At 41.0% G+C, this 501,082-nt stretch overlaps 12 protein-coding genes across 32 annotated transcripts; 5 read left to right on the top strand and 7 right to left on the bottom strand.

Annotated features, from left to right (window-relative positions):
• Positions 1-47,415: 47,415 nt before the first annotated feature.
• gpr85 (G protein-coupled receptor 85) lies at positions 47,416-53,775 on the bottom strand. Of its 2 annotated transcripts, none has more exons than XM_044343854.1 (2): positions 51,954-53,775; positions 47,416-50,521 (listed from the first exon to the last, which is right to left on the bottom strand). In XM_044343854.1, exon 2 carries the CDS (start codon positions 50,368-50,370, stop codon positions 49,237-49,239), a length of 1,134 nt encoding a protein of 377 aa, XP_044199789.1. In that variant the 5' UTR covers positions 50,371-50,521; positions 51,954-53,775; the 3' UTR covers positions 47,416-49,236. The 2 variants fall into 2 exon arrangements, with proteins under 2 accessions (XP_044199789.1, XP_044199790.1); XM_044343855.1 differs by lacking the exon at positions 51,954-53,775 and adding an exon at positions 51,604-51,907.
• Positions 53,776-53,866: 91 nt separating this feature from the next.
• Positions 53,867-54,555, bottom strand: LOC122975423 (small integral membrane protein 30-like). The gene has a single exon (XM_044343857.1). It carries the CDS (start codon positions 54,553-54,555, stop codon positions 54,367-54,369), a length of 189 nt encoding a protein of 62 aa, XP_044199792.1. The 3' UTR covers positions 53,867-54,366.
• Positions 54,556-94,833: 40,278 nt separating this feature from the next.
• Positions 94,834-103,085, bottom strand: ppp1r3aa (protein phosphatase 1, regulatory subunit 3Aa). Of its 2 annotated transcripts, XM_044343312.1 has the most exons (6): positions 102,950-103,085; positions 100,976-101,816; positions 99,939-99,997; positions 99,739-99,836; positions 97,364-98,726; positions 94,834-97,273 (listed from the first exon to the last, which is right to left on the bottom strand). In XM_044343312.1, exons 1-6 carry the CDS (start codon positions 103,068-103,070, stop codon positions 95,670-95,672), a joined length of 4,086 nt encoding a protein of 1,361 aa, XP_044199247.1. In that variant the 5' UTR covers positions 103,071-103,085; the 3' UTR covers positions 94,834-95,669. The 2 variants fall into 2 exon arrangements, with proteins under 2 accessions (XP_044199247.1, XP_044199246.1); XM_044343311.1 differs by having other exon boundaries at positions 94,834-98,726.
• A 2,688-nt stretch (positions 103,086-105,773) lies between these two features.
• On the top strand, positions 105,774-210,660 carry foxp2 (forkhead box P2). 7 transcript variants are annotated; one of them, XM_044343299.1, is made up of 21 exons: positions 105,774-106,515; positions 107,782-107,917; positions 115,714-115,780; positions 116,471-116,536; positions 148,273-148,459; positions 167,954-168,043; positions 177,692-177,829; positions 179,336-179,425; positions 181,699-181,888; positions 183,237-183,531; positions 185,294-185,398; positions 191,551-191,638; positions 193,432-193,515; positions 197,359-197,569; positions 198,562-198,665; positions 198,866-198,967; positions 201,484-201,605; positions 201,917-201,986; positions 202,982-203,289; positions 206,052-206,105; positions 207,946-210,660. In XM_044343299.1, the coding sequence occupies exons 5-21, from the start codon at positions 148,283-148,285 to the stop codon at positions 208,088-208,090; spliced, it is 2,373 nt and encodes a 790-aa protein (XP_044199234.1). In that variant the 5' UTR covers positions 105,774-106,515; positions 107,782-107,917; positions 115,714-115,780; positions 116,471-116,536; positions 148,273-148,282; the 3' UTR covers positions 208,091-210,660. The 7 variants fall into 7 exon arrangements, with proteins under 7 accessions (XP_044199234.1, XP_044199237.1, XP_044199233.1 ...); XM_044343302.1 differs by lacking the exon at positions 107,782-107,917 and having other exon boundaries at positions 198,589-198,665; XM_044343298.1 differs by lacking the exon at positions 107,782-107,917.
• Positions 210,661-233,482: 22,822 nt separating this feature from the next.
• On the top strand, positions 233,483-454,433 carry mdfic (MyoD family inhibitor domain containing). Of its 5 annotated transcripts, XR_006400425.1 has the most exons (9): positions 233,486-233,855; positions 234,158-234,319; positions 236,299-236,409; positions 248,904-249,281; positions 338,949-338,986; positions 346,698-346,750; positions 349,311-349,369; positions 449,687-449,809; positions 453,176-454,433. XR_006400425.1 is itself a non-coding variant. In XM_044342637.1 (8 exons), the coding sequence occupies exons 2-8, from the start codon at positions 234,226-234,228 to the stop codon at positions 349,726-349,728; spliced, it is 738 nt and encodes a 245-aa protein (XP_044198572.1). In that variant the 5' UTR covers positions 233,486-233,855; positions 234,158-234,225; the 3' UTR covers positions 349,729-350,017. The 5 variants fall into 5 exon arrangements, 4 of the variants coding, with proteins under 4 accessions (XP_044198571.1, XP_044198572.1, XP_044198573.1 ...); XM_044342637.1 differs by lacking the exons at positions 449,687-449,809; positions 453,176-454,433 and adding an exon at positions 349,724-350,017; XM_044342638.1 differs by lacking the exons at positions 349,311-349,369; positions 449,687-449,809; positions 453,176-454,433 and adding an exon at positions 346,853-346,950 and having other exon boundaries at positions 233,488-233,855.
• tfec (transcription factor EC) lies at positions 404,327-463,204 on the bottom strand. 8 transcript variants are annotated; one of them, XM_044342624.1, is made up of 10 exons: positions 462,746-463,204; positions 460,309-460,444; positions 447,632-447,881; positions 412,384-412,638; positions 411,502-411,603; positions 409,353-409,473; positions 408,291-408,347; positions 408,082-408,157; positions 407,020-407,167; positions 404,327-405,602 (listed from the first exon to the last, which is right to left on the bottom strand). In XM_044342624.1, the coding sequence occupies exons 3-10, from the start codon at positions 447,860-447,862 to the stop codon at positions 405,111-405,113; spliced, it is 1,482 nt and encodes a 493-aa protein (XP_044198559.1). In that variant the 5' UTR covers positions 447,863-447,881; positions 460,309-460,444; positions 462,746-463,204; the 3' UTR covers positions 404,327-405,110. The 8 variants fall into 8 exon arrangements, with proteins under 8 accessions (XP_044198559.1, XP_044198562.1, XP_044198563.1 ...); XM_044342627.1 differs by having other exon boundaries at positions 409,428-409,473; XM_044342628.1 differs by lacking the exon at positions 411,502-411,603.
• Positions 462,331-469,526, top strand: LOC122974735 (aldo-keto reductase family 1 member B1-like). The gene is made up of 10 exons (XM_044342634.1): positions 462,331-462,508; positions 464,251-464,418; positions 464,535-464,651; positions 464,874-464,951; positions 465,299-465,421; positions 466,414-466,520; positions 467,828-467,909; positions 468,212-468,295; positions 468,404-468,486; positions 468,591-469,526. Exons 1-10 carry the CDS (start codon positions 462,443-462,445, stop codon positions 468,631-468,633), a joined length of 951 nt encoding a protein of 316 aa, XP_044198569.1. The 5' UTR covers positions 462,331-462,442; the 3' UTR covers positions 468,634-469,526.
• Positions 469,527-469,570: 44 nt separating this feature from the next.
• LOC122974734 (aldo-keto reductase family 1 member B1-like) lies at positions 469,571-474,872 on the bottom strand. The gene is made up of 10 exons (XM_044342633.1): positions 474,490-474,872; positions 473,800-473,967; positions 473,239-473,355; positions 472,835-472,912; positions 472,566-472,688; positions 472,371-472,477; positions 472,202-472,283; positions 471,167-471,250; positions 470,954-471,036; positions 469,571-470,793 (listed from the first exon to the last, which is right to left on the bottom strand). The coding sequence occupies exons 1-10, from the start codon at positions 474,622-474,624 to the stop codon at positions 470,751-470,753; spliced, it is 1,020 nt and encodes a 339-aa protein (XP_044198568.1). The 5' UTR covers positions 474,625-474,872; the 3' UTR covers positions 469,571-470,750.
• Positions 474,873-476,138: 1,266 nt separating this feature from the next.
• On the bottom strand, positions 476,139-481,221 carry LOC122974832 (dnaJ homolog subfamily B member 9-like). Its single transcript, XM_044342821.1, has 3 exons — positions 481,120-481,221; positions 480,541-480,785; positions 476,139-479,937 (listed from the first exon to the last, which is right to left on the bottom strand). Exons 2-3 carry the CDS (start codon positions 480,755-480,757, stop codon positions 479,459-479,461), a joined length of 696 nt encoding a protein of 231 aa, XP_044198756.1. The 5' UTR covers positions 480,758-480,785; positions 481,120-481,221; the 3' UTR covers positions 476,139-479,458.
• An 88-nt stretch (positions 481,222-481,309) lies between these two features.
• Positions 481,310-483,904, top strand: LOC122974831 (THAP domain-containing protein 5-like). 2 transcript variants are annotated; one of them, XM_044342819.1, is made up of 3 exons: positions 481,310-481,407; positions 482,162-482,348; positions 482,599-483,904. In XM_044342819.1, the coding sequence occupies exons 1-3, from the start codon at positions 481,319-481,321 to the stop codon at positions 483,373-483,375; spliced, it is 1,053 nt and encodes a 350-aa protein (XP_044198754.1). In that variant the 5' UTR covers positions 481,310-481,318; the 3' UTR covers positions 483,376-483,904. The 2 variants fall into 2 exon arrangements, with proteins under 2 accessions (XP_044198754.1, XP_044198755.1); XM_044342820.1 differs by lacking the exon at positions 481,310-481,407 and adding an exon at positions 481,610-481,826.
• Positions 483,905-484,120: 216 nt separating this feature from the next.
• avpr2l (arginine vasopressin receptor 2, like) lies at positions 484,121-487,560 on the bottom strand. The gene is made up of 2 exons (XM_044342817.1): positions 486,444-487,560; positions 484,121-486,003 (listed from the first exon to the last, which is right to left on the bottom strand). Exons 1-2 carry the CDS (start codon positions 487,486-487,488, stop codon positions 485,924-485,926), a joined length of 1,125 nt encoding a protein of 374 aa, XP_044198752.1. The 5' UTR covers positions 487,489-487,560; the 3' UTR covers positions 484,121-485,923.
• A 611-nt stretch (positions 487,561-488,171) lies between these two features.
• pnpla8 (patatin-like phospholipase domain containing 8) lies at positions 488,172-500,556 on the top strand. The gene is made up of 10 exons (XM_044342816.1): positions 488,172-489,307; positions 492,090-493,266; positions 493,599-493,748; positions 494,318-494,469; positions 494,654-494,748; positions 494,884-495,055; positions 495,235-495,292; positions 495,496-495,690; positions 498,755-498,950; positions 499,136-500,556. Exons 2-10 carry the CDS (start codon positions 492,286-492,288, stop codon positions 499,408-499,410), a joined length of 2,274 nt encoding a protein of 757 aa, XP_044198751.1. The 5' UTR covers positions 488,172-489,307; positions 492,090-492,285; the 3' UTR covers positions 499,411-500,556.
• Positions 500,557-501,082: the final 526 nt, after the last annotated feature.

Genomic DNA, 501,082 nt, shown 5'->3' with positions numbered 1-501,082 from the left:
TTTGGTTCAGAGGGATTGAAATAGAATTATTTTTACATAAAATCTTTAAATAGGTCATATAAAGTGCACTGCTTGACAAACTGTAAAAGAACAGCTCCCGCCGTCTGCCAGCCAGGTGATAGGCGTATCAGCATCCTTCTTCATATGCTGCAACAGTGCAAGACACACGTGGGGGGCCCTCATCCGCCAGGAGAGGTCTGTTCAATCAGAGTTTCATCTTCAGAGAAATCAATGTGATGGAGCGGTGCACCTAAAGTGGATGTTAGGAGAGGCAGACGGCATCAGAAGCCTAAATCAAAAGCCATTGGTGCTTAGTATATCCATCAAGGCTGAAATGAATTTTGGGGGAAAAAAAAGCTTGTGATTTGAGTTAGGGAGAAAGAAATGGGTAGAGGGGTTGACAACAGAGTGGTGGAAAGAATAGAGGAATAGCAGATAGGGCCACAAGACTTGTTGACTTTTGTTTCTCCTCTCAGAAAAGAAAATGTCCTTTCCTTACAAGCTTTAACAGACTCACGGTCTCATTGGAATGTGTTTTCAAAGATATATAATGAGGGAGACAAGGAGAGAATAAGAACAAGGAGACCAAGACAATAGTCATTTCCCTCCTTTCCTTCCTTCCTCCCCAACAGTAATATTCATAAGAGCCTCTGACTGTTTTTTTTGTACAGGAGGTGGACTCAGTATTGCATAGCGAGGACGTACAAATCATCCCTCTCTGCTGATGAATGCTGGAAGGAAGTGAAATCCACTACTCACAGTCACTTCCTGCTCAAAAAGTAAACCATCTTTCAGGGACAAGGACATCTGCCAAGACTTGTCATTTCGCAGGGATCAGTTTGAACAGGTAATATGCTGCTTAATCCCCTGTCAACATCACAGACATGATGCCAGCACTGACGATGAGACACACATAGAAGGCGTCCTTCATGTCACAGTAACATTAGATGAAGAAATTGTTTGGATAAAACAAGGTTTCAAATGGAAAACAGTTTGTTTAATAAGAGGTTTCATAAGAGAGGGAATGTTTGTCATTAAAAAAACCAACAGAAGTCGCTCTCTGTTGACATTTCTCAGCTCGATATTAGCTTTCACCTGAACGTACAGAGACATTCTGCTTCAACATGAACAGGAACTTTGAATATAACTACCAGTTGAGGGCAATCATACATTACCAATCTGATTTAGTCCTTTGCCTGAGATCACCGAGTGAAGCAGCAATGACTTTTTAATAACCCGACCTGTTCAGTCCCACTGAGCTGTGACGATGAAAAGTCTGATTCATTAATTGTGCCGACGGGGGGAAAATTACAATTCAAATAATTAATCTGTTTGTGCCATTGTGAGAAATGCTGTACACTCCCTTAAAGTCGACTGTGCACCTTCAACCAAATGGATTTTCATTCTGTGATCAACGGTGCTGATGATAATGGAATTGTTCATTAAACACACGCAGTTTCACAAATGAGGGATTTGACTTCTATCTCTATTGCAGAGCTTTAATGTGCTTGTCTTGTAATTGGCCTGGATTAGTCAGCGGTTTGTCAAGAGTGAACACAGTCCAGTTGCACTCGCCTCCCCCTGGTAGATGGATCTGACACAAAGATTTGGTCACTTGATTTCCCTCCACTCTGTTCTGCAGTACACCTACACCAGCTCAAAATGGGCTTGTAGAGTGAAATATATGCCAGAGAATGGGGCAGCGCTCAGGAGTCTCGCTGTGCTTTCTCAGGTTTAACAAATCAGCATCTGTTGGTCAGTCTGCCAGCCAAAAACCCACTGACTCCAACCTAGATAACAGAGAGAGAGAGAGGAAGAGAGGAGGCTGAGAGCCTGGAGATAGAGAGGAGTCATCATAGTGCTGAAGTGCTATTTGCTGAAATGTAAGATACAGCATTAAAACTGGTTTAAGTACTGTTTGTGCAACTATTATAACTCTATACTTTGTCCAAAAGAAGCACTATACCTTTGGCTTGTCTTAATTTCTTTTTACTTTTAGCCACGTTAGCATGGCAATATCTGTCAGTCACTTTGGTCCAAACTGAAATTTCCCAGAGGATGAATCCTACTAACTTTGGTGATCCCCTGACTTTTCTCTAGCGCCACCATAAGGTTGCCATTTTTGGTTCTGAGTGACAACTATTGGGAGTATTAAATTGAAAATTTCTACTGGTCGAATCAAATTTAATTCAAATTTTATTTTTATAGCATCATCTCATACAAAATCAGTTCAAAGCTTACATAAACTTTACATAAAAACATCCATGCATACATACACATATAACCTGTACACACCAGTGGAGGCTGGTCCATAGAGGCAGAGAAGGCAAGAGGGAGATCAAAATATAAAAAAAGAATATTTGGTTGAAATAGACCATTACCAAATCTCAGTATTATTTATAAAATATTTTTTCTCTCTTCTTTGGAAAAAATCCATTATTGAAATTCTTGGTAAAATGCTTCAACAGCGACACCTGCAGGGCAGGAGGAGAAAGAGCAGCGTGTGTGAAGTGGTGGTGGGGAGAAGGTGGGGTGCCTGCTGTCTTCCTCAGGGCGGGATCTCTTACATCAATTTAATGTACTTTTTTCATGCTAATCTATGATTGGCCAAGACATGTAAAATGATGCTCCAAGGGAGGACATCCTCCCTAACCAATCAACAACCAGAATACAATATTGACATCGCGTTGGTCCAATGATAGTTTCCAGATTTCATCCTCAATTCTCTCCACTGTAAGGCAGAGTAGCAGCAGTAGATAACGAACGGTAGATAGCTGCTTCCGTTAGCCAATGCAACAGTTAGCTTGTTGTAGCAGCCTGAAGGACTCTTAATACATCCATGGAAGGACTGTTAAGGACTGTTGTTAAGCTAACCGGAGGATGGATCTGGACTGTGCAGCAGCGGCAGGACGCCGCTGGGGAGGCTGGAGAGAGAAGCAACCGAGAAACAACCAGGAGAGTTAGCTTGTTTGTCATTGTTGCTAATGATAGCAGACTGGTTAACCAACAGCCACAAAGTTCTGTTAACTAACAAACAAGATGACCAACAGCCACAAATGGACGTTATGACATGAATACTTCATCTCCATGAAAGAAGAAGACATCAGATAACGTGAGTCAGATACAGCTTCTCTCTCTCTCTGTCTCTTTGGTCGCTAATTTCATCTCTGATGGTTAAATGTCTCTGTGTGTGGCCGTTGTGTGAATTTATCTCCTTAGCAAGAATGCAGCAGAGATCATATAATGTGCTGTAGGTAGTTTGCTTGTTGAAGTTACAGTGAGCTGTCTGGACTCACTCATTCATTTGGAATTGATCCAGTTTTTAATTGAGTGGTTGTTGAATCACCCGTTGATGTTGTGTGATTAGTGAATGAGTGTGCAGGAGGTTTGGCTGCTTGTTGTGACAATTTATTCTTCTAACTAGAATAACAAATGTTAACATGTCAGCTTTGTAGACTAAATTTTGTATGTCATGCATATAGATAAGAGTGTGTAAGTCATGTATTTGATACATGCATTAATACTTTTTGTGAACCTACACTTTTGGATCTGTGAATGTTTTTAGTGTTGAATCTTTCTTGTATTCAGCACTGATCTGTACCTGTACCAGATTATAAGCTTTATATAAACTTTGGATTGGAGTTATGTGTACTGATATTGGAGGTCCCTACAGGATTTGACTTTTCATCTAGTATCTTGGTGTCTTGGTGACTCACCCATGCGCCACAGTGGGAGGAGAGGTACAGTAGAGGGTGCAGTCCAACAGCTCACTGCAATGTTGGTGCCATGAATGAGTGCATCTTGTGCCATCCGCCACTGTCCTGCTCAGAGCACTTCCATAGCCTATATTATCACTTTATTTGGTGAAAGCACAGCCATATAAACCTCTCTTGAATCACACAAACCACCTTTTTCATATTTTGCTCATCTTTATGCTTTCCAGACAGTATTTTTTTGGTAATGGAATAAATCCCCACAAGACCGAGTAGCCTAATTTATGAGAAAATGTTATATTTGTGTGACTCTGGCAGCAGGAGATGAATAGCAGGAGGCCTGTACCTGCTCACCTACCTACAATTACTCTTAGTCTTGTTGGAATACAGGGCTCTATTTTCATTTTCTGTGCACATTGCAGTCAAATGCACTCTACCGGAGGCGTGCCCAGCGCACTTTTGGTATTTTCTAGGCCAGGCACACCGGGCGCACCCACTGGCACATACGAGGTGGGATCAGAAAGAATTCATTATCATACATTATAGGTGTGCGTCTTAGAGGCTGTGACAATAATCACATTCGCTACTTTCATTCTCTTTTAACACAGGGCTGTTCGTGTCATGACGCATTGACAGTTTGGGAATCCTGCAGAGAGTTTTCCACAGAGGAAACTTGTTGCTGTCCAGGATGTAAAAGGATTTGAATTCAGCAGCTAAAATAGCCATTAAAAGAAAACATAGTCACATAAGGTCAACAGCAGTGACAGTAGTTTAACACCCATGAGCCCTCTTGGTTATCAACACTAATATTACGCAAACCTTCACAGGAAATGCTGTTTGTCTGATAATCTGAAGTGTGATAACCGAGCAGTGAGTGACTCATGCTCAGAGACAGGGAGCTGACTAAGTGTCAGCACACAGGCAGGATTTGTCTTGGTGTGAAGAGGGTGGTGTCTTTTTCACGACTGTTGGTGAGCGTGATTAGGCTACTGTATGCATCTGGCAGAAACTAAACCACTGGAAACAAATGATTAAATAACAATGCTATAAATGCTAGAAACACGGGCACGTGTATATATTATGAAACGTTATGAAAATGTTGCTGTAAATGTGCGTTCCACAACTAGTGGTAACATTAGGGTTAGGACACCTTCTGTGTACTAGCTGATGACTCACTCGTACCACTGAGAGCATGCTCATTCTCAGAGCGCAGCTTCACAGAGGATACTCAGAGTACACATCATTATCTCTCTGTCTCTCTCCGTCACAATCTCTCTCTCTTACATTGTGTCACTCATGCCATTTCTGTGTCACTCCTCCTCTCACTTGCATCCCGCTCTTCAAAATCACTTGCTCGCTCTCACTCCTCTCTCCTCTCTCTCTCTCTCCATCTTTAATACTGCACACAGATACGCTTACACAATGTTAAGGTGAGTGAGTTAAGCACTTTCATGCACCATTAGAGCAGTGATAACAGCACAGACATAAAGAGAGAGATGCCTGATTGGCCTGAAAATGACTTCTGAAATGCATTTACCCTAAATAGATTATTATTGGGTAAATGTCATATAGATGTGTATGTGTTGGTACATTATAAGCCTGTATGAGATATGAGAAGCAGGGCTCTGTTAAGTACAGGAGTCTTTATGACTTTAGATTATTTTTTTCAGACGATTATTCTTGAAATAATCAAATCACTGAAATCACAATTTTAAAGCTTAATTGCATCACAGTTGAAGACAAAGAACAAGCTGCCACATGGCTGGCTTTGTCAAAGTTAATGTGTTTGACCCGCCAGACAGAGGTGCAACTAATAAAAGTTGATAATGGCTTCATGTGTCTCACTGGCATGAATAACGGTGATGCATCCATTATCACTTCACCAACCTATCTCTAGCCTTTGAGTGACTGACGTGTTGGAGTTGACAAAAACACAAATATTTTAGCACAAACGCGAAACCTGATTGATGTCACCACAATGCAGACACCCTCATCAAGCTGATAACAGTGAATCAAGCACTTGACCAGTTGAAGTCCAGATTTGAGATAATTATATACATCTCATGCATCTCCTAGCTAACCGGCCAGTCATTTCCATTCATTTCTTCTGCAGTCTGTTCATTTGATCAACTGTCATGCTGTCACATGATGTTTACCTATCAACATTCATACGTTTTTAGGTTAAACCACTGTGCCAATGTGTTGTCAGATCCATTTGGCAACTTAGAAGTTAGATAAGCTGATTGTTACATTGTGCATTTTTAAAAAAGTCTTTTTTTTATTGAAATTGATGTTAACCACATTACTCCATAGTGACTACATTTAATACTGTACTCGTCACAGTTCAGTACACGCACACACTTCATCAACAGCACCTGTGTAATCTGCTGTGGTACAGAAATAGCTGTCTGTGCTGTAGCCATGGAACATCAAGTTCCATCAAATCAGTGATGAGCCCAGTCATACAGTCATACAGTGTGACACACTCCCACTGATTTACAGCCACATCATTTAATTACCTAATTCTGTTTTCTGTAAACAATGCATTAATGTGTTTATTTTCTGACAAGAAAATATTCCTTTTTTTTGATATCATCCACTCTTTTTATAGGATTTTATTTAAGGATTGTGATAATAAAAACCATGCACACCCACACAGGTGTTTTGAATTATTCTGGCAGATCAGCCTTTTATTGAGGTTGAAGTCAGGCAAGGGTTGGGGTTTGCAAGGATCATCAAACACATTACAGTTAAAAGAAACAAAAGGTGAGACTAGCATAGTCATGGAAATGTCAAACAAGCCCAATCTATACACGCCCACACAGTCCTGAGATGAGGTCTAATTAAGCGAAGTGAAAACACCTGTGTGGGTGAACTCTACATCCGCAGGACAGAGTAATTAATGTGCTCTAGTATTGTAAGGATTCCTTCTACCTTCTACTTACTGAACTATTATATGCACAGACTGTTCATACAGTCAGAGTAGAAGTGGACATGGCTGATGCGGCAGTGATAGTTTTCATCTACTTGACTGATTTGAAGCACATTGGCAGTATTTAATTTCAACCCCTACTGAAAACCAGGTATAACACACTGTAAGAAATGTAATATGTAGAAATATCAAGCTAGCATTTGAAAACACACAGCAAATAATAGCTATTCACTTAACAGCTATGTTGGATTAATACAGTGTTTCCATCAGCATTTCTCTGATCTTAAAGTGTAACAGAAAATTAAAGTGCTCTGAATTCCAGATATGTGCTTTGCTTGAACCTTGCAGCTGACGTGCCAGCGAGCAGTTACTTTTAAAAACAAGATTAATGTTAGTTGACTCATATCAAGGGAGCTCAGTCCCTTTTGCTGAGTGTAAATATTCCAACACATGCGTACAGTGCATAATTTTCCATTTTTTGTTGAAACTCATTAGAGACATCAAGAGCAAAAGCAAAATGCTTACTGCTCTACGTAGGCTGCCCTTACATCATGAAGATTCAGAGAGAATGCTAAATAAGGTAATTAGGCTTGGCATCGGGCTACTGAGTGTAATTATTTCATAAGAGGGCTCACATTTATAAAGTAGGCAAATTACTTGATGCGTGCAGTCTGATACAGTACGTAGCTATCATCTGCAGACAGGCTTCACTGAGTTGTAAACAAGCAGGGTACATTTTTATGCCCTCACCCTTCCCTCACCCTTCTTCCAAGGATTGCTCTATACATGAAAAAAGTTGACGTTGACTTTAAATGCCCCGTCAATGGTGATTTTCTCAGTTGCATGTATTCATGCAGGTACTATACCTACATAGGAACCTTGTGCAACCTCCTTTTCACCTAACTTCCCCGAGTCACAAGCACATCATAAAATGCTCAGATGAGCTGTCAGAACCATTTGCACTGACACACGAAATTGTCCTGAGTCATTCTCTTCTCCAAGCTTGGAGTGGCATTAGAAAACAGACGCCAATCACCACAGAGAGAGAGAGAAAGAGAGAGAGAGAGAGTCCAACATATCTAGCTGTCGCCACGGCAACCTTCTATTACGAAAACCTTCCTGGAACAGCTGTTGTGATCTTGTGTGATTAAGCATGTGTTTTAGTCATCGTGAGCTCTCTGCCTAATAACAAGAGGTGGAAGGAATAAAAAAAGCAAGAAGAGGAGGAGGAGGAGGAGGAGGAGGAGAGAGGGGCAAGGAGGAGGATGGAGAGTGGAAAAAGAGAAAAGAAGAAACATTTTTCTTTTTTTCTTGCTGAACTGAGAGATCACTACTTTTAGACTAAATTGGGAGAACACTTGAAAGAGAACAGGGATTTTGCCAATGTGTGAGAGAAAGAGAGGGGTGGGAGCGTCAAGGAGAAATGAAAAGCAAAGAAATGAAAGAAAAATATATGACAAGCCCCGAAGCTAAATGGGGATTTATTACAAAGTCTAACCCCAGTGAGCAAATAAGAAACTGCAGTTAAAATAGAATGCTTGGTGTATTACCTCATATACTGCTTTGAATATTACATTCTACTGTATTGCTGAGTCTGAGCATTCAGAAAAAGGCACAAGGCAAATATGTGTCTGCATAAAATTGCAGAGGGAGGGGGGGGTCTTTGAGAAAGAGAGGTGGCATTAACAACCCATTGTGAAAAGTCCTTTGTGGAAGGGTTAGAGGGTGAAACACAGTAGAATCAAGCTTTGCTAATATTCAGCACCATATCTCCCCTGCTTCCCTCTTTTTCTCTTCCTCTGCATTTCCCAGCAGAGCTATCACTGGTGTGGTTCATCTGCCGCTGAGTTTTTTGGTCATAAAATGTATTCAGGCCCAGCCCTCTCACGTTTTATGTGGGGAAGTGAGTCTGTATAATGAACCAGCAACAGCAAGATACACAAGTTTGCACCCCCTGCTTGAAAACAGGAACATACCAGAACATACCAGCAATGGCATGAACGAGGATAGTTTCATTTTGACTTTATTGATGATTTTTTTTTCATTTGGACACAGATAACCAATATTACCGTGACTGCCTCATCTCCAGCTCTCGGCATGGCTTCAAAATATTTTTTGGATACCAACCAAAATGGGTCTCAGCACAGACTGTAAAAAATTGTAAAAATGTTGTAAAAATTGTAAAATTACCGAAAGTTGGCATTGAATGCTTGCTCAGATTCTTGGTTTATTTCTCTGATGATACATTTCCTGATTTAAATTATACATTTTGGCAATGTTTTTGTACGGCTGCTCTGTGTTATGAGAAAAACTACGCTCTGGATTATTTTCGGTGTTGGTCTTTTTCAATTTTTAGCAGTGATTTTTTTCAGTAATCATGAATGTAAAGGATTACAATTTGAAATCATTTAATTACAGTTACTAATCCCAGTAATGTTATGTCATTTAGACATTTTGCAAGTCAGCTTGAATACTATTATCTTACCTGCAGTTTGATGGAGGAATATCTATTGGTCTTGTGTTCAGTGGACAAACTTGTCTGGTAGATGTTAGTTTGGTGTTGGACCTGCAGGTGTGGGGAGATGGCTTACATCTACCAAAAGAGAAGAAATGCCTCTTCAAACTTGTTTTATTTATTCTGTCCTATTAGCTAGCTAGCTAATAATAATCAACTGAGGTGTTTGAAGGGTGCATCAATCCTGCAGCTTAATTGTGAAGATGGGACTTTTGGAGCTAATGGGAGGTAAGCTAACGCAAGGTGTTGGAGGTCAGTAAATACTTGAATACAGTACTTCTAAACTGTAGGCTGCCCCACCCAATTCAGCACCATGGACAGAGCTGGCAGTCACTGAACTCTTAACAACTCCAGAGTGTGTGTTGTAGTGTAATGGCCGTTTGATTTCAGGATAACGGGCCATCAGACTAATGGGCTTTCAGTCCAATGGTACATTTTTCAAACTATTGGGGTTTTGAAATAATGGGCCTTCAGACCAATGGGCAATCTTTGAAGGAAGTGCTACAGTTTTGTACTGCAGTGGTCGACATGGATGGTGGGCATACAGAGTTAGTTTCTATGACGGGATACTGTAAGAAATGACATAAAATACATTGTCAGTGAACATTTAACTGATTTGTTCAGTATGAGCATCTTGCAACTTGCCTGATACATTATTTAACAATGTTACCTCATTATGTTGACCAAAAAAAAAAAAAAAACATAATCTGGTTGGCATTTAGGTTTCCTCCAAAACGTATTTGCTTTTGCAAATTAGTCTATTAATGTAATTGTTCTGCGCTGAGTAATGAAAGTAACAAGTAATGTAACATTAATTACTAACTTTTCAGTAATTAGTAAAGTGATGTTTTGCTTTTTCAATTAATAATATGTAATGAGTAATTGGATGCATTTTTCAATTAACTTTCCATGTAAGATGTATCATTTTGGTATCAGTAGCAAAACTGATTTATTATATTGGCACTGATATAAGAAATTTCGAAGGATACCCAGCCCCAGCTGTCTGCATTTGGTCCTGCTACAAAATGTTCTACTGAGCCCCATCTTTTCCTGTTCCCCCTATGTGCTATTTCATCTTTCCCTCTGCCCTCAACCCCTCTATCATCCTTCATCCTAGTTTTCAACTCTCCCTCTCTGGCACCCATCCGTCCTTCCCTCTCCTCTTCTTTGAAGAAGAAGGCCAGTGTTTGATAATGACATATCAATCTGTAATGTACTCTGGTCATGACTCAACCGCAGATGGCTTGGAGAAATACACTTTTTCTCCCCCCGCAGTGCCCCAGTTACCAGTAAAGAACTGTCCGAGGCTGTCAAACTGTGCTCTTTCTTGTCGTGTGATATTGAAATTAGGTGATTTAGATGCTGTGGAGCAGGGTGCTGGCAACTCTCACTCATAATTTGGAATTTGGAGCTTCTGATAAGTCATGATTAAATGTGGTGCCCAGGAAAAAACACACAGAGACATGAAGGGAGCTGGATTTCCTGCAGGTGTTCATTAAAACTGGCATACAGATACATATACAGTACCAGTGAAAAGTTTGGTCACACTTTTTCCAAATGAGAAAGCGTGTCCAAACATTTGACTGGTACTGTATGTCTGGGAATATCTGGGGAAATAATAATAAAATAGAGGATAAAATAGGAAACAAGCCAAGCATTAGCAGTGACAATTATACAAAAGAGGATAACTATGATGCAGAGGAATGTGTGTGTGTGTCGGGGCTATCAAGAGGGAAATGAAGCATGATAGGAAGTGACGAAGGGCTGAGGAGAAGATATAGTGATAACAGGACTGTTAATCCCAGATCTGACAGCAATAAAGAAGGCGAAAAAGAAGAGAGAGCTGAGAGGAAAAGACAGGGAGTATAGCAAGTTTAGCACATTCCACTACTGGTATTGCTGTTTTATTTAAAGATTAAGACATATTTTTCTTTTTTTAGTGAACAATTTCAAAGCTGACATTCCCTTTTACATTTTTGAGGTGCTAGAGCAGAAAGAAGAAGAGGACAGGATGCCACATGGCACTGTTGAGACATTGCTTGTGATCTCCTCTGCATTAGAACTGACAACCGCTAATGGTCATCTGCTCTCTGTCACTTCTGATGAAGCTGCTGCACCGATTCACACCAGATTGTTATGCTTCTAATAGTATTATAATTACCTCAAAATGACTGAAGATTGTTTACTTGCCTGTGGGTGGGCTCACGCTGTAGGAGTTTAACCAAATACAGTAAAAAATGTATGCCATCCCCCCCGGATCCCCCCCCCCAACTCCCCAAAACCACTCAGCAGCCATCACTACCACTACCCTGCTGCTGCTGCTGCCACCACATTCAAGATTTTTATGTAGTTCTTGCATGATTTTCTGCAATAAATATGCAACCTTTTACTTCAAGTCTACACATTTATCATTATTAACCACACCCGTTCGGTTCTGTGCATGAAAACTGTCATAAATATACTACTACTGTCCCAAAGCAGGTATACCAGCTGGTAGTCATAAACAACTCAAACTACTACAGTATGTGCGGCAATGCTGCAAGTCAGCTACAATGCAGGTTCAGGCTAAGGAGTCATCAATCAACAAGGTAGAGTGGAGGCTATTATAAAATCCCCAGCATGTTAGCTGTGGACACTCAGTGTAAAAAATTTCATTCCAAAATGAGAAAATCTGAAAAAATAAATTGACAACACGGAGGCACTTTTTGAAGTATAATAAATAACAGAGTAGATTGACTGAATGCTGAATCTAAGACTTAATGAAATATTAGCTTCAGGTAAAGATATTTTTTTTAAATAGATATATAACATTTTGAAAATTAGCTGTTAAAAAAGCAGCTCATTGCTTCCCTCGCTAGATTGTGGGAAGGCGGCTTTGTGGCATTTTGATAAGTGTGTTAGAGGGAAGCAGCCAGATAGGGGTTTGAACCTGTTTCATTTCCATAAGTAATGATACATCTTCATTTGGGGGGAGGACAGGGAGTCTTGACTTGTTCATTAAGTGACACGCCTAGACTTGGTTAATGATGACACTGCACAGTGAGCCATACATTAAACACATGTATGGAAATCAGCATTAGCATGCCACGTCAAGCTCATTAATCAGATTTGCAGGGAAATATGCAAGTCTTACATGACACTCAGTATTACAGCTTGCTTCCCTACATGCAGGAAAAGTTGGCTAAATCCCTTTCTCAGCTGTGCATTCTCAGCTTCTTGGATTTACACAACTCAAATTGTAGATGATTTACACTGAGTATATTACTCTAAAAAGCTGTGCAAGGATTGAGAGAGGAAACGATAATACTAGAGAGGATCTGCTGCACCCCTCAGACAGCAGAAGGCTGCATTAAGTTAGGCTCAGGGCAAAGACTCTGCAGTGTTGTAGATGGACCAGACTGTAGCAAACAACTCCCTGAATGTGCAAGCCAGACCTCTTAGCTCTGACAGCCTGAAATCCTCCCATCATGGCTGCGAAGCTCTCATTTAGCTTCAGGAGCAACGTGAGTCGTATCGCTGGAAGCTTTCCCAGGCTATATAAGCTATCGCGGTGAGCTGCGGCATTCACAGCGAGCATGGCTCCAGCGTAGCAACCCTTTCTTGTCACATGGTTAAAGCTGATATACAGTATTTTCTAGCAAAACAGAAGAAGTTCACAGAGGGCACAGCCTGACAGCGCTAATTGGTGGATACCCGTTTGTTTGTTCTGGAAGCGTCCGTGATAATAGAAGTGAATTCAAAAGGAGGAGGTGGGGTGGGGAGAGAGAGAGAGAGAGTGGTAGGAGTGGTGGACGTGGGTTGAAACAAAAGCAAGTGTCACCGTCTTTTCTGTCTGTTGACTGCGATAAGCATGTTTAGGTGGAAGACCTCAGAGCCAGCTGAACAGAGCCTGAAACATAAAGGATACAGCAATTCTGCTCCCTGTGTTTTCTTCGCTGCCATAATATTGTTAATGTCAAGTCTGGTTTCTCATATTTGTAATGACAAAGTAGAGATACCAAAAGCGATTGGATGTGTGTGTATCCCTTTTGAAAATATGTGTTTTTCTATGTTTTCCTTCACTGAGTGCTAAATCAGTCACAACAAAATCCACACACCGGGGTGCAAACGTGAAAGCTAAGATCTTGCCTTTGTTGTATTATATTCAATAAAAGCTATCAGTAAAGTGATTCACCTATATTTACATAGAATCCTCAATTTCTCAAGACAAAAAAACACCCTTTTTTTAACCTGTGTGTGCGTGTATCCGTCTCTGTCCGTGCCTGCAGTGGAATGCCATCTCAGTCACATCTAGTTTTAGACTTTCTATTTGCTTTAGTGCTGGCCAGTGCCCCGGGGTTGAGGGAGAGGAAATAACTCAGCATGCTGAGGCAGAGTTCGGCAGAACAAAAAACATTTGGGTTAAAGTGACACAGTGAAATTCTGTTGCCTCTGCAGCATTATACCACCACCAAAACTACAAAGCTTACGGCTCGTAGGTCGAGGCCAGCCCTTTTTTTTTTTAATGAAAAGAAACCAAAAGAGGGAGAGAATAAAGAGAGGGAGGGAGGTAGGGAGGGAGGAATTTCCTTAAAAGCTCTGAATCCATTTCTTTTTTTTAATTTTTTATTTTTTTTTATCCCTCGGCAATGGAGTTCATAGATGGTTCATTTCCAGAAAATCTGAATAATGGTTCTGGACAGCATCTATTGAGTGCACACTGGAGGCCATGAGTCCACCAAACTCAATTACCAACTGTTGAGAAAATGTTCTGTATCAGTAATAGTGATAGGGAACAGGGTGGAAATGGTGGTTAATTTTTTCTGCTGGCTTTCTTTCCAATAATTTTCTCTAAGTATTAAGTTGGACTGGTATTGTGCTCATGTGCGCAGATCTTGCCTGGGATTGGAAGTGAAATCAAATTCTCATCACTCATTCTAAGAAAAAAGAATATTCAATTTGCACGCGGAAAAGCAAATGGTTTTAATGTGCTGGCTGTAGAGAAGTGTATTCCTACTTTTCTCCTGCCACCTGTTTGATTTGTTTTCCAGAAGCAATCAATCATTGCTTCTGCTTCATTGCAATCACTCCAGAACTGACTCATCCACTGAGGGGAGAATTTGTATTGCATCTTTGAATTCAGACCAGTAACATATCTTGCAGATGGGTGTGTGTTTGTATGTTTGTTTGTGCATGGGTGGATGCCTTTATGTCCATGTGATTTGTGTGTTATGCACATTGTGTGTGCAAGCAGTCAGTCTTGCTGTTGTGAACATTTATTCCCCATTGTGCTTTTCGATGTCATTAGGGAACAGCAGTGGCAGATTGTTCTAGTGTGCCCGAGGATACTGTGTTGTCTGCTGATGTGCAGCCTTGAATGCAAATGAAGTTCCGCTGCAAGAAGCTACAGTATATGTTCATTTTGGGAAATAATTTATGAAGGCTCAACATCTGACGCTTCTGGAAAGTGAAGGATCTTGTTTGTCAGGGTTTTAACATTGAGTCTATTGTGGGTTCAGGATGAAAATATGAACCATGATGCATATTTTTCCCCCATTGTCATAATCTTGAAAGCATGTCACACTTCAGCTATGACACATTTGTGCCCTGTTTGTCAAGTATAAGTCTGGCACAGAAATATTTACAGTATCTCATATCCCCCACAAAAAAGGAGGAAAAATTAAAATAATTAATCTCAAGAAACTGGAGATGTATGAGTTGATCTTTTCATGTAATATACTTGAATCACTATAGGGAGGGAAAGTGATGGATTTGTCTTGTAGTGGTAGTGTGCCTTTCTAAGGTACCATGGAAAGGATAAGCTTAGATTATCCATAGAGAATTCTATCTGACTGCAGATGCCATTTTGCCATTCTTCATTTTACATAGCTAGCTACTACATTCATGAAAAAAGCAACAGAAACATTGTGACATGAAGCGTAGCAGCTTACAAAAATAATGAATCTCTGTTTTCGGGATTATTTATGTATTGATATGGCTGAACACAAACAAAAAAGTCTCTTGTCAGAAAATTGTTTGATTAATGCAAAAAAAAGAAAGAAAGTTAACTGCTCAGAGCAATAGTCCCCTGCAGCTTCCACTGAAAGTGACAGATATGTCACTGGCTACTGACTGGTTGGAGTAAAAAAAGACCAGACAAACTCCCTGCAACAAGAAGTCTACTAACATGAACATGATGTCAGGCTCACTGAATGAAGTGGAATTAAATTGCAACTCAGTCTGATTATCAGTGTAATCTCTCATACCAGGTGTGACATCATTTTAAAATGGCTGCTGTGGAGAAACTGTTCATGGATGTGTCAGGATATGATGATTCTTATGTGCACTTGACATATTTTAAAGCTGCAAGATTTGTTTACATGAGTAATGTGGAAGACAATCAAGCAGTCAGTGTTCCAAAAAAGCAAAAGTAGGTTACATTTCTGTGTTAAAAAGAACATTTAAAATCGAATAGCTCATAAAATCCCATGTTGAAACATTTCAGGAGTTCAGAGTTGCCCGTGTTTACCTCTCCTAGTTTGTAGAATTCTGAAAAGAACAATATTTTTTGAAAAAAGAAAAAAAAAATACATTGCCTTGAGGTATTATAAGGAGTCTTTGAGGTTATGAAGTTCAACATTTGAAGTACTTCTGACCTACTTTGAAATTTCTTTACCTGGCTGTTGGTATAACTGCAGATTTTTACCCAGATCTCACAGTGAATCACAGTTTTTTACAGTAATTGGAACTGGCATCGTTGAAAACCATTGTTCTGAATATAATTATGTTGATGATTTATATGTCAGACAAACCCACACACACATATAAAAACCCATAGGCGCGCTCACACACTCGCACACAGACCGCAAACACATATACATACACATGATACAATACCCGAGGGAGATGTGGGTAGGCACAGAGAATCACTTTGTGACAATTTATCCATGAATCACGTTACAGTCTGGCTCCACCTGTCACAGCATAGAAACAGCGCAGCATTACAGTACCTCCCACCGGGCTTTGGGGAGAGAGACTTACAGCAGATGGATGGGCTGATACAGGAGGGATCTGGTTCATAGAACTGGTTTCTATATGCAGGCTGAAAATATAGGTCAGTAACACATTTACACTCTTTTATAATGTCGAGCTTTTACACCAAGCGCTCCAAATTACGACTCCCACTCTCCCATCATGATCACTTTGTTGCCAAGGTGATGAATCAGAGAACGATTAAAAAAAAAAAAAAAAAAAAAAAAGGAGGGGAAACAAGAAGAGCAAAATATTTTCAGCTCAGCAGAAAAAAAGCGAGTTTTGATTACCTTTTGTATTGAAGTTTTTCAAGACGCTGGCATCATATAGCATATTGATCATAAAACCAAAACAACCTTGTTTCGTTTCTGCCTCTCCCTCCTCTCTTAAGTGCTTCAGGAAAGGAGAAATGACAATTTTTGATATTTTTTTTTTCTCTTTTCTTTTTTGTCAACATTTCCAAACTGTTACAATAAATCTCACCCCCCCTCCTCTCGTGTGCTGCAGGAGGAGGTTGTTTTGCCGGCTACTCGCTGTGGCGCTGGACTTGTTTATGCTGCGCTGTGTGCTGTGCTCACAACAGAAAAGCGAGGATGAGAAGAAAAGGGATGGAGAGAAGGACACAGGGATAAGGAGGGTGGGGGGGGTGGAGGGGGAGTGACAGAAAGAGCAAAGTGGAGAAGGAGAAGAGAGGCGTGGAGGGAAGTGAAAGAGAGATGGAGAAAAGGGTAGAGAGAGAGGGGGCCATGCTGCAGTGTTCTGGCTGCTGTCCAAGGGCAGTGTTGCTTCCAGTGAACAAACAAAATACTGGTCTCAGCTAAATATAACATTTCCCTTTCGTGCGCAAGCCCTGAGAGAGGTGATGGAGGCAAAGGACTGAGGAGAGGAGTGTGTGGGGGATGTTCTGTCGCTCTGCCGTGCCCCCTGACCTCCAGCTGGACACGAGAGGCCACCTGAAGCAGAGTGTGGCGTTAATAACACGGAGGTCAGGATCTGTTCCCCTGTATGATTACCTCTTGGGTTTTCTTCCAGCATCGTACCTTCCTCTTCTCGTTTCCCTTCTCCCTTCCTCTGTCACTCATTCCCCGCTTCCGGGACTATCTGTATTATGCTGAAATGAGCAGTTCCCCCTCTCCTGTCCCCTGTGTTAGTTTATCATGCATGACAAACAGCACAGATGACACCCCTCTTCCTCCTCCCTAACACTCCCTATACATTCTCTTCCTCTCCCCGCTCTCTCTGCTTTTATACTTTCTTATCTCGGTGTGTTTCTTTTTTTTTTTTTTTTTTTTCATCCGACACAAATACAGAGCTTCGGAAAATGAACTGCCGCTGCCGCCGATGGACATTAATAATTTACAGGGCAGCCAATGTGGCAGGAGAATGGAAATTAAACATAGGTTTTAGCCCGTGCATGAGAGGCAGGAAACCAGCCATGCATGGCCTGAGTAGTGTGTGTATATGTGTGTGTGTGTGTAAGTGTGTGCAGTGAGGGATTGTGGGAAAATGAACACAGCAGCTGTACACACACACACACACACACACACACACAGTCTATAATGTTTTATCATTACAGCAAAAGATATTGCAATCTAACTCCCCACAGGTATTTGTTAGAGACCAGGAGGAACGCTCGCAGTGGCTGCTTTCTGAATTGGTGATTATCTTCAATGAGGTTTCTGTGGTCTGTAGACAAATGCACACTGAATATTTTCATTTCAACTTTCAACGCCTGGAAAACAAACCCATCGCTAATTTACTCAGCCCGTGTGCATCTGTGTATGTGCGTATGGACATTTGGCATACTATATGAGCGCATCTGTAAGCTCTTGCCCACGCATGTTTGTATGTTTCCTCTGAGCTGTTTTTTTCTGAGAAGCAAAGACTTCTAAGTTCTTCAAAGAGTGCAACAACATGAGAAGGAAAGAAGCCTGAAGCTGGTGGCTAGAAGGCTTGGAGGCTGGGTGTTGCTTGACACGGGCAGAGGCATACAGAACAGTATACTGGGGGCTTCCCCTGGCTAAAACCCAGCACCACTTCTCATCGCACAACTCCAATCCAGCCTGACTTGTATACTAGAGAAACCTTCAGGTGAGGACATATAAAACCATGAAGTTTCAGCACTATCAGCAACACAAATCAAATACAAATCCCTCAAGGAGAAGAGAACTAGAGATGACAAACTTACTTAGCATTTCTGCCTGTCCGGTTTCACTTTACCATCAGCTAAGCAGCAAGTGAAGTCAATATTTTCCCTCACTTACACAATGAAAAACCACCAAAGGAAAACAAACAAACAAACTGGTTTCAAGGTGCTAATCAAGCACAACACGGGGGTAGTTCATCAGAATCCAATCACCAGATGGCAGTCACTGTAAACGTGTTGATCAGAGTTAAATTGAGCCCAGGAAACGTTCATGGCAGGCTGCCGCCACAGGAAGGGCTAAATTAATCACGGGTAGGAAATTCACACCTCCTGAGTATGTCAACCACTTCCTGTCTTTAGACAAATACGCAGGGAGACAGACAGACGCTCCGCCACCCTCCGGCTGGGCATGACACGCTATGCAAATTGACATTTCTGCGTGTATAATAGACTTAATGATGAAATACTAATGGTATTTTGAGCTTCTGTCTCTCCTTTTGATGTGCTCTGAGTAGACAGTGCAGAACCTGTGACCCCCAGGTGTGAACGATGATATTTAGAGGAACAACGCTCACCTCCCTTAGAGCATGACACACTTGTACCCTTGATGGAACAATTTTCTCTTGAAGACAAAATTCTCCCAGATACTTAGGACATATATAGATGGATGAAAAATTAAAGGAAAAACATGAATAAATGAGTGGAGAAACGTAACGAAGGCAGATGCTTCCACACAGGTGCACCGCATGGCACAGTTAAGCAATTAACATCCAATCATGCTCTGTGGCATGTATAAAAATGCTGAGCAGGACCAGTTGATTCTGGTTTTGTATCAAGATGGCAAGAGGAAAACATCAAAGTGACTTTGAAAGAGGGCTCATTGTTGGAGCACGGATGGCAGGAGCTTCAGTCATAAAGACTGCTCAACTGGCTAGTTTTTCTATAGGAACAGTGACATCTGCATTTAGATCTATGGGAAAGACATCAGTAAATAGGGTAGGAAATTGTGGTCGATGGCACACATTTCATGACCATGATGCTCGTGCATTAGTGCAATATGTAAGAAAAAACAGAAGAGTAACTCTTCCTCAGGTGACTGAGAATGTCAATGCAGGACGTGATCAGACTGTGTCAGCAAGAACAGTCTGTCGTCAATTACACAGAGAGGGATATTATAGTAGGGTTGCAGAGCATAAACCTCTCATTACAAAGATTATTGCACATTTAAGAGTTCAGTGGTGCAAAAACCACAGGTACTGCTCTACAGAGATGTGGAACAATGATACAGTCAGACGAGTCATCCCTCACCATATTCTTGACAAGTGGGTGAGTGCATGTGTGACATTCACCAAGAGAACAGTACAGGCCCTTGATGCCTACAGTGACAGGATCTAGTGGCTCTGTTATAATGTAGGGGGCATTTTGCTGTCATGATTTGGGTCCACTTGTCCCCTTAGATGGAAGAGTCACTGCAAATCAATACAAAGTTGTTCTGAGTCATCACCTTTATACTATGATGAAACATTTCTATCCTGATGGGAGTGGTAGCTTCCAGGATGACAATGCCCCAATTCACAGGGCACGAGGGGTCACTGAATGGTTTGAGGAGTATGAAAATGATGTGAATCATATGCTACGGCCTTTGCAGTTACCAGATCTCAAACCAATTAAACACCTATGGGAGATTTTGGACTGACGTGTTAGACAGCGCTCTCCACAACCATCATCAAAACACCAAATGAGGGAACATCTTTTTGAAGAATGGTGTTCATCCCTCCAGTAGAGTTCAGAGACTTGTAGAATCAATGCCAAGGAGCTTTGAAGCTGTTCTGGCGGCACATGGTTGCCCAACACCTTACTGAGACACTTGAGACACTTAAACTTCACTAAAGCTGCTGTCACGAAGTGATAGTTCACAAGTCCTGACATACACCCACTGTATCATCATTCTTCAAACACTGAACTCAAGTTATTGCACTGAATCGACCCCAAGGTTATTCAGCATCACACTGTTCACTACACACTTCATATACACATGCATAACAACAGACATTCCTCTGATGATGCAGCTTAAAATCCTCGCCATCTAACCCTTTTTATACAGCAGTCAAGAGGACTGCTAAGGGAAATTACTTCATGCTCTCATCCTCAGGGATCCATTTATGATGTGATGCACTGTCTGCTTGGAAAGCTTTTCTGTGACAAGCACATGGTGCAAAAAAAAAAAAAATCTGTCTCAAGTTTCTCATTCCTCTTAATTTCACAATATTTTTTAAAGCTGAAAATAGCTAAACATTTCAGACAGCGGCGTCTCATCATTTCTTTTTTCATTTTGTCATAGCTGGAAAAGCATATGTGTTGCTAGTAACATTAATGATGGCACTGTTAAATTGACCTTATGTGGCCCGCCCATTTTGTTGCTTGTTGTATTTCCGATTTTGTTGCTAACTTCCTGTTGCTGCTGTAGGAAACACAAGTCAAAAGTCTTGGTCCTGGTCCTGGTCAATTCACATACCCTAGTATAAATTTATCAAAGTTGGAAACAGTTATTAGGAGATTGTATGGCCTGTCACCACCACCGCACATATTAAAAAGACGATATGGCATTACCTTCAACTAGTTTAGTTCAACTAGACTTTATGCTGAGGCAGTAACCAAAGAGCAGTGGTGCTTATCTCTACAATGATGTTATTGTATTATTAAGATTATTCATTTTTCACAATCCTTTTATAAACATAACTTTTCAGCTAACTATGTAATGTATATTTTTTAATAATATAATTTGGAATAAGATAGTTACACAATAATAATTCCATGTCATTCCATATCACTAGACTGACCTTGTTTATATCTGATTTATTGAACCTCATATAGACATTTAATGCAATGAAAATAGTGTAAGCATTCCCTCAAATGAGTCTCCAAAGAAGCCCATGTGAAAAATCCTGGATAGAGTAATATTCTTGCTACATTAAAGATCAAATGAATCTCCAGTGTGCACTCTGTGTTTTTGATGAAGAAATACTGTAGTAGAACAAGCTTTGGATGGCCACTCTCAGGTAGCTTCTGTTATGATATCATATTGTTATATACAGTATAGACATTAGAAAATAGCAAAGCATTCTGACCAGTCACCATTATAATAATACCATAATAATACCATTAATGACATGATGATTTTGCAGTGTTCGCAAAAGCTGATCTAATTAGATTCACTAGACCACCTATAGCAGTTGTTGTATGTAAGACTGCCTTGAAATGTTGTCTCTCATTTTCTTTCAACAATGGCAGTACTAAAGGCTGTACCATATATTGTAAAATTGGTCAAATATTTTCTAAAACACAGCTGCAAGATGGTGATAAGCATAGCATAGGCCAACCTGCACACTACGAGATACATTCCATTCTGCGGTCTGAACAGGAAGTTAAAAACCAAAATATCACAGCAGTGTGCTTCCTTGTTGCTGCAAGATAAGTTAGCTTCAAGTGCCCCATTAAGCCATAGAAGTGTGAGCCAGCATGCACAATACCAGGACCCTGAAACTCAAGCAGCTAAATGGAATTTAGCCATTATTAATTTTATTATTTAAACGATTTTAAGTGTCCATGTGAGACAAAATTGCTTTTCAGATTGACATTTTTTGCAGCGTGCACATGTTGGTTTCTGGGAGATGTGTCGTGGTGGTATGTTTTTCTGTGTCTAAGGGGCGTTTATATGAGAATATAAGTGTGCATATTTATGTGTTGGCTTGTGTATGTGTGTACATATTCTATATGCCTACAGGTTTCTCCCTGTCCATGTGTATTTGTGTTAGCTTTGTATACAAGCATATGTGTGTTCATTGACCATGTACTGCATGTCACTGAGGGTTAAAGGCTTGAAGTAAATTGTTTATTTTTATTATGTCCATGGGTGAAGGTCAGCCAAAGCAAAGATGTGTCTATTGTATCTTAAGAAACATTTGAATGCTTAATATAACGCTAAATGCTTTCTGCAGCACAGAAGGCTTGCAAGCTGGTAGCTTATGAAAGTGGCAATGGCTGGGTGGCGTGTGTGACATAGATGGACGCAGGTTAGTGCACGGGTGCATTCGACAGCTGCCCACACACTGCAGTAAAAAGCCAAATGCTCTTTCTCTCTCTCACTCTCTCTCTCTCTCTCTCTCTCTCTCTGTCTCTTTCTTTCTCCTGTGTATTTCAGGAGCTGTGGTTCAGTTTTACATAAGGAGTTCCTTGCAATGAGGTGAGGCATCTGTACACATTAGCGAGGTAGGAGTTAATCAGATCTGAACATAAATAGAAGGGTACAGGTATGAATAGATAATGTCAACTAATATGAATTTGCTTCTTGCATGAAACAAGGGAAGACAAGTAGTCAGTCTGTTAGAGCCAATTTGCAGTTGCTGTGATGTTGTTTTTCCAACTGGCAGCTAATTTATGTATCTAATGATGTTGATTCATTCATTGTATTGTGCTGTTTGTAAGTGCGTATTTATGTTCATGTTGGCGGTGGTGGATGGTGGTTGGTAAAAGGTGGGATGGGAAGGTTAAAACAGCTCAAATGGAACAAAGCATGTATGACTCATGATATACTAAAATGACAGCTCCATCTGAAATATAAAGTTTACTTCATGATTGGCTAAACATACAGTAAAATTCCTATAAACAATAAATATTTTATAACACATTGTAATGTGAGCTGTTCAGCCAATCACATCACTATGACAGAATACGCTAAGAGGCATTCTTAAAAAACATTGTGTAGTTAAGTTGTTCAGGGGTGTGGTGAAGCACCCAGTTGACACTTGTAGCCATCTCTTTTGAGATGGTAGCTGTGGGATCTTCATATAGATTACCACAGGCGCTAGCTGGTGCGAGCAGAGAGGCTAACTAGCTGGCCACCTGTGTCTTCAGGGAAGTTAACTAATGACATAACTATGTCTCTGGATGAGACACAGGACGGGAGTGGAAGTTGGCAGGTCTGGGCCTCCTCATCAGCTCCGACACATGCACCGGATTGGCTCCCAGCTTTTATGCTAGGGAACGTGGGTGAGTGGACTGCATGGATCAAGCAGTTTGAGCTAGCTGCTCAACTTAATGGCTGGAGCACATCTGATGGTTTGAACTATCTTATCCTTTTGCTGTGGGGACTGACACATATGATTCCCTTGCACGCCATCATTTTATTGCCAATATTGGGAATGGAGATATTCATGTACACCTGCGCAGCAGTAAACCCACATCACTAGAAGAAGCTATGCACATGGTTACAGAACTGGAGCAGATAAGACAGCTTGAGGGCCAGGATGTCTCCCACCACAAGATACATGTATGCAGCTCTGTGGAGAATACCAAAGACAAAATTAGTGTTCCTGAAGAACTGTTGGAGTCGTTGTGCCCGAGTGTCGCACAGCTATGGACTGAGGTGAGACACCTGACCGACAGGGATGGACAACGAACCACAGGAGGAACAGCAGGACCCACAGGAGGAGGCAAATGTTGAACTGGCAGTGAGAGGGAGAGCTAGTCTCCCTAAGAATGACTGAACATGGTCTTCATCAGTGCCCAGCAGGGCTTGCTGGTACTGTGGATGCACGATGCATTTCAGAAGAGATTGCCTGTATGGGCCCAAGGACAACCTGGATGACACATGTCTCTAAGGCTACAGTATGACCAATGTGCAGTGGTAGGAACTGATTTCCTAGTCAAATATGGAGCAGTGATTGACATGCAGAAACACATATGCACCATCCTGGGTAAACAGGTACCTTTCATGTCACACGCTAGAACAGGAGGTTAATGCAAGGTGGTTGTTATGAATGATACTGTGATCCCCCCCAGATCTGAAATGTTCATACCGGGTAAAGTGGAGGGCACTATAAATAATGAAAGAACCAAGGATCTCCTGGAACCATGTACTGAGGTCCCAGAGAAAAACAATGTACTGATAGCATGTAGCTTGTGCAGGTCTATCAGTGGGAAACTACTTGTGCGTGTGATGAATGTATCACCTGAACCTCAGTGCCTCAGAGAGGGTACACAACTGGGTGGGTTCTCCATGTGGGAGGGCACAGCAGTCACTTGTTTAAATGATAATAAGCACCCCCAGCCATCTGCTCACCAGCCAAAGTGGGAGATGGAGCAGTTAATACAAGCCCTCAACCTTGATGCAGAGCAGTTGGACAGTACTCAGCTCAGAGCTGTGAGAGAAATGGAAACCAAATATGCTGGTGTGTTTAGCACTGTGGACTTTGATTTGGGCTGTACAAAGCTAGTCCAGCACAGGATAGATACAGGAAACGGAATCAAAATGCCCAATCAAACAAGCATTGAGACTGATCCCTGTCCATCTGCAAGCAGAGTTTGACAGCCATTTGCAGAGCATGCTAGATAGGAACATCATTCAGCCGTCTACCATTTCATGGATGGCACCTGTGGTGCTAGTGAGAAAGAAAGATAATATAGTGAGATTCTGTGTGGATTACAGCCAAATGAAAACACTGTGAAGGATACATACTCACTTCCCAGGACAGATGAGATACTAGACTCACTGGCTGGGGCCAAATGATTTTCCACTTTGGACCTGGCCAGTGGGTAGTGGCAAGTGGATATGCATCCTGATGACCATGACAAGACAGCGTTTCTGACCAAAAGGGGGCTTTTTGAGTTCAATGTCATGGGTTTTGGATTGTGAAATGCACCGAGTACTTTTCAATGCCTCATGCAATTGGTGTTGGCTGACATGCAATGGACAACATACTTGGTGTACCTTGATGATATAATAGTGGTAGGCCGCTCTTTTCAGGACCAGGTGACACAGTTGGAACGGTTCCTTAGCAGTTTGCAACAGACAGGCCTTAAAGTGAAGCCAGCTAAATACCACCTGTTCAGGTCACAGGTGAGCTAACTAGGACATATCATTTCAGCAGAGGGAATCTCTACTGACCCCCCCAAGACAGAGAGTATTAGATCATGGCTTACTCTTAATTCAGTGACAGAGGCTAGGAGTTTTTTATGGATTCGCATTGTACTACAAAAGATTTATGCCCAACTTTGTACAGACAGCTGAGCCACTGTATGGGTTGACAGACAACGGGAAAACATTTCATTCAACTGCATCATGTGAGGTGGCTTTCAATGAACTGAACTACTAACGTTTGTGACACCGGTATTGGGGCTGTCCTATCACAAAAACATGACAGTGGCGAGAGAGTAGTAGTGTATGCTAGTCGTGGCCTGTCAAAACAAGAAAAGACATACTCAACGACTAAGAAAGAACTGCTGGCAGTGATTGTATTTCTTAAATATTTCAGACACTATCTGTTAGGGATGAAATTTTACTTTCAGAGTCAAATTTCAGGCATTCCAGGCAGGTATGGGGTGCATTAAAAGTAAGTAATGGATTACTATGCCTAGAGAGTCAAAACTATGAGACAGGTGAAACTATGTGGAGTGGGGTGGTCCCAGATGAACTGGTAAATGAGATACTAACCTTTATGCACAATGACAAAATGGCTGGCCATTTAGGAATAGAAAAACTCACAGACAAAGGATTTTACTGGCTGGGCTGGCAGAGATCCATTAAACAGTGGTGTAAGACATGTGTGGCATGCGCTGCTTACAAAGTGAAAGGACCCTCCCATAGAGCACCTATAACAAGTTCTGTCACAGGCTGCCCATTTGAAAGGATTGCTGTAGATTTAATGTGCCCCTTCCCCACCACTGTGTGAGGTAATAAGTAAATAATGGTCGTAGCAGACTATTTCTCTAGATGGTCAGAATCTTATGCCATACCTAACCAAGAGGCTGGGACAGTAGCAAAAAAAGTGGTGGAGGAATTTGTGTTGAGGTTGGAGGTTCCTTGCACAGTTCATAGTGATCAGGGGAAAACATTTGAGTGAAATCTCTTTAAGGAAATGTGCAATTTGTTACAAATGAATAATACGAAAAACACTCCCTATAATCCTCAACTGGAGGGTTTAGTGGAGAGGATGGATAAAACCTTAATCAGCATACTATCAGTTTTTGTGTAAGATAATCAAAGCAACTGGGATGAAATGCTCATATGTAGTGATGGCATACAGAAGCGGTGTCCAGTCCTCCGGGGGGTTTACAACTTACAAGGTGCTGTTTGGTACTGAAATTACCTTACCTGTGGATGTAGTCATGGGAACACAAAACGCAATATGTGATTGAATATGTGCACAATATACAGGGCTATTTAAGCATAGTGAGGAAGGCTGTAAAGAAAAATCACAAAAGGGCCACGGGTAAACAGAAAGAGTATTTTGATCTGAAGATAACCCCTCAAATATATGAGGAAAATAAGTATGTATGGCTTTGTAATTATCAGAAATTGTCAGGTCTAATGAAGAAGTTAAAAGGTCCTTTCAGGATAGTGAGAAAACTGTCAGATGTAGTATATGAAGTAGAACAATGTAATTGCCCTCATAAAGCTGTTGTACACAATGACAATAACAGGAGACAAGGCGCTCAAGGGAAGCACACCAGGTTGCCACTTTGGGGAAAGCCTGTGGTAAATGAGAGAGAGTTACCAACAGGAGATGAACATGTGTACCCTGGGGAGCTGGGAACTGGACACATAGACCAACAGGGTGCAGAAAAAGAGACAATGGGAGCAGAGACTTCTGATGAGTCTCCCATCTTACCTGTAAGTGCAGACATTGATGACTCTACCAGGAGCCAAGTGGCTAGGCCACAGAGGACTGTCAGAAGACCAATTTGGCAAGAAGATTTTAGGATGTGATATGTACCGTAAACGACATGGGTCTTTTCTCTGTATGTACTGTACAGTTAGGGGAGATAAATTGATGTTACTTTGCCTTTTATTTTTACTACAAAAATGTCATACCAAGGGTTTTTTTATGAAGTGTTTTATTTTGTACATGTTGTACAAAGTGTTTTTTTATGAAGTGTTTTATTGGATGTTCAGTCTTAGAAGGGGGTAGTGTACTGTGAGCTGTTCAGCCAATCACATCACTATGACAGAATACGCTAAGAGGTGGTCTTAAACAACATTGCTTTATTGTTGAGTTGATCAGGGGTATGGTGAAGCACCTGGCTGGCTCTTGTGGCCATTTCTTGAGACTGAAATGTACCAGTTGCCTGAAGACTGCTTGTGTTAAGTCTACAAACTATGTGAGTCTTTGTGGCCTTACGGCATGTTACAATATAAATGGCTCTCTCCAGCAATTTTAATTGACTTGCATCAGCCACAAAGCAAAGCAGACGATACAAAAGTCTATTAGAATTCCATTCTCCATTATAAGAGAGCCTATTAAAGTTAACAAGGACTCATAACCTTCATGCTTTCTTAACGCTGGATATCTTTTTGTTTAGCACTTTCTGTAATGCCAGCCTCATTCTGTCTCTCCTCAGGTCTTTGGCCTCAGCCTCTGTTGTCAGTTGTGTGGAGAATAACACGCGCTTGGCTTCGTTTCATAATTCATTTTGGGAAAAACAGGTGTCTGGCCTCGTGTTCACCCCCCACAATGGGGTTGCTGCTGCCTCCAGGCACAATCACCGTGCTTCCATCATCTCTCACACACACATACGTTGGCACATGCATGTGCACACTCACACAGATCGGAATCACCGCCAGCTTTTACACTCATATGCAAATACGTAAACATGCGGGCATGCATGCGTGCACACATATCTACACAAGTATTCACAAACAGATTTCTCCATCTGGCGTTAGGCCATATTTTGCTGGCAATAAAGGTTATTCCAACAGATAAACTCATTTTAATTACTTGGGCTCCTGTGGCATAAAAATAAATAAATTTCATAGGAAATAAACGTATGGAATTATATTCAAAGAAAGAGATGCATTAAAAGTTTTATAAATGTTAAGATGTGACGAAAAATATTCCTCCAGAACGTATCATCTCACTTTGTGTATTTTATGCCTTCAGAATAATTCATTACCGTATATCAAAGCATACAATGCCACACATGTCATGCAACACATTTCACTATCCATGATAGGAAGCATATTTGTATGAGACTGTAAATAACATCCCCTGTAGAGAGACAGGCCGAGTACATGCATTTCATCTCCATCCATAATTCATTACCAGATGTTGGTTTGTATGGGATTCCAGGTATTTGCAAGGACTCTGTGGAGATTGCAACATCCCTGTGGTTTTTAGAGTCATTTACTCTGCTCCTCAGTGACGGCACACAACCGCTTGGAGCACAATGTGCCAAAATCACCACTGAGAACATACTTGTTTGGACAATTTATGATTTTTAGTATTAGTTGCAACAGTTCTACAATCCTCTTGATCCTCTTCTTTTGTCCTTTTGTTTTGTTCTACTTTGTAGAAGTAGAGCAATTTACAACATTGCTGGGATTATGGAGTACTAAGGAGAAGCATCCTGACAATATCAAAATGTCCCTTAACCAGCCAGACACCAAAATTCCGGCACGCCACTGTCTTCTTTTAAAGAGTTTTTTGTCTTTGAAGGAAGGGATAGGGCGGGGTGGTGCGACGGCGCTGACAGCGAACACGGAAGATCTGTGAAGACAAAGCTCGTGGTGACAAAGTGTGTTATTCTAGGCAAGCTTCTCAGAATCCATTTGAACGCCCACTCAGACACCTACAGGTTGGCTCATCCATAGCCAGATCAGGTCCAGCACTCAATCCATTATCTGCTGCTTGGAATGGATGGCGGCAGATTCCCGCGCTGAGGCCACCATTATCAAAGAGAAATGGAGGGAGAGAGGGACAGGGAGAGATGGAGGGATAAACAAAGGAGCGGCTTGGGTATAAAGGATGACAGCGAGAGATTCCAAAGGATGGAGGGCAGAAAGATGGGAGGTGAGAAGGAGAGAAAGATGGATAAGTAGATACTGCAATGCAGCAGAAGTAAAGCAGTATACAAACATCAGTTTTTGTCATTCTGTCGTTTAAGATACCATCACTATTTTTTTTATCAATAATAAAATAATTGTTTCCCATTGATTTTGATCTACAATACATAGTAAGGTAATTGTTTCCTTGAAAAGCAAGGTTTTTGGTAACAAATTCACCTCTGACATACCACAGTTACTTGATGTCATGCACAGTATGACAGCTGGGCTTCAGGGAAATGTGGGAAAGGATTACAAACGATACTGTACGTGCATATTCTGACCTCAAGCTACCACAGCTTCATCATCACACTTTGCCGTCTGAACACACTGAACCACTTTCCCAGACGTGATAAACCAAACTCCCACGCAGCCCCTCTCTGACAGAGAGATTCTCCAGTATTAGCTGTGTTCCCTTGCGGTGCTCAGCTTTAATATGTGTTTGGCCAACTTGCTCTACAAGTTCAGGTAGTAACTTGCCACTGAACAAAGTGGATAACATAAAGAGAATCAATTCAATGAATTTTGAGAAGTACTAAAACAAAGAGGGGAGTCGCAGCTCACCTTGACTCAGGCGCATGGGGTCCCCCCAACATCTTTTCAGAGGCTTTTTAAAAGGAGATATAAATGGGAACATTAGTGAATCCGACACAAGTGACTTTCTGCAAGGCACAGACAGGGGAAGTCTCTCTTTCTTTTTCTGTCTTTCTCTCTCTCCCTCTCTCTCTCAGGGTTGCCATCCTCTGTCTTTTCCTCCAAGTCCTCCAATCCCTTCTCCTTGACTGCCCATGTCACATGGGATTATGGCCACATACACCACTGGATGTTTTTGTCGCAGAACGACACTCGCAGTCGCTGAAGGAAAGTACTCAGCTTATACTTTCCCTGGTTTGCATGCTGAGACAGCAGTTTTTGTTGTTCCAATTGTTTGTTGTTTCCTGCATGATGGACATTTCCACTGTGTGACGATAACAGTTAGAAATAAGCCAACTGATTCATGTGTCTTGGGTTTAAACGACTCTACAATTGCTATTAGAAATGCAGTGATTCTTGGATGGATGGATGGATTCTTTTTTAGTAATTAAAGCCACTTTCTAACTCTAACGATAGCAGGTAACTTTAATATTCAGAAATAATACGGAGCGACTCTCCATATTACAAAGACCGAGGCTCTGAGGAGTCAAACTAAAGATTGAAATATAAAGCTGTAATGCAGCTTCCGTGCCAGACTATGAAAAGCATACTTACAGTGGTTCTCTAACAGCTGCTGCCCACAAAAAAAAAAAAAAGTCTGAATACTTCATCATGCTCTCTCCTAATGAAACATTCACTTGTTTTCCATCCGAGCAAGCATCGACCCTACCTCAGTGCAACTACAAGCACAGAGGCCTCGTGTACGAGTGGAAAAAATAAACATTGCATGCGGTCATGACTGAAAAGTTGGCCGTTTGAATCTCATAGCAACTTTGAAAAAAATCTGAGCTGAGGAAAGAAGATGAGAAAAGAGCTCACCACCGTTCTAATCGAGTTGCTCAGCATGGACTATATTTATACTGTCCTACTAAGAGGTGTAAATCTGCTTAACTGTGTAAAAAAAAGAAACAAGCATCTATAAACAGATAAACAAACAAAGATAAATAAATAAAAAGAGAAATAAAACCATGAGAAGCAGACATACCATAACGCAGCGATACAGGTTGTGGAATACAGCTGGTGATATCAAGCCTGTGCTGGTCCTGTATGTCTGCAATTATGTAAATGTGAGTATTCCAATATAGAGTAACTGCAGTAATAGATACAAAAAGTGATAAATGGTATTTTTGCCAGAAACAGATACAGAAGTTATGGAATAATGAGGCTGGAGGTGGGGGGAGGGAGGGTGGCAGACAGGGGGATATTAATGGTGTCCTAATTAGCCTCTATGCTTTGAATGCTTAATATTAGTGTATAACTATGTGAACGGAGAAGCCCCCAAACTCTTCATCAGCAATCCCCTTAAAAAAAATCCTTGATATGCTAATTTTCTATACGAGGAAGTGTTTCCTTTTCTCTCTCTCTTCCCCCGCTTTCTCTCTGCGTCTCCCAAGCTCTCTCTATATTGAAGTTTGGCTTTGTCATTGACTGGCTCGGAGCGGATAATTAGCTTGCATCTCATCATTGCCACTACGACTTATTTACCCCCAAATAACAAGACAAGACAGACACGTCTTATTAAATCTGGCAGCCCAGAGAGCTAGAGGTCTGTCATTTCAAATATGAATAAAGGGTTTTAGGGATGGGAGTTCATGGTTATTATTTTTCTTGCAATATACGGTTGTATTCGGATATACACTACATACTACATACATAGTGTTCAGGCCCCTCCTCATAGAGTTGACACAGTAGAGATAATGTGCAGGAGAGAAGCTTCAGATAAGATGTGGGTCCAGATGTAAGTCTTTTAACCACTACACTATCTCTGGACACATAAAAATATACTTATACAGTGACTCTTGGCTGGGATATAAACTTATCAGACCTGAATATATGCTGTCAAAGGCGAAAAGGAGAAACCCTGAGCTTGTACAGGCCAATTCAATTACTCCAGGCCGTTGTCTAATGGAGAATGAACTAACCAGGCAAGGGGTTACTTTGGGTTGGCTCTGCTGACTACTGCCTCTTGTCTACATGATCTAATTTACTAAGACACACAGCTATTGATTGGCTTCTGCATGCCAATGGAGGAAAACCTTTTTAGATGCACTTTTGCAGTTTGCCATCTGGCAGGGGCTGAATATGTTATAGGCGAGCATGCATAAACATTCAGCGGCGTGCACACACACGGCTGCGCACCATGCATGCGCACACGTAGATGCGCACACGGTGCAAGGTAATTTTCTTATCGCTGTAAGCCATGACGACCAAATTGGCTCAAGCTTCAACTACATGGGTCAATAAGCACAATCGATGGCCTCAACTGTGAGAAAAAAAGGCGGGAAAAACAGATTTGTGCATTCCTACATCCATAACTCTTCTTATCTGTGGCTGAATAAGAGGGTCAAAGGGCAAGCACAAAACCATATCAACACCACACATTCACCACAACAACATTTTGCTTACTGTCTCACTCTCTCTCGTGAACGCCGTCCCTTTCCTCCCCTCCCTCCCTCCCTCCTCCACCCATTTCTAGCTCAAAGCTGTGGACACAACAGTCTTATCTAGCGCTGCCTTGCTGTCAGCGAGAGTGGTCTATTTCGGGCTTTATCTTGAGAAGGGGCTGGGCCGGAGCCGTGGGTCTGAAGCCGAGCCGGTGCTCCAGGAGATAAGGCAGACAGGGACACTGTAACCTGCGTGTCTGCGGTCAGGGTGGGAATGGATGGAGCCCGTTCCACAATCACACAGCTTCCTCTTCGCGCTCGATGGATCGGATCAGGATCACACAGCTGTGCAGGCAGGCTTACAAGTCTCTTTAAAGGCGTAGTTTGTTTGAAAAGGCCAATGGAAGGTTTTCTAGGGTCTGTAGGTATAGTCTACCAGTATACTGTACTACTATACTGTGGTAAAGGGTTTAATACCATCACAGATCTGGATGCTGGTTTAATGCCTCCTCATACCTGGATGCAAAATATCAACTTAAGTGCTACATTTAGTTGTGCATATGTTTGCTTAATGCATGCCTCTGGCATGTATATAACAAATTCAGGTTATATTTGAACGTATGTATATAAAAATCAGAAATATTTTAATTTTCACTGGACTTTCCGAATTGAAAGTTTGTTAATCCCTTCCCCCAGACAGCTTTAAATTTCTCCACATGTGTAACCTGTGTGCATGAGGTTCTAGTAAGAATGATCAAGAATGATACTTGGCGTATTATTTTTTGTAGGGTGGTGTTTTTTTTTTACACTCTCCAAAATCAAGTACACAAGCAAAGTAACACGAGTAAATGTTAGCATGGCCAGCAAACTAGCATACTAACATAGTAGTGACTTTAACTCCAAGGCTAAGGAACTTATCAATAGCTAAATACTTTATTTTGTGGCGTTACAGGTGATGAAAATGCTAACACTGCATAAACCCCAACCAAAGTCATTACCAAAGATAGAATTATTTTGCCAAATTAACCAATTAATCCTTATTACCAAGCCTTTTTCTCGTAAGAGTAAAATATATTGCTTGAAAATATGAACAATAAAGCATACATCTAATCCCTGCGTTGCTTGTTAATTTCTTCAATTTTTAAAGCATCAGAGCAGGGTCATATTGGAGTGAAATAACATTTTTTTATTTTCCAATCCTGCAAGATAAGAAACATGTTGCTTCTTTATTTCCATGTTTTCAACATGGGTCACCAACTGGTGAGGATTCTAACTTTTTGCCTGGGACATGTAGTTTTAGCCTCTTAGCCCTCCTGTTTTAGGATTCTTACATATACGATATCATGTATCCATCAAGGGCATGTTTAAAGTCTTTTTAAAACAAGTAAGACAAAGACATTGTCAACCAACTCATAACGCTAGGAGCTAATGTTAATGATGGTGATAAAATCTGATCAAGACAGATGTCTTTTCAGCCAGAAACCTGTTTTTCTCTACCTGTCTGAAATGTTGGACCCATTGTTTTAGAAATAATTATGAATTTCAAGTCGTAAAACTATTGCCATCATCATTGTAAGTTGTGTTGTGTTGTTAGAATGGAAGGATCAACAGGCATAGCAACAGTAACTAAGTTAGATGGGGCTTACAGGAAGGGTCATTACATTGTCAAATAATAACATCAAAAGACCAAATGAACAATAGAATCCACTGATATGAAACTAGCAACACATGCCGAAATGCAGCATTATCACAAGAAGTATATAGGCTTTCACACAACATTAACAGACCATGGAGGTCTGCGGACTGCTCTGTAGCCTAATGAAGTACTGGCCAGCTTCTTGACATGGCCCGACAGAGCAGCGGCAGCTATGCGAGAAAAGAAAAATAGAGGCCAAGTCGAAAGAGAAAAGTCCACAGAGACACTGAGGCAGCCTCAGCTTATAGCTTGCACAACACAATGCAGTGAGACTGCAGATGAGAATATGTCTGTCTGAGGAGGAGGGGGTGGTGGGGGTGGGGGCTGGGGTAGCTTGGCAGAGAGGAAGATAGAGAGGGAGAGAAACCAGATGAGACTAGTCAGAAATACTCAAGCTCTCTTCCACTGATCGACACACTACCTCAGCCTGACAGTTTCATTTTCAAAGCCATTGTGTACCAACGTGCCAATGCGTATTATGAGCCACTGCCTGTTTGAGTATCAACCGCCCTCCTCATGAAAACCCCACCAGCACCGAAATAGAATACCAACCTGGAGGCTTTTGAGATTCACATATTCACTTAAACACTTTCCTCCTTCCTTTAATTACCCTGTCATGTGACTGGATTGTCACAAACATAATTTTGCTCTACAACACGTTTTGAAAGCTGGAGTTATCACTTCACAAGCCAACATGACATCTCCCTTTGTCCATGCTCTGTGATCGCATTCACAGTATCTTAGAGGATTTTTTCACTGAATTGTTACAGTGTTATTTTGGTTCAGATGACTCACTTTTGCATTGGCTTTTTGTTCAGTGTTTGCTCAGTGGGTTTGTGTAAGGACAGACGGCTTACAATCAGAACACATACTATGAGCTGACAGTAACGACGCCTCATTGAACTACTTCAGTGTTCCCAGAGAAGTACCAAACAGAAGCAAACAAGTGTAAACCGCCCAGGAAAGAATACTCCCGTTTAACCCTGGATTCATTATCTACGGTGTCAGTCTACAATATATAGTAAACCACAAATCTGTAGTTTTGACTCATGTCGCTGGATTATACAGTAAACAAGTCAAATAGTCTACAGATCTGCTAGCGTCCCCTAAAGGCTACAACCCTCATTACACCCCATACATGAAAATATTAGAAAAATAAACAAAATACTCATCATTTTAAGCTAATTTGTGCAAATAAATTCTTTTTGGATAGCACTTGTGTTGTTTTGTGTCTATAATTCAGCAACGTATGCACAGAAGCTGTTGCTAGGCAGATGAACCAACTAAGACTCAGATGTACATATGAATGGGATGTAAAACGCATGAAAATAACAAGAAGATCAGTCTTCTGCTATCCACCGTGCTCTCCCTTTTAGTTTCACCAAATTGAATGGCACACAGGCTTTTTGCTAGCTGCTCGCACTGATGTGACTCAGTGTTCATTGAAATAATTGGAGTGAGTGATCAGAATTTCTGATCTAATTTAGCCAGGGAGAGAGCTCTTGACCCTGGAGAAGCAGTGAGGTTGCAGCACTGCTTTGCACCCATGGACATGGCTCAGTTAACTGGTGAGAGGGAGAGCTAATAAAAGGGCCTCTTGGAAGAAATGTAACTGCACTTAGTTTTGAAATTGTTTGAAAGGTTCTGAAATGACTCAGAACCGTTATTTAATCTGGCCTTGTTGTATGAACAGGTCAGCTGATTTTTTAAAAATTTCAAGCAGTCACATAGACCATTGAAATAAAAAAAACAATTTCTTAATGACCTTCCTAGTTTTGAGACATATAAGAGTAAAAATAAAGAGAAAGCAGACTAAGAAGGCTCAATAGAAATGTGTTGAGGAGCATAAATATGTGCTTTAGTGACTTTGATCTGAGTCGGTAGACTCTCCTGCCTGAAATTGGTTAAATTTCCTGTGATCTATAATGCAAAATGTTGTTAATGCACCATTTTAAAGTAAGGACAGGTCTAGACTTGACGGTTGACAGTTATTCATTGATCCAACTTCCCTAACACTGTGGCTCTATCAGGCTGGCAGTGTGATCCGGATGAAATTGAATTGAAAAATGGCAGGTATGCCTCCACAAATATGCCTGCATATTTTCAGTTTGCTCACATATCTAATTTTAGAATAGTTTGTTTTGAAGAACATGCAAGTTACGTCTGCTCTCTCAATTACTAGGAAGTTCCTTCATTTAGCATGAATGACAGTTAACGAACATGCTGTTGTGGCAGAGAGTAAACTGGTATTTGCTCACGCATGAAAACCTAACATAATGATAATTCTTGTCTAGCCTCAGTATTTTGAAAACACTGAAATGTCGGTCAGTTGGTCAGTTCACCACTTTGGTCCAGACTGAAATATTTCAACAACCATTAGATGGATAACAATTAAATTTTGTACAGTAATCATGGCCCCTAAATTGTGTACCCTAATGTCTTCAGTGATTCTCTGACTTTTCCTCTGGTACCACCATGTTGGTTTACATTTGTGGTTTTGAGATGTCTCAACAACTATTGAATGGATTTCTGCAAAACTTAGTTTGGCTCTCAGGATGAATTGTAATAATTTTGGTAATCCCTTACCATTCCATCTAGTGCCATCACCAGGTCAAAACTTCAATTTGTCCAATTCTTTGGTTTAACACTTGCAAAACCTTAATGACATAGCCATCTGCTTCAGATGTACTTTGTGTTTTGTGTTAATTAGCAAATGTTAATATGCTAACACATAGCGTGTTTGCATCATCATTGTGAGCATGTTAGCATGCTAGTGACAATAAGAACCACAAACATGTCTGTAACAATACTTCATCCCCCATAAGAAAAGAGAACTTCTTGAGGAGATATCACCTGATGAAACAAGTTCGACATATTGAAAAGCTAATGTAACCAATTACCAAATGTACAAAATGTTATCAGACACTATTCTTTAAAATACTTACGCCCTTTAGCTAGTAGCTCAGCAACAACCAGACTGAGTTTGAACCTTACACAAACTTGACCTGACCTCATATGTCAGGAATAGAAGCATGTATTTACTTTGTTCTTTCTATTATGAAAGGATAACAAAAGACGTATGCAAGTGTCCAGTATGCTATATTCATTCATCTATCTATTTTCTATACAGTTTTATTCTTTTAGGTCAGGGGGCTGCAGCCTCTCCCAGCATGGGGTGTCATGTATACTGTATATTGAGCACAATAGTGTGATTTTGTTTAAGCCACACTTGGCCATGCGTGCATGGTTCTGTAACACGGGTTATATAATGCATAATTACAGAGCAGCAATCAGATTGTTTGAAGATGCATTCCTGCCATGTTAAGTGGTTGCTATGTGGGGAAGAAAATCCTGGCAAGAAAACCCTTTTAGTTCAAGTTATTAATGGAACATCACACAAAGTTCAGAAATGTCACACACAAGACACTAATGACTGACTGAGATTCAACTAGCCTTCAACTTTTGCTGTATTCAGCTGCTTCTCCTCTGAGCCGAGGGAAAAATATCTTTTTCTGAAGAGTAACTAAGTCTTCTATGAACTAATCTTGGACTAAAGAAGCTGGAATAGCAATAAGGGAGAGATGAAGAGGAGTTCTTTTCTTCAGCTGCTCTCCCTCAATATTCATAGTCCAAAATGTCATGTAAAACAAAGATTAAAAAAACAGCCATGTTAAACCACCTAACAGCCATGTTAGACCAAAAATGACCCCGCGCCTGTGTTTCTAGGAAGGATGTGGCTGGGGAACAGAACACAATTTAAACTCAAGTGGATGACAGATTTAGTATGAAAACAAATCTCAAGGGAGGTGACTTGCGATCTTACTGTACTTAGACCTTAACAATCATGGTAATAATTGAATGTTCAGCACAGGTCAAAACAGATGACATCTGCCTTCATAGAGTGCCTGGGATTGTATAACTTAAACATAAAGTTGTAGGGACTGTGCAATTTAAGCCTTTTGTGGGCCATAAAAATGATAATACAATCTAAATGAAAGCATGGAATTACAGAATTATGAATAATTAAGAAAGCAGCAATGCACAAGTAAAAAAAATAATAAAAAAGGCAACACTTTATTTAACAGGTCCTTTTGACAGGCGTCATTTCCTCAGGAAATGTTAAGTAAACAATTTTTTTGAGTAATTTGCACACATTTAACAGTTTTTTTTACAGAGAGGGTGGTGCAAATTGAGGGTGGTGTGGATTCATTATATTTGGGTTCATATTTAGGTTTGGGTCCAAAAATTCTTAATAAAGGTGACTCTTGACAAATCTTTGACTGACAGAAAATACGTAGTTTTCAGTGTGTAGTTTTGTGTGTAAAACTACATATTAGCATGATAAGGTTGTTTCTTAAAAACACTGTAATGAGCACTTTTCCCATATACAATCAAATTACATAACCCTTTCAAACAAATTTCCTAAGAAATAATATGCTAATACTGTATATCATTTGACACACAAAACTACACACCGAAAACTAAGTATTTTCTGTCAGTTAAAGAATTATCAGGTAGAGTCTAATTTATTGAGAAATGCTCTAAATTAAAAACTACGTATGAACCCAAATATGAGTGGATAATTACCAACTAAACCAAGTTAACAACTAACCAACTTTTTTTTGTTTTTCTTATAATATGTACCAAATTGCACCACAATCTCTGTAAAATATCCTAAAAAATAACTGTTAAATACCTGCAAATTACTCAAAATTAAGGGACCTGTAAAATAAAGCGTAAACACCCCCCCCAAATAAACCCCCAAAAAAACAAAAAAAAAATCCATGTATTCCATTTAAAGTACAAAACTAGTCTTTCTGTATTCAATTTCAGGTGTGTAAGATGAATTCCTATTCACATGTATATCACATAAACTACCAAAGCTGAACCAATACTGCAGAGATTTGCTTGGTTTGCAGGGTTTCTGTTGCATTATATTAAGTATCTGAAAGCATTTTGCCCACAGAGATTTGGGACTGGGACAGAGCAGCTGAAGGCTGCAGTGATTCAGAGAGAAACTTTCACAGCACTGCGCTTTGAGGGGCCATGTGCTGTTGTTGATGACTAATGATGATGGCTCTTTGCTCCGGGTCTTATTCTGTTTCAAGACGAGTTCACTACTCTCAAAGATGCAAGATGCATAAGGGATTATTCGGTGCACACTCAATAGGGACACCTCGTCATAACTGATATGCAATATATGTGCAGAGCATATGATGTGCAGTAAGCACATATGACATCAAAGCCAAATGCACGATAAACTACGCTACACTACATTGATTTATATGGTTTGCACATGTGTGAAGTGGAGGATGGTAAGCCTATAAATTGTGAAAATACCAACGCTATAATCAGTCTTTGAGAAGAAAGCTATTATATCTATATAGCAAATATAATTCTTCAAGAGGAAAATTGAATCCCTTGAACACAGACAGTAGAAAATTACTTTTTCGCTGTGGTGACCATATTTACGGTAAAAAGAAACATTTTCTAGGTAAGCTGTGGGGCTACTTTGTTCCAAAACATGACTTTAGAGGCTTGTGATTACAAGTGGAAAAAACAACTCCTAAACAAATGCAACTTATTATCCTCCCCCCACCCCCAACCCAAAGGATGTAACATAGTTTTTCAGACAGCGAAGAAAGTTCAAATAAAGAGCCTCAGGAGAATGGATGCTCACCTAGGCTCATTCTCTTGATCAAAATGTTACTTGCAATGGAACCACAAATTACTGCAAAATAATAAACACATTCAGATGATGGTTAAACATTCAGCTCTTGCCCATAGGCAAATTAAATCCTTATCCAACTCAACTCAAAGTCTCTCTCTTATTATTATTATTTTTGTGCAGTGTAGAAAATGTTTGATTTGTTGCAGCAGGTTATCTCTATTATTAATACAAGAAAGATGAATCATCCTTTTCCCACACAAACATACAGATAACAGAAACAAATATATACTTCTGAAAATGATAAGAAATACAAAAAATAAAATGTAAATGTAAAATGAAAAAATGTCAACAAGCCATTTAATCCTGTATTCAACGCTGAAACGCACGTCATCCAATAGGATGATCTGAGTGTTAATTGTATAATTTGCTGTTTCCAAGGCAACTTAATTTAGTAGATTTTCTTAGAAGTAATCTGCCTTATTTGCTAGAAAACTCTTCAAAGAAGTGACACTGCGTTGCAAACATGGTAATTAGCGTGCCTCTTTTGGAGCCACTGATACTAAAAAAAAAAAAAAAAAAAAAAGGCGGATAAAACAACAAATAGACAACAGAAGTGCAGGTGACGCGACTATCAGTCAAGTCAGGTATCATCAATCAACATCGCCATCAACCTTGCCCGCCAAATTGAGATGGATGCCAAAAATGTGGTTGCATCATCACATTGATTTTGCTCCACAAATGGAGTATAAATTCAGTGAGCTTCAAATTTGCAGCCTCGAGTTAGAAATTGCTACCTGTCACCTTCTTAAGGCCCCTTTTTCAGCCAGTTATTACACCAGTGGTCGCAAAAACCCCCATCCATCCATTACCTGTCGACTATGCAAAACAGCAAATACGGCAAATTACAAACTCACAAAGCATTAATTATTCCGTCCCTCCTGTTGTCTGAGAGAGAGAGTGAGAGATGGAGAGAGAGGGATGAAGAGTTCAGTTTCCACTTCTGCTCAGCTCTCTTCTGTTCTAATATCATAAACAGCAGAGACACGGGCAGAGAGGAGGAGGAGGAGGAGGAGGAGGAGGAGGTGGAGGAGGAGGCGGTGAGAGCTTGCTAGACCGAGCCTTTGTGAGCATGACGGGCCTGACTCACGAGAATGAGATGTTTCCAAAAATAAAGGAGGGAGGGAGAGAGAGAGAGATAGACAGAGAGAGAGAGAGAGAGAGAGAGAGAGAGACAGAATGTGCTGAACAGGCTGGAACACAAGAAACAAGTGGATTAACTCCCTCCCCACCCCCACCCCCACTTTCCAAAAGCCCTTGGATTCATCACAAAACATGCCGAATTAGTGGGAACAAATCGCCTGTATAAACACCCCTAAACACTTTCCCCAATTGCCATGATGCAAAAATTAGATAAATAAAGAAATAATGATGGCGAGCGTCCTCACAACAACATTATTAAAAGCTGGAAAGAGTGAAGGGTCAACGTTTAAAATAAAAGACTGCAAAGCAAAGTTCAGGTCATCTCCCAGTGACTGCATATATATATATACAGCAGATTCAGCATCTATCTTCTCAGTATTCATTTTATTTGCTCCTCTGGGGGCAGATGTGTCCCACTGTGAGCAGATGTAAGCAGTTGATTTCATGTTGTAAATAGGCACCATCATGTACACGTTTGGCTTTTCATCACGGCAGATTGCCCTCTGCAAATGCAGCGCTATGAGAATATGGTAGTTTCAGCCTCCTTGCTGTGAATCATAATACTTTGAAAGCCCTGTATAAGCCAGATCTTCCTCTGAATATCTCAGTCTGCTAGGGAAATGTTTGCAGTGCCTGCTAGTTTTTTGTCAGTTTTTATCCTACAAGCTTGATCTAATTTGAGTACAATAAAAACGGAATAAAAAAGGACAAGCAATTGGTGGAGAAGCCTTTTTCCAGTCAGATGCTACCACCACCAGCAACCAAATCATCATCATTCAATTTTCATGTGACCCAAATATTTCTTTTCCTTTCTGCTGACTACTGTAGGAACATCATGGAGATCTCCTCGTTTAAAACTCTGGGTGCATGTGTGTGTGTGTGTGTCTGCAGAGCCTGGTGGATAAGATGATTATCTCAACACACTCGCAGAGAGACACAGACAGCGACGGACCACTTGGCTCGCGATTGGTCATCCTCCAAAATGTGGAGTATTGAAGAATGCCCGCACAAAAGCCACACGAATCACACTCATTATCAAGCAGACAACGATAGCAAAGGGATGACAAAGATGATGCCACCGATAATTTGTCATCCAGAGCATTGATTCCCTGTCAGGACTCGGACGGCGTGGAAGGGTATCATGGGACCCTTTAATCTAGCATGAAAGACATGGGTAATCCTTGTTGGAGGATTACTCACGACCAGTACTTTCTCTTCGCATATCCCAACTTTGGTGTACATGTGCTTAAGTACTAACCCAGCCACATCCACCAATCGTGATTTATCCGAGGCTCCATCACTCATCCTAAGTCTTAGCAGCATAAGGGACATATTTACTCTTGACTCCCACTGCAACGAAGAGGATTTAACAGTAAAGAAACACAACCTACGTAAGCTTACATTCTGACCTGTACTCTAAAAAGACTGCAGCGTGAGTTTCTGCTGCTCAAAGCATCAAACCATCCATTCAGAGCGCAATAGCATTAAGCTAAGGCATTTACATTCCCATGAACAGCTCAATGCTGCAAGGCTTGTTCTGCACAGCACGAAACGCTACCGTACCCACAACTATCAAAGCATAAAGGATTGTTTTTTTTTTCCCCTCATCTCTGCGCAACCATGATAACCACACTTCCAGGAATAACCACAAACATATGACACATCTTCTAACCCTGCATGTGTCCTGCATCAGCGCTGAAGCATTTTCAAAACAGCTCCTTTTGAGGGTGGAACAACAGAGCAGCAACAGTATAACAGTCATAGAAGAACCAAGGTTTCTTGTGGAGAATTAGACAAGAAGATTGATACCACACTTTTATGGTAAATATTTAGTTGGAGCCAGCAACCAGTTAGCTTAGCTTAGCATAAAGACTGGAAACAGGGGGAAACAGCTAGCTTGGCTCTATCCAGATAACAAAATCTGCCTACCAGCACCTCTAAAGCTCACTAATTAACATGTTATGGTCTGGAGTATTTCTTGGGTGGGACCAGTGGCTAGGCAACCAAAAGAGACTCCAGGAAGGTACTGATCCTATAACCAACAAATAGTTCGTTACATAACCCTGAGTAAAATGATGAATTGTAGTTTTTACACTTAGTTTTTTGTACGGATAAAACAAATGAGACATAACACATTAATTAGTGAGCTTTTGAGATGCTGGTAGCTGTTACGCTAAGCTAAACGGCTGCCCGCTACAGCTAACTACATATTTACTGTAAAAATATTAAAGGACATTAAAGTGGTATCAATCTTCTCATCTAACTTTCAGGGAGAAAGGGAATAAGTGTATTTCCCAAAATATCAAACGAATCTTGTCAGTCTCAAAAGGGTGCATCCTACAGCAGTACTCAGTCATGCCTACTGATGAACAACCTTTCCAGCACATTAATTACTTTGAGAATTCTACTGTCTGGTGACCTTAATCCGCCAACTCTGCAAAGATACCATCATCCAAGTGCACATATGAACCGCCAGCTGCAACATTTCATGTACAGAGGAGCGTGTCAAGAAACCTCAGCATAGCCCAGAGACCCCCTCCTAGTGCATACAGGTGTGACGCCACAGATAGAACCAAGACAAATTCCCCCTCCTCTCCAAATTTGCTCCAAGCTGATTTTCAGAGAAATGATCCAACCACTGACTCACATTACAGGAGAGAGAGAGAGAGAGAGAGAGAGAGAAAAAAATAGTGTTTAAATATGCAGGACGGAACCTTTGAAGCTCCATCCGCAATTTAATCAGTTAATATTTAAAGCAGGGATATTCTTTATATAAGGCATTTGCATGATGGTTTGCAGGAGTTGGGAGGAAGGAGGTGGGGCTGGTTGTTGGAAATGAAGACATGAAGACTGAGATATTATGTGGAGGAATCTTTATCCACTTGCAAATTTTTATCAGGCATCCCGTTGATCATTGGTATTCAGAGGCCTGCGCTGCCTGTAATAGCTTGTCAGACAATAAATGCAGCAACATTTTTTTTTTTCCCCAGAGCCGGCCCCCGGGGGATAGAAATCATCATTATGTCCTGTTTTATTAGACCTCCTCTCCTCCTGCATCTTCACCTAACGCCATCTTATTCTTCATTATCTTGGGTAAATATTATCAGACAATGTAACGCAATAGCTGTTTTACACAAATTCAGATTCTGTTTACATGATTATGCTGATACAGCTGAAAAGTAGTGACATGTATGTTGTCTCCAACTCTACATATGCATTTGACTAAACTGGTGGGGGATATCAGCATGTTTTCGTCAAAGGATTTGCTCACATTGTCCCAGATGTTTAAGTGACAGATGTGGTCACTGCCCTATTTGTTTTTATACTTAATAGCATTGGAAAATGACAGGCATTTATTATAAAATGAAACAATGGATTATGAATGGACAGTGAGCAGGACAGAATTAAACAGCTGAAAAAAAAAGAAAAGAAAAGAAAAAAAGATAAAATAGTAAAATTTTGGGTAACACCTCCAAATGTAGACACATTTGTGATCCTGGCATTGTCATTTATTTTACCGTTCTGCTGTGGTACATTAGTCATAAAGCTGAAACATCATTAGAGGGGAAACCACTGCAGAGCTGCACTTTGATGACTGTTAACCGTCTAGGCTAGAGCTGAAAAGAGGACTGTTTTGGCTTCACAGACTGTTCTGACACACTGATAGTGGAGTGACCTGTGTGCCTGAGGACAAACATGAATGCATGAAAACCCACAGCCACACACACACACACACCACACACACACAGTACTTGGGGTCACTTAACCATGCTCTTGCACGCACATATACACACAAAGAGCAAAAAAATAAATAAAAATTCCACAGAAAACTCCATGAAACACACTGTAAGTAAATGTCATTTCACAAATGATCATATAACATATACTTATGTAAACCATATTGAACCATTATATTTCCGGCTCTGTTCTCAAGCAGTCACACAATCAAACAAAATAAGTAGAACAGGGTGATGCCAGAAAGACAGAAAGCAATTCTTCCTTTTTTCCTGAGTAGCTTGTCAGAAGATTGAGTCGTCCACTCCATTCCTTTCAAGGCAGCTTTCCATATTTGAGTGCTTCTCGGCACAGACCCTTGCTGCACTTTAATTAAGGTTTGGTGTGCATTATACAAATAGAAAATGCTTAAGAGTGCAGAAAGGCTCACATTAGAGAGCTTTTTTCCCCTTTTAGAAAAAGCCAATGTTTCTCAGTCAACAGATGGTATTTACTCAAATTATAGACCACAAATGAGGGCTAGGGTGAAATGCTTTTTTTCAGAGCCCATTGGCAGTCCATTAAAAAACAGAAATTGTGTGTGCAAATCCACCGAGACACAAGGAGAGTGACACGGAATTAGGGATGGTTGTGTTATTCACTGGCAGCCAAAATCCAATAGAAAGTCTTCTGATCGTTAAATGAAAAGTATCTCCAGCAAAGAATTATAATTGCCTCACACACACACACACACAGAAAAAAAAAAAAAATTGACACACATCCGTTTTTCTTTTTTCCATGATCTAAACACAAGTGCAAAGAAGCAATCCCAGTCAGGCGGTACAGTAGACTACAGCATCCTAATTGCTTTGATTATGAACAACATGTTTCTCTGGAGAGATGGTACCTCGGAGGGGGGAAAAGAGTTCAGTATGAGAGCTCGTCTGCCAGAGCAAAGCGCTTTCATGCCGACCACCTCTGCCTGTCATCTTTTCTCAGACATGGAGAGAAACAGAATTACTAGGGCATTCAAATGAACATGCCAGGAAATGGGCCAGTGCTAAAAAGTGACACCGTTTGTGATTCGCATATGCTGAATGAGGCTAAAATATACATATTCTTGTCTCAAGCAGCAACAGTTTCAGCCCCAGTTTAAAGACTAAATCCTGCAAAATCTCATGTCTTTTTTTCATCAACAATTCCCTCCTTTATCTAGCTCTTCATCTCATTTTTACAGGTTTTTATAAAATAAGAAACAAAATTCATGACAACAGAACGGACAAAAAACAAGAAAGGTATTTTATGTAAAACCATTCCCTTAAATTTCGATAAATGGTCTTGTCAACATCTGACATCCCCCTTCTGAGTCCAAATTAGAATGATCAATGTCCAAAATAAAACAGTAATTGCCAACCTCATAATGAAAATGGACCCATAATAGGAATTTCTCATCAGCAGAACCTGAATCCCAGCATGCAATTACCTGGAGTGTTTACAAGCCATTTCAGCATCGTATTTGGTGTTTTCAGGCACCTAGGCTACGGTTATTACTTAACTGAATGTTTTTTAGAGGGAAAATAGGACAGTGGAGAACATTTTTTGGTCAAAAGCAAAAAGCTACAACGGTTTCTGAATCATGCAAAATTGGCAGTTTCAAATCTCATTATTTAGCTCATACTCTGCTCTCAAAGGTGCACATATTGGCTTTCAAACATTGTCAGTTACAGTCTTTTACAGAGAAATACCACTCAATTTAAGAATAAACATGTCTTTATCTTGTGGCCTTTATTAGCCTTGGTTTTAAACTGTAATGTTGTTCAATGACAGGAACTGTGTTGGCTTTTTTTTGTTTGTTTGTTTTTTTTACATTCCATTATTTATAAATAACAAAAAAAATGGTATTTCCTTATCCTTGAATAAGCTGAAGAATGCTGGCCTGAAATTGAAACACATTCAAGCATTTTGAGAGAAGTTTGCTTATACAGTAGCTTGGTTATATTTATTTTTTACTGAAGCATTCGAGCTGGCAAATTTCTTCCAGATTTTGAATAAATTGTGAAATGTTCCCATTTTCGTAGTTCTCGTTTCCATTTTTTTTCTCCAATTAATTTCCTGTGCAGCTGCACATCAATGTGACCTTAAAAATGAGAGAATTGGACAAACCGCTATGTCATTTGTGGCTACAGGGCTAAGAGGGAGAGTATTCATTAATCCAGAACCGTTTGCCATTACTTCATATAGGAATCGCATATATTACATCTACAATTCAGTGGTATTCCCCTTTAACACAGAATGGAAAAAAAAACTGCAAGAGAGGGAAGCTGGGAGAGTGTGCCCAGGGATATATTCATGGAGATTATTCCCATTAAATGTCAAACACATTTCACATTCAGTGACAAGGTTTAGCATATATTCTGCTTTGACAAGCTGTCCCAATGACAAAAAAGACTGTGTTCCAAAAAAAGACACATTTGATTTTTTTCTTTATCACTTTCTCTTAAAAAAAAAAAAAAAAAACAGTTGGCATGAACATAAATGACACATTTTGCTCATATAAAATCCTTTCACCATCTAGCATTAGTCTTTTAAATACAAGATAACAACATTATAACATTTCAACAGCGCCTTTAACATATTGATCAGTCATAAAGTAACGATTTCCCCCAGTGTGGATCTGTACTGTTTTGTAATGAAGCTGAATCCAGTTGATAGAAACACATTTTAGAGATACAAATCTTGCAGGTAAAGATAAACAGTGAGTAAGTTCATCAGCTATCCCCTTATCAATAACCAATACTTTCCAACTGTTTAAAATGGGCATACAGTATCATCTCCACCCAATGAGAGGGATAAAAACAATGTTGCAAAATGGAAAGTTTTTATTTTCAAAAAGCAACAGATTACACAGTTAACTTTCAGCAAATGCAATCCTAACTGAAACTGTACTCACATTCGGGACTTCAAAATGAAAGACTCACATACTTACACACAATCTATCTATAATATACAAAAAAGAATACATAATAAATATTAAAATGGCCACAAGAGAAAAAAGTAAGTCATTGAAAACAATCAGTAGAGAGCAAATGTAGGGAAAGTAGAAACAAGACGGTGTGCCTTAAATGTCTTTTTTTTTTTTTTTTTTTTTCCTTTAGCATTTTTTACAAATTGTGCAAGATTTCATACTAAGGCTCTGGTCTTGAAGTGACTGTTGTCTGATCCACACACATCCACGCTCTGATACGCGCACACAGGCACCCACTGACACACACACACACACACACACGCACACGCACACGCACACACTCGTGCGCACACACTCCCTGTGCTCTGAGCACTCTGTGGGGTGTAGCAAACCGTTGCAGAATAAAAATGGGCTGCTCAGTGTATGGCCTGTGATGCTCATAGGAATGGACCAGCTTTTAAAATGGACATGCACTTCACGTTGATGTGAGAAAAAGAAAAAACTCCCCTTGCATCTAAAAAAAACCCCCCAACTTTTTTAGGAGTGAATGAAATAAAATTTGAGAAAAAAAAAAAAACCCAACAACCAAGAAACATGACAATATCATAACCATTAAGGCAAGAACACCCGGAGTGGCATCAGCAATACTGTACTGTAACAATATGATAGTGTTTAGGTACATGGATATGATGAAACATTTAACTACTTCTTCAATGTCTTTTTTTTTAAGCACAAGGTTGTTCTTAAAAGCAACTTTTTTTTAAAAATCCAAACATCATTTCATCTTTTTTTTTCCTCTTTTTTTTGTAAAAGGTGATAAGAAAATAACAATGCCAGACACTAGGGACATATGGATCGTAAAACTACAAGAAATCATTTCTAGTTTTAAGTTGCAACTTCAAAACCACACATTGTAAATCCCCGTCGTTAAGCCCCCACCCGGTAAATGAAAAAGATATCACTTACATTAAAACCATTTTATCCTCTTGTGATGGTGTATTCCAACAGTCACCAAGTTTTGCTTTACTTACAGCGATTGTGTAGTCTGTTGCAAATTAAAGCATTCATTGTTAAGTTTGGGGGGGGGAGGAGGGGGGGAACGAAAAAAAAAGTTGTCCTTGCAATGCAACTGGCAACTGTTGACCAAAAAAAGCATCTTTACATCTTCTTTTTAGTGCAACTCTTAAAATGTAAAACATTTCCAGTGATTCCATGAGAGGTATCATTTCTTTGTTTTATGTTCTTTTTTTTCATTTTCTCTTTTCATATTTTTTGTATTTCACACCTCACAGAATTACGCATCTTCAAAATATCCAAAGCAAGAGGTTTTGTTTTCATTGTTTTGTCAATTCTTTTTTCTTTTTCTTTCTTTTTTTTCCAACTTTTTGCTTCTCCGCATTGACATGGCCTTCCACGATGTCTGTTTACTAGAACATAAACACAGGAGGGGATCCGGACCTCCTGCGTATTCCATTCCCTTCAGCCTCCATGTTTGATACGTTTCATATTCAATCACCCCGGCAGAGCCTCGTGATTGGCAGTCCACCTTCTACCTCTGTAAAGAAGGGTTAAGAGAAGGAGGAACAGGAGAAAAAACTGGAGGATGAAGAGAAGAGAGATAGAAAGAGAGAGTGCGCTGTACAGTGGGAACAAGCCCAGATCAAGATCAATCAGGGAAATAGAGACATAGATGAGAAAAAAACCCACAGCAAAACCTTCATATAACGCAGTAGGGTTCCCTTGGTAACCTGGATTTTCTGCAGTAGAGGAGTGTGGTGCTGAAGCAGCGCCGGAGCTCCCTGTTGGAGAAGATGCAGATGAAAGGATTGACCCCAGCCTGGGCAAAGCTCATCCACACAGCTGCCGTCAGGTAGCCCCCAGGGACTACAGGGCCCCTTGCAAACACCCGCCAGTAGCAGGCTACCAGATAGGGCCCCCACAGTGCCAGGAAGAAAAACGTCATGATGTAGAACATCCTACTAATCCTCTTCTCTGTTTTGAATTCATCCAATACCAGTAGACGCCTGCGGCCCGCTGCGTTGCTGTTCTGCCGGATGCCCAGCAAAGTAGGCGGGGTGGGGCCTCTACCAAATCCAGCCAGCCAGTTGGCCGCCGCCTGCCCGCTGGCGCCTGGCCCGTGGAAGGTCCAGTTCTGGCTGACAGCAGGCACGAACTGGACAGGCTTCATCTTTCGACGGTCATGGACGAAGAAGATGAGCTTGAGGTAAACCAGCTGTGTGGCCAGGAGAATGAGCGCCAGCAGGAGCATGAAGCCCAGTGAATCATTCGCCCTAAAGGAGCGGTGCTGGAATGTGCACTGGTCCTCCTCCCGGATAAAAGAGTATGTCCCTACGTCTAGCACTGGCGGGAACGCCATAGCCACTGACAACGTCCACACCATGCAGATGACAGCCAGACAGGTCCAGAAGGTCAGCCTCTTGGTGTAGAAACGGTGATGTGCAATGGCCAGGTAGCGGGTGACGCTCACGCAGAATAGCATGAACGCCGTGTGGAAACAGGAGAGCACACCCAGGAAGGCGATCACTTTGCAGGTCAGCGTGCCATAGGTCCAGGCAGATCCATTCTTGACCGAGGTGAAGACAAAGGGGAAACAGATGGCAGAGCGAAGGATATCGGAGGCGCACAGGTCCAGCAGGAAATAGTAGGGTGCTCGGTGCAGGCTCTTGTCTTTGACCAGCAGGATGGAGATCAGGAGGTTTCCAACCACACCGACTCCAATGATGAAACCCAGAGAGGTCAGTTTGAGGAACGTGGCGAGAGGAGAGACATTCTGCAAGATGGTGTGGTCCCCTGCATGGCTATAGTTCGCCATAGATGGAGGAGGGATCATAAAGATAGCGGAATAGCTTCAGCCGAGTATCATGATCTAGAGGTGGCAGGGGGAGGCGTTAGATCCATTTGGCGGTGTGCTTTGAAGAGGTTTCCAGGCATATAGGCAACCTCTCCTCTAAGGCATCCTTTGTTCCTTTGTCTCATCACACCTAAAAGAAAAAAAAAATCCCTGAAAAATATCATCCACCCATCAGCATTCAGTCCCAAACAACAGCTGCATTGTTTTCAACCGCACTTGCACAATCTAGAATGTGATAAGCAATAATTTTCCTCTGCCTGTCTGTCATTTATTTATTTATTTGTTTGACATTTTGAACATGTTAAGTGGCACAGTGCAGAGCTGCGCTTGAACACTTTGTCTACAGACAGGAACACAGACAGACAGCGATATGGAGCTTGATTAGACTAAAGCATAAAGCTGCAATGCAATTTTTCTTTCATGAGGCTTCGGAATTTCGTGAACAAAAGCACCATGAAGGCAAAAAAAAAAAACAACAACAAAAAAACAACAGTCGAGCCCTCATTAACACAAACGACGCAATTTTTTTTGTACCCCTGTTCTGTCGGAAAGAAGCGGGTTACACGCACACGCACACACACACAAACACACACACACATACACACACACACACACACATACAAAGGCTCGGGTTGGATTTTATTGGACATTTTCAGCGCACTGTGAAGAGAAATGCAGTCCAAAATAAGCTCTTCTTGATCACACCCTACACCCTGCAGAACAGAGGAAGGCTTTCTAAAGCAGTGGGTGCCTCGAATAAACTCGCCCTGCCTTTATGCATTGTGGAAAATCGACGGAGGGTGCATACATAATAAAGCATCCATGTCTTTTTTTTTTTTTTGTCTGATTAAAGGTTAACTGGATTAGGGGTCTTACGTTAATAGCTAAGCAGTGTTCTCATTAGGGCGTTTATTGAGCCAGCCTCCATTTTCCAGATCATCTTTTATACTAGTAATTACAAAGAGTTAGGGGAAATATACTGTCTAATACTGACAATAAAGCCGCATTTCGACATAATTTGCTTGTTAATGCGCGGGTGTGATTGCCAGTCGGGATGGATAGGAAACGATGGTTAGAAGTGACAATAACAAGCCTGCTGGCAACAATATTATGGGATATTCTATTGGATCGCTATGCTTCATTGTTTAGATAATTACGCATAGCCTATGGTAATATCTGATTTCATTAATATTGGCGTTTGTGCCTACTTACGCGTTTTTTATGCGTCCTCCGATTGTCAGTCGAGTGTTATACGCGCGTGAATCCGATAGATTTCAGTCAAAAAAAAAATAAAAAAAATAAAATAATCACACACACAGCAGGATCAAATCAGCGTTGTTGCATCCCAGTCGGCGAACGTCTGGATAAAGCACAACAGTGTAGCGGATCCGCACGTCCATTAGACTAGAATAATTTCCAAGTCCCCGCTATGAATTGCCCAGAATCGCAGCCACCACACAAGACAAGGCCAAAAAAAAAAAAAAAAAAAAAAAAAAAAAAAAAAAAAAAGAGAGAGAGAGAGAGAGACAGCCGATCACAAGAGCAATCAAAAAAATCCCTACCTGTTGATAATCCTATTTCGTTTCCCTCCTGGAGGTTATTTACATTGCACGAGTCGGGTTTGGCTGTTTTAAAAAGCCTGATTTGTTGCCTGCCCCCTTTTTTTCCTCCACGGTGAATATCCTACAGTAAACGGAGCTCAGTGCGCATGCGCTCTGCATCCCTATTTGTGATCCAAGACGCGTCTTGTCTCTTGTTGCAGCAGCAGCAGCAGCAGCAGCAGCAGCTCCGTCTCTCTCACGGTAACATCTGCTCAACGGGGCCGCTGCTGGCCGGTAACGCGTTACACATCAGTACTCACTATATCCTCTGGTAACGTGTGGTGTAACGGATTACTATTTTAATGTCAGCTTTACACCTAGAGTCGAGATAAAAAAAGACATATTTAGGCTGTCATCCTGAGTGTTTCAGACCAACTTCCAGGTGAAAATTATTTTGCAAATCATATATTTCAATCAAATAACATTTAAATTATACCAAACACTAAATGCTCATCATCTATTTTTTTTTTATTAGATTATTTTATCCCCTTTTGGACATTTTCTTTGCAAATAGTAGGCTCAACATTCGAGCATGATCCTGCTTGTCTACAGTATAGCTCTCTGTCCGCCTCTCATTGTGCTCATACATGTTTCACTCCACAGAAATGTCGACCATTATGTACAAAGTGAAGGGTTAAATCAGGCAGCCTAGTTCACCTCAAGGTAGAATGACTTCCCTGTACTGTACATGCATAATTGACAAGCACTTTGCGCACTGTTGTTCATTCTGCCCGGGCAGCATGATAAATTCATAAGATTTGATTTCTGAACCATGTATGGAGAGCTGTGATGTCACAAGCAGTGTAACAAGTGAACAATGATTTGGCCGCATATGCACGCTGCACACGTACATAAAAATATTTATATGTGGGCCATATGAAACATAAATTAACTATGATCATACATCTAGGAAATGTGTCACCACATGCAACTGATATAATTTGCACATGTGCAGATTTCTATTTTGTAGGATGAAAGAAATCTGCTACTGAGAGTCAACATGTGCAGGCGGTTTGTTTTCAATTACGGCTTAGAAAATATCACAGACATATGTTATGACACTTACACAATGATAATACATGTAAACAGTCATACTGTAGATTGGTACTTCATTATGAGTAAAGGATACTCAAGGATTACTTTTTCTAGAAAGAAGCGACACTACTCCTCCAGACAAAGCTCAGTTAAAACAAAGTCCTTAGTGAGTTTGTGCATGTTCCAATATTCTCAAATGCACAATCACTCATTTTGGCACAGACCTTGTAAATATTATGATATATCATTATCCCCTGGTTAAATAGCTGTTCATTTTTAATCATCAGTTATAAGAGGCAATTAAGTTGAACACTTATTATTTAAACTTTGAGAAAAAAAAGGATTTCGTTAGAAAGTTAATTTGGTAAAATTGGAGTTCAAAATTAAAACCTGATATTATTTACAGAAGATGTGATGGATAATGTTATTCAGTGCTGACTAACAACAACTGCAGAGCAAATGTTAGTTGTGTTCATTTAGCTAAAAGCGTAATAATGAACACTGTTGCAGTTGTTATCTCCATCTATGAACTTTCCCTATGTTTAGAACATGCATGTCCAATACATCTGTTTTATAAGTGGACAAGTCAACTTTCTTAACCCATTGTCAGACTGAGACTGCATGTAAACGATGGTATTACCCAAAGCAGGAAGACACTGAGGATCTCTTCAATGCATTTGCACTCTGTGATCTGTTCCATCTATGAGCATGAAAGCACTCTTTCCACATTCTCTAAATGTACAAAGAGTGAGGAGATGACATTACACACTCATTTAAACATCACGACCATGAGTTTTTTGAAGAGCATCAGATAAAGCAATTTATTAATCACAAAGCCATATTGTAACATGTTTTAATTGCAGATATTGAAACAGTAGTTATACTCGTTTGATTTAACCACACTTGTGATATTGTGCTTCAAACAATGGTATTGCTGTGTTGCACATTGCAGACATAAACACATCAGTGAGGAAATCACAGTGATCAAGCACAGAAGATAGCTATGCGCAATATACGATGCAAGCATCCTTAGGAGAATATACAGTAACTGCAGCAGTCTTTCCATACAGAAAGCAACAGTGTTTGGTCCTTAATCTCAGCAGTGCAACAATTAACAGTTCCTGTTTTCGGACTTCCTGGATTTTCCCTTCCTCATCTCCATCAGAGTCCACGTGGTTCCCGTTGCGCCTGACGCATTAAATCCAATAAGGCACGTTTCTCATCAGTCGCTTCGACACAAACCTTGTGCCAGAAGGTCCATATAGTAGATCGCACATGAAGGTACCAATGCGGTGGATGGTAACAGGACGGGACAGGCGCACAACAAGGAGATCCTCTCTCACAGCTGTCCGTTCCGCTTCCGTGCGTACCAGCCCAGGCAGGCGCAGAAACCCACCACCGTGAGGACGGTGCCCAGCAGCAGGGCTAAAGCGTCACCCGCGTCGTAAGCCTCCGCAGGTTGGATCATAGAGAACAATATCAGCCCGATGATCGCTGCAGCGTGTGGAAGTTCGAGTACGGGTGCCATGTTGAGCTTTTCCGCTGTTGCTGTTGACTTTCGGGAAGCAGGAGCGCCTGCGCCACAGTCAGATGACAGCAGCTGAGCGGCTGGACTTCCTGGTGTGCTCAGCCAATTGCAACGCTGCTTTATTCTAACCCATGCCTTCTGGACGTTTTTTTTTTTTTCAATTGAAGTAGACCAACTTTCACTTTCAGCTGATATGTAGCTCGAGGAAGTAAACTTGCATAATTCTACCGTTGTTTGTTTTGTTTTGCAGCTCATCAGATATAAATACAAACTGATCATGGGCTCCAAATGGTAATTATTCTACAGTGAGTGGATTTGTGACATTGCTCCTCTTATTAGTGATGATTAGGCTGACAGGCTGTCAGTGCTTCATGTCCTCACCCCCTAGGCCAATGCTATAAACAAATGAGACTATTTTACATCAGTCAGTCAGGCTCGTCAACAGCTCTTGTCTGAAGCTTGATATTCCCTCTGAGGACAAACACGCGTTGACATGCATAGGCTATTACTGTATGATGTAGCATGTGACACTTGTTGGTGAAGGTCAGGCCAGAAAAAAATGAGTAATGCTGAGGAGAGCCTAGGGCTGAAACACGTCCGTTTTTTGTTTTTGTTTTGTTTTTTGCTGTTGTGCATCATCAAAAAATGACATACACTTATTTTTGAGTGCTGATGACTTTTGTTATTTAGACCAGAAAAAAATGCCATGAAAAAAGAATTTTTAAAGTTTAAAGCTTAAAGTTTTTAAACTCTCGCGGGCCATTTTACTATTTCAATTTGGACAGCAAGAGAATCTCACACTGAAAGAACTCTTATCTCCTATTCCAACCTGCTCTGCTTTGCTGCGGTGCACTCCTCATCTCCTGAAACATGTTAAGATCACTTCATATCGGCTGTGCTGTGATGACTAATCACGCCAACATTTCAGCTCATGCTACAAATTGTTTGGCTTGCAGAGCAGTTTTTTTTGGGGGGGGGGGGAGGGGGGGGGGGTTGCAGGGGTCTATATCTATCTCTGTGCTCTCCTGGGGCACTTTGCCTGTAATTTAATTAGAGCACACAAGCCAAAGTAAAATATTGACCTTGTAAGGCTGCCATACCTCTGTACCTACCTGCTCCGAGCAAGGAGATGAATAGGCACACATTCCCGCTGCTCACTCTTCTCGCTTTCTCATCATACACTCTCTCTCTCTTGCGCCTGCTGTCTGTTTGGCAATTTGTCTCACATTGCCTATATACACACACACACACACACACACACACACACACAAGTTTTGTTAGTCTCGTCTGATCTCTGCGGCTGCATTCAAGCACCACATGGCTATTACAAGCCCCTCAAGAAGCTTCTTATTCTCAACATAAAACATTAAACAGCTGATTCTGTTACTATCTGTTTGTACCTTCTTGTGAGTTACATTCATTCCCTAAGCAAAGGCAAGTTCTAAATCTTAATAACAGCATGAAATCCAACGTGAAATATGTTTTTTGCTCTCACTGGAAATGCCCTCCAGATTAATTTTGTGGTTTTATAGTAAATTGTCATGACTTCTGGACCAAAACACATTCACAGGCACACACACACACGCACACACACACACAGCAGCAACAGCAGCAACAGCAGCAGCAGCACTTACCCTGGATCTCAGCGGCGTTGGTAATTGATCAGTGGGAGGATGAGAGAATATCCAGAAATGAGAGGGTTTGTCTAACAGGGCAGGACAGTGACATTAATCTTTCCTACTTATGTGTTCTGCATCGTAATATGCTGCTCAGCACCTGAAGGCCTGTCCCTAAATTTGTACACTGGTTATGTCTGTATATGCACTGGTATGAAACAGTGTATTTTCAAAAGACTTTATCACTGTAAAATTGAGCTCAAATTTGAATTGCTAATAAACTAATGACACAGCAGTTATTGAGGCCAAAACCTTTTTTTGTGGAAACTGTGTCAAAGCTTCACGCCTTTGACTCTGCATTTCCTATGGTAACTTCTGTGGTGCGCTAGTGACGATAGCAGGTCAAAGCCCAGTATAGCTTATGAACATTGATACAATATGTTTTTGTGTGTCTGTTACAACTGAAATAATATAGCTAACTATTCAGCCGCTCACACAGATATTGCACAGTTTGTACCCATTAAATTACAGCAAGTCCATACCAAAAAGTAATTTTTTTCTCATTTGTAATTACAATTTTGACCAAAGTACACAAGTCAAAACAAACACCAAGGATATACTTTTATATATAGATAATATATATATTGTATATATAAATATGTATATTGTTTATTTATTTATTGTAATTCTACAACTCTACTACAACTTTACATTTATGTGTGTGTATTTCCAGTTACTCAACCTTTTATTTATCCCTTCCTGTTCCCTTCTGACTTTAAGAGACGTTTCTTCCCCTCAGTCGAGTAAAAGTGCCACTGGCTGCCAGGAATCAGTTGCTTACCTGGCAAAGAAGACGCTCTATAAAAACGTCCATCTCAATGCGTCTTTCAAGTTAGTAGCAAGATGCAGAATCTTGTTTGTGTGTTTGAATAATGTATGTGTGGATGTTTGTCTCACAAAAAAAGTGAACTGATACACAGATGCTCTTATGAACTCCTCGTCTCCATGCTGTGTGTGTTAGTTGGTTTAGTTATTCACAGCCCATATATATATCATAATTACTTGTGTATTTGAGTTTTTATAGATTTTTAGCATTCATATTTCTCTAAAGTTGAATCAAGACTGTTTTCAACAATGTTTTATTCAATATTTACAAAACCCCAGTTGAAATAATTCCATGTTGCCTCAGTTATGTTTCATATCTTATTTATTTTGTCCAAGGACACGTTGTTAAGGTTATCTGTACTCAAATGTTTTTGAAGGTAAGATGAACTGAAAAGGCCAGTTTTCAAAGTCCTTGCTTTTGTAAGCATCATCCATTCACAATTACTTTCCACAACGGTGAAGACACAGTTCCACTTTTACCAAACAGCACAAAACATCTCTCCCTGAAGATTAATTATGTTCCGAAATTGGTTTCTCAGAAAACACTGAAAAACTGACCCCTTAAAGCAATTGCTGCTTTTGTAGTGGTTCAGAGCACCATCCATAATGAATTGTACTGTGAGGGACATGACAAATGGATTTTCCTATGTCTTTTGTGGCACTGTTCTAGATGTTAAAATACTTAAGAGGGTCTGAATCAACACCAGAAAAAGAAAGAAAGGGCAGCTCAGATCTGCATAACAAAGTGTTGGACCACACTGACTCACATACTGTTAGGAACGTGGGATGAGCTGAAACACATCACAAAGCTGCAAAAAGACGAATGACGCAGTGTAATTATCCATTCATATTGGAAGCTGAGAGGGAGTCTGAGGGTGGATATGCTTGCAATCACACATCTCAGGGTTATGCTGACAGTTGTATAATGCTTTAAAGGGTAATCAATTCATCCTCGTATTGTTGCTTTGTTTTTGCAGAGACTTGAAATTTGCTTGAGATAATTCATTACAGTGAAGATTTAGTCGTCAGAGTAACATTATTGTCACATGGTACACACGTGGTACACAGTTGTGGCTTCTTTAACATTCGTGAGCCGCATTCAGAAACTATGTTGTTTTAAGGAACGATAATGTGAATTAAATATATATATTTGCCTTTATAAGGTCACTGTTCAGCAGCTGTTTTGGTCACTTGAAGGCAGTACTAACACAACATTGATGTTTAATATCTTTTGGTTAATATGGCAAATGCCATTCTTGCAATTTTACTGTCAAACTCCCTGGTTAGTTTTTTAGCTTTTCAGCACATTACTCATTTAATGCGCCATATCAGTAACATGCAATCAAATAAGGCTTAAAGCATCATCATATTACTGCGCAGCTTCAAAAAAGTTAGTGGTTGTCTCTTCCTGTGATTTTCCGCACAGAGTTTTTCATGGAAATGAGTAGAAGCAGAATTAGTTCCAGCAGGTTGTAGCAGAGGGATGGAGGGCAGGATGTCTGCCTTCAGCTTAACATTTCGAAAATAAAATGTCCCAAAACAATGACTGCTACCTTTGTGAAAAAAGGCCACTTAATGAGAAGGTAGGACTGTTCTATATTCTATAGTTCTGATTGGTTGTTTTATTGATCTGTCAAAATCCTCCTCTACTTTTTAAGCAAAGGGACAAATTTGCTGTTGAAGATGTCTGCTAAGGATGTTCAATAAAAAATACTCAAATATATAAAACCTCTGTCCACCCATTTGAAAGGTGAGTGCTGTGTCACATGGCAATTCCTCTGCTAGATTGTTAACTGCATGCAGTTTGCTCTTTCCAATGTTTATATCCTGATGGCTGGCTGAATTGTTTTAAAATGTTTAAAACTACTGGGAGGGATGTAGAAGGGTTTGATACATATAGAAGTAGATCGTCAGCATACAATGACAATTTGTGTACTGTTCCCAGTCAAGTAATACCCTCAAATTTCTCCTTGAAATGCAGCAAAATTTCTAGCTGCTCAATTGCAACTGGAAACAATAAGAGGGACAACAGGCACCCCTGCCTTGTGCCATGTTGAAGCTGAAAAGGAGGTGAGATTATATCATCTGTTTGCACTGACACTACTGGTGATGAGTATAACAACTTAATCCATGAGATGAAATCAGGACCATGGCCAAATCTTTCCATTACTTCAAAAAGATATTTCTGCTCCACTCTATCAAGGGCTTTCTCAGCATCCAATGACACTACCACTTCTGGAGTGCTGAAGCTGGGCATGTTAAGTAAATTTAAAAGTCTTCTGGTGTTGTGGAAGGATTGCCTCCCCAACATGAAACCTGTCTGGTTTCATGAAATGATCATAGGTGCCCAAGCAATAGAGCAAGTGGAGCAAATGCATCCCCATTATTCACTTAGGGGGAGCAAAGTTATGGTTTTGCTACCTCATTTCTTGTCTTTTTAAAAATAAACATATCATCATACAGTCCCCACAATCTAAAATGGCCCTTTTAAGTCTTGAGCAAAAGTCACCTTCTGAGTTGTGCATTAAAATAGATTGATTTGAGATAGTGTAAGTTAAAATGATCTGCTTTTGAAGTTATGATTATTCATTCCTGTATAATATTACAACTACATGTAGGTGGGATTGCAATTAGATAGTTGTTGAGAAGATATTTCATTCATCCAACTTGTTTGTACTTTGTTGCAATTGTGAGTCTTTGAAGATGGTCTTTTGAGTATTGAGAATTGCAACTCTCAGGTTTAACATTGTTTAACCAGATTTAATTATCCAAATCATATTGTGATGTGTTGCAAGGCTATTTCATTTATATAAATTGTTTGTCCTTGTTTAACCTTGAAGATAGCATAATAGCCTCCAACCTACCTCCTTGTAGAATTCTACAGTGTATCCATCCAGACCAGGTGATTTAATATCTTGGTGTGACACTGGATCCAAATTTGAACTTTAAGAAACATGTTAAAGAAAACGGTTAAAAACATAAAGTACAACTTAGCAAATGTTAGACATATTAGAAACTGTCTCTTTGGACGCAGCCAAGATATTTATACATGCTATGAGTCTTTCCCATATGTCTTATTGCATCACATGTTAGGGGCAGATTGGAGAAACAGCCACAAAACCTCTTGAGTCCTTATACAAATAAACTCTAAAAACTCTGAACCAATAGCCAATGCATTTCCATCACTGTAGGGTACTGGGGAAATACAACTTACTGAGCCTAGTTTATAAAATTTTAAATGGTCTGGCCCCTCCTCCGCTATGTGACTTGGTGTACACTTGCTCAGTAAGTTCTATTAGATCCTTCTCTGTACAAGATTGTACCATACCATTTCATCGCACTGCATTTGGACAGTCAGCTTTCTCTGTGAAAGCCACAACTCAGTGGAATGTCCTATCTGATGATGTGAAGAACTGCAGTTCAATCAATACATTCAAGGCCAAATTAAAAAATCTACTTAAGACCAATCAGCTCTGTGACCAATGAGTCTAAATTTCGTCTATGGTCTTCTCATTAGCTCAGGTAGTCCTGCTTTTAATTTGACAAGTTTACATTATTAATTTCTAATTTACATTGTTAGTGTACGTGATGTGCTGTTGTGTGTAGCTTTGTTTTTTGTCTTTTGTTTGGTGTGTTTTGTGTGTTTTTTGCTTCGTACTGTTTGTTTTTGTGCTGTTGTATGTTTTGATTTTGGGGGACTGCATATGTAAATTAGCTTTGAGCTAACTCCGGTGCACTGCATCTTTTATGTTAAAAACTGTACACTGCCCCTTCAATCTCATTCGTTGACATTGGCCTGCACAGATCTTCCATGAGGTTACTGTCAGTTCTAGGGAACTCAATTGTATCTAAGATATTATCTATGCTGGCTTAAGTGCATTTAGAAGTATATAAATCAGAGTAAAATTTGGCAAATGTTTCATTAATGATTTTCGGATCAGTAAGAACAACACCTGATGGGGATTTAAAAGAAATAATAAGCCTGGATGCAGCTGTGGCTCTGGCTTGCTGAGCCAGAAGCTTGCCTGCCTTGTCTCCTGATTCAAAAACACGTTGTCTTGACTTAAACAACTGTAGTTCTGCTTCGTAGTTAAAAGGTCGAACTCTGGTTGGAGCTGTAGACTTGTTTTGTAGAGTGATGGGTCTGGGCAATTGGCAAAGCTACTATACTATCAATCTCCTTAAGCTTCTGTGACAGTTCTAACTGTTGGAACTAATCTTTTTTTCTTAAATGGGTTGTGTGATATTATATGGCCTCTTAGATATGCTTTGAGAGTTTCCCATAAGGCTCCTCTTGTGACTAGGAAAGTTTATATCTAAAGAGGTAGGAGCGTGATCAGAGATTACTATACTGTGGTAATCACATGAATGGATTGTACTTAAGAAAGTAATCTGTTATCTAAGAGAAAAAAGTCTATACAAGAATATATATGTACATGTGAAAAAAACAAGATAGATTTTTTGTAGAGGAATTCATACCTCCATGGATCAGACAAGCCCAGCTCCCCTCCAATGGCGTTTAATGACTTGCCTGAGTTGGTTAGGGAATATGGTCTGGTAGACGATCTGTCTAAATCAACATCTTGTACAAAATTAAAATCCCCACCAATAATAATGTGGTGAGTCTCAACATCGGGAATAGAAACAAAAAGCCTAGAGATAAATTGCTTGTCATCCCAGTTAGGTGCATAGATGCTTGCCAAAACAACCATGGTTTTGCATAGTTTGCCTGATGTGACCATCCGTTGAGGTCAGTTGTAATATTTTCTAGTTTGAATGAGATACTATTGCAAATTAAAATTGCAGTGCCTCTGGCTCTAGCATTGAACTTTGAATGATATAAATGGCTAAACCAGCCCATTTCCATGTGCAAGGTCTCCTTATTACAGAGATGTGTCTCCTGCAGAAAAAGTTTGTCTCCTTTTAGGTCTTGGAGGTGAGACATAATCTTATTCATCTTGGTATCTTGGTTTGCCCCCTTGACATTCCAAGATATGAATCGAATGTTGTTATTTACACATGACATGTTCTTATTCAGCATACATTTGTCTCTGTGTTACTTGTATGATATAAACCAAGATCTGAGTAGTGGAGAAAGAAAAACAAGGAAAATGAAAGAGGGATGAAGGAAGAGTAGAGGACTGGGAGACTGGGGGAAGAGTAAAGACAGAAATAAAGAGAGAAGAAAAAAAAAAAGAAGACACCCTCGACTTCTTTAGGTGCTCCTATAAGACAAGGTTACACTGTCTACTTCTTCCATCAAGGTCAGTAAGTTTAGTCTTCACTTGGCATTGTCTTTGGCTAAAGTGGTTAGCATTGACTCCAAGGTCTGCAGTTGGTTCATTGCAGATTCTGGGTCAGAGATGCACTGCTCATTGTGGTCACAGTGGTCTGTATTCTGTCCAGTTTTGAATTGATTTTTGTTTAAGTTTTTGTTAAAATCTGACGGCTAGTATGTCTGGCCAGTCAGCACATCCGCCCACAACTCCACTAGCATGTTAGCCAAGGTGTTATCAGTGCTAACTAGTGGTGCATCAGATTGTTCAAGTTTTCTTGAGGTTTTGCTGGTTCTAGATGCGATCTTGGTGGGCACAATTTGTTCATGCACCCCATCTTAGTTCACTTTCAAGAGTTTGAGTGGTATAGTTGTGTAAATTAGAAAATATAGGAACTGTGTGATGGTAGCAGGGAAAATCACCACTACTCCATACCATGCAACGACCAGTAATAAGATGCTGTAAGATTTGAATTGCTTTTGAATCGTATTTTTTGTTAAATACAGTTTCAATGGCATTTTTACATTCAATGCTACGTAGAAGTGGACCATTCACATTAGAATATATTTTCTGTTAATTGACATAATTGTACTTAACTACCGTGACAAATGATGAAACATGGAGTTGTATGACACGTAGGTGTTACCAATTAAGGCTTGGTGTGTAGTAATTAGTTAAGTTAAATATCAGACTCTTGTTAAATCTACCATTAGAGCTCATAATTATTATATATCACAATTCCTCTTTATGCTGTGCATAGTTGTAAAGATAGATCATTTGCATTGTTATATGCTTGGAGTAGTTTTGGTTGAACTATTCCTTGCACTAGGCTAATTTTCATCACTTTGGCTTATAATTTTGTGATGATAATTTCCTCCATAGCATGTGCATAGGCATATTATTATTTACTGTTGTTTCATACTCTGTATATTTCATTTATTTTTGTTTCAGAACCACATATATACCCATCTTTCCTTGCACGTCTTCAAATGTGGCAACAATAAAATCTCAGTTTTAGTGGAAATGAGCGAGTCTGTGATTAAACTCCTCAACTAAGAAACAGTGACTGTGCCAGTTCTAATTGGACACTGTGTAGCGATTCAGTCCTCCGCATCAGCATAGATAGTATCTTTGAGCTATTTTTCAACCTTATCAAAGTGATTTATTACACAACATTTAAAACCAATCATAAAAAAACAATCATCTTCCTTTTCTAGTGATGGGAGGAAACCTAGTTTACAAACTGATAACACTTTACATTTTTCATATATCTGGTGATGAATCCCCAGTAATGTATTTTCATTTTTTTTCTATAACGGATTTATAGTGTTTGGGAGAACTGTTCGAATGGTTTCATTTCATTAGCATCTGTTTTACAGATGAGTTTCTCCAAAACAAAATAGATGGACGCCTGCGGAACAGATGAAAAACGGCACAGTGCTGTTTTACTCAAGGTGATCAAGGTTTCTTCAGATGCACACTAATGTGTAGCCTGCATCAAATATGGATGACGGCTGAGTATATCACAGTTATTCATAGCCTGTGTGTGTGTGTGTGTGTGTGTGTAAGTGTGCACATATACAGTATATGCATACATGGGAGATTGATAGCTCATCACATTTCCTGTCATGGTGTAAATGTCACCTCTGTAGCTCGCAATGATGAACGCAATCATGTGGTTGGTTCATCATCTGCAGTGTTCATTTCCATGGAAATGTTTGTCAAAGCACATACACCCCCCCCCCCCCCCCCAAAAAAAAAACCAAACAGAAAGGTCTAGTGTCATAATATTAATAATACCATATATATATATATATAAATATAAAAAACAATGCTCCCTTGCTCCCTGAGTTATGTTGCCTTTTACAGTACACAGCTTCACCAAATTGCATGAAGCATGTCAGTATTATAAGTACAGCATTTTGCATGGTGTGATGTAACCTTTTAACTTGATATTGCTGTTCCACCTCTGCTCTAATTAGCAAGTTTACTTGTCTTGGTAAACAGTCCATGAAAATTTCAGGAGACAGCAGGTGTGGGCAGGTAAGAGGAAACCACTTCCTACTAGAACAGAAAGACGTTGATAAAGGTCACATTAATGCTGCTTGTCATCTGATTCTTTTGGCAACTGTAAAACACATTTAGCATTACAAAATAAATCAATGAAAAAAATTCATGAGCAAGAAGACTGGAATTCATGTTGTGTTTTTTAATACATGACAAATCTTTAACCATGATCATTCTAGAAGTTAGGGTCAGATCTCATCAGTTATTCTGGTATTTTTCTGTGTGTTTGATTTGCAATGTTAAATGCATGGATGTAGCAAAGCAGTGAACGGAGACACATATCTACAGTACCTCCTCAGTGGATGCTCTTCTCTCACCCATTTTAACTTCATTGCTGTTGATAAATGTGTTATCTGTTGCCCTTTGACAGCTTAGGTAAGAGAAAAAGAAAATGATTAAACTTTCTCAGCATATTTTCTTGTTATTTTGTTGGCATATTGTGGCTATATTGTGGCTTTATATTTGTTGGAAAGATGAATGATGCCTTATATATAATACACCTTATATAAAAGTCACTTCACCAATACAATATGCATCTGTTTAAGACAAAGTTAATGAACATATTCATATGGCCAAAAACTATAATCTTAGGGGGTTTTTTTATGCTTGGGGCCGATTCACGATTTTGATCAATTTTTGTTGATTCAGAATTGAAACATCATATTTTGGGGACAGATGAGCAACAATAGTAAAATATCTGCTCCACTTGCATGACTGTCATCATTACGCATAAAATATAGGTTATTCCACACAGCTATTTACTGTCAGTACCAAATGCATCAACTAAGTATATCATGGGTATCCAGTTTAATAATCCCTTTCAGCACAGACACAGCAGACAGGCCCACTCAGTAATTGACCTGATGTTGTTTGTGTTTCTTTACAAGACATCAGCATGATATCTTCAGACTGCTGCTAGCTAGCGTTAGCTACCGGACAGTTGGGGAAAAACTATACAATGTAGAATCTGAGAACTGTTCAGTCGACTTCCAGTGCTTCAACTCTCGTAACCACAGATGATGAGTCATTTTCAGTCTGTCCTTCTTGTAGATGTGACTGTTAAATTCACTGCAAGTCACGATAGAACCGTAAGCCACAGCAGGTGCACATGTAGTGTAACCATTATTTCACAATTAACGGGACTGTCGTGACTCAAAATTACGAATGTAACTAGCTACCATCTATGTGACTTTTTGACTAAAAATATCCTTTTGTGTATATTGTAATAACTTGATTTTCACAGTTTATACATTTTACATATTGTGCAACAGAAATTGGAATTAATCAAATTAATTTGAGATATCTCCCAGCTCTAACCTGGCCCTATGTTGGCGATTGTTTATGTGATAAGACACATCATAAAAATAACATCATAGTATAACAAAGTGTCTCAAAGTACGTGAGTGCATGCATTTCTAATCCAGTAAGAGAGGCTCCAGTGGGAATTATATCCTTAGTTCTAACTGTGTTGATGCCATGCCCTCCTCATTGCTGTGTGCAGACCTTATACACTTTCTTGTTTGTTTGCTGCCATAGGCTGCATCCTTTTCATCTCGGTTTTCAACTGTGTGCAAGGAGGGACACAAAATAGCTGCAGTGAAAGGCCTCAGAAAAGCACATCAGGTGAAAGTGAAGGAGGAGAAAAGAAATTCATAACCAAGGTGGCTCAGCAGTACGAGGGAACTATTATCACAAAGTGGAATAGAGAAATAACCTCCATGTGAATAAATACTGTGGCATTCATTATGATTCTAATACATTTTAAAGTTGCGCCCACACTAGATACAGTCTGTTACTGCCAAAAATATGAACCATATATTGTATATTCATAAATAAATTATTGCACTTGGCTGTTTCCTCTTATTCTCTATTTTAACAGTTACACCTATGCCACACCACAGCTTGAGCTGGACTCCTTTGCTGCCTGTTCTCTCATGCATCATGTCAAATCGCTGCCATAAACAACCTATTAAGTGGCCTATTTATCTGGGCCAATTCTGCTGGCTCACCCACCCCAATTACTTTGCCGGTGGATTGTCTATTCTGGATCGCTTCACATTGCTTTACGCTTAAATCAATACTTCTGCAAACCCAGAAAGCTCTTCCGTGTTCTACTGTGCCACTCGCAGCAGAACCACCACTCATCGCACCCTAAACATGTTACATAAGATGAGGGCTTTGCAGGGGTTTGTAGCTGTGCATCTGCTGTTCCTAATGGGCAAGCGGAGGAATTCATATTACCTATTTTGTCTGTCTTTTTTTTTTGAGTTTTGTTGTTTCACGGGAGCATGTAAAAGATAGTAATTTATAAGGAAGATGCATTTTAATGGTTGCTAGACAGAACATAACATTGTCTGTAACTGTATGTATTCAAGTGTTCATAATAATGTGCACTTTTCTTCATGCAGCCTCAGAGGCTGAAGAATGCTTCAGGACGTCAGTTCCATTTACTTATGAAGTTGTACCAGTGCATTTTCTGCAATTGAGCCGTCAGCAGCTGTCAGTCAGGGGAAATTAACGAGCCTGCTGATTGCACTGCTGGTAATTACAGAGTGCAGCTGGAGCAGTGCTGTGTCAAGCCTGGGAGATATTTAAAGCGTACGTCTGTCCTTTCTCCCAACAGCCGGGTCAAGTAATGCTCTACAGAGGATCGGCAGAAGGCTCTTCACTGACCACAGACAATATTTCAGCACCAGTGGTTCCCAGTGATGTTAGAGACATGTTGCTATAACCAGAAAGTCACAGGTTCATTTCCTTTCCTTCAGAGTGTCCTGAAAGACACTGTATCCTTGACTTTTTGATCACTACAATTTACTGTAGAGCTCAGGATGTTCAGAACACATGGCAAACTGCAGTAGTAAGCAGTCTTATGGTGCCCATACATGATCAGTGGTAAAACCGCTCTGTGCTGGCTGTGCCATTGTTTTCCTATGGGGAGAGCGGTGGTGTCCAAGTAGGTGGAAGCCCTACCCTTGGCGTGACACAACACTCCAAATTGCCACCAAGCACTGTGCAAAATCATGTTTTTATAGTTTATCATGTTTTTATAGATTGGAGATTCAAATTATTTCAATTTTGACTTCAGTTGCTGCTGACCTTTCAAAGTGCAGCCAACGAGAGGACAGTTGTATATGTGCACTGTGCTTTGCATGCTCTGCGCCTTACCTCACAGCGAGTGAAGAGCAAATTTCTTATCATCTGAAGGCAGCTTTAGAGCCCTATGTGCAATCTTCCCAGTTAGTCAGGGAACATTATTTAAAAATGAGGCTGTTGTGGACTGAGTGAAGTTTAAATGTTCTCACAGCAGTCAATAAAGCTGTGTGTAGCAAATGACCCTACCACTTAACCACCACTGTGGCTTTTAACGGGGCTGTCTGGAAGAGAGAGGCAACAAGGGGACAATGTAACTGTCCTCAGCAGGTCCATTTATTAATCCACACACACAGCTTTTACACAGTCCAGACACACATTCTTTTCATAATGAATGGGAACATTTGAGAGCGGTTGCATGTACAAACAGTATTAGCATGTGGCTGGCCAAGCCTTACAATAAAACAAAAATCATTGGCATCATTGTATTCATGTCAAACGTCGGTTTCAATGTTCGCCGAAGTGATCATTATAAATAGATTGACTTTTTACACCACGTTGACTCACAAGAACAATGTGGGTGTAGCTAAAAGATTTGCTGAAAAATACATGGATTGCCAACCACATTCCATGTTTTGTGTTCGTTTTGTGCTTCATGAGCGTTTATCTTCATATACAATGCTAATGCTGTCTGCTCCTACAGACACAGTGAGAGTGCTGAAGCCTTTGTGCTTGGCAAGACAGTGTTGATGTAATTTGCGCTCATTAGCATAAATTAAAAGCATTTAAACTTTGTCTCACCTCTCCTACTACTTCATGGGCTCTCTTTGCATAGTTAGTCATTACGGATGGGAAGTGCTCACAAGCTGTAAAAAAGTGAGTGGGCGTACTCAGTTTTGAGTCAGTCAACCTGCAGCATGGTGGTCAGCTATGCTCACCAACACAGCATATCAGTGAACGGGCATATTGTTACTCTATCAGAGCCAATCAATCTGATTCAGAAAAGGTAGAAGCACAGGAGCCAAGTCCCCTCTCCTTTCAGTAACCACACACGCACACATACATAGATTTATTTTTGTGCTCAGAAATTCGTGCCTCAGGCAATAGTGCTCTTGAGTGTGTCCTTTAAGAGTGTATTCAGATTTACAGAAGACTGAATCATCTCATTCAAATTTCAAGTCAGTACATCATTTGTGTCTGTTTAGTCGCTTTAGAAAGGTCCTTTATTTCTGCATTTTCTATTCAGCACCCGAGGTGGTGTACAGAGCAGCAAAACCATATCTCATACAAATAATTCAAACCAAAAAGAGAAATCAAAGATTTCCTCCAAAAAGTTTAAGTGGTAAGTAAATGAATCCAAATACCAGCCTCTATTATTTATGGATTTTTCTCTTTACCTTCCCCAGTTAAAGTAGCAGTAGCTGGCCTGAGAAGAACAGGTATGAGGTGAAGGGATGGATGTATTAGTGGAGTTTTTTTATTCCGGCCATTTCACTGTGGTGACTCAGCTGTCCAAGTATTAGTCACAGCTCTCACAGCACTAGCCTTCAGACGCTCTGTGGTCAAGGCTTGGTAAAAAACATTATAATGAAACAAATAACATTTTGTAAAAAGGCTCAGTGCTTCCTGTCTTTTGTTGGTGATATTATTTTTTAGATTTCATTAGTTAATACTGGGAATTTGGGATTTTGGTTTATTATTAGGGACTTTTATACCATTGATGTTGTGCTAACATTGAAAAATAGGGAGTTTAGGCATACTGAGTGCGTGTTTATGTTTGCTTGCAAGTATGCATGAATTCATTTAGCAAGAGAGTACTGGAACCTGTCTAGCATTATTTTTGGGTGCAAATGGCTGACAAAATGAAAAGTCAGCAAATGGCACACATTTCAGAATTCTACTTAGCCTTGAATTTCATTAAATATAATACTGAAAATGGCCGTAGTATTATAAAGGACTGCCAGTGCCTTCATAGGTAATGAGTTCTTCAGGGAGAGAGCCTGAGAAATTGACAAGAAATAAATAATCAATAATACCTTGTTATTTTTCTACTAAAAATATAGTGAATTCAGTTGGAGGTGATGTGCCACTTTAGAAATTGTGTGAGTTGTCAGTATGATTCAGCAAATATAGTGCAGCCCATTTGTTTTTTTTAAACCATGTTAAGTGAGTAGGGATGTTGGTGTCAACCAACCAGGATCCAAGCTACCAATCAAATCAGAATCTGTCTGTGTGCTTGATTAGATGTTGCTAAGATGCAATGGTTGTTTTCTTCACTACAGGAAATGCAACATAACACTTACCTGGATGATTTTGTATCCTAATAGTGTTTTTTTTCTTTTTACAGTAAAATAAAAGACAAAGACAAAATCTAAATTAGCTATCACATTGAAAATTGGTTGAAATAGCCCTTGGAAGTATCAGTGATCACCCCAAAATATTTTTGTAGTCAATTTGTAGGTATGTGGTAATAAACGTTCTGTTTTGTTATGGTATGATAATGTGTGTCTAAGGATTTTTTCACTCTGCCAAGAACAGAGATTTTCTGGGGCAAAAGTTACATTCTGGGAAAATCCAATTAGATTTTTCTGAGAAGAGTCTACTTTAAAGGTGCTGAACTTTGGCATAAGCAGCTAACAGCTTTTCATCCAATGATACTGGTATTGCTCGTAAAAAATTGGTAACTAACCCTAATGTATAATTTATATGAATGGAAAAAGTCTTTCCGAAAGCAGAATTTTCAAGATTCATTTCACACTAGAGTTACAAACCAAGCATTAGTGCCTTTCTTGGAAAAAGAGCCACTGGCTCAGGGTCACTGCTTCTGTTTAGCTTAAACCTTTCATCCAGGGGCAAAGTATTACATAATTCTTTCTCCATCCTCTGCCTCACATTGGACAGTCCAGGGTCGCACAGCTGTCTATGTCTGTGTTTTTGTGCGTGCTAGCATGCTTATTTGGGTATGTGTGGACATTTGTGTGTCCAAGAGGCTACATAAGGTTCCCTAAGATGGTGCCAGGAACACACAGAGAGAAGCAATATCAGGGATTTAATAACATAATCCCTACAAACTCATCATAACAGCAGGGGAGAGATGTCTTTGGAGTCTAATTTAAAAACAACATACTGTAAAAATGAATCCAGACTATTCTTTTCCCCACTTTCTTCTGTTAATTAATTTTCCCCTGCCACAGCTCTGCCTTCATTTGTATGGCGTTGCCATCTCTGCCTGGAAGAAATATTTACAATGCAAAGAAATAATGGCTCTTACTTTGCTTTGTCTGGTTTGTTTGTAAGTGTTTTTTCTCCAATCTATAAAAACATGATTTTGCACGCAAGGCTTACATAGATTTTTGCAGAGTCCTGGCATTGATTGGAGATGCAATTTGCCAACCTCTGAAATCCTTCAGGCCAATTTCCATATACTCCTTGCTCGAATAACAAACAATTCAAACATACAGTGGAAGGGTGGAATAATATATTCTAACAATGCCGAGCAGGAGAGAACAGATCTGTCGACAGAAATAAAGTCTACTGCATTAACCTGCTCTTAATTTAACAGCCGTAACAAAGCTGCTGTAGTGCTGCTCTTATTGTATAGTTTTAGGACTGCAGAGCTGCATTGAAAGGAATGTTATCATTTGTCTAAAAAATGAGTTTTAGCTGAAATAATACTGAAGTACTTCTGAGATTTGGAATTGGAGGACTTTGATGAAAATTGAAAGAAGGCACTGTTGAGCAACCTTTTGATGGCAAATGTTTGTGTTATGTAAAATCACAAAGCAGGCATGCATTCGCAAAGTGGCATTTCCCTTCCAAGAGTCATCCATTTTACACAGAACAACAATACTGTCATGTGTTTCATTCTTCTCACATGTCTGGGCAGTGCTCGTATGCCAGGCGAAATGAACGCAGGGAACGGTCTTCGCCAACAGCTGTTGACCCTTCATCTGACCTGGGAGACTTGTGAGAACCCCTGGCTCTCGGCCGAGTCAGCACACATTCACACACACGCACCATCCACGGTTTGCACTTTTTTTCCTGTGTCGGGAGAGATATCAGCCTGACTGAACGTTATTGAGACCCAGAGGACCACGTGCAGTCAGGCATGCACACACACACAGACAGAGGTAGCAAACGGAGTAGGACGCAACCTTGAAAAAGCACTGATCCCCAGGGAATTTCCCTGAATGGCCTGTTTGCAAGAGCAGAACAATTGCTCGTTCACTCTATCCTTTCATCCCTCCCTCCATTCCTCCATCTATCCATGGAAAAGAAAGAATGAAACCTTGATACATGAGCCATGAGTTCTGTGGACAGATGTTTTCATGGGACAGACTGACATGTATGGTGATGATGGACTCCGGCTGTGTGTGTATCTTTGTCCCTATGGTCCTCAGTCAGGAAGCCAAGAAAAAACAATAAAAAACAATAAATAAAAAACAAAAAAATGCATAGCTGAGGCTAAACTCCTGTATGTAATTTTATAATGATTATTATTATTCAATTATGTAATATGGCATTTACACAAAACAGGAGGATATTCATGCTAATTTTCCAGATACCATGCCCTTCATACAGGTGTCCTGACCACCAATATGAGTTTATGATCCTTCACTGGTGTCCCATCCATGAACACTGACAGTTCATCATTTGCTGAAACCCTAACCCGAACAGCAATTGTCCAATCATAGCTTAGCAACCGTAACTAGGCACGGCAGGCTTAGGCATGCTTTCTGCACACTCCAACAGTATGCAAGGGGCTCTAATAAGAGCAATACTTGGCAGTTTAAGAGTTTGAAAGGTGGTGTCTTTATCGTTTGCTTTTTCAAAACCAAAAAAGAGTCAAGTGTGGATTAAACAGTGTGTTTTTCTGCTCTAATGTGAGCTGCAAATGTTGGCATGTCCAGCTAACTAGCCCACTACCAACAGGAGTAATCAGATTACTTACAAGTTCAAGAGTTAGCACATCATTAACTTCCTAGTTTGTAGTATTACAGGTTCTGTTAAAAAAAAGCCCCATTCACAACTAGCACATCCACTGTGTTGTATATCACTGTAGTGGGATCTGGAAATGCTATTGGAGTAACAATATTACATCCACTGAATAATAAAAAAGATTTTTAACCCATTTCCCAACTTGTGCCATTTCCAAATCAAAATAAAGGTAGCAGACCCCAGCTACCTGGATAGGAAACAAGATGATAATTGTAGTCATCATTCAGTGGACACAATATTTGTCCACTGAGCGAATTTTCGTTCTGATGCAGTCTTTGATTCTGAGATTCTGAGAATCACCGTCAAAGCAGCGTTAAATGTTTTCTAACATTGATGGTTAATTATCTTTTAGAGAAACCAATGATTACCTCTGTGACCCACATGTATGCCGGTACAAGAGAGGCACAAACTGGGGGCTACAATGACCCCAGCCAACATTACCCTGTATTACAACGTATAACTAAGTGGTGTTAGTGAACAGTCAATTGTAGCCTCCTACCCGCACATTCAGTGTCAGTCAATATGACTGTGAAATACATTCAAACTCAAGCACCTAAACTTTCTGTTTTATAAACCTTACTGATGATAAAACCCGGTAAGGAGAAAATCTGTAAGGAGGATTTATGGTGCTTCTGTTACTTTAGATGATGCTGAGGCCCACCAGCATTGATATCATCACTCCATTCACATTCCTAAGCTCCTTTTGTAAAAGGTTCATCTCAAGAAGTCATGTAAGGTTATCTCCACTAAGGTACAATCCCAGCCATAATGAGTCTCAAGCACTGAGCAGAATAATAAGGGGTGGGATGCTAAGCTGTGCCCTCAGTTGGCAGCAAATCAGCTCTTATTCCTACATTTGCCATGTTAAGTAACGTCCTGCTTAAGAATCTTGTTTGACAATCCTCATATCATGCATTAGGACATTGGAGGGAGATAATATAGTTGCTGATATGAGATCTGACCAGTAAAATGTTACATTGATTACACATCAAAGCATAATATATCATATCTAAGCCTATAACCTTAGTATTACCTGTATGATTGTGCTGTTTTACCTTTTCTCTGCTGTCTTGTTGATTTAGAACACATTCATGCTTCAGCCGTATTGGACCCCAGCAGAATGAATAGGCCTCTCTACAGCAGTGATATGTTCTCTCTCCCTCTTTCTTCCTCTGTGTTGCTGGATAGGTTCTGTCCTTGGCTCAACCTGCCCCCAAAACGAGTATACATTTGCATGCATTAGCGCTCTCCCGTGGCTTGCCTGCTACCCGCTGTGCCGTCGAGTCTGATTAATGATTTGAGTGTGCCACTTCTCACAGCAGCTGAGCAGGCCGCCTGCCTGCTCTCACATCAAACATCCAAGTGTAGGCAAAAATTTAGAATTTCATTTGCTGAAACAAAACAAAAGCATATGATGGTGTATATTTATGAAAACATATGATATATACATTACTATATACGGTATATGTGCTTACTGTATGTATGTTTGAATGCATGCACATCTGGACATTCGCACATGCATAAACATACAGTAAATGTACACACACTGCTGTATGTCATGCAGGTACATATTGGACATTTCACAGTGTGAAAATCTCATCCTTATGCAGTAACTATTTGTAATAAGAGAAACTAATGAATGAGCACTTTCTGTATAAATGAACACACACTCACATGCAGAGAGAGATGCCTTCGACCATCACATTTTAAATATGATCACATAACTTTCAGAGATACTGTTGCTCAGTAGTTCCCATATTACCCAGGAGCTCACCACATCTGCAGCAATAAGGACAGAGAACTTGAAGATTACCCTTGTAAAACCTGAAGTTTACTTTTTTTACATGCAGACTGCACTCCCCGCTAATCACTGTTATTCTTGTGAAGTGGAGATTCATCCCACAAGAAATATGGACCTTAAAATAACTCATAATGTCACAATGACACAAGTTTATTATGTTTGAACATTTGAGCATTGGCTCACCGGCAAAGTGTACCAAAGTTCCTCATCATCTCACTCAAATGAACCCCAGTTTTTGCCTTCTGCAAGAAACACATCTCACAGCATCAGAATATCTAAAACTCAGAACTAAATGGACAAATCATATTTTTTCTGAATCATATAATTCTAAAAACACAGGTGTTGCTAATTATAATAAATAAAACTGTTCCATACCAAAACAAAAATACAGTTATAGACCCAGTGAAATATGAAAATAACAATAACCAACATTTATGGGCCCAGTGATGACAACCCAGATTTCTTCCACACAGTATTCTCACACATCATGGAATTCTCTGACTCAATAATAATAATAGGGGGAGACACAGTAAAACATTATATGAAAGATTTGGGTCTTGGCAATTGTTAGCGATCAAAGAATCAATCAAACAGAGAATACTCCCGCTACTCATCCTCCCATAAAAGCTATTCCAGAATAGATTACTTCCTAGTCAGTAATTATGTTATATCACAAATCAGCAACCCTGAAATTTCTCCAGTTATAATCTCAGACCATGGACCGATCAGCTTCAACCTAGTGCATGAAACAGACCCAAGTGGTGGTTCAACATCTCACTCCAAACAGACAAAGATTTTAAAATTTTTCTTTGTAGAGAGTGGACATCCTTCATGAAATTGAATGACTCTCCAGACACATCACCATCTGTTCTTTGGGAGACAGCAAAAGCGGTTCTCAGACAAAACATAGTTTCATATTCTACTCACAAGAAGAAGAAAGAACAAGAAATACAACAAGAACTTGAAGTCAAACTAAAACATATGAATTCCAAACTTTCCAATTTCCCCACTGAACAAATCCAAAATGAAATACAGAAAATCAAGTTTCAGCTTGAAAAAGTTATTAAAAAAAAAAAAAAAAAACAATTTCTCATGCAAAGAGCAAGACTGAACTTTTTTGAACACAATGACCCAATCAACTGAAAAGAAACAAGGAAAAAGCACTGATAACAGCAATCAAAGACCCACATGGAAACCTAAATCATATAATATATCTATAATAATCATATAATAATCCAAACAACATAAACCAGATCTTCCAGGATTACTCAAGGAAACTCTACCACTCTGACAATGAATGCCTCACCTCAAGCATCCTCTTGTTTTTTGACAACACTGAACCTAAATTATCCACAGAGCAGGCCAACACATCAGCACACCATAACCCCCGAAGAACTCAAGAAAGCTCTCCTATGTCTAACAATAAATCATCCGGTTCAGTTGGATATCCTATAGAATTGTAAAAACAGGTTTTATAAAGGGCAGACATTCATCCTCCAACATGCATCATCTGTTCATGCATCGTCTGTTCATCAGTTTAATCAACACGAGCCTAAGAAACCACTAAGACACCATTATCACATCATTTGATGCCGATAAAGTATATTAAGTATAGGATAAAGTAAATTGGCCATACCGCCTCCTCATTTGGTTTTGGAGAGTTGTTCATTCAGTGGATCAAAACACTCTACAATTCACCTTCTGCACCTGTTATTACCAATAATCACACCTCCCAACGTGTTATACTTTAACGAGGCACAAGACAAGGATGTCCACTCTCTCCGTTTCTTTTTGTAGTCTTCATCGAACCTCTTGCAGCATCCATTCATCAAAACAATAACATTATAGGCATACAAACAAAACACTTCCACCACAAAATTAGCTTATATGCAGACGACATACTTTTATATCTAACAAAACCAACATCATTCCTTATAGAAGTCTCAAATTTTATCTCCAATTTCTCAAAAATCTCAGACTAATCTATAAACACCCTGGACCCTATTATTAACAAATTCTACTGGAAACATAAAAAACCAAGAGTCAGATTATCAACATTACAGAAACCCCAAGAATTGGAGATCTAGCTGCCCCAAATTTCAGATTCTACTACGTTGCAAACCATCTTCAATACATAACAAAATGGCTTCAAATTAACAAACAATCACAACACTCATGGCTGGATATCGAACAAAATTAATGCCAGGAACTACCAATATCAGATCTACCATTTCTGACACAGTCAATTAAAAAACATAATTGCTTCAAAAAACCATTTACAGCAGTTGCTCTGACAGCTTGGTGGAAACTGACTGGACATGCCCTGACCCCAAAAAATCCACACCAATATGACACAATCCAGACTTTCAAATTAAAAAATAAACCATATTTAACACATAGAGAAAACTAGGTATTACACATCTGGAACATTTATTTGAAGATGGCTCACTGATACCACATGAAGCGTTCAAACAGACATATGATATCAGTGGTAACAGCTTCCTGCAATACTCACAGCTGAAATATTGTCTTAAGGGTAAAATCAGCCTATCAAACAACACTCTTAAACCAACTCCAGTTATTGATCAACTTAAACAACTAACCTTTCACAAAAAAAACCCTCTCCACAATCTACAAGATTCTGTAAAAAACTGATTACAACCTCACCATTCCAACACAAAACTGGAAAAATACCTAGCTGTTACCACCAATATCAATTATTGGAAAGAAATCTGCAACACTTTTTCAATGTCCTCAAACACTAAAATACGACCTACTCATTACAAAATCCTGCACAGAGTACACTACACTCAACAGAAAATGTTCAAAATGGGATTCACAGACAACAACACACTGCACATTAAACAACACAGACGACTACTATCATGCCACCTGGCTCTGCCCACCCATTCAAATATTCTGGACAACTGTTGAGCAGAAATTATCCTCCATCCTTCTGGGTTGTAGCATTCCACTCAGCAATTAAGACCCAACTTGGATCACCTTAACAATCGCCAAAAAAAACATTCTACTCAATTGGAAAAATAGACACAACCTCTCAGCATCCCCGTGGCTTCACCTACTATCTGAACACATCACAATGGAAAGACTCAAAGCAATAATCAAAAACCAAGTTGACCAGTTCAATTGCCATTGGGCCCCATTCATCCCACTCATCAGTTCTATAGACCTACCAGCATAAGTAACCCTATTAGCATACAAACATATACAGTTCTCTCTCACTAACAACCACATATAATCATGCATCAAATAACAACCTCTTCCCTTTGCTGGTGAAGCCAATATCTCTGCCCACACAAACTCCACATCAAATCTACTGCCCTACCAGACGGACTTAATTCTGATACTTAAAAAAAGAAAGAAAGAAAAATCCTTGCAATAATGAAACTCCACTACGTATGATACTGTTACATACAATTGCTACTGCCATGTAAACCCTCAGCCATTACACTCTTCCTGTTTCTTCCCACATGCATGTTGGTGTGTGTGTGTGTGTGTATGTATTGTATATACAAATATTTATTTATGTTTATCTTTTCTTCTCTTTCAATCAACAAGCTTAGCAACTATTTCTTAAAGCTACTGTTGTTTAATTTAATTACACTGTATGTGTTTTTTCTTTTTTCTTTTTTTCTTTTTTCTTTTGCTTGGTTTTAATGAGGGCCTTTTTTGTTATTTTTATTATTACTATTACCTATTTTTGTTGTTAGTAGCAATATAATTACATGAATTATCATTATTAATATCATTACTAATTTGTCTACATATAGATATATTTTTTTCTTTTTCTCTCCTCCTCCTCTTTGTTTTTATTTATTTATTGAATTTATTAATTAATCGATTTATTTACTTATTCTGTAATATTTATTTTATTTATTTACTTTTACTTTGAGGTTGTGGGCTGGCACCTTTGGGCACCTCACTAGTCTCCAAAAGATGCTACAGAAGCCTGGGGGGGTAATTGTTGGGCAGGGTGAGGGCAAAGACCGGGACCTCCAGCTGGGGGAAGAAAAAAGAAACACTTACCACTCTGTCCTGGCAGAGCTGGCTCACGCCGGAAGGTTTGGGAGCTGGTTCTAAAAAGAGACCATATGATCTGCAAATGGACCAGCACGCTCCCAAGGGTCTAGGCGCAGCCCTAAGCAGACCAGCTAAGTGTGCAGTGTGTGACCAAGAGGCCCAACCGACCTGACCTCCACCTGAGCCCCAGCAGCTCCATCCATTCCAACAATGGTGCCCAAGACTGTTGCAATCCTGATGTTTTTCTTTTTTCTTTTTTTTCTTTTTTTTCTTTTTTTTTTTAAATCTCTCCTCTTTAATCTATTTACTCATTTTCACTTCCCTCTTATTCAACTTTCTTAATTGATTTTCAATTTAATAACTTCATTCCTTAATCTTCCTCCTTGCTCCTGTTTTTTTTTTTTTGGTAGATGCACTCATGCACACACACACACGCACACACACGCACACACACACATGCCCTGAACAACCAACCCTAGCAGCAGTAACTGGCTGGCGTTATTACATATAATTTTTTTATTAATATGGTGATTTTTGTACTATTATTATTTGTTTTGTTTTTGTTTTTTTGTTTTTACTTTAGGGTTTTGTTGGGTATTGTCTAGTTCTTGTCATATTTTTTCACTTTATGTCTCTGCCTCTGTCCTGTGTTTATGCATGCTGCACCAATAAAACAAAAGAGAAAAAGAAGTTGAATCCTACTACCACTGTTTGTTTACGTAGCCTCCTGATCTACCGGAAGTTGGCCAAGACACAGTTCCTGGAAGCTAACCAATTAGAACAATGTGGGCTCATCGGGAGGGGGAGCTTAAAGAGACAGGAGCTAAAACGACCTGTTTCAGACAGAGGCTGAACTGAGGGGCTACATAAAGACCCAGTATTAGATAAATAAGGAGTTTTTTTAACTGTGAATCATGCAAAGATATTCCAGTAGAGCCCCAGAATATAATCTGGAAATGTCCCCTTTATATGCACAGCAGGAGAATAGTACTGGACATATTGTATCCTGGACAGAAGCCTGCCTTCATGTAATTTTACAAAAAAACACATTGAGCATTAAATCTGTTTGATTCAGGAGGCTTGGCATACAGAGCAGATGCAGCTGGAGAGTGAGGGGGTGGCGACTGTCCAACAGTGCATTCGACCAGTGTGCCATGACACAGCGTAAATGAGTAGAATGACATTTAAAGGACCTTTTTAGCAGTATTTACTCTACTATGTAAATTGGCAACCTATTTTATTAAAGGATTATTATTTTTATGATTCTTGCCTGAAGATTGATATCAAGAAAATAGAGCATCCAGTCTGTAACAGAGCTATTACTTTGCGAACATTAACTGCTGTCATTATTTAAATTTGGTGCTATGAATTAATCTTGTTCCTCATCTACCATCAAATTCACACTTTTGATGGTGGAAACATTTTGCCAGAATGAGATTCACTTGAGCATTAAAGCTCCAGACAGTCAATTGCGCATGTATAATGTAAAGCACCAGTATCATTAGTACAAGGTTTGTGTGTGTAATATAGTTAGGATGTTGAAGCTGGGAGGGCATAGTTCTCTAATGTGAACAAAACAAATATAGAAATGAATACCCCGCAGATCAGACATCCATCACGGGGAGTGTGTAATCTGCTTTTTTTCATCATGTCCTTGCTTTGTTCATGCATGCGTGTTTGTTTTATGTCTGTAGCTGCGTGGGTGAATCCTGACAAATTGACCAACTACGGCGGTCATTTGGAACAGCCGCACACACTGCTGTGTTTATTAACCGCTTGACATTTATTCCAAGGCAGAGGATGGGAGGACAGAAGAGAAGAGAGGGAGAGAGAGAAGGAGGGAGACGGGAAGGACTGATGGTAAGGGAAGGTTGGGGGTAGCCGTGGAAACCCTCCATGCGTCGGTCCAAACGTGAGCTGCCATTGGCGGAACGCTCGCCACTATTCCTGCTAAGGATTGCATTGTCTGGTGCACGGAAGACACCTCTCACACTCTCTCCCTCCTTTCTCTCCTTCTCTCTCTCTTTTTTTTCCACTCTGAGTCAAGCTGTCTCCCACAAGCGATGCAGAGGCTGCTTGTTCAAATGGAATCCCCATCCCCACCTCCCACCCTCCCCCAGTTTTCAAAATGAGGGCAGAGAGAAAGACAGGACAAGAGAGGGAGGAAGGAAAACAGATCTGAAAACAGAAGTCACACAAATACATTTATTTTTTGACTCCCTCGCTTGCCTGTCTGCGTCTGTGTTTGTGGGCCCGTTGTGGAGGTAAATGAGTGTTCTGTTATTGTCACTACCACTGTGGTCACATCTCATTTCCTCTGTATTTACATACAGTGCACTCAGCCAGACAGGCTCGCTCTCCCCCATTTCCAGTGTCACAGATGCTGCTTGGTAAGCTTGGACTGAATTGAACCCTTTGTAATGGCGGTAAAGGTACTGTCTGTGTATGTCTGTAAAAGCCTACTGTTGCATCCTCACTTCCTCCATCTGCATCGGTAAATCAAAACACGAATATGCAGCGTGGCTGTCACTGTACTACAAGATCAGAGCTGATAACAAAGCAAAAAAAAAAAAGAAATCAGCAGAGGAAAATGGTCATTTAGCTGGCGCTCTTTAGGTGGTGACTGAAGAATGTTACACAACGTTGTCATGGAAATAGAAACTGATCTGTTACCATGGAGAAGGACTCATTTAGCTGAGCATTCCAGTCGTGGTTGTGTTAATCATGAAGCACTTAGAAATGTACATCTCTTTGTGCTGTTCACACATAAAACACACTCTGATTCCCAGTGATCAAGCATCTGCTACAGAATAATCATCATGGATCCAGCACCAAGGATTCTTTCCATCCATTCTAATTCTGTTATACAAAGCCGCTAATCTTTTGCCATCCGTCTTACTTTGCATCAAAGGCATATTTGATCAAAGAATAATTGGAATGACACATCATACAAGACCTTACACTTCTATCATTATCTACTCATCAGAAAAGGATGAAAAAGCAGAGATGTTTGTAGTGCAGCGAATGAAAGGGAACCTGAGGTCTTTGTTGATTCTGATGCAAGGCTTTGAGACTCAACCTGCCAGTCCTCAAAGACGACCTCAGGCCATGTCACATTCCTTCAACATTCTGTCTGTATCAGCAGGATTAAACTATACTAGAAATGGTATTTTGATATTACAACATATTTCTATGTATCTTTCTTTGGACCTCACAGGGCAAACTGGATGGTGAAATGTCTGTGTATGTATATGCTTCGTCCTTGTGTGTGAGCTTGATGTGCGTGTTTCAATATGTGCACTGTTGTTTTTGTAAATGTGTGTGTGTGTGTACCGAATGTGCACACATCACAGACAGCAAGACAGAAGACTACAAAGCAAGGAAAGAAAGACAGAAAGTGGGGCTGGTAGATAGAAAGGCAGGGAAGTGCACGAAATCCAAAGCATCTCTTTTCTATCGATTCAATGCAAAGACAGTCGCCATGGCAACACAGCAGTCTCACTGTAAGCGCCTTTCCCTTCTACACCCCCTCTTGCTCTGCTCGCCGACAAGGTATACTGACACACGCTGACGCTGTGCGATTATGATATGTTTTCTCTGATGGATCGTTGACAGGCAGGCTCCATATGCTTCCCATTCATATCTCTAACTTTGTATGCATTCTGATGCAGCTTTTAATATACTGCTCCTTTATTTTTTTCAGCTGAGAAAGAGGATATTTGTTGTCTCTGTCCTCAAAAAGAGGGAAAAGTTCACTAAATGTTACTGGTTGAAGGTTGTATGTAGTATGTAAGTATGATCGGGGTTAAGGATGCGATGTACATTGTCTGTGTGTAGGGGCAGGAAAAGAAAGAACAGGAAAAAGACAGGATGTGTGTGTGTGTGTGAGAGAGAGAGAGAGAGAGAGTGGAGAGGCACTTATTCACATAAGCTGACAGCAGCAGGCTGAGGTGCGGTTTCCTCTCGCCTGTCATTCAAACTAAAATCAATTGGTGTAAAAAGCAATGAGGGAAACTGGACTTAGGCCTGCTCTCTCTCACTCTCTCTCTCTTTATCTCTCTCTCAAACACACACCAGCAAACACACACACACACACACACACACACACACACACACACACCATTCCCTTCCTACTTTCTTTTCTCTCATTCTTTTACTGTGTAGTCACACACAAACACACACTTATAGTATACCACACACATACATCCTCTCACATTTCACTAGCCTCGTAGCTAGTGAACCATAACAGGCCTGTCTCCTCTTACTCCCTCCTTGTTAGCAGAGAGAGAGAGAGAAAGAGAGAGAGAGAAGGAGAGAGAAGGAGAGAGTTACAGAGAAAGAAGTGAGAACTACTGTAAATTTTTGAGAAAGAGATCCTTTACGCTCAAGTTCATGCACCTCAAAGAGAGGAGGATAATAGCCGCTTCAATAAGATATAATTTCAGCTCAGTGAAGAGAGACTTGATATAGCTTAACTGATTTTTTTAAAAACGCTGTCACAGCAATCATAATTCCTCTCCTTTTTAAAACCAAATTTTGATGCATTCTGGGCACTGTCTCTCCTTCTCTCTGTCTTTATCTGGCTCTGTGATACTGTTCATGACAAGGGTTATACACAGGTCAGACACTGTACTTGTGTTACTATGGTAACTGTAGGGTTAGTATAGTAAAATGACTCTCAGCTTACTTTAGTAGATATTGGCACTTCTGCCATTGAGTTTGCTGATCTCAATAGCAGAAAAGCAATAATGGGATTGGCATGTTGAATATTTCATAAAGTGACAAAATGAAGAAGGACAATATTATTAAATCATATCCTATCATTCACCACCCATCCAAGACTTCTACCCCGACCAAGATATGTCCTCAAAAAGTTAAGTGGTGACTGTAATGTTGCTGGTTTTACTTTTACTGTCAATAAAGATTTAAAATGCCAAAAGTAATCTAAAAAAGACATGTTTTCTACTACAGGCCAGATTAAATTTGGTATAAATATTCAGGTTCCCCAGAGATTATTACTGGTGTTTTTGTGACCTTCCGTCCTGTAAAAATGTACCCTTAACCAACACTTGGACCCATGACAAAATATCTCAAAAAGAAAGAAAAGAATGTCCAGATTTTCCCCAGAGGACCATGCATATCCAAAGTGAATTCAATTAATATCCTCATGTTTTTTTTTTTTTTTGATATTATGACCTTTCATCCTCACCACCAGTAATTGAAATATGCTTACAACAGTCATCCCCACAAGATTAATCATTGCCATTTTCAAAAACTTCATTAGCTTTTTTTAGCACCATACAGCCAGGCTGAAATGTTAACTTTTCACACAAGACATTCCACAAGATTACATTAAAATTGTTGAGCACATTGCTCCCAAGTGCATAAAACATTTTGGATTGGACATTTTGAATGACCACCTGACCTTTCCTTAGGCACTATAAACTTTACATTTGCATGTTTTTTTTTCACCAATTAGTGCATACATATATAGACAATATGGACATACTGACAAATACAAAGGCAACAAGAAATGATATTATTATTAGGACATAGATAGGGAATAGGGGACAGTACACACACACACATATATATATATATATATATATATATATATATTGATAATGACATACTATCTTTCTGGGTCGGTTGAGTTTTATGGTATGTTTTTATTAATCAGAATTTAGACACCTCTTTTTTTGGAGTTGTATGCGGCAAAGTATATTTGATTGAAATGTTGTGTTTTTAACTTGTGTTCACTGTCTGATAGTTTGGTTTCTTGTAGTAAACACACATCAGCAATCTGTATGTTGCATGATGTGTGTCCAGTACTTACAACATGTACATGTGGGACTAACTGACTTTATATTGATATCATCAACAATCTGAAAAATAAAATGTCAGAGAAGCATGTACTTTTTTTTAGGGGAAAGGCGATGTAAACTTATTCATGACAAACGAAACATCAAGCAGAATTGCTTAATAATAACTAGCAATGAACTCCTTTTATTACCCAGACAAAAAGAGGATTTCGTTTTGAATGAGACTGTTCCTGTGCGAGATAATTATACATCACTTGGTGAGATGAACCATTCTCGGATGAGCCTAAAAAATGAGCAGGATGATGAGGTTACCAGAGTTTGGCTTCCTGCGGTGGATTGGAGCATTTTAAAAAGTCTGGTTTGTATCTTGAGCGGCTGAGTGCGTAATTGTACACCTAAATCATTTTCACAAAACTGAAACACAAACTCCCACAGCATCCAATGAACTGCAGTGACCTCCTAAAAGTAGTGGCAAAGAAATTGCTTTTTGAAGAATATAATTAAAAGAAAAACTGTGACTTTATTACCTTTTGGTCTGTTATAGGACACCATCTTATTTTTATGTGCTGTAAAACTACGGTGCAATCTCTTTCTCACACATACTCACACTCACTGATGAGATAACATATTACTATATAGAACATATCCATCCCTATGTCCTTATTAGCTCTGGAGGCAAATACACTGTTAGCAGCTCCTATGCTGTTCTGTCAGTATGTGTGTGTGTGTGTGTGTGTGTGTGCATGCATAGCAGTGCATAAATGAGTGTGAGCTGTGTGAGTGATCTCCCATTGGGAGTCCTGTAGAGAGAGCATTAATCAGACCCAGGGGACCCCGGGCTCAGACAGGGCCTTCTACAAGGCATGTGTGTTATGTGTGTTGAGATGCGGAGTGAGGGGGGGGGGGGAGTGTACAAATGACCGCTTTTGACAGAAATCTGGCGACCAGGGGACACATGGCAAGAAGAGCAGAAACAAGATGGAAGTGTGTCAACAGGATACCGAAGCAGTTACATACATAACACACAGCTTGGGCATGACGGGACTTTCTCATGAATCTGTTTACCACCTCTGTGAATGAGAAATGATGCTTTTAAAGAATTTGTGTCACCATTAACCAACATGTTTGATTCCTCCTGATAGGTGTGAAGCATGCTGAGCGCTTATGTGCACAGTATTTGTGTGTGTGTGTGTGTGCTAAGGTGTGTATGGATAAAAAGATACCAGAAGATGGATTCCACATAGACTCCATGCAATGCTAACACAAGGTCATTAGAAGCCAACTTGCACTGAGGACTTTAACACGGTGTCACATTGACTAGGTGATTTAAGTTAGACACACTCACATGCACTAAACATACTGTCATACAAACACACACACACATGCACAAACACAGACACAGACCTATGATTTACGGGTACAGAGCTGTAAAAATCGATTGGACTAAGGGTCACCTCATACACAGCGGCAATGTACACATCTCATCCCTCTATCTGTCTTATCCTCCTTTCTTTACATCCCTTTTTCCTGTCATTCACCTGTTCAGCACCCTACATGTCCCCTGGTTTTATTTATTGTCCATTTCTTCTTTCCATCTGCTCACCCATTCTTCTTTCTAATACCTGCCTATTCTTTACCTTATGTTTCCACGTGGATTGCAACATCTCATTAATAACACACACCATCACAATCCTCTGTCCCTTTCCATCTTAATCCTTCTCCCCAACAACTGGTTTTCTGCTCCATCTGTTTTGTTCTGTCCTCCTCTCACCCATTCTACGTCTTTATCCTCTTATTCCATGCATATGTGTGTGTGTTTACAGTCTGTATGTAGTAGTCTGGTGTGGAGAGTCAAGGGGATTACTGCTGGGCACACTGGTAAAACGAAGAGGAAGAGATATGAGTAGGTGAAGTAGGGACACAGACGAGAAAAGAATGAGAGGAAGTGGCTGACAACAAGCGATTTAAATAAAGGATGGGTTATTAGACACACCTTTTAATATAAGGTAATTGAACATTTTAAGTTTCAGAAAGGCGGTAAAGTGTCTTGAAGTACATGAGAACACTCATTACTTCATTTCAGAATTGAATTCAGAATTTTTATATGTGCCTTGCATTGAAAATTAGTGAGATGAAATGCACTTTGAGTCGTTTTTTTATACGCCACTACCACGACTTGATCCGATCCTACAAAAATAGCTTGTGAAGATCGTTGCAAGGGGACGTGCAAGGGTGATATTGGGTAAAGGAAAAACACTGGCAACAGAGGGCAAAAAACACAAGTTGAAATGAGGAAAAAGATTAAAGCAGAATCAGAACAGAGAGACAGATCCTGCTCTTTGTGTGACCTTTCCCTCAAACAGAGAGTCAGAGAGAGAGAGAGAGAGAGAGAGAAGGCTCTGTGATAAAAACCCGTTCGTGTGAGCCTGGCTGCCAACAATATGGTGGTTCTCAATATGGTGCACTCATTGTGCAATCCAAACTGCCCACACACAGCCATATAATACAGTACACGAGCACACGTTCTTATGCATCTTGCAGAAACACACGTACTCTACACATTCTGCAGCATCTCACACACCCATACACCCCCCCCTGCACACCCACACAAGGCACTGTTGGGCACAGACACACATGTGAGGTGAGGCTTCACACATACACATACGGTACACAGGCACGAAACACGACACAGTTTACCTTGGCTCCAGTCTCGCTGAATGAATCACCCTAAAATCTGTCCCTTCTGTCCAAAACTCTTTCCCTCAAAATCCCATTCCGCTGTGAAGAGCAGGCAACAGAATCCATGGATAATGTTGCTTTACATCCCTACAACTCGTCATACAAAGGACAACAGCGTTACACAACAAACACTGTCAATTTTTTTTTTATTTCCCCAAAAATGACAAATTGCACTGTGCTAGTTTAGCCTTCACGTTGAAATATGAATTAAAATGATGTTGGTAATGATGTTTTAATAGGCTCCACATCATGAATGCACATTTTTAGGCTTGTTTTTGAGGGGTTCAGAAACATACAAAAGAATGTCAATAGCTTTACAAGCCCTTCGCCGTTCAATTTCCATTTCACTAGTCTTATGGGAGCCCGAGGGCCTTTGAAATGAACAGACACCGTGAGCTGTGTCTGAGTGATTTAACTCTTTTGTAAGACCAACATCACTGAGGGAATGAGAAAGGATCCAGAGAGGGAGAGAGAGGGAGAGTGAAAGAGAGTTATATGGTTCTGTCAAATGTTGCTCTGACATTTAGGTCAGGCCAACGCTCTAAATGGCATGCAGACAGATTTACTGAGGGCTTTCAGAGAGGCCGACTGCTTGTCTTCTGCCTGTCACACACAGAGGGCCTGCCTGGTCATCTCTAAAGCTTTTATTAACCCTTTTGCTACTTTCATTGGCTCCACTTCATTTACCTAAGTCTGTTTGACCTTGACTAAACTGTAGCAGCCTCTGAATTTTTATTTCATTTTAGCTTCATATATATTTAATGAGGTGATTTTGTTGTTCAGAAAATACAAGGTCACTTTTCCATTTGGCTCATTGTTCCTACACAACAGCAGGAGGCTCTCTTGAGATGTGCTGATTTTCTATTGAAGTTACGCAGCTCTGTGAAATTGTACTCCACTCAATTACTTAATTTGAACAGTTATTTCATTTAGACCTATTTCAAAGATTCCATTCATAAAGGACGGTGCTGTCTAAAGCCTGGTTAAATAGGCTGTTACTAGCTTGACCTACAATACATAACTGTAAAAATTATTTTTCAGTTATTGTGAGAGTTATGTAATGTTAATGGCTATATTCTTGCCATAACAGAGTTTTTGTTTTTTTATCAGCCTTCAGTCTGTTCATCAGACACTACATCAGCATTAAGTGATCACTCTAAACACTAGTGACTAGGGCTGGGCAATAGGGACAAAATCAAATATCACAATATTTTTTGACCAAATACCTCGATATCGATATTGTGACAATAATGTGGGGATCACTATTGGTGCATTCATAAAATATTTACATAATGAGATTGATGATAATGTGGATATAATGACTAAGTGGGTAAAGGCAAATCATAGGACAGCTAGAACAGTCTGGTAAGTTCAGAGAATTACATCATTTTACTGTAATGCGGCCTTTAAAACCAGGAAAATACAATAATTATGCCGTATCATGATATTACGATATCCAAAATCTAAGACAATATCTAGTCTCATATCACAATATAGATATAATATTGATATATTGCCTAACCTTGCTAGTATCTATGGGCCTTTTCATTGGAAATGCATTGCTATGGAAACAGATTTGGTATAATTTACTTGCTGTCAGCTGTAAAACATTGCAACTGTAATCAAACTTCAGAGAAAATCTTTCTCTGTGAGCCAAAGTACCCACTTTCAAGAGCATGACAGCAGGACAGCTGCACCACTCAAAGGTAAGAAGTATTTTTCAACTATATATTTAACTTTTACAGAGGAAAGGATGAGGACTAATTGATTGCTTCCAGTACTGAAAAGACCTAGCTTAATATGAGGTTTTGAAAATCATCAAACACCCTTATCCACTGATTAGTGCTGATTCTTTTAATGAAAGTTTGATTATTTTTGTTCCTAATGACACGTTAAAATTCTTGCTGTTGGCCCTGGAGGAGCAATAATGTGTTGTCAGCGCTGTAATTTGTTTGAAGTAGCAATAGTAAGTAAGTAGCTAAGTAAGGTAAACAAGGATGTGCAGTAATTAGGAACTGTTTTTAATCTTTATAGAAAAAGGCAACATAAAGACTTTACAAATGTTTTCTGCTGATCAGGCATCAAACTCTTTCAGCTGTTTTGGTATTAAACGAGATTGTCCAACCAAGAAAAATAACATAATATGTCATGATATCAGACACCCAAAAATGCCATATAGTTACATTTGAGTGACAGATGCCATCAGTGGCTGTAGTAATTATGACCCAGAGCAGTGGCGCAGTTGAAATGACGTGTATACTATATGTGGACACATTTCCACATTCAGAGGGGGAGGGGTGGATGGAGGCTATAACCCAACAGTGGACTTTGACGCAGGACACCACTGTTCGTTTCCCGTTTCCAGCCGCGAGTGTGACATTTCCAGACAGGTTGACACAGGACACCACTGTTCGTTTCCTGTTTCCAACCGCGAGTGTGACATTTTCAAATGGGTGTCAGGACGGAGAGACGATTGTCCCCTAACCTTGTCTCACTAACCTTAACAAAGTGATCAGATTAACCCAAACCATGATCTTTCCCTAAACTCGTGGTGGTTTTGTGCCTAAACCTAACCTTAGTTTTGGAAAACACAGACAAATGATGTTGTCCTGCCGATTACTGTCGATAGGGGTGCCAGATTAAGAAAACGCTCCAATTGGTCGTTCTGGAGTGCATGGTCAAACATAACACAATAGGGTTCATATAGAGCCATTGCTATCCCAGCCACACGCAAATCACAATGTAAACAGTATGCCGTGACAACAGAGGTAAAATGCCAGTAATGAATAACTTTTTCAATATCAACATAAATAAAGAAAGAGTTTGGAAGCAATCTGTAAATGTAGGAGCAGAATAATCTGGGCATTGCCTATACAGGATAGTTGTTTGTGTTGCTCACTGCATGTTTCCATATTGTTTGCTTTGGAGATAAAGAGACTAAAGTGCAGATTTTCTGGCCTTGAAAAATATTGCCTAATAATGACTACTGGCCAGGATGCTTGCTTGCAGAGAACAAAGAACAGCCTGGCACTGTCGTTTTTCCGTAAGGTTCAGAAAGGACCGCCAAAGGGAAATTATCTCAGGAATGGCATGTCTCCTTGTATTAGTTGGCTGAGTTGCAGGACAGCACAGAAAAACAGCTCATCATGATTCACTCTGTGCTGCAAAAAATGTCCATCTTAACAAGCCATCTCACCTGACACTTGTGCTGTTTTTGAGAAAAATGGGGTGACATAATGTAGGCTAATAAAAACAGTTAACCTGGTAACTGTATTTGTCATCCACCGCTGCCATCCAGGGCCCTTCTACTTTTCAACACCCTTTTTTTTCTTTCTCAGTGTGATATGTAACTTTGTTTTGACAAGTATTACATAAATAGGATTTGTAATATATCATTTGCTTTTTTCTTGATTCATTTGGGGCTGCTGGCTACCAAAACGCTTTCACCTATGCACTCAATAACCGTGACTATACCTCACCAAAGCCTGTGTGAATACAGCATTCTTCATGAGTGAAATATCCGCCCCTTCCCCTCCTCCTCTTCTCCTGCTCGTCTTCCTGCTCATTCTTTTCTCACACCTCCTCGTTGTGATGAAACAAACCCAGCCGACAGCACTAAAGATGACAAACAACTCTGTCATCTCACAGTAATGCTGCAAATGAAAGCAGAGGAAGTAGGAGCATTGTAATGAATGCTATAAAAGCATAAGATATACTGTGCAGTGTTCTCTAAAAGTGGAATATATGCAAAAATGTGAAGGCCGATGTCAAAAATATGGTTCATATTTTGATAAAAGAGGCACATTGCTTCAGTAAAGAGGTAACTTATTTCACTGATAAACAATTTATTACATACCACACAGTATATGTATTATGGCATTGATTGATAGTATGTGGCTGCCATCAATCAGTTGTACCTACTGTCTTTAATCTGACAGCAAACACATGAAAATGCTAAGAGACAACCTGCAGTTGTGTGGTACTACTTCACTGCTTTACCCTCAGATCTCTAGCAGTCAGTGCACTGCAATTAGTGTTGAATGGGAGGTGACGGTGTCCCACGCACGCACAGCCTCCAAATGCCAAGTGGCAACAGCAGAAAGCCTGGCTGTCTCAGTGATGTAAGAGCCAGTGGACATCTGGGAATGTCGAGTCGCTAAGGGTAGTTGGAGAAAGAGGCGAGGCTGAGGCAAGGGGGAAGGGCAGGCATGTAGGTTTGGTGAGAAAGGGAGAGGTCGAGATGGCAAAGGGAAAAGGGGGTTGATGAAGCTGGCAGGGTTTAGGCGCAAAGGGCGCCGACAGAGAGGCTGTAAAGGCAGAAGAGAGGGATGGATGCATAAAAAGTTGTTCTGTAGACTAGGGGAGAGTGTGGACAATGCAGTCTGTCAGGTCTCCAGTCTGTCAGCAGAGTGCCTCTGTTCCCCTCAGGCCTCACAACAAGGCCCTGCCTCATTTTGCGCTCTCATCCACTCACATACCATGTCCTCATGCACCCTCTTGTCCCCGGCAGTGCACTTCACTGCACAGTGATTTTGCCACAGGGATAAAAAATAGATTTTTGTCTGTTTGTCGCCTGTTCAGACTACTTATCATGCAAAATTACATCTTAATATTAGGATTAATGCAGATTGTGTCAAATGTTTACTTGACATGATCACATGATTACTATAATTTTTGGACCAAAACCATTAACTGTGATTTTGGTGTCAGACCTACTGAACATGTCATGGATTCTCTGAAAACTGGAGCTGCAGTGCCATCTGCTGGAAGAAATGAAGCATTGCACTTTTCACTGAAAGCAAATTTAATTCTGTTCTTATACTGTTTGTTGGACAATTCTATCCAAAGTGCCCAAAATTAACATGGATGTATTTTTTTTAATCTTATGTAGCATTTACAGTAAATTCTGTACATGTGGAGCTACATAGAACCAAAAAAAAGTTGAGCTTCCTTTAATACTCCTTCTATTATGTAACCTTACTTCCTATTTTTTATTTATTGTGACATGATATACTAAAAACTGTCACAAAACAGTAAGATAACAGTAGGAATAAACAGTAAATGCCTTAATCTCTTGATGATTTGAAGACTGCAACTGAGCCGCAGGAATGCCCTCCTGAGAATATCTCTCACATGATCGGGGGATACTTATTATAGTTTGCTTGTCTGCTCTCACATACGCACGTACACCGAAACACCAACACACACACAATCCTGTATACACACTGTAATGTGAGAAGTGGGGAGAGGAGAGCACCCACGTATATTGGTAGAGTCTCATTTTAGTTGAGACCTGTATCACAAGGTTTGGGGTGTGATCCAGAGAGTCAATTAACTTGTACTTGCTCTACCACCTCAGGAACCTTCAGTGACCTGATATGAACCAGGGTAAAAGCAATCCCATGCTTTTTTTTTTTTTTTTTTTTCAATTCAAGCAAAGTCTTGGCACACTTATTTTTTTCTTAAAATGCATTTGGCACACTGTCCATGAAGTGAGACAAGTTAATTCTTAAAATCTATCTGGCAAACTTAATCCCCTTGGTATTGTCTCATCTCACATGACTCTTTCGAGGGTACTGTACATGATTTGTGGATATGAAAGTTTCAGTAGCTTTACCTCTCACTGCCATCTGGTTTTGTAAACGTGCAACCCTAACCCCCTAACCTCGTGCAGCACTGATTCATTTATACTCCTTACACGATGGCTTGTGTGATAATATAAAAAGTAGCCTTGCACTTTACTGTAAGCTCAACTGATCAAGATTCTGCACTTGTTTCTCATTGTCTTCCCGTCACTGCTACTTTTTGTCTGCACACTACTGTAACCGTGCCAAGTTTGAACTGTGCTTCTTTGGAGCTAGTACCCTGCAAAGAGTAGCCTTCTGCTGTGCCAACATTGGCTTTTGGCCAGGTTGATAAAGGTGCCAGCATGGGATTGGTGCCAACTTACAAAAGGTCAACATACCCCAGACGGGATCAAGTGACTTCTACTGAACTGCAGTGTCACTCAACCGCCATTTTATCGTGTCACACAGTGGGACCTATGTGCTTGTGGTGCACTAGCAGATAATACATGTGAGGTGTGACATGACAGCCTCACCGGCAATGAAATCTATGCACATATAGTGCCAGAATGAACGGTGCGCCAATATCTGTCATCATCTTTGGCTGTTAAGTGCATTATGTCGTGCAACTTCTTCATATTTTGTGATTTATACTTCTTTAAGATTGGACATGGCCACCTCTGGATAGCCAGTGCCATCCATGACATACTTGCTGTTTCTCTCATTCTCAGTACATGGAGATGGAAGCATACACAGGTACAAACACACACATTAAAAAAAAACAGGATATCCACCCACTGCATGCTCTTGCAGCCATAGGAAATTCTATTTACACATGGCATTTGTTAATGATGAAACATTACCTGCATGAAATTATATTAGTAACATTTTTCCGTTGCTCCAACTTAATAGTGAAATATGATTAACTTAAATTATTAGCTTCACATTGAACAACCACTATACATACTGCAGTAAAGGACAGATAATTATGTACAAATCTTAATGACCTTCAAGCAAATAATCATAACTCATAATTAAAAGGTCTTGTGTCCCTTTGAACATGTTTCATTTAACATTTCTGAAATCCCCTGATACATTATGTAAATGATGCACTGGTACTTGTGCACACCTGCACTCACCCATTTTAATCATTTGATAATTTTTATGTTACTGGATGGAGTTAATATCTTCACTATGCAATGTCAAAACAGTGCTGACTGTATAAAGGTTTTGAATTTAAGGGTTTCCTAAATGGTGTGTATCCATTTTGGAACGGCATCTGGCAAGATATCACAATGTCAAAAGGCTGAATTTTAACCTTTGTATTATTACTCTAACCTTTTGTATTATTAACCTGGTGATATACTGCCTACAGTAAGTCTCATGAGGAGCAGGGATAAAATGCTCTGTGTGCGATGTGAATTTGACTTAATTCCAACGGCTGTCAGCAGTTACTAAAACTGGAACAATGAATGACTCCTAAGAGACAGAAGCAAGGATGGGAGCATGTTATTCATTTTAAAGACTTACTGCTGAGATTCACAAAGTTGACTCGTCTGATAATCAACATGTAATCCCGCCGATAGAAATGTAAGATCAAGAAATGTCCAACGTTTACTTCCTAAGATGTCCTTCAAACACAGTCATACTTCTGACTTTTTTCTTGATGTGACGAGTTTCTAGAAAGGACTGAATTACCTTTGTAGCAATCTCCAAATCCAAGAACAAAGAACAACTGACTGTTCCTCTGGTCTGTGAGGGGTGTCATCTAAGGGTCAGTGAGTTATCAGATGAGTAATACTGAAATAGTGTACGGCTGTTAAAACCCTGTCTGTGAACGACTGCCAACGAGGATTATGACATTTTCCTGTCACGCTACAGATGACTGTTTATGAATACTGACCAGACCAACCCCATTAAAGTTGAACAATTTTGGTAAAGTAACGAGGGATACAACTTCTTTCCAATGCAGTTCACAATGACTGAACAGGTTTTAGTTAAGCGTAAGCTGCTATGCATATGACAAGCATTATTGTCAAAGGAGGTTAGAGTTAGATGCCAGCATGTCATTTGTAAGCTTATCGAGAGGATTAATTGTGTAAAAGATGCACAAGAGTTCCAAATAATTATTAAGTGCTTTAAAAAGGCATAAGTAGAAAATGACGAGATGTCCAAAGTAAAAACTAAAGCAGAAAAAATATAAATGCAGGTTAAGGGAAGATGTTAGACAAAAGAAAATAAGGAAATTAACAAAATCAAACACTCACAGATTTGAATGTATCTCTAATTACTCCTTAAAAACAGCAATATAATATAATATTTCTGCTGGTGAATATACGTAGATGCCAAAAATGGAGAATAGCAAATAGGACCCAACAATTATTTCCTTTCTTTTCTGTTGATTTTATTTCTTGTTCATGGGCTCAATATCTAGTACAATAAAAACCATTGCACGGAAAGAATACAAAATTTGGGATGTGTCTTTGTAATAGACCAAATAAATGTTTAAATTGTTTCTTTTGTTGTATGAATTTCTTTTATTCAAGAAAAGCAAGGAAAGAGAAATCTTTCAAATCTCCAATGCCCCAATATTGCAAACAACCTTCATCTACATGAATCAAACACATAGTCACTTTGTTCCATTTTGTAAAGTACTATTGGGCCCATAAAACACAGCAAATATACACACATCATACACATACACGTTTACACTCAATCTGCATCAACTCAGATATTCAACAAATGTTCACAAATTGAATTAAATTTTACTGTATAATTTCCGAAATTAAATTCAAGATTATTTGGAATTGTTTTTTCATACATTCTTCTTCTTTTCCCCCTTGTGAGTCACTGTATGATCTATTTACTGTGACAAGGGGTCGCAAGTAGACATTGCTTGGTTTTAAGGGGTTACAAGCCAAAAAAAAAAAAAAAAAAAAAAAAGGTTGGGAACCACTGCACTAATTCACTTTGAGTTGGAAAAACAAACAACCAAACATAAAACCACACAACCAAACACACACGTTACAAGTGCTGTATGTTGCATTCTGTTGTATTGCACCTATCTTTCTTGCTTCTAATCGTCTTCCCCATGGTCTCACAGTTTGAATATAAAATATGAAGACGTCACCATTGATTTGACAGTGATGTACTGATGTTTAAAAATACCACACACAGCACCCTTGAACACCCTTCCTTCTCTCAGAACTCTCAATTTATCCCACCTTGTTCATTGTCCCTCTGTGTCTCTTACACTTATAAAACCACCAGCACAATGAAGATATGTAGAGTGCAAAGAATGCTGGGAAATCGCACAGCAAAACAATGACGAAGAATCCAGCGACTAAAAGGGAGCAAATAAGAACTCTGGTGATGTGACTAAGGATGTATAATATACTCCACCATAAGAGACCATCGGACTCTTTTAATTTCTTAGAGGAGGGACTTGAATGTTCGGGAGATGGGTGGCCTGATTGATTAAAACTCTCCCTGTGGGCTAATACGCAGTCTTCTATTTGGCTACCTGTCTCCTGACGGGTGACTGATCTTTCCTTTATTTGAGTGTGGTTTCCCTGATCCTTTGGAGAGCTGAGAGTTTTAGCTGATTCAGTCGATGACTGCTTTCTCTGAGCAGCTAAAGTGGGTTTGAGATCTTGACTGAGATGAGCACTTGAATCTGAATCTATCTGTAATTTAGAGAGAAAGTGAGTTTGTTCTGTTTGGGCGAGTGACTGCCCTGTTCCTGTTGGTGAGAATTCATTACTCCTTTTGGTTAAAGTTTGCTCAAGGCCTTGATAGAGGTTTAAATTAGGATCTGTTGGTAATTCTGTCAAGGAGAATACACCTGAATCAAAAGTCTCATTGTAGTCTTCGTCTGAAAGAAGATGGCAATCATGCGTAATATCTAGTATATCTGTCAGCCTTCCCCCCACTCTCTTAGCAATATTTGTGCCTCTATTAGAGGCCTGCACATTGCCTCTCTGACCGAACACATCCTCCCAAATCCCACTGACCAAATCTTCTCCAAATCTGTCTATGAACATCTCCTCTAATCCAGATTCTATCACTTCAAGTGCTACAGTATTTTCTGCCGTAATAGGGTCTTTTGTTCCCTCTGACAATTTTTTATATTCAACATGTGGAGAGCTCTCAACTTCTGCTGACAACTCTTGTTCTTTCACTTCAGCTGGTGCATTCTCACTCTCCCCCTGAGGGTTCTCCATGTTTCCCATCAACTCCTCCACTGCTTCTATTTCCAGCTTTCCAATACTCACCCTCTCAGCTCTATCTCTCTGACTCATATCTTCCTCTATTCTTTTTAATGTTTCAGGTTGGTGTTGAAGCTCTGTTGAAGTGTCTTTCTTCCCAATGTTCTCTTTCACTGTAACTTCTCTTGTGCTTATTTCACTGCCTACATCCTCTTCTTGACCCTTCATATGTTCCTGTGAATGAGTCCATCCAGTTTCTAACACCTCCATTGGGTTTGGGTTGCATTTATCTGTTGGAGAAGGTCTGAATGTATCATGGTCATTTTGGAAGACCTGTTTCTCTTGAATTATTCCACTACAGCTCAAGCTTATGCCTTCATCTGTCTGATTTGAGACTGATACATGTTCATCTGTTTCAGGCTTCAGTGCACCATTCTTCTCTGTTTGTGTTTGTGTTGGGTCCTCCGCCTCCTCTTTCTGAAAGCCCAACTCTGCTTCTGCTTCCTCATCTAATAGCCGGATCACTTCTGCTTCTCCGATTAGTGTCTTTGTCTTTTCGCTTGTTGTACAATCAGAAGTTTCCACCTCTTTCTGTCCAAATCTGTCCATGTCTCTGTTATTTGATGCTACGTCTTCATTCTCTGATTCATCCAATTCTGATTCACTTTCCATTATTTGGCTTTGCCTGATGTTTTTCTGACATGTTTGGTTTAGATTGAATTCATCTGCATGTGACTGTGCAGGTCTTATTTCATTTTCATCTTTGTCATTCTGCTTTAATGCGTTTTCCCTGTTTTGGTTCGGCTTGAATTCCTCGCACTGCTTTTCATCTGCATACCCCTGGGAGATTTCACACTGTGGCCTAAATATTTCTTCTTCTGTAGATACTTTATTTTCCGTGCAGTTCGTTGTGATCCCTTCCTCTGCTCCTTGTCTGGACACGGAGAAGACAAACCTCTCCCAATCCTTTGTCCCCTGACTGATTGTCTCGCTAAATGCCATCGCATTGTGTGCTGTACCTGTAACCTCCCCTTCCCTGCTGTATGAAAGACCCTCATCCAGTCTTGCTCCCTGTGAGATCCTATCACCAGCGGTGGCATTCTGAGACTCTGGCATTGCTGTCATGTCTGTTGTTTCCGACTCCCCTGAGCTTGTTACTAAGTCAGCCGTGTGCGGCATGGAGGGCTCATTTCCTCCTATTCCTCCTGCTTCTCCTATTATTCCTTCTCTTTCTCGCTCCCAGATCACAAGCTCGTGACACTCAGTTGAACTGTCAACAGAGCCCTCGGACACGGGCGTTGCCCCTATGAAGCTAAATTCCTGCAGAGTGTCTGTTACAGAGTTCGTCTGTGACCTTTGGGATGCATCTTGTGTCACTGTGTTGTCATCTCTTGGGCTACCGACACATGCCTCTGCTGGCTGTTGGTCTTCGGCGTTTAAGGCGACATTAGCCAGCAATGTCTCACGAGTGTCTGACAGCAGCTGACATGCAGCTGAGGTGGGTGCTTGTAAGATGGTGGGTATATCTGTGCCCACCTGAAATTCATGCTCCTGACTGCTTGCTCCATATTGGGTTTGGGGCTCTTTATCGTTTGGTGGAGACACCGACGCTGCCGTCTGAAGCCACTCTGACTCTGGAACACCAGAATGGTCCTTGCAGCTCGGCCCATTAAGAAATGCCTGCCATACATCGCACACGGAGGTTTCTTTATTAGTGGTATTATCTGTGCCATTGTGAAAGTTCTCCCATATATCATTAACAGAAGGTGTATCTTTCATATGTTCCTCGGAAGCTTTCGACATTTTATCTCTTCCAGTCCAAATATCATCTACGTCAGCAGTCCCCCACTGCTGTGGTTTATCATTGTTCCAATCCAATGTAAGCAGAGGAATCTGATGGTAGGTGAGTACCTGCAGACTCTCATTGGATGGTTTCTTTTGGCGTGCGTCATCCCACGTGCTTGGCATAGGTTTTGGCTTTGGTACTTGCTGCCTCCTCTGGGAGAAGAAGTCCTGCACACGTGCCAAACGTGCCGCTCTGTGTCGGCTTTTTACGCTATCCACCTGTCAAAAAGGCCAAAGGTCAAAAGTCAAGCCAAGAATTTATGTTTGAACTACTTGAACTATAACCAGAGGCCACTAGCACAGTGATTTGTTATTCTTTAAGGTCAACATTCATTTTAAATCCTTGTACTGGCTTTACGTCGAAAAATATTTGTGATAGAAATAGAGATGTATCTCTCTATGAAAGCCCATCCATCGAGTGTCCTTTGATATCTAACATTACATGATGACAAACGATGATGCAATGCACTGCAATACCACAGTAACCTCAGCACGTGAGCCTACTTTTGTTTACATCATCAACTTTTCTGCACATTCACAAGCAGGCTACATGCACGTTTATTATTAATAGTCTGCACGAGTGATTTCAGACATGTTCTCAGGTGTCAGGCCAGCTGACTTTCCATATCCTTCTAGGACTTTTTATTGGTACAATATAACATGACAAAAAGATATAGGACAATTGGATAGCTTTAAAACATACAGACATTAGGACCTTAAGACAAGACAGTACAACAATTTACATTGAACTGGGAGGTTGAGTTTGGCTAGTGTTTGTGACGTGACATGTAGGATTAGGTGAGGTATGTTTGTAAGAGGGACGGCTAATGAGTAATGACAAAGAAAAGAGGGAAAGACACAAGGTAGGAAGAATAATAAATAACAAGAATGAGAAGTAATAATAATGATGAAAATGGAGAATGTGGGCGATTTTATTCTTGTAGGGTTGTAAATTGACCATGCAAGGCCCTTGGCCAGCATGCCCAGAGGGGTGGGTGGTGGTTGGGGGGGGGGGGGGGGTGTGACCAGGGGGCAGGGTCCAGTGACGACAGGGGGCAGGACTTTCTTACTTTATATCTGCAGTTTACATCAGCAGCTATAGACAAATAAAAATGGCGTATTGACAGAGAGTTGTTTTGTGGCAAGCTTTACTTCTGGGTGATGTTGGTGTTTTCTGCTTTTCAGACTTTAAGTACAGTCTGTGCCTCCAAAAATAATAAATGCACCTCACCAAAGGTTTGTGTTCTTCATGGTATAATAATGATTGTATCTCTGCACTGTCCACTGTCTTTCTGTCAGCTTCCTCTGCTTCATGTGCGGCCTGAACTTCTGCAAAATGAAGAGACTCAGATTTACAAACCCAAGGGTCAAAGTTGGCTCACACTCATACACACACTCAAGCACACATATACAAACACAAAGTCTACACACCTGCAGCAACTGTTGCTGTGTTAATGATCTCCCTGGTCTTTTCCTCTGCACTTCCCCTCCTGTGGTTCAAAATAAAATGGTAATAACATTACATACAGTAAGCTAATATTTTAGAATGATACTGCAGTTTTATGTGTTTTTTCAAGGGTGTAAATGAGTGGTGATGTGTGAAATAGTAAAACCTTCATTGTCACCCTCTTTCCACACATTCACATGTCTTATAATGTCTTAAGGCTTCTGATTTTCAGAGCTTCATGAAATGGTATAATAAAGAAGTTAGAGACATCCTCAAGACTTGTATAATGTTTTTCTGTTTTACATCTCCCCTGTGCTACACCCACACCAGTACTGGCCCTACTATGATTACAATACACAGTAATAGGTTTGCACAAGATAGATGCAATCCCTGTTTCCATGCAGACAGCATATATCTGTGCTATGACTTTGAAATATGCTTGCTGTATTATCACATTTTCATATAGATACATAATAAGGAACTATTTTTCCTAAAGCAGAAAAAAGGGATTTTGTGGATTGGTGTCAAACAGGATAAAATATGAATATCTGTCTCCCATTGCCTCAGTGAGACGTCATGGAAACCTGGACAGACACCTGACCTTAAATGGGCAATATGTGTTCTACAGTCCAAACATGCATTACTGAAAAGTTATATAACAGCTTTCTGTAAACACACTATGGCCCAGCCAGCAAGCAATGCTAGCTTGTACTTCCACCTAATGAGAATCACTGTTTAAATAGACACTCTGTGTCAAATGTCAGATTTTCCTCACAGAATCAATTTCAGTTATTTGGGGCCTTTGCTTTCATGCTTGATCTCTGTAATCAAGCACAAACAAGAAGTAAAAAGCGACACTAAGAACATGTAAAATATTTATTTTCATGAAGAGTTTCCAGTGATAGATTTGAATAACTTCCCTTTCTGATTATGACATCTATTGTTGACGTTCAAGGGTGATGTGCATTAGTGACTCAGCGGTGGCATGTTTAAAAAAAGATTCAGCATCAGATTCTCTCACCTGTTAGCTTTGAGACAGCTCCTCTTGCCCTTGTGGCCGGTACTCTCCTCTTGCACTTGAGGCCCCTGTCCCTTCTGGTGGCAGAACAGCACATAGTTCATTTCTTTGTTATTAGCCCAAAAAGTGCCCACCGATGTGTCATAACGCAGGCAAAACTCCATTCTGGTCCCCTGTTTCTCAAAGGGAGGAACCAGAGTATACATGAAGGTAAACTTGTCCGTTTTCATATCGCTTGATCCAGGCACATACTCCGCCATCAGGTCAAAGTAGGTGTTCCAGCGATCCAGGGTGATCCGGGCATAAACAGACTTACTATAGCAGAGGTTGACCACCCTGACGGTGCCACGGAGTGTGGTGGTTCCTGGGAGAAGCTCAATGCTCTCCAGCTCGACCATTTGTGCCTGAAGACTCTGATGCAGCTCCTCTGGGGATGAGGGGACTGTAAACAGACGGGACATGTAGATCTCCTCCAACGGATGGGTCGCCTCCCTCTCAGTGGGCTCGCTGACCTCTGACTCTGTCACATCAACATTGTCAAACTCCTTGACTGACACCAGGTTGAGGCCAAATGCATCAGCGAATGACACCTTCCTCCGGACGACAGGCGGGGGCTCTCGTTCAGAGTCCTCATCTGTTTCCTCGTCTGTGGTGGAGCCCGTGGGAGTGGAGGCCTCCATTCCTCCCTCTTCCTGTTCCATCCGCCTGTCTTCTTCAAAGGGCTGAATATACAAAGCCTCCATAATGTGCAAGGGTCTGAGAGGCAGCTGTCTGCCCGTCCTACCGTCTGTCTGGCTTGGAGGGTGGCATAGACCAGAGTGCCCCCAGCCTGGCTGCAGTGATACTGAAGAAGGGAGAGCAGGGAGAGGACGTGACTTGACAGATGGAGTTCGGTTACAGCTGAACATTGTGAGTCTGAGCCAGGCCTATTAATAGGACACATATAACCAGACCAGAGCAGACCAGTTATCCCCTCAGTTATCCTCTCACAATATGTTTGCTACTTACAAAATAAATAAATGAAAATATCGCTTATTTAATGCACTTTAAAGTCCACATTTGACATGTATTGATAGGAGGTCTGTATTTTGTCAGCTCAGATTTGAAGAAACTTTCCAAAAACCAAACTAAAAGTAAGTTTTAAATTCACTGTCCTTTTGACATTGTACAAAACACAATAGTGAAATGGTTGCCAAGGTATTTGTATGATACAGTATCTTCTGGCCTGCGGTAAATTTGGTGGCCTGATGATAAAAGAAACTGTCATGTAACTTGTTATTGAACAATTATGCATGTATCTGTGCAGATATCTTTGTCTGTTGTGTTGCAAATGTGCTTTTCTTCTCCATTGTATATCATTTTAGTACCCTATCTGTCCTACGATCATATATATACAGCTTGACAGCTTCTAGCTCAACGAACATGAAGCCTCTTTTGACATTAGCAGAAGCAGACACTAAATACCAATGCCTAACATTCATTAGCATGGAGTATTTGCTTTATTTATTGTCACTTTAAAAGAAATCAAGAGAACATACAATTGCAATTATGAAGCGATTCTAACAGATGTTGGTCATGCACTTCACTGAAAAATGTCCTTTATGCATTGGCATAGATTTATAAATAGCTTTGATTTATTTAAAGGGATATTTCAGCAATTGTGTATTGCACTTGCATAAACTGAAGGAGACAGATCAAACATGTGACTGACTTTTGCATAGATAGACAGACTTCAGAAAGCTACCTCCTGAACCACAGAAGACATGATACACAGACTGAGTGATACCCCTCGTGATGGGTAAACTGATCCTCATGTGGCAAATAAGTGGAGTGCCCCTTTAAGGTTTGCATTTCACTTAAAATGCAAATTGCTCAAAATTAAACTGCCTGTTTAAAGAGTTACTGTACCTACTGTGCAGTAAAAAGACCATCATTTGTCATAGTTATTGATGTAAGACTGCAATCAATAAGCTTCACCTTCTTGATCTTTTGAAAGCAAACCAGTTAACTGGTCTGGGGGTCCACAGTTCAAGCACTTGTGTGGGTCAGTGTCTCCTTTATTGAAGCGTCCCACCTGATGCTGACCTCTGACCTCCATGTGGAGATTTCAAGAAAAAAAAGAGAATTTTCTGTTGAGATACAACAAATAATATATCAGATTATCATTAGTTCCATTACTGTGCTTGAAAAGTGTCTGTGTTAAGAAAACACCAGCGTTTGGACTGTGTATCTACAGATCCTGTCGTATCATTGCCATTAGAGGCAGCCTTAATTGTTTAGGTTCACTGCATCTTACAACAGAAGAATGAAGATTATTCTGTTCTCTGCTTTATTGGCAGACTGAGCTCTGTATGTGTTAGTGTGTGTGTGTGTGTGTGTGTATGTGTGTGTGAGTGTGTGTGTGTATTTTTTGTGTGCAGCCGTCTCAGATAGGAAGTTTAATTCATCTAATCCTTGAAATGCAGTGTAACAATACCCCCAAGTCCAGTAAATCTTGTAAATAGACTTCAGTGCTGGTTATACAATCCTTCACAGGTAGGTGAGTGGGTTTTTGTCCTTCAAAGGACCCTTTGTTCTGAAGTTCTGAAGCCAAATAGGTTCTCTTTTGACTTTTAATTGCAGTTTTGGTCTTTAAATAGTATCAGATGTTATCATTTGCAGCTTTTGTAAAAGCAGACATATGAATGTTACACTCATTAATATTACAGACTGGATGTCCTATTCACATAAAGATACATTCAATATCCTTAAAAGTGTTAGTTCACTCATATCTGTAAAGGAAGTGGACAAAATATCAGGAACAACTTACACAAGAACAATCTGCTGATGAAAAAAAAAGACCACAGAACTGCACTTCTCTAAAAGTCTCAACAAAAATGTGTTTGCTGCTGTTATTTCATCTACCCTTTAAAAACACAGGACAGCTTGTACATCCAATGTATATCAGTAGATGGCACTATGTGATCAGAGCAAAATGCACATCAGAGTAGCCTGCACCTCAGCCAAATACATTTGCATTATTTGTTTGCATTTCATATGTGATAATGAAGTGTGGATGTAATGTACAATAAAATAATTTAATATAAAGTGGGAAAGGAAATAATAAAACTTTATGAGGATAATTTACAGTCTATTGTCTTACATATTTTGGACAGACTCTTATTAAGTTGACCAGTAGGTGGCAGCAAACCACCACAATTCAATGATACCTGTTTTCCCTTCCTGTCCTCATTACTTCCCAGATGCTGTTTCCTTCTACTTCTATTTGATCCAATTTTTAATAGCAATTAGGTTTTCTAACACAAACAAAAACATAAACATCTAATAGATGCATACCATTGCACGTGTGGCAATATGATCTGCCTCTTTTTCTCATATTTCCAAATGGAACAATGCTTGTGTTTTTTCAATCACATTATAGGAATGTGAATTTTTCTCTAAAGGTAGGCCTATTTTACTACTTTTTGGACATATGGCAATGGTGCAGGATCATCCGTGTCTGTCCGCCAATCTGAGGAAGTAGTTTCACAAGCAGATGAAAAAGAATAATATATAAAGAAATATTGGGTGTTTAATGTTTTTAGTGGCTATAAAAAATTGCTGCTTTATTAACACATTTTAAATCGACACTCATATATCAATACGAGCAGGCTACAAGCAGTGTTAACTACATTTCAAAAAAAGCAAATACATTTACACCTGAATAAACCACATTTCTCACAATCAGTGATTCATAATATAAATAATACATAAAGCATACAATTCTAAAATGTTTGCAGTAAAGACAATGGGACAAGAAGATCAATTGTTGTGTTTCTTACATTTTTCAAAACTTGTCCTCCACCCTTTCTTTCTGTTTTTCGTCCCCAATTGATAATAATCTGGTCATTCATTTCTTGACTGTCTTTGCGGTTGGAGGAAAAAAAAGAAGAAGAAAAGAAAGAAGACAGAGACGAGAGAGAATCATTCTAACTACTGACTGCTCAATGTAGAAATGCCTTCAGATCTACTCTTAAATGATTTAATAGGCCGAATTACATCTGAAGGTATGACAGAATGAGTAAAAAAAAATCCTCAGTCAAACAGTTCATCTTGTCTTCTTTTTGTAATGAAGTACTAATTTGGCAGTGATTTTATTTGATCAAATTTAGAGCAGGTTATGTTTATTCCAAACATGTTAACATTAAAATATGTAATTGTGTTTCTATAACATTAACAACAATAATGTGCACACACTTCCAGATGATCATAAGTGTGTTTTCTCTGCAAACTAGTAATTTAATGAGGTGCATGTAAAATGTATTTTAAATTTAATACGTATTTAAAATCTAAACTATACCTCAAACTGCCATAATTTATACTGAACGTGCAGGTTACACTCTGGTTTGAAGGATGCTGAAGCTATTTTCTATTTTTTGTTTTTCCTGGTGATGATATTTACACCATTACACAAATTTTATCTTAATTGTGCATCGATATAATTCCCCTGCGTTAATTTCTACAACAATGATTACGTATTTCCTTTATGCACAAGAGCTATTGGGAGTCTTATGATAGGATTTTTGAGCGACGCAGTTTACTACACAGATCAAAGGATAAAAAAAGATGAAAATGATAATAATAATGTTTTTGATGTCGGTGGCTGAATGGAGTGCTATCACAGACAAAGTAGAGGTTATTGTTGAAATATTAGGTTAAAGGAACATTATGGGAATGTATAGGTTATTGATCCCCCCCCCCCCTCCCTCCCCCCCATATGGTTCCCACTTGCAGATATCTTTGCAGTAATGCTACTTCTGGGCGGGCTCCATTAAATGAACCCTAAAGTTTCTCAGATGCAGCAACGGACGCACTTATCTTTTGGTTGGAGAGACCTTCCCATCACTGCAACCCAACAACAACAATGTGCGATTATCTTCGAAGCGCCCTTGTAAAAGACGCCTTACCGTCCGACGTGAGCGGCCGCTAATATTGTAGTAGCACACGTTTGAAAAAGAGGAAACAAACTTTAAAAAAAAAAAAAAAAAAAACTTTTTGTTTACATAGCAGGTGGCCCTGACGTCACACGGGGTCGCAGTACGCCCAAAAATAACAACACACACCTCCGCGCACAAGCAAGTGCCTCCCCTGGGGGGGGATTTCTAGTCCCAAATATACTTGCTAGCTGGGATACAGCTTGATGTGTGTTTGAATCGTAACGAAAAAAAAAAAAAACAAGCCGCTTCTTCCTCGCATTGCGCGTCATTCAAACAGGACTCAGTGTACTGCTTTTCCCTCTGTTGCATTAGTAATAACAGCGGCGTTGACGGGAGACAGCAGGAGAGAGTGTGTGTGTGTGTGTGTGTCTCCGACAGCGGTGCCCAGCGGAGGAATATTTGAGCTTTTTTATTTACTCTGCAGCTTGTTGTTCATTTTCTCTGCGTTATGGTGAACTTGGACAGTCACGTGTGAAGATCTCTGCAAGTACAGAGGACGGCGACTTCTCACCTGGTGTGTCCCTTTGACTTTTACCGTGAGGGAAATATACCTGCCATTTTTTTGTGGTAAGTTTTTCTGCCCAAGAGCTTATTTCTCTCTGCACTGTTTGACTTTTTTTTTTTTTTTTTACTTCTCTGTCCACTGCACTTGAATTAGGAAGTGGACCGCGGGGCACAAGTTTGTCCTGTGTTACCGAGCGCTTTGCAACTTGCCTCGCGACGTTATTATTTACACGTAGCGCGCGGGGCTTTCTGTGCTTTTTAATTACCGAGCAGCTGTCAACAGAATTCACATTATTCGCCTTTTTAATGTTAGGACCTTCAGAAAGATGTCCAGGCTTTGGTTTGTCTGAACGCTGAACTCCGAAAAGCTGACTTATTGTCTCATATGTGGACATTGCTTTAACGCTTCACTCAGTTTATGCAAATGTCGCCAAAAAACGTTTTTTTCTCATTTGCCACTAAGTCCTAAATGACATATATCAAAACAATTTTTTTAAAACGTTGTCTGTTCGGATATGTGTAGAAAACGGCAATAATGAAAACTGTTAAGATTTGCTCTACGTGTATTCAACATTTAATGCCAATTTACAGCCTGTATCTGCGTTAATGTTAACTACAAAAAACTATTTTAAACTATTAAGTGCTTGCTGTAATTTCTTAGTTATTGCTATATTGCACTTATTGCCAGAAAAAAAGAAGTAAACGGAATTAATTAAATGTAATATACAACGTGCCATATGCATATAATTAAATCTATATGGCAGCTTATTAAGCTTATTTATTAAATAGGAGAAGATTCCTATACTATTAAAGAAAAAATCTTCAAAATGATTTTCTGTTGTTATCACCTGCAGCACACAGGGGTTGCATATAGTTTTAAAATGCCCCCCAACCCCCACCCCCCCTCATCAATGCTTTTTAAACACCACTGTCACAGTTTCTTAAGCTCAAGCCTGTGCACTAAAAAACTACAATACAATTAGATTTAAAGGCTGTTTATAATTATCAATGCTTTATCAGCATGATCAGTATCTGCATGATCAATGTCTGTCATTATCAGCAGTCAACACCTTACCGTGGTTGCTTGCTCCATTTTTATATTCCATCATTTTTTCGAGGTCCAGAAACAGTGATGCTGGTAGCATATTAATTTTCATGATGATAGACCTGAAATTCCAACTAATTAAACTAAACGTTAAAAGCTCATAAAATCATCAGCTGAGTCCCTCTATTACACTCCCTGTGTCTTGCCACTGTTCTCTTGCAATCACAGTGGCCCAAAAATTAATAGATGTAACTTTTTTTTTTTTTTTTTTTTTTTTGGTAAAGGAAGGATAACAAGGTAGTGGGAGCTGCTGAACTCTTCGGGCCTGTCCTCTGATCAGCTTTCACCCCTGGATTAGCTGGATCGACCCTCCTTGTTCAAGCCGCAGGGTGCACAGGTGTTCCCTCCTCAGTTATGCAGGTGTGGGCCAGTTCCCCCCTCACTCAGCAGCTCTCACTCTTCAAAGGCCAGGCGGCAATAAATGCCCCTTGTGAAATATGTCAGCGACAGTGCACAATCAGCCCCTTTGTTGGAGTGCCCCTGTAATCATTTCTTAAAGCATGTTTAAAACAGTCCGTACTCTCTTGTTTACTCGTTGTTGGGGAGGTGTGTGCGGTAAGTAAGGTCACTTGATTTTGTAAAACAGGATGCATTTTTTTCCCTGAGGCAACGGGAGGGATGGAGAGACTTGCCATTAGTCTTCCTCCAAGACTGACCGTTGTTGGGAGCAGTGCACTTATTACCCCGACTCTCCCCATTCTGCGTCCATTTTTTGATTGCTGCATTTATCATCAGGCGGTCGTGCTCTACATTATGGTAATAGGAAAATGAATGTCCTCCACAGGATTAATGTGTGTACCCTGTCATACGTTTCAATCATTTATCAAAATTAAGATTCAGCTTTCAGCTCAATGAACACTGGTTGATGCATGATTTTATCTTAGATATGGAAATTGTTGCTTCCAGCTGAGCTGAAGTAGAAAATGCTTTGCAATTTATTTGCCATTCTGTGGGTCCTACGTGAACTTTGTGTGCATTTGGTGTGAAAGCAGAAACTGTTGAATCTGACAATGGGGGCTAGGTGCAAGATGACTAAGTGTGAATTTAGAATAGGTCCGGAGAGTGGTTTTTTAAGCATAGATTACATCAATTCTGTTTTGAGTCAGACTACTTTTGAGGCGATGAAACACTTGCTCACTTTTGGATTAGCTTTTGAATTGCACCATCACCCATCCCCCAACACCTCTGTAATGAAACTGACTGCTCGCTCAACCCTTGAGGTGTTGCTGCATTTGGGGGAGAAACGGGTAAAAAAAAAATCACAGGAGTGGTGCACCAGCTTTACTTTTCTAAACATCTCGCTGAGCCCATGCATGTAACCTACTCAGTGTGTTTTATATATACAGCTAACTCGGTCCTGTTACTAAGCTTAAAGGCAATTAAATGGCAAATGTTCAGGTTTTATCCTTGTTAACTTCATAGAAATGTTTCCATGACAACCTCCATGCAAGTTAAAGCAACCAGAAGTGATCAAGTCCTTTTTTTTTTTCCTCCTCCTCCCCTTCTCCCCTCCTCCCTCCCACTTCGGTTCCCTCCCCCCAGTAAGAATGGAATTTGTGTTGACAGTTTTGGCCTTTAATGGCACTTTTGTGCCGCGCAAAAGTATTTGTTTACCAGGATCATATGCTGCAAGCTGTCAGCCTTGGAGAGATTGACTTCTTAAGATAAAAGAGTGTATTACATGCTTAAGAGGCCACCCTTTTGCACTGTAATTATCCACATCACAGTAATGATGTTTTGTGTGCCCCAGTTACTAAGAGTCTTGAGACAGCTCAGACTTTTTTAGTTACGCTCTGGGTCACTTCTTAAGCCTGACTCGACACTGTTGTGAGCGCGAAACTTTGCGACTCCTTGGCCGGAGAAAGCTGTGCAGGGTGGGGTCAGGGGATGAGGATTAGAGAGGAGATTGCGGGCTACCCACACAAGGGGGAGTTCAGCGCTATCTGATGAAAGAGTCAGTCAGCAACTTACTTCTTCACACTGGCTTTATTTGTTTCATCTCAGTTCATAGTCACATGTAAAATTTGTTTGAGCTCTTCTTTATGGGTTACATGTTTGCTTGGCCAAGTTAGAAAGACTGTGGTTATATATTTACTCAAAAAAAAAAATCAAGTGTCAAAACATCCTGCAAAGATTGTTTGTCAAATACCCTCCAAGGATTGTAAAGCCACAAACAACTGACCAACAAGTCATGCAAGCCAGAAAGTGTAGCTTTTGGCTGGTGTGTATAACCCCACAGTGTGTCAAACTCTGAAATGGAAAAGGACATGTATGCAAAGTTATAAAACAAACTTCTGGTTTGTGTACTCACTGTTTTTTTTTTTTTAAAGCTATGTAAAATAATGCATGTCTTTTCATAAGGTTAGGAGTTCACCTCTTGGCACCACAGTCTTGACCGTGACCTTGTGCTTAATGGTCTCCCATCGAGCTGACACGCCAAGACGCCATAAGCTTGGCCTGTAACACTAGCTGACCTGTCAGTCTTGTTTATCCAATAAACTTTGTTCTCATTTGAATCACAGTACACCAACAGCAGCAACAGACCTTGCATCTTTTTTTTTTTTTTTTCTGCCCCCACCACCCCCTTTTTCCACCCCCATTTTTCCCCTTTTCTTTTTCAGTTAACAATTGCATGTTTACTTGCTGGTCAGTGTGGTGTGAAGGCATGGCAGCTTTTATTCAAGTCACGGTCAGATGGACAGTGTCCTGGTGTGAAAAAATGTGTTGGTTCGGGGGTCTTGCCCTGAATTAAAGATAGAGGGTCACTCGTGGTAAAAGGCAAGGTCACCAATGCTCAGACCGCATTCAGCCGTCAGCCTGTCACTCGTAAACAGTCATGTGAGACAGCACTGAGGCTAACAGTGGCAGCTAACTCAATTATTGTTTTTCTCTTTTTATTATGACATCTAGGGCATCTTTCAGTGATGACAGCATTGTTTGAAGATTTGTGGCCTGATAAGCCACATAGATGAAAGTGTTAGATCGGGTTATTTTTGACCTTCTTAAGTGCTTGACAATTGACAATCAGAATGTGATGATCTAGGAAAAAATTGATATTTGTTTGAATTATTGTTTAATGAATGCATGACTCATAGTAGCTGAGCTTCGGTCAGTAGTAGTGATTAGTTGTATGCTGCTCAGGCCCACAAATAAGTAGTTACACTGCATTCACTGGTGCCTCACATCTCCAAGGACCTTTCCACTTTACCCAAAGAGACACAGAGGGAAAAAAAAAATGTTTATTTCAAACATGTTGTGAGAGGAAAAAAAACATGTGAGGGGGGGGTTTTGTGACAGTAACAGTTTTTGACAGGCACATTAGGCTGCAGAAAGAGCATCCAGCTCGGGGCTGAGGGCATATGGTGCTGCCTTCTGCCGGCGTAGCTCTAGACCAAGTTACAACACTTGCGCAGGGTCACGACTGTCTCAGGTTTGTTCCTTCTGTCTCACTCATCTAAATAAAAACAGTAGGAAAAATGGAAGTGGGGGGTTGGGTGGCAGCGGTGGCGTTGAGTAGGTTTGGCGGGCAGCAGTGTCGCACAGTAGCTGTGTCTTTCAGTAAAGGACAAAAGGAATGTCTCCAGTCGAGCCCCCTGGGTCAGGACATAATTTGGTCAAAATGTGGAGGGGAGACATTTGACATTTTCAGAAATGCATCTTTTTAAGTTTGGGTTGTTTCACAGCAACACACTCGCCACCACAATTTTTATTTGTGCTGTGGTAAATATACATTTGCATACAACTTAATAGCAGTTGTAGTTCTAGTTCCAAGCAAGTATAGTGCAGGGATTTTATCTCCTTTGACCATCTGAACACCCAGCTTGTGCTCTTGGATGGCAATCCCTAATCCTACTCTAAACAATGGCTGTTTTTTCACCACATTGGCTCTCCGAGGTTTTCTCCTCTGTAATGTGGAGAGGATGGACTTGGATAATGTGTAGGATGACGCAGGGATCTGGTCTGAAGACAGCGGATCGGTGGGAGGGTAATTACAAGCTACTGTGTGGCTCTCTGGATTTTCCCTGGATCACAGCTATAGGCTTTGTAGCTCAGCCTCTAATGCTTCTCTCGGAGAAGGAGATGGAACGGCCACAACATATGGACGCAGCTAAACAATGGTTTATTTTTATGATATTTGACGAGTGGTTTTTAATTTAGATTGTCACTTCTGGCAAGCAGCAGGGCAGATGGTGCAGACTTGAGTGCCCATCAGAGCCTAAATACCTCCAGGCAGCTGTTGGTCATGAACTTTTTTTTTTTTTTTTTCCTGCATGTTTTTTCTTCTCTGCATTTTCTCTCTTTAACACGGCTTGGGTCAAGAGGAGTCAAACCTGTTACAACACGTGTTTCTGCATATGCAAATCTGTTGTTTTGTCATTTCATTAGGCATGGCAAAAAGACAAGGGTCCCTTGTGGTTGCAAATGCGACTGGCACTGGGCCCAATTGGCATGCTGCACAGCAGAGAGATGCTTGAGGCGGGGTGAGGGGAGGGACGAGAAGTTGGGTTTCTGTACCAAAGCGACTCAGCCAGTGGATGCCCTCACATTACAGCTCAATCTGGATGGGTTCCTAAAATTCGGAGTCAAAGTTGTCTTGGATTTGAAGAAGGGGGGGGGGGTATCCCTCTTCAATTATCTCTCTTCATCTTTTCTCTCTGTATAGAGTAAGTGAATAACGAAGGACATGCCCAGTAGCCAAAAACTGGCACACGCGTGTCTGGCACACACGTGTCTGGCACACGCCACACGCCTCCTCCCACCCCCCCACCCCCCCCCTCAATGTCCTCTTCTCCCCTCCTCCTCCTCCTCCTCCTCCCATCCTCATCCTCCCTTCATCATCTGGCGCTCTCCCGCAGCGCTCGCCTCTTAACCACATGTGCCAGTGCCGGGCCTGCTCTTGCTCCGGGGCTAATTGTTCACTGGTAAACTCCATGCTTGTTGGTGGGGGTCTCCCCTTCATCCAGACACACGGGCTACAAAGCTGGATGGTGGCGGTGATGATGGCGGTGGGTGGGGGGTACAGATCGTGATCTCTCCATGCAGTTTATTTTCCCTGTATAAGTCTGAAGATTGTCGGTTGTAATCCGGCCTGTGCGCTGAATGCAACAAATACACCATGAAATTAAAGGTTATTGCAGGAGCGTAATGCAAAAGCTCTGTTCGAGATTACCAAAGCTGTTTGCAGACCTGGGGAGAATGAGGAGGGAGGACAGCAGAGTATGGCTTTCTTTCCGACGTTTGAGAGTCCGAGAATCTCCCCCTCCCTCTAAGTGCTGGATTGGTTTGTCATTTTAACTGATATTTATTAATGCTCTTTGATTTCCTTGCAATCCAGTTGTATAAAAAGACATAAAGGAACTGCATTTAACTTTGAAGCTGTTTACTATATGCTTTTATGTAGCCCCGAGCTGTAAAAACTAAAGTTGAAATCACAGGTTGAATTTTTGTTCTGTTTGTTTTCTCTAGTTGTCCAGAAGTATATAACTAACCTGTGGCCACATCCAGTCTAATTCTTTGTAATTTGTTCTAATCTAATGCTTTTCATGAGTGCCTTCCTCAACCAGACTTAAAAGTTAGATGGATAGATGATGGAAAGACCTAGGACTAGTCCCTGTATTGAGCTAATCTCATCTGATAACTGAGGCCTTCCTCCTCCTCCACCTCCTCCTCCTGTCTCTCTTTTCTTTTCTCCCCCTCTCTGTCTTCCTCCTCCCGTCTCGGCCATGGCTTGGTGGGTTTGATTTGTAGCTCTGCTTCTCTCTCACCACACAGACGGCATTAAAGCCAGGCCCCCACAAGCCCCCTCTGATATGGGAGAGTTCATTAGAGATGTGCCTTTGATGGGCAGCCTTTTCATGTGACTACCGGTTTTTCAAATACCTTGATGTAGAAGCTTAAGAAGGCATTGTGCAGTAAGCCCTCCTTTTGATGCGACTTATTTAGATCTGCATAGTAAATCAAGGGGGAGTAAATAACCAGCCAGCAGATGGAAGCAAGGAGATAAGGCACCAGCGAACAATCGCATTTGTATTTTGTTATGATGTTGACAGCAGCTAAAATTCACTAATCTAGAGCCACTGATCTGCATTTCAAAGAAATCTCATTTAGCAGCGGGGAGGATAAAGTTCCTCTCATTGTGTCTATTTTATTGCATTCTTCGCTAATTTATCTGCCCACAGATTTAACGTGCAGGGCTTGGTGGTAGGAGCCGGCGTCCGCGCGTTGCATAGGGGGTCTTAAATACTGTGAAAGCGGTTACGTCTAGACTGTGAGCTGAGGGTAATTACACGTCTGACCATGAATAGAATGAGTTTGAAGACTCATCTTTCTTCGGGCGGGCCTGAATTGCTCGACTAACACTGATAAGGAGCATTTGGTCCCCACAGAAATATTGCCAGTGACTTTCCATAATGCCCCCCCTTTTCCAACACCAAGGATGGTATTTACTTTTAAGATAAAGTTATTGTGTACAGTAATCTGACTTGTTAGCATAATGTCCTCTTTCATCGCAGGACCCTCCTTTTTCTGCAATGTGGAGGTATTTGTGGTGCGGGTCTTAAATAGTTTATCTTGACTTAGTGCGCGAGCGCTTTATGTAAATATCAGCCTATAGCATTATTAGGCCTTCATGAATACTTGAATGCATTTGCCATATTTATAAGTTGATAGAATTTACCAATGGTTTTATATTTGGCATAAAGATATGTGTGGTATTTGTAAATCCCCACGAATTGGAGGTCATACAGACTAATAGCATTTCTAATGCTTTTTCAGTGAATAAAATATGACATCTGCACAGCCCAGAGGTGTTGTGATATTAAAGTCAACTCAGCAGGAAATTATTTTAAGTAAAGTAAATTAACTTTATTTTTAAAAATCTAAATAAGATTTAAAACGATTGGGTATTATATTTTGTTTTATCGCAATATTGCCAGCTTTTATCAATGAACTCTGCTGTTTGCACAAACACATTACAATTTTTAAGATTTCTTTTGAGCTCATAACTCGATATATGTAGAACCATATTCATAGATGTACAATATGTGGAATCACACATCACAAATATATGAAATGAGTGAATAAGTGCTATTTGATTCTAAACTTGTCAAACGTTTTCATGTCTTTTTTTTTTTTTACCAACATACAGGGCATTTGGTTGGTGCCCACCCCCACCTCAAACCCTCTCCCCCTTCTCTGAGTAAATGTTGCAGAGCAATCTGTGCAATATTTTCCTCAAACTCAAAACAGTGAAAAATTATAGCAGTTGGCATGTTTTGTTTTCAGCTGTGCTCTTTGAGCTGAGGGCTTTTTGTACAGTTCAGAGAGCACATTCCTTAGGATTCAGCAGTCGCTGGTTGCCTGTAGGGGTCATTGGAATTCTGGGAGAATAAAAGGGAGGAAAAAAAAAAAATTCAGAGAGGAACATCCAGGCCATTTTGTGCCCCTCATGCCCCCGGCAGCAGAAATTTGCCCCCACACTGCTCCACTACGAGGTGGATTTTTAATTTTTTCCTAATGCTCTAAATGTGATGTATATGCAGTAAAAGTGTCCAAGGCAATCTGTAGCTGCAGTGGTGGTATTATACACTCTTGCTGTAGTTGTGTGATTAACACAAAAATTGTCAACACTAATGATCTCTAAATTATATGGATGCCATAGCATGTGTGCTTCAATGCTGAATGGAAGTACATGAGAAATCAATTGTGTCAGGTTAACAGTGTGATTTACTTGGCGTTGAAGGCTTGAGCCTGCAGGCACTGCACCTTTTAACTTGAGAGAGAGAGTGTGTGTGTGTGTGTGTGTGTGTGTGTGTGTGTGCGCGCATGTGTGTGCTGGGGGGAGGGGACTATAGCATGTAATGTACTGTAAGTTGCCTGTTTGTGCATGCACTCTCTCTCTCACACACACACTCACAGACACACACACACACACACACATATGCTCTCATGCTTCACAGCAAAATCCAGGTGCACTTTGTTGTTCCAAAGTTTATAGCTTTCACCTACAAGCCATACAGAAAATAGTTATGCAAGACACAATCTAGCCCACACATGTCTGCACCAGCACTGAATGTGCCTGGGAAACTTAAAAAAGATCAGGATGTCATGGAATAGATTTGGACTAATGACATACTTACTGTTTTCCCTTATCTTAGATAGCTGACATCGCTGGACTCCTTCCACTCCTGTGACGGACAACAACAGCAAGTTCTCTCCCTTAGGGTAAGTATTTGAACATGGTCGCTTCATGTCTCTCTGTCAAAGAATCCTCAACCTTGAGAGAGATTAGAGTAGCATTAACTGTGTCTTTTCAAGGATCAGTGTTGAAATTAACAGTAACCTACAGTACATCCTCAAGATCATCTTTGAAAGTACTCTTTGAATGAAAGTTACCTTTTTTGTTTTTTTAATTAAAAGTGATTTTGTTTTTTCTTTATTTGTCAAGACACCAAGTGTGTCTGTGGTGTAGTGTTAGCTCTACTGTGTTTGGGTGGTTGTAGTGGCTAGTTGAGGTCAAAGGGGCCCCATTCGACCCCCCCTCAAATGTAACAAATCTTCATCTTGTCCACCTTGATAGAATTCCCCCTTCACTGGGCAACCTTTCAGTGGTGCCTGTTTGGTTTTCACACCCCAAGGATTTTCAATCTACTCTTGCTTAGAAGTTATGATATGCATTATGGCAGACAAATGTGAGCAAGCTTGGATATCACGTTTTCTATTTATTTTGTTGATGTCTTGATTGAGATTTGTAGCAGAACAGAAGAGAATAAAGGGAACAGGGTTATATTAGCTTTAACCTTACGGTAGTGTATATACTGGATATACAGAAACTCTAGAAGGCAAAGGCAGCCTTATTCATCGTATTGCTCATATTTTTAGTCCAAACATCTTCTTTCCCATTTGTCTGTTTAGGATGAAATATGCTCACTCTGCACCCGTAGGAACAAGCAGAAGACACACACTGTAAAGTCCAAAGTGGTAAGTGAAAGCAGTTTTCATTGTCCTTGCATGCCTGGTGTTGTGTTTTCTCCTAGATTAATGTGTCCACTGTAATGAGCCACATCAGTCATAAAGGTTGGTGGGGTTTGGCTTCAGAGTCACACAGTCCTGGGTGCTGAAATGACAAAATAGCAGTGCCAGGTATGAGAACATTATACTCTACCTATCAGTACATATTTTTGCTAGATATATTGATTACATGGTCTGGAAGGTATTAGTCTGATTCACATAATGTGCTTTGATTCAGCAATGTGAAATATATCCAATAACCACTATCAAACTCAAAGTATTATTAGCTGCGTTAGGAACTAACTTCCTAACTAACTAACAAACCATTACATCTACAATGTGGCATTTAGGGGTCATGCACATTTGCAGTGGCAACTGATTTCAGATTCCAAGACAGATCTTTTTATATATTACACAAGCACAATGTTGTTTTAGCTAAATATTAAATATTTTACACAATTAAAGGACATTTCTGAGTGATATCAAATATTAGCTGTTAATCAGTTAATACCAGATCTATTTTAGCTATTTGGCCGATCCTGCACATAGTCGTTCCAAATATATCTCCCTTTTCCAAGCTAATGACACAAGATGGTGATTGTCACCAGGTCAGTCCATAAATGAGTGTAAGGAATCTTGGGTCACGTAATGGGAGCCACCAATTATATCTTCAGCATGACTAGTGTCACCACTTCATTGATTAGGACTCTCAGATGTTGTGGTGAGAAGAAACACTTGTAAAACTTCTGATTAATTTTAGTTGGGTTGATAGTACAGTACCAGTCAAAAGTTTGGACACACCATCCCATTCACTTGAATGAGAAAGTGTGTCCAATCTTTTGACTGGTACTGTATATAATGTTAAGTATTACGTTTTGAAAGAGAGTAGTGTGTATGTTTGAATGCCATGATTTGCTTCTGGTATTTGGTACAGGTGTGTTCCATGTGCTGTCAATCAATATTCAATCATTGCAATATCAATTGTTTAAATAATTCTGCCTAGATATTCAAAAGAAAAGTAAAATGACTAGTGACTCTATAAGGTTATTTAGATTCTGTCCCTAACTTCAGGGAGAAAATCTATTTATCTTAGTACAGCATCATGAAGTGGTGCCTTTGAGGTCTAGATATGATTAAAATGTACGGGCAGGAGCAAAGATGCTGGGTGGCTTGGCTGTTGAACCAGGTCCACCTCCCCAGAGTCCTATCTTTCCCGAGCTAAGCAGAGTCCAGATTTCCTTTTCCACCTAAAAGAGATTTGAATATTAGTTCTTAATTTGTCTAGTATTCAGTTATATCTTCAAAGATGAACTCTTACTGCGTATCTGCTGGCCTAATAAAGTCCTTCTAATCATTGCAAAAAAGTGAAATTGCCCCAACACTGCAAGCTGTACTTCCAGTGTAGACATATATAAAAATCTACTGCAATTAAGTATGTCTTTGGCTGCTTTAAAGAAGCAGCAGTTCGGACTGAACAGCCCTCTGCTCACATTTCCAGTTTGAAATTGATTTCTTGTCATAGATCAGAGAGCTCTTGTCATTCCATTTCCAATCCTCAAATGGTTTCTGTGAGCCTACTAACAGTAGTCCCTCTGAGTGGGCAAACAGGGGGAACCTCCACGGGTCTTTACCCTGGGCACTCAGAGCAGTCGAGGGGGTAGAGGCAGAAATCAAAGTGACTTGGATCATTCCCCATTGGCAGCCTCCATTGTCTAGCTGATTTGGGATTGGTGGAGAAGGTGAAAACGGCAGGGTGGGGTGTGGGGGTGGATGGAGATCAGGCAAAGCAACCCCCTTTTTTTCCTAATCTTTATCCACCATTAACCCCAGTGCCCCAGTGTGTGGCTGAGATCAGGGCCATTGGTCAATCCCCCATTCACTGCCACCCAGAATATTTTAAAGTTAAGCCCCCTCGCTTAACAAAAAAAGTCTTACTCATCAAAGGTTTACTTTCCCTTCTTTCCTTCTCTTCCTTCCTTTTGCTCTCAGTCCCAAGGATCTACTGCCGTTCTTCATGCGCTGTTCTCTCTATGGTCCACTGTTTTGTCTTCACGCTTAGGGAAGGGGGAGGGAGCGAGAGAGGGAAGTTGGGAGTTTTGGAAGTTTCCCAAGTTTCCATATTTCAATTTAATGAGGTTTGGTTTGGGGTCTGATAGTGTCGTGCTGTGAGCAAATTGGAGCAGAAAGTTGATGGATCAATGACGTCCTGCTCTTCGCTGATATCTCGGATTAGGAGCTGTCCTGCTTTTAAATAGAGTCTGGATTGTGCTCACATTGTTTCCACAGAGGACATATGTTTCAAACCTGTATTTTCTTTGCTTTTTCTTCCAGTCTTTCATTGCTGGTGAGAACACCCCATATGTAACGCATCACACCTCCAAAATAAAACCATAACAAAGTTGAATTCCTACTACTACATGTGAACATTTCAGATTCTCTCTCTCTTCTTAGTCTAGTCTATATCATTTCTTAGCGACTGTCAGGTATTTATCCTGCACAGGTCTGATGTGAAGAGAAATAACTGGGGAGATGTAGGGTTGACGGTGAGGAGAGAAGAAAAGAAATTGCATGGAGAATGTTTGTCCAGAGTGCACAGTTGCCATGAGAATGGAGTTAGAAGGAGGGGAGGTGAGGAGGCTCAGAATAAGTAGTGCCATCATTCCTTAAGGAGAAGATAAAGAGGCTCAATGAGTCTATTGATCCTCATGGCTGCTTATATGGTATTCCCCTCTCTTTCTCTCTTTTTCTCTCCCTCACCCTATTTTTCATCCAATGTTTTCAAAATGCCAAATCTTCATTCTATTTTGCAGAAGGTTGGATGGGGCTATGAGGCACAAGAAGTATTGGGAAAATATTATAAAAAAGGTACATTTGCAATTAAGAGTGGCAAGTAGGGTCGTGGCCTTAGCATACGTTAGACCTCGCCAATAGACCTGTATACACCTCATATTAGAGATGACTGATACTCTAGAAAAGCCTGATTGCAAATACTGCATGCACCACCTTCGTTTCTATAAACGAGCAGGGATCTAGTGTTTCACGTGTTATTCTTTCCCTGCAATTTAATTGGAGAAATCTTGGGTGCGGAAGCTGGACCCAATGGCATCTCTCCAAGAGCCTGAGATTATTGTGAAACCCAATCTGAGGCAGGCATGACATCAGAGCAGCCTGACATTAGTTTGAACTCCTTATTTCAGGTGGGAAGAATTATGAGTGGCTTCACTTGCAGGTGATCGTGTCCAATGAATCGGTCGCACACAGTCGCGCATTCTTCTCCCAAGGTCTAAATGCTGATTGTCTTGACAGATTGAACTCGCATGTTATCACCAAACTGTCACGCAGCCTCATTTTTCAGCCTGCACACGTAGCCCTCTGTTTATGTTAGCCCTTCACAGTCCGGTGTTTTATAGGGATATTGTCATTATGACATAAACTAAATCTACACTATTTTAACTATTGATGAGTTGAATTCACTTCAGGGACTGCATATTATGCTACAGTTTATAGGAATATCTTGAGCTGCAGACAAATCAGTGCTTAATTCTTTGTATTTGAGACATAGTTCAGAAACGCAAACATTATGTTTATATTGCCACAAATGTTAACCACAGAAATGGTTTCTTGGAAACATATCTCTGTTTTTGCACTGTATCAATTTCCAACAAAATTATGACAAAAGGATTTTGACTTCCTGTGGTAATGGAAGACTGGAAGCATTGTTTTAACTAATCAGATGTAAATTAGATTGTTTGTTTGTTCTGTTCCATGGTATGTATATAATGAGATTTTGTTTCATGTGTATTTAAATGGAATGACAACAGCATCCCAATTGTTTTACTCAAAATATATTTCTTTGCATATTAAGTTTTAATTACATAGTTTAAACTCCCACTTTTCATAACGCATTTTTATTATAAAAATTTACATTTTAATCGTCTTAACATACTCAAGATTCCTCTGTGAGAAAGCGCCTTCTTCCGCTTGTAGGGCACTCTTTCAATGTCTCTTTTTTTTTAAGTAAAAGTTTCAAATCAAACCACACGGTCACAGCCACTGAAAAAGCTTTTACTCCAGAGGCAACAAGCCAAGTCCTTTGTTCATAATGATCATTTGATCGCAGCTTGAAAAGGGATACAGGCGGCAGCGAAATCCTACAAGAGCTTGGAATCCGACTTCCTCACCACAAACCGCAAGCCTAGACAGTGCAACCGTTACTACCTGGTTGGAGGCGGAATGGGCAGAAAGCATCCGCGTGTGTGGAAAAACACACACACACACACACATACACACTCTCACACAGCATGCTCGATTTGGGTCATAGAGCTGACAGACAGTGGAATGTGAATGTGTGTATGTTGACAATCTCCACTGCACTCGGAATGGGGTTTGTGATTACACCTCATCATGCGTGCTGCATCAGTCCTGTCCCCGACCCCCTATCCTTCTCCCTCTCTCTCTCTCTCTCTCTCTTTGCCTTTCTCTTCCCTTTCACTCCCTCTCTCTGCCCATTTCTCCCTCTCTCACCGCAGTGCCTCTTGGGCAATCATGTGGTCACACTACCTGACTTCTTGCTGCTCAAGAGTGCAGTTGACAAAAACAGCCCGAGGCCCGTCATGTGGAAAAGATTCAGTCGGCACACATAATACATTCAACCCCCCCCCACCCCCTACCCCCCTCAATCCCCCCACTCCACCTCACAACTCCTCACTTTCTCCCACTAAGTAACCGAAGCACCGGGGTGTTTCCTTCTCCTGCTCACCTGTGAAGGGAAATGGCACGGCTTTCCTCCTGTCTGGGCGTGTGCGAGAGAGGATATTTTTGTGTTTGCAACTTTGTGGCCATGGTGCGTGGATGCCGCTTTAAACAGACAAGTGTGTACGGGTGCAGGCCTATGTGTGCGCTCCTGCCAACCCCTCTCTCCCTCCCACACTCTGAGAGGTGCAGAGGCAGTTTCTCTTTGTCAGTTGAGTTGCACTCCTCATGTCATGTAAAATAAAGCTGGCGGTCAGTGAGAGCTCTCAGCTGTCAGTCAGCTCGGTGGTCCTGGCCTGTCGAGCTGCTCACCTGTGTTTATTGGACAAGACCTGCTCCACACTACCCAGGGAGAACACCTTGTCTCCCTTCCTTTTACTTTTCTCTTTCTCTCTCTCTCTCTCTCATGCTTTTTTCACTTTGTTTTTGTCGATTTCTATCACTCCCTTTGTCTGTCTTTCTCACTCTTTCTCCCTGTTTCTCAGCATAGTATCACTTTTTATTTAGCCTTTCTCCTTTTTATTTTTTAAATCCACCTCTACCTTTCCACCCACTTCTTAACCCCTGCTGTCCTGTACAGTTAATTTCTTTTCTGGCTTTCTTCCCTGCTTCTGTTTTTCTATCTTTTTGTTTCCCTTCTCCCTCTCTCCTGCTGTCCGTTTTTATTTTGTATTATTTTGGGACCTCTTTGTCAGTCCTTTTGGTTTAGAGCTGCGCTGCCTCTTTGGCGGCGGTTTCTTCTCTTCTCTGCACCTGGCTGAGCACACGCACGAGCATGCACACACCGCCGCTAGACGACTGATTGAAACTTGTGTCTCAAAGTTGCTAATGCTCACTGAAGCATTATATTGTAGATAAAGTAAATAAACTAGGTTACCATGGGAGAAATCTCTGGAATAGACTGCAATGATCTGGCAGATGACACACACACACACACACACACACAGGCAAGCATGCATGTGGCCTTGCACAGAGGCTCTTTCACATACACACACGCAAACAGACACTCACACATCAAGTGACTGGCTGAAAAGGTGTCAGTGATGTTGAGGCGTGAGCAGAGGACAGGGTGGGGAGATATTTTCTATGGCTCAGGAATTTCACAAGTTTAATGTTTTTTGAGGAGCTCTCAAGAAACGTAACAGTTGGATTCATGGGCTGCTTATATATTGTATAGTATAGTACACCAACTTTATTCATAATGCACAGGACATTTGTTTTTAGCTTGCCAAAATAATGTCTTGTAAGAAAAGTTACCCGCAGCCAAAAGTAGTGCGGACCATTTTAACTTCTTTTATTCATGTTCTCTTTACTCTAAACTCTGTAATATGACTTTTCTTCTCTGAAGTTCTTTCAGTCAGTTCAATTCAAATGATTTTTTTTTTTTTTTTACCGGAAAGACTTATTAGCTAGGCTAGTTAGCATATTGGTTAAATTCAAAGGCGGACTCTTTGTGGCCACTGGGATTTAAACTAGTGTCCACTGAATGATCCCTCAGTTTAGAGTGCCAGCGAGGCAGTAAAGCCACACATCGAAAGAGCCCCGCATTCATATTTTCACCTGGTATTATGTAAAACTCCCTTGTATTCACCGTGGTCCCATTCTCTGCCGTAAAGTGGTATAGGTGACATGGTAATACATTTGCTTTGTGCCCAGTGATAAATACTCTACCAGGTCTTTCTCACTCCGCTGCTTCCGAATGTGTCCGGACAGCGCCTGTATTGTCAAAGGCACGGGGGTCATTCAAAACTCAGTCTCCCTCCCTTCTGCCTTTTGTCAAATATTTCTGCGCGGGTGATAGTTTTCTCATTTATTTAGTGAATAGTCGGCGGGTGAAGAAGAAAGAGAGTTTTACATTATGGAAATGATGGAATGGGTTATAATCTCCCACATATTCATCACGGCAGACATTGGACCCTTGTGATACCGTCCTCCATTTGGCTATTGTTCCCGTTCTCGCGTACTGTTCCCCTCAATGGGCAAAGCAGGCTTTAATCCTGTCTCTCTTTGGAATGACAATGTTTACTAGCTATCATTCAATAAGGAGCCAGGAGCATGACACACATCCCATTGTCGGTAAATGCTGTGTGAATTTGCTAGAGCCAGCTACAAAAGAAAGTTATTGTTAGCCCTCTGAGGATAGGATGGAAAGAAGAGGCTAGTCCAACATAGTGATTGGACCTTTGTGTGTGTTTGTGTGCTAACCCCTCCAAACTTTTTCACCTGACTTCCCTGTCTCATCCATACTTAGTGTATATATTACCTTAGACTTAGAAATAAGCCCTGTACAGGCCTTCAGAGTTTGCCTGCCCATACAACAACACACTGACATGGCAATGTTGGGTAATTATTGCCTGTAAGTAGGGATTAGGGCTGTGGATGTTGACAGTAAATTGGCTCTCAAAGCGTGTGTTTAACACACCTTTGTGTGGATCAGACACATTCTTATAAAGAGGGAAGGTGTCTGTACATAACCCCCCTCCTTCCCTTCTGTCACATCGCCGTTGTCATGTGTTTACAGTTCACCAATAAATATGGGCTTACTTTTCTCACTCATTTATCTCTTATCTTATATTGTGAAAAGACGCAAAACTGAGCTAATGAGATTTCTAAATATATATTTTAAAAAATCCAGGGAAGCGAGGATGTTTGTCTTGCTTTATTTTCCTCCATTTCCATCGCCCCTTCCAAATTGTTTTCCCTTCAAAGTCTTGACAGCATTAGGGATTAGTGCCATAGCTGCTAACATTCATTAGTGTGTTTTCACCATTGTGTCATGCACTGTTTTCTACCATCACCACCACCCCCAGTCATACCTCCTGCGTGTCTCCTGCCTTCGTGCCGAGCGAGAAATGAAAAACAATCGTTACGACCTCCAGTGACCCCTCCTAACGCACAGTCAGTTAAATGGTTTGTAAGACGTTTAATTACCAAATGGTATAATCGTTATTCATCTCATCATTAGATGTATGATATTAAGTGAATTGCCTCCCCTGGGTCCCTGTGTTTCACAGATCAATAGATTTAGATGGAGCTTGAAGGGGGTGGGGGGGGGCTGGGTGGGCAGTTAAAACACTTCTGAGGCCCCTGATATGAGCACATGCATTGTTTCTGTGATGCACAGTGATGATATTCACTCATTGATTTATGCAATTAGCTTTTATATAGGTTTAATTATGCTAATTTCAATGTCTGCACCCAGGAATGCCAGTATGTCACTTTTTTTTTAATGGATTTACGGCTCCTGGGTTTATTTTGATGGTGAAAGGACATGAAACAATAGACAAGGTTATGGCACCACAGACTTCCCATCAGCAGAGTGCTTGCGTTTGCACTTTGGGACACTTTGTTGGTATCAAGCATTGTTTGAAGGCATTGTGGAGATTGCTAATGCAGCGTGTACACCTCTGAGGCCCAGTAGCCTGCAGCTTGATATCGCCTGTATTCCCAATGTGAATATGGCTGAGTGGTGATCGGGGACTTGCTGCACCACAAGCTGCTATTCACTGCAGCCGGCACTACTAGCCTGAGTTAATTGTCCATTATCTACTATTATCTAAGCTCGCTCGCTCCCTCTCTCTCTCTCTCTGTCTGTCTCTCTCTCTCCCTCTCTCTTTCTCTCTGTCTCTCTCTCTTTCCTTCTCTCTCACTCATGATTCTAGCCATCACCACCAGTTTCACTCACTCAATACGGTGTATCCACTGCTTTTTTTTTTCTACCTACTCTAGCAACCTTATACCGGCATTGTAGCCAAGTCCTGGCAACTGAGTTCAAATAGTAATAATGATTCCCTTTGTTCCTGAGGTACCTCGAACAGGATTGTGAACACGGAGTCACCAAAGCACCATGTACATTTCTTGTCGTATCATCTCACTACTTGAGTGGGAGGTACTCTTGTACCTAATATTCCCATCCAGAGTAGAAATTTAAAGATGATTTATTTGGCAAGATATGCAAATGTACAGAATACATTTGAATTGCACTTTTAAAAAAAATCTTTTCATAGTATTTTATAACAATAATCAGGTACCTCTTTTACAAGCTGTTTTATGCTGTGAAAATGAACTCCTTATTTTGGATAAATAGATACCAATTATATAATTAGTACTGAGGAAAAAGACCATCTTCTTCTTCTGCCTACAGATAAGGTGATAGATCTGTCTACTGAGGTGTTTGAGGAGTCCTCAGAAATTTCACTTGATGGCACTGTTTTCCTTTTTGCTCCAGCTGAAGCAACAGGGCATGTTTTATGTATGCTGGGCACATTTTAAAAAGCCTGGCTGTGCCACAGATATGTGTGTCTTCCTTTCTCTTCCTGTCCCTGAGCACTGAGAAGCATGCAGGAACACTGACGAACAATAAAATCATGCAAGATACTATTTTTAAAAAAAAATCATTAAGCTTCAAATTAAATGGCTGAAAAGCAAGTACACACTGGCACAGTTACTGTACAGTAGTTCATACATTTTTTGTGTTTTTCTGAGTAATTTTTATTCTTTTGTTTTATGTTTCTCTTCTGAAAAAAAAAAAAAGTTGTAGGGTTTTGTTTCTGAAATCTTGCCTGATTGAAAAAGGTAATGTATATTTTAATGTAAATCATTAAAAAAAAACAGTGATTCTGTCACTATTCAGCCGTTTAAATTAATTAAACTGCATTCTTCCTGTGCTGCCAGGCGTTGCTTTAATAATTGCATCAACAAGATGATACATACTATAAGGCCTGGAGTGTTTCTGCAGTTCATTTCAATCCCCACCTTCCTCTCAACTGCCACTTGATATACTGTAGTTGGATTTTCACCTGCAATTAGTCTCCAGATAATAGACCCCCCTCCACATATTCTCACACACACACACACACACACACACACACACAAAATCACACACATTTTAAAGGGGCTTATTTTTTGGCAGTGTTATAGATTTGAGTTTAGACATAAATAAAAAGTATTAAAGCTGGAAATTCTTTTGAAAAGGACAAATGGTTGCCCTTTGTCCATTACTCTCCCTCCTGTCTAACGGGGAGGGGGGTGGGATTAAACTGAGTTTAAATAGGGGTTGGATGGATGGATTGGGGGTGTGTAGGGTGGTGGGGGTCAAGATCATATTAAGTGCTCACAAAGCAAATGGTTCAGCATTAGGAAGGGCTGGTCTGGTGGCCCTGCCTCATGAACAGCCTGTAAAGACGCAATACATCACAGTGAAAAATAACCAGAGCTTGTATTTCAGCATCGTGCGCATCATAAATAAAGGTGTGCCACGTATAATTGAGGCTTGTGCATGGGGAACTCGGCTGGAGATGAGAAATGGAAATCTGTGTACTGGTAAATAGATAATCACACAAAAGTAATTGAGGTTTTCAAACCCCAATCTAGTCTGCCAGCATGAGCTCGTTTGCATGTTAATCACGTCAGTGATTTCCCTTCATCACAGGGAAGTCCGTGCACACTTCCATAACCAGCTTTTAATTGCATTTAAAATGTCACAGAGGTGGAACACATGTAATTTAGCCAGAACTGTGTCCAAATTAATGGGTACTACTGAGACGCTCCATTGGACAGGGTTAGAAATGAGAGAGGCTGTCCATTGTTTGGGTCTTTATTAGAGATACCTCAGTCTTCCAGTCTCTCCATGATAACATCTCTACAGCACCTTTTGAAATGTATATCAAGACTTCAAAATAGAATCTGACAAGCATTTTGTGAACGACTTAACACTACAATAGACGCCAACTTCTTGCAAAATAAGGCAAACGGATGGACATTAAAAAGGTGGAAAAAGAAACATCAAAGGGAGAGACCACAAAGTCGAAGTGTTAGGTTTTAAATGGAGAAAGAAAAGGAGGAATAGTTTATTTTCTTTCATCACCAGGTGTTCTTTGGCGTATAAATTACCAAGATGATGTTTCCATAACACAGCTTAGGGCACTCTAGAGAGGGGAAACCTGCAAAACAGACCTATTTAATTTTTCATAGAGGTGGACCATCAGGAGCAATAAGCCAATATTCCTCTTCCCCTTTTCCAGATGCCTTCTATACCACTGTATCTTACCAAAACCCAAGCCCCTCTTACTTTTTCTTTTTTTTTTTCTTCCCCAAAAAAGAAAAAGTTCTGCCGAGACCTACATGAAAGGAAGGAACTGTTGAAATGTTAATTTTACCATCTGCTGTTGAGGCCTGCTACCTTTTTTGTGTGTGTGTGTGTTTTCTTTTTTCCCTGCCTTCTTTAATTCCCAGTAGTTCTGTTCTGTTTCATGAATGTGCTGCTATTTTGGCTGTTTGAAGTCATGGGGTCTCTGCGAGCATGGCTTTGACTGGCTGGAAAATACAATGCCACATGGTGGATGGTGGAGACTGTCCCATTAGTTTCCTGTTTAGAGCCTGGTCCCTCCTGGTAACCCTGTTTCTTATACCCGTCCCAAGGTTCCAGTTACGCTCCCATGCCCACCTCCAGTACACAGTCTGTCAGTCTCTCTTGCTGACATGGGCTTGCCCTCGCTCTCTCTCCTTCCTGAGCGTGCACGTCTTTGGGGACCTTTATAGTGTGTTTATCTTAATGCTGAGGATTTTAATCACTCGTTTACAAGACCCCTAGCACCTTTGTCTAATAAAAGTTTTTTTTCTTCATCTCAGCACACATTATTGCTAGTTTTCCTGTAAGCTCTATAAACCCCAGCAAATCCAAGAAAATGGTAAAAATGAAATCCTCGACAATTGTGTTTCTCCATCTTTTTTTTTTTTGTCCTGTCTTCTCATCACAAAAGTTGACACTTCTAAAAGCAAAAGTATATTGCCAAGTTTGCTGTGAAGATTTTGCCAAATGGATAGATTCCATTGTGAGATTTGATAGTTGGCAATTAGGGTGAGACATCCTGTGTGCAGAGTTGCTTAGCATTTTCCTTGGCCGGGACCAGATTGTTTAGTCTGCTCTCATTGTGAGCTGTTTCTGAGCTGCAGTTGACGGTTGTTTGCAGAGAGCTGGGGGAAAATGTGAGAGGGGCCAGTGCCGTTCTCTATTTATTTATTTTCCCCGTCCTTGGAGCTGGAATCTGATTTGTGTTCATGTTTCTCTATTCTCTCTGAGCGGTTTTTAAGTGTGGCTGCTGAAATCTAGACTCTGTATGACCTCACTGCGCGGCCTGTGTTTCATTAATGACCAGCCCTGTGGTTTGAGGAGAGGAATATTTTTCATATGACACCGCCTTGCATTAGCGCAGAGCGGCAGCTGCACAACCACAAAACCATCCAATTTTGTGGCTTTGAAAGGTGTGAAAAGTTCAGCTCCCTATAGCAAGCCTTGCATTTATAATTATACTCCGTGTATGCAGGAGTGCGCATATATGTGTCAAGAAGCGGAACTACTGAAGACTTGTAAAAGAACCAAAAAAAAAAAGTCACCTGCTAATGAAACATTTGTCTTTCATTCTCCTTGGCAACTTGTAAAGTAAATAGTGGAGATATATTTCAGAGTGAGACATTTACACACTTACAGATTTGACATGCTACGCCTTAGAGAAGCCACCTAGAATAACAAGCAGAAATTCAAAGTGGAGTAGGTAGCATTTTGACAGCTTGATTCATTTGTAATAAATATTTCATTTCAACATGGTTTTATACTGTTTGGACCCTTAGAGTCCCTAATACAAGCAAGTCTTTTTAAGTCTTTTTTTTTTTTTTTTTTTCAAGTGCCACATCTGGCGTAAGAGGTATTTCTTCGCAGATTGATTGATTTCCCAGGCTTTGTTGGAAGCGACTCACGCAAGCCACACAGCAATTGACTAAGAAGCATGCAACAATTCACAGACACACGTAGCAAAGCTCTGCACCCCTCCCCTTGAAAAAAAGCCCAGACACTAGACTACTGTAACTCTGTTTGGTACCTTGCAGGATATTGAATATCCAAAAGGAAACCTCAGATTTGTCCCGTCCCAAAAACAAAGAGCCCTTGTGCTGCCGCCCTCCTCATCTCTTTTCCCCTCTCGCTTTAAAACCATACCGGTACTGTCATCATAACACAACAAATAAAACTCATTAGAATACATAAGATGTGATGTGTATATTTACATAAAATTCCTATCCACTCATCATAGTACACCCTTAGTCCTGGCAGCATTAAGTGTTGTGTTGTCAGCTTGAAAGCAGGAGGTTGAACAGGGAGGGATTGAGGTTAGTCACCAAAGCTCAGGGAGAGTGAACAAAGGAGAAGATTACCTAATAGTCCTGCTATGTATTTGAAGTGGAGCCTTCTGTTTGTTTGGGAAGGTTCAGAGCTGGATGTGCAGGGAGATGTCTCACAGGCAGATGATGGCTACTTTTAAGCTGTCAGATACATCCCCTTTGCCATTCGTCTTCCTGAATAGATAGCAACAGGCTTTGATAGGGGCAAAAGGCAATACAGAGAGAAAGTTAATGATGTTTCCGTGAAGTTCGCGAAGTGTTGAAAATGTTGCCTCTAAGTATAATTGGTTGCCTTTGTGTAAATTAAAAGTCACCCATGATGATAGCTTGACAAGTGTTTTAATCTACCGATGCACGCTCTGCGCACTATTTTTGGGGCCTCTCTAATGAGTCTGCTCTCTACTTGTATATGTTTGTAAACAACAGTCTTGCAATTTGTCACTGAAAATAAAAGTTCTATATTATGCTCACACTAGAAAATTAATTTATAGTCACAGCACAAACATCATCAACCTGGTGTAAACCACTTAATTACATGCCAAGACCGCATAAAACAAACGGAAACAGGGATACTTATGTGCATCTGCAAGTAATTTATTTAATTTGTTGTATCTTTTTTTTTTTTTTTTAGATTAACCTCATTAAGAGAACACAATAAAACATAGTATTGGAAAGGTACAACTATGTCTTGATAAAGGGTTGCGATCCATGCAACATACTGTAGATATCTCACAAGAAAATGAGTCAATTCTGTGAACAATACATTTTAAAAATGTAAATGTCTTAAAGGTGTTTTTGGACAAACCACTCTATTGATAACTTTTTAAAATGGTGTTGCTGAATTTCTTTTTTTTTTTAAATTCCGCAATTTGCAGTCTTCCTTTCTCCTGTGATTTTGAACAAACAGTTACAACCCTTGATTCTCGGAAATCCCTGCCAGCCGTTTCTGTTTTGATAAATTGTACATCTAGTCCTATTTTCAAAGTCATCAGCGATTGCTTTTTTGCCACTCAGAGCACTGAACATGGACAGCTTTTAAAGGTAGTGAGTAGGTCTGATAAGTGGCTCAATCCTTGTACTAAAGCATTTTTACTGAAGGTTTAATAGCTACTGTATAATGAATTATAATGTATTCTCTCCAATTGCAAATTTCCTCTAATATAGCCCTTCTGCCATAGCGAAAAAGTCCATCTGAATATTATTGTGACCAGCTTTTTAAGAATACAAATCAATTGCTTGATTTTAAGTAGTTAGATTCATACTTTTGTTGTAAATTTCCCCCAATGCCAAATGGAATGGTGCTTGTATAACTGGAATTGCCAACCAATTTCAAAGTAGTGACATTTTTCATCCCAAAGATGATTCACTGTTTGTGGTACATCATGGTCAGTTCTAAGCCAACTGCACGTGTTAGTATAAAATACAACTGTTCATCTGAACATTTCAGCCTAGTTTGAACTCATTGAAAAGCAATAGGCTTATGAATCATCTTGCTGTTCCAATTTAATGGAACATACCTTTCAATGACAGCGTGTACCAGCACATCATCAAAGTGAAACTTCCAAAGTTCCGCTTAACTTGTTGCTGAAATAGTTTCTCGTTTTCAAGAAAATTGCAGTGCGCCAAGTCTCAAGAAGTGTATCAGGGAATCTTCCCTGAAGGAAAAATTGCCACTTGCATACTTGTCTTTGACCAAAGTGAAGCCCTCACCCTCTCCAGGGGAACATGTGCTGTTTAGGAAGATATAAAGGAGTAATTTTATTACTCGGTACATCTCCCCTCAGAAGCCATTTCATTTCTCCTTTCAGCCTCCACAGAAGCCTTTATTTGATCTCATATTCCAGAGTATGACTGCCTCAAACCGGTCGGAGTCCGTTTATTTTCATTTGGAAAACACATTTAGTGTTGGAGGGGTGGCAAAGGATGGAAGTGGAGAGCAGGGGGGCTCTGCTGTGGAAGGGACTAAGGCAAGTTTCTCTATCACATGTTAATGTCCTCCTGCAGGGATTTTTCACTGTGCCTGATTGTTGGGAGCTAAACTTTATATTTCGCTCTCTCTACTTCTTCAGTGTGACTTTGTCATGCTTTCAGTGTAATTAAGAAAAAATGTCTTTGAAACGCTGTGTGTCCACTCACAGACTAACATAAATTTCAAGTCCTCTCCTCCTCTTTTGATAATGGTGTTCTTACAAATACTTTCTTGCAAATAACTGTTAAGTCTGCATACATACAGTGAAATTGATACAGCTGGATATCCTTTACTCTGTGCTTTGAAAGTGCAGATCATTGGCAAAGTGTGCCATTTATTAGGCAGCCCACTTAGGCAGGCCAGATGTAGCTGGTCACTTGAGAGGGAGACGTCCTCATAAACTCTGAGCCTTTAGAGCGGGCACAACACCCAACTGTAGAGTCAAAATTAACCCTCCCACTCACACCCATTCTTAAACTTCACATCTTTGGCTATTTACTAAATCCTGAACCAGCGCAGCTGTCTGGAGGAGCTTGAACCATATAAGAAACTCCCACATTTCCTGAAAATCTCTCTCACTCTCTCTCTCTCTCTCTCTCGCTCTCTCTCTCTCTTATTTATCAGTGTCTCTCTCTGTCTCTCTGCCTGCGCCTGCAGCACCTATATCCTTTCCAGCCCGTGTCTGGTGACAGCATAATGAAAACATTTTTGTGAAAAGTGTCATTTCAGTGCTCCGGAAGTTCCACTCTCCTAAATAGTTCCTTCTCTATGTCTTGTCTGTCTCTCTATTTTCTTTTTTTTTTTTTTTTTTTTTTTGGTGGGGGGATGGGGGTATCATAGCCTCCACTGGGCTCAGTTCCACACAATGAATTACCTCCAGATGTAATTCCTATCCCCCGCCCTTCGCCCTCAAATTAGTGGCTAGTAAAAATTAGGTTTGAATTAGCCGCGGTGTGGAGAATAGAAGAGTTTGAAATTTCCATATAATGAGTTTATTATTCTTTGCTGGAATGCCATTTTCCTGAATTAATTTGATCAGGGTTTTTTAGGTGTAACTGGTGTCTAGTTGAATGGTGTTTTAGTCATGAATGGATAGCCACTGTGTCAGCAGTAAGTCAGAAGGCCGAGGTAATCAGAGGACTCTGAAGTCCACTCTCCAGGCCAAAGAACAGAAAGCTCCACATTTCAATAGCTTCTGGAGACGATCCCTAAACTTTCTCCATTATCTAATTCATGGTCAGTGTTTAATTTTTCTGTCATCCCGCATGGAATTATTTTTCATTGCTACTTGCAAATGCATTGACAGGATTCCTTGGACCTTAGATAGTGGTTGCTGCATAGCATATACAGGTGTTGTGCTCTTTTGACTGCCAGTGGAGCTTGTCTTGCTGCCATTCAACTGTGTAGCCATGGTTCTGGGAATGATAATCTCTTTGGCAGAGCTGGTGCTGTGGGATCCTTAGACACTACAGATCACTGTCATAAATGGGTTTCAGATTCATCCCTAAAAGGAAATCCGAATGCGTGAAACGACTATTGTATCTCACATTTTTTAAAGCTATTCCTTAATCTTTATGATCTCAGCGGCCATGAACATTAAAAACAACAACCCAGTTGCATGTGCTTTTCTCTGAGTAGGAATCTCATTTAAACTGCAGCCACCTTGACGATATGATAATATCTATTACTGTGAAAAAAGGGAAGTTGTCTGCCATGCTCCACTCTTTCATCTAATTCCAATCTGCTGTATAACAGGTAAACTGCTGTGAGCCGCACTTGCTTGTTTAAATTTACCCGGCTCAGCCGTGCCTTTGATTTCAGCAACTCGTTTAATTCAAATACGCTTTTGAAGAAAAGCTTTTTTTTTTTTTTTTAGGTAGTGGGGGGAGAGGGGGGGGGGGGGGATGTTAGAGGCAGCTGTGGTTGTGGGAAAATAAGAGGAGGCACAGGAGGGCCAATTTAACCTGGAGTGTCTGTCGCTAGTCTACCAGCTCCTTCGTTTCAAGAGGCCCGGTCAGCTTGAACTGTCTGACTTCTGTCATTTCGATCTCTTTTTATTTTTCTGCTGTAATGTATACTTAAAGTCCCGCCCGCCTGCCGTCTGTGTGTAGCAGCAGCGTCGGTAGAAGCAGCTGGAGGGGAGGTGCAGGTATCATTAAGCCTTGGAGAGGCACCAGCGGAACGCTGCTGAGTGCTATACGTGGCTCCTTGCAGCGCGTGTTGATATTTCTGGGCCCACTGAATGTACAGCCTAGTTTATTTTCAATAGGAACCCGAGGCCGGGTTTGGCCGGAGAGTCTCCCCCACAGCCGCTTACTCGGGCTGTTGATATTGAGTCAAGCAAACACTCTCTCAGGGATGTCCTGTTGGGCACTCAGCCAAAGTCGCAAATGGAAGTCACATGTGGAGACTCCCAGAGGAAAGCAATGAGCCCTCAATTCACACCCACTGCTACAACTTTTATTTCCTTGTATAAGTTTTATTAAAGGCAATACTTAATAGATATACTTTATACATAACACTTTGCATTTATGTCGTATTTACTTATTTATAAATTGCATATTTCCTAAAAATAACTGCACTTTTTCAGTCAACAAACCAAACTAAATCAATAATGGTGATTGCAGTAATCAGGCCCCTCTCTTCTTTCATTCATTGCTCTCTTATTTTTTGCAGTGAAACACATATGCAAATATATTTGGACACTATCATTATCAGCCACTTAATAGGCATTTCATTAGGGATTTTCTGAATGCACAGTGCAAGGCAAGTTGCCATGGATACCCTGGTGCTTTAGTACAGTAAATTAAAATGGTGCTGCCTTCCAACCACTTATATAATCACCGGTCCGTAATGGTCTCTGCTCTCTGGCCATAAGCAACATATCGTGTGATCAACATTGCCCAGGACTAAAAAGAGCCCTACCCCCTATGCCTTATTTGGCTTTTTTTTTTTTAAGTAGGCAGGACTAAGTGGCTCATGAATTGTGCTTGTGGAACATTTATGTGACAACTAATGAATATGGCTGATGTGTGTGCTTTATTTCATATGTGTGGTGTTTTGTTCTTTGGAAACACTGGTTATCACCATGTTAGAGTTGTTAGGAGCAGTTCAGCATATTTTAGCAGATGGTGAAATCACTTCATTTTGTCTGACTGGCTCTTAAATGTGAGAATGGACAAGGGGGGAGGCAATACAAATGGAAAGCCTCCCAGCACAAAGTGAACATCGTTGATGCTCTTTGCACTTTGGCGCCAATAAATATACCCCTCGCAGTCACAGAGAATCCACAACACTTGTACTTTGTGGTGACTTGGTAGTGCTGCAGTGATAGTGGCAGAAACAACAAGGGGAAACTGCTGTGAAGACTTTGTCTAATGCCCCAGAGGCAATGCACTTGATGGTGGCTTTAATTGAAAATGAATAGTTAGTGGTAGTGTGTGTGTGTGTGTGTGTGTAAACTATGGAAATGATATCAGTGCCACAGAGATGGGTAGCAACATCCGTCGCCATCGTTGTCACGGCGGCGCTCTGCATCAGAGATCCACTGCTCCCCCCACCGCTGCTGCTCTTGCCAGGGTTGGTAACCAGCTGCTGCCACCACCACCACCCTTCCCCACCACTCCTCCCCACTGTACCCGTTACACATGTCTGTCTCTCTCTCCCCCCTTTTCACTCTCTCTCTCTCTCCTCTCACTGTTCTGCTGCCACCACATCAAGACGCTGGTGGGCCTGTTTGTCTCCGTTGACCTTGGCAGCAGAAAGCACTGGAAGAAGAGACATAGGGAATAAATACCTGAAGGGAGGAGGCACACAATTGTCACAGTTGTGTAGAAATAGGCATAGCATTCCCCCTAGTGAAGCGAATGTTTCTAAGGCCAGGGGCCTCTTGTTTGTCTTTTCCAGTGAGGCACTCTGAGTAGTTTATTAAAGGGGCTGAAGGAGCTTTCTAGCCTGAAGCCTTTAGTGCTGAAAGAGAAATGGGAGAAATTACTGGCATAATGTGGATGCTTACAGCAATTAACAGCAGTTGTTTAATGTTAGCCCCCTTTGCCTCTCTCTGTCGCTATTTTTTTTTTTTTTCTTTTGCTTGCTTTTGCACTTTTGTCATCTCTCTCTCTCTCTCTCTCTCTCTGGCTTGCCACAACTCCCGCTGTCTTTCTCACTCTGCCATGATTGTTTAGTGTTTACTCTTCCTGCCTCAGAGCTCAGACAGCTGACACTAATGAAAATGCTACATCTTTTGGTCTGTGTTGGTCTCTTAATAATGATATCATACGGCTGAAATATGCTCCAGCGGAGCCGGGGAGATAATGTGCTATTCAGAGCCTGTTAAATCATGCCAGTGCACCGCTCAGAGCTGCAAGTTCAAGTGGTCTTTACCTCGCGTTAGGGGCTACATCTTTTCCTAAATAAATCAGTCATAGTTGCCCTGGGTGCCTCTCTTTAAATTCTTGCACTCCCCATAACCTCATGCTGTGGCTGCTTGTATGCCTGCATGTGCGTGTGTCTGTTGGTGTAAGTGTGAATTTAATTTTGGAGTTGCATCTCTGCCAGATATGGATGTGTGTTTGTATTTGATTCTATGTATATTGCTCAAACTTATGTAGGCAGATGTAAAAAAAAAAAAAAAAAAAAAAAGTCCCCTCTTGTATTAAATCTCTCAGGCCCATGTGGTACAGCGAGCTGGTGGCAGATGGACTCGCTTTCTGCATCTGCTGTGAGCAGACTGGGGGCTTTGTACTCCTCTCTCCTGGGGAAGACCGAGCCTTTCTTCTTGCCAGTAGATTCCTGTCTGTTGGAGCAACTAAGAAAAACATCTGTGGCATGCAAGGGAGAGAGAGAGATAGAGAGAGAGAGAGAGAGAGGAGAAAGAAGAGAGAGAAAGAGAGAAAGGGGGGAATAAAAAAAAAAAAAAAAAAAAGACACAAGGATTAGCAAACACCATTAGCCCTAAATGTTCCATCTCATTGCCTGGTGTGCATTGTTTACAGTAGGGGAAACATGTCGATACATCACATTCAGCACATCTGAGCCCAGCTTAATTCAGCTCACGTCAGCTTTCGTCGGCTTCCTTAGCAGGCAGTGGGGACCGGCGGTTTTTGCGGTTCCAGTTAGAGATACTGTACTAATTCATTAGGCGAGACTTGTTCAAATATCTGAATCCTCATGTAAGACATCTGTGCAGACACGTTTGCCTTTTATCAAGTGGTAAACCAAGCTTTAAAAAAACTGTGGCTGAAGGGGAAAAGCTGTGAAAAAATGTTTGTCGGCTTGCGTGTTTTCACTTTTTAAAAATTTTTATATCTTATCTTCCACTTTTTTTGTATGTTGAGAGCGAATTTTGAGTTTGGCCAGGTGCGATGTTTCAAGCTTGTCATAAAAAAGGTATTTAGAGGGTAAACAGTGGTGATAGCAAAGGAGTCTCAAAAAGCATCATCTTAGCATTTTGTCTAAGAAAAAGTGAGGGAGCCGTCAGTGTTTGGAGGTCGCCCCAGTTCTGAACCTTTGTGGTCTCCCTCCCCTCGCAGATTCCTCTACAAAACGCCTCTTCTGAAACCCCCCCCTATACACACACACACACACACACACACAGGCACACACAGTTACACCCCCCACACACACACACACCATTCCATTGCCAACTCTCGCCACCCTCCGCCCCCTCCTCTCCGCTCCCCACGACCAGCCCCCCTACCCCACCGATCAAGCCACTGGTTTTTGTGTACTATTGGTCCTCAGGCGTCAAAACAATCCAGCGGGGCTGCCTGACTTGTTTTAATTAGGCAGCACTGAAACGGCAACTGTCTCTCAGACGTGACCAGGCAGAGGTGCTCTCCCCTCGCACTACTGTAAATACCGCTGTAAATACTTCTCTGGTGATGTCTTTGACAGTAAGCGTCAGCTAGTTTCTCTCTACTTTTTTTTTTTTTCTTTTCTCCTTTTTTTGTTCCACTTGCTCTGTTTTCTACTAGTGGCATTTTTCCTCCTCTCTTCATTTTTGATACACACTAGTGCTTCCAGGCTTCTGAGAATACTTCTTCAAATGCTTCTTATCGGGGAGAGTGGATTTCTCTCTCATTGTTTAAAAGGTAGGTCATTTTTATCTGTCACTGTCTCCCTCTCTCTTTTGTAGTCATAGACTGTTTATGACCTTGTTTGGATGTGTACTTGTGGTATCGTAGCAGTGCTTTGTGATAGCGTTACTTGGTAATGCATGGATGTGATATGGCTAATTGTTTTTAAGAGCCCTATACACTCTGCCAGAGCACGGTGTGGAGGCTACCAACTGCCGCTCAGCCCTTCACTAATCCCATTCAGACTCTTTACATCTGCACACACACACTTTGACATGCACACAATCAGAGCTGAAGAGAAAAGCACTGAACCACACTAGAATAAAGCCAGACACATACCTTTTGCGGCGAATGGACCTCTCGTAGCGGCGTCCTCCAGCCCTGCTTCTGCTCTCCGCTTCCCTCTCGACTCGGCGATGCCGGCTACATAGAGCAAAGTAGAGAGCCAGTCCGGCGGTGTGCGTGTGTGTGTGTGTGTGTGTGTGTATGTGTGTGTGTGTGTGTGCACTTGCATTAGAGAGAGAGAGACACAGAGAGAGAGTGTTCAGAGAAGCAGATGTGCGATTAGAGGGAGAACAGCGCGAGCTGCCTGGTAAGCATGCAGGCGAGGTGCAAAGGGAGAGCCGGCAAGCATCCTGCGAGGAGTCACAGCACTCCCCGTATGAAGATCCCCTCACACACTCTCACACACACGCTCTCTCATTCACACACAGGACCCACCCACACACACAGAGCACCTACACACACAGTCACTGCTACACATCTGCTCCCAAATGCGTCCAGAAACACGTTTTTACTTACTTGTAAAAAGTAATTGATATAAATAAATAGAAAAAAAGTTGAAGGTCATTCCTTAAATCAAGACAGCAAAATAGAGACCAAACTAATAATTGCTATGTCTGTCATTTCCAGAAAAATGGGGAATGAAATGATAAGTAGTGTTTTCCAGTAATTGTGATATATTTCATCAGTGGCAAGCATAAGAAATGATGGTCTAATTATTTCCAGTGAGAGGAGAGAAAGAAGCCACCGTGTCTCTGTCATAAATTTCCATTTTGTACACTACCCCCCTTCCATTCACACTCATACATACATGCACACACACACACACACACACACATATCCACTCACACACACACACACACACACACACACTCCCTCCGCTGTCCTCTCTCCCACTCTTTTACCTCTCTCCCCCAACTCAAGCCTCTCCATCGGGCCTGCATGTCCGACCCGCACAGGGGGCCCGGGTCGGTAATTGCCCCGGTGACAACTGGAAATGATAGAATAATTGTCAGGAGAGGCGTCTGGGCTTTCTTTTTTTTTAATGGGGCGAGGGTGATTTAAGTATGCATGAATGGCACGGCGGTGGTGGTGGTGGTGGTGGTGAGGTGGCGAGAGAGGGAGAGGAGAGGAGAGAAGAGGAGAGAGAGGGAGCAGGGGGAACTGGGGCGGGGGCTGGGTGGCGGGTGGCGGGGGGGAGCTGGCTTGTTTATGATGCCATCCCCCATAAACACGGCTGGAGTGATGACACAGATAGTGTTGCCTCTCCACGCGGTGACACCAGTCGACTTGTGGCCGTTGCTGCTAGACACCCTCGGCGGTGGCAGAGGCAAGCACTCTGTTCTCTGGTCAAGCTCTCTGGCACTCCTCACCTTCAGGTAAAAAAAAAAAAAAAAAAAAAAAAGAAAAAAAAAGTCAGACTGACTCTGTCCATCCATCCATCTATCCATCCATCATTCATCCACCCATCCATCCATCACTCCTCTGTCATCTGTAGTCGACTCCAGGCTCTTTGCTGTGTTTAATGGTTGTGTTTTATTGCCAGGCTGTGTCTCCTGCCTTCCCCGCTGGTCGTCCCACTGTGTAACCGTGCAGCCTTGGTCTGCGGGCTCTGTTAATCTGCTGCTTAATTAGTGCTGATGAATGGCTCAGTGTGTGTGCCCGTAAGTGTGTGTGCATCCGTACAAGTGAGTGTGCACCGCGTGTGTGTGCACCGCCTTTGTGTTTGCGTGTCTGTATGAGCACGTGCACGTACGTGTGTGTGTGTGTGTGTGTGTGTGTGTGTGTGTGTGTGTGTGTGTGTGTGAACTCAATTACTGTGGTATTTTCTGCTGCTGCACTAGTTGGTCGGTGTGTTTTGGTGATTTTCAGATGTTGCTGCTTGCTTGCTAAGCTAATCATTGTTCATTAAAAATCAAGAGGACAGAGATTCACCACTATGCTGGAAAAAAAAAAAGGAGCACAGCCACTGTATAACCTTTCATAAGCTAATAACAATCAAATATTAATCAGTTGCAGACATGTGTTTTGAGAGGGCAAAGCTTTTACTTTAAGTTTGACTTATTTGTTTTTCTCCCATCTCTTGGTGCAGAAAAAAAAAAATCCCAAACTCTTAAGAGCAGATGTTTAGTTTGAAGAGGAGAGAGGTCACAAGATTGATAATCGGTAAAGCACTAATTATCTTTATCAAAGGCAAGTGGGATAATTTGTTTACTTAAATATTGATGAGGGTGAGCAAGGCATGGTATTGGGCTATTGTGGGCATATTATTAACATTTCATAGGCCTTTGTGCAGGAATGCGAAAGGGACTCCTCTTCATAATTTAATACCCTAATGCATAATGAGCTATGTGATTAGTTCACATGGAGAATTGGCCAAACTCCATTTTGAAGGCAGATAATTTACATTGTTCTCCAGAGTCTGGCATATAATAGGTTCTTTAGCGCAATAAAATTAAATGCTACACATTTTATATTTCAGCTTACAAATCCCCCTGGCAATATCCAGTTTTGAGTCTTCTTTTTTTTGTTTTTTTTTTCTCTTTTTCCACATCTGTCTCATGATGTTAAAAAAAGGGAGGGGGGGGGAAAGAATTTTAAAATTGTTTAACTAAAACACATGTTACCTACATGTTTTATTTAGAATGCACACTGGCCAATTAACACTGTTCATTAGCAGAGCTGCGTTATTTGTTTTGAAAGTTTAACCAATCACTTTGTTATGCTAATTGTGATGTAATTTAATTTGAGTTCCCGTAATGATGATGCCGCTATTATCCACATAAATGATGCAGTTAAGCAGCACAGCCTCATTTGCATGTGCTTGAAGGGAGAGAGGCTGAAAGGAGCCGGCTCCCGTATCACTCTGCTTTAATTTTCCACCTCTGTTCACTCCTACCCTATGGGTCTTCCTGGCCTGTCGCTGGCTATTGATGATCAGCACTTTTATCTGAATTTTTTTTAATGACAAAGAGGCCTTTATTTGTCTGCTAACAGATTCCTCAAACTCCGGTGTAGAGAAATTAAATAATGGAAATATGAGACTATTAAAAAATGCAAATCATTATTTCTCAGTCGATGTATCAAACATGTGAACAATTGATTCGTATGCCCCCACCACACACACCTACACACAGATATACGCCCCTTACTTCTCATTTTCATTGCAAGGCTGGTTGGGAGGAGAGTGGCTTCTTGAATGTAACATTTCCATATCAAAGTGGTGCTTTGTTGGCAAGGTCTTAATTTTTTAAATCTGTTGATTCCATCAACATCTTTAGTTTGGACATTATTTAGATGTGGAGTGAGCATTTGGGTGTGTTTTTTAAAACAGAGAGGTGCAGTGAAGCAGTCAGTCAGTACAAACTGTCAACCAGTCTCTGTATATTTTTGTAAAATCAATTTCTTAATCCTAAGAGGAGCAGGAGTGATCCTTTCTTCCGAGCAGTTTTAAAGTCCCCAACCGGGCATGGAGAAAGTGTGACTAAGCCAGTGTTAAAGACTGCCCATTATCTATTTTTTCATGGGTTAGACTTTGGTAATTTTCCTGTGGAAAGATTATTTTTTTCTCCTGACCAGTCCCCTCCTGTTATGCCCCTAATTGGTTACATAAATCTTGTCTGGTATGAATGAGGAATGTTGCGGTGTTGTCAACTGCAATCTTCACCCTTATTTACCAATTCATTAAGATCTATCGATGCAGGACTGCTGAGGGGGAATGACAACATAAATCAGAGCTGGAGACATAATGGCCCTAATCAACCAGAAATAACTGGAAACGTCACAATGAGCTATGTCTCTGTAGCTGTGCCGGCCGCGGCTGGCTCCCTGCGCCTGTCCGCTGGATCTGCCGCGCTTTCGAGAGGACCGGAGAGTCAGGCCATCCTCCGCTTTACAGCAACTGTCATTAGCTCCTCTGATTTTTCTTCTCCCCTCGACAAGAACACTGGACCAGTGTAAAGAATTTGTCCATTTTCTCCTTTTTTTTTTTTTTTTGTTTTCCAACTCTGGCTCCATGTCAAAGCAGCTCAGTCCTGATCGCTTTAGTTCAGGTACAAAGTAAAATGTGTCTTCTCTGAGTGGAATACTTCCACGCATGAGGTCTATAAATACAGTTAGGTCGGAAGTACCCTGCATTCACCGGCGCACCTCCTCTACTCTTGGTAAAGATGATTGGACGAGACAATGAGGTCTCCCCTCTTTATAGGTCAATTAGCCCTGATTAGGTGGGCCGAGTTAATTAATGCAATTGGCAAATATGCAAATGAGAGCCGACTGATCAGCTTTCGTCACTGTCTTGCTCACCCACAGCGGCGGGGCTGTCTCCTGCTTCAGCAGAATGAGGTGGCTGATGGGGAACATGTAAATGATATGGGACGAGCCTAAATGCAGGAGAAAACTAGTTTCTCTCCTCCTCTTTTTCTCTTTCTGTTAGGGGTGTGCTGCGCTACAGTAATATATTTAACAAGTCTGCATTTATTGCTCTAGCTGTGTTTTTTTTTTTGTTGTTGAGCAAAGGCAAATATAGAGATACATTTTCATCTTAAAATATTTCCCCCATTTTTTTGCGAAATGATTCATTGTTGATTTAATTTAATTTTTTTTTTCTTTCTTTTTTTTCCAGTAATTGGATAGCCATTGTACAATAACTATTTATCCATTGTCATATTTCACAGCTGGTTGTATTCATATAAAATGAATTTGTATTAACATAGTATCATGCACACTATTCATGAGTGCCTCTTGCATTTGATTCTAAGGAGACATTGTGCAGACCATACAATTGAACATGCACTTTACACTCTTTCCTCTGGTTTTCTTTGTCATTTTTTTTTTTTTTTCCTCCTCTGTACTCCACAAACACTGACTCTGACACACACTCACACTCCATTCAGGGACACTTACACACTGTGGCAAATAGTCTGTCTTTTATCTTATTCTGCCTCATCTCCTTATTGTAAATAGAAGAGAATTAAGTTCTGAACATTCTTGACTGAATGTCTCCTATCACAGAACTACAATTTATTGTCAGCTCAAATGAAGAATTGAAATATGACTGAGGTTTTCTCAATGTAGGGCTCATTGGACAGGAGATAACCACATTTGATTCTGTTGCTTTGAATAATGTTAATCCTGAAAAAAAAGCAAAGTCCATTATTCATATTCATCTCTTTTCATTTGGCCCCACTCCTGATTTTGTAAATATGATTTCTTCAGCCCCCTTTTTTCCAAAGCAATCTTTATTCACCGGTGAAGCACTTTTGAAATTCCTCTATCTGAGAGCAGAAACCATTACCATACACAGGTTTATAAGAAGTAGTCATTAATGCTCTTTTATGGTGGCCCTTTAGTGCCAAAAAGGAAGCTTTTAATTCTAAGGCATGGCAGCCTGGCTTGCTTTACTTAATCCGGAGGACTGGGTTTTGTCGAACGTAGCTTTCCAAGTGGTCGTTTTTCCGACTCCAAACTCACTGCTTGAAGCTGACGCCTGTAATAAACTGCTTGTGGTGTCTCTGGGCTGTGACAACTCGCTACCAGGAAAAAAAATTACAGTACACACCCAAATACAAACAAACATATGATCATAATCAAGGATTTGTTAAAGGCGTACATTTATGCTAAGCCTTGAATAAATGTATGCAAGGCCTTCTGATTAAGTAATTTAAAACTTTTTTTTGCTCTCCATGATTTGGTCTGAGATTAGATTTATCATTTTAAAATGCAGTGGTTTTAGCACCGTTTTTTTTTTTTTTTTTTTTTTTAGTCAGCACATATGTGGCATTTTGATTTATTAAGCAATCTGAAGTATTGAATATGTGAGCCCTTGCCCTTGCCCAGTTACTTCTTTATTTTGTATGCATAGTAACTTATGGCAATGATGAATTAATTTCACTCAAGCACAGAATCTGTGATTATTTTAAATGGTAACCATATCTCGACTTGATCAGAGAGCTGTGAGGAGTCAGCAGACTGTGAAATGTAATTTCTATTATTTTTTTTTTATTTGGATCTTACAAACCAAAAGAATTCCAGCCAGCCACCTGAAATGTGAACTGATAATGAACGGACGTCTGGGATCACAGATTTACCGTTCTTTTTTTTCTTTTTTTTTTCCCTTTCTTCCTTTTTTGTCATCCTAATGAAAATATTTTTTGCAACTCATGCATATAAAATGAGGGAATGGATCAGTGTTCTAGATAGAGACACAGTGGAGAACATCACATTGAAAATGGATAGCCCAGAGACTGTGAACGGACCAGTGTCAAGCCCATTGTGTGTTAACAACGTAATGTGTGTGTGTGTGTGTGTGTGTGTGTGTATGTGTGTGTGTGTTAAATTCCCCAGTGTTCCCCAGACAGTGTTAGAGCACAGCAGAAAGCTGTGTATTCCCACTAGATGGATGGCCAGTGTCATAGTGTGTGTTTACTGCACATGATAGAGCGGGAGACAGGCCAGGTAATGAGGCTACATTAAGGGCTTTTAGAGCTCGCAAACAAAGATGGAGGGCTGCTTCTTTCCCCTTTAATGATAGGTGTGTGTTTGGTGTGTATGTGCGAAAGAGAGAGAGTGTGTGTGTGTGTGTGCGTGTGAGGCAATGAAAGGCTCAATTCGCCTTACACCTTTGTTGTGTCACTTATTGGAAGAAAGAGGAGAAATTCTCCCAATCTCGGGGCTAAATGCGTCGTCAGGACCCTTTCTCAGATTGCGTACCTGATGGAAGAGACAGATTTGCGTAAGTGCAAGATTCGAGAGTAAATATTTGCTCGAGCTGAAGAGGGATAGCAAGCATGGGTATGGTTGCACAAGGAATGAGACAAAAGCTGGAGTTGGTCTGAAGCTTTACAAATAAAGTGTGTGTCTATCTTTGCTTCATCAGGAAATGCCTTTCTTTCTTTTGAGCCTCCACCTCAATAGAAATGTTGGAGCCATCAGCGATTGACAGTAAATTCAGAGAACATCGAGTTATCTGCGTCTCTCACTATCTTCCCACCAACCCACAACCTAAACACTAAGTGTCACTATCATTTCCCTTCCCAAAGCTATACATCTACAGAATTACCAGTGTTTTACCAGGGCAATAACAGCCCTCCTCTCTATTTCCGATCATGATAATAAGTGGTCTAGGTTCTCCCTCATTGGAAGATTATGGCTTGAGGAAATAGCATCAAATGGCGGGTGTGTTGAAATGCAGGACACCGGCAATTTATGGGATGTCAAACACACGTGCGGGCAAGCCGGCAGCCTCACTCATGCGGCATTAAAGCAGCCTGCACAGCAGCAGACCCCACTCGATATTGTAGCTGGGGGTGGCGTGGCTTCCTTCTGAACCCGGTTGGTTTAGGACAGGCTGAGCCAGGGTCAGGGCTGGTACCCCTCAGGGAGAGGGTACAGCACATAGAGGACCTGCGGTTGACACACACATACAAACACACACACACACACTCAAATGCAGATACACGCATGCAGTCACACCCTCAGGTGCCGAATATTGTCGCTATCTGTCTCTCTTGAATATTGTGTGTATATGTGTGTGTGTGTGTGTGTATGTATATGTGTGTCTCTATCTGTGACAGTTCCATCACCCCCACAGTCAGATCCGCAGCTCGGTAGCCTGCTCATCATTGCAGCCTGGCTGTGTTTCTAATTGACATTCTAATTGGCAGATTTGAATGCCGCCTTTAGATGGCTAATTAATTTATCTCACCGCTGTCATTAAGGTTAAAGCACCATCTGATCTCTACGAATATACTTTGCATATATCTGCATTATCATTATGTTGCAGTTAGACATATTGCATAGATTTCATTTTGGAGGAGGGAGGGAAAATTATAGTAGTGAGATTTAGCCAGGCACCGGGCCTGTATTGTTTGTGTGTTAAATCCAAATTGTGCTTCTGTTTTTTTTCAGGCTATAAGGTCTGATTTTTTTTTTTTTTTTTTTTTGCCCTTTTCTGTTTTTATATTAATATTTTATATGTCAGTAATGACATGTAAGCACATTAAAAGCAAATTTCATTGGTCTGTTAATATCAAAGTAGCAATTTTCCTTGGACTTCCGCAGTAGTTTGCATTGCATTCAGATGTTATTAAAAATCCTTATTTCTTTGTCTCATATATCTTCAAGTTTTCTGAACATCCGTCGCCGGTCCAAGAAAGACAGCAGAAAAAAAAAAAAAGAGATCCAGGCTCCATTAGAATGTTCATAAAATCGTAGTAAAGGCAATCAGACAGTCTTTCTCTGAATATTTTAAACATTGGGCATGTAAAATTTATGCCTAATTTGAATACTTATTAGCCGGCTGATCTCGGCTGCAGCCTTGAGTTTCTTATGCTCAGATTCATCACCGGATTGGATGTCACATTGTGCCAGTCCCCCCCCCCCCCACCCCCTCCCACCCCCCTCCACCCCCACCTCCACCTCCACCTTCCTCCCTCCCACTCACTCTCCTTTTCTCTCTCTTTCACTCTCTTATTCTTTTTCCTCTGTCTCTCTCTCTCTCTGTCACCCCTCCCTCTCTCTTTCTTTCTGCGTGTCTCTCTCCATCAGTAGTGAGCGGTGCGGTGTTAAACAGGGGCCTGTTTGTTCACAAGCACGCCTTGTCCTGGCCTCTTCCCTATTTACTTGTGTCCCAGGCAGCTGTCGCCCTGCTCTGTGTAACAGCTCAGCCCTGTTTGTTCTTTCTGCCTGGATCCTGTTTATCCTGGCTGTGGACATCCTTTAAGGCCTGTCCTGTATCTGCCCCTCATCAAATACACACACACACACACATACACACATGCACACACAAACAGTGAAGGACATGCACATACTTCTATTAAAACAGTATTTACTGGGCCAAAGAATACACAAAGTGCCAATGTGAGCTGGGCACAAATGCACACACAAATACACACAGTATTAATCATCATTCATCCCACTTTATTTGCATACATGTGGATTATCAGGCGCTAGATTAAAAAGGTTAGGCTGTAAAATCTGTAAAAATGTGTGTATTTTTCAAGTGAAAGAGGCAAAACTACAGTTGAAATAGGAATTGAAATAATGTCGTGTGAAACAGATTTTAGGAGTTGTTTCAGTGTTTCTAAAATTTAAAATATTAATTGTTCTAATTTTATCAAATCTCAATGCGCAGTATCAAAAACAGTTGTTTTCCAAATAGAGACAGTCCATAATTCTGGTGTCCATTTAGAGTTGCCGTTTGTTGGGTCTGAATGTCTTTTATTTATTGTGAGAATGTGGAGTGATGTTGGTGGGGCTCCTCTCTGCCCCAGTGAAGGTACAGAGCATTAAATGCAGGGGAAAATGATAAAACATTTATTACTGGAGAGAGAGGAGGTAATATGCATAATTTATGCTGTTTTTAGCACAATCATTAGTGATATTCGTGATAGATTTTTTTTACCCTTTCTTCCCTCGTTTCTTCCTTCTCTTTCACCAGTTTTCTGTATCTAATAGATGCTGACAGAATTAATAAATCTTATATTTATTTATTGCTGTTAAAAAATTGTCTTGTATCTACCACAAAAACTTTGATAGCTCAACATCTGGTTTAATGCTTTGTTTTGTAAAAAAAAAAAAAAAAAAAAAAGAAAGTCACAAAATAAATGAATATATGAGGTTTGATTAAAGAAGAGGGGGGAAAAAAAGGAATCAAGCCAATAAATGACATATGAGCGTCCTTCCTCTATGGAAGCCTGCAAGGCAGATTTTATTTAGCCACAGCAAAGATGACAAACCCATTATAGTGTTCATCACCAGCCTGCACCATGTGATTTGGTGCCTCCTCCTCCTCCTCCTCCTCCTCCTCCTCGTCCTCCTCCTTCTTCTCCCCGCCACCAAATTTTAATTTTGCATGATTAGCTTTGCGTCATTAGGCAACTTCATTCAGATGTGACACACACCAAAAATCTGACAGCTTCAAGACGGAAAATATTTTAGGAGTGCCTGTGCTTCTGTTTTTCTGTCTGTGGTGCCTGGCTGTTGCAAAGTGTGGAGATATTAAGAATTATGTATATATTAATTTGTGAATTTGTTCAAGCATATTTTTGTCTTTTTTTTTCCTACAAATGTATTTTTATTTTTAAAAAAAAGCAATTATAATACAACTTTCTTTCTAAAAGCTTTGATTTATGCCTAAATTTTAGTGGATAAAAATGTTTGCCACATTTAGATACCCCTCCCATTTCAAATAGCACCAGGACGTGCATCTCTTTGTATTGCTTCATTTACACAATGAATGCATAATTGCTCCTCCTGCATCCCCCCCCCCCCCCCCTCTCTCTTCTCTTTTCCCCCCTCCCTCTTCTTTAAATGCTTTAATTTGCAGAGGGGGACTGAGGGCTTGATAATGGAAGCGTAAAAAAAAAAAAAAAAAAAAAAAAAAATAGGAGGGAAAAAGGGGGGAATTGTAACAAGAAGAGCCCTAACCGGTGCCTCTTAATCACTTCTAGGTTTTAAATCATGATGATGCAGGAGTCGGCCACAGAGACAATAAGCAACAGTTCAATGAGTCAAAATGGAATGAGCACCCTAAGCAGCAGCCAATTAGAGGCTGGCAGTAGAGATGGGAGATCAAGCGCTGGTGACACAAGCAGCGAAGTAAGCACAGTCGAGCTGCTGCATCTGCAACAACAGCAGGTAAGTTGTGTTTCTCCCCCGTCTCGTCTCTCTGCCGCTCTCCCTCTCTCACTCTGTTTTCCCCTCGCTCTCCCACTCTGCTCTGTTCTTCTCTCTTCTCAGGCAGCGCTGGGGTTTTTCTACATAGGCAGGATGCACAGATATATTTTATGTTGTGTATTTTCGGGGAGCTTTTTTGTGGTTTTTTTTAGTACATGAAAAAAAATATTGTTTATAAAAATCGTCTGTTTGCGAGTGTTGGTAAATTTTCTTGATAGTTTGTTGTGTTGACAGCATGTTTTGCCTGAAGCCTTTACTGCAGTGATAAAAAAATGTGTCACGTTGACTTATTTAGTTGGTTGTAGATTTTATTGTGTTTTCCTCTTTGGTATTTGAATTTGTACATTAGAGAGCTTGTTGCAGCCATGTGAGGCCATGTGAGAAAGTCAGAGAGAGTGTGTGTGTGTGTGTATGTGAGTGTGTGTGTGTGAGAGAGAGTGCACGAGAGAGAGAGAGAGAGAGATAGACACAGAAAGGGAAAGAATGTGTGTGTTAGAGCATTGTACGGACCAGTCTGGGTAGTGTGTGTGTGTGTGCGTGCGTGTGTGTGTGTGTGTGTGTGTCATGGCAGCGCTGTATCCACCAGAGGGCCTCCTAACTCGGCAGTAGTTGGAGGCTCACACACAGATTCAGACGCTCTAACCACAGACCCAACAGCAGCAGACAAACCTTTGACCAGGATACTTTTTTGAAAGACTAATTTGCATGAAGTCTCTCTGTCTCACTTCCCCTCATTTAGAAAATGATTTAGATTTTTTTAACCCACACTTAGAGCTCATTTCCTCTCTCTGTCATAGCAACTTCAGAACTGATTTGATAGTATTGCTCCGTCCTTTTGGTTATTTATTGTATTGATTTAACTGAGTTGTTTCGGCTGGAGGCACCACTAACTAATCCCATTTGAAGTTCCATTTTTGGTAACTTTTTAAAAATCTGTTTTTCATTGTACTGTTGCTATTCATCTCAGTCAGAGCAAGTTGAGGGTGAATGGACTGCGGGGGAGGAGGGGGGGGGGGGGGGGGGGGGGGGGGGGAGTTGTGTGGGAGGTGGTGGTTGGGGGGCAGGAGTTGTGAAAGTCAGGCGCCAGCGGAGTAAAGGAGTCAAGTGTCTCTCGTGTCTTTTCACGGTGAATGATGGCTTTGACAGTTCGCCAAAAGAGCAGTGGGAGACGAGGTCGGAGGGCCATGCTTTGGGGTGGATGGGGGACAACGCCGCGGGTTTGTAATGATGCGTGCTGTCCTTTTGGCTTGATGGGAATTTTCATGCAAGCGTGTATTAGTGCGTGTGTGTATTTTTGGAGGCAGCTGAAGCCCTGTGGTTAGTTCGGTCGGGGCAATAGATGCCAATGTGTTTCTGTGTGTCTGCATCTGTGTATGTGTGCAGAGGGGGTTGGGGGTGGGGGTAGGGGGGGGGGGTTCAGCGTGGCAAAGTGAAGCATGTCCTGCAGCGCCCCCCTCCACCACCCCCCCATCACTTCTTCCATTCATCCCCCCCATACCCCATCCCATCACCCCATCCTCTATCCACAACACAACCCCAGTGGTCCTGCTGGTGGCTGCAGCGGCATCAAAGCACTGTGGCCTCACACCCCATTTATCAACACTCTGCCACTCTTTCTATACACACACACACACCTGATTGGGGTCAGTTCTCTCCCTCTCTCAGTCACTCTTTTACATTTGAAGGTGTTGGACTGGCTTCTATCTGCGTTGATACTCCCTGCAGATATAGGATAAGATAGAAGGAGATAGAGAGTAAGGTGTAAAGAAACTCTTGTACCATTGGACCCCACTTTAATGCATTAGGTTGCACTACTGAGCATGCACGTGACAGATGTCTTTGAAAGGATTTTTAGCATTTTTATTTTATATTTTATTTTAGTAATTTTCAGAGCAATTAAAAAATAAAAAAGGCATAGTGTATAATAAATAATAATAAATGTGACTTTTATTTAGATTAAAAATTCTTAGATCTGATTGATATATTTAGACATATAACATACATTACAAAGTCTTATTAACACTTGAGAAAAGTGTGTGTAAATGTAAACTCAGTAAGTCATCTGTGAAGCTGTGTCGTTAGAAAAAGGCCATAGCACTGAAAGAGAAGAGCGACGTAAGCATAAAGTGTCTAGTTAAATCTCTGAGATTGACGGACGGCTAACATCACGTGGTGGTGGTGGTGGTGTGTGTGGGTGGGTGGGTGAAGTTGGAGAGGAGTGGGGGGGGGGGGGGGGGGGTGTATGACAGTGTGCGCCTTGTAAAGAGGCCAGTCCATGCCTTCTCCCAACCCAGAGACAGACACATTGAAATGAGCAGTCTAGCTAACAGGTCTCTGGAGGCTTTTTAAAACAGGGGCCCTGTGCTGTTAACTTCACACACACTTCCTGTGGCGCGCTCACACTGCATCTCTTCGAAGGTCCAAGGGAGAAGACGAAAGATGGAGGATTTTTTTTTCTAAATTATTTTTATACATTTGTTAGCACAGAGCAGCAGTGTTTTGTAGTTGTCAGTGTGTTGAAGATGGTGGTTTTGATGTCGGCAGGTGTGTATAGGTGACTGACAGCTTACATGTGTGTGTATGAAGCATGCATTTGCATGGTCAAACATGCGTGCGTCCATGCTTGCATTTTTTTTTTTTTTTCGCACCTGTGTGCAGCTAAAAAATTCCTGTCCACGTCTGCTCTGAGTCCATTTTGAAGGAAGGCTGTTGGGTGTAATTTTCCACCCATATTTGGAATGACATTGAGTGGTCCAGTGGGTATAGAAGCTCCGGTCTCTCATCACGCTGCTGGGGGGATGATTAATAATAAGCACTGATGAATTCTCCACTGTCCCTGTGGGTTCTGCCATTACCTAGCAGCTCCAAAATACCACCTGCAGCTATAATTAGAAAAGCAGCATCTTAAGGTCTCTTCGCCTTAGATTCGGCCAAAGGCTTATAGGACATAGATCAAGACTAAGTTACACAGGAGTGATTTTTCCATATTCAAATATTTATATTTGAGTTTTTTCCCCCTAACAAAACAAATGAAGTAAGATTTTTAAAAGCTTTCACTTGTTTTATTTCGTTATAAATCCTGCACATTTTTTTTTTTAGATTTATATTTTTATACTTGTTTATACAGGTCATTCTTTTCAATGTGAAACCTACACTCAGTAATCCTTGTATCTAAATAATAACCATTGTGTCACAATTGAATTTCCAGCCCCTAATTTCTGTCAGGGTTTCATCACCCCATTCCCAAGGTTGTCTAAATAGACCTAATTTGATTTGAGATCACAGATTAGATACCCACTGTATCTGATTGCAATTTGCCAGCTGCAGATATGTATCAGAGCAAATGATGAATGTTGCACAGCCCTAATTACTATGCAAAATGATCACTATAAAAGCTCCCTTGTTGAAAAAAGAGCAAAAAGAAATGTGCTGAGCTCATAGTATTAATCAATTTATCATCGGCCACAGAGAGTCTTATGTTTTAATACTACTGTGTGCTGCTATGTATGTACATGCGAGACATGCATTGATCTTTGGATCTATACCATAATGTCCCATAATGAGCCTGTTAGTTGATTACAGTGGTCTGTAGACTTAATCCTGCCAGGGTTATCAGCAGGATTGATGAGCCAATACTCAGGTCTACTGCCCCTTCCAAATAGGCTCACAACTGTATTGATATTCAGAGCAAAATGGGGGCTCTGGCTTATGTACTGTAGTGGGGTCAATCTTTTTAACCAATAACCAGAGACCTCTGGGTAGCTGTGGGGACAACCTTCTGTCACTACAGCCTGCTACTTCATCCAGATGACTGACTCAATAAACTCAATGGGAAAATATTGGCTTCAAATATAAAAAATCATACATTTTATTTTCCCAGCTGTTTATTTATTAATGTTATTTCACTAAACCAGTCTTCTTGCATAAAAACGCAGTTTACAAGAGATAGTGGCAAGACTCTACATGTTGGTAAACTGGTTAGGTATGCTTTTTAGTGTTTTCCTGAGGTACATGATGCAACAAAATGCAAACTGTCCAACCCTATTTAAATGACTGCAGCATTTTGACATAAATTACAATAAGTGCGCCAAGGTGCCATCTTACTTCTAGGCTACCCCTGTCGTTACACAAGAGCTAGGCAGTGGTCCAACTTGAGAGTGACAGCAATTAACCTGCCTTCCTAGCTGTTTAGCTGGGGGAAATAGAAGGGATGAGAAATCTGACAGCAAGTGATGGGTAATATTTAGGGTTTAGGGGCAAATGAAATTCTCCCCAAAATGAAAGTCATTAGGGAGAAAGTTACCCCACAGACAAAGGACAAAATGATGTGTGTGTGTGTGTGTGTATGTGTGTGTGCACGCGTGCGCATGCTTGTTTAGCATGTGACATGTGCACTCACCTTCCTCTTATTACAACTCAAGTTTGTTGTTTAGTGCAGGTAAATACTCACTCTCTCTAAAATACTGACACACAATGTTCACCTACCATCACCTCTCACAAACACGCCTCAAGCATCTTTCTCTCTCTGCCCTTCACCTGCCTCTCTGTCTTTCTCTCCATACCATATTTGTGCCCACACACACACACACACACACACACCCACACCCACTCACATGTACCTAAGATGCAAATCTGGGCTTTGCCCTTGAGCATAATTTAAAGGCCTAATCACCCAGACTGTCCCTTTGGATGGAAAAGGGAAGGAGGGAGGGAGGGAGGATGGTGTCTCTCATTTGCACCCTTACACAAAGAAGCTCATTAGGTTTATCTTTCAGGCCTGAGATTGCCCCACTCAACTGTGTAAATAAGACACTGGCCCTGGCCTGGTGCATCAATCACCTCTCAGGACAGGAGAAAGACCTCTGCTGAAATATGTACAATTTCATAAAGGAGGCTTTTGTTAACCATCATCATCTGTGTGAAGATAAGGCTTTTTTTCTGTAAAGGCTAGAGAAGCATTAGGACAGCAGAATGTACTGTATGTCTTTGTAAAATTATTTCCCCTTTCAGTGAATAGACAGCTCTTGCCCGGAAATCTTTGTGTCTGACTTATTTACAATGAAAGCCATCTTTCTTTTTATTTCAAGACTGGCTATCGGCAGTCAGTCCCTACAGACTAGTACATACAGGCCTGTGACATATAGGCCTGTAGTTTCCCCCTTTGCGATGACACTAAAGATATAGGGTGTGAATGACAGCATAGCTACTGTTTGCTCACCCTTCCCCAGACAAAACACAGTATTATTCTATTATCTATCCAGCCGCCACCTCTTCCTCCTCGTCTCCCTCTGTCTCCCCCTCTCTCTCTCTCTTTTTTTCCCCCCTCCGTCTCATTCTTCAGCTCCTTGAAACCTGGGCTGTCCATCTATGTTTAAGACACATTACATGTGGCCTCCTGGAATTTACAGTGGCGCTCTCCCAGTAACTCCATTTCGCGCAGGAGTCCCCTGAGAGCACGGCGAAATGTCAAGCTGCAAGACTTGAAAGAGAGACGAGGAGAAAGGGACAGTAAGGGGGAGGGAGGGAGAGAAGGGGGGGGTGGTGGTGGTGGTGGAGGAATCGAGAAGAGAGCGTGAGAGAGATAGACGTGGAGAGACAGAGTGAAATCTGCTGGAAATAAACATTTATGGGTATTTTATGCTCTAGCAGTCGGGAGCTACGGTGAAGGCAGAGCGGACAGCGGGTCAAAGGGCAGCACAGGTAGAACTAGAAAGATCATAGTGTGTGTGTGTGTGTGTGTGTGTGTTCGCTTGTTTGTGAGATCAATGCCACAGCGCTTACTTACCTTGAAAAGCTTTTTTTGCTTACAAAAAGTCAAATAAAAAGTGAAACAGAAACCACATGCATATTAACATTTTCAAATTCAATGGTAAATGCATTGAATGGAAGCCAGTTGATATAACTATCAACTATAACAATCTAGGTGAGGCCTTTTGTTTGACCTGACACTTTTTTTTTTCCTGTGTAGCACATTAGCCCAGTGATAAATGAACAGGGCCAGGGTTAACCACCTCAGTGTAAATAAGAGGCAGCCACTCAGTAGCACATACTATAGCCAATAGTCCTGCAGTCTCTTGCCAACCTAGTGCAGGCCAGGATCAATGGCCACTTCACAACTCATTTCCTTTTACGCCTCCCTAACTGCCCCGCTCCAGCTCTGGGAAATAAATGGCACTGGATCTATAAGTCCACTCACACAAGCACAAACACATATACAGGCATGCATACACATTCACACATACTCTGAGGGGACTGAGCAATTGTTTTCAGCTCAATACCCTCCACAATAATTTATTTGCAAACTGCCTTGGTGTTGAATGGTGTATCATCTTTCGTGGCCTCACAATCGAAAACAGGCATTCTGTCATTGTTTGTTGCCACTCCCCTGTCGTTGGCTTAAACAGAGTACCAGCCGTTAATATGGTGGGTTGGAGTGTTACTGTCACACACAGCCTGAATATATCCATGTAAATGGCTCTGTTTTCCTGTAATGTGGAGTTAACGGGAGGATCGAGAAAAACACGTGCGGCGGTGTGCCTTCCGATGCATACAAGGTAACGCATTGCTGCCTGCTTTTCTGTAAATGATCCCCCCCCTCCCCTACCCTCCCCCCCAAAAAAGGCAAGTGGCTTATAGTCATTTGATAGGCCACGACACCGCTATCCATTTAACAGAGCTTAAAAATCCTACATATGCATATGCCGGGGTGTCTTAAGCTGACAACCAAAAGACAGGATTTGCTAGAAGGCAGCTTTGGAGTGTTGTGAATTTAACAAGCATGTCTAGTATTACAGTTCCTCTCCGCTTTAGCCATGAATAGTAACAAATCAGACTCTGAAACGCATGCCCAATGGTTTGTTGTGTATACCCCCCTCCCCTTCTCTAACTAATATTAAAATGACTTCAAATCTGGTTAAGAAGATGACTAGCAAGAAGTAGTAGCATCTTTAATGTCACTGGTGCTCTCTTTCTCTAATGCATCCACAATCTCAGCTCACATATTCCAGGTATCATCTTTTTTTTTTTTTTTTTGCACTTGTTAACACTCTCTACTGCTCCGATTACCTTCATCCCTGACCCATTTTTGAATATATGAATGGCTCTGTCCTTCTCTCAAGTTGTTTGTAGTTGTAATGCTACCAGGCTGCAAGGGGAGATGCTCTTTACGCATTGCCTCCAAACACTGTATACATATGTAAGAGAGCCAGCCGGGGCTCTCAGCCCTCTCCTCTTCACAGCTTTTCATACAAATGCAGTAAATAAGCTCAGGCCGTGGGGAATTGAAGGCTCCAAACAGACGAACTGACTGACATGTTACTTAGCGCTGGCTTTGGCTCTCTTCACTGCAGGCTTTTGAGCTGAAGCTGCTGGGTTTTATAGAGCATCAGCCAATGTCAGGTCCTCCCTTTGCTGTCAAGGTGGACTGACATCTGTATCATTTTAGAACTGTAAAATAATAACAGCAATATTGTTGGCTATATTTTTTAAATTCGGGGCAAATTGAGAGGAAATAGTTTGGCATACATAAAGTCTATAGAGTTGATTTATGGAACAAACTCCATTTATAATCAAGTCATTTGGAAGGGGAAACTGAAAATTTGTTTAGGGCAGATACAGCGAATACTGTAGCCAGAGGTTAATGATGGAAGTCAGCCAAGGAATCCACCGCAGCAGAGATAGACAAGCCTGCCTCTCTCCAGCCTATGTTCCCCTCCCAAACAGCCTGCCATTTCTCATCAAGACTTAACCACTGCTTATTTACCCACACTGGGGGACTTAACTCGCACGAATTGATCAGTGATAGCACTGGAAAGCTGCTTGTTCCACCCTGATAAAAGTGACGCCCATGAGCATATGCAGAACATGCTTTGTGGGCTAGGCGCAGCACTTCAAGCTTGACTAGACACTAAGCTGATATTGGTTTCACGCTTGAGTCCATGGTACAAAATCTTCCAATGGAAACCCAGAGATTTGATTGTTTCTGCATATGCATTTATCAGAAGTTTACATGATAAATATACATTAGCCTGGTGGCTTGGCCATGCGTGGTATTGTTTCAGCGATACTATTCTTCATGCATTCCTTTTCACCTGTTTGGACTTCATCATCCAATTCAGCGTGAACCTGATAATCATAATTTGCACAAAACTTCAAATGGATTTGTCTGAGTTTTTTGCATCGTTAGTCTTTCCCTGAATTTCTCTCATAGCGAGGAAATACTTCTTTGTTGGCAGAAGTTTTAAATGTTTGAGGAGAGAATCCCTCTCAAAATCACTAGAAACTACTTGTGTTTCTTTCTGTTCTTTCCATATTCTTTGTGTTAGGAGTGTGCCAACCAGCTTGTGTCTGTACCATGACATAATTCTCAGACTCTGAAGTTGAAGTCCCTACAATATTTATAAAATAACCTCCCACCCCCCTCTTGGCTTAGTCCTGACTTAATATTGTATTGCCTTCACTACAGTCCTAAATGATATGTAATTTATCTTTCATTCAAATTTCAACCAGAGGTTTTATTTTTTAATAACCACTGTAATTGTTCTGTCCTTGTATAGAGTGCTATGAAGGGAGTGATCATGCTTTTGGCACATTTATCAAAGCTCAAGAAAAAAAAAAAAATGCAGAAAGGAGGCCCCTTTTCTCACATAGCCAGACTAAGTGTGCGACAGAGTGATAAATTTTCTTGTTAGGAGAAATTACATCCACTAACTTGAGCTACTTCAGCATGAAATTGAAAAAGGAGCATTTCTTGTGAATTTCCATTCTTGATTCAATGAAAGATGTAGATTAGCCCTTTGGAAAAGGACGGGGAACAAGAATGAAACTAAAGAAGTATGACTCTGCTCACTCTGGATTGTTCTTAGAAGCGTGATATAGGATGCTGTTGGGAAAGGCTTTGTTTATGCAAGTATGGCTCAGTCAGCCTGGTGGCAGATTAAAGAAGAAAAAAAAACACTTTAACATCTCTCTCTCTCTCTCTCTCCCTCTGTTTCTGTTAATGTGTATGTAGTATACATTTACGTAGTTCACATAAACGTGTACATTTTTATATATATATATATATATACAAGAATGTATATATAGTATATGTGTTCACACACAAACCTTACGCATTTTTACATTTTTATCACTGGGCTCTTCCAAGCCTCTTCGCCTACTTTGCCCCAGTCACAGTCTGTGCCCATGATAGCTCCCTCTCTCCATCTCTTTCTCACCTTTCAGACACACACGCACACACACAAACACATTTCACCAGACCCAGCTCAGTCGAGCAGTCTGTTCTGGTGAGGGTGGGGGGGGGGGGGGTGGTGAGGGGTGGGGGCTTGGAACACTGATTGATAGACGCTGGGTGTCAGAGTGGAAGGCAGATAACTATATCTCCTACAGCTCACTTAAAGGTCAAACACACATCGCTGTAATTGGAATATTCACAAGACAACCACCAAGGTACAATGCAGGCTCGAGGAAAGAAATAGAGAGGGAGGAGCAGAGGAAAAGATAGGTGTTACATAAGCAAAAACATTGAGACAGAGGAGAGGGAGAATGAGTGTGATCCATGGCCCTTCCACAGGAAGATGTAGTGGCTATTTATTGAGTTGATCTTTTGGGAAAGTGTGGCATTCATTGAAAGATACATCACCCTCACTGGAGGGCCATTAAAAATCTGTCCTGTTTTGCATCACTGCCAGGACACCAAAAAAAAAAGTTTTCTCCTTCCACTTAAAAGAAAAGTTGAAAAAAATGCAAAATCATAAGCACGGATGCCATCACACACATCATAATTCATGAACAGTTAGTTTGTGCCAGTTTGGAACTGAGTAGATGATCCTATTTGTTCTGAGTGAGCTAACAACTGAACAAGCTCTAAATGATGAACACACCGGAAAATCTACTGTTCACAATAAGTACAAATATGTGTTTTGTCAATTGTTTGTCAACACAGCCGGCAGCTAAATACAGAGTTAGCCTTGCAGCAGGTAAGATGAGGTCATTCACAGCTAAGGTCAGGGTGCTCTCTAATCGACCCTAGAACAGGGTAACACTTACACTCAGCAGTTAACCTGAGCTCTGCAGGACGAGACAGACAGACACTTATACTATTGACCTGCAACAGCAGAGCCCCCAAGACAGGATCTGAGGCACACAAACGCAGACACAAATACACCCACATACAAATACCATGCTCTAAGCCTTGCTTAAAATGACATCAGCCCCCTTTAAGCCAATTCTGGTTGTCATAAAGATGGATGACAGAGAGTAGCTTTTCTGTTTTCGTAATTGTTAATGTGTGTTCCTGTGTAGACTTTGAATCAGCATGTGCTGTGTACATATCTTGTGTGTCTTTATTAATGGTTTAATGGAGGGTAAACAAACTTAAATGCAGTTTACCTACCCAGGATGCAGTAGCTGAGATGAGCAAGGTTTTCCCCAACCTATTGTTTACCCTTACAGCCCCTTCATGTTTGCACACGTGTGTTGAATGTATAGTGCACATGCACACATTAGTGTGAGCACATTTATCTTTTCAACAGTATCTATTAGTATTGGCATTCTGCACAAAACCGTCTCTTCCGCGGCGGATGCTCGCTCTCTGGTGCCACAGCCAGATTGCTAGTCGCCTCTGGCCATGTTTTTGGAGTGGGAGCCTCTTAATAAGGCCTTGTCAACAAAGACAGACACAAGCTCCATGAAAAACAACTTCATTCTGTGTCTGATCCTCTGACAAGAGTGATGAGAAAACACTAGTTTTCACTGAAATACAGCTGTGTTTAAGCTCACTTAATGGTACAGTGAGCATATAGTTAACAGTTTTTCAATACAGTGTGATATTGTCATATAGACAGTGTGTTGCCTTATGATATTTAAGCATATCAAGCTCACTCAATTTGTCAGTGTTCGAATAATTGGCATAATATTTCTGAGCAATATTCCCACCCCACTGTTGCAGTTTTTCCACTGGGCTCAGTCTTACCAAATGAACTATGGCTGGCCTGAAAGCAACATTTCATATCAGGTATTCATCCAGCTGTGTGACCTCCACTCGCCTGGAACTGTGAAAAGGAGAAGGATCATAATCACCTGAAGAGGAAATCAAGCGCTTCAGGAGAGAGAAAGAGCGTGTAATAGTCAGCATGCGCACGAGAGAGAGAGAGAGAGAGAGAATGTGTGTATTTGTGTTTTTTTGTGGGGTTGGGGCCTGCACAGTTGAACAGTCATACCTCATGCCAGCTTTGCTTTTGCAAAGAGAACACTTGACCTCACACACACTGTCCGCCTCAAACAAACACACACACACACACACTCTCCTCTTCCTTCTTCTACCCACACAAATGCCTTCCCCCCTGTCTCCTCTCTCCTCTCTGTCTGTCTCTATTTTTCTTCCTCTCTGTCTCTTTGTGATAGTATACTGTGGAAGCTCTCAGTTGTCGGGCTCTAAAGGACTTCCCTAAGAGCAGCAGTAGATAAAGAGCATTGCTGAATGGGCTTGCTGTCACCTTATCTAAACGAAGCCATACAGCACAGGTCAAAGTAAAGACTTTGCTAAAGCCACTAGCAGAGACAGAGAGGGAGGAAAATAGGTGCTTGTAGGGGTAAATTGAATTTCATAAGTGATGACGGATGGAAGAGATGCACAGAGACAATGTCAGAGGTTCGGAGAGGACAGGAGAATGGCTTAAGCAATTATTTAGTATGTAAAGTCATGGTACATTGAAGGTTATTTTGGAAAATATTATGGGCTTTCAAACCTCATTAATCGGTCAAGATATGTTTTTTTTTTTCAACGTGACAAGGCAGTCTTGTTTCAAATCCTGCCTCAGTTTGGGGGTTCTGTGTCAAGTTTCAGCTTGAAGGTAGCTGAGAACTATTATTCTCCCTTGCTAGAACAGATATATCTTTCTATTTGCACATAATATCCATGGTGATAACAGCAGGAGGTGGGATGTTAGTGAACGTTAGCAGTTGCAGTAAACGACAGCAGGCCAAACTCTGTGTTATTGTTGGCATGGCCTCCCAGCGTCTCAGCAGACACATATATTGGTGCATATGCACTCAGACATAAACACACACTTTATCTGTGATGGGCAAAACAGAGCAATGTTTTGTCTTTGTTAGTGGAAAAATAAGTGTGAGGTTACACAATGGAGCTAGGCACCCCCCGCCCCCCCTTGAGCCCCTCCCAACATCACTCCTCTCTCCTATACGAGCTCTTGCTTTCTTCCTGGGGTAGGAGCGAGCAAATTCATCTCGTCAATCCTCCCGGGAGGGTGTAGCTATGCAGCTCTGTTTACTGTGGCAGAAAGTTAATATAAATTTTCATCAGTGGGGGAAGTTTACACATATGATTCTATTTGTCCTTCATTATTAGCACCTGAGTCTAGGGCTGGGTAGGCATAATTGTCTACAGACATAGGCCAAATAGATGCAAGGGAAAAGCAAATAAGCACACCCCAAAATAATTTGATGCTTGTGTGTTACAATTCTCCACCCTAGGAATTCTTAATCTAGAGAATCAATAAACAAGGGGTGAGAGACGTGGGAGAGAGAGGAGGAAGAAAGACAGAAAGATGAGAGGAAGAAATGAATAATATGATATGAGTATGTGGAGAAGGGGGGGGAGGGAGGGGAGACGGGAAAGAAGTTGAGGTGAATTCAAAGTGCAACGAAGAGGTAGAAAGGAGTTGAAGAGTGCAAGAGATCAATATTGAAGGTTTTCTTCCCAAACACCTATTATCCACTTAAGAAAAAAGACAACAAATGAGCACAAGATAGATATTATTTTTTGGATGAGGCACTTTGTATGTAGAGACAGAGGAAGCTGAAGTAGCTGAAAATACTGAGAGATAGCAGAGTGGGGACACAGAAGCCCATTGTTCTAGCTTTACCTCCGTCCTGAGGCCCGAGCAGATTCTCCATGGACCTCTCCCTCCCTTTCTCTCTCCCCCTTCCCTTATTCACTGCAGACTGTTGATTTATTGAGTCATACATTAAAATGCTCATTACTCCTACATATTTTCCAAATTCTCTTTTTCTCCCCTCTTTCTCTCTCTCTTCCATTGGCTCAACCGCGGCGAGATGTGAATTAGTTTCTCTTATGGACGTTCGGTTTCTTTTGGGACATTTTGGTTTCCCGCTCGCCACCATCTTGGCACTTATTGGAGCCAGATGACCCAAATTTGGGCAGATAGGGAGGGAACATGGGTTGAGCTAAGAAGTAGCAATGACTATGACTAATTGTGATGTACTAATACTTCCCTACAAAGGCAAACAGCAGTAACTACGCTAACAATGAGAAAAATGGCTTCGAAGTTTTTTGGCTGTCCAGCCAAATGTGTTATAGCTAGAAAAGCAGTTATGTGCTTATTAAATATGTATTCTTTAAGTCATTTTCATGGCTTAAAAATCATGACCAATTATTTGACCTATGACCCCGTGTTTTATTAATCATATATAATCATAATTATATTGAAAAAGTTGAAATAGATGAGTAATTAAGATAAAATCAGGCAATCCTCAAATATTATTTTGTGAGGTTTAGGCTATTAAGATGGCTTAACATATTTATTTTAATGGTATCAGGACTGTAAAGTATATCAATCAAATCTAAGTTAATAAACATTAAAGTTGTTGTAATGCTTGCTGTATAGATTACAAACTGAAGTTATATAAATTATGACTTAGCTACATAGTGTGCAATGTAACACCTGATTATGGTTGTACTCTCTGCACCCTGTAACCCCTGAAATGTACACGAGAGAGAAGAGGGAGGGGGCTGTCAGTCTGTAAACTAATGTTAACGTACTCTCTTGTCCTGTCTAGCACAACAGAGTGCTAACACTAACACAGTGATATTCAAACTATTATTACTATCTACTATGATAGGTTCAGCTGATAATACACAGATGAAGTAAGTAAGAGTTCCAAGTGGAGAACATGAAGACACCCTTCTTTGGATTGTCCTGAACGGGATTTACAGAATCCTCATTTATTAACAATTTGGACGGCTGTCACAGGCCGCAGTAACTGCAGCCGAAGCTCAGAGGAACCAAGGCAGAGCACAGTAACTACACTTGATTATGACTGATTGTGATGTGCCTCGGTTTTTGGTTGGATTTTGAAGTTACTGAATTTTTAACATTGTTTTTTCTCTAAGAGGCTGAAGTTAGACAATTTGTCACAAGATAAAACATACATTTAAAAAATCATTTTCAATCATAACTCACTTTTGACCAAAATTGCAGTTACTGTGGTTTGGCATTGTCTGGCAGAATACACCTGTCAGTCTGGCTCTTATCTGCGTCTACAACTGAGGTCAAAAGAAGTCATTATTTTTGGCCAAAATGCTTTTCCTTTCCAAGTACTCAACCAAGCAGAGATGTGCATTGTGCTCCGTGTAGCTGCTTCAGAGTGGCGATAAGGGAACTGAATCTGCAGCTATTGTTGAGGCACCGGTGCGTCATCGCCAGTTCTGACCTTTATGAAAGGATAGGAGTCTTTCTACTCGTGCTGCCGAGTTACTTAAGGGGAATGAGATCAATAGCAGCCATATACTATAAACCTTGACACATCAAGCATTGGTCATAAAAAAAAATTGTAGGGGCTGCATTCATTTAGCAGTGAGTGTTCAAAGAGCCTAGAGGAATTTCATGAATCATCACACAATTTTCTTTTGCCCTTTGCTCCTCCATCATGTCCAACACAGTGTGTACAAAACTAAGCAAAAACATGGAACAACACCAATCTTCAGTTTTCATGGTCACATACTGTGTCATTGAACTTGTGTTTAAGGACCATCTCTGTAATCAACTCCACCCAGCTGCATCCTTTTTCCTTTTCTTGCATGAAGACATGTGAGGACCTCTGCTGTTCTGACAATGTTCCCTGGTTTGCTTGTTTTTATAAACTTATGCCCCCACTTTTGTATTCAGACATTGTATAGGACATCTTATCCTTCTCCCCTTCTCTTCTCATTTGTCTATCCTCTCCAGCCAGCCCCTCTAAATCCGTATCCATCCATCCATCTGCCCTGAATCCACTTATATAAGAAGATAGGGTGTAAATATTTTGGTGTGGAGTGTCAGCGCGTATCTCCCTCGCCAGCGGGCCGCCAGCCTCAGTCCAATCAGCCATGTTTGTTTGTTCAGCTTAAACTGTTTGTGCCTTGTTTTCCGTAGCATGCGACTCCCTCCAGCTTGATAAAGTGTCACACTTTTTCTTTTTCTCTTCCCTTCTTTTCACTTTTCACCCCCCCCACCCCCGCCAAACTTCTGTGTCTGTGTTTCCTAGAAGCAACGATAGATAAGCCTGGTAGTCTGGTGCTGGGTATGTGGTTGTGTGTGCTTATGCACGCACCAGGATGTGTGTGTGTATGTGTGTGTGTGGGAGTTGTCAAGACTGTCAGCATGACTGGAGTTGTTCTGGCCGACAGCCTAGTGTTGAACAGCAGCCTTTTACTCCCTATAACAAACACACATACATGAATACACACAAAACATCTGTTCTGCACACCACAGAAAGACTGTGATATCATGATGCAACCCATTTCTTATTGATCAACAGTTGACACACCATGTTAACAGCTACTTTCCGGAACATGGAAGCAACGTGTGCGGGCCACAGACCTGTGAAGATGTACCTGTTGAGGGCAGCTTATTTCATGCCTGCTTCATCATTCCAATAACTGCCATATCCCCTAATAACAACAACTCCCAACGTGACCCGAGCCAGGAAGTGATCTGCACTATCCAAACACAATGTCACAGCTCCTCAGATATATCCAATTCCAATGTCATGGCTGCATATCATGCAGTCTCCAGGTGGATTTGAAAGAGTGACATTCTTAGAGGATGGATGGCTTATTTCTTGCCCCCCACACCCCCCATCACCACCACCACCACCACCACCACCATCCGCCACACACAATAAGCAATCTGAAGATTTGCAATGGTTTGGCCCACTATTGCAGAGTCTGCTAATGTTTTTCATGCTTGTTTAAGATCTTTGCATGCTCCTTACAATGGTGCATTGTGATAGGTGTTCCTTATTACCCTGTTCTGTATAGAGTCTAAACACTGGGGCTGGGAGAGGAGGAGGATAGTGGGAGGGAAGGATGAATGGATGGCTGATACGTGTTTTTTTTTTTTTTAGTTCCCTCTCTCTTCCCCTCTCTGTCAGTCTCTTCTCACTCTCTCCTTTTCTCCCTCTCCAGTGATCTCTGCATGCCTATTAATGTAGCAGAGGAATGCCTGTGTAAACATTCTTGTTTCTCAGTCCGTTTCGCATAATAGTTGCCTGTATCGCCTTTCTCCTGACCTCACTATCTGAAACCAATTACACCAGATCCATTTGGGCTGAATCTTATTTTCATAAGGATCCCCATGTTGCGGTCTTGGTCGCTCTGTGTGTTATTTTCCCCCCTCTTATTTTTTTCGTCTTTTCCAACCTCAGTGATGGATATCAACATCAAATATGCCTCTGAGTGCCTTGTTATTTATATAGCAGGGCCTGGCTCTTTTTCTCTTTCTCTCTCTCTCTCTCTGTCTGGCTTGCTCTCTCATTCTGAAGAATGTGTCACATTGTGCTGTTTATACAATGTGTGCATTAATAGACTGGGGATGTCATTTTTTCGTGCATAGCAACCCAGGTTAAATAGGCGGTGCGCCTGCACTCGTCTGTGTTTTTGTCCGCTCCACCAGCTCTTCAGCAAACTTTTGATGACTTTCCTTGGCATTTGCTGCTTTTTGTGCTTTGAGATGGGCTTCAGCTTGCCATCTCTGTGGAGTGGGGAGGTGGGTGGCACAAATTGGTGCTTTTTACTGTAATGGCTGAATACTCAGAGCCAGTGAAAGTGAGGGGACAGGGCTTTTTTTTTTTTTTTTTCCCTCCCTTACCTTTCCGCACCGTCACAGACTCTCAGAAAAATGGCTAACCCCGCTTCCACAAAAGAGGTGACAGACGGTTTCAGGCATGACAAACCACTCTGGGAAAGTTTGGCCGGTGTTGATAAGGTCTGTGTTATGTTTAGAGAAGTACTCTTTATGCAGTCTGAGCAGACTTCTTTTCTAATAAGCCCGGCGTAGTTGATCTCTCTGCTTCACCCCCTGTGCATCACCTCTCATACCTGCACCTCCCTCGATATTTACCTGGCATGGATATTGGAAGTGCTGTTAAAAACATCCTTTTCTTTGTACTCTTGACCGCGTGTAATATATCGAGTGGCTCTCTTGACTTTGGGTATAACACAGCGAGTCATTATTGATTCACACATGGATAAACATTTCCTCCTGACAGCTACCTTGGGCTGCACTCATCAAGCAGCCTTCCCTCTAACTACTGTGTGCAGGACTCAATAAGCCTTATAATTACTTTGATTCACCAACCATGGTGAGATTAATTAGCCCCTGTGTTTTAATTAGCAAAGTGATTGGCTGCATTCAAAGAATTTGTTTTGTCTTCTGCGTTCAGTCAGAGGAAGTCAAAGTCAAGCAATGTTTGATTTCCCGTCCATTTTGAAAATAAAAAGTCCACAAACATCAAAGCTTCCTGGGCCTGTGTGTGCCTGCTTACTGCAGGTGTTGATGTGAGCTACAAGCAACTTTAGTGTGTGTGTGTGTGTGTGTGTGTATGTGTGTGTGTTGTGAAGAAAAGCTATGGCTCAGCTTACAGATGTCACATTACACACACACAGACACACACACACACAGACACATGCGAGGCAGTGGCGACTAGGTTCCTCTTACCAAGGAGACAGATCAATGCAGTTAGGACCCAGTGCCAGTGTAATGTGTTTGTTTACTTTACTTCAGAAAGCCTGGCTCCTCCTGAGCAGCCAGACAGACAGACCCCCCCCCCACCCTCCCCTTCCACCCCCTCACACACACACACACACATACACACACTCCCCTACAAGCACCACCACCACCACCTCTCCAAGCAACCCCCAGCTCTGTCTTTTCATAATTGATCAGGGGGGTGGCTGCGTTCCCCGAGGGGTTAAGACATGGCAACTTTTTTTTTTTTCTCCTCCCTCTCATTTTTCTGCCTCTCTCTCTCTCTCTCTCTCTCTCTCTCTCTCTCTCTCTCTCTCTCTCTCTCTCTCTCCCTCTCTCTCCTGTCTTCTCCTCTTGTTTGCTCAGGATCTCAATGTACTAGTTCAAACATTGTTCCCACCAGCTGGCAGAGCTGCGCCATATGCACGCCCTGTCAAGGCAGCTGTTGTCATGGATACTGGCAAGCACTAGAAAATAAAATGAGCACCTCTGATTCCTGAGGAAGTGTCACTCTCCATCTGAATTTTTTTTTTTTTTTTACATTCCTTGCTTCTCCTCCTACTCATCCTCTTCTTTTTTCATCAAAAAAGAAACACTATGAAGTTGTTGTGTTGTGTTGTGTGTGCGTACTTGTTTTTTTTTTTTTCCCTTCTCTCCCACTTGATGCTCATGGGCCTGAAGAATACAAGGTATACGGCTGTGTAGAGCAGCAGCAGTAGTAGCAGCTGTGCACAATGTTCTTTTCTGCCAGACTCTTTCATCCATCTGCTCTTGAAGAATTGGAGTGAAGCTGCTAGCCCAGCTGCCACTGTACCTGTGAAACTGGAGCTCGCTCGTCACACGCATTCAATACACACAGCCAGGCGGGAGGGGATCTGTAATCCCATCAAACCCTAGAGAAATAAATCAGAAAAATTATCATCCCCGTGTCTGGCAAACACATCAAAAGGTGTTGATGACAAATTTTTACAATTTACAAATATGATTTTTCAAATTCTTCATGCCATGTGTAAACAGCTGTGAACTAATTTCATCAAGTAGGGAAAGGTCTCTCCTTCTCCATCTATCTATCCATCTTTCTATCCATCATTTCTATCACGCATCCTCTGCTCATAAGCACCCTTAATGCATAGTGAAAAACCTGGGCTGCTAGTTAATTGACTCTAAATGTAATCTGATGTTGATTTTGTCAACTTTAATTACAGCTCCCAGGGACACTTCACATGGTGCTGCCTCTACTTCAAATTGATATTATGAATATGCAAATGTGGCGGTAATTTGCAGAGAGAAGTGGGTATTTCAGTTGAGCACACACTAGACAGGTCAATTCTACTGACGCTCTGCCTCTTTTTTTTTTTTCAGCCCCCCCCCTCCCTCCCGCCACCCTCTGCTTCAGGGGTGCTCTAGACAAACTGTATTTATCCTTGATCACGGCTCTGTGAATTGTTATTAAACGTATCTCCAACGTAGTGTTAACCACGTCAGAATGTGTTGCGGAAAATACCAGGTGATATTTGACAGCGTTCTCAGTCAGAGATGACTGTTTTGTCCCTGAAATTTTGAATTATCTCTGCTGCCAGCTTCGAGAAATCTAATAGTTTATTTTCACTGTCTCCTTTCCTCCCTCCCCATCTTTTTTCTCTCATCTTTTCACACTGTCTTTTGTCTTGTGTTCTTTTCTTCCCAGGCCCTACAAGCAGCGAGGCAATTACTCTTGCAGCAGCCAGGCAGTGGCCTGAAATCTCCAAAGAGCCAGGACAAGCAGCGTCCACTGCAGGTAAAGCAGCTCCCCGTATAATCTCTTAAGTCCATCCATAATACATGCTCCTCCGAAAAGAAGATTTCCTCTGTTCCACAAGTGTGTTTGATTTGCCAACGCAATCCTCGGGCCTGTCATTGGAATCCTAAAGCTGGACAAGCCGGTCCCCAGGAAGCTAAGCGTCACATAGACACAAGAAAAACACAACAGAGACAGATTTCAGAGAGCAAAGTTTCATCCATCAGCCATCTGTCCATTTTCAAGTATACATTTTATTTCTCAGAAAGGGGTTTCAAACCATTTCATGCATATTGTCTATCAAACTGGACAATAATTAATACTTCAAGTATATCCAAAGGTTATACGGTTGGATGACAAATTGGAGGACGGACATCTTTGATCTCTATGCTTTCCTACATTCGATCCATAGTGTTGTTGACATGAGGAATATCCAGAGGTTAGTTATTATTTGAAAGGCATGTCAGCCTGACTAGTAGGTTATACAGACAGCTAATTTTAACTGCATGTCATTTCCACTCTTCAATGCTAATTTACCATATTGATTCGTAGAGCTGTCTATTTCTGTTGTTAGTGATTTGGAAAAGGTCACACTTGTATACATACGCCACACACACACAAAGCGCACACACGTCACACACTGACACTACACTCACACATATATATACACATTAACACATCGCTCTCCCTTCCTGGCGTTAAGATTTTCTCACACTGTGAGTCTTTTCATTCTGCTCGTTTAAGTCAACAAGACAGTTAGTTGGTTTTCCTGCCTCAAATTATGTAAGGCCCCTTGACATCTGCTCCATGTTTTTATTATTAGTATTTTTTATTTAATTTATTTTTAGCCGTTTGAAATTGAAGTGTGGGAGTTTGTGCCCTCCACTCGGCTAATAAGTACTATCAAGGAGCAATGGTTTACCTCATTAGAGGCTCTGTGCATTCCATTAATGACAGGGAAATTGGCGTTAACCTCACCCGTTGATACGTATTTTCACAGTCTAACAATGGCAACACCTTCAATTGGAGTCACACCCCTGTGTACCTAATTACGCACTGCTGAAGAGATAAGGTTGGCAAAGACTCAGTCATGCTTTTGCATTTAAATAATTCAACTCAACCTCATCAAGAGCGCTAATATTATCAGTATGTTCACACACAATGACATCAGAATTTAGAAAATAATTATAAGGGTGTTTTATTTATTTGAGTATATATATTTTTTATTTATTTAGCTCTGGTGGAAAAAAAACGACTCGCTCGTTTAGCTTTCTGTAGCTTATTGTTGAGCTTCTTCTGTTTGAAGTTCTGTATGCTGAAGAGAATAGATTCAAACAAATGGGATCCTGATCTACAAATGCCTGCATAGTCACCAAGTGCAATACATACATGGCAGGAAGAACAATATTGAATGAGAGCAGTGTGGGTGCATGATAACAGTCAGCCCATGCCCAAGCCCCTGCCTCTAATAACACCAGCAGATGGTAAATATTGAATATTTACATTTGCTTACTCCATCCTTGCCTCGCGTTGGCGATATGAATCAATATGAATCGGAGGCCCTGCCGATCGGCCTGTCCTCAGCTCCAACTAATCCATATGTTGATCCAGCCTTTATTAACATCCTCACCTCTTTGTTCCAAAAAGTCTCCATGCAGAGCGTCATCGGAGAGGCACTGCTGACTCTCCCAGCGATACCAGCTCCAACAGGGCTCAATGCCTTCTGGTCCGAGATCATTTTTACACTGGGACTGCGTTGCTGTGTGCCCTTGAATCCACTCATTTCAAATGACATTTTAGCTGTAATACTCCATTGTGCAAATATCAGTATAAAGCAGGAGAAACTCTTAGTTCATTAAAAAGCCTTGTTTTTTTGTTCTTATTGTTGTATTTCTTTCCTCTTGTCAGTACCAGATTTTTTTTATAATTGTCTTGAGGGAGTTTACCCAATAAAGCTGCATTATTTACCTGGATTATGAGGCCACAATGGGTACTATAGTACAATATTTTATTAGCTTCACGGCTTGATAAGAGTCAATGGCAATCAAGCTACATGTTTTCCACCGGAGGAATCGTGCGGATTGATCCTCTTGTATGATTAGCACAGTAGAAAGTGGGAAAAGGATTAATATTACCATGACATCCTGCTTATGGCAGAGATACTGATAAATCCTCTGCCAGTCTTTTTTCCCCTTGTTCCCCCATCTTTGGTATTTAAGAGCGGGAAATGATCCATAGATCATGGCATGTAAATTATTTAGTACACAAGCATCTAAGTGCCTCAGCTTGCAGTTTTAATTACGCGTATTAGCGGCTAAAGGCTCTCGCCTGACTAATTCTATCCGCTCGCTCATCACTGCTTCTCAGGAGTTGATGATGCGGAGGCAGGCAGCTCTGGCATTCACATGCACGCATACACACATGTTAAAAAAAAAAAAAAAAAAAAAGTCCCACAAACACACATACAAACACACACACAAGCTGCTTCTCCACATTTGCGTAATGTGACAGGTCTATTATTACACAGTAAGCCCACGGGAGCACTCAATAAACACCTATTTCTCCCTGTAAATCCCCCTGCCTCCGCCATGCTGCTTACACGGCTCTCCCAAGGCACACAACACCCTCTCGTCTCTGCTCCATTCTCCTCTGCTCCTCTCTCCCCTCGCTCTCCTCTTCTCTGTGGCAATATCCCCCCTCTGAAAGGCATTTATACACTGACATTTGGAATACAAATAAAGAAACGCGGACAAGGAGAGGCGGAGAGGATTACAGAGGCCTATGAATCTGACAGTTGTTTCATTCGCACACACATGTACATAATGCATATAAACGCAGCCCACACTCATACACAACACAAGCACAATAACAGTTACTTAAAGTTTTAATGGGGCCAGATGTGACTTTAGGCAAGACTTGTTTGTTAGTGGCTCTATTGATCAGTATTGATAAGGAGCAGGGCAGAGCTGGAACTAAGCCACCTGGTGGGTGAGCAGGTTTTATGCTCCCGTGTTTTGAGGAACAGCTCCAGTTTACTAGAAATCCCAGAAAATAAACCGTAACAGGTGGTAGGTATTTATTTGATCCAAACACACTCATGTCAACAGACCACATCTCCTCCTAACATGTCACCATTGTGACACAGCCACCACCTCTCCAATGTATGTTACATATAAAACAGCTAGAATGACCCCTTAACCTAGTGTGACAGTGTGACGGTACACCCTAACCCCTCCTCCTTGTAGTTAACATCCGATTCTTAACCATGCAAAACCTCTGCCACTGCTGCTCTACCCCTTTCACACTATCAAGCTGTGAATACCCTTTTACAAGACTAATAACCTCAGTGCCATCTGTGCAATGATCTAAGTATGAATGAAAATTTTTAAGGTTTTACGGTTGGTTTATGGACGGGAAGAGATGTTGATTTAGCCCTGTTTTCTGTAAATTCTACAGCTTCCTGCCCAGGCTAGTCAGATTGGTTGTGGGCACTGGGCCATCCTAGGAAGTGTCACACTTTTAAAGGTCAGGTCCACGCGTTTGAACACTGAGCCAATATCATCCTCGATAGCAGCACTCATCTGCTTATTGACTTTCATCTGGAACACACACACACACACACAACCACACAGAGATGCAGGGAAAAGGGCTGCGACGCTAGGCTTGAGTATAGGTTAGCTGACTTCAGCGTGCGTGGCTAAAGGATGGTAGTTCACATTTACATTTATGAATATATCTTTCCACTGCATCCCCTCTGGTTGGATCTGAAAATAGAGAAAAACTATCACAGCGAAGGGAATAAAGAGAGGGGGAAAATATTATGTTATTCATGAGGAAAACTTCTGTTGACTCTGAGAGAGAAAGAGGGGGAAAAAAAAAACGTCAGCACATTTTAAGTCAAACACCCTTGGTTACTGCTTTTGTAACCAGAAAACAAGATTTTTTTCTATACCCATCTCCCTCCCCACTTCTCTTTTTTCCTGCATTTACAACACCTACAGGACAAGATTGCTAAATTGCGAGGACAGAGCAGGTTCATCATTGTGATGCAAAAGAAGTTGAAATGCAACCCCAAGGCGAGGTAGCTGAGTTTGGGGGATCAAGAGAAAGTGAGAGGGAGGGAGGGATAAAAAAAAAAAAAAAGTAGCTCAGACCTTTGATGTAGCAGCAACAAATTTACCTTGTGACAGAAGATACATGGGTGCAATAAACGAGTTATACCAGCCCTTACACATGCAATCAGATGATTCTGGCCAGGGTGTTAATTGGATCCTAACCGGCAGATCTGATACGCCTGGGCCCCGATGGTGAGGGGGAAAGCCTTTCCAAGTGATGAACTATAATTCACTGAGCTGCTTGAAGCACTTGTAATTTACTGTGTGTCACTGATGAAGAGGCTGATCCAGTGGAGGCCATATTACCTGCAACATCAGAGGGAAGTGTCCCCCCCCCCCCCCCAAACCCCCCAACCCCCCACCCTCGCTCTCACTTGTACTCCCTCTTTCACTTTCTTTCTATTTCAACACTCTCCACTCTCTGCACTTTCTTTTTTTTTTTAAATTCTCTCACTCTCCTCCTCCTATCTGTCGCTCCCATTTACTCTTGGAATATGTACACCTGCAGGGAGGCATCAGTCGGGAGTGAATTGTGCCAGTTTAATGATAAAGGTGTGACAATTTGTACTGATAATGACACAAACAATGTGCACCAGCAATGTCACACAGCTACACTAGTATACACTACATTCGAGAGGCTTCATCAATGACTATCTGCATGTAGAGATAAATCAATATGGAAATTGTGCTAAGCCCGTCCCAATCTCCTCAGGCGTTTTATTAAAGGCTTTTACATGATGGTTCTTTATGTTATGATAAATTGCACTTCCCATGCACTGCTGGCAAACCGTTATGGAAATTGATTTAGGAAAACATTCAGTAATCTACTTAGCTTGAGTCCTGACAATCTGGAGTATTGATCTCCCTAAGCTGAATACACGACATGCGTTTGAGCGAGTGTGGTCTCACATGCAAGCATGCGATTTAACATACAAAAACACACATGTACTTCTTGCATACCACACACTTGAACTTCAGAGTCAGGCACTCACCAAGCCAGCTGCCCTGGAGCCTTGGTGGTCCTCGAGTGGAGAGTCCCAACTATCAATAATCGTGTGGCCACATTTGGCAGTAATTGGCTAGTAAATGAGCAGTGTCAGCCGAAAGGGAGTTGAGAGGTCAGAAGTCCACAAGCTATGAGGGGGGTCTGAGTTTGGGCCCTGTGCCCCATGGGATACTCAGGAGATTGAGATGAAATAGGGGATGGGGGTGGCGGTAGAGGGGTTTCTCCTTTTTTTTTTTTTTTTTTTTCCTAGATTTCTCTCTCTCTCTTCCTGTGTGTAAAATGAAGCTAGTGGCTTAATTAGCAGTGACTCTCCCTGCCAAGGATCCACAGTAATTACCAGCAAGGACCCTTCCATTTCTCATTGCAGTTATCTTAGCAATGTGTGTAGCACAGCTCAGTCCCTGTCCAGTGCTACAGGACCAACCTCTGTCATTGATAACCGCCCCGTGTTCGTTGCCCCCACGATGTTTATGGCCGACATCTAATCACCAGTTTCCTCCTGCTTATTACTGCTAAGTGAGTTGTACAGAAGGAAATCGAATAAAAGGAATTCTTCTCTACTGGATTTGTAATTGTTTAAGTTTGAACTCTGATACACCAGTTATCTCATGCTTTAGGTAATTTGAGTTCACTCATAAAATCCCATTGCCGTAAAGATAAAGTGCCACACAGTGGAGTGGGTGTAATTGCTAAAAGTGCATTTGTCCATTGGTCTGGATAGTTGGAGGCGGGCAGCTGTGTTAGCCAGCCAGTGAGCCACATTTCAGTGGAGATGTGGTGTTCTGTATTTAATGCCAGAATGCCCAGTTAAATCAAACATAAGAAGAGACGTGGGTGCCAGCTTTGCCTGGAAGAGATACCTGAGCTCTCTGTGGAAGAACTTGACCTTTTGTGAGGCACAGGAGAGACTGGTTACAGGCTGCGGGTGTGACAAGAGTGGTGTAATGATCTGCTTGTTCTGGTGAGGGCCCCACCAGTGTTGTCACATCAGGAGCCAATTTAAAGGTCCTTTATTTTGCTCTCCAACTTTGAGGGCAAACCACATGGCTTCAAAGTTCATGTCAATACAGCTCATCATTCTTTTGTAGTTTTTAAGACAAGGGACATAAACAAATAAAGGGTTCAAATGGTGAACCACGTTTGAACCCCCCATTTGAACACAGTTAAAAACAAGTGTGTTTCTCACAGATGCCTGTAAGGCAGCGGTCACATTGAAGCATTGTTCAAAAATCATTAGCAAACTACTCTTTTCCATCCAAATTTGCACATATTAAACAGGAGAAGCACATTTTCTCTTATTAAGGTCCCCAGTGGCCACATCAGCTACAGCTAATTTCAAACAATTTCATAAATCCCATTAATATTTTTTGTGCACCAGTATTGGAAATATATCCTTTTGGATTACAGAGAAACAGAGGTACAGCCCAATTGGATATCATGGCTCCTCTTCTGTGAAAGAGAGTCTATTCACGGTGTGTGGATGTTTACGCCACTGCCTCCGTCTAGTAAATGCTCATTAATTTTATCCCTTCGTGGCAAAATCATTTCTAGGAGAAGCAATTCAGCCTCCTGTTCCTTTCAATTCACCGCTCACGTCAATCAAGCCCTCGTGCAGTATCCTGCAGAATGGAGGTGTTATATTCCTGCAATTATCATGTCATATACTCGAAAATGTAAATGAACGTGTGTGTAAAATTAAATTTATGGGTTGTCAGTGAAGAATAAGAACCAGGAGAGCAATTACTTATCTGCTTTCATCTTGGAGCCTCTGATACGTCAAGCAGAAAAGCATGCAGTTAAATGCTGGAATTAGCATTGTGCTGCACTTCACAATGGACGTGGGCCAGTGCCTTTTCTCCCCTCTCTTTCTTCGGCCTGCTTTTCTCTCCCTTTTTCTTCCCCTCTTTTTGTTTGGAGCAGTGAAATGAAGATGATTATCACCCATTATAGCTCTAAAAAGCTAATGAAAGTGTAAAAGGAACTTCCCAGTTTCATAACTTGCTTTTACTTTTTCGATTCGTTTTTCTGTTGTTCTTTGGTGACGTTTTGTTTGGTTTCATTCATTGTCGCTGAAATACTGCATTATTTATTTATTCACAGGTATTTGACTGTGAATGCTTAAATTTCACCACTTAGACAACCAAGAACCACTTTGAAGTAGAGTAGAATTTATATTTAATTCCACTTTACATATGCATGCACAGACTGTGCATTTATGTTAAATTCTAAGCCTGCATCCCTTTTGTGAACCAAAACATCTTTGAGCCAGCATCCAATTAATACTCTTAATGAGTGCATCTCTCATGTTGTTTCTCAGCTACACTCGTCCCATTGTCATGGCATCCAACACAAAACCAGGAGTGACTGCGGGGGTAATTACTTACCTAGCAAATGTACCTTTAAGGGTTAATAACATTGAAGGTGTAAGCACAGCATTTGCATAATTACACACGGACTGTTTAATTTGCAACTTTTGATGGCTTTTGTTCAGCACCTCGCCTATTGTGAATGCATTTTCTTTTGCGCTCTTGCATAGAGGGTCCAGAGAAGAAAAGAGATGTACCACAACATCCTCCTCCACCTCTTCCACCTTAGATGGAGTCCCCTCTCTCTAAGACCCTAATGAACAATGGAGGCAGGATTTGTTTGAATATGAATATGAATGTGCAGCAGGGCCGGCTGGAAGTTGACCTTCAGCTGTGATTTTCAGTTCATCAGGATTAGTCAAGGCGGGCGATCAGGAGCCACTAATGCATAATGACTTCTAAAATGAAAAATGTGTAGTGACCATGCAAATGTCTCGGCTAATCAAAGAGGGGGGAAAACCTGGGGTGGGGGGAAGGCGTTGAGGAGAGGAGAGCTAAACAAGGACGTGTCAAGGCCTGACAGAGAGAGAGAGAGAGAGAGAGAGGAAGGGAAAGAGAGGAAGAGAGAGAAGGAGGGAGGGAGGAGAGACATGCATGGAAAGTAATCAAGGCAGCTTGATTAGCTGGCGATGAGGACAGGGATGTCTTATTGGCCCCTTGACACACCATATAGGCTAGCTACTGTCATGGCAGCTCTCTGCCAAACACTGTCGCAATTAGTGTCAGTGAAGGTGTTACTACATGTTGATATATTAATTGTGTTATAGCAGCATACAGCCTGTTTGTCAAGAATCTTTGTTGATAAGATTCAGCATCTAGCCCTAAACATTGTTGCATCAAACATGGATCTATTTTGTGTCTAAGCTGATTACATTACATTGCAAAGGTCATATAGAAAAGGAAAGGGTGATTTATGCCACTTCAATAAGTCAATGAAGTGTATACATGTATGTGTCTTATTCAGTCAAGAGGAATCAACTGGTGAACCATTGTGTCGTTGCAGCAGATGCTAAATCATTCACTCATGTTGATGTCAAACTGGAAAGCAAACTAAATTTAACACAGTAATATCTTTGCTCCACAAAATTTGTTCAATTTTTAAGCAGGCACGAGGAGCTGAAACGGTGTAATGCGACTGTTAGCCCGCACTCCCCTGTTAGAATGTGTGCACGCAATCAAAGACCGAAGAGAAACGCATCCTCTTCCTATTGATCTGCTGCCTCAGAAGTCGCATGCGCTGGCGTCTTAGATGAATTTGGCAGAAATGCAGGATATGTATCTTTGTTTTGTTTTGGTGAAGTTCTTCTACTGCAGTTTGACAGCTCGTATTTTAATGATTATAACCTAAAAAATGACATACATTTTTCAAAATGGCATGTGGGCCGAGAGCAAGAAACAATCGTGCTTTTGGCTGCTCTTGTGAGAATGAGAAATGTGAAAAAATTCACTCAAGAAGGCATCTAGTCAAAAAAAAAAAAAAAAAAAAAAGAACAGAAGTATTCATGTCTTTTCTTATATTTCCCTCCCTCCCAACATTAAAAAAAAAATATCACAGGGTGAACCCTCAACCTCCCAGCTACGACCCACCACATCACGTTGATTGTGCCTGCCATGTGTCCACTTCATCAGTGTAGTTTTAATCAACTTCAGAGTTGTGCATTTTCACGCTGTTTCACAATAGCAGCACTGATAGGCATGCTAAAGTGGGGGAGTTCAAGGGTCCTGCTAATTAAGGTCTACGTCTATTTAAATCCCTTACTTTTCCCAGCGGGGTGGAGGAAGGAAAATAAGATGAGCAACACAAAGGCACAGCACCCATCTGTCCTTCAGCATCTCCTCTAGGCTGCCAACCGTCACGGCCATGGGAGGCCTGCTCTCCCTACCTCTCAGTCTCCAATTACCACACTCCCAGTAGATCCACGCCAGTAGGCCTGACGCACGTCTCTAATGCTCTATTTTTCTAACTTTCTTCCATTTTTGTTCATCCCTCCATCCTATTTTTCTCTCCTATGCTCTCATTGTTTACCATTCCTTTCCCACTTTCTGCATCTTATACCTTTCCCTTGTCCTACTCCTTTTCCTCATGTCCTTCTCTGCATCTCTTTCCTACCTTTTCTTTTGTCCCTTTGTCGCTCATCCCTCCATCATCCTCCCTGTCCAGGTTCCAGTGTCAGTGGCCATGATGAGTCCCCAGGTGATCACGCCGCAACAGATGCAGCAGATCCTCCAGCAGCAGGTGCTTTCCCCCCAGCAGCTCCAGGCCCTGCTCCAGCAGCAGCAGGCTGTTATGCTGCAGCAGGTACAGTACACACACGCACACACACACCTACCTAAAAGCATACATACCCAGACAAACATTTTGGCACAAACACTCTGGCACAGTGACAGATATATGACACACATACAACCCTTAGTCACTATTGTGCCAGTGTATCACAGCCACCAGTCCCCGATGCCAACTCACCACAGCCCTGTATCCTTGACACACTTACCAAGAGGAATCTGAAATTGACGTACTTGTTCATGTCACCTCTAATTAACTGTCTCTAGTGTGTTGCTGGTTCAATTCCCTGACAAGCATTCATCAGGGATTGAGGGAGTAGGGCACAGTTTGGATGAAAACCAGAAGCTGAGTGATAGGTGATGGATGATGTAATATTTGGAATTGGCTTGTGGAAGCACACACTTGGCACAGTCTCATGTCAGAGTTGAAATGCATTTCTCATTCATAGATTTGATTAAGGGAAGGAGAATTGTTTAATTAAGAATGTCAGTCATTCTGATTATTCCTCTTCATTAAGAGCACTCACACTCTCTATTTGGTGGCTGTTTCAGTACAGCAGTGTGACTTTGTATTGCATCTGTCATAGCAGTTAGAATTTGACGCTCATTTTTATTGTACACTATTTTCGTACAGTACTGTGTGATGGTCATTCTTAGCAGAGTGCAGTTCATCATGTTATATCAAACAGTGTTTCAGGAATCTGTCATACAAAGCATTAAGCATCAGTAATCCTAATTAAATAGGAATCACATGGTGAAAACCTGTCTTTAGTCAGCATAGAGCAAAGTTGTATAGTTGATTTACGTTGATTAAGTGACTTGACAAGAGTTACAAAACAGTTTGCAATTGCTCCTAGGGCTCCCATTCATTTTTTATATTAGTGTCTGTGGATATTTCTATGGCAGTTAGCAGACAACTGGACCATGCATTCCAGTGGCCTGCCTCATGGACTTCTCTTTTAAGCCAAAAAAACCATCTGAAGTTTACATGAAATTAAACTGAAATCATCGTTTAAATAGCTACCACAGTATGTGTGTTAAAGGAATCAGTTCAATGTAGCGAACCTGTTCCTGAGAGAGTTTACTCTGTTTATTTCAGTCACTCAAAAGGAAATCAGTGCACTCTGGCAGACTAATGCGTAGTTAATATGATGAATTGTTGCCCCCTACAGATCTGCAGGACTATTAAAAGTCCATATGGAGAGGACTGTGAAAGACAGCAAGGATACAAATGCCAAAAGCAGTTGAAAATGTTATTCATAATGTGCAACAGTTTCTGCATAACCAACATGTGAAGTGCAGCTGGAGCTGGACTAGTTTAGCCAAGATTAAGAGAAAATGTCTAATCATTTCTAAGGGATTTTCTGTGAAGGGTTTTTGCATGTAAATCAATCAGAATTAGTTAGAAAATAGAATAAAGTATGGGAAACATTGAACATGAAGATGTGTACTCATATGTATTTACATATTTTTATTTTCTGCCTGTGTTTGTGTGTGTGTGTGTGTGTGTGTGTGTTTGCAGCAACACCTGCAGGAGTTTTATAAGAAACAGCAGGAGCAGCTTCATCTACAGCTTCTCCAGCAGCAACACCCTGGCAAGCAGGCTAAAGAGGTAGGTCCTCCACACACATATTTATACCACCTATGATTTCAATCCCAAGATTTAGATCACTCAAAATAGATCAAAAGAGGAACTCCTAGCTCAGTAGTAGTAATTCAGTGTACATATGTCTTTAAATTGAAGTCCATAAGTCCCTTCTCATATATTACCTGTTATCTCTCACTTTCAATTCTTTACGTCAAACTGATTTGTTTTGAACTAATTAAACTGATTAATTTGTAGTTAAACTAACCCCTAACAACCACACCACCAGTGCCAACTATATTCTTAGAACTATTCCTGCTACCATCATGCAGTATAGAGACCGTGGGACTGACTCCGTTAATGAGCTGTTTCAAGTGACATTCACAAACACCATGCATGCATACACATGCATTGATTTATAGAGAGACCAGAGATAAAGGGTCCCGGATCCAACTCATTAATGAACTGTTTCTATGGGTATACAAACACACACAAATACTCAACTGCTAAAGTTACAGTGTACAGCGCTCATAAATCACAGTGACAGGCAGCCGGTCGACAGACATAGCTCCGTCTCGTTCTCTTTGGCTATCAAGAGAAGAGGAGACGAGCGTGATAGCCTCAGCCACATTTGCGTGTCAGCGCTGAACCCTCAGAGCCAGTCCAGGGCCACATGTTGGCAATACTGTACGTGTTAAAGCAGTTAAATTGATCAGAAAAAGAGATATCACATAAACACACACAGCCTGTCCCTCTTTCCTCTCTCTCTCTCTCTCTCTCTCTGTCTCTCTCTCTCTCTCTGTTGCACATCTCAGTGTCTCTTCAAGCAGCCCATTATGCTGCCCCTACAGGAATCCGCAACTGACCTCCCGGTGGCTTTGTTTCTGTTTGGATTTGTGAATAGAGTTTTTCAGGGGCCCCGCCATCAAATATGGAATAGAAATTGCTCCCTTATTTCTCTTGAGGCAGGGTGGAGGGGTGTGGGGGGGGTAGGGTGAGGGGGGCAAACCTGCCTCCCTCCATCACTCTATTATGCAGCCTGTTTTCCAGTGAGCGCATCAGAAGTTTTCCTCCTCCTCCTCCTCCTCCTCCTCCTCCTCCCTCCATGCTTCTCCAGGTCCACCATGATATAAACATACAAAAACACATGAGCATGACATGCTGTATGCGCACACACGTACTGTATAAGGTGAGGAGAGGAGAGGAGAACTGAAAAACATAGAAATCAGTTAAAAGATTATCTATATACATCCCCCATTTTGACATAACAGACTATGGATAAAGAATGTATTCCATCAAACCTAATAGTTTCCACTTAAAGCCAGCTATGCAGTTTCCTGTGTGTTTCATAATTTGATAAACTGTAGGCATTTGTGATATGGCACTGTTTTATAACTCAGAGCCAAAGCTTTTGTCTCTCCCAAAAAATTCACTCCCTCTCGTCTTGTTTTGCCGCAGTGACTGAGTTTGATGTTTTTTCATTTTGTTGTTGTTTTTGTTGTTGTTTTGCACAGCCCTTATGCAACTGCCTGTCTGGCCCCGCGATAAACAACTCTGTGAGGCAGCGAGGAGAGCAGAGAGAGGGTAGAAGAAGGGGTGGGGTGGAGTGGGGAGAGGAGGGCTCTGTGCTGCATGCGTGTGCGGGCATATGTGTGTGTGTGTGTGTGTGTGTGTTTGTACTTGTGTCTATGCATTCACACGCACGTGAAGCTATAAATCTCTCATTCTGCCAGCTCCCTCTGGCCACATAAGCTGCAACAGACCATCAGTGAAGGCGAGACAATTAACTATCAGGGGTGGTGGTGGTGGTGTGGGGGTGGTATGGGATGGGGGATTATACCAGAGGCTTAGTATCATACACAATCACAAGCCACATACACTGACAGGCTTGAGAGCTGGTATATCAGCGCAGCTTTGTGTCTGTTTGTGTGCGTGTGTGCGCTCACGGACATGAACACACACAAAGAGAGGAGAAGGCAACAGCACTTTTGGTACAGCCCAAAAAACAGGAGGGAAGACTAAGTGAGCACAGACAGAGAGGGAGAGCGTGCAGAGAGACAGAAGAAGAGGCAAGAGAGGTGTAGCTAAGGTCACGGCAGAGGCGAGTGAGTGCAAACTCTCAACACACACACACGCACGCACACACACACACACACAGCACAGCACAAACGCCGCTCTGTCTTCTTTCCCCTCTCCCTCTCTCTCAGTTGTTAATTCGTCTGTAATTTTCCCTCCCCTCCTCTCCTCTTCTCTCCTCTCTCCTCTCCGCTCCTCTCTTGCTCCTCTCCTCCTCTCTATAGCAACAGCAACAGCAGCAGCAGCAGCAGCAGCTGGCCGCCCAGCAGCTCGTCTTCCAGCAGCAGCTCCTGCAGATGCAGCAGCTCCAGCAGCAGCAGCACCTGCTCAACATGCAGCGGCAGGGCCTGCTCTCGCTGCCTGGGCCCGCTCCCGGCCAAGCCGCCCTGCCCGGACAGACGCTGCCCCCGCAAGGTAAGAGGAAGAGGAGGGCCTCAGGAGGGGAGAAGGGAAGGAGGAGTGTCGGACGTGGTTGTGTTAATCTCCGGCACGTGACTTGCAGCACTTATGGTCACATGCTTCCTGTGTTTGTTTGGTTTTTTTTCTGCAGGTTTGGGGTACAAGTGTTTGTCACTCTGCTTTTGTCACCATCTGGATGTCTTGCATTCTTCCTTCCTGCTGTCAGATTTCTATCTTGCGTCTCCAAGCCTGTCTTGCCCCATTCCACTTCTGTCTTTCTGTCCTGCCTGTCTTTGTTTCTCTCATTGGTATGCACCTGTGTCCCCCTTGTGTTATCTCTAAGTATGTTTGTCTGTCTGCCTTCCCCTCATTGGTATGCTCTTCTGCCATCCACTTTGTCCCTAACTCTCCACATGATCATTTTTTTAGTCTTTCAAATCTTCCTTTCTTTTCCTCTCTCTTCTAGTCTGATTGTGGCTTTCTTTGTCTACCTCTGTTTCTCTCTCAGCTCTGCTCTGCTCTGTTTGTGTTTGCTGTTTTTTTCCATCTCTGTTTCTATTCCCCCGCTCCCCCTCCACCTCCTTCCCCGTTTGTTGTTGTTGTTGTTGTTGTTGTTGTTGTTTACTGCCTTCACTGAGAGCCAGGGAGAGGAGAAAGAGAAGAATGAAAGGACAAAGAGAGAGAGAGAGAGAGGGAAAAGTCGGCTCCATTTTTCCTCCTGAGCCAAGTAAACACCTATGTTGTTGTTTACCACCAAAATGGCGGAGACAGAAAACAGGCAGGGTGATGTTAGAAGGAAATCAAAGGAATGCATATTGCCTAATTAGTTGCCAAGCTGAAAACAAGCAGTGGACAAAAGCTTGTTTATCACAGATGCAATATCATAAACAGTAATGCATACATGCACTGTAATCAATGCTTTGCAATTCTTCTTCAGGTTGTTTTGAAACACACAAATCTTTTGAGACTGAGGTGTACATGAGTGATCTATTAACTGGTAAAAGGAAAGAGGAGAAGAAGAATTGCTGTCGGTTTTTGTGATCAATATGAGTTCAAGTTCAGCTCTGCAGTGAAGCAGCGCAGGATGATAGTCACTCACTGGGGGCAAGGCCTCGAGTCATGTTCCTAAATACAACTTTTCTAGCTGTTGAATAAAGTTTGCAGAGTTTAGCTTCAGCTTTTTGGTTTGACGGATGTCTCACACAGAAAACACGGTTTTCATTCAGTTTATACGATACACTTTATATATTAATTGTCTCTTCCTTCTCTTTCTTCCTCTCATACTCCCTTTTGCTGTCCTTCCCTCCACTCCCATCTCTCTTTCTTTCCTTGTCTCTTTCTCTTTCCCTCCTGATTTCTCTAGCTGGCCTGAGCCCTGCAGAGCTCCAGCAGCTGTGGAAGGATGTGACCGGAGGCGGCGGTCACGCCATGGAGGACAACGGCATCAAACACAGCAGCAGTGGTACCGGTACCGCCGGGGGTGGCGGCGGCGGCGGCGGTTTAGACCTCTCCACCAACAACTCTTCTTCAACTACCTCCTCCTCTAATCCCCCCAAAGCTTCACCGCCCATCTCTCACCATTCCATCGCCAACGGACAGTCCCCCGCCCTCAACCACAGAAGAGAGAGGGAAAGGGAACGGGAAAGGGAGCGAGAGAGGTAAAATAATTGAAATGTCATCCGCCCACCTTTTGATACAACACCAAGGAAAAAAAGGCAGAGAAGATGAAAAGTTTACAGCAGCATATTTGTTACCCGTCACACATGCATAACAATAACAACCAAAGCTAAGCTTATTGTTTTTGTGCCATGATTCAATGTAGGAACACATCAGAGCTCCCATCCAGAGTATTTGTCCTCGTTTAAAATAACAGCGTTGTTTGCTAGAGGGAAAACATGATGTTTTGTTTATTTGTTCAATAGTTTATTAGTGTCTTGGTAATATTCAAAAAAATAAGAGCCTTGTTCTCCCAGGGGACCGCGTGTGCCATTGAACACACTTAGCTTGCACACAGATATCAAAAGCAGGGAGAGGAAGCCATGCAGGCAGGCGCACTTACAACAAGCCTCTCTGGCAGGCAAGACAAGGTAACCTCCTTGTACATTAAGTATTTAGTGCTTTCTCTCTTTTTTTTTTCTCTTTTGAAAATTACCTTCTTTGCTTGCTTGTCATGTAAACAGAATACGTGATGCCTTGAGTGGCGTTTCCAGGATGTTTATCCTTGTGATGGCGTCTTTTATAAATACATCCAGCACCAAAACACTGACTGTTCACATATCTGCCTATCTGGCCCATGCATTATTCAAAGGCTTTTCTTGGGCGATATTATAATAAGGACTTAGGGTAGCGATGTGTGTGTGTGTGTGTGTCTGTGTAGATGCATGGTAGAGACTCACACTGGAGGTGGAAGTGCTGTGTAATTGGTTTAAAGTAGATGCTATCTCTCCAGTACCACTAAAAGGAGGCTTGAAAAAGATATCTTTAGAAGGAAGACAGAGGGAAAGAGAGAGGTAGAGAGGGACTGAGAAGAGAAGGAAGAAAGGGGGGGGGGAGAAAAAGACTTTTTATCTGCCTGTGTCCCGAGGGGTGTGTGGTGTCTCATAATGATCGAACAAGGAGTATTGTCAGGAGCACTGCTTACTAACATGCCACAGATCGATGTGGGGAAAGCCCCTCTGTAAAACACAGTGTGAGCTCCGCCAGCGCTAACACACACACACACACACACACATACACACACATATTCATGGGCCACACACACACACGGGCATGCACATCGTCGTCGACCACACACATACATACACGAGCATAACCTATAAGCAGACATACACGCAAAGAAACCCGCGGTACACAACACACTCTCGTTCACATTCACATTTTCACACACAGACAGACACACACACACACACACCAGTGCCAAGCCTAAAGGTTAAATTGTCATCTTTAATAGGATGTGCTGTCTAGGCAGGGTCGTAACTTATTTGGGTGCCATTTGAAAAACGCCAGAGCACCCCTGCTCCCCTTGTCCTCAAAGAACATAAGTTACACAGAGTATTAATCTCCTGATGAAAATTATATGGCTGTCTGGATTTTTAATGTTTACTTGAAAGCCTCCCCCCCCCCCCATCCTCCCCATAATAGCTTTACAAGATGGGATGGTGGCTGCAGTGGAGACAAAGCTACAGCTCACTCTCGCTCTGGGGATGTTAACTGAACCTGTATTTCTCACACATCAGTCCACACTACTTCAAAGTTAATGTAGTTGCATCTTGTGATTATTTAGATTGAGTGGAGATCAATGGTCACATATGGGAGCTCACTATCCCGACCAGCCTCTCTCCCTCCCTCTTCTTCTCCCCTTTTGCTTTCTTGTTCATTCATTTCCTTTCTGTCTTTTTTTTTTTTTCACTCTGTCTCCAGTTCACTACATGAAGAAAGTGGAGGGACCCACCCCCTGTACGGTCATGGTGTGTGCAAGTGGCCCGGCTGCGAGAGCATCTGCGAGGACTTTGGACAGTTTTTGAAGTAAGAACATGCACTATGACACACATGTTGTAATGTAGACGATGTCTTCTCACCTCCCGCTGTTAATGCCATGGGGTGTTGTGTGTGTGTGTGTGTATGTGTGTATGTAACAAGCTAATCTATTATATTGTTAAAACGCACAAAAGTTATCCCCTACACTCCAGCACCTCCTCTCTCTGTGGGTACAGAGAGGCCTAACAAAGAAAACATCACTGCCTTTCAAAGAGCCATTTTGACCTTCTAGACAGCCAGTTGACAGGGTTCAGCTCTTGCAGTGCCGGATTCAAACCAATTCTGATCCATAACAAATCTCCTTCCTGGCGTGCAAGGGCCTGATAGGTTTGTGAAAAAGCGTCAAAAGCTAATGGCAACTCGCACGGCCGCACACTTACCTCCACAACAAAGGCCCCCATTCACTGTTGTCATGGTGCAGGCGCCAGGGCGAATGAACTCTTCATGCTCCATCAACAATTTAGTTAATTAGCTCATTTGTAATTGGCCGGCTTTGTTGCCAGGATGTTAGTGGGGGGACATCAAAGAAAGAAGGTGTTTGCAGCACTGCCGATTACAGGTTATCACATTGCCACTCACTGAGTCTCTCTGCCTTCTCTCTCTCTCTCTCTCTCTCTCTCTCTCACTCTCACTCTCTCTCTCACAATCACTCTTTCCCTGGCTCCCTGCTCTCACACAGAGAAGAAAAGAAAGGGAAAGCTTTAATTTGAATATTCTAATTAGATTTGTAATTAACTGTGAAATAACGATCTGGCGAGTGTTTTTCATGGGCTGTAAATGTCCATGTGAATTCGCATAAACTCTTGAAATCAGGACATTGTTCTGGCGTATTTTCCAAATTATGCATTTCTCTACAGTAGTGACTGTAATAAGTTGCAGAAAGCTACAAAAATTTACTAATACAAGAAACTAGTCCACCCATGGGGAGCTGCTGTAGGATTTAGGTCAGGCTTTTGCTAAATCTACAGCAGCTTGTGAATTAAAACTAAGAGGTGCATCTGTGAAATGAAATGACTGTAATGAACATACATAGTGTTTATTAGTCTTTGAAAGAAACAGCCAGACAGGACATTAAGCTGTATTTTCACACTCTATCAGTTCACACAATACGCTCAAAGGAACCATAATTGACAGCAATGGATTTAAATGAATCAAAGGTGAATATATATGACAACTCTAGCCTGACAAGTGTGTTTGCTTATCCCCAGTGGAAAATGCGCGGCATACATGTCAATGTCAATATCAATTTTTTTCCAGAGCGTACATAGCACATCCATAGGCGTCATCTCGTATAATTTTAGAAATCATGCTTATGAAAAGCCAGTTTGCATTGTCCAATCTACACTACATGTGCACTAGTCCAGGTAGAAGAGTTTGCCTTGCAGCTTGGGAACAGATGTGTGTGTGAGAAGGCAAGCCTGTATCGGATTATCAGGTTTTCTGATATCTTGTCCTATCACCTCAGTACACTTACTTAAAGAAGACATCAGTCTATCCTTCTGCACTGTACGCTCTGTTCACACGCAAACACACGTAAGTCTGTGTGCTCTAAGGATACTGTGTCTAGGTAGCTTAGCTGGTTATTTAGTTGAGGGGCAGAGATACATCGTATAAAGCGATGTGTCGGTGAATTCGGTAAGCTGGTAAGCCAATGCAAAAGGATGCATGGTTGTAAAGACAAACTGAGATAGCGAGAAAAGACAGACGGAGAGAAAACAGGTAGATTTCAAACTTAAAAGCCAGAGCATAGGTTGGCAGACGGTTTTGTAAGAACGCTTGCCAGAACATTTGCTGCTACAAAACAGAACAGTGTCTTGGTCCCCCCCCCCCCCCACGCACACGCACACACACACACACACACATCCCTGCAAGTCAGAGCCTGGCTCTACACTGTAACCCAGCCAGCACATGAAAACAGACACCAACAAAGAAGGCAGGCTCGTCATCAGAACAAAGATGGCTTCTCGGTGGCGTGCCTCGGAGCGGTGATTGTCGGTGTCAGAGAGAGTCCTTTTATGTTTCTGGAGATGCTAGTCGACTACACACACACCGACGCGCACACGCACACACACACACACAAGCGCAGTTTAAACGGGGGTTACATAAAGCGGGTGTCAGATTTAGATGACAGTTTAGATGTTGGTAGTTGGGTGTGGGTTACGCATGTTGGGAGGGGGCGTGGAGGGGGGGGGGGACCCAAGTCAAGCTGGCGTCTCGTAGCTCGCAGTAGGAGCTCAGCTCAGCGGCGGTGACACGTTTAGTCATCTATTGTTTTGTTGCATGAAGAAACTTGTCAAGATCAGCATTTAATAGCTCCTCAGTGTTCTTTTAAGTGTTCTCACCTGGAAAAGGTAGCCGCGAGGTGGCTGGCACCCTGAATTAGCTCTCTGAAGTTCAAAATGAAATAATATCGTTGGGAATGTTTCTTGACTGGCAGGTATTGGTGTGTGTGTGTGTGTGTGCGAGTGTGTGTATTTGTGTTAGTTACATGAGAAAGAGAGAAGGAGAAACATTAATGTTATTAATGCTGGAGATATTTATGTGGGGACTGGTAAATAAAAAATGTAATGCAAACTTTTTATAGACCACCACATTTCTTCTTCTCCAGCATGGACATGTCTTGTCCCCTCTACTCTGGCATTTCACCTCATATACTCCCTTTAATTCAACGTCCTCCCACCTCAACGAGATATAGACTATCGACACAGAAACAGATACTTGCTCCTACACACACACACACACACACACACACACACACACACACTTAACTCTTCCACTCTATGTCACCACTCTACTCTCCTTATTACTGGCAGAAAGGCAGACTCCATGTTAAAATGGCAAGCTCAGCCACTAACCTGAACGTTGGTGTCTGCAACCCACTGCTAATTAAACCCACAAGGCAGCAGCCAAGTGTCTTCGTCTCTATATAATGTACATACACACACACACACACACACGCACACACACACACTGTGGAGGCAGGCAGTCAGGCAGGTCCCTTGCCCCTGGATAGCTGAGCTCCCCTCTACCCCTCCACATGTCTGCTGCACTGTGACAAGACCTTTAAAACGGAGGGCATTACTTATGCACCACCACTATGGGGAGGTTGTGTGTGTGTGTCAGTGTGTGTGTGTTTGTGTGTGTATGAATGCTTGTGTATATATGCTTGCTTATACACAGAAGTAGGTGTACAGTAGTAGTTACATACGGCTATGTGCATTTGTTCTATGTGTGTGTACATTAGGTTTACTGAATTCATGTTGGTGTATATGTTTGTGTGTCACGTGTAGATATTTAGGGCTCCTAACTCACTGTCCTCTGCTGGGCCTTTGTAGCCCCTGATAATACACACAGACAATTAGCAGAACTGCATCATCCATATATGCTGGCTTGAGCAGATTTATTATTGGGCCCTTAGTGGACGTTGATGGCCTATACATATTCATATACACAGCTGTGGGGAAAAGCCTTTGAGATGTTTGCTCCCTTCTCTTTAAGAGAAGAGAGAAACTGCAGGATCTGATTACAAAAAAAAACCCAAGAATCTTTATCTGGAGGTTGAAAAACAACAGCTGTGTCTCACCTCTCCCTCCTCCTCTTCCTCTATTTATCAGTCTCTTTGTCTCTTTATTTGCTTTGATTTCTCTACCTTTGCTACATCTCTCGATTTCCATCTCCGTCCTTTCTTCCCCACTCTCATACGGCCTTCATCACATGGGTAATTCACTCTTCAAGGCAGAAATCAATGTTCTTCTCAAAAGAGGCATGAACAGTAAACATAAACAGTAGCCAGCCAAGCCTGACAGTCAAACATGCATCCTCCACGTCTAGGTTTAACTGGCTTCTACTGCTAAGATGAGTCATTCATTTCCTCAAAGTTGTTCTTACGTGTTCACCTACAAATTATTTAGATTTGGTTATAATTAGAGGCAGCCAATGGGCAACAATGCAAAGATCTGAGCTAGAGTGTAATGTTTTATTATGTAGAAATCACACAAGAGAAAAGGGTTTGGAAGGAAAGAGATGAGAGTAAAGGGATTTTTTGTGTAATTAAGGAAGACAGTTTATAGTTCAGAGAGGAGAGAAACAGCAAGTACTTTTTTGCCTACATCTCCGTAAATAAGGTGTTCTTTCATTATTGTTTTCTGTCTGCCTGTCTGTGTCCCCCCCCCCCCCCCCCCTTTCCTCCTTTTTCTGTCTTTGTGTGGCATTATTAATGCACAGTAGGACATGCTGCCATTTGAATATTTCATAAATGCATGTAGTAATCTGCCTGTAATCACCTTGCTAACTGGCCAGTGGCAGAAGGTGTGTATGTGTGTGTGTGTGTATGCAGGAAAATAACTGGTTGGAGGACTGTCAAAAGGCTTTTGCACATTCACAGACAAAGACGCACATTGACTGAAAAAAAAAACAAGCTGCTTGTCGATGAGAGGCAAACTTAATAAAGATTTTTTTCCCCCCTCTCTCTTTTTTTTGTAATGAGGTATCTTCAGGGACAGCGAGCAGCCCGCTCTGTGCTTTTGAAGCAGCTGTAATTCATGACACACGCCATACATCAAGTGCATAAGATAGCATTATGGGCAGTGAAATGAAAAGGGTATTTGCAACATTAGTTCCCTCATCCTGCGAGGGACGTGATTAAATGATTAATGAAATGCCCCCTTTTTGCATGCACATTCTGAAACAGCAATTAGGCACAGGGCTGGAGAAATCCACCGGCTCGTCCCTCCCCTCTCTACCGCTATCCCTCATCCATCCCACTTCCCACCCCTCTTTTTTTTTTAATGCTACCTCATTCTTGATTCATAATGAAACATTTCTAAGCATTAGACCTGAAATGGTTACAAAAGCATAAGCAGGAATGAGATGGAATGGTTTTAAATGTGTTCTGTATAATTGAAAGGTACAGAGCTATTGTGATTACAAATGTTCTATTCAGCTTTTGATTGGCAGGCCAAGTGAAGCCGGCTCAATGAGTTGTCTTGTTTTGCACATTGCAGATAAACAAGAAGAGAGAGCTTTGGAAGAGAGTAGAGGAATACTGTATGTGGTGGGAGTGTGTATTTCTGTGTGTGTGTGTGTGAGTGCGCACTTTTTGTGTGCCAATCAGTGTTTGTGCAAGTTCATGATCATGTAAGTGAGTGTGTGTGTTCTAAGATAAAGTGAAAGCTACAGAGAGAGAGAGAGAGAGAGTGAGAGAGTGAGATTTTGTACTCCCTTTAATGCACTGGAGGCAGCGCTGTAAATGATCATTGAAGGGTCTGCAAGCTAACCTATAATTACTGGAGATAAAGTGGCAGCTCTGGCATTTCATAAGCCTGCCTCCTCAAAGCTTGCTTTGTGAGTTTGTCACCAATGATCATTTAGATAGAGGCTCATTACCCAGCATCACAACACTTTAGAAACCCCTTTTCGCCCCATATTTGTGTACTATGTTTTTGTGTGTACGTGCGCACATATTTGTGTGTGTCTGCGTACGTGTGCTTTACAGGGAATAAAGGTCTATCTTAATGGTGAGGCTCTTTTGTGTCCTACAGACGAAATCCAATCAAGACAAAAACCATCATTGACTGTTATAGCTGTCTGGCTGCCTTTTTCTTCTAATGAGGCGAACACACCAGATACATTTAATATGTCTGCCACAGGATAATGCACCTTCAGTTGCTTTTGTGTGTCAAATGTTGCTGGTGTTAAATTGTGTGTATTGTTTTCGGTAAACGAAGGAGACAAAGCGATTCTGCTGGGCTAGCATCTTTTATTCTCAGTAGAAAGCAGCGCTCAGGGTGGCACTGAAATTAGCCATCCAAACTGGCGCAGGCCTATTGTCATGTTAAACATGGCACCACACACCGTCATGTTACTTCTAATTACCTCATTTCAGAGTGGAACAATGGTTCCTAACAGGATCCTATAGATAATTGTCCCAGTATAGAAATATTATCATTAAAACTAAACAGTGGTGAAGTTGATACTGTAATTATCATCCTCCACAATTTTGATCATGGTGAAAATGAATACAATTTACTGTCTTCTGCAAGCTTTGACGTATTTGATAGATTTTCAACCTGGTGTGTAACATCTCTCTCTCTCTGTCTGTCTGTCTCTCTCTCCCCCTCTCTCTCTCTCTCCATGTCTAGGCACCTAAACAATGAACATGCTCTCGACGATCGGAGCACAGCCCAGTGTAGAGTCCAGATGCAAGTCGTACAGCAGTTGGAAATACAAGTAAGTTTTCTTTCAGGTATATAGTTGTATTGTTACATTTTTACCATTGTCACATTTTACTATTCTGACTCATTTCTTAATCATCCAGTCCAAACTTTATTTTTTGAAAGTTGTGTGAGCGAGAGAAAGGCCATACTATGGTCTGCTTAATACTTCCAGACAAGCAGGACCTGCTGAATTCAACAAAGCCACTAAACAAAGGAATCCTCAGGCCTTACAACGAAAGCCATTATGGCTGTTTTAATTGAATTAAGCGTGTGCTTTATTTTCTCTGCTTTCTTTTTCTTTTTTTTTTCTCTTTTTCTTTCCAATTAATGGCGAGCGCATCTCTCCCGGTCTGCTGTGTTAATTAACTGCACTTTGCACCTGAAGAAAGCTCAAAAGGAGGGAACTATTTTCAGTAGGTGGAGCGTGACCTTATTAAGAAGTCATGCTGGCTAGATAATGAGAGCGCTGATTGAGCGACATTATTACTCAGCACTGCCAACAACCGCTCCTCTCCTTTAGAAACAAATAGATATGTATGTTTTAAACAAGGCTCAAACAAAGTGCCAGGCCCGAGCTCCTTGTTGTAGTTCTTCTGGCTTTGCACAGTCAGAGCTGACCAGTTTTCCTCAATACATACAGTTATCGTTATTAAAAAAGGGTCACTAGTATTAGAAATATTAAGAATATGCTGGCAGAACTGTAGGTTATACAGTATAGACAGATTCAGCCTTAACTGTTCTCTCCCTCCGTCGTCTGCCCTCTGCCAGAGTAACCCAGCCTGCTTGAAGCCAAGCATTTCCTCCCGCACAGTTATTTTCTGGTCAGCTAAACAGTTTGTCTGTAATTGTTAGGAATCTGGAGGGTCTTAAAAGAAAATAAATTCTGTTGACATGTAAAAAAAATAAAGAAAATACAAGAAAGGATTCATGTTTTTTATTTAATTTAATCAAATTTTCAGTTTTTTTGTTTTTTGTTGAAACACAGAGCCAGTGAAGCTTGCGCTTTACAGTGTGACCAATTACAGTGGTGCTCTTGTATTGTCTGTCCTGTCTTTTCTCCCTTTCTTTCATTCCTTACTCCCTCCATCCCTCTCTTCCTCTTTTTTTTTCCTCGAGAGCCACCACTAGTAATGAGGCCCAGCTCTGTGTGTGTGTATGTGTGTGTCTGTGTGTGTGCGTGCCTGCATTGCTTGTCTGTCTCTCTTTGTGTTTGCACTGGTCCCTCTGTGTGTACTGTATATTAAGGGTGTGGGGGGTTGAGCCTTTCACATGGTCCGGTCCCTGTCACTCCCTGTGAATTAGATTGATGATAGGCAAAGGCCTGGGCCACTAACTGGACCGGGGAGGCGGGGCCGCCTGGCACCCTGTTTGGAAGACCCCTTCACCTCTCAGCAGCTGCTGGCTGCGCTCCATCCCCCTAACAGTGTCCACAGGACTTTGAGCAGACACTCAGGACCACCTAATTTATGGCCCAACTAGCTTGTTACTGTCAGAGCCTCGCTGACCTAAATTCTTCTATTGACAAAAAGATGAAATGCTATTTGTTTTGCCTGACCTGTCTGCACCTTCTCCCCTCTCCTTCCCCCCAGTCTCTCATACTCTCCTTACATCACCAGCAGGACTGTTTGTGTCTTTCTCACATGGCTCACATCAAACCTTTTCTTCCTTTCTTCAGTTTTTTTTCTCGCTTTACTACTCCTACCACCCCAATCGTATGTCTCACCATCTTTATTCTCAATCTTTTGTCTATTCTCCTCTCCTCCACTCTAATCTACTCTAATGTACTCTCTTCTTCTCTCTTAACAGCTTTCTAAAGAACGTGAGCGTCTTCAGGCGATGATGACCCACTTGCACATGCGGCCCTCGGAACCCAAGTCATCTCCCAAACCAGTGAGTGCATATTGCTCCGGCTACCGTAAACAGGCTTGGCTATGAATGAGGGCCCCCCCCACACACACACACAAAATGAACAGTTTAACCACCCGGCAGTTGTGTGAGTGAGCGACAGAAGATGAAAGGGGGAATGGGATTTGTAATACAGAGTTACATCTGCTTCTTATCAGGTATTGTGCGCCATGAGAGGACAATAGTTTGGAAGTGTATTAGATGGCAAAGCCGTGGAGTCCTTGGCTAAAACGCAGGGTCATTTCTTTGTGATAGATATAATAGCCAAAACAACCTGTTGGCTGCAGATGACTGTTTGGCTCGCTGGCAGGAGGAGCACTCAAAAAGTGGAATGAGAGAGAAGAAGATATGTCATTTTAACAACAAACACCTGAAAATTACAGCTCAGTGGTGAAGACGGTGTGATGTTGACATAAATACCCATAGTGCTGCTGAAATTGGTTACAGAAAAGGAAAAAAAAAAATCCAAAATTGTGAAAGGGGTCATTGACAGAAGAAAATGATGTCATTCTAGATTGTCTTTCTCTTGCCTTTGACTTCTAGATTGTATGATTATAAATGTATTTCTCCCAACCAGTATTTGAATTTAATATTAGGAGATACATTTTTGCAAACATTATTTCCTTCCAATTTTAGACGTTTTGAAATATTTGAGAGCAAAACATTGTTAGCGTGTTTCTGCTGCTTAGTAAGTGCCTACTTTCAATAGAATAATTTTCCTCATCACCTCTCATCATAGAATGTAGATAATCACAAGATAGCATAATTATCCCATAATTCCATCAGGAATCAAACTCCCTTTTTATTATTCAATCTCTCTCTCTCTCTCTCTCTCTCTCTCTTACTCTCTGTAGCTTTTTTTTTTTTAATCTTCAAAACTCCAGCAGCTTGGTTCCATCTCGTCCAATAAAGAATTTGCAGCCTATAATCCATGCCTGAATATGAATGAATGATGCTAATGAAGTATTGCATTACATAAAGCACACATGAAAGAGCAGCTAATTGCATTTGATGGTGGGGGCAATTCAGACAGAATTCTTAAACGAACAGTTAAGTCCTCAGTTTTAAGGCTCCCCCGGTTTTAAGAGGAGGTAAGATGAAGATTTGGCAAATGGAATAATAGTGCAGAATACACGTGTGTATGTGTGTGTATCCTCTGTTGTGGATTTCAGTGGCAGCATGGGTTTACAACCCTGTACGATAACAGGTGTAGGAATACAAACAACCCAACATTTGACAAATATGAAAAGTCTGAATGTATTAGCCTATCAGGAGCCCTATTTTTTCATTAGTGAAGCCCATGAACAGCCAATGCCAGGCAAATACAAGACACCAGTGCACTGTCTCCAGCATGACCCCATTTATTCTCTGAATTGCACTTCATTAAATGCTACCTTTTGGCCATGCCATGGATGGATGAGAATCAAAGTTAGCAAGGCTGCAAGTTCTGAATAATAAGATCTTTCTCTGTCTCTCTCCCTCTCTCTCTATCTCTCTCTCTCTTCTCCTTACCTCGAGTATGTATTCAGATGAGCAAGAGGTGACAAAGTGCTCACTCCTCCATCAGTTCGACTGTAATCAATTCTATTTTGCCAAAATGGGATTGCACGCCTGCAAACATGTCATGCTTTTCCCGCTGTCTTGTAGGTGAAAAGGCTGCGAAAAGGACATGAAATTATATTTTAACATTATAAATATACATGCTCATACACACTCTTGAACACATTTAGTTTGCATATTTCGAGATGTTTTTTTTCTGCCATACAGTATGTGAGTGTGTTTATCAAATTCCCCTTTGAGGAAAATATAGTTGATATTTCACAGTTCAGTGTCTGGTTTGGAAATGAGCAATCATACAAGATATTCAACTCACAGTCACACTGTTGTGACCTCACTCGCTGTGAATTACATGGAGATTTGCACATTATATACTCCCATGACTGCACAGCTGGTAGGGAAAATGAATTAATATTTACTTTCTAGGGGTCAAGTGTGTGTGGTGTGTGAGTCTGTCAAAAGAGAACTAAAAACAGTAGTTACAGGAAATGACTTTACACTTTGTCCTTGTATAATTAGTCGTTTTTGTTCAGACACATTTAAAAAACATTGTTTTGGGTAGATATTTCCGAGAATTAACCGTATATAAGCAATTAGACCCATTGATACAAATTCATATGAACAGTAGATGTATATAATTTCCGTCACCCTCCCAACTCTCATCCTCTATCTCCGTACTCAGTGGAAGCCTGTGTATGCAACTAGCCCTTGTCCCACCTCATCACTGTAGCAGCTCATTACAGCTAAGTGGGCATATAATTATCATCTGAAAACCCCCTACATCCGGCCAGAGTATCTCAAACTTGACATTTTATCGTATTTATCAACACATGCCACAAATGACTGCTGATACCTTCTCTTCGCCCTCGCCCCTCCATCGCTCAGCGCCTTCGGCCCCCCATTTCCCCTCCGTCTTTCAAGTCGGTTTTAATTCAAACTCTCACAACGGATGCATTCCACTTGTAGACTCACAATTAAGGCAATTTGGTTTGAATATGTAACGATGTCATTACCATTCCAGCTAAATTAGCGCAGAGACTAAAAGGTCAGTTAGGAAATTTCCAGTCGGTTAGAGCCTCTCACATGAGATTTGGGAAGCGAACGCGAAAAGTGGTGGAAAAGCCGGACGATTAGCGAGCACAGTCGGCATGCGTGCCAGAGGTAACTGACACTTCCTCGTCCCAAATGTTGAGGGAGAGGAAGAGACGAAGACAGTGAGTGTGTGCGGAGCCGCCTCGTGCTTCGAGAGACCGCCTAACATGTTAAATAACTGTCCGTGCGGTATTTTTACTTTTAAGTGCCCTGTCATTGTTACTTTGAGAAAGAACACAGACTGCATCAGGGGTGCTAAATGTACTGTAACTGTATGACTAATGAGGTGAATCTATATTTAAAGAAAATGATACTTGCTTCCTATTTACAGCAAAATCATTGATTTACTGATCAGATACTGATACTAGTTATCTTCTGCATACTTGTTTTTCTTAGCCAGGCTTCTCTTTCACACTGAAGCAGAGTACACCAGGAATTTTGCTGTTGGTGTGAATGAGTTCACAGAAATTATCCAGGTTCACAGACTGCTGGGCTTTGCTATGAAATGTGGGCCATGTCTGACTATAGTAATTATAGTGTTAAGATATTAAATTATAGCGACACTAATACATTAGATATTTGTTGTGCCTTCGCAGCCTTCAGTTCCTCTTGACCACAAACATGATTGTAGGCCACGACCAAAGTATGTCAATCAAATAAAGAAAACAAATCCTGTTGAGTTATAGTCGTCTTACGGTTAGCGAGCAGGGTGGGATGATATTTGTTGACTCGTTCACACCAACAGCAAACAAGAGCTTATACCAGCCATTTCTTAAGTGTGAAAGGATTGTGGGTGTCTGTAATGGGGGAGGTAGGGAAGGAGGGAGGGAAGAGGGAGGGAGTGATAAATACAGAGATAAAGAGAGATGGGGCTGGGATAACACGGAGGCTGATCGTTGGATAATCTTGAACAGCGTGCTCTAATTAGAATTCTTATGATACAATTTGGTGGTTGTAATTAGTGGAGATGGGCTGGCTCCTCTCCACGAGCCTTGTTAGTGGAAACACAGCTGTGTTAGAGAGGAGGAGAGCAGACACTCAGCTCTGTCGGAGAACCCACAAAATAATGCCTCTCTCTCTCTCTCTCTCTCTCCCTCTCCCTCCCCTCCTCCCTCCTACTTGTATGTCTGTCTGTCTTTTTCCCACCTGCCACCCGCGCTCCGTCTTCCTGCACCCCAGCTCAACTTGGTGTCCAGCGTCACCATGTCCAAGAACCTGCCCTCAGCATCGCCCCCCAACTTACCTCAGACACCCACCACGCCCACAGCACCTATCACACCCATGGCTGCCATGCCCCAGGTGCCATCAGTACTGGGCGGAGCAAACGTCCCCAGTATGGGAGCCATGCGCAGACGTCACTCTGACAAATACTCCATGCCTCTGTCGTCAGGTAGGACCAACTACTCAGCACTGCATGCAACACGGATACACAACTTCACTTTCAAGCAAATCTGTTCACAGTGTGTTAGATTAAATGTAAAAACATTGGGAAAAGTCAACATAGGGTGTTTGGATTCTGAGGAAAATTCACCCCCTCAGCTGCAGTTAAATGAGTCTGACCCTGACACACAGAGACACACTCACATTGATACATTTAAAGGTTTGGGGTATTAAATGTTCATCCAGCACACATTCTGATTCTGAACTGTACTGGTTTTCCCTTTTCTATCAAAATTAATCATTAGTTAAAATCAGAATTAGATGTGAGATACCTCAAACCTGGTACTGCACTATAAAGACTCATCCCATAATCGTGTTCTAACACTTTTTACACACACACAGACGTACACACAAAATCACACACACAGTGCACATGCATATATACACTGGCATAAACACATACATACACAGCCACAGAGGCTTGTTGGTCTTACAAATGTGAGATGTCTGGTGGGTTTATAAAAGCAAGCCTATGTTTAATCACTCTATATGTAAATAGACAAGAACTTCCTCTGTGCATAAATATTACATGAATGTTAATTAAGTTCAAATAATGGTGAAAAAAATACAATATTTATTACATTAAGACATTCCGTGTATTAAGCTTTGCATTTTAAACGGTCCGTCTTTGATGTTTATATTTACTCTCTCTGTGTTTAGTGTGAAGACACATAAATTATTCAACTTCACCATAACTAACTACACAGATCTCATTTTATGGATGTATTAGTGTTTAAGATCTCTCACGAGAGAGATTAATTAAAAATGCATTTTGTTAGACATGGAAAATGCTGATTTGATGTGCCCCCTCTAACCTCTCCCACCCACCCCCCACCCTCTTTTTTCTCCCCCCCACTCTCCTTTCTCTCTCCCCCCTTTTAATTTGATGAAACCTTGAGTAAATTCAATACCTAAAGGAATAAAATTTACCAATTATTTCAGGTGGTGACACAGTATTTATTTTTCCAGAGATCGCCCCAAACTACGAGTTTTATAAGAACGCAGATGTCAGACCGCCATTTACTTATGCAACCCTCATAAGACAGGTGAGTGGGAAATAAATTAACTTTGCCTGATTAGATTAAAATTAATTGCGGCATGAATCATGGCAGCTCTCTCTCCTCTCTTTCAATCCGTCGGTGTGTGTGTGTGTGTGTGTGCATGCGTGTGTGTGCGTGCGTATGTGTGTGTGTGTCAGTTACGTGGTCTCGTTAGTAAACCATTATTTGATGTCATCTCATTTCAGGCTATCATGGACTCTGCCGACATGCAGTTAACGCTTAATGAAATCTACAGCTGGTTCACACGCACGTTCGCCTACTTCAGACGCAATGCTGCAACTTGGAAGGTAACCTCGATGAACCCTGCGACTCCACCCCGCCCTGACCTTTCACTCCTCTTACAGTGAAGACTACACCTTCCTCTCACCGAAGTCAAAAACAAAAACCTGAGGAAAGCATATATTTACTCAGCAACGAGCAACTAGTACTCCTCTCCGCTTCTTTCTAACCTTTCTCTTGAATAGAGCCCATTCTCTCTCTTATTTATTTTTTCCGCTATTCCGCCTTTTCTGTTTGGAAATGACAGCTGAAAGAATTATTCTGCCTCAGATATCGTTTTTTAATTTGGTGCAATTAATAGCGGAGGCTTGGCATGGAGAGGAGAGGGCTCTGACGCACTAATTATACAGCAGCCACTCCATCATCAGCACCTTTTGTTAAGAGAGACACCCCTCCTCCTACTCCTGAAAACCACCTTCTCTTGCATATCATTGGTTAATTAGGAAGAAAGATGGCTGTTTGCCTGTTAACCAACTCTCAGTCGTGTGAAGGGGTTAGAGTCTAGGCCAAAGATGCGTGCGCATGCAAGCTCACATGTACACACACACAAACACATAAGCTGTGTCTAAGAGAGGGGTTAAGGGTGTGTTCATGTGGAACTAAAGCAAGGAGGAAAGTGAGAATTGGCCTGTCATGGAGGGAGCACTCTTTAATTACCCACACAAAAGAGCCCATTTGTATATCTGTCCCTACAACTTTATTGTCCTGTCTCCCTCCACAAAGATGGTAAAAAATGTCTTTCCTGCAGCACATGTTTTAACCCAAAGTGTGTCTGCCTGCTGATAAAGAAAGCCTCGCTAAGCGTCAGCGTCTGCAGTGTTTTATCCCGTGCCCCCTCCACATCATTCGTTAGCCGCCTTTAGCCTTTGTGGCTGCACAGAGGACTGGAGGGAAAACTCACCAGCCGCTCATCAGCATGCAAGACATGGCACAGCACTAGATTTAGCAAAGTGAATTAATTTGGATTTGGGATGCAAATGAGCACATGGGTGTGTGATCACCAATACAGGAGGGCATACAAAAAGATCTGTGCCCTTTTCCAGTTTGTTAGGTACAGTGCACACTGTGTTTTGCTGTGTAATAATGTTATGACAAGATATGTTCTCACAGCAGTTGTTACATTTGCAGCACAAACAACACAAACTACAATCATGCATATGTACCTTTCAAATGTTCTTTTTTTCTTTTGGCGTTCTTGAAAAAAAAAAAAGTTCCTCTGTTCCTGTGCTACAATAGCAATGATATCACAATGACATTAGAAATATCATGTCTCAGTGTCTCCCACCCCACACAATAACCATGGTGATCTATTTACATCTACAGCTCCACAATTCCCTTTGAAAGCATTAGTGGGATGATCAGCGATGGGCTTGTCATTTGATTAACAGAGAGAATTTGTTTAAAAAAAAAAAGAAAAGAAAAGAAAGAAATGAAAGGTAGTTTAATATCTCGACTTGGTCTCATCAGCTCAAAAGAGGGATCTACCCCCACACCCCAACCACCACCACCCACCCCACCCCACTTTTCCTCTCTCTCTCTTTTTCTCTCACCCAGAAGCTTATTAGTTCTAACTATATAGCATGCATAATAAAACTGCTCATTTGCTCATTAATATTAAAATTATCATATTCAGAGCCATGGGCATTAAGATCAATCAAATCCTGGGATTTTCAGGTCAGATGCGAGATCTGCTTATGAGTTTTTTTTTTTTCTATTTTTTCTGAATCCCTTTTTCTTAGAGAAAGAGCAGTACACACCAAGCTAAGGGAGATGATAAATATGAGAGGCAGGGATATTAAAGCCAAGGTTATTATTTGTAGAGTCTGATGCATGTTTTAATTATGGTCATATGGTCATATTAATATAAGAGGGCTTTTTTCCTATAGGTATTCTATATTTTGTAATTAATACAAACACCTTACTGGTTTATTTTATGAAATATATATCCTGTTTTAATTTAAAGACAGCTTTGATAATAAATTTAAAAGATAATTGTGTCATGTAAGCACGTATGTGACAGCACGTGGAGAATATTTGGACATATAGATGTCAGATACAGTTCAGCTTAATCCTCTGTGCTTGTTCACACACACACACACACACACACAATGACACACGGGCCTCCTGATGACTGTCTTTTTTCTTCCAATTCTGTCATCTTTAAAACGATGTGTCCATTAAGAGCAATGCTTTTCTGGAGCAGAAAGGGTTACTGACATCACCATTATCAAGGCCGGCATTACCACTTCTGTCACCACCATAAGCCATTCGCTATGCTGATTACCTCCTTTTAGCCTACTTACTCTGATTGATATGTACTGTGTGCAGGACTTGTAAGAGCATTCGCTTTCACTCAATTTTTACTAATTAAATCAATGGTGCGTGAATGTTAAGAATTTCTTCAAAATGTAAGAAAAAAATCAATTTCCAAGCCTTCAGTTTTTTTTTTTTTTCTTGATGGATAATGAATGAATGCGATTCGTTTTACCTCATCCCCTGACCTGTGTGTCATCGCTCTCTGCAGAACGCCGTCCGCCACAACCTCAGTCTGCACAAGTGCTTTGTGCGCGTGGAGAACGTGAAAGGGGCCGTGTGGACGGTAGATGAGGTGGAGTACCAGAAACGCAGGTCGCAGAAGATCACAGGGTACGAATTCTGTCACCTCTCCTTAGATCTAGATCTGAAGGTCAATGACATCTAGAAGATCATAGAAAATCAGAGGGCCCGAATTCTGTCCTCCTCTCTGAGACACACTTCCTCTGTCTCTTTTTATCTGTCTATGCCTTTTGCTCTCTTTGTTTATATAGACTCTTATTCTCTCCGCTATGACACATGTGAAAATTATATTTAAACAATCTCCAGTGTGTGCATACTGTGTGTGTGTATTCATTCATTTTTACACTGAGAATTAATTTCGGTTTCTTTCTTTTTTCTCTGTTTCTTTATAACGCATTCAGAAGCCCATCTCTTGTCAAGAACCTGCCCTCCAGTCTTGGCTATGGAACTGCACTAAACGCCAGCTTACAGGTATGAACCAGAGCACCAGCACCTCACCAGCTGTCTGTTTATTTGACTGACAGGCAGGACTGCTGCCTGCCTGACTGATCAATTGAGTGGCTGAATGAGTGAGATTGCTGTGTACAGTATTAGTACTCAAACTCATGTGAGCAAGCAAGTTTTTTTTTTTTTTTTGTACCCTCAGGTTTCTGTCCATTTCTCTGCTTGTGTGTTTCTGTATCTCTCCTCTCACATCTTCCTCTCTCTCTCTCTCTCTCTCTCTTTTTCTCTCCTTTACTCCATCAGACTCAGAAGGCCACCCTGTGGTCGAATCTGGAAGCAACTCTTCCTCTTTCTTTACGTTCTTTTTTCCTCCTTTCAGCTGTGGCAGCCACCCTAGATTGATAGCGGCATGTGCAAATGCAAGGGCATGTGCATTAATATTTATCTAAGCTGTCATAAATGATTTGGCTTCATAGTGTACGCCAGCGAGGTGCTCATGGCAAAAACTTTAAAAATTTAATCACTGTATATAACTTTAATGCGAAGCAGGCGAAAGTGTCAGGAGTTTTTATTATTTTGAGGTAAAGTTTTGGGGGGACTTTTTTTAATAGCCACACACCACACAAGGGCATATGAATGGCAGCTGGGGGGAGATAGTTGTCAGCAAGGTGTCATGAGGGGAAAAATAGCCTCCAACTGAATGAAAAAAGCTTTAGACTGAGGCAACTGTATTTTAATAATTACTGTGTTAAATCTTTGAGTAAACTTCATTGACATCCATTTCTTACCTGCCTCTTGTATCACTATTTATCCTGCTCCCTCTCCCTCCATGCACCTTACCTCCCTCTTACCCTTTTTCTTGAACTTCAAGATCATGTTCTCTTATCTCCCCCCCCCACCTCCATCTTCATTGAACCCTTATCTCAATCTCCAATTGTCCCCCTACCTCCCTCTCACCCGCAACCATCCACTTTAACCTCTTTAATCTCTAAATATTCTTCCTCTGTCTCCCTTTCCTGCAGGCTGCCCTGGCAGAGACCTCCCTGCCTTTGCTGGGGACTCCTGGCCTCATGAACAGCAGCTCCGCGGGTCCGATGGGAGGCAGCTGCCACGGCCTCCTCGGCGGAGACCCATCCGGACTGATGGGCGGAAGTCCACCCAGACTGTTGGGCGGGAGCCCGCCAGGACTGCTGGGTGGCAGCCCCCCAGGTACGCTGAGCGGCAGCCCCCCCACCCTGTTGCAGTCCGCCCATGAGGAGCTCAACGGCTCACTTGATCACCTGGACACCAACGGACACAGCAGCCCCGGATACTCCCCACCAGTACACATGTAAGTTCCTGCAGACAGAAGAATTCCTCCCTGCAGCTGAATCATTCTGCATTCATGTGTGTGTACTCTATGCACAGTTTTTATTCAGTTCATTTTTATTATTTTTAGTAATACAAAAATCTAAGTGAAAAGTGAGTAGTAAGTGATTTTTAAAAATACCATTTGTAGCTTAAACATTTACTTGTAGTTTAAACATTAATAATTCTTTGAAGGAACTCCATTTTTCTCTTTACTCTGTATTACAAGAAGCTATCTTTTTTACAAGAGGACATCATTTATTATAACAATATGGTGAACAGTGTTTTCTTGCAGCAGGAAACACACAAAATCTGATTGAAAGCCTTTTAAATTGATCTCCTTTAAAAAAAAAAAATCTGTTCTTCATTTTTAATATCAGTAAAAATGATGCCTTAATAATAATAATACACGCAAATTGATCTGCATTAAAAGTGGCCAGTGGGTCAAAGGGGTCCCCTAACCCGAACCCCAGAGACTCTATTACACTCACTGCACTGCAGTATTTGCGAGACACAGACTCACACATCACACATTTTTATGAGTACCTATCTGAGACTGTAAGAACATGCTGAACCATCCACCTACACTGACTGCACTCGATGTCCTTATGCCCTTTGTTAGTTTAATTGCCTGATATTTAACCCACAGTACCAGTATTTTCCTCAGTTTGCCATGACCTGAGGGCAAGGTTCAATTTACACCATGTATTGTATCATAAGCAGACTTTTTTTTTTTCCTTCCTGTCTCTCTGCTGTGGTAATTTCAATGACACTGTGCTTATACAGTACCTGACATTTTGGATAACAGTTAGTTCTAGTCTATAAATAGATTCTATTACACATTTGTCTTTAATTACAGCACTGTCTGCATTATAGGGGTTTAGCTGCTATATTTTATGCAAGACTGTTCCTATTAATATTTAGCAGCTGTAGCATTAATTACTCTAAAAATCTCTCCCTTTCCCATCTCTGTTTTAATGGAGCTGAGAGAGAAAGAGAGCGTTTTTAAAAATTGATCTCATGTGAGTTTCAGGAATGTCTGAGACAAAATGTGCTCCACCTGAGCCAGTGATGTCACACAGGTCTCTCTGAATCACACACACACACACACATATTCTGAGACAAACACACAGATATTACACATTAATGATAAGCAACCCACTGTCCATCAGTGCCCATGTTGCAAAGTCAGCCGACATTAGCTAACCACTTCTGTAATGGAGAAAGGATGCACTATGGCTCCATGCGTCTCTCTGAGTGTATCTCAGAGAAGAGAAAAGTCTTAGGTTAATACTACCAGACGTCTGTACAGTACGTTAATCTATTTGGACGTGTTTACCCCTCTCTGAAATGGGGTGTTAAGTGGAGCAAATCTGCCCCACTGTAGACAGAATCCCAGTGTTACCACTCCCCCAGGTCATTTAACTTTTAATAACAGGACAGCACTGACTTTCTCTTTCTTTCTTGCTTTCTTTTCTCTCACTCTCTCTGGCTACGCTGCCTTGACACTGACATGAGTGGCTTTTGAAGATGAGATGCATCCATCCCTTTCTCCCTCTCTCTCCCTCCCACCCCGCCATCCCCGCCTGCCTTTACATAGCCACGACAACCTCAAAATGGAAGAAATGTGTCATGACTGGCTTTTCCAGGATGTGTTTAAATAATGGAGTGGCTTGTAGCACTAAACTAAATAGTACATCACCTTAAAGGCCTTTCTCAGGAGAGGACTCCTCAGCACAACCAAGTAAATCCAACAATTAGACAAACCTCTCCTTCCCCTCAACGTCTAAGGGTTAATGCTAGCTGCTTAACCACAAACCAGATAGCCCCAGGCCATGCTGGGTGTGTGTGTGTGTGTGTGTGTGCACATGTGTGTATGCATGTGCATTACACCCCTGTACACCCTAAGGGGTGTGCTTAAAAGAAGTAGTACTGTACACCAGAAAGGCTTAAAAAACTGCAACTGTATAATTATAGTTTTAAACTTGAGCAAATTCACTCAAAATAAAAACATCCAGAGTAGAATATGTATGCGAGTGACCGTCCACATAAATACAATCAATTTATTTTCTGTGTCTGATGCTGTCACATCTAATTGTGTGGTGACCACCCCTGTTTGGTGTTAGTTAATGAATCATAGTGAGATGTTATGAATGTCTTTGATTGTCCCCCCCAGTCCTCACCCCTGCCTTCGCTTCCCCCACCTGCTCTCCCTCCCTCCCTCCCTCCCTTCCTCCCCCCCACACCACCTCTCCTGTCCCCCAACCTACCATTAGGCCTGTGGACTAATGACCTTATTTGCATCTCTGACATACCTCTGCATGATTGCTGGTGCTAATCTTCAATTGATGTGAGAGCAGGCATCTCGAGAGCACACACACACACACACACACACACACACACACACACACACATACACACAAAGCACCACATATTTATTACACCGCAAAGTCCAGCGTTTACTCCTGAGTGACTCAATAATGGCAGCTAGCCATTAAGTACTAAATGGCTCATCCACATATTTTAATAAAGTGTCAGAAAGCTCAGGCCTGTGAATACGGTCCTGCATATTTTTCATCAAAGCCACACAAACACCTAATGAGCTGCATATTAAAAGCACATGAGAAGAGACGAGATACGTCTCACATTCAGTTCTGCCTATTGATCAATGTGATGCATTCAAGTGCAGACTGATTATCGTTTTTAAGCGATGTCGACTAAAAGATGGTTTGGATTTTTTTTTAGACAACCCAGCTGTGACAACATTGTGCAAGTTTTGTTTCCATTTCACAAAATGAGGTATGCATTCTTGTTATGTATTGAAGGGTTTGGTTTGTGTGGATTTAGAGCTGCAATTAATGATTATTTTCATTATAGATTAATCTGTTTATTTTATTTCTGTAAAATGCTAAAAAGAAAAACAGAGAAAAATACCCATCAGAAGTTTAGTGATAGATATCGCAGATTGATGTTTCAACTTGTTCAACCAACAGTCCAAAAGCGAAAACAAATTCAAGCTAAAATGATTAAAAGCAGGAAATCCTCACATCTTATTTGACTATTCTGTAAAACCATCTCAGGCCTATACAGTAAGCATCTATAAGGATTTCTACAACTAACATTAAACATTTAAATGAACATGATCTAATTTTACTGTATTCACAACACTAACAAAACACATTTTTACAAATCAAAATTGACACAGAATTTTTTTTTTTTTTTTTTTAAATGACCCTTTTCATTCCATATTCAGAGTTTGTGTTTTTCTGTTTCTGTTACCTCTGGCTGCGGTGTGTTTTTTTTTTTTCTTGGCTCTGACTGCTTCCATGAATCTGAGGGCAGAAACAGAAATATTCATCGCTCCGCTAGCATCCTGCTAAGATCAGCCTCCTCTCCTCATCCCACCACAGCAGAATATTAATTTACAGTATTTGGCTCTGAATATTAAAGTCATCTGTACCTTTTAAAATTCTTTTCAAATTCAATGCCCCCCCCCCACTCCCCACCCCACCCCACTTCACCCACCCTTGCCACTGATGAAGGCAACCCAGGAGAGAGGCTATGAGACGCGTCCTAACGTACTACTACTTGATAAGTCTCCCTCTCTCTCCCCACTCTCCTTTTTCAAAGTCTATGGGGATTTTCTGATGCATCCGATGTGTCAGAAATAATTAGGTTTTGTCAGATTTATCATTGTGGCACAAACCCCTCTCCCTGACTAGGGCCCCAGATCATGTTATGCCTTGTTTGTGTGTGACAGCATTATTATTCTTGTTAGTCGCCCAACACTTCTTTTTTTTTCCTTTCCGCCCACTCCTCTGTTGTTCTGAAGGGAGAGGCGTCCTGCTCACAGCACTGCTGCTTTCTGCCCAGCGCTTATTGACAGTGGCTAAAGATATTCATCCATTTAGAGTTAAAAACATGTATCATGGTGTCCGAGCGAACTGCCGGGGCTGAAGTTGATTAATGGCAGAACCTAGCTGCCGGTTTTTCCTCTTGAGGAGCGACATGCACAGCCCCTGCATATTAACGAGTGGCTGCGCTTTCTATTAACTAGATAAAAAAGCCTCTCCTCTGCCTTTGCTCCAGGGGGCTTAGGGATGAGAAATTCTCCATTATTTATCATGTGGCCTGTTTTTTTCCCCCCTTTTTCCTTTTTCATGTATTTCAACCTGGTGTCATCAGTAAACTTTTAAATGCCAAACATGTCTGAAACATCACAGCTTATCGGCCTTACAGGGGCCATGTTTTTCATGCAATTTTCATGCGCTTACTTACAGTAGACGTGAGGCATCATGTCGAATTAGCGTCTCGCAAACAACATGGTTGTTACTTCTTACTAGATAATGCATGTAATGGCATCTCTTTTTTTTGATGCAACAAAATATTTATCTGTTAGCTGAACAACACATTGTGTGTTCTACGTGCAGTAAAGGGAATAAATAACCAGAAAGCTTATGTCTCTTTATCATATAAATATAGTAGTAGTAAATTGCATTGCTACATTTTTCTCTCTGTCTTTTATACTTTCAGTTGTTTTCCAATTACCGTAAAATTTGCATGTAACAGAATTAAGTCAGAATTTGTCATAAAACCTAAAAAAAACCTCAAATTTATTGCCACTGTGATTGTGTCGTAGGCCACCAGTTCACGTGAAGGAGGAGCCACTTAACATGGATGACGACGACTGTCCGATGTCACTGGTGACGACAGCCAATCACAGTCCAGAGCTGGACGATGACCGGGAGCTGGAGGAAGGGAACTTATCAGAAGACCTGGAGTGACTAGGACACCGTTTTTGGTCGACGTATCCCTTCATCCAGCCGCACTGTTTCTCTCACACAGACCTCCTGCAAGACTAGAAACCACTCCACAGTCCAAGCAACCACAGCTGACTCTCTTTGTCTCTCTCACCACTGGGACTATTTATTGAGCATGCATCCGGATGGAGACTGGTCCAAAGGAACTCTTTGATGCAGCCCTTTGGGATCCCCAAACATGACAGGCATGGGATGTCTGATTAAAAAATTAAACTCTTTGAGACATATTTCATTAGAGATGGCGTGGCCACATACAGTACAAGGATGATGGACTCATGGATGGGGGAAAAAAACACGAAACAAATGAGCAAATCATGTTCCGTTGAAAGCTAGCGGCCTCATATACTGCCAAAAAGGAAGACGTTTTATGTTTGTGAATAATCCAACCCACAGTAGTTGTTAATGTCTAGAGACAATTGCTGGTTCAATTCAAGTTGTTGCTCTGTTTTCATTTGCACAGGAGTAGTATCAGAAATTTGTGTCACTGCCTGTATGTTGCTATTATTAAGAAAAACCAGTATATTATTTTCAGCTTTCTTTTTTACCATCGTTAATTTCAAGATATGATTTTAGACACCACCAACTGTAAATGCCATTCCCTGAATCGCACCAGTAACGGAACTGCGGTACCAAGACTGTTGTTGCAGCTGTCCAAAAAAAAAGAAAAAAAAAAAGGAAAAAAAAGTTGGCTTCCAGTCTATTATCTGTTTGTGATTAAAAGTAAAAAAAAAACTGGAAATTAAGTTGGGGAAAAAAAATGAATTGTTTGTGTAAAGCACCATTTACAAAAACGAATGCATTTCTGCATAATTTTCCTCTCGCTGTTCTCCTTACCTCCTTGTTCTAAAGCTTTGTCTACCTGCAAACAGTCACAGGCAACAGCTAGAAACCAAAGCCAACACTAGCAATGGCCAATAGCTTATAGACAGAAGCCACCAAACTCCTCTTGGTCCGCCTTCTGTGACTTTAAACTAGTACAAAGAGAAGCTTTCGTTCCGCAAACTACCTTCGAATAACCTCTGGGATTGTTTCATTTAGCCCTATACAAAGATGATCACGAGAAAGAGAGAGGGGGAAATAAATGTGATGTGTAATTTGATTACTCATAGAACGTCCACTTTGGAGATTTTCTGCCAGGCATACTGTAGGTAAAAGGTAATGTGATATTTGAACTGCAGGCATTTTTGTGCTGGTGATTTGACTGGTAGAGAGCAGCTAACTTGTAAAAGTGGATCATGACCAAAACAAAGCATTTGTATATTCAATGGAAGTGCAGAATCATTGTGTTGTTGTGAAATTTATTTTAATTAGATTTTTTTTAAAAACTTTTTGTTATGCATTACACATCAAATCATTGTTTTTATTTTTACATTTGTTTTCTAACCTGGTGAATATGTAATGTTCTAAGTGGGACTGTCAAAATAATGTCACGTCTTATTTCCGTGGCGGTTTTTGTTCCGAGCCGCGTCGAAACCGAAACTGAAAACATCGCTAACCAAACATGAAAAATATCTAGTGAAGCCAAATAAGTCATAATTTCAAGTTGATATGAAATGATGTGGCTTGGTTACCATGTAAAAGCAAATAATAATAGCCATTGCAGAAGAGGATATCTAAGGTGAAAGGTAAACCTTTTCTAGGTGATATTTGCTTTAAACTTGTCATCAAATACTCATTGTGTGGTTCATAGCTTCTGAACTATATAGACACAACTGGTGTTAGCAAAGGAGATAACGTCTCTGTTGCACCAGTGTATTCTGTATAGGTAGCCAGCTTTTTATAACACACTCGGTATTTATAGAGATTAAAGAGAAGTAGTTATTGTGGAGACTATGTCCCATTCCTTTAAGCTAATGTCATCTAGAAAAGTGTTGTTGCTTTAATGGTCATTTCTGTTTTCAGTAAACCAAAGTTACACAAAATTCTGCCTCCTCTTGTATGGGATAAAGAAATGCTAAAACAACCACATACACCCTGTCAGAGACTAGCAGACATGCGCGTGAACACACACACAGACCCCGAGCTTTTGGTCTGCCAACTTTCTTGTTTCGGTTTAAATCTCCAGCTGCAGAAAATGTATGCTGTCAAAGAACCGACTAATGGCTTTTGTATTGTGCTGTAACGAGCAACGCGTCTGCCCGCTTTGACCAAAATGGAAACACACTGTGCATATGTTGTTTTCAAGTGTTGAGCCAAGCCAAGAAATTGGCTGTAAGAGCTTAACACGCAGACACGTGCAGTACTGTACAAACACACAGCATGTAAAATACACACTAGAACACACACACACACACACACACACACACACACACACATGCCAGTTCCACGTCAAGAGGGTACTGGGCCCAGGAACAAAGCTTATCCCTTCAATACTTAGCTGGAGTCAGCAAAACGACTTGAAGACGACGTTCTTAATAATCTTATCACACCAAATAAAAAGGACGCCGCGTCTTTCAAAAAAAAAAAAAAAAAAAAAGGGTTCTCCCACTTACCCAAAAAGGCTTTCTAAAAGCTTCTACCTCTGCACAACAAATTCAGAACAATTATGACAGATTGCACGAGTTATTAGAATGCCACAAGAGCTGTTACACTTTACTACGCTTGTCTCATAGGACGTGGCTCAAACCAACGTTTACATTCCCTGCGTCAAGATATGGAAGATTTGCATTGTAATAGGTTGTCCTCAAACATTTGTAGAATGATAATGTATAGATTACCTGTAAGGGAATATTGTGTTTTAAAAATGCATGTCTAAAAATCATTTGGTGGACTGGAAACAAGAACTAATAAAAAGAATATAATAAAAATCATCGGGACGATGGCCTAAATATACGTACAATGCATCGGAGTGCATTACCTCAGATATACTGTTTTGGGAGGGATAAAACCTGTCAGCCACAGAATGCATATTACCTGTAGATTTGCATGGGTTTTGTATAAATTAAGTAAAAAAATGTCTAAAATAGTTGCTTGCACATAATACCAGAAAGACCTCCAGAACTGCGATCTGCTCCTCCACTAGATTTTAGGATTGTCTGGATTTTCTGGGTTGATTTTGTCTGTATTTTGATAACTGTGCATACTTATGTAAAAAAATGTTGGTGGACCCATAAATTTACCAGACTTTTTTCTAAGAGGAAAAAAAAATCTCAGTGTTTCTTTTCTGACTTACCTGAATTTTTACTGTTTCTCTCTCATTGCTCGCTAAGAATAGCAAACCTGCTTTTTCTGCATCTGCTTTGCGTAGCTGTAAGGCTTAACCTAATGTGTGTATTTATTGCTTGTACCTCTGTGCATACTTTATGAAGCATTATGTCTGGCAGTTGAGTCATGTATCCTTTCTACTGCTATCCTTCTCTAATAATTGGGAATATGATCCCCCTATGTATACAGTAAATTGGGACTGTAGCAAACATATGTTTATGTAATTGGTGAAAACTTTTTTTTTTTTTTTGGTTTGATTTCCTTTTTGATCGAGATTCAACTACTTTTTTTGATACTTTTCATTACTGTGTACTGTGTCCATACGTTAAAGGTTCTCTGACATTAGAAGGTCATGGTTGAGAATTGTAACAGACGTTATTATTTTCTGTATTCATGGCATTTCACTGCTGAATAAAATAAAGGACCAAAACTTGGAATTTGAAAAAGCAACTGCCTACCTCCACCATCAGAGAGTAATTTTTTTCCCCCCACTGTTACACATTTATCTTTTATTCTACAAAGGCACAGCCATGAAAATCTAGCTGGCATTACACTTTTAACGTTTCAGGAGCTGCTACTTCAGAGATGTGAAGGAATGGGTTGGAAAAAACAATTAAAGTTTAATGTATATGTTACAAGGCTTTGTTCCAGCTTCCAGCACCTAGAGTCTTGTTTAGAGGAGCGGGACAAGGCACCATATTGCCCACCCCTCTGGACCTGTAATGGGTTTAGCCTTTGTATGATTCAAGCCCACTGCTTTAGTATACACGGAAGTAGTGCTGTGAACCTTTGAAAAGCTTTTGTAAGAAGTGACTTACGCAGCTAGGCATAATTTCTGAGCTACATACTGCAAAAGTGGTTTTGGCACAAACCACATTATTAAGTCTGTTGTCATGCTCATGTAAAAAAAAAAAAAAAAAAGACGTCTGGCTTATTACCATCAGGGTTCTGCATCATGTAGAGAAAACAAAGATGTGAAATTTCATCAGACGTCTCCCATTTTCCATCCATTTTCAAGACGGCAGTTTCCTCTTGACACTTCAAAAGGAAAAAAAAAAAACATGCCTTGTAGCCTTTTTGATTGATGGATGTTGACTGGTAAAACACTATGACAGGCCATGTGGCTAAATCAACTCCAGCTGGCCTACCACACCTTGTCGGTCATGGAGCAGCCACACACTGACACCCTCATTGAGATTCAAACTGAATCTACCATGACCAATAGGTTGCCCATTAGCTCGCCTGTATGCCGAGAGCACTTCTACACGTTCCAAAGGGTGCTCAGGGACATCGTGGGACCCTTTGAATCATGTCCGCTGGTCATTTAATCGTAACGCTGATGCATGTTCTTTTTCCTTACCATATGATGTCCCATGAGAGGTCAGAAAACAACAGCATTTTTCATAAAGGCGCACAGACACACTTCTGTCTCCCTCCCCCCCCCCCCCCGATGACAGTCCCAGGCATCAGCCATGGCAGGCTCCTGTTATCTCCTCAGCAATGGCGTTCCAGAGCATTAGCTAGCTCGCAAGGCACTCGTCTTCCGTGCTATTTATGCACTTGGAAGTGTTTGTGAATTCAAGTGAGGGATCGCATACGGAGTGCAACAAGGGCCGCTGTGTACTACACAACATCAGAGGGAGCTCCGGCATTAAAGTGTGAGAGCGCCTGCTATAGACCCTTCTTTCAAAGGCCATGAAATAATAATGGGTTGTGGTTAGAGAGGTATCCGTGAGTCACACTGGCTGCTTTTCATAAAGTGGAGTTATTTACAGTGCGATGAATAAAAGAAAGGGTAGCTGGTGATGCAAGCCTTTTCCACATGAATGGTGGGGGGAAAGAAGACCCTCTAATATACAGTGGCAGTGCAGTATACTACATGAGACTGGGAAAAATACAACACGCTGAAATAGGAGATGATTTTTGAAAAGGTGATTCTCAGGGAAATTGTTTTGAAGTCTTTATACTAAGCTAACAAGCTGCTGGCTCTAGCTTCATATTTACGGTACAGACATGAGAGTGGTATCTACTCATCTAACTCTCAGCAAAACAGGCCTTTTCTCAAAACGTCAAACTATTCCTTAAACCTTTTTGACACACTGTAGCCTAGATCTCACAATGGTATAAGAGGCCAACTGGTTTACATCCTATCCCTCTGAATTAGACAGTGCGTCCTTGTATCATTCATTTCATCTCCAACACTGACCAATTAGGTCAATTTATGAACCATCCCCTTGTGAGATTGGGTGGTAAATATCTCTAGTCTCACAGTTTATTGATTGAGAGTGCAGACTCTCTCTCTCTCACTCTGTCTCTTCCTTTCTCTCTCCAAACCCTTCTGACCTGACGATGCGTGTCGGCTCCCTAGAAGACCCTTGCCCCCAGGCTGCAAAATTGCCTGCTAAATAGTCCGAGGCAATGGCAACGCTAATTGAGATCATCATTATTATAATTGCGAGCCCTGAAAAGCGCGTCTTAAATAATTTGCATTGCTCTCAAGTTGATATTGGACGCAGTGCAAAAATAATTGCATAGCTTGGAGGCATGACGCTCGGTTCGGTGGTGGGCGAGGGGACTCTTGTGCCCATTCCCTCGCCCCACCCAGCTCCAGTGAATGCCCAGCTGGAGCCAGCTTGGCCCACAAGGCATTGTGGTCCCATTTCGGATGCCGTCACAGGGGTCGCATAGTTGTCTCTTCAGCAATTTTTAGTAGATTTTTTTTGGTTGAAGTAAGGTGTTGGTTAAGTTTTTGCCCACTTTTATGTAAAAACATCCTCTCAGTCAGCAAATTTTCCTCAAATCAGGTAAAAAAAAAAAGACACTTCTTTCAAATAACAACAAAATTCCCATGAGATCAGACTCCTTTAATGCTCAACCCAGTCTTGTGTTTTCCACTGGTCACTAAACCTGAATTCAACCTCACCTGCCCCATCGCCACACATCTGAATTTCCACTGAGCTGAAGGAGCTGCTGAGACAGGCAAAAAAAAAAAAAAAAAAAAATTGTGTGACCTCGATACATAAAACTTCACTCATCATTACATCAGAGGGTCTTGACGTCAAGGTACTTTTTCACTTTGTGTGGATGTGATGTGCAGGCACCGGTGTAATGTATGCAAGAGAAATGCCTATTTCTCCAACTGAAACAAGGGATTAACCCAACAAAATGGTGAGAAACTGCTGATATTTCATGAATACTTGCCTGTGGCATTATCTACCACATACACACACATTCTCATCCTATCATCCTCCTCTCTCTCTCCCTGTCTCACACACACACTCACCCACACAAGCACAGAGAGACTTGACAATAGGCCTAATGAATATGATGTGGTAACTTGATATAACTCATTATTTGTTTTCTCTATGCGTTAACAACAACAACAACAACAACAATCCTCCGAGGCTGCGGATAAATCTTTTTTTTTTTTTCCTGTGAAAATGAGCACATCAAAAGAGAATGAAAGGGTAGAATCAGATTAACTAAATCCTCTTAGAAACAACACTCCCCTCAAACACACTCTTTGCCTTTATCACCCGTGTTTCCCCTCGTTTTCACACATTATATCTCTCTCACACATTGCTCTCCTCCCTTACATGTTCATTGTGATAAACCAAGCTGTTTGAGTGGGATAGCATGCAGGTGGCTGGAGAGGTTATACTGCGGAAAAAAGAATCCCAACTATCATCTTTAATCCATGGTAATCACATCTGGACTTAATCACCAATTCATAATGGAATTTATAATGGAATGATTTCAATTACCTACCACCACCGGCACCAAGTTCTGCAATTAAATTAGGACAATGCAATTGTATGTCTTTGTCTCAAATCTCCATATGTTTGGAGTCTGGTGCCCTTTTTTGTTTGTGGAACTTCCGAAGGAGAAGTTTGGTCTTGGCCTCATGGAAAAGAAAGACTTTTTTTTTAAAAAAAAGAAAAGGAAACCTTGGGAGTTGATCATTGTGGGGGTTGGGGATGGTAAAAAAAAGAATATCTAGCATTAGTGAGGAATGGTGGGTTAAATCACTTACTGAAGATTTTTAATGACATTTCAGTGTTCCTCGTATAATTACTCTTCATCCGAGATGGGCCGTAATGCTGTTGGACAGTCGCGGTTCAGGCTCGCTAGCTCGCTTCATTAGCGTGTCATTCCTATTTCACATCAGAGGCTTTAATTGTAATGCTGAATATGCACAGCTCTCCACAGAAGCCTAATCAAAGTGGATCCACTTGTATTATTAATATCAGAAATCAGCCCGCTTGCTATTTTTTTATAAATAAAAGAATACAGACGCATAAATCAGCTGTCATTTATTAGCATGGCCCTGGCATATCCGCCAGACATGCAAGAAGAGCAACCCCACCCCATCTCCGTTCCTCCCCTGCATCACTCATCAAGATTTAAAAAGAATAAAAGACAGAGAGGAGAAAAAAGGGAAAAAAAACTGCATTAAATATACATACTAATTCTGCTGTGAAGTAATCAGATTACAAAGCAGGTGACACCGGGCGCAAAAAATTTGGATGGCTGGCAATAACGAGGGGATGGAGATGTTCTGGAGGAGAAAAGGTGGAAGGTTGGATGGACAGAGAGAAAAGAAAAGATGGGAGGATTAAGGATTTACATTCAAAAGCAAAAAATATCACAATAGAAGGAGACTATAGAGAAGAAACGGTGTCTTTGAGAGGGGGTGGATGAAGAATGAGGAGACTGAGTACAGGTTGTGCTGACCAACCATAAAATCCAGCTGTGTTTTTGAATCCTGTGGCAGTGAGAGTCAAAGTGCCGCTCACCACTAATCCACATCAGTGGAAGGCTTTGGTGCTGATGCAGATGGCACACACAGGGCTAAGCAGACAGCTGCAACTGAATACCTGCTTTGTTTCTAAAAAGAAAACCTAACCCACACTTTGTGGAGGACAGAGTGTATTTCTTTTGACTTTCTTCTGCCATGTTGTGAACTGTCCAGACCTCTCAGGTCATCTATTGTCCTAAGAGTCAAAACTAAACATAGAGAATCAGCATTCAATTTCTATTCGTATATAGAACAAAATCCCAGGAAACCTGAGGCTTGAAGTCTGAGTTCTTTTAAATAAAAGCTTAAAACTTTTCTTAATGAATTAAATTTTGTACGATCCCTTCATATCTTGCACATCTTTGATTCTCCTGATTTATCAGTTCTCTTCAACTTCTGTTTTATTTTACTCTTTTTATATTGCCTTACCTCTCTTACCTCTTGTCTTCATGCTTTTTATGTCTCGGCTTGCCATGTTGTCATAAATGTACTGGTGTAAAAGGTGACTTCATACTGGGTTAATAAGTGCTGGCAGGCCAGGAAATATGTGACATGATGGAGTTGTGATGTCAAACAAGACAAAACTGCCATCAACAAGTCGGTAGTTTTGTGAATTATATGTTCTTTTCACAGCCTGAAAATAAACACAAATCCAAAATTGCATTGGTAAATATATAATCTGTTTATCTGATGATATAAAATGTTTTCTTTAACCAGTTTAAGACAGAAGCCGACAACAAAAGTGTGCCCTGCAAGACAACACTGTCACATTTAATGTCAGAATACAAAGAAAGTTATGACAGCTTCAGGTGAATGAGGTAGACATGAATTATTAATTAGACATTAATGGGGAGACAGACATTAATTAGACATTAATGTGGAGACTCCTTGCTCATACAGAGTCTACCCTCACCTTCTCCCAGTCACATCCTTCCTCTCCGCTTCTATCTATAGCTCTCCACCCTCTCCGTGCCCACACCCCTCCACCCACTGCATGTTCTTTCTCATCTGTGTACAATATATAGACCTAATAGGTTGTTTGACCATGCGCTCCAGAAAGACCCATAGGAGCGTTTTCTAATATGCCGCCTCTATTGGCAGTAATCGGCAGGACAACATAATTTGTCTGTGCTGTCCAAAACTGTTACAAATCACTGTGAAAAAATAATGTTTTATGGTCTTATGACAACACTGTGCTTAAAGTCTGGTTGGGTTTAGGCACAAAACCACTTGGTTAGGGTTAGAGAGAGATCATGGTTTGGGTTAAAATGATCACTTGAAACATGGTGTGGGTTAAAGTAACTACTTCCTTAAAGTTAGGCAGCCTTCTTCGTCATAGCAACAGTAAACACCACGACAATCGTAGTTACGGTTTTTAAAAAGCTGAGGTGGTTGAAGCAGGAAGCTAACAGCGGTCTCCTCCAGCAAAGTCCACTTTTTGCAAGTTAAGACCTAACCAGCCAACCAACCCACCACCTCCGAATATGGAAATTTGTCACCTTGCATATACGTCATCTGAACCGTGTCACGTCTCATAATTACTACGGCCACTAGATGGCGTCTGTCACTCAGTTGTAACTACAGGTCATTTTTGGTGACTGACATTATGACCTATAGTGTCGTTTTTCTTGGGAGGACAGACTCATATAGAGACAGATGTGAGCTACACTGCTAATTAGACTGTAGGTTGAGATTCCGTTTGCTTCCCGTGTCTTGCACGACTAAATCAAACAGCACTCTAATATTTCAAACATTTATAGTTCTGCGTTAGACACATATTCCAACGCTGGTTGTTGTTCAGTTGTGCAAGTGACTGAACGCAGCATGACTTTATTCGCTGACATTAATCTGTTTTCTAGAGTTTGAGGCAGGGAGGGGGAAGAAAAGCGTCTTGCTGTGCAGGGCGACACGAAAACAAGCCACAATCATCAGTTCAGTGTTGATGTGTGAGAGGGGAATTCGCCGCTGCTTTGAGAGGAGGTTTGTGTCTGTGTAAACTGCACATTCACTAGGTGATGAAAAGGCTTTACAAACAGAGGTTGAGAGAAAAAGAAAGGGAAGAAAGGCAGTGTAAGGAGAAACTAAATTACTTTCCAGTGTACTGTACATGCTATAATCCTGCGAGAAGGCAGGCGGGAAAATGATAGTGGCAGCTGGGGGCAGTGTTCAAGTACAGGTCAGCTCCATTACCTGGGTCCAGCATGTCTCTCTCACATCCTGAACATACATACATAACCCCAGCTTGATGATATTCTCTCCCAATCTCGCTAGTTTCCATTCCAAACCTCTTTGATCTGTGATTTGCATTTTAGCGCCCACGGGGTGAAAATTATGTGGATGAGATTTTTTTTTTTCTCTCTCCCTCACTCCCTTCTTTTCTGCATCTTCTCACTCACCCATTCACCGTATACCTGGGGCTTGTAAACTCATCCCTACCTCCCTCTTTCCCCAGCTCCCTCCATCCCTCTTTCCCCACCACCGCGCTGCTCGGGATCTCCTTTTAATATCAGCTATGCCCCAGAACGAAACAAACAAATTAGCTGACAGGGGGGGAGTGAGTTTCAATCTTGGTTCCCCACCTGCATGTGATCCTTGGTGTGAACAACCTGCCCTGAACAAGTCTCCTAGACAGCAAGAGATCTGTTCACCACTGACATTAGCAGTGGTGGAAAGTACATTTATTCAAGTGCTCTTCTTCAGGGATACTTGTACTTTATTTGAGCATTTCAGTACATATGTTAGAAGAGATATTTTAATTTGTACTACACTTTTACACGTTTATCTGACAGCTAAGGTTACTTTTCACATGATTTTACATAAAAAACATATGATACACGTAGAAAATATTTTGTTAAAGAGGACACATCATCACATTTCAAGGTCTATATTTATATTCTGGGCTTCTACTGGAATACCTTTAACAGATTTACAGTTCAAAAACTCTGTATTTATCTTGTACTGGCCCTTTATGCAGCCCCTCAGTTCAGCCTCTGTCTGAAACCGTTTTAGCTCCTGTCTCTTTAAAGCCTTCCTCCCCATGAGCCCACTCTGTTTTGATTGGTCCTCCAGAGGCTACATAAACCCAGTAGATGGATTTTGCTTCTTTTGCACATCGCAAATGCAAGTGGACAATGAAACAACCTTAGCAACAACCTTAGCAACAAAGGCCACAGAACAGATGGCAGTTTGTGGGCATGCACGGTTGATCTCACATCAGTTTGATGGGATAGTAGAGGTAAGTTTGAAAACAAAGTGTTCAGAGCAGGCTGAAGTCCTGTCCTTTGACTTAAAGGTGTGTGTGTGTATATGTTCACCTCAAGTTTTGGAACTCTGACTATGTTTAATATAGAAATCCAACATTACAACAATATATAAATGACAGAAAATCACAAAAGGCATGTTATGTCTCCTTTAAGTATTAAATCAGTGGTTTGCAACCTTTTTGCCTGTGTTTGCTTGTGATCCCTTACGAAAGTTTCTATTTTAGGCCCCTTGTCACATTTAACAACATGTTTATGACTTGTTAGCAGTTCCACTAAAGAGTGATATAAAAGTTAAAAAAAGAATAAACATTTGTTTAGCGTAACTTGTTTTGTCTTTTTTCCCACAACATAAACCATCCCACGACCCCTCAGATTAGGAGGTGACCTGCTACAATGGGAACCACTGGAATAAAATTCCCAACTGTAAAGTAGTTAAAATTAGCTCCACCTCAACCAACCACAACAGTAAAATGCTGCTTATTGATGCATCATTATTAGTATCAGTCCTAATGATGTCATATATGATTATATGTCAGTTACAGGAGTAATTTTTCTGCAGAACAAGTACTTCTCATCCCACTAAAACATCCCGTGGTTCAAACAAAAGCCCGCAGCAGAATTGTCCCACCTTTGCGGACGAGAAACATCATCGCCCCCTAGTCCAGACATCCGTCACAGCAAGTCTGCTCCCGGCTCGCTGCCCATTTGATGTTTTTAAACAATTTATATTTGTTATCATATCAAAGAGGAGGCGTGCGGCTATCAAACGTGCAAGTTGTACACTCTCAGCCGAGGGGCCCTCTCAGCCAGCCACACTGCATTCCTTATTCTATTTTATCTCTCTTGGTTTTTGACTAATGTCAGTAACAGCTACCGGTAATAAAATGCTTGTTAGAGTTTGTGCCGTTGCCTCGGAGCGTCAGCTTTGATACATTGTCAGGCCATTTGCCAGTGTTTCCTGATTACCTCGCCACCGACTGCATGTTTATTGATTAGGAGTTAATAAAGCGAGGGCCTCCACTTATTTTTCGCCCTCGCTTCCTTTGCAAAAGGTGAGGCTTCCTTTGATGTGGAAGCGATACATTGTCAGGCAACATAAACGCATGTGTTGTAATGTCAGCTTCGCTCCTAGCCCCCTTTTTTGCATTGTGTGTGCAGTACAGTGTTGAGCCGTGACTCTTATTGTCACTGTTGGGAATAAATTAAAGGTGTAAGAAAGGAAAAAAAAACAAATGGTGCCAATTACTTACATTACCTGCAGGCAGGCAGGGTGACTTTATTTTGCTGTCTGTAATGCTGACATCTAATCCTACAATAATCTTTGCATCTGCCTGTCTTTATGTGTTAGTGCTTTTATGTCTTCATGCGCAGTATTGTCACTGTGAGCCTGTCGTCTCTGGATCTGTTTATCTGCTGGCTTCTGTCTTTCTGTCCCCCCCCCCTTCCTCCCTCTTCCTGTACCGTCTGTCCCCATGACAGTCAGTATGGTGATTCCATCCCTCACCAGCTGATTGTCTTTTGTCTCCGTCCTCTCTTGCTTCTCCCGCTGCTGTTTATCCTGCCCCCTTTCCCCAGACACAGACCATCTTTTATGATTTTTCTGTCTCTTCCTCAGTCTGTCTTGTACCCACACCCCCCCGACGAACTCCACTGAGCCAGCAGTCGTGTCAAATCAAAATAACATCTTTAAAAATTCAGTCAACATTGCCCCTACAAACAGTGAGGGCCTCCTTGTTGGCTATTCATGTATTCAGGTGTACATTGTATCATGGTGGAGATGCCTTCGAAGCGCGGGGAGTCCAACATGGCAATTCCATCAAAATTTGATGTATTCATTCATAGTCACTAGTAAACTCTGTTTGTTTGCAGATAACCGTGATGTTTACCAGGGGCCGGGCGGACGGGAAAGCAGACAGGCACATGCAGATCACTTTCTTATCGGACAAGTGGTGGCCTTGCACCTGCCGGCCATGTAACCCCTGCTAGGTCCCCTGTGAGCCTGTGGCTTATGACAAGGTTGCCCTGCTTTTCCGTCATCTTTCTGATGCTTTCTTACCATCCCTGGTTGTATTTCTGTGAGCAGAGCCGCGACAAACACCATATGTGCTCGGCCTAAGAATACCCCCTGCCTCCGATTCATCCTCTCTCCCTCCTCCCTGCCTCGTCCCCTCTATCTCTTCCTCTTTCCTCTCTCAATTCTCGCAATATTTACATCCTTGTTTAGTGTCACATTCTTGGGGTCAAACCAAAGTGCTGTAGCCTCAGGCTGGCTCCCAGGCTTGTGTATCATTGTGTTTGCTGATCGCTTTCACTGCCTATCACAGTCCAGCATTTTCCCCTGCCTTATTTTTTTTTCATTGGTTATGATAAAATACCCAGTGGTGCTTGTATGGGCAGCTTGATCTAGAATAATATGTAAATAGAAAGCACTAAGGGTTGCTGCTCTTGACGTCAGCCTTACAAATGAGAAGCCTCAAACTCCTCTGTTCGCACCCCTTCCCTCCTTCACCTCCTGTAGCTTCTCCTCCCTCGAATCTCTCCCCGCTATCTCAAATTCCAGCGCTCTCTTCCTTGGAACCGTCCCAAAATCTCATCGTGTCAAAATGCATTATGAACATCAAAACATTTCTGTTTACAACATCGCAGTCGTGTCAATTAAATCTGATAAATTATTCAAACATTTATCTTCCCCCCACCATGCCTGGGGAATTTTTAATCAAGCCTCCTATTTGCTTTAAATTAGCACTATCAAGTGTGCATTTGTGTAAAATCCCTGGTATCATTAAAGATTTATCAATTGGAAATCTGTTTGGGTTGATTTTGCTGTTAATTGGCTAGGAGGCGTGCTGCGGCTTTACAATCATCTGCAACAAGTGCCGCTGAGTCGGGTTGGAGCTGCAGAGCACAAAGATCAGCACCTTCAGAAAGAGTTGCACCAGCTAGACATACAAACCTGCTGCTACAGCTTTTACATGCAGGTACTCTACAAACTGGATCTGTTATTTCAGCTGCATAACAATCACCAGTTTAGTCAATATTTATCTTTAACATATATTTCATTTTTTAGTACTCAGATAATATTTGCCACTCATGTTTTACACTTTCTATTTCTAGTGGTAGTAACACTTTCACACTACATTTTAAAACCTATGGTGTTATTTCATATGCAGACAGGATTTCTAAGACTGATATTTATTAAATATCTGCTAATTACTAAACTTTCCTGCTATTTCAGGCCCAGCTATTCCTCTCTTGTCCACCAGTTGTCCTCAGTGTTGTTCCCTGCCCTTGCCCAGCGTCTGGCCCGTTACCTGTCTACACACCTGTTCGCTATTAGTCATCAGTCACAGTTTATAAACACCAACCAGCCAGCCAGCATTCACCCCTGCTGCAGGGGCTGCCTGTTTTTTTTTTTTTTTTTTTTTTTTTACTTCTGCCTTGTGAGGCTGCATTAAAGTCCTCATTCAATGTGCCTGTTATTCTGGTCTTTCAGAAGTGCACTGTACAATGTGGAGCTTTCATGTTATTGTAAATAAAAAGGACTACAAAAGTATCTCATACTACAATGATTAGAGATACAGAAACTATAAATGGGGCCACTAGATGATCGAGAAAGCCTGTATGAAAGGAATAGTTTGCATGACTATCGGAGATATTAAATCATTCCTGAATGTTGCCTGATTTTGGTGAAACACATCTGCTAGCAGGTGCTACATTTACAGAAACGTACTCAGTGGTGTTTTCTCTGTTCCTGCTGGTATTTTTGTATCCTTTGATCTATCTTGGAAGACTGAACTACGGTGAAGTTCACATTGACTCGAATTGGCAACCACTGGTATCTTCTACTGGACCAGAGAAGTTATCAAGCGGTTGCAGCAGAGTTTTTCTTTGTTGCATTTGTGGTGGAATCTGGCATGTACAAATACACTTTGACAGCAGGTTATATACTGTATGACGCACCATCTATCTCCACGTTCAGTTTGTGTAGCAGAACTTTCTGGTTAAAGTTTAGCTATCATCCACTAGCTTTGTTCATTGCCAGTTAAGAATCTAAGAAAATAAAGGCTGTGGTTTACATTGCCTGTACGTTTGAAATTGTTCTGCTCTCTACATAGAGGGTGCTCAAACTCCCAACTCAGCTAGATCTTGAGTGCCACTTCAACTCTCTCTATATTGTTATTCTTCACATCTATTCAATCACCAACTTTCAATTTACATGTGTAAACACAGGGGTGCTGCAACTACAGTACCAGAATATCTGAGGCCATGTTTGTAGCAATATCATTTGCAAAAGTGTACAGATCTGAATCTTCAGTCGGGTATTTTAAATTCTGACTGTCTTACCTTTTTTTTTTTTTTTTTTACCTTTTCTGTTTTTTTATGTAAAATCTGCAAAGCACTTTAACTGCAACAGTCATAAAAAGTTTAGAAATGAATAGCATTTTTAATTACTTTACAGTGCAATTACACATAACAATAAAATGTTTAACTTTCATCCTGCACATTTGATACACTTTATTTAAACAGTATATCAGGATGAAATCATATCCATCAAATTACATCATCTGTGTAACCGAAAATTTGGTTAATTGCTTTGCTTAATATAACTGTTTTTTAATTTTTTTTTAAAAATGTATGACAATGTCAGTTCAAGTAAAAGTTACACCAACTTCAGCATTGAACAAAACTAAAGCTAAACCAGCCATGGCAGCATAATCCAAGTAACATTTAAGAATAAATCAGCTGGTATAATAGCATGGTAAGCCAAGCCAGATGGCAACCACATGTCTGTCTAAAGTCTCTCGGAGGTGAGACTGAGGTCAAAGAGCAGATCTGTGATCCTCATACAACCCTGCTCCCCCTCACTTTTCCTCCTTTTCTCTATTGCCCAGTTTCTTTTAATCCGGTTTTGTCTTTCTGTCATACATCCACACTCTTTCTTTTCTCTTCACTTAGAAGTTAAATATCCCTCAGCAACAGATTAGAGGAAATGGCAGCACAGCAAGTATTTTACATTCTATATTCCTCTTTACATGTGAGTTTCAGCGTAGTTTTTCTCCTGTTTTTTGGGCATGTTTGAAGCATTTTTGAAGCCATATCAGAGATGACATGTTTTGTGCACATTTTCAAACAGTTTCCTTTTGTAATGCAAATGGCCGTGACTCTGTCAATAAGTAGAAAGGCAGACGCATGCTGAATGGATAGCCTGAGACTTTGGTGGTGCAGAGTTTTGACTGCTGTGAGGGATTGTAATGTTAACTGTTTGTGATGGGGGGTTGTTTTAGGGCTTCACTGACTCGACTCAACCACACTCACACATTTACAAATAGGCACACGCTCACACACACACACACGCATCTTGTGGGTTCTCACGTTTGTGCCTGACTGCTCCCATCAGAACCCAACCCCCAATATACACACACACACACATGCTGTGTTTCCAGGCCTCCCCACAGCCCAAAGAACCTGCAGCACATCTGTCTACACCGCATCTCCTCCTCCTCCTGCCTCCTACTCCTCCTGCTCCTGCTCTTGCTCCTCTAACCGTGGCCAGGTGTTTGCCCACAGCCACACAGCTCTTCATCTCCAGGCCGCCAGACCGACGCTGATGTAATTGCTCTCTCCGCTGATCCATGAAAACAGAGAGAAAGCGAGGGGAGAAAGGGGGGAAAAGTAGAGAAAGACGGAGGGAGACAGTCTGTGTTGTAAAGTCAGAAACGAGGGCTGGGATTATGTGACAGGGAGGTGTGGGTGGCAAGGAAGGACGTGCGTGTGTGACTATTTTATAGAGGGTGGAGTGTGAGGCTCTCTGTGTGTGTTTATGAGAAGGTCAGGGATAAGTTGGGTGAAATGTGCGGCGAAGTTGGAATGTTTTTTTTTTGTTGTTGTTTGTGCTTGCGTGCGTGTTTCCAGGTGTGCATGAGGCCGTCTGCACGCATGACCTCTCCCAAGAGAGACAGAGCAGCTCCACAGTGGGAGCGTGGCGTGCTTTTAGTGGTGTGTTGTGAGGGTAATGTCAATTAATGTATTCATGATATTTATATATTTAAATATATTTATAAGGGGTTAAACCCATAGGGGGGAGGTGGCTTTCCATTTTCCTAATGACATGCAAATGAGGTGTAATGTTTTGTTCTGTCTCAAGCCCATTCGAATGAGTTCTGTGGTGTTATGGGAATTAACCGTATGTGTGGCCTAAAGAACGGTGGACACGTCACTGACTGCCAGGAATCACAATAAGCTTCAGATTGACCAGTTAAAACAATGAAATGCAAGAGCTTTAATCATCTACATTACATGCAGTCAGTAGTCAAGAATTACAAGGGCATGAGCTTCTGTGTCCTGGCAACAGATCTAACAAATTGTCTTTAGAATGATCATCATAGAACAGCCTTAAGACTCCATATGATCACTTTGTATAAAATTGATATGAATGCTAAAATGAAGTATTCAAATCCATTATTACGCACATGTGTGTTAATAATACCACAACCACTACGGCGCATCATTTAAATTGTCCAATTTTCAGCTCTGCAAAATAACTAATTCATCAAGCATAGCCTATTTGTTCCGTCATGAAACAAACAACAACATTAATTTAATAGTCAGAGATTGCAACACTTAGCGGAGATCCCCTGGAGTTTTGAATGAAGTGTTAGATTAGATTAATGTTTCCTCCCTATGTGGCTAACCTGCGGCACGGCGATGAGACGATACTGTATCAAATTAGAGAATCAGAGAGGAAAAAGGATCCCGCTGTTAAAGATCTAATTATTGCAAACACAATAAACAGCTTGATTGTTTTTAATGTCTGCTACTGTACCCTCCCCCTCTCACATCCTCCAGCTTTACTGGAGTCTGTTTTATTGCACAGTGGTGTTTTATTTTGCTTAAAGATGAGTTGTTAATTCTTTTGTGTTATATGTTATATATATTTTCTATTTTTATTGGTATAAATGTAAGTTATATTTCAGGTAACCCTTTAACCCCCTATTTAGTGTTTGCACTATATAAACAATTCAAACCACAACCTTGTTACACTTTTTCTGTATGTATTAAACAAATGAGATATAACATGTTAATAAGCGAGCTTTAGAGGAGGTGCTGATAGGTGGATTTTGTTACATTCAGACAAAGCCAGGCTAGCTGTTTCCCCCTTTTTCCACTCTTTGTGCTAAGCTAAGCTAACCAGCTGCTGGCAATAGCCTTATACTTAACAGACAGGTATGAAAGTGGTATTGATTTTCTCATATCACCCAGCAAGAAAAGCAAATAAGCATATTTCCCAAAATGTCTCCCTATAAGGTTATTGCATTAAGGCAATATTAACATTTGCATGTGTCTTCTGGAATGATCCTATCTGCCAATTCTGTCCAGCATAATTTATTTTGAATACGTGCTCAGACATAATATTTGAAGAGTTTTGTTCAATTTCATTTTTACAATCTAACTTTGGGGAGGGAGGGGGGAGAGATGTAGAGTTCTACTGGATGTCACTCTCTGCAGATGGCAGAATTCTTATTCGGGAACAAAAAACTCAACTTCATTTCCATAAACGCAGAGCGAATCTATGCTGATTCAGCATAAGAAAAATATTTATCTTGCAAGAAATTGATTCTTGATATTAATTCATGTGTTCACCCTTGAAGTGTGCCCATGATTTAAGCCTGCCTCTTTTGTATGTCCAACTTTAATTAATTAATGTCATTACTATCATTGCGGTCCAGCTGATTGGTTGGCTCATCATTTACAGTACTCTGGCTCCAAATCTCATCCTCTCTAGCAACGCTGACATTTGGAGAATTCTTGATTAACATAATTAGACAACTTTGATGGGAGATTTACAAAATCCCCCTTTTCTCCCATCCTGACTTGTTTCCATGCACGTCTCGCAATCTTCACTTTAATGCTGTGAGTCCGTGGATTAGATGTGACATTTATAAGGGCATATTTAACCAAAAGATATACAGAAAATATCCGCCATACATAAAGAATAAATGCAGAACAGTCCGTGTTTATTGTGTATTTTGCACTGTATCACTATATGAACTTAATACTGGCACACACATTTTGACCTTACTTTACTTTATATGTCTGACTTTTTATGTGAGCGTGTTTATATAAAAAACATAAGCCGGAGAGAAAGAGAGTGTAAAAAAGAGATAGAAGACAGATACAGATAGACTCTGGCGTGCTGTTATTTCTCTATGAAGGAGACCACGGAGAGCTCCAGCAGTTTATTGATTTTCAGAACTGCTCTGCTCTCATTGTTATCCCAGGGTGCTGAGCACTGTTCATTGGACACACGCAGCACCTCAGGCTGTGATCCCTGTCTGAGAAACCCCAGCTCTCACGACAGGCCCCTACCCAGCGCCCCATTCATACCCATTCATACCTACGTCTCAATAGCTTCCACTGAGGAGGTAGCAGGAAACCATACAGGGGAATAAGGGCATCAAGGCTCATTCTCACATCTTTGAAGTCTATTGTGTGTGCAGGGGAGGATTGGGAATATAGTCTTTTTCCAGATGAGAGAATTAGACTGAGATTCCACTGCGTCATGTCGAGCAGGGCTGTGTGTTGTGCTTTGGTGGAGGTGAAAGGTTCAATAAGGCAACCCTTTTTTTTTTTTTTTTTTTCAGTTTTCTGCTCTGACGGTGCTTCTTCTCACCGCAGCTGTTGAGGAGGTTAGTTTAGATAAGCAGTCACTCTGGCATTTAGGATGTTTACCCAGCATGCATCAGCACATGCTTACAGAAAATGACCACACTTCCACCACTCCTTTTATACCTATCATGCATGTCTCAGAAAGGGAATAATAACACACCACAGCACTTAGGCGCTGTCCACTACCAGCCTATTCAAACCAAGGCCATCTGGGTGCAGTTGTGAAGTGATGTCATGGCTGCTGCTCACCTTTAGCTTGGGTTTGTCTTTAATTATTGTCAGGGAAGGAACACACAGCCCAGCTCATCAACTGGATAAATATTTGACCGCTGTTCCATAAATTGGCATTGGGGGTTTATTTTAACGACGCATTCTGTCCAAGCCAGACATCATGCGCCGAGTGATGCACAGTGAATTGGCTCTCTGCAGGTGACCACAGCTCGTCTCAGCATGAGGTAAATTAAAACTCACATTTCTGTTGAGGAAATGAGAGATTTCATACACTTCCTGAATTTGTCTTATTTAATTATAACCTATGTCAAAGCCTAATCTAGGAAGCTTAGGCAGGGCATCCAATTAATCAAGAAATAGGTATGTTTGTGGACTGTGGAGGAGTGTGCGGGGAAGTGTGTGTGCGTGCATGTGTGTGAGAGGGAGAGGCTTATTGCATGAATATGGGAGCATAGTTGTGCTTTGTTTGTGTATCATTTGTGCATTTGCGTGCATGTGCATGCGGGTGGCTGCGCGTGCCTGTGGGTAAAATTTGATCTGCCTCAACCCAGGGGGTTTCGCTAACAGGACTCAGGGGTACGTGCTGGCACCATGTGAGAAAGCTCAAAGCAGGACACACAGTCTATGAGGCGTCACGCCTTTACAAATAAGCATCCCACTGTGATTTTAGCCAGTGTCGCTTAAGCTTGGCTTATGGTTTATGCTAATCGCAAATCTGTAGAGGATCATAGAAATCCAAACAGTCTGACATTTTTGATTATCATTCCATGTTGGACAACAAAGGCAGCAAAGGACGAAGCAGACGCAAAACTTTCAGGAGTGAAAGCTTAACATTTATAGATGTTAAATTCATTTACTTATTGGAATTGGGGTTAAAATGCATGCAATAACATCTAAAAAATGTGAATAATGACAGTTTCATTCAAACATTAAGCTGCAACTACTAATTCACAGTTGCAGTGATCATGAGCGTTCCTCACTAAGTGTGTGCCTGAAGGTACAGATTGCATAAGCAGCTACAAGTCATCTTGGTCACGAACTTGAAATATTGCATCAATTGTCACAATATAATATAATGAGTCAATGTCTTCGTAAGTCTGAGTGGCATGTATGTAATGTGAATTAGCATGCCACAACTCACTCCTATGGTGTGAAATGTCATATTGTGTCATGTGTTATGATGCCTGAGATATGAAGAGGTAGCTAATAGGAGATGGATATAGTGCTGGCATGCATGTGAGTATATTTGAATATCTGTGTTCCTCATATCAAGTGGTCTCTGCATTTAGACCTCCAGTCTAAACCAGATTCCACCATTCTCTGGTTTCCTCATATCATCACAACATCAGCATATGGCAGAGCAATGAATGATGGGTCAAACACAGTTGCTGTCTCGGTGGTTTTGGATGATTGTCAATAAAGTTAAATTAATCACAGATGGGTGTCAACTTTGATCTCATATTCTTCCAGGAGCCGGCGGAAGCCATTTTGCATCCCCTCTAAAGCTGTGGTGCAGGCATCTTCTTCACATGTGGATTTTGCATCGCCTGGCCTGAGTTATTGTGATAACCCGCCGAGTGGGCTCTTTTGTTTTTAACGTCACTATTAATCGTCAATCACCTGCTATTCTCTTTCTGTATCTGAGGGATACATATTTATGAAGTCTGGGGCTTTTGTGTGAACATTTGCAACTGATTATGTGCACTCTTCTTACTCCAAACTTGCAGTCCAGATGTGCAGCTATACAAGCAGAAAGTCATTATTCAACTCCCTGCGTGCTTGTTCTTTGAGGAATAGGGTGTTTGTTTGCATTCAAACTCTAATCAAGAGCAGTGACAGGCCTTATTCTGATCATAAAGAGATTTTCCTTTAATGAGTCCATCAATTCCTGCCCTATTCATGTCCATTCTCCATTCAGACAGAATGATTCAAACTGCCAAACACAAAGTCTGCCTCCTTTGACAGTTGGACCAATAAAAGATTGAATGTTTTGATCAGACAGCCTCAAACAATCCTTTACTTGAAAAAAAAAAGGACTTACCATAATGCTATTAATCATGTGAGGGCATCAAGGTTCAGCTGGTGTCACGGCCGGCTTCAAAAAGCCTTACTTATTAAGTTCTACTCATTCTGTGTGGACTTGTGTGTAAAAAATCTTTGAAGATTTGATCAGGTACAGGTGCTGGTTCTTGCTGTTCAAAGCGACACCTCAACTCTTTCGCCTGGCCATTAAAATCGACGCAAGGGGCAACATGGGCCAACTTTTGCATTTCTATTAGAATCGCAGTCTGCTAAGAAATAAGCTCATTAGGTATAATTACAGATGTTCTGTCCTACAGGCATTTTCTTGTTTCAGTTCAGTTTCTGCAAAAGTTTTTACTTGAAAACAAATGTGGTTAGCAAGAAACTCGTGATGAGAGGGGTAGGCCCTTCAGTTAATGATACAGGTGTACCAGCAAAAGAAAAACTTGGACTGCTCAGACTTTTTCAATTATGCCATTATCACTGTGTTGGTGTGGAAATACTGATTGTATGAACGTCAAATTGTCATTTTTATACTTTGTTTTCTGTATGGATTAAACACAGATTGTAACATTTTGTTAGTGAACTTTAGAGGTGTAAGTAGACGGATTTTGTTACCAAATGTATATGTGTTATTCTGTTTATAAAATGTGTTCAAGGCAAGCAGCAAACACTTAGGATGCTTGGACTACTTTGCTGTTTGAGAAGGAGGACACGGATGCTTGCAGTGTGAGTGTTTTTGGGATGTGTGTGTTTGTGTGTGTGTGTGTGTGTTTGTGTGTGTGCCAGAAAGCAAGAAACAGAGATGCGTGTTTGTTTGGGGCCAGATTCCCTCCTTCCCAGCGAAGGAGGATTAGACTTGTCGGCAGCGTGTGCACCGACTGAGCCGGCGCTTCTCTTCTCTTCGCCACTACACACTCCAGCAATCAGGCAGCCTGCCAAACAAACAGATGAAGTCAACAGAGAGACGTTTCCTTGTGTCTTTTGAGATGTGACTGCAACAGATGCAACACTGACACCGACGCTTGACACAGTGTGACAGCCTACTGTGTCTACACAGCCGGCTCCACTTTGACTTATTTTGAAGGAGGAGGGAGTGGGGGATGACACTATGCACATGATCACACACAAGATAATGTTTGTCAGCAGCAGCAGTGGTGTCACCATGTAAGAGAGACAAAGACAGACAACGGGGGTTGATTTCACGGTGCAGTCATGTTGCATGTACAGTCCTCAAAAGATTTCCATATGTGTATGGGGGTGTAGTTGGGGGGGGTGGGGGGCAGATGGCTTGCAGTGAGTTTTTCAAGGTGCAGGCTTTGATTTGCTCTGTGCATGATTCAATCTCCGAGGTGAACCATGGCCATTACACACTGCAAGGTCAAAATCCCATTACTTAAATGCAATTTTATCCATGATTTTTCTTACAGGCTACATCTCTCAAATATACTGTGTCTCCACGTGGCCACCCAGATAGGCAAGCTGAAAGCACTGCATGCTGGTTAACGGAGTTCTTGGCTTTGAGCAGCTCTAGGGGATGGAGTGAGGGAGTATCTGTATCCAGGTAATTACAGTCTGAGGGGGCACAGAGGTCCTCTGTGATTACACATCAGCCCTGTAATGGATTCAACACTTATAGACGGAGAGAGAGAGAGAGAGAGAGCTGCATTCCTTACCTTTCCATCGCGAAGGCAAGGGACGGGTGGGTGAGAGCAGGCAAGGTGGGGCGGGGTAGGTAGGTGTATCTGCAAGATGGATTACGTGGGGTTTGCCGAGTTCAACATTGACACAGATTCATCGTAAATCATTATACTGGGGACCCGGAGTGATTTCTGCATTAGGAGCAGAAAATGGAGTTCAGCCAGTCAATGAGGGAGGGCATATTTCACATCAATCACCTCCACACTCTCATGTTACCAAGGCTTAAATCTCACTTATACTGTTACCAATAGGGTTCAATGGCTATGATGGCAATCAGCAAGACACTGACTGCACTAACAATACCCTACTGACTACACAGAGGACACAGCACGGGGCTCCCTTGCCATTTATTCAAAGTGAATTATACATGAAATGAAATAGAGAAAATGTAAAGGTGATGTTGGATGTTGAGATGTTGAAATTATGATGTTTATTTATAGTTTGCAGTTCACAGCAAACTTTTCATTCATGTTGGCTAACTTTCCAGCTGGCTTCAAGCTCATATTCTCCATGGAGATGAGGGTGACCGCAGGCTGCGTTTGAACGCAAGGCTGACAGGGATCAAACCAACCTAACTTCAGATACTGAAGATTTCAATGAAGCACAGTTCTGTGTGGAGTAAATAAGAGATTAACTGATGTGTTTTGTTTAAAGGTGACAAAATATGGCAATGATCATTGTTATATGAGCTACGAATTAACAATTATACTGAATATTACTCTTTTTTGTTGCCATAAATACATTCTCAGACAAAATAATGCACTGTATGTTATCCTACAGGGTGATGTACTTATATTTGGGGTAATAGACCCCGGAGAGGTCTAACTACCTACTTTAAACCTCTTACGTAAACTCTCTTATGCAAACTGTTATAAAACTCCAATAGCTGAAATCCAAATAAACTTAATTGATTTATGAGAACACCAATTGCAAATGTAGAGCATATGAAAATCTATTGTTTTGTTTACCATATTTAAGTCTCAGAGACTTGAGCTGTAAACTGAAGTGATTTCAGTGAGTTATTTCCCGAAACATGTCATCAGATCAAAATCATGTTCGTAAGCAAATCTTGTAAAACTAGGAAAAGTCATGAAGTACCAAGATGATAAAACAGCTGTTAAAGATGACCCATAACAACATTAGATTTAATTTATCATGTAGAAACTTTTAAATCAGCTTCTTAAGGCAATAAACCTCTAATCCTAACCCTTCACTGAATGACATTTTGAGTGCCAACTGTTGCTTTGATTGATGTCACAGATTAGTTTTACATACTTAAGTGTTCAAAAGCATTTTGCAGTGGGAAAAACCCCATCTCAAACTCTAGACATTATTATTTATTTTTTGTGGAACTAGTTTTCCTGTGTTTTAATGAAGCACGTGTCCCCTGAAAGTATGACTGCGTGTCTAAATTTGTATCTTTTTTATTTATTTATTTATTTCCTAATTTTGTTTTTGGGGGACACATGTTCAGGGAGGGCTTTGCTCACTTCTCTGCCGCCAAGAGAGGCAAGGGGAGAGGGAGAATAGTAACTTCACTGGCTGTACTGCAGGAATCCGGATATGATGAAAATGTTTGAGACGTAACGAACTACCGCCGCTGAATGTCGAAGGCGTCGCGAGGACGATTTTTGATTTTTTTGCTGTACGTCAACAACATCAGGCTACAAAGCAGCTACAAAGTAGCACCGAGGCACACTGGCAGCTGAACTTACGGAAAAAAGTTGTTGGACGCTAAGTTACTCTTTCACCCAGTTTCTTTTTTTCTTCTTGGGAAAGAGTGGGAGGAAGGAAGGATGGGAATAAGTCAGATTTGAATCAAGGGAGTTGACATGTTTGAAAGGTAAGTTATGCTTTCCAAACAATATATCCGTTTTAGCTATAAACAACACTTAGGAAGCGTCCGTCGTTTTTCGATAAAACAAAAGTGAGTGTGAGAGCAAATGGGCTGCATATGGAGTCTCTCAGCAAGTTTGTGTAAAAAGCGAGAGAAGGGGAAATTTCCACTAAGTTTTTACTGCAGCTCGACGTCACTTTCTCAGTGTGTGAATAAGCAGACAACTTTCTCGTGTCGAGTAATGACCTGCACTGTGTTGCTGTGTGTCTGCTAAGCCTGTGCTGATGATGAGACGTTGGTTTTCACAGCGCTGAGGGCTGAGGAAAGGGAGGAACTGCTTCTTCTGCTGTGTGTGTCCCACAAAGACGACTGTCTGATGTCCAAGGAGACTGTGCTTCCTCCGGATGGGCCGGCAGGGCAAGGGAAGGGCCCTCAGCAAGAGACAAGTCCCCTATTGTCAGCCACACAAGGTAAGAGTTCACAGGAGAGGCCAGAAATCAATAGCGGGGGAGGTAAAAGTAAAATTCAGGTTACCAAAGTGGGTTATGTGGCTCTATATGGGCCATGAGAGGGTGTAAGAGGTCCTTCAGCATGGTATTTTTAAATTTTTTTCCCCATAAAATGGTAAGGTAGTGACAAAAAAAACTCCTTATGAAGTGTAAACATGCCCAGCTCCACACTGCTTCATATCTAACAACATAATACTCCTCTGGCTGGTCCACAACACAAAAAGATTTGAACAGACAGTGACTTGTGAAAATGTAGGAGTCCCTGCTATGTAATGCTCAGCTCATGTGCACATGAAGCTCTCTCTTGAGAATGTTTATGGAGTGTTTTCTTTTTTTTCCTCGCTGCCAGGGCACTGAAACTGCGCTATAAATATCAGTGACATATTCAGTCAAGAACTCATGTTACTTGTACCGTCCAACGTGACAGAAAACGGTCTAAAAAGCAAATGTAGAAAGTTAGTCGATGAATGCATTTTCAGATTAATGGTGCATACCAGCACTTATCAGTCTGCTTGGGACAATATCAGCCTTGTCTTCTTAAATTATGTTCATGTGACTTTGAGTACACATCAGTATCCGTGCTCCAGTGTTAAGCCTTGATAATGTTTTTGCTTTTTCCCTCAATAAAGTCTGAAGAAACGCCCTGACTATTAACAGCAACCACAGCCAATTATAGTTTTTAATTAACTTTCTAGTTGCCCCTAAGATTATCACATGTAAAATAAGCTTACCCCCACACCCCCTTTTCATTTTTCTTCAAACAAGCAATGAACCGTTAACCATCCTATTTATACCAAGCATCATTATGGCACTGTCAAAAAATAGCAAAGTAGGACAAAGTAAGCAATCACTGGGGCTGCTGGATTGCGAATGGATTTTCGCTGGACCTTCAAAGGCGCTTGCAGTTAAGACTGGATTTCCCCTCTCAGGGGACTGTAGATGTACTGAGAATAGACCAATTTATTTCTAACTGTGATCACAAAATACTGCGATGCATCACACAGTACTGCTGCTAACGCAAATGCTGCTACAATACATCAGCTCCAAGCTGAGATATGTGCCATATCTATCTAGGGCTGCTGGCCTTTGCCCATCCATTCCACTCCCTCATCCATCACTGCTTTACAAACAGAAGAAGCATTGGAACAAACGCATCAATACATCCAGTTTTGGTAAACATGATTGTAAGGTTCTGCTGAATCATTCTTCATACTTTTTTTTTTTTTTGAGGATCAAGATACAGTAGTTACTGAGAAACTTGCAGGCTATGAGAAAAACTGTGGGCTGTGAGCAGTCATCTGGCAGCAAACCAGTGAATAAAGTCATTGTGGAAGGTTTATTTACTGAACAAAGCAGCAGTGTGTAATGAGCAAAGCGTCAGCAAGTCCCGCAGTCAAGAAGCCAAAGAACACGGCTTAGAGAGATGAGTGAAACTGTCTTGTGTTTTTTGTGCAGCTATCAGGCTTAGAGTTTGTGCCTACATACTTTTTCCAATTTGGATGAATGCTGCCTTTATGGCAGTTTAAAGAAGCTTGGCAGGTAGAGCACACCCAGGAGCAGAGGGAGTGTAAATGAGATCCAGAGCTCTGGCAAGGCCTTTACCTGAACCGCCCCACCATGTTGTGCAACCATTTGCCAGCGGCCTGTGTTTTTTCTGGCAAAAATAGGCAGAGCAGCTTCTGCATCTCTAGCACGTCCAGCTGTCCCTGATATTTTGTCCACTGTGGCTGACCTGCTGTAAAAGTTTACATCTGTTTTTGCAGGAATAGCTGTGCTCATTAATTTAGAACAGTTAAGCTGGTAATAGGATAACATTAAATTAAACAACCGAAACTCTCTCTGTTAGTCACTGCGCAGCATAATATTTTCTTGCTTAACTTTTGAGTACAACAGGTTTTTCTTCTTCAGCCATGTGTAACGTTAAATGCTTGTGACCCTAGATGCTTGTGACAGTGAATCATCAGGAAGAACACAGTTTCCGAGGAAACCAGCCACTGAAGGACAAAGTCACGTGACCAAGGAGAAGTCTAATTATTGCGAGCCTGTAAGAAGTAAGTTTTAACGACCTGGGAAAGCTGTGGGTGGACAGCAGGATATCTCGGTGTTATTTTTAATGATAACAACAATGAGCCGTTTAATTGGAGCAAGTGAAAACGATTAACATATTTTGCTTGCATAGTCAGATGGTCGAGCTTAACGGCAGTAGCTGTTTAGCAATGTTTTATTTAACATTGAAATAATTTCATCCTTTTTTTATTAACACGCTCCAACTGTCATGTACAGTGTACATGCACGAGGCAGGGTCAGTCAGCCAACTAAAATATTAGCTTCAGTGTTTCCAATTAAAGTAATATCAAGATTGCACTGAGGTCTCTTGGCAAGTGAGTGGTAACATGCATGCTCTTTCATTCTGCCATAATGACCAAGACTTGGCTCGTTTCTCCACTTCTGCTTTTCCTTCCAACCTTCAGCCCTGTGTTTTGGAAGTGGGGAAATCCTGTTTGTGGTTCTGGCATTGACTGTCTTAACGCACTGATTGCAACTTAGCCACAATGTTTTCACCCCGTACCAAACATTTACCTATTGGAGAAGAATTGTGCCAGCTGCTTGAAGACATTTCTCTGTTGAACGGTGTCTTTTAGACAGCTTTTTAGTCACAGGCTGAGACAATGCTGTAGGGGTATATTGTTCCCACCAATAATCTACCATCCCAATAACATTAGATTTTTCCTGCATCTGTAATCTCATTTATAACTTAGGAAACTTTGGAAACCTGTGTTGTAACTCTGCAATAATCATTGTATTTTGCAAATGTAATGACACAGGGAGGTTTCACAAAACAATCATTTGGCGCTGAACTGCTCGAGTGGTTAGCAGGTCTAATTAAGTCTATATGAACTCTTGTTCAGCAAAATTTGATACAGAGCAATAGATCGCAGGTCACAAAAGGAAACCATCTAAAAGCTTTGTGTGTGTGTGTGTGTTTAATTGTTCCTAAGAAGAGTGAGATGTGTCAGCAAAGGCTAATAGCAGCTAATTGCTTCCATCCATGTAAGTGCCTAGCTATAATAAGGATTGTGTTTGCATCTGACACAACAGTTCTTTTGTTTCTAGGTTGTTAACTTTTCCAGGGCGCCTTTTCCTGCCTTTTTTTTATTTTTTTTTTTTTTAGTATTAAGCTTAATGACTTGCCAGTGGCTTGTTTACCGAAGCAGCGAGGGAAAGAGATTCGGTTGCAAAAAAAAAGATTTTCTGTCAAGAGGTCTTTTTAGCTTGGCAGGTGTGTGGAGTATTGCACTTCTGGAGGGAGGCATGCTTTTCTTTCATCTCAGCAGATAAGCCCCTGTGACAACAGTTTTGCGTTGTAATTGATGTCGCCCCCCTTCCCCTCAACATCCACACACACACACACACACATCTCACACATGCACACATGCAGACTGTCTGGTAAGGGAATTTTAGAGGAAGGAACACATGCTACTTCTCTTTTGAGAGAGTTTCAAGAACATAAAATAGTCATGTCAAATAAAGGCAGAACCCCAAATTTGCGCTATGATAATCTTTGTGAAAGTTTATTGTACCCATGTCTGTTTGTGGTTAAATCAAAGTCTTTACATTCAGGGCGGCTCAAGTTAACCTATTTGTGTCATGGACCCTCGCAGTCTCACTGTGGTTTTGTTTGTTGAGGTGACCAATCAGGTTGCTTACTGGCAGGGGTAATTGAGAGCCCTCTTCACTGCAGAAACAGGAAATCAATAAGAAATCATCAGCCTGGCTACATCCTGGCCCAGCTGTTTTCCCCCCCTCTGTCCGATTTTAAAGCCTGTGTACAGTGTGTGTGGACGGTGACTTTTCACAACAAGAGGAAGCCTATTGTAACATTGTAATAACAACACAGATCCTATTTCAGTTATGATAACGTTGTTTTGACAAGTTGTCTTTTTAAGCAGTGGGGTTCTCCTTAAACAGGAAAGTAAATATGGCAGCAGTTCCCTAATAATTGAAAACTGTTTTTTGGAGCACAACACACATTTGCTTGAGGGTGTTGTAAACACTGTTTTAAGAGTGACTGAATCTTTCCATAAAAATGCAAAAATGAATCATCAGACGATTGTAAAGTGTGACCTAAAAAGGATGAAATGGCTGAAATTATCATTTTGAACTGAAGTTTTATAAACACACAAAGTTAAAATGTGGATGTTGCTGGGAATGTCAACTGCTGTGGCTTGTAAGACAAAAAAAAAGTACAACTTTGTCCTGCCTGTAAGGCTGCCGTCAGTGAACGGGTCCTCTGTGGCTCTGCCATCCTGGGGGAGGAGGGAGAATCTTGAGGGGGAGACAGACATTCCTCAAGGGACCGTTCTGGGATTTCAAGCAGCTGATATCTCCTGCAAACAGGGCCTTGGCTCTCCAGCCCTTGCCTGGAAATAAATTGCTACCACCCAGCACCAGTTTTAGGAGTTTAATCGTCACATTATTCACCGGATTGTCAAATACTTTTTCTTTTTAAATGCTTCTGTGGTTGATAAAGATGACCTTACTAGCTGCTGAAGAACAGGTCGTTTTTTTTTTATCTCCGGGAAATTCTGTAGTGAGAAAGGAAGGTCAAATAACATGACTCTCCTTTTTAAAGAAAGACATTAGTCTGGCCTTTGTGTGAATCTCTGATTGGATTCTTTAGTGGCACACCTTCAAGGTTATTACCTGTGTGCAGAATTGACCTTTTTGAAAGTGAATTTGTGACCCTAAAACGGGTTGTTTAATGTAAGAGTGTCACATACCTGCTGCACCTGTTTTGCAAAAACAGATTCTTTGACAGTGCAACACTTAAGATTTACATACAAAACCATAAAGTGTTATGATACAAGCCAGTTTCTATTCAAATGGAAACGTATCTATGAGTTACACTAAGTTAAAACAAAGGGCAAGTGCTTCTTCATCATCATTTTAATCATCAGCGCTGAAACATTTTTGCCTCACAAGTACTGAATCAACATTCTCAAACTGTCACACTTCGCCTCATGTATATTCCAAAGTTACTTAAGTAGTTTAAGACTTTTTCACCTCACACCAGTTTTTTCTCCCCTAGAATATTTTTTTTCAGCTATAGGAACTGCACGATGATTGTTGTTATGCAAGATTCATATCTTTATTGTAATCCTCAGAGCCCTGTCTATGCAGAAATAATGTGACTCAAGCATAGACCTATTATAAACTGAACCGTAATTTTCAAGTGATTACTTACCAGTGGGTCATGGAATCAAAAACTGTATAAATAGGGTGAAATGCTAGTGTAGGGGTTGATTAAAATGGCCATTGTAATTCTACCTCTGTTGTAATTATTTTCTCATTGTCTTGGTGCAGATAGATTTCATATGGGAAATTTCAAGTGTGTTAATTAGCATATTTTACCCGAAGTGCCCGAGCCTATTCACTGTTAAATTTTTTTTTTTTTTTTTTTGAAGATATTCAAAATACTTGAGCCAAATGATTAGATATGCATACCTCAATTCATGAACTGCAGTCTTCTGAGTGGTTATGTGAGATACAAGGCAACATATATGGGTTTTGATTGAGGAGGAAGAGTGTATTTTTTTTATGATTATTGCAGAGAATATGGGTATTCAGACTTTTCTTTCCGAGTTGTTTTAACACCAATTGACCTTTTTTGTGTCTCTTATACAGCACATTTCCGTAGTGGTGGAAGAAGTATTCAGATCTGAAAGTGAAAGTATAGAAAACTATGTAAGTGTTATCAGCAAAATGTACTGACATGTTGAAAGGAAAAGTGCTTGTTAGGAGGAATGGACACTTTCAGAGTGTTATTTTGCTGTTGATGCACATTATATTATTGGATTATTTATACTGTTACCATGAATGCAGCAATTTGATATTAGTTTTGGTGGAGGTGGAACTGATTTTAAGTGTTTTCTATACCGATCGATAGTTTACTCTGTAACAGTGCATCATATTATAAGCAGATAATGTAAAATCTAAATCTGCAAAGTAACTACAAGTGTCAAATAAATGTAGTGAAGTAAAAAATACAATATTTACTTTGAAATGTTGGGTAGAAGTATAATGTGGCATAAAATGGAAAGACTCAAGCGCAATTTCAGGTACTTGTACTTTCCATAAAAGTACTTTTCACCGCTGCACATATGTCTAGTAAAATTCTTAATCCTTTATGATGCATATTGTATAGTGTACACAATATACAGTTTAGACTGCTGGAATAACTGTAGTCTCCTTTATCTCTTCTGTGATATTCTCCTTGTCTGCTTAGCAAAGGTTAGGCTTGGCTCATGTTTACGGCCTCCCTAACCAATGCCACACAAGACCGTGTTGGTGCTTTTCAAAAGCCACTCACAGAGAGAGAGGGAGCACTAAAAAAAAAAAAAAAAAAAAAAATCAGCCAGTTCAAATGAGAGCAGCGCAGGGGGGATTACTTGGCCTCTAACAGGGTTTTGGCTCCAACATTAAGGTTAAAACCCTTTTCTATTACTGAGATCTCTGCTGATGTTGCCCCCGCCAGCCCCGACCCCCTCGAGCTTCCAGCTCCTTGCCCCCTTCGTGTTTGCAGGTTCAGTGCCTCTCTGCTAGGTCATTCTGTCAGGCCCCCTGATCAGTGAAGGGTGACCGGGGACCAGGGGATGGCTCCCGTCCAGACAGCCACAGCCGCCGACACAGGCCCAGGCTAGTGCGATCCACTCCCACTACCACCCCTCCTCCTCTCTTTCAGGCTAGAGCTAAAATCGATACGGGCGTCTCCGTGTTTAAAAAGCCACTCAGAGGCAGACGAGCACCTCTGTCCCAAAGGCTGATCTCTCAGCTTAAGGCCTTGATTGGCATCCCGAAGATGCGAGGCGCTGACCCACAGCTGTCCCATTAGCAGAGGGTTAATGCTGAGATTGATACTGAGCAAATAAAGGAACTAGGTGTGGGGGTATTTTGATAGACTGCCTATCCCCTCTCTGACCCAGAGAGCTGTATTTTGGCTTTTAGGGAGTGGTAGCGCTATACTGCCAGATCCTCATCTCTGACTCCAGTAGTGTCTGCGTTAGTGTGACACACAAGTGGATCTGCTGCAGAAGCACACTGTATTTATTTGGTGTGTGTGGTTGTCTCTATGTCTGCCTTTTTGCATGTGTCTGTGTATGCCTTTTGTGTATATGTCTGTGTGTACAAGTGCGCATGTGCATGTCTGCGCGCCCTGCCGTTGAATTTCAAACAAGTGAGTTTCCTGTGGAACTTCTACTTCAGCAAGGAGATTTTGAAACCGGTGGAATATTTGAGTCATCGATGTAACTGAAACTGAAAATACCCCCGTTCCCCTCCTCCCCTCCCCTTCTTCCCCCCCCTCCCGTTTGCTGCTGCTCTGTTGCTCCGTTTTTGTTTTGAGTCGTCAGCGAGGAGAGGGTGGAGCACGTTTTTGGAGTATGGAGCCTGGCAGCTCCCTCAGGCCTGCTCTGAGTCACGTCATAATTGATCTTTCTAGAAATTGTGGTAGCTAGCCGTATAAAGCCTAAATCCGTGCAAGATGTGCAGCTTTTTAAAGATACTGCAGTCGCACATTCGGCTGTCTTTATACTATACTCTTTCTCCCCTCTTGGATAGTAAGAGACAGATGAGAGAGAATGAAAGGCGTTTGACAAAGCTCAATGCAGAAACACGCTCATACAAATTCTCGGAAATGAGGAGAGGAAGAGAATAAGGCACCATTTAGTGTCTCTCACAGCAGCCAGGTTGTTAGGCTTTGAACACTCCTTGATGTCTTGCGTTCTGCTACATTAGTAGCACTCAAATTAGCACCATGCCAAATTCCACACAACAGTGGAGAGACCAGAGACTTCAGTGGCCGGAGCTTGGGGGTGTGGGGTAAGGCAGGCGGGAGAGGGTGGTGGTGGTGGGGGGGGGAGTGAATGACTTCCCTTCAACATGATTCATGTAAGAGAAAATGGCATCTCATTGGGAGTTTCAATGATTTAGATAGCAGTCAGACATATTAATTTGGGAAAATGTTCCATTTTGAAATCAAAGGATAATTGATGACCCCCTCCCTCACCCACCAACCTTCCCTTCCCAGCACACACACACACACACACACACGCTCACACACACACACACCTTAACCAGCTCCATGCACCGAGAACGCTGAGAGGTTCATGTCATCAAATCAAGCTCTTGTCTTTCAAGTTGCCTTTGCTACTGTAAAATGTAATTAAGCAGAACAAGGTCCGAGGGGGTTATTTTTTCCACTCAATCAGCAGCAAAATTTGAAATTAGTAAATCCCTGACGCCCTGCTTCTCCTTTTGTTGGGTGGAGGCGGCGGCAGTAGTGAAGGGGAGTGGGGGGGGGAGAATAATATTAAATGCTGTCTTCAAGTGTCACTTCCCCTTCAGCAGGTTGGAGGAGCCAAATTTGAATGACTGTCACATAGAATTACAAGGCGGTGAAAAAAAGTGTGTCACCACTGAAGACTGTCCCTCACATATTGGCAAAAATCCAGGGATGGGAGAAGGGATTGAAAACCAGACAAAAATGTGATTTTTCTTTTTTTTTTTTTCCTCCTGCTTAAATGTGATGCTATGCAATATGATCAGCCCTGACAGGTGAAGACAGCTAATAGAGCTCCGTTGTGGGGTACCATAACACCCCCACATACACATACAGAGCATGTCACTTTTGCTGATGAGGATCCAATATCAGAGCAGGTAATTTAGCTATCCTCAGCGGTCATCATCATCATTTTTATCTTGGATAAACACAAAACATTATGCGTGTGTGTTCACTGACAGGGCCAGGATTGCCATGTGATGTCCATAGTCATGTTTTTTTTTTTTTCATATCTGTTGGAACAAGTGACATTTCTGTTAGCCTGTGTTAGATCGCCATCCATTCTGTGTAAACGCTCAGATTTGGTATGGCGCCCACATCTTTACACTATGGGAGTCTAATTTTCTAATCAAATGCTCATTCTTGATTGCCATTTGACATCACCGATTTTTTTTCTTAATTGACGCTGCTGATATCATATAGATACTAATCACAGCTCTGGTTTTTTTGTTGTGATGGGACTCTTGAATGATGATCCATCCAATGCGTCCTTCTAGACAATAAAGAAAGTCCTTGTCCCGGAGTTTGGAAGGTCAAACGGTAAACGAGGCTTTGATACGCCCAAGGAAAATTTCAATCAGAGCCCTTTGTAATAACATTCATTGTACTATTTTCCTCTCTCTCTGTCCCTCTCACTCTCTCTGCAGTATAATTCCCCTGGTTTTGCGTCTATAAATATGGACAGGGAAGATGTATAATTTCTAATGAGAAAATATATCCCTTGGATTGAAAGGCAGGGGCTGTTCCACACGCTGCTGTTTGTTAGGAGGAGAGATGATACCTCAGGCTGTTTTGGCAGAGAGAGGAGGAGGAGGGGGTGGTGGTGGTGGTGGTGGTGGTAAGAGGAGTCTGGGTAGGTCATTGCACATTTACAAATTAGCATTTCAATCATGCAGGTACATGGGCAGCCGAGCAGAAAATATACATGTTTTTCTAATACATGGCACCAAAAGATAAACAAAACACTGGTCATGTTAGTAGAATTAGCATTTCAGAGCTGGCTGGTGCTGTGTGTATTCCGCCCATTGCTGTTTTTAGGACTCATAACTAAAAATAAAGGTGCCTCTTTCATTCTCATATTCCATTCAGTGTTAACCGACATTGTGTAATAATGGCTATTAGGAGATGAATACAAGATCTGGATTGTGGTGTTTATTTGGCTGACATAATGTGACATTTGAATAACTGTATGCTCTCTATGATGGGCATTCTAATAAGCCTACGCAAACACCTTTCGTCTCTCTTCTCCCTCTTTCTGTCTCAGGGGCATTAATATTAAAAAGGACTGAGCTTTAGAAACACAGAGCTTGTGGTTGTTCAATCTGCTCCCTGCCTTACCTGCGACTCTCTGGCGTAGCCGTGTGCAAATGAGAATCTTCATACTGCCCTGTTTGACCTCTGTGTTATACTTTCATGTTCTTGACTATTTTAGAATTCTTGTTTATACAGCTTTGTTTCAGTTGACATGCATACATGCATATACCATCCTGGTAGGTCTGCCTCTGTGTATGTGTGTATGCATGTGTGTTCCAGTAGGCTTGTGACATATATATATATATATAAATATATATATATATGTATTCCTCCTCCTCTTTCTTCTGTCTTTTGGGTGCAATTTCCAGCTCCCTCCGGTAGGACCTATTTTCTGTGACAAAAACGGAGGTGTATACTCAGTTTTACATACAGAGCGATCCCCCGCACAGCTCTGGCGCAGCTCCAGCGCTCTCCAGGCACTCCGCTGCTCGGTCCCTGTGTGGCGCAGCCACTGAAGACTCAGTGACAAATGGCAATTATATTTGTGTGTTCTTCATGAATCCATCAAACACTGGCCTTTTAAAAATGCTCCCTAGATATTTGAGGCTGTCAGCTACTAGTAGCTGGGACCAAATTGGGATGCTGCTTAGACAGTCAAGAACCACTCACCCCCTAGTTTCCCCTGTGATGTGTGTGACAGCGTGTGTAGGGGAATACCATGTTTTATTCAACTACAAATGTACACTCTCAACAGTTGTTGATGTGCTAGAAATAGGGTGGTTACAAGTCCAATTTGAAGTGTGTGTGTATGTGTGTGTGTCCAGTTCTTCCTCCAAAACATGGTGTTTTAATGCAACCTGTCAGGCTGTGTGCATTCGGTTATCTCAGGACACCTACCCATCTCTGCAAGCTTGTGGCAACAGCACAACTCGTATGATTTTTTAAAAACTTGCTGGGAGTTGTTCATATGAAATTTTGATGCAAGTTGTGTTTCCTGCTGTGTTCTAGGAACAAGGCAGTAGCAGCGCGTCTATGTTGCTCCATCAGGATTTATTATCAGACCCAGCTTATATTTGCATAATCAGATGAATCCTCAGATGAGGAATCAAATTTTATGTTAAAAAATGTCATTACCCCAATATCGTATATTATCTTACTATTATGAAGTCCAGTCTTGTGTAAGCCCATAATAAAAGGTTGTAGAGGTTGTATGTATACTTGTGTAAAGTAAAAACTCACAGTCTAAGTGATTTGTTGTGACTAATACATGCAAAAATGCACAATGGTTGTTCAGAACCTTTCAGATGTCAAAGGATTGACAAATGCAGATGCATCTTTTACACAGTTTTACGGTATACGCTGAAAAATCACGTTATTTATTGGCAACAATTCAGAACTTTCTTCTTCTTTGCACTGCATGTACAGTAAAAAGTTTTTGATTCCCCAACTTCGCAGCATAGCACAATTCCAACAGGACTTACTGTAATTCTGCTTTCTCATTATGTCTTCATTTGTCTCATGGTGACTGTACAAGTCTGTCATTGCCATCTTTGACAGTATCATCATTAACATGATCAATGATTATGAATATTACTCCATCGTGTCCATTCATCTTAGTCACTGTGTTCATCAGGATAAAAATAAAGACTGCGACTGTGTAAAGACTATCCAGGAACCTGCCACTGAAGCGAGCCGCTCCACAGACTTCTTGAACCACTTTTTAGGGTTTCTCAGTGTGTCAGAAACCTGAGTCGCCGCTTATATGCTCTGGGTTTTACGTGGTGGTTTCTTAATAACTATTTATACTTTGGTAAATTGAAAGCTTGACTTCCTCAGAAGGAAAAGGTAATTATGCCTCCCAGTCTACTTTGGCCTTTTTGTACATGAATGTGTGTTTATGTGTGTGTGAGCCCATGTGGCTAGTTCGCTTAACCTGAGAAATGACTGCATTATATTACGCAGTATACTGCGGGTAATTGATGTGTTAAGGAACTGTCATCTTCTAGTTTGCTGTTTTGTGTTAACTTGAAAATACTCAAGACACAGGAAGATGATTAATATGATGCAGAGTTAGCTGTGCCAGTTAGTTGTACAGTGTGGATTGCTTGTGTGTGTGTGTGTGTGTGTGTGTGTGTCTTGCAAATGAGTTTGGACAAGTTAATCATTAGCTATAGAGGGAGATTTCACCTGTCAGCCCCATATTTTCAGCCTGTGCTTATTATGTTTACACATGAAAATATGCAGCCACATCCGAGGGATCAAATAAAGTGAAAGACATGAACAGTGTGATCAGAAGAATAGGCTCTCTGATTGCATTTCTTGTAAATCTTTTGGCTAAAAACTTCAATTTCCAACAGTAGTCCAACATTTTACATGAGGTGGAAATAGCACAAAAATAACAGAATACCTTGTTGCTAGTTGAAATAGTGTACATCACAGCCCCTTCACGAGCTAACTTTAGTGACCTGGTTTGTGATTCTTGTTAATTAAAAGAGTGAGAGAGTTAGTGACAGACACAACTTAACTCAGATAAATAAAAAAAGATACATGACTGGTCTGTGCACCCTGAAGTGACAGTCACACATCCAGATCACAATAATGTGATATTATCTTTAAAGATATCACAGATTGAAACATTTTTCCTGGTGAGGTGAAAATTATCCTTGGTCACCCAAGTAAGGACCACAGTGTTGATGTGTAGAAAACCCTACTGTGTTGTGGCAGCTGTCTTTATGATAATGGTTTGCCAGACTTTAAAGAAAAACTAATGAAAACATGCATAGTTTAAAAAAAAAGGAGTGAAAGGCTTAGTAAGTTGCAGCTGTCAGGGGTAAAACTGAGGAACAACAACAGATGTAGCCTCCTACGAATCTCATTGTTGGCAAGCTTTAGTCTCTCCTCACATTGTCATGGGCAAGCTGTAAGGCTTTTGTCTTTTGGAGAAGAAAATCCATCAACCTGGTCTTAAATCACTGCATAATAAATTATATCGTGTGCTACCCAGTTGTCTAATTCAAATTGCATGGAATCCTGATCCCTAAAGTCTATATTTGTTTATCGAAGCAGCATGCAGAAGCCTGAATGAGGAGAAGGCAAAACCCAGTGTGTGTATTTAATTGCTTTGTTTTACATCCACATTCACGTCCGGCCTCTCCCAGGGTGATGTGTTGTTAAAAAGCGCGAGGCCCGATTCCCACACTCTCTCCCTCTCTTGTTAACTGTAATTGCACTTGTTGGTGAGCTGACAGAAAGAAAATAGACATGGAAAGAAATTACTAGCATCATATTAAGTTCTATGTTTGCATGCACTCTGGAAAATCTGTTGAATTTTGGACAGCTGCAATGGTTTTCTTCAGGTTGTGTTGTACAGCTGTCAACTAAGGCCTAATTCAGAGCCTGGTTGGTGAAGATACCATATGTTCAATGTATATAAAGAAAGAATAGAGTAGAAAGATAGAATAGAAAAAAAATGAATAAGTACGGTTCACACAGACAGACTTAAAAAGAGATGAATAATTCACAAAATCTCAAGTTAAGCGTGCACCGGTGGCACGTGCACATGCACAGTGGCTCTGATGTGGAGGGAAGGTAATGTAGGAGTAACTCCCAGTAGAGCTGAATGTGCAGGTGTTCCTCTCAGTAAAATGCCACCTCCTTTGCTCACTCACATCCTTCGCCTTCTTTCTTATCAGACAGGTCGCTGTCTCCTGACTTTCTGTGGCTGTCACACATACACTTAGAAAGACTAGTTGAGGCCATCTCTGAGCTTTCAGAGGAAAGGAGATCATTACTGTTGCAGACAGCAGCTATTTTGTATATGCACAGTATCACAGGCTCTCTTTCCCTTTTTTCTCCATTCATCTCCCGCTTTCTCACACTGTCTTAACTCACCTGGGTACTGCTCCCACAAATGACTTTCTGCCTACAGCAGTGGCTTTTGTGATCCTGTCACATATAAGGTTCCGATATATCTTTCTGCTTCTTTCTGTCATTCCCGCTTGTTTGCTATATGATCAATATCATGTTAGGAAGTAGTGGAAAGATTTGCTGAGAATGATTTAGCTGAGATCGGTGTGTCTCCATCACTGTGTTCGGTTTTGTAAGACCTGAACATTGCAAGCTACAGCGACTTTATATGTGAATAAAATGTATGAAGTGCAAGGTTTAGAGAGTGCAGACAAAGTTCCCTTCAGTCTTAATAAAGTTACAGAGTTATCAACTGTTTACATCTGAAGGTAAAAGAAGTCTGCAACTTTTTGTCGACCGTGAAATAGACACTATAAACATAAGTAAATAATCAAAGTACATCAGTGATTTATTTGGATGTTTTTCTATTGAAGTGTTTGGGAGTGTTCTGTCCTCGACATTCACATCAAATATTTATACATGAATAAACAAACAACTTTGATTGCTTACACTGAATGCACTTTCTCACTGGATCTCAAATAGAATTAAGAATTGACATGTTTTCTTACAATGTTCAGTTTTATTTGTTTTTGAATAAGAACCTTTTCATGAAGGTATTTCAGCTGAGAAAAATGCAATAAAGATGAAATATTCCATTGGAAATTGAATCTCATAATTGTCCTTAAGAACTGATTTAAACAACTGCACTGAATCTACACACCCAACTCTTTAATAAACAGGAGTGAAAATAATATCCTTTCCTTCCAGCTCAACCTCAGTCTGAGTCACAGCCAGTGCCCTCGGAGCCTGACGAGGGAGACGCCGCCAAGGACCAAAATGGCATTCGCCACAACAGCACTGGCACGCCCGTACTGAGTAACGGCAACGGAATCCACCCTGGCATCGGCGGGGCCGGGGCCACGTGCACATGCTCCTGTGGTGCCAACATCAGCACGGGCGCCATGGGTGGGTCAGTCCCTGGCCTGAGAGCAGCGGCAACCGCGACGATGACAGAGCAGCCCAAGAAGCAGCCTGTGTCACAAAGGATGCAAAGGAAGTTGAGGTCCAGCCTGTCAGTCAACAGTGACAGCAGCCGGCGCAGCAAAGGCAGTTCCACTGGGTCGCAGAAACCTCCTTTACCGGAGGGTGAGTATACTGTACACACACCAGGCAATAATGACAGCAGGTAGAGAGCAAACCTACCTACACACAGGTCGACACTAACTGTCGTACTAACTTTTCTAACACAACAAGCCTCGCTTTCTGCATCCCACCTTCTGTTGATCATAATTCCATTCATCATTCATCTGTTGTAGGGATGTCTCGATCTGATCTACAGGATTAGAATTGGGGCAGATCAAGGCATTTTTAAAATGATCTGCATTGTATATAAAGCATGATCCAGGTTATTGTAACCAGTTGTGCTCCACATATGGCCGCTATCAAAAATACCCCATTAAAACACTTTTAATTAAATTAGTCCATATTATGTGATTTATCACAGTATGTACTATGTATATTATTATATTTCTATCAAATATTTTTTTCTCAAATAAAAAGAATACACCAGTCATATATCATGTTGTACATTTTTAGAACTAGATAGTTAATTAAATGTAATAACTCAAACAATTAATCAAAAATAAAAAAAGATAAAAATACAATAAGCGATACTTCTTACACGTCTTACAAAATGAATAATTCTGCATGTATTATGTAGAAAAATATTAATATTGTCTCTTACTTGATTGGTATCAGAGGCTAAAAACTCTTGTTCAAGTCATCCCTAATCTGTAGTCGCACAGTGAAATGAGACTGCCGTCAAACCATCACCATCAATGTGATTTCTCTGTTGAGGGGACTATTCTTGGGAGGCACTCCTGAAATAATACCTTATAAGATATTGATAATAAATTCTTTCCTTTTCTCACCTTTTAATGATGGGAGTGCATGACCTCTCATATTTATCACTCCTGTCAAGCAAATGACATCTTATCCCACTCCTGTGGCTTTTATTTTCTTTAACAACAAGTCAGAGAGTCCGTTTGCCATGCAGGGAAGCCGTCACTTTGTCAGGTGCAAGGCCGAGGTGAGTCCAATAATGAAGGCGGTTGGCTGGTCCTTTACCATTGGGGAGATAGGTGTGACCGTCTAACGAGGCCTTAGAGCACGGGGTGCCTATTAAAAGTCGTGACCAGCCTTCTTCGGGCCCCTCACGGCCCCTCACACCTCTCTGGGCCCTTTCTGGCTCTCCCTACATCCCGTCAGCACCACCCTGGCCCTCATTAACAAGGCCCTATTGCATCCCCCTTCCAACTACTGTGTTTGTGGACATGCATGTGTTCCCTCTCTGTCTGTAGCATGTGCAATGTGAGGGTTTAGTCATGTTTCTTTAAAGTACAGGGGCGATGCCTACTTACTCATCAAAACCCAAGGCCTTTGCTGTTTTGTCTTTTTATGTGGGCTTTTACCCCAAGGTGAGGATGAAAAATAAGATGTGATGTTATGTGTTATTGAAAGATTGATAATGGTCAGGTTGAGATATAAGTTTAAATGAAGGAGAAAAGTAGGCAGTCAGATCTTTATTTGATGATGCTTTAGTTGAAATATGCATCACATCGAGTTTCAGGCGAGCAAAACAAGCAGGCACGCACACACACATCCACAACACCTCGCGGATAAAGGTGGGATGCATCCACCAGAGATATTCCAGACACGTCATGTTTTCAACATCTTAATTGGTAAAGAACAGAAGAGAGAGGGTGAAAGGGAAAAAAAAAACAAAACAACAGCAGCTCAACAAGTCTCTCATTATGGCTTTTGTGTTGCTTATTTGCAGACGCGAGCTCTCAGAATCAATATGCTCGCTCTCAACTATTTATTTCCCCCTGGAAAAAGCCAAGCTGTTGTGTTTGAATGTTTACACGGATTAACATAATCTGTTTGCCTGTGAAATTAGCCTCCTAAACAGCCCCCTGAACACAGGAAATAAAAGGCGTAAGCTAGCAGGAGCTAGCTCTGGGGATTCTGCTGCTCCCTGTGTTTCTTGGCACATGCCGTTGGCACCGTAGCCAATCCGTGATAACACAGCAGCTTCTGAAGGAGTTATTTACCACAGTGCTTTTGTTCAGCAGGGTGGGTAGTCTCAACTCTTGTCATCCAGCTTGTGTTTTGCTTAATTGTGTGTAATCAGTTAAGGTCTTCAAGCTGCTTTAGTCCCATTTAGAGATTTAGGGCCAAGGCCACAAGCGCAATTTCTCTTCTTTGCCTAAGCTAAAAATGTGTTTGCGCGTGTGTGTTGTGTAAGCTCTAGTCCTCCAGCTTTGACTTTTCCCTCAGTCATGCATTATAAACAGGCCTGCTTTAAAGTACATGTGGTGGACCTACACCACCCAGCCTATATCCTCTGCCCTCTTTACCCATGTCTGCCTTCTGTGCATTCCCATGGCCACCAAGGCTTTGTCTGATCAATCTCTCTCTCTTTATCTTAGCCTGTCTAGCTATCTTGCCCTCTCTCTCCCTCTTTGTGAGTTTGAATGTTTTGCACAGCTTGCCGCTCTGAGGCCCATCCAGCTTGTTTTGTGTCATGCCGCTCCCTTTTTTTTTGATGTTAGCTTTCCAGATGTCTCAAACTATTTCCTCAGAGGCGCCGGACGCTGTTTTTGGCCCTGCAAATTCTGGGCTTCATCGCTGCTCGCTGACATTAAACAGGAGCAGTGTCAGTGTGCGCTGTTCTGTCTGTCTGTTGGTTGGTTTCACTCTGTCTCTGTCTGCCTGTCTGTCTGTCTGTCTCTCTCTGTTTTCATGGAGATGTGCCTTGTGTCCAGATCTCTTGTGTACAGTAAAAGACCCCCCCCCCTCTTTCCCCTCCTCCTCGCTGGCTTCTCTAAGATCCAGACTAATCGCTGGTGTTGAATTATACATCCAAGTGAATAGCTGAGATGGCCAGCCGCTGCTTAATGCTTATGTACTGTGTTTTTATCGTATTCACAGTATACTGTTACATTCTGAACACTGGCATGGCTATACCCTCTGGGTCCTTCAAAGTTTGTTAGGCTGAACTTTGAGGTTTTGTGCGTAGAGCTGTGGCCGGGCAGCGTTTATTGCTCTCATTGGCATTTTGTAGCACTCAGATGGCACCGCAGTACAGTGCATGCCAGTATAGAATGTGGTATGAGTCTTGTTATGCCAGCATGAAACAAATCCACAGTCCACAATCTGCCCAACAGCAATTTAGTGCGTGTCAAAACCAGATGTTCAATGGTGAAGGATTTATTCACATGCATCTCCCATCACCGCCAGTGTTATTGCCTCAGATAAGGATAATAAGATGCATTCAAACTTCAGGCACCCTCACAGACACACACGTACGCACACACTGGCTCGTTTCATGTTCCCTTCTCTATCTTGTTTGTATCACAGTCGGCTAGTGCTTCTGGTCAGCTCTGCAGCCCTGAGCACCGAAAAAATAGGAAAAAAAAAAAATCCCCTCTACTTTGATTAATCAAACATGAGCATCCAGCGGTCCTCAGCTTGCCTTCCCATGCCGTCCTCCACACTCTCCTCCTTTCCCTTTCCCTCTAACCCAATCAGTAACAGCCCCTTCTGACAGCTCAAGATGGGCTGATGAAAGTTATGCAAATGCGCCCTGTTTGTAATGCTATTTTTCTGCATCCATCCACATCATGTCTTTTTAACACTCCAAAGCAGTGGTGCTGCGCTGGCCTTGGTTCAAAAGGGAGACAGCTGCAAGGAGTGTACGCCAGGCGCACATACCGAATGATATTATGATTTAGTGACTTAGATGCAACTACAGAAGTTCTGGTGTGAAGCAGCTTGATTAATAACAAGATAAATTGTGTACATTCATCTCCTGTTTGTGTATCTGTGGGCTAAACAGCTACTGTTCAGTGTATGTACTAACCACTCTTCTGCTTTACTCATGAGTTATATTCCAAATTACACTTAGAATAATTGACTCCAGCTCATAAAAAATGACTGACAACTATAGAAAATTATGTTTTTTAAAGGAGCACAAGTAAGTTAAGTCTTTGGTTTGTTTAAATAACTGTATAACACCTCTATATTGTAGATATATTTATATTTGAATTTTAGTCTAATGACATTTTCTGATTAAAGATTTGGGATTAAAACTCTGTTTTCTGCATCCTGTACTTATTGTACATACAATTACTAATATGCTGAACTAATTTAGGTTTATAAGTAAAAAATGTAATTCTTTTTTTTTACATTAAGTATTCAAACCAACACCGTAGCATTTTAATGTGACATGTAACTAATTCAGTCATTCAGAAACACATTTGCGATGGTTAATGGGCACATTTGTAATTTAAAGGGAAACTCTTCATTGCTGTGAAACAACAAGCTGAAACTTGCCACCAGCCATATAAAGAGGATCTGTGGGGAGGTTAAATGTTAATCAGAGGTGTGAGCATTGCCCGCATTAATCCACCTATTTGCCAGGGAGAGACTCTTGGACTTTGCTAATCATTTTTGTGTGATCAACCTAGCAGTTTGCATGATAATGCCACAATTATTTAACAGTCTGTTAATCAAAACTGCAGGAGAGGAATTCATTTCTCTGAATTTCTCTTATTTCCTTTAGCCCCCCTGCCTAGTTGGCCCTCACCCCTTTGCCACATACCTATTCTGTTCCACCAGTCTGCCAAGCATGCAAATCTTTACTCACTCGCTTACGCTGCACTGCTTTTATTAACAGGCGCTAATTTTTTTTGTGAAAATCAAATTCAATATATTTCTACTCTTAACATGATTGAATGCTTTGTAAAAATTCATGTATTTATTTCACTTTACAACTTTTCACCCTCGATCGGTTCGACGTGGAACCAGACTGCTGCGTCCACTGCATCTTGGCCTGCCTGTTCTGCGAGTTCCTGACACTTTGCAACATGGTGGTGGCGCAGGCCTCGTGCGGCACATGCACATCCGAGGCCTGCTGCTGCTGTTGCTGCACCGAGGACGTGGGCGACGACTGCAACTCCCCCTGTGACATGGACTGTGGCATCATGGACGCCTGCTGCGAGTCGTCAGATTGCCTGGAAATCTGTATGGAGTGCTGCGGCATCTGCTTCCCCACATAGGGAATCCGGTGCTGGTGTTGAGCAGGGTCTCTCTGCAGGGGATAACTGGACCCTGGATGGAAAACTAGAAAGAAACTGCTGCTGCTGTCACTTTGAATTCAGCACCAGACAGGGGGAACAACAGTGTGTGTGTATGTGAGTGTGAGTGTGTGTGTGTGTGTGTGTGATGGTCAGCATATGTGTTTGTAGATGTCTTTTTTTTAAATGTGTCATGACTGTTGAGTGTGAAGTAGTATGGTGTGGTTGAGTAAAGCATGCTTTGAATGATGTATTTTGACACTGGGCTTCTCCATCAAAACCAGCTCAGCAGGGGCTAGAAGTAATTCCAGATAAACTCGCAATATGAATATGTCAGTTAAATCTTCAGTGCATAGTAAGTTGTTGCTGTTGTTCTTTCCTTTGCGTTAAAAGTATTATCACAGACTGTCTTAAGATTTTTGTTACATCAGGAATGCTGTCTAATTGTATCTTATCTTGCCTTTTTTTCATTTTTGATGACTGATATGTCGCATACACTAACAAAAATGATGAACAAAATGATTACATTTGAACAAAATGATTACATATAGTCTGTTTTAGTTTTCAGTACTTGTGTTTTTTGTTGCTTAAAAACTGAGGTTACAAGCTTAGTACCGTACAACACTGTAAAAGGTTTATGTGACAGCTCATACATTTCTTAGTTGCATACTGTAGTTTTGCAACATAGATTTTCATTCACACATATCTACTGTAGCACTGTAGAACAGTTGAAACTAGTGAAATATTAAAAGGGGAATCAGGACATAAGAATATTTGCTACTTTCTGAAACTGTTTTAGGGACAAAATGTTTTTCTTTTTCTCTCTTTTAAGCATTTTTGGAATTTAAGTAGCATATAATTACAGAAAAAAAACTGCACAAAATTGCTGATAAGCTTATATTTGTTTGCTAAATCTTACTAAGTGCTGGAATGTGTATGAAAACTTTTTGACCAAAGAATCTCATCTCACAACTCCTGATCTAACAGTATTTGAAGCCTTGGGTTTACTGGAAATACAGTGCATACATTCTAATACACAATGTTACAGTTTTCTGCAGTGTTAAGATGTACAATGTGTACAACCGTATGTCTTTATTTCAATGAGAGTCCTCTTCTAATGTCAGCCATCAATGATTAGGCTTTGTCAGCTGCATATGGTACAAGTCTTTTCTGTGATGCTATTTTACATACATACTGTGTAAGTATGACTTGTTGAACTGCACTCTGTTCATGAGGGGTGTGATAAGGAATTAAAAAATGGTGACCCTGGTTGCCATATAAGCGGCTTTCGGGTATCAAGCCCAGTGACTCACAATACAAAAAAGGGAATCATGAACTGTCATGTTGAAATGGTAAACTAATGCAGGGTAAAGGCAGTTTTCTTCTCCTTTTTTTCCAGTTCCCTTAATTCTGTGTATCTCGAGATGAGTTTGTGGTGAATCACCAGTGGAGTCATTTTCTTGTCTTGGAGATCCGCTTTGATGTTGTTTAAGTGATGATACTTAATACTGGCCCTCATTAGCACTGCTTGCTAAATGGTAACATAAAATGTCCCTTCCTAACGCCAACAAAGATAATATGCTGTCATGTACAGCTCGTCTTAATGGCGCACTGTTATTGTGTATAAGGAGGTTGGATAGGCACCTCTGCAGCAGATAATGTGCAGAAAGTAAACCTCATTTTCATGTTTATGATTAACTCAAGCCACAAGTTTGTTACGGGCTAAAGAGTGTCAAGAAAACACTATATAGATAATGTGAAGAATTTATCTACAAGAAAAAGTGTATACATGTAGCTACAGTAGTTGTCCTTCTATATTATACTGTTTTTTTTTTTCCAGTTCTGTACCTTAAACTTGATTCTTTTCATTCTTGTCTCGATGCATCCTTTCTCGAGTTGGAATCCATAGCTCATTTTATTAGTTTTGTACTTTATCTGCGATCTCAATGAGAACATTTTCTAAAATAAAATAAAAAATATTAAAGTAATGATGTTTTTTTGCACTCTTTTTACATACTTTCAATTTTATGTTGATAATTTCTTCATAATGTTTCTGTGGTTGGTGTAGCAAACTCTATGTTTTGTTTTCAGGGACTGTAAAATTGTGTATAACATAAGGCAATTGGTGGAGGAGCTGTATTATCTTTGTAAACAGTTTTTCTGATGCTGTTTTTTTGGCATATCTTTTATTTTTTTAAACTGTCATCACTCAAGTAGACATCACTCAACATGCATTATTATTACAACAACCAGTTGCAGACATTACATTTCCGAAACCCTTCATAATTCTTAACTTGCATGTGTCTAATGAGAGATTCTGTTTCTTCGGTGGATAGGGCAGCAGGAACAAAGTATGAGTTTCATGACGACCACATATGTAACCTCGCCACCCTGCCCCTTCACAGCTCTGTGTTGCACAGTCCTCATCCTCTGGTCCTTCCTCTATTAGAGGGGGTGCTCACCTGGCAGCAGCATTAGCACTAACATGGAAACATGGCCAACAACACTCAGTGAGGTCATCAGGGAGCAAGGACCTCATGCTGGCTGGAACAGCAGTCTGACCTTCAGCCAACACCACCCCCTGTTAACCCCTCAATTAACCTCCACGTCAGCCCCCCTGCTGGAAGAGCAGAGAGGAAGAGACCCCCCCCCCCCCCCGCCCAACCCACCCCTCCTTTCCCAGTTCCATTCTTTCTTTATTTCCTTTTATCATTTTCTGCCTGGATACACCCTGGCCCCAGGAAATTACCATCTTATTTCACTAATGCGTTGGGGAAAATATCACTGTCCAGAAAGTCTATAATCACGCAGGAGTTCTACTTTTTCTTTCTTTCTTTCACTTCATTCCACGTTCACAGAGGAGGCAGAGGGTTGGAAATATTAAAAACTCCAGGTAGAGTGTGCAATGACCTTTTCACAAAGTCGTCCACCTTTCCACTCCTCTAATCAATCCCCCTCTGATCGCTCACTGTGTGCTGGATTGTAATGTCACAATTAGGAAGGCTCCATTGTCTGTTTGCCATCTGGGGAGAAATTTGTCACTTTTCTGATCTCAAGGTCATTTCTCTTACAATATTAAATAAATTAGAGTGCAGCAATGGCCACCTCCTCCAACTAGCTGTGTATCCATCCATCCATCCATCCATCCATCTGTCCATCTTTCCATCCATCCATCCCTTCTTCCTGCTCAGTTGGGTTGGGATACAACTCTTTCACTCAGAAAATGAAAGTCTCCTTCCCTTGGCCATGAGAACAAACGACTGCTTTTGCTGTTGCTTTATATGAGAAAAAAAGCAGATGGCCACATTAATGATGTTTTGTTTCCTTCTTTTTCCTATTGGAGGTAGACCTGAGAGTTGTATACTGATAAGATTATAACCATATCATAATTATGTATAATATGACTAATTAGACAGGACAAGAGGGGGTGGCGGTAATGTGTGACACTTCTTTTTATTCACCATCTGCTGCTTTTTCCCTGATGGAACATCAATGCTTCTTTTTGTCAAACGGCAGAAAATGGGAGAACGTGTGCTTATTTTTTTTATTTTTTCTCCCAGTCCTCTGTCAATCCATAGGATCCATAATAGCCATCATTACCTGGTTGTTAGCATTCAGGTGATTCATTTTGACGTATTTATGATATTGTGTTGTGAGTCATTAAAGATAATCATTTGAATCACTGTCAGCATCTAAGCACATCAGAAAATTACATGTATTGTTGCATTATGGCATGTGTCATAATGGATTGTAAACATGAGATTGCTTGCGATGGTAATGCAGTTCCTCCAGAATTTTGTTGCAGAATATTTAGAAACAAAGTACATAAAGCATGGAGGCTTAAATTGTTAAATCTTTTTGTGATGCATGCTTTTGCATTTGTATCGGCAAAACATGAATGAATACGTATCCTGTTCTCTTGTTGGCAGTACACTAAACAGCACCATACAAGGAAAAAGCGCTCCTAACATGGACGTGTGCTACTGTGAAGCACTACAATGTCCTTTTTTTCCCCCCCTTCCTTCTCACTCATGTCAAAGTTTGAAAAGACTTGACCTTCCTGTTTAGACTTGTGGCATGACATTAAAATAAAATGAGACGATCTTTCAGAGGGCTGTGCAAAAAAAAAAAAAAAAAAAAAGGAGAGTTCAAGTAATGTCACTTTCAATTAATCTCCTCAGGTAGTGGCCCCATTAGCCCTCTCACACACGGGCCTGGTTTACAATGCAAATAGGGTCATTACCTGAGGACTCTAATTGACTTTGACAAGAGGCCGGAGAAGGCTGCCCTCTTACACCATGTGTTATTTGTTTGCTTCTTATTTCTCCTACAAAAAATTATTGATGTGCGTGCCAACCTGAAAAGTGCATAACATTGCATCAGCAGTGACAGAATGCTGATAAAATTATGGGGTATACTTTCAGCCAGCAGGAAGTCTGTTGCACGTCTACTACTTTTTATACAATCACTTGTAGTTTGTGTGTTGATGTATGAAATGCCATGCTCAGAAATTAAATCAGTCTCAGAACAAGAGTCTCAGCAATGAAATGTAAATGATTTCCAAGTGAAAGATTTGTATTCTTTGTTCCCCTCTTAGAGTAACAATGTGTGATCGTGCTCACACCTTAAATATTTAAACACCCTCTTTTGCTAAAGCTTTGCTGTGGTACATGGGCCTCTGACTGCTTCTAATCTCCTTGTTACCTGGAGGCGTCGCCACGGCGATGCAAAGATAACATGAGGCAGTTAGTGAGATCACGAGACTGGAGCTTGAGAAACCCCCCTGCCCTGCATGGGGCACAGTGAGGTTCAAAGTTTCTGCCATGCGTCGTGCCCCGAGAAGGCAGCGCTGACAACAACATCTGCCTCAAGGAACGAAAGATTCAGACAGGAATGAAAGGAGAGAAGAGATGCTGAGATGTTTTCAAATCATTTCCTTTCTTTCCCCGACATAGCAGAAAACATCCCCTCTTTCCTCACACCCCCCGTCCTAGTTCAGATGTTGTTGCATCTTAAACTGTACGTGCAAGTGGAATATTTTTGTCGAGGCCTCGGTTTCTGTGGTGTGTTTGGGTGCTTTCGTTCAGGGGAGGTTTCTGTTTCATGCATGCTTGTGCGGGTTTTCAGAGAGAGAAACAGAAGCAGGGGTCTTGGTCCTGTAAATAAGACATCAGCTTAAAGTTGCGCACTTTCAACTTTTCTATTTTCCTTCCGCCCCTCCATCTGAAAGGCAGTGGACCGTGGGAGAGGCAAATTGAGAAGGACGTGCGGACCAGGGATGCCTGTTTATTTGCTTGTACACGCTCCTTGAGCTATAAATTAGATGTCACCATTGTTACATGTCATTGGCTGATGTGGACGTGTTGCGGTCTCCCAAGCAGCACTTTTGATTGTTTGTTCTTAACATCACTTAAATGAATGGGGCCTCTACTGGCCTGCAGTCATCTGGATCTCATGCGTGATTGGCAGGTTGTTTAGCAGGCGTGCTTGTTCTATCATAGTTTATCTGAGCATTAAAACCACACACAGAGCAGGATATGTTTATGTTAAAATCAGCTTTTCTATTTGTACTTTTACAGATTTACAAAACACCCAGATATCTTATTTAGAAACACACTGAAATCTTTGCATTTGACTTAAAGATGTCTTTTGCAATTTGGGTTTCAATCAGTTTTCTTTTGCAATTTTCTCAGATTTTCTAATATGTGAAAGAGTTCATGATACAAACTCAAAATGGCAGAGAAGTTTGGCTACTCTGTGGCTCTTTTTGTCAAATATCAGGCTGTTAATAAACTTCTGAGACCAACTGCAAGCTTTTTGTGCATCACATATTTAATTTTCACAGCTTGCACCAAAAATGCCTTAAATTGAGCACAAACACGAGCACAAACAGAGAACGTCCCTCACGGTGGTTTGAAAAAGATTTACAGAGCCGAGATGTGTTTTTGTGCGCGTGTTTATCTCCTCTTAACCCGATTCAACCGAGCCACCCCGCCCAGACGCGGAGAGAGAGAGAGAGAGAGCATCTAGTAGCTTACCTCCCTCCATGCAGAAAGAAAACACGGATCAAGGTCTTAATAACACCAGCCATTGTGGCAAATATATAGGACTCAACTTTCCGCTTGGAGCAGCCTCTTCACATTGAGTTAACATGACTGACAGGCAAAGCCTCACACACACACACATACATACACAAACATGCTGGGTCTAACATGCTTTGTAACAACAGGCAAAACATAAGATCAAACAAACATGCATACACTAGTGTTTTTTCATATTCTACTCATGCAAACTCAAACTTAGTCATTTTTATTTGCAAATAAACAATCACAGTATTAATTGTTTGTCAGATCAGTTTGATTGTTTTCCCTCTATGCTCTTAAGTACGTCTCCTCTGAACAGTGACTCGGTTGTTAGGCTTGTCTCAACAAGCTCCACCACAAACAACAATTCAGCAGTGATAACCCCCCCATACTACCAGATGCTTTGCCTCAATGTGTTTATTTGCCTGTCAGGCGTCCTTAATTGTTTCATCTGCTACAAATAAACACATCTGTTGCATCTTTGTTTACACACCGTTCAGTATCAAACTGCTGTGGTGACAGTGTGTTTAGCTGATGATGTGCGGCGTGCAGCGCAGATTAAAGGAAGGCAACTAGGCATCGGCAGGATGTTTTGTACATACGCCGCAGGGAATTTGATATGTGGGGAAAGTTTACAGGTGTGCAGCAGCAACACCTGCTCGCATCCTCATCTGGAAGAGAACTTCATAAAGTGTAAATTAACACGTGCGTAATGCAAGGGTTCATTGTCAGGGTAACTGCAGCACTGTTTCATGCATGTTATTACCACATACAAGAAGATGATGGCGATGGAGGTGACTGGAATTCTGTTTACGGTGCACACAGAATTAAAAAAATGAAATAAAATTTAAAAAGTTGACATTATTTTTTGGATCACGCACAGACAACACCGTCAACAGTTTTCATAGAGACTGTTTCTTTAAACTTTCCATAGTGAAGTCTGTTCATCCAGAGTAACTGGGACATTGATTCTGGATGATGCGTTTGAATATTTTTTCTTTTAATGGAAATTTCAAAACCTCCAAAATGTCAGAACAGATGAAAGAAAAGGCAGCACTGGTGCAAGTATTAACATGAACACAACCGATGTGGCTATAATATGCATTGACATTTCCGGAATTGTACAATTATAGACTTTCAAGTCACAAGGAAGCAACTTTTAATGCAAAGGTGGGTGTGAGTGGGTTAGCTAGGTGGGAATTGTCATTTTCTTGGCATGCTTAATGGTGCATCTCATGTAAGTGAGGATGCTTCTTAAGGTGGAAGGTGTCAGTGTGATAATTTTTTTTTCCATATACCTGTTTTCTTAATTTTCATTGTCTGCTAGATGGTAATTGTCATTGTTAGGATGCTCCGTTAGAACATGGCTGATGAATAAGTGAAGATCTGATTTATCTTACTGTGTGTTTCTTTTGTGTTGTGAACACAATATAATCCTTGTATAGATTTTGAAAACACAAACATTTAAACTGGCATTGGTTTACAGAGTGTATATCATACATATCCCCGACATATCTGGGAGTATTCACAGTTACATATTCCATCTAGGGTATTGAAGCTAAATATGAATAGTTCATTGGCGCTTATTAATAGTGTATGTTTGCTCTTCTTTAACAGAAAAGTCCTGGGGAACCATCTAAACAAGCCAGCTCGTGGTATTTGAAGCCATCTGAAAGCAGTCATAGGTGCTTCTTTGAGATCGAAAGAGAGCGAGAGAGAGAGAGAGCGAGCTAGGCACAGAACAAGTGAGGAGGAGGAGGAGGCTTCAGATCGGAGATGCCACATCTCATATGTTGCAAGGTGATGAAGTGCAGATATCCGCCCTTAAAGAATATGTGCCCTGCGGACATGTGTGAGATTTATGTGTCTTTCTCTTTTTTTTTTTCCCACCCCATTCTTTAAAATTCAAACGTGGTGCAACAAAAGGGGGTTTGAAATATTCTCAGCCCCCCGAAAGAATATTCAAGACGATTGAGCTTGCAGGTTAAAAATGTATATGCAAATGCAGGCTACATTAGAGCATGCACAGGTTGTTAATAAATTAACACGTGGCAGAAATAATTCAGTTTAGCGTGATAATTCTTGGGTGCGAGCTGTCAGCTGTCGCATTGTTCTGGATAGAATGTGACGCTGAGATGGCAACACGAGCAGTGAACTGTGATGTTTTAGTGTACCTTGCTCTCCAGTCTCGGCACTCTGACACAATAACTGCCTTTTGCTCGCCTCGCTCTGCTTTTTTGTCATTTTGGAAGAACAAAAGGTTTAATTAAGGATGCCTTTCAAAGAGAGGTTGACATTATTCTTGCACACACTCACGTAAAGCCACAGAGGGGGGTTCTGTTTCGTGAGACTAAATATTCCCCCCAAACCTACTAACACACTTTGTGTTAAAGCACAAGATGCATCTTAAGCATGACTTCAGATTCTTTCTTTTTTTTTTGTTGAATTTCCTTTCAAAAACACTGATAATTCAAGAAGTGGTATAGTTGAGGAGAAAAGTGTGAGATAGTAAACGTTACGTTTCCGCTCTGGTTGCTGTGGTTGCTAAGCTGCTGATTGTAGGAGGGCATCTTGACGTTCCAGGCAGGGATGTTGTGTGACGAGTGCACTTCCTCTCTTTGCCTCATCCCAGAGATTTGCATAGCAGGAACCCAGGGAGCTGACACTCTGTTTATGTAGCTCAAGGTGCAGGGGATATGTGAGGTGTCAAGTGACTCACAGTCAAGTTTTTAATAAGTGCCATTTGTTCAATCTGCTGTTTAAACACTCCCGTCGCCTCTCTATATCCTTAAAGACTGTATGCCCCGCTATCTTTTAATTAAGTCTTGGGCTAATGTGCCACTTAATTGACTAATCTGAGAGATTTTGTTTTCTCTAATTTACTTGAAAAACCATCGCCAGCTAAGCTTTTTAATATTGGTGTGATGAGGGTGGATACTTAGTGGATGCTTCAGAAGTGAGTGCAGGGGTAGAGGGAGTACTTGAAGGGGAGAGAAACAAAGTAGCGTTAACTCCTTCTAATTCCTATTAGGTTTGACAGAAGGCTGATAGCTAACTAGGCCATCATGTCACTCTTGTTTAAGCATTTTGTTTTTTTTACAGGTATGCTTGCGGATCGACTTAGTAAAACTTGAATTTGCATATAGTTTCCGATTGCACATAGTTGTGTTTAGTTCTCTGGTTGAACTTTGTATCGGTGGTTCCATGCTTTGCTGCAGTATGTATACTATTGTGGGAGAAATGTCTTCAGCAGCAGGTTACGAGGAGGGGAGCAGAGGCCTATTCTCTGCTACAGCTTGGCGAAACAAAAGGCTAATTCAACAGTAAATTTTTCCAGTAGTTTCGCCAAATGCTTGAGAAGGAACATTCAGCTGTGGCTTGAGATTCCATTTGCTCTTCCAATAAGGTGCGTGTGCATATGTACAGTATGTGTGTTCGTACTTAAATCATTCGGTGGTTGATATTCAAATAAGGGCAAAGTGTCACAGTTTTCCCCTAAATACAATTTTTCCACTCATTTTTATACTTACAAATCTGATCCTGTACTTCGGATGTCTTACAGTAAGTGTTTTTGAATATGCTATGTTAGACTCTTAACTGGACTCACACAGGTTTAATCCTGTCTATGAGCAACAAGCTGAATTCCGTACCTTCTGCCACGCACGTGCATTGGAAGTCAGGATACAAACATCAGCAGGGTGCCCAAAACTTATGCTGAACATAAATCTTAGTGGTAAGTGGTGAAAAGTTGCAGCCAGTTGCAGTCAGATTGTAACGTGGACAATAACAGTTGGCCTCAGGAGACGGCTCAAGGAGGAAATGCATGCAAGGCCAGGCCTGGTGTCATGTCACCACATGCAGGGGCTGTGATTAAATGGAAAAGTAGCGTCAGAGCAGGGTGATAGGACAGCAGAGTGAAAGGCCTGTAAACAATGACTCACCCTGCTAGCAAGCAAGGGAGGGAGGGAGGGAGGGGAAGGAAGGAAGGGGAGGAAGGCAGCCAAAACTAGTCCAAGTGTGTGTACATTTGTGTGTGTGTGAGAGAGAGAGAGAGAGAGAGAGAGAGAGAGAGAGAGAGAAAGAGGCAGCCTTGAGAGTCTGTGGCTACAGACAATCAGCTCTCTGTCAGGAAGTCCCGCCAGACATGGGATTTAACTCTGTTTCTGATAGACATTCACACACTTACACACACACAGAAAAACGCTTACAATTATAGCAGAGACCTGTAGATACAATGTATGTACAGCTCAATATCCACAAACCATCCTTTACCATTTACATACACACATCATATGCCAATAATACAACATATGCATATACACACACCAAAATCCAATAAATAATTAAATCTCCAGTGGCTGCCCTCAGAACTACAATGATACATTAATTGGGCAAAATTAGCATGAATTAAAGCAAATAAGTGTAACATGTAATTTATTACTTATCAAGCGTAGTTTAGCAGAGGAAGGCTCCGATTTCCCCCAAGATTGCTTTAACAGCTATAATGCATTTCTTAATTTACTCTGTGGAAAATCAATTTTTTTCAGAGTTCATTAGGCACCAATATGTTACAATGCTGCTCCCCTGAGCACCCAGCTACAAAAAACATTATGCAAATGCCTGCCAGTGCATCTGTATGTAAATAGCAGCCAAGGCCGCAGTCAATTCTCCATGGGAAGCTTTGTTAGCAGGCCCTTTGTTTCTGAGCCTCAGCCTTGTTCATGATAGTTTGGAAATTAGGAAATGGCTGCATGTGACAGGTGAAAGCAAACATCCACTCTCCTCGTCTCTGACTGTACTTGAGACAAGATTGATTTGTGTATAATTTCACCAAACTGCGTTTCCAGTCCAGTGGAAAGACATATCTTTCCAATCCTCCTTTGGAACGTGTACACAGTATTCTCCTGTATTCTTGCTCGTTTGTAGTGTGTAACATTATATTTTTCCTGTTGGATTTGTATAATCAGTGTTTTTTGAGAGTTGAAAGGGATTGCTGTCTTATATTGCTGGCTGGGAGATTGAAGTCCACTGCCCTACTTCCACCGTGGGACCATACTGTACCTCTAATGACAAAACTCCTTTAAAATGGGGGAGCTCATGTCATAAAACAGTCATGGAAGCCACAACGTAATCCCACCAAGCTCTCAGTTGCTCATCGGTTTACACTCAACTATGCACTTTTCCATCCCCAAGGTATAATGCTTACGTATCCATAAGGGACTCTTACTGTAGGCTCAAAGTCCAATTGGATTTCTCAGCACCAACACATTATTTCCCACAAATAGAGTTTTGACCTTGTACCCAGTCAAGATGACAAATTATACCATATTATCCACAGTAATGACTGGATGGTTTTGGACATTGTGGAAGTGTTCCATATGTAAATAGACATACATTTCAAGATGTGTAATCACAGTTAGTTGTTAGACAAAAGAACATTTGTGTGTACAGTACCCTGCAATTTTGCAGTTATTGAGAGAGAACTGAGTAGAATTTAAATATGCGTTTCCCATGCCCCAGAAACAACTCTCAGGCAACAGTGTTGAAGTGACAAGAAAAAACAAAGTGAAAGACAAGTCAGCGACGTTAACTGGCTTACTGGAAGAATGTGCACTATTAACCAATGTGTTTTGGCACATGATTTTTGTTATTTTATATTTACCTTTTAAACTACTGGTCTGATTTTTTCTGACTATATACTGTGAATTTTTATTTTGAAGTAGCTGTGTTGGACAAGTATTGGATCATTTTCACAGCCAATGTTTTTTTTTTTCAATTATTTCTTTATTTTCATAGAGAGTATAGACAAAGTAAAAGTAAGACAGAATAATAGTAGAAGTGACTAAAGTGAAATAAAATATAATGTGATTGGGAAAAGGTAAATAAGAAAATTTATAGAGGAAAAAAATGTTTTGACATGTCATATCAGGGAAACACAGGTGCGTGTGTGAGAAAGAGAGAGAGAGAGAGAGAGAGAGCAGCAGTGGTCGAGTGAGCTAGAGATGGAATGAAGTGATTGGTGATTGGTGCTGGTGAGAACAAAGCTGTGACTCAGATGAAGAAAACGTTATTTTCTGATTTTTTTCATGGCGGTTATGTTCTAAAACATAAATAAACATGCCCACGTCTCTGCACACTTCCGCACAACCCCGTGGGAAGGTGCTGCATTGCTGGGTTTTGTGTGAATGCAGAGCTTCATCCTGTCCGCTGTGGCCTCTCTGCTCTGCTTGGGTGTAGCTCAGCCCTGCCCTCGGTCAAGCAGACACACAGACCTGCAGTTCTTAAAACATCCATGACACAGAGACAGAGGGCAGAGCGGAGCAGATAAGAAAGACGGAGACAGCAATGTAACCTGGTCACTATGCTACGAGTTCCGACCTCACACTCTGCACGCTGTTATTGGCCGGGGGCGACACACCCACTACCCAAAGGTTGATGCCTAGAAGTGTCCCAAACACAGCAAAATAATAATACAACACAGGCAGAGGGCAGGGTCTCTGCAGATAAATACACCACCACACATTTCTAGTGGGTCATAAGTGATAATTGAGAGGGATTACTTTTGTATGAGTCTTTACATTGTTTTTTTAGGAAAATCCTGCATAGTATACCTCCAACCACAGAGCCAGCAGAGGATCCCTGAAACACAGAGCACAAATTCACCTAAACAGAGCTTCTAGGTCAGAAATTTGTACATCATTAGTGGCAGGAGGACTTGTGTCCAAGGTGTGAGAGGGAAGAGAGAATCTGTAGGTTTAAGAAATGGAAAAGAGAGGAGACACACAACCTGCAGATTGCATTGCAGTCAATGATTGTGACAGTGACTCCCTATCAATTAAGGTTTAGATCTCAAAAACTGTAAGTAAGAAATGTATTTACATTGTGAGAGAGTGGAGGCTTGTGGCAACATTTTAAGGTATAATATGTGCTTGAGAAGTTAAAACTGTTGGAATGAGATTTTTTCTGGTCTGAAAATACCTGAAAACCTCTGTAAAAGCCCTCACATTAGACTGAAATTGCTTCAAAAGTATAAAAGACATCACAACACAATCTGATAACTTTGGAAATTCAAAGTTTTGTGAATGTTTTAAAGTTTGAATGGGGTCTGTAGGTTAAGGGATGTCCGAGCAGTTGAGTCTCAAAGTGAAAAAGGTTTTACATCAGTTCAACAATCCCTTCCATAGACTACCATTATACATTTTAATATTAAAAAAAAAAAATCACTGAAATATAAAGTGCTAGAATGCATCTCCTGAAGAAGATGTTCATTTTAACGTTCAAACAAAGTTTGTAGGACAAACAGTACAGAAGTGAATGGATGCCAAAAAGTAGCCAAATAATAAAAAAAGAAAATTAAAGAGCGAAGATAACAGTTGGAGAAGTAACACTAACGAGGGCTGCATTTCATTCAGGTGTTCTAGTTCCAAGGTTTTTGGTATTGTGTATACTGGCTCACTTGTGTGGCTTACTGGCACTTTAATGGAAGCCATTGAGCCATAATTTATGTCCAGTTCCACCTGTGTGTTTCCTCAGGAAACCTGAGGACTCAGGAAACTTTCCTGTTGTGAAAAGTCACAATTTCTGCTGTAAAAGGCGTTTTTGTGTATTTTACAGTATATAGGCTTTGGTTTTACCTTTGTGAAAACTCATGAATGTACAATAAGAAACCTCTGATGAAGACCCTACGCTGGTTTGAAAAAGTGAAGACTTACTCTATACTCAGCTGTTGATGAAGTTAAATGCTGTTCACGTTTTTTCTAGAACAATGTACATGTTAGTTGGTAACCAGCAGTCATTCAGGGGCTCAGTTGTACTCTGATATTTCACTTGGTTGGTGAGGCCCCCAAAGTTCTATGTGACGTTAGCTAACAAGATATTTGGCTTGCTAACAAGTTAGCATTAAACCTGCTTTGTGTAGTGTGAAAAATACCCTTCACCACTGTCATCTTTCCTGTTGTGGAGGAAAATATTACCCAGTCTGGAAATGATTTGTATTCATCCATTGTTTTTTTTTTTCTTTGGGCTTTTGGGCTTTGTGTCTCTAGGATACAGTAGTCAGCTACATCATGTCAGTTGTTTCACTTGGCTACAAGCCAGACTTCATTGTGTAGCTCAGTTTTGGGTGTCCGTTGTTGTGTGAGTGTCTTCCTTGCTCTGTCCATTTGGGTTTCACCTTATTTTTTGGTCATTCTCTCATGTGGTTTGTCTGTCTTTATGTGAAAGACTCCTTTTTCCCCACATGGCTGATAGAAATTATATACTCTGTGAGTCCCGCTCTGTCTATAAAGCTTGCTGCTACACTGCAACCAAAACGCTTGGCTTGGAGTCTCTCCATGAAGCAATTCTCACAAAGCCCATAGGCCATGTCGACCATATGGTGCTACATAGTCTGATAGGTTGTACAACATAGCATACATTTATGATGGTGACTTGAACAGGAACTAATTAGTACAGTCTCTGGAAATTCCATTTTAATCTAAATTTCAGTTAATTGAGACTTTTTTAAAGGAGTTTTCTCCGTAAGGGTTATACCATGAGCTGTGTTTCTTTGGAGCACATTAATCATTAGTAGGAGTATGAATATGTTATAGCAAAAGTAAGGATATTACAATATCATCCTGCTACAAACATTTTATGGTTACATGATAGTGTTTTTATACTGTAGGGAATTGAAATATTGCTGGCAGGTTTGACCCACTATGGAAAAAAAAGGTGAAGCACTTTGCCTTTTTATTGTATGTGTCTGCGGTCCTTAAGTTCTCCAAGTTGACGTTTATTATTTACCTTGCCTATTACACATTTAGTTCTGTAATTAGGTATCACCTCAACACATGGTGGGGATTTGGTATCTAAGCAACCCCTGGTATACACACATATACATGGTCTTGTTGCTGGCCTTTTGTTTCTGATCTGTTTTCTCAGGTCACATACTTTAACGGCAGGAAAATGTGACAGGAAAACAGGCATATACACTAATGCATTTTGTCTGAACTTCTTCAAAAACATGTTTAGTGCCAACAGACACACAGCAAAATAGAGAGGCGGCAGATAGTAAAATCCCAGCATGTGTCACTTGCTTTGCCCTTACCCTGTTGCTGTTGTTCTTTTTACTTTTTTGTAAAAAAAAGTAAAAAGATTCAGATTAGTTGTTGTTTTCATTTGGTTGTTTAATGCCTCCATTTGTAACACTCAGAGTTTAACTAATTACTTCAGTTGCATTATTCAATTTTAATTTTGCGTTGTAATTTACTTTGCAAGAGTATTGGAAATATATGCCGTCAGCATCAAACTCTTAAATCATTTCCCATCTGTTTCATGTTTCAGTTAGGTTGGTTAGTGCAAAACCCTCTCAAAGCTTCTTGTTGAGATAACCTGTCAGGTGGGATCTTACTTGTGCAGGAAGGACATTTAAAGACTGTCTGTTCCACACATTGTTTAGGTGGAATAGACAGTCTCTTGTAACAATGATTATACTGTAGTGCACCTGTATCATACTAAACTGCACAGAGCACAATATAAAACTTTACTGTTCAGTGGAATATAACATAAGAATTAAGGTTCTACAATAAAATCCCAGTTTTATATCCTCCTCCTCCTCCTCCTCCTCATTATTATTACTTTTTTCTTCATGTTGCTGGAGACAGAGATAGGTTGCTGTCCTACTTTGCATCCCAAAAGGCCTCATCACACACTACTTACCGTACAATATACGGCATGTTTGTTTTTACTAGTGTTTGTATATCATAACTCCTTGTTTGAATTAGAGGCATCCACCACTGTTCCCTCTGGGAAACATCAAGTATTAAATGCCATTTCCCCTGCATGCTTGTTTGAGTAATTTACGCTCAAACGAATGTCGTTCCTCGTCTCCAGGTGGTCCTTTCTGCCACGTCTCCGTGTACAAGCCGACATTGCTTTTGATGGCTCCACCTGAGAGATTTGCCCAAATGTGTCTGCTTTTTCCCCAAAGTGGTTCCCAGAGTTTCCGCTCTGGGCTTGTTTACCAGTAAATGTTTTTGTGATTCTCCTAAGCAACTTGAGACTTCGTGTTTTCTGTTTTCTTTTCCTTTTTTCCCTTTTTTGTTACAAGGAACGCAGCATTTATTTAGTTTTTTTTTTTTTTCCCCTGTCTGCTCTCCAAAATGACTGGATAGGCTGTCAGTAAACAAAGTCTCGTTCCCATTAACCTTTGATTCCCTCGGAGAAATCCACAAACAAGTGGAGTGCAGAACGACCTCAAACAAACTGCACACACGCAGACACACATGCACTCATGTCCCGAAGAACAATATGGAAATATTCGTCCTTTCTCCCTTCCCATGCTTAGACCTGGTGCTCTAGCTGTCTGTTTTGCCTAATTGCTTTAACACTAGCCTGGCATGCTAATTGCACTGGGCCCCCTGTCACCACATCATTTACATGGCCTGCTTGATTTGAAATTTAATCTGCTTGAAGGGTTTGTGTTTCATGCTCACTTTAAATCCTAATGCTCTGTGGGATTGAAAGCAGTTTGCATTATTGAGACTGTAAAATAAACCCTTGTGTGTTTGTTTGGCACCACATTTTTTTTTGAGTGAGAGAAACTTTTTTCATAGATTTGATCAGAACTTAGCCTTTCTTATTTTCAGTTTTAAAACTTACTCTGTGGCAAAATAAAACTTTGTAATGCCACTTTAGTTTCACTCAGTGATGAAATCAAAGAGGAAAATTGATGAGACGGTGGGCAGTGCCGTGTCTGGATGCTGGGCAGAGGAAACTTGTGGATGAGGTGGGAGCACATGGTGTGTTGGCTGGCCTTTTTACTGCAGATGGCCTTTTTGATGTGGAGCTGAAAGAGGGAAAGACAGACAGAGACACAGAGAGGGCTTATGCAGTATAGTGAGCTCACATAGTGCAATTCAATCAAAGGCCAAAAGCTATTTCAATTTCTTAGAGGTTCTACACTTGCACACCGTTTCCTCCGCTTGTCCTCCACCCAACCATAGCTTTTCTTCTGGAACTGGACTGTATGATGACACCTTGGGAGTCTAGACTTTCAGTTGTTTCTTTGTCATGACCTTTGATTCGAAAAGCACAGTAGCAAGTGAAGTGAAGTCTTCTCTCGTCTTGTCTTGTCTAGTCTTCTCTCATCTCCTAACAACCAAAGCATAATAAAGGTGTTTTCCAGAAAGCGCTGTCAGAGGAATGCGAAGCTATAGCCGATCACAATAAAGTGCTGTCAACTGTACATGGATGAACTGTACGGGCCCGCTCGTGATGCTGAAATACTCAGCGGGGTAGTTTGAGGTCAGCAGGTGCAAGCGTGCGCGGCTGCTTGTGTACAAACACACTTGAACTCGTGTGTCTGTTACATAAGCGGATGAATGGATAGGGGAGGTACAACAAACGGCGCGAGCTCTACCCCTGCTTCAGCACTCTAAATATTTGCCCTTTCTCCAGACTGGGCTCCTGTCCCAACCATGATTAGACTCACTCGTGGTGCTTTTATTGGGGTAATTTTTGGAGATCCGGCCCATGTTTCCACATGTCACCTTTTATAAGGCGAGAGCAACTTTACAGTGACCGCGCTGACCTCTCTGAGAATAGCCAACCTCTCAAGGAGACCTGACAACTGCAGAAAATTCAAAGCAACGCTCATTATCCTCAGCGAAGAAAACAGGCTACTGAACATTCACACACACACACACACACACACACACACACAATATGGGGCGCACAGGGAGGGGTATTTATGTGAAGACGGAGCTACAGATGAACTGGATTGTGGTATTGTGCTTTTTGAGAAATTAAAGCTTTTTTTTTTTGCCCCTTATTTTTTTTCTTTTCCCCATACAAGTTCAACCAAACAGAGAGAATACAGTCACTATTAAGTAAATTATAAATATTTATAATCTACACATTTTAAAAATCCTGTCAATCACAAAGATGTGGGGGATAAGCTCACAGCAGCTGGTTGGTCCGGATGTGATTTGCATGCCACAGAAAGCCTCAGCTTGCCATCCCCGTTTTGTTTTTGACTTTGCATGCCTGCTTGTTCTCAGCGCAGATTAAATATAGAAGTTTTGTTCTCGTTGAGGATAGATGTTTTTTTTTCCCCCCCTTACTCACTCACATACACACATACACTGGCACACACAACAGACAGAGGCAGTATTGATGCCTGATGCTGATGGCGATTCATTATTGAAAAGGAAATCGTCTCAATATGACTGGAGTTTGTTATGTGGAGCTTTGTTCTCGTCATCTATATTGCAGGGCATCTTTGTCAGTCAGCACTGTGAGATCTTTTTCTTCTCTCTGTGTTTGTGTGTAGTAGAGAAAAGAGTTTTTCACTCTCTGTAGTGTTTGTCAGTGTTACTGTCCTAATAACTAACTGCCTTATTTTTCAGTTGATGGAAAAACTGAGATAAAGTACTTCAGTTAAGTTGAGTAGCTGGTCTCTGTTTGGCTGCATGACCTCTAAAAACACAATGTTGGCCTTCTTGAGTCATAAGAACCTTCTCAAAAGAGCTTATTTTTCTACTCTTCTGTCATTATCTTTTTTTTTTTGTTGTTGTTGTTCAGACAGATAATTATCCCGTCTTACTGTGGTCATACCTGTCCTTTCAGTGTAACCTAATGCATCCACTCACAAAAACTTGCATTTATTGTCACGTGGTAACACTGTCAGGTGTGAGAATTGAGACCTGATCTCGATGTCCATATGCAGATGTGGCCTGGTTGTGAATTCCCGGTGACATCGCAGTTCTGTGTGGATGTGAATCAGGCCACAATCTGAGTATTGCAGGTAAAGTTCTATATTTATCACGCCCCCATTGTTATATAAATATACCCCAAATGATACACAAAACATCATTCTCACAGGGACTCGAGCTGTGTCTAAAATCGCTTTCTGCTTCACTCAGTCATTACTCTCTACATGATAAACATTCTGTATAGCGGGGAACTCACTAGTGAGCAGTAAATTAAGATTTTCAACACTGATCACTCTATAATTTTGCTTCATTACTGAGAGCTGTAGTGTTGCTTTACTGTAGTTTGCATGTCTGTCATCTCAGGAGCATTGACAAAGTATTGCATTGTGGGATTCTTAGAACAAGTACATGCTTAAGAAACAAATTTGCTTTTGGTCAATTAAGTAAGTAAATTTTTTATGGTACTACATAGCGCATTTACGCTTACAATTCATTCACTAAACAAAGTGGTGAAAAGTAAATATATTAAACTAGACAGAAATTGGTGAGATATTTTGGACACATGTTTAGATTCTGCCACAGTAGTTCTGAAGTCACTCTGTTAACAGAGCTGGGGTTGACCTGGTCCCATGGAGACACTTGCATGGTAAATGGACTACACTTATATAGCACCTTTTTACCTTAACAACAATTTTTGCCTCTCATTCACCCATTCACACCCTGGCTTGACCCTCAGGAGCAATTTGGGGTTCAGCGTCTTGCTCAAGGACAGTTCGACACATTGACAGGAAGAGCCGGGGATGTTTTTTTAATGTGACTTTATGTAGCTTAGTTCATTTTGAAGTGTTCTGCAGGACTACTTCAGCAAAGCTCTGAACTTTTTCTATATCTGTTGCAACATGTTGTAGCGAGCAGTCGGATGCAGTAACCAGTTAAAGTTGATCAAATGACTTTGCATCATCTTTGTGTCAAAGAAAAAAAGTCTGAAATAACAACCTGCAACCAATTTCATGAAATTTGTAAACCATCTCCCCAAGTCACATGCATGTTCTCATCAACAAGCTTCTGATTGTCACTTTAGCTTAGCATCCACTTGATTTCATCATTTATTCAGAAGTTAGGATGTGTCTCTGCACGCGTGGCAGTGTGCGTGCGTGTGTGTGTGTGCGTGTGCGCTCGTATGGGTGGGCGAACTGGCAAAGTGTCCCCTCACAAGAGTGCTTGTTGTGTGGCATTCTCTCTTGATTTCATGCTTTGCTGATGGAAAATTAGGCCCAGGCGTATCTCTGCATGAAGAGGAGGTGTAGGAGGAGGAGGAGTGCTGATGGTTGCTGTTATTGCCTCAGGACACTCTCCCTGACAACAAGAAAACTAGAGCGATGAGGAGGGAGGGAGGCAGTGTCATTGGCTGCTAATGCACTCTAAACAAGACGATGAAACACATGGAATCCCCAACGCGATGCCAAGGAGCCTCAGAAAAGAACATATGTTTCTAACGCTCTCCTCCTCCCTTCATCACTTCCCCCATCTTTTTTTTTTTTTTTTTTTTTCCTCCACATTGTTGTAAAGTGCAGTTATGAGTCTGGCATTCTAAAACATTTTAAATGTACTCTGCCTTTTTTGTGGTGGTTTTGAATGGCATGTAGAAGTGTTGAAGAGTTAATTTGCATTTTTTGTCTTGTTTTTTTTTTTTTTTTCTTTTTGCCTGTCTGTTGCCCAATGAAGCTCTGAGGATAAAGTGCTTAAAGGACTGCAGGCACTTCACTTGAGTTGTTTGGTTGTTCAAAGATACGCCACAGTACACCGCTAGTTGAAATGCAGCTCAGCCCACTGTCAGACGTGTGAGGAGCATTTTGAGGCAAAGAAAAAAAAAGTTATAATCCCACTATGTTATGTAAGTGGAATAAGAGCCTTGTATATTGTTGGATGCCTGTGTTCGTCATGTCACAAAGATCAAACATCACACAAATGATCATAAAACTTCTCTTTGACATGTTAAAAATTGAAAGTAAAGTTCTTAGAAACACCCCCTATTGTTGTTTGCCGTTTTAACTGTGATAGTATGAATGGTCTAAGTGTTTTATAGACCAATTAAGTTGTTTGGTTTTATCATTTATGTTCATAGATTGCTATACTTTTAGTCTAATTTGTGATATTTTGAACACTGGCACAAATAAGAAGATTTCAGAAGATTATACTTCTTCTGGAAAAATGTGTGGTAGGGATTTAAATGCATTGTTTCTTAAATTAGCATTTTTTAAATAGCGATGATAGAAAGGAGAGATGATACAGAAGCCCAGTTCCAATACTTCCTTAGACAAAGATTCTTTAGAGTATTGTAACTGGGCCTGTGCATCATCTGGCGGTATTTGTCCTCCCTGTGGGAACGGTAACTTCCCAGTCAGTGCAATCGCTGTGGTCACGGAAGAATCCACTACACATGTGCATCATGCATTCTCGTCCACGCACGATTGTCTGCATCGACATGCGTGTGTCTGGAAAGTTGAAAAAAAAGCATATCCTATAGTTGAGCTTCACCAGCCAGCGCCCCTAAACTTGGCCTCCGGCATTATGTAACGATTTGGGTTTTTCCGAACATGTGATTCATCCTGGAAAAAACTGTACAAACTCGCTACTGTGGTGTTTAATTTGATCTGTAGTCCCACAGGTCATCTGTGGTTCTATGGTTTTTGTCACAGTATTTCACACACTGAGGTTGTACCACATTATCACTGTTTCCCATCTGTTGGTATCTGAAGGGCAGTCATTGACACCTTGTTGTCTCATTTAGTGGATTTGAGCACGTCACAAATTTTACGCTCAATGGTTGGAATTTTCCTCTTGTATGTAAGTTTTTAGAGAGATAGGATGGTATCTTCTACTTTTTACTAAAATAGTTGTTCATCTTTTGTGCTGATGATTAAACCGGGAGAGTTTCATGCTGATCCGACCCGCATAAGTACTCCAAATGTTAGTCACGAAACATCGTCTGTGGGAAAAAAATCAATGGAACTTTTACTTCCGTAATCAGGGACGCCCCAAATTGATCCTCCCACTTCTCTACTCTATCTGTTCTGAGCATTTGACAGAATAAAATCAAGATTTTTTGAAAACTGCATCAGCAAGAACACTGAGCTTCATGCATCATATTACCAGAAATGCTGAATTTAAGCTCTCATAATGAGCATTTTCAGGAGCACAACAAGCACCTGGGGATCAAGTGCACAGCCACTCTACGGTAATATTGACATACAGTATAAGTCAGCAGTTCACTGAGTTGAATGAAAACTTTGAGCTGCAGGAGGAATTTTTGGGGTTCTGCACTGAGACTGGTGGTCGGCAAGGTCTTTCCTAGCTTAAAGGGAAAAGCTGTTTACTCATCCAAACAACGGGAGGGGAACAGAGAGGGGGGGGGGAAAGAGCAGAGAGAGTGCAAAAGGGGCATGACAGGGTCTAGATGTAAAATTGTTCATAACACCTGGGGCCACTCAGCGCTGTGACGCACACAACCGAACGCTGGCTGTGGAGACTGGCATGCAGCAGCCACATCTGGGCCAGTTTGCCATCAGGGAGGGGCCTGACTGAGCTGACTGCTCTCAATGGATTGGACTTGACTTGATGTGGTGTATGAATTTTTGGGCAGGGATATGAGCTGGATCTGGAGAGGGAAAGGCTATTTACAGCATCTATTCACAACTTCTTCATATCCTACAAGTTGAAAAATAAGGAAACGAGAGGCAAGAAAGAAAGAGATGAAGAGCAAGCGAGAGATGGCATAGATATGCTGTAAATGTATCAATAGGTCATCTCCTATCTTTTCTGTCTCACTGCAGAATCACGTAATTGAAGTCAGAGCAAGTTTAGGATCCTAGATTAACAATCTTAAGTGTTCGGTCGAGCCCTGCGCTTTCCATTTGAAGCAATCACTGAAACTCTAATATTCTATTTCCACAAAGTAATCACTGAGGAAGTTAAGGGAATCTAACTCATTCCAACTGATCTGAGTCCACAGATAAATCAATATTCACAGACAGAGCCTAATATTTGGTGTGGGATACGACTTTTTTGTATGATCTCATAAGCAAATGGTGCTAGAAAGGACTTTTGAGGATGGAGGGGAAAGACATTTGAACCTCAAAGGCACAGTCCACCACTGTGAGCCAAGACTTAATTACAATGACCTTACAACAGGGCAGTTGCCTAAAGCCACACATTCAGGCTAACCATGCACCCCCCACCAGAGCACAATACATCCCCTGCTGCCATCAGACCTGATAAATGAGTTCTTTTCCTTGATTGCTGCATCAGGGCCGAGAGCGGGAAACGGGAAGAAAATACAGGGAGAGGGAGGGAGGTAGCGAAAGAGTGAAAGAGAGAAGACTGCAGTAAGAGTGTGAAGGAAGGAGAAGTGAGGAGAAAGTGAAAGACAGTGCCACTTTACTCCGATAAACTGCAGGACTAATAGAAGTTGATGCTATACCTCCAGAGGCAATGGCTCTTGTAGTAATTGTTGTTTTTTCTCAGAGGCCTATTTATCTTCACAAGTTGATTTGATCTGTTGTCGTTCTACTGTGTTTTTGTAAATGTACGAGCTTGTATTATAACCTGAAAATAGATTCAGTTTTATCTACGGTTGGTTCATTGAATAAACAAGACTGCACATCGATGAGACAAACTCATAAATGTGTTTTTATGTCTCTGTTTGCATTTTTAAAGTCAAACATGTTTTGTGAGGCCAATAGTAGCATGTTACTGTTTTAAACCACTGTTGCTGTTACCATTGCTGTAAGTGAATGTAAATAAGAAGGGGTTTGGGAATTGTCTTTTCTCATAACTTAAATGAATAAATGTGTACATTAAAAGTTATGTAGCTTTGTTAAGACATCTGTGTTCCCTCATTGATTGGAGCTGGCACTAATCCAATAGAAGCAAAGTTAAATTTACAGTTCAGTATACCATAAGACTGGATGAAAACAGACATGGGTATGGATGAATTTGTTGAACTCTGGGTAACAGAAAAAAAAATCTCCATACATAAAGAAAGCATGGTTGTTTAAAGCTAGATGATCTGTGGAAGTAGCTGTATGTATCACCTTTTGAAAAGTTGGTATTTGGTTTTAATTCGACAAGAATTATAATTAGATTCGCACTGAGTTTGTTGTTACTGTCATCAGGTGTCTTAAGGCCCAATGGAAGGTGTGTCAGACTCAATCCTCAAAGTGCACAACCGATGCTCAGTTAAAACTCAGTGAATTTCATTCATATCCACTGTAACTTATTTAGTTTTAACCAGGGGCTCACACACAGTTTGATAGACTCCCAACATTTGCAATTTGCATTCCACACTCTCCATCACTCGCTATTTCTAAGAGTCACTGGCTGCCACGAGTTGAACTTGGTTTTTGATTAAGTGTTTGTAGGTAGCGCCTCGGGCCCCGTCTCTCATAGATAAGAAGCAGTAATCCTGGTGTGTATGTGTGTGTGTGTGTGTTGTGTTTTTTTCTGGTGGATTCTGTGGCTGTCTGCCGTGGGACCGAGAAACAGTTTAAAATTCAAGAATTTAATTTTGCTATATTTTCCCAGCTGAAAATGAAGTGTCATTAACTTCCTGTCGTCGCTTTTATTTTCTGAATTAGGTTTAAAATGAGCCTCTTTTCTCTTAAGTCGATTACATGTCAGATTTCTAATGACAAAACAAATCAGAATTTAGCACAAGCACTTAATCTCATTCATCATCTTCATTTAAGATCAAAACATCCGATGAGTAGATTATTTTTTCTTTACCCCAAAGAGAACCTTTTAGGAAGTGTTCCCATGTTTGACAGCATGCCAGTCTTAACAAAGGGGAAATGCTGAGTCCCCTTTAATAGATCTATATTCATTTTCAAATGAGTTGATTAGCCAGCACAATGTCATTGGATTCAGGGGCCCATTACACATTTATGATGGTAAATTACTGAACATTTACAATCCAAATGAAATTTCATGAGGAGGGGATATTGAAAAAATGAAGGGAGAGAGACGCTTTGCGTTCATCCCTGTAGCCTTGCCTCATTGCATCTCTTTTTCTCTCCCTCCCTCTCTGTCTCTCTCCCCTTCCCTTTCTCCCCTACTCTCTTTTCGTCCCCCCCCCTCCTCTGTCTCTCGCACTCTCTATCCCCTCTTGTCTGTTTCTTTCTCACATATCACATCAGTGCCCCCTGTGGTCCAACTGGGCATCACATCTGTAGCTGTGTTCCCCACGCACTGGTCTGTCGCTGACATTTTTAGAACTGTGTTGTTTTTATGCTGCCATTCAAAGAATATTGGCTTGTCTACAGGTAAGCTTACAAGTAAACATTCAGTGATAGTGGTTTTCTGTGGAAAAATGGGGAGATGCAGACAAAGTGCGGTGAAAGGATGGATGTCTGGAGCTGAGGAGGGTTGTTCCCCCTCTGTCTTCGGTGTAGTGTTACATGTAGGTTCAAACGTCCTATAGATCCCTGAGCAAACACCTCTCCTCTCCAATCAGCGCTCAGCACTGTGCAGCCCTGTCACTGCGTCCACATCAATATTTTATTTTGGCAAATTTGCAGTGACACGCATTAGTACAATTAGGGGCAAGGTTTTACTTGGATTCCCATCTTCTACAAGGAGAGAGAGTGTTAAAGGGAAGCTGAACTCACTCTCTCTCTCTTGTCTCCTTACTCTCTCTATCCCTCTCTCCTTCTCTCTCTCCAGCATGGCTGGTTCGTTCCTCAGCCCTCCACCTCTAAATAATTCATCATCCAATCAATCATTTTCTCTTTGTTTTGGGCCCCAGTGCCTGAGATGAAACGGCCCGCTGCCAAAGCTGCTTTGCCTCATCTGAGGCCTGGAAAACATGATCTGCTGCTGAGATTACAACACACACACACGCACGCACGCACACACACACACACACACACACACACACACACACACACACACACACACACACACATACACACACACTCACACCAAAATGCACCTAGCACTGTAGTGCTGGTACCACATACTGTTGGGAGTCATACACATGCATACAGATACACTACGCACACACGCAGGCACACGCACAAATACAATGAAGAGTTGAAACATTTTTACATTTGACTCAAAATGACAGTAGACGTTTGACCAAGAATTCGCCTTTGTGATCAGAAAACTTATAATTTCAACACACTCAAAAATGATGAGAAAAGATACATCAGTTTTCCATTCACATGTTTGTATTTATTGCCAGCTAACAATCAGCTTATTGTAAAAAAAATAATATGAATAACTGCATTTATTACGGTATATAATGTTTATAAGATCCCATTAAGATCTGTGTTATTCCCTGTGTCCAACACAATTGTACTCTGTAGTGATTGTGGATAATATCATATATTTCATATTTAGCAATTTGCTTTTATAGAAGATAGGTGATTCTCTTCATTTAACAGTGTCAAACATTGACCTTTTTTTAGTGTTTTAGAGTTTTTTAATGGCATGCCATTGTAAGGGAGTTCTGTAATAGAACACAGACTGTGTGTCTGATCTCCCAGCTGTAACACTCGGGTTTGGTTAGCTTATCTAAAGGGCCTGTCTCCGCCTTAAAGCCTGTGTGGAGGCAGCCTTAATAGGGGGAAATGTCTTGGACAAGTGATTTGAAGATATTTTGCTTCATCCCTTTGGAGCGCTCTGCAGGTGATGCCGCGAATGTCTCCTTCGTTTGATGTCGAACAACACAGATCCGCTATTGAGTGATAGCTTCAAATGCAGAAAGAGTGAGACCCTACGTGCTGCCCCCCCTACTTGAGCTACATCAGAGAAAACTGACATCTATTATGGTAAAGAAAAGACAAGTGTTTGAAAAATTCAAGTACGCACACTGCAGAAGTGTCAGGATTTTTACAGAGTGCAATTTTTTTGTTCATTCTCTTTTTTTGTTAACAAGGTGGTTTTAAGTCAAGCATGTCTATATGAACTCTGTTGGATAGAGCATGAAAGGATGCTGCTAGCCCATCATGGTAATATTTTAGCCCCCTAAAAAAGTCACCAGAAGTCCCTTGTGTCTTTCTAACAAGAGGAGATTAAACCCTTAGACTATGAGCTGAAATTCAGGCAATTTTATCAGTTCACTCACCATCTAACTTTTTGTCACCAAGGCTCCAACAGTCTTTGTATCTGATGTTATCGGCTTCTTTTAGTGGACTTTTAAAATGAAATATCATCGCAAATATACAGATGAAATTTAATCACTTAAATCAGATTTTTTTTTTATCTTACAACTTTTGATTCATTCAAGTCACTGCTGTCAAAATGAAACTAAATTAAACAGTTTTTGTGGTTTTTCATTTCATTTTCATGAACTTATTTATTGGCAGGGAATTCTACACTAACTAAATGTTGTTTGTATGCAGGACATTTATTATATATATACTTTATAAATTTGAATTTGTCAAATTCCAACAGAATGACTAAATTCACTTTTAGACATATTTGTACTTGACTTGAAACTGAGCAGAGATCTGGATTTGCATCTTTTTGCTGAAAAAATGTTTGCAAAATGGATTGCCTTTATCTATCATTAGCTTCCTCAATCACACTACTGTCATTTTAGCAGCTGCTCCCCTCCCTCCACTTCAATCTCGAGTAGGTTTATTATAGTGTCGATCATATATAAACACAACTTTTTGTCATCCAGTGTTCACATTTAGCGGTGGTATGACAAATTGATGTGACAACGCTTGCAATACTTCCTCTTATAATATTAAGCGTGTCAAGGATTTTTATTTACTGTAAAGTTGTATTACTTTATATCCCCTATGGACAAGGTCTCCTGTTTTTTGGTTTGTGTTGAATTATTTTTTTAATGATGACAGTAGGGTTTATGGACTTTATAACAGAGCAGAAAAAATGATCATAAAGGTGTCAGATAGTGTGGAAAAGCCAACACGTCCTCCAAATTAAAAAAAAAAAAAAAAGTGTTTGTCTACTCCCTTTAGAATGACAGATAAGTGTTTTCTGATCTGATGCCACTATTGACAGGACAACGACATTTGTCAGTGCCTTCCAAAGCTGTTACAGTTCACTTATGGAATAATAAATCTGTTTTATGATCTGACAACGCTATGGTTTAGGTTTGGTTAAGTTTAAGGAAGATCATAGTTTGGTTAAAGCTACTACTTCGTTAAGGTTAGGGGTCCTCTCTCGTCATGTTTACAGTTATAAGGTTACGGAACAGCAGCGGTCATGGTTAAAATAAACCCACACTGACTGACGATGGTAGGAAACGGGAAACAGCCAGCGGCCTCCCATATTAATGTCACGTCAAAGTCCCACATTTTGTTGTTCCACCCATACACCCCAACCTCCTCCCTCTGCGGATTTTGTGCCTCTATAACAACATCACGTTATTTCCTCCTTTGCTCCTGAAGGCCATCAGCAGGCTTTATCACTTATACAGTCTCATCACCTCGAAACTCTGGGCCTAGTTTAGAGTTTACAACACCGATGGGGCAAGCAAACTTACAGAGCAATCTGTAAGATCTGTCTAATGAAAACAAAGTATATGGGCAATCAATCAATATGAAGGTCTTACTGGTCTTACTGTAAGTAAGAAAGCCAAAGCTGTATTGTGTACCCCATCATAAGTTGTTCTGGGTGAAAGCTTGAACTAAATACCTAAAATGTGAATGTAAAATGCTAATTTTACTATTAAAAAGAAGAACCGTTTACCCCTGAAGCTTGTAGTATAGATACCACTTATTCCTCTGCACATGAAATCTAATAGCCTTGTTGAAATGTGCCGCAGGGGACTCACATACACAGTAAACGCATGTCTGAAGTCTGATAAATAGCGGAGGTGGATGAAGAGACATTAACTGTAAGTGTCCTGGGCACTGTAAAAAGACAAACAGCTTTATTTATCAGACTGGCAGAAACACATTATCAAGACAGACGCAAGTCTACAGGAGTAAATAAAACACTGTGGCAACATAAAAAACTTAGAGAGAGAGAGAGAGAGTTAAAGAAAGAAGATATATAGAGATGGATGAGGAGAGAGGACTGAAGGAGGGTGGGATGCAAGGAGAGCGAGGGAGGGGGGGACAGGCAGCAAGTGTCAGGCGGAGAGCTGAAGGATCACCCAGGGCCTAGTAATCATGCCCCGTAGGGCTCAACGTCAAGCAGCTCTAGTGTGAATGAGCGATCACACCTACCTGCCCCCTGTTTGTCCCTCTCTCACTCTCTCTTTCTCTCTCTCCCTCTCTCTTTAACACACACACTCACACACACACACACAGTAACACCATGTGCAGCAAGTGCAATATCTGCCCCACTTCATGAAATAAATTGGCCACCTACCAAAGACAGCAAGAGTCAGATTACCTCTGGTGAGAAGTCAGCTATCGCAATTATTGTTACAGAATGTGTCGAGAATCTGTTCAAATATGTCATTCCAAAACATGGCTTCAGCCTGCGTGCCCTCTGAATCGTAATATATTTATTAACAATTATGAATTAATTGAAGAAAATATTTGGTTCATATATGTCAGTGTAATTTAGGTGGGAATATGCGACGAGTTCTTGGTTTTTATTAGAATATCATTAACCCTCTTGTAATTAACCTCGTTCAAAAATTAACCACATGTTATTATCAAACCAAGCAAATAATTGAAGCAGCAGCTTAATTTGACAATTTTCTACCTCTTTTTTTTCTCCCTCTTTCATGTATGCCTTTAATAAAAAAAGGAGGAAATGGAGAGAAACATTTAACAGCAGTGACTTTAATGAACATGTACCGTGGTGAAAAGGAGAGGCAGAATTATCTCGCATTAATGGCATCTGTGGTACGTCCTTTTAAACTGGACTGCGTTACCCCAGAGAGCCCCTCACCCCCACCCCACACCCCCTCCGTCCCCCCACCCCCTCCAAGTCAGGGAGGGAGTATGTGAAGCTGGGCCTCCTACTTTCTCTGAGACACAGACAGAGGCCACGAGGGAATGGTATGGAGATTCGGCCCTGGTGAATAACACAAGCAAGCTTATAGGTTACATAGACCAGCTAAGAAAGGTCTGGATGTCAAGGCTCAGCTAAAGAAAAGAGAAAAGGAGGTGTGTGGTGAGAGGCTGGATATTAGATGAAAAATGTTCCAAGGCATGGTATTTTTAGACCGTCCATTGAGACAATATTGTTGCCCACTGTATCTGAGTCTTGTCACGACATTCATTGCAATGGAAAAAACAGGCTGTCATTCCAACGCATATGGCACAAAATTTACAGGTTTATCCACTCTGTAATAAATGCCTCTCTTTTAGTGATCTTCTTATCAGCCTCGACATGACATCACTCATAGTTTTCAAGTGCTGCAGTCACAGATATCAAAAATTTTATTCATGTTAACTTCAGTTTAAACTCCGGCTGGCCTGACCCCTACTTGTTCCCCCCTCAGCTGCGCGTCATCAAAGAACCCACCATACCTCAGGGAGTGGGAGTGGCTGTCCGCCAAATCTGCCTCATCATTGACCTCAATGGACTGCCACCACGAGTCTTCAGGACAGACGTTTAACTGCCATACAAAACTCCATGGCTCACTGCCTATTCAATCACTCATGTGACAGTTAACAGCCCACGGTGGCTAATGATTTTCTGTCATGTTCAGGCCACGCTGCGGAACCGGAGGATTAAATATCGGCTGACGATGGACACATCAACTACTACAATGGCCCCTGTTCATCAGCCAACCCTTACTCTCCTCTGTAGGAAACACCCCTGAAGGAAAGTGAAGTATGGGGCCACCGTGTACCGCTCATGGAGGGTCAATTCGTTATCATGCTTATGTCTGTGGGTGAGATGTTAATAATGTGTTGCCTCGTGGCCATTGGCCAGATTGTGCGAAGTTCTCAAGAATTTTAGTATTGGCTGGGAACATGGAGAAATGCGCTCTTTCAAGATCTCTTTTGGTTTGTTGAGACAAGCATCAGGTGCCCAAATTAGAAGCAAAGTCTTGTTTTAAACTCCCTCACCCCATCTTCAAGATTTGGAGGTTTGGTCACACTTTTTGCATCATTTCTTTTGTACTGTATATTCCCTTCCCACAATTTGTCTTCAAATTTCATAGGAAAATCATTCTCAACTGTTTTGCTTATATTGTAGTTGTACCCCCTTCTGCTGGGATGTCAGTTGTCTGTGTGTATACAGAGATTTGAAAGTTTCTGGCCACTAGCTCTCTCACTCTGCAGGCCCAACCCGCTTCCTAGAAGCCCCCTTTTCAGTCCTATGTTGTGTCTGATCATATATCTCGTATTCATCCAGGCTCCATCCATGGCTCTCCTCCTCTACACATCAACATTGTTTGCTGGATGGGCATCTCTGGCCGGAGTTGTGTGGAAACTTTGGAGTATTTATTATTCAAAGGTCTTGTTCCCCATGCTGTTTCAGTAAGGGGGGGAGTAAAGGCGTGTGTTTGGTAGAGGGAGATGCAGAGCTGACACAGTGTCACTGACAGGGAGAGCTTCAAAATCCCACAGTCGACTTCCCCCCCATTATGTGTTCCAGTCCAGGAAAGTACAGGCAAGATCACAGAAATAGTGCTCTGTGTGTGTGTGTGCACTCGAGTGTGTGTCATTTCTTGGCATTTGCACTGTGGTGTCTGTGTGTGGGACTTGGATTGTGATGCCCGTACGAGTATGTAATTGTATATGTGTGAACTATGTGTGAGTGTTACTTATACTGTGGTATGTGTGTTTGTGTGGGTGTCTTCAGGTGGGTGAAGGGCCAGATGACTGTTGGTTGATTTTTTTGGTGTAGATTGTGTGTGGTTAGGCTTTCACTCACCTGTCATATCATGGTTTGTTATTACTGGCCTTGGCAGGTTAGTCTTGAGAAAGCAGCCTTTATTGAGCCAGACTGAAAGTTTATTCACAAAAAATCAATCGAATTGATCTGCTCAATTCATTTGTGGTTTACAGCTATCTGTATTTACCCAAAAACATTGCATTTAATCAATGAAATTAATCACACTCCCGTGTTGTCTCTTCCTCACACAACCACACAGGCACACACACTGTCAAACCACACACTCTTTCCCATTGCAAACAGTCATAATGAACACCACCAAATGTCTACAGCCTTCAGTCCTCCCTCTCTCCCACCAGGCAACCCAACTTTGCACACTTTACATACAATATTCATGCCTTGTCTGAGAATGAGGATTCACGGTCTGGTCATCTGAAAAAACCCTGGCAATCACTGATTGTCTCTTGTCCTTATGAAAGAGAATAATTCTTTAACATGCGCCAAGACTGTTCAAAAACAGCCTTTTTTGATGAGTGACACTTCCCGTCCTCCGGATGCTTTTTATGTGTCGAACTCATTAATAAAGCAGCACCCCTGAGAGCGAGACAGGGGAGACATGAAGTGTGTGTGTGTATGTGTGTGTATAACTTTTGGTGTTTGAATTGTCAGGTGCGATTTTGGGGCTGTGATCTTCACACAACAAGGTTCAATCACACTAGTTGTAGTGCTATTTATCGTTTTCTTCTCTGACAATCTACCAGTTTTCTTTCTAAGCAAAGCGGTGGGCCTTTTTTTTTTTTTAATGTCAAACACTGAATATTAAACGAGTGAAAAGTAAAAAGTGGAATTCCCTGCAGTGAGGTGTGTTACCCGCAAAAGAATGAGGGGGAGTGAGAATTCCAAATTACTGTAGATGTGCTCTATTAGAAAATAATTCTGTTTTTTTTTTTCCCCTGAAATGTCATCTGCAGCTCACTATATCCGTTTGCATCTTTTGTTCTGGATTTTTCTGTCAAATAGTCAAACTGCAGCTTGCACTGTGGTTCATTCTATCACAAACACAAAAGAACATCATTGCAAATTTGCTTATCAATGTGTTCTTTCAACATCTGTCTCGTTGCTTTGTTATAATTTTCAAGAATCAAATGTGTGTGGTTATATTAAAGCATTTAAATGGTAATCTTCAGCTGCCTTTTGTGTCCGTATTGCTGCTGTGTGCGTGCTTGCGCGGTAGACTCAGCTGTTCACTTCTGTTTAGGCTTCTCTGGCGTCTGTATTAAAGCTTAATGCACTTCCATTCTAATAAGACACGGGGGTTTTGATGAATGCAATGAGTGCATGTTTTGAAGTTGTACAATATGCACAGCAGCATCTTATCTATGTAATGCAAGTGTGTTTATGAAGCCTTGAGGTACAAGAATGTTTTCTAAGTGAGCTTCTCTCTGCAGAATGTATTTTAAGTACCTAAGACATACAATATGTACACACAAACACAGACACACACACACACACACACACACACACAGTCACGCACAGTAATTTAGAATTGTAGGCTTTTAGTCAGCATACTAAATGTGTCAACTCATAAAGTAAAATGCTGTAAATGCTTTCAATATTCATGTTTTCGTATTTGTCAACCAACATTTCATAACAAATTCATGAAAAAAGCCTCTCAAACTGCATGCTGGGAGAAGGCTTTGTGCAGTGCATACATTTTTGAAAAGACACGATCCATTTAGAGCTCATCATCAGAGATTTGCATCACAAGCCTTTGAAAAATAAAGATAAATATTTTGTATCATGCATTTTTTAAACACCACACCAATAAAACATAATTCCTAAGATTGGACTTATGCTCTGAGTAATTTCTTGTTTGGTGAAAGAGCAACACTAATGGACTTTTATGTCACTTTGTTTTGTGAATAATTAACACTTATACGATATGTACAATCAAAGTAATTGTATTATTGATCATTACAGTTGTTTTTCAAATCTTCCTCCGCAGCATCACGCTGTAAATAAATAACAGGCTGCCTCAGCGGGCGAGCGCATGCAGTACACTGTCTCTGTTTAGCGAGTGCTTTTAGAGCCGTCGACAAGCATAAGAAGCAACTTACTGTACTACCTTGTACTTCAGCTGAGACATGAGTTGAATATTTGCTTTTCATTCTGCTTTTAGGCATGTGGAAACTGATTCAACAAAAAGCCAAATACCTGCTGTATTATTTCCTCGTCAGACTAAGTAATATTTATCAAATATCTAAAAAACACAGCTTTGGCCTTGGAGGTGCTGGCGATATCTTAATAGCCTTTTCTTTTTACTTTCATACATTTCTGCAAATTATTTTGCACTGTGTGAATTGATGCTCACATCTGGGGCAATTTTGACATAGAATCAACAAGTTAAACAGTGACACAAAATTTAAAGGTTGGCATCTCTGTTTCTCTTACCATATCTGAAAAATGGTACCCAGAAGTGCCATAGATTTGAACATAAAGACATCTAATAGATTTTCACATTTTGTTGATGTAGCATTTTCACAGGTGTCTTGAAGATTATTTAGATTCTTACACTTAAGTTTTTTTAATCTTTTTTGCTGTCTCTATATCTAATTGGTTACATTATGTCAATGCTGTCTTTGTTTTTTGTCAGATTGTAACTTGATAAATAATCTTTTAATAGGTTGTAAACAGAGGTAGGCATAACCTCATAAAGGCCTTCACTCTGGCAGTAACTACAGTAAGTGATAATAAACAGTTGAGGAGTAATTAATACATTTATTGGAGTGGTGATAAACATAGGAGAAAATTAAACATTAAGTTCCATTAGTCTTGTACAAAAAACAATTTCCTCAGCTTTATGTCAAGACATTCATAGTACTATAATTTATAACAGTAAAATCATTAAGATTTCTTTTATTACAGAATGATGAGATCAGCTAACAGATAGCTTTGGTCTTGACATATGGTCAGCCAATTTCTGTACATCCTCATTACCCCCCCCCTCTCTCTCCCTCTCTCTCTTTTTCTGTATTTGCTGCACCCACCTGCGTCTCCCCTTCCCGACATTCCCCAGGTTTTTATTGGGAAAAGGGTTCAGAGTGAGCACATAACCCTACAGTTGGAAGTGCAACCTCTATCCTAATAAAAACACATTCACAAGCATGCCTGATGGGTACGTGGCCCACAATGTAGAAAACAGTCTCCCTATGATCCAAAATAATTTCACACCCATATTTCTGGAGGTCAAGGTTCAGGAAAGAGGAGAAAAGCAGGTGCTTTTTTTTTAAGAGGTCCAACTGTGTCACTGCTGTCACGTAGAAACCTACACAGGAATCAACAGCAGTGCATCTGAGATCCCCTAAACCCAAAGGGTATTTACATTATCAATTAATAGAATATTTAAGTGTCTGTATGAAAATGTGTCTACATGGAATAGCCGTGCACACCTCACAGCATGGAACTACAGTTAATTGCATTTTGAGAGGAGGCATAAGAGGCCACTGCCTAACTCTACAAACCCTTCTTCACATCCTCTTACTGCAAACAGAGTCATATCATATCTGGTTGAAATGACATTTGTTATATTGAACAACCTGCTCCAGCTGTTTAGGTGAGGTAAGTTGAGATAGTTGATAGTAGGCTGTCATTTTGTTTCAGTTCCATTGTCCTATCTGGTCTTTTACAGTCCTAGAAAACCACTAAACATTCTACCTTAAAACACATAAGGCAATCACATACACATTGAATACTGACCTTGATTGCTTCACGATACTTTTATTAACTCCTATATGTCCTCTCCTCTCTCAAGACTGACAGTTAGCTCTGCCTCTGTGAACACCGTAGCCATCCCAGCAATACCGTGGGCCACATAATACCCCTGCTCTCTCCATTTCATTGTGCATTCATCTGCGAAGTAGATAGAGTTGCCATTAGGAAGAGACAATACAGTTGCAGAAATACATATCACTTTGCCTTGATAAGAGGGAGACAAATGGGAGGAATTGTGTTTGTTGGGAGCAATCCTCTGCCAGCACAGGGAGACTCCAAGGTTCTGTTTTTTTTCTGCGCAGTTAACCTTTTTCATTAAACCACATTGCATAATTATGGCGGGAGTCAGCGGCATCCTCCATTGTTGTTTAATTAGCCAGCTAATGTTGTTACTCGGTGCTGCAAACCCTTCATTTGTCTTGCTTAAGGAGCCTCTCTCTTTCCATTACCATGGGGAAATTGAGTTTGTTATTTATCGTAAGAGGAGAATATGCAGCAGTTATGTACGTAGGCTATTAAATCTTAATAAGCTCCAGTTTCTACTGTTACAATGTGTTGATGGCTTGCAACGACGCTATCTTCATTTGAGTTCCTCGGAGTGGTAGTCGTATTACAGTAAGGAGACTGCAGCATGCAAAAATTTGTTTGTTTTAAATAGGTTTGTCAAACAGAAGCAACAAAGTCCCATAAGCCTCCTGTGGCATTTCATATGTGACTTCCCTTAGTGTTGTGAAGGCTGAACAGCAGCAGGGGGAAGGCAGTGATGGTGGACCATACGTGAAGTTGCAGACAATTATTGATCCTGGCGATATTCTCTAGCACTTAACCTTTACACTAGCCGAACGAGATATGAAGTCCCTTATTGAATGTGTACTTTTATGTTCTTCTCTGGTGACAAGCTTAATCAATAGTCCCCCTCCTCACTCTCATTAGGGGCGAGAGCTTCCAAGACTGTCTTTAGCTTGGAAATCTATCCATCTATGCGCCTGGACAGCCCCAAGACCACTTGGTGGTCTAATTCAGCAATGCCATGCGGTTGAAGGTTTTACAAAAATAATGAAAAATGGTCAGATTGTTTTTGGTGAGATGCCACAGAACAACTACTCTGTGGAGGGTATTTGAGGAGAAGTCTTTTAGTTGTCCAATTTTTCTTGGAAGCAAAAGGAGACACTTTTTTAATGCTCATGTAGTAAGGAAGCGACTAAAGGGCCCAGACTTTTACTCTCCCAATCTTTTTTTCCCCTTATGTAGGCAAGATGTTTCCAGATAAGCACTATTAATCATCCCCCCGCATCTGTTCATTCTTGTACACTTTCACCTGAAAAGTCTTTGCACTCGGAAAATAACGCTTCTCCTCGCAATTGCCTGACACATTATCTCATTAAAATGTACAAAGAAAACTCCTTCTCTTTATCTCTGATAATCTAATTAGCATCAGCCAGATGGTTTAATAAGGGATATCGGCGCCGTTTAGCCTCCCAAACGGCCCGCTGGAGGAGAACAGTGGAGGAGGCTCCTCTCCACTCTCCTCTTCACTCTGAATAGCTCTCCAGGGTTCACATTATTGCTTCCTCTGCCTGAGGCGAACCACTCCAACTCAGGAGTTTAGGGAGGATGAATGCATCCAGGAGAGAGACATGCTCAAAGTGAATCAAATAGGCAGAGATGTTGGATACTGTTGGGAATGTTTTAAACCAAATAATGGCAGATAACTAACTTCACCTTTAGTTCCCCCAAGGAGCGAGAAACATTCCAGATTAGGCTTTAAATCATTGTGAGATATATCACTCTGTTCAGTGTGTGTTTAATTGTTGCCAAGGTAACTTATTCCATCATTTCTAATATTGTCTGTGCTTAAGTTATGTGAATTTTACATCATGACAGCACAAAAGGCTTGCATAGTAAAGCAGTTTAGGCCAAGTTTGTCTTCTATCCTGCAATGCAGGAAGCTCCTTGGTCCTCTAACTTCAAGCTGTTAGGCCTGACAAGGCACCAGTTCAAATAAAGTCAGGCTATCATATCATTAAGGAGGAAAAAGTTCTATGTCCAGATTACATTAGAGGAGTCTTAGCCGTCTGGTTTCTCCGGTTCTGACACTTCTCTCTCCGTAATGAGCGGATGCTGCCGCAGCCGAGACATGAATGCTCAAGTGAAGTCCAGTAGACAAGACATCCTCAGCCAGGCCCTGCATTGGCAATCTAGGCAAATACATCGAGCAGAAAGAGGCTAGCCAGCAAGCCAAGCAGCCAGACAGTGGAGCCAGTCGCTACAGCCCTCAGAGCCAGCAGTGAGAGAGACATGCTTAATTAACTCTCCAACTTCAGCAGGGCTTTTCCTGCTGGCCAGTGGAGAGGAACAATAATGACTGGATTTAGAATAAAAAGATGTGCACATCTACAAAGAAGGGGGTGTGAGTGGGGGAGAAGATGAGATAAGGGGCTCCCATTTAGATTGACGTTTGGAAATTGTGGAAGGTCAGCGCGGTCTGTGAAGCATCACCCGGGCAACTGCTGTGGTAAAAAAAAAAAAAAACAAAAAAAAAAAACTACAGTCCAGCCAAGCCTGATCAGGGTGTGAGGCTTCGCTGCTTAGCTCTTTCTGCTTCTCTCCTGCTTTACTTTTTCTCTATCTTTTCATGAGGCCTCACAAATGGAGCCTCCAACATAATGTGTATCTCGGGCTGATAGTAGAAACCTCTTGGTGAGGAGAAAATAATAGGATGTTTTCAGTCAGTAAGAGGCTATATTGGATACGACCACTTCACTGTCTCAGCTTGTCAGATCACAAAAGTTGCATGCGTAACTCAGGTGGTGTTGTAGGATTGTGATGACAGCCAGAAAAAGTCGATTCTGGCATCGCTGACATTAATGATCTCCGTTCTGAAGCTTATTTGATTTCCATCTCTTCCAAACACCTGGCTTATTTTTTTTTTATCCCAGAGACAAGTGCGCCAGGTAATCAGGGAATGCTAATGAAGTGGTTTATTATTTAGTTAACCAGGTTTCCAACTCCAAAGGCGCTGCTGCAACATCAACAATGTTTAGAGGATGATTAGAAGGAGTTCTGCACAAGTGGCCTTAGGTAAGAGATTTTAACAAGCGCCTGCATCTCTGCTTAATCTACGCCGACGCTGGCATATGCAGACCGCCACGTGCTAATTGCACTCAGCTGCAAATTGAAACAATATCTAATTGTCGGCTGGATTAATTAGTCACATGTGTGATTGTGCATTCCTAAACAAGGAGCCACATAAATAACACCAGGTAGATCACAACAGATGGGAGTACTCAAGTTCATGGGTTAGCATAGCGCAAATGAACACAAACATAAACTGCAATGGTTTCTATTTTTTTTCCTCTTTTTTACTTAAAATGCTGTATTTGGATATTTTTTTTTTGATGTATGTCACTTGGGATTTAATGCTGTTTGTTGTGAATTAAATCCTGCAATTATATAGCCGCTCTGCTGTAACATCTGAGACCGTACATGCAACTACACACAGAAATGAGTGTTTTATGCTGTAGCACTTTTACTCTGTTTGACTTTCTTTGCTTTGCCTATTTTCAGCAGCAGTGCTGTAGTGTTTACATACAGTGTTCAACAGTTTAAAGGAATTTGTAGAGTCAAATCCCTCCTCACATCATAACAGTAATTACATCCCCTTAGCACTCGACACAACCTTTCAGTCTTTTTGCACTTCAGGCACTTTTTAAACTGTTTTACAATCAATTAGACCCCACAGTCCCCTCTGCACCACTGCGCCGATCGGAAGCTTCAAAGACATTCATTATATCACATATACAGCATACTTCACAATTTCACAATGTTGCGCGTGTGTGTATGTGTATGTCACTGTTTGTATGCTCACGCTTATACCTGTGTGCGCGCATGTCTGCGTTTACTCGCGCTTACGTATTGAACTTTGCCAGGTGCTGAGCACAGATCACACACAGAGAGGTCTTATTAAACTTTGTGCAGACCTCAGTTAAAACTCTGACACACAGAGCACTGTGAGTTTGCATTAGGAATATTAATGCCCATATTAATTTCGTGTTGACCTTTTGCCATCCACGAGCTCCGTACTGCAGTCCAAACAGAATTTAATTCCTCTGGTCTAAGGGAGAGGAACACACACACTTGAATGCACAAACACACGCAGATGAGAAATATTCAAACTTCAAGCTGCCTGCTTACACAACATATTATTAAAACACAATGTAATCTTAGTTTAATTTTATCACTACATTGATCGTTAAGACTGACAAGAACTCTCACTGCAGTATTTATTCCTCAATTGTTCTGACTTCATCTTGCATGTAATTTGACTGCATATACCTCCATGTTTTTATTCATATTCAAATGGTGATGGAAAAAAAATGTATATTGTACTTTCTATAAAGTGTTGCAGCTATTAAGTCATAATTGTTCCTACCTCAGCATGTGGGCACCTTGTGCTGGCTTCACAAATGACGAGGGCAGCTAAGAAAGTTCGAAGAAAATAAGACAGATATGTCAAAGCACACTTTACAAAGCAGGTGTTAGGAGATTTAAGACTTTGAACAAAGCAAATTACTTTGGTTGAAAACAAAACTGCCAAAGACACATCCCAGTGTGAGGCCTCCTGCCGCTGTTCCCCTCGGAATCACGCTAAAATGCTCCCTGACAAGATTTCCAATTGTTTACGGCTAATTTGCGGCTGTTTTCCACACATGTAAACACACCAGTGAAGAAAGCTGCGGTATGTCATGGCAAGGGGTCTTTTTTTTTTTTTTTTCTTCCTTTGAGGAAGCAGTGAGTTAGTTTACCTCCAGGACATTAATGGTTTGGGGCCATAACAAGCGATAGGCAATGTGACAGGGACAAAGGAAATGCATTAGTCAGCCATGTTGTGTGTTTCTGGGAATCCACTCTGTGTAGAGTTCACTCAGGAGAAATTACATTTCTGCTTTGATTTAATTAAAGCTAAATATTGGGCAATCGTCAGGCACTTGGCAGGGTATGCTTGACACTGTAATTATCTCCTGAGGTGCTTTTGTCTTAAAGGCTGCATTCATGCGTGAAACCAATTCCAACGTTGACTCGTCAAGGGCTGCACATTTTTTTGTTTCTTGAAAAAAAAAAAAAAAAAGACACTGTTTGCTTACTGTTCCTCTAAGCTGTCTATAACCTGTCACACAGGCTGAGACAGACCTCTGGTGACTTTCAGAGTGCTGAGACGAGGAGCTGTTAAAAACAAATACGTCAGCTACCCGTTAGTTTGTTGCAGAAGAAGAAAATGCGGCTTGCCCCACATGAATTTCTCCATGCTTTTTGAAGAAAGCACATTTGGAGTACAAAGGATGTCCTCATACAGGGGAAAAAATAACTATAGTCATGGATTAATGGGTCTTTACCTCCTAGCACCCTTTGAATAAAACATTCTCATGATGGTATACAGATCTGTGACAAGGTGTATGATGTATAAAGGAATACAGTATGTACAGTATGCATTCAGTGTGATGCCTTCCCTCCACTCTTTTTTATTTATTGTATATATCAACCATCTCCCTCAGTTCTTTCTGTTCGCTACGCTCTCTGTTTCACTCTCAGTTTTCTCTTGAATTATTCACCAGTGTCATCATGTTGACCTGTTCCTTGTCAGTGCTGTAGCAGTGTGTGTGTGTGTGTGTGTGTGTGTGTGTGTGTGTGTGTCAGTGCTGCAGTTGTGGTGGTGCATCTGTGTGTGTGTCTGTGTCAGGGCCAAGCAACGCTCTCCTCATCCAGTCCTCGGCTGTAATTTGTGTCACTGACTTGAGTTTGATGGGTGAGCAGCTCCGCACAACACTGTGTCACCGGGGTGGATTGGCGGTGTGTGTGTGTGTGTGTAAATGTGTACGCACTTGGCTGTGTATGTGAGCGTATTTTCATGCCGCCTCTGCATGACTTTGTCTGTCTCCTTCCTGAGATGTGGCCATGTGAACCTTCTACAGTGTGTGCTGGTGTGTGTGTTTATGCGAGTGTGTCTTTGCTTGTGTGTGTGTGTGTGTATGCGTGCACCTGCGAGTATGAACAGCGGTGCAGCTCTTTCCCTCCGTTGCCTGCATCGGCACAGTGTCACAGTGAAGAGCCCGGAGGAGACAGCCGAGGCCACGGCGGTGAGGCGCTCACAGCTGCCACTTGTCACATTAGTCAGCTCAAATTTGGAGGAAATCAATTCAGAACCTTAATTCACTCGACGACTCCAATGCCCGGTGCAGCTGAGGAGCCCTGGCCACCGGCAGGCTCCCCCCAAACCCTCCCTCCCCACACCCAAAGATGAGGAATCGACTCCCAGGGGACACAAGTCATCAATCTTAAATCACCTCCTCCAAACTAATGGCAGTCTCAACCTGGCCAGTCCTGCTAAATTGAATTATTACTGGATTGACAAAAAACTGCTGAGAATATTTTTGAAGGAAGGAAAGGAAGGCTGAGTGTGTCTTAATGACAGGAAGTGGAGGGGAAGTGGTCGGAATGAGTCATGAAGGGGGGGGGTAGAAGTTGTACTCAACGCACACGCACGCACACGCAGACACACAACTCGCCCGTGCAAACGTTCACACGCGTGTTCAAGTTCGCATGCGCTTTAACACCAGTAGCCCACTTAAATCACACTCACTTTCACCTTTCTCTCTCTAACACACACATGCACATGCACCACTTACACACATGTTTCACCGGCTATGCGCTGTATGCTAATGCTCATCATCAGTCAGGGCAGATTAATGCCCCAGCTCTCAGCTAGGCAGATACAGGTACTGCATAGACCACCTACTCATTCATACACAATACATGGAGACAGGATTGTGCATATAGGGGGCTGCAGAGCTGCCTCTCCAGCTCAGGAAATAGTTTGAGGCTCTATTTGTGAATAATCAAGCAGGTGAAGCGAGCTGAAGTGAAATCAGAACTTCTGGGTTATGTTCCAGAAGTAAGAAAACCCATTTGGAAATCACAGAGACATTTGTAATAATGCAAGTGACTTAAAAAGCGTTCATCTAGACAAAAAAATCTGAGTCTTAATTTATTTAAAATTTCTGTTTTTAGTGGTAACAGAAACCATTTCCTCACAATCCCAAGATCTTCGCTGGTTAAGTGTCACAAGCCAGTCTACAGTAGTGGCAGGCTACTGCACCGTGAAGCTGACAAAAGGGGGGCAAGACAGAGAGGGCTTAAATTGTTTCAGACAGCAGACATTACAACAAAAAAAGTTGATGATATCAGAAGAGAGCGTTGCTGGATATCAAGGTTAAAGAGAAAACAGTTATGATGTATTGTACGCATGCTATTGAGCCTGCAAAACTTCTTTGAACACTAACAATTTAATCGTTTAAAATTGTTACAGTCATGAAGGGTTCAAATTCCAGTAGCGGATGTTGTAGTTTAGTTTAGAAGCAAATGAGCTGAGAAATTAATACATATTACCAAACACACAGTCATAAAAAAATGCAACATCAGTATTACATCGATGTGTACTGTTGCTGACATTGCTTACAGTGAGAGGAATACAGTACACAGCTGTCTTTTAGATGTATGAGAAAGACTTTGAAGATGGATGATGTAAATCCTTAACCTCCTTTAGGGCACCTACCCACCCTGACAATAAAGTAGAGAGAGCCTTGATCGTAACATGTATGCATTGCCATTCAGTGCCACTGTCTGTCAAGTGTATGCTGCTGTAAACATGTTGACTGTCAGCGGAGCTGCTTGTTGAGACATATTTACTGTTCCTCGCTGTCACCAATTCCACTACGCACCGAGTTATGACTGCCTTGTGAGGCACATGAAAGTGATGGATGAAAGTTTTCCTCTCCCAGGGCGCGGGGCTGAATTAAATTGAAAGCTACTGTTTATTCCCCCTGTGTCTCGTCGCAGAATCAGGTTTGTTTGCAATTGATTTAAGCCGGGGGGGTCTTTGGTGGAGGAAAGGCTAAGGTTTTCCTCTTGATGGAAAAGATGATTGAATTTGTTTTGTCTCGCGTGCCTCTCCGCTTGCTCTCTTTCTATCCTTTGCCTGTGTCGGTAAATCAGATCATCTTTTCTCCCCTGTCAACACACGCTCCTTGTTGAGCAGTCAAAGTTAATTTGCAAACGTGCTCTTTGATTTCTTTTCGCCTGTTTCTTCCTCTGACTCCTCTTCTTTCTCCATTTTTTTTTTTTGCCCACCGCTTTACAGAAGTCCTTGTTGACAGTTTTTCTTTTTGCTGAGAATTCTTCTTCTTCGTTCAGACAGAAAGGACGTTCTTACTGTTCTCTCGGTTCAGTTGGCAAAGCAAAGGTGTCCGGTTCACATGCTGCACAAACTTTGAAGAAATGATGAATCCTGTCTCAAGCGGGTGATGTCTCACACTATCTCTGAGCAGTCCCCAGTCACACCTAGCCGTGATAGGGTTCGGTCCCTGGTTAAGGGGAGGTTGTCAACCGGATTTCCTTTGTAGACGAGCCGGCTGGAGTCTGAGAGCTTCCTGCGGGGAAACGGCTACAGAGTCATTATTCATCATCCAAGGCTTTGCTCGGGCCCGTCAGGAACTCTCCCTCGGCAGCAGTCCATCTCTACAGCCATTCATCATAGGCCTGAATGCAGCTGAGAGGGAGAAGGGAGCAAGACACTTAGGCCCTCCGCTAGCGAGGCCCTAATGAAGGCCCTCGCTCGGCTCTCGTACAAACACCTCAGCGATATTAAGCTGGGTCAATTATCGTGTCGCTCTCAGCCAGCCATCAAGGTGCAGGCCCTACATTTGAGTGTGAAGTGTTTTAAGTCAAACTCACCAAGAACAGGATAGGTATTAGACAGAACTTAAACACTACAGCTTTAAATAAATTCAGGCAATGCTTTTAAAAGTCGGAGCTGAACTTTTCTGTTGCATTTAGCTGTCTATTGCATCAGGTTATATCTAAGGATTAGGTAGTTTTGTGTCAAATTGTGCTGTGTTTTTCAGCATGTAACAGCTTTCTGACTTTGCTCTTACAATACAATGTAGTGGGTTTGATTAGTTCCATTCAGAAACACAACACATGCACTAAGAAAGAAGTATATAAAACATGGCTTCTACGTTTTATTGAACACAACGAGCCATGTGGTCTGCAGATTTATTCTTAGGATAGAGTCATTATGGGATACATTTTCTGCTGTAAGGAAAGTGGAAAACAGCAGTATTTTAAATGGTAAAAGTATACATTTGCTGCACGACATTATCTCAAATTGTTATAGAAGCGTCAAGGCCTTCATTGCAGTAATTACACAGCACCCACCACAGCAATTGTAGCGTGTTATTTGTACTGAAATGTATAGTCTTTAGCGTTCCCTGGCCTCACAAACTCAGTTCAGCTGTGCTACCACAGAGTACAGTTACAGCTACAAGCACAGCCGCAGGTGTGTGTAGAGTAACATGTGTGATTATGCATCTCCTCCAGGCTAATCTGATGAAATGATCCAGTTTTGGGGAAGCATATGTCCCGTTCTGTTCAGTCTGGGGAATCTCAGTTGGTAGGGAACTATTTTCAGTCGCCCTTTACATTTGTGTGTAAATCTCATCGTTTGGTGGTCCACGGGAGACTTGTCAATACTCCGAGCCGTATAGGCTGTGGCAGCCTTACTTCAGGGAAAACATTTGCCTTGAAGTACTGTCTTTCCTCATCTTCAATGTCAGCCCTGGGGCTCCAAGACAACATATGTTCCCTGCATGTCCCCAAGACATGGCAGCCAGCATGCACTCTATGCTAGCTAGTCACACAAACACATCATCACACGGCTACTGTCTTCCTCTCTCTCTCCCTCTCAACTCCAGCGCTGAAACAGATGGCCGCAAATTACAATGGCAGTTGTGCCTTAGAAGTACTCTGACAAACTCGCAGCAGCATTCCCCCTCGCCTACCCCTCCCCCGTCTCTGAAATGACAAAATCATTAATTGGCATTGCGTAAGGGCTGGTTGCTTTAACAGTGTCTCGCACAGCATGAGTGCCTGTCTAAAACTCACAGATGTAAAAGATTAATCTTTTTGCCTTCAGGTAGGTGAGCTGAAAATCAGTGGGTGAAAAAAAAAAAAGCAGCACTCCTAGCTGTTTGGTTAGCGGGGAGAACAGAGAAGAGGGCACATCCTCGTTGCTGTAGGAAGTATTCAATATTTTGTCCTTGAACAGACCCCGTGTGACAGTTACACTGCTCTTATATTTCAGAGCAAGGAGGTGACTAGAATATTAAAAATTGTTGATAATTTACATCTTCTTGAGTGAAAGAGATTGAGGATTGTAAATGGTTATTTTTAGATAAAACCGGGCTCAAATATTGCAAGTTTGCACAACATGCTGATTGGTGTGTATAGGCCATGCCCTTTCACACAGAGAGATATGATGAAGTATATTACAACCAAGATTAAAGGTATAAATATTAACAGCTGCTCATTGCTCTTTTACCGGTATGTTGAATTGAGTATGTTTTGACAAGAATAAAATTACATGACATCTGAAGTAAAATGTGAATAATTAACAAATTAAGTTAAAATAAAGACAGGGTTTGATAGAAGACACAGAATTAGTTGTATTCCACAGGGAACCTACTTTCACACTACAGAGATGATTCAGACGTCCGTACTCTTTATCTTTACTCTCTGATCTCCCATTACCCACCAAGCCACACCACCTCCACCACCCCAAATTGATAAAGCTGTGTGTTAGATATTAGCAAGGCAATAAAAGGATGAATATTTGATATCAGAGATTCAGACTCTCTTATTACTAGGCTTTTACATCAGCACTATGAGCTCAGACCAAAGATAGGTGCCACTTTCTCATGTCAGCAAAAACATCAATATTGGATTTTGGTTCAAACTTGAATAACAGTCAAATTTCTGCGTTGTGTAAAGATGCAAGGAATGCATGTAGGGTCATTAGCATTTCATTGGCTCATTTTGGGTGAAGATGATGAGGAAAATGTCAGTCATAGTCTGTCAGTCCATCTTGGTCTTCACCATCCAAATTCATCTCTCATTCCTCTCACTATCTGCCATTTTTCTTCTCCTCCATTTCCTTTTTGTGTTTTTGTTTCCATTAATCTTTTTTGAGGGTCTTCTGCAATCTATCTCCCCAGCCGAGAGGTATTCCCTGAGGGTAAATTACTCTGGAGGCCTGCCTGGCCCCGCACTGCATCAGATTGACCCTCAGCTTGTTTGCCATTTTGTATACTGCACTGTTTATTTAACAAGGAGCAGAGTGAGTGTGATTTCCAGGGACGGGTCCCTGTGATAGTAGCTTTGACACCCTGCCTGAGTAATGACCCTCATTATGGAGCCTCTGACAGCTCCCTGAAAGGCCTGATTTATGAATATGCTGGGACCGTAGCCCCACAAGCCTCCACGCACCAGCCTCTGAGCGTGGTCTCCCCTCCCTCCATCAGCACCCACAGACTATACATACATGTGCGTGGGCGTTCACACACATATAGTGCCTACACATGTACCAGAAGGTAAATGGCATATGTTTATGAAAACATATGGCTATTTTTGATTTTAGAACAATCTGATCTCACAGAAATACGTGAAATGACCACGACCTCTTAACACCGCATTACATGGTGGTGGCACATAATTTAACACATTACGTGGCACCATCATGTAATGTAGTGTAAAGAGGTCGTGGTCATTTCATGTATTTCTGTGAGATCAAGCTGTTTTAGAATAGCCATAACTGGAAACCTTACCATCACTCCCTTTGCCTAACTTTCTATTCTCCTTCATAAAAACAGCAGAAAAATGTGCAAGTTCTCCCAGGTGGTCTGTGGAAAGTTGGATTTTATAGCGAAAATAAATTCCACAAAAGTTCCCCCATTCAGTTTTTGGTATGCTAACGCAACAACATCCCACAGAGAGAGGCCTTGTGCCGCAACTTCCAACTTTCATTTTATTTCATTTTATCTCATCTTATTGGTCAGTACTTCATGAAAATTTCACACATCTCACCCCTCAAGGATTAACCCTATACATATTAACCCTTCTTAAATATCACACATATCAAAGGGCAGCATAAATAAGTTATGAGGTATATATCTCTTCTTTTTTTGCCCCAGCAGAATCAATTAAGCGGGCAGAGGAGGAAAAGGGGGTCTTTGGGAGGCTCTAGGCTTGGCCGGGCCTTGAGAAGACAGGGCCTACTGGAGGGGAGTCGGAGGGAATGAGGAAGAGGGGAGGGTAAGAGAGAGGTGGCTACACAAATACTTAGGTAGACAACAGAAAAGATAGGAAAGGAGTAAAGAGGAGGGAAGAGAGAGAGGAAAAGGGAGGAGGGCTATTCAAAGAGAGGAGAGGAGAGAAGAGGTGGGATATCCACTGGATATGCATAAACAGGAGACGAGCAGGCAGGCGAGCAGGAGAGCGAACAGCAGCTGCAGATAAAGCTATACAGGCTTGTCAGAATCCAGCAGCTAGGCCAATGATTTATGAGGATCCCCAGTCAAGACTTCCCTCCAAATCCTCCATCCAGCAGCTTTTTGTTCACAGCAGATACAATCCCCCCCCCACACCCCACACTCCCCACCCTCCTACACAGACACACACCTCGGTTTGACCCGACCACTCAGACATGCACATGTACCTGCTGCTTGTGCACTTATAAAGCACAAGAGCCGGACTCATGCTGGGTTTTTAAAATCATTATTGATATTCAAGATGATGACAATATACGGGTGGATTTTCTCTCTTCAACATGATCACATAACATGGGATTCCCTTAAATTTGGGAATCCCAAATTTGCATTCATAACAAACTGTTATGAATGCGTACATACTGTATTTCACATGCACCTTGTCATAAACATATCATTAAATACACCGTCCAAATGTTAATCATAGCGCTGCCCCATGGCACAATCGCCCTACTGCTTCTTTTCTTCGTGATTTATTTATTTTTCACTGGATCCCGAACATTATTTTCACTTTACATATACACTCTTGACACCATTAGTGATTGCATGTGACAGATAAATGATGACTCCTAATGAAGGGTTTGTCAGTATTTGTAGCATTACGTGACGTCCGAGAGTAAAGGTGTGAGGTCATGAACTCACTGAGGAATTGGCTGTAATTTGTGGTGGTGCTGATCACGGATGTGATTTGTCTTTTCTTGGAGTTGAGGAGAGTAGATAACTGATTGGACACACACACACACACACACACACACACACACACGCACAGTACACACACACACACACACACACACACACATATACTTTATGCCTTGCATTAAAAAGCCCTGGATAAAAGGTAAGGAATATGCTTTATTAACTTTAAATATGCATGATGTTTCAGAGGGAAAGTGCAGCACAGCATCAGGAATGTCCAAAAGCTTGACTACTTATTTCTCTCTTTTCCTCAAAAACTGTAAATAATTAAAAACAGATAGAAGGGGAGAGAGAGGGAGAAGTCAAAGATACTCGCACTCTCTGCATAAACACATTCTTATTAGTGACCTCGCACGCCCTGAGACATCACATCTTTAAAGTTACAACGCACGACTTTCTCCAGAACACTGCCAATGTGCGTGTGTGTATCTCTATCTTCTTTCTGTGCTCAACACACCCAGTGTACACACACACACACACACACACACACACACACACACACACACACACACACAGAGCCACAGCTGCATGTGGAAAAAGTTTCTTTGTTTTTTTTCCCCCCAATCCTGGCCTCAGCACCAGAAGTTCGGGGGACTCATCCCTTTGAGAGTAGAGTTAAAAAGGCTAGACACTGTTATTGTGTCTCTGTCTGAATATCTGCAGGAACTGATCCCAAATCAAGTTTTCTTTCACCTTTCACCTTCTGAGTCATGATTTGTTGAGTGCTGATGGACTTATTGTGGACTTATGGCTTTACAAGCACATTTCTTCCCCGCTACATCCTGCCTTCATCCAATAAAAAAGCAGATATTGACACTGACACCCTCTCTTATTAGTCAATTGATTTCCTTTTGACTCTGTATATTCAACCACAGAGTGGGCAAGCTTAGCTCCATGGCTCCGGGCTCATAAGAAGAGGCTTAGCCTTATTAGCAAATGGAGATTCTGCAAACATGACAACCACACATTCACCACAACTCCCTTGGTAATGTAAATAGATAAATACATAAACAGGCTGTGAAAAGCTGATCGCGTTAGTCCCTCCTGATTTAGAGGAATCCGCAGCTGAAAATGAAATCAGTTATGCTTTTTCTGCCAAGTACAGCTACAATAGTCTGTGTCAAATGATATTTTCCCACTGTAAATGAGCTACACAAAATTGTTTTTTATATCATTGCGTGTTATTTGGCCCCTTAATCTTCTGCTATGGCAGCGGTTGTTCATCATGATTATTTCAGCCAGCTGAACGATATTTAAATGAATAAACAGCGAGTATTTACCCAGCATCATTGCCTTGTCATGTTGGCTGCGTCGCGCCTAATGGCCTTCTAGACTCCGGCTCTATTTGTGGGAGTCATTTCATCCTCTGTTATTTATCCCCCCCCCCCCCCCCAACCCGACACCCTCTACTCTTTTTTTCTCAACTCCATCATGCAACTGCCTCTGTTCACTTTTCCCTGATGCATCGTCTCCTTGTGAATTTTAATTTCAGCAACGTGCTATTAGAAGGGGGTGTAATCCCGTCACTGCCTGTCCTTCATGCCTCTCACACAATGATGTATTAACGGCAGGGCACACTAATGAATGGAAAGCACCAAGTTGTTAAGTCTGTTTTAGGTGCCATTTCTATTAATTTGCTCTTTGCTAGGCTCAGTTGAATTTTTTTTTTTTTTTTTTTTTTTTTTTGCCTGGTCTTTGTCTTTTCTCTCAGATACATCACATCCACAATTTATTTTCACATCTGGTTTTGCTTTAACACCTCTGTATGTGTGAGAATATGTTGCGATTTGTGTCAAATTATTGCTATGTATAGACAAGATTCTCACTGTTTGTAATACATATTGAACTCCCAGGGGATATCTCAAGTCAACAAAAATCTCACTCACATCTGTATGATACTCCACTTGACACACCGGCTTGTGAACATGCTAAATTTCTTATAATGTGTTTGTTTTTACTGTAAAAGAGTTTGAAATCAAAGCCGATAGAAGCCGAAAGTGCATTTAATGGATCAGAAAAGTAAGGTCAGGCAAAGACTAGAAGAAAAACAGCATTTTATAATAATAGCTGATGTGTTTACTATGATGAGAGATAGCATTTATCAATGTGCTGTGGTGCAATTTATCCTCTGTCAAAAGTCTACAATCCAGTCAGTACCCAACACTTTTTTTAGTCAATGAATATGGCTTGATCTGATCTCAGGATCACGCCATACTGGAGCAAGCAAATCTGCAGATCACATCACACTCTACATAGCCATTTACATCTCCATTCCATTACAAAACTGCGGCTGTAGCCTTGCAAGCCCCTACAATGAGGAAGAAAAACCCACAAACCCAGGATGAGCTAAATTACCGCAGTGCAACAGGGGGAGAAGCTTCATCGTTTGTGTTTCATGCCGCGTCGGTAAGAGAGCGTGCTGCCATTCCTTGCCGCTTGACTGGGCAGATTATGCTCAGGTATCAGCCGCAGCCAAGAAAGCGGATTACTTGTGTCCAAATAGAGTTGTCAGTGTGGAAACTCAAGATGCTATCATTTCCATGGGAAGGGTAATTATAGGGGATCAAGCCCACGTTACTGTCAGATGCTGGCACGGGATGAGACAATCATTCACTAATGAAGGATTTTACATGTGTGAGGTGAACAAGGTACTCCCTCTCAACTCTTGTGCATTCTCTTTCTGCTTCTCACCATGTCCTTCTCAATTTTTTTGTTTCATGTAGTTTTATAACAGCCTACAGTATGTGCAGTCTTTTGACCCGCTGATGTTAAATTTATGCTTTGACTACCTGTAAGTCCTGTGGAAATCCACACAGGCATCCACAGAGTTGGAATTCTGCCTGTCTTAACTTGGGACTTGCCTTTCTTCAATGAGACATATTCTGATTTTTGTAATTTTCTGTTATTTTTATACTGTTATAATGTCGGGTGTCTATGTTAAACATGGTCAAGGGGCCAAAACCTGAGGTGAACGCATGTAAAAATGCTGCCTTCAAGTTAAAAGCCCAGGCTTCAGGGTGCTCTGAATGCTGCTTTTGCAATGCTAACTCTACTTCCACCTTGTCATGATGTCAGATGGTTCACGCATGCCCACAAAAGGCCTTTGTTGCTAATGTTGTTGCTATGGTTGTTCCACAGGTTGTTCACGTTTTCCGCTCACGTTTCGGATTGGATTCGGGCTCGAACATGTATGGATGTATTTGAGAAGTTTTCATTTTGAGTGAAATCCTACTACTGCTGTTTGTTTACGTAACCTCCGGAGATACTGGAAGTCTGCTGAGGAGCAACCTTCAGGAGCTTACCAATCAGAACAGAGTGGGTTCATTGGGAGAGGGAGCTAAAACGGCCTGTTTCAGACAGAGGCTGAAATGAGGGAATACATAAAGGGTCAGTGTAAGATAAATAAGGAGTTTTTTTTAACTGTAAATCATGCAAAGATATCCCATTATAGCCCTGAAATGGATGATACATCCCCTTTTACTAGGAACAGACAGCTGAAGTCAATGCAATAGATTTATGTTTGCAGGATACACAAGGAAATATCTTATCAGACAACAATGTATACCCATTTCCTTGTTAATAACTTATTTTAGTTATTATACTGCATTTAATAACCAGTGTATGAGTGTTGACAGGTTATTCATTATAACTAAACAGGAATTTTAAGTTTGCAGTGTATTAAATAAAATCTTATTGCAAAAAAGACAAAAATCCTCAGTGTTCTACGACTGTTTAGATATGCAGTAGACTTTTTTTCCTCCTCCTTTCTTACCACTTGTTCCATCAGAAAGAAGATGATCATCTGTCATTACAAATTATGGGATAGCTGCCAGCCATGTTCCCAGCCTTTGTGTCTGTGTCTGACCTTTATACCCTTTGGCCTCAACCTTGACCATGGCTGAGCCATCACCTACATAAAAATGCAGCCTGACAACCACAATCAAACTACTTTAACGCAGACTCCTCCTTCGCAAAAACACTTCAGCACGCACACACACACGCTCACGCAAAATGTCTGTTTTATTATGACGAGCTTGTGCATTGTACATCCCACCAATACCCAATCACTCATTTTCCCACTAAATACCCCTCTCTCCCGATGGCTTCACCCAGTGCTCGGTCGAAAAGGTCACACAATTAAATGGCTAAGGCCTTCTGTTCATGTCATAGAATGGTGATGTATCACTCCAGGCTGGCTGTACGTGTACCTGACACACTGTGAGCATGAATATGATTTCAGAGATCATTAAAAATTTAACAGCGTGACCTAATTACCCGAGCTCCCTATTCAGATTCCAAGCAGTGAGATGGAGAGAGAGAAAGGAGGAGGAGGAGGATCTGTGTATGGCAGGGCTATAAGCCTCATCTGGAATCAATTATAATTACTTTATGTTGCTACTTTGTCAATCAATATGGAACGAGCTGTAATGGATCGCTCAGGTGTCACATACTGTACTTAGAGCAATGAAGTACTATTGTTTGTGTGTTTGCATATGTGATGGAGGTCTCAAAAGGACTTGCTATAATTAGTGGGTGAGTTTAATGTGGTATATTTAAGTGGATAAGGTTTGTGAGCACTGTCATTTATCTTGAAGTGGGCTGATTTAGATTTTAAAGTGACTCTACTGTGCCCCATAAAGGCAGTGAGGAAGAAAGAGAGCACAGTGCACGCATATATAATGATCGCAGATCTATCTGGAAGTATAGACAACAAAAAAACACTCCATTGTTTTCATTCAAATCAACTTCCTCTCAGGGTGCATGACTTTTTTATCTCCTTTTTACCATATTGATTGTTCAGTACTGAGTCACAAACAAGGCAGATTACCATTATCTAGCTGTTACAAAGCGTTTCAGGAATCTTTGACTGAAGTCGTAAAAACCTGGGGCTTTTCATGTCTTTCTGCATCGATTTAACGCTTGTGAGAATGAATTGCAGATCAATTGGCTTACCTCCGGGCAGACTTAATGAGCAAGCACAACACCGGGGCCCGTTGTTGTCGGCCTCTCGCTTCGTACTTTGTAACAGGAGGAGAATGATGAAGAGGAACGGGAGGAGGAAACAGTGCAACGATTTCCAGTTCCCTGCATTCCCAACACTTCAGAGTAGCACTCAGGCACAGATTGTCCTGGAACCAAAGATGATTTAAGGGCATTTATTCTTCATTCTACAGCGGAGCATTACTGTTATATTTTGTCCAGCAATCTGCGTGATGAATGACCTTCTGAGTAATCTTGTACTCAATAAGCATACCGCATTACTCACTTTCTAAAGCCATTTTAAAAACACTTTTTGGCGTTTTGAATGAAACAACTCTTGCATGGCACCTTATCTATGAAATATCATTGCAGCAATTACACTACAGGGATATAATGTCATGGTGGAGCCTTGTGATGCCTACCAACACTCCATTATCCTTTGTTTATCCTATTACATCACTCCTCTTTCTTTGCCAAATTGTTGTCACTGCCATATTGACTTGAATTTCAACTCAACCCTAATCTCACTCTGTCCCTGGCCTGCGCTTTACTGTTTGACTGCTGTGTTTGAATCACTTTTCCCCTGCCTTTCACCCGAGCGATATACTATAAACATTTACCCTCTGCCCACCTGGGATCAATAAAGCCTGTTGCCATGTGGTAATCAGATGGCACAGCGAATCTTCTAATCACCGTCTAATACCCAGTGAGGAGGTTGGGAGTGTGCAGCTGATGGTTGCCGCCAGCTCCTGACTCCCCGCCGGTCTCACTGGCGGCCCGTCACCAGACTCTCTGTTTACATATACAGGACTTGACTGCAAGACGCGGTCTCCGCCTGGCCCGCCTGCTGCCTCGCTGGCCTCTAGTGATTCCACAGGTTCACCCAGAAGTCACAGGAGGATGATGGGACTTTGAATTTCTATCAGGTTACTGTTTAGTTTGGAGGGAATAAGAGGGTAGCGCCTCAGTGTGGCTGGTGAGAAGGAGATGTATTGAAATTGGAGAAAAGTGAGGCAGGAAAAAAATGAGAAGGAAAAGATGAGCAGAATATGAGACAAGACAGACAAAGAGAAAGGGGGAGAGGAAGTTTAAAACATGGTCAAAAGACACAGACATGGATTCTTAGCTGTATTTTTAATGCTGAAAAAGAGGGGAGAAGAGACTCATATTAACGGCAAATACAATTACATAATAGAAAATAAGTGTTCATTGCATTTGGCTTTCTTGGGTAAGGTTTGAGATCATCCTGGAAGCAAATAGTTGTATTAGCCAATAGAGTTTATTTTCAATTGTCTTGCCTTCTCTTTTATTATTTCCTCTCCATCTCTTTTCAAGCCCTCCATCCTTCAACGTCCTCTGCTATCCCCTCACCCTCTTTCACTACCACCACCACCACACGGTATTCACCAAGCCTTAAGCCGCCATACTGTGTCTTAGATGAAGCCTGCAGGAGTTCAAGAAGCTGTTTTGTGACCGTTGTCTTCCGGTGGCCCGGACCTGAGTTGACTTCAGTGAGATGAGAGGTATAATGTAAAAAGGGCCTCACTGCAGGAGCGCACAGTAGAGGGACCTGTGAGCAGCGTCATGTTGAGCACGAATATTCAGAGCTCTTATAATTGCCCCACAATGTTTTAGACTGTGTGGTCAACATTTTTCCTTATTGTTCATCCAGATTTTATTATACCACAGGGTAGGGCTGGGTGATAAGGCAAAAAATGTCATCATAATTGTTTTTTTCATATCAGTCCATATTGATATATATGTCACAATATGAATCAAGTTGATATTTTTGAACTTTAAAGTTCCCTTAAAATTCCGTTAGGATTTACTTTAAGTGGATTCAAAATGTGAAAAATGACCAAGAATTGTATAAACTGCAAACAAAAAATGAATTCAAATAAAGAAATGATACGAAAATAAACTTTCTCAATGTAAACTCTTTTTAGTACAACAGTCTCCAAGCATCACAGGATACTAAAAAGCACTCTTACACAAACTTGGCTTCCAAAAGTGCAAAGTCAGAACACACTCTTTGCTTTTCTTTCAGATTTCAGGTCCATTACTTTCATTCGATTCTTGAATCCTGCCTTTTGCAAGAAAAAAGCAACAGCATGTGTTATGTCTATGTGTCTTTTAGCTTTTTTGTTGTATGGTGTAACGCCAGAAAACGCCAACAGGACAGTTTGTTGCTAGGGCTTTCCCTGTGAGCAGCTGGCTGCTCAGTTTGCTGGTGGTTGTGACTGTAAATGCTTGCACTTTGCCTGCTCTATTGGGTGACATTGTTTCAGGTAATTAAATAAGTTCGTTGTATTTCCCGTTTTAGTTGGTACACGTTTTCAGCAGAGTTTACAATACACACTGCACTCTGTTGTGAGTCGGACTTTAAGAAGCCGAAGTACTGCCACACCACCGATGTCTTTTTACTTTGTTCAAGGTTGTTGTGGCCGCTGTCGCTTTCCTCATCAACACTTGAAGTTTCCTCTGAAGGAGCACTCATCTCTTTCATATCTCTCTTATATAATAAAACAGTAGCACGTGGTTTGTTAAGCTAAGTCAACCAACCATGCTGGGGGTGTGGGTTGTTTAAAATGATTGGTTACAAATAGCTTTGTTCCTGCGATTTGATAGGCTGTTGTGCATTGCCAGGCAGTGTTACTTACTGACAGTTTTAATGAAGTTTCTAATTTTCTTATTGCTTACGTTTTCTTCACGATGAGTGTATATGTTGTTTATATCGACCAACCCTACCACAGGATAAAAAAGTCTTGGTTATTGTATGAATTTGCATTGAAAGGAACGCTGTTCTGAATATGCAGGAATCACATCAACAACGCTCTCATACCCTACCATTAGTCTCGCCTTCTCCTGCTCTTATCCTGCTATTTTTTTCCCTTCAAAAGAAAATGGAAGGGGGCACTGGATGGATTGCAATTCATTGGAGTCTCATTGTATGCAGTAATATACACTATTAAGTGGCAGCATATAGAAACAAACCTTTGATTAAATGGATTTGAATCACAAAGAAACAGCAAGACCCCTTCTCAAGCTTTCAGTTAATAGGGATTGCTTTTTGACTCAGTACCTGCACATGCTGACTTTTGACACCCACGGTTTTCAAGAGGGGTATTTCTAAGGACTCTCATATGGTGGCAACCCCAGATTAAATCAAGTCGGCTGTAATAAAGTATAATGTTATATTCATTTTGTCATCATTACTGATTCCAGTGTACTAAAAGGCTTGTGGATTATAATGAATTCCAAATAAGTTCAATGTGCTAATGGGAAAAGATGGAGAGCAGTGTGGATTACTAATATTAGTTAGGGCTCTATGTTTCATTAGACCGTATTAGGAAAGAGAATATTCAAATAGGATTTTTTTTCTGTGTCAAGTTGTTCTTTGATTGTCAGACAGTCCTCTCCTAATTATTCATTGTCAATGAGATCTTGAAACAGCTTTTAATGATAAACTTAGCAGATGTGTTCCATATCTGTTTATTTGTGTTATCCTGCCGCACAGACCACAGCTTGTAAGGATAGGGAACATTAGTATACATTGCCTGGAAAGTACAAAGAGATATGATTAAAATAAAGCCAAAATAAGATAAATTATAAAGGCAAAGACCGCTTGAGAAATCCAGTCATTCTATACATAGAATTCAAGAGCTGTATTTATCCGAGAAAGGCGTGCAAATCTATGTAAGTATCTCCACTGTTTGCATAATAGATTAGAAATTAGCATTTTTGTTCATTTTCCATGTATGCACAGTGCCTGGAAGAATAACACTCCATGCATATCAGATCAGCCTGCCTACAATTTTGCGCAGTATATTATTTGACAATCTAAAATGTGTAATTTGCATGAAATTGCTTAATTAAAACACAGTCACTGGGGGTATTAATTTCTTTGTCTGACAGTGGAGTGGAGTGAGGGGAGAGCAGGGGAGATGTAAAACGCTGTCAGATAGCGCTGTCACAGAGGCAGAAAGGAAATTCTGCCACATCCCCCCCACCACCACCACCACCACCCCCACCCCCCCAACGGCACAGAGCGATGGAGAGGATAACGCCTGCCCAGCTAATTTGGGTTATGGTGGTAAACGGAGGCCACAGCACTAGAAAGATACCAAAGGGAGGCAGGGAGATGAGGAGGGGGGGGGGGGGGGGGGTGAATCATTGGAAGAGATAGGAAGAGGAAGAAGAGAGACTAGCATGGCTGTCTTTGTGCCATGGTATCATTGTTGTCCTCAGGGTGGAACTATGCCAGGCAGTTGACAATGATACAATGATGTCAGATACTATGGCGTATCAGCATTAGGCGGGCAGATGAGTATGGCATGTCAAAGCCATCCCCTTTGTTTGCTTGTGCCTCTAAAAAAAGTAAAGACAGCCAATGTTAATAAATATAAATCTGCAAGATGAAATGTAATTATCACACAAAGTAGGCCCCAGGCATCAATTTGAGCCTTTTGATTTTATAAAGCCATGTCACCGACGCCATACGGGTCTGTTATTTAATCTATAACTGTAAAAATGGTTAATGTCTCCTCACAAGTCATTCTTTTATGCCTCTTCTCCTGTCACAGAAATATAAAACCTTCTGTTATGGTTTTGTTTCAGAGATGCAATCAATTGTAGGAACCACAATGTGAGCAGTGGATCGAAAACAGCCACTCATTAATTGTTGCCCACCCCTCGGTGCTGCACTGCGCTGTGCCATTATAAATGCGGGAATTGCAAGTGGAAAAGGGCAGAGAGGTAGGCAAAGGATGAACCAAAGAGATTCAGAAAAATACACAGGGAGGAGGAACTCTTTGGAGCATGACAAAGAGTGAGATTAAAGCTCCTTTCCCATTTCCAGTTGGCCCTGTGTCTGTGTGTGTGCAGCCTGCACATCTGTACCCTTTTGTCTTAAATATCAAAGGCAGCAAAGGCACGTTAACATTTCAGTAATTCCAAAGATACATGAGGAGGACATGGGAGGGTGAATGGTGCAACGAAGAAGTTATCAAACTAAGAGAGAGAGTGTGTTTCTTCACTTACATCCATGCTCAGTTCTGAGAAAGCTATTTGACAGTTCTTGTACCGCACCATTGAGGAGATGCAAAAGGACGAGTGGTGATGTGCAACAACCTAATTAAAACCTTTTAACGGAGAGAAAGACACAGAAAGATAAAGAGAGGGGAGAGAAAACTTTCTGAGAAGAGTGCAGGTAGTGAAAAGGGTGCAAGTGTGAGACATGAAGGAGAGCAAAAGAAACAAAGCTACCAAGAGAGAGGTAAATGCCTATATTGGGTAACCAGAATTGAGGCAGACAGGAAGGCAGGCAGGCAGGTTCAGTAAGGGGTCCTTGTCACTAGTGTCACTAGTGTCAGCAGTGTGAGGTTGAGACAGAGACAGCAGCACTGAGGGCAGGCTAACACTGACAGGACCTCCACTGCAGCCTTGACGGCCAGCTTCACTGGGACCTTAATTGGTCCTTTGATGTGGCTGGAAAAGGTGGTGAAGGCAATGGAAATGGAATATGTCTCTCTCTGCTGGCATGCCATTATATCATAATGCACTCTGTGTTTATTTATGAATCACAACCTTATCTCTTTTTTTTTTCCTCGAGGGTGCCCTATTTTGCTGTTCCTCCAGCTCTTTTTCTCTCTCATTCACTTTGTCTCTCTATCCCTCCCTCTCTCTCTCGCTGTCCTTTATTCAGCATGTCATCCTGCTGTTAGTTTGTATCATATCTCTACTTCAAAGCGCTCTTTTTCTCCTTCTCCAAAGCTGTCACTGATTTCCCATGCTAAAATTACAACAAACGGAGGCTGCGGTTGCGGGTCTTCATGCCTGTTTGTATGTGTTTGTGTGAGAACGTGTATTTATGTTCTCATTCTATCTGCCTTTTAAGTAATTTATGTGTATCTGCATGCATGTATTCGCATCAAGGCTGCGTAAAGGGTGTGTAGTGTTAACAAGGAAGGGTTAGTGTGTGTGTGTGTGTGTGTGTTTGTCTGTGTGTGTCAAACCCCTGCTGCCTTTGCTGATCAAATGGTGCAACAAGGGTAAGTCCTGCTAATGTGGGGAGCTGTTTAGAGCCAGGGCCTCCTTTTGAAATGATGATGATAATGGATTCAGTCCTCTCATTAATGGAGTCCGAGAGCTCATTAGGCACCAACAAACAAGCTGGCCTTGTCAGCGCAGGAAATGCCAAGTACCCCCATCTGCCTCTGTCTCCCATTTCATCCAAGGATGTTACCATGTTACTGTCATTTACCTCAAACCCTCCCATTCCTCTCCACAGGCACAAACACACACCGGGGGGGCAAACGCAGTTGCACACACACACACACACACACACACATACACACACGGCAGTATTTTCCAGTCCTCAGCAGAGCTACAGTACCAACCTCCCAGCCTCCCCGACCCAACTTCAAAGTCGCCCAGCTTCGGCGCACTCGGCTGGGACTCCCTGAGAGACTCTCTCCAGGCTCTAGGGTCATGGGATCAAGAGGATTGAAATTGATCTCGTCTCTTTGGTCCTGCTCAGCCCTCTTTAGCCTCTTGTCATCATGCTCAGCTCCCTATAGAAGCCTGGTATCACGGCACCTGCAGCAGAATTTAAAAAAAAAAAGAGTGTAATTTCTGTCTCTTTCCTCTCCACGTCTCCCCAGATGGAAAAATTCTCCCTCTTGTTCATGACACACTGACAGATAAAGAGCATAGTGGTGTGATTATGGAGTTGACTGTCCTCTTCTCAATATTCCACCATGGTCACTAGTCATTGTGTAGCATCAGATTTTGGGGGCAAATGGGACTGAGAGTGAAAGAGATAAGTCTCAATTGACGAGAAGTGTAAATTAAGTTCTGACACATTTGTTCATATAGACACATTTAGTCATTTTGGCACTTCCATATGTTTGATAGCTCTGATGACTGAAGCCCAAGTAGCTGTGTCCTTAATTTTAGCCTCGTTGTCTCTCCTTATCTCGTTTAAGCGCCAGAGGTCTGGCACTTAAGTGAGATGGAACCATACGGACAGGTGGATGGAATGATGATCTTTTGTGACGAGGAACCTTCCACTCAACAGGTTGTCAGGCAGGAAGACAAATATTTTAAATCTCTATATCCTTTGCTTTTTCATGTACTGACCTATTCCACTGACCATTAGAGTGAATGAGGTCAGATAGAATGAAAATTGATTAAAGTCTAATTTTTATATTCTTCATTTTATGCTATACTGTCCTGGATACAATCTCAGATCATTGGCCTGCAATTCAAAAACACAGCTCAGTGGATCAAAAATTTGACTAAAGCCACAATGTAAATATTGGCATTCATTTCACATGTGCATCACCAGTGCACATCATGAGATCATTCCTATCCATAGAAACCGGAGATGCAGATTGACAGTAGCGGGTTTTTAATGTCTACTTCAATTAACAGTCTCTTGGAGTCCAACCGAGTCACCTGCAGTGTGTCTTTTCTGACATACTGCAGATGACAAAGTCTTATCTGCGTACCATTCCCTCTCCATCAGGGAAGGAAGTGATAGCTACTTGTCAGGAGGAGGAGAGATCAGAGCACGAGCTCCCAGAGAGCGAAACTCACAAGGGTCCATTCCAGCCTCATAAGGACTCCCATTATCGAACATAATGACACACACCGAAAATTATCAATCAATACTTGCCATTCTTGAGTTCAAATGCGTCATAAACTTGACTTCTCTTCTATTTCTGACATATTTTTCATCAAGTATTCCTTCATTAAAAACAAACGTAAAATAGCATTTCTATGATAGAGGACTGTGTTCCCTTCTCTTTCTTTTTGCATTATAATTATGGGCTTGAGGGATATCAATTAAATGTGTCCAATTACAGAATGCGTCAAAACTAGAATATAAAGTTGTGCCTCCTTTTTTGATCTATTTACTCGCAGCGGAGGCAACAGAGGGAGAGAGGGAGTAAGAAGTTTCAAAAACAGCCTCTGTTCCACATGAAAGGGGCATTTGATCATATTTTTTTATTTTTGTCTTAAAGAGAAAAGCTTGCCAATGAGGAGTCATTCCCCATTAAAGTCAAGCAAAATTATCAGGCCTGCATTAAGAAGCTTTAAAAAAAACGAGATATGTATCATGCATGTGGATATGCATAAACATGATGGAGGAGCTTAAGTAGAAAATGAGATCTGATGCCGTCGTGAAGAAGAGAAAACCGGCGTGCTCGGAATGCATTTAAATTTAAATATTCATGTCATTATAATTCTGAGGAATGTGGAGCGACCGTATGATATTTTATTGAGGAGGTTTTAAAAAATGAATGCTGTCCCTACTCCTTAATAAAAATACTTGGCTTTCACTCAGAGTAGTCAGTCACAGACTGCAGGGGTCTTTGGTTGTGTGGCAGGAGAGAGCGAGTGAGGTGAGTAGACAGGAAGACAGGTGGATAGACAGACAGATGGACACGGATGGACGGAGATGCAACTGTGACTTTATGCTAAGTTAAAGTAGAGACTGTATTTCACAGTCGCTGCTATAAATCAATAAAATGTATTCATGCAGTGCTCTGTTAGGAAATTCCTGATCAGTAAGAAAATGAAAATCACCGTTTTATGCATTTCCCCCCGCCAGATTCACATCTGCAGGCAGTAAGCCAAGGTACACATTGTGAGATACATTACCTACCAAAGGCTGAAAGATTGTGGAACATTTCCAGTGGTGTGAAAGAAGAAAAATGCCCTTGACATTACCTCTTTCTTTTGCTCTTATTTTAATTCCTTTCCTTCATGTTTCTCCTGGTTGTTTCCAATGTTTGTGATTTAGAAACTGAAAGCTTACAGCCCTTATTGTAAACTAAAAGCCAACCTGAATCAGTGTTAAATGCTTTAAATATAATGAGGGGTACTTGGCTGTTGTCATTTACTCATGAAAGTATCCGATGTTACAATGCACAAGTAAATCATTGTATTAGGTTTTTCCCTCTGAGTCCTAGTCTTCCATTATAAACAACTTTGACCTGAAGGGGATGTCCTGTCCATAACCCCACTATCTTGATCTCCATTCAGAAAGAATAGATGGAGGTGGAGAGAAGGGAGGAGATGGAGAGATAGATTGAAAGGAGATAGATCAGAGGTGGGGGGATAAATTGCATTCCCCTCCTCTTCCAGTACAGAGTCCTTAGTAATTATGCTGTTTGACCAAAGGGGAACTAGATAGTGTGTGCAAGAACCAGGATCTAGTGAACCTTGAGAACACTTTGTGGAAGGATAGCGTCAAACAGGGGGAGGTGGGATGTGTGGTGGTGGTAGAGCGAGTGGTACTCAGGGTGGGGGTGACTGTCCCGCATCCCTCCTCATGTTAATTATCTTTTGTTTGCTCTTGATAATCCAGCAGCCCGGTGTGTTGCCCGTAATGAAAACCCTGAATCACAAGGTCTACATTTAAGAAAAAGAAAAAAGGGGGAAGAAAAAAAAAACAATGCCGTTGTCATTACCACATCATCAGCGCATGATCAATAATGAATGAAACGCACATTAAGCAGGGAGAGGCAGGAGTTTATGAAAATGACTTGTGTGAATAGATTAAATTACAACTATTATTACTCCGCTTTTGATGTAGTGCGTCAAAGTAATTACAAAATGTAAAAAAAAAAAGAGAGAGGAAAGAAGAGATGAGATGAGGGAAAAGCAGGGAGTCTTTCCTTCTAGAGTTATAAAATCGAATTTATGTTACTGGGAAATCGTGTCTCATGTCGACAGTACTTAATGTATTACTCTAAATAACATTTTCTTAAAATCATCCCTTTCACATTTCTGAAGAAAGATCATTAGAGTTTGAATAAAGCATTCACATCCACATGATGAAATGGGAATATGAACCCCTTTGTGTGTACTTGTGTTCAGTATTGAGCGAAAAAAAATCTGTGATAACCTAGCCATTAGTAGTCCGAATCATATTTCCACTCTTCTTTGTCCCTGACATAGCTTTACGATCATCATAAATCTCCCAGCCAAAGTTATCAAGTCGCAGTGTTCAAACCTGCCGGTCCATTAGTTTACAACTCCACCCCGGCTTTTTCTCGCAGAAAATACACAAGGAATGGCATTGGTTATGGATTACACCCTCATAAATCATCACCTCCGTCATCTTCTTCTGATAGCAGCATGTCATGGTGAATAAGCCAAACAAGATGGCCTCCTAAGAGCTGCGTCGGCGTCAACATGGTGTTTGTGATAGTGCTAGTCAAAGGCTTTGTCAGGGGATTAGGGTGTTGAAGGGTGGGCCGCGGTTGGAGCAGCTAATTATCTATATGTTAATGGGACGTCACCACATTCTTTATTCCACACGGCGTCTCAACCCAGTGTGTGTTTCCTTACATGTTTGTGTGTGTGATTGAGGATGAGAGCAGAGGGAAGGAAGGAGTTTTTTTTTTTTTTTTTAAATGACATGTACGGCAGTGATTCTCATTTGTTCAGGGGAAGTTTTCAAACTGTGGAAACGATGTTATTACACTTTGCCACAATCGCGCCTGTGTAATGTGCTATTTGCCATGCCAGGCCCGGATTTCGCAGATGGAAATTAGGGGAGAAAATTGCCACTAACTACTCAATTACAGCGCTTGATGGTTAGGCTGACCCCGGTTGGCAGCAATGGCAACACAGAGCCAATCACCTTCCCCAGATGGCATTAAATTAGAATAGGGAAAGAGGACAATTGCACATATTCATCGGAGAAAGACATTTGAATTACCTCAGATGCTTTGGCTTCATATTGAACAATTAAGTGCAGCGATGGGATTTTATGGGATGGTTTGGAGGCAAGGCGCTATGTTAGCATGATGGAAGCATTGTAAAAGGGCTCTGTCCTTGGATTTTCAATCTGACAATTAAAGGGAACGTTAGTAATTTGAAAATTGTGAGAGAAACTATATCGTCCATTAATCATGTGACAATTAAGGAAATATTTAGTCGTCGACCGGGTACAAAATATTTGGTATGTGATATTTATTAAGCTTTACATCACTTATTCAAGTTTGATGAATTAGGCTGCAGGCATGCTTTAGTCTTTGCTTTTCTTGGAGAATGTAATATGATTCGATTAAACTGTTATTCCAAATCTAAAAGTTATGTTTTGAGTTTTTCTTCCAGCGCTGGCTTTAGTCTCTCTATTCAGAGAGCGCCACTGAAAAATATTTTTGATTTCTTGCTCTGCTCCTTTCTAAGTGTTTATGCTGTACTTGCAAGGAATAAATTGGGGTATCGTGCTTTGATCGGTGTAATATTTCACATTTAAGTTGATGTTTGTGCTGCGTGTGATGCGTTTACCCAGCTGGGAAAGATGATCTCTATACGGCACTGGAAAGTGTAATGCAATTACCTGATTCATTTTCCAGAGATCACTCCCTCAGTTACATGGAGGGCAGACATTTAAAACCACAGTACATAATCTTTTTTTCTGGTACAATAGTTGGACATGGTAGTTGTATCCTGGTCCATTATAGCAGACATATTTATAATAGCAAACTTGAAAACCACCTTTGTTTGGAGTTTCATCTCAAAAACTGTAAAACTGAGCGTAGAAACTGTGTCATAAACAACAGATCCCGGCTTTTTCGTTTGAGCTCACTTTACACCAGAGCCAATATAACCAGAGACAGCAGTGCCAGGAGCAGGCTGCTGCGGTTTCACCTGACAACTGGAAGTCGGAGGATCCCTCCTCATGTGATGTTTTTCTCTGACAGAATCTGCAGCATCTGCAAGCCTGTAATCAGTGTAAACCACAGTTTAGCTAAGATGTGTTTTCCCCTGCCAAGGGTTCACATGTGTTTACATTGCGGTGGCAGACAAAAGCTTTGACTAACTGTAGTCAGGAACAGGGTTTTGGCCGCCACTGAAACCGCTGGCAGGCTCCATGCTCATTTATCTCGTCTTTATCGCTAAATCAGTGGCAGCACTCATAAGGGAAGGAGGAGATTAATTGTTTTAGGGACAAATTCGTCCCCCCTCTCAAGGCTTTTTATGTTGATGTGTAATCTGTAGGAATGGGCAATCATTTGCTTTTCTCTTTAACCTGTGGGACAACTGTATGCTAGCATTGGAGTCAGTTTTGTGTGTGTGTGTGTGTGTGTGTGTGTGTGTGTGTGTGTGTGTGTGTGTGTGTGTGTGTGTGTGTGTGTGTGTGCATATTATGCTATGAAAGTGACAGAAATGCTGATGGAATTCTAATACAGTGGCTTATTCTCACGACTCCAGGCAAAATGGCTGCAGCAGCAATAGCAGCAGATTTAGCCAAGGAGGGCACTTTTGGCGTTAAAGTTAATAACCCCCCACCCCCTCTCTACACAGACACACACACACACACACATGCACACACACAATTCTTCCCAGCCGAATCAGTAATAACACTGATTCAGTGACTTTTTCATTGCTTTGCCTTTTTATCTTGGCCAGGCTGTTTGCCTATGCATCGTCACTGGAGGGGTAAAACACACACCCGTCCTTCTTCCATATTCAGTAGGTGTAAGACATCAAAACATTTTCATCATTAAAATGCTTACCATTTGTGGCCTTTGTAGCACAGGAATATACAGTAGATTTAAATCTCCCCATCCTCCCGGAGAGCAAAACAAAGAGTGCTATTAGTTCTTTATCGTAACGGAACGGCATCCCAAGGTTCTGTGCGGGGACCTACCTTTTGGGATCAATTATGTGGCCACAGGCTCTTTTTAAAAGCTGCACCTGATTAAAACTCTGCCGGTTTCCCAAGGTCCCTTTGTGTGGAGTGCCGAGGCCCTCGCCACGGCTATTTATTAGCATATTGTCTTTTAAAGGTCATTGTCTGTTTTGCACGGCCCCACTCTATCTAGAGTAGGTCGCCGTCAGATTCACTTGCTATTGTTCTGCACCACTTGCTGGTTGAGCGAGAGGGGAAAAAGAGGATGCAGAAAAGTTGTGTGCTTTTCACTTCCCTATGGACTGCAACAGGAGTTGACTGTAGTGATACAGACGCTGCGGAAAAAGCACATATAAACACCAGTGGCTCCATTGTGGTGGATCATGGAATGCTGTCACAGCCGATGGGGTTTTTTCTCGCTCTTTCTTCCCTTTTTTCCCCACAACGACATAGAAATGTAGCCCCCACCAGCCTGGCATGAGCTGTTATCTCTGTCTAAATCAGTTGTCTCAAAAGTGCCTTGACAAAAGAAGGGAGCTTGTTGAACATTGGCACACATCAAAGAGAGGCACAAGAAAACTCAGGCTGGCTAGCATGGCTCACCGGGGCAGACGGTGGAGCGTTGAGGGGCTTTCTGGAGATGAGGCCGTCGGAGATGGCGGTAATAGAGAATAGCATAGAGGGGAAGAGAGAGAGGCCCTCAGTGGGACAGAAAGCAGAAGAGACCTGCCTGTTCGCTTCAGATGTGGTAAATGCTGGTTCCCTGTAGACTCCATTAGAGCTTCATCTGGCTCCCACGTCAGCAGAGGGGGGGAGTGAGGAAAGGAGAGAAGAGCAGAAAAGGAAGGAGGAGAAGCAGGAGTTTGGAAAAGAAAGAAGAGAGAGGGAGGACAGAAAGATGTGGTGAGAAGACAGGGGAGGTAAAAGAGGGAAACTGGATGAAATGAAGAGAGCCAGATAAACACAGTTGGAGGTGGAGGAGGGTACCAGGCTACCTGTAACAGGCTACTACTTCATCCATATAATGGCATTGTATGTCACCTTGTATATCAATGGGTTCCCCCACTTATATCACGTAAACAGCTTGTTTAAGTCTTCTATCAGAGCAACAAAGTCCAGCAGAAAACAGACTGCCTGTGAAAATCATCAAGTGGTTGCTGTTGAAACCAACTGTGCAGGATTGAAGTGATGTTGAACTCTGGTAGAACTTGTACCTTCTTGGCCCAGATGCAAAAAGGTTTTCTAGAATTCAACATCACTGTGATTGGCTACATTTATAATGGCCTTTGTCTTATAATAGCACATACAGTTTATGGTGACATCAATTACGCTCTCTGTAAGAGCTTGTTTTGTCCCACTAGGAGTACGAAAGCTATTCAACAGGTAGAGCTGTCACTTTTTCAAAAAATCATGTTTGAATGAATTCAAATTAATATGTAATTTGTTTAAATTAATTCAAATGCAAAACACGTATATGTTGTAGAATTTAATTCACTCAATTTACTTCATTTGTGATGCTTCCGCTGCCTCACTTCAGTGAACCTTGCTATGTTAGTTGCATTTCACAATTTCATAGTTGCTGGTGTACAAGGAATGGCCTGTTGCGCTTTCACAATTGAGGTAAGTTCAAATTTCGAATAAAAGTTGCACACCTACTCCTACAGATTAAGTCTAAGACAGATTAGTGAGTGTATTTGTGTAGGTCTGTGTTTGCATTTAAGTTGTATTTCTCGTAGGTTGCATTTTGTGTTTTTTGGACAGCATATAGTACATTTTTTCATACAAGATATATTAATAACAATCATGGTTAATAAAGCCCTCGTCTACCACAGCAGTGACCTGGGTTCAGTCTGGTGCTCCCTATTGTCCCGCTAAACCCATCGAACATCACTGGCCGCATGGGAAGCTATCATGTTCTTGTCCCTGTCTTGTGGTCGGTCAGGTCAGGGTGAGAGTGTCTGATGCTATTTCTTGTTTATTGGATGAGACACCAGGCCAGCTGTCTGAATTCATAGTGACAAGCAATCACAATGTGTTCTAATTCGGGAGGAAGGGGGAAAGATTCAAAAAGATGCGTAGTACAACTAACAGCAATATTAACACAGTAATTAATGTAATAGAATTAACACAAAAGTGTCCTGTCCCACAAAAGAAACCTCCTATTTTTGTAGATTGTACAAGCGTCTCTGTACTGTGTGAAGACTCACAGTCTATCTGCAGTAGTGTAAATGAGAGTCAAACGGAGAAAAAAAAAAAGTGTGGAGGTGAGCACTGTGTGTGACAAGACATCAAGAGACGACGAGGTGCCTCTAAATCCGCTGTTTCTTAAACTCCCTTTTTAAGCAAAAGTGCCACTTTGACAAATTTACGAAGAAGCGAGGGAGATGATCTGTGCGTTTTGAGGTCACAGGGGAAGGAGGTGCCCACGGTTTTACATCCTGTTGAAAAGACTAGACTCAACTCTCACCTGGTAGAAAGACTTCACTTTTACTTGATGAGGATAGGTGGGAGTGTGTGTGTGTGTGTGTGTGTGTGTGTGTTCTTGAACTTCTGAGACTGAATGTCTACCACTGTATAAAGATGAGTAACAACGTGAGGACATTGTGCTGATACTCATTTCTTTAGGGGCTATTTGAAGGTTAATACTTGAGTTTATGGTCACTATAAGAACAGCAGTGACTGAATGTCCCTAAAAGCATAATACATTGTGTGTGTGTGTGTGTGTCACGTGGGAGAAATACTGTTCTGTGTGCAGAAGGTAGGAGTTGGTGGGTAGAGGGGTATGCATATGTCTTTTGTGCATGTATTCTCACTGTAGCACCCAGACACAGACAGCCAGAGAAATGGCATGAGAGCAGAGGAAAGAGAGAAAGAGTCTGTGCTGTGTGTTTGCGTTTGTGTGTGTGTGTGTGTGTGTGTGTGTGTGTGTGTGTGTGGGATGTTTAGGGAGGGGCAGAACAGGGATCATGAGTGACTCCAGGCATCCAGCCACATCTGACTTTGATTAATTGGCCCAGCGTTCTTTCGTCTCTCCACTGGGCAACCTGACAGAAAGGTAGACCACAGGACAGCACAACACCACCAGGGATGATCTGTCTCTTTGCTTTCTTTTTTCGTCCGTCTCTGTCGGTCTCTGGCTTACTCTCTGTCCCAATCATTGTCTCTCTCTCTTCTGTCTTTGCTGGCTGTCAGCAGGTGAAGAAGACACTCCGCAGAGCTTTGCCAAGTTAGCTCAAATCACTCAGGCACAACCAAAATGACTCGCCATAGTGGGAGGGGGGATATAATGCAGTTCATTGTTTTCTGGAAGAGATAAAGGATATATGCATCTTTCCAACAGGGGAAAAAAAAACTGAGGACGTTTAATATCACACAATATTTCACTTCTGTCTGACACATTTTTTTCCCATTTTTATCATCTGTGAGGCTGGAACTTTGTCCTCCTCATGTCTGTGTTACAAATAATTAACAGACACTGATTCAGTTAAAACTGAAGCTTTTAAGTGGCCTTACAGGAACAAGTCCACAGTAGATTGATGGCAAAAAAACACTTTTGACTTCCTGACTCAAAAATATCTCAGTCGTAAAGAGCTCAAGGTGCAACAGTACACATCAAACATCAGACAAGAGAAAAATTATCAGGGGTTTTCTCTGCATCTATAGAGTTTATTTTGAATGAATTTCTCATCTTCGCATCACTTACAGTAACTCATATTTCATCTATCGTGACCTGAAGACAGTCTGAGAGTACAAAGTGCATCTGTCTATCCAAATAATTTCACTCATTCGCTAAACAGGTGTTCTTTGCTGTAACTGTGTGGGAGAATGTCAAGCAAATGTGGCATCTACTCAGCCTAATAGGATAATCTAGCAAGGTTTGCAATTGCTGGAAGGAAAAATGTTGCACGGTGGTGCATTTTCACTTTATCTGTGTAGTGCATTTAATTTGATTTCTTGATATTTTTTACGGCGAAGTAAGAGCTGCTTCTGTTGATGTTAGCTGATGTTGTCGTACAGGTCTGAGGAGAGTGGCTGCCAGAGTGTCAGAAACTGAACTGAAATTGGAAAGAGTGTGTTTATTGGATTGCAGAAAGGATGCCAGTTTTTCTAACTCAATTATAGCCACAAATGTTTGCCTCCGCATTTTAGTTCAATGTGTGCAAACAATTTAAAATCAAAACTACGCAAAACTAGTAATACTGTAGTATGGAGTAATGAACTTCCTGAATGGCAGGTGTTGTAACACAACACCAAACACTGCATTTAGAACATTTGGGGACAATTTTAAAATGGATTTTTTGTAGAAATGCTTGTTTGTGTGAAATGTTTATACTCAGCAAAGTAAGTCATTAACAAAAATATTGATTTGGTATCCTTATTTTTTTTTTTATCAACATTTTGCATTTAAAGATGACAATAGCGACACCTCTGTGAAGCTGTTTTTGCAGCGCCTGATAATGCTGCTAATGACAATACAGGTGCTTGTAAGAAATTTCAGATAAATGTGTCATTCTGTAATTAGTCTGCATATTTTGAACCACTGGGTCAAACCCTGAGTTACAGAAACAGTAATTCCAAGTTTGAAAACAATGAAAGGTTCGCTGATTAGCTAAAACCTTCGCTGGTAGTTTCCAGTATATTAGCCTTTCAGTTCCCGACAGGGGCTACATGGTGTTAACATGCAGAAACAAGTGGCATGTATGACTGCCAAGTCTCCCTCCCCTCTCCTCCCCCTCACCACCTCTTTCCCCTTTTCCTCCCATCCTTTCTACCATCAGTGTTTAACCCCGCTCAATTTGCCCGTCTGGATGAAACAATACTTGTGATCAGCGCGTGTAATGGCACCTTATTAACCCCAATTACCACAATTAAAACCCTGCTGCCACTGGGCCCCTTTCAAGTCTTAATTAATCAGATGGCAGCGAAGAGGCCGTTTGGTGTGTCCCCCCCCCCCTTCATACACACGACACACGTACACACTCATGCGCTGGCACTCACACACACCTTCTCCCCAGCCTTGACCGACCATGTGGCCTCGCTAAAAAGCACATCTGGCGGAACAAAACGTCTCCATGCTGGCAGACAAATGCCTCCACTTTACAAATGAAAGGCAAGCCTCTCTCTTCCTCTCTCTTTCACTCTCTCTCTGCCTGTTTCTCTCTCTCTCTCTCTCTCTCTCTCTCTCTCTCTTCCCATCTCTGTGATGTGGGTATAATGAACATTACAAGCCCCCTTGGCACAGTGCCTTATTGGGAGGGTTTGGAAAGCTGCCCAGTTTGTTCCTCGCTAATTGCTTAATTGATGCATTGTTTTTACTGATGATACGGATTTGCCCTCCTCCTCTTCTCCTCTCCCTCCCGACCGCTGCACATGGAAACAGATACAAAAGGAATTACACCCTATTAGCAAGTCATGGTCCCTTTCAGCAGACTGTATTAGAGACTTAAAACCATTGTGATGGCTTCCCTAATTGAGCACAACCACTTGATGTAACATAATGCCATGTAAATAAAACCACTTCCCCCCCTACTGCTCACGTTTCATAAGCAGCCGCAAGAGACAAATGAATATCTAGCTGCTATAGTGCTAACAAGAGACTCTTTTATAGCCATTGCAGAAATCATTTAAAGATTATACTTGGAAAGAGGCTTTTATTTGTTGGTTGTGGCATTAACTCTCATTGCCTTCCTGTGATTTCCTTCACCAAGCCAATAACATGCAGACTGTGTACATGCATGTATTGGTGTGTCCAGTAAGGATAAATAAATGGCATTTAGTTGGTGTGCTGCACTTTAATTAGCAGGCAATGAGTTAATGAAGGCCTCATGTGGGGAAAGAGGTTGGAGCCTCGTAGTAGTGTCGCTCAATAGGCGCACTCTTTAATGCATTCCTCTTTTTCTCTAGATAACTCTCTTTCCTCTCGATCTCCTGGAGTGTTTCACTTCACCTAACACAGCGAGCGCACGCACAAGTATGTGCACACCCATAGCCCTCTGCATATTCCCACTGATGTCTAGGATAAAGAGGATGTTTTTCCCTCCATCGGTGTGTTTGTCCCTGGCTCCGTCAGAGAGGGAATGCTCTCTGACGGCTTCCTGCCAAGAGGGGCCAGGAATCAGCAAGATGAAGGAGAGGCTGGTCCACTGAGAGATGCCGAAGACACAAACACACACACACACACACATTGTGACACACGCAGTCACAAACAGAGATGCTTGTACACATACACATCGCGCACACAAAAACACATATACAGGTACAGGCACACATGTGTACACACACACACACACACACACAGACACACATAAACTTCAAGGCCTCAGAGAGAGTGAGAGAGAGCTAGAGAGAGTTGGATGTTATTTATTCATCAGTCTTTCTTGTAGTCAGGAGGCAACAAGCCCCCGGAGCTGTAAACACACAGAGACACAGGCCTCAGTGAGCTCTAACCCTGGGAATAACAAGTGGTCCACATACGAGCTTGCACACACACATGTTGGATGCCTGCACAAACACATCCACGGGGTGTCAGAGCCCTGACATTGCCAAGACAAGACAGCAACCTTCCTGGGACTGATGGAAGACAAAAGCTGACTACAATGCAAGACAGGGTCTCAACGATCTAACCAGCGTATGTAAACCACTGTCACACCATCACAAAAGAACAGCAGACTTGATTCTGAAGCATGATAAATTGATTTTTGTACTTTCATACATACTTTGGCTGAATATTAATTGAAACGGGCGTGCAGGATGGGATAGGAGGGAGGAAAGGGAAAGGAAATAATCGTCTAACAGGAAAAAAAAAAAAAAAAATGTGCTGAAGGAATGGGATCTGGCATCCCTGCGTAAAAATAGCATCCCCTGCAAACACATTTGCTATTATCTCTTTGGTGCAGCGCAGAGTAGCGCAGGCTGCACTCCGGCCCCCCTATGGAGCCAGACGGCAGCATTTACATGAAGCCTAAGCAGGAGAGGGGAAATTACAACTATTGTGACTTGCCTTTCTACAGGGTTTATTGCATTATCATAATGTGGCGAGAGAGCATGATAGCTGTGGTGTCAACTGACATCTGCGGTGTGAAGGAGACTCTTCGGTGTCTCTCCGCATGGGCCCTCAACTGTGACTTTCTTTCTTTCGGTCGATCCGTCTTTCTGTCTTCCTGTTCTTCTTTCTTTCGTTCAAACTTTTCTTTCTTTCTTTATGTCTTTAAGTCTTAATATAATTATTTCTTGCTTTTTCTCTCAGCGTCTTCCTCAGTTCTCATTCTACGTGTGTTTGTGCATGTGTGAATCTCAGCAGCAACACGCCCACCCAAGCAGGCCACACTGGGCCAGGGAGGACTCTGCTAGTCAGATCTACAGGGACCTGCCCCAAGCAGATGTTCACTACCCCCCTGAATGTGTTTGTGTGCACTTACAGGATTCCTGTGTTTCCCTTCTTTAGTATGTGTGTATCCACGCTGAATGCATATTTCTGTGTATGTGTGTGTGTGTGTGTGTTTGCATTTCCCCTATTGACGCACCTACACATGCAACGGCCTTCTGATCCACTTTGTGATTTCTGCCACTTCAAGCACCCTCTCCTTCAGCGCTCTGTGACCGAACACCTGCTGTACAGCAATCTTTTAATGAGCGGTCCACCTGAGAGAGGAGGAATGAGGAGCAGGAGGAGGAGAAGGATTTCATGGGTCTTTATTTTTCCCTTCAGCGGTGCCACCTGTGCCGTGTTAAGAGATGTAAGGCGTTATCCCTCTGCGGTAGGCGTTTGGCTTTGATTAGCATCGCAATCACACAGCAGACACAAAAAAAAAAATAAGTGATGCATTAGCAAGAGGAGGCACACATCCAAACATGCCCCCGTGTACACAGGAGACTGTCCTCACAGAGCACATGAGCAGTCTATTTACCATTTTCCATACCCAGTAAAAAAAAAAACAAATGGCTATCCCCCATAGTGTGCTACCTAGGAGAGAGTACCCACTCTTTCCATTATTCTCTCTCATCTCCTCTGCTCTCCTCTCGTTATTTTCACTTCTCACTCCTTAATATTACGCCGAGCTCGTGTGTGTCTGGCCGCAAGTATGCATGCACTTAAGCGTATATGTGTCTGCATGTGTGTGTCTAGAGTGTGGGTGTTTGGGCAGTGCTCAGTCTGAGCAGCGAGGAGGTGATTTGTAGTAGGGGCCTCTACTACAATGCTCACTTCAAAAGCTCCTTCAGGATGCTGCACACTCTCGCGCTCTCCCGCACTCTGGGCCCAAATCAGCGGGTGAGTTCCTGCTTTGCGCGGCATTAACCTACCATTTCCCTCATCCTCCTCATACATTATGTCCTTTGAATTTGTGTACCTAATTAGACCTTTGGGTTTGCTCAAGCTGCTTGTCTAATTTATTTGGCTCACATTCACTGAGGTACATGCACTTTTTGTCCTTTCTGTGTGTCAAATAAAATGCTGGGCTGTTACTTTGTAAATGAGATGAGTTTTACGTGTTTTTTCACTGTCTTCTAGGATGAGATTATTCCATGATAAAGAACATTTTGTTTTGTCTATACTTGTAGCTAAAATCAGCCTACTTCCCCTTTGAAATGTCTGTTTCAACTCCGCATAGCACAAAATGAAAACACGCTTTCTCCTGAAGCACCAGACAGGCTACAGCTCTTACAATATATCACATATTTTCTTAGGTTTAAGAGTAATTTCTTAGACAGTGAAAAGACTTCAGACTGACACATTCATTGAATGTACCCCCAATACTCTGAAGGCTGATCAAATAGGCTGATTTTTATTTGTACATACTCCATTAAAAGCCTCAGTGGACATGTTTTCTCTCTTAAAGAAGGAAAGGGGCGGCTTCGCAACCCACTAGAGAAAATTTCATAAACAGTCACAATTAATTAGCTAAACCGATCGTCTTAAAGTGCCGTTTATTTCCAGATAAGGATTTAACTGTACATGAGAGGGAAAATGTTATGAATTGTGAAATATTGATGGTGTTTGTATAAACGCCTTTGCTTATGTCTCTTTTAAACTGTTTATAAATTCTAATGCGGGGCCTTTGGACTCCTGCAGTTTGGGTTTGTTAGCATTTAATGCAGAAGGGCGGGGAAGCGATGGGCAAATAAGCAAAGGCCTGCAGAGATTACTAAATCGAGCTCTGAAGTGCAAATGAGCTTCTTCCTCTCTTGGATTCTAGATTATTTTTTTTTATTACACACTGACATTGAAACATGGGACATGGGAAACATGTTTATTTCAGCTAATATTAGCATGCCTGGCCAAAAGATTTCTCCCTGTAAAGCTGAGGTGCTTAATTAAATTAGATCTCAGTTCTGCTAATTCCTTGTTGTGCCATTAGTACTGTATAATATTAGAGGGCACCATAGCTCACTAATGACTCAAACAACAAAGTCCAGATGGAAAAATCAGACAACTGTGTGTCATGAAACAATTTAAAAAAATTTTACTCCCAGCTGCCAAGCTGACTAACACATGTGCAACGTTTGAATTAACAGCTTGTCAGTGTTTATATTTGGGCAAAAACTTTGTTGGAACCTTTCACCTTCTAAAAGCCACTGGCACAGCTTGACCGTCTTTTTCCTCTCTGCTGGAACAGCTTGAGTCGAGGCCTGATTAAAAAGCACAGACGTTGGCTGTGTCTTCCTGGGAGGTAAGAGCTAGCTAGGAGCCTGTTCGGGGCCTCGGGGAAATAAAGATTTGGATCAGGCTGATTTGAGTAGATGAAGATAGTGTGGTAATTACAGGCATCCCAGATCTCAGCAGTAGATATAGCAAGCCAGGCCCAGAGCTTATGGGAGTGTGATAAAGATGGAGTCCTGTGTATTGGCAGGCAAGCGTGGTGGATGATGAAGGGAGTGGGGAGTCATTCTGTCACTGATCCACAAAATCACATGAAATAGGACCCAGGGTAAGTCACTAACTGCGTGACATCTCCTGTCATGGTACGAAAATATAAATGTATGCCATTTGAAACAGGAAGAAAGCAGTTGGTCTGTATGCATTACTAATGCGATTATGATTTCTGTATTAGTTTTTTTTTGCGGCTATTATTAAAATCATATTAGCACATTTGATTCAGTTTTACATCTTTGTCTCTCTTTATTTGCATCTTTTTCCACCATTCCCTGATGTCTCTGTGCTCTTTAAAGTTAATTTATATAGAAAATCTGATGAAAATTATAAGGGAGAGGATGATTATCAGAGGAAAAATTTCACCCACACTGGTGATAGACACTAATAGGACTCCATTGTTGGTAGCATTTAGCCTGTCCTGATTACCTTGTTTTTCATGGCTGCAACCTAAGGTGGGTCTCCATCCTGCCAAACCTCCAGCCCTCCATCCCTCCTCCTGGGTGACATTTCAGACGGGGCCCTGAGGGCATTCGGAGGGGAGGCATCGAACAAGGTAATTGCGGCGAGGTTTTCCCTCACTAAATTAACCTCTGCTCGGAAATTTATTGGCCAGCCAGCTCTCCAGAATTATTTAAACTTGCCGTTATTTCTGTGTTGAGCAGAGAGACATTCTGGCTTTGCGGGGTTTATTTATACATATATTTTTTTTATTTCTTGTCTTCTCATCTCTTTACTCAGAGGTTTGATTACGTAGAGATGGAGGATGTGTATGGAGGAAATGACAGCGGACTGTAATTCATTACAGACAGACGCTAGCTTTTGGAACATTTTTTAACTGATCACCTGTGGAAATATACAAGAGGTTGCGTAGTTTTGATGGCTGGGTGAAGTCAGCGCACTCCCAAGGGTCAAAGCCGGGCCACAATACAGTACACTGTCGCTAATATATGCTGCTCCAGAAGAAAGCCAAAGGAATTTGTCCTTTTTTTGCCATTTCAATTCTCTGTTTGGCTGCCTTGTCCCTCCCATTTTGTCCATTTGAACCTGACTTATGACTTCAGTTTAATAGTTGTAATAATACTGCTTATTATGGCCATGACATTATACATTCCACCATTTCCCCAATTGCTCTCAGAATAGCTGTTTTTTTCTTGGGGTGGCAAGCTCTTGGAACAAAGTATGCAGTTCCACCTGGACAGAATTTAGGCAGTGCTGACTTTATGCCAGAAACACAATCGGCACATTTGTTAGATTTTCATAACTGTCATTACTGCACACCTCAAGAGTTCGACCTCACACATGCAGCCTATAAGGTCTGAATGGGCGCCCTTTATGGCACATTAGAGCAACTGTGTGGAAATCAAACGTGCACAGTATTAATATTTAAGAGGAATATTAAGGCATGTCATACCATTAGGAACCATGAACTTGACCCTCTCTAAACTTTCCTGGCCACTGTTTTAGAAAGGGTAGAGATAAATGGATATGCTGGAAACCTTTTCAGTCTCCTCGTGTCCCCTATATGGCATATTAAATTATCCTGGGTTCAGTTACAGGGGCTTGACTAATGTTAAAGTGTCTCTTTCGCTGCTTGTGTAACTGAAATATGTCGGCCGGTTCTGAATAAACATCAATCTCTACGCCTGTGCCTCTGGATGAGATGATTGGCCAAATCGTAAAGCGGAGACAGCTGGTGGGGTAATGTCAGCTCGGCCGGGACGGACAGTCAGCGCATCATGATTTACATTGCATCTGGCATTTTGGCCAACCGACGGAGGAAAGTATCAGTCAGATTTATTTGACTTTTCTTTCCTCTCTTCCTCCTCTCTTCAGCTCCTTTCTCAGCTTGCTGACAGGCCCTCAAGTCATTCTAGTGTGTCTACACATGTAAAAGGCTCCTTTAAGGAGGGAGTAAGGAGGTTACACTTCTCTTTTTTCCACCGTCTCCCTCTCTTTCTTCTCTGTCTCTGTCTCTCATTGGAGCGCTGCCAATTTACCGGCACAGTCCATGACGAGGAGTGCAGATAGGAGATGGGAGACAGGCAATGTCAGAGACAGGCACTCACCCTTCTGACCAAGGCTAGTTTGTTGTCTGTATGTGCTGCATAACCATTTGCACATTTCCCTTCTATCTCGTATTCACTGACCTAGCACCTCACGGCCCCCAACCCATCATCCCTTACTGCACCAATTTGTGAATCAGCTTATGATAATGGCCCGATCATAACGGAGCAGGCCCCCATTGAAATGAGATCGGCTGCGACAGTGCTGACCTTTCAGCGGAGGCAGGAGTAGTAAAGCGCTCACACCGTAACAAGGTCTGTTGAGTAAGCAACTTAGAAGGCAAGGTTACTGTCCCTGGAAAAATGTATGAGAGAAATAGGAAGAGCGAGAGAGTGTGTGTCTGTGTGTGTGAGTGAGAGACAATGTTCTGATTGTGATTTCGCAAGTCGATTAACTTCTGTGAGTGCCGTGTCTGTGTGTGTGTGTGTTGTGGACGTTCTGCTGATGCGGATGGTTTCTAAGAGCGTACAGGACACTGACGGGTGGGGCAGCTTGACGTAGATGATCTTTACGCATCAAATGGAGAGGCATCAATCTCAGGTGAATGGCCCTGGTCCTTGCACTGAAATCCACCCCTTTATCCACTTGAGTAAGAAGGATAGAAATGTCGTTCATTCAGCACAGCATACACTGATGTTAGGGTTAGTCATGCAGAGGCTATACATTTTAACATCTGCTATAGTGTGTTTGTGTATGCATGCGTGTCCATGTGTGTCCGTGTGTGCTTTCGCAAGAGAGTGGGAACTGATTTGAGGGCACATGCACATTCATACCATCCTTGGAGTTTCCTCAGTTGTTTTGCCCCTCCATAAATAAAACAGCTTCTTTTGGCCTTGCTGACAGGACCTGTAATGGAGTCTGCATCACCAGTGTGACTGACTGACTGTTTTATCTTAACTGGTAGACCATGAAGCAGCCAGTTCACTTTTACCTGGGGCCTGACAACAAGCAAGGGCAGTTGCAGATGACTCAGTGTGTGTACAGAGTGTGTTGATACCTGTGTTTGTGTTGTGTATCACCATGTGTCACTATCTGCCTGTACGGGTGCATGCATGGACGTTTACGCGCATCTCCCAGCCTACGCGTACATCTGCCTGTATGGTGACACAAAAAGAGGTGAGGGGTGTGCACGATCAATCTTCATTTGGTAATTTATGAAGGCGTCCGCTTGTCAAGTATCCAGCGGCGTCTGGTACAACTCATTCTGCTGTGCTGGAGGGGGGAACCCCAGGGTATCTGCGCCTCCTGTCACCTCCCCTCCCTCCTCATCGCCCTCTCGTACGGTGCCTGCTGCCGTCAGCAGCCCAGAGGCATAGCAGAGAGAGAGACGGAAGACGAAGTGAGAGAGGAAGCCATGCGGGATTAACCCTGTGGCCACCCACGGCAGGTGCTGAGGCAGCCACGCGTCCAGCCTCATTAAGGAAAAGGAGAGAGGGCAGTGTGGCAACAAACACAAGGGGGAAGCCTGGAATGTACATACTGAACCTACTGAACACAAACACACACATCTATTAAACCACTGTGCCATGCCTCAGAGACTGGCACCTATGTAGGTAACATTGACACTTTGGAGGGTGCTTGTCCTTTTCTTTTTGCTCCTTTTCCTCTGTCCCCCTATTTCTCATACCCATCTCCCCTACCTGCTCTCTCCCTCTTATTCCCTTCCCTTCATTCTCCTTCAGCTTAACTATCTGCACGTTCTCTCCACAAGCTACTGCATTCTGTCCTCACCCCCGCAGCTCCAACTCTTTCCAGCTCTCTTTTCTCCCTGAGTGGACCCATAGGTGGGGTTGGCTCGGTCTGGCAGGCATGCATGTCAGGCCATGGACACCTGGGTGCGATAATTGTTGACACTTGGTGTTCTGGGCGCACAGGAGAAGACATCAGGTGGTAATTTGGCCCATAACACAGGGAGCACAGCACAGCACTCGGACCAGGGTGAATAGGCAACAATTAGACCCCCTAATTAGCCTAAACACACGGGACTTTCTGTAGATCTCTGTGAGTGTATGTGTTTCTGAAAGCATATGTTCCCTTTTTGTGCACATACACCCGAGGTGAACTGTAGTAAGTTTGTCTAAATGCTGAGTACCTAGTTTTTAATCATTTTGAATCCTAATTTCAGTCTGAGTCCTGTTTTGTGGGCCAAGCACGTCTTTTCTAAAGTTCATCCTTTGATGGGAAGTAGCTACTAAATGCAGCACTGCAAGAATCTTATAACAGAGTTCAGTCTAAAACGAGTAGTTTCAACATTAGTCTTTTTACATCACCCCTATTTAACTTGAGTCTGTTAATAGGGCTGCAGAACTGCCCTCAATCATTAATCATGTAAAAATATAGGAATTAGAAAAAAAAATCACTTTGATCCTGATGTGTTACAGAGTTCTTGCAATTCTTCCTATTTGCTCATCTCCCAACCCGTTTCTTTGCCATTCATTTTATCAGCTGATTAAAGATTAAAATTTGCTTTTAAATAAGTGTTTCTGAAATTAGTGTGGTCAGGACAAGAGTTGCGGTGGTCTCCTGGTATCTTTTTTTCCTCTAATTTCAGTGGATGGTCCATTTGTGTGACGACATTTCGGGTGGTGAATTATTCAAGGCACTAAGCAGCACTTTGGGCCAGTTTCCCCCAGTCGGCATCTTTGATTGGAAAAACGGGGGCTGATTTGTGAACGATAGCCCCAGGGCTGCTGGCCTAGGGCGAGCTCAGGGGGGGGACACTGGCCTCCGAGCCCGTCCTGGCCCTAGGGAGGGAAGCTCCGGCCATGGCCGCCAGCCTTCCAGTTTCCAAAGACAGTCCTTGCCTGTCCGCCCCTATCAGCCCTGCCTCTGGAAAGTGAGGTGTGATGCAGGAACGGTTCCACAGAGAGTATCAGACGGATGAGGCACTTTCTGAGCAGCGTCTCTCCCCGCAGCCAGAGCCTCCGTCTCCCGCGGCTGCCTGGGCAATTTGTCGGTCGACCTGCCAGGAGCAGAATGCAAATCCTCACCGGAGGAGATGCACAAGGGCTTCAGTGCCTGCCAGCTGTGTGTGTCAGTGTGAGTGTGTGTCTGTATGTGTGTGTGTGTGTGTGTGTGTTTGTGTTGCCTGGCAGTCTTTTCTATAACAGCCTAACAGGATAACTGTCATCAAGACCTCAGTGTATCATTGTGGGTATGTGTGTGTGTGTGTGTGTGTGTGTGTGTGTAGGTGTGTATAATGTATCATCTGGCTGCTATACTACCACTGTCTCTTTCTCTCTCCCCTTCTCTCTGTCTCTCAGCTAAGACACAACTCTCCTTCACTGCTCATCAACCCACCACTCCTAATTTATAGATGGGCATAAAAACTCTGTATTTTCACTCACCCTGCCCACCTTCCGCCTACCCCTGCATAGCACCAGCATGACAAAATAGGACACATGCTGTTAACCATGTAAAAGTTTTCATTTTTTCCCTTTTCCTCCATCTCCTTCTCTCCTATGTTGCACCTCTCTCTCCTCCTCAGACAATAAGGCTACACATACATCCTCTGCTTGTAAATGATGACTAAGTACTCATCTGGTGAATCGACTGACCCACGGCTCCTGGGTCAAACTCTGGTTTTGACATGTCTCACAGTTTCACAGACACATTCAGCGCACAAAGAAAGATAAATGAATGAAATGCCAACATAAGCAACACAGTGCTCTCCAGACAGCACAGAGTTCAGAGAAGTTTTCAAGGACAACTCCATACACAAGATGAAAGTGATCTTCTGAGCTCTCATCTCATCTTCACCGCTCATATCCAAATACCACCTGGCTTATTCTGTGCTGTCAGCACTTTTTATCTAAAAAATTAATACTTCTTTTTTTTTTCTGGTCAGATAGGGGTACTTTATTCGTCGCGGTTTGCCCGGAGTCCTCCGCATCTTCGGAATGTAAAAGATTTGAAGGCACGGATAAAAGGCACTTTTCTAATCAACATTTTTTTTTCCTTAAGCGCTTCTTTCTTTTTAAAAGCTGTTTTTCATTATTTATAAGTGTTCTGAAGGTGCTACTGAGCTGATTTCTTTCACAAGGCCTGATATGAGGCCGATGGAGCTTGCAGAATTGATTAGATAAGCTTGGAAATTACAATGTCGAGCACGCAGTGCTCTGAAATGTGCTCTAAAATACACCCAATGCGAATATTAATACCCAGGGCTTATAAGCACATATTTGAATGCATGGGGGAAGTTGATACATGAAGTTTCATGAACTGTCCAGTATGCACTGCCGTATATTACTGATCAAATAAAATATTACCTCTCCTTCCCGAACGTCATTGGATTGATAGCGATGAGTGGGTAATCGCAATTTCATCATTAGCAGTTGAACATTCAGAGCTAATCTCTGTTTTACTGAATAATTCTGAAAGATGTTAATCAAACATACGAAAGCATATTTGAAATATTTAACCAAACGATATTAATGAAGATCAAAGGGTGGGCTGTTTTTAGCGGATGTTATGTGAAAGGCCTGGGTAATAGCTGGGTCCATAGGAGCACATGAAACACTTTGTCTTCTGCTAAATATTTCATGCCTGGTACCTGTTGTATGGTGCTTAATGAGCTATGGGGGGAAAAAAGGTAATTTATCATGCAAAGTTTTCAAAGGAAATGCAAATTCAGATACACACACACACACACACACACACACACACGAACACACATTCCTTGCAATTTTTTTAATACACATTTTTCCTCAAGTAGCATAGCCATAGCCACACCACATTTTCCAGGGTGAATATTTTAGCCCTGAAGAAAAGCAAACTCAAGTGAGAGCAAGAATCAGGGGTCAATGGTGTGTCTTTAAAGAAACTTTCTCTCTGTTCGCCTCTCTACTCAGCTCTGTTCCTCTCTCGAATACTAATATCAGCAGGGAGAGCGAGAGAGGGAGAGATGACAGGAACATTGTGGACGTATGTGTCAGGGAAAGGGGTCAGTTCTGGGCAGACGCATGCAAATGCTCGCCCATTAATAAAATGTATCCAACTTGCTGTCGACTCCTTTTTTTTCTTCCTGTTTTTTTAAAATTATTTTTTGTCTTTCTATTTTCCTTTTTTTTTTGCTTAAGAGAATGATACACGAAGAACCAGTTGAGGCAGAGCTAAAACAGAAGAGTGTGTGTAGGGCTGTGTATTGTCTGTAGTGGAAGAAGTATTCAGTTCCTTTGCTTACATACATTAAAAGTAGCAATACTACAATTTTAAGATCTTACCAGTAGAAGTACTGCTTTAAAAATGTAACTTATTTAAAAATGCATAAGTATTGCTTGCAAAATGTACTAAAGGTATAAAAGGTAGAAGTCCCCAATATGCAGAATGACACCTGTCAGTTATTATTATGTTATTAATGATGTAATAACACATAAGCAGCCTTTTAATGTTGCATGTGGTCAATTTAATCATTCTGTTTGACATAAATTTGGGTAATTTAATCTAAAACTATGTATCATATTGTATCATATTGTATCATGTTGAGCTGATGATACAGTTTGTATCATCAGATATTAATTTGCAAAGTAACTGAGTTTCAGTACTGAATCAAAACAAGTTTTTACATTTTTTTTATACCGTACTTTGTGGAATACAAACTTGTTTTCTACAAAACCCTATTTCATTGAACAAGAGTTGCCAAATAAAATTAACTTAACACAAGCAGCCATACAAAAAAAATTCAGTCAAAAAAAAGTTTAAATCAGAGAATGTCTGGCCAAGGACCAAGTAAAGAAGAATATGAATCTGAGCAAGAATTCAATATGTACTTGATAGTTTTGTGCTACCGACACATCGGCTGGTACCAAAAAAGTATTAAGGTTACATACCCAGGGTGCACCTGTGTATGCATGTCCAAGACTGAGTATGGAAGAGGAAGTATCTGTGTGGGTGTATTAAAGAAAGAAGAGACATAGTAGGTTTAGGTGAGAGAGAGAGAGAGAGTGTGTGTGAGTAAAAAGATAGAGTGAAACACTTGGATCCTTTCCAGTGCTACAGAGCACCAGGGCCAGGAGAAGGGCAGGGCAACAGTAAGAGAGTGACAATCGTCAGGTGATTAGAAAGACTCGGAGGCTAGGTAGACCTACAAAATGAATAACGGCGCACCCCAAACCGCGCCATAAGGCTCAATGGTTTGTGATTTGCAAGTTGATAAGACAAGAAGATTAATAATGCCGCATGATAATGGCTGGCTGAAGCTCAGCTGGGGAGATGGTAATGATGGGATATTGCTGTAGGAGCAGTTCACTGAGCCACAGTGGAGTGAGGGAAAGATAGAGAGAGGGAGAGGCAGAGAGATGGAGAGAGAAAGAGAAAAAGAGACAGACTGATGGAGAGAGACTGGTAGAGAGAGAGAGAGAGAGAGAGAGAGGGAGGCTGCAGCCGCATGGGAGGAAAAAAAAAGAACTCATCCCAATTGGCCCTCAGGATATGAGAGTTTGAAAAATGAGAATGCAGTTATCATTTTAATTAGATATAAAGTTTTTTTTTTTAAATATATATATATTGTGTATATATAATTTTGCTGAAATAAGGACTTCAAAGAACATACTGTACATCTTTGCAATGCACTGTCCCGTCATAATTCCTGAATGACAGTTTTTGTTAATTTGCTTTTTCTTTTTTTTTTTTCTCTCTGTCAGGTGGTGTATTGCAGGAGGTTGTGGCTGGTGGTGAGCAGGTAAATCATCTCCCAATACATATACCATTACATACAGTACTCTCAGGCAGATAAAGTTACACACATGTCTGCAGACGTCGAGCAACACCACTTTTTCTCCTAACTGTATGTCTCAAGGTTGCTGTTGTTCCACAGTGCTGGATCAGTGGTATAATGAATTGTTGTGATGGTTTTTAGGGAAATAGTAAGTACCAGGCTGTAGCAATAATAGTATTTATTCACTATCTAGAAGTGGTCTCTAGTGTGATGTATTGCCACTTTAATTTGACTCTTTTTGTCCTCTGTATCACCATAGAGGAAACAACATCAAATTGCAAAGAAACAGCATCCTTTTTTTTTTCTTTCCTTCTTTTTAAATCTCATCAACACAAACGTCCAATTTCCCTCTGAGAAACAGGAGCCTAATCTCCCATGGAATTTCTACATTTTTAATGATTACGTTTGATTATGACAAGCTGTTAAACGCTGTGATCTATTTCTGCTAGCTCCCCGTTACATCTTCAGTGCTGTTGACTTGTGTGTTTACACCTCAGACAAACATTTTGTCAGATCCCCGATTCATCTTAATTGCACCACTTTGTCAGCGCCTGTTGATGATCTTTTACCGTACCTTCAGTCAGTGTTACACCGCTGTCTCTTTGTCTAAGACGGCACACATGCTGGAACGACTTAGATACTGATCAAACCGCTTTTCATCTCCGAGGAAACTCATGATTACACAATCAATTCTGAAGCTGAGCCAGTTCTTAGAAATGAAGCGAAGGACCCGAGGGTTGTTTTGCATATACCGAAAATGTTGTCATTGTTTACTTATACTCTAGACCTGACCAAACTTCCTTGTGTGAGCACTCTGATGCAAAACACAGGATCTCTGTTCAGCCAAGACCTCTGAGCTCACTAAAAACAATACCTTTGCTTAACAATCTTTGGGGGAAACAAGATGGTTGATGCAATGCTTAGTGAGTGGTTTTAATCTTAAGGCATGCTGGTTAATTATTCAAAAAGGTTTCTGAACCTGAGAAAAGCTTATTTGAGTAGGTTACAGTCAGATGGTGGAACATCATTGATAGAATGGCATTTGAGTTGTTTGAGGTCAGCGCGGCTCTAAACGATCCCCAAACATCCATTAATGAGTCAGTAATGGTCATTAAGACGTAATTAACACGGCAGAGCGGGGATGTGGGAAACTGTAACTCGAGCAATGTCTCCGCTGTTTCGTCTAATGCTTGGGAAAATAAGATATTACACGATCCAGCCAAGTGTAGGAGGCCTATTTGTGAAAGTAATCACACTAACGAGTGACAAGTTAATTATGTGACAAGTTGTGTTCTGAGGATCAACTTGGCTAACAGATGTTGTTATTGATAGCAGTCCCCAAGAATAGCCATGATAGCTAATCTCATTATGCGGCATGTTAACAGCAGTTGTTACAGTATATGATGCAGTGATGTTTGTCACTGTGTGGCAGATGGCAATTCAACAACACATTATTTATTGCAAGTAGAGTGAGATTTTCACCTCCTGTTTGCATTTAAGTGCCTAAAGGATTTTTTTGACAGCTAATCAAGTCTTTGTTAAAGCTAAGTGAGAAATGATAACAATCTCTAAAGGACAAATATGGATACTTTTTCCCCACAGTGGGGATATATAAGGCAGTGTGTGTTAAAGAGGGAAAAAGGGGGGGAAAAAAAACCTGCAACCAAAATGTCAAAGTGCCACTTTAAGATCTTTTTTTTCTAAAAGGGACCTACAGTAGATTGATAAGATCAAAATCCTGTCAGCATGTTCCTTTCTGTTTCCATCTAGATTTCCACTTAGACAAGTTTTAATTAGATAGCAATAAGTAATTAGTATTTAAAAAGTTTTTCAGGCTCTAAGTCACTCTCTCTCTCTTTCTCCTTTCCTTTCCTCTCTCTGTATGTATGACAGATGTGTTGGATGCCCCTGGCGCCAGTGATCGCACTGAGAAAAGGGTTGTTTGTCCAAAGTGGGATTGACACTCAGTCAGGGCCCCGCCGGTCACCCCCTATCATCGACATGACACAAAGTGGAATGAGCCACATTAGCGACATGCAGCCGCACACGTGCAGCGCCCCTGCAGTTTACACCCATTAAACGCCCATGATAATGTTCTGAACGCCTGTGGCCCCACACCCCCCGTATCGCCGCTTCCTGGATCTCCGCGCGGTAAGCAGTGATAACTGATGATGAGCGAAGAGACGTGACAGTGTCAATAACCATAATCGTCCCTGGGCAGGAAATAATGAAGCGTATGTGCCATGTCAGCCCTACATGCCTTCAATATCCTCTAATAAAATGAAGTGGAAAAAAATTTTATCTGAGGGAAAAAAAAACAACAATCAATAAAGCCATCTAATGATAAATGCGAAATTGCCATGTGGAGTGAATATTATTTTCCCTCTCTGAGGATGCTGGGCAGATTATTAGGATGAAGGGGAGAAGCCTATTTGTATGTAAATGGGAGATTGATTATATTTATTTGCTGGCAGAGGGGCTCTGAACAGCTCGTCTCTGTGACACACACACACACACACACACACACACGCGCACACACACACACAAAGACAAGTGAGAGACATCCATAGAGAGTCTGGCCATCAGACAGCTGTTTTTCTGTCTGTTCTACGTCCAGGCCCTTTTGACAGAGGAAAGAAATAATACAGAAAAGACAGAGGGAGAGAGAGATCATTCTTCTGGCTGCCAGCTCCGGCAGGGCTCACCTCTCCAGAATATTCTAATTACCAGCCCTCCTCATTACAGATGCCATGTCAATGAGAGAGGGGAGGAAAAAAAAAAAAAAAAGAGAGAAAGAGAACTTCAAGCAGAGAGGACCAATTCTGTAATTTCTTAATCACTTTTTTGGCAACCTTTGCATGTGCCCCTGTTAATGCCACAAATTGAATGTTTCTTTGGTTTCTCTCTAAATAGGCTATCATGCCGTTGCGGCGGTGCTTAGCGAAATCTATTATTGTCATTTGCATAGGGGCCTTTTTAGTGGCAGGATCCTACAGAGGGGCGAAGAACAAAGAGCTCATGAGGGAGAAAATAGGACAGGAATGATCCGGCGCTGCCTTCAAAATGTGACGTCAGGTCCCTAATGAAATCTTTTGACTGAGACCATAGCAAATGGTGGAATCTATATCTGACACTTAATGGTTTGCATAGAAATTAGAGACAGAGAGCGAGCGAAGGACCCCCTTTCGCTTGATGTCCCCTGATTAATTTACAGCACTTTTGTTACATCGGCATCGTCCAAAATAAATTAACCACGCTGGAGATATCAGAAACGGGAGGGGGGGGAGGAAGGAAATGCAATTTATTAGAGAAAAAAGTGAGATGAGATTAAATAAAACACCTAATTGACAGAAAAAGTCACCAAGCACAAGCGCTGTTCGCCATTGTTGAAGAGAAGCATGTGTATGTGTTTGGAAGGAAAGGAGGGAGGGGGGGCATAAGAGGGAGAAATAAAGAAAGAGCGATAGAGTGAAAGAGCTGGCCACTTGATTTCCTATGAAAATTAATCGGCTATCAAACAATCTTGGTCTGCTGAGGATGATTATACAGCAGGGGCAGCAACAGAGGAGGCAGGGGGAGAAAGTGCGAGTAAGAGAGAGGGAGAGGGAGAGAATGCCCTTTGTGTAGGTGAAATGTGTCGGAGACTGTCATCGTAATATACCTCAGTGAAATGAAGGTTAATTCTGATGTACAGCCTGCATGGCCGTCATTATCGGCGAATCATGAAAATAAATTAAGCCACTGAAATAGATACTCCTCTGGTACGCGGCAGGGATCTCATGAAGGATGGACGGCTGAACTTTACAGATTATTATTGGGAAATAGTGCCGAATTCAATTAATGCACCTAAAAGACACCTTTATAGAGGGCAGCCATAATTTAAATGACAGCAGGGTGTAATTTTGCTTGTTATAAGTCAAATTTGCAGAGTTTCATGTTTCATGCGTTTTTCTCCTTCCCCCAGCCCATTTTATCCCTTTTCCCCCCCCCCCCCCCCCCCCCCCCCCCCCAGCCCCCCCCTTTTTATTATTTTTTTTTTTCTGTTTGCCGAGGATCTTCTTGTCTTGTCCTTACTCCAAGAAAATTCCTGAAAAGACGAAAACACTTCCTCATGTTAAGGTGTATGCTGCTGTACAGCTGAAATCAGATATACAAAAAAAAATTAAATATATAAAGCAAAAACATCCACTGCATTTTCAGTATTGCAACCACTCTCCATCTCCTCCCGAGTCTCAAAGTATATTTACTGTAATCCTCTCCGGCAGATCCTGCATCGCCTGTCCGCTTTCTCTATTTCACCGTGCTGGACCCCCCCGTGCACACGAACCTTGCGAAGCATACACATGCAGGAGCCTTTATGTAGATCCACCCCACCTTGAAAACTGAATGAGAGCCCAATGAACTGGGTAAATGGTTGACCTCTCACCTGCGCACAACGGAGAGGGAAGCCAGTGGCTTAATCCAGGCAGGTGTCTGACAAGCAGGCGAACACGGTCAGGTCCGTATCGCGCTGACCCTCGCTCAGACCTCCCTTATCTAATAATCTACACCTCTCTGTAACAGGAGGGTTGAATTAACACCTCAACGGGGCACGAGGCTTCTGATTAACACACATCACCCCACCAAGCCGCTGCCTGCCTGCCCAAATAAAAGAGCAGGAGAGAGAGGAGATTTAGAAAGACCTTGATGCTCACATATGCACACATTCACAAGTCTATGCACACAAACACATATATAAACTCACATGAATAAACTGTATTTTTTATAATTTGACCAGCACTTGCACACACACATCTCTTTTTTTTTAACAGCATGATCACCACATGCAAGCTTTAACATGGCTGTTTTATGACAGTTTTCCGAATAACCAGGAAAATAATGTGCACCCAGAAATAAAATATTGGAAGAAATGTTACAGTCTGTCGGGTTTCTTCTGTAGAGCAGCTCGGCACGTCTGTTGTTTAATTTGACATAAATAGTTTTCCCCATCTAAACACAGGCCATGTTAAATATTTATGTGCCTGTTTTTTTATTTTATGAAAGATTTGTGCGATGCAAAATAGAAAGTGAACTAGCTGTATCTTTATGGCGCATGAAATATATGAATGGATTAAGGAGCAAGCTCGCAAGAATGCTGTATATTGAAAATTGCGTCATAAAAAGCAGAAGAGCGATGCGTGAAAATAGGTGGATGAAAACTGTTCATATAAAAGTTGGGAGTTGTTAAAAGTATTTAAAAAAAAAAAAAAAAAAAAAAAAAAGACAAATCCCACCACTGACTTATCCCATTCTCAGCCCATTGAGGAAAGCCAAATAAGAGTAATTGTGTTTGAGGGTAGAATGTAGTAATTTAGACTGTTAAAACCATTGGTTTCATCTTTATTTAATCTCATCCGTGGTGAGAAATCATATCCTCTCTTTTTTCCAAAGCCAAACACACACAAATCTTCACTTCCTTCCTCTTCTCTCCCTCTTTTTCTCCTCTCAATTTCCCCCCTTTTCAACTCTAACAGTTTAAAGAATCCTTCCACTATCATTATTAGTATTGAACTCATTTCTAAATTCAGAAATTGGCTAAGGAAGATCATTCATTGCAGCAGATAGTAAAATCAATAGCTTTTGTGTCAGGCGGCAGGGTCTGTCTCCGTCTCTCAGGGTGGGTTGGAGCTAGGAATGTGTGTGTGTGTGTGTGTGTGTGTGTGTGTGTGTGTGTGTTTGAGCAGCAGAGTACAGTACAGAGTGCAGACAAAAGGCGAGTGAAAACTGGGGGAGTGGGGCCACCTCTTGACGACATGGATACACAGTCACACACACTTACACACACACACGCACACGCACACACAGATTTCCCAGTACCTCCTCTAGCTGCAGGTCCAGACACACACACACACACATTTATATATTGAATACACATGCCTATACATACACAAACATATATTTATATATTTGAACTTAAAATAAATAAAACATCTACAGGAATTAACTCATTTGCTCAGTTTTTTTTGGTAATTCACACACACATTTACAAGATATAAATATGCTCAAATTTAAAGACATATATACTTAATTATTGGGTTTGATTTTATGCATTAACACACACCAAATACATTCATATACACACGCGTACACACACACACACTTTTTGTGCAGGCGGAGCCCAGTGACAGAACGAGGACAGCTTATCCCAATGAGAGTCAAATCAATCAAGTCCTTTTAATCACCACTCTGCTTTTATAGTGTGGCAGTAATGATGGAAGCCTATGTAGGGGCAATCCCCTAAGACCCCCCCCCCCCCCCCCCAATGTAGCTCAGATTGAAGCCGACACACACACTCAACTCTGATGATTTTCATTTCTCAATTACATTATCTTATTAACCAATCAATTGCCAGCCTTATCAATAATTAATGTCTCCCCAACTATTAGAACGTAGATTAGATTAAACGCCAGTCTCTTGTATCCCCTCTTTGATACTTTTAACTGGGCCCTTCATGGCCATGCAATTTTAAGAGAATACTTAATGTGTAAATGAATTTTAAAATATATGTGTATTTGTCAACTAACGCTGTTTAGAAAGAGATGACCAATGGTATTTTTTTCTTTATCAATTTGACTTTTTTTAAAAAAAATATAACACATTTTCTCTTACTGTAAAACGTCATATTACCCTTACAGTGCACTACATGATAAATAAAATATAAAAATATAAAGCAACCAAAATGTACTGCATAGATTTTCAGTCCAAGGTGTTTTATGTTGAGCCTTGAAATCATATTTTCCTTTTATCAAGTGAATACTGCCATTAAGTTAATAATTCTAGTTGTTTCTAATGCAGTTTCACATGCATTTGAATTAAAACCTCTCTGTCACTGGCTGCTGACCGATATTTTTTAAACACTCTTCTACTAAGAAATATGAGGTTTTAAGACTCACTACCAGATTAAATGACTGCTTAAGAGGGATATTTTTTGCAGTGCAGTGCCCAGCTCTGGCATGCGCTGCTGCTCCTGCTGACTGCCAGACGAGTGCTCGGAGGGGTGTAAAGGAACGAGCTTATGGATCGATGTCTCACTCTGCTCAGCCCAGCTGTAGCTGTTGTTTCTCACACAGAGAGGCTTTGTCTGGGCTCCGCAAAAAAAAAAAAAAACAAAAAAAAAAAAACACTGGTAACAACTGTTTACCGTCTGCTGCCTCAGGCCTGAGCTGGAGCCTTGAACTCGCTACACCTTGCGGTAACCGGTAGCTCGCTCTTTGAGGCTTGCTAATATGAGCTGCTTCGACAAAACAGAAGTGGTCTGGGGGTTGGGAGTTGGTGTTATTGAAACATCAGAATTTTGACTTGTATAGGAAAACCCCTAAGTGTGTGCCGCTCATGAACATTTACAGACCCACACAAATACCTGTACATAAGCCCACTATTTTCTCGTTTCTTTCTATTGCCTTGGCACATTAAAACACACACACACACACACACACACACACACACACACACACACACACACACACACATACACACAGACTCTCAGGGGTGCTTGACCCCAGACTGCAGGGCTGTGCAGCTGTTAATTATAATCGGGTTCACAGGTTACACACATGCCCACAATGGATCATACTGGTGCTATACAGAGGCAGTTGATAATGATTTTTGTATTTATTTTTCATGATGTATATTGTAGGTGTCTGAAGGTGTCGGAGGCTGCATGGGGAACCCAGACACACTTGTATTGAGGTAAGATGAGAAGAAAAAGATGTGGAAATATGGGGAAAAAGTGAGCCAGAGAGAGGAAAACTCCCTCGTTTTCTCTCTCTCGGTCTTCCTTTTCCTTTTTAGCCCGGCTTGAAACATCTGTCAGCACTCAGACTGGTGGCGAGAAGAGGAGAGAGCAGAGGGCCTGGTATGCAGCAGGCCCGGCCCAGGAATCAGTGGAGCCGCTCAGCTTGGCACGGCCGCCTTGTTTATTTGCCCTGACCTCGCGTTCGCTCCGAGGTTACGGGACCTGCTCAGTGAAAGGAGCCATTGTCCTGCAGGAAAAATCTGTTACAAATATTTACCATGGGGGGAATGCAAAAGCCTTGGCCTGCAGCCAGCCAGACTCAAGCTGTAAAATTCACTACAGTACATTTTTGAATTAGCCACCTCCACCCCCCGTTCCTCTGGGTTAAAATTATACCCCCACAGTTTTATTAATGAGATCACACTGTCACAGGTTTTTAGTCATTTAGTAGCCTTAACATCAGGATCCTATGATTTCCTTCAGCCCAAATTTATCCCATAACTAACATTTTAACCGAGCATACAGCATATATACAGGGATCACAATGTGGTTATACATTTAATGACTTTGGTTGGTCTGTGCATTACTGAAATTATAATTCCCCTTAATTTTATGTATTTTAGCAAATATGCACTAATTTGCTTCCCTGGCCTCTAGTTTGTGTAAGACATCATATTTAACTACCATGCCGATGTTTTTCTTGCAGAAAAATCTGGAGCACATCCCTGCACTACATTTCTTATTCCACAGGGTCCCCCTGTTAGGTCACTAGTAACAAATGCATTTTCAAAAAGGCTGCATAAATTCCCTTTTGCCCTCATATGGGTTTTCTTGAAAATGCCATACTGGTTTTAGCTGGAATAAATCTGCTGGTTTCCATCACGCTCCCCTTTTTACCCTTGCAGCTGGACCAGGCGGACATCCTCACCGGCGCATTGACATGCAACAAAGCTAATGGTGGCCGGGACAGGAGGGCCTAATCTTCACTAACTGACAAGATTTAAATTGAGGAGACATCTTCCGCTGATTAGCTCCCACACCCACAATTATCCAACTGGGGTGTCAAGCAAGGTTTAACATCTCCACTGATTCTGCTCTCCTGAGACATCCGGGAGGCAATGCAATCGCTTTTAATAACTGCCTCCCTCCCTTGCTCCCTCCCTCCATCCCTCTCTCACCCCTTCTCCTCCTTGACGCCCAATGCTCCTGGTGCAGCATGCCCCCCCCCACCCTCCCACCCTCCCACCTCCCCCTTCTATTTCTCTTTCTCTCTGCCTCTGTTTCTCTCTCTCCTTCTCTCTCCCCCTTCCACTCTCTCTCTTTCCTCCCTTCACTCCCTCTGCCGCCCCCCCCCCAGTTCCCAGTCATTCAAGTTCCCTTCAAAATTAACCTTTCCTGCGAAAATATAATTTCTCACAAAATGAACCCCACTGAGCGATTTTTTTTTTTTTTATCTGGAATAATTTATTCAAATTGCCCAACTCAGAACAGCAGAGCAATCTGAACACTGAGTGGACCCCTGAATTTGGATCTGTCTCTTTTTTTTCATCTAAGGGTAGAGGGAGAGCTAAAAAAAAAAAAAAAAAAAGTTTATGTACCTTGCTGTCTTCTGGCAAATAAGGGGACGGGCTTGCTTCCACCTTCTATCCCCAGCGCTCTGGCAGCGGTATCCCCCTCGAGTGTACACCTCATTAAAATTCATCTGATCTGAATATTTTTGCAAATATGGTCTGATTGCTCACCATGACATGAAACATCCCTGTGTGTTATTTTAATCACACACACCCCAACGGGCAACATATATGATGGCTGTGACATTGAACTCCTCCACTGCTTGACCCCATTTTATGAGTGCACGTCATTTTAGGAGGGACGGGGGGGTGGTGGCGGTGGTGGGGTTTAGAAGTTACCTGGAATGATGGACACGCTTGATAATTCTTCGTTCTTTTTTCTTCAAATGTTCACACAGCATCAGCTCGGTTTAAAGGCCCTCTCAATCATGCTGCCGCCCCCCCTTCTCTAATGAACTGTTTTCTTCCGGTGATGGAACGGGGACACAAAGCAATGTGATTAATAATTTACTGTTTAGTTTTACTAATTGATCTGTTTTGGGAGCTAAGATAAAAGTGAGGATGCATCCTCGGCGCACAATGCCTTTCATATGGCATTTATCCACAAGTCACAACCAGCTCCCTCAAGATGAATAATGAACTAAACAAGATCAAATAATTATCACTTGGGAGTAGGAGGGAGAACTCCCTTACAAACACCACTGAGTTTACCTTAGGTTCTTTCTGCATATCACACAACACAGTGGCGCAGGAGATGAGCTGCACCGAGGCAGGTTGTTATCAGCAACAAAGACCCGAGTAAGGGCTTGCAAGGACAGAACTTACGAGTAGTTGTAGTGTTTATGAAGTTAGAAAACTTTTCTGCATGTCTGGTTTAATTATGCTACTGCTTGTCAAATCATTATCTTACCTTTGCTCTTCCTTAACCTTGACTGTCTTTCAGAATAAGCAGAAGAACTAACAATGTGGACCCTGCAGTGCTTCTTAACTTCCACTGTGACAGTGAGTGTAAACTTAATTATCTTTCAGAACCCATCACAATTAACAACATAAACCAAATAGGAAGATAATATAAAAGACACATGCATCTTTCATCCTAAGAAAAACTTGCTGTTGTATCTAAAATCTGTCTGGCTCTGGTTTCTATTTGGATGAAATGTCTACCAAATGGTAGTGAATCACATTTTGAACTTTTTGGTATCATTAGAAAATAGAGCTTTCTTCATAATTTACAACACTGTACTGTGTCATCACAGTGAATATTTGAGCTGAACTGTTTTTTAATTGAGGAAAATCTGAACTCCTGTATGTCAAATTGTCTTCCATACACGGCCCCGGTCCGTCATAACAACTCAGCATAGTCAGTGAAGTGCTTCCTGCTGGAACAGATTCAGGCTCCTTTCCCTCCTGAACCTCTCCACCTCTCTACAGTATTGTCATGGAAAAAGTACACCGGCCTGAGGCATCCTGCTGGCTCAGCAGGGGAATGAGCATACCATGTATTTGTGACGCCATGAGTTTAAAGCTAACTCGTGACTTTTGACTCTCTGCACTGCATACTGTCTAATGAAAATGAAATGCAACAAAAGCGAAAAAGCCTATAAGAATCATACAGCACATTCGTGTTGGGTATAAGAGACTGTGGATTGTCATTGTGTTTTTACTGCAGGATGAATTGGAAATGCATAATAAATAGATTAAACACATGAAATTTACATCTGAGCATATGAAATATGATGGGGTTTGCATTAGAATGCTCAAAAAACATAAACACCATTGGCAGATCATGGATATTTATTTATTAACTGCCTCTTCAGTGACTCACACTAGCCTGTGAGCCATTTCACTGTGCTAATTTTTGCTGGGATGGGGAGGGCTGTGGATTAAGCGAGGGAAGGAATCTGCAATATATTTTTCCACAGCACCTTAACACTGAGGGGGGATTAGAAAATGAAATGAGAAACATTTCATCCTAGATGCGCCAAGGTCTTAAAAGAGACAGAATGGGGGGAAAACATCTTGTATCACAGAGATGTTCATCTGTTTGCAGATGAGCCATGTGTGCTATTCTTTAGTGCGAGAGATTGACTCAAATTTACATTTTATTGTTTTGGATTACATGCTGTTGGCCCATTGAACCTAATGTGGTTTCTCCACCACCGTGTCTGTAATAGTTTATAGCTGTTGCCTTGTAAATAAGGTTTAATACAGTGAGGCAGTGTGAAGTACCAATCTGTGTATGTATGTGTGTGTGTGTGTGTGTGTGTGTGTGTGTGTGTGTGTGTGTGTGTGTGTCCGTCCACATGCTCTCAGCGGTCTCTTATAAATATTCCCATGGCTGGGTAGAGAGTGTCATTATGTGTTAGCTGCAAGTAGCATAAGATTAAAGCACCAACTAAATGCCCATATCATTACCCTATTAGCATATGACATATATGTGTATAGGTGCCTGCTTAATTAGCGTTGATTGATTGGAATCAATGACTGTAAAAAAGGGGGCTAAGAGGGGGCAGGGTTGGTGGGTGGGTAAGTAGGGTGTCTTGTGAAAGTATCCAGAATTAAACTGAAGATAGTCCTCTTATTTCTGATTTGATTTGGCTTAGCTGTTAAACAGGCAGACAATCTAGTTGCCTTTGATACTCTACTAAAATCTACCCTGCCTGTTCCCCCACCCCCCTCAAAAAATAGTAGCCTAATTTTGTCATGGATATTACACAGACACATGCATGAATCAGTGCTGGTTGTCATAATTATGTTAACATAGGGGATATTAAATGAGACAGGCCTATTTCCAAAGGTGAGACTGTAGAATCAACTCGGCGCTCAACAAACCTCGGTGTCAATCACGCAAGCGATTCATATTCAACTAAAGTCAAGCGCATCTGCCTGGATGCATTATTTATGTCGGAAATAAGCAGCTTAACCGAATCATGCTAGCAGCTATTAGCAAGAGACACACACCTAGCTCGCTCCCTGTCTCTCTTTGGAGGCCATGTTTGAAGTCTAAATAACACAAGTTTGATTGGGCCCATGGAAGCTAAAGCAATCCCACTGAAGTCTGCTGTTTTATAGAGCTGGAACAAAGGTACGTCTGTGTTTGTAGTTGTCATTAGGCTGTGTATCTCTCTTTTTTTTCCCTCCCCCTATCTCCCATATCTCCCGTTCTCTCTGTGGGCCAAATAACGGTAGAGGTTAGCATTCCAGAGTTACGGCTCTATCCTCCTGTCATGAGTGTAAGGCTCTGTTTTAGATCAGCCGTCCCCGCCGTGCCTGATGGACAGCTCTGAGGATAAATGTAACATGAATAAAAACAGCACTGTTGACTGTACAAAGGCTTTTTGTTGATGGACCGGAGCTTGTGCGGAGGGGAAAGGGATGGGGATGTGGGGTGTGGGAGGGGGGTTTCGGGGTTGTGAGAGGGTTAAGCGTTGCCGGGTATGGGGGGTAAGTGAGTGTCCTCCTCCTCCTCCTCAGTGTTCATATTCGGCCTCCACCTTTCAAATATATCTCATTCATAATGGATAGATCCGGATCTCTGTTTTGCATCTTCAACTGACAGTTTTAGTGTTTTCCCCCCTTTTTTTTCCTCCTCCTTTTCCTTCAGTTTTTTCGCCCCCCCCCCCACCCCCCTCAAGGTTACTGGGCTGTGAGAGAGTGGCAAATCCAGAAGACTTTCTTTCTGTCCTGGAGCAAAGGCCTGTGATCTACAGCCTGGTTGTAGTCCTGTACTACTACAGGACACATAAACCAAAGGAATACAGGTGATTACTGGTAAAAATATCACAAAGGGCTTTTGCTCCATTTGTCTGCATGTCACTGTCACGCCGTAGTATTTGTAGGCACCGTGTGACAGGTAGACAGTGACAGTGAATCATTGGCTTTTTAAGTGGGACAGGGAAAATATCCTGGACCCGCACATAGAAACGCACGCACTTGAATTCAATCTGGCAAACCCACATGCAACAAAGCCGCATCAGGTGGTCCCCACAGGTTACCCATCATCAAGCCTAAATACAGCCCTCACAGGCAGACCTCCATTTACTTCTAGATACACACACACACACACACCCTGTAACCCGGGCAGCCCTAGCAAAGGCTGCCTTTTACCCCTGCTTATTTAGATGCACTCGAGGACACAATGGGGGTGCATTAGCAGCGCTCGGCCTCACAGCAGCTGTAATTTCATTGTGGTTACCACATGCATCCTACTTGACTCTCAATTCACTCTCTGGGATGAGGGCCAAATAATGGGATTTACCCTGTCTGACGAGAGCCTCCCACCCCTCCCTTTTTCTTTTTTTTTTTTTTTTTTTTGAGTGTGTGTGTCTGTGTGTGTGTGTGCAGGTAAATGTGGGTATCTCATACATACCACTAACTGCAGATGTAGTTAGTGGTATGTATGTGTGAGCGTGCAGACTCTGTATGTGCGTACTAGTGCATGCATATGTGTGAATGTGTTTTACAGTCTTTCCTGTTATCACTGCCAGTTCTACTATCATTGTCAACATCAGGGCTAAATGCACTGCTACTCCATCACTTAGGGTTAAAGGGATGAGCTTGTTGTAAATGGACCACAGACTAATGGCTTTACAGGGGAGAAAGATTTGGTTGAACATGTGAGGGGTGTCATTTCAGTAAAAAAGTTACTGTTTTGTTAATGAAGTACTTTAGAAAACATATTAAAGTATTAATATTGAAGATCTAGTTTTTCTGTTAAGCTAGCAATTATTTCATCAGTACATGACCATTTTGTGAAATATTGGTATCTCCTTCTGTAGTAAAACTCTTCATTTCAGTTATCATGTGTTTGGATTCATGTACACATTAAGATTTACGTGCAAAACTATTCTGCATGATCAATAAAAGTGATCAGATTTCCCTCCAGTAGTGCTGTGTAAATTCAGATTTTCTAAATAGGCACAAGAAATCATCTGGCAACTATATATTAGTGTGAAAATATGGCTGTGTCCATGTATTGTTTTAAAATTCCTGATAGTATTTAGTACTGCAGAGTTATAGTACATAGAAGATGTTGGATATAGGACCAGGTAAGCACTGTATTTGCTGTAACAACCTGAAACTGGAGTGTTAGTTGCAGTCTGTCTAATAAGAAGTTTTGCTCTTGTCTTAACCCTTATTCCTTAGTAATTAGGATGGAAAATAAAAAATAAAAGGGAAAAGGCTTAAAAACTTTTAATTTGTATTCATCAGATTAGAATTGTGAGCCATGGGAAGGAAGCAAACAGCTCCCCCATCACAATACAGCATGCATCACTTTTATCGCACACGCAAAATGTTCACACGCACATGCTTGCATGGATGCACGTGCATGCACGCACATGCATACAAACAGTACAAGAAACAAAAATTAATCAGGACGAACAAAGCCTGTCTGAACGTGCTGTTGCACATCGGCGTACACACAAACACACACACACGTTTGCGCGCACACACACACACACACACACAGCGGAGGCATTAATTTATTCAGGTTAGCGGTGTGCTTTAATTATTACAACCAGCCTTTCTCTCCCCCTCAATAATAGCCAGCACGTCTGTAGCTGTAGCTGTCAAAAACAAGCTGAAACAATTTTATCTGTGAGCAGAGAAACAAACACTGTCTTCTCTTTCTCACTCTCTCTGTAGTGTAAAGGCCTTTAATCAGGCCCTGGTGTATTTTCTGTTTGTTTATTATGTGATAGGGAGAACATAGCCTCTAAATGTGTTATGTTGTTGCATAGCTTCACTGAACATTTCCCAGGGAGAGGAAATTGATAGGGAGTTTCATAATTAAGCAAATTAATGAGTTTATTCGGTGAGCAACCAAAACACTTAGTACGATGCCAGCTCCTATCTCCGCAGAGACATGAAAAGTCTTACTTTGTTGCCAGGGTTATTTGTGCCATGAGTTTGTGTGTGCATGTTTTACTGTGAGTCTGTGTCTGCATCCCTTTGTTTTTTTTTTTTTGTTGTTTTTTTTTTGGTTCATTTTCACAGTCCTTTGCATTAGACAGCTGTGCAGAAAGGCATTGTGCTGTTTTTCATGCAGATTTTAAAGCTATGCAAATAGAGTTAGAAACACACTACAAAGACAATAATGTTTTTAACACTGAATGTGCTCAGCTAATGACCATTTCCAGCAAAGTCTCTATTTTTTCTCCATCGGTTGTTTACAATCAGTTACTTTTGAAATAGCGCTCCCCTGATTTGAACTTGTTCTAATATCTAGCTGTGTCATAACGGCCCCTGTGACAGCAGACTATTAATGAGCAGCCATTTTGTGCCTTTGACTGCGGTTGCACTGGGCTTCATTAATTTCTACAGGTCTGAGAGGTGAGGAGACAGGGAGAGTGTGTGATGGTGGAGGCCACTGTCCCCGGAGACACAACACAACTGACTGTCTGAATGCTTGATCATCTTGTTTTTCCTTGTACATGAAACATTATTTTTTTTGTATTTTGTTTTTTTCAGTACATGTATTTCATATATCTTAAATGTTTTCATGTATTCTCTCTAATAGTTTGTACATGTTTATGAGGAATTGTGTGCTTCGGCTTGCATTTATGTGTCTGTACCTATGAGCTTATGCCTGTGTGTATATGGCCATTGTGACCACCCCCTCCCAATCTGTTGGCTGTGTAATTACTTCAGAATAGGAAACAGAGGCAGGCACGCGATGATAGATGATGACCCCCCCTAACCCCAACCCTCGTTCAGTAACGACGGCCCACACCTCAACACACGGGGCCACCCCGGGGCCAGAGGAGTAAATGAGAGTCTCTTTAGAGGACACAGGCGCCATTAGGTCACCACAGGTGTCCGCCTGCTGTTTCTCTCGTTCTTTCAGCCTGTCACTCTCTGTTTTTTTCAATTTTTTTTTGCTTTCTCTGTTTGTCTTTGGCAGTTGCGACAAAACAGGTGTCAAAGTGCAGAGGAATGATATCACATTCCCGGTGAGTGTGACTTTATTGTGTGAGCTTAAACCTGTGTGCGTCTTTGAGTGAGTGCATGCATGACAAAATATGCAGCGCGTTTATCAAGTATGAAACCTGAAAATTAGTAATTTTGTTTGCCATTGTCATCAAATCCAAATTTCTACTTTAACTCTAACACTAATATTTTACATATCCAATATCCATTTTGTAATTGTCTGTTCTTACAGTATTTGCTGAAAATGAAATTTTTAGAAGAAACATGTTTGTATTCTTGGTTATTTTCGAATTCTACAGTATGTATGTCACTTACCTGCTACTATTTCCACTTTATAAGCAATGTTTCTTCCTTTGCCCTCCTGCAGCTGGAGGGTTTTTACTTTGAAGCAGTTGCAGGGATGCAGTGAACTCACAATTGTTTGCATTAGCCTTGAATATCAAGTGTTGATTCAAATCTCTTTTTCATACATTTTTCTTTTTTCTTTTATATCAGTTTTAAACATTGCACATAAGGACTTCATTATAGCTCAGACAAAGTGCTGACATCGCAGCCTTTCTGTGATGTGTTTATTGTGGAAATTCAAATCGCAAAAATTTGATACAGCCCTGAGGTGAATGCATATGTATATGCAGCGGTAGCCACTAACGTTGTGATTGCAGAAAGAGATGTTCCAGTCTGTATCGTTTCCTCTTCATCTGTCTTTGTTCACCCCCGCTCCCTCCTTTCCCCTACTCATCGCTGATATATCTCTCTCTTCACTTCGAAACCACCCCTCCCTCACCTCTGCGCTCCCATCCCCGCACCCTCCCACTAGCACAGACAATAAATATCATGTCATGAGGATGGCAATGCTCCTTCATGGAACACTGCATGTTTATTAGAGGCAGGAGAAGTTTAAGAGAAATGCTAACAGTGTTCATTAATGGGCCGCATCCGCGTTTGATGAGGCATAGCACATCCTAGCCACCGGCCAAACGGGGGAACAGGCGGGTTTTTTAGTGGGGGTGGATGGGGCGACGGGCATAACGGCCACTGGTAAACGGCCGGTAATTGTGTCCAAATTGTACGGCGAGAAGGCCTCTCAAGGACTGACAGTGACGGAGCAATTATGGCAAGCCAAGCGAGCTGTATCAAATTAGCCTTCTCCTCCCCTTCTTCCTTACTCCAAAGCCCAACCCCTTCTGCCATCCGCTGACGGGGAGTCATATTTCTTTGCCCTAGATAGCAACGAGGAGTGATAAACCCTTTATTGTGAATGATAGGCAAGACTGGCCATGGCGGCTTGATGGTTCAAATTGTCAATACCTTTGTACCTGAACGCCATGGATCACGTGGGTGTCTGAGCAGGTATTGAGATGTTTAAGACCCAGTTGGAGGGAGCAAGTTTAGGAGGGGGGGTGGGGAGGGTGGGGGGTGTGTCTCATGTGTTCAGCGACCCCACTGAGGGAGTCTTTACCCGGGAAGGTCATCAGTCAGCGTTGGCTGTCAGGGATGGATCACACACAGTGGAGTGCGCCTGACTTTGGTAATTACATCTGACTGAAGAGTGGGGATGTCTTCTTTTGTGGGCCCACAATGACTGCATAATTTATAATTAACTGCAATCAGTTCAGTCACAAGGATGTTCATCGAGGCTTTTGTTTTAGGGTGGGGTGGTTGGTGGTTTAGGACTGGATTATCATTCAATTTGTCAGAATGTTACATGGTTCAGTTTGTGGAAATGTTACCAGATTTTGTCAACAAATCTGCTCATTTTTCTACTCTAATCTTCAAACCTTTTGAACTTTTTTTCTGTCAGTCTTTTTTTGTTTTCCTCGACAGAGTATTTAGTTTGGAAAGAAATGAGTATATGTTTCACTAAATCTTATAATGTATTCTTTATGACCCTTCCACTATTGTTTATGCAAACCAGAGGGGGAGGAGAAAGAACAACGTATTGGCTGGATGAGCAAACTTTAGATGGAACAAATGGGTTTTATGAAGATCACAGTGGAGAGGATCAATAGGACTGATGATTCAAGGTGTCAATCCATACATGCAAACACATTCTAATTGATTTTTCTCCTATTGATTTCACTTGTGCCTCTGCGGCTCTGGTTAAGACGGGAACAATGTATTTGTATTTGATGATAGAATTCAGACGCTGATTAGTCTTGCAGCATTTCAAAATGAGCGTTGCTGCTTACTTTGATTTTTAATTATAATACATATTAAATAAACCTCAGACGACTGTGCGGTGGATTTGAATTATGATTAAAGTACTATAATTTATGCGCTGTAATGTGATAATCATCTTATGAATTATGTAAACAATTATTACCATAAATCAAATTTCCTAAATCACCTAAAAGTAGTTATTTGTAGTCAATTTGTACCTCCCTTTAAATCTGGTTATGAAATTGTAATGCATGAAGTGTCGGCTTTAGACTGTAACACTGAATATACAGGTAAGAAGCACCATCCAATATGACTGTGTGTGTGTGTGTATGTATACATAGGCTTGTGCCCATGTGTGTGCACGTACATGAGTCTGCCTGCTAGTGTCTAAGTTTGAGTCCAAGTATATCAATCTTGTTACTGCCATTAATGTCACTTTCAGCTCATCATTCTCAAATTATATTTAATAATAGATAGCTTTTGGGCATAAATGTTAATGCAGAATTGCATAGAATTTTATGTTCTGAAAATGACATGCCTTAGTTAACCTCTCAATATTTAGAGAGCTACTCCACTTCCATGCAGATGCCAAAAAATCCTAATAAGTGAATGCAGGCTCATAACTTTCTCTGCAAACTTTCCTCTTAGCCTAAACCAAACATTCCCTTCATTCCTCTGACTGCTTGAATAGTAAACAGTAGGTTTGATTATTGATTTTACTCCTAAAAGCAATTTTAACTAATGTGGCTAAGATAACATGTCAGCAACGATTCCCAGTCAACTTCGTGATACATGCCATTTCCATAGAAAGTCAACGGGAAGGTTTTTACGTCAAAGCTTATTATGCAGTGATAGGTGACATGTTCATTTAATATGACGTTCACCTCAGAGGTTTTAGAAGTCCATCTTTGAAGAATGATGTCATTTACTTACTGATTAAACATATAACCTCCTGAATAGCTGTAAATCCCCAATATATAGATTCTCTTACACCTTACCACCTTTACTGGTACTCTTGTCTTTTAAAATCCCCAATTCTTTCCCCAGCTGTCTTGTACTGTATGTGATTAGGTGGATTAGACCATTGGGATTTCACTGGAACATGTATTGATTAGCATTTAACCCACTAACACCAAATAATCCATTTTAAATGTTCCTACATATGGCAGCGGCGATCTGCGTTTGATTTGAGGTTGCCTCAGGACATAAATGTTGATTTCTCCCTTTTCGCTGCGAAAACCCGGGGGCGGGAAGCATCTCTGCAGTCCCATTACATATTAACAGCATCTCCAGTTATGTTCTTAAAGCATGATGAGTACACTGAAGCTGAGTTGCCTGCAAGATTAATTATTGACACTGTCCTTTGCGCAACCCTATCTTAAAAGTGTGTTCACTGTTCCATTTTTTTTTTTCGAATGTCCTCTTATATAAAAATATGTTTCTGCTGTTACTTTGGAAAGCAGTTTTTTCTTGTCAACATGTTGGAACACTTTAGCTTGGATGCATGTGGTATGGATTGGGAATTGAAACCACAGAAAGCTATGGATGGAAGTCATCATCATTGAGATTCACTTAGGCGCTTTAACATCCACACGGTACCCTTGCCTTGCCTCTGATCAGCGCCTTTTAAATTGTTTGCAACAATCTGGTAAAGAGATTAGGCCCCAGTTTGTAGCAATTGGACTTTTTTTTTTTTTTGTAGGGGTTGAGTAAAGAAAATCGTAGTCCAGTTCATCCAGGCCATCAGGGCTGAGGCAATGATGGCTGCATGTTGTTAGCATATAACAGAGAGGCTGTTCTGAACTTGTCTTATTCCCCTCCTGTCCCTTTTAGGTCCCTAGTGGTATCATTTTGTTTATTAGCAGGATTCTTGGGCCCTGTTGTTTATTCATAAGCCATTGTTTTCAAGCATGAACTGCTCTATTTTGAGGGGTTCCATATTTGTCAGCTGAGTGTCGGTGGATGGCACCCGCACGCCTCTCAGCACCTCCAGAGACTCCTATTCTGACAAGGACATTTTTTTTCCTCCCCCATCCTCTTCAAGCTCCTGGTGTAATGAAAACTAAATACGCACATCTTCCCTTGCTGTCTGTCTCTTATCCAACTCTCTATTTCTATTCTCTTTACTCTCTCTCTCTCTCTCTCCCTTTTTTATCCTTCCCTCTCTGCTTTCCTGACACCTTGGCCAATGGGAGTTGTTTCTGTGCCCGGCGGTTGTCAGGAGAGACAGCCAATAAGCAATCAAAGTGGTGGCCGGTGGCTGAGACAAAGGAGCACTCTGCCTTTTTCTGAGGTGCTGCAGCGGGCCGTACAGAGAGGGCTTGCATGTATAATTAAGTGAGAGAGGAAGCCGGGGCCACTTAATCTTCCCCCTAATGGTGATCCGAGCTCCATCACCGGAGCCCCTCTGGGGGGGCCGTACCCCAAAGACCCACTCTCCGGGTCACCGCTGTCCCCCAATTGTCATTGGCAAATCTTTTTTATCGGGCGGAAGAGCTGTTTTCCTGGACCGCTGGCATTGATCCATTCATCATGGCTTTGTTCCTTTAAGAACTCTGAGGGCACACCGAGGGTCTGCCGAATGAGCTATTTATCATCCAGCAGAGAAAAATAGAGAAAGAAGTGAAGAGATGCATATTTCACACAGAGTTTTTCTCAAACCTTACAATAGCCTGACATATATTCAGGTTTGGCTTGTATTGTCACAGGAGTCTCTGTCACCTGTGTGATTTATACGAACAGTAATCATGTTGAACTGCAATGAGGCTTTACCTGTTTGATTATTGATTCTATTGAATAAACTCGCACTGTAAACATAGCTTACTTGTAATGATATATAGAAAGCATTTAAGGTTTATCTAGCATTGTGAGATGTGTAGTGCTACTTTATGTGGGACTGCTCTCTGTAAGGTTTAAGATTAACTTTTAAATAATATTGTGTCATTTAGTTATGTGATTTCTCTGCAGCTGTATTACACTGTTAGCATTATAAAATAATTTATTTACCAAACTTGCCACTTTATAGCACACATATGATAGTACACACACACACACACACACACACACACACACACACATAGCAAAAAGAGACACATATACTCTTGCTCCCCCCAGACAAAGCCAACCAAGGTTTAATTCTCCTGTATCCTATTGACACAGCTAAAGGCAGCATAATGGGCCTATTACAGGCTACCTGCATCATGCCTAATTCATCAGGGTGGTATCGCTGCGTTTCCTTATTCAGCAGCCTCCTCATCCTTGTGATTCAAAGCAGCAGCAGCTAACAAGGGAGAAAACCCCACTCAGGTCCCTTATGTCTGGGCTGGCTCTTCCAGCCACTAGTGACCCTTCACTTCCTCAGGATGAAGGTGAGGATCTGGGGACAGGGACGGCACAGCAGAGGAGAGGAAAGGAGAGGACCTGTGTGACTCAGTCCAAATGGAGCATCTTGTGGTTATCCCTCTAATACAGACTATTATGTGGTCCCACCACTGACACTAATGGGATGTTACAACGATTTAAAATGATTTAATGGCTCCCAGGTTGGGGCCCCTAATGGCCCTCTTTATACGCCAATGCGTATTATGAATGGCAATGACAGTGTTGTGAAGTGCCTCTGTTTCTATCGCTTTCTTTTCTCCATTTTTTTTTTTTTTTTTTTTTTTTTAGCTGCTGCTCAGGCAGTGTGACAGGTGTCATTTTGTGTGGTGATAGGGCCGCAGACTCTACAGTGAGTCAGTGGATGGTTGACAGACTCCTTATAGGCACCCATACTGTAGCAGGAGTGTTCATTAAATGTCTTATCGCATGCTGCTTCACTGATGTGCACCAGACCACATGTTGAACAATTTGTTTGTATTGTGTGTTCATCCATTCTGTCTAAAATATGTGATATCATGGCCAAAAGTGACCGAAAAGGTGCAACAAAAATAGCACATTAAGAAAAAAATAGCACATTAAATAATCTAATTTACAGAGTCGTGCCAAAGTCCTACATTAAGTTTAAACCCTTCTGTTACACAGTTTTATAGTCAAACAGTTTTCCACCATTACGGCTGATAATCAGTGAAAAATACCTGCCAAGACTGTATTGATTTTTGATATCTATCAGTTTTAACGTATCAAACTGTAAAAAAAAAAAAAAAAAAGATAAAAATCCCCAAAATTCAGCATACGTAAAATGCAAAGACATATATCAGGGAACTATATTGAGCAGGAATTAATTAGAAAATGGAAAAACCAGCTGGAACTTGATAAATGTAAAACTAAAAATATTTTACTCCACTGCGTAATAAACTGCCTTCATTTAGCAGAGTAAAAATATCAATGATACCACTGATACCCAGTCCTATCAAACAATCTACGTCGCACAATGACCAAAGAACTTTGAGTAGGAGACATAATTGATGACTTTAATTTTAAACTCCTCTCCACTTTTCAGTCCTCATGGACATTTCAGTGTGGATTAAACCTATTGATCACCTACACCAATCCGGGTGGAGAGGTTAAGCAAATTGCTCATCCCGTACCACTCTATAACGAGCCTCCTTCTCAAAGAAACTTTCCTCCCAAAGCTCATGTTTCCCGCAATCATTTGTATTAAACACCCATAAGTGAAGCCACAGAAGGGGGAGAAAGAAACTCCTCTGGCCTTCCAAAAACCCTACTTTCCCCGATAGTATGATGTCTCTAGATAACCTGGATAGCCTGTGATCCCTGGGTTTATCCACTGAAACTCTGGGACATTTCAACCAAGCTGTCTTGCAGGCTCTACCGGTCCTCCCTTTTGTCGTTCAAGGCACACAGAGAATAAGAGGTTTGCTTATATATATGCATGTGAGGGTGCGCGCGTGTGTTTGGGAGTGTGCTTTTTCACCCACGTGCTGAGAGCGTGTGCTCGCGCGCTTGTGTGTGTCGGTGCGTGTGAGACAGAAGGAGAGCCCAGAGGATTGACAGCTCTAGCAGTCATTACACGCTGGATTGAATGCTAGATTAGTCCAAAGTGGCTCAGGGTCAAGCGGCTGCCTGCTCCCTTTTGGCACTCAATGACTTTAATACCCGCTACTGTATTAGTCAATTACTTCAAAGGCTAGGCTGCCCTCTCGTTACCTCTCCTACAGTCTTGGTTCTTTTTATTGTATCTATTATTGATTTGTCTTTATTTATAAAGGATATATCCCTGAGAGAGAATAAAATGCCCTAAAATGTTTTTGGGGAGTTCTTGCAGCATAGAAGTATATAGTTCATGCTATAGTGTGTGCAGAAAAAGAAAGTTTCTATTCAGTCTGAGATTTAATTTAGCCTTTTGCTTGTAAAGTGAAAGAAAAGTACTCGCAGGAAATTTCTTGTTGACATAAATGAAAATGTACCTTCAATATTAAAAAAAAAGATTAACTTATTCACCTGAAGGCATTTAATATAAATTAAACAAGAAACATTTCAATAAATAGAGAAAATACCAAAGCAGGAAAGTTTTTCAGACTTTTGTCGTCTGACCATCAAAACATCACGTGAGGACTCTGTCATGAGATCAAGCTCCTCTGCTCTCCACCTCTCTACTATTCTCTCTGTCTATCACAGCTCCACTCCTCCCATTAGCTCTGATGTTAAATTGCTCTTGTGTGATTGTGTCATTGGGCTCTCCTTTCCCTTTCTCTTGGGTGACTGATATGACCTTTAGGTACACCGACTGACAATTACTGTCACCGAGAAATTGAATTATTAGCTTTCTCTGCCAACGGAGCCGCGGGTAGGTGGTTGGTAGTTGAGAGTAAAATGCTGTAATTACTTAGCTAAATTGCCATATTATATTTTTTCGCCACTCCTTTTTCCTTTTTCATTCTTCTTCATGAGTGATATAAAAGCAGGGTAAAAAAAAAGAAAAGAAAAGGAAAGGTGTTGAGCTGTGAAGCTTGTGAAAGAAGGATTTTGAATGCCTCTTGTAACCTTTTCAGGTTGTTGATTGTCAATAGGAACAATTTAGAGATGTCTACAAGGATGAAGGGAGGGGTCGGAGGGAAAGGTCACTATGTCCTTGCTTTTTGTCTTTCGCTTGTTGGTCAGTCTCTCTTTTTATATCTCTCTCTGTCTGTCCCTCCCTTCCAAACAGTGAACAATTGATTTGACCCTAATAGTGTGTCTCTTCCTGCGGCCCTCCTCTTTATCACACACAACACTTGCACGTACACACCGAGCCAGGCTGAACGTAATCATTTTTTCCTCTACTCTGGTTCTCAGCAAGCAAGTAGGTTCTTTTGCTTAGCAGCTTGTATCGGGGCCTGTCAGATCCTGCAGTTTGATTACAGTATCTCGCTATTTAGCAAAAGCCTAAACTGCGCTGACGTTAATTAACCAGTATTCGAAGGGATGGATGACTGCGAGGGCCTTCTAAGGTCACATGGTTTCCTTTGAAAGCCAGAGGAAAATGGATGTAGAGGTCTAAAACACAGGGAAAAAAAACCCAGCAAGATATGTATACGACAGGAGAAGACAAGAGCATGGAGTCTCAGGGCTCTTTGTTTTCTGCTGCCTCTCAGACACGCACTGAGCCCCTGCCATCGTCATCCTCTCCTCGCACATCTTTATTAACCTTTTTCCTCTCTTCTCCAAATACGCAGATGCACGCATAGATGCACAAACACACATCAGGCCTGCACAGAGTAAACACTCATTAAAAGACACATCCTGGGAAGATCTTGCCCTGCCTTCATACTGTTTGCCTTATCTTAAATGTCAAAAGGTGCACTCATTAGACCATTTGTAATCAGTGTCTATTGTAAGCATATAGTGAATGCGTTTTGTGTATAATGAATGCAAATCGTGATTGCAGACTTAATTTACAATAAGCGGGGAAGAAGAGTCACGCATTGTTGTGTTTTACTTGCCAACTCTCATAGAGGTTTGAAATTTATTCAACACATAAATTGTCCTTTAAATGTTCAGTTCAGGTGAGAAAGAAAATGCCACTGCTGTCATATCTTTTTTCTATTTGTGGGTACATTGATATGACAAAAAAAAAGATAGATTGTAGCAATATACATAGCGTCTTCTACTAGGTTACAGTCATAAAACACTGCTGTGAACTGAAGTATAACAGAAACAGGTACATTGCACATGTAGGATCTGAGCATTGACCAATCAGAGAGAGTGATTAATTAATGACTTCTCATCAAAACCTGTAGATACTTGTACAAAGTATCCTTCTTCCTTATTTTTTCTCTTTTTGAATAAATTAAATTTACTCACACATACTGTTGCACAGTATGTTAGTAAATTAGGATCCACATTCTTCATTGTGCCTGAAACTCTTATTACACTTACATGCACTTATTATTCTATGTTATTTGCTTTATATAAATCCCTCTTCTGTTGCTTTTCCAGAGATTTCTCCTTTTTCCCCCCTCTCGTCATTAAAGGTTCGATCAAAGGTCAAAGGTGAGAGCGTGTAGTATCTTGAACAAACTGTAAAACCATCTGAGACAAAGCTGTGTTATGGGGCTGTCTGGTTAAACTCAACTGACTTGAAAGTATGGTTTGTCCACCTGTTGCTATTTTATTGCTTATTCAGGCTTGGGATATGAATAACTGAAGACTGTGGGGAGTCTTTCCTGCAGTTTTTAGGGATTACGGGACACTTCAAAGACTTCATGATGTGTCATTGCCCTTCAGTCATTTCGCTCATAGTGGGGATTCTATCTGAGGCTGAGACCCATGCCAAAAGTAGTGTGATGGACAGGTTAAGGAGTTGATGCTGCGGTGTAATCAGCTTCATTTTCATCAGTAATAAGTGGTGAGCAGCATAAATGTGGAGTGGGAGGTATTCCTGCTTTTTGCAGATGCTGTCTGATGTCTGCAGATCATCATGTATTATACCACCACTTTTTTAGTTACCACAGGTTTTCCTTTTCCCATTCGACCAAGTGGTTTATTCATATTCATTTACTTTCAAACTTCCATTAAGATACTGAACAATTGAAGTCATGTTTTGTCATTTTTGCTGCTGTAGCTTTATTTTGTGACTTGAGAATTTAAAATATATTTTACCTTGTTCTCTGTTGTGAATTTGTGCAACTTCAAAGGGTTATTGGGTACACGCTTTTACAAATCCTCTCCTGAGTTTTGTGTGGTAGGTTTATGGCTTTGTGACTGAAAATATTTGCTCATTTATGAGGTGGTGCAGTCTTATACTCTGATTCAGCATCTTCCTATGAGTATATACAAGCTTGTCTGTTACTTTTTGTAAAAAAAAAAGAAAAAAAATGTGAAGAAGCAACTAATATTCTACAGGTCTTATTGATTTTTCTGTTCATTCACTAGGTAGCATCTAAAATAAATGTGCTATGAATCTCTGCTCGTTACAAGCCAGTAAAGACTGAGAGAGAAGTGCAAAGTGAGATGGAGAAGGGAGGCAGAAGATGAAAGACCAAGTTGGTGTTTTATTCCATCAGCTATCATGTACAGTTGAGAAAAGCGAAAAAAAAAAAAAAAAAAATATGAGCAAAAAGTTGGAGGGAAAGACAGAGTGGGGAATGGACACAGAATGAGAAAACTGACAGAAAGAAGAAAACCGTAAGAGAGAAAGACACTGTAAATGAAAAGACGCAGAAAATAAGAGAGATGAAGAGAGGCGTTTGTATGATTTTTCTTCCTTAAGGTCGAGCCTGCTCAACCGCCATAAAAGAGGGACAATTTGCACGCGCCATAAAGGACATTTATGCTCATTGCTGCGTCCCAGCAGAACCCCATTGCTCTTTGTTTTAATTGTCCATGAACAAGGCATTGTTCTGCAAGATCAGGGTCTGGAGAAAATTTCCTCAAACTTGTTCATTGTTACAAGGAACACATTATAGGGCCTTCATTATTTTCACTCTGATATAAAGAATATGTTATTTGAATTTACATAATTCTCAGAGCAGCTCCAAAGCCACTTCTATAAATAGCTTTATTCAACTTGAGCGCAGATTCAAATGAAGGGAGAAGTCATAATCTCTTACAATGTTGTATCTTTGTCTCTCTCTCATAGCTCTCTTGTGTGTATTTCCACACATACTAAAGCCTCACAATATCCACTCTTTGTATATTTTGTATTGGGTTTGTTATGCATGTCAGAATCACCCATTTTTTGATAAATGCCATGTGCAAACTAGCCAATGGGAAGATTAATTTGTTGTCCGCTTGCCGGATCCGTCTTGTAATACCGACAACTTTCTGCTGACTTTGTGGCTTTCTAAATGAAGTTGTTGTGTAGTACATTTGGGAGGAGGTTGTCCCACTTTCAAGCACTTCTCTTGTTTCCCAGATTGGCCTCGGGGCACTGTGACACAGCTCCCCTCCAGCTCAAACACACTGTCGCACATCCGCGCACTGTCGAGCAAACAGACAAAAATCACACACAACCCCTCCTCCGAAATGCACTTATGCTCGGCCCGGTTTGCCCTGAAGTTTGGTTAAAAGTGTTTTATAAGCTCTCGCTGCTTCTGCTTGGCTAGCGCGGCTGCGCCCGAGGACATACAGTTGATCAATGTGCCATCACAGACAGAGGCAGCTCTAACAGCAGCGCATGACTGACTCCAACCTGACCACTTGGGGTGTAATAATTATATTTTTGTGGGTTTTTGGAGTCCAGAGGTTAGGCACAATGCTTGAAGAACATCAGTGTTTTTGCCCACTCAAGGAATTACATTTACAGCCAACTCCAGTTTCATTACACTTGATGTTGGCACAGCAATTTGGAAAGGAAGGATGTGATATATTAGCAGTATGTTAATCCCAAAAGAGCGATAAAGTGTATTAAAAATGAACCCTTGTTAATTCTAATGTTGTTAGTGTGTGGCCCTTAGCACAGAACAGTCCCTCTGTTATTCAGTATTCACTGACGGTAAAGTTTATGTGGTTTCAGAATTATTTCACTACTCAGCCTTATTCTACTCCCATGGCCGGACCACGCTGCTGGGTGCTACAGTATCCATAAACCCAGCCCGCAGCCTCTCACCTCTCGCCTCTCATTTCTCATAGTATTAATAATACAAAGGCATCCATAAAGTGGGAGCTGTGCTTGTATTACAACAGCATTGGCCCAGGATATATCCAAGGTCGCCACAAGGCTGAACTGTTATTCTCCCCGCGCGTGGTGAGAGGCGAACCACCGGTCATTCCAACAGATGGAGGTGAGGGCCAAGACTGAGGCACTTATTTCTCTTCTTTTTTAAATATGCAACGAGTGAGCCGTCAGAGACCTCTCTGGGTTGTGCCGCGCGTAACCTTTTTATGCAACAGCGATGTCATCTGCATTCTTTGTTGTGTTAAGAAGAGTTAAATGACCACTTGGGATGGGTATGGTCTGACCTTTAACCTGTAAGGATAATGAGTGAGATAAGGAGCGTCAGGTATAATAGACTGTTAAGGTTGATAGTATAGCAGAGGGCAAGTAGGCCTCTCATGCTCGATCCCTCTGTCTCTCGTCTTTGCTTTCTGTCTTTTTCTCGTCTGTAAAGATGATGCAGACACAGAGGAGCAATTACAGAGAGAAACAGGCTTCCATTTCCATCTGACAATGGAATAAAAAGTCCTTGGCCTCCTTGCTTAGGCATGCAGACAGCCAGAGAGTTACAAGAAGCTGAAGAGGGTGACAAAGGCCAATAGTAACCCAGCATCTATTCTCAGACTAATGGTCCTCACAGGTTTTAGAAATATGGTCTCGAAAATGAATTTCACGATGTTTCTATTATTCATTAATTTCCAGACAGAAGTAGCGAAAGAGGAGAAAGGAAGAGGCAGAAAGGCGTCTGTGATTATTGATTACAATGCTGAAAATATAATGAACTAGGTATGAGGATTGAGTTTTCCTCATACATTTGGTGCCCCCCCCCCCTCACCCCACCCCGGCCCCCCACGACTGTCACAACTATGTGTCTGTCTCACCCGGTGTCTCTGTCTACCGAAAAGGGCACATTTGTTGTATCCGTGCTGTTGTGTCAAGAAGATGTGTGAAAGAATAGATCCCTTTCTCCCCCCCCCACGTTTGAAACAATCACATGCCGAGGAATTCATTTGTCTTGGTTTGGCTTTGTCTCCGAGGTGACACACAAGCGGGGGGCTCCTTTTGTTGCTCAAAATTGATGCCGCTAACAGTGTAATAAAAATGTCCAAAACTTGCAACGCTGTTTGAGGAAGAGCTTCTTTTGTTCCTGGAGAAGCTCTTGTACGGAAGAGATAACTGCAGGCTGTGTTGGTAGCAAGATTAATATGTTGCCCAGTTAGACCAGGGTGTTTTCTTACTCTGGCTATATCTCCGGTGTCAACATCATAGCTCTTCTTTTGTATTTCCTCACTTTGAATTCAGCCCTTGATTGTGCTCATTCTGCCGAGCGGTAAACAGTGCAGTGTGCCAACAGATAACGCATTTATCTTGCTGTATAGCCTCCTTTGGTGCCAAATGATATTGCTGCCATCAGGTTTAAAATACTCCACTGCGACGGAATAGCCTCATTTAATCATTAAAGGTTGACTTATCAGGGGAGTGGGACGATAAGTATCACACATGGAGTTTGCACTTGCTGAATACAATTGATGACAAGAGTTTAAAATCAGGTGAAGCTCTTTTTTTTTTTTTTTTTTTTTTTTGAAGTGACGTATCCAAATAAAGGAAGCAGAGGGATGATTTTCCAATTCTTTCTTATACTGATTTCTTTATTTATTTACAGTTTTTTTTTTTGGGGGGGGGGGGTCTCATGACAAACGGTAACCTGACACGGCTGAATTACTGAACTGTGTCTGAGGACTAATGAGAGAAATTTCCCCAGAGAATCTTTATCTATTGCTCCTCGGAGAGCACCTTGGGGACTCGCTCTCCTGTCTGTCACCTCTACACACACGCACACACACACACACGTACACACACTTTCATGCACATACAGGGTCCACCCCCCCTCCAACCACACCACCCCACCTCTCGACACCGCTCTACCCTTCTACTTCTGCCCATCATCCCTTCTCAACCCCTCCGCCACTACCCTCACTCATTGACACCCCTGTTTCCTCTAACACTATCATGTAGCACAGCCATTTCACTTTTGCACCTTGCAATTAAAACCAGAGGAGAGGCGGAGGAAAAGAATACTCTTATACTTTCAACCCTTCCTCCTCCTCCTCCCTCTCCTCCTCCTCCTCCTCCTCCTCCTCCCCCCCAGCAGCCACCACTCTCCTATCTGCAACACAACCTTTAATGGTTCCTTTTTTATCTTTTTTTTTTTTTTCCTCTCATATGTGCGATACACATATACGTGGTACGTGTTAGAAATCCAGAGTTTACGAGAATGGCAGGCATGGAATTAATTAACAAAGGAAATCTCACCATGGCTTTCAGTTGAGGTAGATAATTTCAGCTTTTTAGTTTCTGCTCCTACGATAGCAGGCAGAGGTAGCTGTGGCGAACACAATAATAAAAAAGGTAAAAAAAAAAAAAAGTGAGATTTGTTGGGCCAACTTAACAAGCTCAGCATGAGGAGAGTTGAAGAGTGTGTTCTCTTCAGCATAGCCAACTTAACTCTTGTAGACAGCGTGTCTGTTCAGAGAAGTGGTTTTACTGTGGTGGGCAACACAGAAGTCTTGTCCACCATCACACACACAGACACACACAAACACAGAGATCACATGCAGTCATGCACACACACACACACACAGTACACACACACAAACTTGCACGCCGTCGCACAGTATCTCACACACACAAACACACACCTGTGAAGTCAAAGAAGTCTTTGATCTTTGGTGTTGCTATACTGATCTCTGCAGGATCCTCCCCCAGCTCTCTTGTGTTTTTTTTAGTGCGTGTGTGTGTGCATGTGTGTGTGGCCTGGCATAACTGGTTTATGAAATATATTTGGGTATTTAAGGTTAAAAATGTAATATTAAAATTGATGACCGTATTGTAACTGTTACAAACAAACATTCTTAAAGGACAAGTCTGATTATATTTTATATTTTTCTTATTGTCACCAAATGTGATGAAAAGACCAAAACAGACAATGAATTAATTCTACTAATAGGTATCGTCTATTTTATCAAAGCCTGAGACACTATAGCTTATTCCTCTGTGCCACAGATCTCCATTGTTGCCCAAAAACTATTAAAAACACATAAATGAGCCGCAATGTTACGTTGTGTAATACGCTCCTTCATTACAAACATGGGAACTGTAGTTTATTGTCCTGCTACTGTAAATACTCACTAGTGCACCAAATCCACAGCTGAAAATAGTCCCCCAAAAAATGGACAATTTACTCCTGTAACATTTGCTAAAAATTACAGTATCCAACTGTTATACTGTGCAAAGTATACGGTCATAACATTCATGGTTTTTAAAGATTTACAGTCTTCAGTAGGATCAAATGAGCCTCAAACAGGCTGCAGAACTTCAAAACTATCGCGAGGCACACTCATAATTTTTTTTGTTTTTGGTCTTTTTACAGGATTTCTTTTCTTTCTACAGATCACAATAACATCACAGACTAGTTCCGGAGTCACTCAGAAATATTTAAAAGGGGAATCATTTGAAGGAGTTGACCAGGAATGATCGTATTTTCAGATGTAAGAGATGATGAACAGCCAAATAAGTGTATTCACATGTGGAAAACATTACTATTTGTGTGTGCTTTCTGAGGCAGAGTCATTCAAAAGTTGTTCAAAGTAATTAGGATATTTCACATAATGTGGATCATCCAGGAAATTGCGTACAAAATGAAACAGGTGGTAAGTAATCTCTTGTGAAAGAAGCCTCGCCAACTCTGAGCCGTTCTCTTGCCAGACAAGTTAAGAGCACCACTTGTGTTTTAATAAATGGGAATCGGATCTGTGGTGTTTGGATGGAGGAAACCGGTCAACAAACAAGAGCAAAACTGCCAAGTGTAATCTAGACACACACACACACACACACACACGTACACAAACATTCTCACACACCAAGGCCCCGTGGGAAAACATCATCACACATTGAGTCAGAGATCACGGCTATGTAAACAATAGCTGCTGATTAGTGTTACATTACTGTTCAATTTTTTATTTGTACCAAATTGGAAATCTGAGGGCGCCGTGTTTTTGCCCCCCTCCCCTTCCCTCCTTGATATTAAACATGGATTAGCAATGTCTAAGCTCTCGTTGGCCAGACATGAAGGAGTGTGAGAGGATGGGGGGGTGGGCAGACACTGCTCTTTCCCCTTAGAGGCCATTGATTTCCAGGCTACTTACGGCCTGTTTGTATGTACGGACACACTGAAGTGTAAGCTTGTTAAATGTGAAGTGCATCACTTGTCACCCGTAGGTCCCCGTCTCATCTTCCCGGGGCTTATCAGTGCACATATACACACAGAGGGAAGGAAATCTGGCCATTTTGCAAATCTGATTTAGATATTGCATGCGCTGCAGCGTCCTCTGACAAGGCTGGTTGTATCAAGGTCCCATCTATGATATGATGATGGCTGTTATGGTTTGAACACAAGGTCGGTGGGTGACACGGCACAGACTAAATAGGGTGATCATCCACCTTCTATCCTTCGTCAAGCTCTTTGATAGAGATAGGTAGCGGCTGTTTTCACTTTAATGGAGCATAGTTATGTATGGATGGTGTGTAGTTATAGATTTGATCTAGTGTTATTCTTTGAACTGGCTGAGAACACCAGCTGAGATCTCTTCCATAGATTAAAATTGTGCTCTTATCATTTATAAATACTTTTTCCATCTCATCACTAATAGAATATAATTTGACCTGACCCCAAAACTATTCATAAGGGAATGCTATTTTGATTGTTTCTGTTTGTTCCTAAGAAACAAAAAGCTTGTATTTTTCATAAAACAAGCGTTCTATCTGGCCTTGGTGTTCAGTAGTGAAGGATAGCCCAGGTGATTACAGTCTGGAGTCTGCTCCACCTTATTATGCCAAAACATCACTGGCCCCTTCTCCAAATATATCATAAATAATTATTACAGAGTGCATGTTCAGTGCTCTGGGCCATGGATATAACTTGTTTAGTTTCAAACACACCCCAATCAATATAAGCCTGTCATCTAAAATTTATGAGAACACCAGCTTGTATTTTATTTATTTATCTATTTATTTATTTATTTCATTTGGCTGCTTGCGTCCAGCCTCTTGTTCTTAACTAATCTTGCTGAGTGTGTGTACTGTACGTCGTTTGTGTGTGTAATTTCAAGAGACGGTGCATACCTTTGTGTGCATGCTGTGTGTGTGTTTGTATATATATGTGTGTGTGTGTGTGTACGTGCATGGCAGCTCGGTCCAGCAGGCAGCGCCACTCGAGGGACCCTGGAATTATGGATTGAGGACAGGAGTCATGCGATGATTGACAGCCGCATTCCGTTGGAGGTGATTAGGTGCGCGAGGCCCAAAGAAAACAGACATGATGGAAATTTCAACATCCCTACTCTAATTTCTGCTGTGGGTAATTATGATACATGATGATCTGCAGACATCATTGGCCACACAGTCCACTGTGCTCAATCTCTCCCTGCTCTCGCTGTCTCTCTCGTTCTCTCTCAACCTCAGTATCCCACTCACACACACACACACATACACACACTTCCATACAAACTAGTGGCAGTGAGGCATCATAATGTAGCGATGAAAATATGGAAAGCATCGATATTTTGTATTTTATCGGTTTGTTCTTCGGTGAATAATTGCGTTTTTGATTGCTTGGTTTTTAAAGGAATAGTTCAACATTTTAGGAAATACATGTATTTGCTTTGTTATGGTAAATATGAAGCTACAGCTTGCAGCGAGTTAGCTTAGCTTAGCATAAATACTGAAAACAGCTCGCCTGGGTCTGTGTTAGTGTGATAAAAAAAACATCTACCAGCACCTCTAAAGTTCACTAATTAACATGCCTTATATACATTATATCTCATTAGTTTAATTTGTACAAAACTGGGGCTGAGTGATGTGCCAGACCATTTCTTGGCCACAACCTCCTGTAAAACAGCAAATTGTCACTTTTCAACTTCAGAGCCAAGCTGGCTGTTTCGAGTCTTTATGCTAAGCTAAGATAACCAGGTGCTGGCTCCAGCTACATATTTACCATACAGATGTGAGAGTGGTATCGATCCTCTCATCTAACTCAAAGCAAACAAGTCTATTCCCAAAATGTCAAACTATTCCTTTAAAGAATGGTTACACAGAGTTTAAATTGTACATCTTGGAGTTAGTCCTTCATTCCAAAACTATCATGTTTCATTTAACCAAACAAAATTGTAGTCAAAAGTGTAGTGCAGTTTATTGATGGCGAAACTAATCAGGGAGGAATTTAACTGCTGCATTAAATCACACCACCAGCCATCCAAGAATCAGCAACCTGAACATACACATACTCAAACACACACACACACACACACACACACACACACTGGCAAGATCTGTGTAAGCCACCAGTCTACTACAGCTCCCAAGCCACAGTGGAGGTGTTAGGATCTGAAAGTTACAATATTCCTCCCAACTGTTTTTCTTAGCCTCACCAACCCCCCCCCCCCCCATCTGACAAAAGCTGCACGTCCTGCTCCCTCTCCCCCATGTCAGGTGCGTTTAGCATGGCTTTGAACGCCATGCCTCCATATTTTATTGAACACTTTGTTGGTTGATGCTGGATTCCTCCACAATACCTGGCGATGGGTTCATGCATTAGAGATGTGAGCTTTGGATGGGGGTCGGAGTAGCGTGGAAATAAAATATAAAAGATATTGAGGGCCGGAGTGTGTTTTTCTCTGTTTTGGTGGACTGTATAGAAGTCATTGTTATTTAGCATTTCAGTATTAGTTCATGCATGCTGCAAAAATCTATGAGTGCTCTCATAGATTCTCTCTCAAGGATGAGAGCGCTCATAAAGCTCTTATCCTCGGTGTATCTGACTGTTTCTCATTGACTTGTTTTCTTCTCTCAGCAGGTGTGTCTATAATATTGTTTTTTCAGGGGTATTCCTTGCATCTCAACTCACTTTTGGCAGTGTGAGGTATTTGACCACCAGAAATGGAGAAACAGTTGGTTTTACTCTCTGCTGCTCTCATCCAAACTGTTGCTTTATCTTGTTATGACGTTACAGTCCAGCATAAGAAAAGCTGTAAGAAACTGGACAGCATTGGTTACAGCTAACATTATGACTCATCTTTGTGACCTTTTGCTTTCAGCTGAAATACATTCTTGAGTATAGCGTGAATAGACTGGGGTCTATTTGCATATCTAAGGTTAAGCTCATTTGCCCTTCATATACAGCAGGTGAGAAAATACTGATTAATCCCCCAAAGGGGTGAGTGTAAAACACATATCTGCAACCTCCTGATTGTAATGTGTAGCAATAGGAAAATTAGACACTGAAATGTGTCAGGCCTTAAATTAGCACTCCATATTTTAGTGCCATTTCCAACAGTGGCACGCTGCAAAGGCCTCCACAGACAAGAGGCATCTCACTTGTTGTCAGACAGCCTCCTATCACCTCTGCATCACTTTTCATACATTTGCATAAGATCTTGTTTCTGTGAGAGCCATTGAGTTAAGAATTGGGAGATTTTTTTTTCCCCCCAATATTTTCTTTTGTTTTCATGCATCTTTTTGTAGAATTACAACTAAATAGCGTTCAAAAGTAATCCCAAACTGGCAAGTTAATGCGGGTGTTTAGCTATTGGATTCTTGACAAAGATTTGTAAATACGCTACTAGAAAATCTGTTCTTGGCTTTTTAATGTTTCCCAGTCATGGTTGCTTATTTGTCTGAGGGCTGCTGTAATTGTTGGGGCATTCTTTGACTGCGATACCACAGCCAAACAGATGTTCCATTTACAACTAACAATTACACACAGAGGAATCTCAGGGAAAGGGAAACAGCACAAGTTTATTTAAACTAAATCTTCACATGACGTGCCCTCTCCAGCACCTAGCAGATTTATTTGAGACGAAACAGTTTGTGCTGATTCTCTCATTTACTTCTCAACCCCCTCAGTCCGGGGAGCAATAATCTGGCTTCCTGTAGACTAAACATAAAATTAAAAAGCAATCTGGCTGTGCCGTATGTTTTATAGAAATCTGAAAAAAGAACTCACATCAGCGACTTTTACAGATAAAAGTGCCACGGCTCGCCAAGTGAAAAGACGGATAAAAAAATGAATATCTTTTTTTTTTTTTTTTTTCTCTTCCTCTTTTCGCCTTTGCATATGTTAGAGCAGCTTGATTAACGGCCGGGCCGACCAAAAGCTAATTATTTTATTGAGTTGGGGGACGAGGCGGGATCCCACGCTGGGGATTTGGCTTTGGCTTTGGCTGCAAAATAAAAAAGGGCCCCACGTGTGATGTGTGATTTCTCCCGCCTCTTGGTGCCCGTCCTGCACAGTGACAGCAGGATGAGCCCCAGGTATGGGTGGTCTCATCTCTAGTCTATCAATAAGGAGCTTACTAGCCGTACTGGAAATGGGAGGGAATACAATACCGTTGCAATTTGATTTTAAGCCCCACAGGTCAATCTCCTGAACCCCTTTTTCAGGCAGTTCCTTTTATCATTCTTTTTTCCCCCATCCTTCAACTCGCTCTCTTTTGCTTTCTCTCTCTCTGAGTCTCTATCACTCACTCCCTCTTTCATTCTCTTTTGCTCTTTCTCGCTCACCGTCTGCACTCTTTTTTACTCTTTTTTGCTCTGTGCTAAACTGTTAAAGTGATTTTATTCTTTTCAGAGCTGCTGGTCTTTAGGGGTTTGTGGTTGAAAAAAAAAATGCAGCAGTCACAAGTTCAAAATGTGAATGTCATAATGACATTTCTTTCCTGTTTCCAGGATAATCAGTGTTACTCTGATTTCTTTTTGTGTATATAATCAGCAGTTAGTAAGTATTTTACCTTTGAATTTTGATGACTCTAAGTTTAAAAAAAAAGAGTAATCTATGTGTTTGTGCGGGGACTACACGCTAGTCAAGTTAAGATTTCATTAAAACAAACATAGATAAACACATTCCCTTTTGTATATATTGTTGACAGGAGTTCTTGGCAATGCTAATATCCCATCAACACTTCCCCTGCGTCATTTGACCCGTAATGAACATTTCAACACTTGAACACAAAAACGTCACACATCCTACTCGTCTCAGAAGACTTGTTGTCAAAGTGAATTTTTCCTTCATAACCTCATGTCTTACATATCTGAATGCATTTATAAAAAAACTATATTTGTGTATTTAATCACTCACTGATGATTAATCAGTAAGGTAAAGAGTTACTATTTGGGGCAAGTAACAAAGTGATATACACCATGCAAACGTGCTTATAATGTGTGTCTGTGTGTCTGCATGCATGCACATGCAGCCTGTACGTACTGTATGTGTGCACAGTTGTTCATGTGCATGCCTTTGTGTGTTTCTATATGGGCCTGCGTGTCTTTGTCTTGTGTGTCTGTGTCACTGTATCTGTAGTATCTGATTGACCTTGCATCCCCGTCAACAAGATGTGGCCTCTGGGCTGCGAGTTCCCTCAGAAAAAAAAGAGACCATTACCTTTTATCGGCCACTCTTATCGAAGTCGAGGTGCGTGGTGGACAACAAATTGGCTTCTTCATGTCTCCCTCTCCAAATGCTAAGGTTAGGCTTTAATTGTGGCACCTGAGTTGGAAACCAGCAGAGTTATAGACAAAATAGCGATGCTCGTGTCAGTGGACGTGTTGTGAATAGTTCACATAATACCAGTGTATACACAGTGGACACGGAGCCAGCCACCTTTGCTCCTCTCCCCTGTTCTCGCTGAATAAGAATCTGACATAAATTCTGCACATATAAAATTAGTAAATGCCACTGTAGCCGTAGTTAAATATCACACAAACCCCTGGGGAGGAGGGCGGGGGAAGGTGCTGGCAAGTTACCTTGGCCTATTTTTTTGTATGTGTGTGTGTGGGGGGGGGGGGTAGAAAACAGCCAAGGGGAGGGGGAGGGAGTTTGACGAAAGGAGAAAAAAAAAAGGAATGGTGGGAGGTTAGAGAAAAAGAAAAGGGTGAAGAGGAAGGAAAGAGGGAGGGAAAACAGCTGTACATCGTCAGAGAGGGTGGGGTGGGAGTCGTGGCGGGTTGCCTGCGACAGAACGTTGCTTTCAGATACAGAGCTGTCATGCTTCACACTCCCTCCTCTTCCCCCGCTGCTCTCTTTCCTTTCTTCATATTGAAACTATCAAATAAAACAGCGTCGTGCAGAAACCCTCTTTCTTCAGCCTCTCATATGGCATCATTAGGGGTTAAGTGCAGTCTAATCTCTCCCCTAATAAAGTTACTTTGAAGTGAGGAAAAAGGGTGGAGTGGGGCCAGGGGTTGTTCACACAGACTATTTAGTAAATTAACTAACTCAACCCAAGCGAAGGCTGGAACACTGCTCAATGTGAAATCTGAACCACCCTTGTGCAACTATGTTGATCCTTGACGCAACACATCAGAAATTCTTGCAAAATGTTGGTTCCTGGTGAATTTGTTTGGACAGATGTTTGCTCCAAGATCAGTTTGCAGTTCAAGAATTGAATTTGTTTGGTAATTTGACTGTTATTACATTTTTTGAGCAGGAAGGAAGCACAAGTAAAGCACTTCTACCAAGTGCTGGCTGTCGACTGGAGAGTTATTGGAGGTAGAGGAAGTCTTGCTTCCATTTTTATCCTCTCACATTAATCCCCCTTCATCTCTTTTTTCATTCGCTTGACTTATTCTCTTTCCATCCGTTTCTCCTGCTTTTCAGTCTTCCCACACTCGGCCCCTTGCTGCGCCCTACCTGGCCCCTCCATCCTCATATTTCTGTACTAGCCTGTTGCTTCCACAGCCTGAACTTGGCAAGGTGCCAGCACTGGGCGGGAATGCCCCCCTCCTCATTAATTTACCAACAGATTGCCGTGGGCTGCTCACAGTTCACCGACGGGGTGTTTACAACAGTTAAGTGACGAGCCGACAGCCATTACAGCCGTAATGTAGCACAGCATTGCAGAGCAAAGACTCAACTGCCCCTATTTTGTTTGGCACACGTGATGATACAGCAGCCAGTGCCGTGCGTGTTGTTGGCATTTCAGCTTAATTGGAAGTCCTGGGCCTCAGCCAACACCGGCGGCCAAGATACAACAGGTCTGAGACACAGGTCTGAGTCCTGTTAACAAACAAATACACACAAATTCACTCAACATGCACATTTTCTGTCACAAATAAGACATGCCTATACATTCAGTCGAGTGATAACATCCGAAACGGTATGAGGGAATTTAATTTAAATGTTAAAATGTCTGTCTTTGATACAGATTCATTATTATAGATTCATTATTGACTAAATGTTTTCTAATGGGAACAATATTTTTATTAATTGCTCAATTTGCCTTAGAATATGTTAATATGTGCCACAGATTTCTTAAATTCAACCTATCATTTAGTTATTCCTTCATTAATTGAAACATAAAGTACAATTTACTGTATCAACAGTTATTGTTACAGCGACTTACCTGATACAATGCAGCCCAATGTGGTAGTGATTTGCAGAGTAAATGTTATTGCACTTGCATGCATCAACACCACATGTTTTTGTGTCTTTTGCCTGGAAAGGGGGCAAGATTCTTTCTCCAAAGGGATAATGTTAAATTACTCCAAACCGTTTAGTGTCCAACACACAAAATGGCGTTTTTTTTGACCATATGGAACCCTTTATGTAATGTTTTCCTTGTTGATATACAGAATCTGTAACAAATGATAATGGTTTGCAGCTGCGGGATGGATGAGGCGTGGTGTCGGTCAATGGCCTGATGGCTTCAACATGAGTTGTGTGCCCCATCCTGATGCTGCTCCCCACCCGACAATATATGTCTTGATGGGAAGTTTATGACTACTTTATTCTATCCAGTTTGGGCAAACTGGCAAACGGATTTAGGAGGGAGATTAAAAATTGCAATGAGAAGGTTTGTACAATACTGAGAAAGCTCCATGTGAGAGAGTTAAACTCATATCAGTAACTGTGCAGTCCAATCAATCCACTAGAATTGATCATATATGAAGTAAACAGTGTCTTTGCAAGGGAAAAGGTGATTCAATTATGCCACTTAATAAAGAATGCAATGTCACATTGAAGCTTGTTTCCTAGTGTCATCATATTGATTTGTTCTTGCATATTTGTGCACAGAGGGATTGATTTTGTTGATTTTCGAAAAGCCAACAGCCTTGATTATACCTGCCAGTGTGTGACGGAATCATATCACAACAATAACAGAGAATTTCTTAGATAACTGCCTATAATCATGGAAGACTGAACAGCTGGTAACCTGATTGATTCTCACTGATTTATGTGCATATAGATCCTGTTGATCCTCTAACAGATAGATACGGATGCACATCATGTGAAATATACTCCTCTATTTTCACCTTGAAGACGATGAGATGTCAGGATGTAAAGGAAAGATAATTAGAAGATGCAGGCAAACGCCTGTCTCAGTCATACCTGACCAAATCATTCCTGAAATGGACGTAATGCTGGGAACGAGAGGTGGTTTGATAGAGAGCAAAGACTGCAAACAGTAAAGAGAAGATGGGGGTAAAAAGGGTAATTGTGACAGCTCCTTTAATGCAGCGTACAGAAAACGTGTGTGATCTAGGAAAGGTGTACTGTCAGTGACCACCAAAAAATGTAGGCGAAGCGGTGACAAGTTGCATTACGGGGCAAATGGCCGAATTTTTGAGAGGGCCCAATTTGTCATCTCCAATAAAGGCCATTGGTGCTCAACAGTCTGGGCTCATTGCCCAATGGCTGGTTAGAGCCAAACTGATTGGATGTAATGTCTGACAGCTGTCGGGGGTCTACATGAATTGAGTCAACTTCTACGTGTCATGCCAAGTTTCTGTACATCAATATGTATAAGGCGCACAGAGAGGCCGAGAGGGCAAAGGAGAGTGAGAGTAAAGAGAGGCTGCTTTACAACAAATGCAGGACTGCCTGTTGTGGTAACAAGAGGCCCCATCTGGCGCTGCTTTAGGTCCCCCAGGCTCCATGTGTAGACATAGAAAAGCTTGACGAAGGGGGAGTGGTGGTGGTGGTAGTATGTGAGGTTGGAGGGTAGGATAGGGTGGTGGGGGGTGTTGTGTGGTTATAGAAGGGACACCCCAGGCTGTGGAGGCAGTTGGGTGAGAGAGTGTCTGGGTCAAGAGGGTCGACTCGATGGACTACCTCAGGGGCCGGCAGTGTGACAAATGGGCTAATGTGGTAGTGGGAGAGATGGGTGGGCATGACATTAGCCCTGTAGGATAGGTTTAGTGGATATATATACTTTATCTATGTGTAGTGAGTGTGTGTAGCCCGGTCTAAGTTTTGTGAAATGAGCATGATGTCTTAAAATTCCATTTCATTGCTCTGTGCACAAAAAGAAATAGTACTTCTTCACTATGAAAATATTATATGGAGAAGTAAGAGAGTTAGTATCAGGGCAGTGGATGATGATACATGTTTCCTCTGCAAGTTCAGCTGCTTTGCTAGAATCTCTTGGTGTCTTTTTCCATGTGTGGACCGAGTGAGATACTAAATACTGTAAGATTGCATTTATTTACTATTGTTATGTGAGACCCCAGTAATGCCTGAACACTGATATGATAAATGTGTTGTGTTTAGCCAAGTCAAAGCAGTTTGTGAAGGTTATGGAAAGATTGTTGTCTTGGTTAAATACTTTTTAAAAAAGACGCCCACCATCCAGCAGAACCACCTCATTATGACTTCTGTATGGTACAATGATGTAGCACTTCATGGATTGGACGAAATTCTAAATTCTGCATCTGCTTATATTAAATCTGTGGTTTTGCATGAAAACATTTGTTGTACAGCACAAAATAATAGTGCAAAATGAAACACACACAAACATCTACTGCCAGTCAACAGTGTAATCATTTAGTGGAAGTATATTACCAGGTGTAACACTTTTGTGTTTGTGTTTTTTTAGTAAAAAAAAAAGATGAATGATGAGGAATGATTACAGCAAGCAAAACATGTGTCAAACATTTTCATTTGGGCAACTTTTATTTTAGGACAGACTTGAAAAATTGTGAATCTACCCTTTAAAGTGCCAACCGTAAACCAACTGTTAACTGGTCCACATAATGAACACTTGAAAATATTTTTGTGTTTTTGTCATTTAACACTATTTTCACCACCTCCTTTTGTAGTAGAGAAGCATAATCTCATTATATGTATACTGTACATCAGATTTCAGAGTTTCTTCCCCATTTAATGAAAATTGTATGAGACTGTAGGTGTTTGCTCGTGTTGTCATCAACTGCTTGCCTTTAAACCTGTTTATGCATTTGTCTTGCATGTGTATTTATGTGCAGGTAGCCTGTTACGTGGATGCGCAGTTGCACGTAACGCTCCCCAAGCCCCTCCTCTTGCCCTGAGGTGTGAGGTGGATCAAACCCCTGGGCTTTTAGTGGATTTCAGAGCTTTGTCACTGATTATCCAGCCATTAGCAGTCTCTGTTTGTTTGATTTCCTCTATCGATTAGAGGCAATCCCCAATCAAACAAGCTTTATTGATGAAACAACACAACCTGCTGGTCCCTGGATAAACACAACATGGCTCCTTGTGTACGCTGTCTTTGTTTGGGGGGGGGGGGGGCGACGACACCGGTACGTTCCAGGAAAGTCTCCACATTTCATCATGACTGAACACGCCGCTGCGGTTTCCCATTAGAGACTTGTACAGGAACCATCTTTGACAGCACAAGCAAAGATATGTGATTAGATGCCATATTGTTAGCGCTGCCATCTTTTATATACAATATTTATCCTATTGATTTCTTTTGATTAAAAATCTAAGCAGTCAGCGTTAGCTTGTCACTGTGAAAATCTTCATATTTCCCTCCTTTGTTGAAGGATGTGTGTCATGCGGATTAATATTTCAAAGTCTGGTAATTCATTTATGACAGGCAGGGGCTGTTACTGGGAGGAAAAAAAGACGTGTTTTCACAAGGCATATTGAGAAAGAACAACAACCGTGTCTGTTGATGTTTTCATTTATGTGTTTGTCAACGAGGTGCCGTGAATTGCCGACGAGGGAGTCAAGAGAGCGAGAGGAAAAGAGAACGTGCTAAATAATACAAGAAATTACACGGCAACTTTCTTCCTCTGTGTCGGCAGAACAGATTTGAATATCTATTATTTACACAAACATCTTGTTAGCTAAAGAGTAAGCAGTTTGTTTACTAAATATGTGTTTTGGGTTGGATGAAAACACTGCAGTTGCATAATTCATGGACCCCGGCATTGTTTGTTCACACAACTCAAGCATTGTAAAATGTTGTGGTGTCAGGCACATCCCTGCACATTAAAAATAGACTAGTGCAACACAGCAAAAGCTCCTGCTTTCCAGTCACTTATTCAGACTCGCTTTTACACATTAATATTGCAGATTGTACACTGGCACGCCAAGGCTTTGTGTGTGTGTTTGCGTATGTGTGCGTGCTTGCATGTGCCTGTTTTTACCCCCTGTTTGCTAATGCGCCTTGTCTGAGAAAACAGAAGCAGAGGATTTTTCTGCTTCCCCCCCCCCACCCACCCACACCAACCCCTAAAATTAATCCTCATTTTAAACGTCTGCTCTGGTAGCAGATCAGGCCAGGTGAGAGATTGTCTTCTCTTCCCGCCTTCAGGGCATCTCAAGCTCCATTTAATCCAAATGCCAATTTGTAGCACACAAATCGGGAGAGGTTGGAGCCAGCTGCCTGGTTGGCTGGCTTGTTTGGGCATTTTGTGCACATACAGTACAAAGGTGTGTACGTATTTGCATGTGTGTGTGCGCGCGTGCACATGTGCGAGCTTCTGTATGAGGGTTTACACTGGGCCTTCTCAGCTTGGTGCATCTATAATTGGAGAGCAGGGAGCGTCCGGAGGTGTGGGGTTGTCAGTCACTGTTTAGGTTGCCCCGGGGCCCCTGGCACTCCTGTGGGTATCAAAGTGGCGCTAATTAAATGTGGGCCCCGCCGTACGGCCCTCCACATCACAGGGCCAACGGAGAGCCCCCGCTCGGCTGTCCTCTCCGTGCCTTTGAGAATCTGCTGCTTGCACTAATTACCCATTGTCCAATTGACTTGCCCATTCTCACACAAATTCAACACACACACACACACAGACGCACACATTTCATCCCCTATCCCTCTACCAACCCCCCATCCCTATCCCCATCACTAACCCCCCACCCCTTCCCTATATTTATTATTTTATATTTTCCCTGCCCACTCTGTCTTTGGCTAGCCAGCCTAATTAATCTTATGGAAATCTCCTCCAGCCAAGGTTGGCCTCCGATGTTTGTAATTTGATTTGGGGATGATAAAAGTGAAAGCCAGGTTCTGGGATGGTGAGGGAACAGTGTCATTTCTCTGTCCTCTCGCCCGTCCCCCTCCACATCCCAACACTCAGGAGACGCGTGGGGGCTATCAATCTTTCCCACGTGCCCAGCAAACTGATATCCCAGAAAATTAACTTCAATTAATAACAGAAATCCCCTGATGCAGCTGTGGAGGCAAGCCGGGGCTTTGAAGGAGAACCTTCAAAGATGTCTCTCTGCAAGTCTTTTATAGGCCAGCTGGGGAGGGGTTTTCTTTTCATTATCATCAGCCACCATTTGAACACTCACTTTTTCCTTTTTATTTCTTTTCTTTTCTTTTTTTTTATTGCTGTGGACATTTAAATAAAACCGCTGTCAACACAAAAAATCGATTAGATTCCCTCTGGCTAGAAAAGCAAAAACAAAATGGCTGTTCATTATGAAACCGCATAACCTGGCCTCTGCCTTTGTGTGCTCTATTAGCCTCTCCAACGAGACCTTGTTTGTATGAACTGAATATCCGCTAAGGTCAGCCATCACATTAGCTTATTGCTGTTTACAGTGAGGGTGAGGGTGGAAACCTTTGGGTGAGGCTGAAAGTTCGACTTTAATGTGGTATTGAGGAGGCGGGTTGTGAGTCAGAATTTACTGTGTTCTGGAGGTTCATGCTGGGAAGCAATGATATAAGACCTGAAAACTCACCTGCTTTCACTGCTTTACTATTTGACATCCAGGTTGCTGTTGTTTTTTTTGACATCTGATGACTGATTTGACATGGTTAGTGTTTTTTGGTTAGAAATCATTTTAAAAAATATTCATGACGTTCATATGAAGGAATTTTGATTTTCTTATGTTAATATATAATCAAGGTGTTTTAATGTAGACAGTATCAGATTTGGATATGACCCCGTGCTTAACCGATGTTAGCTTATTGCAGAGATATTATATTGGCATGTAATATATGTTGCCTGAAAACAAGATGATTAAAGTAACAAGAGTGGTAAAGACATGTTTGAGGTCAAGACAAGTTTATTTTTGAACTATACAATGTCACGATCAGTACATATCTTTGCCAGGGTCTTCAAAAACAAATTTAAGAAATCTTGTTGTTTTTATATAAAAAAAATGTGTTTGTGTCAAAAAGTCTTCATCAGATTTTAAACTCTCTAATATTTATTGCTGTCACTTTCAAAAAGCTAATGTCAGACTATAGCTATGACTGAGTAAATTAAGTAAATTAATTAAGTGATTAAATTTATTTTTTACAAACTATTTCATACTAATTCTGGTAAAAACATCACAGTAATAATTTAATATTTATTTGCACATTTCATGATGCAATTCTTAAACTCTCAATCTTACAAGCTTTCTCTATTTGAACTGATCTCTTAGAAAAACCACATAGGTTTAGCTCGTAGCTCATTTGTATTAAAGGAGCTAATAGTGTTGTAGATTGTCAAGGTAAGAGCCCTAGACACCCTCGGTAAACCTACACAGATGTTTTCACTCATTTGCCTAATTAAACCTCTGCTGTGTTCCAAATTGCATACTTTTACGTTTTACTTTTAGTATGTACTGCAGCTGCCCTTACAAAGTGCGTACTGTTGAAGAAAGAGACATCTGTAAATCAGTGGATACTTTTTTCGAAATTACTCATTTCACTCAGAATCATCAATCAGAATTTGATCCATTCGGTCCAATCACATTTCGAAAGTCTAGAAGAGCCGCACAATTGAATCGTTTTATCCCCATTCAAGTTAGCCAGAGAGCTTAACTGTAAGTTAGCCGTCTCAACCAGCGGAAGTTTCTAGTGAGCATAGTGTATGGGCGCATGGTGCCCATAGAGCGTGTGCAGTATGTTTTCATCCAGGTAATTTCTGAACAGCAGGAAGTGGCTTTTTTGGCTTCATGCGTTCACTGAGCAACTCTCATAGGAATGAACAAGGCCCTGCTTCCGGCACTGTATCCAGTTCTCTTTATGCATCTATGGCTTGAATACTGCAAAATGCAGATGTAATAGGACATCCTGGTACTTTTGGTGTACTGCATTTGACATACTATGTATTGGGACATACCAAATCTTTGTCTGGCATACTAAATAGTATGGTAGTATGGGTAACAGAACACACTCCTCATCTGAAGATTGTGTGGGTGGATTCGGTATTTATATAGTATTGGTTCACGAAGTTTGTTGACCTCACATTATTCCAGCACAGCTCCACCCAACTTCATCCTGAGCAGAGGTCTAATTAGCTTGTATAAGTGAAAACACCTGTGTGAGTGTGGAGAGCATTTGTAGCCACAGTAAGTGTGACCGTTTTATTACTTAAAAAGCATGGCAGACTTCAGCTTACAGTGAAAAAATATTATTGTTATTTTTGGAAAACAAAATCATTTAAATAACCTTCTTATTGTATTCAATAAAGTGCGGTTTTGTTGCATTAAAAAAAAACTGCCTGGAACTGTAAATGGCCTTTGCCCCAGAAGCAAATTTCTCATGCTTGTTGTGTCCTCACACGCCCCCTTAACTATTCCCACAGAAGCAGCTTTACTTTAAGTGGCACAAATACAACAAATACACCATGCTTATCGAGTCACAGTCCCCTGCCGCCCCTACAATAAAATACAATTCTGTTTTCTTCACGCTGTCTTCTGGAGTGCTAGTATGCCATGGCGGTCACGTCTGGGGAGAGAGCTCTCTGCTTATTTATTTGTGGCTGTTTCCTCGCCTGTCAGGATAAAGAGGGCAACACGGAGCCAGTCTGAGAACATAATTTCACTCTGAGTGCCTTAGCCTGAAGCGCTCGGCGCGAGCACTCACATACGCATCTGACACACGCGTACATACTGTATACACAAACATGCACGCACACACACTCCCAAGCAGTCAGAGTGCCTGTTGACCTGCTGAATAATGCTTTTCGACTAGTGAAGCAGTGCAATGTGTGAGTTTCTGTGTGTGTGTGTATGTCTCAGAGTGGCTGGTTAGCAGCTTAGCCCTCCCGCTGACTCCTGTTAAGGGCTAAAGGGATCCATGTCAACAAGCAATAAAGAAGATGCCTCATCCAGAGAGACACGCAGGAGGCAGAAGATGCACACACGCACACACACAACGTAATGCACATCCAGAGTCGTAGCACGCAAACACCCACATAAACACGTGTACACACAACAGACATGGCATGTCTCAAATAAAATATAGATAGAGGTGAGAGTGTTTGAAGGGTCTATTAGCGCTGGCTGTCGGGGAGTGATACGGGTGGGATCAGTGTCACAACTCCACTCCGCCTGGCTCGGCCGCGTTGCACGCTGTGGGGAGCTTGGAGAGCTGCCAGCTGCCTGTTTACAAGTCAGACGTGTGTTTGATACTGGGCTGCTACCACTTGATAGCAGCCAAATCCCCTTCCAATGAAAAATAAACTGGAGGGCTTCCTCTGAAGTGGAATAGGCCAGCACAGAGCAGCTCAGCTCAGCCAGGATGCTGTCTGAGAGCTGCTGAGTCAGTTTGTTTGGCTGCCCGGGTGACTGGATCGTTTGCTGATTTAATGGTTTGCTGACTGTTGGATTGACTGGCTGGCTGGCTGAGTGGTTGGTTAGTTGACCAGGCCAATCAGGCAGATAAGTCTTGCATTTATCATTCCAAATGATTAATTTAGAGTCTTAATTTTTTAGTAGGTGATGTAATTTCATTTAACTTGTTTCCAATTAAACGTATAACAACTTTTCTAGATTGGAGAGAGTGTGTCTTCTTAGTGGTAACGTTATGGTCCTAATTTACCTTGTTTTAGTGTATTGGCTCTTGTTTTGTGGAATTTCCCTGCATTGGAAACCAATGTAATCGTAGAATCTTACTCAGTTTGCAGATCTTGCACATCCTCTGAGAAAAACAGTAAAAATGAATAGACTATACTAAAGTAGACATTTTTTTCTACAGTTCACTTAAATATTGTCCAGCAGGTTTATCTATGTAGGTGGCTGGTTTACTGTAATAATGTAATGTGCTGAATTTTAACAGGGACTAAACTAATAGCATCTTAACTGACATGGTGTGAAATATATTTTAAAGAACTAGATAAAACTAACTCAACTGTTCCCTTCTTCCTTTCTTTTCATACACACAACCTCTGTCCTAATTTCTCTCTGTTGTTTTAACGCTTTGACCCCATTTCCTACCAAATCATCTCTTATGTTTTATTTCAAAATTACCCACCCAAACTGGTATTTCAACCCTTTAACATCCTTTCCTGTGGAGACACCTTATTTTTAAGGTTTTAACTACAGACTCTTCTGCGTATTATACCTGGATTCTTTTTATGAAGGTGTATTGTTTTTGAAAATAACCACACTGACCCAAAAGATGGGTGTAATCTATCATATAACATATATTACATGTTCATATTCATGTTTTCATCGTGCTGGCAGTATGTGACAGTTCTTCATAGTGCTAGCATCCCACAGGCAGAACAGTGGGTGGGTAATCAAGGATTATTCTGAATCAGAAAAGCTTCTTTAAAAGAAGATGCTCTCATAATAAAATAAATTCCATTGCCCCCAGAGTTGTTAGGTTAAGAAAAAACTTCCAGCTGGACTATTTGTTTTAAAAATATATATATATAATTTTAGGCCTTGGTATGTTTTGCAGTGCATGTTTTTACACCGCTCCTCACTTCTCTCTGCCTGAGGCAGTGCCTCTCCTCTAGGGAAGGTTTAACTGCAGTGGTAGGCCCTCTGCTTATTGATTACTACTAATATCTCAATGATCTCCACCTCACGTTATTGGTGGGAAGCCGTTGGATCCACATGTTGACTGATTGGTTGGATAGCGCGTGATCAGGTGGGGAGCGCAATCACAGCGTGATTATGTGTGTGTACGTGTACTTGAGGCAGTGTGAATGTGTGTGCGCACTGTACATCACATCACATGTGCCTCTGTATCTCTCTCTTTTTGATCTATAACCACTCGTTAATTAGCAGCGATGTTAATTAAAAACACGCTTCCTTTACATTCAATCTGGTAATGGAGGTTTTATTCACTTACATCTCATGTACGTCTCTCCTTTCCGCCCACCCTCTCATTTCTTCAGAATCAAACTTTTGTTTCCTTTCTTAATTCTCTCTCTCTCTCTTTCTCTCTCTCTCTCTCTCTCTCTCTCTCTCTCTCACCTTGTCCCTTTATATTAAATGTTTGAATGAATTAGGGGTTTTTGATATGAAAACTGACAAAGCATCAGATATTGGATTCATAATCACTGTAATTTCAACTCGTTCTTGCAGACACAAAAATGTAGCACGGGGAGCTAATGAAAGACAATTATATGTACGTATAGGTGGCTACAAAGGCCTCTGCTCTCTGTGAAGGAATAGTTCAACACTTTTTTTGCTATTCCTCGTGCCTATGTATATTGTCGCATTAATCATTTTCTCCAAGCTGAATGTCACAGAGTGTGCCTGCTAGCCCTGAATAAACACTGTCATCCCTCTGCAGGAATAACCTTCACATATTGCTATTGCCATGTGTATGTGTGTTTGTGTGTGTTTGCCTGCGTATGTACAGTACAACGTGTGTCTGTGTGTGTTTGTGTGCGTCCTCCATCCTCACTAAAGGTTAGGAGGGCATGTAAATAAAAGAACAGTACATGGCAGGCTGTGAGAATTCGCTTATGTATCTGTACATTCTCACCGGCCTTTTATAGCACTGTGTTGTGTTTGATTAGTCTGAGGTAAGGCAGACTATCTCTCCTCACACACACACACACGCACATGCACACTTCCTTTCTCTCCTTTTTTTTTTTTAACTATCTCTCCCTGTGTCCCTTTCTCTCTTTCCTCCTCTCCCTCCAACTGCATCCCTCGTTTGTTTTCATTAGTGTGATTGCCTCAATGTCTCCCTGACCTTCAGACATCTTCAACGCTCGCTCTCACTCACACACGCATATACACACACACACACACTTTCCACTGGATGATCACTTTTGATTTTAGGGCTCATATTTTCTTCCCATCTCTCAGTCTTTCTCCGTCTATTTCTCTCTGGGAGGCAGCATGCCTGCTAATAGCAAGGCTGTAGATGTCTGTTTCATATACATTCTTGTGGAAATAAAAGTCAGAAAACTAAGGTCCTAATTATGCTTTCACTCCTTTTTTTCCACCCTTTTTGTTTTTGAAGATTTGTAATGGACAGTTGGTTCCAGAGTCTTGTCCTGAGGAGAGAAGAGAAATATAGGAAAGTAAGGGGCTGCAAAAGAGAGGAGAAAAGAGGAGAGATGAGAAGGACATGGCAGAGGAAGGGAGATGTATTGCTGAGTAGCCATGACCTTCAGCAGTGATTAGGGACAATTAAGGCTTTAACGGCGGTTTGAACCGTAAAACCACTGGGACAGAAAGACGTACAGAGAAAGAAAGACATGATAAAGGTGTGGTCATTGACATACGTTCCATATACGCCTGTAAATACTTTATTTATTGCTTCTTTTCAAATCAGTATTTATCAGCGGCAGCGCGGAGACGAAGGGGTTGTTGTATGGGGGGATGGAGAAATGATTAATATTAATTTGAGGGCTGATTGAAGGCAGCACTCGAGTGAAGTGGCTCATGATGATGTCTCCTGAGCAACTCCCACGCACTGCTCCCGCCATGAGTGGAAAGAGGAGGAGAGGAGACTATAGAGGAGAGAGGAAGACAAGAGAGGAGAGGATGCGAGAATTGACAGCGTGAGGAAGACGCGGAACGTGCCGCCTTCCACCATCTGCCCGCCCACTCTTACTTCACCACGTCTCAGAGAAAGATGCACAGGCAGTACTGTGTTTCATCACAGTTGAAAAACTCCTCCTCGACATAAAAAGGGCTCTCAGGTGTCTTAACTCACACTGTCTTATTATTAAGCTTCTGATTAGAATACAAGCTAAAGTATCAAATTGAAGCTTCAGTAATGTTGCTAACCGTTGGTTGAGCTGATGGCTAGTGAGCTAGCAAGGGAAGCAAAAACCCAAGTTTAAAAATTTCAAGCTATAATTTTGTTTGGAGTAGAATTTAGATCTAAAAGAGAAAAGAAGAAATCCCCTACATTATTTTTGAAAGCAAAACAGCTTGTAAAAGCTAACAACAGTCAGTTTGAGTTGATTTTGATGGGCACTGATGATCTTAACTGGTGTTCAGGCTGAAAACAGGACACAAGGGAGGTGCTGGTGTGGCAGTATGGTTACAGGTATTGGTAAAATGATCAAATGCATTCCAAGAAATCCAGTTAGAGTAATATATTCATGAGTTTGAAGGCTTGTCAGATGCTAAAACAATGCATTTTACAACTTCGGAAACATTTAGTGACAATCATTTCATCCTTCATCTCAGCAATTGTGAGGCGAACAGTAGAGTAACACAGTTTAACTTGTGATTGCCACAGTGTGTTGCCAGACAATACCCTCGGGGGTTCAGACGCAGAGGGCTCCAGCGAAAAAAATGCGGGGTCATCTGTCAAACAAGCTGAACCTGATTCAACTTTTGAGAACTGCGATTCGCAGGCAATCACACATTCCCAGGAGAGCTTTACAATGTGAACACCATATTTCTACTGTATATCTGGCGATTGTTGTGAAGGAAGATCAAATGATTGCTGTTGTGATAAGTTTTCAGAGTTTTGAAATCCCGTCTCATAGCATTATAAACCGTTGTGCAATATTTTAGCACCATATGAGCCTTCAAACTCCAAGTCAAAGTCTTTTCTATAGACTTTATACAAATAATTTTTTTTGTTATGACCCCTTAGTAGAGAACATTATCTTATTCCAAGTGTCAAAGTGTGCTCTCTCTCACTGTAGTGATTTACAAAGGCTGACCAGAGGTGCTGTGTTAAGTTATGCTAATGTTGCAGGGATCATCAGAGTGTACTGGGAGATAACATGTTTTAAAGTCCACATGGCTGGGAGGTTGAATGGCATGGAGGCTCGGGGTTTGGATTGGTACCGGCAGTCTTTTGGGGTGTGTGAAGAGTTGCGGCTTGACAACGCAGGAGGGGAGGCCGGAGGGGCTGGAACGGGTGGAAGCAGTGGGCAAGGAAGGACACCCGTAGGTGCTATGTGAAATTAAGAATGATTAAGGAGCAAGAAAAGACCAGGAGCGGTGCTTTGGAGCAGGGCTTGGTTAATGAACATAGCTAGGGGGAAACGAACATGGTGGTGACTCAGAAGCACATTCACATGCGTAAAAAGGCATACGGAGAAACAGATGCAGGAAAATTAGCGGAGAGATGGACAAAAACTCAGGCCCATGTAGACATTTACAGAATAAGACAAAATATGTTTCACTTGAGATGTTCAGTTGATCTCAGAGATGCTGTTTTTTTGCATAAAATTGTATCCAGGCCGTTTGCACTGAGATAACTTAAAGCAGTTGAAGTGCCTGCTGAGAGGCAAGTGAGAGGCGAGGAGGTGTTGCGGCGTCCATCAGGGGGCTGACATTTATTTTGGCTCAGACAGCTGATGTAATTAACTTTTAGACCTTCCTGTTCGTGGCTGCTTCTCCGGGCAATTGCGCCAAAGAAAACAAGCCAAAACTACCCACCTCCCTTTCACCCTTTCAAACACATCCACATTAATTTGCACACACAAAACTCTTCTCTCATTCCCTCTCTTATGTTACGCCTCTTTCCCTCCGCTTTTTCCTCAATCTTTACCTTCCAACCTTGCTTTCTTGCTCTCTCTTTCTTCCCATCTCTCACCGCTGGAAGTGCGGCGAGGGCGTCTTCAAGCTTCAAGTCCTTGTAACCAACCGTAGTGGCTTTTCGGTTTCCCTCCATCAACGCAAAAGCGTTTCCTTACTTTGTAACAATTTTGTACTCTGGGGAGAAGCGCTCAGTAGGCCTACAAGTTAACTTCAACCACTGTGACACCCCAGAGTTGCTTAACGCAGCACTTTTTTTTTTTATCAGCCTGGCAGTTTTTCATTGGAATGACTGACAACATACAGCCATCAGCTGCATGTTTGTACCTTGTATGTGTCAGGACGACTACAAGAGTTTTCCATAAGTTCGAGTTTTCACAGGTTCTTACACTAACTTTCAATTGGTTTTTGTGTCTGATGAGAAGATGAATAAATGAATAAAAATGATGAACTCCGCATGAGGTGATCGCATATTTTAAAGACATGTCACCTAAACTCCTTGGCAGTTGCAGCATGTTTAACCCACCACACCTGTGAGTAGCACTTGGCATCTCCCATGAGAGTTTGGGTATGCAGACCGAGCCACTTTCTGAGGGTGGAAAGATGTGGGCAGTGCAGGTGTACTTTGTCAAAAATACCCCTGCCTGAGCCATATCATCTTTAATAATGAATAATGATGCCTGAGGCCTGTTTTGTTTATTTGCTGGCCTGGAAACAGGATCTGGCTTATTTTGCGAGAAGGCTGATACAAGGCAGATATGAGGTTATAATGGCTGGCAGATGCACTGGCCTGTGCCGGGCTACAGAGCGAACGAGGTGTGTGTTTGTACAAGCTGATTTCTCAGACTAAACGGGTATCGCGTCCTACCAGCTGCTTTGGATCAAAACAGTCAGCCGGAGCAGGCGGGAAGGGCCCCATAGTCCACCTGGCAAAACAAGATGGGACCTCGGCGTGACAGCGAATATAACATCTCCGCTAATAAACGAGCAGTTTACTGAGATGACACATCTGAAAGGCCCACGCTCTGTTGTTTTAGCTGTAAATTTAGGCACAATTCAGTCGGTTAGAGGGGGTGGGGTCATCAGAGTTAAAAAAAGAGACAAGAGGAGAAACAGTGAGCTCCTGCTTTATCTTCAGATCGGGGTCAGACTGAAATATGGGATCTAACAGAGGCTACAAAAGCCAGACGCTATATTTAGTCTTGAGGAGTCATGAGCGGTGAGAAAGTGTCTTCACCTCTTCTTCTCTTTAGTCTCTCTTCTCTGACACACACACACACACACACACACACTAGGTGATTGTGATGACAGCAGCCTCGCCTCACAAATCAACTTTGCAAAGGGAGATATTTTGTTCAGTAACAGCACTTGTGTAGGCATTTGGTTTACATTAAACCATGTTGTCATTGTACATGTGAATGCACCGCTGTTTTTGCCGTCACGCACTGTTGGTCGCAGTCAGACGCCATCAATTCAGTGTCGTTGTGTCTGAATGAAACGGTAAATCATGTTAGTTATTCAGGTAAACAAATCAGGAATGGTACCCCAGAGAACCGTTGGGTTCAGTCAGCAGTTTGCTTGCAATGGCACAAACGAGAAAGAAAAACACGGTGAAATGTGCTCATTTAATGGCAAGTCATATGTTAATTTTAATGACGGGTTTACCCGGTGCACAGGTGTGTTGGAGTGGAGGTTGCGGTAAAGAGGTTAATGCTCTCAGTCACTCACACAAACTTTAAGCACAGTGTGCGGGAGGGGGAGAGAGAGTTCGAAAAAGTACAAGAGAAGAAAAAGGGAAGAGAGGAAGAGGACATGCAGAAGAGTTTGAATGAGTTCTGTGTGTTCTAACAGGTTTCTGCATCTCTACGAAACCTGCTGGTCTCATTGGCCAGCAGGCCATTGCCGTGGGGAATACTGAGGAAATGTCCTCATTTTCTGTTTTTAGAGGCACACCTCTGTGTGTGTGTGTGTGTGTGTGTGTGCGCGTGTGTGCAAAGTACCCCAGGTGCAGGTGGGGTGTCTACAAAACCATTCATTCCCTGGGAAAAAGCAAATTTTGGCTTTTTCTTCACTCAAGCTCAAGTGTGTTTAAGTTTTGAATGTTTAAGAAATAAGTTTTAAATTACACTGTGACAAGATTTATCACCTTGTTTTCTGCTAAGCATGTATTTATTACTCGAATAAAACATGTTGATGTTTCTGTTGCTGTTCAAATCCTACTGTACATCCTTCCTCTTCATGTCATATTTTGGTAGAAAATCTTCACAACAGAAAAGTTTCTTCGAGAAGAGTTATGGACGTCATCATCTTTACATCAACTTTTAAAAATCTCTCATCTCTCAGTGGTCAAAGTAAACACATTCCTGCAGTGAGAGAATGATCACCTCCTATACTCTGCCTCTCTAGCAGCAGTATTTACTTCACCTCTCCTGCCTCTCACTCGCATGATAAACACACTGCGTCAAATAGTATCAATTTTTTAAAAGCCATAAGGATAGCATGGCTGCAGGCCACGGCATGGCGTGCGACTTTGTTGCACTATCTCCTCCTTTATCGCCTGCCTGTTACTGCTGGTGCCACTTCATAAATAAAGCCATTACACCGGAGGGAGGCGGGGGGACAGGGCTTTGTGTTCACATAGACAGATTACACATAAACACACTGACACACACTCTGGGCAGGTACTCAGTCTCCCGTCGCTGGGGAGCTTTAACCCTGACCAGCTTAGTTCAGAGGCGAGGGGCTTTATGGGACATTGGGGAGCGGCTTGCATGGAGTAAATAGAATATCCAGTGGTGTCTGTCCCAATCTCAGATTAAGCCTCCAAAATCTCAGCGGTTTTTCAGTCTGACAGAGGTGTATGAAGACATGAGAATGTGCATCTCCGCTGCACACTCACAACACGCAAAAGAAAAACACATACACAGAGCTGTGTCTGTGAGGGGGTCCCAGTGCAGCTCAGGGTTTTATGCTGACACTAAAGAATGTGTTCATCTAGAAGTGAAGGGCCTCTCTCTCCCTGTCTGTTACCTGCCTCTCTGCCTCGCTGACGGAATGACTGACTGACTGACTGACTGACTGACTGGCTGAATGAAGTGTAGTGTAGTGGGGATCTGACAGGGATCTCCATGTGATCCGTTGCAGCTCACAAAGGGCCCCAAGCTAAAGCCCTTCTCAAGCATATTGGCAAAACATTACTCCAGCTGAGAAGAGCCAGCTTGCAGGGTGGGCCCCGGAGTTTAGAAAGCCTTGTCCCTTAACTGAAAAGTCCTAACAACTCGTGTGTTTTGTCAAAATGTGCTTTGGCAAAAGAAACGCTGTTACCCCTACTGTTTTTGGTCATCGGAGGTTACTACGAGTAAGTTAACTAAATGTTGCAGCCCTCTGTTCTGCGTCTGTGAAGGAGAGCAAACCAGGAGGTGAATGATTCAAAGGCAAGCAAAAGTTAGGGATTGTTTAAAGAAGACTGGCTTTCTTCAAATCTGTGGTCCGCAGAAAAAAATAGGACTATGTTAGAGATGGAGAGGGGAATGGAGTGTGCCCACTGGATTCAGAGGAAGTATAAAATTAAATTTGTGCCCCTCTCTCTGTGTTTTCTGCTGCCCTGTCCGGGAGAAAGCAAGGCAGAGCGCGTGAGCCGGAGAAACATAATTCATAACACAAGCGAAGGGAGTTCAAGAACCGATGCTGCTTCAGAGAAAGAAAAAAAAAAGAGGTGGTGCAAAAGAAAGCCAGGGCTCACCCACAGCCATGAAGAAAGAGAAAGTGGAAAGTTTGGGACAGCAGGAGGTAAAGGTGGTAAAACAGATAAATAAAGTTGTGATAACTGGATAAGAAGAGGGAAGATGACAATAGAAGAAGAGGTGATGTACCTACAACCCCGAGCATCCCTGCAAGAAAAACAGGGATTGGTATAACCTGATTTGTGAAATAAAATTAAATTTTGCTTGACATAGTGTAAGACATAATTATTTTTATGTCAGCCTCTTCGTTAGCACAGACAGCTCTGAAAATACTTTTACAAGTCACTGATAATATTTATAGTTTTTACATATGGCCTCGTAGCACGTTCAGAAGCGGTTTAGGTTTCTGGGTGACGTGGGTTTCACAGCGCTAGCATGATTGAATTCCAGCTTGCACGTAAGTGTTTTTTGATCTAGTAGGCTTGATCCTCGTGCACCAAAGCACCGCCACACACATGCTACACTGTACACACACACACACACACACACACACACACACAGGCGCACATGTGTACACTCATGCACACACATCACATTATACGGCATCAGCCAGGCTCAAAGTGGATCATTATTTACTAAACAGGTTGCCTAACAAGAAAAGACTGATTCCCCTGCAGGCTTATATAAAAACCCTGGAAGCATGGCGGTGGAGCAATATCCATCATAATTGATGTGTTGCAAAGCAGATTACACACATTAGCGCACACTGTTCTAGCTATGACAGCTCCAACTGAACATGACAAATTCCATAATGTGGAAAAAAAGGTATTTTACTCTCTCTGGGTATTAAAAGGCACAGCAACTAACAAAGAGGCATTTGCATTTGCAGGGGTAAATGTGCATTCGAGAGTATGTGTTTGTGTGTGTGCATCCCCTGTCTGACTACACCTCCTCCATGCTCTCATCTCTCCTTAATTACATTCTATTTGTTCCACTTGGGGCGGAGGGTCCTGTAAACTGTTTGGAGCTTGGCACAGCTTCCCCTGCTCGGTGACAAGACTTCATTCAACACGGCTAATCCCAACATAGCATTAGCTACATGGATGATGCGTTCGAGGGCAGTGACAGCTGCAGCATTATTTACTGAACACAGCACAACAGATAAGCCCATTGAAATTGCAGCAGCTCATTCATTGTGGGGAGGCATTAAGAGTGTCTGTAGCTGCCTAATCAGTGGGCTGGATGCTAGAGGAATAAATAAGCTTTGGGAAGAGGGGCGGCTTGACTCTCACTCACTCCCTCCTCTCTTCTTACTCACTCACTCACTCTCTGAGTCACTCTCCTCTCACTCTTCTAATCAACTCAACAGCATTACGGCAAATCTGCTACTGGAATTCCTGCTGGCCGGCTCTATTTCTGTATGAGTGCTTTTAAATTAGAAAAGGTTGTAAATAAGGCTTTATTGATTTGCGCTAGATACAGTATATTTATTATAGTTTACAGTTATTATTATTATAACTGCAGCTGTGTTATTACTACAGTGGCAGTTTTTTAGGTTTTATTGCTTTTTATGGTCCACTCAATGCAAAATTACATTTACATTTCTGATGATTTTGGCCTGTAAATTTCAATGACAACATTCTTTCTCGCTCTCCATTTTATCAGTAAATACTACTTGATGGAATTAAGCAAAAAATCTTTGTTTCATTCGTTTCCATAGCTTCATCTTTATTGATGTGAGCCATAATAATTTGACATCATTTCAAACACAGTCTAAAACGAATGACTTTTTAAAGCACAGTTCTTCGTATACCACTAAAAGTCATCATTTGCAAATTATGCCTGTAATGTTCTTTGAATTTTCCTGAGCATGTTGTAATTTTATGTTTCTGTTGAAATTATTTAATTTGCCGTATCTTCTTTTTTTTTTTTGCCTTTGATTAAACCTAACATATTAAGAGATGTAATTTAAATTATTTTCCTCAGCACTAATTGTCAAATTCATTTTAATTGTAAAAGGAGGCCTGAACTGCGCTGTGTGTTTATGTGTGACCGAGCTGTTCAGAGCCGTGTCGTTAGCCACACACCCACTCTTGACGACCCACTAATTAACACCCCATGTTAATCACTCTCAACCCAGCCAATAACCAGTGACATGCCATCATGCAGATCACTACATCATACCACAGCACAGCAGTACATCCAAACCAGGCGATATTTTTTTCCCCTTTCTCCTCAGTGTTGTGTTGTACAGACATCTCTCTGAGTATTTTGACTTATTTCACAGTATGAGAGTGAACTGTTTTAACTGTTTTCCTGAACAGGAAGTTAGTATTTAGCAGGACTGTCATTCACAAAGTGATACTAAGGTGATATAAATACTTGAACGGTGACAAAGAAACATGTCACCACCACCACCCTCTGACTTCTCCAAGCCATCTGTGGCTTCAAATTGATCCAGAATGTTTCCCCCAGCTCTATAATTTCTAATAGCACATTTATTTTTGTCACCATACCGAGTGCCACATGTATTAGATCTAATCCATTAGCCCGATCCTACTTTATATACACTGGTTTAAGTACATGTTGGCTAAATATCTTCCCAGTGAATCTGCCGTTCTGGCTGAAATAATGATTTTGATATAAGTTAAGCTGATTTGCCTAAGCTACCGAGTAATTAACTGAACTTAATCATTTCATTTCAATTCATTTCCATTACCTGAATTATTTTTCCAGTCTTTCCTATCTTTTGTAATGTCTGTGTCTGCTTTAAGCTCACTGTTGTCTGGTAGTGAAAGAGAGGGGGCATCTGAACTCTGTTACAATACTGACCTCTAGTGTCAGTTTGGCTCAGCTCGGGCTCATGTGTGAGTTTTAAATGTGACATTTTAGCAGGCTCATTGGTAGTCCTATCTAAGGTAATGAATCCGCTTTGGACAAATGCCTAGTTTGAAGCTTTAGCCTCCAAACGCCTGGAGCAGGGATTGCCCAGGATAGGGCAGAGGTAGATTAGGAGTCAGTGTAATGAGAGGCAAAGCATCTCTTTAGCTCACCCTTTGTCTTTGCCTCCATCCATCCAAGCCTTGGAGGAGAAGGAGAGAGGGAGACTTCTCTGGCCAGTGGCAGCCACGCGGGCATTGGCTTTATTTTTCATCATCCTCTTCTCCTTTCCTCTCCTCCCTGCCGGCTTCTTCCTCTTTTCCTATCTCCGTCTATTTTTTCTCCCCTTTCTCCATCCTCAGCCGTGGATGCTGACACTTACTCACGCCAAGCGGCCTCACGTCCTCGACAGGGGATTGTCAGATCTTCTAGAATATGGAAAAATACAGCCACACCGGTGTGCGGCACATGGGTAATAGGCATAATAGGGTCAGGCCTGCATTTAATAAACAATTACCCATCTATAATAGATGAGTCCAGCTCCTAAGGACCAGCGCCTGGCCTGGGTCGAGAGAGGGAACAGGAGAGGGAGCGTACAGGAGAGAGAGAGAGGGTAGATGAATGAATAATGCAGACGAGATGCCCATCAGAGCACCCAAACGCAGGGGCCCATGCAGCGCCAATTATCTTCCTCTGCTAATGATGATCATATTGATGCTCTCCCCCAACACCCTCCCTTACCCCCCCCCCCCCCATCCTACCACCCTGCACCGACTATGCCTAAATCTGACATTTACCCAGCTGCCCCTAAACTCACCAAACATGAGGAAACAGAGGAGAGAAGACTGCTTTTAAATGTTGCTCTTCATTTTGTTTTTCATGAGGGGGAGGGGGGGGTTTCCTGGAGGCAGGGGCGGTGGGGGCACAGTGGCCATTGCTCCTCTTTTGAATTACAAATCAATCAGGGACTTCTCCTCAGCAGCTTCCATTTAGTCCAAGGTCACCCAGATTACACAAGGCTGTGTATTTGAATAGACATCCTAAGATACGTGAAAACAGAGAAGCGAGGAGAAGCTCTTTGGCCCTCAGGATCAGAGGGGTGGGTGGGTGGGTGGAGGGTGAGGGGACCTGTGGTGCTCTGGCAGACTGCTAGTGAAGTAGATAGGGCCCCAGTAGGCTGCTTCAGTATGGGCACTGGGAAAAATACACAGCTATTTTGGCTCCCTAAGGGCCCAAGTCTCTGGTAATAATGGGATCAGAGCCATGACCCTCCCAGGACACCGTACCACTATTGGATATTCTATTAGTTTTCGTCTGCAGTGAAAAGAAGTCCGTGCTCAGCTACTTTTCTTACTCTGAATCACATTTGTTTTACTTTTATGTAGCTTTAACAGTGACTAATCAAATTATTTAAAGTTTCCAGGAAGAGACTCCATTAACAATGGCACAAAGTATAGTGCTACTTATGACTATTGTAAAACCTTCTGGTATATAAAACTATGTACTGTGGATATCTTCTAATCATATCTAATGTACTTTATGCATGCAAGGATATTGTAAGCTATTAACATATGCACAAAAAAAGCGAGTCCCATAATTGTTCCTTTTTACCATTTAATCCCAGCACTGGAAGATACAGCAGAGATCACATTAACATTTACATTTCTGAATCCCCCACCTCCTTGATACAGCTCCAGCTTTCAGCCCCAGCATCTCGTCTGCCTTTACATAATATCAGGCCGTATTAATGCTACATATGGAGCTCCACTGTCTGTGCTAGTGTGTAGATTTACATTTTCCTAATGATGTGCTTTCATTTTTCCTCCGCTATCCCCCTGTCCTTCCCTTCACCTCCAGCCCACAGCCCACGGTGATTTAAAACACATACAACTGTACTGCCGTTTTACTGCAGAATAACACAAAGCGCGGGTTGAGACACCTTTGGTCGCCCCGGCCCCATCTGTTGCACATCTGGAAGTGGTGCGCCGCACCAATAATTGGAAGTCAATTTGTTTGAAGTTATGTATTTGGCATCTGGCTCGATTCATAAAAACTCTGGAAATCACATTAATTTTATAGCATTTCGAGAAGGCCCAGCCACTTTTTTTTTCATCTCTCTTGTGTTCCATCGTTAATGCACGTGGGGCCTTGCTAGTCTAGTGACGTGGGCGTTTGTCGAGCACTGGTCAGGGTGTGGTCCTTAATAAAAGCAGCATGGAGGCCAGTGCCCTAAAGAATCATGGGATGAATTACTGCAGTACACTGGAGAGACAATATTGATAGCTTGAGTTGCTAATCATGAAAACTTAGTGCTCAAACTCTGGCAAAGTTTTATAATTTCACCTTTAACTTGACCTTCACCTCAGATCATTTCTTATTTTTTCTAAAAGGTAAATTCATCCAGGGCCTAGTTTGCCACATTTCCAGTAGACGAGCTGCCTGATTGAGAAGGAGCATGGTGTTGTTTGTCACACAGCTCTGAGTCACAGCTGAAAATAGATATGACACTTGATGTTTGGTGCCTCACTGCTGGCTGTCATATTGTTATTCCCACTCAAATTTCACCTAATTTGTGCACAAGTCTTGTCACAGTCCAGATCCTGATAAGGGGCTTTTAGGTAGTTATTTCCCCCCCCTTAGCTTCCTGGTATGTGTGGCAATGAAATACACACCTGTGCTTGCGTGTGCATGTGTATGCATATCCATGCATGTGTCTTTTTTGCTTGCGTTTGCACACAAGCACATGTTGATTAGGCTTGTTTGTGTGCGCACGAGTGTGTGCGGGGCCCTGTGCGTGCAGGCTCCAAAGTGAGTCACCTCGGCGGGAGGTGATTAAGAGTTGCCAATGGCAGGCTCGACAGGTGAGTGCATTGTAGCACGCTGGCAGCTGTGGCATCTGCACAGGTGACAGCTTCCCCTGCTCAGTGGTGGTGTCAGTGTTGGTGGGTGGCAGGAGGTCTGACAACGTTGTTTTGGTGACAGAACGACTCCGCTGTGAGGTTCACGACATCACTTGCCTTCTTTAGATTTGTCAGTTTATACTAGGAAGTATACGGGGCACCATGGACTCAAGCATATACTGCCAAAGCACTATTCCATACATGAAAATACTGTTTGGTAACTATTGGTAAAGACTAAAAGGCATCAAGGAAGCTGGGAAGAATTATTTTACTTTATTGGCTTACTTAATAATCCACAACTGTTTTCTGTTGTACCACACTCCTGCATGGGGTTTCTTTTTACTAACAAATGGCACAGTGTGGTGTGTGATGATGATGAACCACAGCCCATTGCTGCCACCTGCTGTTGGAAATATGATACAGCAGCAGTCCTTTCATCCTGGGAGTGAGGTAATTCTTTAAGGGAGACCATTTTGCTGTGCATGCAAAAGTAACACAAAAAGGAATGGAAAGATTATTTTACAAGGTGTACAGTTTTTGCAGATATTGTAAAAAGCCGGAATCCAATAGGTTTCTCATGAAGGAGATTAGGTAAAGAGTAGAGGAAGTGACGGAAGAGGGAGGTTTGTAGGATTACAAACTTTCCCAAATTTGTTTTACACGTTCATAATGTATGTTCACCTCTTAAAATACGCAGCTAATGTCTCTAACATAAACGTGTTATCGGATACCCACGCTGTTTTCTCAATCCATCAGTTCCTGTAAGTCTCCAAACCGTGGGTTGATGAACTGTGATATTCCAAATAAAAAGTCGCTTGTTCTGATGTCACTGTTGCCTCATCCGACCACATTTCCTTTTGAAGCCTGCGCATAACTGGCCTTGAACTTTGCCCATGATAGCCTTTGATATGGAGAGAAATGAATTAGTTAGGAAAGTTTAATCTGACTTTCCTATTCAGAGTAGAATGCTTTGTCTCCTGAGGCAGCCTCAAAAGAGTTATTTGAATGTGTGTGGGTAAGTTTGTAAAATAGGTGCTTATTTATTTTTTATATTCTGTCAATACTCTCATTAAGGTTAAGGATACTCTTTGCATTATTCTACTCCAGGCTTTGACTTTCATCAGTTCCTGTGATAGACTAACTGGATTTGTATACTTTTCCTAAGTTAAGTAATACAAGAAAGAAGAAAAATCATTGAAAATCAAAATGTAAATTGAGCCTTTTGAAATTTAATTTCGGTCATGCAGACTCTTTCTTAGATACTCTTCATGTTTTCAGCATAATGAAAATCTATATTTACCTTCCATAACTGCTTTGGCCAATTACCCGTAAACATCACTCAACACTTTGTAGTTTGAGTGGCTGTACTCTGTAATGATTGATTGGTTCAGCCTTATTTGCGGCTGAAGAGGAGATGCGAGCGAGGAATGTTTCGATTTCATTACAGAGAAACAGACGCTAATAACACTCTAAAACATTAATTCATGAAGGCTTTGATGAGAAATCCACTTGGGAAGTATTGGCGTGTTTTTTTTAAGACTGGTCTGTTTGTTGTATTATTAATGCATGACTTCAAGATTAGAAAACTACATGTTGATGAATGATTTTTTAACACTCAGCATAATATATAATCTAGACAAAGCAATGAGTTTTTAAGACTTCATTAGTTTTTCATCACTGCGTCGCAAACAAACTTCAGGAAACTTTATTAATGAACAGATCATATACCTACAGTGTGAAAGGACACATCTCTTCATCCTGCTTACCTCAAAGGAAACTTCAGCGAACAGCTCTCGTTGCAACTCTTTATCCCTCGCCATTATTCATCCTCAAGGGCTCATCAGCTCACAGTAGGCTCATCAGAATTATTACTCCTCCTCTACTTGTCTTTATTATCCAATTTCCCTCCTCTCTCCTCCTTTCTGCCACTCATTGCCAATCAGGCATCTTGTAAGCCGGCCCTTCACCTATGAAACTTTTCCAGGCTCTGTTTACTCTTTTTAGCCCAGTCCTAGACCAGCAAGATCATTTTGCACTCAGTCCACCACTGGTCAAGAATTAAGAATTAAGATTTAAGTACAAGTGAACGTTTTCACAGCAAAGTAAGAGCACTGTTGTTGTTTGAGTATGACATACACTTCTAATGGCCTTTTTTACTGAAAAATCTTGGTATTTTCTCAAAGATAGCTGGTAACTTGTGCATGGAATTTTCTAAAGGTGTTCAGAATTTTAGAAATATATTATTACTATTTTCTAAATTTAAAGGAATATGTGTAGCATTTAGGAATTGAACTGTAGAGGTTTTTGTCATGTGTGATGGTGTATGATTGCAGACCTTCAATATGCGATGTCTTTACTGAGATGACAACAAGAAGCCAAAATCAAGCGTATCAAAAAAAAGGGGTTTATTATATTTTTCCCACCCCTACTAAGAATAAAAAAGGTAACATGTTAGATAATAATATATATCTTTTTTTATGAATACATGGATTAAAACATATATAAATACATAAACACTTATATAACAAAAACACTGAAAAGACACAGACAAGACCGACGACATGTTAGGCATAGCGGTGAGTACATCATGTTACATGTTCGTATCTTCTTTAAGACAAAACCCGGGTGTTTGAATAAGGCACATCACACAATCACAAACCTGACTGCAATTGTTTAAAATCCTTTTGCAAAATAAAGGACTGTTTGGGCAGGCTTTCAGTGATTATTCTGAATATGTTACAGTGTACGGCTACCACAGTGTTTACCAAAAAAACAGTAGACATGGTCATTAATATAAAGGCCGATAAATGTCTCCCTTTTTCTTATGAGTCTGTTTCTGCTCTGTCCGGGAGGCAGAGATACATGTTTATAGTCTATACTAAAGAGCAGGTGGAGGAGCAGGAGGTCCAATGGGCTGTTTCTGGTCCTGCTGAGATTTTGGGCCAATTGAGCTCTAACACCCACCTGATCAACAAGAACTACACACTTTATGTACAGGTGGCACTTTAAGGGCACTGTCAGGTGTGTCAGCTGTCATTGAAATTACTTGCAACCCTGGGAGTGGTCATTAATGTATGTCCAGAGCCATCAGTCCATCTTTTAAAAGCTCTGTGTATATGCCCTTTACCACTGAGGATTACAACCGTGTTGTCACAAGGAGATAACAAGAGTGTGTTTCTGTAGAGGGCACCCATTATAGGTCGTCACCCTCTGCGGAGCTGAAGCTGCTCCTGCGGCTGCTGTCTTTGGATGCGGCTCCAGGTGAGCCGGCCGAGAGGAGCGGGTCGGTGCCAAATGGCGAGAGCGGGTCGTCCATCAGGATCTCGTCCAGCCGGTGCTCCTCCTTGAGCGTAGCACTGAAGAAGTCTGTGAAGTGGGACAGCGGGTCGGAAAATGTGGTGCAGCCATCAGCACCCGTGATGTGATCCTGCAGCCCACCGGTGGCGGGGATGGATGGCACACCAGCTACCACGGCTATCCTCTGGAGGTAGTCGCTGTTTGGGTCCTCCTGGTAGAGGGGCGGCTGCTGGGCCTGGGGAGACGACTGCTGTTGCTGTTGTTGTTGTTGTTGTTGCTGCTGCTGCTGCTGCTGTTGTTGTTTGAGGAGATGGGAGGACAGTTCAACTGTCCCCAAAGCTGTAGCCATGTTTGGGAGCCCATGTGCTCGTGCCTGGATCTCAAGCTCCTGGTAAACAAAAGAAAAGAAAACACAAGTTAAAGATGTATTGTAATCTATTATATCTTCAGTTGCTCATTGTGCGTCAGTCTAGATAAGAGCTGAATAAATACTTTAAAAAATGTAATTTCCTCAGTTATGAGTAGATCTGCCATGACTGTATAGTGTGAAGTAACATTGGAATAATCCACACCACACTTATTCTAGTCTACTCCACATAGTGAGGTCAGGTTGGAGTGAGCTACACTTGGGGAGTTTGGGTGTTGACACTGTTCCCATACATCTTGTCACAGATTGTATGAGAAGTGTTGTCACAACTAAGTGTCATCACAAAACCCTGTTTGACCTTTTGTTCCCTTTATCCTCAGTGATGGTCAGTGTTTCCTGGATTGTTTCGTCATCCTTGTAGATTATTACAAATTGTATGTTCTTCCCAACATTGGAGTAAAGTCAGATAAACCACAATCTGTTTGTGTGTGATTAGGTGTGCATGCGCTCCTCTGTGCATGTATGCGCCATGAAGCATATAAGCACCTCTTCTATTAGTGCTCATAATTTAATTCTGACCTGCTTTTATTTCCTCTGAAAGAGCTGAGGTCTTTCTCTTTATTCATTAGGTAATTAGCACTGAGCCCTGTGAGATGGGGGGGATGGAAGGACCTCATGTAAACAACAGTGGGGGGGATCTAGTTTTTAGGTTTATGGGTCGAAAAGATTTTTGGGGTGGAAATTAGTTAACATTGTGGGGTTGTAAGGCTTTGAAGGTGGAAATTAGCATAAGTGTGAAGTACCTGATCTTTGACATGACCTCTTGTATGGACGAGGCTGTTAATAAATACCTCACTAAAGTGAAAATGGAGGCTTACTTGAATGCTGAACTGGGACTGTGTGTGCTAAAACATTAGTAGGACATTAGTGAGTTGATGGCCAACTCTTTGTATTAAGAAGTAAACTCATATGAGGAGGTTTGAAAAGACATCACATTTAAGGCTGTGTACTTTTCACGATACATTTTTAGGTCTAGTCAAGTCTAACATAGTTTATTACCAAGCTGATAAACATCCAGTTGTAGTTCAAGTCTTAAGTCTTAAATTGTAAAATAATCTTAATTTATAGGTCTTAATCTGCCTTGTTTTCAGGAGTTTACACTTTCCTCAGACAAGTGCAATGGCACCAAAAAGAAGTGCACTGGTATCTCAACTCATATTGTGCTTGTGTGTTTGTTTTTTTTAAAGAATAAATAATATGTTAAGAATAATATTTTTTGTATTTTAACAGTAAAGATACAAATTTATAAGATGAGGAAGTTCCTCATAAGATCTGCTTTTGTCTTTTTTTTCTCAGTATTATGATTATTTGCTTTAGTTGTGTGTTTTATCACCCTGTATGTCATTTAAAACACACCAAACACAATCAGACTTCTTACCTGGATCCTCAGCAGCAGTCTCCTGTTCGCTTGCTCTAGCTTCTTCTGACGGCTCTCCAGCTCCCGAGCGTGCTGCTGCTCCTTCTGCAGCCACCTTATGTACTCCACCGAGGCCTTCAGGATAGTGCCTTTGTTCCAGCGCATGTCGCTGCAGAGAGGAGAAATGTAAAAGATAACCTTTTACACAGAACCCACTGATGTCGGCAGAATATCCTCCGCAATAAAAAAAAGGGGGGGGAAAGTTTTAACACAGAGGTTTTTTCCCTTTTATGATATGAATAAGAAATGGTGATTTACATGGGGCAATTATTCATCCTTGGACATTACATGGGGACACTGAATGGGAATTTTAATAGAATAATTAAGTAGCTATGTGGAAAGTCCATTCTCGTACCTCCTTGTTCGGTAAAATTAATCCTCGAGTAAAAATAGGTGAGGGAAAATGAGCTAAGTAAAAAGACAGAGGGAAAAATGGAGCATTGGACCTAAGGTGCTAGAGTGCAAGTCATTCTTTATTGCTTTTTAAAAAAGGAAAGGTACTAAAATTGTCCTTTTCCACATGAGTGAGACGTTGGTCTGATCAGAGCTAATAATCTCTTTTATCCGGCGTTAATGGCACGACGACAACGCTAACCTTCCATTTAAATTTGAGGCAAAGTTCAATTGCGAAAGATGGCCAGTGGATTTCAATTCAGCTCCATATTCCATCTCTGTGTTCCAATTGTGCTTCAAACTTTGATTCAAATGGTGTTGCCTGCTTCTTTGCATTTGACCCTCTCCTCATCATTCATGCTTTGAGCTGAACTGCCGAGACCCAGCGAGAGGATGTACAGCTCTTGGAGCGTCGACTACAATGGAAGTTCAAGTGCTCCCTTGAAATATGACTGAAATGTGCTTGAGTACTCATTTGAATTCAATGAACAACGTTTAGAGTGTCTTTGTGCTTAGAATTTAATATTCCAGTTTCCCCCGCCACACAAGTTCTTGCATTTGTTTCAGTGACATAAAGTGAAGGGAAGCAGTGCATTGTTTCGGAAAACATATTCAGATTTTTCAACTTACGGGTCATTCGACTTTGGTATGAGTGTCCCCAGCTCCTTAATCCTGTAGTTGATATTGTATCTTCGCCTTCTTTCAACTAAGCAAGCAGAACAAAAAAAAAAGAACAAGAGATGATTAGAGCATTGTCAGCTGCAGTGCTAAAGGCTAACCATAACTCATTTTTAGATGATAAACTGTGACGGAGTTGAAAGGCAGCGGGAGACACTTACTCAAATTATGGTTGTCTTTTTTCTGTCGCTCTTTGGCCATCACCCTTGTGTCGTGTTCTGTCAAAAAAATAAATCACATAGGGAAACGGATTGATTAGCAACGCACGCTAATTTAGAAACTGAAAGACAACGAACGCAAAACACCACAAAAGGTCTAGTCAGGAGACACACAATCAGTTGTTTTGAGGGAGTTCAGTGCTTGGGTCAGCCAGAATGTGGACTTTCCATGCATTAGCCTATGCCACAGACACAAGTTTGACCTCCTTATACACACACTGAAAGAGCCCAATTTATTCCCTCCAGCATGTCTGCAGCTCATTGTGAAAAAAAAATGGTGACCACTTTTAAACTATTTACTGTGTAATTAAGACAGTTTAGCAAATTCACTAATCTGTCTTGGAGAGCGACAAAAATGCCACTGCATCCATATTTGTATTCGCATTCTTCCAAATTACATAATTGGGGACCTGAGATTGGATTTCCCAATTTGTCTCTGTTGATTCAATCAAGACAATTTAAACTCTGTGTAACAGCCCATTGTCCTCTGCGCCTACACTCAAATGAAACAGATGGCAATTTACTTATTTGCCCGTTGAGAGTGAAGGGTTCTTCAGACATCCTTTCTATTTCCTAAATCAATTAGGCTTCTTTGCTTGATGCATGACATTAATAAGAAACGTCTTAAAGGGTCCTCTGTGACGAAAAGTCTACACGTTTCTACAGCCTATTAACGGAACCAATGACAAGCAGGACAGTATTTGCCAAACATTGGACAGAAATCAGCTCACACATTTGTCTGTTTGTCTGACACACGTAATTGGACACACACAACAAGTTGCTGTTTATAGCTCACACAGGTACACTGTGTTCTTTTTAGTATGCCACCCAACCCAAATGAAATAGTTGTTGAAGAGAAATATGTGTAATTTTTAGAATTCCCCAAAAATGCCTATTTCTAATATGTAGAATTCAGTGTGATTTTTTTAATCTACAGCAATGTGAGCATGTGATAACTCATTAATTAGTTAGTTGTTTGATCAGTGCTATGGTATGAGTTCATACCTGTGTATTCCCTTTTTACAGTGAGCTTTGTGGGGTTAGATGTGGGACTCATTCCACCATTAGGGGCTTTCATACCTTGTTCACCCCCATAGACGTCCAGCATGCTGCTACTGAGGGACACCTAGGAAGGAGAGAAAGAAGAGGGAGGAAAAAAAAAAGAGAGAGGGTCAGTCAGAGGGGAAGCATACAAGCACATTTGCATCACACAAACACACACACTCCTTTCACATTTCAACAAAAGCCACAATACAAATAGTTGTTTTTAGCTGTGGCTTTGTTTGGCTATTTAAACCAAAGAGGGCAATGAAAAAATGACGAGGTGAGTGGAGTGATCAGAGGCTTGCAGAGAAGGTTGTCAGCCTTCAGGCCTCTCGCTTTGGACCTCCCAGCAGGGAGTTGTAGTACCCACATATCTCCCACAGCAGGACAGATCAAATCCAGTGCTGTGGTCATGAATTGCTGCCATGTTCACATTGCCTGCTGCATGTCTTGCATCACAAAGAGTAAAAACTACTTAACAAAAACTAGCTGAAATCAGGTCAATGAAGGGTTGTCGTCCTCCAGCCTTACTTCATCTAACCCTGACCTCCAACCCAGGCTTGCTGCTCTGTGAAGTTTGGTTTGACCAGCAGACATGGTGCCTTGATCTGCTAATGCCACCATTTTCAAAACCCCTCCACTTGAAAGTGCTCCTCACACAGAGATGTGCTCTGTGTTGAAAATAGCATCCCATTAGATGAAAAGGCTAGCTAGGTCAACTGCTTGAACAGAGGCAAAACTGTTTTCCTATGGGTCTCTTCTTGTCTGGGAAAGCATGCATCAGTTCTGCGATAATGACGCCTTTTCACGGACTGGGGAGATGTCAAGATATAGCGTGCTGACACACATGTGTGTCTAATTCGCATTTGTGTATTTATGGGAAAATGCTACAGAAGCCACCATGGATTCCAAGATGCGCACAGCCAATTTTATTCACGACATGTGTGTCAAATCTAACTACTAGACTGGTGACTGTGATAAGGATGCATGTCAACTCAAGAGATGGGAGGGAGCGGAAAGCAAGGGAGGGGGGAAAAAAGAGAGGAGAAGAGGAAACAAAACAGAAGAAACTGCAGACATTTCAGATATCTGCAGCTGGTTAGCATGTGCAGTTTTCTCTCATTATCTCACCAAGATGGTAGAAAAGGAGGAGGAGGAAGAGGAGGAGGGGACAAAAAGTGCTTATCAAAATGAAAGATTGCAACAATTCCCTTACTACTCCTATTGTAATCACTTCAATCCCTCTCCCGTCTGTGTTCCTGGATGTGTTGACACGGCGAAACGACGTGATGCATCGTACTGTATGACTAATTAGGATGAATTGATCCATTTAAGCATGGTATCATTTCTGAACAAGCCCATGGGGAGTGTATGCATTAGCCCAATCCAATGGCTCAGTAACTCTCTCCAACAAAATCTTTCACCCGCTCCACTGTTGCGCTTCTCTCCTCATTTGAAACCTACTGGCTCGCCCGTTTCTCCTCCTCTTCCCCTCCATGCCTTATCTTTTCCTCCCCCCTCTCATTCCTTCTCTGTCACAGTATCTTTTGTGTTTTGCTCCATGTCACTTTATCTGTGTGTATGATTCTTTGTCTACCAGACTATCTCTCTCTGTATTTAAGGAGATAGGCCAGATTCCCAGTGTTCCCACCCAACATCTTAGTATTTGTAAGATACTTCTTCTTTGTTGTCATTACGTATAAGCCTTTATCCACAAACATCCTTCTTTTTAACTCAATCTGCATTGTTGATCTTGAGTAATGTGAGAAATGTTGCTAAGCCTCGATGAACTTTGACTCATCTCTAGACTTAAGCTGACCTCAAACTAAGACAGGTCCCCTTTTTCCCAAGCTAGTCGAGCCTGCACCTAAATGTTTGAGTGGAGGAACCTCACTTTCAGGTCCCCATTCAACTTAAAAAGAGAGAAGTCATTAGTTAAGGAACTTAACTTGACAGAAACGTAATCGCAAATAATGTGAACAGGTTAACAAACAGAAGATATATTGCAAAAATCAATACAAAAGACCTTCATACCATAGATAGTCTGTAGCAGTTTAGACAGTGTTAGTCTGTAGCTGTTAGGGCAATAGTTAATGTGATTGATACTTACATTGTTTTGCATTATGATGTTAGACTCCATGCAATCCAAGCCTCCATCATTGAAACCGGATTCAAGACTAATTAGGTCATCAATAACTTCATCCATTGGAAACTAAAAGAAAACAGTAATTTCAGTGTACTCATGGACAGGCTTATGATGTTTGTAGCAGAATTTCAATACTGTCCAAGTCTGATCTTTTTAAATCTCAACATTCAAACCAAAATAGACACCAGAGAGGGGAGGGACTGCCGAGAGACTAATCCAATAACAGACAAGTCTGCCACCATGTCTGAAGTTAGTCAGCAGTGTTTGTGGGGGGAAAAAAACATGCATCTGTTATCAAACTAGTTTCCTTCTTTTGGGGGTTCTCTCATCAGAGACTGCATGTCTGAAGTTATTGATGAGCACATCAGAGAGAGAGGGAGATCAATAATGGCATCACTTTATTTAGATGACTGGTTGGAACTACTCTCTGAATTGTTCAGATTAAAACCTGATCCAGGTTGCCATAGTCTTTGATGCTTGTGAATTAGAATATACTTGTTGTTGACTGTACATCCAAATAAAGTATCAGCCATGATTCATCTCTCTTAATGAAAGAATGTAGAAGGAGTGAGACAAATCACTTACAAGAAGTAAGGAAGCATGAACACAGAACTGAATATTGCTCTTGACTGGAAAGTGTCAAGAGTGTTGACAGGGAAAAAAAATGTTGCGAAATCTACAAAAAATATAATCCACAGTGTATGATCCAGTCTGTGGTTCAAACATTGGGTTGCAATTTCACTCTTTCTATGCAGACTTTAAGTTAACTCAATTTCAGTTCCATATATTCAGCAACGTCAGTCACATTCAGAAGTTCTCGTTCTCCTTTTACGTAGGTCCACTCACCTCACTGTCATGATTTGCCATTGTGAGCAGGGTAACGGGGCTGTTGGGGTTGCTGCTGTCGCTAACAGAGGGCATGTGTCCATTCCTCATGATCGGAACGGTGGCCAGTGGCTGGCCTTGGGCGTGGGGATGCGGCACGGCGTGGCCCCCTCCAGCCGAAGAGGCCAGCTTAGAGCCCAGCGTCAGGTACTGCTTGACAGGTTGGTTCTGGGTCTGATGGAGGTGGAACTTAGAGTTCTCCAGGTGGTTTTGTACCTGCAGTAAAAACAAATCATACATAACTTCATTTAGTTCACTTGATAGAAATTCTGTTCAGGATATGGGAGTGTGCACACACCGTGTGTTTTTCACACCGTTGTAACAGCACTGACTAAGAGCATATGCACAGGAGTTATCCGAAGTGTCTGTCAGCTTTGCGAGAAGATGATGTCATTTAATACACAGAAATAGTTGCGAGTCATAATTTTCCCATTATTAGTCACGCACGAAGAGCATATTTATGGAATTACAGTGCTACCGAATTTTGTAAAATTAAATGAGTAATGTTTGATGTGCTTTATGAGAATTAGGACTCACACTTGAGGCCCTTTCTCAAGTAAAGTATCATCATATTCCGTCATTTTAGTATCAGTCTCTTAAAATGTGGTCAATAGCAGATGCTTTTCCCCCAGCACTAAACTGAGGTTGAAAAACAAAATGCAGAAATTGCTTCCATATTAACCTGCTATAATGCATACCTATACATGTAGCTAGTAGTCAAGATGCCAAACCATTAATTAAAGCCTCACAAATCAGTTACATTTTAGAAACAGGATTACACAGTTCAACAACACATTTCACCAAGCAATTCAGAATTTTGCTGAACATTGATATCCTTACATTTGAAGCTCTGGTTGCGTCCCGCATCGTGTAGTAACTGCAGTCAGTTAAGTGTGGCATTCTCAGAAAAGCAGATAATCTTCAGATTGGTGTGTTTGGGTGAAGCAGCAGGACAAGTTTAGGGATCCAGGTCTGCTGCTGCTATCCTGTTGGTCTGAGTGTCTGTCCCTGCCAGTCCCCTACCAATGTCTTATAAAGGGCCCTAAGTGAACTAATTAGGCCCAAAGCTGGGAGTAAGCCTTTATGTTGCGTAGCATGATAATCACTTCAAACACTGGACTGTCAGATCACCCAGGGTTTGATCACTGCAGGATATCTGCCTTTAGTGTCTATCACTAATTCATTCGGACCGCCCTTTTCTGTCTGACTGACCAATCAGTGGTCAGCTCTCAAAGTCCTCTGCTGCCTGCTCCAGGGGTTGTGGCAGCACAATTGACCCTTGTTCCCCAATGGGGGTTTTAAATAACTCCTCTAATGCCATTTTTAACCAGGCTTTTTCTTTCATTCACGGGTTTCAGTGTAGACTGTTTAGTATTATCAGTCTCCCAAACAATAACTGCAATAAAGCTATTTTGAGGTTTTTATTACTGTAAACTATGGGCTATTTTCAGAGGAAACATGTCACCTAAAAACGTTTAATTTACTTACTGGCCTAGGGCTCACAAAGTACCGTACTGTTGTGACTTGCTCTATTAGTTTATGAGTTATAAAGTATTTTTGGAAGGATCTAATAATAATATATGTATTTTTATGGTTTTATAATGTTGGTCTTATCATTTTTTGATGGTCTTGTGTGTGTCTATGACTCAGATTTTTTCATACTTCCTCCCAAAACTTCTCTATTCACTGGACAAAATAGCATACTCTATGGACTCGCTTGAGTTCCTTTATCAGTAAATGGATACTTTTTCCATGACATACGTCAGCTAATCAATTGCAAGTTGAGGAAACTCTGATGAGCAAGAGTGCTGGCGTAATGGCAGATCCAGTAGACAATGCAATATTACTTGACCTAATATGTGTAACTGGTTGAAAGGTTGATACTGAAAAAGAATTTGTTTTTCATTATGCCATCCATCTGCTCTCATATTAATAGTGTCATATTTAGAAAGCAGGTGTCCTTCATCAAGCAAAATCACATATAAAGAAAGTATTTTTTGCTGAACAGCAACCACTGCAGCTACTAGGATACTGCTACAGTAAATGCTAAACAGAAGCATTTAGCTAAAATGCTAAGCTACAGTAACAGCAGCAAAAGTGGAGAAGAATCATAAAGTCTGCAAGCTCACTCAGTAATGTCCATTTTACAGTGATATTTACCAAATGTTTGCAAAAATTAGCTAACTATTAGCCACCACAAGCTATTGGTCATATCAGACTGAATAAAGCTGAGGCAGCAAACCCCCTGAGTGTATTCACAAGAGCAATGCTACATTTTTTACAATGAGCAATGAAATGTTCTATGAATAAAATGTCAACTGGCACAACACTGCTTAACCACAGGAACTTTTAGCTGTGGCATCTTTGGAGTTGGACTTTATATACTAAAACTCAGCATTAAATTCTCCTCGTCAGCTAGAGCTGCCCTTATTCACCACTCATCCACCTAACTAAGAACAGCCTCATCACAATACTCAACTTGTCAGTAGTCACTGAGAGCTCTTATCTGACTTCTCCAGGCCAAACAAGATACCAGTTGTTAGCCAATCAACATTTTTTTCCACTACGGATAGCAAGAGAGATGCCAGGACTGCTACACACCACATCTGCTTTGTGTGACAGCAGATTGTCCTGGTTTCACTTCAGCTTTCTCACTACTGTAAATGCCGGAGACACGCTTGTTATCCACTTAAGGGAATCTGATTAGATTTAAGAGGTAATGGTGCTTCAGTCACCAAGGCCAACCTTGACAATGGCAGGCCTGTGCATGTGTGAAGAGGACATGCTGAAAATTATCAATGCCCACCATACACATGGGAGAGGAATGAGATAAAAATCTAATCAATCAAGGCTCAAGTCTGGGGATTGTTGTAACTATTCTGATGTTACAGACACTTCAGTTTTTCTCTTTCTCAGTACTGCTACTTGCACCTGCTACAACAAGTGAGGTGTTTGAGGTTACTGGTCGAAGAGAGGTCACTGGTTCACTTTCCATTTACACACATTTGCACAGTTATTCCTGACATGAAATCCTGCAGTGGTGTATCAAAGCCTAAAAATTTGAATTTACTGATATCAAAGCATTGATATTAGTCAACGTATTTGTTGATTTTGCTTTTCTAGGCAGCTGATAGTTGTGCCTATTTGATGCGACAACATTTTAATAAATGATTTTAATGTATTTCAGTTGTGAGCATGTTTGCTCCATTTAATAGTTTTAGAATGTTTGAATAAGAAAATAATATTAGTCCCGTTTGGTTTTGAACTTACTGTCTTCAGTTAGAAGATATAAGCCGATAGTTATTAGGGGATTAGCTACATCCTCCTAACTTCATTATCTTAATTAGTGACATATAAATCACAAAATTACGTGGTCAGAACCAGACAACGCCCATTATACACACACGCACACATAGACCCTCTTTCTCAATTAAACTTTTCCTAACTCTTTCTCTAATGTAATTTGAATACTTGCAGTGATTTCAACAACACATGATTGCAACAGGTTAATCAAATCCAGCAAATAATCTACTCCTGTGAAATCACATCACACTAGTTTTTTCCAGCAGTTATACAGAATGAATATCTGATTCATGCAAGCAACTGCATATTAACCATATCATATCAACCATGTAGCTCCAACAACAAACTTCCATACCCTGTATTACAAGATGCACAATATATTTCCCTGTTAATTAAAATCATGACTTCACCACCAAAAGATAAAACACAACCATAGATTACAAACACACACACTCAATGCAAAATCTTTCAGTTCAGTCCAGTTTGAAATATTCTTTCAAAGTATGATTTCTCCTGGCTCTAACTGTGAGATGTGTTTAATAGTGGTGTGATTTACCTCAAAGTTAAAAGGTGTATTTCTTTAGTCCCACTGAAATGCTGCATTGATAATGACAGTGTAACACACAAACTCGCAGGTGTTTCTTCTAAAAGCAAAGCTCTTGCCTAACTCAGTTTCAGTCTTGCCCAAGTTCTCCTTTCACTTCAGAAAAATCCAACTAATTATGAAACACTGGGTGATGGTGACATTAACTGGCTGTACAAATTATGGACAAAACCTAGTAGGAGGTGTGGATTCATTTCTGCAAAACGCTGTTTTTTTTTTGTTTTTTTTACAACACATTGACACAGTTACGGAATTCAGAGTGGCAAAGCTCAATTATCTTTTCCTCATCTTGAATCTACGGAGATGAGATGAAAGTGGAACAAAAAACCGTCTCAGACATGCTTACTGTATTTTTGCTGAGCCTGCTAACCAGTAAACAGCTGTAACCACACACCCTAGATTGTGAAATGTTAGGGAAGATAAGACCGGTATAGCAAACTGATCACCAAATTTGCATTCCACAGTGACTATTCAGTTATTCTGGTTGTAAGTGCATGCATTTTATAAAGCATGGACAATTTCTCTTGCATGCAAACACATACAAATGCGCACATACATACACACATACTTTTTTCTATGCCCCGGTTCTCCCCGGACTGTAGCTGAGTCGCTCCCCCTACCTGCAGAAGTTGGATCTCTGTCAAGGTGATCACTTTGACCACACAGCAACGACTCATGGCTCCCTGGAGTGACAGTGTCTCCCGCCACAGGAGCAGCAAATTCTAATAGAATAACAAGAACTGTCACAGCTACCGCTGCACCTCTCACTGTTGCAGCCACAGACAGGGGGAGAAGAAGAGGAAGAAGAAGAGAGGTCCTGCAGCCTCCTTCCTGAGCTTTGCAGAAATATCAGAAAGGAAAGGAAGGCATGACACATCAGCTTATTTGAGACCCGCACGGGCTGTTTCCTCTGTGTGTGTGTTAGTACGTGTGTGTGTTTTTGGTCAAGGAAAGGCCTGACAGAGGCAGAAATACAGATGGCAGTTAGGGGGGTTGGAGGTGTAATAAGTTGACAGTATGCGTTCCTGCTTGTGGATCACCACACTTTCCTTCCTGCAGAACTTCCAGCTCAGCTCAGCACATTCTCCCAGGTTATCTTTGTGACACCCACTTCCTTTGAAGGGCTTTTCAGCCATTAAACTACAGTCACTTTTTCAACTAGGGAAACACACAAAAAAATGTAATCTGTGCATGTGTGCAAATTTACTAAAACACTCAGATGCACACACACAAAAGTTGTTATCATGTTCCAGTCACTGTCAGTCCACAACAAAGGTCTCCCCAGGCCTTCCCAGAAAGGCTCTGAGTGAATTCCTGGACACAGCAAAACTTAAAAGGGGTCACTGCGAGTCCTCTCTGGTCTCCCTGTAGTCCCAGCCTTTTATATAATAAAATCAATCAGAAGCCAATGAATACAGGGAACTGGAGTCCAAACTTAAAGATCCCCTTCAGACATGTATTGAAACATATAAAAATACTTTGAACAATAATGTGTGTCTGATATGTTTTTTCCACAAAAAAAGTATAATTTCTTATCCTCCCTCATTAAATATCCAGAACCATAAATATGCAAATATTTCATTTCAGAAGATTAACTGCTGGACACAAAATGTCTCACAAAATGTGTCACACCTGTGTAAGTTGAATATTGGACCAGGATTGGCTTCCAAACTAGTTGTGATCTTAAAAATCATGCTCATAGGCCCACCCCTAAATACCAGATTTTCAATGAGCACAGAAGAACATTCCACTTTCAGCAGATGAATGTGAAAACAGCCTTCTAGTGTCAAACTCTGTACATACATCATTCTACATAGTGAAGCTCAAACATTCAATTATAGGAATAAGAAGAAAGACATATTTTTGAGTGGAGGGGGACTTTAAAGTCAAACCAGGCTCAAGTAAAGCAAGTCAAGGTATTTCAGACATTGCAAACATTCTGTTGTTATTACAGAAAACACAATGCAATACTGCGTTACCTGGCTAGGCGCTGTGTTGGCAAATGACAAGTGCAAGCGTAGATTACTGGTAAATTACTTTGTAATGCAAACGCCATATTTCCACTGTTAACCTTGCAAAGGAGAGTACTGAAATCCTTCCACATAATATTATAAACCTCTGTGTTGTGTTTTGGTATCTGATGAAAAGCACATGGGTCTGTGATTCAAAGATCCTAGATCACATTTTATTGTCTCACCTGTACCTGAAACAACATGCCCACACCAATGCAGATCATTAGATTTTTTAAGTGCATGGCTGTTTTTGTTTCGAACATCACAGTTTTATAGTCGCTGCTGATTCAGTGATTATTGCAAACAGTAAATTAGGGTTTTATATCTTTTGATACACTTTAATAAACACATTACAACTAAATTTGAGGACAGTGAATATGATAAGGCAAATCAAATCACAATAATTCAGTTAAATTAAGCTGGTACAGATTATGTTTTTAAAGAATCAGTTTAACACTCTATTACACAAGAAGCTAATGTCTCCTCTCAGCTGTTAAATTGCAGTTTGTCCCACACGTGTCCATGGTGGATGATTTACATAGAGAATGCCAGACTTGATACTATATGTACACTAATTTTGTCAATAAGACATTGTCATTGTAAGCAAACAGATTAACAGCCTTTACAGTCTCAGTCAGCTGGATGCATAAGCATTATTTATGCTTCTGTGACTAAATCGTGTTTTCTGCGATTTGAAGGTCACCATGCTCAGCTGTTCATTGTTGTTCATACTTTGTATGTATGTGTGTGTGTGTGTGTGTGTGTGTGTGTCTGTCCATGTGCCTGTCTCTGTTGGTACAGTGTTTTATACTCTTACAACCTCACTACCTGTATATTTGTCTACTTCTTGTGCATTTGCTGTGTGTATGGTCTATCAGATCCATGGATGTATTATTAGAGCTGGATACCAGATTGAAAATGGCGCCTATTCAGTCCAATAAGAATTGCTTGCCTGGCGCATACGCCAAAAAAGTTTCTAGCTTCCAGGTTTGCTTCCGCTTTGTGCAGCTCACTGAATATGCACAGTAGTGTTTCTCCCACTGGCCCTGCCCACGAGTTCCTGCTCAGCCCATAGACTTTACATTGTGATGATGTCACAATTATAATTGACCTTGTTTGCAGTTCGAGATGTCTTAACAGTTTTACAAATGTCTCTTTTACACTGGTGGTCTATGGGGAAAATGTTTTTTTGGGGCCGCAGGAGGATTTTTTTTAGCTGCAATACTGTGAGTGACCACTGGGAAAAATTGGCTGCAAGGCTGAGCGGCGGCACTGTATCCAGCTCTTATAATACATCCATGATCAGATCTAGCCAAATTCCTGGCTGGCCATTTTTGGCTCATCTTGGGCAAGTCACAAGTGCTCACCTTTGTTAGTCCCCCTGCATGGCATGTTTTAAACATCAGGGACTTCCTGTAAGAGTTGGCCTGCTTCTGAGACAACACTTCAAAGTGCAGCTCCCACATCTGAGGACTGTTTTATCCTGCTAGAAAAGGAATGCATAATGGACACGGCACCACTGCACTTTTAATGATTCTCATATGAATTAAATATTACAGTCATTTTAACTGGATTACACATGAAAGTGTGTGTGAGAGTGTGTGTGCTTGTTACCTTGATGAAATATTGAATTTATGAAAATGGTTTGCCTCAACAGTGGTGTAAAAATAATTAAAATTCATACTTTAAGTAAAGACAACTTACTGGAAAATGACTTAAAGGTACCCTATGGAATATTGATTGTAAACAAACATGATTTTACTATTTTTACATTTAATATTTCTCACCAAAAACTCATTTGATGTACACTTAGTAGATTAAAAAAACCCAAACAAGTTATACTTGTGCTGCTTAGTGAGCAAATAACTATCTCTTTTACAGTTTATGTCACTTCGTGGTCACAAATCAGATGTTAACAAGGGATGTAACAAACAGAATAGTGTGTTATTGATTAGAAAACAAGGTAATTTTGTAGCGAGTAGGTAGCCTGGGTAATTGCATCAGTTTTATTTTAGAAATGAAGTGAAGTGATCAGAAAAATACGTGAGTGATGTATACACATTCTTTAAATAACTTACTAAAGTACACTTAAAATAGTATTTCTACTTTGTTATTTACTCGTTTACCTCCAATTTTACAAATAACCAACATTACATAAACAGTTTTGGTCAATGGAAAGACTTCAGAAAGCTGAGTGAGAGGAAGGGAGGAGAAGGAAGAAGAGGAGGATGCAGTGCAGCCTGTTCTCTCCGCCGGCGCAGAGGAGATGTAATTAGTCGAAATGGAATAATACAATTTTTGCTGCTAAATCAATTAGAGCACACTATTCTCTGTGAGCAGTGAAAAGGAGCCTGTTCACAGGAACACCTGAGAGTTTGTAGACTCTCTACACATGCATAAATCCATGTATGCACACATTCCTTCACCCAAACACAAACACCAACAAAGATTTGCTCCTTATGTATCCTCTTTGATGTTCTGATGTCAGATTAGCTTTTGCTACTGCATGTGCAGTATGTCATCTAAATTAGTGAGTGTGTTTAGTATGTGTACTAACATTTAGTCCGCTTGCATGCAATGCTGTAACTCTTGTGAAGACTATTAAAGTCAAAAAGGGTTTCTTATCTGAAGAATACTTCATGAATTTCAACTTATATACTATCATACAGCTTCTTGTGCAAATTTCGTAGATTTCTTAGAGTCGTCAACTCTAAATTGCTAATCCCAATAAACACCTTTCTTCTGACAAAGTCTCACTATACAGTGGCTTAGGCAGCATCCAGACCGACATCAGCTGCGTGAAAAAATGCAGCCCTCTCATTCATTTCAATGGTAGCAGTGCGTTGACACAGCGGGGGTGCGAACACAGAGGGCTCAGCAAAACACATCAGGGTCATCCGGCAAAAAAGCTGAACTGGGCTCAACTTTTGCTGTGATGCAATGTGGTCATCCGGCAAGGTGCTGCATTTGCCAATCACATACATGCAAGCACGCATACCTGGTGGATTACTTTGTAACGTGAACACTGATATTGACCTTGCAGTCGTTGCACAAGATAAAATAGTTGCAGCTGTGATAACTTTCCAGAGTTGTAAAATCCTGTCTATGAGTATTACACACCTCTGTGCAGTATTTTGGCATCTAATAAGCCTTTAAATGCATTAATCTGTAGCTACAACTCGACTTTCTGGATTGTATTTCATTGTCTCATGGTACCTGCGATCATTGACCTGCAGAGAAGCTAGTTTGCTAACACAAAGCCAATAAAATTAACAATAAACGATAGCATGACATCACGCTTTAGTGTGGACATGACCTTTAAGCAATTTGAAGTGAGGGAGAAGGTAGCCATGTAAAGCTGCGTGTAATTCTGCAACTCAATGACCCCCTCCAGACATGTTTTCAGACCTAAAAAAGACTTTGTGTGGAATCATAATTTGTTTCAGTGGTTTTTCCACAAAAGGTTAAATTATGCATTTAAGGGGAGAGGGACTTTAAGTTAAACTAGTAAAATCACTTAATTTGGATTCACAGAGACAACGGGAAACACAGGAAAATGAGACCTAATCTTTGGTCAACTCTCAAACGCAGGTTCAAACCACAGCCACAAAAGCTGCTGAGCAACACAAAGCAGAGGATTGTGGGTAAACTGCTGTGTAGTGGTTGTGGTCCTGAAAGGGGCACCTCATCCTTGACCCTCACTGTCCAGTGAGCTAGAACAGGATAGACCGGTGCTTAGCGTTGCTTCTCGGAATGATGTCAGAAAGCTGTACTGTAGACAACTTTAATCTCTCACTTTGGCAGACAGTGAAAAGAAGGCACGGTGGGCTCCAGCTATGAAGATGAGGTCTTATTAAAATTATGCACATGATTGATTGCAAGACAGTCCCAGCTCACCAAGCTAAAGGCCTTTCAAACCTGGGCAAAGGCCTAAAGTGCTCAGTCAGAAAAAGAAATAAGCATTGTTATTACCCTGATCCTGTTTCTGTTTGTTTTCTGTTTAAGAAAGTATATATATTATATATATATAAGTATATATTTGATGCAATGTGCCTTTCTAATGTCATGCTTTCATTACAGGATGCCCTTAAAAATAATGCATGTCAAATACCTACCTATCTTTGATTAGGAATCACCACAATATAGGTTTCTGGCAACTGAACAGAGTGAAGATCAAAATCAGTCTAATTTCAGTACAGCTCTGCTGACCTTTGAAGCTTAACATGGCATCAAAAAGAGGATCCTACTCTCCCTAACCAACATAAAGTGCATTTGTGGGCTAAATTCGCAAGCCACTGTTCAAAAGATTTTGGTGGACATATATTGATTACGCCTCCCCCCTCACTCCTCCTTTAACTTGATTGTGGGAAATTAAATAATGCAATAGCTGTTTAATGAGAACTAAGCAGAAAATTAGATCAACTGTGACCTTACCCGAACTAATAATATATGGTTTGTGCTGTGGACAAAGGGCTGTTTGTTTGCTGTGTTCGGCTATCTTTGTACCCCTTGAATGAGTAAGCTGCTGTGACGAAGGGAGGAGTGCCAGTGCTCTTCTTCCCAGCAATGCAAGAGAGAAAGACCAAGAATGAAAAGAGAGAGCAAGAGGTAAAGGCCAGAAGAGCTCAGGGTTATGTCACATGAAGGCGTTTCCAGTTTTTATACTGACCTGTATTCAGATCATATCATTAGTAGTCTTAACTTCTTAACAGATTTCTTTCTGTATAAGCTTTCTTGTACGGAAGCCATGAGAGGCAAGTGAGAAAAAAAAAATTTGGTGATCCATTTTCTAAGTATAAATTGTTTTCTCTGCTGTGACTTATGACTTAAGAACAGGTGGAAGGTGTTTTGCTAGGATAATCTTTCAAAGTTTCTTTTTTTTTCATTTGTGAAAACAGGTGACATTTTTTTTTGTCAGGATCATTTTTCTAGGTGTTTATTGTTGTAATACTCATTTCGACCATATGAGGCTGAAGTGCACCACTACCTCATGGTCTAAATAGGACTAAAAGCATTCAGGTTTTCTTCCAGGTGAGTTTTAATTTCTCCATGCACTCTAAACACAAGGTAAGTTATGTAGCATTAGTCATGGCTTTTGGCTAGAAACGTATTTTAATCAGTGCTAATCTGCCGTCAGCATTAGCTATACTGACATTAGCTGTTAGCCCGTTAGCTAGCAAATGAAAACCATAATGGCCATGCCTAACCAACAGCCACAACTTAGGTTAAATCGACTGCATAGCTAACGTTAGTTTACTGTAATGTTAGTCATGGTAACAGGGACACTTCACCCTTTATGAGTATTTGTATTTGCATCTCTATCTGTTGAGGCAGCAAAATTATTTATAGAATTATTTACATAATTATATATTATTTGAAAAAAAGTGGAAATAGGTGTAAAAATTCAGTTTTTATTTTTATTAAGCTTTTAATTTTATGATATTAAAGTGTTAAAATAAGTGTTTATAAATAAACTATCTTACGAAGGAGGTTTCCACACCGGGTCTTGAACTCAAATCTCCCAGGTCATAGACGACTGAGCAATAGTGAGTTCATCACCAATGTGCAGACAGACCTCTACGTAACGTGTAGAGAAGAACTTTAAAGGCTATTCTTGCATTTCACTTTTCATTTATTTCCTAATTTTTACAACATAACTTCATGGAAAGGAGAAGGGGAACAACAGGTCATGGAGAGTCCCTTTTAAGCACTTCGCTTGTGTCAGTAGTTTGACCTGTGCGCTGATATTTGACATGGGTTTTTTTCTCTTCCCGATAACAAATCATTTTTAAATATTTGTATGAAACAAATGTGTGTAAAAAAAAAAACAACACTATTTGTGCTTTGCCGAATAACATGTTTGTATTCGGGCACACCCCTTATGAGTAGGTTGTTTTAGAAATAAAGATTTTTAAAAAGCCCTTGTGAGTGGGACATTTGGACACTTACCAAGGGAATAGGATAATTTTGTACATTTAATAAATTGGATACATTTTGATTTTGGCAATTTAAATTAATATGGTTATTCATATTTATGATATAGTTTATGTTTATTTAATATTGCAATTATTGTGCAATGCTTATTCTTAATCAGTCCTTCAGTTGACATTTGAACCATTTGTACTTAGACAATTGGTTCTCAAACCTTTTCATGTCAAGGACCCCCAAATTGATATGTAACAAGCCATAGACCCCCATTTGATAAGATTTTTGTCCGAGGGCCCCCTATCTGAGGTGATAGTTGTTAGATATGATTTAGTAGAGAATTCCATAACTGTAGGTGGGGAGATAACTGTGGAGAGAGTGAAAACTCTGATCAGAATAGTCATTCTTATACATTGTGCTAACTTCTAGTGAACAGAATATTAGAAAAATTGAACTCCTCCCCGTTTTTATGGGGACCCCCTTGAACCCCTCAGGGACCTCTGAGGGTCCATGGACCACACTTTGAGAACCAATGACTCAGACCAAAATAAATCACTCCTGAGGCCAGTCAGATATTTTTTGTTTGTTTAATATTCCAGAGGGAAGTCCAACATTTGACTTGTGGGTCTAACAATTCCATCCCAGAGGTGTAAGCCATGTCGTTGAAGGAGGAGGCCATGTAAGGTTAATAAGCTTTGTTTATTTATTTAATGAATAAAATACTTGAGTAACGGCAACTATGACTCTGAATGGTGCTGTCTTGTTTCACAGAGGGCAGAATGAGACCTCCACACTGTTGGGGAGAAATTCAAACCTGATCAGCTGTGCGTAAGTAAGGTGTTATAAAGTATGACCCAAGCTATTCAAGCATATTGGAGCAGTGAGCCAAACTTGATTTTGTTGGCAGATGAAAGTGCTCAGAGAGAAAATAAGAATGTGTTGTTAGTCTTACCTCATGAATACTTTTATGCCGAACATAGTAATGATTGTACATCATGCAGTGCATTAAAAAGACCCCATCTCTTTTAGCTCACTCTCTCAATACATTATAATTATGCTTCTCACTTTAAGTAGTGGATTTTCTCCTTCTCTTTCATTTTTTACTTTTAGACCCTTCCCTTTGTTTGCCATGATATACGATATAAGATTATTGCTAATTGGAGTAGAGTTATTTCATTTAAATGAATCATTGTTTCTCTTGATAAAATCTAGGTAATAAAATATAGGTACAACCCTGACACAATGCTGAAAAGCTGGAAATTTGTCATGTCCTCACCTGATCAGGTTCAGGTGCTTGGCCAACAATGGAACCTTAAAGTGCACTTGGACCCTTGAGTTGTGCACACCATATTTTTCCTATAGATTTTATCAACAGAAAGAATGATTAATTTAAATGAAATTCCTCTACTCCAATTAGCAATAATCTTATATCGTATATCATGGCAAACAAAGGCAAGGGTGTAAAATTAAGAAATGAAAGGGAAGGGGAAAATCCACTACTTAAAGTGAGAAGCATATTTATAATGTAATGAGAGAGTGAGCTAAAATTGGGTCGTTTTAATGCTCTGCGTGTTTTTCAATCATTACTATGTTTCAAATAGAAGTATTCATGAGGTAAGACTAACAACGCATTCTTATTTTCTCTCTGAGCACTTTCATCTGCCAACAAAATCAAGTTTGGCTCACTGCTCCAATATGCTTGAATAGCTTGGGTCATACTTTATAACACCTTACTTACGAACAGCTGATCAGGTTTGAATTTCTCCCCAACAGTGTGTAGGTCTCATTCTGCCCTCTGTGAAACACGACAGCACCATTAAGAGTCATAGTTGCCGTTACTCAAGTATTTTATTCATTAAATGAATAAACAAAGCTTATTAACCTTACATGGCCTCCTCCTTCACTGACGTGGCTTATATCTCTAGGATGGAATTGTTGGATATACAAGTCAAATGTTGGACTTCCAACTGGAATATTAAACAAACAAAAATGAGCTGACTGGCCTCAAGGGTGATTTAGATTGGTCTGAGTCATTGGTTTTCAAATTGGGGGCAGGGGCCCCCAGGGGTCCTTGAGAGGGTGCAAGGGGGAGAAGTTCAATTTTACTAATATTCTATTCACTAGAAGTTAGCACAATGTATAAGAAGGACTCTTCTGATCAGATGTTTTGCTCTCTCCACGGTTATCTCCCCACCTACTGTATAGACAGTTATGATTTAGTAGAGAATTCCATATCTAACAACTATCACCTCAGATATCTTATCAAATGGGGATCTATGGCTTGTTACATATCAGTTTTGGGGTCTTTGACATGAAAAGGTAGAACCAATTGTCTAAGTACAAGTGGTTCAACTGTCAACTGAAGGACTGTTTAAGAATAAGCATCACACAATAATTGCAATATTCAATAAACAGCATCTAATTTGATATCATAAATGTGAATAGCCATATTAATTTAAGTTGCCAGAATCAAAATGTATCCAAAGTGCTTATTCTGTTTTGTATAACTATCATTAAATATACAAAATTATCCTGTTCCCACTCACAAGGGTTTTTTAAAAATCTTTATTGGTAAAACATCTCACTCATAAGGGCTGAAGTGTCCCTGTTGCCATGACTAATGGTACAGGAAACTAACATTAGTTATGCAGGCGACTTAACCTAGGTTGTAGCTGTTGGTTAGCCATGAACAATATGGTTTTCACTCGCTAGCTAGTGGGCTAACAGCTAATGTCAGTATAGCTAATGCTTACGGCAGATTAGCACTGATTAAAATACGTTTCTAGCCAAAAGCCATGACTAATGCTACATAACTTACCTTGTGTTTAGAGCGAATGGAAAAATTAAAACTCATCTGGAAGAAAACCTGAATGCTTTTAGTCCTATTTAGAACATGGGGTAGTGGTGCACCTTAGCGTCTTGTGGCTGAAACAAGTATTACAACAAACACTTAGAAAAATGATCATGACAAAAAAAAAAATTCACCTGTTTTCACAGATGAGAAAAAAAACAGTAACTTAGAAAACAGATCCTGGCAAAACTTTTTTTTCCACCTGGCAAAACTGTTTTCCCACCTGTTTCATGGATGAAAAAAAGAATTAAAGAACTTTTTAGATCAGACTTAGAAAATTGATCACCAGAATTTTTTTTCTCACTTTCAGGGCTTCCATACTCTTGGGTAATATTGTGATAACATTTTTTACAAAACTGTTGTAATGAACAGATCCCTAAATACAAAGTGCAGTACATTCGTAAAATATTTCATTTTTTACTGAGACAAAATATATCTCCATCCTGGCCAAATCAGTGTACTATAGAACATGCAAATCTTACTTTAATGTAATCAGTATTAATTTTTTAAGATTTCTCTATTCATTTTCTGGTTACTTTATTGGATCATGCTACTCTGCAAGCCGCCCTCTACCATCACTCCAATTGCCAGTCTCGCATAAATTGAGTAACTAGCAGTGCCTGAGTTCAATTTATTGTCTTCATCATTCAGTCACTGCCAGTTCCAAGTGTGTTACAGAGTCTGTCACTGCGAACTCCTCCGTTGTAGACTACCATGTGCTCCAAACAGTGCACATGCCAGCCACCTAATTTTCAAAAATATTTCCAAATAAGTTTCACCAAACAGTTGCACCAAACAACTCGAAGCTTGAATGGCTTGAACCTGGGACTGAACTTGGATATTTGATTATACCTGCCAACCAAGATAAAGCAAGCATGTATCACAAGAAAATTGCCCATCTCTTTTGTTTGTTCATGTTATAGTGACAGTGTGTGTATGTCAATTAGCAGTCCTCTTAAACCATGTGTTATACTTTCGTAACCTTAACCCCAGCTTATTTGCTATAACCACAATCAAAAGACTTCCATGTGAAACTTATTGTATTTTTACATTAAATGCCATCTCCAGAAAAATGTAAATGAGGAATTTGGCCGCTCTCCTTTCTTGTAGCAACTTGGAACATTTAAATTTTTCTTATACTGTGACTTGTCCATTATTTTCATTGTAGTGTACCATAGATATGTGTTTTTGTTATGTATTGTTTTTCTTGTTTGTTTGTTTGTTGTTGTCCATATTTGTTGGAAATTGGTAACTTTTGGTATTTAATGTCTGGAAGAGGCCCTTTGGAATTCTCAGTGAGGCAAATCAGAAGACACCTCTTATCAGAGGTAGCCAGTTGGTGCACTGAAGCAGTATTACACACTGAAGAAGGTGAAGCCAAAACATCTGTGCATTATTTGCTCCTTTGTACTGAATTTAGACACTGAGAAGTGAATAAAAGGAATAATCTGATTGATTGGGTGTAAGAACCTTTTTTGTACTTTTTGGACTATACATTCTTTCCCTAACCTTAACCACATTGTAGTTGCAACGTGAAAATATTACGAAAAAAAAACTTGTTAATTTATTTATGTTTGTTTGATCAAATGTTTGTCTCATTTTATTCTGTTTTACTTATTTTTTCTTTTTATTGTGTTTCAAATGTTGTTCTAATGCATTTCTTTGCACTGTGAAGCACTTTGAATTTCCTTTGTGTTTGAAAGATGTAAAGTTGCTTTCCCTGCCTGGCAATAGGGTTAGAGACGCAAGACACAAATCCCAGTCTCTAGTGTCAAAGTCCTGTGCTGTATATGCTCATTCTCATCCCCTTTTAAAATGTAGTTACAGCAACATGACAGTTCTGCTTCTCTTACCTTTATTCTGCGCACAATCTCATCTCATTTTAGTTCACTAAATTACAATTAATAAGATTTTTTTTATCTTGCAGTTACCAGTGCATAAGTTTTTGAATTATCCCAAGTGAAGCTTTATGAATACTGCTCAGTCTGCCCTGCTCCAGCGTCAATGTTCAAGCATGCGTTGCATTTATTCTGTTTATGTGTTGATAATGCATGCGTGAACTAAAACGAATGTCGCTTTACTGTTTTTTTTTTCCTGCGGTCTGTGAAGTTTTCACGATGATAGATCTCATCAGTCAACCAAAAATGACCATGAAACTTTGCTGTGATTCTGTAATTAATAATCCTGCCTGATCACTTTCATCTCACTATATTTGAAACTGTGCACACAGAAGTGCGCACACACTCGCAGCTCAAATGCATTAGGGATTAGAGGGCCTCGGTTGTGCATGTTTTAGCCCATAAAATACAAACTGTGTGAACTTCACATTACAGCTGACCATTTTCTGAAGCATACCATAAGTTTTTAGATTGATTTCCTACCTTGTAAACAGCCATTGGTCTCAGTTCATTTCAGCATGTTATATAAATCAGCTTATGCAAACTTGGTGCAGACAATTCATCACATAGAACATCTACCTACAGTACCTGTCTATACGATATGAATCTATTTACAAATAGATGTGTTTCCTTCATTTTCCTTCATCTGCATAACCTTTATTGATGCAAGAAATTGTTTATCCTTGTTTTTTTTCTTTGTCATTATTTTATTGTTTGCATTTGTACCTTTATTCCATTGTTGACGGTATAGATGCATGTATATAGATAGTTGCATATCCATAGTTTACAGGATGACAGCAATATTATTAGCAAAAAGTACTCGTTATGTAGCAGAATCACTCCTGTCAGTGTTATAGCAGCATTTATTGTTGCAGGAAAGAGCTCATTTTAGCTACTTTATTGTCAGGTAGTTCAACTTATGGCAATATTTTTTTAAACTCATCATATGTCTTTTTGTTTAAAATCTTAATCCTCAAAGTAAGTAGACAAAAAAATAAATGCAAAAGAATGTTTTCTTTCTTAAAAGGAACCCATAGCTGCCTGAAAAGAAGGAAATCAATCAAGTATTTGGGAAATGGGTATCAGTAATGTGTAAGTAAACTTGATTTAGCAGGATAAAACATGAAAATTCTTTGATCCCTAATGCATTTATGCTGTTGCAATCTGTATGCGTGGAGTTAGCATAGCTTAAGGTAACATCCTTGTTTGTTTGTGTGTGTGTGTGTGTGTGTGTGTGTGTGTGTGTGTTTTAGCACTCTGAACTTTCCAGAGGTCATGAGTACACTCTGAGTTTAGGAGAGACTTAAAGCAAGGCAGACCAAAGCTAATGATCTTGATTCATGTACTCTTCCACATTTTTTCTCTCTTTCTGTCCTCTGCGCTCTCTCTCTCTCTCTCTCTCTCTCTCTCTCGCTCTCTGCACATCTTATCTATCTCTCTGTATATCTCTCCATTTCTTTATCGGTCTCTAGTTGCCTATCTCTCCATCTGGTTATGGTAATGATCTGATGTGCAGGCAGAGAAGGCACCTGTGCGAGGCTAACGTGAGACGACACCAATCTTTTCATCACAATGGGGAGCACCAGAGACCAAAGACTCACTTAAAAGGCGTATTTCAGGGTATTAATTGCTTGACATGGCTCACCCAGGTATGGGAAACCTTTTGTATGGCAATTAAAGGACTAGTAAGAGAGAAATAAACTTTGCTGTAGTCGCAGCCATGAGGATGGCTGAAATATTTCAGTGTGTGTAACAAGCGGCAAGGCATTTCTAACAAAATCACGTGTCGTGAGCAGACAAAGTTACGGTAATTGAGTTAACCACCCCTCCTTACCCCTCACTCTTTCATGGTGTGCCTGCTTCTGTACGTGAGTAGGAGTAATTTCACATGACCTGGGGTTTTCGTTCATTCCGACGCTGCACTTTTTTGCCTTTGACAGCTATCAGCAAATGAAGTTTATGAGAAGAGACAAAAGAACGAGAGCCACAGACAGATAAAGAGAGACACATGGAACTAAACAGGCACTTTAAAGTGAACTTAGGGTAAATGTTAGTCATGAAACACTACGCACACACAAGAGTTTGTGCTGGTGTTGTATCATACCACACACACATGAATACTTAAATCCACACTCAAACATTTTTATGCAGAGAATGCAGTCTGGAGGTGTGGAATTGTGAACTCTACCAAAGCCAGGAAAAAGACAAAATACCTACAGTAGTCTCTAATGTGTGTTGTTATCAGAAAATACTTCTCAATTTTCTATTTTGTGCTTCAGTAATAGTGAATAAAAGATGACATTTTTCAGTATTTACATTAAGATGAAAGTGACATTATTCAAAAAGTTATAATTTATAGAGTTTACTTTTTTATGAGATGTTTTAAATAGTTGAAACATTATTATTATTATGTTTTTATTATTGCACTAGAACACTTATTACTTAATTTGCAAGAGACCTTTTGCCATACTGACAGTTGGCGAGTGCCATAATAATACAGTAATCTTTTCTGTGCTTCTTACGTCATCAGTCTCAGTGCTTCCACTTGTTTTAATCATATTGTATTCCAGTCAAATTCGTAGTACAGTGCTTTGATTCTGTTTAGTTTGGTATTATCATTCCAACAGAGACTTTCAGGGTTAAATTATTTTAATTCCACTCTCAATTTGATTGTGTCTAATTCCATTTAAATTCACATTATTCAGCCCTAAATTTGATCTGGGTGTCTCTTTTATTTTATTTTCACACGTAACAGAGTGGTCATGGTGCCTCTACATCTATTTGCAACAAGGGTGCTCTTTATCTGCAGTGCACAAACAGGCACATGACACACACGCATATTGTTTTGAAATTTGATTTGAAGTAATGGAAATACAGTTGGACATCTGCAATATCTGAATATAATTTATGTTGCATTTTATGCTGCCATCTTTGACTTGTTGTGATTATCTACATTTTTAATACATTTTCTTTGAATGCTGGTGTGTTATTGTTTGACTTAAGCAACTCTAAGGGGTTAAAGTAGTAGAGATTCAGTAGATCCAGCATAACCCAGCTGCACCTGCAGACATTTACAGTCATTATACTTCTGAAAGCATCGCAGGAGTAGGTGTGTCAGTTTTACTTACCTGTCCGTACCAGTTATATTCCAGCATCGTGACAACACTTGTAGCATTCAAGAAGACACGCGATAAAAGCTGTATGTAAGCTCTTGCACAACTACAAAAAAAAAATCTTAAAAATTGCAGCCTGTTGCTCTCTTCTCAGCACAACTATACAACTCTTAGTTTTCCCTGTGTGGAATTGATGTCATCAGGAGATTGGGGGGCCAGGCAAAAGCTAAGCCATTCCACACACACATTTTTGTCCACATGCACTGGCAAGCATACATACACTCCCTCACACACACCCCTGACTCTCCTGTTGAATTTTGGCACTCCCAGGGCTTACGACCTGTTGATAATGAACCTGAACCCATTATTTTGAGTCAATGAATTGAAAGAAATAGGGCAAAGAATGAAAGCCACAGGGCCAATTAACGGCATTCTTTGATGTATTACCCTTGCTCGCCACTCAACCAGACCGCTCTGCGCCTTTTGTCTTTATCCCCTCTGTTATTCATTAATTATTCTGAGCGGGGTCAGAGTTCGTGTGGCTAATTGTGCAGACCATCTCTCTTTGAGGATGGCAAAAGATTCGCCCAACACTGACACTCCCCCTGACTGTGCCCAGCCACCTTGAATTATGCCAATTATTCCAATTCTTTGATTTTTTTTTCTTCTTCTCTCTGTTCTATCATTGAACTAAGCTGTATCTCTTTTTTCCTCCACCCTCCCAACTTTTCATAGGTCAGTCTCCATCACTGGAATCTCACTCTCTCTCTCACACACCCACACACACATACATACACATAGTATTTTGGTTAGGATCCTGGGTATTGGGTGGATTCAGGACAGTAAAGGCCTTTTCAGGTTAAACTCTTTCTCACTGTCACATCTTTCCAGACCTCTGACCAGAAACATTATAGTAGCTTCATTCCAATGTTATAAGCACACAGAATTACTTTTTAAACTCTTGCATCAGTGTAATATCTAACAGCTGATGTTCTTCAGTTAGCTTCTCATCCAGTATAGTTTCAAACTGTGTTAAAGGAATATAGTTTGACATTTTGGAAGTATGTTTATTCATGGACTTGACAAGAGTGAAACAAGATGTTCGTACAGTAAGTATAAACATATTAGCAGTGGCCAGTTAGCTTAGAAATAGTCCCACAAGGGTTGCTGCCCATCCTGTATAATACGAGATTGTCCCATATTGAAAAATAAAATGCACTGTTCCTTACTGAATCAATACAGGACACAATTTGTCCCGTATTTTGGGGAACACCGTACTCTACTACATACACTCCATTTTCACATGCTTGGAATGACATGAGAAATAATAAAACGAAAAGAGTTTCACAAGCATAGCGGAGAAGTATTAAATCAGAATGACAGGGAAGTTGTCTGTCACTGTCACTCAACATCATCGTTGCCCTGGTTACGGAGACTCAGACATGTGGTTTTTAAAAATTTCAGCGAATAATGTTACCTCCAGCTCAAGCCAGCCTGGAAAAAGAAAGAGGCTGTCCAAATACAGAATTGAGGGGCAGATGGATCACGAGTGGGTCAGTCCTGTCAGTGGAAACTGTACAGTACTTTACCACAGAGTATTTTCTGTCACCCATGTTGGACTGTCAGACCTGAAGCAACGTTCAGCAAGGGGACTACCACATCCGAGCAGCACCAAAGCAGAGGACACAGAATGGAATCACTCAGTTCAGAGGTGGATACCATAAGTTGTTCCTGGCTAATGTGCACATTGTTGTTATTAGATCGTACTGTGTTTAGGGTCATCATGTGATAGTTTGCTACGCCATGCCATTCATGCAGATACACAAGTTGACAGTTCTCTGAGGATATAAGAAGACCCAACCCCTCCACATGCGTGGGCCTGTATGTATGTGTGAGAGAGAAATTTAACAAATAACCCACTTTTTGGGTGCATTTCTTCCATACCAAACTAAAACAGAGGCTGTAGATGACCAGTTCTATGGTTACCTCACAAAAAAAACAAAGCTGCAACGTCTCTCTCCAGTTGATGCAGACAAGACAAGGGAGGAGTTTACTGTGTTCATCAACAACTGTACCCATGTCCGTCAAGAAATGGTTCGACTTTTCTGAAAACAATTGGCTTCACTGTCTTCTGCCAGTCTCTCTCGATGGCTAACTCCTAGAGAGCAAATGACCTGGAGAAGATTTTTGAGAAGCTTCACCTAATGGCCAGCATGAACATGGATGACCTCTATGATGAGTGCACCACACTGAACGTTGTTGTGGATAAGCTCCAGGAGGGGGATCAGTGGAACAACGAAGATGTGGCGGCCAAGTGAATGGCAGTATTTCAGGCAGCTGATCTGCCAAATATCCTCTCCATCATTTCCTACATTCTGAGCATACCAGCCTCAACAGGGTTTGTGGAGAGAATCTTCTCCTGGATAAACAGCAAGTGGAGTGAAGTCAGGAACCAATGCCCTGTGGAGTTCATGAAGAGTGAACTACTACTCTCTGTGAACTTTGACCTGTCCTGTGCCAAGTTCCACACAGTGGTTTTGAAGGACAAAGCATTGCTTCAGGCAGCAAGGAGGAACAAAAAGTACACAGGGAAGAAAAAGTAGAAAGGTTGGGGGTTGGTTTGGGTACAGAGAGAATTCACATTCACAAAGTTCACATAACCTAGATAAATTAGTAATTATTTTGTTTCTCCACAATTCCCTCACTCTGGAATAGGTTGATCTTTATTTCAATGCCTACATCCAAGAGAGTTGTTCTGATCAGTTTGAAGGTAAAAAAAAAAAAAGAGGAATTTATTTTCACAAATAAATATATTAAGTCATCCACCATAGTGGTCTCTGGGGTCAACCAGGTCATTTGCTATTTCTGAGCTTATCAAAAGGTCCTTGCTTCTTCCAAATATACCTAATAGTTTATTTTGACAGACCAAACATTTTGTCATGTCTGTGATCTGATTGTTTAATCCTTAATATAACTGATGCAACTGTGCTTTACTCTTTTGACTTTTTATTTCCTATACATTCATGTGGAGAGCAGCATAGGACTTTGAAATTGATGCATTAAAGGAACAAATTGGTGCATAAAAATTCAGCAGAATGCAGGAAATGAGGTGTCTGAGACTTTAATGGGAGAGGACCCCTAGATGACCCTCATGGGAGAGGACCCCTTTGATTTGCGTTCCCCCAGGCATGGATGCCCCATAAAACCACAAATCATCATTTTTGGTTTTTGTATGGATTAAGATTAAATTTGTTTATTGGTGATTTTTTTCAGTTTTTTTTACCTTTGGGCAGAGCCAGGCTCACTGTTTGGCCCTTTTCACCCCCTTTATGCTAAGCTAACGTAATCAGCTGCTGGCTGTAGCATCATATTTACCTTACAGACATGAGAGTGGTATCAATCTTCTCACTTAACATTTGTTAAGAAAGTCTAAAAGAATGTTTCCCAAAATGTTGAACTATGGCTTTGACAACATATATATATATATATTTGATAATGATGGATTATTACACCCTCTTCTATTTGGCTATCACGACACTAATTGGTAATACTTTACACAATAGTTTTGTTTTTTTTTTCAGAAATACACTCCTCCTTAAACATTTGTCTACAAACCAAGCTGCTAAAGTTCCCATAACTGCTGAAAAGAGTTTGTGCCACAGGATTCTTCACAGTCTGAGCCAGTTTTAACGGGCCATTGGAAACGCATTACTTAGTTTAGGATAAAGATGAACTATTGTGAGTCACATCACTGTTCCTTTTTACAAAATACCTTATCTCTAACATGGGAGTAGGTGCAGGTTAATACACCATGTGTCCGTTTAATTTAGGCATGTACTATTATACTTTATATTCCTCTTTTGTCAGTTTTGCTGTCCTCTTTGCTTTCTGTGAAAAAAGAACCAGTTGTACAGAGGAAAAATACTTTGACATTTACACGGGATTCCATGAAAATACAGGAAACAAAGGCAATGCAATTCTGCAAGTGATATCAGAAGAAAAAAGAGAGCTGTAATCTGATTAGGAAATGTCTATGAAGACAACCCGTCTTTAACATGATTAGGAGAATAGACAGCATATAATGGTTTAATTATCTGTCAGGCAATTTATGATTCCCTTCATCTGAATCATGAATGTAGACAGTTGTATCACAAATTTATTGTTTTTAAATGGTCTCTTGAAGCCAGCTACAAAGCATACTACATTGTAAATGCTTCCAGTGGCATCAGCCCTATTCTGCCTTGATTTGAGATACATAAAAATTGAAATTGAAATACAGCACCAGTGGATACACCTTTCTATTCACTTGAATGAGAAAGCATGTCCAAACTTTTGACTGGTACTGTATATATGATACAAAATTTGGTCATTGTATAGTCAGGAACTTTCACTTTTTAACATTTTAATACAGAGCAGAGTAACTGAAAGTGGACATTTTTGCATTGCAAAATCAGAAGATTTTCGCTCTGTGAGGCTTGCAATTTGTTTTTTTAACCTTAGTTACTGTGAACCTGAAAAGATTTCCAAGATTTCTCTTAGTGTTTACCAGGAAATAAGACTCTAAGATTTTTAGTAATAAATCTACACCCAATTAAGATTGATAATGGTTGATGATTGAATTATGATAACCCTAAGTCTAGACTTATATTATCTAACATGTATGTAGATGTGAACTGTATTGAGTTAATTTGTAGCATAACGCAGCTTGTTTTGATGCAGTGCACTCTATACTCCCTATGAAATATATGCTCTTTGTATATACCTTACAGCATCATGTGAAGTTAGAGTTAGATGTCAACCATCTTTTCAGGCCCCTTGTTTCCTATTTGTCCCTCAAGAAAGAAGGTCATGTAAGATCACTGAAAGCCTATGCTATCCTTTTGTCTCTCAAGTCCTTTTGGATGTGTTTTCTTCAAAGGGAGTCCCATGTAGCACCTCTGGCCATGGGCAGCCCTAAAAGGTTAGGTCCTCAGGCCACGTCTGTGTCACTGACGCCACTAGCTAAACACTGTGTCCCATTCTGACCTCCTTAATTTGTTGTGTGAGTGTGAAGCTTTGCCTATTACAACTGCTCATCTTGTCTTTCAGCAGGGAACAAAGTGGCAGAGATGTAAACAAAGGGTCCTGATGAGATCATGTAGTAGCCACAAGCCAAAAACAAGAAGGATTCATTGAGGTTTTTTAAGCCTATAGCCTGGTATTTCCTACAGTCTTTTGGCTTGGGGATGTATCATTGTAGATCATATCTTGTGGTTGCTTTCTTACCAGGAAGTTTTTGATGGAAGTGAGTATCCTAGTATGGCTATCAGGAAAGTAACTGAGAAAGGAAGTGCTAGTTTTGGCACATTTTTCTATGCTTTGTGTATCAACTCCTAAAACAAGTTACAAGAATAAGTGAAGCCTATTCCTAAACCACATTCCATGTTTTACAATGAAGATTTAATTGGAAAAAAAAATCACATTACCCTTGTGATTTGCTTAATGGGGTGTAATATAATATGTCCCTCTATTTTGACCCTCTAAAATACATTACATGTGCTGACATTCAGATGAATGTTTTCCAGATAAAGATCGATTTCACTAATGCTTTTAAACGACATCATTTTTTCCATTTCCTCTGCCATTTTGCCAGAACATTGTTCTATTACTGTTCACTGCAATGTGACAGCATAGTTACGTGAGACTCAAACACACGCAGATAAATGCAATCCATAACAGAGACAAGTCTGCGTTTTGCAATTTGCCCCAAATCTTCTTTTTAGATCAAGTATCTAAGGATACACCATGTATTTCATCATACATCACACAGTTTATTACACATGGATCGTAAACACACACACTCAAACACACTAGGGGATCACTGAATACCAATTATGTTGTTCTTGTTGCCCCCTCTGGGCTTATATAGCCTCCGGGGAGACCTCCAGCCCACTCACTCCCTCTTCCTTAAACACAGATCCCCAAACCCAGTAGGAAGCCTCTACTAGTCCCTGCTTACTCGCTGCCTGATGCTCACTGTCCACTTCCCCAGCCACACACTAACACTACTACTTCTCCACACATTGTACCTTTTTTGCCCCCTTTTGAATCCTATTAGTGCGTGAACTTAGTTTAACTGAAAAAGACTGTCGACTTCACTCAATTAGGCCTAATAGGATTAGGTTGCTGGTATGGGCCTGGAGGTTTAAATAGGAATGGAATTTTGGCAGACACCTGCTCCATCCACTGCATTAATCTTATAAAGGCTATGGAGTATGCAGGGGCCCCGGTGATACCCATGGTTGAGTGGTTGGATGAATGGCTGTATTAGGTGCCTGCATGGGTTCCAGCTCTGATGGCATCAGTACCAGGGAAGTGTGGCCCAGTAGTGAAAGAGGGCATCAAGTGAACCAAAAGGTTGCAGGTACAGTGGGAAACCACAACAGCCAACATGTTGTTGTTGACAAAGGTGCTGAATCCTACAAAAAAATTAAAGTATATTTAAAGATTGATGTGGGGAAGCTGATTTGCAAAGGATTTAAGACTGGGTGATAATACAATATGACTGTTTATTTTAACTTTAAGTGGAATCGTATCATGAAAATATGATCATATTGTGCTATTTTTCTTACTAATTACAATTAAAAGCTACAAAAATAAGTTTTTTTGTTTAATGTGACAGTGTACAATTGTACATTACAGCCATAATTACTTGTTAAAAAACACTAATTTAGGCTTGATTTCCATTTATCTGGTGTGACTAGTCAAGCAAACAGGGATAACAATCTTGGAACACTCTAGATTTGGAATAAGGGTTTTTCTGTTCCTGTTCTGCCGAAATTACGTCAATGCCACATAAACTTCCATTTTCTATCTGTGCTTTAAAAGCAGTGCCATCCATACTGTCACAATCAAAATTTTGCAAACCAAGTACAAGAAATCTACTTGAAACTGTGAGAAAAGAGAAATGAAAGGACCATGATCAAAAACACTGCCACACAACACAAACCCATTCTGATGACATTTGTTATTTTGAAAAGAAAAGTGTGAATGTAAAGAAATGGGGATAGATAAGAGTAGAGCTGCATTCAGACCAAATCTTGCAATGCCCCATTCATTTGAATGGGGGCAGTGTGTTATGCTGCGGGAGTCGGAACCGCCTAGGGATCAGCAAAAAACCGCAGCGGCTGTCCAGCAAGAAGTTGAACTAGACTCAAATTTTGCCGAAACGCAGCCTGACATCACACTGCGTTAGCCAATCACATAGATGCAAGCATGTATTCCTGATGGATTACTTTGTAACGTGAACGCCATATTTGAATGTTTACCTTGTGATCATCGCAACAAAAGATAAGAGTTGCCACTGTGATAACTTTCCAGAGTTGTCAAATCCTGTCTGTGAGTTTTACAAAACGCTGCATTGTGTTTTGGCTTCTGATAAGTCCTTAAATGTATTATCCTGTAACTCTAACTTAACTTCCTGGATTATATTTCATTGTCTCACGGGTACCTCAAACATCACGCTCCCACCATTGCAGCCCCCTGTGCTGTAGTGCCAGATTGCCGGATTTGGTCTCAACACAGCCTAGGTGTTGAGAGTAGAGGACTTGATGAGGCCCATGCTGTTAAGATAATTTCTAACAGTCATTGTCCCTTAATACACTGAGAACAATGGCCTTTTACCATATCACTGATCGCTTTACTGCTTGATCTTATCCACACAAAACCCATCACTAAAACACTTAACCCATCCACCTACTGTAGGTTAGATATAAAGAAACATTTTAAAATGCAATATTAGGTTTTTAATCTTAGTACAATTATGATAAAAATGCCAGTTTATGTAGGATTTGAGAATTATGTTTCAAATTACTCTGCTGATCTGAGTCATGTCAAGTAACTAATATGACACATTTCAAGCATTATTATAAGCTTAATAAAAATGGATCATTAGCAATCAAAACTCAAAGAATACATAATCAACAATATAGCATAGGCAAAGCAAAAAATAGTAAGAAATTTCTGAGCATGAAAGGAGGCCAGGAACAACAAAAACAAAACATCCTCAAGCAATTACAAACTCTAGAAACACAAATGGTAAAGGTGCAATCAGCTTTCCTATCTAAACTTGGAAAACTCAATTAGGCTATGGAGCCCATAATAGACCAAATAGTTGGAACTGTTACATTTCCCTGAACTGATGAGGTGAATCCAGGTAACAATCATTAGCCCCAAATGACTGTATCTATACCAATCAGCAAGGAAAAGATTTAGATAAAGAAGCAGACTTGCAGTAGGCTATTTTCAGAGAGACAAATGCACTGCCTGAAAAAAGCAGTCCTCTCATTCTGTTTAATGGGACCACTGCACTGGCTCAGTGTGGGCGCCAACACAAAGGGCAAAAAACGCAGGATCTTACGTGGAAGCGCACATCTCTGGTAGATAATTTTCTAACATGGACACTGTATTTCTAGTGGCAATTGTGAAAAGAAAGATAAAATGATTGCTGCAAGATCCTGTCTAATTGTATAATGGTTGTGCTGTGTTTCGGAGTCTTAAAAGTCTTAAAACCATAGATCAACCAATTCAAACTTTTCTGGCTTTTCAATGTGAAACTGAAATCTATGTTAATGAGGAAGTAATCCTTAATATTTTGTATGACACACATCTTTCCTTAATACTAGAGCAGACCAGCCATAATCAGATTGTAAGTATAGATATTATATGAGTGATTGGATGGTGGATGTAAAATGGGTATTATGTCAAACCAAACATTTGCCTTGTTTTCCAAGGTCATAAGGTCAGAAAACAGATTAAAGGCTTGAACATGCTTCTCCCCACAGGTCTCATTTGAATACATTTGCATGGGTATAATATTAATGTGCAGAAATTGAGAATAAGCGCTCAACTCTTCTACTACTTGTATGAAATGCATGGGTACTAGAACTTCAAAATCGATACACAAAACAGCCATTTCAGAGACATTTCAGGCCAAGCCAAGTGGCAACCTCCAGGGCTATAAAATGAAGCCAATGCGGAAGTGCCAAAAACTGCAGTTCCTCGAATGGCCACTTGAGGCTGGCTCCAACAGCGAGTCATTCCCCATAGACCCCCATGTTAAAATGCCCAATTTTACAACAGAAATAAATATGTTTACAGCCTGGTACAAAACACAGTTTTGGTCTCTATAGCTAATTTCCCTTTTCATGACAACTGTACAGGGGGGTGAATTTTTTTTAGAACTCACCCGTTTAAATTTTATTAAACCATAAAGTTATGCATAATGACGGACATGGCTGCTTTGAGTGACAGGTCCTCCAGCCGCTAAGTGGCTTGTTTCAGCCATTCGGCCCGCCTTTTTTCCCATTTTTGATTGGCTGGGAGTTACACAGCGTCACGCACTGCCAAGATGGCAACGGCTGGAGCGGCTCACTTTGAGCTTCAAAACCGCTCTTCAGAAACCAACGGGTGACATCACAGTAACTACGTCTATATTTTCATACAGTCTATGGGCCAAGCCCTTTCTCAGTGGCACAATTGTTGCATTTCCTTGGTCCTATGGATGGTTATGCCAGATTAATCTTGTTAACTAATCAGTCTAATGTCTATGTATTGTTGGCACCTGCGTGTGGTTGTCTAACAAGCAAGCTGAGGAAGGACTCAACCCAAAACGTCTGTGCATTAAATAATCTTTTCCACATAAGTCATGCTGTGCAGACCCTCCAGTTTGTTTTATAATAATGTGTCCCTTTAAAACCCACCACATGGCCGCACAATACCTTGCTAAGATTTGACCATTGTTTGTGTAGATCATTGGACATGTTAATGGGTATCTCTGCAGAGCTATAATTCCAGTTTAAGCAGCAAGAAGAGCAAGGACAACAAGCTTGTAATTTCATTTTTACCTGTTTGCTACTATTAGCAGCACCAATGGCGCATTAGTCAATGCCATTTCAATCAGTCCTCTTCGTTACTAATCACCATTCTTCCCAGGGGTGTCATACCAAGTCTCATACCAACACCTCACAATGTCTTTCCCGGAGGTCTCTCCATGTCTCTGGATGCTATGAATAGCTATCTTGGTGGCCTTGAAACCCCCCTCCGCCCCACCTTGAGGGATTATGATATGTTTTATCCAGAAGTGGCCTGTGTTTTTGTTCTGTGTGTCAATTATTGGGACAGTCTAATGGCTTGATCTCTGCTGTTGTAAGAAAACGATCAGCGTAGGAAAAAGTCAAGGGTGAGCTGGGTGGTGATGTGTGTGTGTTGTTAGGATGGAGTTATGTCCAGTGTGAGACACTAAAGAATTGAACATGAAGCATTTAGAGGGCTACTCTGTCTAATCCTATTAGTGTCTAAGATAACCCTTTCATATCCAAAGTGGTTAGGGGAAAGACCTCCATGGAAAAATTTCTCCAAAAGAGAGCAATTTCATCAGCCAGTCATGTAAAAAAGATGAAATTTTATCAAAGGCAACATTGAGAGGCGTCTAAAGTGTCTGAATGTTACTTGGTTGAGGGAATGAATGATTTGTTCATTGCCACTAATCTGAAATAAGATCTGTAAGTATGCAAGTATTAGGTTAGACTCATTACTTACACTGGACATGAAATTACATTCAGGGGTTACAGTGGAGATAGTTTAATTTATGATTTCTAAAATGAAGATAGTGATGCCGTCTTTAGTTATGAAATTATTTCAGTTAAGTCATTAAGTTTCTTTCTTCACTGTTCCTCAGCAGCATCTACAGAAAGGTTATTCATGTTAATCTAGCAGCTGGACTAGTAATAGCATCTGTTCACACTGATTTCCCTTGTTTTTCATGAAAAATGGGTGTTTGATCTTGTTTTTCAAGGCCTTATATTTCAGAAAGCCTGTATTATTTTACAGATAGTTGAGTTTGAAATATACTTAAGTAAAATACAGTTAGATCATTAGTGAGTATCAAAAGTGAAAATTAAAAAAAAAAAAAAAACGTTTCTTTTACACTATTGCGCTGCAAAAACTGGTTGATTAATCGATTAGTTGATCAACAGAAAATTATTTGCTAACTACTTTATTAATCAATTAATATAATACGAATTAATATTTTCTGGTTTCTTTAGTCTTCACTGTAAGTAAAACAAATTGGATTATGGACTGTTGGTCGGGACAAAACAAGACATTTGAGGACATCTCTTCGGACTTTGGGAAACAGTAATAGAATAGACATTTTTCACCATTTTCTAACATTTTATAGACTAATCGATTAATCAAGAAAATAATCGACAAATTAGTCAATAATGAAAATAATTGTTAGTTGCAGCCCTACTTTACACGTGTTACAGTTTAATGCCAAAACCTTAAAAAAGCTGTCTTCATTAGCTTCCTAACTACAGTGCATTATCTATATATAGCTCTGCGTTTTTGGAGATAAGCTGAAGAAAAACAGTGAGACTGTTGTCCTTTTAGGGATAATTATCTCAGGTCACATAGAAAACACAATTTAAGTCCAAGGCTTCATTTGATTAGTTAATTTCATTTAAAGTATGTTCTGTAAATCAGGCAGATAGTTGAGCATGCAGAATGGGTCAAAAACCAGGGTCAGTGCAGTCACTCTATAAAAAATGCCCCCAAAATTATTAGATGCTATTTAGTAATTAGAATTTTTAGACATATCTAATTCATAAATATACATCGATCTAACCCCTCACTCTCTGGCCACTGCATGACTGTCTCACAGTAACTACTAAGGTGATAAATGAGAGGTTCATGTTGATATTGAAATGGATAGTAATTGTGAGCATAACTTTTTTGTCATTCATCAGACATATATGATGTGTGTGGAAATATGTAAGTGAATAGTGCATAAAATGTAAAGCACTTAGATAAAATTGTTTTATCATACCATATGCATGATTCATTATTTTCAAGTTATTAGGTTATATATAATATAATAGAGGAAAGGTAATATAATAAGGTATGACCACCCTGCATTTTGGGTTCACTGAGGTGAAAAATAGTTGACATGGCTCCAGATTTTTTTTTGTAATGGAATGTGAACACGCCACAAGATCCAGCTGAACCTTGCCGAAATAATACACCATATTTGGAACAACCCTTAATTGCGTGCAATTGCTGGTGATAGCATGTGTGTTTTCCATTGACATATTTAATGTTTCCAGCACATTCTTCCATCTATCTGAATCATTACACGGGACTTCTGTCTGTCTCTATCCCTCCATTCATCCAGTCCAGCAGGGCAAACAGCAGTCCAGCCAGCCCAGGCGCTCAGCCAATCCAGATGGGTGGTCCAAACCAATCACCGCGGCTCTCCCATGCTTTGGCCTGCTAATGTCCCTGCTGCCCTGACACCCTCCTCTTTCTGTGCTGTCTCCCTGTCTCACGCATTCCTCTTATTTCTACACACCAATCTTTTTTAAAACGTCATGCTTTCCAATTTCTACTCTTTGAGTCTTGGCTTTTTCCCTTTTCCTTTGGCTCTTTCTCATTGGTTTTTTGACCTTACTTCTTCCTTACACACCACCTCACTTCTCTTCCTGTCTTGTCACTGAGATGCCAGGTGGCATAATGCAAAAGTGTGTTTTTGGCCAACTTCTCTCCTACTGGAGTGTTCTTAAGCCAATTACTTAATGTATTCTAGTTGTAGTGGAACTGTAGCTGACCTTGTGGAGGGACTGAAAAAGGGTTTCCCAGTGTTGATCAGTGATTTGACCACATTTTGAATTAAACATTGGTTGGATGGTCTTAAATTATGTTTCTTTTATTTTGCAGTTGAGGTGTGTGTCTGCATGTAAAATGTTGGTTTTGCAACTAAGACAAACCTTTGCATTTGGCTTTGATTGACACAGCGTCTACATGCTGGCCAGCTGAATTTATGGAAATTTCTGCATGGCTCCATTCATCCCCCAACGACACACTGAAGTTATGTGTCTGTTCCTGCCATGACTCACAGGCTCTGACATGGATATTATACAAACAAACCTTGAGTTGTTGTGAGTGTAGTGGCATTTACTTGTGGTGTGTACTTGAGAGCAGTTTCAGAACAGTGTTTAGAAGATAATACTGGCTTGACACCACACCATTTAGGTATTTAGATATTGTATACCTGAAGCAATCTCACACATAAAAAGCCTACTACAGAATGTAGAACTACAGTTTTCCGGAGAATCTCCAGAGAATGCTGACAATTTCTATATGTTGAAACACAGGGGTTCTGAGACCATATTTGGCCAAATGTGAACTAAATATACATTTTCAGACATTGGATAGGACAAAGGTATTTAAATGTCTGTCATTTGTTGTCTTAAAAGTAGCTGGAATTAGCTCTGAAATGTGAAATCTGAAGCTCATTCATGCTTTGGAGTGTAAAAGTGACTGGATGGTGGCACATTTTGTCACAACAGCAAGATATTAGAAAATACTCAGCTAAGTAGAAGTTTTTTTCTCAATAGCATCCATTAGATTATCCATGCCAGAGCAGAAAGTTGAGTTCTTTTCATTTGGAGAAGGATTCTACCCCCTCCTCAAGACATTCACCTGCACCTGACCTCTTCTCCTTTAGATATTGAAGGGGGCAGCTTGTACCTCAAGGCAGGTACCAGCTCACAAACACCCACACGCATTTGCACATGCACACAAACACACACATCACACACCAGAGCAACTTTAACACATGAAAGGCCTTCTACAGAAGTGAAAAACATACTGCAACAATGCTTTGAAGTCTATCAGTCATCCATCTAATGTAGGGATGTTTTCTGTTCCTCCTCCTCTAAAAGTCTGATTCATATCTCCCTTCCAGAAATTCCCTCCCTAAAGCCTGAGAGACAACTACAGCCGATCTGGGAGTCATTTGGTTCTTTTCACAATAGCCCCACGTATCCAAAACATCCAAAATTCAGTCTCACTTTTGCATCAAAGCAAAGCAGGAAAATAGATCAGATTTTTCAAAATCCCAGATGGGGCCTGCAATCTTTGTGCAATATATAAAAAAAAGCAATGCACATATATGCAAGAGCACATGAATACACGCAGTATGCATACATCGAATGGCATACAGTAATTGCAGCAGCCAGTTATGGCTCAGTGATCTGTCAGCACATTGTGTGGGGTTTTTAGCTGTCTGGACAATGGTGCTACAATCCCCTGAAACAGAATTCCAAAGAAATGACCCCTAAAACATAGAGTTCATTCAGATAGTTCCCGATGCATGTGAACAACAGCAATATAGTTACAATCAGGCTTGCGTGTATCAGCGAAAGATGGTTACACATACTATAATGCATTGTCCCTAAAAGAGTTATTTGAGAATAACAATATCAACAAAGGTTCCAGATGAGCATTTATACAGCAGAGACCTTCACTATAACAGCCCCAATTTGTTAACCTTTTTCAAAGTCCTCTAAACAGAAGTAATGAATAGACAACAATGTGTCCCTGATGTTGTTTGCATACAGAGCGCAGGAGGAGGTTCATCAGAGGAGGCCTGCTGTGTTTACAACCTGGTTGGGTTTCATATTTATGACAGCTGAAGCATTTGATAGAGCTCTGTAATTATGCATTTGACAACATTTTTTCAACCTGACAATTTGGTAATTAAAGACCTGTGGTGATATATGGACTAATAGGTGAAAGAAAAGCTCATAAATAATTTAAATTGGAGGTGGTAGTGGTTAGTATTGTGATCACAGTTTTTTGTGTAGGCATCATATAAAAGTAATGTAAAAAGATTGAGAGGGAAAAGGGAAGAGTAATGCACATTAAAAAAAACAAAGCCATAGGAGATGCATAGCAACTATTTTGAGACCAACTATAAACCAACTATGGATGTATAGAAATATAGCGAGGCAGTGATACGATTTATAGTACCATGAAACTGTATCATGATTTTGCAAAGGTCTTTAGAAAGCATTGACCAAATGTGAAATCACTCTGGTTAATTCTCTAGGAGGAGTTTATTAAAGTACAAGCCTGCAAATGGCAAAAACTGCGGAAAAAAGTTGGGGGCTTTGACTTTGAAATTTTGTGGGGGGCACTAGCAAGTCATTTTGCCACACTCAAGCCCAAGACCTGTATCAGATATCCAGTTTTGCCACTTCTAATGCATGTGCAAAGTTTTGTGAGTTTTTGAGTACCCCTAGCACCTCAACAAATCAAACACGGTTGGAAAGTTTTGTGAGTTTTTGTGTAAAAAATTTTGGTCCACAATGATGTGAGCAATGATCCCACCGAATTTCATGAACATCAAAGCAACTTTGTCCCAAAATGGCCCTGAGTTTGGGTTTGCTATGGAGCCAAATGGCCACGCCTGAGCCCAATCACTATAAAACATATAATTTCCCACCACTTCTGATGCATGTGCAAAGTTTCGTGAGTTTTAGAGCACCTTTAGCCCCTAAAAAATGTGATTCATTGTCTTGTTAATACATGAATGAGTCACGAATAATACTTTTATCCTGATTTAACACTCAACACTCTGATCCAGGACAGAGTCACCGTTATATTCTAGTGTGGCTACATACCTTCCATGTGTTTTGGGATTGGCACCAAACAGGAGGTTGTACTCTGGTGTAGGCATCACCATAAGGACACTGAGACTGGGAACGATGGGTGGTGCTGCTGGGCTGTGGGGTACAGAGCTGAGGCCAGCTATGAGGATGTGGTCCAGAATCCCATAAAACCTGTCTGTCATCTCTCTGACTAATCAACCACTGGTTGTCTGGGCCAGAGCACGACTGGAACATTTCTGACATCCCAAAAACTGGATCTAAGCTACAGAAAAAAAAGGAAATAACAATTAGTCAGTAAATTAACCAATTATATAATGAAATTGTTATATTATCCTTATTAAATCATGATTTATTCTTGAATTTCTCAGTGAATCTCTTATTAGGGAGAGGGAAACAAGAGGGCAGAGGGGAAATGCACGGTTGGATGTGTTTGTGCATTTGCATGTATTTATGTTCATTAGTAAAAATTGTGTTACACCAGTAAGATTAGACGCTTTTAGAATAGAGCTGATTACAAAGGCTGCTGTAGTTTGACTGGATACTAATCCTGAAAGCTGAACCGTTTCTTTAAAAAAAACATTAAAGGAACACTTTTCTGATTTTCAACCACATTACCACATATTAGTCATAGGGTGGTGTGTCAGTCATGTCCACACTTCTCACTTTGTGTTCTCTGGAGCCATCCATAGCTGCCTTCAACTGACATACATATTTAACATCAATGGTTATCCAAAGAAGTGCAGTTACTATATTAACACTGCGTTAGCTGCGTTTCTTTTATTAACTTCCTGCCTGGGAGCCTCACTGTCTGCAATCAGATTGGCGAACTTCATTTCTGACAGCAAAAGTTTCCTTCAAGCTATTTCAGCGTTCTGCAAATTATCTTCTTTTCAGGGGATTCCCTTAAATCTATTCAATCTAGTGACAATAGTATTTTGGTAGGGTTTATTTGTGAAATGAATAAATGGCTCCTAAGTTGATTTGTAGGGAATTTAATTCAATACAAAATCTAGCATTTCCATCATCAAGTGAATGGATACACAAACTTGATTATTGGTGTGACTGAAGTAACAGCAAGCAGCATGCCCCAGATCAAAGCATCTCAGATGCTGTGCCTTAAAGGTATACTATGCAGGATTTTCCTAAAAAAAAACTAAACAAAACAATGTATAGACTGATACAAGAGTAATCCCACTCAATCATCACTTATGACCCACTAGAAGTGTGTGGTGGTGTACTTTTCTACAGAGACTCTGCCCTCTGCCTGTATTTTCTTATTATTTTGCTGTGTTTGGGACCTTTTTGGGCATCAAACTTTGGGCAGTGGGTGTGTAGTCACCAGCCAATAACAGTCTCTCTAACTCTCTGTCTCTGTGTCATGGATATATAAAGAGCTGCAGGTCTGTGTGTCTGCTTGACCGGGGGTGGGGCTAAGGTACACACACACAGAGCAGAGAGGCCACAGCGGACAGGAAGAAGCTCTGCATTCACACAAAATCCTGCAATACGGCACCTTCCCAGAGGGCTGTACTGTTCTGCTCTCTCTCTCTCTCTCTCCATCTTTAAATGCTGTGTGTTTACAAACAGCAACCAACAAATCCTGCTTAGTATACCTTTAAACAGAATTAGTTGATATATAATCAAAAGCCAGTTTGATTGGAAAAACTTTGCTGCCAGCCATCCATTTATATGAATTGTTAATAATATCACCCATTAAGCTGCATGGCTAAAGGATTTTGGGTAGGATCATTAGCAGGCCTGTTAGGTTTTCTTTGTAAACTAAAATGTCCAATTTAATTTTGAACATATTTTTACAATACACTGAATCAGATTGAATATTGACACCAGTTTTCTTTTGATTTAAAGGTTATCGTTCCATCATTTTAGACTATATGGATGATGTAACATTTTTTTATTGCATTCATCACATGCAGGGTTTTTCTTGTAATTAGAGAAATTTATTGTTCTAAAAGCAAAAATGCAAGAAGAGGTCTAGCACTGAGCTAACTGAGCATCACTTGTGCCATGATACAAATTAAAACATACCACTTGATTTCTTTGTTGAAGGCTGAAATTAAGGATGGGCCCCAGCTGGAATACACTAGAGAGACTTGTCCAGAACTGCGTTAGATGGGGAGCAGTCATCAATTGCCGATGGTCCCAAGGGGACCCAAGGGCGCAAGTAAGGAAGTAAGTACTTCATATCTAAATTACAATATTTGAGTGCAAATTAGCTGTCACTGCCACTGGAGTACTCATAGAGAATACATGCAAAATAGGAGATTCATACAATTGCTATAATGCAGAACTGATTGAACACAAAGAGGAGGTAGGTGAGAGAGTGGAACAATGTGAGTGATTATAATCTTGGAGTTTCTGCCTCTCTCTTCTTTATCCTTCCCTCTCTTTTCGTGGGAGGTTAATTGGCAAGGCATATGGCTGTCTGGTTGTCCAAGCATGGCGCAAACAGTGTTTAATTGCCTTTATTCTGTCGCCAACATTGAAGAATACCTCTGCTACAGAATTTGCCAGGCAGTTCTGGGCACTGTGTAAAAAAAAAAGTAGATGACATGGACTCAGCATGAGAAAACAGCTTTTTGTAAACTTAGAGAAAGGGTTTTGTCCACCTAGCTGCATTCCTACAAGAATGGTCATTTGGGACAACTGGTTTGTCTGTGTGGGTTTAGCTTGAGTCTTTGTCTGGGGTTTGTGAGCTTGTCTGTTAGCCCATGGGCAAGGCATCTTTCTTAAATAACAATTGCCTGGCTCAACACACGAAGAGTGTTTTATGGGTGTGGGACAGGAATTCAACCAGGCTTTTGTCATCCAGTTACCCCTGCTCCATTACAAACCCATAAAGTGTGTATTTAGGTCAAATGGCTCAGGGTCAGAAGTGAAATACATACCTGCAGGGATGATTGAACCATTGAATTTCAACTAATTATTTTGGTAAATGCAGTATTTCAGAAATTGATTTGTCTGATTGCAGTAGCTGTGGGTAGAATAAAATTATTGCTGAATCATTTTTTTAGCTGAAATTTTAATGCTAGTTTCCTTCATTCAAAATAATTATTTTTGATTTTCTAGAGATAGAGCATCCTGACGTAAGGGGACTTCTATAGGAATAATTAGACCATGTTTACCAACCGTCTCGTATGAACAGTTAAATGCAAATTGCAAACTGAAATTGTGTCATACACAGGGTTTTTGTGTGAAAGTGTTGTATGTGAGGAGTGTTGATCTACTGTTGGCATCATTGTAAGAGGCAGCTGCCTTTCAGTTGTCATTCAGTGAATAAAAATCCTCTGTAGCTAGATGTGTTTTGAGAAGCTGTATCTCAAATAAGAAAACCTAGAAAAATTAAGTTTATTGATGGCATTTGAAATTGTGCCTCATAAATTTTTACATGTATTTATCTTATCTGCTGGTTCAATTAAAATGACTAATTTAAATATAACCTATGCTATCCAGCTGCAATTTACAATTGCACTAATCTCCTTGCATTAAGCTCTTCCTTATCCATGATCTCAGTAGTCCTTTTGTGGAATGAAAAAAGAATTATCTAATAAGGTTTTTAATAGTGTGTTTGTGAATGTGTTCCTTTTTCTGCCTCCGTCGTTTTGTCTGTCTTTACTTCTCCATTTCCACCAAACTATGGACTTTCTGTGATCTGTCCCCTTTATCAGCTGCCTCAGGCCAGGGCTGCATGCACTAACTCTCACTATCAAGGACTAACATGGGTGGTTGTAGTTTATTTCATTTCACTTAGTCAGGACTAAAGTAGGATCTGATTCAGAAAACCACTTTTATGACATTATTAAGTATTCTAGATAAAGGCCTTCATTTGGTTTGATTTCAAACCTGAGCGGGAAGCTGGCCCTGACAGTTACAGGTGTTCCTCCCTCCACCTTAATTAACTTACCTTAGCTAACTCAGTACCAACTGTCTGCTGAATAGCCGTGTAACACTATAAACAATGTAACTGTGATGTCCTGAACTCATGATACCAAAGGTAACATGATCACCACCTGATTGTTCAACAAGTGTTTCCCCCATATTTGAGCCTGTTTGAGGCGCTTTTCATCCAACTAAGAACTGACAGTAAAACCAAAGGCCTCCTGCTGCTCTGTAGATCAGGTCCACTGATATACAAAGCCTCAGGGCCACTGCAAGACAACAGGCAACAGTGGTGTTCTTCACATCAGACTGCAGGTCTGGTCTTCAGTCACTGTGATATGACTTGTTTTTTTTGTTAGTAGTGACAAAACTCTACAGAGATAGGTGAAAAACCAACATAAAGTTTTGGGCCACCACCAGCCTACAAAACAGCTTCAGTGCTCCATGGTGTTGATTCCCCAAGTCTCTGGAGCTCCACTGGAGGGATGAACATAATTTTTCTTTCATTCTAACGCATTTTTTTTTGGTTGAGATTTGGTGATTGTAAACATGATATACATTTTCAAACAAATTTTACAATTTTCAAACTCATCAAACTATGGGGGTTGAACATTGACGTCATCACGTTTTTAAATTGATATGACAAACTTGTTAGCAAACAGTTGCTTCTTTACAGATCCAATTAACATTACGGAATATCATTATCATTCATTTAATGTTGCGTTTCTGGTAATCTGGAAAATGTAAGTCTAATATTCACTCTCTTTTAATTCTGTTTTTGGTCTTTATTGACCCCTGATAGAAAAGTCTGGCTTTTTAGCTGCTAAATGCTCCACAGTGTTCACCACGTAGTCACTACTGTCTCTGTCTTTGTTTTTTGGTTCTGAGCAGGTTTTTAGAGCTTTTTCGCTGAAAGCAGCTGCCTGCTGAGGCCAAAAACAACGCTAAGAGTTTGCTGAGAGTGAACCAAAGCAGTAAAGTTGCAGGCCGTACATCTAAAACGTGAGCTGAAACTTGCTAAGAAGCTCAAGGGGACCTGCAGAGTCGGGGGATAATTCTCTGGAGGTTTGTACGTGACACCTCTCATGTACACAAAGTCATTTGATACATTAAATATTGATGAATAGTCACTTTAGCGCTCACTGTCATTATAGATCCAATACTTATTTTATATTAATTGTTAATTTATAAAATTGTAAAACATGTTCATCACAAGTTCCCAGACCTGAAGGTGAAAACTTTACATTTCCTATCTGTCTGTCTGTCCATGTTTCACACTTCCACAAATCCTCACCCACCCACGTGGAGACAGGAAGTTTGGAGTATCATTGCTGAGGATTTTCTGAGTGTCTGTGTCACAGATGACAAAACACACACACACACACACACACCACCGTCTGCCTCATTAAAACCTTTCCCATAGATGTACTACTTTGTACAGCTCTCCACTCATCATCACCTCCAATCCGCTCAACCCTTGCCTCCCTTTGAGCTCCACTATTTATTTTCATCAAGGCCTCTCTCTCTCTCACTTCTTCCTCTGTATCTCTCGCGCTCTCCCTCTCATCCACAGTGGGCTTTGTTGTTGGGCTGTCATGTATTGAAGCAGCTATTTATTTGCTTTTTTCGCCGCTAATTCTCTCTCATTGTCCCTCCTAGCGTCCCATTGCGTCGGGAACAAGGCCGCCGCGAGAGTTTTGTTCCCTGTGCCCAAGACATGAGTCAGTGAGCCAAGATAATGATGAAGAGCTCAGACACACAGGAGATCCAGCCTCTATCGCTGATCACACCAGCAAAGTCTTCTTAACATACATCCCTCACACAAGGTCATTACAATGTATTCAGATTGTGTGAAGAGCTTAGGTCACCATTTAGACTTGTGCTTTAAACCTATTTGGTTGCTCTTCTGTAATGACTCTTTGTTCTGATTCCAATCAGTTAAATTGTTTTTTGACATGACCCAACTTATTAGAGAAGTCAAGAAGTGTATGGGAAAAGATATTTTACATTTCAGTACATCACTTTAGTTTCAGTCTGTTTTAGTTCCAGAAGAACATAATAAGCTACACTGGCTGCTGAAGTCTAAATTCAAGAGAGATGCAAGGATATGGAGCTACTTCTGTCATCAACATATAGGCTTATACATAATCATATTCAGACACTTAAGCTCTATACAGCTATAACTATGTTAGACTTGTTTTTTTGAGAAAATAAGAAGAAATAGTAGAATTAAAACTCATCCAACTAACATTTAACTCCCTTTCTCCCCAGCCTCTCTGGTAATAATGATATTATAGCAACAGATAAGATGTGGCCTCCACAGAATTTTGATCAGAACTGCAAACTGTTTGTGCATTGCTGGAAATAAGACAGACAGGCATGTCTGTGGCAGCTTAAACTGGGGCAATGTAGCATAAAGACGCTCCATACATACAAACGAGAAGACTGACAAATTGGTTAAACACAATTGATATGCGTGTTATGCTTAAGTCACAGTCAAAACCAAAGGGTTCAATGCCAAGTCATCACAGAGTCAAGTCTTTTTCAACAGCTGCTCATAGATACAGTATATCTGTATCGTACTACTATAAGAAGACAGACTAATTGTGGATGGAGAAATGTGAATAATCGACATTTATGTTCTAACTAAAAATGAAACTGGTGGGAATTTTCTTCACATAAATAAACCACATAAATGTCCAACAGTGGCTAAGAAAGTGCGGAATTTGAAACTCTGAACCACAGAAATGTGGACTTGATATTGTCAAGTCATCACTGTGTGTCACAACAGTTTGACGAATGTTCATCTTGTGTCTGTTTTTAACTTATGGAGGTGTATTATTTTAACTTTTCAAACACAAACAGTTCATTCTATGGTTTTTAAACATTGTGGGAGACCAGTGGGTGTGAAGAACGAAACACAGAGCACAGAGGAGCTTACATGTTTCCCTATATACCATGTCATTATGCTTAAAATGTGGAAGAAACACAGACAGCATGTGCTTGCACAATTCCAAATAAAATATCTATCTAGTCCAGGAAAACAAAAAGATTCTATATGTGTCTACTTCACAAGTCAATCAGATCCATTTTGTGACTTCAAAGAGTGGTTCCAGGAAGAGGCTGTAGACCGTGGATGAACATTCACTTTCACTTTTCATCGGTCAAGGGTGTGCGCCGCCGCTGAGAGGAGGTTACCAGTCTCACTTTGAAGTCAGCCCTCAGAGCAGACAATGTTTACATTCTTCCAGCACATTAATCCCTCCTGCCCACCCTTCCTACACACACATCTCTCTATCAGACTGTACAAATGCTAAGTAAACCACAAAATACTGATAAAATTACACAAGTTTCATAATAAAAATGATAATAATAAACTTTCCAATTATTAAAATTATGATTATTATGATTATTATTATTGTTGTTGTTGTTAATAATAAGTAGTAATATAGTAGTAGTAATATAATAATATTATAATTGACTTTATTATTATTATTATCTATTATTATTCAATATTATCAAAAGCCTAAACTATTCATTGTAAGGGGACCCAATCTAACAAACTTTTAACAATTATGGACAATATATAATATGAGCTTCTTTGGAAGTCATTTCAATCGTCATACCCAGTTTAACCACAAGATGGTGTTGTATACACCTATTGCACTTCTTAAAAAAGACATTTGTTCATACTCGTTTCCTTCTTGAAACTGCAACTTAAGCCCCCACAAACCGTAAAAAAAAGTCCTCAAATATTTGTGAAGGCATATGTGTCATAACTTTTGACACACAGACAGGCTGTGACTCAGACATGAATGATCTCTCAAACTGCGAAACTCTTGGGAGTGCCCTGTGAAAAAATCTAAATGTCAAAAATAACACTGCAGAGGTCCATTATGCTGCACACTACTCCAGGTTTGCACCCCACCTTCTGTATACACACCTCCTATGTAGCACTGCACACATCTCTGCAGTTGCACACCACACATCTACACACCACTGCCCCTCATCCTCACACTGCCTAACACACATTTTCTAACACCCTGAACTTGTCTTTGATAAAAAAAAAGACATATAAAGCACAGAAAGCTGTGTTTGAAGTTTTAATAAACCTTTGAAGTTCTTTTCCCAAAATTAATCAGATGCAATGCTTTCTAGGATTATTCTTGACAGACGTTTTGTTTTAAAATGCTTTGAGGAAAAAAGAATACTAAGTCATCTTGAGTGATTCATCGTCCCATGAGGCCTTTACACATGTCCACCTATAGGTCATTCTGCCCACACGTTTTTCCCCTCCCCACCCCCAAACCTGCACACGCACAACTCAGAAAACAACATTCCCGTGATGAGCGTGCAAGATTAGAGAAGTTCACAGGGTTTTTCTTAATATATTGTAAATAATATCAGGTGACTAAAAAATGAGGAAGTGTCCCCCATGAGGAACTTTAAAGATTTTCCCGCTGTGTCATTCTGATTTCTCAAAGCTGCACTGAAACATACAACATGTTCACACGAGGACAAGATATTGCCAGACTGACACTAGGAAACAAAGAATACTACACAAGACATAATGCCGCATGATGATCATTTACTTTTAGGTACTTTTATGAAATGTATGGATATAGAGAGGAGAAAAAGTCGAATGACCGTGATGATGCATAAAGATGCATAAAGCAATTCAATGTAGCTACATTGGCATTGATTGTGAGAACTATTCTTTTTAAATCATATTGGAAAAGTATAGAAATACAACAATAAAAAAATATTAAAACAATGTCAAAGACTATGTGCAGTAACTAAACTACAAAATTTAATATTGCCATTTATAACTATAACCAGGATAGTAAACAATCACTTTCATCTCAAAGATGTCCATCTCAGCAAAATTCATAGAAAAGTTTGTGTCCCCTAATATGTGAATCTGCGCAGAAATTACATTTGCAAAGACTGAGAGATTCACATTTTGTTGAAGCAATTCTGATTTATTCTCACACCACTGATTAGCTATTGATTAAAAAATCTCTATCTTTAAAAATACCTGCAAATAATGTTTTGCAAGTCTTTATTTATACAAACTACCCACTTAAATTGGGTATTCTATCTATATAAAAGATTAATATGTATATTTAAGAGTCAAAAAATGTGTTCTTTTATATCCCAAAACATTCCAACATGCCAGTAATGAACTTCCTGTTAAACAGGATGTTGTTTGTGGAGAAGTGAGGTGATACACTCATATGGATGTGCTTCTTGTCCCCTCTTCATCAACATAGGCAAGGTCAGGTTTTAGAATGAGCTTTTCAGTTCCAAAACATTTAATTTTTTCAAAAATAGTCTTTTAGCTTCTGTTAAATCTGTCTTTGAAAATGCATTTGAAAGACATACCCTGTTTGTTATACTATAAGGCTGGGGAGAACAGAATAGAATAGAATAGAATAGAATAGAATAGAATAGAATAGAATAGTTCACCTCTCTTTGCAGGACAATATTTAGTCTACTAGTAATTCAGTGTATTTGGCATAGAAATAATCTAAAATTCTCAATTACCTGTAGTTGGAAGGTTATGGAGGACAGGTCCACTTGGTATATGTCTGCTTATCTACTTCAAAGTCCAACACAAAACGTCAAATTGTAAAAATTAACTTGCTTGCTGAGCTATCTCTCACTGATGTTTATATCATTCCTGGAAACTTGGACTAGTGAAAGGGCCTGAGATTTAAACCAAATTGTGTTTCCTCTTTTTTAACCACCTAGGAGCGGGGTGCAAAGGGAAGTTTTTACGTCAGCTGCTCCTATATTTGAGACAGAAATAATCACAGATTCTGGCAAGTCATCGTGTTGCATAACCATTGTTTCCCATAAATTGATCAAATCGAAAATAAGAAAAGAAGAATAAACTAAAAAAGTTATGAAAGAGGTTGAGTCTCACAGTGATGTCTGTGGTTAAACTTTGCTGAGGGTTTTTTCTTGAGGGGGTTGGGGGGAGGATTCTCAACCAGACTATGTACTTACCTGGTAAATTGCAACAGATACTTCAGCAGATATATGCAGCATGCACACTTTGATATTGTTGTCAAGGTCGATACTAAAAATAAAGGCTTGACTTTCAAGTCCAGACTGAATGTTGTTAATTTCATATTCTTGAGACAGTTTGTCCATAACTGATCAGCGCTGCTCGACTTGGTAAGAACAAAACACACAAGTGTTTTTGGTCAGCTTTAGGGAATGGTGACATTTCATTCCGGAGGAAAAGGGCTCCAATATTGCATTCATGGTCACACTGTAATCTGCATAATGACAATGATGAACAGCCCATCAGGGACGATTTGAGAGAAAAGGCCTCCAAATTCCCCTTCAGATGCATGTTGATTGTGTTTATTCATGGCAGTTAGGTTGATGAGGGAGCAATATGGAGGAGGTTGGATGGACACTTGTTACATGTTACCGTTAAAATAGCAGACATCTCTTGACAAAGAACAAACAGCGAAGCCAGACTGAAATCAAGGCGTCTGCGAAAGCTCTCAGGAATGCAAATTCAAAAGCACTTCATTACTTGCTTTTTCTCTGCAATCTTGTGTCTGAGAGACTGAACTAAGTGGTTAATCAAGCCAAAAACCAAACCATGTCTGAGGGGCCAGAGAGGAGACACCTCTGCTCGCAGACAAGACCAAGGCTGTGTGTGTGTGTGTGCGCATACATACATGTATTTGTGGGGGTTTTAGATCCATACCACATCTGGTGTGGATCTAAATTTGAAATAATTGGTATTTGGTACAGAAGAAATTACTTGTTACTTACAAAATATTAGAAGTATCTGTTGAGATGTAACCTTTATGCAGAGTCCCAATTCTTTCTCAAAATTTTAAAAAAGTTTTCTCCAAATAAAGACCTGGATTTTCAGTGAGTTTACTGGTATTTGCTCACAGCACCATATTCAAGAGCATCTCAAGAAGAATTTCGGAGCGTTGCATTGACCTGCACTGATACTGGCATTCAGGTGCAAGGTGGCAACTAAAAAGAATATAAAGCTTGATTTTCACCAGCTGTCCTCTCCCCTTACAAGGACAAGCTTGCAATATATTACGCATCATGTAGTGTGAAATTATATGATATAAAAAAAAACTAATAGGACAAATGAAAAAAGCAAATATTACATGTTATAAAAAACTTTAAGGGAATGCAGCATGCTAGCAAACAACTCCAAATATGCTGCTAGTATAAAGGCTCTTTCACCCATACATTCCATAAAATTAACTGAATAAATTGCCTGAACTATTCTGGTAAAGGCAGCAGCTTCTCTTGTTCACATAAGCAAGTGCCTTAACATGATTTTAATGCTATGTGACCATCCACACACCAACACCAATGGCACTAAAGTTCTCTGTTGTCTGAAATTAGATGTGTTTTACGTCAGAGTGTTGTGCATGCGTGTGCTGGTGACGCTTTTGTCCGCACAATAAACCAGTATGGATGTTAAACAGTAATGTTACATTGCCTTAACTTATTTAGTGCCATTGCAGGATTAGATTAATTTTTACGCGTAACAGTAAAATGGCATAAAATTGTGACAGTGTGTGCTGAATCTGTGACATGAAGATACTGACATTGTTACAATTTAGATTATTATGCAGGTGTGTTCCACTGTATCTCTTTGACCATATGTTTTTGTAGTTTTATGATATTTTAAGCAATAAAGTGAATCAGTTTATGGCTGCAACTTTTATGTTCAAGATCTTCTGGTTACTTTCTTGATTGGTCTATAAATTTCTTGTTATTTCCATCCAGCAATCCAAATCCCAAATATATTTTTATTTCTAAATCACAGAAGACAAAAATTGTAGCCAATAAATTTTCTGTAAATCAACTAATCAATGGATCGACTAATCCTTTAAGCTCTAAATCAATTTAGACTCGCCCCTTAATCCAGGTATTAGTGTAAACTGTTGCTTTTATTGTAAGTTTTAAGGTATTCCTCTCAATAAACTATGCAGGGCTCAAATCACCCTGAATAATCTCCCACAAGAACATGTAACCCATTTGACGAATGACCATGATTTACTCATGACGTAGGGATTTCTCTCACTGATCTTGTTGTTGTTCGATAGACGGAATGTGCGGAATGCCAGTGTGTGAGTGAACTCAGCAGGAGCTGACACTCGACATTAGATTTACGGGTGGAGATTATGACCCAGGGCACTCTGGCAGAAAGAGAGAAAAAGACAGCAAAGCCAAGGCCAACAGGGAGACGAGAGGTGGAGAGAAAGAGGCAGAGAGAATGGAGCAAAGGCCATGAAATGAAATGAGGTGTTTGATCTCTCCAGGACAGGTGAGGTCTTACCGGTGGAGTGTCTGATCTGATGTAGAGCCTATGAAAGAATGAATGGACACCACCAGCCGCACATTATGTCCACACAAAATGGAAAAGGAGACAGTAGCAGCTCTGGCATTGTGATCTATGTATTTATTTGTCACACCACCATCCCTTCTCTTACTGTCCACCTAGCCTATGAATATTTCCCCCTTTTTTCTTCAGATACTTTGAGCAACACACTCTGAAACCTCACCTAAGTCTACACTCTTTGTGTAAAAGTTTCCTTGAGAGTCACTTGGTTTTACTGTGTTGTATCTTCAAATGCACGGCCATTTCTCTTTTCCTTTATTCTAATCGATGCACTCGGTACAGACTAGTGAAACGGTATCTGCCTGTAGACGCAGAATAAGAGCCTCTGAAATGAAAACTTTCCCCCCTCTTTTATATGGCAATTGTATGTGGCTGTCTTCGTCTGGTTTACCTGTGGGTCTTTGATCATGACAGCACGCGACAGTGTTTGATTCCTGGGGTACTTTGACAGTTTGCAGGCTGGCAAAAGGCCCTCCAGTGTCTGAAGTTAGATCAGAAGAGACAGGGCCTGAAAAGCTGGCGTCCAGCTGGGAGAAGATCAGAAGCGACACAAACTTTAGCGAGAGCCATTGTGAGGTACACAGTGGCTGCCGGCTCCCATAACTTTTCCCTTTGTATGTTTTCGCTCTCTTCTCCCGCTCTTATCTTCTGCACAGAGTGTTGAATGGCTCAGTTAAAGGTCTGTGAGGTTTTATCTGATTTTAACTAAAAAAAAAAGAAAAAGAGAGACACCTTGTATTTGTTCCGTCTTTTAGCTGTCTCTCTGGGTTTAAGGCTGGTCTGTGTGTGCACATTGTGAAGATATGTCTCCTTTACAGTGTAAGCATAATGCCATGAAGAAGAAGTAGTCAAAGTGCTAAATACTAATTTAAAAAAAACATAATCTCCCCCATGACCACACAATGACTATATCCTGTGCTGGTTCAAAGAGCATTTTTGTAGTTAAATCAAAGATTGGACATGTGCATGAAAGCATTAAGTGAGATCAACAGTACTGATCAATACATATAATTGCTGCAGTCAATGTCATTTCTGGCTATATTTGCTAATGTTTGAAATTATGTGATTTTTTTTTTTTTTTTTTTTTTTTAACTTTGGAGCCTCAGTTAGGTGATTTGAGGAGACTGTGTTACATGTTCAGTGAGTGTGATAATGGTGCCCTCTAGTGGTTGCATGACTGCACCCACAAAAACGTTTAGAAAAATGCAAAAGGCATGTGTTGTTTTGTCATGTGGCCTCTCAGGTGTGGTTAGTCTGGGAACTATCTTGGGTATTTGAGTGTCTGAGGCGCCCTGTCAAATGTCACTTACATAGCACACAGACTGCAAAACATGTAAAACAGCTTACAAGATAAGCTAAATCATGCAGACTGCAGGTCTGTAATGCCCCAGTGGAACACAGTTTATTGCATAAAATGATCTGATTATTATATTTTCATTACTTTATATGTGATTTTACTTATGGAGATGCATATCAGTACTGGACAAAGTAATAATATTGTGATTGATTTCAAACTTATTGCCCAACTCTAATGTGCATTTTGTTCTCTTGTGGAAAGAGTATTAGGCTACATTTTCTTTGTCGATGTCTTTAAAAGTATCAGATTTGATTTGAGAACGTATGCAAAAGACTTTACTTACAAATTTGCAGTGCTTGAGTAAATATGCACTGGCTGGTCCAAATGATTGCATCCATGGCAATCAGCAGCCTCCTCAATAGAGTACCAGTGGTGGAAAGTGAATAAGTACATTTATTGAAGTATTGCACTGAAGTACTTGTACTTTTATTTGAATATTTCTATTTTATTTTACTTCCCTCTCCATTACATTACATTTCAGAAGGAAACACTGTACATTTTTTGGTACTTTGACAATTGTAATCTTAACATTTTACACGCAAAACATATGATCAACAAATAAAATATGATGCATATATTAAGTAGTTCAAATTAGCTTCCCCTGTCGTTTTTTGATTTCATGACTGTATTGCTGGGTTTTTATGTTGATTGTCTTGTGCTTCTTTATGTTTTTTTGTCTTTTAGCATCTTGAGACCATGTTGGAAATAGCCTAAGTGTATTGGATTTGTGTTTTTTTGTGTCTGTCAATCCATAAAATCAATCAATTGAACAGTTTTAAGCAGTGGAAATTCAAGCACATTGTGCTGTGCGAGACATGAACTTTCAACCATAGACTGTATTGCGACAGAGTGTTTTGTTTCATTTAAGTAAAAATCTGAGTACTTCTACCACTGCCAGTACAAACATTCTCTATTGTAAGGGATGTCTGGGTTTGCCTCGGGCCCTAAAAATCACTTCGTCCGGCCCTGTGTGGATTAATATGTTCAGAATTGGACAGAATGAATCAAAGCAGAGTGACCGGAGCGTGTGGCCTCAGTTCACCCTAAATTAATTAAAAGGCATCATTAATCGATAGACGATGCTGGTGTTCAGCTAGCGCCGTGCACTGCATTTGCGCTCTCTGCTCGACTGTCACCACCGCTCTCAGGCTCTGCTCGTCCCGAAGAAATGGCAACAACAGTGAAACTGAACACCGGTGCACAAATGCCCATTGTTGGACTGGGGACGTGGAAGGTGCGTGTAATGTATTATTACTATCTTGCTACATTTAGCTTTAGTTAATAGTTAACTTAAGCTAGCTGTGCGCGAACAGAGAGTTCGTGACTGGAGACTGTAAGTTACATAAGTGTGTCGTTAAAGCTGTCTTTTCTCGAAATACCTAGAGAAAATTAAACTTAAAGTCGCCTTTAACTGCATTTTACGCTTAAAGTTTTTGTCACTTTGGCTAATTTACAACCATATAGCACCAACCTTGGCTAATGCGCTCCAGCAGCAGGTTTTGTATGACCCATGACCGTCGTGTGCAAAGCTGCTGCTGAGTCAGGTTACGCTGCACAAACGGTGGGCTTTTCATTGTAGTCTTTCATTCAGTGTAATTCACAAAAGGCACAATTAAGCTAGTCTACGTTCAGTTATAGGCACCGACAATTACGTAACCTAACCCTATAAGTGCTTACTTAGCTCTTCATCGGGCGTCATCCCGGAGAGCTTATTTCCTGTCACTTGTGGACAGTTCAAGCTTTTGTGCACTTCATTTGAGAAGTCTGTCGTTTGCTGCTTACAGTGTATGCTTTTCTATAATACAAATATCTAATAGTATTTAGTACGAGTTATGACATAGACACACGATAAGTAAATACCAGTGGTGGAAAGTAACTAAGTACATTTTCTCAAATACTATACTTAAGTACAATTTGGAGGTACTTGTACTTTACTTGAATATTTCCATTTTATATCACTTTATAGGCCTACATTCACTCTGCTACATTTCAGAGGAAAATATTGTACTTTCTACACCACTACATTTATTTGACAGCTTTTCAAATGAAGATTTGACACAGTGGATAATATAACAAGCTTTTAAAATACAACACATTGTTAAAGGTGAAACCAGTGGTTTCCAACCTTTTTGGCTTATGTCTTACAAAAAACAGTGTGTAGTTGGGGTCACATTTCAGATGTCTATTATTCTTTCCTGTTTTTTATTCGTTCCTCTCCCATTAATCATCTCACGACCCCTCAGATTTATCTGGTGACTCTTTGGAGGGGCCCGACCCCTAGGTTGGGAACCACTGGACTAAACTAAGTCACTGTATATAAAGTGGTTCAAACTATCAGTCAGAGGGACAAAACCACTACTTTGACTAATACGTCAACTACATCAAACTGATAATACTTATGTACTTTTACTCAAGTAGGAATTTTCATGGACTTTTATTTGTAATGGAGTATTTTTACATTGCTGTATTGATACTTTTACTCGAGTAAATGATCTGAATACTTTGTCCACCACTGGTAAATACAGACTTTGTTGTCCACCAAGAGGAAAATTGACAGTCTGTACATGGCTTTCCTCCCACCACAAAAGACATAGGCTAAATATTAGGTATTAATAATGTCCCAGCCTAAATACACAAAAGAAGAGCTGGAGTACACGCTACCCCAAGAACAATATTTAAGTGTAATTAACTTATCTCATATCCATTATCAACCAAATTGTCCCGAAAACTGAACAGAGAAACTAAATGAGGAACTAAAAGTCTCTTATAGACACTGGATAGCAGTGGCAGTTTTGTGCAATTTGTATGTATGTTACACTGAACACTATACAAATATTTATTAATTTGTTATGGTACAGTATATCTCAGAGGCCAGAGAGTTGCTAAGGTAAGCTACAGGGTGTACATCCGAACCAGTTCTAGTAAATAGTAGCTGTACCCTGTATACCACAATAACTTACCAACCATTTCTATTAGTCTCCCCCAGGAAAGGTTACAGAGGCAGTGAAAGCAGCCATTTCAGCGGGATACAGGCACATCGATGGGGCGTATGTCTACCAGAACGAGGCAGAGGTGGGAGAGGGTATTCACACCATGATCAAGGATGGAGTGGTCAAGAGGGAGGATCTTTTCATTGTTAGCAAGGTGAGTTGTCTGTGCATAAATATTGCTCCCACAAATGGGCATTCAAATAGATGTTTCCTGTTTCTATACTGGATTCAAACAGTGTATACTAGCTCACCTATCCTTTCTTTTCATAGCTGTGGTGCACTTTCCATGAGAAGTCAATGGTGAGGCAAGGCTGTGAGAAGACTCTCAGTGATCTCAAACTGGACTACCTAGACCTCTATCTAGTGCACTGGCCCATGGGTTTCAAGGTAGGAACACTATTCTCATGTCCTGCTTGACTCTGTCAGTGTGTCTGTGAGCAGAATGCACAGAATTAGACCATGTTAGATATCCCTTAGATGAAATTTCCTTTTACAGTGCTATCCGCACTCATATTTTGCAAGTTTCATTCAAGACTGAGCCTCCATACTGTCAACGTTGTAGTAATATGATGTAAACCTCATGGCTATAATTCATTTGTCATTACACAGGCTGGCAGTGAGCTATTTCCTTTGGACAGCGCAGGAGAGATGATCAATGATAATACTCACTTCCTGGAGACATGGGAGGTAAGTTATCAGCTTAAAACTTAAATATCAGGAAATTAAAGATCTAAACAATGATTCCTGATTATTGTGACTCAGTGGGGACATGTACAGACACATTCATAAAGGCAGAGGATCCACTACTAAAGAAAGTTGCTGGAGTTGGGGGGATCTAAGCAAGGTGTCTAGATGTGTTTAGCCTAGCGCAAGCTTAGAAAGTAATGGAACAAGACCTGAGATCAGTGAGGCATTGACACATTTTTTAGAGGTTTGGTTGATATATACATTGGGTTCAGTACGAGTTACAACCTCTAAAAGTAACCTCAGTAAATGTCCCAATTAAACATGTTTTTTATGATCAATTTTCTCAGGGGATGGAGGAGCTGATGGACGCTGGTTTGGTGAAAACTATTGGTGTTTCCAACTTCAACAAGGAGCAGATTGAAGCCATTCTGAAAAAGCCAGGCCTCAAATACAAGCCTGCTGTCAACCAGGTACACTAAGGAACGTATTTACTCTTGGTACACATTCATAGAAGGAAGACATAACACATTTCACCAGGTAACAATTGGGGCTCGATAATGTTTAACTTTACTTTTGCAGCCTTTTTAGATATAATATGGTTGAGTCATGGTTAGCATCTAGAGTGCTGAGCAGAAAGCAAACAGATACATTTCAAGATTGCGGTCCTTAAAGGGCAAGAGGCCATAATGCCATTATCTGTCGTCCCCTATCAGGTCTGAGAAATAAATGTCTTCTTAATTCGTAACGCGCCACAGCAGTCTCCCCTCAGGCTAGACCAATTAGCTGAGGCGACCTTATATTTTTGCTGTTTTTCAGAACCATCGTTCACCATCAATGTCCTGTTTTGTCTGGTCTTGTTGTATATTAGATTACAGCACCATTCTCCTTCTGCCCTTTGTTACCAAACACAGAACAAAGTCATCTCAGAAATTGAGTATCAGTGAATTTATCATAAAAAATAATGACAAAAAAGTACAGTAAGCTCTACATGGTTATGCCTAAAGCAATCATACAAATGTAGTCTTGTGCCTCACTGATGTAAGCACTCATCAATTTCAACATTTTAGACATAGCAGGATGTGATGGATTAGGGAAAATTGAAAACTGTTATGTAAGACACTTTTCTTACGTAAATATAGCTGACTTTGAATTGAACCAAATTGCCGAAACTCATCATCAGTCAAGATTATGCTCAGACATGAAAATAATTTCAAGGGCTAGATGGTCACTGATACAAAGTATTACTGTACCTTGTATTATGCAAAGCAAAATGTTTTTTAATATGTAACATAGTCTAATAACGTGTACTATTTACTGATTTGCTTTGAGCAGACAGGAGAAATATACCAGGACACGTTGTACATTATTACATTGTAGGCATTGAATTTCCATTATGAGTCAGTGCAACTTGCAGTGAATAAGCAGGCTCATTAATTCATCATTTGTGTGTTTGTCTGTCTAGGTGGAATGCCACCCGTACCTGACTCAGGACAAGCTGATCAACTACTGCCACTCTCAGGGCATCGCAGTGACAGCTTACAGCCCCCTTGGGTCCCCTGACAGACCTTGGTCAGTTAGTAGAATAATTAATATTATAACAAAATATCAGGTATATGAAATAACAGTTCTGAAATCAGTAAATCAACACAGTGCTACAATATGGGTCATTTTTTGTTGATTGACAGTTCGGTATTTGTCAACCTCATTATGTCTGTCATGTCTCTTCGGTTAGTTTCAACTTGTGACTGTTGTTCCTCTTTGTCTATGTAGGTTGTCTGTGCGGCATATTTTGTTATGATTTAGACATTATGTAATTGCCCATTTTTTTGTTATCTCCGCCAGGCATAAGTCTGGAGGAAATCATGTGTTTGGTCATGTGTGTCCATGTGTCCGTGCTTGTATCTGTCCGCAGCTAATCTCGCATAGTACTGGACCCATCAGCCTAATATTTTTTGTGCACATTTATGACTGTTTGCTCAAGGACCTCTCGTGGTTGCAGACAATTGTTGAAAAACTATTTTAGAATGCGTTTTATACCGCCATTGACTGCTGACTCCTCATTCCTCTTAACCAGCTGGTAGGAGCAGCAAGTGCTCAACAACTGCAGCAAAAGGCATTTCCGGCAATCAGCTAGGCTAAAAACAAGTCTGTTTCAGGCCACATTTTGGCCTTTGTTGTGGCTCAAAAACTGACATCCATAGAAAAGTTTGGTCTCATCTTGAACTGAGCATCTGCAGATTAATTCCATACCTCATATGTTATGATCCGCCCACGATACGAGATGAATAAATCCCCATTTTTGATGACTTCACCGCCTTCTTGGCTGTAAGGGTGCTAGGAGGGACAATTGAGTGAGATTCAACTCTTCCTTGTTTGGGAGGAAAGAGAGAGGTAGTGTAGGTAGGTATTTTGTGTGGTGTGTGAGAACAAAATGTTCTAAATAATAGCAACGTTTAAATTGAGAAGTTTGGATTTACCGTCCTGTTTATTGTTACTTTAAGTTTATTCAGTTGGGTGAACCCAGGCTCGCTTACAATACCATCACACTGTTCTATGCATCTAAAAGAAAACTGAGTCTGTACATGCCCTCAGACACACCTAGTGGACATGTGTATTCTGCTGAGTGCACTCCTCTAGTTTGGGTGTGTTTTTGACTGATAATCTTAATTTTGCGCAGAGATACCATTGCGTCTTTGAGGCCCTGTTCTTGGTCTCATGTTGCTTTGAAAAAGCACACATAACAGTGTTGATAGTTTAAACAGCTGCTCATATTTTGTAGCAATTTTTGATTGTGGTTAAGTGACTTGAGAGTAAACCCTTTTCTGACTCCTGATTGAGTCCTGTAAATAATAATGAATGTTGTGTTTAAATTGCAGGGCTAAACCAGAAGACCCTTCACTGTTGGAGGATCCCAACATTAAGGCTATTGCTAAGAAACACAAGAAGACACCTGCTCAGGTACGGCACTCACATTTGCTCAAACACAATGTAAACAAAACCAAATTAAACAAAGCTTAGAATAACTGTCGCACACAAAAAAGACTGCATGTTCCTTTTTCCAGTCAGACTTGTATTTATAAAGAACAATGTGTATCTTTAGTCTGAGGTTATTCTCAGTAGTAGTAGTAGTAGTAGTAGTAGTAGGAATTGACACAAATGCAAGAAAGATAAATGTAGTATAAATACCATTCACATGACCTTAACTGTTGTTGGGTAAAAGTTATAACCCCTGTCACGTTCAAATGTTAATTCCCTGCCAGGTCCTGATCCGCTTCCACATTCAGAGGAACGTGATCGTAATTCCCAAGTCGATCACACCTCACCGCATTCAGGAGAATTTCCAGGTAATTAGCAAAGAAATAGTTCAAATATTGCTGGGATTAGCCCTCAATCTGCTTTACTTACACCCCCTTTTGGCTCATGTATGAAGACTGTTGTTTAAATCCTTGCAGGTGTTTGACTTTGAACTAACTGAGGGGGAAATGAAGACTATACTAGGATTCAACAGGAACTGGAGAGTCTGTCCCATGCAATGGTGAGATTGTGGTCTTTTGTGTTTAGTCTATAACATTGTTAAGAAGATGTTGTGCATCAGGGAACATTTTTTGATCTTACCTTTTGTTTTTTTTCTCTCTATAGGAGCACAAAGCACAAGGACTATCCATTTAACGCTGAATTCTGAAATGAAAAATGCTGATTTTTCCACAGGATTACAGTGGTTGCTGTGGTTTGCTTCGCTCTAGACTGCTTGGTTCCTATTCTTTAGAGCAGGTGGCCTTGCATCTGTTTTTCATTATTATGTTACATTTCTCAGAAGAAATGCCCACTTCTTTTGTTTACCCATTTCATCTCATTACAGTTTTACACACACTCCAAAGACTTATTTATAGCCAAGTTGAAAAGCTCCAAAATTAATCAATAGAAATTAATACTGTGGTATCAGTTTTGCATTTGTACAATCGAGACTCTTCACTTGAACACATGTGAGCACAAGAATGTATTTGTTTTCTGTGTGTAGCAAATTCTACTGTTAAAGTTTGTTGTCAATGTGGTGTGTTGAATTACTGAAGAACAAAAATGCGTGCCATATAATGTACAGATTTCAGATACAACTCTGAGTTAGTTCTGGAAATAGAATATTGTTTTGTTTTGTTTTATTTGAAGTTTTACATGTTTGTAGTGTCAAATGTAAGAAAACAATCTAACAAATAATTCTCATAGCTAAACCACAAGTGAAAATCAGTATTTTAATCAAAACACGTTTTTATAGCACAAATATGATACTTCAAAAACACTCCTCATTTATAAACCTGTCGTTCTCCAAATTTCTCTTTCATAACAGTATTTTTCCTGTTTGACTGCCAAGAATAATTCCTGTCACAGCACTATTATCTTGACTTGCCTCAGGATGATGAAGCACTTCTCGTTATTATGAGTCATATATGGCTCTTCATGTGGAATCATGTGTATTAAGCCTGTTGCGGAATAGCTGCTTTCACTTCCCATATGAACTGTTTGTAAAGCATTGCAATCCTGTCCTGTGGAAGAAAATAAACTGAAGAGACTACTCAGAAACTGTTTATGCCTCTTAATGTCCACTAGGGGTCAGAAAAGCCAATGGTGAGAGTGAAAGGAGGAATGCATGAACTGCTGTGTGGTGCTATGAGGAGCTGTCAGTGACACACAGGTTAACACACTTTTAAATGTAGTGTGATATGTTTTTTGTGACATACAATTTGCTTATTGTGCCCCTCTAGTAAGTGTTGACAAGTCTTCCTTTAGCTTTCATGCACCAGAGGTGTGCCCTACTGTCTCTATGAGTCTTATATAACAGCCATTTGAGTGCAAGTATCCATATTTATGACAAGTAAGAAGTTGAAGTAGCAATGAATGTTTATTATCCTCCTGTCAGGCAGGAAATTAAGGCTGTAAACAAAGAAAATGGACCAACAGTCTCAGGTGTGAGTCAGCAGAAAGATCTGAGAACTGTGATAACTAAGATGTTATCAAGTCTGGGGAGGCAGGAGGACTGATTCAACTCAATGGAGGAGAAAGGTTTAACAGCAGAGATTAAATGTCAATATTTTGTCAGGTCAGATAGTTCACATACTGTTTTGGCTGGATTGTCACACAGCATTCATATTATAGGCAAGGCAAATTTATTAAAGTAGTACATGAACAGAAAGGAAATTCAAAGTGGTTTACATAAAGAATTAAAAACATATACAGCATAGAAACAGGTTAGACATATAAATATTTCATGAAAAAGGACTAACATAATCAATATTACAAACACTACAACAATTGTGGGTCACATTAGGTTTATTGCTAGTAGTATTTTGTTACCATGATCATACAGTACATAGATTTATCTTGACACATAAAGAAATTAGGCCATTTTGTCAACTAATTCATGTTGCAGTGTTTTGTAACACTTCAAAAGATTTGTTTGGATTGTATTTCATTATGTTATTGTGTGGTCGGTGCACCCTTCGCATTCTACTTATGTTTATAAGGAATTATCTTAGATTACAGATCCATATTCCCAAATATAGTTGTACTGTCTATTATCCTCTAACTTTCTCTGTGGATAACTTTAGCAAAACAAGCAGACTGTGTCTGTAACCCACAAATGCTTTCATTTGTCATTCATAAATTCAAAACATTCAAAACATTCATTCATTCAGTAGCAAAGATTATAAAACAGTAATCCAGATAAAAGTGAAGATTTTGAATAAAAAGAATGCTCAGTAGTAGATGAAAAGAAAGAAAAAACTATGCAGCATACTGTCTGATGTGTTAGTATTCTGAATTCAGTGGGAAATCTTTGTGTTTTGAGCCCCTGTAGAGAAACAATGAGAAACATACATTACTACTTTGCTGGTAATGACAATGCACCCAGTAACCTCATCTCAAGCTTAAAGAAATTTGATTAGATCCAGCTGTTAACCCATCATATCTCTTCCTGTTGTTCTCTTTTCCCTGTTTTCATGTCTACTCACCATAGCATGGGGAAACCTCTCCAATTTTTGTTCAAGCTCAGCATGACCTTCATGTCGTCTTCACTTAATGCAAAGTCAAACACCTAAAAGAGAGAGTAACAGCCAAGCAGCTCAGATCCTCAGTAAAACTATAGTTGAAAATTAGCCAGTATTAATGACAAAAATACGACAAAAATAATTATCTTCCACAGTTTGAGGATTGTTATACTGTACCTGGAAATTCTCCTTGATTCGATTGGGCGTGACTGACTTGGCAATGACAATCACATTCCTCTGGATGTGGAACCTGATAAGAACCTGGTTGGGACAGTGCATAGCATTGTTTAAGTATTATTCAGGGGTCTTCTGGAAAATCTTTGCATGACCACATGTGATGGACGGACACACAATACTGTACTGTTTAATTTGCCACTTTTGTAACAAACATCCACCATGTGACAACACTGACATATGCTCCTTTCTGACTTCCATTATTTGACTTAGAATGGAGCTTTACATAATTATGGACAAAGAGGTTATGCACCCATCAACCAAAACACATACAAATATCACTACAATACAGTAACTGTCTCTACTAGTTTGTGTCGTACACTCGTGCTACTGCTGTCTGCTCTGATCTTTACACCCAATATGTGCTTTACTTTGTATTGCTAATAACTGGAGAATGTGGAGCGTATACTGCTGTTATTATTTATGAATTACAAGGCATTTTGGATAAATGGCACAATATATGCTCCATTACAAAATTTAGCTTTGCATCTCAAACTTCAAGAGCCCCTGCAGACAGGTTTTAAGACATATAAAATACTCTTGGAATAATAATTTTTTCCAGATACATTTCTCCAAAACAGTTCAATTATGTCCTTAAAAATGTTAAAATTACATCTGCTTCTTCTCCCTCATTGAAAAATCCAGAATATATGAAAGTGCAAACATTTCAAAATTGTTAAATACTTCAGTGTATGTGCACCAGAGGCTTCGAGTTTCCACATTACACTTGTGTAAGTTGAATACTGGACAATTGGCTTCCAAAACTACTTGTGATGTCACAAATCCTGCTCGTAGGAACACATCTTTTAAGTCAGATTTAAGATTAAGCTTAAGATCTAAGGTGAACTTTCCCCCCTTCAACACATGTATGGTCTTCTAGTGTTAAACTCTGCACATATACTGTATCATTCCGCTCACTGAAGCTCAAACATCCAAGTGAAATAACAAAAACCTTAGGTAGATGATTTTCTTTCCTACCTGTGCAGGACTCTTGTTGTACTTGTTGGCGATAGCCTTTATCTTAGGTTCCTCCAGGAGAGAGGGCTCTTCAGATGAAGCCCTTTAGTAAATAAAAATTAAAAAAAAAATACAATATGCAACAGTTGACATGTAAATCTGTGGATGCTATTCTATGAGTGCTGCTCACCAGGGTCTGTCAGGGGAGCCCAGAGGGCTATAAGCTGTCACTGAGATGCCCTTTGAATGGCAGTAGCTGATCAGCTTCTCCTGGATCAGGAATGGGTGGCACTCAATCTGCACACACAGATACATATCACTCAAACGCACCCTTACATATCCTTTCTTTTACATTATGTTACATATTGGCAATCTTGTGTTGCACCTGGTTGGTGGCCGGCTTGTACTTGAGGCCTGGCTTGTTGAGTATGGCCTCAGTCTGGTCCTTGTTGAAGTTAGAGATGCCGATAGCCTTGACCAACCCGGCATCTACTAGCTCTTCCATAGCCTATTAGACACATTGCACGCTTGTATTAGTAATGCATCTTGTTTTAAAATGTCAAAGGTGCTACTGTTTATGTGTTCATCTATAGTTTGATGCAAGTTGCCAGCAGTCAGTGTGTCAGTTTGAAACTTATGGGTCCCTTAAATTACCTTCCAAGTGTCTAAGAAGTTGCTGCCATCAGAAATGATCTTGCCGTCCTCATCAAAAGGAAAAAGATCGTCCCCTGGCTGCAGTGGTAAAAATAAAAACGTTAAAGTCAGAACATGAATTCATTTCATTCTTATTCCTGATAATAAAACTTGTATGCATCCACAATATATAAACTGTTTTTCTTAGCTATCATAGTAGAGGTGGAGGTTGCAGAGCAAATGTTAAGTAGGGAAACATAACAGTCTGGGGCCCACAACGTGTAACTGTTACACAATTCACTGAGGTCAGGTTTGCTTAGACAAGTAAACTAGACCAAAGGTTCAACTTGAACATAATCTTTTGATGGTGCTGGTCCTACACACTTCTGTTTTCTCTGGCTAAGACAGGGCTGTAGTATGCAAACCTTCATTCCCATAGGGAAGTGCATGAGATATAGGTCCAGGTAGTCCAGTTTCAGGTCATTGAGAGTCTTCTCACAGGCCTTCCTCACTAGAGATGGAAGGTGGAAGGTGCACCATAACTATGGAAAACAAAGAGATTTTAATAAATATACCTGTTGGTGTGATGTGAGGGTAGGGCAAACTGGTAATCTGGTGGTAATACTTCAGTATTATTATGTCAAATAATCTCCGGGAGGGACCAAGTCACATACAGTATGTGGCTACTGTAAATAGTAAATTGCATGTGATGATTACATTGGAGGGGAGAGAACTAAATGTAAAATAGAAGAGGCACCTGACTAACAACAAGTCTGTCCACAGAGTACACTCCATTTTCAGACTCAAAGTTGTATAAACTCATCATCCCCCTATCCTTCCTCACCAGCTGACAAAAAATAGAATAAATGCACCACAAAGTTTAAAGGTGGTAACTAACTCTGTTAGAGCAAAACAGATTCAAATTGAGAAAATATGTAGATTTACCTATATATTTTTGTAACTTTTTATTGACTTTTGCTGTTTACCTTACTGACGATGAATAGATCCTCTCTCTTCACCACTCCTTGGTCCATCATGGTATGAATTCCAGCCCCAACTTCTTCTTCATTTTGGTACACATAAGCACCATCGATGTGCCTGTAACCAGCACTTATAGCCACTTTTACGGCCTCAGTGACTTTTCCTGGTTCTGCCTAGTGAGGTAGGGAGATACAAAAAACAGGAAATTACAGACACAGATAAGCATCCAACTGTGGCATTGATTGTCTTTTATGTGTGGTTCTGGCTTTATATCAGTGAATGAATAGGTTCTATTCAGAATATATGAAATAGTAAGAAATGAGTGCATGTAAAGGGCATGTTATCAATGCTGGCATCACCAGTATGACTACTGCTAAATTCATCTGTTCAGGCAGAGGTTAGTGTGCCGTAAAATATTACTCATCTGGATGAGTTTCGGATCATGCTGACGTCAGGCAGAATTAACCAGTTCACTGTATTGCAAATACACTACCTAAACAATAAATGTCACTATACTCTTGTACTTTCTAACTTAGTTTGTAGGTAGATTAGATTAAGGAAAACAGATACAGGCAATAGAACCCCTGAAATGTAAACAGAACTGAGAGGACATGAGTAGAGGCTCCGTATCCAGTCCGTCCATTCATATTTTTTCTAAACATTTTCTATTATTAGGATCAAATGTTCAGCCTTACCCTCCATGTCCCTAGACCCAGCATAGGCATCTTTGCTCCGTTGTTGAGTGTAACTGCAGGTATCATGTTGGAGATCTTCAGCTGTGCAAAGCAGACTCTCGCTAAACTGCACTCAGAGAAAAGGCAGCTTTTCATGTAAAAGTCAGCGAGAGAGGAGGGGTTAATAGGCAGATAGAAAGTGTGTCTGGGTTTGATTAGTCACGTCTGCAGGCATGGATCCAGATAATGAAAATTTTCTGTTGACAGACAGAGAGGCATTACAGAGCGAGGAATGAATCAGCACAAATGGTGTGATTATATGCAAGATTTGCACTATATAGCATGAAATCTGAGCAGAGGGTCTCTATGAAATTAGAAATTCACTGCTTTCATTCACTCTGAGCAGCATTTTGAAGAGACACAAACAAGGTTTAAGAAAGATTATCCGTTGTTTGGGCCTAATTTGTGTCATTTGTTGTGAATTATTAAATTAATTAGTATTCCTGTTTTCTTTATGTTGTGTGTTCTATGTTATTAATTCTGTATCACTTTGAGTTTCACTTTGAATGAAAAGTGGGGTCAAATTAAATGTATTATTATTTATTACTTTATCCATTTTGTCAGTACAACAGGCAGAATAATTTATCACTCTACACATGTTTATTTAAGGGTTGTTTGTCTTTTTGTTTGTTTTTTGCATTTTACAAATGACAGCATTATGTTAAAGTAAGTATGTAATTTTTGAAAGAGAAATAACAATTTTTTCCTCTCACAAAGGTAAAGTAGAATTAATTTGTAATAAAATACACCCTTTCTTCATTCAATACACTCAGCCTTTTTGCTGCTACAGTCTTACTTGGTCTGGTATGACCAATAGCTACTGAACCAACTACTGTTACACTCATTTTTAACAAGTCATAAATAAACATTTTAGTGTTTTAGGGTTTGTTCTTTTGTTTTTTTTCCATCACAAAAGTTAAACGAGAAATTAACACATCATTCTGATTTGTTGATGTAATTCCCACTTGTGGCCACATGGGTGTCACTGCTGAGCAAAAAGTGGATAGTTTTGCTTTAAAACTTATTAGTATGTATTGTATTATTAGTATGATAAACGTGCCTTTATCTTACTATGCAAACGTTACCTTTGATGCCTCGTACATGAAGAGAAGAACACAAACATATGGCATTTGAGAGATGACTACTCCTGACTCCTTGTGCATGTTTGTTCTTGTTTTTACTAGTTCACCAAGACCAAGAGCGGGGTGTATTACGAAGCAAGTTCAACATACCCAGGCTTTCTTTGTGTGAGCTGGCTCGACAAACCCTAAACTCGCGATCAGAGATAAGTGGTATCACGACGGTGGTTATGAACTTTCTTTGTTAACCCAGGCTTTCTGCTTCAGAATCTGTGCGTGTCCCCATGAAGCGGGGCGTTTGCTGGCAATTGCTGATTGTGTGAATTAATTAATTATAAAACCAATTCAACTCTGTCCCATAATGAGGGCTAAGTGGAAATCACTTTAGTTTTTGGCCAAATCAAAGTTAAATTAATATTATATATTTAATATTATCTGTGATAAATACCAATACACTAATCCATTTTATTCTATTTTTTGTTCAAAGTATTTCTTCATTAGTTTCTTGTTTTTATTAGTTGTTGTTGTTTAAAATTTGAAGTAGTTTGATATATTGTAACAAAATCCCATCCCACAAGTAACCCTAACCTATTGCAGCATTACAAATTTACAATATGACATATCAAATCAATGGTAAGTATGATACAAGACTAATCAATTTTCTAATCGATGTTCTAATAGCTGCAGTACCAGCAGTGTTAAACGAACCTGGCAGCAAATCAGGTGGTTAGTGAAACGGCGGCGCTTTTTATTGCCGATTTAAGCCGAAACTCGGAACATAACCTGCTACAGACCAGGTTAAGTTTGCAGTAAAAGTTACCATGGTGACGTAGCCAGGTTAAAAGAGAGCCACCTTCATGACATTGAAAACCCTGGCTTTAGGCTCAACATACTTTGCTAACCCACTAATCTCGCCTCGTAGTACACCCCTCTGCATCTTCCTGTGCCAACAAAAACATGCAAGGCTCAAATATTTCAGGTCCAGTTCACAGAAACCAGCTCAGCAGATAAAATCAGATTATGAAACGAGTGAGATAAGCAAGTTAATGACCAATACTAACACAGCTTGTGTGGCAACACTGAAAGCCTAATGGGTGGTTATAAAGTTTTAATGGCTTTTGATAATGCCTTTTATATGCTGTGTAAAGCGGTATCAGGGTAGCATCTGAAACAGTGAAGGCAGCTGGTGAGTGTGAGGGTAAATGTCAGGAAGGAGGTTATACTTGTGCATATACATGGTAATGAAGGACTTAGATGTGTAGTTGTAAAGTAATTCAATACAAAATATAATACTAATATATATATGAATTAATAAAGTCGTAAAAATGGGAAATGCTGTAATGAACACGCCCTCAAATTTTTATGATGGAGTCCATTTGCGAATGTTTCACCATGGCCTCAAACCTGGAGGGAAGCTCTCATGTTGATCACCACAAGCATAGATGTAAATGGTCTAAATGGGGGAAAAAACAGTCACATTTGGTTGATTCTGGGGGTGTTAGCTGAAACACACCTGGATGTGTTGTGTTGTAACTAGTTTCACATCTGCATTTTTGCCACTTTTTTTACATACTTTTAACATGTTTTTACGCCATCTTTTGTTTCTCTTTTTTATAATTGCAGCCACTTCCCTTCTTGTTATGTTTGCTGTTTTGATTTTCACTGCTCCACAGCATGAGCCTCACATCTGTTTGCTGTTACGACTTGGAGTGTAGTATTGCATGCCTGCAGCTGTCGGCCACATCTTTATCTCTGGATGTTTTACCGTGTAAGTGGACAGGGATACAAGTCAAGAATTTAAAGAGACATCTCTCTCTTTTATCAGACATTTAATTGACTGTTTTTTATCCATTGGCCTACCAAACCAACACCTATCACTTTCAGCTTGTGGATTTGAGAGGATGGTGGCTGATATGGCTTGACATTTTATTGTGCTTTAGGGTTGGATCTCGTGGGCAATCAGCTGGACTGCTTGAAGGCAATATAGTCTTCCTCTTAGTCATGTGCTGTTCCTTCTCATAATTTCAGTGCAGCCTTCGACGAGTGGAATTCAAAAGAAATTAAATGTCATACATAGTTAAGACAGTATAATTGAATTGATTCATTTGCGTTGTTGTATTTAACCTTTGATATGAGTGGCAGTGACCAAGCTACTGAAGAGGGCAGATAGTTTTATCTTCTGTAGTTAAAGTCACATTTATTCTCTCATTGCTCTGATCTGGTCTGATTTAAATTTGAGACATAAAAAGGGAAAACTTTACTTCTTTCTCTTGTTATTATGCTTCCCACAAGTATGTACTGTACTCTCTGCTGTGCCACATTCATGTTACTCGTCTGGACTCTAATTTTAAACACATTTTCTCACCCACAATGCCTTTGTTTTTGACAAACTAGTTTCTCTGTATCATCTGGCATTTCCTCTCACAGGCTGATGTCCATTGTGTTCCAACCCTGCCCTCCTGTTTTATGAAAGTACGCTCTCTGCTGGAGTTTTACTTGAACAACAGCTTTCTAGAACAACAGTTGGCTACATTGTAAGGTGTACTATTATGTCTCATGGAAAATGGGCTGACAAAAATAACAGGAAATTCTTATTTTGTATTGTACTCCAAAGGACAGCACAATTAACACCTCTCCGACATAGTTTGAACTAAATTTGATCATTTGAAGCTTCACAAAGGTAGTGTTAGTTGCATCGTTATTAGGTTGGATTGATGAAGACAACGAGTCCATTTCTCCATTTCCCAAAATGAAACAAACGCATTTGCTCTTGTAACTTTTTATTCATTCTTCAAACATTATCCAACCAATCAACATTCAAGTCACTCTCAGCATGCACACACACACACATACGCACACTCACACAAACACAAAGTGCGGATATTAGACAATGACATTTATACAGCACTGTCTATGAAAGATAGGCAACATGAAGAGCAAAGGTGCTAAATATTGCACATTATGATCAGATCAGGAAAATAACTTTTCAGACCAAACATTAAACAAGTACACAAACTTTGCCTGTTGCTAAGTTTACCAGCATTTGTCATGGGACTGATGTTCATTTCCTAGCCTGACTGTGTGAAGGTAGATGCATCTCTATAGGAAGAAAACTAAAAACGAGGTAACAGTTGATAACTCGCACACATCTCAGGAGGTGAGGCTCCATTTTCACAGCAAAGTCTGATGCAAGTGCTTTACATCCAAATTTGTGAGAGTTAAAAGTAATTTGTTACTGTGTCATTTTTTGCCAGTCTTTAAGCCGATGAATAAAAACCAAGAAAGAAAATGTACAATGTCAGCGTACACTAGGCTTAGATGGTTTTACATTAGCAAAAGGTTTATGTTGTAGGGAGCACAAAAATAGTATGGCGTGAATAGCTGCAGAATGTTTAATAAATCTTATTGCCTGACTGCTCTCATAAGAAAAAAATCTTTTAAATTTTAAATGATCTTTTAAGCTTATGCCATACCTGAGACTACAAGAGTGTACCATCATAAAAATGATTCATTTTCACTGACACAAGTAAACATGATGAACCTGGAAAACCAGGTGATAGGGAGGTATCCCAACAAACCTAAGACTTATTTCTGCTGTGCTGTGCTGTGAGCAATAATGTGTGTGAGTTATTGCTTGGAAGCAGCCTTTTTAAATCAGGCCAACTTTGATATTTGTTCCTGGAGGAAATTACATACGGCAAATTACAAAAACCACACAAAACCATGTTCTTATTCCACCGAGTGATAAATTAGCATTCAATTCCAAAACCTCGACTAAAAGACCTTAACACAGCAGTGTCCCAAGTGGCTGCCCTTTGAAGAGAGCCATTTTTTTCCACGCTCTGCTTGTCTCAGGAGCAGTCGGTGAAGGTGGTCACCATGTTGCCCCTACGCTGGGTCACTGTCCTGCAGTGCTGCTTCCCCGAGCTCTGGAATCTGCTGTCAGTCCTGGAACTGTGGGAATTGAAGGAGAACATCTTCTCCAAGTCCTCAAACACGTCATCAAACAGCCCTCCACCAAAGGCTCCACCCTGCTGAAACTGTCTCCTCTGTCTGTTCATGGCCTCCCGGTGAGCCTGGAAGTGGCTGTCAGAGTGTCTCTTTTGGTGGGCTTGATTGTGGGAGTGGAAGTGGTGTTGGTGTCTCTGACCAAAAGAGTCATAGTCTTTGAAAAGGTCATCAAAGTTGAAGGACTGGAAGTGCTGGTTGAAGTTGTTGTAGTTGAAACTGCCTCCTCCCCCTCCTCCTCTATGGCCCTCCCCTGGTGACGGGCCATGGCCAAGCTGGTCATACTCTCGCCTCCTCTTATCATCTGATAGCGTCTCATATGCTGGCAAAGACAAAAACACGTTACATCAGTCATTGTAGCTGATGTGTAGACGAGATAACAGGGAAATGATCAGTCATTTGACTACACTGCACACTTCTTCACTGTGTTAAATACTTCTTTACCTTAGTAAATCTTGTTTAATCTAAGGCAGTGTAATGATAGATTTGTTATCTATCAATTGTAAAAAATAAAAAGAAAAGACTATTTGAATTTCTGTCCTATTGGAGCTGTCTTGTTTCCATATAACTCACAAGTGAAAGATTGTGGCAATAAGTATTTGGACAAATGTCTTTCAGGCACAAACAGTTGATAAAAAAATCATTGAGATCATGTAAAGAGCACAAACTAACCAGGAAGGCTGAACTGGAATGACAAAAATAGAACAGTCACTTACATCTTCAGTTTATTTATACCTATTCTACAACTTTATGCTAGTGTAAGGGTATTATTTTTGCATTGCTTCACCCAAAATCCTAAATTTCCTTCTTCAGAAAGTTCTGACTGGCAAACACAGAAAACACCTGGTGTAAAAAAGACAGCTGGGTATGTAAATAGACTGAAGCAGTTCCACTGCATTACAGAGTGACATAATGACACACTTACCCTCTGCTATTTCTCTGAACTTGGCTTCGGCGTCTGGGCCCTTGTTTCGGTCAGGATGGTACTTCAAGGCCAGCTTATGAAAGGCCTTCTTGATCTGGCGCTCAGAGGCATCTTTGGGCACCCCCAGTATGTCGTAGTAGTCTCTCTTGGCCAGGATGAACTCTGAGATCAGCAGAACATGCACTGCTAGCAGCAACACAGACTGCGCCGTGGCCATACTGCTGGTTTTAGCACCTTTTTTGCGGCTGTGAAGAGCAGTTTGACAGCTCCGTTAATGACGCTTCACACATCACGAAACGGTTTCAAAATTCATGACCTGTGTACTAATTATTACGTTACATAAACAGCTTTATAACGGAGTACAGGTTGTATGACGTTAACTTACATTACTTTGTTAGCTAGTTTCAACAGAGAGCCTTTAGAGGCTCAAGAAAATGACAACTCACCGTTTTAGTTGAACAAGTGAGAAACTTAATCAGCTCTGCCTACGTAAAGCTTGTTAATTATACTCTGTTTTTTGTTTAAACATGCAGGTTAACTACCCACGACAAATAAAGCGTAATGGAAACAAGGCATTACCTGGAGACTGGGTGACAAACAGCCTGGGGATACCTCTATCAGCCGCCGACAGCTCCAGCTGATGCGAAACGAAAGCTAACAATTGTTGACTAGCTGCATTCCTGAGCTGTAACACCACGACTCGCAACGCTATTGGTCCAACATCGTAACACAGTGACTCAGATCGCTGTGATTGGCGGAAACATAGCGCACGTGGAGGATGAGAATAGTCCGAAAAGAATCCATTCGAAACAAGATATTTACCTGCGCTTACTCCAGTCTTCGCTTTGCTCTCCTTTCGATGAAGCTGTAAGACCTTTACATGTTTACATCCCACTCTGTGACATGATTTAGCATATGCGTGTATTATTCTGAATTGAGTTTGTGCAAAATATTTGATAAATGCTCAAAAGAGGCATGTACGCTCACGTAGAATAACTCCTCGCTTCGGCGTGGCTGAGCAAACGTTGTAATCACAGATGGTACGTGAACTATCTTGACAATTAACTTAACCACGATAACGTCATCTCCGCTACGAGAGCCTACAACCCGGAGGTGGCAATTCGTGTGTGCTTTCTGTTTTAAAAAAAATAGCCACAAATGTTTTTTTTCTAAACGTTTTCATGTGGTGTATCTGCAGATATGCCGCGGTACTGCGCAGTGAAAGTATGCAGGAACCGCGGGGGGACTGCTTCTAGACAAGATAACAAGAGAATTAGCTTCTATCCGTATGTCTTCTGTTCTTTCTGCAATATGAGTTGAAATGTTTGTTTATTCAGCTTCAAGTGCTGCTTTGCTGATAGCTTTGCATCTTTAGTCGAAGATAATACAAGTTATAGTAGCTGTGGGAGGTTAACAGTAGTGTTTGTCATTTTAGAAACAATATTAGCAGGTAACTAGGATGTACACTATGTTTTTGGTATTTATGTGATGTAGGGTAAAGGAAAGGAGATGCTGGGGAGGCTGTGCAGAATAGTGATAATGTTAGGAAGGATGCAACATACAAATCATAATGCTATTCAGCTGGACTGACAAAGAGTTAACTTTTCTGTCATCCCTTAAGGTTTCCCTTGCAAGACAAGCCCAGGCTTCAGAAATGGGTGGACAACATGAAGAGGGAGGAGTGGACCCCGAGTCGACATCAGTATCTGTGCAGCGAGCACTTCACAGAGGACTGCTTTGACATCCGATGGGGCATCCGCTACCTGAAGAACACAGCCATCCCTACCATTTTTCCTTCTGTTGAAGATGTATGTTATCTGTCCGTAGACACACCAAAAACTCAAGATCTGGACCAAATAAAAGCTCCCTGGTATTTATGTAAACATTTTCTGCAAGTGAAAGAGGGTAATGTGGAAGAGCACTCTTTCACTTGCAGTTTGAAGGCGATCGAGAGCTGAGTTTTGGGCGTGCAGCAAGCCTTTTACTTCATTTTTCATTCTATTGCATGTGAAATTCAGATTTTCTTGACTAAACCCATCTCCTTTTCTTTTATTTCAGGATGGTGAGAAAGTAACCGCCATTAAAAGAAGCCCCAAAGCCAAATCCAGGACATTTGACATTGAGCCCACTGGATCTGACTCCCCTCTCAGTAAGAGGCCGCTCATATTGAGCAGAACATGCAAAAAGATCCAGTCAAGTACAATGAATCATGTTGTCGCGGAACACACAGAGATGACAGATCCAATTCATGTAGGTGTATTTGAGCTGCCTCTTGTCTCAGACACCGGCAACTTCTGTCATTCAAATCTCTCAGAGATACATACTGCTGCTTGTGAGATACCAGGTGACAGTGGGATGCCAACAGAGCACTGCCTCTCACTGTCCCCGTGCAATGAGCTCCATTCTGAAGAGCAGGCTGACTCGACTGTGACTGTGTTGTGCTGTGAGTCACTGGGCTCTTTCTCCAATGGCGAAGCAAATGTGGATGCAGCTGCCCTCCAAGCAGCACTGGGCCAGGCTTTTAGCTTTATTCCTGTGGAAATTGTCAAGGATGAACCTGCAGGCTGCTTTTTAGGGGACAGAGGACCCAGTGAGGGAGAGCACGTTTCGGTTTACGAGCACTCGTACTGCAGACCTGACACGGACAAAGATCAGCTTTGGAGTAAAATCTTGGGTTTACATGAAAAGATCTTGGAACTGGATCGCAGGGAAGAGAGCACTGTGGCAAAAATCCGCACTCTGGAGACTGAGATAAACCTCCTGAAGAAGGATAGTGCTGTTTTTAAGGAGAAGCAGAAAGTTTTAGAAGATTACATATCATCTGTTTTGCTCTAATTTTGCAAGTAATTGACAGCTAGAGACTCTGAAATTAGCTTGTGAATGTGCATTTATTTTAATTGTTACACTTGAGTCACTTTTGCGAATATGTGTCACATGTTCTAATACATTCCATACATAAAGTACAGCAGCAGAAATTGTGTCTGATTATACAGCTCTATTGGTACTCACCCATTGATCTCATAATTCCATTTTACAATTGTATGTCTGCTTATGTCCATGTGGTGGCACTGTATGACCATCTTTATATGAAGCATTTTAAATGACTTTTTAAAGCTCTGGTTTTCAGTGGTTTGTTGCTATGCATTACTTATACATATCCAAGGTTTTTCTGTCAGGTGTCTACAGTTTTTACATGGTCAGATCTCAGATGTCATCAATAACGTATTGAACTTGAAAAACTGAATGTCTCTATTTCTGTTTTTGTTATGCAATGCCATCAGCTTGTTGAATTTTATCGTCACGTTTCTGGTTGTGTGTTAAACAGTTGCCTTCATTACAGTTGGTGTTAATACTCATGATTTTATATAGTTGGTTTTCATATGTTCTGTTTTTCTTGATATTTGCAAAGTATCTTATTCTCAAATTGAGTCTAAATGGTGATTTGTTAAGGAATACTGGAGATTATGTCTGAAACATTACATTTTCATCTGGAAAAATGATTTCCTCCTAAACTTAATTCAACAGCTACTGTTTGCTGTGCCAATACACATAGTGTGACATAGTGTGATACATGCAATACACTAGTTAATACGCTAGAGAGATGTTCATGGAAGCAGAGGCTCTATTTATTGCTGTGCTGTGCCTTATTACCAACCGTCATTCTATGCAGCCTCCTGCAAATCTAAAATATTCTGCTTTACATCAAAATCAGTGAATTTAAAGAGGAACAATGTATACTGTAATCATATGTCTTAAAGCATGTGCTTCTCCAGGGTTGTGTTTGTGTCCACTGTGTAGCCGATGATTGTTTTAAACCCCACAATGACATGAACATGAACCAGCAGTACGATTTATCTCAGTCTTCCCCACCCCTGGGCCCTGAATTAGTCATCATAGTATTTTGGCCAAGTGAGATACTTAATCCTATTTGAAGCAGCTTTCCGGAATAAAATGCACCATAGGCTGTCTCTGCACTGTTGCAGGCCTGGTCACAGACTTTATGTGATAGGATGATAATGTTGGAACATTCTATTTTCAGCCCTCACCTGCGATGAAAATAGGAATTTTACATACTGTACGTTTCCACATCTCGAAAACGACTGCATACATCCAAATTAGCAGAAGAGAAAACACACTTGCTTTAAATTGAGCAGAGCATGACATCAATTACAGTACATGAAGAATTTACTCAAGCTAAAAAGCTGGTCTATATTCATGTTGGCATGATGGAGTTTTTGCTTGCAAGGGCAAACACAATGATCTTTAATTTGATACACTTTGGATTTTCACACCTGCTGTGTATGTGTGTATGTATGTGTGTGTGTGTGAGAGAGAGAGAGAGAGGCAGGGGAGAGGATAAACTGGTTTGTGACTTAATTACAAATTGATTGAAGGCACAAATGAAAGGATTCGCAAAGTGCAATTTCATATGACTCGGGGGTGTTGCATTACATGAAAAGGCTACAAGATGACACAATTCATCTCTGTGTTCTGCTGTTGTAGCGAGGATTAAGAGAATGGATTCTTGAAATTAGTAATGAAACGAAATTGTTGTAATCCTGTTGCCCCAGTGTCTCTGAGCGAAAACAAAATGTCACTGCAGTGCATTAGTGCACTGAGATCTCTTGGCAAGGACCAAATCCTCCAGGGATAAGTGCACATTTTGATCTCAAAGTACAGTACAGTAATAATATTGTTTATTATTGCAATTATTGCAGTATTAACAAAGGTACAGGGTTATTTATAAGCCTTTATAAAAATGAAAACTTTCTTGTTGCTCCTTGCTTATTCTGTTGAGGCAGAGCAATGATGAGCAGGTTGCATTACATCTGTGCAACAGAAACATTCCAGTGTTTATTAGTGATCATACAAAAAGGCAAAGTCATGCAAGCAGAAGGAAGTGATGCAAAGAGTTCACATCATAATTACAGATGAAAGCACTAAAAGTCAGATGGATGATGTATGGTCATGTGTATAATACAATAAAAATGATGTTTTATGTCTTGGTTGATTTTAAATGACTTTCATCTTTTCATGCTCTGGCACTATATGTGAAGACCGTACTGTGTATGAACATTGTTATGCCTGTTAAAATGACAGTTATTCTGGTATATTTTAATATGTATTATGTCTCAGCTTGTTTCACTGTCACAAACAATTTTCTAGAACATTACAACACCTATAGACTTAAGCACAGGAAACATAGTGGATCTGCTTTGATTGTTGGGTATTTTTTTTTTTTTTTTTTTTTTTTAAACATCAGACGTTGATATCCAGATGACCCATCTGGTGGTCCTCGGGGCCTGGCTTCTTTCTTAAGTGGCATATCCACAGACATCAGATGGAATGTTACAGTTTTGGCTCATGCAGTTCTGCCATTTTGTCAGCTATAGTAAAGATATATCCAAGGGTTGGTGCAACTGTTGAGACTGGCCAGCAACATGATGATGGCAAACACTGGACCTAAGAGAGGGAGAGAGAGAGGAACATTTACTTTGACAGGTTCAACTTTTAAATCTCAGATTTCAAAGAGCTTAATGACTCTCAAAATTAAAATACTCCTAGTAGGAGACAGGGCATATCTTGCTGCCCAATTTGTGTCAACATGCCACAACCCTAGGGACAGTGAATGACCGAGACACACACACAAATACATGCATAGGATATACTGTACATAGATACATAGATAAAGGAAAGGAGGATGCACAAATTTAGATTTTATGCGTATAAGGTCACTGAGGCTGACATATAAAATACAAAATATCTTGTTCATTATTAATATGTAGATACAGACATTCACAACAGTGACATTAAATATGATGAAAGGGTTCTTTGGTCCCCAAAGGATGTTAGGGGACTTCCTGGATATCAGTGAACATGCCTTTTCTCCCAGATAGACCAACCTTTAGTAGGCGCGCTGCTTGGGCTCCATGCAGACCACAACTGCACAACAAAAAAGGGACTCCAACAAATAGTGTATGCCATTATAATAACAAATGTCATTTTCACAGTCTTCAGCATCACGTTGGACACCCCTTTCGTGCCTGCGCGCCCTGCTTGCAGCGCTTTTCTCTTCATGTTGAAGTAGATTGTTGTACATATTTTTATTTGGCAATGGAGCACAATAACGGCAGGCAGGGCAAACACTGACAGAGTGATCCAACTGATGTATATCCGGCTTCCCCACGGTTCAATAAATGTCGCCCAGCAGTCGTACTGATTCTCCTCCACCTCCCGGAGAGAGAAGATGAAGAGCTGAGGAGAACTGAAGGCGAGAGAAATCAGCCACGCTGCGCCTATGGAGCGATATCTCCGAAATGAGCCCTTCAAAAAGGAAACCATCGGCTTACACACAGCATGATACCTGTCTATGGTCATAGCCACTATCATGTACGTGGAGGCAAACATCCCAACCACCTGCAAGTATTTTACGAATCGGCACAGGAAGTCAGTGCCTCTGAACCTGTGCGTAATTTCAATGGAAAACTGCGGCAGGACTTGGAAAAACGCGACCACCAGATCAGCCAAGCACAGGTGCAAGAGGAAAAGCTGGGTCTTTGAGTTTCTTTTGCGCTTCTTCCAAAGTGTTCCCAAGAAGAAAACATTACCACATGTTGCGAGCACAAAAACCAAACCCAAAATTCCAGCTCTGATGAGCGCAAAATGTTCGTACACCTCTCCATCCTCGCCTGTTGCCTTTCCAGAGCTGTTGCTGCTTGTATCCATTTGGACGCAAATTCCTAGTGTGTCCAGTAGAAAACTTCTTAAAGAGAGATTTATCAAACTGAGCAAAACCAAACCTGAGAGCTGAATAGACAAGATGAAGGTTATCAAGGAACCAGCTGAAGTTGTACCATGAAATAGCACCGCCACATACTCCTCGCAAAAGATAATCACTTGTGCAGAACAGCGTGGCTTAATGGGGAAGCTTGTCACAGAGTACTGCATGTAAGGAGTGATGGTAGAGACATGTGCAGTTGGCTACAATCACCATGTTGGAGCAGTGATAAAATAAGAATGTTGCCATTACTTCACCCATGACAAATTGAAGATAATATATACTTTCTATATGTCAGGGTGTACAATGGTGTACATTCAAGGTGGATGATAGTGTTTTAAGGTTGTCATGCATGAAGCCTCCATCATGTCCTCTTTTTTTCTGTTGCCCGTGGTAATTGACCAGAAGCTATTTGTCCTTTAGGTGAAGTTCATATGTTACCTGACAGAGCTGCTGGTTACTGTGTATTTTGGGGTCTTATAAAGCAATGTAGACCGTATGATTTTCTATTAATATTATATATACTATATAATAATTATAATAGTGTGCTACAATGGCAGCAGTAATTTCTTGCACTGTTTTTTCTTTTGTAGAGTTTGATTAAACATTGTTTTCTTTCAGCTGCACTCTGAACTGAATGTGACTATGCTACTGTCTACGTATACCATTAGCAATAATTACTACCCTACTGTGATAGAAATGTTCAAACCTTTCCAGAAATTTATGAGTAAAAGCCACCACAATTCAAAAGAGGTAATTGCTCCACACATATAGTTTTTTTTTCTTTTCTCTTTATGTGAAAGAGGTCAGGGATAATTCATAACTCTCTCTAACCCTGACAAATGCAGAGAAACTTGTCCATGCCTTTATCTCCTCAAGACTGGACCACTGCAATGCGCTCTTCACATGGATCCCTGGCAGGAGCATGTAGAAGCTCCACTACATTCAGAACAGTGCTGCCAGGATCCTGACGTGAATGCAAAAACACGGACATGTGACATCAATTCTGTTTTCATTGCACTGGCTCCCTGTCTGCTTCAGGTGTGACTACAAAGTCCTGCTACTCACATACAAAATCCATCAATGTACATGTGCCAAGTCATGTGCCCACTGTAGTTTATTCAATTTCATTTTGACTGCAAGAAGAGCAACTGTTTTCAACACTTGTGTGAAATGGCTCATCGTATAAATGCTGTGACACGCCAAATGACTTTACAACTAATAAGGAGTGACAGACAAGTGTGTGTGTGCATGTTAATTGAGAAAGAGGGAGAGAAAGCCAGACAAAATGTCATCAACAAATATACAGTTAATTGTGTATTGCATGGATTCCAATATAATTTATATTAACTAGCATTTTCAATATGATCTTTTTGGTTTGACTGACTGTTTTGAATCATTGATTACCTGTCTGAGATGTTGTGAAGCTTAAATACATAATTACACAGACAGATACTGCTTTTCTCTGTTTGAGACACAAATGTTAACCAGGACAATTCATCGCTAACATGATTGTGATTTATACTATTATAATTCACACATTTTGAACAAAACTCTAATTCCATTGCAGCTGCAATAAATGTTGCTCTCCGTGGTGCTGAAATAGTGGACTCAAACCATACAGAAAGTACACTAAGATGATCACAGTGACCTCAATGTCGTTGTGTTAAAATGTTTCAAATTATTTACACTGTGCATGCTGTGCTGTGGATACTTGATATATGTATCTTTATATGTCTTACAATTGTAATTGCTCTTTTTTGCCATTTAAAATATTGTGTTCTTATTCCAAAGATGTTGTGTCGACATCTAGTGGTATAAATAAAACATTGTACTACACTACCCAAGAATCCATGGCACTAGCTACGTCACTTCCTCTCTTCTTCCTGTTTAGTTTTTCCAACCAACACCAATAGCTGGATGTATTTTGCCAGCACCGCATTGAATGAAATCCTTCATAGACATATTGAACAGTCTGTGTTTTGTAAGGTAAGAGGATGACAATTTAAATGTTGAATTTGTTTAAAATTGGACGAACTGACTGTGTGCTCTCCATTCATTAGCTAACGCTAGGCTAGCAGCTACAAATGGGGTTGTTACGCTTTTCAGTGGTGCTTTTGTCAGCCGTCTGCTAGCTCGCAAACAAGCACGGTCAAGTGGTGTTTATTCATTTAAATAAGCACATTATCTAACCGAAACAGCTCTGTTGTCTTGAATACGGTTAAATGAGTTAAGCGGTTTAAGCCGTAAGCGAACTGTTAACGTTACAGCCAGTGCGAAGTCCAACAAAACAGACAAATTACACCCAGAGATGAAGGACTGATAGAAACGGTGAGCATATGGAGTTTTCTTCTAGCGTTAACGTCGAGTTATTTCATTTCTGAGTGGGGTTTTGTCGGTCATTTGCAAACAAGGCAACGAAAACAAGCCATTCTGTGGTATTTAACATTTAACCTCTCCAGGTTATATATAACCTAAAGATCCCCCTCCACGCTCTACTTTGAATCGTTTGTGTCTGATGTGTTTTTCTACGAAAAAAGTTCAACTGTCTTGTTAAAATCCTCAAAATTACATCTGCTCCTTCTCCCTCATAAAAAAAATCCAGAATCTATGAATATACAATATATGATGGACACACGCTTTCTCCTACTTCACTGTAATGTCCATTCTCAGTTTCTGCACTGGAGGCTTCAAGTTTCCACATCCCACTTGTGTAAGTTGAACACTGAATCGGGATTGGCTGCCAAACTATTTGTGAAGAAGTGAATTGTGTCATAAATCCTGCTCGTTGGTCCACCTTTTAAAACTGGATTTCTCAATGAGCACAGAGACACATCCACTTTCAGCAGATGAATGTGAAAACAGCTTTCTAGTGTCAAACTCTGAACATACATCATTCTGCACAGAGAAGCTCAAACATCCAACTGTAGGAACAAGAAGAAAAACAGTGGAGGAGTGGAGGAGGGACATAAAGTTCAGAAATCTCCCGCTGAGTGGTTCAACAGTGTGATTCAGAGGTTCACTGCTCTTCGGAGCAGAGTCTTGCTCTCAATAACATCCGCCAGCCACTTCTCTCTGAACTTGCTCTTCCCCGCTGTGTGTACGAGCCTGTTTGACTCCACTATGAAGTGCACCTCTACGGGCAGACTACGGGGTCTGACTTTGGATATGTCCACAACGAAATAGACGCTAGCCGTGCCCTGGATCGGTGCCCGTGGGGTCGGGGTGCTAAAGCGGGCCCGGTAGTGGTAGAGAGTATGATGCTCCTCCTCGGTCGTGTAGAGGGGGTCCAGACTATAAAGCCAGCAGGATTGCAGCTTCCAACTTTGGATATACTCCGCAATCTGCTTTTTCCCCACGTCGACTGTAAAGTCTTTGCTTGCGACCCAATTCATATTATTCACATGATCGTCAGCGTGGCGGTGTCTGTCCAGCAGAGTTTTTACAAGTTGAGCTGACTCCGTTGTTAAATTCAGATTAGCTGAAGGTCGCTGCTCTTCCATCTTGCCGAAGTGATCGATCGGCAAACGCAACAACTGGGGGAGTGTAGGGTTTAAGTTGTTATTTTGTGAAAGCCGGCGTCAGCACCTGTTTTTGTTGCTTGAACAGTTTCCATGGCTACCTGGATGAGGAGGGTGTCAGAGGGTGCCTCCTGTTGGCCTACTTTTCACTTGCAGTGTTACATGTGAAAGATCCCATGCAGACATGTCTTTACTATATATAAAATACTCTACTTGGAACAATAATGTATGTCTGATATGGGTTTTCCATAAAAAATATATAATTTCCTCGTTAAAATCCTTAAAATGGCATCTACTCCTTCTCCCTCATTAAAAATCCCAGAATCTATGAATATGCAAATATATTTCTTTTTTTAACAGCTGGACACAAGATGTCTCCTGCTTCACTGTAAAGTCCATTCTCTGTGTATGTGCATAGGAGGCTTTGAGTTACCACATCACACTGGTATAAGTTGCACAACGGACCAGAATTGGCTTTCAAACTAGTTGTGATGTCACAAATCCTGCTTGTAGGCCGACCCCTTGAAATCATTTATTTTCAGTGAGCACAGAGAAACTTCCCACTCTCAGTCGATGAATGTGAAAAAAGCCCTCCAGTGTTAAAGCCTGAACATTAGAGCCCAACCGATACTGGACTTTTTGGGCCGATGCTGATACAGATATTAGGTACCGATATATCTTCCGATAATCTTATATACACAGAATATACATGTAAACACACATTTTTTGCAGTGATCCCTCAAATGTGCTTATAAAACACTTGTGACTAAGATATGTAATTAAGGCATGATATTTTACAGTTTAACAATAAACTTCATTGCATAAAATCAGTGCACTGAAACAGTAAACTTCACTGGGAATTTAATAATAATAAATAATTATAAATAAAAAATACAGAACAAAAAAACATATATATATATATTAAACTTGAATTAAGAAAAAGGATCAAATATACATAAAATGCTGTCTATTCAACTTTAAAAAATAAAAAAATACATATTGGCTCATATTGGACAATATATATACACCAATACCAATATATCTGTGATAGGCCAATATCAGCTGATAACGTCGGCTGACCGATTTACCGGTCGGGCTCCACTGAACATACATGGTCAAACATCCAATTGTAGGAACAAGAAGAAAAACATTTTTTGAGTGACTTTAAGTCCCATGGAAAACTGTTGTATTTGTGCTGACTCTCCCTGCAGATGATTTATTTATGTTCTTTTTTTCTTTTTTCTTTTCAGAAAACAGTGAAACAAGCAGAAAAAAATCCAACACTCTCCATTTCACTCCAAAATGGAATTTCTACTAAAGCTGATGTAGCTGGTGGCAGGTCGCCTGCCAGAATGCTGCATTATTTTACACAGACATTAAGCGTCATCCATTTGCTTGATTAATTTAAAAGTTCTTCACTGCTGTTCCCTGTGAGCCAGCAGACGCATGTCGCGGATCAGGACCACACTCGACAGTGTCACCAAGGCAGTAGGCAGCACGGACCTCATCTCCAAGTTCTCCCGCCTCAAGCCTGGCAGTGCCGCAGTCGACAGCACCCATGTGGAGAAAGTTCTAGTCAAAGCTGAGACGTTAACCTCTAACGGCACAGCTACTTCCCCGCCACCTGAAACCACCATGAAAGAAGAAGAAGAAGGTGAGAAGAACACAGCAGAGGAAAAGGAGGACATGCAGCAAGAAAAACCTTTTGTTGCCACCAAGAAGTCCACATCCGGTTTAGCTTCAGCGGCTAATGTGTCTGCACCGATCTCTTCCTCGACTGTGGCGAAACAAACTATGCAGCTGTTTCACCCGGCAGGTCTTTCAACCAATATGGATGAGACTTACAAAAGTTTGGCGCAGCACATCAACAGTTACTTTGGTACAAGCACCCACGGGGAAGAAGGCGACAACAGGCCACAGCAGCAAAGAGGAGCGGACGATCCTGTTTCTGAGGCCATCCTCAGCACTGCCCCTCGGAAAACTGGGGACCACATTCCTATTCTGTCCCCAGTGGCAGAGTCTAAGAGTATTGAAGCACCCACTACCTCTCCCTCTCCTCCCCCTCCTTCTCCTTCTCCATCAGAAAAGCTCACTCCCCTGGAAGAAATGCCCTCTTCTGATACCCCTGCAACAGAAAATGCCGCTCCATCTGTCCCTGTGCCTACTACTTCCCCTAAAAAAGGCTTCACCCACTATCTATCCTACCCTCGGCCCAGCGTTCAGGCATTTGTTGGCAACTACATCGCTCCTCTGGTCCCCAAATTCAGAAGTGATTCCAAAAGCATCGCACCAGAAAAGGAAAAGTCCTCAGCAGCTGCTGTGGAAGAGCCCACTGTTGAAAAGGCAGGAGAGAAGACGGATAGTGAAGTGGACAAAGCGGATAAAGCGGAAAAGGCGAAGCAACAACTGCTGGCTCAAAGAGAGAAGGTAGGATGCTCATTATGGCTCTAATGAACATTGAATGAAAAAGTAGACCTCTGTTAAATATGAGAAATCACAGAAATTAAGTGACCGTATGATTGTTAAACTATAAGAAAGGGGCAAACAGGTTAGGCAGAGATTGTTTGGACTGTGATTGAGCAAGAGGACATGCATTACATTAGAAACAAGGTTCCTTGTAACCAAGGCTGTGAAAAATTTGCAGGCCTTCAGAAGTTTTGGAATACCATCATCTTCAGGTAGAAAAATGACAGAATATAGTTGTTCAGATTTGCATTATTTTGTACATGCACCGAACATTATCTGTATTTGTCATGCAGATAATCGCCAGGGTGAGTGTAGACAACAGGACCAGAGCCCTGGTGAAAGGCCTGCAGAGGGTCACTGACGTCAGGCTCCTCACCAGCCGAGTGGAGGAACTCAGCTATCATCTCTTGGAGTTCCCCGAGACAAGAGTTGTGGCTGTCAAGGTTAGTGTGTGTGTTTCTGGCTGCATGATGTAGACCAAATATCCTATTTTAATTTTTTGTTTTATCAAAGGATTTTCATGTGTAAGTTGAGATACTAATGCTTAAAGTATAATATTATAAGCAGTTTTGCTTCTCTCTGTCTACTGTAAGAGAAAAGTATTGCTCAAGCTCAGCTAATCCCAAAGTGTACATCTAAAAATGTGCTTTTGAAAAAGTCAATCTCTTTGTTCTTTTTATAGCATTTTAAATTTATCAGATAAACTGAAATGGTGAACAAAAATATAAACAATTAAGATTTGTAGATTTTGATTTGAGAAAATCTGTCAGTATCTGAGATTTTTTTTTTAACATACCCTGTTGTCAGTGTTGAATGAGTTGCATAGGTCCCTATGAGAGAGAAAGACTAGTGAGAAACCTGATTGTATGTCCCGTATCAGGAGGTTCTGTGGAGTGCCCCAGGGAAAAATATTTTTCAAGTGCATATCAGTAGTCTGTATTTTATTGAGTGTGTATCTGTATGATTATGAATTGTTTTAGCTGGTCTCCCTGACTCTCTCCCGGATCTCTAGGAGAGCGTGCTGCCTTGTTTGTTGCGTTTGCGCCAGGCCAGAGACCTTCCTCTGCAGGCTGCTGTGAGAGAAGCACTTGCTGTGGTTGGCTACACAGAGCCAGTCAAAGGAAGGGGAATTCGGGTTCTGGCCATAGACGGAGGAGGGACAAGGTATAATTATTCAAAAATAAATCAACTTTGAATTGTCTGTGACATTTTTATATTTAAAAAATTCATAACATATTAATAACTAGCATTGCAGCCCAAACCGATGAGATCTTCTCTACATGTTAAGATGTCTTATTAAAATAAGCTGCATTTTTGTTAGTCTACTTTTATATGTGACTGGTTTCAGAGGACTGCTGGCCCTGCAGACTCTCCATAAACTGCAGAACATGACTGGAAAACGGATCCACCAGCTCTTCGACTATATCTGTGGAGTCAGCACAGGTAAATTGGGACCACTGTTTGTAGTTTGTTTTCCTTTCAGTCCTCCGTAATCCTGACCCTCACTGACCCCACTGGCTAATGTGTCCTCCTTTGCCCTGTGTTCACCGGCTTATCATGCTTGTTCCTGTGCTTTAGGTGCTATCCTGGCCTTCATGCTGGGGATTTTTCAGATCCCCCTAGAAGAGTGCGAGGAGATGTACAGGAAGTTGGGCTCGGATGTCTTCAAGCAAAATGTTATCGTTGGAACCGTCAAGATGGGCTGGAGCCATGCTTTCTATGACAGTGAAATCTGGGAAAACATTCTCAAGTTAGTCTGCAAGGCTTCATTTCCAATCCTTTTCTTCACCAATTCCTTTTTTTCCTCCTTGATTTCTTCCTGGCTTTATTGTTTGCTAATATTTAATGATACCTTTGTTCTAGTAGTAAATGCTAAAAGAGGGTATTCTGATCTATCCTGTCTCAATTCTTTTTTTGTATTTTCTTTAGGGAACGCATGGGTGAGGGATGTATGATTGAAAGTGCCAGGGACCCACACTGCCCTAAAGTAAGTTAGATAGTTTATTCAGCTCTACACTGCTTGGATAAGTACTTAATTTGTTGATTTGAGTATGCATATATATAGTTTATATAGTTTTTTTTATCACATTTATTTTTGTCCTTTGTCTGTCACAAAAACATTACTTTGCCAAAGGGCTGTAAACATTAAGAATACTTGGCTTTTTTAATATGCTCTTTTTTGTCCACCAGGTGGCAGCAGTGAGCACAATTGTGAACAGGGGTTTGCCTCTGAAGGCCTATGTGTTTAGGAACTACAGACTCATGCCAGGAGTGAGATCCCACTACCTTGGAGACTGCAAACACAAAATGTGGGAGGCTATCAGGGCCTCATCTGCCGCCCCGGGCTACTTCCAGGAATTTGTCCTGGGAAAAGACCTCCATCAGGTGTGACATGGGATTGAGAGAACTGGGAGATGTCTTTACTAAATTTAGACCACTTCAGTTTGATGTAGTTATTTGAATTTAAATATTGAAGCTTTGATTAAAAAAAGGGAAATATTAACACATAATGCAAACTACATCAACTTTGGTTAAGAACAAAATGACACAGACTGTGGACTGTGTGTGTGTGTGTGTGTGTGTGTGTGTGTGTGTGTGTGTGTGTGTGTGTGTGTGTGTGTGTGTGTGTGTATACACATACAAGGATGCATGTGTAGATTTGTTTCTAACCCGAAACTTTGAAGGCAGTCCTCTAATTGGTTCATCCTCCCTCCCGACTGGCAAGCATCTGAGCGATAGAGAGAAAGTGAACAGAATGAGATGGCGGTAGAGAATCCTTGGACCCGGTCTGTGCCCTTAAACATCAGAGGCCTTGTCCTCTCAGGACTTGGCCTGCCTTCATGGAGGAAAATGGGAAGAGCTTCTAAATTCCCCATGAAAGAGAGTATCAGATATGGCCCCTGTCTGTCAGACAACCACTGTCTAAATGTGTCCTTCAGGTGGTCCAAAAATGGAAAAATACATAGCAGTGTTAGTACCACTCTAGTTGATGTTGTTGAAATAACCTAAATTTTAATTCTAAGTGGCATTCTCTGCAGCTTCACACCGCCCCTTTGCATTTTCATGCTGACTAATGATATAGTGCATTAGGTAATGGATGTTAGCCCTTTTTCTCTTAAGAGGGGAAAGCATAGGGGGAGAGAATAAAATATTAGAAATATTAGGTTCAAGAATGGTAGATTATGTTTATGACAAAGGTGCACTGATGGATAAAAGCATCTGAGAAATGACTACAATGTCAGGAGCATTCATACATTTTACTTTTTACCACCATGATCAGGTCCATATCACGGGGCACCTTTTGGTGGCTATTTAACAGAGTTGTTTTTATGAAGTTTGATTATTAGGCCAGATATCTTTAGATGGTTTTTATTGGCAGCAATTATGCTCAAGGCTTAGCTTAATTTTGATAACCTACTTAAGCAAAATTAGCCATGTCCCCCCTTCTAGCAAGTATTTCTCTCCCCTGCCATTTCCTAATGCCAGAGCCCTGGTAGACAGCCTTTTGTTTTGGTTGATAACAGATTCTAATCCCTGATCCCAGTCTGCATATTTACTGATCTGAGCCTTGATTCTCTTAGGCATTAAAGATGAAAACAGATGCCTACAAATTGAGAAGCTTTAACAGCTATTAATTTAGCAAAGCAACTAATGAGTGCAACCTCTAGCTCTCATAGCTATGTGATGTTTGCTACTTTTTCTTCTCAGATGTGATAAGAGGACTATTATCCTTTTGATTAGTAAACTAACTAACAAAATGATGCTGAGGACCTCTACTGTAGATCAGAATGGGATGTAAATTAGTATTTTTTTTTATATGACTTCTACTTCTATTGAGGGTGCTGTTTTAACTTTTTTTTTCCATGTATAATATGATTTTGTGTGTTTGCGCAATTCTGTTCCCGCTCACATCTCTGCAGAAAGTGTCTGTTTTGAGTTGTTTCCCACGGACGTTGGGGTGACATCGGGGATGGAAAGATGAAGAGTGAATGAGTAGTGTGCGTGTTGTTCTCCACATTCCTCTTGGAGCTGCATAGCGTTTTCATCGTCAGTTTGAGTTACAGTTGCCACCCACCGGTCTCACTCCTACTCTAGTTTTCAGCACTAGCAGCGGTATTTCTCAGGAGAATTCTGCCATTGCAGGGGATCAAAAAATACATATATACACACACACATACACTGGAAAGAGATGCATTCACAGACACTGCGTAAAAGGTAGAGCAGACCTATTTCTCACTGAACCACAGGTATTTATTATAGCAATTGTTATTACACCATAGCATGAAACAGTGTCTTTAACATCATTTTTTATATGTTGCGACATAGAGCATCAGTAACCCAAAGACAGATATGTATCTATCACCAGATAAACCCGTTATAGATGTCTCCTAGAGTGAAATATTGGGCAGCTACCTATTCGGATATTATAACTAGTCCTGGTCTTAGCAAAAAACATAAAAAAGATTATCAAAAGTAATGTAACAAAGTAAATCTGGTACTTTTCTGTTCTATTAAGGTACTCTGATGCACCCATATTTATTGGGTGTGTTTTTGGTTGTTGTTGACATATTGTTTCCTTAATCCCAGATGAAGGAGAGGATTTAAGCTTTTTGGCTATTTTTCTACTGCCCACCCTCTATAGAGAAGTGAAAATGACCCTTACCCCTGATCTGCCAGAGAGGGTCGGACCTCTTGTGAGCCACACTCTCCATCTCTATTTATCCAAGCCAAAAGCACTTCAGTGGTTGGATAAGGTCCAGAATTGGGCTTGGGGAAAGACTGAGAAAGAGCAGAAGCACTAAACTGGTCCAGACATCCATTTAGCCTGATTGTCCTCTTTTCTCTCACTACTGTCAGCAACTCTTTCATAAATCCTGTTATAATTCAGTGAAAAATGAGAGTACAAGCCTAATGAAAGAGGAAGCAAATCATTTGTAATAAGCTTCTAAATGGAGTCATTCAAGATTAGAATACTGAAATCTGCTTTAGCAGCCAAGCTAAATTCATAGCTGCAGAAGTTAGACTCTTTATATTGTTAGATTTGAGAGCAATTTACCAAAAAATGACCTATTCTAGCTGCAGGGAGCTGCTAAAAACACAGCTTTTCTTACTTGTTTACTTCTTAGTAAACAGGGATGGGTTCCAGCGCAGTGCATCTCTGGCTCAGGAGCTTCTTTTCATCTGGCCTAAAGCTGTGTAGCTCTGGGACAGCTTGTCCACTTCACCTCTTTTGTCCCCTACAGGCTGTCACAAGAAATATATTAAAACAAGACATGCCGACAATTTAAATTTGATCAAGCTCTGACCTAGTTGCTGCCAATGGGTGGAGGAATGTATTCTTCAAAGTCTAGTTTGTTTAATGCCAATAGTGTATCCTTGTTTCTCAACAGTTGAGGTTTGTTCTCCTTCCGTTTATCATTTCCCCTACTGTTTCTCTTCTCTCCTTTAGGATGGAGGACTTCTGATAAACAACCCCACAGCATTGGCCATCCATGAGTGTAAGTGTCTGTGGCCCAACACCCCACTGCAATGTGTGTTGTCTCTGGGCACCGGACGGTACGAGACGGCGGGCAAGAACAACACTACCTACACAAGCCTCAAGGCCAAGCTCACCAATGTCATCAGCAGTGCCACAGATACCGAGGGTATGACCCCCCAAAATATATTAATATATATTTAAAAACCACAGATTAGAGTTGTTAATGGAAAGGCGGGAATTTTTTCTTGTTCAGTGCAGTCTCTTGAATTGAAAACTTTAAGATAGAATAAAAAAATGGCTGTATCTAGCATCAGGCTCTGATATCTAAAAGCTCCCCCATCCCTGTTTCAGAGGTGCACACCATGCTGGATGCCCTCCTGCCCCCCGACACCTACTTCCGCTTCAACCCCTACATGAGCGAGGACATCCCATTGAACGAGAGCCGCGTGGAGAAGCTGAACTTCCTCAAGGGCGAGGGGGAACGCTACCTGGAACGCAACGAGGCCAAGCTGAGGAAGGCAGCGAGCGTACTGGGCCAAGAGAAGAGCACTATCCAGAAACTGGCCGAGTGGGCCAAACTCAAGGCTGACATGTACGAGGGTCTCCCCTTTGTCTCCAAGCTGTAATTGTTAGCCTGACAACAGCGTGACCAAGGTAAGAAGACCTGGAGTATAAAAACTCTCAAGAATTGCTTGAGTTAACGTTGGAAAACCTTTTTTTTTTAAGCATCTAAAGAGGTAATTTGGATGGTTTGATCATCTAACTAACACTAAAGACTGTTTGAGAAAACTTTAACTATGATTATTCATCAAAAGAAGACAATTCGAAAAGTAATAGTGTGAAATTAAATTACAGATTTAATGTAATTATTGCTTTGTGGGACAGGAGGATGCGTCTAATGGAGACGGAGTGATACACACTATGAAAAGAATTCTGCAGGTTTTGACACAGTGATGAAATCACTTAACTAAGCAGACTGAAGAGATACATATGTACACGTGTTCATATATGTATGAATATAAAGTTTTAGACTATAAGTGTGGCTGATTTGGTTTTAAAGTGCACAAAGATGGTAGTTGTGGCACTGACACACGACTATATTATGAAGACTTAATACTAATATGATTATTGTGGATTTTTGTAAAGAAAAAAAAGACTGTAAATAAGATGTTAAAATTTCATCTCATTTTCAGTAACTTGAATACATTAAGATGTAACTAATACATGATTGCACAGGAAACTTAAACATGACTGCCTATTCCTAACACTGTATAGAAAAAAAGACCTCATGCACTTTGTAGAATATAATTCTTAACCAACTCTGTTAGAAAAAAAAAAGTCAGTGTAAATAATATTTGAAGTAATTATGAATTCTTTGAGTGCTCTTGCTAGAATCTAAGATAAAAGAAATATTGCTGATTCTTAATTTCACCGTTCAGATACAGCAACACTGACATCTCTTCTGATTCTCCTGATAACGAATCAGAATGTGATTATCCTCACGGTACAGCGCATGTTCGATTACGTTGTGCTTAGAGAAATGAATTGTGGCACATTAGTCTGACTGAACCCTTTGCCTTTAACATTGATCAAGCCTACATTCCTCATCCCTGGCTATTGTTGTTGTTAATAAATTTGACATTTTTTACATTATGAGAACAACAATCCCAACTGCCCTGAATCCTCCCTTCATTATTTCTTGGTGGCATGCAAAGAGAAAAAAAAAATGTCATGAAATAATAAAACTTGGTTTTCAAAACCTTGACCTCTAACCTTTGTGCAATTTCTTAAACATTTTGCTTGTATAAAAATATTGAGTAAGAAATTCTACTGGAATATTTGTGATGCTATTTGATTTTAATCATGTTTATCTGCTTTTACATTCTGTTTGCCACATACTTGACACACAAGCACGTGTAAAACACAAAGAGTCCAGTGATAGAGTCGTCACAACGGAATGCAAAGTGTCTCCCGATGATGAATTGCTTTTTTTCCCAATCGCTCACATTGATTTTCTGCCTTATTGTTTTAATCCCATTGAAGATCCACTGAAATTCCATAGCATTCATTCCTCCCAGTCACACTGTCGTTACCCCAATCAACGTAAACAATGCGCCGCACGGTGGCATACCTAGAAACCTCCCCGACAATGACAGATGTCAGAATGATATAGAACTATATGAAAAGTATTTCACTTGACTGATGCCTCACTGCTGGTTTTAAACTGTCAAACTTGCAACTTGCCTGACTAATAGATTGATGGGCTATTTTTTTCTTTTTTTTAAATAGCTCCACCTT

The sequence above is a fragment of the Thunnus albacares genome, chromosome 23 (genome assembly GCF_914725855.1).
Source record: "Thunnus albacares chromosome 23, fThuAlb1.1, whole genome shotgun sequence".
Taxonomy (NCBI): domain Eukaryota; kingdom Metazoa; phylum Chordata; class Actinopteri; order Scombriformes; family Scombridae; genus Thunnus; species Thunnus albacares.
Note: the sequence above shows the minus strand (reverse complement) of the source record. Positions and strands in the feature narration are given on the sequence as shown.

Coding starts and splice junctions, on each gene's coding strand:
- gpr85 (XM_044343854.1), bottom strand. CDS start 50,370: ATGATCCCTCCTCCATCTATGGCGAACTATAGCCATGCAGGGGACCAC.
- foxp2 (XM_044343298.1), top strand. CDS start 148,283: ATGATGATGCAGGAGTCGGCCACAGAGACAATAAGCAACAGTTCAATG. Junction 177,830..179,335: donor AGGCTGTTATGCTGCAGCAG/GTACAGTACACA, acceptor GTGTGTTTGCAG/CAACACCTGCAGGAGTTTTA. Junction 191,639..193,431: donor TACAGCAGTTGGAAATACAA/GTAAGTTTTCTT, acceptor CTCTCTTAACAG/CTTTCTAAAGAACGTGAGCG.
- LOC122974832 (XM_044342821.1), bottom strand. CDS start 480,757: ATGGCCACGGCGCAGTCTGTGTTGCTGCTAGCAGTGCATGTTCTGCTG. Junction 479,938..480,540: donor GTTCAGAGAAATAGCAGAGG/GTAAGTGTGTCA, acceptor TGTCTTTGCCAG/CATATGAGACGCTATCAGAT.
- mdfic (XM_044342635.1), top strand. CDS start 234,226: ATGTCCAAGGAGACTGTGCTTCCTCCGGATGGGCCGGCAGGGCAAGGG. Junction 234,320..236,298: donor CCTATTGTCAGCCACACAAG/GTAAGAGTTCAC, acceptor TTGTGACCCTAG/ATGCTTGTGACAGTGAATCA. Junction 249,282..254,006: donor GAAACCTCCTTTACCGGAGG/GTGAGTATACTG, acceptor ACGTGGAACCAG/ACTGCTGCGTCCACTGCATC.
- avpr2l (XM_044342817.1), bottom strand. CDS start 487,488: ATGCAGTACTCTGTGACAAGCTTCCCCATTAAGCCACGCTGTTCTGCA. Junction 486,004..486,443: donor AAGCAGCGCGCCTACTAAAG/GTTGGTCTATCT, acceptor TCCCTCTCTTAG/GTCCAGTGTTTGCCATCATC.
- LOC122974735 (XM_044342634.1), top strand. CDS start 462,443: ATGGCAACAACAGTGAAACTGAACACCGGTGCACAAATGCCCATTGTT. Junction 464,419..464,534: donor ATCTTTTCATTGTTAGCAAG/GTGAGTTGTCTG, acceptor TTCTTTTCATAG/CTGTGGTGCACTTTCCATGA. Junction 465,422..466,413: donor ACAAGCCTGCTGTCAACCAG/GTACACTAAGGA, acceptor TTGTCTGTCTAG/GTGGAATGCCACCCGTACCT.
- LOC122974734 (XM_044342633.1), bottom strand. CDS start 474,624: ATGAAAAGCTGCCTTTTCTCTGAGTGCAGTTTAGCGAGAGTCTGCTTT. Junction 473,356..473,799: donor ATCTATTCATCGTCAGTAAG/GTAAACAGCAAA, acceptor TGTTTTCCATAG/TTATGGTGCACCTTCCACCT. Junction 470,794..470,953: donor AGAGGTTTCCCCATGCTATG/GTGAGTAGACAT, acceptor GTTTCTCTACAG/GGGCTCAAAACACAAAGATT.
- tfec (XM_044342624.1), bottom strand. CDS start 447,862: ATGTCAGAAATGTTCCAGTCGTGCTCTGGCCCAGACAACCAGTGGTTG. Junction 411,604..412,383: donor TGGCAAATCATGACAGTGAG/GTGAGTGGACCT, acceptor GTTTTCTTTTAG/TTTCCAATGGATGAAGTTAT. Junction 407,168..408,081: donor ATACCAAAGTCGAATGACCC/GTAAGTTGAAAA, acceptor TCCTCTCTGCAG/CGACATGCGCTGGAACAAAG.
- pnpla8 (XM_044342816.1), top strand. CDS start 492,286: ATGTCGCGGATCAGGACCACACTCGACAGTGTCACCAAGGCAGTAGGC. Junction 493,267..493,598: donor TGCTGGCTCAAAGAGAGAAG/GTAGGATGCTCA, acceptor TTTGTCATGCAG/ATAATCGCCAGGGTGAGTGT. Junction 494,470..494,653: donor ATAGACGGAGGAGGGACAAG/GTATAATTATTC, acceptor GACTGGTTTCAG/AGGACTGCTGGCCCTGCAGA.
- LOC122974831 (XM_044342819.1), top strand. CDS start 481,319: ATGAGAATAGTCCGAAAAGAATCCATTCGAAACAAGATATTTACCTGC. Junction 481,408..482,161: donor GCTCTCCTTTCGATGAAGCT/GTAAGACCTTTA, acceptor TCATCCCTTAAG/GTTTCCCTTGCAAGACAAGC. Junction 482,349..482,598: donor TTTTTCCTTCTGTTGAAGAT/GTATGTTATCTG, acceptor CTTTTATTTCAG/GATGGTGAGAAAGTAACCGC.
- LOC122975423 (XM_044343857.1), bottom strand. CDS start 54,555: ATGGCACCCGTACTCGAACTTCCACACGCTGCAGCGATCATCGGGCTG.
- ppp1r3aa (XM_044343311.1), bottom strand. CDS start 103,070: ATGGAGGTCAGAGGTCAGCATCAGGTGGGACGCTTCAATAAAGGAGAC. Junction 99,998..100,975: donor AGCTGTCTCAAAGCTAACAG/GTGAGAGAATCT, acceptor TTTGAACCACAG/GAGGGGAAGTGCAGAGGAAA. Junction 98,727..99,738: donor ATGAAGAACACAAACCTTTG/GTGAGGTGCATT, acceptor CCTTTTTGACAG/GTGGATAGCGTAAAAAGCCG.